This window comes from Callithrix jacchus, chromosome 1 (assembly GCF_049354715.1).
Source record: "Callithrix jacchus isolate 240 chromosome 1, calJac240_pri, whole genome shotgun sequence".
Classification (NCBI taxonomy): domain Eukaryota; kingdom Metazoa; phylum Chordata; class Mammalia; order Primates; family Cebidae; genus Callithrix; species Callithrix jacchus.
Window position 1 is genome coordinate 186197679 of NC_133502.1, and position 522956 is coordinate 186720634.

General features: G+C 47.5%; 5 protein-coding genes, 3 long non-coding RNA genes and 2 pseudogenes across 47 annotated transcripts; 7 read left to right on the forward strand and 3 right to left on the reverse strand.

Moving 5' to 3' along the window:
* Positions 1 to 27383: 27383 nt before the first annotated feature.
* Positions 27384 to 274995, forward strand: CACNA1B (calcium voltage-gated channel subunit alpha1 B). 9 transcript variants are annotated; one of them, XM_054238484.2, is made up of 47 exons: positions 27384 to 27812; positions 28628 to 28734; positions 32304 to 32443; positions 61287 to 61378; positions 62750 to 62902; positions 65151 to 65341; positions 93462 to 93565; positions 96159 to 96274; positions 97215 to 97271; positions 98050 to 98142; positions 115870 to 116079; positions 118579 to 118691; positions 126001 to 126113; positions 128324 to 128455; positions 128690 to 128762; positions 151766 to 151883; positions 154915 to 154982; positions 158292 to 158398; positions 162173 to 162235; positions 166213 to 167013; positions 168118 to 168335; positions 186108 to 186234; positions 189158 to 189287; positions 189636 to 189695; positions 191346 to 191452; positions 194195 to 194291; positions 195991 to 196151; positions 199270 to 199407; positions 199587 to 199788; positions 200101 to 200265; positions 200609 to 200719; positions 201163 to 201246; positions 215435 to 215551; positions 215948 to 216013; positions 217594 to 217685; positions 219926 to 220070; positions 245035 to 245162; positions 251921 to 252017; positions 256442 to 256550; positions 264066 to 264173; positions 264867 to 264979; positions 266043 to 266170; positions 268365 to 268500; positions 269132 to 269248; positions 270674 to 270878; positions 271137 to 271387; positions 271917 to 274995. In XM_054238484.2, exons 1-47 carry the CDS (start codon positions 27530 to 27532, stop codon positions 272445 to 272447), a joined length of 7077 nt encoding a protein of 2358 aa, XP_054094459.1. In that variant the 5' UTR covers positions 27384 to 27529; the 3' UTR covers positions 272448 to 274995. The 9 variants fall into 9 exon arrangements, 7 of the variants coding, with proteins under 7 accessions (XP_054094459.1, XP_054094456.1, XP_054094463.1 ...); XM_054238481.2 differs by lacking the exon at positions 251921 to 252017 and adding an exon at positions 253531 to 253627; XM_054238488.2 differs by lacking the exon at positions 251921 to 252017 and adding an exon at positions 253531 to 253627 and having other exon boundaries at positions 166216 to 167013.
* LOC144581134 (glyceraldehyde-3-phosphate dehydrogenase-like) lies at positions 40477 to 52651 on the reverse strand (annotated as a pseudogene).
* A 1401-nt stretch (positions 274996 to 276396) lies between the features above and the next one.
* Positions 276397 to 339611, forward strand: LOC103795837 (MAGUK p55 subfamily member 3). Of its 26 annotated transcripts, none has more exons than XM_078333189.1 (16): positions 276397 to 276495; positions 277018 to 277104; positions 280816 to 281157; positions 288527 to 288652; positions 299053 to 299299; positions 301298 to 301520; positions 302484 to 302733; positions 309709 to 309774; positions 309976 to 310094; positions 310320 to 310397; positions 311853 to 311996; positions 313790 to 313871; positions 315437 to 315522; positions 316744 to 316818; positions 322958 to 322978; positions 323574 to 324018. In XM_078333189.1, exons 8-16 carry the CDS (start codon positions 309750 to 309752, stop codon positions 323880 to 323882), a joined length of 939 nt encoding a protein of 312 aa, XP_078189315.1. In that variant the 5' UTR covers positions 276397 to 276495; positions 277018 to 277104; positions 280816 to 281157; positions 288527 to 288652; positions 299053 to 299299; positions 301298 to 301520; positions 302484 to 302733; positions 309709 to 309749; the 3' UTR covers positions 323883 to 324018. The 26 variants fall into 26 exon arrangements, 23 of the variants coding, with proteins under 23 accessions (XP_078189315.1, XP_078189317.1, XP_078189346.1 ...); XM_078333191.1 differs by having other exon boundaries at positions 299164 to 299297; XR_008473854.2 differs by lacking the exons at positions 299053 to 299299; positions 301298 to 301520; positions 302484 to 302733; positions 322958 to 322978 and adding exons at positions 322619 to 322714; positions 327564 to 327665; positions 332309 to 332731 and having other exon boundaries at positions 280816 to 284106; positions 323574 to 323615.
* Positions 294866 to 295609, forward strand: LOC144577258 (uncharacterized). Its single transcript, XR_013520663.1, has 2 exons — positions 294866 to 294994; positions 295519 to 295609. It is a non-coding gene; the product is annotated as an uncharacterized LOC144577258 (long non-coding RNA).
* An 8220-nt stretch (positions 339612 to 347831) lies between the features above and the next one.
* On the reverse strand, positions 347832 to 354252 carry CFAP97D1 (CFAP97 domain containing 1). 2 transcript variants are annotated; one of them, XM_002748034.6, is made up of 6 exons: positions 354101 to 354252; positions 353502 to 353572; positions 352782 to 352900; positions 350760 to 350883; positions 349888 to 349944; positions 347832 to 349399 (listed from the first exon to the last, which is right to left on the reverse strand). In XM_002748034.6, exons 1-5 carry the CDS (start codon positions 354222 to 354224, stop codon positions 349888 to 349890), a joined length of 495 nt encoding a protein of 164 aa, XP_002748080.1. In that variant the 5' UTR covers positions 354225 to 354252; the 3' UTR covers positions 347832 to 349399. The 2 variants fall into 2 exon arrangements, with proteins under 2 accessions (XP_002748080.1, XP_035120828.1); XM_035264937.3 differs by lacking the exon at positions 350760 to 350883.
* A 1404-nt stretch (positions 354253 to 355656) lies between these two features.
* LOC118151388 (dual specificity protein phosphatase 3) lies at positions 355657 to 372207 on the forward strand (the record flags this gene model as incomplete). Its single annotated transcript, XM_035290945.3, has 3 exons — positions 355657 to 355826; positions 359063 to 359289; positions 371912 to 372207. Coding segments are annotated over 3 exons (498 nt in total), but the record flags the coding sequence as incomplete, so codon positions are not given.
* A 5667-nt stretch (positions 372208 to 377874) lies between these two features.
* LOC103790801 (sclerostin) lies at positions 377875 to 383182 on the forward strand. The gene is given in 7 exon segments (XM_054238557.2): positions 377875 to 377946; positions 378613 to 378711; positions 378800 to 379876; positions 382628 to 382727; positions 382729 to 382796; positions 382799 to 382945; positions 382948 to 383182. Coding segments are annotated over 5 exon segments (621 nt in total). The 5' UTR covers positions 377875 to 377946; positions 378613 to 378711; positions 378800 to 379659; the 3' UTR covers positions 383037 to 383182.
* Positions 383183 to 405448: 22266 nt separating this feature from the next.
* LOC144577262 (uncharacterized) lies at positions 405449 to 436652 on the reverse strand. The gene is made up of 3 exons (XR_013520667.1): positions 436544 to 436652; positions 413392 to 413560; positions 405449 to 413279 (listed from the first exon to the last, which is right to left on the reverse strand). It is a non-coding gene; the product is annotated as an uncharacterized LOC144577262 (long non-coding RNA).
* On the forward strand, positions 415521 to 417047 carry LOC118142808 (uncharacterized; annotated as a pseudogene).
* Positions 436653 to 436835: 183 nt separating the features above from the next.
* Positions 436836 to 517996, forward strand: LOC144577264 (uncharacterized). Of its 6 annotated transcripts, none has more exons than XR_013520672.1 (8): positions 436836 to 437034; positions 440788 to 440949; positions 452907 to 453070; positions 467511 to 494764; positions 494929 to 495156; positions 503408 to 503682; positions 510897 to 510950; positions 511052 to 517996. It is a non-coding gene; the product is annotated as an uncharacterized LOC144577264 (long non-coding RNA). The 6 variants fall into 6 exon arrangements; XR_013520671.1 differs by having other exon boundaries at positions 467511 to 486335; positions 486897 to 494764; positions 510897 to 517996; XR_013520669.1 differs by having other exon boundaries at positions 467511 to 487017; positions 494651 to 494764; positions 510897 to 517995.
* Positions 517997 to 522956: the final 4960 nt, after the last annotated feature.

The following is a 522956-nucleotide window of genomic DNA, read 5'->3' on the forward strand; positions in this document are numbered from 1 at the left end:
GTAGCTTTCTATTCATTTTATCACTTTTTTCTGTTTTTGTAACAGCTTTGTTGAGATGTAATCACATGCCATTCAAGTCACCTTTCCACAGTGGTTTTTACAATATCCACAGCTGCGCAAACACCACTACAGGCCACTGCCCACTGGCAGTTATTTCTCACCAGCACCCCCAGCCCCAGACGACCACTCATCCACTGTCTCTGGATTTCCTGTTGTGGACATTTTATCTAATACGGTGGTCTCTTGTGACTGGCGTCTTCCGCTTAGACTGGTTTTAAGGTTTATCCACTTTGATTTTGTTTTTCTTGGAGATGGAGTCTTGCTCTGTCGCCCAGGCTGGAGTGCAGTGGCACAATCTCTGCTCACTGCAACCTCCGCCTCCCAGGTCCAAGTGATTCTCCTGCCTCAGCCTTCCGAGTAGTGGGACTACAGCGTGCGCTGCCACGCCCGGCTAATTTTTTGTATTTTAGTAGACACGGGTTTTTACCATGTTGCCCAGGCTGGTCTCAAACTCCTGAGCTCAGGCAATCCGCCCGTCTTGGTCACCAAAGTGCTGGGATTATAGGCACGAGCCATCCCACCGGCCAGTTTATCCACTTTGATGTGTATCACCATTTCATTTTCATGGCCACATAAGATTCCATTGTATGGATGGGCGGCATTTTGTTTGTCCATTGATCAGTTGATGGACATTTGCATTGTTTCCACTTGTTGGCTAACCATGAATAATGCTGCTCTACACATTTGTGTATAAGTTTTTTGGACCTATGTTTACATTTCTCTTGGATATATACGCCTAGAAGTGGAATGGATGGGTCATATGGTGACTCGGTGCTTAACCTTCTGCGGAACTGCCAGGCTGTTGTTCCAAGTGGCTGCACACTTCACACTCTGCCAGCAGGACAAGAAGGCCGTGATCTCCACATCCCACAGATGCTTGAGATTGTTCATCTTTCAATAGAGCCATCCTAGTGGCATGGAGTGGCATCTCACTGTGGTTTCCATTTGCATTTTACTGTGTTGATGCCTAGTGATTCTTAACTTTTTTTTTTTTTTGAGACAGAGTCTCAGTCTGTCTCCCAGGCTGGAGTGGAGTGGTGTGATGTTGGCTCACTGCAACCTCTGCCTCCCGGGCTCAAGCCATCCTTCCACCTCAGCCTACCAAGTAGCTGGGACCCCAGGCACCACCAACTTGGCTAATTTTTGTGTTTTTAATAGAAATGGGGTTTCACCATGTTGTTCAGGCTGGTCTCAAACTCCTAGGCTCAAACAATATGCCCACCTCAGCCTCCCAAAGTGCTGGGATTATAGGTATGAGCCACCATGCCCGCTCATGCCAAATATCTTTTCATGCACTTATTGGCTATTTATATGCCTTGGAGAAGCATTCATTCAAGGCCTCTGTCCACTTTTAAGTGGTGTTGTCATCTTATTGATCTGTATGAGTTTTTTATATGTTCTAGGTACAGATCTCTTATCAGATACATGACTTGCAAATATTTTCTTCCATTCTGTAGGTTTTACTTTTGATGGGTTTTTTTGTTTAGTTTTGTTTTGAGACAGAGTCTTGCTCTGTTGCAAGGCTGGAGTGCAATGGTGGGATCTCAGCTCACTGCAACCTCCGCCTCCCAGGTTCAAGCGATTCCCCTGCCTCAGCCTCCCCAGTAGCTGGGACTACAGGCGTGCGCCACCGTGCCTGGCGAATTTTTGTGTATTTTAGTAGAGATGGGGTTTCGCCATGTTGGCCAGGATGCTCTCGATCTCCTGACCTTGTGATCTGCCCGTCTTGGCCTCCCAAAGTGCTGGGATTACAGGCGTGAGCCACCAATGGTATATTTTAAAGCACAAAGGATTTTACTCTTGCCTAGTTCAAGATTACACCTTAGTTTCTACTTCCAAGAGTTACACAGCTTTAGCACTTACTTTGTAGGTATTACCCACCAATTAGGTCTGTGATTCATTTTGAGTTACTTTTTGTAGATGAGGGAAGATAGGGGCCAACTTCATTCTTTTGCCTGTGGATGCCGAATTGTTTCAGCACCTATAATTGAAGAGGCTGTTTTTCACCTTTGAATTGTCTTGGCATCTTTGTCAAAAATCAATCAGCCATACAATAAACACATGTGAAGATGCTCAGCATCACTAATTATTACAGAAATGCAAATCCAAACTACAATAGGGGACTTCCTCACAGCCACTAGGAGGGTTGTCACAAAACAGATGGACAACTGCAAGTGTTGTCAAGGGTGTGGAGAAGGCCGGACCCTTGTGTACTGCTGAAGGTGTAAAAGGGCACAAACACTGTGGAAACTGTGTGGCCGTTCCTCAAAACATTAAAAATAGAATTACCGTACAATCGTCAGTTCTCCTTCTGGGTATACGCATATACGCCTAACACAGTGGAACCCGGTGACCATCGACTGATGAATGGATGAACGATGTCGTGTGCGCATGCAGCGGCATGTGTTTTATGTTAACAAAGAAGGAAACCCTGCAGTGTGCTACAACATGCATGAACCTTGTTGGAAACAGATGCTTGGTGCTGCAAAAGAAAATCAGCACTGAGACAAAGGAGGTTTTAGCAATGCAAGTTTTACTTCCTAGACTGCTGGGCTGCAGGAAGGGTGCCCTCACTAGCCATCTTGCCATGAGGGTACAACAAACAAAGGAAAGCAGACATATTTATCCCTTACGCATTTGGGCTCGTCCTTGCTGCTGTGTCTGATCTCCGTTGGCTGGAGCCAGACCTCACAATCTAAAACCGGATTGTCTAACAACTTAGAACTTTTCTAAACAGGTAAAAGCAGTGGAGAGCTGGGACATGCCTGTGAGCACGTCCAGCACAGATATCTTGGTTAAAGTACAAGGACATAGAGTGTACTGCATGCCTGTAAGCACGGCATGTCTAACAGCTACATAGGATAGGGCTTAACAACGTTATTAGCACATTTATTCTTTAACAAGAAAGGAAACTTTAAAAAGGAACTTTTCTACTTCCCACAAACCTCGAGGACATTATGCTAAGTGAAATAAGCCAACAGCAAAAAGGCAAACACTGCATGCTTCCACTTATTTCCATTAGAGTGGTCAGAATCAGAGAGACAGACAATAGAATGGTGGAGTAGAAAGAAGAAGAGAATGGGAAGTTATTATCTGCAAGTACAGAGCTCTAGTTTTACCAGGTGGAAAGAGATGCTGTTGACAGCTGCACTAATTACAAATATGTGTAATACCACTGAACCGTACACCTAAAATAGTTAAGATGGTTAATTTTATGTTGTGTATTTTAACACAAAAAAAATTAAGAAAAAAGAGCTTGGTGTTGGATGTGCTTCTTGCTACTGGAGCACCATTTCTTTTCGGCTCTCTTAGCTACAGAGCAAAGAAAGAGATGGGTATACATATAACCTGCGTGTATCCAAATCTATGGGTGTTCCTACGTGCACCCTTCTCTGTCTGCATCTGGGTAAACACAAGTTCATGCTGACGTTGCCAACTCTAATTCATTTCCACGTGGCTCATTCCAGCCTTCATTCCTTGCTGGTCTGTAAGTTCCCACTCTAATTGTGAGAAATCTCATTCCCACCATCTGCCATCTATTTGTTTAATTGGTTAATTCCAATATACATACAGATGTATCAGAATTGTTAGCCTTAATCCAGCACTTGGGGAGACCAAGGTGGAAGGATTGCTTGAGGCCAGAAGCTCGAGACCACCCTGGCCAACACAGACAGATCCTGTCTCTATTTAAAAATAGAGTTGTTAGCTTTTATCCCCATGGGATATGACATCACCAATTTATGTGAAGCTCCTTTGCCTTTAGTCTCGGAGGTGCCACTCATGTCCAAGCTCGCCTAGGTCAACACCTTTTCCCCACCCCTTCAGTAAGATTGTGTCATACAAGGCAATCAATAGAGTTTCTTGCCACACTCTAAATTCCTTCTTGGGATCTCATGACCTCCTAAGTGATTTCTTTTTTTCTTTTTTTGAGATGGAGTCTTGCTCTGTTGCCAGGCTGGCATGCAGTGGTGCAATGTCCAGTCACTGCAATCTCTGCCTCCTGGGTTCAGGCAATTCTCTGCCTCAGCCTCCAGAGTAGCTGGGACTACAGACATGTGCCACCACGCCTGGCTAATTTTTGTATCTTTAGTAGAGATGGGGTTTCACCGTGATAGCCAGGATGATCTCGATCTCTTGATCTTGTGATCCGCCTGCCTTGGCCTCCCAAAGTACTGGGATTACAGGTGTGAATCACTGTGACTGGCTGATTTATTTATTTATTTTGAGACAGGGTCTTGCTCTGTTGCCCAGGCTGGAGTGCAGTGGTGCGATCTCAGTTCACTGCAGCCTTGACCTCCTGGGCTCAAGCAATCCTCCTATCTCAGCCTCCTAAGAAGCTGGGACTATAGGTGCACACCACCATGCCCAGCTAATTTTGTATTTTTAAAAAATGGATATGGAGTCTCGCCCAGGCTAGTCTTGAACCCTTGGGCTCAGGTGATCCTCCTGTTTTAGCCTCCCAAAATGCTAGGATTACAGGCATGAGCCCCCATCTCTAGTCAATTTCATTGATTTCTGCTCTAAATTATATTATTTTTGTCCTGCTTGCTTTGCTCTTCTTTCCCTAGTTCCTAAGGAGAAATCTTTGATTATTGATTTTTGATCTTATAAATTTCTCTATAAGTACCATTTTTGTTGCATTCTACAAGTTTTCATTTTCAGGTAGTTTAAATTTGTTGTTGTTTTTTTTTTTTTGAGACGGAGTCTTGTTCTGCCACCCAGACTGGAGTGCTGTGGCATGATCTCGGCTCACTGCAACCTCTGCCTCCCAAGTTCAAGCAATTCTTCTGCCTCAGCCTCCTGAGTAGTTTGGATTACAGGCATGTGCCACCACTCCTGACTAATTTTTGTATTTTTAGTAGAAACGGTGTTTCACCATGTTGGTCATGCTGGTCTTGAACTCCTGACCTCGTGATCTGCCCACCTTGGCCTCCCAAAATGCTGGGATTACAGGAATGAGCCACTGCACCCGACCGGTATGGTCTTTTAAAAAATTAATTTTGACAATCTCTGTCTTTTGATTGTCATATTTAGACTTTTCACATTCGAAGTGATTTTTAATATGATTGGATTGATGTCCCCTGTGTTTCTATGTTTGTAACTCTTTTCTATTTATTGTATTTGTTCTCTGTATTGTCCCCCTTTTCCTGCCTTTCTGGGTGATGGTGGTGGTGTTTTAGAGACAGGGCCTTGCTGTGTTGCTCAGGATTGTCTCAAACTTCTGGGGTCAAGTGATCCGCCCACCCTGGCTTGCTTTGTCTCTTCTGGCTATTTTTTTCTTATCTTTTACCATGCCTTGTATCTTTTTATTGAAAACCCCACATAAGATATTGGGTAATAGGAATTGAGGTCTATTGGCCTTTAGCATGAGATTTTATGTTAATCGGGGTAGTAGCTGGGCTGGGTTTGTGTTTTTTGTTTTTTGAGACAGAGTCTTGCTCTCTAGCCCAGGCTGGAATATAGTGGTGCGATCTCGGCTCACTGCAACCTCTGCCTCCCAGGTTCAAGTGATTCTCCTGCCTCAGCCTCCTGAGTAGCTGGGATTACAGGTGCCTGCTACCATGCCTGGCTAATTTTTGCATTTTTAGTAGAGATGGGGTTTCACCATGTTGGTCAGACTGGTCTCAAACTCCTGACCTCAAGTGATTTGCCCACCGCAGCCTCTGAAAGTGCTGGGATTATAGGCATGAGCCCCATGCTCGGCCTGAGCTGTGTTTAATGTTGCCTGTAGCCATAGGTGTCAGGGACTTCAATGTCCTTTAGTTTTTTGTTGTTGCCTCCTGTTGTCTCTGTGTCTTCTTAAATAGAATTGGCCAGGCGCGGTGGCTCACGCTGGTAATCTCAGCACTTTGGGAGGTGGGTGGATCATCTGAGATCAGGAATTTGAGACCACCCTGACCAACCTAGTCTCTACTAAAAATACAAAATTATCCGGACGTGGTGGTGCATGCATGTAATAATTTGGGAGACTGAGACAGGAGAATCATTTGAACCCAGGAGGGGGAGGCTGCAGTGAGCCAAGACTGTGCCATTGCACTGCAGCATGGGCAAGAAGAGTGAAACTCTGTCTCAGAAAAAAAAAATCTTCACTTTGTAGCTGCTTCAGCTGTAATCCATAGTTACCAACTGGACCCTTGCTGATATAGTGATAATGTGTAGGGAAAGGGAAAGCATTATGTAATCCTGTGATTAAATCTCTTTCTGTGTCTCTGTGTCCCTGGGCTGTGAACTTGAAAGTGTTTGGCAGCTTTTTCTCCCCCTTAGGTGAGGCAGGAAGACTAAAGAGGGATGGAGATGTGGATTTCCTTTCTCCCAAATAGATAATGCTCTGAAAAAGTCTTTTTTCTGCTGAATAGGGCTTTGGATAAAAACCATTCTGGGCATATTTCATGTGCTGATGAGAAGAATGTGTATTCTGTAGCTGTTGAAAGAGTTCTTCCGTAATTATCTATTAGGTCCTTTTGGTCTGTAATGCTGTTTACTTATTTATTTATTGTTTTTATTTATTTCTTTATTTTTTTGGAGACAGAGTCTCACTCTGTCACCCAGGCTGGAGTGCAATGACGTTATCTCGGCTCACTGCAACCTCTACCTCCCAGGTTCAAATGATTCTCGTTCCTCAGCCTCCTGAGTAGCTGGGATTACAGGCATGAGCTACCACACACCCAGCCTGTAATGCTGTTTTAATACAATGTTTCTTTGTTGATTTTTCTGTCTACTTGATCTGTCCAGTGCTGACAGTGGGATGTTGAAGTCCCGAACTATTATTGTTGGAGTTTATCTGTCCATTTATACTATTAATAATAATAATGTTTGCTATATATACCTGAATACTCAGGTGTTTGATGTATATTGTGGGATGTAGGAAAGTTCCTTTTTAAAATTTCCTTTCTTGTTAAAGAATAAGTGTGTAATAACTTTGTTAAGCCCTATCCTATGTGGCTGTTAGACATGCCATGTTCACAGGCATGTAGTACGTTCTATGTCCTTCTACTTGAACCAAGATATCTGTGCTGGATGTGCTCACAGGCATGTCCCAGCTCTCCACTGCTTTTACCTGTTTAGAAAAGTTTTAAGTTATTTGCTAATCCAGTTTTAGTTTAGATTATGAGGTCTGGCTCCAGCCAATGGAGATCAGACACAGTAGCAAGGACGACCCTAAATGTGTAAAGGATACATTTGTCCAATTTCCTTTGTTCATTGTACTCTTGTGGCAAGATGGCTAGTAAGAGTACCTTTCCTGCAGTCCAGGAACTGAACACTGTGTTGCTAAAAGATCCATTGTCTCAGTGTTAATTTTTCTTTGTGGCACCGAGCATCTATTTCCAACAATGTGTAATTGTTATATCCTCTTGCTTATCATCAGCTAATGAGCTTCTTTGTCTCTTTTTTCAGCATTGAGTTAAAGTCTATTTTATCTGATGTAAGTGTAGCACTCCGCTCATTTTTTAATTCCATTTGCATGGAAGATCTTTTTCCAGCCCTTCACTTCTATTGTATGTATGTCTTTACAGGTTACATGAGTTTCATATAGGCAGCATACAGTTAAAAAAATGTAAATCCATTCAGCCAGTCTATATCTTTTAATTGAGGAATTTAATCTGTTAACATTCAAGGTTATTATTGATAGGTGAGGACTTACTTCTGTCATTTTGTTCATTGTTTTCTGTATACTTTGTTCTTTTTTTTGTTGTTGTTTTTCTTTGTGGTTTGCTGGTTTTCTGCAGTACTAAGTTTTGATTCCTTTATCTTTCTCATTGTGTATCTGCTGTACCAGTAAATTTTATACTTTTGCATGTTTTCATGATGGTCATTATTGTCCTAGGACTCCCATAAGCAAGTATTGCAAGGCTGGTGTAGTGGTTAAAAATTACCTCAGTTTTTGCTTACCTAGGAAAGGCTATTTCTTCTTCATTTCTGAAGGATAACTTTGCTGAGTATAGTGTTCTTGGCTGACAGTTTTCTTTTCTTTTAGCACTTTGATTATATCATGCCATTCTCTCTTGGCCTATAAAGTTTCTGCTGAGAAATCTGCTGTTCATTAAATAGGGATTCTCTTATGCTTATGTGTGACTTTATACTTTTCCTTTGCTGTTTTTTTTTTTTAAAATAATTCTCTCTTTCTCTCACATTTTTTTTAAACAGGGTGTTGCTTTGTCACCCAGGCTGAAATGCAGTGGTGTGATCATTGCTCACTGCATTCCCAAAATCCTGGGCTCAAGCAACCCTCCCACCTCAGCCTCCCTGGGACTATGAGTGTGTACCATCATGCCCTGCTAATTAATATAACAAACATTATATTGTTGCCCATGCTGGTCTTGGACTCCTGGCTTTAAATAATCTTCCCACTTGGGCTTCCCAAAACACTGGGCTTATAGGTGTGGGCCAGTGTTCCTGGCCTTCCCTTCCACTTTTGATAGTTAAGAGTATAATGTCCCACTGGGAGTACCTTCTTGGGTTGACTACATATGAGAACTCTTGAACTTTCTGGATCTGGGTGTCCATATCCTTCTTTTCAGCTATTATTTCATTAAATAGGTTTGCTATGCCTGTTCCAATCTCTTCTCCTTCTGGAATTTCTATAATGTTAATATTTATTTGCTTGATGGTATCACATTGGTCCCATAAACTTTATTTTTTTCCATTTTGTTTTTTTCTCTTTCTTTTCTTTTTTCTTTTTTTCTCTTTCTTTCTTCTTTTCTGTCTCACTGGATAATTTCATAAGACTGAAGAATTTTTAAAATTAAAACAAATTTATTTTTGAGACAGGGTCTCATTCTGTTGCCCAGGCTAGGAAACAGTGGCATGATCACAGATCACTGCAGTTTCAACCTCCACAGGCTTAGGTGATCCTCATGCCTCAGCCTCCCAAGTAGCTGGGACCACAGGTGTGCACCACCATGCCCGGCTAATTTTTGTATTTTTTGTAGAGGTGGGGTTTTGTCATGTTGCCCAAGCTGGTCTCAAACTCCTGGGCTCAAGTGATTCACCTGCCTTGGCCTCCCAAAGTGCTTGGATTACAGGCATGAACCACCACACCCAGTCCCAAGAAAACTTTTTTGAGATAAGATTTCTCCATGTTGCCTAGGCTGGTCTTGAACTTCTGTGCTCAGCCTCCTAAGCAACTGGGTTTATAAGCACACAACACTGTGCCTGACTCATTGGCTTATTTCACAAGGCCTATCTTCAAGTTCAGAAATTATTTCTTCTGCTTGTCTAATCTGTTATCAAAGCTCTTGATTGTATTTTTTATTTTGTACACTGAATTGTTTAACTTCAAGATTTCTGTTTCATTCTTTTTTATTGCATATATTTTTTATTAAATCTCTCATTCAGTTATGAATATTTTTCTGATTTTGTTGAATTGTCTATCTGTGTTTTCCTGTATCTCACTGAGTTTTCTTAAGATTATTATTTTGGATTCCTTTTCAGGCACTTCATAGATTTCCTTTTCTTTTGGGTCTATTAGCAGATAACTGCTGTGTTCCTTTGGAGATGTCATGTTTCCTTGCTTTTCATGTTTCTTGTGTCCCTAAATTGACATCTGTATGTCTAGTGGAAGAATTGCCTCTTCCAGTCTTATGGAATAATGCTCATAGGGAAACTGTTTTCTGTCAATGTGTCCTGTAGTGTCAGTTAGGTGGGATGCTTTGGCTCTGGCTCTGGGAATTAATGTAGTATCCATGTGATTTCTTTAACTGTAGTCAACACCCGTAGTGTCTGCAAGTACCTTGGTGGCATAGACTGCAGGTGTTGTGGATAGAGGGCATGACATTTCTGGGGACAGAAGTCACTGGGCAGGCAGGATTTTAAGCCCTAGAGGAGCACATGCAGGGCACAGCAGGACCATTTGTCATGTAAGTGAGGGTGGTGGTGGCAGGTGCCAGACAGGCTGGTTCTCAGACTATGGGGCTGCATGCAACACATGGCAGCTCTGCCATTTAAAGGGGTGAGGTTACCAGTGGCAGTGGGCACTGGGTGGCCAGTCTTCAAACCTTCTGGGGTGTGTGCATCAGTTCTCCAAGTCTTTGGGGCAGCCTTTCTGCTGTGCTGGACTGCTGGTTCCTTGGGGGTGCAGAGTACTGTGTGGGCTCAGGTTCTGGGTCATGGTTATACCACTGGGTCTAGCTGGGGTCCTGGCATTGCAGCCTTGTATGGGAGCATGATGGGCTGGAAGTGAGGACTCATGGATGTGGAGATACAAGGACTATTGGCCCTTAGGGCAGGAGGCACACCAACAGTGGCTCTCTTCTCAAAATGGCAATGTACCATAGCAGCTTGGGTCTCTAGGAGTGCAGGGGGGCAGTGTGTGTTGATTCTCCAGAGCAATGCAGCTATGTGGACTCCTGGCAGCTCCCTCTACTTCTCTCAGGGCCTGTGAGGACTATGGGGCTCTCCTATAGCTAGAATTGCAAGCATCCACATTGGTAATGGGGACTGCCGGGCATCTACCACTTACTATTTCTCCATAATGAGGAGCCTCATGGCTCTGAGCCAATCCTGGACAGATGCTTTTTCCTTGTCTATGCTGCCATATAGAATTTGCAGGGGGTTTTTGTTTTTTCCTTCCTGAATTTCAGTGTTCTCCCTTAGATATTCCACTCAAAGTTTAGTCTTTTATTTTATGTTTTGGTCCTTCTTTGTGAAGGAGATGAGCATTGAGTTTTTTCCTTGATGAGTTTCAGTGTTCTCCCTTAGATATCCCACTCAAAATGTAGTTATTTATTTTATGTTTTGGTCCTTCTTTGTGAAGGAGATGAGCATTGGTTACCTCTAGTCAGCTGTCTTCCAAATCATTCTGGGAATATCTCAGAATGGTTACTTTTACCCTCCCCTTGTTAGAAACAAAAGGAGTTTCTCTTGGCTCTTTACTGTGAGATTATGGTGAGATTCCACGAGGTGAAAGCCACAGAAGTATGGAGGGGGCTTCCTAAGACTGAAACCCCTAAAAGTTCCTCACTCTTGTGCTAGTCTACATGCTGCAATTTCTCAGCATGTAGCAATTTTTCAAAGTTACCATTAAGTGTTCCTACCAGTTTATGGCTCCAGCAGCTTCTGCTCCACTTAAGCTGATCTCAGCAGTGATTCTTTGTACTTGCCTGTACTTTCAGATTTCAGGGTGGCAGTTTTTCTTATGACCTTAATTCTCTGATAGGTTCAAGAAAAATAATTTATTTTAAATTTGTTCAGTTTTTTAAATTATTGTAATGAAGAGAGTGATGACTTCCAACATCAATAAATTTGAGAATAAGAAAAAAGATATTTTCTATTTATACACATATTTACAATTTCTGGTGATTTTTTATTCCTTTTTCTGGATCCATATTTTCAAATTGTGTCATTTTTCTGTAGCTCAAAGAACATTTGAAAAGATCTCTTTTAGTATAGATTCCTAGCAATGTATTCTTACCTTTTGTTTGTTCAAAAGTATCTTTGTTTTGAAAGTCACTTCTGTGGGTCTAGAATTCTAAGTTGGCTGATTATTTCCCCTACTCAGCACTTGAAAGATGTGGTTCCACTGCCTTATTTTGGATGAGAAATCAATGAATGTTCTACAGTGTCGCATTTTCTTTTTTCTGATACAGAGTCTCGCTCTGTCCCCCCGGTTAGAGTGCAGTGGCATGATGTTGGCTCACTGCAACCTCCACCTCCCAGGTTCATGTGATTCTTATGCCTCAGCCTCCCTCAAACTCCTGACCTCCAGTGATCTACCCACCTTGACCTCCCCAAATCACGTTTTCTATTAAACACATCTATTTTATTTTAGAAATAATAACTTTCCGCTCTAGACATTCCATTTGCTTTTTTTTCCTTTTCTTTTTTTGAGATGGAGTTTCGCTCTTGTTGCCCAGGCAGGAGTGCAGTGGTGTGATCTCAGCTCACTGCAACCTCTGCCTCCCAGATTCAAGCCATTCTCCCCGCTCAGCCTCCCAAGTAGCTGGGATTACAGGCGCCGACCCCCATGCCCAGCTAATTTTTGTATTTTTAGTAGAGATGGGGTTTCACCATGTTGGTCAGGCTGGTCTCGAACTGCTAACCTCATGATCCACCCACCTCAGCCTCCCAAAGTGCTGGAATTGCAGGCATGAGCCATCACACCCAGCCTCCATTTGCTTATTTTTTTATAGCTTCAATTTCTCTTTTGAGGTTCACTCTCTGGTACCTCTTCATATCTTCATATTTATGTTTTCCTTTAAAATCTTTTTTTTTTTTGAGACAGAATCTCACTCTGTCCCCTAGGCTGGAGTGCAGTGGTGTGATCTCGGCTCACTGAAACCTCTGCACCCTGCATTCAAGTGGTTCTTGTGCCTTAGCCTCCCAAATAGCTGGGATAAGTACATGCCACCATGCCTGACTAATTTTTTATATTTTTAGTAGAGATGTGATTTTGCTATGTTGGCCAGTCTGGTCTTGAACTCCTAGCCTCAAGTGATCCGATAGTCTCAGCTTCCCAAAGTGCTGGGATTACAGGCTTGAGCCACTATGCCTGGTCTCTTTTAGAATCTTTAAACATATTTATAATAGCTCTTTTTATTCTCTTTTCTTTTCTTTTTTTTTTTTTTCCTTTGAGATAGAGTCTCTGTCACCTAGGCTGGAGTACAGTAGTGCAATCATAGCTCACTATAACATTGAACTTCTGGACTCAAGAAATCCTCCTACCTCAGCCTCCTGGGCAGCTGGGACTACAGGCATGCACCTCTATACCTTGCTCATTTTAACATTTTTTGCAGAGACATGGTCTCACTTTGTTGCCCAGGCTGTTCTCAAACTCCTGTTTCCAGTGATCCTCCTGCCTCAGCCTCCCAAAGTGCTGGGATTATAAGCACAAACCACCATGCCCAGCCCCTCTTTTTATTCTCTATATTGTAATTCAGTTGGCTCTGTCATACCTGATTTCATATATGTTGACTAATTTATCTTCATTTATGTCATGTTTTTCACCTCTTTGCATGTCTAGTAATTTTTGATTGAGTGTTGGACAGTGTGTATACTGTGTTACTTAGTGTTTGGATTTGTCATCTTCCTTTTATTGAGTTTTGCTTGGTAAGTTTATTTTACTTGTAGATCAACTTGATCATCTCAAGTCTTCTTTTGGAGTTTTGTTAGGTAAGGTCTCAAGCAGCTTTTATTCTAGGGATAATTTAATTCTACTCTTAAGGCATGGCCTTTCTGAGTTTTCTGCTGAATGACCAGAGTTTTCAGCAAGTTTTCTCTACCTGGACTTGTCCTGCATGAGCTGAGGTGACTGTTCAGGTCACAGCTCCTCTGCAGTTTTTCTTTGCTTCAATTTGTGGAGTGTCACTCTACAGATGAACAGCTTCATATTCAGCCAAAGACCCAAGGGGACACCTGTGCAGATTTCTGAAGCTCTTTTGCTGTGTGTCTCCTTCTTTCTGGTAGTCTGCCCTTCAAATTCCAGCCTCCTTTGGTGCCCCACATTCCACCCTCTCTCCTGTAACCTCAATAGGAGGAATGAACTTTCCTTGGTGTCCTCTTCCTCATGCTGTCATTAGCAAATTGTCCCTAGAGAGCCATACAGGGTGATTATGAGCAAAAAACTACTTGTTTCAAGAGAAAAAAAAAAAGGAAAAAACAAAACAGAAAGACTTGTTTTTTCTTTCTTCAGGGATCAGTGTCATTTTCTTTCTGTTGTCCAATATCTGCAAACAGTTTTATATATTTTTGCTCAGTTTTATGGTTTATGGCATGAGGGTTATCTAATGTTAGTTACTACATCATGGCCAGAAGAAAATACATATAAAACTTTTTTCCTTTCCTCCCTCTCTCCCTTTCTCTCTTTCTCTTTTTCTCTCTTTCTTTCTTCTACTTTCCTTTCTTTCTTTTTCAAGACAGGCTCTCTCTCTGTTGCCTAGGATGGAGTGCAGTAGAGCAATCACAGCTCACTGCAGCCTTGACCTCCTGGACTCAAGCAGTTCTCCCCTCCTCAGCCTCCTAAGTAGCTGGGACTACAGATGCACACCACCATGCCCAGCTAATTTTTGTATTTTTAGTGGAGATGGAGTCTTGCTGTGTTGCCCAGGCTGGTCTCAAACTCTTGCTGTGTTGCCCAAGTGATCCACCCACCTCAGCCTCTCAAAGGGCTGGGATTACAGGCGTGAAGCACCGTACCTGTTCCATTTTCTTTTAAATCAAATGCCAGTACTAACTTGTTGAATACTGATTCCAATAATATTTGTTTAATAATCTTTCCTTTCTTCACAAATTTTAAGTCTTATCTATTAAATTTGTGCACGCAAACACCCCTTTTCTTCTGTGGGTCTACTCTATTAGTGTATTATTTTCATACATGTACCCTAGTTCTTTATGATTTTGTTTTAAATATTAAATAGAAAAAGTTTATTGTAAATACAATGCTGAAAGGAAAAGAGTTAAAATTCCGTTCATTTCCAATGTCTTCCTTAGATTAATTACTGTTAAGTTTCATTTGTTTATTCTTCCAGATTAGCCTTGTTGTGACTATTTCTATTTCCTTGCACCCACCTTTTTAAACTCCCATTTCTCCAGGGGAAAATGTCCAGAAACAAATGAATCCTCAGGTCTGAATTCAGGAGAAGAATCTGGTGTGGAACTACAAATTTGGAAACTCCCAGGACACAGCAGTGGTACCCAACTGGGGATGATTTTGCACCCAGGGGACATTTGCTTGGTCCGGAGGCAGTTTGGGTTGCTACAACTGAGGGAGTGCGATGGCACTTAGTGGTATCAGGCAGGGATGTTGTTAAACAGCCTACAGTGCACAGGACAGCACTCCCCAGCAGAGCTTCTGGACCCCATGTGTCAATGGTGCTGGGGTTGAGAGGCCATTGATGGACCCGTGGAGCTGGTGAGGTGGCCCTGGAGTCTATGGCCTGTGAGGGAAGCGAAAACCTCTGAGAGAGTGCAGCATTCAGGAGCATCCACCCATCCAGCCATGAGGGCTCGCAGACAGGTGGGAGGGGGGTGGACTTGCCGCAGACCCCACAAGCCTATCAAGGAGCTGGGACTTGGAGTGAAAAGGAGAGGGACGTGGTCAGAACTGTGCTTTGGAAAGACCGCTCTGGACACCAAGAAGGGGCTGGGGAAAGGCCAGGGCTGGATGGTGCTGTGGTTGCCTGCTGGAATGGCAGCCTAGACCAATGTGGGCAGCCGTGAGGGAAGGGGTGATTTGGGAACCCGAGTAGGCAGGACAGGGCAATGGGCTGGACTTAGGGGGCAAGAGGAGTCAGTGACTTTTGGCACGTGGCAAACAGTTCTCATGCCTGCCACCAGCATTGTGCCAGGGCAGGCTGGGCTCTCGCCCTCACGGAATGTCCCATGAATAATTATGTAACTAAAAGTGCTGTGTATTGCAGGTAGCAACTAACCAAGGCTGGTGGTGTGGGCAGTGAAAAGAATTTACCAAGACAGTTCTAGGTAAAGAAAGGCAGATTTGTGACAGAAAGTAAGAAAATACTTTGCAAGAGAGCAAGGGGAAATCACCAAGGGAGGCGCCGGCAGCCGGGGGATGAAGGCATGCAGGGATTTTATAGGCTGGGGCTGGGGCTGGGGCTGGAGAGGGCCATGTGCAGTGCTCATGAGCCAGGTTGCAGGGAGCTGCGCATTTTCCTCTCAGCCGAGGGTCTAGTGATAGCTGGGTGCAGGGAGATTGTGGTTTGTCTGCACAGGAGGGCCGTGTGTCCTGGACCATGAGAAAGGCAGCTTCTCTGCTTTCTCTTTTGCCTCCCCCTGTCCCGCCAAACCGACTCCTTCTCCACACCATAGACACCAGGATGGGAGGCAGAGCCTGTGACGGCAGCATGCAGCTGGGGAGGCGCTGTCCAGGCCAGGCCTGAGGCACAGATACACGTTCATGTTCAAGTTTTTGTTTGAACATGGTTTCAGTGAATCCTCTCAATGTTTTGAAACTCTGACTTAGTTCCAGTTGTCTACAAAACCCTTTTATTCCCACATAGTGCCACCGCCTTCATGTTGCTATTGTCACAAATGACATCTTGACACACCGTGGGCCACCAGCAGGACTTACTGTCCTAAGCAGTTGTCTCTTTAAACTGCGAGGCACTTACAGCGGAGGTGCCTGCATCCCCCCAGTCCCCCGGGGGAGCAGCCAGAGCCCCCAGAAGGGCCAGGTATTAACGTGCCAGGCATCGCAGCTCCTTCCATGCTTCTAGCCATTCTTCCATCTGTGGATTCCAATTCTGAAAATCGGCTCATGTCCAGAAACAGCCCAGCAGTGTGACTTCCTGCTGGGGCAGCCCCTCAGCCCCTGCCCTCTGTTCGACTCTTATATGTGAAGCCCCCGCCCTCTGTTCGACTCGTACATGTGAAGCCCCCCTCATTGGCCATCGGTTCTAGCCTGTGGGCACCATACTGTATTACTGCCCCCAGCTCCCCGTGGGCCAAGCCCCTCAGTGGCTCCTGCCTCCTCTTCCCCATGGGGATTAGGGAGCCTAGCTCTGCAGCGTCCTCTCCCTCCATCAGTGCAGGCTGGGAACTGGGAGCCCCTTGACTTCCTGGTGATGCTGGTGCTTTCCCTCCACCTCATTCCTTCCTCTACCAACTGCCAGAGCAACTAGGGAGTTTACGCTTCACTGACAGTTGGCTACCACTTTTGTCAAGGCTTTTAAGAGCCATTTGCAGTTTTCCCCAACTCCTGGCTCCTGAGAAAGTGGTCCACTCCGCAAGTGTTTCCAGCCCCTTGGTCAAGCCCCTCACCCTCCCATCCCAGGGATTCTCTCCTGCCCCCACTGGTGCCGGCAGCCAGTTCTTGCAATTACTTCGCTGTGCAGCCCCTTTCTCCCTTTTCAGACTTAGCACCCCGCCCATTCCTATTGGTCTGTGCTGGGACTTAATCTCCGATTGGCCTGGCAGGCAGCGGGGACAGCTCCTGAGGGGAGCACTTGCTTCCTGGTGAGAAACGTGATTCTGTAATTCCTCCTGGCACAGTAGATTTGCTCCTTTCTTGGGTAGGGGACCTCCGCACTCCCAGAGGTCCCAGAGGACTGGAGGGTTCACATTGTTACATCTTTGGGACCCAGGTTTCCCCAGGGGACCCTGACTTTCTGCCTTCACAGAAGCGACCCAGCGTGCAGCTCTCCGGTCCAGCTAAGTGCCTGTTTACCTCTGTGGTAGAGGCGCTCCAGTCTCACAGTGACCTTGGCAGCCCTCTCAGGATGTCGGTGTAGGGAACCCGCCCGCTGCCCTGTCTTTGTAGGCTTGGTTCCCCACTCCCCACAGGTTTTCAGGTGCCTGGTCATCCCTCCAGCCACAGCACTGCTTTCCATGGAACAGTGCTCAGAACATCACTCAGGAAGTGCCCGCTGTGTGTCAGGGACCACCTGACCTCCCCACCAACCAGGACTGCAACCTCTGCACCCACTGGGTGGTGGGCAGGACAGTCCCAGATCCTCTTCTGATGCCAGTTATGTTAGTCCAGGTCTTCCAAGATGCAGATGGGATACAGGTATAAGGATTTTGTTAGATTTTATTAGATGATGAAGGCTGGGTGTGGTGGCTCATACCTGTATCCCAGCACTTTGCGGGGCCAAGGCAGGCAGATCACTTGAGCTCGGGAGTTCGAGACCAGCCTGGGCAACATGGTGTAACATTATCTCTACAAAAAACAAAAACAAATTAGGTTGGCATGGTAGTGTGCACCTGTAGTCCTAGCTACTCGGGAGGCTGAGATGGGAGGTCGCTCGAGCCCAGAGGTAGAGGCTGCAGTGAGCCGAGATCAGAACACTGTACTGCAGCCTGGGTGATGGAATGAAGCCCTTTCAAAGCAAAGAGAAGATTTTATTAGCTGATGAAGATTTTATATTGTTATTGGAGATAAAGCATGGAGGCAGCTAAGAAAGCCAGAGAGAACTTTAGAGTGTGAGCAGCTCTAACTTCCAGAAAGGAAGAGAGGGAAAGAAGGTTGACTGGGAGTGACCTAGATCACTAAACAACCCGAGGAAGGCTCAGGAGAGCTGCCAGGGAGTTCTTGAGACAAAGCAGTGTGGCCTCAGCACAAAAGCAGAGACAGATTCTGAGCACAAGAGCTGAGGCCATGGGTCCCGACATTCCCACAGCTGGAGGCCTAAGAGGCGCGCTTTCAAGGAAACTACAACTGTTTAAAATAATAATGTCCGACGTGTGTTTTTTTTAAAAAAGAAAGGCTGAAAGTTAATTCGTTCATCATCCATCTGAAGAAGCAAAATCAACCTAAAACAAGAGGTATAAAGAGAAGCACTAATTAGAAACTAACAGGCATTGGAGCTGATCAGCGCCAGAACTGGCTCTCAGACGACAGTAATCAGAACGGCAAGCCTCTGGGCAGGTGGGGAAGGGGGCATAAAGAAACAGTTCAAAAGTAGGCCGCGTACAGTGGCTGACACCTATAATCCCAGCACTTTGGGAGACTGAGGCAGGAGGATCACTTGAGCCCAGGAGCAGGAGACCAGCCTGGGTAACATAGCAAGACCCTGTCTCTGGAACAATTTAAAAAACTAGCTGGGCATGGCAGCATGCACCTGTGATCCCAGCTACTTGGGAGGCTGAGGTGGGAGGCTGGCTTGAGCTTGGGAGGCTGAGGCTGCAGTGAGATGTGATTGCACCACTGCACTCTAGGGGTGACCGAGCGAGACCTGTCTCAATAAACAAACAAACAAACAATTAAAGTGGATACAGCTGTAGATACAGATTCAAAAGATAATATAAACAATTTTAGGCCAATATATTTCTAGAAAAATATAACTGAACTAACACTGACTCAAGAGGAAATAGAGAACCTTCTTATAACCTTATTCTATAGAGAATCTTATAATTCTTAAAGAAATGGAATCAGTAATTAAAATCACAAACAAAACATCAGGCCCAGTCAGTGAGTTTCACTGAACTTTCAAAAGATAAATTCCCTATAGAAATGCTCTCTAAGTCATTTACAAGGCTACAAAACCTGGCTATCAAAACCTCATGAGAAGGACGCAGCACACAGCTGCAAAGAGTCTAGACAAGTTATTGGTAAATCAGATCTGAATTGTATGCAAAGATGATACTGAATCACGATGGTGTTTGATTTACCCCAGGAATGATAGGTCGGTTTAACTTTAGGAAATCAGTTAATGTAAGCCATTCCCTTAACACATAGGAGAAAAATTAGAAGATCATTTCAATGCAGGAAAAATGCATTTGACAGAATTTATCAGCTATTCATGACAAAAACTCCTAGAAATTAAGACTAGAGGGGAACTTTGTGACGTGATGAAGGGTACATTTTTTTTTTTTAAAGAACATAACAGGCCAAGCATGGGGGCTCATGTCTGTAATCCCAGCTCTTTGGGAGGTCGAGGCAGGCAGATCGCTTGAGCTCAGGAGTTTGAGACCAGCCTGGCCAACATGGTGAAACTTCGTCTTTACTAAAAATACAAAAAAAAAAAAAGATTAGCTGGGCATGGTGGTGCACACCTGTAATCCCAGGTACTTGAGAGGCTGAAGCAGGAGAATTGCTTGAACCCTGGAAGTTGAGGTTGCACTGAGCTGAGATCGCACCACTGCACTACAGCCTGGGTGACAGAGTAAGACTCTGTCTCAAAAAATAAAAATAAAAATAAATAAAAGAATGTAACGAGCATCATATGTAATGGTGAAAGGTTGAATGTATTATATTTAAGAGGAGGAACAGGACAGTCCCTACGATCACATTTCTGTACATTGTTGTACTCGCTCACACAGTAAATCTCAGCCAGCACAGGAAGATGAGAAAAAGAAACACGGCCGGGCGCGGCGGCTCACACCTGTAATCCCAGCACTTTAGGAGGCTGAGGAGGGCAGATCACAAGGTCAAGCGACCAAGACCATCCTGGCCAACATAGTGAAACCTCGTCTCTACTAAAATCACAAAAATTAGCTGGGTGTGGTGGTGGGCACCTACAGTCCCAGCTACTTGGGAGGCTGAGGCAGGAGAATTGCTTGAACCCAGGAGGCGGAGGTTGCAGTGAGCCAAGATCATGCTGCTGCACTCCAGCCTGGCAGCAGAGCCAGACTCTGCCTCAAAAAAAAAAAAAAAAAAAAAAAAGAAAAAGAAATAAAAGCTATAATAATTTTTTAAAAAACATTGTTTTGACATATCTATATAGAAAACATAGAGAAATGTAACAATGTTATTAGAGTCAATCAGGAAATGTAGAAATGTTGCTGTACATAAAATCAATATACAAAATAACTGTGTTTGTAAATGAGTGACAGAAAATGCGACTTTAAAAATGGAATCCTAGGCTGGGCGCGGTGGCTCAAACCTGTAATCCCAGCACTTTGGGACGCCGAGGCAGGTGGATCACGAGGTCAAGAGATCGAGACCATCCTGGTCAACATGGTGAAACCCCGTCTCTACTAAAAATACAAAAAATTAGCCGGGCATGGTGGCACGTGCCTGTAATCCCAGCTACTCAGGAGGCTGAGGCAGGAGAATTGCCTGAACCCAGGAGGCGGAGGTTGTGGTGAGCCGAGATCGTGCCATTACAGTCCAGCCTGGGTTACAAGAGCGAAACTCCATCTCAAAAAAAAAAAAAAAAAGGAATCCTTCATAATAGTGTGAAAAATATGAAACGCTTGGAAATAAACATAGTATAAATGTGTAGGACCTTGACGGAGAACATTATAAAAGTTTATGAGTTAAACTAACAATGACCCTAATAATACATATATACTGCTTATGGATTGAAAGCCTCAATATCAAAATGAATATTTGTCCCAAATTGATCTGTTGATTCTATACAATTCCTGTCAAATGTCCACTGTGTGCATGCATATAACCTGATGAGTTGATCCTAAAAATTATAAGGGCAAACGAAGAGTCAAGAATAGCAAAAATTTGGCCAGAGGCAGTGGCTCACACCTATAATCCCAGCACTTTGGGAGACCAAGGTGGGCAGATCACCTGAGCTCAGGATTTCCACACCAGGCTGGGCAACATAGCTAAACCCTGGCTCTATAAAAATTACAAAAATCAGCTAGGCATGGTGGTGAGGTAGGAGGATTGCGAGACTGCAGTGAGTGAGCTGATTGTGCCACTGCACTCCAGCATGGGCAACAGAGCAAGACCCTGTCTGAAAAAAAATTTCAAAGCACCATAGAGGCATTAACCTTTTAATAAGACATTTGTAATCAGTGCAGGGAGTATTGGCCCAGAGCAGGGTGAGGAGCTCGTCTGAGCAGAGCGGAGAGCAGACAGTTGGGGCCCTTCGGTGAATGGTGCCATGACAATTTAATTATATGAAGATGATGAAAATGGTGCCTGCCTCACATCATACAGAAAAATCATTTGCAAGTGGTTTAAAATAGAAAAAGCAAAACTGTACAAATTTTAGAGGAGAATATAGGAGAATCTATTCTCAAATCTTCCAAAGAATCTCTCACAACAATGAACAAAGGAAGAATTTCCTAGGATTCAAAAAGCACAAAACATAGGGAAGAGCTGGATATATTTTGGTTATAGTATAATGAGAAACTTCTACATATCAATGGAACCACAGAATAAGCAAAGACAAATCACAGAATGAGAAGATACTGCAGTGACACACAGCTGATGGAGGATTTGTACCCAGAACATGTAAGGACTTCTACAAGTCAATCAGAAGGAGAGACAGACCGAGTTGAAAAGTGGATGGAAGATTTGAACAGGGACTTTGGCAAAGGTGAAGACACGAATGGGCAGTGAATGCAGGAAAATGCCCTACTCCATTAGCAAGGAGGAAAGCGCAGATTAAAACAGAATGAGGCATAAGAAATAACTACCAGACTGACAAAAGCATGAAGGCCTATGACACCAGAATGCTGGGGTGATGTCAAGTAGGCTGGGGTTGTGCCTGCTGCAGGATGCTCGGCACTGCACTCTGGGCCCTAATTTAGCAGCACCCAGTGAGGGTGAGACCACGTCCCATGGCCCGGCAATTTCTCTCCTCAGGTTGGATCTGTAGGCTCTTGTCCAAGCACCAGGAGAACAACATTAAATGTTCACTGGAGAATTGAAATAGCAGGAAATGGACAGCAGCACAAATCTCCATCAAAGTAGAATGGATCAATAGATTGTCACACAATGGACTGATATATGTGGTGAAAACAGTGATTCACAGCTACATGCAGCAGCACGGGCATGTTGCAGCACCAGAAGGCAACCGCTCAGTTCTCTTGTGTGAATTTCAAAAGCACGGGACTGGGTGCGGCGGCTCACACTATAATCCCAGCACTTTAGGAAGCCCAGGCAGATGGATTGCCTAAGCTCAGGAGTTCGAGACCAGCCTGGGCAACATGGTAAAACCCTGTCTCTACTAACATACAAAATATTAGCCAGTTGTGGTGGTACACACCTGTAGTCCCAGCTATTCAGAGACTAAGGCACGAGAATTGCTTACACCTGGGAGGCAGAGGTTTTGGTGAGCTGAGATGGCACCACTGCACTCCAGCCTGGGCAACAGATTGAGACTATGTCTGAAAAAAAATAAATGACTTTCAAAAGCATGTACAACTGCACAATATATTGCACATAGATGTACAGAGAGAAAGAGAACGGTTAATACAAAATTCTGGACAGTGGTGGCCTCTAAGAAGCGAGCAGAGGTCTGGGAGGGGCTGCACGGTGTTCTCTGCATCTTCCACAGAGCTCAGTGCCTATTACTATTTGTAGAATTAAATGTTAATTATACATAAAGAAAAAAATTTCTTTTTATTTTAAAGTGATTATTTGTGATTGACCTTAAAATATTAAAGAGATGCTTGCAGGGGAGCCTCTGAGAAGCCTTTCCTTTGTTAGAAAAGAAAATTGTAAACTGATACACAAAGTGGACATGCTTTGGACACCTGCCACTTCCTTTGCATTTGAGATGCTGGTGTAAGGGTGTGAGCCCTTGTGCTATGGCAGCCACCCTGGGCCACGAGGCAACAGGCGGGAGGGCAGAAAGTGTCTGTGGGGATTTTGGAGGGAGGAGAGACAGTGGCTTTGTATTCAGTGAGGTCTCAATGGCATCATGCAAGCTGCTGCCAGCTGGGAAGTGGGTTGCCTCTGAATGCTTCCTAAACAATGCAGATGCAGTGTGGGGGGCAGTGGGGCCGTGGCTACAACCACCACCACCCACCATTAGGGCCGTGACCAACTCCAGGACCCCTGGAGGAGTTTCAGGGGAGCCAGGGTGACAGCAGTCTGTCCAGTTTGTGACCTTCTCCAAAGGCAGGAGCCTGGGCGGGTGTCTCTGGAGGTTCTGGATGGGAATCCTGCCAGGTGAGGGAGTAAGGGATGGGGCCAGGGGTGGGCAGATGGTGGTGGGAGAACACTGAGGTCTGAGTGGGAGGTGGGAGGAGCTGTGAGCAAGCGTGCTGAAGGGTCCGGAGGAAGGTGGGATCCTCAGAGGGTGCAAGCTCTGCTGGTTGTTGGCTTAGACATGGTGCAGCAGCGCTCACCACGAAGCCTTTGTCCTGGACCTAGTCACCCCGGCTGCAGACTCTAGTCAACTGTATACATTTTTCCTTGTGGATTCTCTTCCCTACAGCCCTGGATGGGCATTTCAAACCCTTTCCTCCGCCTGCCAACCTGCAAATGCGCTCTTCTCACTATCGGTTGCTTGTTTTGTTTTCTATTTCACCGAGAGAGCAGAGCAATCAAAATAAAGCCCTCATCCTCCCGCAAAGGGACCCTCCGGCCCACCCGTGCCTGCAGCAGTGTCACCTGCTTTCATTCTGCACCTCGAGCGAGCTGTCCTGACCCTGGAATCCTCTCGCCTGGACCAGGCAAGGCATTCTTTTTTTGCATCAGCAATTTTTCTTTCTGTTGAGTCATTGGCATCAGCATACAAAGTCCAATAATATCCGCTACCTTAAAAAACAATAAAAACCTCCCTTAATGCTGCATCTCTGTTGTTCCCTGTCTCTGCTCCCTATCTCACTGGACAAGCTGTCTACACCTACTGCAGGCACCTCCTCATTGGACAAGCTGTCTACACCTGCTGCAGGCACCTCCTCACTGGACAAGCTGTCTACGCCTGCTGTAGGCACCTCCTCACTGGACAAGCTGTCTACACCTGCTGTAGGCACTTCCTCACTGGACAAGCTGTCTACGCCTGCTGTAGGCACTTCCTCACTGGACAAGCTGTCTACACCTGCTGTACTGACAAGCTGTCTACACCTGCTGTAGGCACTTCCTCACTGGACAAGCTGTCTACGCCTGCTGTAGGCACTTCCTCACTGGACAAGCTGTCTACACCTGCTGTACTGACAAGCTGTCTACACCTGCTGTAGGCACTTCCTCACTGGACAAGCTGTCTACACCTGCTGCAGGCACCTCCTCATTGGACAAGCTGTCTACACCTGCTGCAGGCACTTCCTAACTGACAAGCTGTCTACACCTGCTGCAGGCACCTCCTCAGTGGATGAGCTGTCTACACCTGCTGTAGGCACTTCCTCACTGGACAAGCTGTCTACACCTGTTGTACTGACAAGCTGTCTACACCTGCTGTAGGCACTTGCTCACTGGACAAGCTGTCTACACCTGCTGCAGGCACTTCCTCACTGACAAGCTGTCTACATCTGCTGTAGGCACCTTCTCACTGGACAAGCTGTCTACACCTGCTGTAGGCACCTCTTCACTGGACAAGCTGTCTACACCTGCTATAGGCAGCTCCTCACTGACAAGCTGTCTACACCTGCTGCAGGCAGCTCCTCACTGACAAGCTGCCTACATCTGCTGTGGGCAGCTCCTCACTGGACAAGCTATCTACACCTGCTGTAGGCACCTTCTCACTGGACAAGCTGTCTACACCTGCTACAGGCAGCTCCTCACTGGATGAGCTGTCTACACCTGCTGTAGGCACTTCCTCACTAGACAAGCTGTCTACACCTGCTGTAGGCACCTCCTCACTGGACAAGCTGTCTACACCAGCTGCAGGCACCTCCTCACTGGACAAGCTGTCTGTCTACACCTGCTGTATGCGCTTCCTCACTGGGCACTTCTTCACAACGCATTCTCTTCAGTCTACTTCGCTCAGGCTGCTCCTCTGTGGAAACTGTACTGTCCGGGTGATGGGCACCTCTGTCTTCCATCTGGCTCCGGACGGGGCACTCTCCTGAGTCCCCCATGCCCTGGCTACTCCCCTCACCACCTTCATTCTTGTCTTGGGGAGTCCTGGTGTGCTGTCTCGCTGTGGCTGCTTCCTCAGGGGTAATGCGTCAGGCAGGATGACACTCGAAGGGACCATCTACCACAATCTGTGCAGGGCGCAGGGAAGTTCCAAGGGCCAGGAGTCACCGTGCCTGCGTGATGCCACCCTCCGCTGGTAGAAACAAGGGGAGGAGGCAGGAACTGGAACTGGAGAGAAAGGAGAGTGGTGGGTGCTTGACCCAGCCAGAGCTTCAGCTGAGGTGCACAGGCAACCCTCAGTGACCTGGCAGGAGGAAGTCAGGGGAGAAGACACCTTGGCCTTGCTCTTTCTCTCCCTCAAGGGCCTTCGGTGCTCCTGTTGGCCTGACAACCAGAAACCAGAGGTCAAGGAACAGGCTGATGAGGCCTTCGAAGGCCAGCTCCAGAGTCACACCGCACAGCAGGGAAGGACAGAGAGGGCATGGCGAGCCCAGCCTCCAGATGCAGTAGCGGCCTCCCTCAGAGACCCCATCCCTGAAGAGCATCTCCACTTCTGTGCCCAATAGGCAATGCTTAATTTCCACCCTGTGACTAACAAGCTCTTCCCACCATCCTCCCCATCTTCGCAAAAGGCATCCTCATTGACATAGTCGCTGAAACCAAAATTGAAGAGCCTTGATTTCTATCTTTCCTTCACATTTCACACTGGGCACACCTGCTCCAGGAGAAAGAGGCACTGCTCATGGCCCCCTTGTTCAAACCACACCACCTCTCTCTGCACTGGGTCAAAACCTCATTGGGCTGCGACTTTCCTCTGTTGACAGGCCAGTTGGCAGCCTCCCCGACAGCCTTCACACCTGCTTCCCAGCTAAGCGAACCCTGATTTTGTTTGGGGCAACTATGTGCCCGCCTAGTGTGTGCTGGCGGTCCTGGCTCACTTTCCCACCCTTCTAAAGCCAGGGCTGGTCACATGGCCCAGGGAGGCCTAACAGGGTTAAAGAGATGCTTGCAGGGGAGCCTCTGAGAAGCCTTTCCTTTGTTAGAAAAGAAAATCGTAAACTGATACACAAAGTGGACATGCTTTGGACACCTGCCACTTCCTTTGCGTTTGAGATGCTGGTGTAAGGGTGTGAGCCCTTGTACTATGGCAGCCACCCTGGGCCACGAGACAACAGGCGGGAGGGCAGAAAGTGTATGTGGGGATTTTGGAGGGAGGAGAGACGGTGGCTTTGTATTCAGTGAGGTCTCAATGGCATCACGCAAGCTGCTGTCAGCTGGGAAGTGGGTTGCCTCTGAATGCTTCCTAAGTGGTGCAGCACCCGAGCCTCCTGCAGTCCACTCCCCCCGGGAGCCCAGGCGCCTCTGCCAGGAACTGTGCGGACTGCCTCGCGCTCAGACGGCGCAGCCCGCACTCGGCCTCACTCTACACTCAGCGCCCTGCGAGCTTCGGGTCTGAGTGGGTCCCTTGCTCCTGAAGGTCTCCCAGGACCCTGGGGCAGCCTTTTTTGGAGGTTGTGAGGACCCACTGGCCTGCACGAAGTGAGTGCTGTGTAAACGGTTGTTGTGCTTTGTACAAAACTGTCAGCTCCGTGAGGGTGGAGCCGGAGCTGGGAGCCCGGGACAGGCCCGGCCCGCGGTGGGCGCCCAGGACGGCCTGCGGGACGGCGGTGGCCGTGACAGGTTCCCTCACGGGGTTTGGCCCGCACGGTGGTCGGAGGCTTCTCCGAGCTGAGATTCCAAAGCCAGCCCCCGGTGGAGACTGGAGGTCCCGCACCCGGGCTGGGGCCCCGACAGGGGCGTCCGCGTGGCACCAAGGCCGTCAGCCGAGCGCACCCGGAGGGCTGGGAAGGCGGGGACCCAGCGGGACGCGGCGGGCGGGCCCGGGCCTGGGCCCCGGCTCTGGGTTGCAGCCCCGCGGCTGGTGGCGCCTCCAGACTGGGCCGAGTCTGCGGAGCTCGAGGGCGCCCAGGGGCGGCGGGGCCGGCAGAGCGCGCTCCGGGTACGGCCCGGGCTGGTGCCGAGCGGCCGTCGAGGACCCGCAGGCCCGTCCGCTCCTGGGCCGGGCCCAGCCCGGGGGTGGGAGGCGCCGGGCGCGGGAGGCGCAGCCCGAGGGGCCGGGGCGGGGCGGGGGCGGCCGCGGGGCGGGGAAGACGAGGATTGGTCGGACCACGACACGTGACCTCCCCCTTATAGGGCGTGGCGCGGGTCCCAGTCGGGTGAGGCGGCGGCGGCGGCGGCGCTGGGGCCGGGCGAGGTCCGCTGCGGTCCCGGCGGCTCCGCTGCTGCTCCGCTCTGAGCGCCCGGCGCTCCGCGCCCTCCCTGCCGGGGCCGCTGGGCCGGGGATGCACGCGGGGCCCGGGAGCCATGGTCCGCTTCGGGGACGAGCTGGGCGGCCGCTATGGGGGTCCTGGCGGCGGGGAGCGGGCCCGGGGCGGTGGGGCCGGCGGGGCGGGGGGCCCGGGCCCCGGGGGACTGCAGCCGGGCCAGCGGGTCCTCTACAAGCAGTCGATCGCGCAGCGCGCGCGGACCATGGCGCTGTACAACCCCATCCCGGTCAAGCAGAACTGCTTCACTGTCAACCGCTCGCTCTTCGTCTTCAGCGAGGACAACGTCGTCCGCAAATACGCGAAGCGCATCACGGAGTGGCCATATCCTGCCGGGCGGGGCCGGGCGGGGACCGGGGCGGGGGCCATCTTCCCGGTGGCCGGGAGGGCGCGACCCGGGGAGGCGCCGGGAGACGCCGCGCTGGGCGAGGAGGGGGCGGAGCGCCCCGGGCCCCTCGGAACGGCGGGAGCGGGAGCGTTTCCGCGAGTGCGGCGGGTGCGGGGCGGAGCCCCTCTGCCCCGCACTGGTTCCTACGCACGCCGGGTTCTGGGGAGCCTGGTCGGTGCACAGCGCGCGGCCAGCCTGGAGGGCACTGAGGGCGAAGCCGCGTCCGTGCAGGTGCGACCGCCCAGGGGACGCGGCCGTGCGCGCGCCTGGCTGCAGGTGCCTGCGTGTGCGGGCCAAGCCGGAGCCCGGCGATGCGCGTGCGTGCGCTCGCGATGCGGGGCTACATGTATGTTCACGTGCCCGTGTAGGTCCATGTGCTGCGTGTCGAGGGAGCAGCGTGCGCCTGCGCGGGGTCTCCCTCCAGCGTCGCCTGGGGGCGCTCGGCCCCCTCCCCTCGGGGCGCTGGAGCCGGGCGGAGCCTGGGCGGCGGCGCTGTCCGCGGTGCTGACGGCCGCCCGGCGTGCGGAGGGCTGGCGGCCCACACTGCGGAGGCCCCGCCTGTGGCCGCCCCTAGGGATGGGGGCGGGAAGTGAGGGAGACCTGGCCGTGTCTGCCTGAGGGGGTCTCCGGACCCAATTGTCTCAGCCCTTCCGGAGATGGCCTGGCGGTGGCTGCTGCACTGGGCGCTGCTGGCCTCGGCCTCATGTCTCACTCCCTGCGGTGCCTCTTGGCCAGTCCTTAACCCACGCACTCCGTTCGAGTACATGATCCTGGCCACCATCATCGCCAACTGCATCGTGCTGGCCCTGGAGCAGCACCTCCCTGACGGGGACAAGACGCCCATGTCCGAGCGGCTGGTGAGTGCCGGGCTGGGCCAGAGGGCGGGGTGGTGGGGAGGCCGCGACTCCACTCTCCTTTAGGGTCTGCGTGAGCACAGCTTTCTCGGGCAGGGTCGTCTGGGCAGGGTCCCTCTCCACTGAAGGAAAAAGAAGACCTGGCAGATAACACCTTCCTCGAGGGCCAGGGCAACTGGGGTCACCAGCTCAACCCTGGGCGGGGTCACGTTAGCCCCAGGGCCGTCTGCCTTGTGCCACGAGCTATCTCTGCACCTCAGTGGCCGTTCTGGCTTGCAGTGCTAGACCTTGATCCAGGATCCCAGGTTCTAAACCTGGGGCAGGGAAGGGGCATTTGTTTTTTCGGAAGGTCGGCCCTCAGAGTCACGTGTGCCCTGCTGGGCTGAAACAGGCTTTGGCCTGGATGTGGGAACCCTGAGCCTCTCCCTCCAAGTTGTCTTGTGTGAACCTGCTTGGAACCCCTTTTCCTGGGGGCCTCCCCGTCCTGTGGGAAGCATTCCTTCTCTAGCATTCTGAATCATTTTTATCCATCACTAGATTTTAGCCAAGAGGCCCCAGTGGTAGCCCCTGTTGTAGCATAGAGCCTCTGTGAGTCGGGGTGCCAGGGCAAGGCCTCTGTGGCTCAACCGGAGGCGGGGTGGAAGGCCAGCTCCATGGGGTCTTTGGAGGGACTGGTTTGGAGGACGGGCAGCATTTTGGAGATGAGTACTGTTACTGAGGTCAGGGCATGTCCCCCAGCCCCCACTCTTCCCCATGCCTGGCCCCTTGTTTGGGTTCTGAGTACACCCAAAGACTGGAGCCTCTGGGTGGGCAGAAGGCAGAGCAAGTGTGGGCCCAGGGGGTACAGGGCCAGAGGTGTCCAGGAGACAGCCTCTCTGGGGTATCAGGAGCTACCCCCTCTTCCCTTGAATCTTGGCTTCCACCCCCCACCCCCAGTGTCTTGAGGGCTATTCAGACTTTAGCCCTGAACCTGAACTGCTCTTGAACCTGGGCCACTGCAGGCCCAGGGGTGAGGAAGGGGAGACAGGGAGCTTGCTCTGGAGGTGGGGCACCAGGAGAAGATGAGTGGTGGGTGGCTGAGGTCTTCATGGAGCACAGTCTGGCACGCACAGTGGAGGCTGGGTTGGGGCAGAGTGGGGAGGAGGAGTGTGGGCAGCCTAGCCTCACCATGAAGCAGATGTGAGTCATGGTCCCTGTGGGGCACTTGGGCAGGAGCCTGGTGGGGCCCCACTCTGGCAGGTGCCCACTCTGGAGGCCAGAGAAGAGGGTGAGCATGAGGGGAGCCTCGAATGCCAAGCCACAGGAAGCCAGGCAGGGCCAGAGTTAGAGGGATGCAGGCCCAGGGGCCAGGCCAGGGTAGGGGCAGGGAGGATAAAGCTGTCCTGCCTTGTCAGGTGGTGCGTGTCCAGCCATGCAAGTTCCTGCCTCACAGGTGCGGGAGGGTTTGCTCTGTGGTCATGGGTCAGGGTTGGCGAGCTAACCTGTTGGGAAAACTGCAGAACGTGCCCGCTCTAGGCCGGCCTGGAGATCTGGGGAGCTCTTGTCCAACCCCAGTCCTGTGTGCAGGCCCAGCCATTAATGCGCCTTGGGATGGACAGGAGGCTGTTCTGCCCATGGAGCTGGCTGGGGCTGGGTGGTGCAGGGGCAGCCCCTCAGTTGTATGCCAGACTGGCCCTGGATGGGGCCTCCCTGGCTCTCTGCCTCTAGGGGCTGTTTCCCACCAACCCATTGACTTTGGAGCTGCCTTGAGCCAGGCCCCAGCCTGCAGTGCAACACCAAGCTGCCTGTACACCCATCCCTCCCACCCAAGCCAGCCCTCAGCCTTGGGCTCGGCAGGGCAGAGCCGTGAGGAGAGGCCTTGGGGTGGGGCCTCCTCCCCAGCCGAGGGTGCATTTGGCCTGTTCTCTTTTCCATCTAGAAGTTTTCTTTGAAGATCTCTGTCTGCTGGGGCCCCACTGTTCCCCTGTGGTGGATGGTCAGCAACCTCACACCTTGGGAAAAGGGGTCCCTCTTAACTAAACTAGACCAGAAGCCTTGAGGTCAGGAAGAGCATGGGCCTTATTCCCTACTGTGAGTCAGCATGGGTCACGAGGGACCCTTGGGTGCCAGCAGCTTCCACCAGGCACCGCCAGCCAAGCCTTGGGCCAGCTTCACCACAGGGCAGGAGTCAGATGCGGGAGAGCCCTGGAGAGCCCGGCTTCCTGTGGAGGAAGGAACAGGCTGTGGAACTTCTGAAGCTCACCTTGCCTGGCTGTTTTGGGGCAGCCCAGGCCCCTCCTTGGCAGGGCAGAGCAGCTGCTTCCTCCTGTGACTTCCACAGTCCTGAGGGTGAACCCTCAGGAGAGGTCCTTGAAGCTGACCTCCTCTCCTACCCCTTCACCTGCTTCCTAAGGCAACAGCCCCAGAGTGCAGGTGTTCAACACCCCTGTGCCAATCCTGCACATACAGTTCCTTTGCCCTCCCCTTCGCTGGGGCTCACCTTGCCCAGGGGCCCTCCCTGCCAGCTCTACCTGTGTGCTCATGAGAACTCTTTGGGGTCTCCCCAAGCTCCACACAGCCCCATCTCTACCCTGTTTGCTGACCCCAGCTCAGCACTGGAAGGGCCTGGCTGGGTTCTCTCATGCTCAGAGGCTGTTGAATGGAGCTCAGCCTGGGGTGCAGGAAAGGGATCTTTCTAGGATCAGCTGCCTTCATTCCTTTGCTGCATTGTTCCATCCATCTGGATCCCTTTCTCAAAATCTAGCTGTGGAAGCCCTGCCTGTAGGCGCCACACCCTCTGGGAGGCTTGGCTCCCTGAGGTCTGATCCCAGGGTGGCTCTCAGCCTCAGGCCTGGACAGGCTTGCTGCCTCCAGGGTCCTCACAGATGTGGCAGTCATCGCTCGGCACCCTCAGGGCTGAGGTTGTGCTCTCTATTTCTGTTTTTTTTTTCTGTTGGGATGTGCATGTTCTGGTTATTTGGGTGCACGTTGAATGCATAAGTGGGGCTTGGACTGAGTTCAAGAAAGCCTGAACTGTATCCAGGCAGCCGTGTGCAGTGGCTGGAGCCCAGGCTCCCACCCAGAGGCTGCTGTGGCCTATGTCTGGCTCTTGGGCATCTCTGTGCCTCTGTCTCCCTCATGTTAGAATGGGGATGACCTCATGGGGTGTTAAAGGGTCATCCTAGTTACTACACAAAAAAATTCTTGATAAGCACCCATAACTATACTGTTACATCACTGTCTTCCCTGAAGCAAGGCCCACGCGTGGTGCTAGCAGGGAGGCTGGGGCACCACTGTGACAAGGGTAGAAGCGGAGATGTCAGGGTGGAGGCATGAGAGGCCCCCAGGCATGACTGGGACGTTGCTGTTGTAAACAGTGGTGCATCCCATTAGGGGACACATGCAGACAGCAAGCAGGCTCGGTGATGGGAATGGTGCCCTGGAGAATCTGCAGGGTGTTGGGGACAAGGTGAGGAGTGTCAGACCCTCACGATGGCTGTGGCCACTGCGTGGTGGGGTGGGGTCCTCACCAACCATCTGTGTGCTGCTGCACTGGGTAGGGGCTGGGATGACCTGTTCTGTGCTTCTCCTAGGACGACACGGAGCCCTATTTCATCGGGATCTTTTGCTTCGAGGCAGGGATCAAAATCATCGCTCTGGGCTTTGTCTTCCACAAGGGCTCTTACCTTCGGAACGGCTGGAATGTCATGGACTTCGTGGTTGTCCTCACAGGGTAGGCAGACTGAGGCTGGGAGGCCAAGCGGCCGGGCGCTTGCTCTCCGAAGCTTGGTTGTGCCGTGGGGCTGGGCACTGCAGTCTTGCTGAGGTCCCCCATGGCCCTGCTGGAGATGAACAAATGTGAGAAAATCTATTTGCCTTCCTGTGCGGGATGGGGGTGCTTCTCCCAAAGGTGCTAGTGCTGCATTTCTCGCTGAAGGGAGGATCGCAGTGACCTGTCCCCAGGAGGCACTGGCTTGCAGAGCCCACGGGCCAGGGGCCACCAGCATCCACAGCTGGCCTGAGCTAGCATGGTACCTACTGGAGGTGGCTTTGTTTCCCAGGTGAGGGGTTTCCCAGGGAGGAGGAGGGCTGAACGTCCAGCGTCACCCAAGCCTGTGGTCTGGGAGGGGCACTTGGCATTTTGAGTTCTGTCTGTAACCTGTGGTGTCCACCTCGGAGCCCTTACGCTGCCCGGGATGAGGCTATATGTGTCAAGCACTTTCACAGCTCCCAGCGCCAGGAAGGTGCTTCAGCAATTTCCCCTCAGCCACTTTCTGCAACAACGGATCGCAATTCCCAGAATAACCAGAGGTCTAGAAAGTGGACCCAAGCAGGGCTAGGTGGGAGCTTGGACCCAGGGCTCTGCACCCCACCCTGCCGGGTGTCAGCTCCCAACCTGTGCAGCGGGCACTGTGGGGTCTTCTTTCCTTCTTCTCTGGCCGGCCAGGCAGAAGGCTGGGCTGGGCTGCTGTGGCTCTGGTGTGGAGAGAGGTGGCTGGGGGAGTGAGTGAGTGCTTGGGGAGCTGCCCCCACAGAGCGTGTTAGCACAACCCCAGTCTCAGAGGCTCTGTGCTGGGCCAGGGACCACTGTCTGTTCTTCCTGAGCCTTGTCAGATGGAAGAGGAGGGAGCAGGCCCCACAGCAAGCGAGAGTTCTCCTTCCAGAGCCCTGTCCTGACCCAGTGACTGCCCCGAGGCACCTGGTGCACAGGAGGGCATATGGAGGGGTGTTTGGGCTGATGGCAGAGGAGGAAGAAGGAAGCTGTGGACGTCCTTGAGTCTGGAGCTCATGCCTCCAAGGCTGTGTGTGTGAGGAAGAAGCTGTCAGCCACATGGCCTCTGGGCTCTTGGGTGAGGTCCTTGGAGGGAGCCCCACTTGCCTGCTGGATCCTGGGGTGCTGCCCCCATCTGCTCTCCTGCTCCTGAGCCTGGGGCCAGCCCCTGCTGGGTGGGGGCAGTGTTTGCAGAACTGGGCTTGGGGGGTCTCATGGAAGGCTTGGCTCCCAGAGCTGTCTGTGATGTGCTGGGCCCAGCAGTGTTGGGCTGGCTTCTGTGCCTTTCTGCAGCGTGGTCCTGTGGCAGAATTTATGGAAGGCCCTGTGGGAGTCTGCGGTTCCACTAGCGATGCCTGTTGGGGGCTGGGGTGGGAGGTGGCTGGTGGAGAGTGTGGCCCCCGAAGGACCGGGCGCTTCCATGTCCAGTGAGCACTCCCGGAGTTGGCCCCGGAATCACTGTAGCTGTTTACCTCTCTCTCTCGCTGTGGACGTGAGTCCCTGAAGACAACAGCGTCTAATTTTTCAGGGGTCCCTAGAGCTTCATTTGGGGCAGGCACCCTGGAGGGGGCAGCGAGTATCTGCTTACATAATGAATTGTTGAGGTATAAACAGTGTTGAGGGGTGCCAGCTGGTGGAGTGGAAGCTGGGTGGAGGCGGCAGGACCTGGCCTCATGGGGGCACTGTCCATGGTGCTCAGTGTGTGGGCACTTGGCTAGGAGGAGAGGCAGGAGATGCCCCAAGCCCTGGGCAGGACGGCTGGATCTCCCAGTGCACAAAGACGGGGTCCAGGGCTGCTCCTCCTCCCCTGCCCCTTCTCCCCGTCACCTTCCTGCCTCTCTCCTCTGTTTTTCTCTTGGTCTCTCTTCCCTCCCGTTCCCTCTTCTCCCTCCTCTCCCCTCCCTTCTCCTCCCACTCTGCTGTCTAGCTGTTTGTCTACTCTCCACACTCTGTCTCTGGCCCTCTTGGTGTCTTGATATCTCTCTGCCTCTCCCTCTTGTTCTTCCTAACACCCCTCTTTCCCTTTGCTTGGGTACGTCTCTGCTCTCCTGTGTCTGCAGCAGGGCTGGGCGTTGCTGGGGTGGCTTCCAGGTTCCTCCGCCTCCACACATCTTCCCTCAAGGCAACCTGGGTTGTGTGGGGAACCCCAGGTGGGAGGTGGTCTGTGTCCCATGGGGCCACATGCTGGCCCCAAGTCACATGGGGGAGCTGCTCTGCTGCTCCCGCTTGGGGCACCTGGGGACATGTGAGCCCTGTGTGTGTGTCTGTGCATGGAGAGGGCTGGGTCCATTGTGGGGCAAGTGCTAGTCCTTGAGAGGCTCAGGAAGGAGCCCTCACCTCACCCCTCTGAGCCAAGGGCCTGTGGGTACTTGGTGGCTTTCTTGTTACTTTGTTGTTTTTAATTAGAGTTTATTCAGTTGGTGCTCAGAGGGCTGGAGGAAGAGGCAGACACCCTGACCTGTTGCTTGGCAAAGCCTGGTGCGCCCTCAGAGGCTGGCTGGGGCTGCTCTGCTCCTAGGGCTGATGTGGAGCTGTTGGGGAGGCCCTGGGCCCATGCTTCCCGCTGCCTGGGGAGCATCTGAGCTCCGTGTTCTCACCTGGGAGGGGAGGCAGGTGCTTTCTGTGTTCTCACCTGGGAGGGGAGGCGGGTGCTCTGCCCTCCCATCTCCACTTTGCTTCTTTCCCAGGACTTTGGGACACCCTCTGTTAGCCTGGATGTGTGCATCTGGGGTGTGGGGGTGCTGCATTTTCTCACGTTGCTAAGCCCCTGCTGCCCCGGGAAGCAGGTGTGGGGCCTGGGATGGGGTTCCAGCCTGGAGGGCCTGTGAAGATCAGAGGGTGCTCCTGAGAACCCCCAGGCCTGTGAGGGCTGCTGGCGGCTTCCTGCCCTTGTGTGCGCCTGGGGCCTTAAGGCCCTCAGTTGCTGGCCCTGCTCCTGGCTGGGTCAGCTCATGTCTGGCCACCTGAAACTCCTCTGACTCGCTTGGGCTGGGATGAGGACACAGGGACTGGGCCCCTGCCATGGGACTCTGCCTCATTTTCAGGAGGGCTCCTGGCACTTGGCCATCTCCTGTGGCCGTCTGAGCGGACTATTTGCCAAGAGAGATTCTGGGCCCAGGATCAAGGCTTTCCCTCCCCTGCTTCTAAGAGCACTGTGCTACGTGGGTAGGGTCAGGGCTGAGCCAGCTCCCTGCACAGAATGGGCCTAGGGTGAGGGCAGGGGCCTGGTGTCTGATGTGGGGGCCTTCAGCTGCTCACCCCACCATGATCCCTGCTGAGTGCCAGGACCTCAGGCTGTGGGGAGGAGGCGGGAAGGTGGCTGCTTCCCTGGTTCTGTCTGCCCTCCCGTCCATGCCCATGCCCCATCTACCATCCTGCCCTCTGCTCAGCTCTCTGGCACTGTGTCTGTCCAGCCAGACAGGCTGCCCTCCTCCTGTTCATCATTCACTTACCAGTGTTTATGGAGCCTCTGCCAGGTGCTGAGACTCAGGACTGAATGAAGCCAGCTGAACTCTGCCCAGTGGGCCGTGTTCTGGGGACAAGGCACCTCCAGGCCTGTGTTCTTTGCAGCCCAGTGCAGTGCGGTGCTTAGCATCTGTCCATGTGCCAGAGAGCAGTCAGCACATGGACGGATGAGTGATGGTGATGAGTTCTGTGCTTTTTCCCCATGTAGAAGTTGGGATACAGCATGCAGAGTGCAGGCCTGGGGGTGCCACTTTGCATATGGTAGTCAGAGGAAGGACTGGAGGGCATGAGGGGTGACCCATCCCATGGTCTAGGAAGAGGTGTGGCTCAAGGTGGCAATTTGAAGGACATGACTGTCTCAGTTATCTTCAGAGCTTGAGACTGCAAGGGATCCCCAGAAAATGGGGAGCGGGGAGGAAGAGCTGCCCTGTGTTGGAGACCAGGGTACCTGGGCTTACAGATTGCAGCTGGCGGTGCAGTGGGCGGAGCAGCAGAGGTGTGGCCTGGTTGTAGATGGAGTTTTAGGAAGGAATATCATGCTCTGCTCTGCAGAGGCCATAAGAGGACCCACGGCTATGCACTGAGCCCCATGGGTCTGAGGCAGGAGCTGGGCTGGCCATGTGGTGGGGGCGGGGGCTTGCTGGGAATGGGAGGAGAGGGCTTGTGGTGGGCACCTATAGGCAGTGCTTGTCTTTCAGAGAGTTTTGCAGCAAAGTGAGGCAGAGAGCTGGGGCACGGGCAGGAGGGATATGGAGGCCAGGAGGGTTTTATAAAGTTGGAGATTTACGGCCTATCCTTGCCATATGTGTAGTCCAGGAGAGAAGGACAAGTGGACTGTGTGGACGGAAAGGGGACATCCCTGGGAACCATGAGGAAAGCAGAGTTGAGGACCTCTGGGGGTGCAGGCCTGTGCATGTGCTTAGGCCAGCAGATGTGGGAAGGGCGGCGTGGAAGTCCTCCTCTCACTGTGTCTGAGTTTCCACTGAATTTAGAAGCAAGTCCATCAGCTGAGATGGGGTGGGAAGAAGTGAGACAGGAGGGGAATGAATGTGTGAGTGTGTGGACTGGTAGCTCTTCCACGCACTATTCCAGCCTCTGCCTCCTCCCTTCCTTGCCCCATTGTCATCTATTAACTGCTTCCCTAGGAAGGGGCTCGTCAAGTGCAGCTACTACCTCCCCCTCCTGTTCCAGTTGCTGGGGACACAGTAGTACACAAGACAGGCCATTCCTGCCCTCTCTGAGGCTGTGTCCTCCTGGGAGAGGTGGGCGGTGAGTGTCGCAGGGAAGTCGGGTGAAGCATGTCCTTCTGCTGGGATCGGGTGGCTCCTGGAAGCAGCTCCAGCAGGGGAGAGGCTGTGAGGGTGGCAGGGGCAGGGTGGGCTTTGGCTCGGATGTCGGAGAGCTCTGAGTATGGGTGTGGCCCGACTGACTCCTGATGGGTGCTGGGGGCGTGGCATAGACAGTAGGGAGAGAGTGGGAGCCGGAAGCGGTGATCCAGGTGGGAGTGTTGAGGGCTTGGACCGAGAGTGGTGCTAGAGGGTGCTGCAGGTTGGCTCTGACGCCCCAAGAATGTAGAACCCACAGGAAGCCCCGTAGCGCCTCCAGAGTCCGTCACCCATCAGCGCAGGTGCCTTCCCCCTTCTGTTCCCTAGCCAGTCTCACACATGTCCATGCTCAGTCCTGTTCCCATGTCTCTGCCTCTGCCCTCCCAGGCCCCTCAGGAAGCCCCTGTCACAGCTGTGGAGCTGGTTCCACCTGGGGATCAGGGGCAGGGTAACAAGTCAGGGCCCCCAGAGACCAGAAGCCCCGGGCGTCCCTACCCCTGTCGTGGCTACAGCCTTGTTCGTTGTCCTTGGGGACTTCAGACAAATGTGTCCTGGCTCAGGCAGGTGGCTCTCTGGGGGACATTTCCAACCACAGCTCCTTGTTTTAGTCTAAATTAAACTGGGATCTCTTTCCAGGACATGTAATTAGAGCCCAGCTTCCTCCCTGGATCTGGCCTCCTGTGGGATGAAGAGAGGGTGTGTGGCTGTGGCACTGGGAGGGAGTCTGGTTGACAGAGCTCAGGGGCTGAGGCAGTGCTGACCCTGAGCTTCCTGGGCTCGGCTGTTGGCCACTGGGTGACTGCTGTGGCCTCCTGTTCTCTTAGGCTTTGTGGACGCAGGCCAACTCAGGTGGTGGCAGGCACTTCTGGGGCACAGGGAGAGCCAGGCCCAGCTGAGGGCCCCACAGATGGTCCCCACAGGCCAGGAGGGTCCACCTAGGAGTAGCGACCATGTGCAATTGTGCAGCCCAGGGACATTGCCTTCCCATAAAGTGACCCGACATTGTGTTTGAACACAGGTGATGAGACACTGCCCGAGTGGCCAGGACATGTTTGAGCGTGGACTGAGTTGGGCGTGTCCACACCATGCTGAGCTTCTCTGTGCCAGGCTCTCTGCCTCAGGCTTGGGTCCATGGACTGCAGCCCTGCAGGAAGTTCAGCCTCCTGACCCCTGGTGCTGGGTCAGGCTGGGGTTTGCCAGACATCCTCTCTGCTTCTCTGCCTGAGGCTGGCCCTGACCCTGCCTCCCTCACCCCCACTGTGGCCGGAACCAGTGGAGCAGGGACTGAGTTCTGATAAGCGGTCCCTGGAAAGCAGGGGGTGCCCCTGTGTTCTGGGGCTGGGGCTGGGATCCCTCCAGGCATCACCTGGCCTGGGACCAGGGACTCCACAGACCCCTGGTCCTGTGGTGTCACTGAGAACCCACAGTGCAGGGCCCCTGCCCATGTGCAGTCAACGTGGTGTGGCTGTGAAGGTCAGGTGGGGCAGCGGGAGATGGCTGCTCATCTGGGACCCTGTGTCCCTTCCTGACAGTGGCCTCTGCATCCTGGGGACAGGCCTGGCACTGCTCTGGTAGGGTGGGATCCCAGCCCCCTCTTTAGCACACACTGGTGACTTGGTCTTTGTAGAGGGCCTGGCCCACCCCCTACTCCCTTTCTCTGTGTCCCCTGCCTCCTCCTTCCTTCGTTTCAGGGTTCTTAACACTTTCCTGGGCTGGAAGGCAGAACTGGGCCTGCTGGGAGTCCACAGGGTCTTCTGATTCTGTGCGAGGTCCACACTGACTGGGCTTGAGACCTGTGGGGGCTTGGCTGTGCTGTGTGTGGGAGACTGACCCTGGCCTCAGGCTCCAGTCCTGTGGGGTCTTTTCTGGGGCCTCCATATCTCTGTGTGTGCTATGAGTCAGGGAGGAGCTGCCTGAGGAGCCCAAACCTGGAGACTCCCTGGGTAGAAGCAGCGGGGCTGGTTTGCTGGACGGGCATCGGGCCAGCACTGCAGATGCCTGGGTCTCTCATATGCCTGGCCTGGCACAGCAGACCCGAGGGAGGGTTGGCCTCTCTGCAAATCTTTCACCAGGCGGCCTGGGAGATAGAAGGAGCACAGGCTCAGGGCTGCTCTTGGATACCACAGGCTTTCCCAGGGGGAGGTGGACACGGGTGGGAGAGAAGGGAGGAAGATTTCAGTTCAACCCAGGGGAATTTTGTCATTCATGGGGGTCCGGACTGCTGTCCCAAGCAAGTGGGGGTTGGACCTGGTGGTCTGTTTTTATTTGTATGTCCCTGATATGGGCCAGGAACTTGCTGGGCACGATGGAGCTAGGGCCCAGCCATGCCAGGGTATGTGTTCTGCCAACTGCGAAGTCCCTGTGCCCCAGGATCCTCTCTGCTCCAAGTCTCTCCTCTTGACAGTGACTGCAGGCCAGGTTCCTGGGTGGGTGGTTTTGCAGGTGTGCACAGTCCCCCTCCATGCCTTTCTCCTCAGGGGTCCCAACAAGAGGGCTGGATTTCCTGCCCTAGTGGCTGAAGAGGTTTGGGTCTGGGGAACTTGTGGTAAGGACAGTGAGTGGCAGGGCTGGAGGCTGTGAGGCTGGGGTCAGCTGAGAGGCCGTGAGGCTGGGGTAATCTGGAGGCCATGAGGCTGGGGTCAGCTGGAGGCTCTGAGGCTGGGGTAAGCTGAAGGGGTCAACTGAGAGGCTGTGAAGAGCTGGAGGCCATGAGGCTGGGGTCAGCTGGAGGCTGTGAGGCTGGGGTAAGCTGGAGGCCGTGAGGCTGGGGTCACCTGAGAGGCCGTGAGGCTGGGGTAAGCTGGAGGCCATGAGGCTGGGGTAAGCTGGAGGCCGTGAGGCTGGGGTCAGCTGGAGGCTGTGAGGCTGGGGTAAGCTGGAGTCCGTGAGGCTGGGGCTAGCTGAGAGGCTGTGAGGCTGGGGTAAGCTGGAGGCTGTGAGGCTGGGATCAGCTGAGAAGCCTTGAAGGTTAAGGGAGTCTCAGCCCAGGGCCCAGTTCCCAGGGGACAGTGTGGGAGGGATGGGGCAGGCTGGCAGGACAGTAAAAAATAAAAGGGACTTTATTGATGGTACACGACAAGGTGGGCTCCCTAGTCCCCTCCCTATTCAAGGGATCTGCATGGAAACTGTGAGGAGGTGCAATTCAGTGTGGTGGGGGACTCAGTGTGTGTGGCAGGGACTCTCTTCAGCAGTGAGAGCCTCTCTTCCTCTTGTGCTCTTGCTGGGGCTGGTGGTTCAGGGGTCTTACTCCTTGGAGGCCATGTGGGACATGAGGTCCACCACCCTGTTGCTGTAGCCAAATTCATTGTCATACCAGGAAATGAGCTTGACAAAGTGGTTGTTGAGGGCAATGCCATTCCCAGCATCGAAGGTGGAAGAATGGGTGTCGCTGTTGAAGTCTGAGGACACTACCTGTTGCTCAGTGAAGCCCAGGATGCCCTTGAGGGGGCCTTCCGACACCTGCTTCACCACCTTCTTGATGTCATATTTGGCAGGTTTTTCCAGATGGCAGGTCAGGTCCCCCACTGACATGTTGGCAGTGGGGACACAGAAGGCCATGCCAGTGAGCTTCCCGTTCAGCTCAGGAATGACCTTGCCCATGGCCTTGGAAGTGCCAGTAGAGGCAGGGATGATGTTCTGGAGAGCCCCGTGGCTGGCACACCACAGTTTCCTGGAGGGGCATCCACAGTCTTCTGGGTAGCAGCAATGGCATGGACTGTGGTCGTGAGTCCTTCCATGATACCAAAGTTGTCATGGATGACCTTGGCCAGGGGGCTAAGCAGTTGGTGGTGCAGAAGGCATTGCTGACAGTCTTGAGGCTGTTGTCATGCTTCTCATGGTTCACACCCATCCTGAACATGGGGGCATCAGCAGAGGGGGCAGAGATGATGACCCTTTTGGCTTCCCCTGCAAGTGAGCCCCAGCCTTCTCCATGGTGGTGAAGATGCCAGTGGACTCACCCACGTACTTAGTGCCAGCATCACCCCACTTGATTTGGGAGGGATCTCGCTCCTGGAAAATGGTGATGGGATTTCCATTGATGACAAGCTTCCCGTTCTCAGCCTTGACGGTGCCATGGAATTTGCCATGGGTGGAGTCATACTGGAATGTGTAGACCATGTAGTTGAGGTCAGTGAAGGGATCATTGATGGCGACGATAACCACTTTACCAGAGCTAAAAGCAGCCCTGGTGACCAGGCGCCCAGTATGACGAAATCTGTTGACTCCGCCCTTCACCTTCCCCGTGGTGTCTCAGGGATGTGGCTGGCGATGGGAGACAAGATGTGGCTGTCTGTCGAACAGGAGGAGCAGAGAGCCCATTTTCTTACCAGAAACTTTCGCAGAGCAAAACTTCTGAATTTCGATGAAGTTCAATTTGTCAGTTTTTCCTTTTGTAGATGAGGCTTGTGGTGAGAACTCTTTGCCAGCCTAGAGCATGAAGATTTTTCCTGTGATTTTCTTTTGCTAAAAGTTTTGTCAGTTTACATTTTACATATATCAGCTATGAGGTTTAGGTTGAGGAGTTTGTTTTGTTTTTTGCCTGTGGATGTCCAGTGATACCAGTACCATTTGTTGAAAGGGCCATACTTGTTCCATTGAATTGCTTTTGTGCCTTTATCAAAAATCAACTGGACATGCTTGTCTGGATCTATTTCTGGGTTCTTTATTCCGTTCCATTGATCTGTGTGTCTGTCCCTCATACCACAAGTCCTGGTTACTGTAGTTATGTAATAAGGCTTGAAATTGGGTAGATTTACTCCTCTCGGTTTGTTCTTTTTCTTTTAAATTATTTTAGCCATTCTAGTTTCTTTGCCTTTTATGTAAATTTTAGAATTATCTTGTCAATATATACAAAAAATGTTGATAGGAATTATGTAAAACCTGTGTGGTAGTTGGAGAGAGTGAACATTTTTGCTTTGTTAAGTCTTCCAATCTAGGGACATGGTCTGTGTCTCCATTTATGTAGCTCTTTGATTGCTTTCATCAATATTTTGCAGTTTTAAGGATACAAGTCCTGTACGTGTTTTGTTACATTTACATCTAAGTATTTCTTTTATTTTGTGTGATTGTAGACGGTATTGCGTTTTAAATTTTGGTTACTGGTATATATAAAAACCATAGATTTCTATGTGTTCATCATATATCCTACAACCTTGTGGAACTAACTCATTGGTAGTTCTCGGACAATTTATTTGTAGATTCTCTGGAATTTCCAGTGTTGACAAACATGTCATCTGCAAAGAGGAGCAGTTGTGTTTCTTCTCTTCAAATCTGAATGCCTTTCCTTTTCTTACCTTATTGCATTTACTAGAACTTCTAGTACTATGTTGAAGAGAGTGCTATGGGGAGAGGGGCATTGCTGCTTTGTCCCTAATTTAAGGAGGAAAACATTCAGACTTTAACCATTAAGAATAATGTTAGCGGTGGGTTTTTGCAGTTGCTCTTTATTAAGTTGAGGCAGTTTCCTTCTGTTCTAGTTTTCCAAGTACTATTATAGTAAGTGACTGTTAGATTTTACCAAATGCTTTTTTTGCACTGGCACGATCATGTGTATAATGATTGATTTTTTGAGTTCTGAACTAGCCATACATCCCTGCAATAGACATGGTCAGGTTATTCTTCTGATATTGCTGAAGTCTATTTGCTAAAATTTTGTTAAGGATTTTTACGTATGTATTCATGAAGGCTGTTGGTCTGTGGTTTTTTGTTTTTGTTACTGTCTTTGTCTTGTTTTGATATAAGGGTAATGCAAGCTCCATAAAATGAATTGGAAAATGTTCTTCCTCTTCTATTTTCTTTCTTTCTTTTTTTTGTTGAGACCAGACTCTCACTCTATCACCAGGCTAGAGTGCAGTGGCACAATCTCAGTTCACTGCAACCTCTGCCTCCTGGGTTCAGGTGATTCTCCTGCCTCACTCAGCTTCCAGAGGAGCTGGGAATACAGGCGTGCACTACCATGCCTGCCTCATTTTTATATTTTTGGTAGAGACAGGGTTTCACCATGTTGGCCAGGATGGTCTCTATCTCTTGACCTTGTGATCTACCCCCCACAGCCTCCCAAAGTGTTGGGATTGCAGGCGTGAGCCACTGCACCCGGCCCCTCTTCTGTTTTCTAAAAGCCATGTGTACAGATCGAGTTAGTTCTTTAAATGTTTGTTAGAAATCTGCAGTGAATCCAATTGGCCCTGGAGATTTCCTTTTTGGGCGCTTTCAAAGTATGCATTCAATTTCCTTAACGGTTATATGGATGTACAAATTATCCTTTTCGTATTGGGTAAGTTGTGTCAGTTTGCCTTTTTTGAGGAAGTGGTCCATTTAGTCCACATAGTTGAATTTATGTGTGTAGAGTTGTTCATAGCATTCTCTCATGATCCTTTAGATGTCTGTAGGGTTCGTACTATCTCTCGTTTCGTTTCTGACACTGGTAATTTTTGTCTTCTCTTTTTGTTCTTGTGTGTGTGTGGTTTTTTCTTTTGGTCAGTCTTGCTGGAAATTTGTCAGTTATATCAGTTTTTTTCCAAAGAACCAGCTCTCTGTTTATTTGGTTGATTTTCTCTTTTTTTTTTCCTTATTATTTCATTTATTTCTGTCCTTATTTTATTACTTCCTTCATCCTGTTTGTTTTGAGTTTATTTTCATCTTCATTTTCCCTGTTCCTGTGCCAACAGCTTAGACTAGTGATTGCAGTTTTGGTTTTTTTTTGTTCTATAAATTTACTTCTTAGGCTAGGCACAGTGGCTCAGGCCTGTCATCCTAGCATTTTGGAAGGCCAAGGCGGGCGGCTCACCTGAGGTCAGGAGATCAAGATCAGCCTGGCCAACATGGTGAAACTCCGTCTCTACTAAAAATACAAAACTTCACCAGGCGTGGTGATGGGCACCTGTAGTCCCAGCTACTCAGGAGGCTGAGGTAGGAGAATCACTTGAACCTGGAAGGCAGAGGTTGCAGTGAGCCAAGATTGTGCCATTGCACTCCAGCCTGGGTGACAGATTCTGTCTCCAAAAACAAAAACTAAAACAAAAAATTTGCTTCTTAGCACTACTTTAGCTGGATACTACACATTTTAATATATTGTATTTTTGATTTAATTCAATTCCATGTATTTTTATTTTGTGCTTTTATCATTTTACCTTATTATTATTATTATTTTATTTTTTGAGATGGAGTCTCACTCTATCACCCAGGCTGGAGTACAGTGGTACAATCTTGGATTACTGCAACCTCTGCCTCCTGGGTTCAAGCAATTCTCCTGCCTCAGCCTCCCAAATAGCTGGGACTACAGGCGCCCGCCACCACGCCAGTCTAGTTTATGTATTTTTAGTAGAGACGGTATTTTGCCATGTTGCCCAGGTTTGTCTCCAACTCCTGACCTCAGGTGATCTGCCCTCCTTGGCCTCACAAAATGCTGGGATTACAGGTGTGAGCCATGGTGCCTGGCCTCCATATATTCAATTTCAATTTTGCTTTAGACTACCTTTTTGACCTATGAATTGTTTAGAATATGTTATTTAGTTTCTAAGTGTTTGGAGGTTTTCCAGTATCTTTTTATTATTCATTTCTAGTTTGATTTCGTTGTGGTCAGATAACATACTCTGTCTAATTTCAGTAATTTTTTTTTTTTTTTTTTGAGACAGAGTCTCTCTCTGTCACCAGGCTGGAGTGCAGTGGCTCGACCCAACTCACTGCAACTTCTGTTTTCCTGTTTCAAGCAATTCTCCTGCCTCAGCCTCCCAAGTAGCTGGGATGACAGGCACACACCACCACGCCCGGCTAATTTTTTGTACTTTTAGTAGAGTTGGGATTTCACTATGTTGGCCAGGATGGTCTCGATCTCTTCACCTCGTGATCTGCCTGCCTCGGCCTCCCAAAGTGCTGGGATTACAGGCGTGAGCCACTGCGCCCAGACTGATTTCAATAATTTAAAATTAGTGAAGGTTTGCTTTTGGCCCAGGATGTGGTTTATCTTGGTATATGTTCCACGGGCACTTGGAAAGAATGGATATACTGCTGTTACTGTGTAGAGTGTTCTATGAATGTGGATGAGTATCTGTTTAAGGTGTTATTGAATTCTTCTATATCCTTGCTAATGCTCTGTCTAGTTGCTTTATCAACTGTTGAGAGTGGGTTGTTGACATCTCCCTCAAATAATTTTTTTTTTTTTTGTGACAGAGTTTTGCTTTTGTTACCCAGGCTGGAGTGCAATGGCACGATCTCGGCTCACTGCAGCCTCCGCCTCCTGGGTTCAGGCAGTTCTCCTGCCTCAGCCTCCTGAGTAGCTGGGATTACAGGCACATGCTACCATGTCCAGCTAATTTTTTGTATTTTTAGCAGAGACGGGGTTTCACCATGTTGACCAGAATGGTCTCGATCTCTTGACCTCATGATCCACCCGCCTCGGCCTCCCAAAGTGCTGGGATTACAGGCCTGAGCCACCGCACCCGGCCTCTCCCTCCTATAATTTTGAATTTGTCTATTTTTCCCTCCATGCCCTTCAGTTTTTGCTGCACATATTTTGAAGCTCTGTTGTTTGGTATACATACTGCTATGGTTGGAATGTTTGTGTTGTGTCCAAATTTCATGTTGAAACTTGATCCTTAATGAAACAATATTAAGTATTAAGAGGAGGGACCTTTGGGAGATGATTAACCCATGAGGGATCTACCCTGATAAATGGGATTAGTGCTTTAAAAAGGGGCTGAAGAGGAACTGTGAGGACACAGGATTCTTCCCCTCTGGAGGATACAGGAACAAGGTGCCATCTTGGAAGCAGAGAATGGGCCCTTATTAGATACTGAACCTGCTGGTGTCTTGATCTTGGACTTCCCAGCCTCCAGAACTGTGAGAAAGAAATTTCTATTATTTATAAATTACCCAGTCTCAGGTCTTTTGTTATAACAGCACAAATGGACTAAGACATTCTCATTTAGGATTGCTGTGTCTTCTGGAGAGACTTTATTTATATCCGTATCTCTATGTCTCTGGTAATTTTAGTTACTCTGAAGTCACTTTATCTGATGTAAATATAGTCACTGTTGCTTTTCTTTGATTAATATTTGTGCAGTGTGCCTTTTCCATCCTTTTACTTCAAGTTGTCTATATTTCAACTTGTTATATTCAAAATAAGTTGTTTGTAGACAGCATATGGTTGGGTCATGTTTTGTGGTCCATTATACCAATTCTTTTATTTGGTTTATTTAGACCAGGGGTCCCCAAGCCCTGGACCATAGACCAGTACCAGTCTGTGGCTTATTAGAAACTGGGCTGCACAGCAGGAAGCGGTGGTGGGCGAGCAAGCATTACACCTGAGCTCTGCCTCCTGTTAGATCAGCAGTGGCGTTAGATTCTCATAGGACCAGGAGCCCTAGTGTGAACTGTGCATGCGAGGGATCTAGGTTGCATGCTCCTTGTGATAATCTAACTGATACCTGATGATCTGAAATAGAACAGTTTCTTGGGGATGAAACCATCCCCAACCCCAGCCCCATCTGTGGAAAAACTGTCTTCTATAAAACTGGTCCTTGGTACCAAAAAGGTTAGGGACTGTTATTTAGACCATTTACGTTTAATATAATTATTGTTATGTTAGAACTTAGGTCTGCTATTTTAATTTTTGTTTTGTTCTTAAAATTTGTTCTGTTTGATATCTCTGTTTTCATATTTTTTGGTTTCTTTTTCCTGACTTCCTAAAGGTTACTTGCATATTTTAGAATTCTGTTTTATTTTCTATAGTATTTTTGGTGTCGTTCTTGTATAGATTTTTAGAGGTTGTGCTAAGTATTGCATTATATGTACATAACTTATTCCAGTCTTCTGGTGGTGTTATTTTACCAGTTCAAGTATAGAAATCTTACTTATGTGCCACTACCTTGCTCCATTTATAATACAGTTATCTTAAATATTTCCTCTGCATATATTTAGAAGCACATCAGAGTGTGCTATAATTTTTTGCTTCAAACATCAAACATAATTCAGAAAACTCAGTTGGGCACGGTGGCTCATGCCTGTAATCCCAGCACTTTGGGAGGCTGAGGTGGGTGGATCACGAGGTCAAGAGATCGAGACCATCCTGGTCAACATGGTGAAACCCCGTCTCTACTAAAAATACAAAAAAATTAGCTGGGCATGGTGGCGCGTGCCTGTAATCCCAGCTGCTCAGGAGGCTGAGGCAGGAGAATTGCCTGAACCCAGGAGGTGAAGGTTGTGGTGAGCCGAGATCGCGCCATTGCACTCCAGCCTGGGTAACAAGAGCAAAACTCCGTCTCAAAAAAAAATAAATAAATTCGGAAAACTCAAAGGGAGAAGGAAATTTTATTTACTCATATTTTTATTCTTTCCAGTTTTCTTTCTTCCTAATGGTCAACAATTAAAAAAATCATATTCCTTCTGTTTAGAGAAATTTCTTTAATTATTCTTTTAGGATAGGTCTGCTGGTGACAAATTCTCTTAGTATTTATTCACCTGAGAATGACCTGATTTCCCCTTTATTCTCCAAAGATATTTTGCTGGGTATAGATATCTGGGTTGACAATTCTTTCAGCATCTGAAAATATTGTACAACTTCCCTCTGACCTTCATGGCTTATGATGAGAAATCTGTCAGCTGAGTTGCTTTTCTAAATAGATAAGGTATTATGTTCCTCTGAATGCTTTCAATTTTTGTTTCCAGTTTTTGGAAATTTGACTGTGATGTATCTTGTTTTGATTATCTTTGAGTTGATCTTGTTTGGGGTCCCCTCCACTTCTTGAATCTGTAGGTTTATTTCTCTTACCAAGTGTGGGGAGTTCTCAGCCATTACATCTTTGAGCCCTGCCTTCCGTCTCCTTTTTTTCCTAGAACTCTGATGATTTTAATATTATGGTTCCATAGTTCCTTGAGGCTCTGTTGTTGTTCCTCTTCTTCTTGTTTTTTCTTTCATTTTACTTTTTGAGACAGGGTCTCACACTGTTGTTCAGGCTGAAGCAATCCTCCCATCTCAGACTCCTAAGTAGCTGGGACTACAGGCGCACACCACCATGCCTGAATAATTTTTAAGATTTTTTTGTGGAGATGGAGTCTATGTTGCCCAGGCTGGTTTAAAACTCCTGGACCCAGGCAGTCCTCCCACCTCAGCCTCCCAAAGTGCTGGGATTATAGGTGTGAGCCACCATGCCTGGCCTTCTTTTTTCTTTTTCTTTTTTTGAGATGGAATCTCTCTCTGTTGCCCAGGGTGGAGTGCAGTGATGCAGTCTTGGCTCACTGCAACCTCTGCCTCCTGGGTTCAAGTGATTCTCCTGCCTCAGCCTCCCAAGTAGCTGGGATTACAGGCACGTGCCACCACATCAGGCTAATTTCTGTATTCTTTCTTAGTAGAGATGGGGTTTCACCATGTTGGCTAGGCTGGTCTTGAATTCCTGGCCTCACATGATCCACCCACCTGGGTCTCCCAAAGTGCTGGGATTACAGGCATGAACTACGGTGCCCAGCCCCTTCTTTTTTCTTAAGTCTACATTTTCTCTGTTCATAGTGGGTAATTTCTATTATTATTATTATTTTATTTATTTATTTTTGAGACAGTCTTGCTTTGTTGCCAGGTGCCAGGCTGGAGTGCAGTGACACGATCTCAGCTCACTGCATCCTCCACCTCCTGGGTTCAAGCAATTCTCCGGCCTCAGCCTCCCAAGTAGCTGGAACTACAGGCATGCGCCACCACGCCCAGCTAATTTTTGTATTTTTTAGTAGAGACGGGGTTTCACCATGTTGGCCAGGATGGTCTCGATCTCTTGACCTCATGATCCACCTGCCTCGGCCTCCCAAAGTGCTGGGATTACAGGCGTGAGTCACCGTGCCCAGCCTATTATTTTTAAATATATTCGTTAATTCTTTCCTCTGTCCCCTCTATTCTGTAACTGGCCCATCCACTTAGTTTTTATTTTGTTTATTGTACTTTTTAGTTGTAAAAATTTCGTTTGATTCTTCTTTAATCTTCTCTTTCACCAATGATATTTTCTATTTTTTCGGTTAGTTGCAAGGATGTTTATAATTGTGGAATTATTTTTATCATAACTGCTTTACAAACATTTATCAGGTAATTTTAATATATCTGTTGTCTTGTTGTTGGCATTTTATTGTCTGTTTTCATCTAGGGTTAGATCTTCCTTGTTTTTCATAAGATGAGTGATTTTTTCATGAAAGTTGGACATTTCCACATAATTTCTGAGACTCTGGATCTTAGGTATTTATTATTGCTATTATTTTTTAGACCGAACCTCCTTCTGTCACCCAGGCTGGAGTGCAGTGGCACTATCTTGGCTCACTGCAACCTCTGCCTCCTGGGTTCAAGTGATTCTCCTGCCTCAGCCTCCCTAGTAGCTGGGACTATAGGTGTGGGCCACCAGGCCCAACCTGGATCTTACTTAAACCTTCTGCTTTAGTTGGGCCTCACCAAGCCTGGTCCTGAAGGGGACAAGGTGTGCTGCCTGCCTCAGCCTCCCTGGTAGCTGGGACTGTGGGCGTGCACCTGTAGTTTTCGTGGTTGCTGACCAGGTCCCATCCCAGGCTATGGTGGCCTTACTGCTCAGAGCTTTGCTGCCCTTGACCTCTTCCGAGCTGGACTGGGCAATCCAGCTAGCCCAATGCACCAGTGGAGATGAGTGAGAGTGACGGGTCAGAAGGTCAGCACGAGGGGCTGTGGAGCCTTTCCTGCAAGGGCCGCCTACTTCTTCCTGAAGGAGGTGGTTTGGGGCTTAGTGGCCATGGTGTCCACTCTGTGGGGGTCCCCATTCTGTCCTGCAGCCCTCTTTAGGGGCACAATGGGGAGGTTTCAGCATGTGGTAGGAACTTCCCTGTGCTTTGAGCAGGGACCATGGCACTCATGTGGGGCTGTGTGTCCACGTGTGCTGCTGTGCCACTGTGTAGGCACGGCATTGTCATTCGGACCCCAGCACCACCTGCTCCTGGTTTGTGAGCCTGGACACGTGAAATGTGCTGTCTTTCATTTTTTTGAGATGGAGTCTTGCTGTTGCCCTGGCTGGAGTGCAATGATGCGATCTCGGCTCACCGCAAACTTCAACTCACAGTTTCAAGTGATTCTCCCGCCTCAGCCTACTGAGTAGCTGGGATTACAGGCGCCCGCCATCACGCCTGGCTAATTTTTGTATTTTTGGTAGAGATGGGGTTTCACCATGTTGGCCAGGCTGATCTTGAGCTCCTGACTGCAGATGATCCACCCACCTCAGCCTCCCAAAGTGCTGGGATTGGGATGTGCTCTCTTAACCTGTTTCCTTGTCTTACAAAGAACTGTGTAATGGTGTAACCCGAGGTGTCATGAGAGTCCCTGGCATGTAGTGGATGGCTTACACGCTGTCATGTGTGTGCTTGGGGATGGGGTCCCCACATGCCATGCCCAGCTCTTATTCTACCCGGTCCTTGCTTTGGAGCAGGCTAGGTGGCTTCCACTTCTTGGCCTGTTGGAGCAGGGACTGGGTGGGGAGGCCGAGGGGATGCTGTGCCATCTTTAGCCGAGGCCCACATGGCAGTTGCAAGCAGGCTTCTGAGTAAGAACCAGTGTCCTGAAAGTCAGTCACAAAGCAGATCCCAGGGATGGTGCCTCCCCTGCCAGCGTGGCTCCCATGTAGAACCAGACTAAGAATAGTGAGCGGTCTCCCTGGGCTGGGGCCTGACTGGCGTCTGCCCCACCTGCCCTGGCCCAGGGACCCTGCCCCTGCACAGATTCTGTAGTCTCCCCCAGCGAGTGCAGACCCTCTGAGGGGCTGCAGCGTTTGATGGGGCATGGGTAGGGCTCTGCCCTACAGGGGGCAGCAAGAAGCAAGGACAGGGGCACAGGAGCCGGCCAGGAGTGGCCAGCCAGATGCACGGGGACAGGGGAGCTTCAGTAGTTTCTTGTAGACAAATAACAGCTCTGAGTCCCCAGTCACCTCTGCCAGCTCTTGGCATTTTCAGAAATAGGGGGCGTGGCTGGGCTGAGAAGTGTGGAGGTGGCTAGACGAGGCCTGGCTGGGATGTGCCCCAGAAGCTCCTCACAGACGGCTGTGGAAAGGCAGGGTGCCCTCCTGGCCCACGCGGAGGGTGCATGGCTGGGACCTAGAGTCTGGCGGTTGTGGGGTGAGTTCTGAGTTAGAGTTAGGGTTGGGGGCCCAGATGAAACCTGTAGCAGTGTGGCTCCGGTCTTTCTTCCCTCTGTGGGGCTGGGAGCACTCCCTGACCTTGGGTGTTAGAGTGAGGGCAGGACTTCACATGTGTGACTGCTGGCGTGTCTATGCCGTGGGTCTGTGCCATGTATCTCTGTGTCTGTGCCATGTGTCCCCGTGTCTGTGTATGTGTCTTTATGTCCCTGTGTCTGTGTCTGTGTCTATTCGTCTCTGTATCTGTGTCTGTGCTGTGTGTTCCTGTGTCTGTGTGTGTGCGCCTGTGTGTCCCTGTGTCTGTCTGTGCCATGCGTCCCTGTGTGTGTGTGTCTGTGTGTCCCTGTGTCTGTGTGTCCCTGTATCTGTGCCATGTGTCCCTGTATCTATGTGTCTGTGTGTGTGTCTGTGTGTCCCTGTGTCTGTGCCGTGTGTCCCTGTGTCTATGTGTCTGTGTCCCTGTGTCTGTGTGTGTGTGTCTGGGTGTTCCTGTGTCTGTCTGTGCTGTGTGTCCCTGTGTCTATGCCATGTGTCTGTGTCTATGTGTCTGTGTCCCTGTGTCTGTGTGTGTGTGTCTGGGTATCCCTGTGTCTGTCTGTGCTATGTGTCCCTGTGTCTGTGTGTCCCTGTGCCTGTGTCTGTGCCTGTGTGTCTTTGTGTCTGTGTCCTCTGTGCTGTGTGTCTGTGTGTCCCTGTGTCCATGTCTGCAACTTCTACCTCCTGGATTCAAGTGATTCTCCTGCCTCAGCCTTCTTAGTAGCTGGGATTACAGGTGCACGCCACTATGCCCGGCTGAGTTTTGTATTTTTAGTAGAGACAGGGTTTTGCCATGTTGCCCGGGCTGGTCTCAAACTCCTGACCTCAGGAGTGGTGAAATGTTGGGATTACATACGTGAGCCACTGTGCCTGGCCTATCGCAGCTCATTGGGGAAATCCTCACCCTACACTTCTACCCTCTGACAGTATGTCCTGTAAACAGTGAACTTCGGTGTTCACTGTTTAGATGTTCACAGAGTTCTACCACCACACCACAATCTAGTTTAAAACGTATCCGTCATCCCCAGCAGAAACCCTACCCCCATCCGCTGTCTTTCCCCTCCCCTCCCTTTGCAGCCCCAGCAGCTGTGTCTTCCTCCCGCCATGTGGATTGTCGGTCCTGGGCTTTCCTGTGAGTGAGTCACTTCGTCCATGTCCTTGGGTCTGGCTTCCTTCACTTGTGAGCCTCTTTCACGTTGTACCAGTTCATCTTCTGCTAGCATGATGTCGCAGCCACATTTGGCTTTCTAATAACACTGTGATGAACGTCTTCACAACTGAAGCCTCTTGATTTTGCATTATTTTGATGGTACGGATTTTCAGAGTGGATTGGGTACAAGTTTTTAAGCAATTTCATGGCTCCTCATATATTTGCCAAGTTGTTTTCCAAATGGGATATATCATTTGTATTCACCAGTTCTGTGTAAATCATAGGGGTGTTTTGTGTTCTCTTTTTTCTTTTAGACAGAGTCTAGATCTGTCGCTCAGGCTGGAGTGCAGTGATGTGATCTTGGCTCACTGCACCCTCAACCTCCAGGGTTCAAGCGGTTCTCCTGCCTCAGCCTCCCAAGTAGCTGGGACTACAGGTGCCTGCCATCACACCTGACTAAGTTTTTGTGTTTTTAGTAGAGATAGGGTTTCACCACGTTGGCCAGGCTGGTGTCAAACTCCTGACCTCAAGTGATCCGCCCTCCCAAAGTTCTGGGATTGCGGGCGTGAGCCACCCTGCCCAGTCTAAATCATGTTTTAACGTCAGCTTTGCCACCACTGGTGCTTGCAAAGCTCTTGTTAATTTATTCAGTGTAAACCTGTACCTTGTTGCTGTTTTATTTGTTTGTTTCCATTACTGATGAACATGAGCATGTTCACATATTACTAAACAATGTTTACCTTTGTGAGTTATCTCTGGGATTCTTTGCCATTTCATTTTGGAAATTTCTCCACTAACGTTTATTGAGTGCACACTGCCTACCAGGTACTGTGCCAGGCCTGGAGCTAAGAAGGAAAACACTGGTTCCTCCTGGAGAAGGGGAAAGTGGGGGTGGAGTGAGAGTCCCGCTGGCTCTGAGCCCCTCCCCAACACCCATCCTCTCCAAGGCAGCTGTTGCCTCCTTGCTTTTCAGTAGGATTTTTCTAGAGGCTAAGGCTTCCAGACATAGAAAGCACTCAATGCTTGTATTGGTATTTAATGCTTGTTAAATTCGCAAGTGTGTACTGTGATTTCCTTTTTGATATTGTTGTTAATATAACAACATATTTAATTTAAATACCTCAAAGTTATTTAATTTAGTATTTGTTTAAATGTCAGCAGAGGATAAATATTTTTCTTTTCTGTATACAAAACATACTGATTTTCTTATTTTATGACACACACTGCCACCATCTTGAGATATTCACTGTTAATATTTTGAGCTATTTCCTTCTTTCCAGGCTTTTTCTGTGTGTAGGTTTTTAATCACACAATTGGTATCACATTCCAGGGTTACTGTGGGCACCCCGCTTCCATCGTGGGCTGGCCACCTGGTGCAGCTGTGCAGGCTCATACAAGATGCAGGGCGAGGGCCCCACAGTGCTCACTGCATACAGAGGTCTGACGTCCCAGAATCCCTCTGAAGAGACGATTCTGCTTTGTGGGCAGGGCTGTTACATTCTTCCTGTCAAGAATTTAGGCTATTTCCTATTTTGCTCTTGTAGATAAATCAAAACACATACATACATCTTTGTACGTCTCTGATTATTTCCTTGGGACAAATGCCTAAAAGTTGTATAACTTTTTTTTCCCCTGTAAATTATACTATTAAAAAACTCTTGGCCAGGCACAGTGGCTCACGCCTGTAATCCCAGCACTTTGGGAGGCCGACGGGAGTGGATTGCCTGATGTCAGGAGTTTGTAACTAGCCTGACCAACATAGTGAATTCCCGTCTCTACTAAAAATACAAAAAAATTAGCTGGGGGTGGTGGTAGGCACCTGTAATCCCAGCTACTTGGGGAGCTGAGACAGGAGAATCACTTGAACCCGGGAAGCGGAGTTTGCAGTGAGTGGAGATTGCGCCATTGCACTCCAGCGTGGGCAACAAGAGCGAGACTCTGTCTCAAAAACAAAAAACTCTTCACCTTCACATCATTTGGTCATGCCTCATTTTGACTCATGCCCATTGGCGGTCTCTCTCTATCGGCACCTGTGGTCCTGATGCGCAGCTCAGAGGAGTGTTTTAATGTCTCATGAAGCCAGTTCTGTGTTCCTTGCTTTTTTCTTTTTTGAACACTTCTTTTTTTTTTTTTTTTGAGACGGAGTTTTGCTCTTGTTATCCAGGCTGGAGTGCAATGGTGCGATCTCGGCTCACCGCAAGCTCCACCTCCTGGGTTCAGGCAATTCTGCCTCAGCCTCCTGAGTAGCTGGGATTACAGGCACACACCACCATGCCCCGCTAATTTTTCTATTTTTAGTAGAAATGGGGTTTCACCATGTTGACCAGGATGGTCTCAATCTCTTGACCTCGTGATCCACCCGCCTCAGCCTCCCAAAGTGCTGGGATTACAGGCGTGAGCGTCCGCACCCAGCCGAACACTTTTTAATGTTTTGCCTACTTAGTTTTCCAGGTAGATTTTGAGATCATTTTGTTGTAGTCCCAAAAGCTCCTGTTGGGATTTTGTTTCATTTATCAGAGTCTCTAAATTGATTTCAGGAGAATCAAGTTTAGAAATAAATATATATTCTGTCTGTCCATCCAGGAATAGAGTGTGTCTTAAAATTTATTCAGCTCTCCCTTTTTTGTAAATAGATTTTGTAGTTTCTTTATAAAAGTCACCTGCACTGTTAAGGCCATTCCCGACTGGTTTGTAATGATTGGTGGCATTTCAGCTGAGGCATTTATTTCGTTGCATTTCCTGGCTACCCCTGTCTGGTGTCACTGCTGGTTTCTGGGGTGTGTCCATCTGTCAGGCTGCTGGTTCTGGGCGCCAGTGCACACCCTTCCTGGTAGAGCTGGGCAGCGCTTCGTTGGCTGAGGGCTTGGAGCGGAGTTTTGGTTGTGATCACAGTAGCTGGAGCTCGCTTTGCCGCTTTTTTTTCCTCTTATTGGTTTGATCTCATCATCCTGCACTTTTGAGCTTTGTGCTGCTTTTTGTCTTTTGGAAGTTGGGAGGGACACACAAACCAGAAGGAAGCTTTTCAAGGTGATGCTCTGGACTGTCGGTGCTCACAACTTGGATGAGCATTGGAATCACCCGTAAGGCCTGTAAAACCCAGAGTGCTGGGCCCTACCCTCCGATTTCTGAGTTCTTTCTGGGAAATAATTTGCATTTCTTTTTTTTAAATATATATTTTTACTATTTCTCACTCCTTTTTTTTTTTTTTTCTTGAGAGACAGGATCTTGTTCTGTTGTTGTGTTGCCCAGGCTGGAGTGCAGTGGTGTGATCATGGCTCACTGCAGCCTCAACCTCCTGGGCTCAAGCCATCCTCCCTCCTTAGCCTTCTGAGGGTGGAACTACAGGTGTGCGCCACCATGCCTCATTAATTAGAAAAAATTCTTTTCGTAGAGATGGGTCTCATTATGTTGCCCAGGCTAATCTTGAACTCCTGGGCTCAGGTGATTCTCCCACTTCTGCCTCCCAAGGGACTGGAATTATAGGTGTGAGCCACTGTACTGCCCACCCCTTGCCCCCTCAAGAATTTGCTGATGATCTCCCAGGTGATGCTGAGACTGCTGGTCCCAGGCCAACACTTCAGGAACCTCTCTTCTTAACCAAGTTTCTGGGAGTTTTATCATTGTCTGCCAGCAATGATCATTTTATCTATTTCTTTCCTTATTTCCTATTCATGTGTATTATGTTGGTGAGAACTCTTAAAACAATATGAAATGAGAATTATGGTGGTACTTCCTACTTTGTTGTCTGGCTGTAAGAAAATCTTCATGATAAATGTGGGTTTGTTAGTACTCTTAAGAATGGATTTTGTGCATAGAAAATATTTTTCAGAAACTCATTTCTAAAAGTCAACATTCAATTTTTAGTTAGAAATCCAAAAGCATTGGGTTTTTAATAGCTTTTAGGGATCAGGCACAGCGGCTCATGCCTGTAATTGCAGCACTCTGGGAGGCTGAGGCAGGTGGATCATGAGGTCAGGCGGATCGAAACCAGCCTGGCCAGCATGGTGAAACGCTATCTCTACTAAAAATACAAAAATTAGCCAGGCATTGTGGTGTACGCCTGCAGTCCCAGCTGCTTGGGAGGCTGAGGCAGGAGAATCGCTTGGACCCAGGAGGCAGAGGTTGTGTTGAGCCGAGATTGCACCACTGCAGTCCAGCCTGGCCAACTGAGTGAGACTCCGTCTCAAAAAAAAAAAAAGTGCTTTTAGATTCAACTTAGGAAGAATTGTATTTGTATATTTAGCAATTTTTGACATTCATTTTCAAGAAGATTCTAAGTAATGTTTTATCTTATTTTATAAACTTAATGTTAGACATTTAAATTTTTGTTTATAAATTTACTGTAACTAGACCTTCCTAAGTACTTAAGTATTATGTATTGAATGCATTAAAGTTTAAATATGGTGAATCATACATTTGCTTAAATGGTTCACTACTTTCTATAAATTTACTAGATTTTCAACTTAAAATCACAAGTCTCAATCAATTATTCCATTGCATATTTTAAATTGGAATCATAGGGCCAATATGATGCTAAATACAGTTTTATATGGTCTGATAAATTCTTCATCATAAGTCAAAACTATTAATTCAGAAACTCTGATTTTTCACAAACACTGCTATGTTTAATTCTCAGCCTTCCTGGGGTTCAACATGCTGGTTACCGGAAGACGCTGTCACCTCCTAACAAGTGAATGCAGGTTCCCTTCCTTGTCCTCTCTGGGTTGCCTCATCACATTTGCTGGCTGGAGTGGCTGGAGTATAGACCAGATTGTTTTCCTGAAAAATCCTGATGGACTGTGGCGAGGGCCTTTCAACTCAAATACTGGAGGCCTCAGAGCCCCAGTAGGCTGCAGTTAGGTTGTAATTTCCAGAGGGCTGCTTACACCATTTGAGTGGATTTTGTGTTTTTATGGCTCTTAAGATTATAGATATGTCCAGCCTGGGTCTAAGCACCTTTGAATTCTTTTTTAAAAAGAAGAGTTGTTTTCCTGTCCCAGAGAATCATAGCAGTCTTCCGTGTTAAAATGCCTTTCTGTCTTTCATGTCTTTGCTTGCCAGCATGACTTCTAAGGCCACTTTGCTGACATTTCAGCATTTGCCAGAGAGTGTCCTAGTGCCTTGTAGACAGAAAAGCTATAAGGTGAAGGGAGAGATAAGCTTTTCCTCCTGTGTAATTTGTCTTTCTTGGAAATGGAATTGGAGCTTTTTAGGAGCTGTTCACTGTCTGGGTCACTTGTGTTTCTAGTCTCAGTCTTGCTGACTGCACGCCTGCGTGTTGTCTTATTTAACATGCGTGTTCTGCCTCATACTTGTGTCTTGTCTTATTTAACATGCGTGTTCTGCCTCATACTTGTGTCTTGTCTTATTTAACATGCGTGTTCTGCCTCATACTTGTGTCTTGTCTTATTTAACATACGTTCTCCTCTGCATGCCGGTGTGTTGTCTTATCATGCTCCCCTGGTCTGCATTTCCCTGTACACTGGCAGTTAGCTTGGGAGATTTTTAGAGAAATAAAATATTACAGATGTGGTCGAAGTCTTCTGAATACACTGCCCCAGCAGATTCTCTTCTCTTTCTCTTTTCTCCCTGTGGCAGCAGCTGTCCTGATTTCTGTTTATCCTGCCGGTGCACATGGGTGTGTGGGCATTCCACCTTTCACTGTGTGTATATCCATAAATAATGTAGAGTATGAGTATGTCTGTGTATTTACACACAGATATATAATTATTTCACAGCTAGCCTTTACCCCTCAACATTATTTTAAACATTTTTCCGATGTTGAGGTATAAAGGCTAGTTGTGAAATAGCCTGCCACCACGTCTGGCTAATTTTTATATTTTTAGTAGAGATGGGGTTTTGCCATTTTAGCCAGGCTGCTTTCAAACTCCTGACCTCAGGTGATCTGCCCACTTCGGCTTCCCAAAGTGCTGGAATTACAGGCGTGAGCCACTGTACCCAGCCAATAAGAGCTGTCTTAATGGGTATGAAGTGATATTTCATTGTGGTTTTGATTTTCACTTTCCTAATGATTAATGATGTTGTGCATCTTTTCATGTACCTATTGGCCATTTGTATATCTTCTTTGGCAGAATGTTCATTCAAGTCTTTTGCTCATTTTACAGTGGGTTGTTTTTGTTGTTGATGCGTTGTAAGAGTATTTATATTTTCTGGATATTAGTCCCTTATTAGACATATGACTTGCAGATATTTTCCCCCATGCTGTAGGCTGTCTTTTCACATTTTTACAGCACCCTCTGATGCAGTGGTCCCCAACCTTTTTGGCACCGGGGACTGGTTTCCTGGGAGACAATTTTTCCACAGACCAGAGGTCGGGGGATCATTTTGGGATGATTCAAGTGCGTTATCACATTTGTTGGGCACTTTATTTCTATAATTGTTACGTTGTGATATATAATGAAATAATTATATGACTCACCATAATATAGAATCACTGGGAGCCCCGAGATTATTGTCCTGCAATTAGATGGCCCCATCTGGGGGTGATGGGTCAGTGACAGATCATCAGGCATTAGATTCTCATAACGAGCATGTAACCTGGATCCCTCGCATGTGCAGGTCACAATAGGGTTCATGCTTCTGTGAGAATCTAATACCACCGCTGATCTGACAGGAGGCAGAGCTCGGGCAGTAATGCTTGCTTGCTTGCCCGCTGCCACCTCCTGCTGAGTGGACTGATTCTTAACAGGCCACAAAGCAGTACTGGTCCGTGGCCTGGGGGTTGGGGACTCCTGCTCTGATGCACAGAACTTTTTACTTTTGATGAAGTTCAATTTATCTATTTTTTCTTTTATGGCCTGTGCTCTTGATGTCATATCTGAGAAATGATTGCCAAATCCAATGTTATGAACATTTCCCCCTATGTTTCTTCTAAGAGTTTTCTAGTCTTAGCTCTTACATTTAGATCTTTGATCCATTTTGACTTACTTTTTGTATATGGTGTAAGGTAAGTTCCAACTTTATTCTTCTACTTGGTTGTTGAAAAAATTATTCTTTCTCCATTTAATGGTATTGGTGCCTTTGTTGAAAATCAGTTGACATATGTGAGGATTTATTTCTGGGTTATTATTCTATTCCGTTGATCTAGCTAGTTTTACATATTCTACGTTTTCTACATGTTTTTGTTTAATAGCTTAATGTTTTCTTCTGAACAAATTTCCTCTTTCAGTAGTTGATCCTGTTGAATGTCTTTCTTAGCATTAGGTTTCCTCAGATAACTTGGAATTTCGGTTTGAACCGAAGGTTTTTTTGTGGCCCTTTTGTTTGTTTTTTTTTCCTGTACATTTGTCCTATTTTTGACCCCCAGCTCTGTCTCACATTTTGTCTGTCACTGCCGTGTGTTTGGAGCAGGTGGTCATGAAGCCTTCTTTACCAAGAATCCTGGATGCACTTTAGAGGCAGAGCCAGCAGGATTGTTGGGTAACTGGATGTGGTATATGAGAGAAGGAGTGGAGTCAGGGGCGAATCTTCAGGTTTGGTTTAAACGATAGGTGCCTGTGACATCCACTGAGGGGAACGAAGGGGAAGAGCAGGACTCGAAGAATCCACAGTTTCTTAGTCACTGTGATACAGCAACTCTGAACTTAAGAAAAGAGGTACATGCTTTATACTTGTGTCAAAGTAAAAAAAGAATTATTTAGTTGTATAATGTTTGATATGCTTCTTAAAATATACCCGTGTGGAACTGTTCAAAAGGCAGTTGTATAGATGAGCCTAGAGCTCCAGGTCTGGGTTAAAGACATACATTTGGGAGTAATACGCACCGTGATCTTCAAAGACTTTGGGTAGAGCCTACATGGAATGAGCCCTGGGGCACCCACATTTTGAATCGCTGGCAAAAGAAATTAAGAAGGAGCCCCCAGGGAGTTGGAGGAAAACTGGAAAGAGTTGACTTAAGACGAGAGACCACACACCCTTTAAAGGAGACTTGGCCATTAGAATTGGCAAGAGGAAGGCTTGTTGTAGCATTTCAGCGGAGGGGTGAGTGAGAACCTGGTTGGAGAAAGCTGATGGGAGACGGAGAAGTAAGGAAGTGGAGAGACCAAGGATTGATGCCATCAGTGAGTTCTGATGGGAAGGGAACAGAGAAAAGCTCTGTGGTAGAAGGCAGATATGGGATCTTTAGTTTTGTTCTTAAGATGAGAGATACTGGGGTACATTTTTATGCTAATCGAACTGACCGCAGTGGCTTCCTCATTCTGCCTTCCCGGTATCCCACTTCCCCATCTTCCTGAGATAAGGGAAAGACTGGTGGTATATGGGGGTCAGTTCGGGAGTCGCTCAGGCTCCATCCTCCTCCTGCTCTCACTCACCGATGGCTCTCAGGAGGCAGCTTGAAGTGCAGCTGGGGTTGGTTTGGGGATATGGGTCAGGCTTAGACTCAACTGGAGGACACATTTGCTGCCATGCCAAGGGCCAAGTGTCTGTTCAGAGATAGTGCCTTTGAACTGGAGGTTTCGTCATGGAAGTGATTGTGAACATTCCTGTGAGGGCTTCTGGATTCAGTTCCTGCCTCCTCTCGCCTGGCAAGCCTCTCTGTACTGGCCCTGTGGTTGGATAGTGCGGGGACACAGGAACAAAGGCATCACTGCTTGTGGGAGACATGAGCCAGGTGGTGGGAGGAGTGTGCTCTCCTCTGGACTCAATGTGGAAACCTTTACTTCCCTTCTTCTCGTTGTTCCCGCCAGGATCCTTGCCACGGCTGGAACTGACTTTGACCTGCGAACACTGAGGGCTGTACGTGTGCTGAGGCCCCTGAAGCTGGTGTCTGGGATTCCAAGTGAGTCCAGCTAAGGCAGGCAGGCCCGAGCCTCCTCTTCTGCCCTCACCACAGACATAGCCATGGACACAGTTTGGCTTTGGTGACTCTGAGTTTGCTACTTTTGACCCCAGGGAACCAGGCAGGAGGAAGGGAGAACAGGCCTTCTTTGGCCTGTCCCACACTCCATGGAAGCCCACAGGGTGATGCTAGCTGGAAGCTTTGATCCTCCTCACATACTGTCACATTTCATCCCCTTGCTTCTTTTTCTGAGATTAAAGAATGGATGAGAGGTCGACCAAGGTGGTGGGGAAGGGTGCCTGAGAAAATGTGCAAAGGCCGCAAAGGGCCACTGCCTCTTAGCTCAGTCTTGGTAGGACCACTGGGGACTGAGGCCAGCCTTAAGACATGTTTCCGAAATGGGCTGCCCACGGAGCCTGCCATGACAGGATGGCCAGGGTGACCTCGTTAGCCAGGGGCCACCTGGACCCCTGTTCCTCTAGCCCAGTGGAAATTTGGCTTTAGGTTTACCTAAGGGCCTGAGTGGACATGGAACTAGTGCTTTGTCCTCCTGAGGCCACTGAGGGAAGACTAGTGATTGGCTGCCTGTTCTGCCCTGAGACCCTGCCGGGCAAGGGTTCTGGCCCATATCCAAGTGCTGGGGCCAGGCTGGAAGGGGAGGGGTCAAGGGTTACAGGCTCCTCTGCCCAGTTCCTCATATGCCCTATGGCCAGTGGCAGAACACTCCCAGGGGCAGGTCTTTTTGCCTCACTTTCTCCCAAGGAGTTGGGTCTGTTAGGAATACCTCCACTTCCTTCTTAGGATCCCCTGCTCTTTCCTCCCAGGGTCCCCTACTCTTAGCTCCCAGCATTCTTTGGTCTTTCTTACCTCCCAGGGTCCCCTGCTCTTAGCTCCCAGCATTCTTTGGTCTTCCCTCCCAGGGTCCCCTGCTTTTAGCTCCCAGCATTCTCTGCTCTTACCTCCCAGAATTCCCTGTTCTTTCCTCTCAGGATGTCCTTGGACTCAGCTCTTCCTTCTCAGCATTTCATTCTCTTTCCTCTCAGGATTCTCTGTTCTTGCCCCACCCTGAGCCCCACTCACCACCCCAGACTTCATATCCTGACACCTCCACATCCCACTCCTCCACCTACTTTGAGACACTGCTCAGTCAGCCTCTCTCTAGGACCCCTCAGCTCTGCCCTGCTGAGCACTGTCTGCTCTGTGCCCTAGGGGGCTTCAGCTCTGTTCTCTGACCTCGCAAGCACTTACTGCCCCAAGACTATCAGTGCTGCCCCTGCTAGGTTCCTGCTGTTCTGTCCATGCCCCCCCACCCCCGACTCCCTGCCCTGCCCTGCCCACGTTGCTTCCTGACCTTCCCTGTTCTGGCCCCAGGTTTGCAGGTGGTGCTCAAGTCCATCATGAAGGCCATGGTTCCACTCCTGCAGATCGGGCTGCTTCTCTTCTTTGCCATCCTCATGTTTGCCATCATTGGCCTGGAGTTCTACATGGGCAAGTTCCACAAGGCCTGTTTCCCCAACAGCACAGGTGAGACCAGGCAGCAGCCTCCAGCCCAGGCGAGTGCCACAGATGTGTTCATCCAGGAGATGGGCATTGTTCTAGGTGCTAGAGGGGCCTTCTTGCCGCCAGACACATGAGGAGGAGCTGACATTCCAGTGGGGGACATAGACAATAGCCTGATAACCACAAGTAAATAAACAAACACATAAATGTAATGATTGTCGATTGCAGTAACTTTTGGGAAGAAAATAAAAAGGTATTTGAAATAGAATAATTTGGGGACTGTCTACAGAGGGGTCTGGGAGGCTGCTCTGCCAAGGTGACTCAAGCGGCATCAGGATGCAGTGAGATGGGAGCTGTATGGCCACCTGGGCAGAACTTCAGTGACTAGGAGTAGTAGGTACAAAAGCCTACAGTGCGGAGCAGCGAGAACAAGAGGAGTCGTGGGTTTCTTGGCCCTGTCTTATTCTGAGAGAAACGGGAGACAGTGGAGCACTTTGAGTAAGGTGTGGCATCATCTGATCATTCGGGCTACTCTTGGGAGGCAAAGGCAGAAACAGGGTTGAGTAGAAGATCTGAATCCAGTGGAGGTGATGGTGGCTGGGGCCAGGGTGCTGTGGCAGAGGTGGTTAAAATGAGTCAAATTCTGGGTGTATTTGTAGGGAAAGCCAACAGGATTTTCTGAGTCTGTACGTGGGGGTAAGAGAAAGAGAAGAGTTAAGGATGACACTAAGGTTTGTTGCTTGAACCACAAACTTGTTAAAGGAGGAAACTCAGCCAGCAGTGGCTCACATCTGTAGTCCCAGCACTTTTAGGAAAAGCTTTTTCTAAAATTTAGATCATTCGTGATTTAGGAAAAAACTTTTATCAAACTGTAAATCAAAGAGAATTTTCTTAAATTCCCGCAGATTTCCTGCAAACGTCGTACCTCCCTCTAAGCCTTGAGAGCATTCCCTTTAACGTCAAGAACAAAGCAAGGCGCACAGTCGCTGCTAGTCCATGTAGCATTTGTAGTCATGGCCAGTGTCATGAGACGAGAAAAAGAAGGAAAAGTTAAAAAAGAAAAAGAACTGGAAAGGAGGAGACACAGCTGCCATTATTCCCAGTCTTCTTTACAGGCTTTGATCGAGATATTTGGAGGGAGAGGAATAAACTTAGGTAGTCAGTTTTGCCTTCTAAACCTGGGAGTACAATTGCTTTCCATCTGAGCAACTCCTCGAAATTTCTCCTATGTTGATAGGTATTTTCATGTATTGTTATACATTTTTTTTTTTGATATGGAGTCTCGCTCTGTTGCCCAGGCTGGAGTGCAGTGGCACGATCTTGACTCACTGCAACCTCCAACTCCTGGGTTTAAGCAGTTCTCCTGCCTCAACCTCCTGTGTAACTGGGACTACAAGCACACTGCCACGCCAGCTAATTTTTTATATTTTTGTAGAAATGGGGCTTCAGCGTGTTGCCCAGGCTGGTCTCGAACTCCTGAGCTCAGGCAATTTGCCCACCTCAGCTTCCCAAAGTGCTGGGATTACAGGCATGACTCACCATGCCTGGCCTGCATTTTTAAAAAATCTTTTTTTGTGCCCTTCACTGAGATTTTTGAGAGTGAAGGGGGTACACATGCTGCTTGCTATCTTGTTTAGCAAGGTTTTTTGGTCATTCTTTAACCCCTTTTTCTGTGGTCCCTGGCTGCCTGCTAGGTTTCAGGGCAGTAGAAAGATGTGTGCCCAGTAGTAGAAAGTGCAGCGAGACCTGGGCCAGGAGGTCTCCAGCCACCCGCCTGGCACATGTTGAGGTGGTTCAGATCATCCTGGCTGATGGGCACTGGACTGCACAGTGGCTGAGTCCAGCTTGGTACTGGCCAAGGGCCTCAAGTCAGATCTACGTGTCAGGAGGATCTTGCTGGCAGTTTGGCTGTGAGGGAGAGGAACAGTCAGGGTGGTAGTGGTGGGAAGAATGAAAGGTTAGGAGTTTGTTAGTTTTGGTTTTAAGATGAATGGGCTGTGAGCATGTTTAAGTGATGGTGGGCAGGTTCCAGTAGGGAGGGAGAGGCCGGGCATTAGTCTCTGAGCTGGTTGCTCCTGAGCTCGGCGGGTGGCAAGAGGTGCTGCCTGAGGTAGGTTGAGGAGGAATGGTGGGAAGTTGAGGGAGGGTTTCTGTTGGTGCCTGGTTCCTGGCCACCTGCTGTGAGTTCTCCAGAGCCTAGGAACCCTACTGGGGATTGGAGAGCTTGGTTTTTTTTCTGAGCTCAGGTTCTGCTTCGTTCTCCTCCTTGCAGATGCAGAGCCTGTGGGTGACTTCCCCTGTGGCAAGGAGGCCCCAGCCCGGCTGTGCGAGGGTGACACTGAGTGCCGGGAGTACTGGCCAGGACCCAACTTTGGCATCACCAACTTCGACAACATCCTGTTTGCCATCTTGACGGTGTTCCAGTGCATCACCATGGAGGGCTGGACCGACATCCTCTACAACGTGAGTGGCGTCTTGGCCCCAGGCCTCCTGAGCTGGTGCCCCTGGGGATCCCATTTAGGGGGTCCTTCTGACCTCAGAGCCTCTGCCCAGCCCTAGGCTCCTCCCTGCACCCCTCGGCTGAAATACAGGCTCCTTCTGGCGGACATCCCACCCAAGGATCCACCACAGGCAGCGTCAGCTCAGACTCCCGATGTGGGTCCTCCTGGAGTCACCTCTGTCATGAAAATGAAGCTGAAGGCTTAGTCGTGCAGTTCAGGGGAGAAATTCTAGAGGAGATGGTGCTGTTGCTGATAGCAAGGACGACAGCAGCACTGATCGCTAAGCCCACTGCCAGCCTGCTCTGGGTTAGACCCTGTGGGAAGTGTTTTATTCCTGTTAACTCCTCGTAAGAACCCGTGGCACAGATGATGAGGCTGATTGTGGGGAAGCTGACTAACTTGCTTCAGCCTGAGGATCGTGGGCAGCTGTTGGCCATTATCTGTGCCAACCCCATTGAGGTCTCTGATGGAGTCGAGGGCCAGTAGGGCTGCTGCGCCTCCCATTCCCAGGCTGCCTGGCAAAGGTGGTGAGCCAAGGAGCTGGGGTTCAGGCTGCACTGAGCTGAGGCCCCTGAGACCTTCCTCTGCCACGTGTGGATTCTTAGGGTGGAGACTGTGGCTCGTGTGTGTTTTTCCTTCATGCCAAGTCTGCCTGGTCCTGTTTCCTCTTTGGTCTCCTCACTCTCTTCAGGATGCCGGCATGTCCCCACAGTTTACTGGGTTTGGTGGCCATGACTAAAGTTGAGTATAAGGCTTAGGGGTACCTGATGGCCCAGCTCCCTGGCATTACCTCCGCTTGGGTCTCTTCTTTGTGGAGTCTCCCGTTCCTACCCACCAACTCTTGAGCAGATCTGCCTCTTTATAGGAAGGCCCCTGCTGCTCTCCCCCCTCTGTGAGAGCTCTGTGAGGGCATGAGAACAATTAAATTAGTACTTCAGGGGCTGTGGGCGGTGGAGAAGGGTAAGGCGCCTGTGGGCCAGGAATCCGGGAAGATGCTAGGTTTTGAGGAACTCGAGGATGTGTTCCACTCAGCTGCTGTCAGGGCAGGGAGGGGACCAGAGTGCAAGGCACTTTTGCCCAGAGCTTGTTACTTGTGCCCTGGGGTGAGGCTTGGTCCTCATGCACCTGGGTGCCGATGCCTCCCTCCCCAGCGTCCAGCAGCTGTGCCCATGAGTGCTGGTGGCATGATGGTGGACAGGTCCTGGGGAGAGACCAGGGCCCTCTGCCCTGTGCCTCATGAGTTCATGGAGATGGGGCTGGCGTTCGGCAGGGTTTTGCTGAATGCTTATTGAGCTCGTTTCTCAGGCTCCTTGAACAGGCAGATGGCAGATGAGGAGTTAAGGAAAAGCCAGCACAGGGTCCGTTTGAACCAGATTCCTCCTTGAGTGGGAGTCATGTCTGATGACAGGCTTGTGTGATTGAGGGAATGCGGAACAGGACAAAGGCGGTGATGAGGAGCTTGGCTGTTCTCTCCCTGTAGCCAATCAAGGAACAATTTCCACAAAGACAGACCCTAAAAATAGCTCTGAGCTGGCTGCATTCCTGCTGGCCCCACCCAAATAAAGGACTGTGTGGCCAGGTCTCCACAGCCCTTAGTGTCCAGTGGGGCTTGGACAGGGGCTGCACATGGCTCAGATTCTTCTGCCTGGGTCTGTGCCTCCCGGGGGAGGGGCTGAGTAGGAGCCACATCCTGGGGCAGGTGGCATTGGCCAGGAGAGGCCACAGAGGTTTCAGCCAGCACATGTTTCAGTAGGACCCACTGAGTGCTGGCTCCACTTGCAGTGGTGAGCAGAGGCATTCAACACGTAAGGGCCCAGACAATGGTGAGTGCCATGAAGAAAACGAGGATGAGGAGCAGGCAGTGATGAATTATGGGGTGCTGGGAGGGCAAGGCCTGGTGAGGTCTAGAAACCAGATGTTTGGAAGCTTGGCTGGGGTGGCAGGTTGTAGTCATGGCAGTGACGTGCCTGGGGCTGGCGCCACACCAGGCCCTGGAGCAGGTAGCCAAGAACCAACCAGTCCACTCCTCCACACTAAGGGCATACAGAGTCGGTCACTGGAGATTAGACAGGAGTTTTGAAGAGGATGCTTTGGAGAGAGAGCCTGCCCCTCTCCTCCAACCCAGTGAGAGGGACTTTTGTGGGCCCTTGGATATATACTCCTTCAAGCAATGACATCTAGGTTCTTCGTGGGCAGAAGCCCATGGCCTACAGTAGCGGGTGAAGGCAGGGAGATGGAGAGCTCACTCCATGTTGGGAGCAGGGGTGGAGGTGTGAGTGTGAGCGGGCAGGCAGGACCAGGGGGAGTGATGGGGTCTCAACAAGAGAGCATCTGTTCAGAGGGACTGCTGAAAAGCTGGTGCAGCAGGTGGAGCAGGGTGGGGGCTCTCCAACTGGAGGAGAAATGGCTTTGTCTTGCCCGGGAAAGCAGGCAGAGTCAAATGGAGTTTTGGAAGAACACACGGAAGAGCCTGGGGAAAGACGAGTCAGCAGTAAATTCCTGTCCGTTCCAGAGAGGTGAGATCATCTCAGGACAGCACCTCACAAGGAATAACGGCCAGCCGCCTTCTCCCTCCCTGCGTTGGCAGTGTTGGGGTCAACAGCCTCCACTGCAATGCTGGGTCTGGAGGAGCAAAGATAGGCCGTGTCTTTCTCATCCACTGAAAGCAGCCAGCTGTGGCCGGCCAGCCAGTGAGAGTGGGTATCGTCAGGATGAAGCATGTCGGTTTGATTACCAGCTGAGACGGAGACTGGACACTTTCTTTTTCTTTTCTTTTCTTTTTTTTTTGAGACAGAGTCTTCCTCTGTCACCAGGCTGGAGTGCTATGGCACGATCTTGACTCACTACAACCTTTGCCTCCTGGGTTCAAGTGATTCTCCTGCCTCAGCCTCCTGAGTAGCTGGGACTGCAGGCATGAACCACCCTACTCGGCTAATTTTTATATATTTAGTATAGATGGGGTTTTCCAATGTTGGCCAGGCTAGTCTTGAACTCCTAACCTCAAGTGATCTACCCGCCTCAGCCTTCCAAAGTGCTGGGATGATAGGTGTGGGCCTCCATGCCAGGCCTGAACACTTTCAACTACTGAATTAAAACTATATTTTACACTGGAAAGTGGCTGTATAACTTCACCTTACCCAGGAGCTGTCGGACAGTCATGGACTTGTCCAAATTGTCATCTAGAGGCATGGGAAGGATTTCTCCACTGACCACGTTTGGAGGCACAGTGGGAGGTAAATCATGGTGGTTTATGATTATGCACATGTGATTTGCTTATGTTCATTGTACTAGTTACATGAAGATCCAAGTTTGAAAGTGTTCACATCCGTAGGTGCGAAGGCTGCATTTCCATGCTGACACAAACAGGCCTTGCTCATAGATTGGGTGCGAGAGAAGGAGAAGTCTCAAAGATGATGTGACTTGAGGCACTGGGAAAGGTGATGCCATTTATTAAGAAAGGGAGAATCGGGAGCAAGGAATTTACTTCGTTTTGTTTTAGCAGAAGGTGGTGGTGGAACTCCAGGATTCTGTTTTGGCTCTGCAAAACTTTAGATAACTATTTTCATGCAAGTGGAGATCTTGGGTGTGTAGGTGGGTGTTTGAGAGGGAATTCAGAGGAAACAGCAGGGCTGAGGATGAGCATTTGAAGTATTTGACTCATGGATAGTATTTAAAACTATGGGAGAGGATGAGATCAACTGGGTAATAAGTGCAGATGGAGAAGAGAAGGCCCGAGGCTGAGCCCAGGGAGAATTCTGGCACTCAGAGGTCCAGTAGGAAAGCAGGAGCCTGGAAAGAGACTGGGCTGGAGCTTTTAAGGGGGTGGGAACAGCACCACAATCACACAGCATCCCGGAAGCAGAGTAAAGTGTTCTGAGAAAATGATCAGCTGGGTCAGACGTTGCTGTGAGGTCAAGAAAGATGAGAATCCCAGACCGTTGTGTTTGATAAGATGAGGGTTGTTGTAAACTTGGCGAGGGCGGTCTCAGTGGTGGGACAAAGCCCTGGAACACTTGTGTTACAGGGAGGAGGAGGTGAGGAAGCCAGGGTGGCAACTGCAGATGGCTCTCGAGGGAGCAGTGTAGTGGGAAGTAACTGCAGGGAGGTAGGGTTTAAGGGAACTGGCTTTTTAAAAATTAAACTTTTTATTTAGGATAATTATAGATTGACATGCAGTATAAGAAATAATGCAGAAATAGCTCATGCATCCTTTGCCCTTTTCATGAGCTGCATTAGTTGTTGCATGCAGCTCATATAACAACTTGAAAAATGATAGTGTCACACTCAGGATGTCAGTACTGACACAGTACAGAGGAAGAGGGTCTCCATCCCTGCAGGGGTCCCTCATGCTGCCCGTCGTGGCCACGCCCACGTCTCTCCTGCCCTCGCCCCCTCCTTAATCCCTGGCAACCACTCATCTGTTTGCCATATCCGTAATTTAGTCATTTCAAGAATGTTACACAGATAAAACCATATCAAATGTAACCTTTTGGTATCGGCTGTTTTCACTTAAACAAAATTCTCTGGAGGTTCATCCAGGCTTTGGTAACGTGTTCCTTTTTACTGTCAGGTAGTATTCCACGATATGGCTGCACCATAGCTTGTTTAACTGTCCACCTGTGGAAGGGTATGTGGGTTGCTTCCAGTTTGGTGTTATTATGAATAGAGTTGCTGTGCACGTTTTTGTGCAAACGTAAGTTTTCATTTCTCTGCGACAAATGCCCAAGTGCAAATTTCTAGGTCTAGTAGTTGCATGCTTAGTTTTTTAAGAAACCAAAACTTTTCCAGAGGGCTACACTCTTTCACATTCCCACCAGCGATGTGTGAATAATCTATTTCCTGCATTCTTGCTGGCATTTGGTGGTGACACTTCTGTAGCCATTCTGATAGGGTATGGTGACATCACTGTGGTTTGATCCGCGTTTCCTAACGGTGAGTGGTGTTGAGCGTCTTTCCGGACTTATTTGCCATCTGTGTATCTTCTTTGGTGAAATGTCTCTTCATGTCTTTTGCTCATGTTCTGTTTGAATTGTTCTTCCTTTCTTTATTTTTATTATTATAATTTTTGAGATGGAGTCTCGCTCTGTCCCAAGGCTGGAGTGCAGTGGCGCAATCGTGGCTCACTACAACCTCCGCTTCCTGGGTGCAAGTGATTCTCCTGCCTCAGCCTCCCGAATAGCTGGGACTACAGGCATGTGCCACCACACCCAGCTAATTTTTGTGTATTTTTTTTAGTAGAGATGGGGTTTCACCATGTTGGCCAGATGGTCTTGATTTCTTGACCTCGTGATCCACCCTTTGGCCTCCTAAAGTGCTGGGATTACAGGCTTGAGCCACCACGCCCAGCCGCCTTCCTTCTTAAGGCTAAGAGATATTCCATTGTATGTATGTTTGACATTTTGCTTATCCGTTCCTCTGTCAATGGACTGTTGGGTTGCTTCCATGTTTTAACTCTTATGAAGAGTGCTGCCATGAATATGGTTGTAGAAATGTATCTTTGAGGCCTTGCTTTCAATTCTTTTGGGTATGTACCCAGAAGTGGAATTGAGGATCATGTAATTATAAGTTCTGGAGGAACTGCCATATTGTTTTGCACAATGGTTGTACTGTTTCACATTACCGCCTTTGGTGGGAATACACGTGGGTTTCAATTTCTCCACATCCTCACCAATGCTTGTTAATTTCTGTGTTTTGATAGTAGCTATTTGAATGTATGTGAGGTGGTATCTCCTTGTAGTTTTGATCTGCATTTCTTTAATGACTAGTGATGCTGAGCATCTTTTCATGTGCTGCTGGCCATTTGCATGTCTTCTTTGAAGAAAGGTCTATTGGAGTTCCTTGCCCATTTTTGAATCTGTTTTTTTTTTTTTTGGTTGTTGTTGAGTTTTAGGAGTCCTTTGTATATTCTAGGTATTATCCTTATCAGATATATGATTTACAAATGTTTTCTCCCATTCTATGTGTGACCTTTTACTGAATTGATGGTGTCTTTTGATGCACAACATTTTAAAATTTTCATGAAGTCTAGTTTGTCTGGTTTTTCTTTTGTTGCCTATACCTTTGATGTCATATTCAAGAAGTTGCTGTCAAATCCAATGTTGTGAAGCTTTTGACCTATGTTTTCTTTTAAGAGTTTTACTTTTTTTTAGGTCTTACATTCAGGTCTTTGATTTTTTTTTTTTTTTTTTGAGATAGAGTTTCGCTCTTGTTGCCCAGCGTGGAGTGCAATGGTGCGATCTTGGTTCATCACAACCTCTGCTTCCTGGGTTCAAGTGATTCTCCTGCCTCAGCCTCCCGAGTAGCTGAGATTACAGGCATGCACCACCATGCCCAGCTAATTTTTTATTTTTAGTAGAGATGGGGTTTCTCCACATTTGGTCAGGCTAGTCTCAAGCTCCTGACTTCAAGTGATCCGCCCGCCTTGGCCTCCCAAAGTGCTGGGATTATAGGTGTGAGCCACTGCACCTGGCCTGATCCATTTTAAAGTTAATTTTTGTGTATGGCGTTTGGTAAGGATCCAGCTTTATTCTTTTGCATGTGAGTATCCAGTTTTTTCCAGCACCATTTGCTGAAAAGTTGGCCATATATGTAAGGGTTTATTTAGGGACTCTATATTCCATCCCCTTGATCTATACTGGCTAGAAATTTCAGCATTATGTTGAGTAAGAACGGTGAGAGCTGACATATCTGTCATGCTCCCAATCTTACAAAAAAGCATTTGATCTATCACAATTAAGTATAATGTTAGCTGTAGGGTTGAGTTGTTGTTTTTTCTTTTGGGGTAGATGCTGTTTATCAAGTTGGGGCAGTTCCACTCTATTCTTTTCTTACTTTTCTGAGAGTTAGTTTTATGAATGGGTGTTGAATTTTGTCACGTTTTTTCTGCACTGATATGATCATGTGGTTTTTCTTCTTTAGGCTATTAATATAGTGAATTACATTGATTTTTGAATATTGAACCAGCCTTGCATTCCCAGAATAAATGCCACTTGGTCATGGTACCTAATTCTCTTTATGTGTTACCGAATTGTATACGTTAACATTTTTACTAAGGAGTCTTACATTTATATTCATGAGGGATTTTGATCTGTAATTTTCTTTTTTTGTATTGCCTTTGTCTGGTTTTGGTATCAAGGTAACACAAGCTTCATAAAATAAATCAGGAAGTATTTATTCCTCCTCTGTTTTCTGGAAGAGACTGTGTAGAAATGTGTTATGTCTTTTTAAAATGTTTGGTAGGATTCTACTGTGAAACTCTCTGGGCTTAGAAATTTCTTTTTGGAGATCTTTAAATAACACTTTTGTTGGGATGTAATCTGGGTACCATAAAATTCACCATTTTTAAGTATACAGTTCAGAGTTTTTTGTATGAAAAAGTTGTACAACCATCGTTGTTATTTAATTTTAAGCATTTTCAGTAACCAAGAAAGAAACCCTGTATTCATGAGCTGTCAGTCCCTATTTCCTATTTCCCCCAGCCTCTGGCAAGCACTAACCTTTCTGTCTCTTTAGATTTGTCTATTCTAGGCATTTCACATAAGTGGAATGATACAATAGGTGGCCTTTTGTGTTTTTACATCCATGTTGAAGCAAGTATTGGTATTTTATTGTCCTGTATGACTTCATTGTGTATATATAGCATGTTTTGTTTATATTTCACTAGTCGATGGACATTTAGTTTGTTTCCACTTTTAAAAATTATGAGTAATGCTGCTATGAACATTCATGCACAAGTTTTTGCAAGGAATATATTTTCGTTTCCCTTGTGTATGGACCTAGGAGTGGAATTACTGATCATAGAACTCTACGCGTAACCATTTGAGGAACCACCAAACTGTTTTCCATAGTGGCTGCACCATTTTATATTTATACTAGCAGTGTACAGGGGCTCCAGTTTCTCTTCATCCTCACCAGCGTTTGTTATCTGTCTTTAAATTTTAACCATCAGGCCAGGAGTGGTGGCTCATGCCTTTAATCATAGCACTTTGGGAGGCTATGGTGAGAGGATCACTTAAGCCTAAGAATTTGAGACCAGCCTGGGCATCATAGCAAGACCCTGTCTCTACCAAAAATAAAAAATAAAAAAAATTAGCCAGGCATGGTGGTGCGTGCCTGTAGCCCTAGCTACTCAGGTGACTGAGGTGGGAGGATTGCTTGAGCCCAGGAGTTTGAGGCTACAGTGAGCTAGGATAGTGCCACTGCACTCTAATCTGGGTAACAGAGGGAGATCCTGACTCTAAAAAAGTAATAATAAAAGCAAAAAAAAGAGATAATTTTAACCATCCTAGTGGACAAGAAGGGGTATTTCCATTCGGTTTTGACTTGCATTTCTAAAGTGACTTCTTTTTATTTCTGGGACGGGGTCTCACTGTGTCACCCAGGCTTGGACTACAGTGCCATGATCATAGCTCACTGTAGCCTCAAATTACTGAGCTCCAATAATCCTCCCAGCTCAGCCTGGGGGAGTAGCCAGAACCACACGAGCAAGTCTGGCTGATTTTTAGATTTTTTGTAGAGACGCGATCTTCCTGTGCTGCCCAGGCTGGTCTCAGGTTCCTGGGCTCAAGCGATCATCCCTCCTCAGTCTCCGAAGTAGCAAGGACCTCAGTTGCACACTACCATGCCTGGCTAAGTTTTTAAAAACTTTCTTTTCATAGAGATGGGGTCTTGCTATGTTACCTACCCAGCCTGGTCTTGAACTCCTAGCCTCAAATGATCCTCCCACCTTGGCCTCTCAAAGCTCTGGGATTACAGGCATGATGCGCTGCATGTGGCCATTGTTGAGTATCTTTTATGAGCTTATTCATCACTTATCTATGTTCTTTGAAGAAATGTCGGCCAGGCACAGTGGCTCACACTGGGAGTTTAGATTATTATTTAGACTTCCTTCTTGTGTAAGGTGTACATGCACATCTGTATGTTTTCCTTTGGCACTGCTTTAGCTGTGTCCCGCAATTCGATGTGTTGTCTCTTTACTTTCATTCAGTTCAATCTATTTTTAAATTCCCTTGAAATTTCCTTTTTGACCTATGGATTATCATATAGAATTGCCTTGTTTACTCTGTTTTTGGAGAGTTACCTGTTATCTTGCTGTTATTAATTTCTGGTTTGACTCCTTTGTGGTGGGAGAATACACTGCACTGAAAGAATTTTAATTATTTTAAATTTGTTGAAGTTTGTTAAATGGCTCAGAATATGGTCTGTTTTGATACTTGCTTTGTGGGCACTGGGAAGGAATGTATATCCTGCTGTTGTGCGCTATATGTACAAGTGTTGAGATTCTGTTGGTTAATGGTGTTGTTGAGCTCTTTTATATCCTCAGCGGCTTTCTGTCTAGTTACTCTATGAATTATTGAGAGAGGTATAGAAGTTTCCAACTTCAATCTCAGATTTGCCTGTTTCTCTTCAGTTCTGTTGGTTTCTGCATCACTTATTTTGCAGCTCTGTTGGGTGTACACATATTTAGACTTGCTTTGTTTTCTTGATGGGTTGACCTTTTTGTCATCATATACATGTTTCCCTGTGTCTCTGTTAATTTTTGTTTCACTGTGAGGTCTACTTTATCTGATACTAATCTAGCCACTCCAGTTTAAAAAAATTAATCTTTGTATAAATCTTTTTTTATATTTTACATTTTTTTCTTGAGACAGAGTCTCACTCTGTCACCCAGGGTGGAGTTTGGTGGTGTGATGGTATGCAATCTCAGCTCATTGCAGCCTCACCTTCCTATATTTAAGCAGTCCTCTACATTAGATGGTGTTATCTGGGGAGGCTCTTGGCTATGAGTTGTCCAGGTTCTTGACATTTTGAAAAAAGAATTACACAAAATGCACAAAGCAACAAAAGAATGAAGAAACAAAAGCACAGATTTATTGAAACACAAGTACATTCCACAGTATGGGAGCAGCGAGTAAATGGCTCAAGAGCCCTGGTTACAGTATTTTCTGGAGTTTAAATACCCTCTAGAAGTTTCCTATTGGTTACCTTGTTACACCCTGTGAAAGTGAAGACTAGGCCTGTTACCAGTCTGATTGGTCATGGGAGGCGACCACCAATCAGGCACTTTCCATTTTTTGTCTGTGATACAGTAGAAGGGGGCGTGTTGCAAAGGGAGTAGCCTCTGATCCTTTTGTTACTTGGCTGTGGAGAGGTGGGGTTTTCCTTATGATTCAGTTCTACGAAGTCCGCACGAGTCAGCCTTAGGTTTCCTGCCTGCAGACCCTATTCTCCTGCCTCATTTCCCCCTGGGAGATGTGATCCCCATAAATCTTTATGGGAGGCCGAGGGACCAATGGTCTTTATTCTGTAACTGCTTCAGGCTGATTTGGAGCTCAGTTCCTACCTACTGGGGATCATGGAATTCTCACCCTGCTCTGTCTAGTGGAGACAGGGTAGTTTGTGGATGACCAGGGGTGGTGTTTTCACCTGGAGCTAACTGGAAACCTTGTCTCATGATCATCTGAAGCTTGATGGTCTTTAGGTGAGAGGAAATGAATTTGGTTAAGAGATTTTATGAACATGGTCCAAAAACCAAGGCAAATATAATTATTAGTGATGTGCTGGCTAGAGGAAGGAGACATGCACCTCAGCTTAGCCCCATGACTCAGACAGCTGTTGCCATATCTTAGAGGCCTGGTCGGCTAATTTCCAGGCGGCATCCTTTACTAATCCTGATTAGTTGACATAAAAACAGCATTCTCCATCTAGAAAAAGACGTAAGCCACCTTTTTCAGCAATTAGGAGATCCGGTCCCCTTCAATTCTGTAAAGTGGCTGCTGCCAAGGAGTCTATCTGATTTTGTATGGTGATAGTACTTTGGGCAATGTCTTTGGAGCTTTCCATAGAATCCTTGGACAAGTTGGTAATAGGATAGGGAGATCGCAGGCCTGCTAACTCCTGTTTCTACTCCTGCTGTTATTCTTAGCCCAACCAAAAAGGGTATGAGTTGGATGGCTCATTTGTGTCTGGTGGTTGCAGTTAAAAGGTATTATGAGGGATTGGTTGTTGGGAGCTACTTTAATTTTGGGGACTAAATAACAAGGTACAGGTTCCAGTCCAGTTGGCTGGCAAATCTAAGCAGGAACTGGTCCCGCACAGGAAAAGGGCTCCTTGTTTTTCAAGACAAAAGTTGTTTTCTTTTGTCTTGAAAAACACATGGGTTAGCTTGTTGTTTTCACTTTCCCAAGTGGTTAAGATCTCTGCTAAGGTGGCCCTGCTTAAAGGCTGGAAAGGACCTTGGGAAGTATCCTGAGTTGCCCCAGCAGTTTTTCTCAGTGGAAATAGTTAGGCTTACTGTCCACCAACAACCACCCAGAGGTATTTTCGTATTGGGGAACCAAAAGGGAACCAGATGTCTCAGGATTAGTACATTCTTCACAAGGGAAAAGGTGAACACAGCTAGTGGGCCTGCCTTGGCAGTACTTAAAAGGACCGTCTGGCCTTTAAAGTGCCCTTAACTGGCATGGTTTCCATGAAAACAATACAGGTTATCTAAATGATGCAGTTTGGGTAACTGCATAGTTTATGTAATCATGTGAAAGAGTAACTTCCAGGATGTAGTTGCATTGCTGACTTTTCAAGTTTCCAAGGGCCTGACCAGAATTTTGGCTTCTCTTAATACAAAGTGGCACCTGGAATTTTAGCACTGTGTACGTTGATATTGGGCCCCAAATTGGTTTCTTAGGGGATGCAACCCCAGAAAGATTGTTCTGATGGGATTGGAGAAGGTTTACTGCTCATACTGTCATTGTGACCCTTGTCATTTCCATAATTTTGAATTCATATAAGTCATTCAGGTTCATTAGTTTCAAGGGAGTTCCTCCCTTACAGTTAGGGTGATATATCATTTCCTCAAGGGCCCAAAATTGGGCTGGGATCAGGATGGCATTTAGATGATGGTGGAGATAAGCAAAACCAACAGTTCTTTGCCAGGGTTGGGATGGTAGTATTTAACAGTCTTTGTGTTAAATTTAAAATTCTTAATAAATATCCAGAATCCACTAATTGCTGGAGGGGTAAAATAAAGCTGATTCCTAGTATGCATGGTTCCAGTATACACAGGCTGTGGGTGACCATTATGGAACTAAAAAATGACTTGTTATTTTGTTCTATAGAATGGGAACTTCAGGAGGTAGACACCTATGCTGTCAAGAATGCTTGTTATAAAAATGAACTGAAACATTTTAATTATTACAAAGGAAGTGATTCCATCCATTTTGAAGAAAGCAAATTTTAAAAATATAAAAATGGTGGCCAGGTGCAATGGCTCACACCTGTAATCCCACCACTTTGGGAGGCCAAGGTGGATAGATCACAAGGTCAGGAGTTTGAGACCAGCTTGGCCAATATGGTGAAACCCCGTCTGTACTAAAAATACAAAAATTAGCTGGGCATGGTGGCAGGCACCTGTAGTCCCAGTTACTTGGGAGGCTTAGGCAGGCAAATTGCCTGAACCCAGGAGGCAGAGGTTACAGTGAGCTGAGATCTCACCAGTGCACTCCAGCTTGGGTGACAGAGTGAGACTCCGTCTCATACACACGCACACACACACACACACAGACACACACACACACACAGACACACACACACACACACGAATGGCTACTAACTAATATCCAGCTTTCAATAAGTATGCAACAAAGACACCAAGGAAAGTTGGTAGGCATTTACTTATCTTTTGGCTGTCTTTTAAACAGGTACTTCAGCTCTCCCACAGGTTCACAGGTGTAGTGGCTAATGGGAGCTTCAGGTTCCAGGTCCAGGGCTTCAGGTATTACAGGCTTGACCCTGGAAAGATGTATCCAACTACCTACTCCTAGTACTTTGACCACAGAAGACATGGCCAGTACTACTGAAAATGATCCCTTCCATTTGGGTTGCAATAGTTGGGCAGGTTTGCAACCCAAATGGAAGGGACTTCCTCTTTAAATGTTTTAACAAGTACCTGATTTCCCATTTTGGTGATCATGGCAGATGAGAGGAAGGACTAGATTGCAGTTCCCACTCAGATCGCCAGAGCAGCCTGTGGAGGCTTGCATCATGAACTTTTGCTCCAGAACTACTGCATAAATAAATCAGGAGAGCTGAGAGAACCCATAGACCCTCTAAAGGAAGCAGATTGCTCCTGTAGGACCTGGGAGACACCCCAAATACTGTGCTGGTATCCATGGCTGAGAGACCCACAGACAGTACATATTAGGACTCTGTGCAGACAACCCCCAGTATACCAGCCTAGAGCTGGTAGACTTGCTGGATGGCTAGATCCAGAAGAGAGATAACAATCACTACAGCTCTCAGGAAGCCACAGCTCTAGGAAAAGGGGGAGAGTACCACATCAAGGGAACACCCCATGGGACAAAAGAATCTGACCAAACAGCCTTGAGCCCTAAACTTTCCCTCTGATAGAGTCTACCCAAATGAGAAGGAACTGAAAACCAACTCTGGTAATATGACAAAACAAGGTTCTTTAACACCCCCAAGAAAATACACTAGCTCACAAGCAGTGGATCCAAACCAAGAAGAAATCCCTAATTTACCTGAAAAAGAATTAAGAAGGTTAGTTATTAAGCTAATCAGGAGGCACCAGAGAAAGGCAAAGCCCAATTTAAGGAAGTCAAAAAATGATACAAGCAATGAGGGGGGAAATTTCAATGAAACAGAGAGCATAAATGAAAAACAATAAAAACGTCAGGAAACAATAGGTATACTTGCAGAAATGTAAAATGCTCTAGAAAGTCTCAGCAATAGACTCAAAAAGCAGAAGAAAGAACTTCAGAGCTTGAAGACAGGTTTTTAAATTAACCCAATCCAACAAAGACAAAGAAAAAAGGATGAGAAAATATGAACAAAACCTCTAAGAAGTCTGGGATTATGTTAAATGACCAAACCTCAGCATAACTGGCATTCCAGAGGAAAAAGAGAAATCTAAAAGTTTGGAAAACATATTTGGGAGAATAATCAAGGAAAACTTCCCTGGCCTTGATAGAGACCTAGATGTCCAAATACAAGAAGCTCAAAGAACACCCAGGAAATTCATTGCAAAAAGAACATTGCTCAGGAACACTGTCATCATAGTATCTAAAGTTAAGACAAAGGAAATAATCTTAAGAGTGAGGAGTTGAAAGCACCAGGCAACCTATAAAGGAAAACCTATCAGATTAACAGCAGATTTATCAGCAGAAACTCTGCAAGCTAGAAGGGATTGGGGCCCTATTTTCAGCTGCCATACACAAAACAATTATCAGCCAAGAATTTTGTATCCAGCAAAACTATGCTTCATAAATGAAGAAAAGATACAGTCTTTTCAGACAAATAAATGCTGAAAGAATTTGCCACTACCAAGCCAGCACTACATGAATTGTTAAAGGAGCTCTAAATCTTGAAATAAATTTTTAAAATATACCAAAGTGGAACCTCCTTAAAGCATAAATCCAACAGGACCTATATAATAGTAACAATAAAAAAAAAACAAGGTATTCAGGCAACAAATAGCATGATGAATAGAATAGTATCTCACATCTCAATATTAACGTCGAATATAAATGGCCTAAATGCTCTACTTCAAGATAAAGAATGGCAGAATGGATAAGGATTCACCAACCATCTGCTCCCTTTAAGAGACTCACCTAACACATAAGGACTCACAGAAACTTAAAGTAAAGGGGTGGAAAAAGACATTCCATGCAAATGGACACCAAAAGCAAGCAGGAGTAGCTATTCTTATGTCAGACAAAACAAACTTTAAAGCAACAACATTTAAAAAAAGAGGGACATTATATAATGATAAAAGGCATTGTCCAACAGCTAAATATTACAATACTAAATATATATTTATCTAACACTGGAGCTCCCACATGTATCAAACAATTACTAGTAGACCTAAGAAATGAAATAGACAGGCTGGGCATGGTGGCTCACACCTGTAATCCAGCACTTTGGGAGGCCAAGCCGGGTGGATCACCTGAGCTCAGGGGTTCAAGACCAGCCTGGCCAACATGAGGAAATCCCATCTCTGCTTAAAATGCAAAAAATTAGCCAAGCCTGATGGCAGGTGCCTTGAATCTCAGCTACTTGGGAGGCTGAGGCAGGAGAATTGCTTGAATCTGGGAGGTGGAGGTTGCAGTGAGCCAAGATCATGCCATTGCACTCCAGCCTGAGTGACAGAGTGAGACTCTGTCTAAAAAAATAAATGAAATAAATGAGCTAGACAGCAACACAATAATAGTGGGGGACTTCAGTACTCCACTGACAGCACCAGACAGGTCATCAAGACAGAAAATCAATAAAGAAACAATGAATGCAAACTATATCCTGCAACAAATGGACTTAACAGATATTTACAGAACATTCTAGCCAAGAGCCACAGAATATATATTCTGTTCATCAGTGTGTGGAACTTTCTCCAAGATAGACCATATATGATAGGCCACAAAATGAGCCTTAATACTAAGAAAACTGAAATTAAATCAAGCACTTTCTGAGACCACAGTGTGATAAAACTGGAAATCAACTCCAAAAGGAACCCTCAAAACCATGCAAATACATGGAAATTAAATAACCGCTCCTGAATGATCATTGGGTCAAAAATGAAATCAAGATGGAAATTTAAAAATTATTCAAACTGAATGACAATAGTGACACAACCTATCAAAACCTCTGGGATACAGCAAAGGTGGTGCTAAGAGGAAAGTTCATAGCCCTAAACACCTGCATCAAAAAGTCTGAACGAGTACAAACACATAATCTAAGGTCACACCTCAAGGAACTAGAGAAACAAGAATAAACCAAAGCCAAACGCAGCAGAAGAAAGGCAATAACCAAGATTAGAGCATAACTAAGTGAAACTTAAACAAAAAAATACAAAAGATAAATGAAACAAAAAGCAACTTCTTTGGTAAGATAAATAAAATTGATAGCCCATTAGCAAGTTTAATAAGAAAAGAAGATAGAATATCCAAAGAAGCTCAATTAGAAATGAAATAGGAGATATTACAACCGATACAAAAGATTATTCAAGGCTCCTATGAACACTTTTACCCATGTAAACTAGAAAACCTAGAGGAGATGGATAAATTCCTGGAACGACACAACCCTCCTAGCTTAAATCAGGGATAATTAGATACCCTGAACAGACCAATAATAAGCAGTGAGGCTGAAATGGTAATAAAAAATTACCAACAGAAAAAAGTCCAGGACCAGATGGATTCACAGCAGAATTCCATCAGGCATTCAAAGAAGAATTGATACCAATCCTATTGACATTACTCCACAAGATAGAGAAAGAGGGAATCCTCCCTGAATCATTCTATGAAGCTGGTATTACCCTAATACCAAACCAGGAAAGGATCTAAGCCAAAACAAAAACTATAGACCAATATCCCAGATGAACACAGATGCAAAATCCTCAACAAAATACTAGCTAACCACGTCCAACAGCATATCAGAAAGATAATTTACTGTGATCAAGTGGGCTTCATACCAGGGATGCAGATATGGTTTAAAGTACGCAAGTCAATAAATGTGACACACCACATAAATAAAATTAAAAACAAAAATCACATGATCATCTCAACAGATGTGGAAAAAGCCTTCAACAAAATTCAGCGTCCCTTTATGATTAAAACTCTCAGCAAAATTGTCATACACAGGACACACCTCAATGTGATATAAGTAATCTATGACAAACCCACGGCCAACACAATACTGAATGGAGAAAAGTTGAAGGCATTCAACCTCTGAGAACTGAAACAAGACAAGGATGCCCACTCTAACCATTTCTCTTCAATATAGCCATGAAAATCCTAGGCAGAGCAGTCAGACAAGAGAAAGAAAGAAAGAAAGAAAGAAAGAAAGAAAGAAAGAAAGAGCATCCAAATTGGTAGAGAGGAAGTCAAATTGTCTCTGTTTGTTTGCTGATGATTTGATTGTTTACGTATAAAACCCTGAAGACTCCCCCAAGAAGCTCCTAGAACTGATAAAAGAATTCAGCAAAGTTTCCGGATACAAAATTAATGTACACAAATCAGTAGCTCTTGTATACACTAACAGTGACCAAGCCGAGAATGAAATAAAGAACTCCACCCCTTTTACAATAGCTGCAAAACAAACAAACACAAACCAAAAAACTTAGGAATATACCTAACCAAGGAGGTGAAAGACCTCTACAAGGAAAACTACAAAACACTGCTGAAAGAAATCATAGATGACACAAACAAATGGAAACATATCCCATGCTTATGGATGGGTAGACTCAATATTTTGAAAATGACCATAGTGCCAAAACAGTCTACAAATTCAGTGCAGTTCTCATCAAAATACCACCATCATTCCTCACAAATTTGGAGGCATCACATTACACAGCTTCAAACTATAGTATAAGGCCATGGTCATCAAAACAGCGTGGTACTAGTATAAAAATAGGTACATAGATCAATGGAACAGAAATAAACCCAAATACTTAACAGACAACTGAACTTTGACAGAACAAACAAAAACATAAAGTGGGGAAAGGATATCCTATTGAACAAATGGTGCTGGGATAATTGACAAACCACATGTAGGCGAATGAAACTGAATCCTCATCTCTCACTTTATACAAAAATCAACTCAAGATGGATCAAGGACTTCTCTAAGACCTGAAACTATAAAAATTCTAGAAGATAACATTGGAAAAACCTTTGTAGACATTAGGCAAGGATTTCATCACCAAGGATCCAAAAGCAAATGCAACAAAAACAAGGATAAATAGCTGGGATTTAATTAAACTAAAGAACTTTTGCATGGCAAAAGAAACAGCAGAGTTAACAGACAACCCACAGAGTGGGAAAAAGATCTTTACAATATATACATTTGACAAAGGACTAATATCCAGAATCGACAACGAACTCAAACGAATTTGCAAGAAAAAAACAGCCCCATGAAAAAGTGGGCTAAGGACATGAATAGACAAAAGAAGATATATAAATGGTCAACAAACATGAAAGAATGCTGAATATCACTAATGATTTGGGAAATTCAAATCAAAACCACAATGCGATATCTCCTTACTCCTGCAAAAATGGTCGTAATAAAAAAATAAAAAATAGTAGATGTTGGCATGGATGTGGTGAACAGGGAACACTTTTATACTGCTTGGTGGGAATGTAAACTAGTACAGTCAGTATGGGAAACCATGTGGAGGTTCCTTAAATAACGAAAAGTAGAACTACCATTTGATCCAGCAGTTTCACTAGTGGGTATTTACCAAGAGGAAAGTAAGTCATACAAAAAAGATACTTGAAGATGTATATTTACAGCAGCACAATTTCCAATTGCAAAAATGTGGAACCAACCCAAATGCCCATCAATCAACTAGTGGATAGAGAACTGCGATTATATATATTCCGTCATATATATATGAATGATGGAATACTACTCAGCCATAAAAAGGAATGAATTAATCTCATTCAGGTCATTTGCAGTGACCTGGATGAGACTGGAGACTGTTATCTAAGTGAAGTAATTCAGGAATGGAAAACCAAACATCATATGTTCTCACCTTTTTTTTTGAGACGGAGTTTTGCTCTTGTTACCCAGACTGGAGTGCAATGGCACAATCTCGGCTCACTGCAACCTCTGCCTCCTGGGTTCAAGCAATTCTCCTGCCTCAGCCTCCCGAGTAGCTGGGACTACAGGTGTGCATCACCATGCCCAGCTAATTTTTGTATTTTTAGTAGAGACAGGGTTTCACCTTGTTGACCAGGATGGTCTCGGTCTCTTGACCTTGTGATCCACCCGCCTCAGCCTCCCAAAGTGCTGGGATTACAGGCTTGAGCCACCACTCCCGGCCCATATGTTCTCACTTATAAGTGAGAGCTAAGCCATGAGGATGCAAAGGCATAAGAATGACACAAAGGATTTGGGGACTCAAAAGGAAAGGGTGGGAAGGAGGTGAGAGATAAAAGACTACAAATTGTGTACAGCGTATGCTGCTTGGGTGATGGGTACACCACAATCTCATAAAAGACGGGGCCTTTGTAAAAGGGGATCATGTACAATATCTAGTTCTGCCTTAAGACCTTCCTTTTCAGGGCAGGTCCAGGACTTTTGCAGATTGTTGGGTTTTGGTATAGGACTATGAATGTCTGTACATATGGGATTTCTGACAATTTACCCTGCCTTTTGCAAAATAGGTCTAATTGCAGGATGGTGTTGTAATTAAGACTTCCAATGACCACAGTTGCTGGCTGTCTAGCTGATATTGGGGCCATACAGTATTATAGTAGAAAATCAGACGTTTTCTCCTTAGATTGTCAGGATCCAATTGATTCCAGTGGTTGAGGATGCAGCCAAGCAGGGAATCACTATGGGAATGGATGGAGAGTTGCCCATAGTGGTCTGGAAGAGAGAAGAGGACTTTGAAAAGTGGAGGGCTTACTAGGTGAGCGAAATTTTTCCTGGGGTGGCTACCTGAAGAAACTCTGGGTCTTGTGTGGGGTTCCCAAGGGCATCCCCCTTCAGGGCCCCATCTTAGTTTGTCAGACATATCTGACCTTAAATGGGTGCTGGCACCACTTTGGAATGGTTTCCTTCACAATCAGTGGTTCACTGTGAGTTTCCTCTTGTCCCTGGCTGAAGGCCTCAATTTCTAGCATTCTTTTTTTTTTTTTTCCTGTGAGGCAGATTCTTGCTCTATTGCCAGTTGCCAGGCTGGAGTGCAGTAGCATGATCTTGGCTCACTGCAACCTCCGCCTCCCAGGTTCAAGCAATTCTCCTGCCTCAGCCTCCCAGGTTGCTGGGACTACAGGTGCATGCCACCATGCCCAGCTAATTTTTTTTCTTTTGTATTTTTAGTAGAGATGGGGTTTCACCATGTTGGCCAGGATGGTCTCGATCTCTTGACCTTGTGATCCACCCACCTCGGCCTCCCAAAGTGCTGGGATTGCAGGCTTGAGCCACCACACCCGGCCAACTTCTAGCATTCTTATATATTTGATAAGGCCACACTTTTCCTTTTAACTTTAGCCAATATGCTCCCACAGAGAATCTCTTTTACAATTAATTCTCATAAGCCAGAACTTGTTCAAACCTTTGGATTTTCCAATCGTTTAACCTTCTGTACTTAGGCAAGGTAAATTACACAACATTTCTTGCATAAATTACCTTTCACAAATCTTTTTCATACTTGCACAGACCATCTGTGACATGCTTGGTCTTTCTGACTTGTCCTAAACATCCCTCTTTAATCTATTTATTTATTTTTATTATCTTTTTTTTTTGAGATGGCATCTCACTCTGTTGCCCAGGCTTGACTGCAGTGGCATGATCTCAGCTCACTGCAACCTCTACCTCCTGGGTTCAAGTGATTCTCCTGCCTCAGCCTCCTGTAACTGGGCCAACAGGTGTGCTCCACTGCACCCAGTTAATTTGTTATATTTTCAGTAGAGACAGGGTTTTACCATATTGGCCAGGCTAGTCTTGAACTCTTGACCTTGTGGTGATCTGGCCGCCTCAGCCTCCTAAAGTGCTGGGATTACAGGCATGAACCACCACACCCAGCCACATCCCTCTGTTAAAACAACAGTCATTTTACTTTAGGACAAGAATTTACCATACAACATCCCTTTTCATATAATATAAAATCTCTTTTCTTTATAACCTTTGCATAGCTATGGGGCTAAGTGAGTTTCTTTTGTCCTTAGCCAGTCAAATAGATTAAGTAAGAGAAGGGAGGTCAAAATACCTAAGAGACATTATCTTATGTCTTTACTGGCTAACACTACAGGATAATTTAGCATAAGAAAAGAGGGTTTCAGTTGCCTGAAACTTGTGAATTTCCCCTTGACAAGCTGCCACTGCCAATTGCATCACACATAGGGATCAGGGAGTATAATCAGGAAAGACAAAAAAGAGTCCTTCCCCCTGCCAGGCAGGGCAAATACCCCAGTTCATTCCTTGGACTTCAGGTAACTCTGGAGAATGGGCCCAGCCAGTTGCCCTCAGTTACTGGGGAGCTACTAGAAAACAACCACTGAAAGACCCAAAAAAAGGGAAAAGGACTCAGATCCCTCATGCGAACAGGGCAGTGGTGCTCTGGTGCTTCCACATGGATACCTTTCAGTCTCACCATAAAGTTGCCCCAGCCAGAGACTTGCAGTTTCCTCCATGCTTAGGCGCTGTCTGTCAAGGGTCCTGAGTTGGAAAGGGAAAAAGGGAGAGAGAGAAAATGCTTCCTCTGTATGGAGCAGAGAGGAAAGGGAAAATGAAAAGAGAAGAAAAATCCCAAACTTTGGGCTTGCCTCCTGGCTTGCTCGACAAAATATGTTACCAGGGGAGGGTCTTGACTATGAGTTGTCCAGGTTCTTGGTGTTTTGAACAAAGAATTGGACAAAATGCACAAAGCAACAAAAGAATGAAGTGACGAAAGCACAGACTTATTGAAAGTACTCTCCATGGAGTGGGAGCAGGCTCAAGTAAGTGGCTCAAGAGTGCTAGTTAATGGAATTTTCTGGAGTTTAAATACCCTCTAGCGGTTTCTCATTGGTTACTTGGTTACACTCTATGTAAATGAAGACTGGACCCCTACCAGTCTGATTGGTTGCAGGAGGCAGCCTATCAAAGGCTGAAGTGAAGTTACCAAGTTACACTGTATGCTAATCAAGACTTGGCCCATGACCAGCCTGATGATTAGTTGTCGGAGGAGACGAATCAGAGGTACTTTCCATTTTTCAACTGTGATGCAGTGGAAGTGGGGTGGGTTGCAAAGGAAGTAGCCTCTGGTCTTTTGTTGCTTGAGTGTGGAGAGGTGGGGTTTTCCTTTTGATTCAGTTCTAGGAGGTCTGCACAAATTCCCCTTAGGTTCCCTGCCTCCAGACCCTATCCTCCTGCCTCAATAGCACTATAATTTTTGCTTTATCTGTCAAACATAATTAGAAAACTCAAAAGGAGAAAGAAATCTAGTTACCTGTATTTTTACTATTTCCATTTTTCTCTCTTCCTTCCCAATTGTCAGTGATTCAGTTTTTATTCATTTCCTTTCTGTTTAGAGACTTTTTATTTTTGAAGGAGTCTCAGTCTGTCTCCCAGGCTGGAGTTCAGTGGTACGATCTTGGCTCCCTGCAACCTCTGGCTCCCAGGTTCAAATGATTCTCCTGCCTCAGCCTCCCCAGTAGCTGGGATTACAGGTGTGCACCATCACGCCTCGATGATTTTTGTAATTTTAGTAGAGATGGGGTTCCACCATGTTGGCCAGGCTGACCTCAAATTCCTGACCTCAGATGATCCACCTGCCTTGGCCTCCCAAAGTGCTGGAATTACAGGCGTGAGTCACCACGCCTGGCCCAGAACTTTAATTATTCATTTTTTCTCAAGAGAATTCTGCTGGTGACAAATTCTCCTAGTTTCCCTAGTTTTTCATTTGCAAATGTCTTAATTTCCCAAAGGATATTTTTGGTGGGTATAGGTGTCTGAGTTGACAGTTCTTTTCTTTCAGCACCTGAAAAATATTGTGCCACTTCCTTTTGGCCTTCATGGTTTCTGATGAGAAATCATTTGAATTGTTTAACCCCTATAGGTAAGGTATCATTTTTTTTTTTCTGCTGCATTCAAGATTTTTTCTTTGTCTTCAGTTTTCAGAAGTTTGTCTATAATGTGTTTGTCTGGGATTTGCTGAGCTTCTCAAATATGTAGGTTTGTGTCTCTTGCCGAAGTTAAGAAGTATTTACCTCCCTCTCTCCCTCCCTTCCTTCTTTTTATCTTTCTTCTTTCTTTCTGTCGAAGTCTTGCCTGTCACCCAGGCTGGATTGCAGTGGTGAGATCTCGGCTCACTGCAACCTCTGCCTCCCAGGTTCAAGCAATTTTCCTGCCTCAGGCTCCCAAGTAGCTGGGATTATGGCATTCACCACTATGTCTGGCTAATTTTTGTATTTTTAGTAGAGACTGGGTTTTGCCATGCTGCCCAGGCCAGTCTTGAACTCCTGACCTCAGGTGATCTTCCTGCCTTGGCCTCCCAAAGTGTTGGGATCACAGGTGTGAGCCACTGTGTCTAGCTGTATTTCTTTCTTTTTTTTTTTGGTTGAGACGGAGTCTTGGTCTATGGCCAGGTGGGAGTACAGTGGCACCATCCCGGCTCACTCCAACTTCCATTTTCTGATTTCAAGCAATTCTCCTGCCTCAGCCTCCTGAGTAGCTGGGACTACAGGCATGCGCCACCATGCCTGGCTAATTTTTGGGATTTTTAGTAGAGACAGGGTTTCACCAGGTTGGCCAGGATGGTCTCGATCTCTTGACCGCATGATCCACCCGCCACGGCCTCTGAAAGTGCTGGGATTACAGGCGTGAGCCACTGCACTCAGCTTCTTTTTTTTTTTTTTGAGAAAAAACACAACACACAAGATGTGTGCATGTGTATGTGGTGTGTCTGGTGTGTGTGGTGTGCATGTGTCTGGTGTGTAGTGTGTGTGTGGTGTGTGTAGTTTGTGTGGTGTGTGCCTGTTTCTGCTCTGTAGCCCAGGCTGGAGTGTAGTGGCACTATCTCAGCTCACTGCAACCTCAGCCTCCTGGGCCCTGGTTCAAGCAATTCTCCCATCTCAGCCTCCCAAGTAGCTGGGATTACAGGCACAAGCCACAATGCCTAGCTAATTTTTGTATTTTTTAGTAGAGATGGGGTTTCACCATGTTGCCCAGTCTGGTCTTGAACTCCTGACCTCGTGATCTGCCCGCCTCAGCCTCCCAAAGTGCTGTGATTGCAGGCATGAGCCACTGCACCCGTCCAGCTGTATTTCTTCACATACTTTCAGCCTTATCCTTTTTCACCTGTCTTGGGTACTCTGATGACATGAATGTTAGTTCTTTTGTTATAGTCCCATGGGTTTTTGAGGCTCAGTTTTCTTTCAAGAATGGATAATTCTATTGTTCTTCTCTTACTTTTCACTGATTCCTTCCACAACCCCCCTATTCTCTTGTTATGCATTTTCATTGAGATTTTTGATTGTTTTAATTTTTTAGCTCTAAATTTTTTCTTTGGTTCTGTAATCCAAAAAGTATCAGAGACAATTCTCAATCAATTTAGAACTTCATTTTGCCAAGGTTAAGGACATGCCCAGAATAGAAAAAACAGCAAATACATTTCTTTTTGAGGAAGGTGTTTGGTGTGTATGTCGTGTGTGGTATGTGTGTGTGTGTGCTGTGTGTGGTGTCTGGTGTGTTTGGTGTGTATGTGGTATGTGGTATGTGTGTGTGGTCTGCACAGAGGTGTGTGCACGTGTGTGTTTGGTGTGTGTGTGGTGTATGTGGGTGTGTGGTGTGAGCCTGTATCTGGTACTTATGGTGTGTGTCTGGTGTGTGTGCATGTGTATGTGGTGTGTGTCTGGTGTGTGTGGTGTGCATGTGTGTGTCTGCTGTGTAATGTGTATTTTGTGTGTGTGTGGTGTGTGCCTGTATCTGGTACATGTGGGGTGTGTGTGGTGTGTCTGGTGTGTGTGTGCGATGTGTGTAGTGTGTGTGTGATGTGTGCATGTGTATGTGGTGTGTCTGGCATGTGTGGTGTGCATGTGTCTGGTGTGTAGTGTGTGTGTGGTGTGTATAGTTTGTGTGGTGTGTGCCTGTTTCTGGTACGTGTGTTGTGTGTGTGTGGTGTGTGCACTTGTGTCCAGTGTGTGTATGTGGTGTATTTAAGTCTTGTGTGTGTGGTGTGTATGCATGTCTGGTGTGTGTGGCATGCATGTGGTATGTGTCTGGTGTGTGGTTGTGGTGTGTCGTGTGTGCATGTGTGGTGCATTTGGGATGTGTATGCTTGTGTGTCCAGTGTGTGTGTGCTGTGTGTGTCTGATATGTGTGGTGCATGTGTGTCTGATGTGTGGGGTGTGTGTGTATGTGCGGAGTGTGTGGTGTATGCATCTGTCTGTTACACATGGTGTATGTGTGTGTGGTGTGTGTGGTGTGCATGTGTTTGTGGTGTGTGTGTGTGGTCTGTGTGGCGTGTGTCTTGCTTGTGGTGTTTGTGGTGTGCATGTGGTGTTTGTGGTGTATGAATGTGTGTGGTGTGTGTGGGGATGGGGGTGGTGTGCGTATGCTGTGTGTGCAGTGCATATGTGTGCATGGTTTGTGTGCTTGTGTGTCCAGTGTGTGTGGTGTATCCATGTCTGATGTGTGTGGTGTGTGTGTGTCTGGTTTGTGTGGTGTGCATGTGTGTGGTCTATGCATGTGTGTGGTGTATAGTATGTGTGTGTCTGGTGTGTGCTCTTGTGTGTCGTGTGTGTTGTGTATGTGTGTCTGGTGCATATGGTGTGCGTGTAGTTTGCATAGTGTGTGTGTGGTCTGTGTGAGTGTGGTATGTGCACTTGCGTGTCCAGTGTGTATGTATGGTGTATATGTGTCTGGTACGTGTGGTATGTGTGTGCAGTATATGCATGTGTGTTGTGTGTGGTGCGTGTGTGTGGTGTGTGTGTCTGTGTGTTTGTAGAGGGAGATTTATCATGAGTAATTGGCTCGTGTGATCACAGAGGCCGGCACGTCTACATCTGTGGTTCTGACTGGCGGGCTTGGGTGCCATCTGCACATGGGAGAGCTGATAGTGCAGTTTCTGATGCCAGTGGCCCGCAGAGGTGAAATCCAGAGGCACCTGCTGGAGACTCTTCCCTTACCCAGGGGAGGGTTGGTTTTTAATGTGGATTGAATGAGGCCTACCCACATTACGGAGAGCAGTGGTCTTTACTCTGTGGATTAAAGTGATAATCTTATCTCAAAGCACCCTTGCAGAAGTATCTGCAAGGTACTGTCAAGTGTACCTGACAAGCATCTATCCTGTGGCTCAGCTAAGTTGACACATGTGTACTCTTCCTGGTTCTTAGTATGATGAGTGACTTTCAGTTGAAAACTGGCCATTTTTGGCCTTAGGGCACAGGACCTTGGATCTTGGTTAAGCAGTCTGTGTTAGCTGTCAGGGAAGGAGTGCTGCTGTCTTGCAGGTAAGTGCAGAAGTCCAGGTTCCCTGATAGGCCTCAGTTGACATATGGTGGAGCGTTCTCCTTACTGCTGGGCAGGGGTGGCAGGTCTGGCTCCCCACTATGCCTAGAGGGAATTTCCTGGCTGGGAGGGTTACAGGTGCCTTGTTCTTGTTCTCCACGTGGTTTCTGGACACTGTGTGTCGGTGGGTGGCTTCATGACTGCTGGATGGTGGTGAAAGTCCTGACTCCACAAGGCCCTTCTGATAGCTCCCTAGCAGCAGGCGGTGCCCCTACTGCCTGTGTAAATGGAAGTCGAGGTGTCCCACGTGGTCTTCACTGGTACCGCAGAGGTGGGCTGGAGCTGGGGGGCCGTGATAACCACTGCTGAGGAGGAAGGCCCCACCTCCTCCTTGGCTTTCTCATTGCAGTCTCGATGCTCTTCTGGGACTTTGCTGGAAGGGAGGGATGGAGGTGGAGCCTGCAGTGTGTGGAGATTCATGTCGTTGTCTGAGAGCTCCCTGTCCTGCTAGGCTGCCTTGGGTAGGGAGAGCTGGCTTTTGCTGCTGCTTTTTTTTGGTTGTCTGTGTCCCTTGGGTATTTCCAAGTTTTAGGGTTCTTCAGCTCCAAATGCAGGATACAGGAGATGAGAAAAAAGCCCAGGAAATAAACCTTACCTCCTGGGGTCGTAGCTGGTCTGCCCTGTTTTCCCCACCTTTCAGAATCATCGTATGTCTGCTTTATGACTAATTTTCAGAATGTTAATTGCACATAGTAGGAGTAAGGGAGTAGCAGGGCAGAGTATGTCTGCTCCATTTTCCCAGACGTGGAAGTCCTGCCTTTTAAGATGAGAGAAATTAGAGCCACCTGGCTCCTGATAGGAACGCTCTGCTGAAGAGGGTAATTGCTGGAGCCAAGTACTTGAGCTGGTGAGAGGGGCTAAGACTGCAGCAGTGACAGCTCTCTTTTTTCTCAAGAAGGGAGGGCAGGTTTGCAGGTATGTTGCAGGAAGTTGTGGCTTTGGTGGCCGCCCAGTCCACAGGTCTGAGGTGCATGTGGGTCTGCACAGAGGTGTGGTCAGGGAACGTGAACTGCAGGTGGAGCTGGGATTCTGAATGTCAATTCTGGGTTCGGGTCCAGGAATCTCAGGGGCCAGCCTGGAATAATCAGTGTCCGAGGGTCAGGAACCATGAGCGTCAGTCCATGCAACGGTGGAGGCTGCAAATCTGCCAGGCCGGCAGACACTAGGGGGCAGGAGTGCCAACAGCAGCACCTGGAGATCAGCACCTGCTGCAGGGCAATGCCCCGACTGTCCTGCCTCTGTCTTGGTGGGGCCCCGCCCGTGTCTTATGAGCTGCCTCTGAAGAGAGGCATCCAGGAATGGTACTAGGGGCTGCCTCCCTCCACACCCTCCACCACCCTGGCTTCTCTCCAGCACCAGACTTGCACAGAGAAAGAGGTTCTCCACACCCCTTAGCTAAGTCCCCTGGGAATGCATAAAAACAAAACAACCATGGAATTAAATTGGGTTCAGAGGAGCCCACCCTTTTGTGAGCTGTGCTATAAAAAGCAAAAGATCTGGGAAAGACGGCCCCTCTTTGCTTTCAGCTATTTAGATCACGCCTGAATGCTGGGTGCAGTCTCAGGCCAGGCATGGTGGTGAAATTGAAAATGCAGATGGACCCACTGTTGTCTCTCAGCTGTGGGAGCTGCTGCAGACAGGTCTGATGTGGACTTGGGTCTATGGGCTCCTTTCAGGAGAACATGGCTTTGGAGCTGCCCAGAGATGCCTGGTAGCCAGGGAGGTGCCTGGCAGAGGTTGGGTGAGTGTGCCACCTTGGGGCATCCACACAGCCTTGGCTCCCTGGGCCTCCTGCTTGGCTTTTGAATGTTTCCAGGCAGTGCCTGGCAGCACTAAGTGTCCCTCGTCTTCTGGGAGCCACAGTTCAGAGAGAGCTCTGCCGGCAAGGGCACATCTGTCTGTGGGTGCTGCCTGGACTTCAGGCCCATGCCTGAACTTCCCCCTGACTAGCCTCCCCACTGCCTGGACCCTACCAGATGTATGCTTCTGTGAAGGAGGCCTGATGGAGGGCAGGGTGCTTCTGTGGCTGGGACTGTGTATCTTGTCTCTGTCCTTCTTCATCTCCCTCTCCTTGCTTCCAGACAAACGATGCAGCCGGCAACACCTGGAACTGGCTCTACTTCATCCCTCTCATCATCATCGGCTCCTTCTTCATGCTCAACCTGGTGCTGGGAGTGCTCTCGGGGTGAGACCATGTGGGGCATGTGCAGGTGCCCTCTGTGTTCTCAGCTGAGGGGTCAACAGGGCACATGTGACACTTGGGGTGGGGGCCTGGCCCATTGATGCTGTCTGTGGTGGTTGCTCCTGGTGTTCTGGGTTCTGGTAGCCCTTCCTTTGTGCCACCATCCTAGCCTGCCCTTGACCAGCTGCTTGGCCTCTTACCTCTATCATACTCTTGGCCTTTCCTTGGTCTCTGCAATGGAGAACAGCTGCTATTGCACTCATCTGGGTAGACAGGAGGTGTGGCCTGTGATGGGAGGTGTGGTCTGGGTAGACAGGAGGTGTGGTCTTGATGGGAGGTGTTGACTGGGTAGATGGAGGTATGATCTGGGTAGATGGGCGGTGTGGTCTATGGGTAGATGGAAGGTGTGGTCTATGGGTAGATGGGAGGTGTGGTCTGTCATGGTAGGTTGGTCTTGGTAGATGGGAGGTATGGTCTGGGTAGATGGAGGTGTGGTCTGTGGGTCTGGGTAGATGGGAGGTGTGGTCTGGGTAGATGGAGGTGTGGTCTGGGTAGATGGAGGTGTGGTCTGGGTGGATGGGAGGTGTGGTCTGTGATGGGAGGTGTGGTCTGGGTAGATGGAGGTGTGGTCTTGGTAGATAGGAGGTGTGGTCTGGGTAGATGGGAGGTGTGGTCTTGGTAGATGGGAGGTGTGGTCTGGGTAGATGGAGGTGTGGTCTTGGTAGATGGGAGGTGGTCTGTGATGGGAGGTGTGGTCTTGGTAGATGGAGGTGTGGTCTTGGTAGATGGAAGGTGTGGTCTGGGTAAGTGGAGGTGTGGTCTATGGGTAGTGGGAGGTGGGGTTTATGGGTAGATGGGAGGTAGCCTGCTCAGGGCTTCCTGCAGTGCCTCCCTCCGAGGAATGTGCAGAACAGCCTGGGGGTCTGGAGGGGAGGCCCAAGGCAGGGCCTGTGTGGTCTTTCCAGCTCCTTCCCACTGTGAACATCCCGGCCTCTGGGGAGAATGGGATATGTGATAGTCCCCCAGTCAGTCTGGCTGAGCCCTCCCTCAGACCCACAGGCCCAGCAGAGGGCCCCCAAGCCAGGAGCCAACACCCACGATGTAGGCCCTGCACCCCAGGGTGGCAGTGGTGAGAGGCTGCCTTGACTGCCTGTGCTGGGAAAATGCACTCTGTGGGAAAAGCTACACCTCTGCCATTTCTGGGCAAGAGCTGCAGGGGGGCCAGCTTGGGGCCAGTTTGGCCTCTCTCTATTCCCATAGCTCCCATACTCACAGCATGCCAGAGAAGCAGAACAGGTGGCCCCTGTCCTGCCCTTTCTCACCCAGCGAGGACAAGCTCAGGGAAGGCCAGCCCTGCTGCTGGCCACTGTGTGAGAAGCAGTTGCTCTGTGGAGGGCTATACTGCTGGGGAGAATTGCTGCTGGTAGCTCTCAAATCCATTCAAGCAAGATGCTGTTGCCCTTCCCCTGTCCCCCAGGCCCTCTTGTTTTCAGGGCATGGCCATAGGGGCTGGCCTGGGTGGGAAGGCCATAGTGGACCCTGCTTTCCTGTAGATTTGGGACTTCGGATACCCAGATGGGAGGGTGCACCTGGGCAGGCACAGTCACCTTGCACTGCCTGGGCTGTAGCAGCTCAGTATCTAGTGGACACTAGCCCTGCACCTGCACCTGGAGTCAGTCCTGTTCAGAGCCAGGGACTGTTGCACCAGGGCTGTGGGTACTGGGAGTCACGCCTGCCACACCCACTCCACCAAGAAGCGTGTGTGTGTGTGTGTGTGTGTGTGTGTGTGTGTGTGGAGAGAGAGAGAGAGAGTGAGCGAGCGTGAGAGGGTGCTTGCTTCTGGCACTGTGAGCCTTAAAGCTTGGCCAGGAGGCTGGGGCTGGGGTGGGGGTGCTGGGCTGGAAGGGCGAATGTTCTCTGCTGGTCACCATGGATGGTTGTGAAGGCTCAGGTGGGGCTGAGGTGGGATATTGGGGGCTCATGACAGAAGGTCTCCTCTCCTGCTCATTGTGAGCCTCAAAGACTTGGCCGAGGAGGCTACATGGATGTGGATGCTGTGGTATTTTCCTTCCTCCTCTGGCCTGCCCTGACCCAGTCCCTTCTTCCCTGTCCCTGTCTGTCTTTCCTCCTTCCCACAGATGCTTTGCATCTGAACCAACAGAGGAAGCAACATGAATGTTCTCCTCTGGAGAATTCTTGCCAGGAGCTCTCTGGAAGACAGCAGATAACAGAGCCTGGCACGGGGTGGGGAGGGAGGAGGTGCATACCTACGTTGCTGTAAGCAGGGGCTGTGAAATCATCCCTGCCCTCTAGAAATGCCCATCTGGGGACCAAGGAACTGTCCCTGAGTACCACAGGAGTCTGAGGACAGAGGGACACCTGGGCTGTTCATGGAGGCTCTCTGGGTGCACAGGGAGCTGCATGGTGCCCCAGAGTGCTCAGGTTAGAAGAGGCTGGGGTGACAGGGGCCTGCCAGAAGCACAGCCTGCACCCTGACTCCTATCCCAACATTTCCCTGACCCGCTTTGTCTTTGGGGCTGTACACCTGTAGGGCTTACACTCACCTGATCTTACTTTTTCGGCCTCTGCATGGTAGGGAGTTTGCCAAGGAGCGAGAGAGGGTGGAGAACCGCCGCGCCTTCCTGAAGCTGCGCCGGCAGCAGCAGATCGAGCGAGAGCTCAACGGGTACCTGGAGTGGATCTTCAAGGCGGGTGAGGGCCCGTGGGAGCCACTGCACTCCTGGCTGGCCACTGTAGGTTCTCTGTCTCCAGTTCTGCTCTGCTGCCAGCTGGGGTGCCCTGGCTGTTGGGTAGAACCTGAAGGGACTTTGTAATGAGCAGAGTGAGAAGGGGTTTCTCTCTAGCTCACCCAGGCAGCCATATAGCCCTGAGGACAGTGGCCTTTTAAATGGAGGACTCTGCAATGGCCCAGCCTAAGGCTGGTCTCTCCCCATTAGTCTCAGCCAAGTACCTTCTGTGCCCTGACTCTGGGCTCTGTCAAGCCTGGACTTTGAATCTGGGCTCTGTCAAGCCACCCCTTGCCCCAGGCCAGCACTCCTTCACATGGGGCACCCACTTTCCCAAGTGCCTCATCAGAGGTGAACTCGCCTGTGTTGCAGCTGTTCTCAGGGAGGCTATGTGTGGGTAGGGACGGGCAGACACAAGGCGGCTGAGTCTTCTTCACAGGGCACCATCTTTCCCAGGAGAAAAAGCTCAGCTGTGGGCCTTGCTGGTTTCTGGAAGCGTAAGAGCTGAGAAGGTGGTCAGGTGCAGTGGCACATGCCTGTAATCCCAGCATTGGGAGGCCAAGGTGGGCAGACTACCTGAGATCAGGAGTTCAAGACCAGCCTGGCCAATATGGTGAAATCCCAACTCTACTAAAAATACAAAAATTAGCGTGGCGTGGTGGCTGGCACCTATAATCTCAGCTATTGAGGAGGCTGAGGCAGGAGAATGGCTTGAATCCAGAAGGTGGAGGTTGCAGTGAGCTGAGATGCACTCCAGCCTGGGTGACAGAGCAAGACTCCTTCTCAAAAAGAAAAAGAAAAGAAAAAGCTGAGAAGGCAGGGACTTCCAGACAGAGATGTGCCTCTGTTGCTGGGCATTCCTGGGGACAGGAGGGCTCTGATGTGAGGCTATGTTCCCCTCGCAGAGGAAGTCATGCTGGCCGAGGAGGACAGGAACGCAGAGGAGAAGTCCCCTTTGGACGGTAGGTGGCACTCGCTGGCACTCCTGTGTGGCTGAGAGGTCTGGTGGCCACATTGGGGGTGGCATGTGCACGCCTGCGGGTTTCACGTGAGATGCTCTCTGCAGTGCCAGGCACTTGCACAGCCATCACATGAACACAGACGTTCTGACCATGGTGTCTGACCCTGGGCACCTGACACAGGCCCACATTGCAGGTTCAAACCGCACTGTGTCTGTCCCCAGGGCTTGGGGTACTGCTGTTCCCAGAGGCCATTGGAAGGCTCATGGCCCAACCTGGGGTCATGAGAGGGAGCCTGGGCCCCACTGCTGTGGTTGCTGGCACTGGTTGCCAGCATAGCTGCAGCAGCAAAAAGGTTGCCCCCTCTGCACACCCATCATTCAGATCACGGCCAGACAGCATGGCTGCACCTGCAGTGATCTCAGCGGGCCCCATGCCTGTGGCTTTGAGCAGGTCTACGGGGTCTCCCTTGTAGTCCCGGCCTTGCCCCAGGTGGACTTTTCCTGGTCTCCCTTGTGGCCAGGCCTCCCCACTGGCCTCGTTTTGGAAGGAAAGGAAAGCAGGGGCCCCCTCACCCTTAAAATTTTTTGTCCTTTCACCTCTGAGGACTCAGAGGGACCCAAGGGGGCCTGGAATCATCCAGCCTCAGCCTCAGCCCCAGTTCCAGGACAGGAGCTCAGGAGAGGTTTCTGGTCCCAGGGGGAGGGTGATTCCATGCCCCACTGAGGCAGGTGGCCCAAGGGCTGCAGCTCAGGTGGTCTCTCCCGCCATTTGTTTAAAGCAGTGCTGAAGAGAGCAGCCACCAAGAAGAGCAGAAATGACCTGATCCACGCAGAGGAGGGGGAGGACCGGTTTGCAGATCTATGTGCTGTTGGTGAGTCTCAGGGTGTCCCTCAGCTCTGCCAGGCTTGAGCTGGACATGGAGTGCGTGCTCTGCTTCCCTGCCACCCAACTGCAGCTGGAGGCCCCTTCTTACCCAATCGCCTGCTGGCTCCTTTCACACGGTTTGCTGCTCCTGGCTCTGTGACCGTCATGTGGACATAGGGTCCTTAGCCATATCCCAAGGCTGGAGGACTCTATAGGGCTACCTCTCTCCTCAGCCCTGTTTTTCACATTCTGGACCCACTGCCTCTGAGGCCCTAGCTTCATCCCCTACCTCTCCAACAGTACAAGGAACATTCTGGTTAATTTATCCAACAGAGCTGTGTCAGTTCCCTTCCTCTCTGGTACCAGACTCTGGTTTAGAAGATGTTTTCCATTATATTGTTACATGTCTGAGACAGAACTCTTTAATAAAATAGGAAGTAACACACACACTCCTACACACACACACACCCACACACTCACACACTCACACACACTTAGACTGGACCCTTTCTGTCCTCACCCAGCACTAGGGAACCCCTGTTAACTATTGGAATGTACCCTTCCCTATTTCTCCATGCTCATCTCAGATACACACACACACTCCCACACATTCACAGTCACACTCATGCATCCATGCAAAAATGATTTCATACAAACTTGTCTCACCAATACCTTTTCTAAACTGCTCCTAATCAGTTTGTCTGATTCTAGCCCCCTCTTGTCCGGGGCTGCTTGGTGTTGCTGATGTGATCACTGGAGTTACTTGGTTGCTGGTCTGCTGATAGCGGTTCATTTATAGTGCTTTTATCCCACTATGGAAAATACTGCCCCCAGGTCCTTGTGAATGGCTCTCCTTCCTCACTACTGCTTTTCTCTGTGGGGCAGATACCTGGGAGCAGGTGCTGAGGGTGAGGGTGTGGTACCATTCAGAGTTCTGTGCAACTTCACATTCCATCCACAGTACAGACAGAACTTCTCCCTCATCCAGTGCTGTGTGGCGGCTCCTTTTGATTTTTTCCAGTTTGTGGCCAATTTGATGAGTGTAGAGTAATATTTCATTGGCACTACAATTTTCCTTTCTCCTGCTGTCCATGGTGTTGGCCCTCTTTCTAAATGTTTGCTCCCTTTCTGGACTTGGCCTTTGGTGACTCTTCTATATGCTGTACAGTTTTCTATTGGGTTTATTTGTGAATTGTTTTGTATTTATTTTGTCAATAGTAAGAGACCAATGGGCGGGGCACAGTGGCTCATGCTTGTAATCACAGCAGTTTGGGAGGCCGAGGCAGGAGGATCACCTGAGGTCAGGAGTTTGAGACCAGCCTGATCAACGTGGTGAAACCCCATCTCTACTAAAAATACAAAATTAGCTGGGCCTGGTGTTGCATGCCTTTAATCCAGCTACTTGGGAGGCTGAGGCAGGAGAATCATTTGAACCTGAGAGGCAGAGATTGCGATGAGCCGAGATCACACCATTGCACTACAGCCTGGGTAACAAGAGTGAAAATCCAAAAAAAAAAAAAAAAGAGAGAGAGACCAATGTATATTATAGAGCTGAATGTTTTATCATCTTATCATCTTATTTATTTAACTGTTTTTGAGATAGAAATTTCACTCTTGGTGCCCAGGATGGAGTGTAATGGGGAGATCTCAGCTCACCGCAACCTCCGTCTCCTGGGTTCAAGTGATTCTCCTGCCTCAGCCTCCTGAGCAGCTGGGATTATAGGCATGCGCCATCGCGCCTGGCTAAATTTTTGTATTTTTAGTAGAGATGGGGTTTCACCGTGTTGGCCAGGAATGGTCTCAAACTCCTGACCTCAGGTGATCTACCTGCCTCAGCCTCCCAGAATGCTGAGATTACAGGTGTGAGCCACCACGCCTGGTCCATCTTATAATTTTAAACAATTTATTATATAAGTGTGGGAGCTAAATAGTTTCTTTCTATTGCTATTTTATGTAGAGTTTTTCTTCTGATTTTGTAAAAGGAATTGAGTTAAAGTGTCTTTATGGTTTGGAATCATTTAAATAACACTGGAGTTATCTGATTTTTTATAGAGGAGATAAAACTGTGAATATACATAATCCAAAAAAGAAAATATGACTTGGAGCAGTGTTGTGGCTTAGGCTTTGTTAGGAAGTGGGCCCCGTTCTCTGAGTACTGGGCCCCCTCTTGGCGGTGCGCGCGGGCTCCTGCGGTTCTCGCGGGGTAGCCTGTGTGGGCGCTGGTGCCTCAGTCCACAGGTGTGTGTCCAGCGCCCAGCACGCGCCAGCCGCTGACGCCTGGGGCCGCAACACTGGAGCAGCCCATAATAAAGGCCCTGCGGCGCTGGAGTTTCGGTCCAGGGGCCTCCGACAGCCAGTAAAATAGTGAGGAAAGGACGCAGCGCGCAGCAGCGCCAAAGCCTGTGTAGAGAAGGAAGAGGTCAGGAAGGGAAGGGTGTGGGGGGCGGGGCGGGAAATTCACCACCGAAGGCCTGAGGACAAAAACTGCCTTTGAGTAAAAGAGCTCAAGGAAGTGAGGAGGTTGTCCTGAGGGACTCCGGGGAGCGGGAGGGGGGGTGAAGGGAAGTCAGCCTCAGGGACACGGTGGGAGGGAGGTGGGGGCGGGGGGAGGTCGGCCTGAGGGACAAGGGGGAGGGAGGTAGGGGTGAGGGGACGTCGGCCTGAGGGACGCAGGGGAGGAAGGTGGGGGCGAGGGGACATCGGCCTGAGGTGAGGGACGCCTGGGGAAGGGACACTCCAGAACATAGTGCCGGGACCCTGAGATAGGAATGGGCTGTCTCAGGACCCGGACACAGGAATGGGATCTGGAGGTGGCAGCAAAGGGGATGGGAAGTGGTTGAATTCCACGTATATTGTGAAGTCAGGCTGGCAGGATTTGCCGACCCATTGGGCATGGCTGGGGAAAGAGAGACGTCAAGGCCAGCTCCGCAGGGCTTTGTCCTGAGCAGCAAGAGGACAGGACCACAGGATACGTGGCCTTGGTTGGCACTGACACTCGCGTTTGGTTCAGACATGCAGCGTTTACGGGTTGGGGCCTGGTGTCCAGGCTGGTACATACAACAGTGTTACTGTTACAGAGGACATTTAAGGCTCTGAGACTTAGATCTCTAACTCCTAGTATGTCTATCTTTCCCTTCTCCTTTTTCTTAGATAGGTCATACGGGGTTAATATGTATATTAAATATCACTTTAAATAACCTGATAATAACAGATTTTAGAGTTTTCTTCTATTTTTGCTTTTCAATTTTATCTTGTTTATTTTTCTACATTATTTTTGTTTACTGTATTATTTTTCTAATTCCTTAAAATAAGTAATGTTCTTTTCTTTTTCTTCTTTAATAGCAAAGGCATTTTCTTTAATATCAAAAGCTCTACATAAAGCTTTGCTGTGATGTCTTCCTTTTTACTGGTTTCTAGATAATAGTTTTGTTACTTTCCTCTTGAGTCAAAGATTTGCTAGGAGTGTGCTTTTTAATTTATAAGTAGTTAGATATTTTGGTTATCTTTTATTATTTCTAATTGTATCAGATAATAATTGGGAAATGTGGCCTATAAATCTCTACATTTATAAGTTTTCAAATTCTAAGTTCATGAATGATTTGTTTTATTCACATAAACAAGTGTATGTCCTGTATTTCTTTTCTTTTTTTTCCTCATTAAGTCAACGTCGTTTCCTTTTCTTAATTTTTATTTTAAGTTCAGGTGTACATGTGCGGGATGTGCAGGTTTGTTCCATAGGGAAATGTGTGCCTTGGTGGTTTGCTGCATAGATCACTGCATCACGTAGTTATTAAGCCAGCATCCATGAGCTATTCTTCCTGATGCTCTCCCTCCTACCCTCTACCCTCCCACAGGCCCCAGTGTGTGTTGTTCCCCCACCATATGTTCATATGTTCTCATCATTTTGCCCCCATTTAAAAGTGAGAACATGTGGTATTTATTTTTTCATTCCTGTGTGAGATTGCTAAGAATAATGACCTTCAGCTTCCTCTGTGTCCCTACAGAGGACATGATCTCATTCCTTTTATGGCTGCATAGTATTCCATAGTGTATGTGTGTGACCACATTTTCTTATCCAGTCTATCATTGATGGGCATTTAGGTTGATTCCATGTCTTTGCTACTGTGAATAGTGCTGCAATGAACATGCATGAACTATGTATCTTTATAATAGAATGATTTACATTCCTTTGGGTATATACCCACTAATGGGATTGCTGGGTCAAATGGTATTTCTGCCTCTAGGTCTTTGAGGAATTGCCACACTATCTTCCATAATGGTTGAACTAATTTACACTCCCACCAACCATGTAAAAATGTTCTTTTTTCTCCACAACCTCTCCAGCATCTTTTTTTTTTTTTTTCCTGAGACAAGAGTCTTGCTCTGTTGCCCAGGCTGGAGTGCAGTGGCATGATCTCAACTCACTGTAACCTCTGCCTCCTGGGTTAAAGCAATTCTCCTGTCTCAGTCTCCTGAGTAGCTAGGATTACAGGCGTGCACCACCACGCCCAGCTGTGCTTTGTATTTTTAGTAGAGATGATGTTTCACCATGTTGGCCAAGCTGGTCTCGAACTCCTGACCTCATAATGCACACTGCCTCGGCCTCCCAAAGTGCTGGGATTACAGGCATGAGCCACTGCACCTGGCCTTGACTTTTTAATAATAGCCATTCTGACTGGTGTGACATAATATCTCATTGTGGTTTTGATTTGCAGTTTTCTAATGATCAGCAATGTTGAGCTTTTTTTCATATATTCGTGGGCCACATTTATGGCTTTTTTTGAGAAGTATCTGTTCATGTCCTTTGCCCACTTTTTAATAGGGTTATTTGTTCTCCCAGCACTATTTATTAAATAAGGGATCCTACTTAATAATAAGGAATATATCCTAGCTTGAGTCCTAGGTATTTTATTTTTACTTTTTTTGTGACAGTTGCAAATGGGAGTTATTCATGATTTGGCTCTTGGCTAGCCTGTTGTTGGTATATAAGAATGCTAGTGATTTTTGCACATTGATTTTATATCTTGAGACTTTGCTGAAGTTGCTTATCAGCCTGAGAAAGTTTTGTGCTGAGAAGATGGCATCTGCAAACAAAGATAGTTTGACTTCTTCTGTTCCTATTTAAATACATTTTATTTATTTCTCTTGCCAGATTGTCCTGGCCAGAACTTCTAATACTATGTTAGATAGGAGTGGTGAGAGACATCCTTGTCTTGTGCAGGTTCTCAAGGGGAATGCATTCAGCTTTTGCCCATTCACTATGATATTGTCTATGGCTTTGTCATATATGGCTCTTACTATTTTGAGGTATGTTCCTTTAATATCTAGTTTATTGAGAGTTTTTAACATGGAGGGATGTTGAATTTTGTCAAAGGTCTTTTTTGCATCTATTGAGATAATTGTGGTTTTGTCTTTAGATCTGTTTATTGATTTGTGTATGTTGAACCAAACTTGCATCCCAGGGATGAAGCCTACTTGATTGTGGTGGATAAGCCTTTTGAAGTGCTGCTGGATTTGGTTTGCTGGTATTTTGTTGAGGATTTTTGCATCAGTGTTCATCAAGGATATTGGCTTGACATTTTCTTTTTTTGTTTTATATGCCAGGTTTTGGTGTGAGGATGATGCTGGTCTCATAGAATGAGTTAGGGAGGAGTCCTTCCGTTTCATTTGTTTAAAATAGTTTCAGTAGAATTGGTACCAGCTTGTCTTTGTACCTCTGAGAATTCAGCTGTAAGCTCATCTGGTCCTGGGCTTTTTTTGCTTGGTAGGTTATTTATTACTGCCTCAATTTTAGACCTCATTATTGGTCTTTTCAGGAATTCATTGTATTCTGGGTTCAATCTTAGGAGGGTGTGTGTGTTCAGGAATTTATTCATTTCTTCTAGAATTTCTAGTTTATGTGTATTGAGGTGTTTATAGTATTCTCTGATGGTTGTCTGTGTTTCTGTGGGGTCAGTAGTGATATCCCCTTTATTGTTTCTGATTGTGTTTATTTGAATCTTCTCTCTTCTTTTTTTTGTTAGTCTAGCTAGTGGTCTATCTATTTTTGTTTTTCAAAAACTAGCTCCTGTTTTCATTGATTTTTTTGATGGTTTTTTCATGTCTGTATTTCTTTCACTTCAGCTCTGATCTTGGCTATTTCTTGTCTTCTGCTAGGTTTGGGGTTTGTTTGCTCTCGGTTCTCTCATTCTTTTTGTTGTGATGTTAGGTTGTTAACTTGAGATCTTTCTAACTTTTTGGTGTGGGCATTTAGTGCTATAAATTTCCCTCTTCACATAGCTTTAGCTGTGTCCCAGAGATTCTGGTATGTTTTATCTTTGTTCTCATTTGTTTCAAAGAACTTTCTGATTTTCTGCATTAATTTCATTATTGCCCAAGAGTCATTCAGGAGCAGGTTGCTCAGTTTGCATGTAGTTGTGTGGTTTTGAGTGAATTTCTTTTATTATTATTATTTTTGGAGTACATGTGAAGAACGTACAAAATTGTTGCATAGGTACAAACATGGCAGTGTGATTTGCTGCCTTCCTCCCCATCACCTATATCTGGCATTTCTCCCCATGCTATCTCTCCCCAACTCCCCGCCCCCTGCTGTCCCTCCCATATTTCCCCCTGACAGACCCCAGTGTGTGATGCTCCCCTCCCTGTGTCCATGTGTTCTCATTGTTCAACACCCACCTATGAGTGAGAACTTGATTTTCTGTTCTTGTCTCAGTTTGCTGAGAATGATGGTTTCCAGGTTCATCCATGTCCCTACAAAGGACAGGAACTCATCGTTTTTGATGGCTGCATAGTATTCCATGGTGTATATATGCCACATTTTCCCTGTCCAGTCTATCATCGATGGGCATTTGGGTTGGTTCCAGGTCTTTGCTATTGTAAACAGTGCTGCAATGAACATTTGTGTGCATGTGTCCTTATAGTGGAATGATTTATAATCCTCTGGATATATACCCAGTAATGGGATTGCTGGATCAAATGGAATTTCTATTTCTAGGTCCTTGAGGAATCACCCACACTGTCTTCCACAATGGTTGAACTAATTTACACTCCCACCAACAGTGTAAAAGTGTTCCTATTTCTCCACATCCTCTCCAGCATCTGTTGTCTCCAGATTTTTTAATGATCGCCGTTCTAACTGGCGTGAGATGGTATCTCAATGTAGTTTTGATTTACATTTCTCTAATGACCAGTGATGATGAACATTTTTTCATATGTTTGTTGGACTCATGTATGTCTTCTTTTGTAAAGTGTCTTCACCCACTTTTGAATGGACTTGTTTGTTTTTTTCTTGTAAATCTGTTTTAGTTCTTTGTAGATTCTGGATATCAGCCCTTTGTCAGATGGGTAGACTGCAAAAACTTTTTCCCATTCTGTCGGTTGCCAATTCACTCTAATGACTGTTTCTTTTGCTGTGCAGAAGCTGTGAGGTTTGATTGGGTCCCATTTGTCTATTTTGGCTTTTGTTGCCAATGCTTTTGGTGTTTTGGTCATGAAATCCTCGGCTATGCCTATGTCCTGAATGGTTTTGCCTAGATTTTCTTCTGGGGTTTTTATGGTGTTAGGTCTTATGTTTAAGTCTTTAATCCGTCTGGAGTTAATTTTAGTGTAAGATGTCAAGAAAGGGTCCAGTTTCTGCTTCCTGCACATGGCTAGCCAGTTTTCCCAACACCATGTATTAAACAGGGAATCCTTTCCCTATTGCTTGTTTTTGTCAGGTTTGTCAAAGATCGGATGGTTGTAGATGTGCTGTGTTGCCTCTGAGGCCTCTGTTCTGTTCCATTGGTCTATATCTCTGTTTTGGTACCAGTACCATGCCGTTTTGATTACTGTAGCCTTGTAGTATAGTTTGAAGTCCAGTAGTGTGATGCCTCCCACTTTGTTCTTTTTGCTTAGAATTGACTTGGCTATGCAGGCTCTCTTTTGGTTCCATATGAAGTTTAAGGTGGTTTTTTCTAGTTCTGTGAAGAAGGTCATTGGTAACTTGATTGGGATAGTGTTGAATCTGTAAATTACTTTGGGCAGTATGGCCATTTTCATGATATTGATTCTTCTTAACCATGAATATGAAATGTTTCTCCATCTGTTTGTGTCGACTCTTATTTTGTTGAGCAGTGGTTTGTAGTTCTCCTTGAAGAGGTCCTTTATGTTCCTTGTTAGTTGTATTCCTAGGTACTTTTTTCTCTTTGTAGCAATTGCGAATGGCAGTTTATTCTTGATTTGGCTGTCTTTCAGTCTGTTATTGGTGTAGACGAATGCTTGTGGTTTTTGCATATTGATTTTGTATCCTGAGACTTTGCTGAAGTTGCTGATCAGTTTCAGGAGATTTTGGGCTGAGATGATGGGGTCTTCTAGATATACAATCAGGTTGTCTGCAAATAGAGACAATCTGACTTCCTCCTTTCCTATTTGAATACCCTTTCTTTTTCTTGCCTGATTGCTCTGGCTAGAACTTCCAGTACTATATTGAATAGGAGTGGTGAAAGAGGGCATCCTTGTTTAGTGCCGGATTTCAAAGGGAATGCTTCCAGTTTTTGCCCATTCAGTATGATATTGGCTGTTGGTTTGTCATAAATAGCTTTTATTATTTTGAGATACATTCAGTCAATACCTAGTTTATTGAGAGTTTTTAGCATAAAGTGCTGTTGAATTTTGTCAAAGGCCTTCTCTGCATCAATTGAGATAATCACTTGGTTTTTGTTTTTGGTTCTGTTTATGTGGTGAATTACGTTTATAGCCTTGTGTATGTTGAACCAGCCTTGCATCCCTGGGAAGAAGCCTACTTGATCATGGTGGATAAGCTTTTTGATGTGCTATTGCAATCGGTTTGCCAGTATTTTATTGAAGATTTTTGCATCTATGTTCAGGATATTGGGCTGAAATTTTCTTTTTTTGCTGTGTCTCTGCCGGGTGTTGGTATCAGGATGATATGGGTCTCATAAAATGATTTGGGAAGAATTCCCTCCTTTTGGATCGTTTGGAATAGTTTCAGAAGGAATGGTACTAGCTACTCTTTATATGTCCAGTAGAATTCGGCTGTGAATCCATTTGGACCTGGGCTTTTTTTGGGTGGTAGGCTCTTAATTGCTGCCTCAACTTCTGCCCATGTTATTGGTGTATTCAGGGTTTTGACTTCTTCCTGGTTTAGGCTTGGGAGGATGCAAGTGTCCAGGAATTTATCCATTTCTTCCAGGTTTACTAGTTTATGTGCATAGAGTTGTTTGTAATAATCTCTGATGATGGTTTGTATTTCTGTGGAATCTGTGGTGATATCCCCTTTATTGTTTTTTATTGCATCTATTTGGTTATTCTCTTTCTATTTTATTTTATTTTTTTGATACGGAGTTTTGCTCTTGTTACCCAGGCTGGAGTGCAATGGCGTGATCTTGGCTCACCATAACCTCCGCCTCCTGGGTTCAGGCAATTCTCCTGCCTCAGCCTCCTGAGTAGCTGGGATTACAGGCACCCGCCACCGTGCCCAGCTAATTTTTTGTATTTTTAGTAGAGACGAGGTTTCACCATGTTGGCCAGGATGGTCTCGATCTCTTGACCTCGTGATCCACCCACCTTGGCCTCCCAAAGTGCTGGGATTACAAGCTTGAGCCACCGTGCCCAGCCTTTTTTTATTAATCTGGCTAGTGGTCTATTTTGTTGATCTTTTTCAAAAAACCAGCTCCTGGATTTATTAATTTTTTTGAAGTGTTTTTTTTGTGTCTCTCTCTCCTTCAGTTCTGCTCTGATCTTAGTTATTTCTTGTCTTCTGCTAGGTTTTGAGTTTTTTTGATCTTGCTCCTCTAGCTCTTTCAATTTTGACAATAGGATGTCGATTTTAGATTTCTCCTTGCTTCTCATGTGGGCATTTATTGCTATTTATTTTCCTCTAGAGACTGCTTTAAATGTGTCCCACAGATTCTGGTATGTTGTGTCTTCGTTCTCATAGGTTTTGAAGAACATCTTTATTTCTGCCTTCATTTTATTGTTTATCCAGTCAACATTCAAGAGCCAGTTGTTCAGTTTCCATGAAGCTGTGTGGTTCTGAGTTAGTTAGTTTCTGAATTCTGAGTTCTAACTTGATTGCACGGTGGTCTGAGAGACTGTTTGTTATGATTTCTGTTCTGTTGCATTGGAGTGATTTACTTCCAATTATGTGGTCAATTTTCGAGTAGGTGTGATGTGGTGCTGAGAAGAATGTATATTCTGTGGATTTGGGGTGGAGAGTTCTGTAAATGTCTACTAAGTTTGCTTGTTTCAGGTCTGAGTTCAAGTCTTGGATATCCTTGTTAATTTTCGGTCTCGTTGATCTGTCTAATATTGACAATGGGGTGTTAAAGTTTGCCACTATTATTGTGTGGGAGTCTACGTCTCTTTGTAAGTCATTAAGAACTTGCCTTATGTATCTGGGTGCTCCTGTATTGGTGTGTATATATTTAGGACCGTTAGCTCTTCTTGTTGCATTGATCCTTTTACCATTGTGTAATAGCCTTCTTTGTCTCTTTTGATGTTTGTTGGTTTAAAGTCAATTTTATCAGAGATGAGAACTGCAACTCCTGTTTTTTTTTTAACTCTCTATTTGCTTGGTAAATCTTCCTCCATCCCTTTATTTTGAGCCTTTGTGTATCCTTGCATGTGAGATGGGTTTCCTGGATACAGCACACTGTATGGTTTTGGCTTTTTATCCAATTTGCCAGTCTGTGTCTTTTGATTGGGGCATTTTGCCCATTTACATTTAGGGTTAATATTGTTATGTGTCAATTTGATCCTGCCATTTTGATGCTAGCTGGCTGTTTTGCCCAATAGTTGATGCAGTTTCTTCACTGTGTTTATGCTCTTTACCATTTTGTATGTTTTTGGAGTGGGAATCTCCTGGCCTGGCTCCCTGTGTCAGTCCCCTTTTTAATCAGATGAATGGGTGACTGTGTCTCCCAGAATCTCCATTCGCCAGCTAAAACGGTGCCCAGAACCTTGTATTTTGTATGGAGAACCACCGTGCCAGGGCGCTGGCAAAACAGCTGTGCCAGCCAAAACCTCCAAGGGGGCCAAACCAGCCATGCTGGCGACCCATGGGGCTCCTCCGCCTGGGAATCTCCTTGTCTGTGGGCAATAAAAATTTGTCTGGAAATGCAGCATCCACTCACCCTTCGCGCTTTCGCTGGGAGCTGCAATCCTGAGCTGCTCCTAATTGGCCATCTTGGATTCCCTCCCTATTATTGTTTTTGAGGCAGAGTCTCTCTCTGTTGCCCAGGCTGGAGTGCAGCGGTGCAATCTCGGCTCACTGCAACCTCCGCCTCCTGAGTTCAAGCTAATCTCCTGCCTCAGCCTCCCGAGTATCTGGGACTACAGGTATGTGCCACCATGCCTGGCTAATTTTTTTGAATTTTTGGTAGAGACGAGGTTTCACCATGTTGAACTCAATACCTCAAATGAAGTATTGAGGTATTGAGTTCAACCAGGTTAGGCTGGTTGAACCCCATACCTCAAATGATCCGCCTGTCTTGGCCTCCTAAAGTCCTGGGATTACAGGTGTGACCCACTGTGGCCCACCTAAAGTTAGTATTGTGTGTGGATTTGATCCTGTTATCATGATGTAGCTGGTTATTTTGCAGACTTTTTATGTGGTTGCTTCATAGTGTCACTGGTCTGTGTACCTTACTGTATTTTTGCAGTGGCTAGTAATGGGTTTTCCTTTCCATATTTAGTGTTTCCATCAGGAGCTCTTGCAGGGCAGGTCTGGTAGTAATGAATTTCCTCAGCATTTACTTGTCTGAAAAGGATCTTGTTTTTCCTTTGCTTATGAAGCGTGGTTTGGCCAGATTTGAAATTCTGGATTGGAAATTATTTTCTTTAAGAATGTTGAAGTAGTCTAACAGAAGAAAATGTAAAATTATTTGAGTGTAAATAATAGAAGTCAATATTTATCATGATGGGTCACATAGATATATATGTACATTTATATATATATATATATATATATATGAGCTTTTTCTGAGGCTATATTTAAATTATTTTTAAACATAAAGACACTGAAGTATACTTGACTTTTGGTTTTCAGAACCATCCCTTAGTGTCTTCAGGCACCTCCCTGATGTCCTTGGCCCTGGGCTTTAGTTATCCTCTGATGCCCTGCAAAGGTGGCTAATGTGCTGTGGTTTTTCTGTGTTAAGAATAGTCCCGGTATTGTTTTATTGGTGAATCGCTGAAAAACAGAGGAATTTTTGATTTTCTTTTTTATTTTATTTTTTTTTAATTAAAAAAATTTTTTAAATTGCATTTTAGGTTTTGGGGTACATGTGAAGAACATGTGAGACTGTTGCATAGGTACACACATGGCAGTGTGATTTGCTATCTTCCTCCCCATCACCTATATCTGTCATTTCTCCCCATGCTGTCTCTCCCCAACTCCCCACCCCCCGCTGTCCCTCTCCTATTTCCCCCCAACAGACCCCAGTGGGTAGTGCTCCCCTCCCTGTGTCCATGTGTTCTCATTGTTCAACACCCACCTATGAGTGAGAATATGTGGTGTTTGATTTTCTGCTCTTGTGTCAGTTTGGTGAGAATGATGGTCTCCAGGTTCATTCACGTCCCTACAAAGGACATGAACTCATTGTTTTGATTGCTGCATAATATTTCATGGTGTATATGTGCCACATTTTCCCTGTCCAGTCTATCATCAATGGGCATTTGGGTTGGTCCCACGTCTTTGCTATTGTAAACTGTGCTGCAATGAACATTCGTGTGCATGTGTCCTTATAGTAGAACGATTTGTAATTCTTTTGATATATACCCAGTAATGGGATTGCTGGGTCAAATGGAATTTCTATATCTAGGTCCTTGAGAACCACACTGTTTTCCACAATGGTTGAACTATTTTATACTCCCACCAACAGTGTAAAAGTGTTCCTGTTTCTCCACATCCTCTCCAGCATTGAAAAACAGAGGAATTAAGTTATATTCCAGGAAGGAGAATTAGTTTTTGTGTCTTCTGTTGAATCAATGGCATTCTTTTGGGGAAAAAAGAAAGAATGTTGAATATTAGCCTCCAATCTCTTGTAGCTTGTAGGATTTCCATGGAGAGGTCCACTGTTGATGGGGTTCCCTTTGCAGGTGGCCCTGCCTTTCTCTCTGGCTGCCCTTAACATTTTTTCTTTCACTTTAATTAACCTTGGAGAGTCTGATGATTATATGTCTTGGGATGATCTTTTCATGGAGTATCTTATGGGGTTCTCTGCATTTCCTGAATTTGAATGTTGGCCTGTCTTGCTAGGTTGGGGATGTTCTCCTGGATGATATCCTGAAGTACATTTTCCAACTTGGTTCCAATCTCCCTGTCTCTTTAAGGTATCCCAATCCATCATAGATTTAGTCTCTTTATATAATCCCATATTTCTCAGAGGTTTTCTTCATTTCTTTTCACTCTTTTTTCTCTATTAAAACAATTTTTTAAAATTTTTTCTTCTTTTCTCTCTCTCTTTTTTTCCATCTTCTTTTTATTTTCCAGGAGACTAGATACTTGTTTTGGCATTTTTTCCATTTTGACCGCCTGTCTTATTTCAGAAAAATAGTCGTCTAGCTCTGAGATTCTTTCCTCTGCCTGATCTATTCTGCTATTAATTCTTGTGATTGCATTGTGAAGTTTTGTAGTGTGTTTTTCAGCTCTTAAGAGGTTGGTTATATTCCTCTCTAAACTGGCTATATTGGCTGTCAGCCCTTGTATTTTTTTTAATCATGATTCTTGGCTTCTTTTGCATTGGGTGACCACACGCTCTTTTAGCTTCATAAGTGAAGTTCATTATTACCTACCTTCTGAAGCCTACTTCTGTCATTTCAGCAATCTCAGTTTCAGCCCAGTTCCGAGCCCTTGCTGGAGAGGTGTTATGGTCATTTGGAGGAAAAGGGGCACTCTGGATTTCTGAGTTTTAAGCATTTTTGTGTTGATTCTTTCTCATCTTTGTGGGCTTATCTACTTCTGATCGTTGAGGTTATTGACCATTGGATGCGGTTTTTGTGTTTTGTTGTTGCTGTTTTCTGTTTGTTTGCTCTTCTTTTAGCAGTCTGGCCTCTCTTTCTCTCTCCCTCTCGTTTCCTGTTGCAGATGGGGCATTGGATGCTTTTCCTTTGTCAGTGACTTGCTCTCTGTCTGCCCTTCAAACTGCAGACTCAGGGCCCCTCTGGCACGGAGTGCTTCCCTCCGTTTGTCTCCTTATTCTGTCTCCTTTCCTTGCTCTTCTGCATCTGGAGCTCCTTCTGTTTCACGTGGCGTTGCTTGCTCTGCTCCTGTCAGTCTCACACCCTCTTCCTCGAGGCTCTTGCTCCTCGCGTTCTCCTCCACATTGGAGATGCTGCTTGTGCTTGACTGATCTCCCCTTTTTTCATCTGCTGAGTGGTTTCAGAAGATAATTTTATTTTTTATCTAAGAGTTCTTTTTTCTCCTTTCGTTTTGTTTTATTTTGAGTTGTTTGTTGCTGTACTTGGATCCCTGGACCTTTGTTGACTTTTCCTCCTGGGTACCTGGCAGACACTGAGGATTCACTTGCATTCAGGACCCACTGGCCTCGGCTGTTGGTTCACCATGGGCTTGGGGCCTGGGGCCTGGTGGGGAGGAGACGAAGCTGTGCCTGAATCTCCACATTCTCAGAGCTGCTTGGTGCCTCTGACTGCCCTCTACCTGAGGACTGGCTGTGTCCCCAGCCCAGGCTTGCCCATAACCTGTGCTACCCTCTGTCCGCCCTGATGCCTGTCAGCTGGTTGAGCCCTGCTGAGCTCGGCACTGCACTGTCTCATTGAATCCCACATCACCTTGTGAGGTACAGGTTACCATACTGTTTTCAGGTGAGGAATCTCCAGGCTGTGTGATGGGTGCGAGGGCCAAGGGTGACAGTCATGAGGGCCTACATCGCCTCGTGCCTTAGCCTCACACCGCTTCTATTACCCCATGTGGTGAGCACAGCAGCCACGCTGGAAGGAAACACACTTTCTTGTCTGTCTCCCCACTGGCCTCTAGGAGGGTTATTGAGGGCAGGGATGGATCTTGGTCATTTTGTGTTTTCTGGGCTTTGGTTAGGACCTGAATTCCTGTAAGTTTTTTTTTAACAAATGGGTGTTACCCAGGACTAGCAAAGACTCTGCCTTAGGGCACAAGAAAAGGAAATCTAAGTACTTGCATGTAGTCAGGCTCTGTTCTCACCAGCCCATCACTGTGTCATAATTCATAGGTTAATGTAATATGAAGTTTCTCCCAAGCTTGAAGATACATCTTTTTTCTTGAAATAAGCTTTTTCAGTATAAAGAATATGTGCTAATTAAGTGAAAACTGGAAAATGAAGAAACTGAAAAGAAGCCCAATCTCTCTTGGTTTCCCCCACCCAAGCAGTGATTCCAGAGATGCTTCTGCATTTCCTGTAGACTCCCTGCTTTTACTGGAGTGGACTGGAGCACACAGTGGCTTCTTGCTGTGCTTAGGTACCTGTGCCCCTTCCCCAGTGACCAAACGCATCGGTCTTGGGTGCTGCTGGGGTGGCTGACCTGGGATGTGAGGGGCTGTACCCAGCTCTCCTCTAGCAAGCAAGAGTCCCTCTGTTCTTGCTCAGTCCCCTGGCTCTAGCTCCTCTGGCTTCTCTAGAGTGCATGTTTACAGAAAGGAACTGGTGGACTTTAAGGGCAATGTCTGGGGAGTGTGGTTCTGTGCCAATATGTTGGCGTGACTGTGGTTGTGCCTGTGACAGGTTTGTGTGTGGTTGACTGTGTGTGTTGTATGGCAACGGGAGATGTGTGTGGCCCATTGTGAAAGGGCGGCATTCCTATGAGGCCCTTCTCATGGCAGGGGCTGATTGGTTCCTACCTGGCCGGCGGGGATGGCCACAGAATCCCCTTTGGAGAATTTGCTGCTTATCTCTCTGGCCACGTGTGTGTGCAGACACAGTGGTTTACATGAGTCACGTGTTCCCTTCCCTCCTTCCCAGAGTGGCCCTGTTTGTGCTGAGGAGTGTGTCTGTGTGAGCATCTCACTGGATCTTCAAAAGTGAGCACAGTCGGGCTGGATGTATGCTGTGAAGCGCGTGTGTGTGTGTGTGTGACTCCTCTGTTCCTGTGTGACTGTGTGTGGGTGCATGGGGGGTTTGGAGTGTGTGGGCTTGTTCTGTGCACAGCTCTGCCCATGTGTTGTCCCTCCTTCTCTGCACTGCACGCCTGCCTTCCTCCTGCTCCACTGCTGCCTCTGAGAGGAGTGGCCATTTCTGGCCTTCAGCAGGGCTGGCCACATGCCACTGAGAGCCTGGGCGTGCACAAGTACACATGTGTACAAACACACAAAGTGCACATAACACACTGCCTACGCACCTTCTCTCTCCTGTGCCACTGAGAGCCTGGGTGTGCACACTTATGTATGTGTGAACAGACAGAAAATGCATGTAGCATGCTTGTCCACACCCTGTGCTCTTTCGTGCCTCTGAGAACCTGGGTGTGCACACGCACACGTGTATACAAACACACAGAAAGTACATGTAGCATACACCTCTCCCCACCTCCTCACACAGGGACCCCATGCTCAACCCCAGATATCCAAAGCCCACTGAGACACCCAAGGCTGGAGCACAGCTGTCTGTTCTCTTAGAACACTGACAGGCACGCACATGACCAGGCTGTGTATAAACTAAGAAGCCCTTATGCAGGCAGATGTGCACTCCTGCAGAGACACACAGCCAGCTCCTGTGCAGAGGCACATACAGACAGCCTGCTCTCCTGCAGACATACCCGAACCCTCCCAGCACCCACAGAGACCCTTCCCTCCTGCAGAGACACACAGCCAGCTCCTGTGCAGGTACACACCTGAACCCTGCTGTACCCACAGAGATCCTTCCCCCAGTTGTTAAGCATTGATCAAACCTCTCTCAGTGTGAGGGGCTCAGTGGTGAAAAAGACAACATGGTCCTGTCTTCATGGAGCCTACAGTCTTGTCTAGGAGTTGGGTGTGGCACAGGTCAACAAGAAAACACAGTGACAGCTGGTGATGTGGTCAGGGCTGCTGTCGAAGGTGAGCCGAGAGCTCTGTTCTACAGTGTGCCCAGAGCAGGTAATCTGTGCAGGTGACATTAATGCTGAGACACAAAGCTGTGTGGGAAGGAGTCCAGCTGAGGGATGCATTTCACACTTGGGGTACTGTGTGAAGGGCCAGGACACAGCAGGAGTGGTGTGCGTGGACACGGGAGAAGGCTGCTGGGTTGGGTGGTGAGTAGGGGAGAGAAGCAGTCAGGCTGGAGCCTGGACAAGGTTTCCAACAGTGAGTATTATGGATGTTGAATAGCCATGGACCACGCATAAACCGATGAGCTTGGCTGTGTTCCAAAGAGGCAGCCCATGAGTGCTGACCCCTGTGTCCATGAGGGAGAGAGAGAGTGCCAGATGCTGCAGAGCTCCGTGGGCTATGCTGAAGAGATGGGATTTAGGGAGGGGACTAACTCAGTCAGATTTATGTCTTTAGGGGAAAAAGTTTCAGATGCTCGTGGAGAGTGGCCTGGGGGCATCAGGGCTCTGCTCCTAGAAGGTGGCCAGGGATACTGGGGACCAGAAGACAGTGAGCTCAGATCATCTACTTCAATGTTGCTCTCCCATCTGGCACCCAGTAACCATGGAGATTACCAAGGCCTTGGTTCCCTCAGCTGTGAAGTGGAGGTCATAGGGGCCACAGGTGGGGTAGGCGGATGCCCACTGGTCCCCACATCCTCAGTAACCCCTGTCCTCTCAGGATCCCCCTTCGCCCGTGCCAGCCTTAAGAGCGGGAAGACAGAGAGCTCGTCATACTTCCGGAGGAAGGAGAAGATGTTCCGGTTTTTCATCCGGCGCATGGTGAAGGCTCAGAGCTTCTACTGGGTGGTGCTGTGTGTGGTCGCCCTGAACACACTGTGCGTGGCCATGGTGCATTACAACCAGCCGCGGCGGCTCACCACGGCACTGTGTATGTATCTCTGTCTGTCCCTCAGGTGCCTCCTGAGCCATCTCTGCTCTCAGCCTAGGTACCCTGGTCCACGCCTGGAACCACCCTGGGTGAGACGGGACCCAGCCCCATGTTGCCCAAAGTGTCCCACAGCCCTAGTCAGCCCCCTAGGGCCTCTGTTGGGGCCTGGGCTGTGTTCAGAGCTGGAGGGTGGCCTCTCCAGCCCTTGAATTCCAGAAAGCACAGCTGAATCTGCTAGACCCCTGACCCTCAGCATAGTGTGAGACTGGTTGAGGGGTCCTGGGCACCTAGGGCAGGATACATGTGAGACAACCAGGGGCAAGTCAGGCCAGGCAGATGGGTGTCCTTCCCAAGGGCTTCAGACCACAGACAGGCGACCTAGCCCCATGCCTCTTTCCACCACATGGCTGCTGCTTCTGCCCTGGATTCCTGAGTGGAGAGTCCTGGCTTCTTACCCTCCCCAGGTCCCCCTGGTTACCTTCATTTTTCTTTATAGTTGGCTGAATCTGGATGCATTCATGCCCTTCTGTGGAGTGAGCTGACTGTAGTTTCTGTTCCACAAGCCTCAGGACAGGGGCCAGGATGGACCCTTCCAGGCCTGGTCTGTCACAGCCTCGGACTCTCTGGCCATGTAGATACAGTGTTGCTCTGTGGTCTCCCTTGGGGAACCCAAGGCACAGGCAGGGGGCCTTTGTGACCCATGCAGAGGGGCTCTGGGACTTTGTAGCCAGGAGTACTGGGCCTTTCCAGGCTGCTTGTGTATTCCCCTGGGCTTGCTGGGGAGCTCCAGTGGGGCACAGCTTTCCTGCCGTATCTTACACCTGGGTCTGCACAGCCAGGCCCAGGTCAGAACTGTAGAGCCCTGGTCTCAGGTGAGGGTGGATCCTTCGGTCCCCAGCAGCTCTGCCTGAGGGTTGCTGGGCACCCATGCTTTTCACAGGGCCTTCTTGGCTTCTCCAGGGACACTGCTCGGCCTTGTGATCATCCTATGCCTAGCTTGAGTGCCTGGTGATTTTCTGGCTGATGTCAGAGGCCAGGCTTGCTGTGGGTAACTCGCTCCAAGGAACTGGTTGTCCATGTCCTTAGGCCGTAGAAAGTGGGGGTGTTCCCTCCTTGAAATCCCTATCTGTTTGAACGGCACCTGAGTGGACTGTAAAGCTGTCATTTCTGCTTGACCCAGGTCTGGGCTGCTGCAGACTTGCCCCTGACCGAGGCTATCTGGACCTGCGCAGCACACTCTTTGGTGGAGGAGATTTTAGGAGCACGGGGTGGGAGGAGTATGGGGCCCCCTCTTCCAGCATCTGCTTTATCAGAAGTTGTGTCTGCTGAAGGTCCTGTGTCCTGACAGAGACCGTGGGGGGATTCAGAAGCCCTGGGAAGGCCGGCTGGATTCTGCCCAGGTGTGGACTCTCAGGGGCCTGCCCTTCATACCCTCCTGGTGCCTTGTTCTCCATATGGGCTCTGCTGCCTGCCTACCCCTGCTGCCCTGGCACAGCCACGGTGCCTTTGGTCTGATCAGCACTGTGAGAAGTTGAGAGCCAATCCCTGATCAGCCCTTTGGGAGGATAGTCAGAGACAGTGGCCTCACTCCTGGCTCGGCCAGCGGCTGGGCCTGGCTGGGCCTCCTGCTGCCTGTGGCCTCGGCCAACTGGAGCCACGCCCTTCTCTTGTGCTGCCTCCCTCCTTCTGATTGGGCTAAGTGAGCAGCATCTGTATACCTTGAATTCCCAGCACAGCCATCTAGCCCTGGCGTGGCCTCCTTCAGTCCTGAAGCCCGGAAGGGTCAGCAGGACTATTGGAGGGATCCCTGGGCCCAAGACAGACCCCCTCCACTGCTGCTGTGCCCACAGGAACCTCTGTGTGACTCGCTGGAAATGCAAGGGGCGGGGCCTCTTGGCAGCCTTGTGCTGGACAGGAGTGCAGTAGTGGAGGAGGTCCAGCCTTGGTCAGCAAACATGAGCAGAGCACAAGGCAGCCACAGTGCTGTGGGCATTCTGGGGAGAGATATCTGGGAAGTCCCGGTAGAAAGATGGGAGGTTCTGACAAGGAAGGTGAGGAACCCTACTGTCGCTCAGACATTGGGGTGAGACCAGAGGCAGAAGGACCAGCTGGAGGCTGTAGCCAGGCCTCTCCTTGGGGTAAATGAGGCCCTTTACCTCATAGCCCCAGGCCCTCCTCTGGTGGGGAGGGGGCACCCTCATGATCCCAGAGCTCACACCTGGGCTGATCTCGGGAGCTTGCTTCCTGCTAAGCCTGTCCTTCTCTGGGTCTCAGAGGCACAAGCCACTCACCACCTTTCAGACTGGAACAGGTACTTCTCCGTGTCCCTCTCAATCCATCATTCCTTTCCTGGGCTGAGACTTCAGAGCATGGGACCATAGGCCAGGCCTGGAAGGCTCAGCCCTGGGAAGGCCCAGAGGTCTGGTGTCCTCCAGTGTGGACTGGAGCCAGAGTGGGGGAGGCCTTGAGCTAATCCCCCTCTTCTCCGGCTTCTCCTAGATTTTGCAGAGTTTGTTTTCCTGGGTCTCTTCCTCACAGAGATGTCCCTGAAGATGTATGGCCTGGGGCCTAGAAGCTACTTCCGGTCTTCCTTCAACTGCTTCGACTTTGGGGTGAGTGAGAGGCCTCATCAGGGGGCCTGCAGGGGCCCAGGCTGTGTCCTTTCCTGGGGGTATACACAGTCTCCTCCCATAGGCCATGCCCAGTGTGGGCTGGGGTCTGTGACCCTACGTGGGTCAGAAAGGCTACCTGAAGACAGAGAAGAGCAGGAGGCTGACAGAAGGAGGCCCGTCCTGGCTGGGCCTGACTGACGGGGGTGCCAGCCTCAACCGCTCTCTTTTAGCGTGAGGTCACCCTTCCCTCTTCTGATCCCATCTGTGGACTTTCATGATCAGCTAAAGGCTTTGCAGCTACCTCCATGCCTGGGATCTCACTAACCTGTGGAGGGCTCAGTCTCTCCCTAATGGAGTTCAGGGGGGCTGTGGCCCTGGACAGGCTTGGGTACATCCACCAGCACTTCTAGGGGTTGTAGCATGATAGGCCATGATGGTCCTGCCCACTTTTTGGGGATGGGGGAAGTGGTGGGCCTAGCCTGGGTCTCTTTGCCAACTTCTGTAGGTGAGGGAAGCCTTGAACGCAGTGTGTTTCACGGCCTACCATGACACTTGAGCGCAGAGGGCAAGGCAGGGCAACTGTGAAACTCCTCACCAGAACCTGGCAGGAAGCACAAGACAGTTCCTGGGAGCTGAGCCCAGAGCTTAGGGATGTGGCACTGTAGGCACCAGCCCAGGGGCTGAGTTCTGAGCCTTTCTGCTGGAGGCTGGGAGTGATGGGTGGGCACACTGCCCCCTGAGGGAAGAGGGAGGAGTGGGAGTACTACCTCCTCCAAGGGTTTATTCCAGAGCACTTCAAACCCTCCAGTAAGGAGTGACAAGTGGGAACATTGCCCTGCTAGAAAGGAGTGATGGGTAGGAGCACTGCTCCCTCCAGGAAGGAGTGAAGGATGGGAGCACTGACCCCCCAGGGAAGAATGAAGGGTGGGAGCACTACCCCCTCAGGAACGAGTAAAAGGCGGGAGCACTATCCTCCCAGGATGGAGTAAAGGGTGGGAGCACCACCCCCGAGGAAGGAGTGAAGGATAGGAGCACTGCCTCCACCAGGAAGGAGTGAAGGGTGGGAGCACTGTCTCCACCAGGAAGGAGTGACAGGTGGGAGCACTACCTCCCCAGGAAGGAATGAAGGGTGGGAGCACTTCTTCTAGGAAGGAGTGAAGGGTGGAAACACTGTTCCCCAGGAAGGAGTGAAGGGTGGAAGCACTGCCCTCCAGGAAGGAGTGAAGGGTGGGAGCACTGCCATCCAGGAAGGAGTGATGGGTGGGAGCAGTGCCATCCAGGAAGGAGTGATGGGTGGGAGCAGTGCCATCCAGGAAGGAGTGATGGGTGGGAGCACTGCCCTCCAGGAAGGAGTGATGGGTGGGAGCACTGCCCTCCAGGAAGGGTAGGAGCAGTGTCCCCCTGAGGAAGGAGTGAGGGTGGGGGTACTACCTCCTACAGGAAGGAGTGAAGGGTGGGAGCACTGCCCCCCAAGAAGGAGTGAGGGTGGGAGTACTATCCTTCCAGGAAGGAATAAAAGGTGGGAGCACTGCTCAACTCAGGAAGGAGTGAAGGTTGGGAGCAGTGTCCCCCCAGGAAGGAGTGAAGGGTGGAACCACTGTCCCCCGAGGAAGGAGTGAGGGTAGGAACACTATCCCCCCAGGAAGGAGTGAAGGGTGGGAGCACTGTCCCCCAGGAAGGAGTGAGGGTTAGAGCACTGTCCCCCCAGGAAGGAGTGCAGGGTGGGAGCACTGTCCCCTCCAGGAAGGAGTGAAGGGTGAGCACACTGTCCCCCAAGGAAGGAGTGAAGGGTGGGAGCGCTGGCCCCCAGGAAGGAGTGAGGAGTGGGAGTGCTGCCCCCCAGGAAGGAATGGGAAGCAGGAGTACCACCTGGCAAGGGAGGATTTGGAGCTCTGCAGAGTTTGCAGGAGCCAGAGAAGGGCCTGGACTGAGGTAGGAGTCCAGTTAGAAAATCAGCTCAGTCAGACGTTTTTCTCGTGAGCATTGTACTTCTACAGGTGGCAGACATTGTGTGACTGACCCAAGGCTGCCCATCAGTTCGAAGGGAGTCAGTGTATGAGCCTGGCTTTCTGGCCTCAAGGGTAGTGGTTTTGCATCACGCTGTGCTTCTGATCTCTGAGGATGGGAAGGTGGTGGCTGCCCAGGATGTTCTTGAGACATGGAGACCTGTGATTTCGTTAGATGGCTGGGAAGACAGCAACCCTTCTTACCCTTTAACTTCTTGGTCACAAAGAAAGTCTAAATGCATTAGCTGAGGGAGCTGAAAAGATGGAGAGAATGTCTGAGATGCAGGAATTTCAGTCTTCTTGATCTGAACTATCGCAGGACATGGGGATAATTTGCATATAAGCTAACATTCTTCTAACACTTGGCAGCTTTAAACTACAAAAATCTGTCTCACATTTCTGTGGCTTAGGAATTCAGGTGTGGCTTAACTGGGTATCTCTGGCCCAGGGTCCCCCAGGAGGATTCAGACCATTTGAAGGCTAAGGATATGGCTTAACTGGGACTGGAGAATTTGGTTTTGAGCTCATGCATTTGGTTGCTGGAAGGCCGGTTTCCTGGTCATGTGGCCTCTCCATATGCTGCCAGAATGTCCTCAGCATGGCAGCTGTGGTCTGAGGGAGAGAACTGAGAGTACCCAAGACAGAAACTACAGAAACCCTATTTTGAAAGAAATATCCCACCAGTTTTGCCATATTCCTTTAGTTAGGAGTGAGTCACTGGGCCCAGTGACTGGAGAGGAACATAAGGGGCAAGTCTTACACAAGGATGTGAACACCAGACAGTGCAGACCACTGGGGCCATCGCAGAGGCTGCTTGCCACAGCCTGCCCTCTGGCTCTCAATGGCTCATATCCTTCCCAGTGCAAAACACCTTCACCCTGCTGACTCCCCAAAATCTTATCCATTACAGCATCAGCTCAAAGTCCAGAATCTCATCCTCAATTAGGTCCAGGTATGCCTGAGGCTCCTTGAGTGTAGTTCCCTAAGTGCAGCAGCCACGGTGCCTCTTAATCTGTTGACCTGTGGAACTAGAGAGTTATCTACGCTCCATACCCAGAGTGCAGTGGTAGGGTGGGCATAGGGTAACTGCAACAGATACTCCTTCTCAGAAAGGGGACAGCAGAAAGCTGAGCCACTGGTCCACAGGGATTCCGAAATCCAGCTGGGCACATGCTGGAGATTCTGGGATTGGTTATTATAGCCAGGAAGCCCTCTGGGCTCTTGGTTCTGCCCTCTCACTCTCTTTGCTTTTTCATGAAACGTAGTTCAGGTTTTCTGCTGAACGGTTTTCTCAGCCTGTTTCCCACTGGTAGAATTTTGGGAATCCAAAGACCTATTTTTGTTTTGTACTGTCTTGATTCTCTCAGTCCAAGTCAGTGATGTCTCTGCATACGTGTCCTTTACGAACTTTATGGATATGTTGTGAACCTTCTTGGGGATCACTTTATTAGATAAAAGCTCTACCCACACTATTGGGTCTTAGACCTTTCTGACTGTGTTCCTGTTGAGATGCTAAGGGTCAACACCTCCACTGTCCTGGAGAACTCACTGCTTCATTGATTGGACGTATGAGGTACCCTCAATTTCTTTGAAGAGGCTGAAAGTGTGGCTGAGTAGTGCTCTGAGGCACCACCTTTGAGTCACAGTCTTGCCCTTGGCTTCATCTTTAGACCATGCCACCTCTCTCTCTTTAAAATTTCAACTTTTATTTAGATTCAGGGGGTGCATGTGCAGGCTTGTTACATGGGTGTATCATGTGATGCTTAGATTTGGGATACAAACGATCACATCACCCAGTTACTGAGCATAGTACCCGAAAGATAGTTTTAAACCGCTTCCCCCTCCCTCCTCCCTCTAGTACTCCCGAGTGTCTATTGCTCATTTGTTTGTGCCCATGGGTACCCTTGTTTAGCTCCCACTTGTGAGAACGTGTGATATTTGGTTTTCTGTTTCTGCATTAATTCACTTAGGATAATGGCCTCTGGCTGCATCCATGTTGCTGCAAAATACATGTTTTTTTTTTTTCCTTTTCTGTAGCTGTGCAGTCTTCCGTGGTGTATATATACCACATTTTCTTTATCCAATCCACTGTTAACCGGCACCTAAGTTGATTTGTGTCTCTGCTATTGTGAATAGTGCTGTGATGAACGAGTGCGTGTGTCTTTTGGTAGAACGAGTTATATTCCCTTGGGTATATAACCAGTAGCGAGATTGCTGGATCAAATGGTAGTTCTGTTTTAATTCTTTGCGAAAATCTGCAAACTGTTTTCCACAGTGACTGGACTAATTTACATTCCTGCCGACATTCCCTTTTCTCTGTAGCCTTGCCAACATCTGCTATTTTTTGACTTTTTAGTAATAGCCATCCTGACTGATGTGAGATGGTATCTCACTGTGGTTTTGATTGGCATGTCTCTGATTAGTGGTGTTGAGCATTTTTTTTCATATCTTTGTTGAGACCATGTCATTATTATTGTTGAGATCTGGAGAGGCTAAGCATATTCTAAACCAGCAAGTCCTTCCTTCCCTTTGTTTAATGTCACTTTCCTCGGTTTAGTTCTCTACTCTGATATTTGACTGTAAGCAGCAAGGAGACATCAGGTGACACCTTAAGCACTTGGCTTGGAGATCTCCTGAGGTTGATCTCCTGGTTTACTGTGTAATGTCTTCTACTTTTTACACAGCTGCATGCAACAATGTGGCTAAACTTTCTGCCAGTACATAGCAGTCCCTTCCTCTGGTTTCCTATGAAATTTTCCTCACCTTCCTACAGACCCTCATGTGCAGCATGCTTAATGTCTAAAATTCTATGAATTGTGTGTTCAGTGCACGTTAGCCCTTCACTAATATACTGCTCAGTGTCCATCCTCTGGTTGTAAAACAACTCCCCCATTTTAGATGTTTTTTTTTTTGAGATGGGGTCTTGCTCTGTTACCAGGCTGGAGTGCAGTGGTACTATCTCAGCTCAGTGCAACCTCCGCCTCCTGGATTCAAGCAATTGTTTTGCCTCAGCTTCCTGAGTAGTTGGGATTACAGGTGCGTGCCACCACGCCCAGCTTATTTTTGTAGTTTTAGTAGAGAGAGAGTTTCACCATGTTGGCCAGGTCTCAATCTCTTGACCTTGTGATCCACCTGCCTTGGCCCCCCAAAGTGCTGGGATTATAGGCATGAGCCACTGTGCCTGGCCCACATTTTAGGTTTTTATCACAGCATCACCCCAATTCTGATTCCAAAATCTGAATTGACTTTTCTTGCTGGAGAACAAGTTATTCAAAAGTTTAGTGACATAAGAAAAAAAATATTTATTATTTCACTACTCCTGTGAGTCAGGAATCAGGCTGGCTTAACTGGGTGCACCTGGCTTATAGTCTGCATCAAGGCTGCAGTCTTCTCAGGCTCATTTGGGGCTGGAGAATTCACTTCTAGCCTCATGCTCATTATGGCTGTCAGTGGGCCTCAAAATATCTGCTTCTAGGCTCACTCATGTGGCTGCTGGCAGGCCTCTGTTCCTGGTCACATGGGCTTCTCCCACCTCCTGGAGCGTCCTCATGGCATGATACCTGGCGTTCAGAGAAAGAGAGCCAATAGTTCTCAAGAGAGAAACCAGTCCTTTTGTAATCTAATCTCAGAGGTGACATCCCATCACTTTTGCTGTATTCTGTTTACTAATAGTGAGTCACTAGGTCCAACCTATCCTCAAGGGAATAGCATTATACAAGGGAGTGAATATTGGGGGGTGTGGATTACTGAGACCATCTTAGAGGCTGCCTACTACATGAACCAGTGAGGAAAAATGTTGAGAATTAGTGGAAAATAGGGGAGATGCTGGAAGACTGACAATGAGAAGAAACTATATTTAGAAACTACAATCTTCAGCCCTAGGCAAATATCTGGACAATTTGCTAGGGCAGAGAAAAGTTGGTGGTGATGCTCAGGGCCACATGTGATCACCAAGAACAGATGGTGCTCTTGGCAAGACTGGGGTGGCAAGCTCACCCAATTTATTGTATTGATAGGGTTATCACAGGTGCTGTGGATATTGGTGTAGTTGGTTGTTGACAAGGCATTTGATATTCTCTGAATGGTACATCAGTGGACAAAGTAGAGAAATGTGCAGCAGGTGACTGTGCATGTGAGTTGATCCATAAATGGTGCACAGTCATACCCAGATACGCTGGTTAGCAGATTAGTGTCCCCTGTAGGGAAGTCTCTAGAGATGTGCCACAGGGCTCTGTCTTAGCATATTCGTTATTCTCTCAGTGACTTGGTGAGAACATTGATGTTAAGCTCATCAGATTTGCAGTTGATGTGAAATTTGTGGAAATGACTGAAACCTTGGAAAATATATGTCCCAAATACAATATAATTGAGTTTGAGAGATTAAGACTCTCAACATTTGAATTCTCCACACCAGTTGCAGAAGGGTGACTTAGAGGAAATGAGACTTACACTCATGAAGAAGACCTGGGCACTCCTGCTGACTGTGAGCCCAGATTGTGCCCCTTGAGGTATGGTGGCCTGGCAGAGAATTCAGTTTCAGGCCCTTTGCTTCTCCTGTCCAGAGGGAAAGGAGGTGAAGGGTCTGCTGTGTTCCAGCCCCCTTGGTCTTTCCTTTCTGAGTCCCTCACACCAGGCCCTGACCAGCACGGCCCTCCTCCAGGTCTGTCTGAGGAATGGCTGGAAGGAGGTGCACGCTGGCACACAGCTTACCGACAGTGACGGTGTGTGAAACAAATCAGCAGGCTTGCCGTAATGTTCTTGGTGGCATGTGCTGGTTCCTGGTCATTGGGAGAAGAAAAGACTCAAGATGAGATTTATGAATCTGGCTATCTTGGAGCAGTAGCAGAACCAGGGAGGGGAAGTTCCAGGGAGATAGATTTTGCTAGTCTGTGAGAGAACAGTGTTAATAGTCAGGGCTGTCTGAAAGTTTGCCCAACTCCAGAGGTGTTGAAGAAGATACTCCTGTCACCAGGCTGTGGCCAAGCACAGAGGGGATATTTGACCAGGTGGTTGTAAGATCTGCCAGGAAGCCAGCAATCCTAACCTAGTCCATGTCCTGTGTCCACCTGGTACATCTGTGGTTGGGGTAGGAGGGAGGGAGCACAGGTATCGGGACTGTTGGGACTCTACAGCTTTCCCCAAAGGCTACAAGAGCTCAATGTGAGATGTGTGCCTTGTGTTGCCCTGTCTGGCTTGATTGTCAGACAGGGAAGCAGGATGATTCCTTATGAAGAGATGCAGCCACACAGAGCGCACATGCAAGCAGATGCAGTGCATCCAAGGCTAATGCTGTCCCGTTGCAGGTCATCGTGGGGAGTGTCTTTGAAGTGGTCTGGGCAGCCATCAAGCCGGGAAGCTCCTTTGGGATCAGTGTGCTGCGGGCCCTCCGTCTGCTAAGGATCTTCAAAGTCACGAAGTATGTCCCCTGTGCTCCCAGGAGAGGGCAGGTGTAGGGTGGAGAGGGTGTGGATCAGCCACACAGCACCTAAGGACTCCTTGTCCCCAGGAGTTCACAGCACCCAGAAGCTCTTGCTGTGGCTTACGGTTGGTTTAAATACAAAGGATGGTTCCAGAATAGCCTTGTGGTGGGGCCACATCTGCCCTCAGGGCCATCCCCTGCCGGCACACCCTTTAGTTGTCTTGTTCACTTGCTGTCCTCGATTGTGTGCCATCTCCTCTCTTGAAACCACCACCCCATCTTCCTGGCCTTCAGAGGGTTTGTAGTTAATGAGGAAAACAGAAGTCATTGGATGGAAGCTTTTCCATAGTCTAGCCCCTAAGTCTGCCCACCTCCCCTGCAGCCCCATCCCTGGAGAGCCCGTGTACACCCTGCAATGGCCCTGAGCTTCTCACTGAGCCAGTCTGGCCCCCGCCTGGCCCCCATGCCCAGGCCTGCTTTCTCCACTCTGCACCTTGCTGACGATGGCAGCGAGAAGACCGTGTTTATCGTTATGTCCCACTTGACTCTGGAAGTGAGTTGGTCCAGTTTGTCTACAAAGAGACTGAAGCCCTGGAAGTGGCAGATGCAAGTAGTGAGAGGAGGACCAGGGTGAAAACCCTTCCCCTTGCTGCCAGAGTTGTGGGGAAGAGAGAGAAACCCTCCTCACAGCAGTTTCATCAGCAGCAAAGGTTGCACTGCGGAGGCTCCTGAGCAGCTGGACCTACGAGATGCACACATGGGCCAGCACAGACCAAGGTGGACCCTACCAGACATACACATGGGCCAGCACAGACCTCTGTGTGTGTCTTTGGCAGCCTTCATCACAGCAGCTGCAGGGCCCAAGGAGCAGAGCTGCTGACACTGAGCCAGTGCAGGGCGAGGTCATAGGTCACCCCTCTAGTGACCAAGACAACCTCTCAGAAGCCCACTGACCTCCCTAGGGCAACTGAAATGCCATTGGTCTTTTCCAATCCATTTTAAATCCAAACCCAAGACCATAGGAAGATATGAAGCTATAAAGGCAGAAGAGGTTTGGGCAGAGTTAAGGCCCGCTAGGCCCATGAACCCTCACCGGCACTCTATGCCAGTATCCTCAGACTCCTGTTGCCTTCCCAGAACCTGCTGGTGCAAGGCTCCAGGAAGTGACCTCAGGGATGCCTTTACCCCGCCTCCGGGTCTGGCTTCTTGGGCTCCATTTTCTCCCAGGAAGTAGGTGACCCCTGTCATGAGGCAGGCTGGCCTGGACCCCTGCTAGTCCCACGAGAAGGCTCAATTACTTTCCCAGAGTCTTCCAGCCCATCTGCCATTAGCCCTCAGGTATTTTGTAAGAGAATCCATGGAGGATAGCAGGGCCTCTGATGGGGGCGCCAGGGAGAAGGACACAGTTTGGGAGCCCAGGGGTGCCCAGGGATAGAGTGAGCATAGAAGAGACCAGCGTCTATCCTGTAGTCCTTCCATTCCAGGGAGATGTGATGGCATGTGCAGAGGCACAGGGGCATGAGTGACTGGCCCCTCCATTGCCATCAGCAGCCTCAGTGGTGCCTGTGTGCCATGGGGACCCATGCCTGAGCAGGGCACAGTCACTGTCCTCCAGGATGGGGGTGTTGAGGGATACCACAGAGAGTCCATGTGGTGCTGCCCTACAAGCTCTCCATGCCACATATCCCTGGTCCCTGGTAAGGGGGCACTGGAGCCAGGGTCTGTGCCACTGGCCACAGCGCTCACAGAAGATCAACTCCAGGTTCTAGTGCAACTCTTCCTCCTCCTGCTGCGGGCCAATGACAATAGTTGTGGGCCTTGCTTCACGTGGCACTGGTCTGAGACACTTGGTGGCTGATAGGGCATTGAGGGGTGAGGGGCAGGGAGGGGCTGAGGATGAAGTTTGGGATTGGACCTGGCCACCTGGGTGGTGGTCTCATCCTCCTGAATCTAGTGACAGGGAGCAGTTCGGGAGGATGAAGTGAGTCCTGCACTAGGTATGTTTTTCTCTACCATTCCATGGGGCCCTCAGGGAGAGAAGTCCAGGGCAGTGGGCCTGGAACTCCAGAGAAAAGCTCTAACTTCACATCTAGATGTGCGGCCCTTAGTGTTTAGAAAGTCACTGGAGCCATAAGTGTGGCTGCAGAGAGCCAAGAGTATGAAGTCAGCATCTGGAGCTGGCTCAGACCCTCTGCCCATCCCCGCAGGTACTGGAGCTCCCTGAGGAACCTGGTGGTGTCCCTGCTGAACTCCATGAAGTCCATCATCAGCCTGCTCTTCCTGCTCTTCCTGTTCATTGTGGTCTTTGCCCTGCTGGGGATGCAGCTGTTTGGGGGACAGTAAGTGGGCCCGGGAGGGAGAGTTCAAGGCTGGGGGCTTTTGGGAAGGCAGAGCTTGGAGCAGACGGCACTGCCCAGGCTGCCTCCACCCACCTTCCCACCGAGGTCCTCAGAAGGGCCAGTGTGCAGCGGTCTGCAGCCTGAAGCCAGCAGGTTGAGGCCATGCTGGAGCCCACAGGTGCTGCATGGCTGCTGACGGAACTGCTGCTTCCCAAGCCTTCCTGTTTTCCTCAGGTTCAACTTCCAGGATGAGACTCCCACAACCAACTTCGATACCTTCCCTGCCGCCATCCTCACTGTCTTCCAGGTAGGGCCCCTGCTGTGCACATTGGTGGCATGCCCAGCTCCAGGCTCCCCTGGGTACTGGGAAGGCGGCCTTTCCTGTCATTTCCTCCCTCGTTCCTCCACATGGCCCAGATCGCCGACTTTCAGACAGACCCTTTCTCAGACAAGGCAAGCATAGGCAGTCAGCAATGTGAGGGACCCCAGCCCCAGCGGTGAAGGAAGCTAGATTCTGTGGCAGCACCATAGTGAGCAAATGTAGTTTTCTGGGGGCCCAGCTGGGCTTCAAGCCACCAGTTTATCTTTTGGCTCCTGGGACTTGCATGCACTTCTGTCTATTATCCTCTGGAACAAAAAACAAAGCATTCCCTAAACTTGTCAGTCTGCTATCTCAGATCCCAGTGACCCCCTCAGTTCTCATCTATATCTGGGAAACGTACCCCCCTTAGCTCCTCGGAAAGTGAGGAGGGCCCATATATCTGTATGACAGAGACCTTATTGGTTCACGCAGCCTTTGTCCTCTTGGAGGGTTCCTTTTGACGACTTTCTTGGTTGGGTATTCTTCCCTTTCGTAGGGCTGTGGCCCCCACAGTCTTGCCCACAACTGGCCTTACTGATGAGATAATGCCATGCATTTCTGTCCCGTGAAATGGGTACTTGGATGCCATGTCAGAGACTGAACAGGATGGCAGCTGTTGTCTTACTTGTGATGCCTCTTAGGGAGGCCCGACAGGCTGGGTTTGCTCCAGTCCAGGGGCTCAGCTTGACTCCCTGGCCTCTGGGGCTGCTGATTCTACCCCTGGCTAGGGCTGGAGCCCACAACCTATGTGAAGAGAGGTGTGCTATGGGTCCCACTCTTTCAAAGGGAGGAGTCTTTCCAGCAGACCATTCAAACCAAATTAGACGACTGGCTGAAAGAGGAGTTCTGTCCTAATTTACACCACATTTCCCTTTTCTCATATCTTCCCACTCACCCTCACCCTAACTGGGCTGGAGCCTGTGGCCTGCCAGCTCTCAGTCACTGCCAGGCAGAGCCAGCTCTTCTCTCACAGGCGCATCTGCTCCAGGCCTGTCAGGGCCTTGCTGTTCCCATCCCTTCTTCCTCTCTGGTCTCATGTTTGAGTTGCTGCATCTTCGCTTCTCCTCTGATTCCCTGAGTGGGGGTCACTTGTCAGCCCCCAATTGTCCTCCCTCTTTCTGACTTGAAAGCCTTGGCTGCTCACAGGCCAGTGACTTCCAGACTTTGGTCTCCCAGATGTTTTTGAGCTCTTAGTGGGTGAGAGGACCTATGTCAGCCTCTGGGACAGAAATGGGTGGTCTCCAAGCCGCACTGACGAAGTCACAGCCCTGGTGCTGCCTGTAGGGTCCTGCATGTCAGGCAAGGCAAACTGGGAGGAACGCATTCCTGTCAAAGCAGCTGAAACATGAGGAGTCTGGGGTGGCAAGTAGGTGGCCGGTATGGGACGGGAAGCTCCAGGGATGGGCGGGCCAGGCTGAGGCTTTGCCCTGTGGGAGCTGTTGGAGGAAGGGGCTCCATGCCAGGGAGATGGCGTGATGACCAAAGCCATGCTTTGTCATGTTTGTTGCAAGAAAAGTCCTGAGTGGGGTGAGGGAGAGAAGTTGAAGTTGGGAGGAAAGTAGGTTTTTCTGATCAGATGATGCTCTGATTCAGACATTACGTGGCCCCTGCTCTGAACACAGCAGTAAGATAAAAAATGCATTTAGAAATTAAAATGACCTAGACAAGCAAAAACAAAATCTCTGAGGAATGGAAATGAAAGAGCACACACAGTGGTGAGAAATGGCAGAGACCCAGGCACAGGGACACAGCCTGAGGAGGGCAGATGGGCTTGGGTGTCTGAGTCCAACGGCAGTGGAAGCATGCAGGTGTGGCTCAGCCCCCTCTGAGCACTGGGGGATGTGCCTGGGCCCTTTGGAGGAGGGTGAGGAGGGCTGAAGTCTGTTTGGCTGGAGGAGACCAGCAAGGCTGCAGGGTAGGGCAGACTGGTGGCTAGGCCTGTAATTCCCACAGGAGAATCTGGATCAGGGTCCTGAGATCCCAGAGTGGGAGCTCCTGCTTCTGAATGGGGTTGGTAGTGGGGAAGGGAGGGCATGTGACAAGGAAGAAAGCAGCTTCAGCTGTGCTCATGGTGGATCTGCAAACAGGCCTGGGAACAGCCAGCGCCAGACAGTGCCAACAACATCTACAGTCAGAAGATGTAATCACTCCCAAAGAAAAGCAACTAACAGAACAAACACAGATGACTTTAAACTGAATATGCCTAACCTCCTCCAAGGGGTAAAGGGAGAACCAGTTAAAAAAAATCTACAAAATTATGAAAAAATGCACCTAAGAACAAAGAAAAGACCTAAATCAAATCCTGTAAATGAAATATATAGCTGCTTATATTTATGTAGAGTGAACTGTACACCAGACATGATTGGAGAGAGCATGGGTGAGCTGGAGGATACTGTGGGGCTGAGTGAACTGGGCTGGAGATGAGGTCATGAGGCTTCCTGGAGAGGGTGGGCTGGAGTGGAGGATCTCATGTGAGGTGCGAAAGAGAGGGTGGCCAGTGCCCCTCCTGTGTGAGTCCTGGAGAGCATGTGCTCAGATGGCCAAATGGGATAGGCAAATAATTCCAGACCTAGACAAATCATGATCTCAAGAAAATCTTAAATGCTGCCCTAGAAAAACAGATTTCCTAAAAAGAATGACAGATAGTCTGATGGCCAACGTCTTATGAGTGACAGATGCCAGAGGGTCATGGAGAAGTAATGGAAACATTGGGGTACAGTCACTATTCGCTAAGAATTCTGAATCCAGAGAGCTATGATTTAAGTGTGAGGGCAGAGCTAAAGATGCTTTCAGACACAAATAGGAGTGAGTTACCATGGTCTCTCACCTCCCAGATCATTTGAAAGCACTACAAAGGCTTATACATTTATTAAAGTGGATGATATAGAATAAAAACACTAATGTATTTTTATACTTACCCAAGAATAACCCAAGAAAAAACAGGAAATGGAACCAGTTCAGAAATTGAATAATTAGGTCAGAATCGGATTAAGATGGCAGGAGGCAGGACTAGCTTGCAGCTCCTTCTCGGACAGACAGAGCAGCGCGTGGAGGCTCACATCATGAACTTTTGCTCCAAGAACTACCACAGGAGCATAACAGGAAAGCTGAGAGAATCTGCAAACCCTCTGAATGAACAGGATCACCACTGCAGGCTCCCTGAGATGTCAAAAAACTGTGAGTCTGCTTGCTTTCTCAGTGCGGAGGCTGATGGTGTGGGGCAAGTTCTCAGCCCTGGGCACTGGGTGCCTGGAAATAGACTCAGTTGGCGGGCACGGTGGGAGTGAGACCGGCCTTTTGGACTGTGGGCTGTGTGGGAGTGGGTGAGGCCTGTGACTGCTGGCTTCCCTCACTTCCCTGGTGACCTGTATGACTAACAGCCTCAATCACCCTAGGAACATAACTCCATTGGACTGGGACCCATACCCCTATCCTCCACAGCAGCCACAGCAAGCCCCGCCCAAGGAGAGTCAGCTCAGACACACAATCCTTGCCCCCATCTGGTGGTTTTTCTCTACCCACCCTGATTGCCAAAGACAAAGGCTGTACTCTCCTGGGGCTCTATGGCACTGCCCACCCCTGAGAAACCTGAATACTTAATTAGGCTGCCTTAGGGCAAGTTTGCATCCTCTCTACAGGACCTCAGCCGATGCTCTCTTAAAAGTGCCACCTCCTGGCTGGAGGCCAACCAATACAAAACCAGCACACTAAACAAAAATGCAACCAAGGACCCTCACAGATTCCATTTCACTCCCTTGCTACCTCCACCAGAGCAGGTGCTGGTATCTGCCGCTGAAAAATCTGAAGATGGCTCACATCACAGGACTCTTCACAGACACTCCCCAGTACCAGCCTGCAGTCCAGTAGCTCTGCTGGGTGGGTAGACCGACAAGAGCTAAAACAATCATTGCAGTTTGGCTCTCAGGAAGCCCCATTCCTAGGTGCAGGGGAGAACACCACATCAAGGGAACCACCTTCGTAGGATAAGAGATTCTGAACAGTAGCCCTTGATTCCCAGAGTCTACCCAAATGAGAAGGAACCAGCAAAACAATTCTGGTAATATGACAAGGTTCTTAACATACCCCAAAAGATCACACCAACTCACTAGCAAAGGATCCAAACCAAGACAAAATCTCTGAATTGCCAGAAAAAGAAATCTGAAGGTTGGTTATTAAGCTAATAAGGTAGTACCAGAGAAAGGTGAAATTCAACTTAAATAAATAAAAAACATGATATAGGATATGAAAGGAAAATTCTTCAACAAAATAGCATAAATAAAAAACTCGCAATTTCTGGAAATTAAGGACACACTTAGAGAAATGCAAAATGCACTGGAAAGTCTCAGCAATTGAATCAAACAAGCCAAACTAGCTGAAGAAAGAACTTCAGAGCTCAAAAAAAAAGGCTTTTGGATTAACCATATTCATCAAAGACAAAGACAAAATAATTTCGAAAAATGAATGAAGCCTCCAAGAAGTATGGGACTAAGTTAAGTGTCCAAACCTAAGAATAATTGGTGTTCCCGTGGAGGAAGAGAAATACAAAAGTTTGGAAAACATATTTGAGGGAATAATTGAGGAAAACTTGTAGCCTTGCTAGAGATCTACACATCCAAATACAAGAAGCTCAAAAAATGCCTGGGAAATTCGTTGCAAAAAAAAATTCATCGCTAGGCACATAGTCATCAGGTTATCTAAAGTTAAGATGAAGGACAAATGTTTTGCTGTGAGGCAAAAACATCAGGTAACCTATAAAGGAAAACTATCAGATCAACGGAAGATTTCTCAACAGAAACCTTACAAGCCAGAAGGGATTGATTAGGGTCCTATCTTTAGCCTCCTTAAACAAAACAATTATCAGCCAAGAGTTTTGTGTCCAGTGAAACTAAGCCTCATAAATAAAGGAATGATACAATATTTTACAGACAAACAAATGCTGAGAATTTGCCAGTACCAAGCCAGCACTATGAACTGCTAGATGGAGCTCTAAGACATGAAAAAAATCTTTAAAATACACCAAAATAGAACCTTCTTAAGGCATAATCCCACAGGACCTATATAATACTAACAAAAAACACCATAGAATAGTATCTTACATCTTAGTAGTAATGTTGGATGTAAATGACCTAAATGCTCCACTTGAAAGATGGCAGAATGGATAAGAATTCACCAACCGTGTTTCTGCTGTCTTGAGGAGACTCACCTCACACATAAGGACTTACGTAAACTTAAAGGAGTGGAAAAATATTTTATTTGCAAATGGAGATGAAAAGTGAGCAGGAATACATTCTTAGATGAGACAAAACAGACTTTAAAGCAACATCAGTTACAGAAGACAAAGAGGGACATTATATAATGATAAAAAGCCTTATCCAACAGGAAAATATCATAATCCTAAATATATATGCACCTAACACTGAAGCTCTCAAATTTATAAAACAATTACTACTAGATCTAAGAAATGAGATAGATGACAACACAATACTAGCTGGGGACTTTGATACTCCACTGACAGCACTAGACAGGTCATCAAGACAGAAGGTCAACAAAGAAGGAATGAACTTAAACTATACCCTGCAACAAATGGACTTGAGAGATCTTTACCAAACATTCTACTCAACAACTGCAGAATTCTGTTCATTAGCACATGGAACATTCTCCATGAGACCATATGATAGGCCACAAAGCAAGTCTCAGGAAATTAAAAAAATTAAATTATATCAAGTACTGTCTCAGATCACAGTGGAATAAAATTGGAAATCAACTCCAAAAGGCACCCTAAAACCATGCAATACATGGAAATTAAATAACCTGCTCCTGAATGATTGTTAGGTCAACAATGAAATCAGATGGAAATTTAAAAAAAATCCTTGAGAGGGGACTCAAGATGGCGCTGTGAGAACAACCCAGGATTGGAGCCCGCGTTGAATTCGCAAACGGTGAGTCAGTGCTGCATTTCCAGACTGATCTTTGTTGCCCACAGAACGGGGAAACTCCCAAGTATAAAAAGACACGGGACGCCAGGCAGTAGGTCTGCCTGGCGAAGCCGGCAGCCGGGGCGGCGGTGGCCGGCCCTACCCAGCAATCCCCACAGGGCGCGCTTGTCCGGGTGCCTTGTTGAACCGGCAACCTGAGACTTGAGAGGGCTGGACTTGAGACTGAACGAGACTTGCACAGTAGCCCAGCCCAGGGGATTGCAGGGACAGATCGTTTGGGATACCCAGTGGGACGAACAAAACCGCGATTTCAAACTATCCCGGGCAGACGGTCCAAGACGCTCTGTGGGGGAGGGGCGTCACCACTACGGAGGCAACCTGCCCCAACTGATATACACGCCCACTGCTGAGGCAGCCAGCCGTTGCCGAGGCAACCCGCCCCAACTGAGATACACGCCCACTGCTGACGCAGCCAGCCGTTGCCGAGGCAACCCGTCCCTACTGAGATACACGCCCACTGCTGACGCAGCCTGCCGTTGCTGAGGCAACACGCTACAATGAAGAGACTCCGCCGCAGGGCGTGGCGGAGACCACAGCAGAGCCGGCAGGAACAGCGCGAATCACACAACAGCAGGGCGGAACCTCGGCAGCCAAACAGTGGCTAGTCTGCCTTTGAGCTGGGCAGGACACCTGATCGGACATCCAAAAATAAAGCCCAAACCCCTCAACACAGAGCATTTGAGAAAAAAAAAAAAGGGTTGTTTAATGAGCTGTGTTGCAGCAGAATCAAACATAGCAGCCTAACAGCCCTGAATGAACAACAGAGTGCACAGCTCAGCAATTAAACCCCTGTAAAGTACAAACTGTCTCCTCAAGCAGCTCCCTGACCCCTCTATATCCAAAAGACTGTCATTAGGCAGGCATCATCCTGGGACAAAGAGAGCAGAAAAAGAAACTGGTAGCATCCCTCGCTGTGCCACGGCTACTAGAGGGGCACCCCAGACAAGCAGGGTCTGGAGCGGACCTCAACAGTCGTACAGCGAAGGGGCTAGACTGGTAGAAGGAAAACCAAGCAACAGAAATACTTCATCATCAACATTCTGGGTGTCCACTCAGAGACCCAAACGAAAAGTCAGCAACTACGCAGACGACCAGCGGACAAATCCACAAAGATGGGAGGAAACCAGCGCAAAAAGGAGGAAAACACCCGAAACCAGAACACATCGCCTCCTAGAAAGGACCAAGACTCCTCACCAGCAAGGGAACAAAGCTGGACGGAGAATGACTGTGACGAAATGACGGAATTAGACTTCAGAAGATGGATAATGAGAAACTTTTGTGAGCTAAAAGATCATGTATTAAATCAATGCAAAGAAACTAAGAACCTTGAAAAAAGATTTGAAAAAAGATTCGAGGAAATGATAACAAGAATGGATACCTTAGAGAGGAATATGAATGAATTAAAGGAGCTGAAAAACACAATACGAGAACTTCGCGAAGCAAACGCAAGTTTCAATAGCCGAATTGACCAAGCAGAAGAAGGAATATCTGAAGTCGAAGACCAACTCAATGAAATAAAACGAGAAACCAAGATCAGAGAAAAAAGCGCAAAAAGGAATGAACAAAGTCTCCAAGAAATGTGGGACTATGTGAAAAGACCTAACCTACGTTTGATAGGTGTACCAGAAGGGGACGAAGAGAATGAATCCCAGCTGGAAAATACTCTTCAGGACATCATCCAGGAAAATTTCCCCCACCTAGCAAGACAAGCCAACACTCAATTGCAGGAAATACAGAGAACACCACAAAGATATTCCGCAAGAAGAGCAACCCCAAGGCACATAATCGTCAGATTCAACAGGGTTGAAATAAAGGAGAGAATACTAAGGGCAGCCAGAGAGAAAGGTCGGGTCACCCACAAAGGGAAGCCCATCAGACTCACAGCAGATCTCTCGGCAGAAACACTACAAGCCAGAAGAGAGTGGGGGACAATATTCAACATTCTTAAAGAAAAGAACTTTCAACCCAGAATTTCATATCCAGCCAAACTGAGCTTCAGAAGTGAAGGAAGAATAAAATCCTTTGCGAACAAGCAAGTACTCAGAGATTTTGTCACCACCAGGCCTGCTTTACAAGAGCTCCTAAAAGAGGCACTACACATAGAAAGGATCAATCAGTACCAGCCATTCCAAAATCACACTGAATGCTAAAGAGCTTCAACATAATGAAGAACCTACAACAACTAACAGGCAAAACAGCCACTTAGAATCAAAATGGCAGTATCAAATTCACACATAACAATATTAACCCTAAATGTAAATGGACTAAATGCACCAAACAAAAGACACAGACTGGCAAATTGGATAAAAATCCAAAACCCATCAGTGTGGTGTATCCAGGAAACCCATCTCACATGCAAGGATACACAAAGGCTCAAAATAAAGGGATGGAGGAAGATTTACCAAGCTAATGGAAAGCAAAAAAAAGCAGGAGTTGCAATTCTCATCTCTGATAAAATAGACTTTAAAGCAACAAAGATCAAAAGAAACAAAGAAGGCCATTACATAATGGTAAAAGGATCGATACAACAAGAAGAGCTAACGATCCTAAACATATATGGACCCAACACAGGAGCACCCAGATACATAAGGCAAGTTCTTAATGACTTACAGAAGGACTTAGACTCCCACACAATAATAGTGGGAGACTTTAACACTCCACTGTCAATACTAGACAGATCAACCAGACAGAAAATCAACAAGGATACCCAGGGCTTGAACTCAGACCTGGAGCAAGCAAACCTGGTGGACATTTACAGAACTCTCCACCCCAAATCCACAGAATACACATTCTTCTCAGCACCACATCACACCTACTCTAAAATTGACCACATAATTGGAAGTAAAGCACTGCTCAACAAATGCAAAACAACTGAAATCATAACAAACAGCCTCTCAGACCATAGTGCAATCAAGTTAGAACTCAGAATTCAGAAACCGACCCAGAACCGCACAGCTTCATGGAAACTGAACAACTGGCTCTTGAATGTTGACTGGGTAAACAACGAAATGAAGGCAGAAACAAAGAAGTTCTTCGAAACCAATGAGAATGAAGACACAACGTGCCAGAACCTCTGGGACACATTTAAAGCAGTCTCTAGAGGAAAGTATATAGCAATAAGTGCCCATATGAGGAGAATGGAGAGATCCAAAATTGACACCCTATCGTCAAAATTGAAAGAGCTAGAGGAGCAAGATCAAAAAAACTCAAAACCCAGCAGAAGACAAGAAATTACTAAGATCAGAGCTGAGCTGAAGGAGATTGAGACACGAAAAACCCTTCAAAAAATCAATAAATCCAAGAGCTGGTTTTTTGAAAAGATCAACAAAATAGACAGACCACTAGCCAGATTGATTAAAAAGAAAAGAGAGAACACCCAAATAGATGCAATAAAAAATGATAAAGGGGAAATCACCACAGATTCCACAGAAATTCAAACTATCATCAGAGAATATTACAAACAACTCTATGCACATAAACTAGTAAACCTGGAAGAAATGGATAAATTCCTGGACTCCTGTGTCCTCCCAAGCCTAAACCAGGAGGAATCTGAAACTATGAATAGACCAATAACAAGGTCTGAAGTTGAGGCAGCAATTAAGAGCCTACATCACAAAAAAAGCTCAGGTCCAGATGGGTTCACAGCCGAATTCTACCAGACACACAAGGAGGAGCTGGTACCATTCCTTCTAAAACTATTTCAAACAATCCAAAAAGAGGGAATCCTTCCCAAATCATTTTATGAGACCAACATCATCCTGATACCAAAACCCGGCAGAGACCCAACGAGAAAAGAAAACTTCAGGCCAATATCCATGATGAACATAGATGCAAAAATCTTCAATAAAATATTGGCAAGCCGATTGCAACAGCAAATCAAAAAACTTATTCATCATGATCAAGTAGGATTCATCCCAGGGATGCAAGGCTGGTTCAACATACGCAAGTCTATCAACGTAATTCACCACATAAACAGAACCAAAAACAAAAACCACATGATTATCTCAATTGACGCAGAGAAGGCATTTGACAAAATTCAACAGCCCTTTATGCTAAAAACCCTCAATAAACTCGGTATCGATGGAACGTATCTCAAAGTAATAAAAGCTATTTATGACAAACCAACAGCCAATATCATACTGAATGGGCAAAAACTGGAAGCATTCCCTTTGAAATCTGGTACTAGACAAGGATGCCCTCTCTCACCACTCCTATTCAATATAGTACTGGAAGTTCTAGCCAGAGCAATCAGGCAAGAAAAAGAAATAAAGGGTATTCAAATAGGAAAGGTGGAAGCCAAATTGTCTCTATTTGCAGACGACATGATAGTATACCTAGAAGACCCCATCGCCTCAGCCCAAAAACTCCTGAAACTGATAAACAACTTCAGCAAAGTCTCAGGATATAAAATCAATGTGCAAAAATCACAAGCATTCGTCTACACCAATAACAGACTTAAAGAAAGCCAAATCAAGAGCAAACTGCCATTCGCAATTGCTACAAAAAGAATAAAATACCTTGGAATACAACTCACAAGGAACGTAAGGGACCTCTTCAAGGAGAACTACAAACCATTGCTCAACGAAATCAGAGAGGACACAAACAGATGGAGAAACATTCCATGTTCATGGTTAGGAAGAATTAATATCGTGAAAATGGCTATACTGCCCAAAGTAATTTACAGAATCAACGCTATCCCCATCAAGCTACCATTGACTTTCTTCACAGAACTGGAAAAAACCACCATGAACTTCATATGGAACCAAAAGAGAGCCCGCATAGCCAAGTCAATTCTAAGCAAAAAGAACACAGCGGGGGGCATCACACTACCGGATTTCAAACTATACTACAAGGCTACAGTAATCAAAACAGCATGGTACTGGTACCAAAACAGAGATATAGACCAATGGAACAAAACAGAGGCACCGGAGGCAACACAACATACATACAACTATACAATCTTTGATAAACCTGACAAAAACAAGCAATGGTGCAAGGATTCCATGTTTAACAAATGGTGTTGGGAAAACTGGCTAGCCATGTGCAGAAAGCAGAAACTGGACCCCTTCCTGACACCTTACACTAAAATTAACTCCAGATGGATTAAAGACTTAAACATAAGACCTGGCACCATAAAAACCCTAGAAGGAAATCTAGGCAAAACTATCCAGGACATAGGAGTAGGCAAGGACTTCATGAACAAAACACCAAGAGCATTGGCAACAAAAGCCAAAATAGACAAGTGGGACCTAATGAAACTCCACAGCTTCTGCACGGCAAAAGAAACAGTCACTAGAGTGGATCGGCAACCAACAGAATGGGAAAAAATTTTCGCAGTCTACCCATCTGACAAAGGGCTGATATCCAGAATTTACAAACAACTCAAGCAGATTTACAGGAAAAAAACAAACAAGCCCATTCAAAAGTGGGCAAAGGATATGAACAGACACTTTACGAAAGAAGACATATATGAGGCCAACAAGCATATGAAAAAATGCTCATCGTCACTGGTCATCAGAGAGATGCAAATCAAAACCACATTGAGATACCATCTCACGCCAGTTAGAATGGCGATCATTAAAAAATCTGGAGACAACAGATGCTGGAGAGGATGTGGAGAAAAAGGAACACTTTTACAGTGTTGGTGGGAGTGTAAATTAGTTCAACCATTGTGGAAGACAGTGTGGCGATTCCTCAAGGCCTTAGAAATAGAAATTCCATTTGACCCAGCAATCCCATTACTGGGTATATATCCAAAAGACTATAAATCGTTCTACTATAAGGACACATGTACACGAATGTTCATTGCAGCACTGTTTACAATAGCAAAGACCTGGAATCAACCCAAATGCCCATTGATAATAGACTGGATTGGAAAAATGTGGCACATATACACCATGGAATATTATGCAGCAATCAGAAATGATGAGTTCGTGTCGTTTGTAGGGACATGGATGAATCTGGAAAACATCATCCTCAGCAAACTGACACAAGAACAGAAAATGAAACACCGCATATTCTCACTCATAGGTGGGTGATGAAAAATGAGAACACCTGGACACAGAAAGGGGAGTACTAAACACTGGGGTCTATTGGGGGGAAAAGGGGAGGGCCAGCAGTGGGGGGAGCTGGGGAGGGATAGCCTGGGGAGAAATGCCAAATGTGGGTGAAGGGGAGAAGAAAAGCAAAGCACACTGCCATGTGTGTACCTACGCAACTGTCTTGCATGCTCTGCTCATGTACCCCAAAACCTATAATCCAATAAAAAATTAAAACAAAAAAAAATCCTTGATATGATAATAGTGACAACAACCTATCAAAACCTCTGGGATACAGAAAAGGCAGTGCCAAGAGGAAAGTTCATAGCCTTAAATGCTTACATTAGAAAGACTGAAAGAGCAAAAATAGACAATCTAAAGTCACATCTCATGTAACTGAAGAAACAAGAACAATCCAAACCCAAACCTACTAGAAGAAGAGAAGTAATGAAGATCAGAGCAGAAAGAAATGAAATTGAAACAAAAAAAAAATTACAAAAGATAAACTGAACAAAAAGCTGGTTCTTGGAAAACATAAATAAAATTGATAGACCATTAGCGAGATTAACCAAGAAAATAGAGAAGAACCAGATAAGCTCAGTTAGATATGAAATGGAAGCTATTGCTACGGATACCACAGAAATACGAAGGAGTATTCAAAGCTACTGTCAACACCTTTGTGCACATAAACTGGAAAACCTAGAGGAGATGGATAAATTCCTGGAAAGATAAAACCATCCTAACTTCAATCAGGGGGCATTAGATACACTGAACAGACCAATAACAAGCAGCGAGATTGAAATGGTAATAAAAAACATACCAACTGAAAAAGGTCCGGGACCACATGGATTCACAGCAGAATTCTGTCATAGAGAAGAATTGGTACCAATCATATTGACACTATTCCGCAAGCTGGAGAAAGAGGGAATCCTCCCTAAATTATTCTGTGAAGCCAGTATCACCCTAATACCAAAACCAGGAAAGGACATAACCAAAAGAAGAAAACTACAGACCAATGTCTCTTATGAACATAGATGCAAAAATCCTAACAAAATACTAGCTAACCAAATCGAACAGAATATCAAAAAGGTAATCCTCTAATATCAAGTGGGGTTCATGCCAGGGATGTCAGATGGTTTAACATATGCAGGTCAATAAGTGTGATATATCACATAAACGGAATTAAAAACAAAAATCACATGGTCATCTCAATAGATGCAGAAAAAGCATTCAACAAAATCCAGCATCCCTTTATGATTAAGCCCTCAGCAAAATCAGCATAAATGAGACATACCTTAACGTAATAAAAGCCACCTGTGACAAACACACAGGCAACATAATACTAAACTGGAAAACATCGGAAACCATTCCCCCAAGAACTGAAATAAGACAAGGATGCCCACTCTCATCACTGCTCTTCAGCATAGTACTGGAAGTCCTAGCCAGAGAAATCAGATGAGAAAAAAAGAGAGGGCATCCAAATCGGTAAAGAGGAAGTCAAACTGTCACTCTTTGTTTGCTGATGATATGATTGTTTATGTAGAAAACCCTAAAGACTCATCCAAAAAGCTGCTAGAACTGATAAAAGAATCCAGCAGTTTCAGGATACAAAATTAATGTACACAAATAAGTAGCTATTTTATGCACTAACAGTGATAATCTGAGAATCAAATCAAGTACTCAGCCCCTTTTACCATGGCTGCAAAAAAAGGAAAATACTTGGGAATATACCTAACCAAGGTAGTGAAAGACCTCTACAAGGAAAATTATAAAACACTGCTGAAAGAAATCACAGCTGACACAAACAAGTGGAAACACATCCCATATTCATGGATGGGTAGAATCAATATTGTGAAAATGACCACACTGCCAAAAGCGATCTACAAATGCAACACAATTCCTGTCAAAATACCACCATCATTCTTTGGAGAACTAGAAAACACAGTCCTAAAAGTCAGATGGAACCAACAAAGAACCCGCATAGCCAAAGCAAGACTAAGCAAAAAAGGCCAGGCATGGTGGCTTACACCTATAATCCCAGCATTTTGGGAGGCTAAGGTGGGCAGATCACTTGAGGTCAGGAGTTTGAGACCAGCCTGCCCAACATGGTGAAACCCTGTCTTTACTTAAAAACAAACAAACAAAAACATAAATTAGCCGGGTATGGTGGCATGCACCTGTAATCCCAGCTACTTGGGAGGCTGAGGCAGAAGAATCACTTGAACCTGGGAGGCAGAGGTTGCAGTGAGCTGAGATCATGCCATCCATTGCACTCCAGTCTGGATGACAAGAGTGAGACTCGATCTCAGGAAAAAAAAAGACGAATTAAAAAGAACAAAGCTAGAGGCATCACATTACCCAACTTCAAACTAGGCTATAAGGCCATAGTCACCAAAACATGGTACTGGTATAAAAATACGCGCATAGACCAATAGAACAGAATAAAGAACACAGAAGTAAACCCAAATATTTACAGCCAACTGATCTTCAGCAAAGAAAACAAAAACATAAAGTGGGGAAAGGACACCCTATTCAACAAATGTTGGGATAATTGGTAAGCCACATAGAAGAGAATGAAACTGGATCCTCACCTCTCACCTTATACAAAAATCAACTCAAGATGGATCAAAGACTTAATCTAAGACCTGAAACCACAACAATTATAGAAAATAATGTTGGAAAAAATCCTTCTAGATATTGGGTAGGCAAAAACCTCTTGATCAAGCACCCAAAACCAAATGCAACAAAAACAAAGATAAATAGATGGGCCTTAATTAACTAAAAAGTTCTGGACAGCAAAAGAAATAATCAGTAGAGTGAACAGACAACCCACAGAGTGGGAAAAAATCTTCACAATCTGTACATCCGACAAAGGACCAATATTCAGAATATACAAAGAACTCAAATCAGCAAGAAAAAACAATCCCATTGAAAAGTGGGCTAAGGACATGAATAGACAGTTGTCAAAAGGAGATACACAAAAGCATATGTAAAATGCTTAACATCACTAATGATCAAGGAAATACAAATCAAAACCACAGTGTTTTGCAAGAATGGTCATGATCAAAAGATCAAAAAATAATAGATGTTGGTGTGGATGTGGTGAAAAGGGAACACGTTTACACTCTTGGTGGTAATGTAAATTAGTACAACCACTATGGAAAATGTGGAGATTCCTTAAAGAACTAAAAAGACATCTACCATTTGATCCAACAATTCTACTTCTAGGTATCTAACCAGAGGAAAAGAAGTCATTATATGAAAAAGGATACTTGCACATGCATGTTTATAGCAGCACAATTTGCAAGTGCAAAAATATGGAACCAACCCAAATGCCCATCAGTCAATGAGTGGATAAAGAAAATGTAGTATATACCAGTATACTATGGAATACTATTCAGCCATAAAAAGGAATGAAATAATGGCATTTGCAGCAACCGGGATGGAATTGGAGACTACTATTCTAAGTGAAGTAAGTCAGAAATGGAAACCCAAACATTGTATGTTCTCCCACTCTTTAAGTGGGAGCTGAGTTATGAGGATGCAAAGGCATAAGAATGATACAGTGGACTTTGGGCATTTGGGGGAAAAGGGTGGGAGGGGGATTAGGAATAGAAAACTACATATTGAGTACAGTGTACACTGCTTGGGTGACAGGTGCACCAAAATCTCAAGAGATCATCATTAAAGAACTTACTCATATAACCAAACATCACCTGTTCCCCAAAAATCTATTGAAATAAAAAATAATTTAAAAAGAAATTTAATAATTAAAAATATCCTACTTAAGTTACCAGGTTCAGATAGTATTATGGGTAAATTCTGCGATTTAAGAAGTTATTCCAATTTTATACAGACTCCACAGAATATAAAAAAGGATAGCTCGCCACTCATTGAAGCTAGAGTAACCTTGATAATGAAAAAACTAAACAAGGACACTAACAGAAAAGAAAAATATAGGTCACTGCTGCAAACACAGAAGCAAAGTATCCAGGGGGAAACTAATACAAGCTAGATATTCTTTTTTTTTGAGACAGAGTCTCACTCTGTCACCAGGCGCCAGGCTGGAGTGCAGTGGCGTGATCTCAGCTCACTGCATCCTCTGCCTCTCAGGTTCAAGCAGTTCTGCCCGAGCCTCCCAAGTAGCTGGGACTACAGGCATGCGCCACTACACCCAGCTAATTTTTGTATTTTTTAGTAGAGATGGCGTTTCACCATGTTGGCCAGGATGGTCTCAATATCTTGACCTTGTGATCCGCCTGCCTTGGCCTCCCAAAGTGCTGGAATTGCAGGTGTGAGTCACGACGCCCGGCCAATCTAGATCGTCCTAAAAATTATTTTTATAATTGGCTGAAATTTTTCCTAGAAATGCAAGATAATTCAACATTAGAAAACCTATGAATGTAATTTGTCACACTAACAGATTAAGGTGGTTAAAAACTCTGTATGATCAGAGAAAGCACTGAACTAGCACAAGCACAGTCAGCCAGAGGTGAGAAAAGCAAAGATGAGATGGCAGATGTTGCTGAAGGCTGAAATTGGGTGATGGGCACATAGGGCTCATTGTACTCCACTCTATGTATGCTTCAAGTGTCCGTGGAAAACTTTTTCTAAAAAAAAAATTAGACCTAACACTCCTTCTAAATAAAACCTCTTAGCAGGTTACATTAGCATCAGGGGTCTTAGCACAGTAGAACAAGAAACAATGAAATAAAAATTCTCAGGGTTGACAGAAAAATGTCTTTATTTCCAGATGAAATATTTATACACAGAAAACTCAGGTGCTGTCATTGCAGATGGTATCTATGTAGAAAAACATGAAATTGGATTCCTACTTTGTACCAAGTATGTAAATGAATTCTAGACAGATTAAAAGACAAACAGTGTAGTTTGAAAGGACAAAGTATAAAAACAAGTAACTCACAGGAGAAGAAACTAGGTTGATGAAAAACTCCTTAAAAACTATGATCAATTTTACTGCAGTCAGGAAAACGCAGATTAAACCTGCGATGAAACAACCATTTCTACCTGTCAGTTTAGCCAAAAGTAAGAAATCTAACAATATTAAGATTTAGAGAAGAAGTGGAGAAATTAGGGGTTCTTTATGCTGTTGATGGGTTGATAGAACAACTTAGAAGAGTAATTCATTATATCCTGTCCACTGGAATTGGCACAAGCAATTCCTGCCAGGTATATGCCCTGGAACGTTTCTTGCCCAAGCGCACAAGGAAACCTGTAAAGCCATCCTCGCAGCATTATTTGTAATAACAAAAAACTGAAAATCAGCATTTCACCATCTGGGGAATGGATAAGAGAAAAGTGATCTATTTGTGCAGAAGGGAAAATGGATGCCCTAGAACTAAATGTATTCATAGCATATGTTTCTATTTAAGGATGAACAATGTGCGAAACAATGTCATATACTGTCTCTGATACGTATGTAGTCAAAGTATAAAAGCTTGCACAGCACTGAGGAGTACCAAATTCAGGACATGGTTTTCCTGGTGGTGGGGTGGGACTTGCTGGGAGGTGGGAAAGGGAGAGGAATGAGACTGGGGAGTTCAAACCACATTTTGGTGTTTTATTTCTTAAGCTGTGTAGTGGGTACATAGAGGTTTGTTAAATTATTCATTGCATCCTTCTGAGTGTTTAAATATTTTTATAATTGAAAAATAAAGGGATAAGAAAAGATGAACTAACTAAACATTTCCCAAAAGAAAGCTAGTGTACAGTGGCTCATGCCTGTAATCCCAGCACTTTGGGAGGCTGAGGTGCACAGATCACTTGAGGTCTGGAATTTGAGACCAGCCTGGCCTACATGGTGAAACCCTGTCTCTACTAAAAATATGAAAAATGAACTGGGCATGTTGGCACTGAGGTGGGAGAATTGCCTGAACCTGGGAGGCAGAGGTTGCAGTGAGCTGAGATTGTGCCACTACATTCCAGTCTGGGTGACAGAGTAAGACTACACCTCAAAAAAACATAACAAAAGAAAGCCGATGTATTAATATCAGCCAAAATAGAGGTGAAGGTAAAAAGAGAGTGGGTAGAATTAAGAGGCATTATTACATGATGAAAAGAGGATACCACCAGAAGGAGTATACTTCAGGGTATGAACTTCCAGGACTTAACAATGTCGCCTCAGAACAAAAACTGACTGAATTACAGGGAGAAATAAAAATTTTACCATCTTATGAGAGATAACGTCTCAGTCAAAGTGAAGGATGAAACTGACAAAAGATTAGAAAGGATCTAAAAGCATGAACCAATTGTCACATATAGAACTGTACTCAACAGATAGCAAATAGGATATTCATTATTTGGGGCATGTGCACCACGCCTGTAATCCCAGCCCTTTGAGAGGCCAAAGTGGGCAGATCACCTGAGGTCAAGAGTTCAAGACCAGCCTGGTGTGGTGAAACCAACATGACGAAACCCCATCTCTACTACAAATACAAAAATTAGCCAGGTGTTGGTGGTGGGTGCCTGTAATCTCAGCTACTCAGGAGGCTGGGGCAGGAAAATCACTTGAACCCAGGAGGTGGAGGTTGCAGTAAGATCACGTTTCTGCACTCCAGCCTGGGCAACAGAGCAAAAGTCTATCAAAAAAAAAAAAAAAAAAAGCTGTCTTACAGAACGCAACTTTGGTATTTAAATAAACAGGCACCGTTAATAAAAAGTCATTTAATATCTTCTCCATATTTGTAAGTTAAAGCATTTGGGGTAAAGAAGAAATCAGAAATCACAATGGCCATTACAGAATATTTAGAACCGAACAATATCAAAACTTGTAAGAGGGACCTAAATACTTAAAATTTATAATCTTAATGCAGCTATCAGAAAAGGATAAAAAATAAACAAGTACTCTTAACAAAAAAGAGTGTTGCTGTGTCACCCAGGCTGGAGTGCATTGGTATAATCGTGGCTCACTGCAGCCTCGAACTGGGTTCAAGTAGTCCTCCCACTTCAGTCTCCCAAGTAGCTGGGAGAATAGACACACACCACCATGACTAGCTAATTCTTTCTATTTTTTGTAGAGGTATGGTCTCACTGTGTTGCCCAGGCTGGTCTCAAACTTACTGGGCTCAAGCAATCCTCCCACTTCAGCCTTCCAAAATGCTGTTATTGCAGGCATAAGCCGCAGAGCCTGGCTTAGCAAGTACTCATACGAAGAATCTAGAAGAAGAAATAATAAACCAAAGAAAAGTTGAAAGCAGGTGATGCTAAGAGCAGACATTTGTGATGCAGATCACTGAAATACCAAGATAACAAGCACGTTCTTAAGGAGACTCATGAAGGAGATAATTTTCCTTGGTCAGTGACCGACCAAGGAGAAAATGCACAAATAAAAAATGTAATCCCAAAGGGAGTCATAAATACCGGAAAAGGAGTTTTTTTTTTAATCCCAAGAGAATATTATGTCAACTTTATGCTATGAGATTTGAAAGGTTAGATGAAACATGCATTTTTTATAGGAAGACATTAATTAAATTAGCTCAAGAAGAAATATTTAAAACCTGGACATTTCATAACAATAAAATAAATTTAACCGATAGAGCTCTCTTACCGTCTTTCTGCCTCCTGCCTGGGGCCCGGTCAGTTATAAGGTGATTTTTACCAAGCCTTCCAAGAAGAAATAACTATTTGACTCAGACAATTTCAGAGAAGGGAAGGAATCATTTCGTGAGGCTAGTACAACCTTGACAACAAACCCATGCAAGGATAGTTTAGGACAAAATGCAGACCAGAATGCAAGTTCCATGGGGCAGGGCATTTGTTTTGTCCACTGACCATCCTGAGCACCTGAATATTGCCCAGCGTGGCAGGCACTCTAATGTCTGCCCAGTGAAAGGAGATTCATTTAGATCTCATGGCATAGAGCTGCCATAATATTCTTCTGTAATTTAAAATCTCTCGTTTTCCTATAGTTATGACCCTTTTTTGTGTTACAATTTTTATTTGTGCTTTTTTTCCCCCTTGGTCAGTGTTGCTATACAATTAACTACTTCATGAGTCTCCTTAACAACATGCTTTTTTATGGTCTTGTTATTTTGGTGTTTTATTTATCTGCATCACAAATGTCTGCAAATCTAAAACAAAATATTCAAAAATTAAATTAGCTGCATATATTAAAAAAGAATGGCGTAGCTAAACTGTGTTCATTCTAGTAATCAAATTGTCAGTATAATTCCTAACCTCTATAGGTTAAAAGAGAATATATGTTATAGATGCTGAAAAGTGAAACATTGATAAAAGTCAACTTTCATTCACAATAAAAAAGTTATACTAAGAAGTGACAGGAGTCAAAAAAATCAGGTAAAGAGTGTCTACCAAAAACCTGTAGGCAAGATGGGTGATAGTTGATGGATATGAGTTTCTTTTTTTTGAGGGGATGAAAAGGTTCTAAAATTGACTGTGATGATATTGACCCATATTTGTGAATATACTAAAAACTATTGAATTACACACTTTAAATGGGTGAATTATATCCCAATAAAGCTGTTATTTAAAAGAGACTATAGCAAGGATTATAGATAATAGTAAAAGAAGTATTGTTAAAAGAAAAATAAGGATGCCTAGTGTTCAGGTAGTCGAAGCTAATGTAGGAAGAAAAAAGAAAGAAGAATGACTGGAAAGGAATAGAAAGAACTATTACTATTTGCAAATGATGTGATTATTTACTATAGAAAATCCTAGATAATATGTTAGATATAATAAGAGAATCCACCAATGTTGCTGAACACAGGATGATAAATGTACAAAAACATAGCTTTTCTATATAATAGTATTATTCAATTAGAAAATTCAGTTTAAAAGAAAGGTCTCATTCATGGTAGTAACACAACTTCCAGGTACTCAGAAATAAATCTCAGTAAAAGTATGCAAGAATTTTATTGGAATAATTATGAATACTTGGGAGGCTGAGGTGTGAGGATCGACTGAGCCTGGAAAGCAGAGGTTGCAGTGAGCTCACTGCACTCCAATCTGGGCAACAGAACAAGACCTTGTCTTTAAAAAAAAAAAGAAAAAGAAAAAGAGAAACCTCAAAATTGTAATATTGAATGAAAACAGCGTATTGAAGAATGACGTGTAGTCTGGTACCTTCCTGTGTGTGTTTAGCACATACACTGCATTCCGTTTATGCATATGCATATGTGTTTGATGTGTGGGGGAGCTCTAAAGACTTGGTTCCATTCATCCAACAAAGGACTACTGTCCACAATATACAAGGAACTCAACAGCAAAAAACAAATATTATCTCATTCAAAAGTGGGCGTAGCTTCTGAATAGACATTTCTCTGAAGAAGACATACAATTGGCCAACAGATGTATGAAAAAAAACTCAACATGACTAATTAGGGAAAGACAAATTCAAATTCAGAGCACAGTGAGGTATCATCTCACCCATTTGGGATGGCTATTATCAAAAAGACAAAAAATAACAAATGCTGGCAAGGATATGGAGAGAAATGAACTCTCTGACACTGTTGATGGGAATGTAAATTAGTCTAGCCATTCTGGGAAACAGTATGGAGGCTCCTCAAGAAACAAAAGCTACAACCACCACGCGATCCAGCAATCCCATTGCTGGGTGTTTATCCAAAGGAAAGGAAATTGGAACATTGAAGTGGTGCCTGTCTCCTCATGCTGATGGTAGCAATATTCACAATAGCAAAGATATGGGATCAGCTTAAGTGTCTGTCAACAGATGAAAGGATACAGAAAATGTGGTACATGTATAACGGAATACTATTTAGCCACACAAAGAAAGAAATCCTGTCATTTGCTGCAACATAGATGGAAGTGGAGGTCATTAAATGAAATAAGCCAGGCAGAGAAAGAGAAACTTCACATGTTCTCACTCAGATGTGGGAGCAAAATGTTGATCTGGAGGGAGAGGATAGAATGATAGCTACCAGAAGCTGGGAAGGCTGTGGGAAGAAGGGATGAAGAGAGGCTGGTTAAGGGAAACAAATACAGAAGGAGCGAGTCCTAGTGTCTGATAGCACAGTAGGGTGACTATAGCTAACAACAATATATTGTCTGTTTCAAAATAATCAGAAGAGAAGATTTGCGATGTTCCCAACACAATACTAAATGTTTGAGGTGATGGATATGCTGAATACCTTATCCTTGTTTTATCATTATACCTTGTATGCATGTATCAAAATATAAGTACCCTAAAATATGTACAAATATTATGTATCGATAAAATTAAAAACACCCACAAATAAATCGAAAGTGAAAAAGAAAAAAGACTTGGATCTGTGCCAGATCCCTGGTTGGAGTTGGTCATGAGGAGGGGACCATTGCACATGGGGCAAAATTTCCATTTGAGGTCGGGGACACACGATGTTTATTACTTCATTTTCTTGTATGTTTCCAAAAAGCAGAAAACAGACATGGGTTTGCTACTGTTAACAAGGGTTGTTTTTAGCCAGGCTGTGAGGCTGGACACACCAAGTGGAGTGGCAGGAACTGAGAGCATAAGGCCCTGCTTCTGCTGGGTGGCCAGGTGCAGTCCAGTCTCCTCTGAACCTTGGCTTCCTCAACTGCAGCACAGTGACGTGGATGGCACTGCTTTGTCCCTCCATGCCTGAGCTCACTGCTGCCCTCCACGGCTCTGCCCACCTCCTTCTGCTGGGAGCTCCCTTTTCATTTCTGGCTGAAATCCCAGAGCATATTAGTCTTTTAAGACCCAGTTCTGCAGTCATATGCTTCTGGAAGCTTTTCTGGAGGACTCTGCCATGCCCAGACCTTTGGAAGCAGCATCATCTAAAGACCTGGATGCGTGCGTGTGGACGTGGTGGTGCGCGTGGACGTGGTGGTGTGCATGCATCCATGTGGGTTGGGGGCTGTGTGTGAGGGGAAGGCAGCCACCTGGGGTTGCCTTGTGTTCTCTCCATCTTCGCAGATCCTGACGGGAGAGGACTGGAATGCAGTGATGTATCACGGGATCGAATCGCAAGGCGGCGTCAGCAAAGGCATGTTCTCGTCCTTTTACTTCATTGTCCTGACACTGTTTGGAAACTGTATCCTTCTGTGGGGCTGGGGCAGACAGTGGTCAGTGTTTGGTCTCCTTTTCCCCATGGCCACCGTGTGGATTCCTCCAGGAGGACTGGGGGCCATGATCGTGAGAGGTGCGTTCTCAGAGTTGAGTGTAGATGGAGAATGTTCTGCAGGTGGCCTGAGCGCAGGGGTCTGGAGGCTGCGGGGCTCAGCTTGAGGGAGCATGAGCTGCTGCCTGTGGGGGTATCCAGAGGTGGGGGCGTGGAGCCAGCAGCAGGCTCAGGACGGACTCTGAGCCGCAGTCGGGGAGCCTCACGCTCAGGGCAGGTGGGTTTTCTTTTTCACATTGATTTAATTGCGTACTTAGGTTTTGGCACTGGGCTTTGAAGAAGAACCCTTCCCCCTACTGATACTGTCCCCCTTGCAGAGAAATGTAAGGAAAGGATTTCTGTAGAGGATGACAGTTCGGTTGTTTCAGGACCTTGAGTCAGAGGATGGGTCTGTGGGGGTCAGGACGAGCCCAGCAGCCAGTGGTGAGCTCTGCCTCAGCCAGGGACCATGATGGGGACAGGGCTGGGGCCAAGGAAGATCTGGAGGGAGAACTGCAGCATTTGTAGGGCAGGCAGCGGTGAGGGTGATGACAGGCAGTGTGAGTGCAGGTCCCCCCACTTACTGGGAGGGAAATTCAAGCCTAGGAGAAGTGTCTCTGGTTCTCAAAGTCACCTGGGCATCACAGTCCCCTGAGGGATAGTAAGCCTGGATTCCAGCTGTAGCCCAGTGTGTCAGAGGCAGTGGGGCTGGGCTGGGGCCTGAGAATGTGCATTCTCACAGGCTGCCCGGGGAGCCAGTGTTGCTGGCCTGGGGAGAACCAATTTGAGAATCACTGTGGCAGAACACCCTGCAAGGCCCTGAGGAGCTGGAGACATCGTCTCACAGTTGACCTCCTCTCCCTGCTTCCTCCGACCTTCTCACACACGACAGCCACCACATGCCTGGTCACTCCATCCGGTCCGTCTGTCCTCATCTCTCTGCCTCACTGGTGCCAGTGCCTTCAGTGCCCTTGCACACCTCACCTTCTTATCCTGTCTCCATCTCCCTGGGTCTTCATTCCTTGCTCCACCTCTCCTAGGCTGGCCCAGCAGAGGCTCCTGTCTTAGCCTTGTTAGTCATGGGGTGGTCCTTAGGCTGCAGCTCAGGTCCTGGGCCCTAGAGTGGGGGATCCAACCTCCTTGGGAAGCTGAGTGTGAGCCTAGGAGGGGCTCCAGCGAGCCTCCAGTGTCTGCTTTAGAGATGGGTGGCCATGGGGCTGGCATCGGAGGCACCAAAGAAAGGCAGCCATGGTCATCAGAGAGGGATGGAGGCCTCAGACAGGACAGTTGGTGTCCAGAAGGAGGTGCCCTGCCTCGAGTCAGGGCATGGCCCTTGGTCCTGTTTTCTGGGCATGGAAAGGCCTCTGAGGGTATCAGTGGCTGTGGCTGGTGTCTGGAGGTGTCAGCCTGGCCTCAGTGTCCTATCCTGTAGGCTCTGCTGGAGCTCTGCGTGGACTCGCCTGTGAGGTTCTGCCCTGGGGAATGGGCTCCCTTGAGCCTCAGGGAGGGGGCACCTGTCCAGCCAGAGAGGGACCTGTCCTGCCAGGGTCATTGTTGTTTGCCTCCTATAGAGCCAGTGTCTACTTGGCCTGGCACAGTCCAGCACCACAGGGAGAGTGGCTGCAGCCTGGGCGGGGTGAGTTGTGCAGGCCTGTGGTGAAATGGGCTTAATCACGTGGAGTGCACGGTTCTAACGGGGGCAGCTTCCTCTCCTACAGATGCTGTGGGGCATTTGGCAGTGTCTCAGTCACTTTTGGTTGTCAGCACTGATGGGGAGTGGCTGTTGTCCTCAAGCGGATGGAGGCCAGGGGTGCTGTCTGGCATCCCATAGGGGATTGCCCAGCCTCAAATGTCAGCAGGGCCTGGGCTGAGAAACCTGGAGTGATAAGATGGCCAGGAGGGCACACCTGATGGCCAGGATCTAGAGGGGCAGATCCGAGTCACAGCCGGGGTTCTGACTGTGTTGGGGTGGTTCTGAGAAACTGTGCAGGGCAGGGAGGTGAGCATTTGGGGAAAGGCAGTGATAGATGAAGAGTTCCTTTTGCAAAGGAAAACACCGTGACTCAGGGCAGTGAATGGACAAGAGCCTGGTCCCGTAAGCTTCAAGGAGGAGGCCATGCACCCCAGGCAGTGCCTGTGCCAGGACCTGTGGTGGGTACTCCCTTTGGTCCTTGGTTTCTTCATTTCTAAAAGGTGGGGCAGCACCTCACACCAGGCTCCTGGGGGGTCAGTTCAGGGAGGGATGCAGTTCCGGGAACCAGATCATGCCATCTGCCATGTCTGTGGCCTGACATGACTCCTGCGATCTCAAGCGGGGACACCGCAAGGGAGAGGCCCCAGGATATGATGTGGGCAAAGGAAGTGGAAAAGGAGGGAACGTAGCACTAGGTAGTGTCTGTGGGCCTAGGACCTGGAGCCTGGCATGTGCTGGCCATGGGTGGGTTTGCATGCTCATGGTCTGTCTTAGGTGGCCTCTGCTCATAGGACCCAGAAGGCAGTGGAGCCCCACCTGGAGCCTGTGGAGCAGGAGCTGTTTGTGGGGAGGCTTCTTGTGCTGGCTGGGGCTCTGAAGACAGGAGCAGAGCAGGCACATCATGGGCCCTCTTTAGGAGGCAGAGGCAGATGGCTCCAGCACAGCCTCTGAGCTTTGCGCCTGCACAGTCAGCCGGAAAGAGCTGGGTTGGGGAAAGAGGTTCAGGTAGGCATTAGGAAGGCTGGGTGATGGGAGGCGGAGTGAAGGTGGGATTGGCAGAGAGGCTGGAAGTGAGGAGGGAACAGGGGGCTGGAGGGCCTACTGGCTGGGCTGGAGTATATCTGGGGATGGGGCCTGGGGGAGCTGGTAGGTGCCAAGGGAAGGAGGCTGGAGGTTGGAGGCTGGTTGGGATCTGGGGAGATGGAGGAAGCTGCAGTATGACTTTGGGGCCGTGTTAGGCAGAGATTCTCTTCCTCAGCTGGACCCAACCAGATACTCTGCTGAATGTCTTCCTGGCCATTGCTGTGGACAACCTGGCCAATGCCCAGGAGCTGACTAAGGTAAGTAGGGACAGGGAGGGGTTGGTTGGTGTCAGCTCATATCACTTGGATGTGGCTGCAGTCAGAAGGAGGCTGGGTCCTGGGTTGGGGCCTCGTGTGTCCCCTGTCCAGGAGCATCTCCTTGGATCCTGGCGGGCAGAGGTTAGTGTGCTACTCAGGGGCTGGAGGCTGGAGCTGAGGTTGTGGGGAGAGCCAGAGCCCTGAAGGCAGATGGACAGGCAGACTCTCAGAGAAGCCAGCACTGGGAAGAAGAGCCTGAATGGCAGGGTGTGCTGGGAGCAGGAGGGGCCTGAGCAGGAGGAGCAGCTGGTGGCCCTGTTCCAGTACAGCTGTGCCACAGTGGGACAGCTGCTGCTTCAGGCAGTGCCCAGCGGGTGCCATTCAGTATTCCTCTCATCTCTGAGCCCCGCAGGGGATGCGATTGTACATGTCTCCCTCTGTGGTGTCCCTCCTGATGACACAGCCCCTCCTTGGCCATGCTCCCCTCAGCCCTGAACACTTGTGGTTGGGCCACCTGCTGTCTCAGTCTCAGGCTTGTGTGTTGACTCAAGCCCTAGCTCCTGGCAGAGGGGATGCTGCCTTCTGGTTTGGCGTGAACCACGCTGCAAATGTCCCGCGTGCATGCTGTGTACGTCAGCATGTACCTGCATGGGCTGTTCTGTGTGCGTGTCACTGTGCGCCCTTCTCTGCCTGTGCCCTATCCCGGACAGGTGTCTCAGTGCCTTCCCTGTTCTGGGCTGAGAGAGACAGGTTCAGGACTTCTGTCCACAGGCAGCAGAGGTACAGGTGTGCCACGGAGCTTCTCCAGGAGTGTGTGCTGCACAGGTGTCCCTGCTCCCTCCAGCCAGCTCTCTGGGAGGGCATGGTCCATGCAGTGCCAGCTGCAGCCTGGGCCTCCCCTTGCTTCTGCTCAGCCTTCTTACTCCCACGCCTCCAGACCTGGGTCATGGCTGTGCCTGGGGGCCTGGATTTCTCCCTGGCACTCTGGTCTCTAGCTTCTGCCTGTTCCTGTCTTCAGCCTGGGCCGCCTGGGTTGGGGGAGCCCAAGCACCCACAGAGCCCTCCTTGGTGCCGGGGTTGCCTTGGAACCCAGGGCCCCAGCTGTCCTGGGTGGGCTGCTCTGGGGTGCTGGGGCCCCACTGTCTCTTTGGGTTCTATTGCGAGGGAGGATGCATGGAGGAAGCCATGTCCCTGGGGCCTTGTGTCCTCATACATGTACCCTCATTGGTGGCCCCCTTTTATGTAACTGGCCTAATTTAGGAATTTCTTCTCTGAGAATTGGGGCCACTGGAGGCCTGTCTGTGTCTGGCTGTGGGACATTTTTCTGGACTGGCCAGGAACCCCAAAGGTTATGACTCAACTATCCCCTTCCTTTATACTCCCACAATGTATTGCAGCACTGCGTATTTTTTGAAGTGGGGATAAACTTGAATTTGTTTGTAGACTTTCCAGGGGACTTCAGAACACTCCCTGGAGTGACGGCGAAGTCCCTGCTCCAGAGAGCTGGGAAGCTGGATGGGGCCAGATCCTGGAGGAGGGACCTGGGTGTGGGTGTTTCACACTGGGTCCTCTATGGGCTTGAGGTTTAAAGGTCTGTTCTCTGTGGAGGGAAATTTGCAGGCAGCTAACAAGGGACTTATTTTTTGCCAGTGTTGTGCCCTGAAAGCAGATTCAAGGACATCATTTTAGGGAATATTGGGAATGCTAGCTCCCAGGGGAGCCAGGTGGGCCTGGGCTTCAGGATTTTGAGGAAACAGTGGTGGCCCCAGCTCTTTAAATGGACAACATGGAAGTACTAGCTTCCTTTCTGGGGCCTGTGGTCTCGGCCCAGAACTACTGATCTGAAACCCAGATGCAGAGCATGTTGGTCTTGTTTAGTAACTTGGGGTCAGGGCCAGAGGTCTGCTAGATGTCCATTCCCTTTCCCAGGCTATGGGCAGAGGAAACTGTCTGTACCTGCCTGCACACAGGCACATAAGCCCAGCCCTGAGGGAAGGAGCCATGTGAAGCTCAGGGCCAGGCACTGCAAATGGTCACCTAGGATTGGGGGAGACAGGGAGGGGCTTCTCACAGCCGCAGCTAGGGACACAGGGACAGACATGATCTGGGTCCAGGTAGAAAAGCTCGAAGGTGGTACCTGGCCCCACTGGACACCCTTGTGGTGGCAGTGGTTGTGGGCATGCTAGGCCTCTTGCCCTTGCTCTTGGCTTTGTTCAAGTGTGATAGATGCTTCTGGGAGGACAGGTGGGACAAAAGGAGGGACAGATTTGCATTTCGATGGGCAACTTTGAGGTGCCATGGTACAAACAAGCTGAAGGCTGGGCGTGGTAGCTCATACCTCTACTTTCAGCACTTTGGGACGCTGCAGTGGGAGGCTCACTTGAGCCTAGGAGTTCAAGACCAGTCTGGGTAATATAATGAGACCCTGTCTCTAAAAAAAAAAAAAAAAAAAAAGAAAAATCAGGCTGGACACAATGGCTCATGCCTGTAATCCTAGCACTTTGGGAAGCTGAAGCGGGCGGATCGCCTGAGGTCAGGAGTTCGAGACCAGCCTGGGCAACATGGTGAAACCCCATCTCTACTAAAAATATAGAAGTCAGCTGGGTGTTATGGCATGCACCTGTAATCCCAACTACTAGGGAGGCTCAGGCAGGAGAATCACTTGAACCTGGGAGGTGGAGGTTGCAGTGAGCCAAGATCATGCCACCCAGCCTGGGTGACAGAGCAAGACTCCATCTAAAAAAAATTAAAAAATAAAAATTAGCCAGGCATGATGACACGTGCTTGTAGTCCTAGCTGCATGGGAGGTTGAGGTAAGAGGATCACTTAAGCCTGGGAGGTTGAGGCTGCAGTGACCTGAGATTGTGCCACTGCCCTGCAGCCTGGGTGATAGAGTGAGACCCTGTCTCTAAAAAAACAAACAACAAAAAACAAAACAAACAGCAATGTTCAGGCAGTGGCCGGGTACCTGGGCTGGAGCTCAGCGTAATGTCAGGATAGCACAGAAGTGGGGCCGTCACCTGTGAGTTCTAGGGAGATGGCAGGAGCAAGAGGATACTGAGGAAGGAACCCTAGCGACCATTACCTTTGAGTCTCAGATGCAGAAAGGGAGGCCCTGGAGAGCACCAGAGAGAGTTCCTGTGGGATGGGTCATGGGGGTCCGTGTTAACTCAGGGGCTGGCCGCCTGTCTCCACTGGACAGAGCAGCACTATGTACGTCTTTTTTTAGGCCCCCAGAGGAAGAGCTGATGGTGTTAAAGTGTGTGCAACACTGTGAGGGGAACTGGATATTTCTCTTTGCTCAAACAGGATGAAGAGGAGATGGAAGAAGCAGCCAATCAGAAGCTTGCTCTGCAAAAGGCCAAAGAAGTGGCCGAAGTCAGCCCCATGTCTGCTGCGAACATTTCCATCGCTGCGTAAGGCTCCTGAGCGGATCATGGGGTGGCAGTGGGGCTGCTGCAGGGTTCCATGGCTGGGCCCTCGCCAGGGCAGCCCTTCCAGAGGCTTCCTCAGAGGGCCCTGGCCTTGGCTGGTGAGGACACAGCCCCTCCCTGGAACTGGGATGAGAGGGAATGACTCCCTCCCTGCTGGAACCTTGGAGCAAAAGGCTCACTGAGGGCTTCAGGGCTTTTTCTCAGTATGAGCAGGGCCAGGGGTGGCCAGGCACAGCCCTCACATTATGGCGGGATTGTCTCTGCCATGATCTTTAGTCCGTGGATGGCTTCAGGGTGGTTCCAAGCCCCTCTCCAGGCAACTGTGAATCAGTTGGGGGAGGAGTCAGTAAATTGATTTTATGCACAGCTTTTCAGAAATATATTTTATGAGCCAAGAGATTCTAGATGATACCTGAGCAGCCCGAGAGACTTACTGCTGTTTCCAAAAATGTCTCTGCAAGTGTTAGGTATTAGGACAAAGTTTACAGGAAGTTATTGTGGTGAAAACTGCTCATTCCACAGAAGCACGTTTGGAGGTGTTGGGGCTTTAGAGTTCAGGCAAAGTGTCCAGCCCAGGGCTCAAGGCTGCAGTGAGCTGAGCTGTGAGGAGGTCAGTCTCTGGGAAGGGAGGCAGGAAAGTCTGGCCCATGGCCTAGTCACAGGGTGGGCCACAGAGTGCAGAGATGCCCCTGCTGGAAGCTTGTTCTCTGGGCCCAGCTGAGTTTAGCTCTGGAGCCGTTAGCTCCATCTGGCTGCACACCCAACCCCCACACCTCCCATTCCTTGTGCTGATGGGTGGGTCCCTGCTCTTCAGCTGTCTACCCGCCCTGCCGGGAACACAGAGCACAGGGCTGGCACAACCACAGGTACATCTGTAGCGACGTGTGTCTGCACTGCTGTGTAAGCATGTTGGCATGTGGATGAGTGTGCTAGGTGTATGTGTGTGCACTTGAGAGTTGCACAGAGAGCATGTGTATGAGTGCATGTGCTGAGTGTGTGCATATGTGTGCACAGCCATACCAGCCCTGATCCTGCCTGGTCATCACCAGGAAGATGATGTTTGTGGGGAGCCTGTCTCTAAGCCTAGCAGAAAGTGCTGGTCTTTGGGGCAGAAGCAGCTAGAAGAGGTTGTAGCCCGCCAGGGACTCAGGCGGGGATGGGAGGGGCCTTCAGGGGAGCCCAGCAGCTGTGGACACAGTGGCCATCAAGCAGAAGCTGGGGCTCAGTCCTCAGTTGTTTATTTCGATCTTTCCTTGTCTTGGCTAATTCACTTATTTGGTCCATTAGTTATTAGTCCATTTAGTTTGGCTACTTGGTCCGGGGGTTGCTGCCAGAGCTCTGTGAGCTCTGCCGGTGGGCGGTCTGCAGTAGAGGGGCGAGTGTTGTGCTCAGCTCCTGGCCTCGTGCAGGCCTCGGGTGATTCTCTTTAGGACTTGCCTTCTCCCTAGAGGTCAGCACTTGTCCCTTGGCCCCTGCTGCCTGCCAGACCTGCCTCCTCCTGGGGACATTGGAGGGTGTCCACTCCCATCCAGGCTGAGTCCTTGGAGAAGAGGCTACCAGGGCCCTGGGCAGTCATGGAGACTGAGTCAGGCTACCTGAAAAGGAGGGCTGGACACTTCCTTGTCTGTTGCCCTGTCCCTGGTTTGGAGACACTGCTATGCCGGAATAAGGCTGTAGACGGGCATCCTTGGGCACAGGGTACATCGGCATCAGCTGTTGATCTGAGCATCATGATGATTCCTACATGAGGAAAGAGCTTCTTTTCTCCTGGGGGACCCCTAGGTGTTGTGCCTCATGGTAGGTCCGGAGCCAAGCATCAGCTCCGGTGCCAGCATCTTAAACTCAAGCAGGCTGCAGCCTTCACATGTGGCAAGGGGTGGCGAGCCCAAGCCAGCAGCCCAAGGCATCCAGGTCTCAGCCCCTGTGGTCCCTGCCTGGGGTGCAGCTGTGGGCGCTCATCCTCTGTGGTCCTCAGCCCACCGGCTAGACCTGACAGCCAGTCTGATTCCACCACAAGAGACCCTGCAGGAATCAGCCTTCAGGGGATTCCTTCAAGGAGGGCCCTGCACCTGGCGAGGCCTGGCCCCGCTGCTGCTGTTTGCATGCCTGTGTTGTGCTGAGACCTCCGAGGGCTGAAAGCTGTGTCATCTGTCTTTGTCTGCTTCCTATTCTCCTGGTGGGACGAGCAGCAGCACTTCCTCCTGCCCTGCACTCATTTCTAGCACCCTGAGCTGCTGGGCTGGGCTAGAGCAGTGCCCTTGAGTACCTTTTGCCCTACCCCTGTCCCTCATAGCTGTGCTGTGTGGCCTGCAGAGCAGGGGCACTGCCGGGCTTGGTGCCCTGGGTGCTGGGAGGACTTAGGGTGTCCTCGGTGTTTGAGAGACTCTCAGTGATGCTCCGTGTGGCTTGACACAGATGGTGCCTGAACCTGCCTCAGAAGGGCACCCTAGCGTGTGGCCTGCGTTACGTGTCCTGGGCCTCAGGTGACAGCTGCTTGAAGGGATGCTAAGCCTGGTGATATCTTCTGGTTTTCTGCTGGGTCAATCTCATCATCACTTGGATTTCTGAACACTGGCATCCTGCAGAGTCACACACACTCACAAACACAGAGGCACACACATAGTCACACAGAACCACACGTACACAGACACAGGCACACACAGACACACACATAGTCACCCAGAATCACACATACACACTCATACACAGGCATACAGTCACACAGGCACAGAAACACCCACAGGAGCATTTACACAGACTCACACACTCACAGACACACCCTCACAACACACACAGTCTCACATTCATAGTTAAATCATCCCACACTCTAAATCACATGCACACACAACCACGCACATTTATACACACAGTCTCAGCCAATCTCATTCCACCACACTCATCACTCACAGTGTCACATTCACACTCCCTCTCACACACACATGCCTGTTTGCACCAGAGCCTGTGGGCAAGTGAGCTGCTTCAACTGCCTCACAAAGGCACAGAGACCTTGGCCTTGAGAAAGAGGAGCTGGAGCCTACTTGGCCCTTCCGCGGGAAGTTATTGGAGGGAAGTGGCGGTAAAGGGAGTTTTGGTTTCTTTCCATTGGTTTTGGAAAAGCCTTTGAAAGTCACTTGGAAATGGCTGGAGCTGCACCCAAAGGGAAGGTGGGTTACGGCGTAGCTTGATTTGCCCTGGAGGCCTCCTGGTGGCCTGGAAGCACCTGGGTTGCCGCCTGGGGAGTCCTGGGGCGGGAACCAGAGTGGAGCCCAGGTGCTCACCAGGAAGGCAGGTGTGTCTGGCAGCAGGGCCCAGGTGGCATCTCTGGAAAGGGCACCCTTGCCTCCTTTGTTAGCCTGCGCTGCCCCATCTCAAGGGCCAGGAGACTATGTGACAATGTGGGGCTGTTTGGAACTGCAGGAAAATCGGTGTTGGCTCCTCCCAGTCCCATTGCCTGTCCTGGGCAGTGTGTGCTGAGCCATGAGGGATGGGCCCCGAGCTAATGGCTTCTGTCTTCCAGGCATTACAGGGCTTGCTGTCTCTCTTCAGCCTTACTTTTCTGCATGTGCGGAATTGGTTCTCAATTCTCTTTCACCCTGAGGTCTTGGCCAGTGCCCGTCTGACGGACGTGTCCGTGGCCTCCGTCCAGATGCACACGGCAGCCTGCGCCTACGCTGGCGTGGCCCTTGGTGTCACTGGTTCCCTCGGAACTCTCTCTGGTGTTCTTACTTCTGTCTGTTCTGTTTTTTGCATGTGCAGTTTTGTAAAGCAAGCTCGAGGTACTGTATCTCGCAGCTCATCTGTCTCCAGCGTGAACTCACCGTGAGTCGCTCTGCTATGATATTCCATCCATGGCTTCATGATAACTACATGCAAACTCCTTCCTTCCACTCCTAACTCGGCTTTCTCACCACAAGTCATTCGCTTCATGGGGCAGCTCCAGGCCAGCCTTCCATGGCCTGAGTGGGGAATGGTGGGCTTGCTCCCTGATGCCTTCAGGTCCTGCCATGGGGTCAGACCCTCTGCGCTCAGCCCCTTTTCCTTTCCCTCCTGGTCTCTTTTGGTCTGCTGACCATTGTGTGCGGTCACTCTGGTATCTTGAGCGTGTCTGCTTCTCCTGAGTGGACTGGGTGCCATGGGCTCAGGCCTCCTTGTAGTTCCTGCGAGGTCAGGGCCCTGTGAGTAGGCACAACAGGGAGTCCTCTTTAGGGGCTCACTGGGGATGTTTATGGGTCCTTCCAGCCCCCTTACTTGGGAGGAACTGTGTTTGCTATTCTCAGGAAGTCCTTGTTCTAGCAAGAGCAGAAAGCTGGAGCTTACAGTAGATCAACCAGGGCCCGAGGCAGAGCCGTGGAAACCCCAGGGTGGCCCTCCAGGAGTGACTGACCAGCCTCCCCTTGGGCAGCTTCTCATGGGGAAGTGCTCATGGATGTCTGGGTCACAGGGGCTTCCCCTGGAGGGCAAGGCCAGGCCCTGCAGGTGAGGGGTCCCTGAAGTGGTCAGGTGCAGGTAGGCCGCATGTCCTGTTTGTGCCCTGATGCAGGTGAGGCCCCCACTGCCCTGCCCCATGCTTCCTTGCTGGCAGCCAACATGGTGGTGGGCTCAGTCTTCCCACGAACACTGCTGCTGGCTGTCAGAGGCACGGATATCTCCAGGGACAAGAAAGCATGCTGGATCCTGAATCCATCCGCAGGCTGAAAAAGATGCAGATGGTGACTGGGCTTGGTGGCTCATGCCCATAATCCTAGCACTTTGGGAGGCTGAGGCGGGTGGATCGCCCAAGCTCAGGAGTTCGAGACCAGCCTGGGCAACATGATGAAACCCTGTCTCTACTAAAATACAAAAAATTAGCCGGGAGTGGTGGCATAGGCTTGGGAGGCTGAGGCAGGAGAACTGATTGAACCTGGGCGGTGGAGTTTGCAGTGATCTGAGATCGCACCACTGCACTCCAGCCTGGGTGACAGAGTGAGGCTCTGTCTCCAAAAAAACAAAAAAAAGATGCAGCTAGCAGGTATCCATGGTGTTATACCAGGGCTGCTTCATGTTTTCAACAGGTAAGGGTTGTCTGAGCCCAGAGACCTTAAAGCAGGGCCACAGAGCCCCTTGAGGCCACCTCCAAGTCCTGCAGTTCCCCACAGCACCCGGGCCAAGTGTGGCTGAGCTGTCCTCCATAGCACCTGCCTCTGCTCTGCCATAGCACCTGGCTGAGTGTGGCTGAGCCATCCTCCATGGAACAGCTGGGTTGTGCCTACCAGCTGAGGCCAGGACAAGGTGCGGGGGACAGTCGTCCTTGTGACCTCCTTGAAGAGCCCTTTTAAACCAGGACTTTGCCTGGATTAGAGTCACTAGCCACACTGGTATGGATAGGTTGGTGTGGATACATGCCAGGCAGAGCAAGGACAGAGACAGAGGCCGGGGAAATGCAGGCTGACTCAGACACCATGCAGAGGCCCAGCACACAGATTCAGAGACCTAGGGGATACCTCCAGAGACGAACCTGGTGGTGCTGACCGAGTGAAGGCAGATGTAGATGGTCTCTGGTGATACTAAGGCAGATAGGCCCAGAAGGAGCAGGCTAGATGAGCCTCAGGGGGCTGCAGTGGGGTGGGCAGGTGTCCCTGGTGTAGGCCGCTCAGCATCTTGCTCTTCCTGGGTAATGACGGGGGAGCCTGCTAGCCTGACAGCGCCCTCAGTCCAGCAGACAGCCTCTCCCTGCTTCAGGTGTTTCCTGCGTGAGACGGAGCTGCACCTGATGCAAGGGTGAGGGTGGAGCTATGTGTTCTGTAGCCCACCCCACCTTCACACAGACCCTGTGCCTCTGCATGTACCCATGATCCTCACTGCCTGTCTTTTCGGAACTGCGATGCTGGTCCCCAAGAGTCATGGCCTCATCATAGTGGGCCACCGTGCTGACCAAGGGGCTCAGAACCCAGGCCCCCCTTAGCGCTGTAGTGGACTGGGAGGCTTGAGGTAGTGAATGGCCTCCGCCCTCGCAGGGCTCCTCTGCCTGACGTGTGCCCTTGTAGGTGCCCCTCAGCACTGTTGGCAGTAGAGCCCTTTTGTCTTGGTCCCAGCTGGGGTTGCTGTATCCTCTGGGTCAGTTGTAGGGCACCCTTGGGAGCAGGGGCAGCACAATTTCAGTGCATTAGGGGATACAGGTCAGGGCCTAGGGCTTCAACCAAGGCTGGGGGTCAGCAGGCAGCCCCTACAGGTAGCCCTGCCTGCCCCCACCCCATCCAAGCTCTCAGGTGAGGCACAGACACACTTCTGCTTTCATTTGTGCAAGGTGCTACCCTGGAAATTGCTCCCACTGCAGCCTGGACTTCTACAAAGGGGCAGGATTTACTGTCCACCTGCCTTGGGTGGGCCGGCTGCAGGGACTGGGCTTTTCCACACCTGGCTGCCCTGTCTTTGCAGGTCAGAGTGGTGCTCAGCCACCCAGGGCCCCAGAGCTGGTGGCCGCTTGCCTGGGCCTCTGCAGGCTGTGTTTGTACCCTGTGCTGTTAGTGCAGTGGCCAAGGACTCTTGTCTTCTTTAGAAATGTTTTTCCTTTTTGCCCTTGCCTGTGTCTGATCCTGACTCACGGTGGGACCCTGAGTAAGTAACAACTCTATAGGCTCAGTATCTTCATCTGTGAATCAGGGACAAGAGTAGCACCTGATTCTTGAGGTGGTTGTAAGGACTGGAAGAAGTGGGCACTGTGTCCAGAGCACCATGTGGCAGTTACAGGAGACAGATGCCATGGCCCTCAAGTTGGTCTCCTTGGCGACAGTGGGGCTTAGTATTGGGGCTAATAAGACCTTATCTGAAGGTGGTCTTACTCAGCAGAAGTCCAAGTATGCAAAGGGCTTCTCATGCATTCTGGGCTATGGAGCCCCATGTGTGAATAGGGGAGGTGCCTGGGCCCATGACATAGGAGTAGGGGTCAAGGCATTTGGTAGCCCCTGCAGTGAGGGCTGAGCCTAGACCACTGGCCATCCCTGGTGCTAGAGGGCTCTGAGGACCATGTTCTGGCTCTGTGCCCAGTGGAGGGAGGGGGTCTCCATGGAGTCAGGAGAGAGGAGGGCATTGGTGATTACGGGAGGGGAGCATTTCCAGTTTCAGACCTGACTTCTGGGCTCCTGGTCACTGAGCCAGGGGCAGCTGTGGGGCTGCAGCTGACCACCTCCGGGACTGGCAGAGACCCTGCATTTGCTCCTGAGAGGGCCAGGTGCGCCCTTGGCTGCTGTCTGCCCTGCCCCAGCACCTGCCTCCTGGGTTTCTTGGCAAACAGCCTTTCCACCTGGCTGGTGGCCTGCCTCCTGGAGGTGGCGATGGAGAAACAGCTGCATGTCCCGCCCTTCTTGTAGCAGCTCTGCTAGCGCTAGAGCAGGGGTCAGCTCCCCAGGGAGACTGTAGGGCCTCCCTAACCCCCATCTCTCCATCTGCCCTGCCCTTTTGGAATGTGCCCTTCCCTCCCGTGGTGGCCTTTCTGGCCAGCCGCCCACCCACCTGCTTGGCCTGTCTGGTGCATTCCCACTGTCCTGTACCCCTCTGCCTCCTTGAGCCCCCCTGGGCCCTGACAGGCTGGTGCTGTCACCTTGTGGGTCCCGTGGGATGCCGTGGGGAGCTGGGTTGAATTCTGTTCCCTTGGAATTTTGCCCACCTGATACGTGTCCCCTGAGTGGTGTGGGGCTCCCACGGCCCTGCCTCCCACCTCCCCGCGCCATTGCTTCATCACTGTGTGTCCATTGTGGCCTCCCTGGAAAGCAGCGGGCGGGTGGCCGGCGGGGCCGCACTCACCGCCAGTCTCCCCGCAGCAGGCAGCAGAACTCGGCCAAGGCGCGCTCGGTGTGGGAGCAGCGGGCCAGCCAGCTACGGCTGCAGAACCTACGGGCCAGCTGCGAGGCGCTGTACAGTGAGATGGACCCCGAGGAGCGGCTGCGCTTCGCCACCACGCGCCACCTGCGGCCCGACATGAAGACGCACCTGGACCGGCCTCTGGTGGTGGAGCTCGGCCGCGACGGCGCGCGGGGGACCGTGGGAGGCAAGGCCCGGCAGGAGGCTGCGGAGGTACCCGAGGGCGCCGACCCGCCGCGCAGGCACCACCGGCATCGTGACAAGGACAGGGCCCCAGCAGCAGGGGACCAGGACCGAGCAGAGGCCCCAAAGGCGGAGAGTGGGGAGCCCGGTGCCCGGGAGGAGCGGCCGCGGCCGCACCGCAGCCACAGCAAGGAGGCCGCGGGGCCCCCGGAAGCGCGGAGCGAGCGTGGCCGAGGCCCAGGCCCGGAGGGCGGCCGGCGGCACCATCGGCGCGGCTCCCCGGAAGAGGTGGCCGAGCGGGAGCCCCGACGCCACCGCACGCACCGGCACCAGGACCCGGGCAAGGAGGGCGCCGGGGCCAAGGGCGAGCGGCGCGCGCGTCACCGCGGAGGCCCCAGAACGGGGCCACGGGAGGCGGAGAGTGGGGAGGAGCCGGCGCGGCGGCACCGAGCCCGGCACAAGGTGCTACCTGTGCACGAGGTTGCTGAGAAGGAGGCCATGGAGAAGGAGACCGCAGAGAAGGAGGCTGAGATCGTGGAAGCCGACAAGGAGAAGGAGCTCCGGAACCACCAGCCTAGGTTCGTCCGCAGCTGGGTGGGGTCGGGTAGGGAGGGGGTTCGCCCGGGCGATGCAGGCCCCAGTGCTGGCTGTGGGGATGGGGTCCATGGGCGGAGGCTACAGCCGTGGCCATGCTCCCCTGTCCAGGGCCGTTTGGGCTGGGGTCTCCGCATGCTGTTCAGGTGGGGTGGACAATCCTGTCTTGCAGGGTTGACCTGTAAAAGGCTTGGCAGGTCATGTGTCCTCTGTGAACACCAGCTGTTATTTAAGAAGGGAGGGCTTAAAGGGGAATTGTTGCAACTGGTTTGGAAAGAGCAAAGTGACCCAGAGAGAAGAAAACGTCGAAGATTGCTGTGGAGGAAGGAGAGGCAGGATGGCCCGAGGGAAGCCTGAGAAGGCCAGTGGGCTAGGGGCAGAGCAGGGTGTGGGGGCCAGGCTGCGTGATCATGACAGAGAGGACCCCAGCTAGCCCAACTTGCTCCCTGGGGCAGAACTGACTCTGAGGGGCCTGGGGTAACAGTGGCTCAGAGGCCAAGACCAGCAGTTGCCAGGTACCCAATGGCCACAAACCAACCAGAACACTGGCTACTGGAGGCCCCAGCCCAGACACCAGACATACTTTGTGTGTTAGTGGGTCAGCTCCATCCCTGCCTTTTAGACTAAAGACCCAGAGGTGTATAGGGTGATTTAAAAAACAGACAGAATGCCAGAGTAACAGAGCAGGTAGTCGTCATAGGTTTAGTTGGTCTGTATAGGTTTAGAGGTTTAAGGGTTTTGGTTGATAGGATTTTGGTTATGTAGATTATTTTTTTTTTTTGGAGACAGAGTCACATTGTTGCCCAGGGCGGAATGCAGTGGTGCAGTCATGGCTCACTACAGCCTGGACTTCCCGGGCTGAAGCAATCCTCCTACCTCAGCCTTCCCAGACTGAATAGCTGGGACTACAGGCATGTGTCACCATGTCTGGCTAATTTTTTAATTTTTGTAGAGATAGGGTTTCACTATAGTCCCCAGGCTGGTCTTGAACTCCTGGGCTTAAGTGATCCTCCTGCCTTGGCCTCCCAGTGCTGAGATCACAGGCGTGAACTACCGCGCCCAGGCCTGATGTACATTCTTGATTTCAGGGAGCCACACTGTGACCTAGAGACCAGTGGGACAGTGACTGTGGGCCCTGTGCACACACTACCCAGCACCTGTCTCCAGAAGGTGGAGGAACAGCCAGAGGATGCAGACAATCAGCGGAATGTCACTCGGATGGGCAGTCAGCCCCCAGACTCAAGCACTGTTGTACACATCCCAGTGATGCTGACGGGCCCTCCTGGGGAAGCCACGGTTGTTCCCAGTGAGTATCTCCCTGTGCCAGTGGGGTAGGGTCCATCTTGTACAGGTCCAGCGACCCCCATTCCCTCCTGCTCTAGAGCAGGCACTGGGGACCCAGTGTGCCCCTGTGACTTGTTCTCCTGGCTGGAAAGACAGTCCTTTGCTGTCAGCATCTGCCCCTTGATGTCCTGTTGATTTCTAGTGCCCCAGGATGACTGAGGTTGAGCTCCATTCCCCTTCCTTCCAGGATTATTTGCATGTTGTCAGCTAAGTGTCAGGTGCTGTGTTAGAGTGCTGAGAGCACAGCAGGAGAGAGACAGCCTTGTCAGGAAGGCAGACCACAAAGCAGGCACAACTCTTAGTGGTTGTACAAAAGCTGCTGAGGACTCTCCACAGCCTTGACTGGGGCCGAGAGTAAGGGCGTGCGGAGGAGGAGGCTCTCTGCCGGCGTGTGCCCACTTGTTCATGGGCCTGTGCAGTCCCTGTTCTGAGGCTGCTTCCAGGCCTTTGTTTGAGCTGCCTTCTTTCCTCCCCTTGCTCACTCACATGCTCATGACATCCTGAGTGAGCAGTGATTCCATGCCTACCTGTGTGCAGGCCCTGAGGGCACAGGGGACCTGTCTTCAAGCTAGTCTAATAGGGAGAGACCCGCAGGTGACACATACAGGCCCCTCACATGGTGGAGAAGGTGCATGGGCATTTCATAGGCATCAAGGAGGAGCCCTCCTTTCTTAAGTACAGAGAAAAAAGAGGGAGAAGAGAGGCCATAGAAACAGGACTCACATGAATGCCAGGGAAAGCATTTAGGTCTTAAGCAGACCAGATGGACTAATGAGGTGCCACCATATGCGGGCCCATGTTTGTAGACACATCCACACACATAGACATGCATGTGTCCGTGTCTGCAGATGCATCCCCATGCTCAGACGTGTGCATGCCATTCTCTCTTGCTCAAGTGCTCTCACCTGGGGCCTGTAGACTGGTGCACAATCCTAGGTATAACCGTGGAAGGCACAGCCTCTAACTGCTCAGCCTCCCCTTCTTCCTTGGAGAAAAGCTGCCCATGGTTCATTTTATTGTTCACTTCCCATGGGCACAAGGAGTCTGCCTGCCTCATCTGATTCTCTGAGGATCAGCTTGAGGATGAACCTAGAGTCCCTACCTGGCTTTTATTCGCAGGAATCCATATGTGGCTCCTCCCCGGGCTTCCTATGCTCTTCCCCCAATCCCTCCTGGCAACCACTGATCTTTTCATTGTCTCTATAGTTTTGCCTTTTCTAGACTGTCATAGGATTGGAATCATACAGTATGCAGCCTTTTCAGATTGGCTTCTTTCTATTAGCAATGTGCACTTGAGTTTCCTTCGTGTCTTTTTGTAGCTTGACAGCTCATTTGTTTTTAACACTGGACTAATATTCCATCTTTTGGACATACCGAAGTTTTTTCACCGATTGAAGGACATCTTGTTGCTTCCAATTTTTGGCAGTTATGAATAAAACTGCTATAAACATTCATGTTCAGGTTTTTGTGTGGACGTGTTTTCAACTCATTTGGGTAAATACTTAATAGGATGATTATTATGTTATATGATAAGACTATGTTTATCTTTATAAGAAACTGACAAACTGTCTTCCAAAGAGGCTGTACCATTTTGCATTCCCACCAGCATTGAATGAGACTTCCTGTAGCTTCAAATCCCTGCCAACATTCAGTGTTGTCAGTATTTTGGATTTGAGCCATCTGGTTAAGTGTGTAGTGGTGTCTTGTTTAATTTCCAGTTTCCTGATGACATACGATGTTGAGCATCTTTTACTGTGCATTCGCCATGTGTGTGGTTTCCTTGGTGAGGTTCCTGTTCAGATCTTTTGCCCACTTTTTATTTGGGTTGTTTGTTTTCTAATTGTTGAGTTTTAGGAATTCTTTGTATATTCTGGATACAAGTATTTCGTCAGATATGCGTTTTGCAAGCATTTTCTCCTGGTCTGTGGCTTGGCTTTTTGTTCTCTTAATGTCTGGTGTTTTTGATTGTTAAAAACAATTGATTGTCTGGTCCCTGTGATTACTTCTACTAGAAACAGAAATCTATGCTATTAGTTTTTATATGTTGATTATGTATCCTGCTGCTTTTCTGAATCTTCAAATTGTTTATTAGTTTCAGTGTGATTCCTGTTGGTTTTTTTTCCCAGATATATTATCAAAACTTCTGCAAATATACTTCTAACTCTTTCTAAGTCTTAGGCCTCTCATTATTATTTTTTTGTCTGATTTCACTGTCAGGTAACAATGGAATTAGTGGGCATTACTAGCTTCTGCCTACGCTAAGTAAAATTTTGGTTTTGGGCCTGAGGGACGTGTGTGTGTATGTGTCTGTGTTTGTATGTGTGTAAAATTATGTTGTAGTATCCATTATTTCCACTTTAGTGTTTTTATCTGGAACATAGATAAAAACTATAGATGTTGGATTTTGTTGAAGACCTTTTCAACATCCATAGAGATATTGTATATTTTTGTCTCCTTAGATATGGAGATGTATAGTAATGAATTTTTCGATATGAAATATCTTTGCAATCTTAGAATAAACCCAAGTGGTAATTATATTTATTTTGTAATATGCCATTGGATTCTGTTTAATATTTTATGTAGGATATTTGGATTGATATTTTTAAGTGAGATATGTTATGTAGCTTTCTTTTGTCACATTTGAGGATCATAAGGTTTAAATATCAATAACATAGAGTTATCTATTGCTTAACTTCACAGCTCCATTCCTGAAAATCAAATGTTCTAAAAGAGGGTCTCATACCCACCCCCTACTTTTTTTTCTTGAGACAGAGTCTTGCTCTGTTATCCAGGCTGGAGTGCAGTGGTGCAATCTTGGCTCACTTCAACCTCCACCTCCCGGGTTCAAGTAATTTTTCTGCCTCAGCCTCCTTAGTAGCTGGGATTACAGGTGCCTGCCAGCACACCTGGCTAAGTTTTATATTTTCAGTAGAGATGGGGTTTCATCATGTTGGGCAGGCTGATCTCGAACTCCTGACCTTAAGTGATTTGCCTGCCTTGGCCCCCCAAAGTGCTGGGATTACAAGTGTGAGCCATTATTTTAAATGGTAAAACATTATAGTGTGTTATGTGCCAACTAAAAATTCATAACTAATTTTCTAAAATGTAATTAAAGCACAATGAAAATTAATAAACAGAACACAAAATGCTTAGTATATTGTTTCCTGTTTACCAATTAAAATAGCTATTAATAAGCACTTGCTTTGGACACCTCCTTTGTTGAAACTTGTTGCACTTTTCAAAAACATTCATACATGATTCACATAACTTACTGTGAACAAAAGTTCCCTGAAAAGGAATTTGGAGGAAACAGGCTTTATTCTAGTGAACAGTTTGCAAACCAGGGAGATGCAGCCTTCCTTGCAAAATGAAGGCACATTCCAGACAAGAAAGAGAAGGTTTGACTTTTCTTGCCCAGGTCCTTAATCAAGTCCTTTTATGTAAATGAAATATTCAAACTTGCTTGGTCTGATTGGTTGACACAGCTGAGTTCTGATTGGTCAATATAGCTGAGCTCTGAGTGGCCAAGGCAAGTGAGCTCTGATTGGTTGGTTCAGGTGAGCTCTAAAAGTTCCCAGAGTTAAAAAGGTGTGGGTTTTCCCACACCTCTACTCAGCATATGGCAGCTTCACTCTGACTTAAATGCTGGCTCAGTTAGCCATTTGGGATCCATCTTGAAGGATTAGCTCTTTCAGGTTTCTTCACACAACCAACTGAATTTGGAACCCTATCTGAGAGTTGTTCCTCACATTATTTTGTTAAAAACATTGTATTGACTTTTGGGCATGTGTACTTTTTTTTTTTTTAACATAAATATCACCCAGAAAAGCCAACAACACTATAATGAAAGATATATATGTTTTTTCAGAAGCATGGATATTATAAAACCTGGCAGTGTTCTATTGGAAAATATTATCCAAGGATATATTCTGTGGGTTATACCTATTATCAATTCATAAAAATAATTAGAATGTGTTCTTGTGCTCAAGGGTAGCTCAAGTAATATTGGAATTATGTGGTCTTTAAATATTTGATAGAATTCTCTTGTGAAATTGTTGATATCTGGTCTCTTTTTGCAGAGTAGTTCGTTGATAATACCACTTTTTGATATTGGTCTGTTTAAACATTGTTGCCTCCTGAGATGAGTCTGGCAAATTATATTTTCCTTAGAAATTATCCATTTGATCTAGACTTTCCCACTTACTTACATAGCCTTAAGAGTGGCTTAACTTTTTAAAAATTTCCCTGTTTCAATGTTTTCCTCCTTGTCATTTTAATCCTGTGTATTTTTGTGTTTTCCTTTTTTATTAAGTAGATTAATTAATGGTTTATATGTATTTCTAGATTTTCATAAAAAGAAAACCAGAATCTTAGTTTATTAGTTTTTCCTTTTGTCTTATTTTTAAAGTCATTACTGTCCAATTTTATCTTTATTGTTTGTTTTTCCTTCTGTTTTTTTGTTGTTGTTGTTTGTTTTACTTTGTTGTTCTTTTCTAGCTTCTTGAGTCGGGCATTTTATTTATTTTATTCTTTGATTTTCAAATATTTAAGGCCATGAATTTTCCTCTGATTACCAATTTAATTGTATCCTATCGATTCTGACACATGTTATCTTCATTAAAAAAAAATTTTTTTTTCTTTTTTGAGAGAATCTCACTCTGTCACCCAGGCTGGAGTGTAGTGGCGCCATCTTGGCTCACTGCCACCACCACCTCCCAGGTTCGAGCAATTCTTGTTCCTCAGACTCCCAAGTAGCTGGGATTACAGGCACGCACCACCACGCATGGCTAATTTTTTTTTTTTTTTTTTTTTTTTAGTAGAGATGGGGTTTCACCATGTTGGGCAGGCTGGTTTTCAATTCCCTGACCCCAAAGTGCTAGGATTACAGGCATGAGCCACCACGCCCAGCCCAGTTTCAGCAAATTTTAAAAGAAATTATGTAATTTTGGCTTATATTTGTGCTAGGTGTATGTTTTGTAGATTTCTTGGGATTTTCCACAGAAAGTATAAAGACATCTGCAAATGAACAGTTTTAGGTTTTCCTTTCTGATATACACGTCTTTTATTTCCTTGTCTTCCCTTACTGCACTGTCTTTGACTTTCAGTACCGTTTTGAATAACTGTGGCAAGAACTGACATCTTTTCTGGAGGGAGCATTCTGTCTTTCATCATTTAGTATGACATTAGCTGTATGGATTTTGGGTTTGTTTGTGTTTTTTTTGGTAGATGTTCTTTATCAAGTTGAGAAAGTTCCCCTTTATTGCTTTTTTTAAAAGAGTTTTTATCATGAATGAATGAACATTGCCAAATGATTATCTGTATCAATTGATATTATCATGTGTATGTTTTTTCTGTTAATGTGGTACTTTATATATATTGATTTTCAAATATTAAACTAGCCTTTATTGTTATGAATAACCCTACTGGTTATTGTGTATAATTATTTCTGTGTATTGCTGAATTCTATTTGCTAATATTTTGTTAAGGAGTTTTGCCTCTGTATTTATGAGGGGTATTGGTCTGTAGTTTTCTTTTTTGTGCTTTCTCTGGTTTTGGTATCAGAGTAATACTGGATTCATAAAATGTTTTGAATTGAATGGACTGTCCTGTTTTCTAGAGGAGATTATATTCACCTGATATTAATTTTCCTTTAAATGTTTGGGAAAATTTTCCAATGAAGCATTTTTTTGAAATTTTTAAATTACAAATTTAATTTCCTTAATAGATACATGACTGTGTTATCTGTTTCACATTGGATGAGCTGTAGTAGTTTGTGCTTTCTGAGGAGTTCATTTTATTTAGGTTTTCTAATTTATTGTGTGTATACTTGTTTGTAATGTTTCTTTATTAACCTGTTCATGTCTGCATAATCTGTAGTGGTAACTCCTGTCTCATTTCTGATATTGGTAATTTGTGGTTTTTTCTCTTTTTTCTTTGCCAGTCTTACTAGGAGTTTGTATAATTTTATTGATGCTTTCAAAGAACCAAATTCTCATTACAGTGATTTTCTCTATTATTTTTCTGTTTTCCATTTCAGTTGATTTCTGCTGTTTATTATCTTCTTCTTTCTGTTTTATTTGGGCTTCTTTGCTCCTCTTTTCTAGTTTCTTGAGGTAGGAGCTTAGATTATTGATGTGAGTCTTTTCTTCTTTTCTGCTGTAAACATATAGTTCTATATGTTTCCCTCTTGATACTGCCTCAGCTACATTCCACAGGTTTTCATATTATATGTTTTTTCAATCCCATTTAAAAAATTTTCTTGGAGACTCATGGATTATTTAGAAGTGTGTTTAGTTTTCAAACATTTGGAGATTTGCCCATCTTTCTGTTATTAACTTCTAGTTTGATTACTTCAAGGTTAGTGAACATGTTGTGTTATTATTTCAGTTCTTTTAAGTTTGCTAAGGTTTGTTTTGTGGCCCAGGATGTGGCATATCTTGACATTATGTTCTGTGAGCCTTTGAAGGAAACCTGCATTCTGTGTTGTTGGTGTAGCACCCTGTAAGTGTCGTTTAGATCCTGTTGGTTGATGATGTTATTGAGTATCTTTGTCTATATACTGATTTTCTGTCTAGAAAAGGGTGTTCAGTCTCCAACTGTAAATGTGGATTTAGCTTTTACTCCTTTCAGTACTGTAAGTTTTTGCTTCATGTGTTTGCAGTTCTGTTTTTGGGCACATACACATTTAGGATTTCTCTGTCCTCTTGGTGGACTGGCCCTTGAATTGTGTAATGTTCTTCTTGACACCCAGTAATCTTTGCTCTGCAGTTTACTTTATCTTACATAGATATATTCAGTCCTCCTTTCTTTTGATTAATATGTGCATGGTATATATGTTTTCATCCTTTTACTTTTAACCTAGCTACATAGTTATATTTGAAGTGAATTTTTTTGTAGATAGCATTCATGTTTTCAATCCACTCTTTCAATTCTGTCTTTTATTTTGCATATTTAGACTGTTTATACCTTAACATAATTATTGATATATTACGGCTTAGTCTGTTATTTTATTTCTTATTTTTTGTTTGTTCTCTCTGTTTTTCATTTCTCTAGTTTCCTTTTCCTCTCTTCCTGTGGGTTACTTGAACGTACTTTAGAGTTCCATTTTAATTTATCTATAGTGTTTTTGAGTGTATCACTTTTATAGGTTTTTTTTAAGACCTCATATAGATTTTTTAGTGGTTGCCCTGTGTATTACATTTTATATATATATAAAACTTCAGTTTCTTCTGGAGTTTCTATTATATTATATATGTATAACTTCTCCAGTGTTATTTTACCAGTTCATGTGAAATATAGAAGCTTTACCTCTCTTTATCTCTTTTTCCTCCTCCATTTATAATAAAATTGCCTTAAATATCTCTTCCTCTATGTACTTTTAGAACCACATTAGAGTATGTTTTAATTTTTGCTTCAACTGTCAAACATAATTTAGAAAACTCAAGAGGAGAAGAAAAGTGTGTTGTATTTACCCGTATTTTTACTCCTGTTATTCTTTCTTCCTTCCTGATATTCCAATATTTCTTCTTTCATAATTTACTTTTTGTTTAAAGGAACTTCCTTAGACATTCTTTTATGGTAGGTCTGTGGGTGACAAATTCTCTTAGTTTTCCTTCATCTGAGAATGTCTTGATTTTCCCTTCATTCCTGAATTTTTCAGTGGGTATAGAATTCTGGGTTGACAGTTCTTTTTTTTTCAGCACTTGAAAAAACGTGTGCCTCTTCCTTCTGACCTCCATGGTTTCTGATGAGAAATCCACTGTCATTCGAATTGTTTTCTTCCTATAGGTAAGATGTTGTTTATCTCTCGCTGCTTTCAAGATTTTTTTCCTTGTCTATAATTTCAGAAGTTTGATTACAGTGTATTTTCATGTGAGTTTCTCTAAGTTTATCTTGTTTGGGATTTGCTCAGCTTCTTGAATTTGTAGGTTTATATCTTTTGCCGTATTTGGAAATTTTTCATCCTTTATGTCTTTGAACATTTCTTTAGTTCTGCCTCTTTCTCTTTCCAGGACTCTGATGACATGAATTTTAGATCTTTTGTTATAGTCCCAAAGGCCCCTGAGCTTTATTCACTTTTTTTAGTCTACTTTCTCTCTGTTGCTCAGATTGGATCATTTCTATTATTCTGCCTTCCAGTTCATTAACTCTTTCCTCTGTGCCTTCCATTCTGCTATGGAGCCCATCTATTGAGTTTCTAATTTTAGTCACTGTATTTTTTAGTTCTGAAGTTTTCATTTGGTTCTTTATATCTTCTGTTTCTTTGCTGAGACTTTATTTCTTTGCTGAGGTTTTCTATTTTTCATTTAAATGTTTTAAGTTATCTGTTGAGTGTTTTTATAATGGATGTTTTAAAAATCTTTGTCAGATAATTTTAACATCTCTGTCATCTTGGTGTCTGTTGATTGTCTTTTCTCATTCAGGTTGAGATTTTCCTGGGTCTTGGTATGATGAGTGAGTTTTGGTTGAAATCTAGACTCTCTGGTATTATGTTATGAGCTTCTAGGTCTTATTTACATCTTCAGTTTTAGCTTGTCTACTGTGATGCCACTCCAGCAAGTAGTAGTGGGTGTATTAGTCCATTCTCACACTGCTATGAAGAAATACCTGAGACCAGGTAATATATAAAGGAAAGAAATTAAAGTGACTCATAGTTTTGTATTGCTGAGAAGCCCTCAGGAAACTTACAATTATGGTGGTAGGCAAAGGAGAAGCAGGCACCTTCACAGGGTGGCAGGACAGAGTGAACGCAGGCAGGGGAAGTACCAGATGCTTACAAAACCATCATATCTCATGAGACTCACTATCATGAGAACAGCATAGGGGAAACCACCCCCATGATCCAAGTACTTCCACCTGGTCCCTCCCCTTGACACGTGGGGATTACAGGGATTATAATTTGAGGTGAGATTTGGGTAGGGACACACCAAACCATATTACAGGGATTGTAGAGAATTGCCTCATTGTTGACAGATGGAGATAGAAGTATAGATTACTCACTTGATTTCCATTGACACTCTAGGGGAAAAGAATTACTTATTACTGGTTGGCTAGGGTGGGAGTTCTAGCTCCCCACTAGGCCTCCATTCATATCAGCCTGACTAGGAGAGACAGGAGTTCCCCATCTAGCTGCCCTTGACACAATGGAGATAGACCTTATCACCTCCACGTAGCAGTAAAAGTCCTGACTTTCCACTTGGGCTCACTCTATCGATTAGGGGGAAGATGGTACCTCTTTCCTGCTGGGTGAGGCATGACCTCTAGGCTCCCCATGTGATCTTTGCTGGCATTGTGTGTATTGGGCGTCTTGTTACCACTGGATGGGGAGAAAGTTTCTGCTCCCACTTGGCTCTCTCTGAGACCACCCCAGCAGGGGTTTTGGGATGGTGGTGAGGGTGGAAGTCTAGGCTGCCACCCAGTTTCTACTGGTTTAAATGGAGGTAGGGTCATAGTTTTTTTTTTTTGGTGTGTGTGTGTGTACAGTTTGACTATTGTTTAGTGATTATTGTCTGTAAGTTTTATGTCTCACTATGCTGCCCCTTTCCTAGTCCTTTCACTAGAGAGAGCTGGGTTTATTGAGGCTTTAAAAAATCTGTGCCTCTTGGCATTTCTGGGTTCACAAGTACCAAATCTAGGATATATGAGACATAAAAGAAAACCCAAATAAGAAACTTATTGTTACATCTTCCCTCAGGTCCCCTAGCCAGTATTTTCCTTCTTCCTTCCACCTTTTAGAATCTCATGTTTGCCTCATATATGATGTCCAAGGATCTTATATATAGTAGTCCCCCCTTATCCATGGTTTCACTTTCCCAGGTTTCTGTTATCTGAGGTCCACTATAGTCTGATATATTACATAAGTACTCTTGCACTTTGGGGCCATTATTAAGTAAAATAAGGGTTACTTGAACGTAAGTACTACAATCCCATGACATCCAATTTCATAACCAAGATGACTGCTGAGTAACTAATGCAGTCCAGGTGGACAGAGCAGAATGTGTGAGGTTTCATCATGGTACTTAGAACAGCTGGCAACTTAGAACTTATGAATTACTTCTGGAATTTTCCTCTGTGTCACACCTGTGTCATTCACCTCACTTCATCTCATCATGTAGGCATTTCATCATCTTATATCATCTCAAGAAAAAGATGACTGCTGGCCGAGCACATTGGCTCACAGCTGTAATCCCAGCAATTTGGGAGGCCAAGGCCAGTGGATTGCTTGAGGTCAGGAGTTTGAGACCAGCCTGGCCAACATGGTGAAACATCATCTCTACTAAAAGTATACAAATTAGCTGGGCCTTAATTACAGGTGGTGGGTGCCTGTAATCCTAGCTACTTGGGAGGCTGAGGCAAGAGAATCTCTTGAACCCGGGAGGCAGAGGCTATAGTGAGCAGTGAGCTATGATTGTGACACCGCACTCCACCCTGGACAACAGAGCAAGACTCTGTCTCAAAAAAAAAAAAAAAAAAGAGAAAAAGAAAGAAAAGAAAAGGATGACTAGGAATCAGTTTCTTTCACGTTTCCGATGGATTTGTAGTGTGGCCACTTTTATGTTTCTAATAGCATTCTCTCTCTCCCTCCCTCCTTCCCTTCTTCCCTTGATAAACCCTTTTTCTCTAAAGTTTTGTCCACTTAAATGATTTATCAATGACTCAGTCTTTGTCTTTCTTGATCTTCTCTGTTGTTTTCTGTTTCACAAATTTCTGTTCTTATTTATTATTTCCTTTCTTCTACCTTGTGTATGTGTATTGCAATATTCTTTCTCCAATTTGTTAATTGGATACTCGGCTCATTTGAGATTTTCTACTTTGCTAATGTGTTTAAAACTTTAATGTTCACTCTGAGAATTATTTTAGTTATGTCTTGAAAGTTTAAATTTTTTGATTTAAGTATTTTTCCCAAGTGTGATTAAGATTTCTTGTTTGATTCATGAGTTTTTTTAATTATGATTTTGAATTTCTAATTGACAGAGGTTTCTCTATGTTCTTTTTCCCTGTGTTTTGCATGATTCCATGATTCCTTTTCATATTTCATCACTCCTTGTATTTTGGATCATCCATTTGGATTTTTTTTTTCCTTCCTTCTGCTTGAAGAACATCTTTCCTAATTTCTTTTAGTGAGGTTTCATGGTGGTAAATTCTCTTGGCTTGCCTGAACAGTCTTTATTTTGAAGTTGTTTGTGAGAAATGGTTTTACATCACAGAAAATTCTCATTTGGTATCTTTCAGCATGTTGACACTGCTCCACTGTCTTCTGCTTTTTGTCGTTTCTGTTGAGAAGATAGTCATTAGTCTAAATTGTTGTTCCTATGTATGGCTCTGTCTTCTCTCTGGGGCTGCTTAAATAACATCCTTTTTATTATGGAAAATTGAAACGTGGGAAAGTGAAGACAAATGCGGTGAACTTCCATGTTCCGTCTCCACCCTCAGCAGTCACCCACATTTGGCCAGTATTGTTTCACTTATGCTTCTCCTTGCTTTCTTGTGTATCATTTTAGGTGTGAATATGCCAGTAAGCATCTCTAACAATTAAGGATTTATCATAGCCATAGAGCATTATTACACTTAGCAATGTTGACAATAATTTCTTAATATTATGTAATACCTGTTCCAAGTTCAAAGTTTACCAGTTATCTCAAATAACTTTTTACAGTTGGTTTGGGTCAGGATTCACACAAGGTTTACTCATTTGACTTTGCTTTATCTAAGTCTCTTTTACTCTCAAACAGTTTTCCCCTCATTATTCATACCATTTATTTGTTGAGGTGAACATACAGTTTGTCCTGTAGAATTTCTCAGTTTGGTTGTTTGCATCATGGCATCGTTTGGTACAGTCCTCTGTCCTCAGTGCATTCTGTTACCTGGTAATTAGATCCAGAACAGGGCTTCCGAGCCTTGGAGCTGCTGAAGCTCTATTGTGGACTATGGCCTCTGCATCTTAGGATGCGTAGCAGCATCCCTGGCCTCCACCCGCTAGAAGCCAGGAGCGCCTTCTAGTTGTGACAACCAAAAGATGTCTAGAGACCTTTGTGAAAGAATCCCATTCCCTTCTTTAGGAAGGCTTCCCGGTGGTGGTGACTTCCTGCTGCTTTGTATCAGGAGCTTTGTCATGTCTGGTGTCTCTCTGGGTGATATTAAGATGGAGCAGTGGGTTCATCCTGATTCTTCAATTGTAAAGTTTTCCTCTTGTCTCTCCCCAAAAGGTTCTAGTTACCCAGATCTATGATTTCAGTGAGGGCTGCAAAATGGTGAATTTATAATTTTGTGATTCTTTCTGTGTTTGTTATTTTTACTTTTTCTGTAAGAAAGATTTGATCTTATCAACTGTTTGGTTACCCTGAAATGCAGTTTGTATGTGTACTAAACAAGGTACTTGCTTCATTCCGTCCCTTTTAATAAGTTTTTAAAATAATGAATCAATGCCCTAGTAACAAGTATGACCAGTGAGAGCTAAAAGAAAATTATTTTCTTAAAATTTTGGATTTTAATGTGTTCGATGTATTTCAGTTCTTTGCAGTCATTATTACTTTTGGTGCTTAAATTGTCCCATCTTGGCCAGTGTTCATTGTTTCAAGTTGATCGTTCTGTCCTCTTCATAGGCCTGGAGTAGAGTTTGACAGTTCTATGTTTTTCATCTATGACAGCATGTTCCAGGATGATTGTGCATACTTCTTGCCCCTGGTCTGGAATTGCTCATTTCTCCAAGAAGCAGCACACACTAGACACTGCTGTGATTCCTGTAGATTTCCCCTCCTCCCCCATGTTCTGGTGGCCTTTGCCTCCAGGGGCTTCCTCTTCAGCTTCTCTTCAGAGACTTCCCATAGACTACGGGAACCACTGGAAGTGCATGGGAGTTTGCATCCTCCAAGGTGGCACTTAGCCAGTGAAGGGAAAGAGTGGATGTAGGACAGCCAGCTTTGTGGCTTCAGTCAGGCCAAACTTCTGGTTCAGATGAGGGCCCAGAGTGCCCCTGTGGGAGCCTAAGCTACCTTTGCAGGACTTCGTCTGAAGCATGCACCCTTGCTTGGCTTCTTCACCTCCCTGTCTTGCTTTTCTCTTCCCTTCTGGTTTCTTCTGGGAGCCCATGCCGCCTCGCTTGTGCTTCTGTAGAACCTGACTTGAGACACCATGGTTCCTTTGATAAGATAGTGTTTAGAGGCAGTCATCTGTGGTCATTGCTGCTGGGTTTTTATTGCTTTCAGGCTTTTTGGTAGGCTTTTTAAAAAGAGAGAAAAGAGGCTGGGTGCATTGGCTCATGCCCGTAATCCCAGCACTTTGGGAGGCTGAGGTGGGCGGATCACCTGAGGTCAGGAGTTCGAGACCAGCCTGGCCAATAGGGTGAAATCCCATCTCTACTAAAAAAAAAGAAGTATAAAAATTAGCCAGAATTCCAGCTACTCAGGAGGTAGAGGCAGGAGAATCACTTGAACCCAGGAGGCGGAGATTGCAGTGAGCTGAGATCACGTCACTGCACTCCAGCCTGGGTGACAGAGCAAGATTCCATCTCAAAAAAATAATAAAAGAGGGAGAAAGAAAAGTATGTCATGAATTCCATGGCATTTGTCATTCAAATAGAAGATTGTAGGATTTTAATCTCACTTTTGTATTCATCTCTCTTCTATTCTGAAAATGTCTTTTCGTCTTTTTCTCTTGCTGATTCTGTTTTCTTAAATGGTATTGCTTAAGAACATGTTCGGTGTGATAGTTTCCTTTGAAGTTCATTTGCAGTTGTCTGCTTGACTTTATGGCCAACTGTTTTCATGGTCGGCTTTTGTATGTGTTCTACATGTGCTTAAGAGGGATATGTTTTCTCTGATTTTGTGAGCTCTGAGCTTTTTATATTCGTATGTTAAGTTTGTTAGTTGTATTACTCAAATATTCTTTATATTCACTAATATTTTGCTTGATTCACCTGTCAATAATTTTTTTTAATTTTTGTAGATTTAGGGGGTACAAGTGCAGTTTTTTTACATAGATCTATTGTATCGTGGTGATGTCTGGGCTTCTAATGTAACCATCGCCTGGGCTCCCGTGATCCTCCCACCTCAGCCCTCTGCAGTAGTTGGACCACAGTTGCATATCACCATCCCAGAGCTCATTTTTTGTATTTATTGTAGACATGGGGTTTCCACATGTTTCTCAGGCTGGTGTTGAACTCCTGGGCTCAAGTGATCCACCTGCCTTGGCCTCCCAAAGTGCTGGAATTACATGTGTGAGCCACCACACCCAGCCTATATTACTTATGTATCTCATCTAAAAATTCCTGCATCTGAAGTCTTTAGGGGGGTAAGTGTACCCATTGTTTCTGCTGTTTTTAGGGTTGTGAGTGAGTGTACTCATTGTTTCTTCTGTGTCTTTCAGTCATGGTGACCTTGTTTCATGGTGTGTTTGGTGATATTTTTTGAGTTCATATGTGACTGATCTTAATCATCTGTATTAGGGTTCTCTTAGAGGGATAGAACTAATAGACGGGAGTTGATGAAGTATTAACTTACACGATCACAAGGTTGCACAATGGGCTGTCTGCAAGCTGAGGAGGAAGGAGAGCCAGTCAGAGCCCCAGAACTGAAGAACTTGGAGTCTGATGTTTGAGGGCAGGAAGCATCCAGCCCAGGAGAAAGATGTAGGCTGGAAGCCTAGGCCTGTCTCACCTTTTCACATTTTTCTCCCTACTTTATATTCGCTAGCAGCTGATTCGATGGTGCCCACAAGATTAAAGGTGGATCTGCCTTCCCCAGCCCACTGACTCAAATGTGAATCTCTTTTGGGAGCACCCTCACAGACACACCCAGGATCAATACTCTGCATCCTTCAATCCAGTCAAGTTGGCACTCAGTATTAAACATCAAGTCCTCCTTTTCTCAACTAGGGTTTTGTGAGATAATTAAACCCTACAGAAAATGAATTGATTAACTACTTTTTCCGTTTTCCCAAGGACGGAACATAGCTTGTACCTCTCCAGATATAGAGGAGAGAAATCCCTTCTATGCCATGGATATCTTGGGAAATAACAGCTTCAGTTATCTCCAAATTCCTCCTAACCTGTGGTGATTCTGTAGGCCAGCTGAGAATGTTTTTGTCAGAGAGGATTTGCCGTTGTTTCCAGAAGCCTGGGGTCCTGCCAGGCTGGGCTTACTTTAGCCCGCTTTGGGGATGCAGTTTGATGGGAAAGTCCCATTCAGCTTCCCCATCTTGAAGTGAGCCCAAGGCTCAGAACTCCTACCCCAGCACTGTAAAGGGCAGTTCCTCAGTTCAGCCTCAGTGTCTTAATCTGGAAAGGGGACCTGTGCCATGGGGTGCTGTTGGGAGGAGGAAAGCACCTGGGCCGTGTCTGGCACGTGGCTGTATTTAGTGAAGGCTCTTTTCCTTTCTGTTTTCCCCTCTGAAGCTTGCCATTTTGCTTCATTGTCTCCTATTTCAGGGATTTAATTTTTCTAACTATTAAGTCATTTTAAAAATAGTCTTTCTCCAACAATGAATTTAGTCTGTGTCATTTTCATTTTTATCCTTCCTTCTTTCTTCTGCTTTGACTTAATTTACATTTTTTTCCCTATGATTGATGACTTTCATATGATTTTCTATGTTGTAATAAATCAATTGTAGGAGAAATAGTTCTATCTAAGCTCTGGAATCTGTGTTCCATGTATTTTGAGCAGTAGAAGTTTTCACTGAATCCAGACTGATTATTTTTTCCCAGTTTACTTAAGTTAATTAATTATTCATTTATTTTAGAGACAGAATCTCATTCTGTCACCCAGACTGGAGTTCAGTTGTTCCATTGTAGCTCAGTGTAACCTCGAACTCCTGGCCTCAAGTGATCCTCCTACTTCAGCCTCTGTAGTCGCTGGAACTGTATGCACGTGCCAACACACCTAGCTAATTTTTAAATTTTTTTGTAGAGACACGATCTGTCGCCATCTTGCCCAGGCTGATCTTGAGCAATTGCTTGAGACTACTGGGCTCAAAGGATCCCTCCCACCTCAACCTCCCAAAGTGCTGGGATTATAGGCGTGGGCCACCACACACAGCTGAAGGCATGTTTAATATCCATAGTATGGTGCATCTTGTAAATATTGCACCTTTTATTTAGTCAATCTGTGGTTGTGCATTTTATAATTTTTGTTATGTAGAAGAACTTAACAACACAAGCCTCTAATCCCAGCACTTTGGGAGGCCAAGAAGGGTGTATCACTTAAGGTCAGGAGTTTGGGATCATCCTGGCCAACATACTGAAACCCTGTCTCTACTAAAAATACAAAAATTAGCTGGGTGTGGTGGTACATGCCTGTAATTCCAGCTACTCAGGAGGCTAAGGCAAGAAAAATCGCTTGAACCTGGGAGCGGAGGTTGCAGTGAGCCAGAATTGCACCACTTTACTTCAGCCGGCAACAAGAGCGAAACTGTCTCCTGTCTCATTAAAAAAAAAAAAGTAAGAAAAACAAAAACTTTTGGGAATACAGATTTTTGTATACATGCTTAATTTCCTTAGCAGATAATGTGTCATAAATTAATATAATTTTTTAGGGCTTCAAGTAAGTTTTGCCAGATTGCTTTCTCTGATTACGTTAAGTTTCATTTTCAACAGGGAAGTTTGGTGGTGCCTGTTTCAAAAGCGATCACTTTAAAACTGTTTGTGCTAGTGGGCGGGGGATGGTTATCCTGGTTCTGTGGCAGCATCTTCGGTGGTGTAGACCCATACTGCTGTAGCTTCGGCTCTTTTCATGCTCACCTTGAAGCTTTTTTTCTCCGGCAAGGCCTTTCTCTGCAGGACTTCGAAGTGGCCAGCAGTCAAGGGCTCCACAGCAGGCTCTGGGGATTAGCACCTTCACTTTGTTGCTCTTTAAAATCCTATTTGCTTTTATGTTTCTTTAAAGAATTCAAAATGAATTGCAGCAGTGGGAGGTGCCTCCATGTCACTGCGCATCTCCTTTGGTGTCCCTGAGGTCTCAAGAGCTCTGTCACCTACAAGAATTAAAATATACAATAGGATGGTTGAAAATGAAAAATTACTATAAGAAAAACACTGGTCAGGGACAACAAAATTTACCTAAAAAAAACAAGATCACGGCCATGTTAGCCCTGGGGAGTTGGATTTGTGGGAACGCAGCTGGGTTAGGGGTGGGGTGCTTAGTGGCAGAGGATAGGGCCTGGGGGAAGGAGATGATGAACAGGGGGCTGGCGAGGGAGTGGGGCCTGAACAGAGGCTGGTTCCCCCCAGGCAGAGCATCCTTCCGAGCTCCATGGCTTCACAGGACCCTCTCCTGGGATCCCAGGTCAGGGCAGACTGGACGATGACGATGAGGTCCAGGGAGACTTTGTGGGTTTATGGGTTGGGAGCTGGCTCCTGATTCTCCCCGTGCTGTGGGTCCAAGGTCCCAGTGGAGGCAGTGGGAAGGTCTTACCAGGCTCTGGGGTTCTCAGCGCATCAAGACCCCTCAGTGAGGCAGGGGTTCCACAGCCACGGGGCAGTGCTGGGTTCAGTGCTGTTTTCAACCTTGGCACAGCAAGAGGGAAAAAAAGGGTCTGTTAGGGTCTCTGCAGCGGACAGTGGTCCTGGCTGTCATGCACTGCGGTCACATGTGTGAAGCGGTGGCCTTAGCTGCACACCCATCCCTCGTGAGCCTGTGAGGACCTGATGCAATTGCCAGTGGCAGTGGAGCCGGGAGAGAGCAATGCGACGTGGGCCTAGCGTACACCACACCCCTTACTCGGGGACCCTATGTCCTTGTAGGTGGTAACGTGGACCCGGAGAGCCAAGCAGAGGGAAAGAAGGAGGTGGAAGCGGATGACGTGATGAGGAGCGGCCCCCGGCCCATCGTCCCGTACAGCTCCATGTTCTGTTTAAGCCCCACCAACCTGTGAGTCTCCTTGCCTGGCTGTTTGTGTGGCTGCGCACTCACCCATGCATCATGACCTACAGGAACACAGTAGCCAGCGTGAGCTGATTCTGCGCAGTTATGTAGACAAAAGGCTCTAGGTACCACAGCAGTCTCTGGAGGCACGTCCCGTGTGACCTCATTCTGCAGGCACAGGAGGTTCTGTGACATGTTCACAGGCAGCCTCAGCAGAGCTGGGGTGAGCATAGACAGCTTCAGGCTTGGGCTCCTCACCTCCTCTGCGGTGTATGTGTCTCTGTGCACAGGGACCCTGTTTGCCCTGTCTCACAAACACAGTTCCGTCTATCTGCCTTCCCATCGTACCTGCCACCTGTGTTGCATGCATGCATGCACCGCGTTCATTCGCATGTCTGTCCGTGCGCCCGCTCCTGTGCTTTTCATGCATTTGTCATCCACTCTTCAGTCCAGGGCCTCCATTAGTCCACCCAGTGTTCATGTGGCAGACAGCACTCTAGGTGCTGGGAGTGTCTAGGAATGAAGAAGACAGGTGAGAGCCCCTGTCTTTGCTAAGCCTGTGTGCTGGTGGGAGAGACAGACAGCAGACACGACAGATGAGTGAAGACGTAAGACGCAGGAGTGGTGAGTGCCAGGAGGAAACACAAAGCGAGGCATGGAGATGTGGCCTGCTGGGCGCTAACACTTAGATGGGAAGGTCAGGTAGGCCTCTGGGGAGGAGGCAGAGGGAGAGGCAGAGCAGAGGTGGAACCACACAAGAGCTCACCCGGCCGGAGCAGGGGCTAGGCAGGTGGACGTGCCCCGGCTTGTTAGCCATCTGTCCATCCCCTTCTTCTTCTTTGATCACCCAACAGTCTTTCCACCAAGCTCTGCATTATATCCTCTCCCTGCCCCCTCCCTCCCATCATTCTTTTGTCCAACACACGTCTTGGGAGCTTACCCTGCTATGCTGTGGTGAGGAGTAAAGCAGTAATGGAGACAGACATGGACCCCACCACGTCAGGACTGACTGTGCAGTGGCAGGTGGGGGTGGTGACCCGGCGTGAAAGTGGAGACACAGGAAGGCACTGGCATTCTGTGAGCAGCTGAGAGAAGGCCAGGGAGGTTTTCTGGTGGAAGTGACATCTTGGTTGGAAACTGAAGGATGAGTAAGAATTAAGGTGAAGTGGGGAGAGGGGAGGAACTAGTGGAACATTCACAGTGGCCCAGAAGTAGAAGCCAGCAGTCAGCAAACAGCCGAGGAGAGAACTGCGTCGGAAAACAAAAGGGTAGGAAGGGCTGGCTGGGCGTTCTCTTATGGGGTGGGGGGTCACACTGTCCTGGAGCACACTAAGAAGCGTGAGACTTGTGTACAGTGGGGACACTCGGACTGTAGCCCAGCAGGGCCCTTTGATGGGAGACTGCAGATGGAGACCACTGAGCAGGTGGTAAAGGTTTCAGGGAGAGAGTGGTGTTTTGATCAGGGTACTCACAGTGGAGAGGTTTGGAAGTCAAGTGCATATAGAGGGATTTTGGAGGCAGAATCTGCTGAATTTGGTGATAAATTAGATGTGGAAGGGGAAGGAGACATCGAGGATGACACCCAGTTTCTGCCTGACAGTGGGTGGGAGGCACTGCGTTCACTGAGACCAGCAGTGCTGCTGGGGTCCTGCCTGCAGACCCTGCAAAGCCTGGGGCAGCTGGGGATGTCTCATGGCCAGGTGGACTTGCGATCTGAGCTGGGGATAGAGCTGAGTGCCAGAAACCCAGACACAACTTGGACTGGATGATGGCTGAATGAGAAGGAAAGGCAGCTCTTTTAAGGAGGGGAAATGGCAAGGTCCGAGGCAGCTGCAGGCCGGCGGTGGGCTAGGGACAAACAGCTCTGGGGACACGGGAAGGAACTAAATGGCAGAGGTCCCTTCGAGGAAGAGGGAAACATGGGCAGCTACTTAAGACGGATGGCTCTTGGGAGTTCATAGGTGTGGGTGAGAGGAAAAGCTGAGAGGGGCTGGCGGCAGTGGGCATGCCTGCAAGGCAGGGGAGGCACCGCCAGAGCACAGCCCGTGAGGTGGGGCCATCTGCCCCACCTGCTCCATCCGTGGCTGCCTCTTGTCCCCCACCCATAGATGGGCTTCCCAGCCTCCAGGTTACTGTGTACTCTCACTTTGTGGCTCTGCTGGCATCAGGGAGGCCCCTGCTTGTTGATTTCCTCACTCCTTCCCGGTGTTTTGCCTGCTGAAATGGAGCTTCATGAGGCCTGTCCTGGTCGCCCCTGTGTCCCTCGGTGTCTAGCATGTGCCTGGCAGGGCAGTCTCTCAGTAATGTTGAACAAGTAAGTCAGGCAAACAGGGCTGGAGCAAAAGGCGAGCATGTGGCAATGCACGGAGCGTGTCCTCACGCACCCTGGGAGCCCAGACAGGCACACACCCCACACAGACCCCAGAGGACTTTCCCAGGACAAGAAAGGCCTGTTCTCCATGAGAATGATGATGCTGAATTCTTCCTCTCTGAGCAGTTCCCTCCCTGCTGCCCCCAGCTGGTCTGTTCTGTGAAAGGGCTGGGGAGTTGATGCTCTTGGCTTTCGACTGCTGTTGGCTGCATGGACAGTCGGTAATGAATGGGTGTAGCTGTACTCCACTGAAGCTTTATTCATACAGACAGGTCAGCCTGATCTGGCCTGTGAGCTTTGATTTGTTGACCCCTGCCATGGGGTTCTGCAGCCTTCCCCACCCTCTATCCCAGGATGCCCTCTCAGAATCTCAGCCACTGTCCATCACCTGGCTGCCACCTCCAACCACAGGGGCCATTAGCAAAGCAAAGCTCTGGGGCCACAGCTTCCGGAGGCAGCCCAGAGCCCTTTCTGCAGGGTGGGCTGAGCCTGCGCTGTAGCAAGGGTCTGGTGTGCCTGGCTGGTGGGCCTAGTGGTGACCTGTGTGTTCCCTCACAGGCTCCGCCGCTTCTGCCACTACATTGTGACCATGAGGTACTTCGAGATGGTCATTCTTGTGGTCATTGCCTTGAGCAGCATCGCCCTGGCCGCTGAGGACCCAGTGCGCACCGACTCACCCAGGAACAATGTGAGTGGTCCGGATGGCTGGGCCCTGCCAGGCTGTGGGGTGGGAGCTGGGTGCCTTCACAGGGGCCCAAGGGGCTGGGGCGGGCTGGGGTCCTGTCTTCTCACAGGACACCCTCCTTCCTGTGTCTCTGTGCCTGGGAGTGCAGGACCAAAGGTCTGGAGGCAGGAAGACAGGCTGCGGCAGAGGGGGCCTGTTCCCAGCTGGTGCTCGTCGGAGCCCCACTCCCAGAACGGTTTTCCACAGGTTCCCTGGCTCCTGGCTGACTGGAGGAAGAACCCAGAGCCACCGAGGGCACCATGGCTCAGATTTCAGCCCAGCCTCTGAGAATAACCTTCCTTTTGGTTTCAGGCTCTGAAATACCTGGATTACATTTTCACTGGTGTCTTTACCTTTGAGATGGTGATAAAGGTGAGATATATGGCTGCCGGCTGCCCCTGGTGACCCCAGTGTTTTGCTCTCCCTCCCTCATGGGACTGAGATGGGACCAGGGCAGGGGTTGGACCGAAGTTCCTATAAGCTCTTGTTAAGACATGGGGTGGGTGTGTTCTGGGTGTGTGCTCAGTGCATGAATGTCTGCACACAAAGAGGTTTTGTTTTCACCGAGGACATGACAGAGTGCTCCCCAGTGCCATGCCTGGGCCCCCACTGCCCCTGGTTTCTTGAAAACAGGAGCTGCAGGCTCTCTCTAATGTGCACATGTGGGCTGAGGCTCTCCCTCTTGGGACAGCAGAGGAGGAAGATGGTGCAACATTGGTTGGGGAAGAACGAGACCTGGGAGAGAGAGAGTGTCGGAAGATTGTTTGATGTGGGTGCTGAAGACGAATTTAGGAGTGATCTGGCGTTTGTCTTAGGGTAGATTCAGAGTCCTACTCTGTCTGCCTCTGAGTGTGGACTCGAGGTGCCCCCATACCACTGTCTGACTACTGTGGCCCTTGTGCGTTTGCGCCGGTGTGCATTCAGTGTGGTTGAGTGTGCATACACATGTGCATCCGTAACGTTCATGCAGCTTAGGGTATATGTGTGCCTGCATGCATGCACACAAGGGCAGCGTGTGCGTATGGAGCACTTACGATACATGCACGAACACATTACCTCTGCTATTTCACTCTTGCAAACTTCTGTGGGGTGGGCGTCATCATCCCCATTTTGCAAACGAGGAAGCTGACACTTAAGAGAGGTTATGGTGCTGGCCCAGAATCGCAGCAGCAGGAGTCACAGAGCCAGGGTGTGAGTGAAGGTCTATGTAGCAGCCGTCCTGCTTCTCTGAGCTTGCCTGCAGGGGATCTGGGTGAGCTCTGGGCTCCCTGTGTGCCTATAGCCCAGAGATGGAAGAGCAGATGGAGATGGAGACTTCGGTCTCATTCAGGCTTAATGGAAGTTGGGAGCCCAGGCAGGATCTCAGCTGGTCACGAGCCATGTAGGGATATTTGAGTCAATGGCGTTGAGGTCCAAAGCCCCACTGAGGCCCTTTGGGGTGTGACCTGGGCCATGTCTCCCTACTCTGACAGGGTATAGGAAGGTGTCCCTAAGGTCACTGAAGTCACAGGTGTTCACATATGTGTGCACTGTCAGCCACACTGATCCTTCCACGGGGACCTAGAGCCATATTCTTCCCCCATGACTCTGGAATCTAGCTCTCCCTGTCTTTCTGGGTTTTTTGTTCTGTTTCATTAGACAAGGTCTCGCTCTGTCACCTAGGCTGGAGTACAGTGGTGTGATCTCAGCTCACTGCAGTCTCTGCCTCCTGCAGAGATGAGGTTTTGCCTTGTTGGCCAGGGCTGGTCTTGAACTCCTGAGCTCAGGTGATCTGCCCTGCCTCAGCCTCCCAAAGTGCTGGGATTGCAGGCGTAAGCCACTGTGCCTGGTCATGTTTTATTTATTTTTTTTAAGACACAGGGTTTCACCATGTTGCCCCGGCTGGTCTCCAACTCCTGGGCTCAAGGGATCCATCTGCCTCAGCCTCCCCAGGTGCTGGGATTGGAGGTGTGAGCCTCCGCGCCTGGCCTCTGCCTGTCTTTTCTGACTATCATGTACCTAAAGTGTGTTTCTTCCTCCCAGATGATCGACTTGGGACTGCTGCTTCACCCTGGGGCCTATTTCCGGGACTTGTGGAACATTCTGGACTTCATTGTGGTCAGTGGCGCCCTGGTGGCATTTGCTTTCTCGTAAGTAATGTTTGCTCTAATCTGGCTAGGGAAAGCCCGAGAACCACAATGGGCATGAGGGTGAGGGAAGAAGGGAGAGGCCCTCCTGTGGCTCTGTCACTGCCCATGTGGGACTGTCCCTGTCTGCTTGGGGTGGAGCTGCGTGGGGTTAGGAGAGCCTGAGGTCTGTCCGTGGCTCTGGAATTAGGTAGGGCCCTGAGACCATCCCCGCCTGCCTGGAGGGGTGGGGGCTATGTGGGGCTGGGAGGCCCTGGTGTGGCCTGTGGCTCTGGGACCAGGTGTGCCCAGCATTTGCCTACCAGGGTCCTTGGGGGCGACTTCACCTTGACCTGCTCTGAGGCAAGTCTGCTCCTGACCCAGGGAGACCTCTGGTGCTTTTGCCCAAGGCAGAACTGGTGGTTACCTTCCCCTCTTGGGGTGCTAGATGTCTCTTCTGACTCCCTGAACTCTTAAGGCTGAGGCGGGTGGATCACCTGAGCTCAGGAGCACTTGGCCCTGCTGTGGCTGGAACTGGAGTTGGCTTCCTCAGATGAATGGAGGGTGTCGTCAGGGCTCAGCGGCAGCTGGGGATGGGTATTTGGGGGTGGGGAGGGGTGGGGGGTGCGGTTTGTGGGGTGCGATCCAGGGACAAGGAAGACCCCTAGTGGATGGCAGACACAAGGGAGGGCCTGCATCTCTCCAAGCGCCGCTGGGAGGGCTGCTCCTGGCGCCACTGACTCTGTTCTCTTTGTCTTCCTCTTGCTGGACTCGGCAGGAGCTTCGTGGGGTAATGCCTTCTCTCCCCCACACGCTGCCCCTGACATCACAGCATTCCAGCAGCCCCTCTTGGGTCATTTCATCTCCAGCCTCACCTCCTGCTCATCCACCTTCACCCCACTGGGGCTGCATGCTGCTGGGAGCCGAGTCCCTGGCCAGGGGTTCCTGCTATGCCTCTGGGAGTGGGGCAGGGAGCTGGGCTGGGGCTTGGCATGGTCAGCCCTTGGTGAGGAGCTTCCTAGTGAGCAGGGTGTCCCCAGTGAGGGCTGGAGGCTGGGGACGTCGACCTGGAGGGCAGCAAGGGCTCCAGGAGGGAACTGCCACCTGTGGCCAAGCCCAAGGATGGGGTCCATCCCCAGGCGCTCTCGGTGCATCTCCTTTCCAGAAGAGCAGCGTTCTTTTGTCTCTTTCCACTCTAGCCCCTTGCATTTCCCACTGTCTCCTCTTTCTGTGATAAAGGAATGAGAGCTTTGCTGGAGCATCAGCATAGGCCTTGGGAGTGGGAGCACTGCAGACAGGAGTGCCCCAGTCAGAAGGAGGAGAAGGGGTGGGGCCTATCCAGGCGGCCTCAGAGCAGGAGAAAGGAGCAGGCCTCAGGTGGACTGCTCCCCAGAAAGCCACATTTACTGGGCAACAAAGCATTGTCTCCTCTCTCCTGCCCCCGTCCCCTCTTTCTCCAACTGGCAGAGGAAGCTGCTTTAAGAGTGGGTGTTGGCGGCACTGGGGTGATGGAGACAGCTGGCATGGCAGGAGGCTGGGTTCTTACCACCTGGAAGCTTAGTGTTTCAGGGGGAGTTTGATCAGATTCTGGAATGTAGGCTATGGTCAGGGGAGAAGGGGACCAGGGTGCCTGAACTGTGTAGCTCACTCTGCTTGCTCAGCCCCAAGTATTGTTGGAGCCCCAGGAAGAGCGCTGGGGGCAGGGCCACCCCTACAAGCAGGCCTTCCCCAGGGAATGTGGGGGGGAATGTGGCCTCTGAGCAGGGTGAGGAAGGACTCTGTATGTGAGTGAATCCCACCCAGCCCTGAGCCCTCAGCTTCCACCCTCACTCCCGCCCAAGTGGAGTGGCTTTGCTCCTGAGAATGGGGGCCTTCTTAGGAGGAAATCTCTCCTTGACCCTGCTGGCTCGACCTCGGTAGGGTCATGGGAGGTCCAGCCTCCAGAGCCTGCTAATTCCTGTGTCCCCAGTAGGTGGAAGCAGCTACATGGGTCTACCCTGGCTTTTTCTTGGAGGGGCCCTGATCAAGGCCCACTGGTCCTGTACTTTTGCGCTTGATTCTGTGCCTGGAATTTTCTTTCCCTGACTTCTGTATTGCTGTCCCTGCATGAGATTTCCTGTCTGCTGCTTTCTGGGTTGCATTGGCCTCTGTCTCTGTGGCCCTCCCTCCCTCCCTCTGCCTTGTTTGTCTGTCTTAGTCCACCCTGCCTCTTGGATTGCCTTTGTATTTGACTTTTTCTATTTCTTACTCTCCTTCCCCTCTTCCATCTTCCTGCTGTCAGTTTTCAGCGAGTGGAATGTTAGGGCGGCTGAGGTGAACTGTAGGGAAGAGGCCAGACAAGTCCCCTTTACCTCCCTCTAGCCAGCCCAAAAAGCAAGGAAAAAAGCCTTTCCAGATTTTAGTCCTAGAAATGTGCTTGTGGACTTCCACTTCCGGGTCTGCAGTCCTCATGCAGGCCCCTTCTGTTCTCTTATTCCTGGAAGCTGGGGGGGGATGGGTGTCGAGGTGATGGTTCTCCTTGTGTGCCAGGCGCTGCTGCCCTGGCCCTAGCTCCTGTCCTTAGATGAGGCCCAGGCCAGGCAGCCCCTGGGAAGAGGCATGGTGGCCTGTGGTACCTGCAGGGCAAGGCCTCTCTGCTCCTGGGTCCTTCACCCTGGGGTCTGACAAAATGCGCAGGGGAGCAGGACCCAGACCCTGGTGGGCCACATGGGAGCCGGGCACACCCATGCCTCCTGCCTGTCTGCATCTGTGGCTTCTCCCTTCTAGAGGATCCAAAGGGAAAGACATCAATACCATCAAGTCCCTGAGAGTCCTTCGTGTCCTGCGGCCCCTCAAGACCATCAAACGGCTGCCCAAGCTCAAGGTTGGAGCCTGGAGTTGGGGCCTGAGGGATGTGCATGCATATGTGTGTGTGCATGTGGTACATGAGTGTGTGCATACATGTGTGTGCATGCACGTGTGTGTGCTCAAATCACACCCCTGTGTGAGGGGGTTGGGCTCACTCAGCTATAAGTCTCCTTTACCCAAGTAGACCTTGTTCCCAGCCATGTCCTGTGAGAATCCTCCTCCTCAGCCCAGCAGGATGAGTTGGCACAGGGTTCACTCTTCAGCAGCAGCAGTGCATTGTGGGAAAGGCTTCTGGGACAGGCACAGGGTGGTGGAGGGAGATGCTGGAGGTCCGGGGCTTGGGACATTGGCTGCTGAGTGGGGGCCTGGGAGATGGGCATGGGCTGAGCTTCTGGATAAAGACAGAGCATAAACCTAAACACATAGGGCCACGCTGAGACCTGGTAATTGTGAGCTTGTGCTAGGCCCTGTGCAAAGTGCTTCGTGTGCTTCATCTCACTTAATCCCCCAAAACTTTATGCAGCAGGTTCTTTTATTGGAAATTCAAGCTGTTGAGACCTGAGGCAATGTGGGACTTAGAGAAGAAAGTTTGTTTGGACCCTGTATGTGAAGGAGTGGGCTGGCAGGTGGCAGAGGAAGGCGTTGGAGGCCCTCTGGCTCCAAGGAGGAGTGGCACCTCCCCTGGCACTGAGTGCCGCTCTGCAGTGGGCATCCATAGTACACCAGGCCACTTTCTGGGAGACGGTTGTGGCCCTACCTTCCTGTCACAGCCAGATTAGAGCAGCCTACAAGCTGAGGGCAGCATTGTGTGCACAGGGAATGCTGAGCTTCCAGGTCAGGAAGAACCTGAAAGAAAGCCTCAGGTGGTGGTGGTGGCTGATGACAGGGTGTCCTTGGACAACAGAGCACATGTGTCCTTGTCCTGGAGCTGGGCCACAGCCCTACTGCTCTATCCTGTTTGCCCACACTGCTTCCCTGATGGGCAGGACGCAAGTGCAGGGCAGAGCCTGGCTGCATCCACTCTACACAGGCCCAGCCCCTCCTGGCGCAGCTGGTCCTGGGCTCCTGGTCATTCCTGTTCTCCTGTGGCTGAACTCTGGCCTGTGAGGCCGGCTCTCCTAGGCATCCAGTCACTGCCCCTGGCACCTCCGGTCCCTCCATCCGGGCCAAGATGCCTCCCCTCATGAGAGACACGGCACCAGTCTTCTGTGTCAAGGAAGCTGGTGGTGGAGCCTCCCTGCAGTCAGGGGCCTGAGGGCCTTGCAGTGCCCTGGAATGACTGGGGGCCACCTGGGCCTCAGTGGTCCTCAGGTTTTAATCCTGTAGGTCCCCTGCCCTGCCTGATCCCCTCCACGTCCTTTCCTGCTGGCCCCCTCCACGTCCTTTCCTGCTTCCAGCCCCTCCCTGTGGCTCCACCCCCTGTCATGGCTCCATTCCTCCCCTCATGGCCCTGCCCTCTCAGCATGGCTCCACCCCTCTCCTTGTGGCCCCAGCCCTCTCCTCATGGCCCCACCCTCCCATCTTGGCCCCACCTCCCATCGTGGCTCTGCCCTTGCCCTATGGCTTCACCCCCTCCAGGCTCCACCCCTCTCCTCATGGCTCCACCCCTCTCCTCATGGCTCCACCCCACCCCATGACCCAACCCTTCCCCTCTTGGCCCCACCCTCCCACCATGACTCCACCCTCTCATCATGGCTCTGCCCCTCCTCCTGCAGGCTGTGTTTGACTGTGTGGTGAACTCCCTGAAGAACGTCCTCAACATCTTGATTGTCTACATGCTCTTCATGTTCATATTTGCCGTCATTGCGGTACAGCTCTTCAAAGGGAAGTTTTTCTACTGCACAGATGAATCCAAGGAGCTGGAGAGGGACTGCAGGTAAACTGAGGCAGAGTGCAAGGTGGGACACAACCCCACAAAGCAGAGAACACCGGGAGTTCTCTTGGGACCAGTTGGAGCTGGTCACGTGGCTTGGGAGACTCCACTGCAGAGCATTGCGGACCCTGCCTGAGGTTGGGTAGGGGCTTGCTTGAGAAGTGCTAGTGTCACCACAGAAGACGGGATTGCATCCCCTCCCCAGCACCACACCAGGGGCCCCCAGCACTTCCTCCTCAGCAGGGTCAGGAACCAGGCATGTTCTGAGGGACACAGATGTCCAGGGACCTCATGGTGCCCACTGGGCAGGGCTTCTCTAAGCCCTAGAGATCTAGGCAGGGCTGTAAGGTCATAGGGGCTGCCTGATGGCTGGAGCCACTGCCGCCATCCGCATGAGGCCTCAGAGCTTCCTGTGCCCAACCTGGCCTCCAGAGCAGGCAGAAGAGGGCCCCTTGGGGAAGAGCTGGGGAAAGCAGGGTAGCTGCTTGTGTGGACCCTGGGCAAGGCAGTAGCCACAGTATCTTCCTGCCTGTGCAGCAGCGTCCCAACTGCGTCTTGTGTAGATATTGCACAGCTTCCTCCTGTGCTGTGTGACTGCTGGGCACTTGGCTGTTTACAGCTGGGATGCTGCACATGCACCTGTCCACCAGGGAGCAGTGGCAGTTTGGGGAGGTGTATCTGTCTAGGAGTGGAATTGCCAGGTCCTGGGTGAGTGTGCGCTCAGCCTTAGTAGATGCTGCCAGCCCTGGTGTAAAATTATGCTCCCTCCAGCGTGGATGAGAGCCCCACATGCTAGCTACATCTTGGTGTTTTCTGTCTTGCCTTTCTGGATGTAGCAGTAATTCACTATGGTTTAATTTGCACTTGTGTGAGGATCAATGAGATCGAGCCCCCTTTCCTAGGGAGATTGGCCACTGAGGTGTTTTTTTTTGGAAATGTCTGCCTGTGGTCCTCTGTCTGCTGCCTGCCTCTTTTTTGGTTACTAGGAATTGTGTCATGTTCTGTACAGGAACCCTTTGTCAGATGTATAGATCGCAGATGTCTTCTTCTCTGCATGGTATTTTCTACTCTTTTAATGAGGTCCTTTGAAAAACAGAGTTGTTTTTTATTTTACCTTTTTTTTGAGACAGGATCTCACCGTCATCCAGGCTGGAATTGCAGCTGCTATTGCAGCTCAGTACAGCCTTGAACTCTCAGGCCCAAGCGATCCTCCCTCCTCAACCTCCTGAGTAGCTTGGATGACTACAGGCACGTGCCACAATACTTTGCTAATTTTTTTAAAGTTTTTGTAGAGATGGGGTCTTACTATGTTGCCAAGCTGGTCTCAAACTCCTGGGCTCAAGAAATCCTCCCGCCTCGGCTTCACAGAGCGCTGGGATTACAGGTGTGAGCCATTGCATCCGACCAAAGTTCTTGATTTTCATATAGTCCAGCAGATCTTTTTTGTGCTTTTGTGCTAAGTACTCTTTATATCCTATTTAAGAAATCTATCTTAAGGCTAGGGATGTTTTCTCTGAAAAGTGTTATTTTTGCCTTTCACATTAAGATCTGCAATTTACTTGGAGTTGATTTTTATGTGTTGTGTGAGGTATGGGTTAAGTTTTCTGAAGACAGATATTCAATTCACCCAGCATTGTTTATTTAAAAAGGTTGTTCTCACCCCAGCATAATGGGCTTTTTGTAAAAACAGTTTTATTGAGATATAACTTACACATTATACAGTTTGTTCATAACAGTCCATTTAATGTGGACAAGTAAGTGGCTTTTAGTATATTCACAGGTGTATGTAGCCATCACCACAGTCAATTTTAGAACACATTTTCAGCATCAAAAACAAACGAAAAATAAACTCATACCTTTTAACTATCATCCCTGATGTCCCTGTCCCTACCTCTAGCCAACTACAGATCTGTTTTTAATCTCTGTAAATCTCCCTGTTCTGGATGTTTTGTGTAAATTGAATGATACGACATGTGGTCTTTTGTGACTGGCTTCTTTTGCAAGATGTTTTCAGGTTTGTCCACGCAGCGGCCTGTGTCAGAGCCTCGTTCCCTGATACGGCAGAATATCCGTTCTGTGCTGTGCCACATTTTCCTTATTCCTTCATCCGCTAATGAACATTTGGGTTGTTTCTACCTTGTGGCTATTATGAATGATGCTGTTGTACACATTTATGTCCACATTTTTGTGTGGGCCTGTTTTGTTTCCCTTGGATATGTACCTAGAAGTGAAATTAATGGGTGATTGGGTGTGTTTAACTGTTTGAGGAAATGCCAGACTGTTTCCAAAGTGGCTAAAGCATTGTATATTCCCACCAGCAATGTGTGAGCATTCTGAATTCCCCGTATCGTTGCCAACACTTGTTTTTCATCTTTTTAGTGTTGGCGTTTTTTATTTTTTATTTTTTTTGTTTGTTAGTTTTGGTGTTTTTTAAATTACAGCCATCATCATGGGCGGGAAGTGGTGTCTTGTGGTGGTTTTGATTTGCCTTTCTCTGATTATGAGTGGTATTGAGCGATGTTTCATGTGCTTACTAGCCATTTGCATATCTTCTGTGGAGGAACGTCTATTCAGACACTTTCCCCATTTTATGTTTGGGTTGTTTGTCTTTTTATTAATTAGAATAGTTATTTACATATTCTAAATACAACTTCCTTATCAGGCATATGATTATGAAATAAGTATTTTTTTTCCCATTCTGTGGATTTGTCTTTTTACTTTATTGATGTCCTCAGAAGCACAAAAGTTTCAAATTTTGATGAAGCCTAATTTATCAGTATATTTTTTATTTTGATGCTTATGATTTTGGTATCATATCTAGGGATCCATTCCCAAATTTGAGGTCATGAAGTTTTGCTCATTTTCCTCTAAGAATTTTATAGTTTTAGCTCCTTACACTTAGGTCTTGAATCCATCATGAGTTAGGTTTTGTCTATGGAATAAAGTAGTGTCTACACTCATTCTTCTGCATGTGGACATCCAGCTGCCCCAGCACGATCTGTTGGAGAGGCCATTCTTTCCCCATGGAATGGTTTCAACACCCTCTTCAATGTTGGTTGATATGTGGGTTTATTTGGATCTTCTGTCTTTACCCTCTAACCTTCCATGTTGTCATTCCCAGGGGTCAGTATTTGGATTATGAGAAGGAGGAAGTGGAAGCTCAGCCCAGGCAGTGGAAGAAATATGACTTTCACTACGACAATGTGCTCTGGGCTCTGCTGACGCTGTTCACAGTGTCCACGGGAGAAGGCTGGCCCATGTGAGTGCTCGTTCTGCTCACCGTGGCTGGGGCAGGCAGCGCCTGAGCTTGGCCTCCCTTCCTCCCTTCATCCCTGGGCTCAGGCGTGGAAGCAGACCCATCCTTGTGGTGCAGGTCTTGAGTTCTCAGGGCTGTCTCCTTTGGGGGTTCCCCTGACGCTTGCTCTCCTCTGGGCCCAGGGTGCTGAAACACTCCGTGGATGCCACCTATGAGGAGCAGGGGCCGAGCCCTGGGTACCGCATGGAGCTGTCCATCTTCTACGTGGTCTACTTTGTGGTCTTTCCCTTCTTCTTCGTCAACATCTTTGTGGCCTTGATCATCATCACCTTCCAGGAGCAGGGGGACAAGGTGATGTCTGAATGCAGCCTGGAGAAGAATGAGGTAGGTGGATGCTCTGTGGAGTCTCACAGTGGACAGTGTGGGTAGCACCGTCAGGCTTTCCTGGTGCACACACATCACTCATGGCTGGTCAGCTTTGGCTGCCACTGTTTCCAGCACAGGGGCAGGGCCTCCTTTCTCCTGCAGAGAGAACACATTTGGTTGGTTGAGGCCTGCTTGGAGAAGGCCTGGGCTGCCTCCATCTGCCTTCTCTCATCAGGGCTCCCTGTGGGGCTGGTGAGATGGGGCTGGGTGCAGTGGATGCCATAGGTAGACTCTGCCTCTGAGTCTCTGCGCTCCTTTCTCCCCTTATAGAGGGCCTGCATTGACTTCGCCATCAGCGCCAAACCCCTGACACGGTACATGCCCCAGAACAGGCAGTCGTTCCAGTACAAGACGTGGACATTTGTGGTCTCCCCGCCCTTTGAGTACTTCATCATGGCCATGATAGCTCTCAACACAGTGGTGCTGATGATGAAGGTGTGTGTGGCTCAGCACAGAGGGGCAGCTGGCGCTGCTAGGGACTGGGATCTGACCCTGAGGCTGAGTGGAGAGTCAGCCTTCTTCCTTCCGGCATGAACCAAAGCATTAATGGCCTTGCCTCTTGGCCAGCACGGGATACCTGTGGAATCCTGTTTCCCTTTGTGGTCTGTGGGCTGGGACAGTGGGGAGGTTCTGGGAGGACTCAGGGAGAGCAGGAAGGGGTGTGCCAGGCTGAGGCAGGGGTGGAGTTCTGTCTGCCCCCTTTGCTTGGCCATAGTGGTCCCAGGTGGGGTGTCTTGGGGCTGCCAAACCCATGGCCAACAGCGCCTATTCCCTGCAGTTCTATGATGCACCCTATGAGTACGAGCTGATGTTGAAATGCCTGAACATTGTGTTCACATCCATGTTCTCCATGGAATGCGTGCTGAAGATTATTGCCTTTGGGGTGCTGGTATGTGCTTTGGTCCCCCCTTTGCCTTTTGACAGCCCGCATTCTGGCTCCCCTTCTGTAGGGCAACCTTTGGGGACTCACAGTTTGGAGCTGGGAATTCCCCGAGAACCCAGAGGATGTGTGATACTACAGGGGCCCTGGGGAAGGGCTGCTCTGACACTCTTGGCTGCATAAGCTCTGCCCCCAGCCTAGGTCCTGGGAGGCAGGCAGGGTTGGGTTCTTACTCTGGACACATGGCTCTTAGTTCTGCCTCTGCCCAGGCCCAGAGGAATCTGTGTCCCTGGCTTTGACATCTGCTTTGCTCTGGCCTCGTGCTGTGCCCCCTGGGGTGGCCCATCTGCCCTGTGCTCACTGTCTATTCTTGATCGGAGCCACCACCTACCCCTCTTTGCCGACAGAGCTCTCATCAGCCACTGGCACTAACTGCTCTTCTTTTTCTCTAGAACTATTTCAGAGATGCCTGGAATGTCTTTGACTTTGTCACTGTGTTGGGAAGTATTACTGATATTTTAGTAACAGAGATTGCGGTAAGTAGCATTTCTGTCCCCACTTCAGGGCCCCCAGGTGGTTCCTTCTGGAGGGTGCCCCTCAGTGCATCTCCAGGCCCTGTATTACTTTCTTCCTGGGTTCCCCAGGACACCCTGGACACATGGAGGCTTCCCTCCAGAGGTGGAGTTTAGGGATTGGGTATTGTCTCAGCAAATGTTCTTTGTTGAATAAGAAAGTGGTTCTCAAAGATCTTTTGAGTTACTGGCCTGAGAGTTACCTGGAGCTCCATAGTAGCAACTAACCGAGAGGATGCGAATCTTAAATTTGTATGTGTCTAATACGTATCTAACAACATGGTATCCAAAGTGTGTAAACTGAAACCAGTAGGGATTTTATATTTTAAAATATTGCCCCCACCTCTCTCTTTGTGTGTGTGTGTGTGTGTGTGTGTGTGTGTGTGTATCCAGAAATATTCATTCTTATCAAACATATGTGGATTGTGTCTTAAAATTGACCAGTGCTGGGACATAAACTTGTCTCAACTAATTGCAAAGCATCTGAATCATAAAGCAACATTCTTTGAGTACAACATATGACATTGGAAATAAATGGCAGAAAATCTTGTTTGTTTGGTCGTAGGTTGAGTTCTCTAGAAGCAAACGCTGAAATGAGCACTCATGTGAAAGTCATTTCTTAAGTAGTGTTCCCAGTAGAAACCAGTAGAGGGGCATGGGAAATGGGTGGAAAGAGAAGGACCAGAAATGTTGCATCCCAAGCCAAGTCCTGGTGGGTCAGTTTGGGTCATCTCCCAAGGGACTTCTGGCAACAGCATAGGTTGTACCTCAGAGCTATCCCTTCAGAGAAAGGGAGCTGCAGCACGTTTGCCCCTGCACCCTCTGCACGGCATTAGGCTGAGGGCTGCATTTGGGATGTCGATTCTCAGATGCTTCTGGTTGCCCGAAAGTGAAGCACGAGTGCCATGAAGCAGGCTCTGCTGCCCAAGCTGTTGTAGCTGAAGGGATATCTGACACCATCACAGGAGGACCTGCTGGAGCTCCAGGGCTCGTTCCTGGCAGCATTCAGCTCTGCCCACACTCTACATTGGGCTCACTCTGCTCATTCTTTAGGACGGTGCTGGTCATGGTCTCTGGAAGACAAAGCAGAGCTCCCTCTGCTGTGCTGGTCCAAGCAGAGCTGATGTTCATCATCTCATTCCCCCATCACCCTTTACAGAGCCCCTGACCTGTGGCCAGCCCTCTGCTGCACTGGTTCCTGGCCTGGTGCAATGACGCAGACCTTCCACCCTGTGCATCCCAAGCCCCCACTTGTTGCCATTCCTTTGTCCAGCCCTGGCTGCTGTAGTAATCCAGGCACAGGAGCATGTAGAAGGGCCCAGTGAAGAATTATGCAGTGGCAGCTCTGCCCTTCACAATAATCAGGGTCAGGTGATCTTGCCAGCATGTCAACTCTCTGTGATGCCTGCTGGCCCTCTGGCACGAGAAGCCCCAGTGACCAGGTGGCCACTGTAGCTTTTGGTGTTGTGTGGTAGAAGCCTTCTCCACCCCTTTGAACCAGGGCCTCTAGATTTGCCAGACCTAAAATTGGGGAAGATGAGCGCAAAGTTCATACAGGGTTTCCGGAGTGATGGTGAGTGGGGCCACTTCTCCTTTTGCCATTTCTTTGATCCATTCATTTTACCGATTGGGCACCCAGTACCATCGATTGGCCATTGGGTCGTCTTGAAATATGGCACCCTAACCCCATGAGGTATATCACTAAGCCGACATTTTATCTGTGCCTTTAAGGTCAGGGCAGCACCTCTTGAGTGGCGTTGTGTTAGATGATCCAGTGGATCCCATGGTCACCTGGCTCGCATGCATCCCCTGAGTGTGCTCCGAGCTGATGTTATATGGAATCCTGTGTGGGTAAATCTTTGGTACCAGCCCTGAGATGCTAGTGCTGGCATGGTACTACACAAGGAAAGGCAGAGCCACACCTGGGATGTGAGTGGATCCCACTTGAGACAGATCACTGCCCTTTCCAGGAGAAGGTGTTCTAGTATCATCAGCTAGCCACTAGGTAGCTGGTTGACAACCACAAGGCATGGCACCAAATGGAGGCCCAGTGTTGCTGTCTGCTCATACCCAGTAGATGATTGTCAGTGGGTGTGGCTGGATCATGCTGCTGAGAAGCTCTTGGCCATGGTGGTCATCCTATCCATAAGTCTGCTGTGTGGACAGTGGGACGGGTGAGGACAGAGGCTGGCCGATATCTGTTGGTCGACTTACATCAGTGCTTGGTTTTTAGTGCCCCATGGTGAGCATTCGTTTGTAAAACAGAGGCCTATGCCCCACGCCTGTTCCCAAGGCCCATCTGTCTGCCTCTCCCCTAGACCTTACTCCCTCCAGGGTCTGTACCAGCCATTTGTGCCTGCATAGGACCCTGCTATCCTCAGTAAAGGCAACTTGTTTTCCCCCACATGCAGAGCTGAGCAGGTACCCTGCCCAGGGCTCTGCCCCACCACTGTCTTTCAGGCTGTTTCCATGTGGGGCTATAGTGAGGCCTGCACCAGTACACCAGGAAATGCATCCACAAACCAGGTCTGCATTTCCCCTAAGTTGTAGTGAATCCCCATGAAGTGATGGCGGGAGTAAGCTGAGGATGTCATTGGTCAACAGACGTGTATATCATGGGGGATTGGGCCACATGTTCTGTGCTGTGCCCTCTAGACATGCTTGGATTTGGTCATAGAGGTACCCCTTCCCTTGTTCACTGGGCTTGTGCTGGGTCTGATAGCACATCACTATGCGTAGACGTTTTGGTATCATAGATGGCCATATCTCTTGGTGATACACACAGCTACCACCAGGGCCAGGAGCTAGTTTGGCGCCTCTCATTATGCTTCTGTTCTGTAGATGGCATGGCCTTCCCCAAATGCTAGGTGTCTGCACTGACTTCTCTGTGAAGGCTTTCTCTGAGATTTTACCCAGTGTCCTTTTGTACCACATAAACATCAAGGACCCTGGGGGCTGCTGGGTTTTGTGGCCCAAGTGGCAGGGCCACTGCTATCATAGCATGGGTCTGTTAGAGACCCCACTCGTGGTCTGAAACCTCTCAAACTTGGCAGCGTTTTGAGTCACAGCGGTATTTCCTAAGTGGCCGGTACCATCTCCAAAACCCAAAGCAGCCTACCCGCAGTAGAAGTGCAAGGTGCAGTTATAACTTGTCTCTTACCTTGGAGTACAACCAGTCACCTAGTGGTTTGCTGATGATAGTAGAACACCTCCTAGAAAGGGCAGTGATCTGTCTCAACTGAGATCCACTCACATCCCAGGTTTGCCTTTCCTTGTCCTTGGAGTCCTTGTCTTGGCGTAGCCCAGACCACTGGACACCTAAAAACTTCACTGACATGGAAGGTCCATGAATCCTTATAAGATTTATCACCTGTGCCCTGGAGTGTGTCAGGGCATCTGATCTGAGTGGCATAACATGGGTGTGGTGACCAGTGTGGTGTGCTGAAGAATGTCTTAGCCAGGCACAGTGGCCCACCCCTGTAATCTCAGGGCTTTGGGAAGCCAAGGCAGGAAGATTGCTTGAGCCCTGGAGTTGGAGACCAGCCTAGGCAAGATGGCAAGACCCTCCTATCTCTGCAAAAAATTTAAACAATTAGCCAGGCATGGTGTTATACACCTGTAGTCCCAGCTACTCAGGAGGCCAAGGTGGGAGGATTGCTTGAGCCCAGGAAGTCAAGGCTGCAGTGAGCTACGATCACACCACTGTACTCCAGACTGGGCCACAAACTGAGTCCCTGTCTCTAAAAAGTAAAAACGAGAAAGAATTCCAAATCATTAGGAGTCTCTTTGGACCATGTTGTGACATAGAGTCAGACTGTGAATGTCTGCTGTGAGTGCAAACTGCTTCTGACCCTGCTTAGCCATGACTGCTAAAAAGAGGGTGTGCTCACCAGATTGGCATCTGTGTGCCAAGTCCCAGAGACTGAGTCGATTTGTTCTATTAAAGAAACCAAATCTCCCCCACAGCAGTGGGTACTGAGCTTGGTTATTTGGGCAGTAGTCCACTGTCAGCCATTGTGATCCAGCTTTCTTGCACAGTCTATACTGATGAATTAAATGGGAATGAGGTGTAGACCACCCTTTTATCTTTTGATTCCTCGAGGTGGCACTAACTCCTCCATTCCATACTGGATGCAATGTTATAATTTACTATTTTGGCTAGGGGATGTTAGTGTTGAGGACTTTTCTGTTGTTATGTCTAATTCACATGTTGAGGAGCCAGTGTGATAGGTTCTGCCAGTAAGTGAGGACTAGGCAGATGAACACTAGCTGTGTCTGTGGGCACACGAGACCTCTGAGAGACAGGCCTGGACCAGGGATTCATTGGCAACCTGGCCTCTGCATGCACACACTCTGACATGGAACCACAATCTCATTTTAGTTCCTTGGTGTCAATGTTATCTTGGACCTTATATCCAATAGCCTTCAAAACATCCATGGAGGCCAGGTGTGGTGGCTCACACCTGTAATCCCAGGACTTTGGGAGGCTGAGGTGGGCAGATCACCTGAGGTCAGGAGTTTGAGAGCAGCATGACCAACATGGAGAAACCCCGTCTCTACTAAAAATACAAAATTAGCCAAGTGTGGTGGTGCATGCCCGTAATCCCACCTACTCGAGAGGCTGAGGCAGGAGAATCACTTGAACTCAGGAGGTGGAGGTCACGGTGAGCCAAGATGGGCAGCAAGAGCCAAACTCCATTTCAGAAAAACAAAATAGAAAATCATTCAGGGGATTCTTCTTTCTCCAGTGTACAATTTCTCAAGTAAACGAGCAAGAGCTCCTTGAGGAGGGGCAGAAAAATGGCTGCTGCATAGATTGCTTCGTGTTGCGGGAATCCTCTGCAAGGGGCCCAGTCTCCCCTCTTAAGCTATGGACCCTGGATCTGAAAACTGTGTTTGAGAGGCTGGGAAGGCAGTGTGTTTGTCCACTGCGGTGGCTGACATCAGCCTTCTGCTCACTTCTTTTGAATTCTGTGTGTACATATGTTCGTCTCAAGCAGCATTCTTGTTGGCGCTGCCCCTCTGTCCTGCCTCTAGGAATGCCATAGTTGATTAGCTGCCACTGTGGACCTTTGCAGGTCAGGGCTCTTGGTTTCCATTGAGGCCCGCTGCCCATTGAGGTGGTTCCAGGCAACCAGCCTTGGAAGGGAGCCAGCGTCGTGTGATTGTGTGCTGCCATGGGGCCTCTGCAACTCCGGAACCCTATCTTCCCAAAGGAATCCCTGTTCCTTGGCAGTATCTCCTCCCATCAACCCTGGTCTGCAGAAGGTAGCCACCAGTGACGTTGTGAGTGATGCCAGTGCCCTCCTCCAAAAATGCTTGTGGTGCTGCTGCCTCTGAGAAGCTGGTTGGCTCCTGGGCTCTTGGATCTTACATGGTAGGCTCTTTCTAGCATGCCTACCACTCTGAGCTTGTTGGTCCTGTGCCCAGCATCTGCCAAGGCAGTTCTGGCATCTCCACCTCATTTAATGTGGGCCATGAGTTTTTCCAAGCTCCTGGGAGTCATCCCAGCAGCCTGTTAGTACCTGCTTCAGGTGCCCTTGCCAGGGACTTGGATCTTGAGTCATGGGAGAAAGCTCCCCTATATTAAAAATAGCTTTTATTTAGCCTGTCTTCCAGCCATTCCAGTTGTCTTCCCTGGCCCTCCCACCTTGCTCCTGCTGCACGTCTGTTACATCACACAGCCCTTCACTGAGCAGCCTTTTTTCTCACTTGGCTGAACCACTGCTCCCCCCAGTCAGGCTGTATGAAAACTCAGGTTATGGGTCTAGTGTCTGGCGTGGGAAGTGAGGTGGATCTTGGGGAGGGTGAGTACTGTTGTGGAAAGCATCCACCTCAGCTGAGACTCCTGCAGGTATTCAGGCAAGACAAAGTGAGGTCCTCCAGCAGGGGCAGGGGCCACTCCTGCAGGGCCAGGTAGGCCCAGGGCATCTTAGAGCTCCGCATAGCGGGTGCACCCACACTGGTGTTCCTGCTGTTCGTGTCAGGGCCTACCCTCCCTCTCCGGGTGTTGATGTTGGAGCATGAGAGACCTCTCTAGAGCCCTGGTCCTCTCTCGAGTCCCAGACTGGTCAGCACAATCCGCAGGACAGACTACATTTGTTTTATACCTGGAGTTGTTGATTGACAACTTACACTGTAACTGTTTTTTCCCCCAGAGTAATTGATGGCTCTTAGCCGCAGTTCTCCAGCTCCACCATCCTTACCGTGCCCACTCCTGATAGCCTGTGGACACTAGTGATATCTTGCGGTATCATTATTGCACCCTTTCAACCCTTTACAGATTTTCCCCACATGAATGCTTCAGCAGTTTTAATGCACACCAAGAGTTACTGTCACCTCACTTTCCAATAACAGGAGAATCTGGCCAGTGAGCCACTCCCCAAGGACTCCATCCTCAGAGTTTCCTTCCAAGGAGCCACCTCTGGTGCCACCTGTCTTTGGATCAGAACCTGTTATCCAAATGTGATTTATTCGGAAGTGTTTCCAGGAGTAGTTGGTGAGGAGGGGGGCTGTTGGATAAGGAAGAGAGCCAGTTTCAAGCAATTGCATGTAATTTGGGCTCCTTCCTGCAGGGGAGCTCTGAGGTTAGTGTGGAAGCCACATCAGAGGCGGGGAGGCAGGAGGAGAGAGACAGAGTTGTCCTAGTGAGGGGCAGGAGAGCGCAGCATGTCCTCCACTTGCAAAGCAGGTTCTAGCAGCCTGTGGGAGTCCTTGCATCAAGAGACCCAAGTGGGCTGGGTACACCTGTACTCCCACGACTTTGTGAGGCTGAGGCAGGATCATCGCTTGAGCCCAGGAGTTCGAGGCTGCAGTGAGCTATGATTGTACCACTGCACTCTAGTCTGGACAGCAGAGCAAAACCCTATCTCTTAAAAAATAAGACAGAGAGGAGAGAGAGAGAGGCGGGGAGGCAGGAGGAGAGAGACAGAGGGAGAAGGAGAGACAAGTGCTGCTGCTGTATGTGAAAGTGCATTGGGAGCCGGTGTGGACAGAGGCAAAGTGATCAGAGGGCATGTGTGGCTGAGACACTAAGAGTACCTTCTACACTTCTTTGGGTTTTGCTCTGTCACCAGGCTGGAGTGCAGTGGCGCGATCTCGGCTCACTACAACTTCTGCCTCCTGGGTTCAAGCGGTTCTCCCGCTCAGCCTCCTGAGTAGCTGAGACTGCAGGCACATGCCACCATGCCCAGCTAATTTTTGTTATTTTCAGTAGAGACAGGTTTTCACCATTTGGTCAGGCTGGTTTTGAACTCTCGACATTGTGATCCACCCACCTTGGCCTCCCAAAGTTCTGGGATTACAGGCATAAGCCACCGTGCCCGGCCCCTCCTACACTTTTGAGGAAAGAAACTTCTGAATAAATTATGGGTAAATGAATGAAATAATGATGAAAATTAGAAAATATAAGTAACAGAAAAACTATGAAAATACTGTTTATTAAAACTCCTGAGATAACAGCTGAAACAGTATTTGGAAAGAAATTCACAGCCTTAAATGTTTATATTAGAAAAAGAAAAAAATGTAAAAATTAATGAGTTTAGCATCTAACTTAAAAAGTTAGAAAAAGAGCAACAGAATAAGCTCAATAAAGTAGAAGAAAAATGTAAGAATAGTAATTAATAAAGTAGAAAACAAAGACCAGAGAATATCAATAAAGTCTAAACATAGTTCTTTAAAGACTTAAAAGTTGACACACCTCTGGCAAGATTAATCAAAGAAACGTAAGAAGGTCAAATACATGATGTATGGCAGGGGAGAGAGTCATGACGGTGGGTACAGGAGAGAGTAACCTCAGTAGAATATTGTGAACAGCTTATGCTGGTACATTTGAAAACCTGGGTAAGTGGATACATTACTATAAAAATATAAATGACCAAATCTGACAAAAGAATGGAGAAAAACCATGAATGGTTCTTTGTTAAAGCATTAAAGAAGTTGAGTCAATAAACGATCTTTCTACAAAGAAAACGTCAGATTCTATTGGTCGTATACATTAAGTTTCTACCTAAAATATAAGGAAAGAGCATTCTACTCTTAAACATTTTTCTAGAGAATAGAAAAAGAGTGAAAATTCTCTAATTAGACTAGTATAATGTTGACATTAAAATATTTTAAAAGAATAGAAGGTCGGGCGCAGTGGCTCATGTCTATAATCCCAGCACTTTGGGAGGCTGAGGTGGGCAGATCACCTGAGGTCAGAAATTCGAGACCAACCTGGTCAACATGGCGAAGCTCCATCTCTACTAAAAATACAAAAATTAGCCAGGTGCACCCCTGTAGTTCTAGCTACTTGGGAGGCTGAGGCATGAGAATTGCTTGAAACCAGGAGGTGAAGGTCACAAGGAGACAAGATTACACCACTGCACTCCAGCCTGGGTGACCGAATAAGACTCTGTTTAAAAAAAAAACAACACAGAACTCTGTGCCAGCTGGCACAGCCTCTCTGGGAGGGCCCTTCAGCACCTCGAAAGTTGGACATGTGCATGCAACTCAGCAACTGTACTCCTAGGCATGTGTCCCAGAGGGTTCAGTGCAGATGACTCCCAGAGGCATTTTCACATGTGTTCCTGGCACCAGTGTTCTCCTGACCAAACACAGAGGTATCTGAGTGCCCATCAGTAACAGAATGTGCCAGTTGTTAGGGTCTGTTAATGTGAAGGGCCACATAGCAGTGAAAATATGCAAATGACATGAAATTGAGTTCCCCACTGCAAATACAGCTTTGAGGAGGTTTCTGTGTGTGCACCCCCTTCCAGTGACATTGATGTGGATGCTTCTCAGAAACTGTTTGCTGTCAGAGCACAGGTCCGTGCAAGTCAAAGAAGCCTGCGAGAGGCCTGATCCCACCAAAAAGGCTAGGAACAGGCAAACATACGATGCATTTTCAGAGTTTATGGTACAGCTGAAAAAACAAGCCGTGATTAACAAGAAGGAAGGGTAGTTGCTGGATCTGCAGAGGAGGAAGGGAGACCCAAGAAGGGCTTCAGCAGCGATGGTGATGTTCCGTTTCTAAAACTGGGTGATGAATATGTAGATGTTTGGTTTTACTTTCCTTTAAAATATTTGTGCATAATCTTTTATATGATACACTTTATGATTTTAAAAAGTTAATGATCTGAGTAATCCAAGCAAATAAGCTGAAACCTGACATTTAATCAGAAAAATCAGAAAAGTTTCACTGGTTTTGAACTCTCAACCTTGTGATCTGCCCAGCCCCGGAGTTGCGTTTCCCGATGGTTGCATCCTCCGTGTGCGTCTCACCCAGAAGCAGTTAGTCCCAGTGCGCTTTCCAAGGGGCACAGGTGGGCTGCATTGCTGATTCCTGAGGGCCTCCTCCTTGGAAACAGAAATCTTTACTCATCAAATAAAGTGATTTTAACACTGAGCTCCCAGCTGCAAGGACACAGCTGGGGCAGGGGGGTTCTGCATGTGTGAGCCTCCTTTCCAGGAGGGACAGTGACTGCTGACTGCTGAGAGGGCACAAAGTGGAGGGTTACCTGGCTGACATCAGACATGTGCAGAGGGCACCAGTGCCCAGCCGGGTTCTAGGAAAACCTCCCCACACTCCAAAGAGGCCCTGGTATAGGCCAGAGGCCTTGATGCAAGGCAGATGTCTGCTGCGATGCAGGCAGCCAGAATAACCCACACTCAGTCCCTCAGCTACAAGTTGGCAGTTGAGGCCAGGGCTGTTGTAGTCATGTCAGACCCTGAAGCAAGTCCTTCTTGGCAGCTCCTGCCAACCTTGGACAGGTGGGGGTCCTGAGAGCTGCTGGTTTGAAAGCTCCGCTGTCCCCTGGCCACCCTTACTCCCGGAGCCTAGGTCGCCTGCTCTTCTGCGTGGAGGAGAAAAGATGAAGGGAAAGCCGTCATGTGGACTGGGGGTGCTGTGTTTTGTTTGTGTGTTTGTTTTTCATTCGGAGCCACTTCATATGTTTACTTTGTGAATGCACTTTTTTTTCTTAGGCAAAAATATGAGTGTCAGTTCCCATTCTCAACTTAAAAATCAAAATAGAGTTTTAGCAAGGGCACCCAGAGAGACAGCTCCAAGCAAGCATGAAACTGACATTGATTTCTTTGCCTGGAAATAAAAAAATAAGTGTCTGTGAGTCATCTTTGGATTTGCATTACAAACAAGAATGCAAATGCTGCCTTGTTTGCATAACCTACAGATTTCAAAAACATGTTTTGATCTGATATATTTTAAGAAAAATATGCAGTTTACCAAAATCCTAAAATGTTCTAGTTAAATAATCAGAGTTTGAGTTTTTGCTTGTGTTGATGACTCATTTTCTCTTTTGTTTTCTGTTTTTGTTCTTGATTTACCTTAACCTACTTGCTGACTCACGCCATCCAACCAACATACAATGCGAAAACCCATGTCTCCGTCTGTATGTTGCGCACCTGCTGCTCAAACCTCCCCAATTTGTAAATAATATGCAAATATCCATCCATGAAAACATCACATGTAGGAAACGGTTGGTTTCACAACTCTGAATGGTTCTTGAAGGTCCTTGCTTTGCTTGCTCTGCTCCTCTCCTGCTCTCTGGTTCCTGGGACTCCAGCCCACTGCCCTCTGGGCGTGCGGTTGGATGTGGCTGCAGCCACTCACCTCTGGCCTCCTGGACTGGCTCCCTCAGCTCTGGGTGTCCAGCAGAACTTCTGAGGGCCCTCCGGGGAATGGTTTGATTCTGGGAATTGGCCTTGGGCAGGGCTTCCCTAAGACCTGGCCAAGGAGAGGGAGGTAGGGTTTCTGGAGTGGGTAAGTGTCTAGGGCAGTTTTTCCTGTTGGGACTGGCTCAAATTTGGGGATGCTTTGTAGGACATGAGTTCCTGGTCCCTGCGAGTACATGGTTTCTGTTGCACAGCCATCTCCCACCTGCTGTGTCCCCATCATGCCAATCAGGAAGGCTTGTCTTTCCCCAGGTGGCCTCTGCAGTGTCCCCTGTAGCATCCACGCTTCCTTGACGGACCTTGCCTTGGGGTGAGTGGGGTCAGACCTGGGGTTCAGGGCTCAGGGGCAGGGCTTAGAGATTTGTCTTCATGATTGAGAAGGGTTCTTGTAGGGCTGAGTAGAAGAAGGGGGCTCTGCCCCCCAGAGGCAGTGGAGCGGAGGCTCCTCATTCATATGTCGCTGAATTGTCTGTGTGCCTTGGTCAGCAAGCTCATGTGGAGTGCTGGTCCAACCAGAGCTTCCTGCTGGGTCTTCAGGAATTTTAGAGCAAAGTTATTTGGTAGCCAACCCAACTTTAGCTGTGACTGTGGAAATTATTGTAAAGTAGAAGATATTTGAGGGTCATGTAAAAGTGAATGCTTGTGATACAGCAATTCACAATTGGAGCTTGAATTTTGAGAAAATGCCATTCGATGCTGCAGAAACAGATGATGTCATCTGCACACGTCCAACTCATGCTAGTTAGGCCCCTGTTCAGCATCGCCTCTTCGGAGAGTCCTTCCCCACACTGTCCCCTGTCCTTTCTCCACCACGCACGCACACCTGACATGTTACGCATGTGCACATGCACTTCTCTTTCCCGTCTTCCTTTGTTGTCCTCATTAGAACAAAAGGGAGCCACAGAGTAGTTTTCTACACCTGCTGGGCCTTGTCCCCTGGCATGGTGCGTGGCCCACAGATCTGGGTGGGGTGCCCAGCTGACACTTGGGACAAGTCCTTGCTTGCCAATGACTCTGACCAGAGGCTGTGGTGGTCTTGGATACAGGGGATGCTAGTCTTGGTTGAGGGTCAGTGGGTCAGTGTCATAGCAGGGTGTCCTGCTGTGCTAAGTATAATTTTAAATCCCTTTTCTCAAGTATTCCTCACCTGCTGGACTGGGTGTCCCCATGTTTCTGCTTTGTGGATGAGAAAGCTGAGGATTGAAGGGTTAGGGAACATTATCCCTTCAAGATGAGTCAGTACCACATTGAGGGCACAATGGTGTGCCTTTGGGGTGCTGCAGACCTTTTCCCACTCAGGTGGAAGCAAGGAAGGGCCTGGCCTGGAAGTAGGTGTGGCTATGAGCCTGTGCAGCAGAAGCCATGGACTCTGAGGAAGGGACAGGCTGTGTTTGCCTCCGAGGGGCCAGCTGAGGCCAGAGGTGATGGTGCAGGTGCATGGTGTGGTGCTGCGTGTGCTTCTGTCCCTTGCTGTCCTGCACGCAGCTGGCATGGTGCCTGGCCTGCCATGCTGTGCTTGGACATCTGTGGCTGTTGTCACCATCTGTCTCCACAGCTCTCCAGGGTGCCCGTCTCCTGCCTCCGGCCTCTGAGTAGCCACAGAAGCCCCGAGAGAAGCCAGGGGTTGGGGGTAATGAATGACGGTGGCTGAGTTTGGCATTCATGGATTAAGTGATGTGGGCAAACCATTACTCTCTACGCACCTTTCACCTGCCCTGTTGTCTTCCAGTCCTTCCTTCTTACCTGGCAGCCTTTATTCTCCCCAGTGTCTTCAGGATATCTTGTCCATGCTGCTGCCTGACTGTGCACTGCTTTGAGCCAGTGGGTGCTATATTGCCCCAGTCCCTGCCCCTTCAGACCTCCTGAGCACTTGGTTTCAGAGTGGGGGCCTCTAGCCTCTGGCTCTGCTTCATCATCTTACATAAGGGTCTCCTGACACTGGAGACTGTGGCCCTCCCACCCTGCACCCATGTTCCTAAGATGGCTAGCTTGTCTGTGGGTACAGGCAGCTCTTGGCCATCTTGTCTACCATGGAGATTTTCTTTCCCTGGCACAAGCAGGTTAGGGAGCTATAGGTACAGTTGCGTGCCCTCTTGTGTCACACCCTGAAGTTTGCTGCTGTCTTCCTGCTGATTTGGATCATAGTCAGCCTGTCCTTGTGCCTAATGGCCATGGATATCGTTTAAAATCAGTCCTGCTCCCACAGTTCCAGCATCCTACCTGAGAGCCATTCCCCCAACTTGAGTCCTCAGCCATCATGCCCCTGCGGTGGAAGTGGCAGACCGAGGTAGAGATTTCCTCTGAGTATGGGTTAGGCCACTGTCCCTGGAAGTAAGAATGAGACCCACCTTTCCACTGATGCCTCATTCCCACCTGACTTAGCCCTGGAGAGTCGGGATGCCCTGCCAGGCTCTCACCGCCTATGCGCCTGCACGTGCTCCCGCTAATGCTGTCTAATTCGACATCTGTGTTTTCTTTATTTGATGACTGAGTCTGACAACACAAACGTGTCTCTGAGCCTGAGCTGCTTGCGTATTTTAAAATGTTGCAGTGGCAGGAAGCTGCTCTCAGGCTGTGTGTGAGCACCTGACCTCTAGGTAGACAGAGAGCAGAAAGCCTCCTGGGTCCACAAGCACCCCCATCTCTGCACGGGCACCTCCCCAGAGCCTGCTCCCCTGAAAGAGATGTGCCAATACAGTAATTCAAGTGCCCTGGGGCCACGTGGAAGTTTTACTCCCAGGTAATCTGTGGAGTCCCAGGTTTATCCGTTTATCCTTGTGCTGGATTTTGAGCCCCTTGGATGAGGGAGCTATGCTAGACAGCCTGGGTTCTCTAAAGCAGAGGCCTGTTTGTGGATTGCAGAGGTGGCTTCCGTGGTATGAGCAGCAGAATAGCCGTACCTTCCATAACTTATCTGCATACACCTGGAGCAGCCTCAGAGGAAGTGTTTGCCCCTCTACTGGGTCCCAGCTGGGGTCCCAGGCAAGCAAGGGCTTCGCTGACTGAGCCAGGAAGGGAAGGGAGTGGCTGTGAAGCCTGGGTGGGGGTCCCTTCAAGGGTGCTCAGTGGAGAAGCAGTCATGCCTTGCACGTGGTCAGCTTGGCTGTGTCCTGTGAGAGGTGGTCACTGTTGGAGGCCCAGCCAGAGGTGATCTCATAGCTCACCTGGCATCAGGTGGATGGCTGGGAGAACTTTTCTCTCTGTTGCTCATGGCTGGGAGTGGGAGGGGCCTTAGAGCCAAGGAGGTTTTCTCTGATTTGCTGCATGAGAAGTGATTTGCAAGGACAAGCTTTACTTCGGGAAGATTTTCTGGTGGCCGATTGCTGCTTAGACTGTGAAGCAGAGATTTTTTATTTTAATCTTTTTAACCACTTTTCTTTGGGGCCCCAGGGATGTGGGAAGAGGTTGTAGGGTGGCAGCAGCTTGCCTGCGCTTTCAGGGCTTCTGAAGGTCAGAGAACAATTCCTCTTCTCTGCAGAACAATTTCATCAACCTCAGCTTCCTCCGCCTCTTCCGAGCTGCGCGGCTGATCAAGCTGCTCCGCCAGGGCTACACCATCCGCATCCTGCTGTGGACCTTCGTGCAGTCCTTCAAGGTGGGCTGGACAGGGGCCCCCGTGCTTTCTGCCCTCTTCCTCCGTCTTGCTTCCTCCTCCCCCACCCACAGTGGCCCCTCCTTTGGGAGGCTGGAAGAGGGCGTGGCGTCCAGGTCTCGTGGTTGTACCCATTGCCCGTTGTCATTTATAAAGATATTTTAAGTTGTCTCTAGGTTCTCTTGGTCATGCTCACAAAGAACTGTGAGGTGGGTTTGATGACTCCAAGTTAAAGATAAAGAAACCGGGGCATTACTTGGTGAAGGGCCTTGGTGGCCAGTGGGATGGAGCTGGAATAGGCTGAGGTCTGTGTGGCCTCAAAGGCCCAGCCACCATAGCATGAGGCCTGGGTGTGGGGGCCGGGAGGCGCCTGTAGCCGACCTGCCCCTGTCTCTGCAGGCCCTGCCCTACGTGTGTCTGCTCATCGCCATGCTGTTCTTCATCTACGCCATCATCGGCATGCAGGTGGGTGCTCCCCTTTGGGACAGAGTGCGGCCCTGGCCTCCCATCTCCCAGAGCAGAGGGGCACTGATCATGATTGTTAAATCATAGTCATAATCAGCTGACCCTTAGTGAACGTTCTCTATGAGCCAGATCCTGCTTTGAGCACTTCATGAACTTACGTATTCCTCAGAAAGGCTGTTTTACGGAGGAGGACACGGAGGTGCCACAAGATTGGGCTGCTTGCCCAGGGCCACCCTGGTGTGGGGCAGCTCTGGCCCTCGGCCTATTGCCGCCTCTCCAGGTGGATGGACCACAGTGTTCTTGAGGGCTGCATGGGCTTCTGGCCAGTGATGGTAGGGTGTTGGGGCACAGGTCAGAATGGGTGCTGGCCGTGCGGAGGCGGTGCATTTGAGCACAGCCGTTGTGCCGAGTGGCCTGCACAGCAGCGTTCAGTCATCCTGTGAGTCTGGCAGCTGTGCTGAAGGACAGACCTGACCCGCAGCCAGGGTTACATGCTGCTGAGGAAAAGCACCTGAGAATGTGAGCAGGAGCACATCAGATCCTTGCACTGGGCAAACTTGGCTTGCATAATTTAGATTTTCTTTATTTTGCCAAAGAACATTTTGTCAGCTATTTGGGAAAAAGCATTTGAACAACATAAAGCAGTGTCCCAGTTATAAATCTTTGGCCTCTGACCACTTTCCAACAGTAGAGATGGAAGAAGAACCCAAATGTTAATTTGTGATGGGAGGTGCCATTTTTTCAAAGGTTCACTGAAAACTGTATTTCAGGGATTGAAGAATTTTCTTGCTTTAAAATTTGCAGAGATCTGATGCTATTTAAAATAAATATATCTCTTTTTCCTGCTTTGGTCTGGTGATATACAAGAGCACGTACATTACTGATCTTTGTGGACTTGTGATAGTTTATAAATTTGCAGCCAGATTCCAGATTTTGGGCTAAGTACAATTACTGACCCATTTGCATTTCTTACTGTGAAAAAAATCGATTAAAATGGATAAAAAGCCCATTGTGCTATTGCATATGTTTTAAAAGTCATTTTCCTATGATCTTTCAGACCTGTTACCAACATAATATCTGTTTTGGAGTGGATGATGATCCCACTTGAAAACACTTACTGTGTTATCTGTAGCAGAGGCCTCACAAACCTAGCTCTGGGCCGTTCTTATGAGTATTTTGGACTTGCGTCCGTGGACAGGTTCGGAGCTGGAGCCAGCATGTGTTTAGCCACTGAGAGGGTGTCTATACTGGGTACACGCTCTGGCCTCTCCTGGATGGAAGTTCTCTGGTGGAGGGCAGCTGCTCATCCCATGTGGGGTCCCTGTGTGGCTTGCACACCCTCTCAGGCAGGAAAACACATTCACCCACTTCCCCTGTGCTCCCAGGTTCACTCTCAAACCACGTTGGCCCACAGCTCCTGTTCCACGCCAAGGAACAGCAGCTGGTGCCGAGCCCTTTCCTGGGCCCAGCTCGGCCAAGGGACCTCTGAAGGCCCCAAAGCTTGTGCCATGGCCTCTTGGCCCTCCTGCGCAGCTCCTGCAGACCCAGCAGTGCCGTGTTGTTGCTCTTCCCCATTGCAGGTCTTTGGGAATATCGCCCTGGATGATGACACCAGCATCAACCGACACAACAACTTCCGGACGTTTCTGCAAGCCCTGATGCTGCTGTTCAGGTGTGTTGTTCGGTCAGCCCAGGCTGATGTCTGCTCTTCCATCAGAGGCTGCTTTACTCGGGATGAAGAAGGGTGGGGGCCAACCATGGAGACTACCCCCTTTGAATTCCCCGACCCCGCTGGCTTCCCCTCAGCACCTCAGCAGGCCTTTCTGGTTTTTCCCCTCTCGCTGCTCATCTTTTCCAAAGGCTCTTGATGTCTGTCCCATTCTCAGAACAAACTGAAGGGAAGCCCTTAGGGAGGTCATCCTGGGAGCCCTGGGCCAAGCCTGCTACTGCTGCCTCGTCTGTGCTCCCTGGCGTCAGCTCAGGGGCCAGCGGTGAGGCTGCAGTCAGAGGTCTGGGAGGACACAGGTGCCTAGCAGGGGCTTTCTTGATGTGCGGGCCTCCAGCTTTCTGCCTGCGCCCTTGTTGATTCCAGGGAGTGGTGGGCTCTCGGGAAGCAGGGCCGCAGAGGGAACTGCTGCCAGCAGTCTCCAGCCACTTAATGGCCCAAGGAACCCAGCTGGCCAGAACTGCTGGTGTGAACACACCTTTATCTTCCATCATCTCTCATGGGAGCTGCCATTCCTTGGGCTCCTGGATGCAGCCAAGCCATAACAGGCAGAATCTGGAGGGGCCAAGAGCCCATGGCACAAGCTTTGGGGCCTTCAGAGGCCTCCTGGCCAAGCTGTGCCCAGGAGAGGGCTTGGCACCAGCTGCTGTTCCTGGGTATGGAATAGGAGCTATGGGCCATCCTGGTTTGAGAGTGAACTTGGGAACAGAGGGGAGGTGGGTGGACATGTTTTCCTGCCTCCTGAGTCTCCCTCAGTTTATCACTCATGAGCCTAGGACAGAAGGAAGGAACTCTTTCAGGGATTTACCGTTTCGGTTCATGTATGTAAATGCACTGGGCTACTGCACGGCCAGCCCTGGGGAATGTCGACACAGCCCACCCTGCCTACAGACACGTGCTGGTGCGAGCTCAACCCCAGACCTGCTTTGCTGAGCTGCCTGGGGAGACCTCTTAGACTTGTTTCTTTGCATAAGATAAGCAGGGGCCCTCAGGCTGACACTGCCCCAGATGGTGCTGTCTGTGCTTTAGTGGCTGCGTTGATTTTATTTCCTTGTTTATTAATATTCTGCCTCACGCTGCAGAGGAGTTAAGGCAAATCTATAAAGTCAGCCTTAGTTTTGAAGCCTTTGGTCTCACGGCTTTCTGTTTTTCCCTGAACTTTGTGTTCCATGGGAACTACTTCATCTCCTTCACTCTTACTGGTCAGGCCTGGTGCAGGCTGAAGCAGCAGCCCTGCAGGAACCCCCTGCCCCTGGGCTGTCACCAATAAGGAGTGGGCCTACCTTCTGCCCTGGGCTGGCCACACACAGAGACATGGAGGTGAGGGTCCAGGCCTCTGACCTACTTGTACCCTGCAAGCACCTGGTGCTGGCTGCGTCCTGGAACAGACTCTGTATAGGAGCATCCAGGGTGGCTGGGTGCTCTTGAGGTGTTCAAGGACCAGTAGAGGCCAGGGTGCTTGGAGTGAACTGAGCTAGAACCAAGAGGGGTGAAGTCAGGGAAAGAAATGGGCAGCAGGTCCCACAGTGCTATGGGCAGTCATGTGGATTTTGACATTTCTGGTGAGCACAGGAAGTTGTTGCAGGGTTTTTAGAGGAGAAGAAATGTGATCTAACCTGTGTTTAGTGGATCTGCTGTGTAGGACAGAGTGAGAAGATCAGCTTGGAAGCCGCCACAGCACAGGGCAGGTCATGGTTGCTTGGCCTAGGACAGTGAGGGGTGGTGACAGCCTGGCTATGTTTTGAAGGCAGATAAGCTGATGAACAGGATGTAGAGAGAGTGGGGAGGCAAAAATGATGTCCATGTTTTTGGTCAGAGCAGCTGGAAGGAGAGTCACCATTTCTTGAAATGCAGAAGACTGAGATGGCATGTGTCTGGGAGGAGGTCAGGAGCACAACTGGGGCCTGTGGTGCACCCTGGTGCTGGCCCCTGGTATGGTAGATACTTTTTAGTAAGCAGTGCTTTCCCAATTAATGATTAGTTTGGAAATCTAATGCCAGAAAGTTCTTTTGAAGTAACAGCATCTGTGACTCAGGCCTTGCACACGTGTGAGCTCTCTGTGGGAAGGAGCTCAAAGGAGTGGGCATGCTTGGAAACCCCATAGGGCTCAGGCTCCCCGGGCTCCTGGCCAGCTGGGGCTCCCTTGAGTGCCTCTGTGGGCCTCATGGCTCTGCCCTTCTTCTCAGGAGCGCCACGGGGGAGGCCTGGCACGAGATCATGCTGTCCTGCCTGAGCAACCAGGCCTGTGACGAGCAGGCCAACGCCACCGAGTGTGGGAGTGACTTTGCCTACTTCTACTTCGTCTCCTTCATCTTCCTGTGCTCCTTTCTGGTGAGTCCTGGTCACTGTGCCCCTCCCAGTGCCACGTCTTGTCTCGGTGCAGCTCAGGCTCCCCTCACATCTCTTGCTGATCCCTGACTCTGTTCCAGGCCATGTCACAAGCTGAGTCTATGCTGATGGCCCTTGTTTCCCCAGAGACATCTGTGGAAAAGGCCCTTCCTCAATGTCTGTGGAAAAGCGTTACATTTCCAAGGGCAACTGTCCCTTAACTTGCAGCTTCTGGAAGTCTTCCACTGTGGTGATGGGACATGAAGGAACAGCATCCCAGCCGGTGTCCAATGAAAGCAGCTGGACTGGGTGGGGAGGTTGGCAGGCAGGCTCCAGAGGTGTGGATTTTATTCCATGTGCTTGGAAGCCTCTGGGGGCCTCACAGGATCTGCTCGATGTTTTACAGCTTTGCTCTAGCTTCTGTGTGAGTGGGGTGGACATGGCTGCAGAGTGAGCAGTGAGATGATTGGGGGCAGCAGTGGCCTGGAGAAAGGAGAGGCAAGGGCATGAGGTGGGATTGGGCTGCATTTTAAAAGTAGAGCTGGCATGATTGATGATGGGAATTGGGCATGCGAGAAGAGAGAAAAGCAGGCTACATCTTGGGGTTTTCTGGGGTCACAGGGTGAGTAGTTCTTCTGAGATGGGAGTGCTAAGGAGCTGAGATTAGGTTAGGGATGGAGGCAACAGAGACTCCCGGTTGGCCTCTGGGCTGGAGATGTAAATGAGTTGTCATTAGTGTTTGTGGAGCCACATGATATTCGCCGGATCTCTGCTAATTGCGAAGCTTAGTGCAGTGACCTGAGTCCAAAGCATCGCCTGAATGCCTGTTAGACATAAAGATTTCTGGGCCCCTTCCCAGACTGCATCAGGATCTCTTGGAGACAGAACCAGGAATCTGAGTTTTAACAAAGCTCAGTGTGACTCTGTGTGCTGAACTTTGATGAGCATTGACATAGAGGAAGAACAATGTTCAGAAGAAGGCTGAAGACTCTGCCCCAAGGGCTTTGAGGAGGCAGAAAGGAGCACTGGATCCTGAAACTGAGGAGGAGCAGTCAGGGAGACAGGTGGAGAGCCAGGAGAGGGCAGAGGAAGGAAGTAACCAGCCATGCACCATATTGACGGAAGGTGATGCAAGATGATGACCAAGAATTGTCCATTGGGCCGGGCGTGGTGGCTCATACCTGTAATCTCAGCACTTCGGGAAGCCCAGGCAGGCAGATCTCCTGAGGCCAGGAGTTTGAGACCAGCTTGGCCAACATGGTAAAACTCCATCTCTACTAAAAATACAAAAATTAGCCAGTTATGGTGGTGGCACCTATAATCCCAGCTACTTAGGGGGCTGAGGCAGGAGAATCATTTGAACCTGGGAGGTGGAGGCTGCAGTGAGCCGAGATTGTGCCATTGTACTCCAGCCTGGGCAACAGAACCAGACCCATCTCAAAAAAAAAAAAAAAAAAAAAAAAGGCTGAGGCAAGAGAATCACTGGAATCCAGGAGGCAGAAGTTGTAGTGAGCCAAAATAGCACCATTGCGCTTCGTCCTGGGCAACAGAGCAAGACTCCATCTAAAAATGAAATTGTTTATTGGACGTGTAAAGGCAGAGGCCATTGATGCCCTTAGCACAGTGTTGTCTCCATTAGCATAGTGGGAGCAAAGGTCTCGTTGCTGCGAGTTTGAGAGCCAGTAAGAGGAGAGGAGCACAGCTGGGACAGAACTGCTCTTGACAGTAAGCAGCACTGAGGAAACACCTCGAGCCTGTGGCCCTGATTCCAAGGAGGAACAGCTGGGATGGGCTGTGCTTTTCTTTAGTCACATTCGCTCCTCAGTACGTGGGTAGAAAGGTGCATTATCCAAATACAGGATTTTCCAGACAAGTGCAAGGAGGGTGAGAAGGGTGTGTGTAGGAGTGTGATTATTGTGTTAGATGTGGGATCAAAGCTGGGGACAGAGGAAGGTGAGGGGCAAGGCCACTGGATTGGAGGTTCTCATGAGGACACGTTTTGGGATGTAGGTATTTGAAAAAGTGAGCTGGGAGGGTAGGCGATGAGAGCAAGAGTGGGACATGTGAGGTGGAGACTCCAGAGGCAGTGATGATGATGCTACTGGTAAACATTGTCGTCATCATTACGTTATCATTGCAAGATCACTGCAGTAACATTAGCACGATCACTGATGATAAGCACGTTTAGCATGAGTTGTGGGACCAAGGAGCTGAGCTGATGGGTGAGAAGGTTCAGGAATGGAGAGAGCAGGCAGTGGTCATCCCATCTCTGTAACAAGAATGATAACAAGAATAGCAGTGTTATCTATTCTTGTTATTCACAAACAGCAAGCCAGGTCCTAAGCTTTTCGTGAAGAAAGGAAACTTAATAGATGATATGAGCCCCAGACAACAGGTTTTTAAAGAAGAGACCATTGATCTTTAATATCACCCTTTTTAAAGGGGACATTCATCCTCTTAGCTGTTTGAGCCAGAGCCAGAAGAAGTGGAGAGTGCTCAGAGGAGATGGAGATGTAAGGACTTCTGCTGCTGGCGGACTGTGGGCTTTGTGGGTACAGTAAGAGGTTGGGAATGGTGTGCACTTGAGGCAGGTAAACGTATGCTTTGATAGAGAAATACGAAAGAATCTACAACACCATGTGTTACTACTTGCCAGAAACCAAGGGAAGGATTTCCATGTTTGAGTCATCTCTTGATCCCTCAGAAGACCCCTTGTGGGCAGTAGGGAGAGTGGGCTTTTTGGAGAATCACTTTCCTGAGGCATTGGTCTCTATATTGTTCAAAGACATCTGGTACTGTAAGAACCACCAAACCTATGGACACAAATCCAAATCTACTAGCCTGACCTCACCATGTACCTGGATGCAGAGATGGGGTTCCCCAGAAAGCCACATTTATGACCACACCATGCACAGTGCCGGCACTTACTAGACACATCCAGGATGAGCAGCACTGGATGAGGATTCCCTGGGTTTAGTTGTCACTCCTCTGCAGAGAAGTGGGTGTTTCGTGGCCTCTATCCTTTGTTCTTGTCCCCATGGACCTTGGTCATGGTTCTTGGCTAACACTGGTGTCTCTTTACTGAAACTGTAATCCTAATCCTCCTGGTACTTCCCTCACAGATTGGACATGCTGGGCAATTCATGCTTTGAAACACTTGGATATGGTTTGGTCTGATAGAGAAATGACTTGGAAAAAATGGAACTGTGAATTTGGGATGGGTGGCAGGACTTGGTTAGGTTGGGCTTTGGTTAGTTACCTTGATCGGAATAGATGGAAGAATAGGGAATGAGGCTGGTCATGACAGCCTGCTGATTGAGTCAGGCACTATGCAGAGTCTTAGGAATACTTTATTTTAGTCTCTGTGACAGTCCTGGGATTGTCATTATTATTATTAAATGAAGAAATGGAGTTTTAGAGATGTTAAATATCTTAGCCTGTGTTTAGAACCTAAGCTTTTGAAATGGATAAATTCCTAGAAAGACACAAATTACCATAACTGACTGAATTAAGTGGAGAATCTGAACAGACCTATATCAAGTAAAGAGACTGACTCAGTAACCAAAAACTTCCCAATAAAGAGAAGCCCAAGACCATATAATGGCAAAGGGACACTCTTTGCTGGAAAAACAGGACATCCACATACAAAAGAATGGAGTTGGACCCCTACCTTATACCATATACAAAAATTAACATAAAATTAAATAACTAGATGTAAGAACTATAACTATAAAGCTCTTAGAAGAAAACACAGTGGATAAATCTTTATGACCTTTTATTTAGTAACAGAGTCTTACATTTGACACCAGAATCACAATAAAAGAAAAAACAAATTGGTCTACTCAAAATTAAACACTGTTGTGCATCAAAGGACACTATCAACAGAATGAAAAGGCAACCCAAGGAATTGGAGAAAATATTTGCAAATTACCTTTTTGATAAAGGGTTAATATCAGAATTGTAATAGAAAATCTTGAGCCAAATAAAATTTAACAGAGTTTAATTGAGCAAAGGAAGATTCACAAATTGTGCAGCCTCCTGAGTCGGAGTAGGCTCAGAAACTCCAGCACAGCCACATGGCAGAAAAAGATTTATGGATGGAAAAAGGAATATGATGTACAGAAGATGAAAGTGAGGTACAGAAACAGCCAGATAGTTACAGCTTAGTGTTTGCCTTATTTGAACACAGTTTGGACAGTTGGCCCCCTTTGATTGGCCAAACCTTGATGATTGGCACAGTAATAGGTTACAAGGTCTATTTACACTTCCATTTAGGTTATAGTTTACTAGGTACAGAGAAATCTTTAGGCTGAACTTAAAATATATAAGGAGACAGCTTTAGGCTAAACTTGATTTAACAAAATATATAAAGAACTTCTACAACTCAACAACAACAAAACAACCCAATTAAGAAACGAGAAGTGACATCAGCAAGATGGTGGACTAGAAACCCCTAGTGTTTGTCCTTCTTAAAAAGACAGAACAATAAACAAAAAACTATATTTTAATGAAAATAACTGAGGGAGAGTGCTGGAGTACATCAGAGGAGTAACAGAGACATTGGTGAGCACAGAAACTTGGGATGGCCCCCGAGAATGGAAGGAAACACCGAGCAAACGCCACCACCCCATCCCACAACTGGGGTCAGCTGGGACCCAAGGGAAACTTTTCCCTTTGGTAAGGGAAGGTAAGTGAGAGGATCCTAGCAGCCCCCATCATCACCTCAGACACCTATAGACCCCACCAGTGAGGTCCCCTGCAGGCCTCAAGGCACTAACCCCAGCTGAGGCAGCTGCTTGGAGTCCATACAGCTATGCTCCCCACAGAGACAAAGTCAACACTGCCCAGCACCTGTGGCCCCTGTGCTTGCTGCAGTCTACTACCTAGTGACTGGAGCAACAGTAGGAGTGTGTCTTGCTCTTAGAGTGGCCATAGCTTCCCTTTATCCCTAAGGCAAACTGCCATCAAAGTAATCGAGACTGGTGGCCGACATCCCCACACTGAGCTGCCAACAGCTGTTACACCCTTCCCCGAGGGGCCAAGTGGAGGTGGAGCTGCTTCACCTACCTTTCCCTTCCATTCACTCAAGCCAGAGCTGAAGTGGTACCCTGCCTCCTGGGAAAACAGTACCTTGGCCACTCAGAGCAGTCACACCTCCCCAGTGCCTAAGTTGAAGCAGTTCCCTGCATCCCAGGAAACAGTGCATTGGCCACCCAGAGCAGTCACATCCCCCAAGCCTGAGATGAAGCAGCACATTGCCCTTGCCTGTCTCTGCCCCGGGAATCAGTGCCCTGGCTCAACTGAGGGCTGTGCATTCCATGGCTGAACTGACACAGTACCCTGCAATCCCGGATAAATAGAGCGTTGGCTCAGCTCAGACACCCAGTTCCATATGCCAAACAGCTCTAGTGTCCTGCTTCCCTGGAGCTAGACTTGCCCCCTAGGGTCTGAGCTGCTGAGACAGCCCTGAGGAGTGGAGTTCCCTGCCTCTGCAGGGCTCAAATGACAGCTATGCTCTGCCATTCTGGAGTACTTGCTGCTGCTACACCTGGTCTCACAGAGCCTGGGATACTGCCAAGCCCCACCATCCCGGGGTCTAGAGTAACTACTACATGGTCCCTTTTCCACTGGGACCCAAGATGCCACTAAGCCCTATAGGTTCAGGTTTCTGAACTGCAACTGTACCCAACTTCTCGGGCCCAAAACCTCAGGGCACCCCTTCTTCCTTAACTGGACCAGTGCTATGCCCTGTCCCCACCCCACCCAGGAGTCAAATCACAGCTATAATCTCACCCCCTGGGCCTGAGCTGCTAGGGGATTGCTTGGAGTCAGATCCTGGCACTGTGGGCAACCTACACCTAACCCTGCCACAGAGAGCAAACATGTACCCCAAGACTCAGGTGCCACAATAAGGTCATGAGATTCTAAGCATAGGACCCCAGCTCCATAGCCACTCTGAGCACGTGGACCTGGAACCCAGTGGTGCTGTAGCTGATTGCAGGCCATCAGACCTGATACCAAGAGGTGTCCCCTTAGCTAAGTCTTCCATTATGGGGAGAACAAAGATAACAGGACTCCAAAAGCCCTTGACACTGAGGTCATTTACAGCCTACACTGCCGCTGCTGCTGCAAACCTCTATACCGTAGGCGATTGAAGTGCCCACCATAACTGCTGATTTTAAATGCAGCTAAAGAAGTTGTTAGAGAGACTATACCACTGCACTTGGAAACAGTAACTACACCCTTTCCAGCTGGTACACTAAAACCCAACCATACTGTAAAAAGTTTGGAAGAGGTGATTTGTTCTACCAGATGTATAGACATCAGAGGACACAAGACACATGACATCACCTAAGGAACATAACTCTTTGGTTAACCCATTGAAAAAGAAATTTTTTAAATGCCAGAAAAGGGATTCAAAATAATGTTCTTAAAAAAGTACAAGATATAAGAAAATACAGATAGACAATGTAATGAAATCAGGAACATAGTTCACCATATGAATGAAAAATTCAACAAAGAGATAGGAATCATAAGAAAGAACCAGGCAGAAATCCTGCAGCTGACAAATTCAATGAATGAAATTAAAAATAAAAAACTAGCAACAGAGAACTTCAACAGTGAATCTGATCAAGCAGAAGAAAAAATAAATCTCTGAACTTGAAGATAGGTCATTTGAAACTAGTCAGAGGGAAAACGAAGAAATAATGAAAAAGAGTGAAGAAAAGCCTTCAAGAATTATAGAGCACCATTAAGCAAAAAAATATTTATTTTATGAGTGTTTACAAGGAAAAGATAAGCAAAAAGGTATAGAAAACCTTTTAGTAAGACTGGGCGTGGTGGCTCATGCCTGTAATCCCAGCACTTTGGGAGGCCGAGGCAGGCGGATCACGGGGTCAGGAGATTGAGACCATCCTGGCCAACGTGGGGAAACCCCTTCTCTACTAAAAATACAAAAAAATTAGCTGGGCATGGTGGCACACATCTGTAGTCCCAGCTACTCAGAAGGCTGAAGCAGGAGAATTGCTTGAATCCAGAAGGCAGAGATTGCAGTGAGATGAGGTCACGCCACTGCACTACAGCCTGGGCAACAGTGTGAGACTCTGTCTCAACAAAAATAAAGAAAACCTTTCAGTGAAATAATAGCTGAAAAATTCCAGTCTGGGGAGAGGGAGATTCTGGACATTTAAATCCAAGAAGCTCAAAAGTCCTCAAATAGATTCAACCAAAAGGGTTTTCCCCAAGATGTGTTATGATCAAATTCTCAAAATTCAAAGAGAATAGAAAATTCTAAAAACAGCAGGAGAAAAGCATCAAGTCATATATAACAGAATCCCCCATTAGACTGACAGCAGATTTGTCTGCAGAAACTTTGCAGACCAGGAGAGAATGGGAGGATATATTCAAAGTGGTAAAAGGGGTGTGTGTGTGAAATAACTGTTAGTCAAGAATACTATACCCAGCAAATCTATCCTTCAGAAATGAGGGAGAAATACAGTCTTTGCCAGAAAAGCAAGAAGTGAGGGAATTCATCACCACTATACAAGTCTTACAAGAAATACACAAGGGAGTCCTACATCTGGAAGCAAAAACATAATTACTATCATGAAAACACACAAAAATATAAAACTCGCTGGTAGAGTGACTTTCACAAAAGAGAAAGAAAATAATCAAACCTTATTATTACAGAAAACCACTAAACTATAATGACAAATAATGAGAGGAAGAAAGGAACAAAGGATAACAAAACAGAAAACAGTTAACAAAATGACAGGAGTAAGTCCTACCTATAAATCATAACCTTAAATATAAATGGATTAAATTCCCTCACTTAAAAGATATAAACTGGCTGAATAGATTTTTTAAAATGACCCAACTATATGCTGCCTACAAGAAGCTCACATCACCTATAAAGACACATATAGAGTGAAAGTAAAGGGATGAAAAACATATTCTACATGAACAGAAACCAAAGTGAGCAGGAGTGCTATACTTATATGAGACAAAGCAGACTTTAAGTCAAAAACTCTGAAAAGAAGCCCAGTGTGGTGGTGTATACTTGTAATCCCAGCTACTTGGGAGGTTAAGGTGGAAAGATTGCTTGAGTCCGGGAGTTCAGGACTGTAGTGTGCTGTGATTATACCTGTGACTAGCCACTTTACACTCCAGCTTGGGCAGCATACCAAGACCCCATCTCTTTAAGAAAAAAATTTTTAAGGCAAGGAATGTCATTATATAATAGTAAAGGAATCAATTTATCAAGAAAATACAATAATTGTCAATATATATGTACCCAACAGTAGAGCACCCAGATATACAAAACAAATATTATTAGATCTAAAAAGAGAGAGAGATTCCAGTACAGTGTCATCTGGGGATTTCAGTACCCCATACTCAGCATTGAACAGATCATCTAGACAAAATAATCAACAACAAAAAACCCACATGAGATTTAAACTGCCTTTTATTCCAAGTTGACCTAACAGACATTTCCAGAACTTTTTATCCAGCCATTGCATGGTACACATTATCTTCATCATCACATGGAAAATTATCCAGGATAGATCACATGTTTGGTCACAAAACAAGTCTCTACAAATGTAAAAGAATTGAAATTGTATCAAGTATTTTTTTCTAACTAAAATGGAATAAAATGAAATCAATAACAAGAGGAACTTTTGAAATTGTACAAATCCATGAAAATTAACATTCTCCTGAATGACAGATGGGCCAATGAAGAAATTAAGAAGGAAATTTTACAATTTGACCTGGCATAGTAGCTCATGCCTATAATCCCAGCACTTTGGGAGGCTGAGGCAAATAAGTGTATCATTTGAGGTCAGGAGTTTGAGACCAGCCTGGCTAACATGGTGAAACCCCATCTCTACTTAAAACATAAAAATTAGCCAGGCATGGTGGCAGGTGCTGTGATCCCATCTCCTCGGGTGGCTGAGGCAGAAGAATCACTTGAACCTGGGAGGCGGGTGCTGTGATCCCATCTCCTGGGGTGGCTGAGGCAGGAGAATCACTTGAACCTGGGAGGCGGAGGTTGCAGTAAGCTGAGATTGCACCACTGCACTTCATTCTGGGCAACCAAGCGAGACTCTGTCAGAAAGAAAGAAAAAGAAAGAAAAAGAGAAAGAGAGAGAGAGAGAAAAGAAAGAAAAAGAAGAAAAAGGAAGGAAGGAAGGGGAGGGAGGGAGGGAAGGAAGGAAGGAAGGAAGGAAGGAAGGAAGGAAGGAAGGAAGGAAGGAAGGAAAGAAGGAAGGAAAGAAAATAAAAATAAAAATAAAAATAAAAATAGAAGCAGATGTCATGATAACTGCCTCCAGGGGAGGGGGGTAGGTGGGGAAGAAATACAACATGTCAAAACTTAGGGGATACGGCAAAAGCAGTATGAAATGGGAAATTTATAGCAATGAAAGCCTACATGAAAAACACAGAAAGAGGCTGGGTGTGGTGGCTTACGACTGTAACTCCAGCATTTTGGGAGGCCAAGGCAGGTGAATCATGAGGCCAGGAGTTCAAGACCAGCCTAGCCAATATGGTGAAACCCATCTCTACTAAAAAATGCAAAATTTAGTTGAGCATGGTGGCACATGCCTGTAGTCCCAGCTACTTTGGAGGCTGAGGCAGGAGATTCGGTGGAACCCTAGAAGTGGAGGTTGCAGTGAGCCAAGATTGTGCCACTGCACTCCTCCAGCCTGGGCCCCACGGAGTAAGACTCTGTCTCAAAAAAGTAAAAATAAAAAAACAGAAAGATTTCAAATGATTTAATGCCACATCTCAAAGAACTAGGAATAAAACCCAAACCAGGCCAAAAATTAGTAGAAGAACAGAAATAATAAAGATCAGAGCAGAAAGAAACAAAATTGAGATGAAAACATTAGAAAAGATCAGTAAAATAAAAATGCAGCCAGGCACAGTGGCTCACACCTGTAATCGTAGCATTTTGGGAGGCTGAGGTGAATCACTTGAGGTCAGGAGTTCAAGACCATCCTGGCCAACATGGTGAAACCTTGTCTGTACTAAAAGTACAAAACTTAGCCAGGCATAGTGGTAGGCACCTGTAATCCCACCTACTTAGGAGGCTGAGGCAGGAGGATTGCTTGAACTCAGGAGGCAGAGGTTGCAGTGAGCCAGGATTACACCACTGCACTCCAGCCTGGACAACAGAGGCAGACTCTGTCTCAAAAAAAAAAAACAAAAAAAACGGGGGGGGGGAAGTTTTGAAAAGGTAAACAAAATTGACAAACCATTAGCTAGACTAAGCAAGAAAAGACACAGATAATTCAGAAGTAAAAAAGGAGACATTACAACTAATACCATAGAAATGCAAAGGATCATTAGTGACTATTATGAACAACTATACACCAACACATTAGAAAACCTAATGGAATTTGAGAAGAGGGAAGATGGTGCTGTAGGACCAACTCAGGATTGCAGCTTCCAGTGAATCTGCAGAGGGTGAGTGCATGCCACATTTCCATACGGATCTTTATTGTCCACAGACTGGGAGATTCCCAGGTGTAAGAGCCCCACGGGTCACCAGCACGGCAGTTTGGGCCACCGTGGCTGTTTGGGTTGAGGCTGCAGCACAGTGACACTCCGTACAAAATACACTGGTTTGGTTGCCCTGTTAAACCGGCAATTGGAGATTTCGGAAGGCAGATTAGCACATTCATCTGATTAAACAGGAGTTAAACAGAAAGCCAGGCCAGGAGACTCCCAGGCAGCAACATGGTTTGAGCTGGTGCAGGGGGTCGCTGCATGGGAAATCACACAGATCCTGGTACCCTTGCAGCAGGCGACTGGAACACCTGGGAGAGAGTCAACCATTCAACTTAAAAAAAAAAAAAAGAAAAAAGGGCTCTGAGGCAGGGAGCCAGCTGATCAGGCTCGGCAGGTCCCACCACCCCCCCCCAAAAAAAACAAAACAACAATTGGAAACGCTCGGGGTTGAGAGTTTTACGGCAAGCACAGCTGAACCAAGGACAGTGCAGCTCGGTGGGGGAGGGGCGTCCACCACTACTGAGGCACGCGACCCCTATGGAGGTACTCAGACGTTGCAGCCTGCCATTGCCGAGGCAACCTGCCATAACAGAGAGAGTCTGCCACTACAGAGTCAGGCCACCATCGCCACTGCAGTTCTAACCACACCTATATAAACAGGACTACAGGGAATTACACATGGCAGCAGGGTGGGGCCCACGACAGCAGGGCAGAGCCCACGGCAGCTCATAATAGCCACTACAGGCAGGCAGTGACTACACTGCCCCCTCGCTGGGCAGGAAAGTGCAACAGATACTCATTAATAAAGCCATAACTCCCCGGGACAGAGCACCTAAGGAAAAAAAAGGGGCTTTATGAGTTCTGCTGCAGCAGACTTAAACGTACCTGCCTAGCAGCCCTGAATGAACAATGGAGCTCACAGCTCAGCACTAGACCTCCTGTAAAGTACAGACTGTTTCCTCAAGCAGCTCCCTGACCCCCTTATATCCAAAGAGTCACCTCACAAAGGACTGATCAGACTGACATTTGGCGGGTGTCATTCAGGGACAAAGATAGCAGAAGAAGAATCTGGTAGCAACCCTCATGGTTCCACAGCTGCTACAGGAGTTCCCCAGGCAAGCAGGGCCTGGAGTGGACCTCAGCAGTCCTACAGCAGTGGGGCCAGACTGTTAGAAGGAAAACTAAGAAACAGAAATACTTCATCATCAACAATCTGGACGTCCACTCAGAGACCCAATCAGAAAATCAGCAACCACTCAGAAGACAGGTGGATAAATCCACAAAGATGGGAGGAAACTAGCGCAAAAAGGAGGAAAACACCCGAAACTAGAACACCTCGCCTCCTACAAAGGACTAAAACTCCTCACCAGCAAGGGAACAAAGCTGGACGGAGAATGAGTGTGATGAAATAACGGAATCAGACTTCAGAAGGTGGGTAATGAGAAACTTCCGTGAGCTAAAAGAACATGTTCTAAATCAATGCAAAGAAACTAAGAACCTTGAAAAAAGATTTGAAGAAAGATTTGAGGAAATGATAACAAGAATGAACAACTTAGATAGGAATATGAGTGAATTAAAGGAGCTGAAAAATACAACACGAGAACTTCACGAAGCATGCACAAGTTTCAACAGCTGAATTGACCAAGCAGAAGAAAGGATATCAGAAGTCAAAGATCAACTCAATGAAATAAAACAAGAAGCCAAGATTAGAGAAAAAAGCACAAAAAAGAATGAACGAAGTCTCCAAGAAATGTGGGACTATGTGAAGAGACCTAACCTACGTTTGATAGGTGTACCAGAATGTGATGAAGAGAACGAATCCAAGCTGGAAAATACTCTTCAGGATATTATCCAGGAAAATTTTCCCAATCTAGCAAGGCAGGCCAATATTCAAGTCCAGGAAATACAGAGAACACCATAAAGATATTCCGCAAGAAGAGCAACCCCAAGACACATAATCGTCAGATTCACCAGGGTTGAAATAAGGAGAAAATGCTAAGGGCAGCCAGAGAGAAAGGTCAGGTCACCCACAAAGGGAAGCCCATCAGACTCACAGCAGATCTCTCGGCAGAAACCCTACCAGCCAGAAGAGAGTGGGGCCAATATTCAACATCCTTAAAGAAAAGAACTTTCAACCCAGAATTTCATATCCAGCCAAACTGAGCTTCATAAGTGAAGGAAAAATAAAATCCTTTGCAAACAAGCAAGTACTCAGAGATTTTGTCACCACCAGGCCTGCTTTACAAGAGCTCCTGAAAGAGGCACTACACATGGAAAGGAACGACCAGTACCAGCCATTCCAAAAACATACCAAATGCTAAAGAGCATCAACAAAATGAAGAATCTGCAACCACTAACGGGCAAAACAGCCAGCTAGCATCAAAATGGCAGTATCAAATTCACACATAACAATATTAGCCCTAAATGTAAATGGGCTAAATGCACCAATCAAAAGACACAGACTGACAAATTGGATAAAAAGCCAAAAACCATCGGTGTGCTGTATCCAGGAAACCCATCTCACATGCAAGGATACACAAAGGCTCAAAATAAAGGGATGGAGGAAGATTTACCAAGCAAATGGAGAGCAAAAAAAAAAAAAAGCAGGAGTTGCAATTCTCGTCTCTGATAAAATAGACTTTAAAGCAACAAAGATTAAAAGAGACAAAGAAGGACATTACATAATGGTAAAAGGATTGATACAAGAAGAAGAGCTACCGATCCTAAATATATATGGACCCAATACAGGAGCACCCAGATACATAAGGCAAGTTCTTAATGACTTACAAAGAGACTTAGACTCCCACACAATAATAGTGGGAGACTTTAACACTCCACTGTCAATACTAGACAGATCAAACAGACAGAAAATTAACAAGGATATCCAGGGCTTGAACCCAGACCTGGAGCAAGCAAACCTGATAGACATTTACAGAACTCTCCACCCCAAATCCACAGAATATACATTCTTCTTAGCACCACATCACACCTACTCTAAAATTGACCACATAATTGGAAGTAAATCACTCCTCAGCAAATGCAAAACAACTGAAATCATAACAAACAGTCTCTCAGACCATAGCGCAATCAAGTTAGAACTCAGAATTCAGAAACTAACTCAGAATCGCACAGCTTCATGGAAACCGAACAACTGGCTCTTGAATGTTGACTGGATAAACAATGAAATGAAGGCAGAAATAAAGAAGTTCTTCGAAACCAGTGAGAATGAAGACACAAGATACCAGAATCTCTGGGACACATTTAAAGCAGTCTCTAGAAGAAAATATATAGCAATAAGTGCCCACATGAGAAGAGTGGAGAGATCCAAAATTAACACCCTATCATCAAAATTGAAAGAGCTAGAGGAGCAAGATCAAAAAAACTCAAAACATAGCAGAAGACAAGAAATAACTAAGATCAGAGCAGAACTGAAGGAGATAGAGACACGAAAAATGCTTCAAACAATCAATAAATCCAAGACCTGGTTTTTTGAAAAGATCAACAAAATAGACAGACCACTAGCCAGATTGATAAAAAAGAAAAGAGAGAATAACCCAATAGATGCAATAAAAAACGATAAAGGGGAAATCACCACAGATTCCACAGAAATTCAAACCATCATCAGAGAATATTACAAACAACTCTATGCGCATAAACTAGTAAACCTGGAAGAAATGGATAAATTTCTGGACACTTGTGTCCTCTCAAGCCTAAACCAGGAGGAAGCCAAAACTGTGAATAGACTAATAACAAGGTCTGAAGTTGAGGCAGCAGTTAAGAGCCTACCACACAAAAAAGCTCAGGTCCAGATGGGTTCACAGCCAAATTCTACCAGACACACAAAGAGGAGCTGGTACCATTCCTTCTGAAACTATTCCAAAGAATCCAAAAAGAGGGATCCTTCCCAAATCATTTTATGAGACCAACATCATCCTGATACCAAAACCCGGCAGAGACTGAACAAGAAAAGAAAACTTCAGGCCAATATCCATGATGAACATAGATGCAAAAATCTTCAATAAAATACTGGCAAGCCAATTGCAACAGCACATCAAAAAGCTTATCCATCATGATCAAGTAGGATTCATCCTGGGGATGCAAGGCTGGTTCAACATACACAAGTCTATAAACGTAATTTATCACATAAACAGAACCAAAAACAAAAACCACATGATTATCTCAATTGACACACAGAAGGCCTTTGACAAAATTCAACAGATCTTTATGCTAAAAACCCTCAATAAACTCGGTATTGATGGAATGTATCTCAAAATAATAAAAGCTATTTACGACAAACCAGCATCGAATATCATACTGAATGGGCAAAAACTGGAAGCATTCCCTTTGAAATCTGGCACTAGACAAGGATGCCCTCTCTTACTACTCCTATTCAATATAGTACTGGAAGTTCTAGCCACAGCAATCAGGCAAGAAAAAGAAATAAAGGGTATTCAAATAGGAAAGGACGAAGCCAAATTGTCTCTATTTGCAGATGACATGATAGTATATCTAGAAGACCCCATCATCTCAGCCCCAAAACTCCTGAAACTGATCAGCAACTTCAGCAAAGTCTCAGGATATAAAATCAATGTGCAAAAATACACAATTGGTGTATTGCTATACACCAATAACAGACTTAAAGAGAGCCAAATCAAGAATGAACTGCCATTCACAATTGCTACAAAGAGAATAAAATACCTAGGAATACAAGTTACAAGGAACGTAAGGGACCTCTTCAAGGAAAACTACAAACCACTGCTCAGTGAAATAAGAGAGGACACAAACAGATGGAGAAACACTCCATGTTCATGGTTAGGAAGAATCAATATCTTGAAAATGGCTATACTGCCCAAAGTGATTTACAGACTCAACGCTATTCCCATCAAGCTACCATTGACTTTCTACACAGAACTGGAAAAAACCACCTTGAACTTCATATGGAACCAAAAGAAAGCCTGCATAGCCAAGTCAATTCTAAGCAAAAAGAACACAGCAGGAGGCATCACACTACTGGACTTCAAACTATACTACAAGGCTACAGTAATCAAAACAGCATGATACTGGTACCAAAACAGAGATATAGACCAATGGAACAGAACAGAGGCATTGGAGGCAACACAGCATATCTACAACCATACAATCTTTGATAAACCTGACAAAAACAAGCAATGGGGAAAGGACTCCCTGTTTAATAAATGGTGTTGGGAAAACTGGCTAGCCATGTGCAGAAAGCAGAAACTGGACCCCTTCCTGACACCTTACACTAAAATTAACTCCAGATGGATTAAAGACTTAAACATAAGACCTAACATCATAAAAACCCTAGAAGAAAATCTAGGCAAAATCATTCAGGACATAGGAGTAGGCAAGGACTTCATGAACAAAACACCAAAAGCATTGGCAACAAAAGCCAAAATAGACAAATGGGACCTAATCAAACTCCACAGCTTCTGCACAGCAAAAGAAACAGTCACTAGAGTGAATCGGCAACCAACAGAATGGGAAAAAATTTTTGCAGTTTACCCATATGACAAAGGGCTGATATCCAGAATTTATAAAGAACTCAAACAGATTTACAAGAAGAAAACAAACAAGCCCATTCAAAAGTGGGCAAAGGATATGAACAGTCACTTTAGAAAAGAAGACATATATGAGGCCGACAAACATATGAAAAAATGCTCATCATAACTGGTCATTAGAGAGATGCAAATCAAAACTACATTGAGATACCATCTCACGCCAATTAGAATGGCGATCACTAAAAAATCTGGAGACAACAAATGTTGGAGAGGATGTGGAGAAATAGGAACACTTTACACTGCTGGTGGGAGTGTAAATTAGTTCAACCATTGTGGAAGACAGTGTGACGATTACTCAAGGACCTAGAAACAGAAATTCCATTTGACCCAGCAATCCCATTACTGGGTATATATCCAAAGGATTATAAATCGGTCTACCATAAGGACACATGCACACGAATGTTCATTGCAGCACGTTTACAATAGCAAAGACCTGGAAGCAACCCAAATGCCCATCGATGATAGACTGGATTGGGAAAATGTGGCACATATACACCATGGAATATTATGCAGCAATCAAAAATGATGAGTTTGTGTCCTTTGTAGGGACATGGATCAATCTGGAGAACATCATTCTCAGCAAACTGACACAAGAACAGAAAATGAAATTCTCATAGGTGGGTGATGAACAGTGAGAATACATGGACAAAGGGGAGGGAGCACTATACACTGGGGTCTATTGGGGGGAATAGGGGAGGGACAGCGGGTATGGGGGGAGCTGGGGAGGGATAGCATGGGGAGAAATGCCAAATGTGGGTGAAGGGGAGGAAGGCAGCAAAACACACTGCCACGTGTGTACCTATGCAACTATCTTGCATGTTCTGCACATGTACCCCCAAACCTAAAATGCAATAAAAATATAAAAAAAAAGACAAAAAAGAAAAAAGAAAACCTAATGGAAATGGATAAATTCCTGGATATATGGAATCTACCAAGATTAAACCAAGAGGAAAAGAAAACCTGAACAGACCAATTACTGTAATGAGATTGAATCTGTAATTAATAATCTCCCATCAAAGAAAAGCCCAGGATGTTTCAACAGAGAATTCTGCCAAACATTTAAAGAAGAACTAATACCAGTTTTCTAAAACTCTTCCAGAAAATCGAAAAGGGAGAATTATTCTAAACTCATTCTACAAGACTAGCATTACCCTAATATGAAAACCAGGACACAGCAGAAACAGAAACAAAAATGAACAAAAAACACCAGAAAGAAAAAGAAAACTATAGGCCAATTTATTCCTGATGATCATAGATGCAAAAATTCTCAAGAAAATTAGTTTTATAGTAATTAGTAGTAACAGAATCCAGCAGCACATTTTAATTGAGTGTGATAAAACAGGATTTATTCCTGGAAAGTAATGATGGTTCAACATAAGTAAATGAGTAATCAACATAATACATCACATCTGCAGAATGAAGGACAAAAACAATATCATCATCTCAATAGACACAGAAAAAGCATTTGATAAAATTTAGCATCTCTTCATAATGAAAAGTCAACAAGTTAGGTTGGAAGATACCTCAACACAATAAATGCTGTATATGACAAACCCACAGCCAACATCACACTGAATGTGGAAAAGATCTAGAACAAGAAAGGATACCCACTTTCACCACTTTTATTCAACATAGTACTGGAAGTTCTAGCCAGAGCAGTTCTGTAAGAGGAAAAAAAATAAAGGGCATCCAAATTGGAAAGAGAGAAATCAAGTTGTTCCTGTTTGCAGATAACATGGTCTTATATATAGAAAACCCTAAAAGCTCCACCAAAAAAACTCTTAGAACTTATAAAGTAATTTAGTAAAATCAATATACAAAAATCAGTAGTGTGTCTGTATACCAGCCACAAACTCGCAGAAAAAGTAATCAGTCTCATTTACAATAGCTACAAAAGAAATAACTAAGGAAGTGAAAGATCTCTACAACAAAAACTATAAAACATTGATGAAAGTTACTGAAGAGGACCCACAAAAAACAGAAAGGCATCTGATGCTCATGGATTGGAAGATTTAATATTGTAAACAGACCATATAGATTTAATCCAATCCCTATCAAAATACAATGACATTCTTCACAGAAATACAAAAGCAACCCTAAAATTCATACAGACCCATGAAAGGCCCAGGATAGCTTACATAATCTTGAGCAAAAGAACAAAGCTGGAGGCATCACACTACCAAACTTGAAAACAGCATGGTACTGGCATAAAAACAGAAACAGATCAATGGAACAGAACAGAGAACTCAGAAATAAGTCTTTGTATTTATAGCCAACTGATTTTCAACAAAAGCACCAAGAACATTTATTGGAGCAGGACAGTCTCTTCAATAAATGAGGGTGGGGAAACTGGATTTCCATATGCAGAAAAATGCAACTCAACCCCTATCTCTCACCATATACAAAAGCCAACTCAAAATGAATGAAAGACTTAAATGTAAGACTCAAAACCATGAAGCCACTAGAAGAAAATACGGGGAAAAGACTTCAGGACATTGGTCTGGGCAAAAATTGTATGGAAAAGACCTGAAGAGCACAGGCAACAAAAGCACAAATAAATGGGATTTCATTTCAGTAAAAAGCTTCAGCACAGCTGATGACACAATCAGCAGAGTGTCAGGACAACTTGTAGAATCAGAGAAAATATTTGCAAACTATTTATCTGACAAGTGATTAATAGCTAGAATATACAAGGAACTCAATTCATCAGGAAAAAAAATCAGATAAATAAATGGGCAAATGAGCTGAATAGACATCTCTCAGAAGAAGATATACAAATGGTCAGCCAGTATATGAAAAAGTGCTCAACATCTCTAAACATCAGGAAAATGCAAGTCAAAACCACAGTGAGATATCATCTCACCCCAGTTAGAATGGCTGTTATCAAAAACAAAAAAATACCAAACGCTTGTGAGGATTTTCAGAGGAAGGCTCCTCAGAAAACTAAAAATAGAACTACTGTGTGATCTAGCAATTCCACTATTGGGTATATATCCAAACAGAAGGAAATCAGTATGTCAAAGAAATGTCTGTGGTCTCATGTTTATTGCCATACTATTCAAGATATAGCCAAGATATGGAATCAACTTAAGTGTTCACACGTGAGTGGATTTTTAAAGTATTTTATGTATACACAATGGAATACCATTTAGCCATAAAAAGATTGAAATTCTGCTGTTTGTGGCAACATGGCAAGCTTGGAGGTTATTATGTTAAGGTAAATAAGTCAGGCACAGAAAGATAAATGTCGCATATTCTCACTCATATGTAGAAGCTAAATAAAATTGCTCTCATAGAAGTAGAGAGTGGAATAGTGGTTACTAGAGGCAGGGAAGGTTAGGAGGATGGGGGAATAGCCAAAAGTTGGTGAACAGATATAAAAGTACAGCTAGACAGGTGAAATAAGTTTTAGTTTTCTATATCACTGTAGGGTGACTATAATTAACAATAATTTGATGAATATTTTCAAATAGGAGAGCAAATTTTGAATGCCTCAACACAGAAATGATAAGTGTTTGAGGTGATAGATATGCTAATTACTGTGATTTTATCGTTACGCATTTGTATACATGTATCAAAATATCACACTGTACCTCATAAATATTTATAATTATTGCATGTCAATTAAAAAATAATAATGAAAGCAAAAGAAAAAATTTTAAGAAAGAAATGGGCAAAGGAATTGAATTTTTTAAAAAAGAAATTGAATAAGTAAAAAGCTTCTGCACAGTCAATGAAATAATCAACACAGTCCTGAGACAACTTGCAGAATCAGAGAAAATATTTGCAAACTATTCATCTGATAAGTGATTAATATCCCTTTCTCCAAATAAAATGACCAATAAGCACATGCAAAGATATTCAACATCACTAATAATTAGGGAAATGCAAATCGAAACCACAGCGAAATACCATTTCACACCCAGTGGAATTGCTATTACTAAAGAAAAAAAGACAGAAAAAGAAAAGAAAATAGGCCAGGTGCAGTGGCTCATGCCTGTAATCTCAACACTTTGGGAGGCTGAGGTGGGTGGATCACTTAAGCTCAGGAGTTCAAGACCAGCCTGGCCAATATGGCAAAACCCTGTCTCTACCAAATACAAAAATTAGCTTGGCATGGTGCTGCATGCCTGTAATTCCAGCTACTCGGGAGGCTGAGGTGTGAGAATCACTTGATGCTGGGAGACAGAAGTTGCAGTGAGCCAAGGTCATGCCTGGGCTGCAGATTGAGACTCTGTCTCAAAAAAAAAGAAGGAAGGGAGGAGGAGAATAAGGAAGAAGAACAAGAGGAGGAGGAAGGAGAAGAAGAGAAAAGAAAATAGGCCCAGTACAGTGGCTCAGGCCTGTAATCCCAGCACTTTGGGAGTCTGAGGCAGGCACAGATCACTTGAGGCCAGGAGTTTGAGACTAGCCTGGCCAACATGGTGAAACCCCATCTCTACTAAAAGTACAAAAATCAGCCAGGTGTGGTGGTGCACACCTTTAATCCCAGCTACTCAGGAGGCTGAGGCACAAGAATCCCTTGAACACAGAGGTAGAGGTTGCAGTGAGCTGAGGTCACGCCACTGCACTTCAGCTTAGGCGACAAAGTGAGACTCTCTGTCTCAAAAAATAAAATGATGCAAAAATCACAAGCATTCCTATACACCAATAACAGACTTAAAGGGAGCCAAATCAAGAACGAACTGCCATTCACAGTTGCTACCAAGAGAATAAAATACCTAGGAATACAACTAACAAGGAACGTAAAGGACCTCTTCAAGGAGAACTACAAACCACTGCTCAACGAAATAAGAGAGGACACAAACAGTTAGAGAAATATTCTAGACTCATGGTTAGGAAGAATCAATATCATGAAAATGGCCATACTGCCCAAAGTAATTTACAGATTCAACACTATCCCCATCAAGCTACCAATGACCTTCTTCACAGAACTGGAAAAAACCACCTTAAACTTCATATGGAAGCAAAAGAGAGCCCGCATAGCCAAGTCAATTCTAAGCAAAAAGAACAAAGCCAGAGGCATCACACTACCGGGCTTCAAACTATGCTACAAGGCTACGGTAATCAAAATGGCATGGTACTGGTACCAAAACAGAGATATAGACCAATGGAACAGAACAGAGGCCATGGAGGCAACACCTGACAAAAACAAGCAATGGGGAAAGGATTCCCTGTTTAATAAATGGTGTTGGGAAAACTGGCTAGCCATGTGCAGAAAGCAGAAACTGGACCCCTTCCTGACACCTTACACTAAAATTAACTCCAGATGGATTAAAGACTTAAACATAAGACCTAACAACATAAAAACCCTAGAAGAAAATTTAGGCAAAACCATTCAGGACATAGGCATAGGCAAGGACTTCATGACCAAAACACCAAAAGCATTGGCAACAAAAGCCACAATAGACAAATGGGACCTAATCAAACTCCACAGCTTCTGCACTGCAAAAGAAACAGTCATTAGAGTGAATTGACAACCAACAGAATGGGAAAAAATTTTTGCAATCCACCCATCTGACAAAGGGCTAATATCTAGAATCTACAAAGAACTAAACCAGATTTACGAGAAAAAAACAAACCCGTTCAAAAGTGGACAAAGGATATGAACAGACACTTTACAAAGAAGGCATACATGAGGCCAAGAAACATGAAAAAATGCTCATCATCACTGGTCATCAGAGAAATGCAAATCAAAACTACATTGAGGTATCATCTCACGCCAGTTAGAATGGCGATCATTAAAAAATCTGGAGACAACAGATGCTAGAGAGGATGTGGAGAAGTAGGAACACTCTTATATTGTTGATGGGAGTGTAAATTAGTTCAACCATTGTGGGAGACAGTGTGGTGATTCCTTAAGGATCTAGAAATAGAAATTCCATTTGACCCAGCAGTCCCATTACTGGGTATATACCCAAATGATCATAAATCGTTCTATTATAAAGATACATGCACATATATGTTCATTGTGGTGCTGTGTACAATAGCAAAGTCCTGGAACCAACCAAAATGCCCATCAAAGTCCTGGAACCAACCAAAATGCACATATACGCCATGGAATACTATGCAGCCATAAAAAACGATGAGTTCATGTCCTTTGTAGGGACTTGGATGAATCTGGAAACCGTCATTCTCAGCAAACTGACACAAGAACAGAAAGTCAGACACCACATGTTTTCAGTGATAGGCGGGTGTTGAACAATGAGAACAACTGGACTCAGGGAGAGGAACATCACACACTGGGGGCAGTTGGTGGGGAGGCTAGGGGAGGAACAGCAGGGGGTGGAGAGTGTGGGGAGGGATAACATGGGGAGAAATGCTGGATATAGATGAAGGTGGAATGGAGGCAGCAAACCACCTGGTTATGTATGCACTTGTGCAACAACCCTACATGACCTGCACATGTACCCCAGAACCTAAAGTACAATTAACAAAAAGGAAAAGAAAAAAAATTGTTAAAATGGGGCTGGGCATGGTGGCTTATGACTAATCCCAGCACTTTGGGACGCTGAGGCAGGCAGATCACCTGAGGTCAGGAGTTCAAGACCAGCCAACATAGTAAAACCCCATCTCTACTAAAAATACAAAAATTAGCTGGGTGTGGTGGCATGTGCTTGTAATTGTAATCCCAGCTACTTGGTAGGCTGAGGTTGGAGAATCACTTGAACCTGGAAGGCAGAGGTTGCAGTGAGCCAAGATTGTGCCACTGTATTCCAGCCTGGGCAACAGAGTGAGACTGTTTAAAAAAAAATTGTTAACATGCAACATTTTTTGTTATGTATCTTTACTACAGTTAAAAAATAGATAAATTAAAAAAACATTAACACTCAGACTTTCCCCAAAGTACAAGAGGAGAAAATGCTTCCTAACACATGCTGTGAGGCAGGCATTAATTACCATTTATCATGGTCAAATATGCCACAAGAAAAAAAAAAACTGCAGACTAATAGCCCTTATGAATATCGATGCAAAAATCCTCAACAGAATACTGGCAAAGTAATTCCAACAACACATTTCCCAATTTCAAAACATACTAGAAAGCTACAGTAGTCAGAACAATGTGATACTGGCATAAAGATAAATACATAGGTCAATTAAGTAGAATAGAAAGTCCAGAAATAAACTCAAATATCTGTGGTCAATTGACTTTTGACAATAGTGCCAAGGGGGAAAGAATTGTTGTTCTTTCCATGGTAATTCAGTGGGGGAGAGAATAATCTTTTCAACAAATAATATGGAGAAAACTGGATATTCATATGTAAAAGAATGAGGTTGGACCACTACCTCAATATACAAAAGTATCTCAGTCAATCAAAGACCTAATAGAAGAGCAAACACTGTGAAACTGTTAGAAGAATATATACAGGGTAAATTCTCAAGACTTCAGAATTGGCAATGGATTCTTAGACTTGACACCAAATCATGAGCAACCAAAGAAAAACATAGATAAATCGAACTACATCAAAATTTAAAACTTTTGTACATCAAAGGACATTATCAAATATGTGGAAATATAGTGTACAGAACAAAATGGTAGAAAATATTTGCAAATCACATGTTTAATAAGAGTTAATATTCAGCCTATATAAAGAACTCCTACACCTCAACAACAAAAAACCAAACAACCCAACTTTTTAAATAGCAAGGGATAAGAGTCGACCTTTCTCCAAAGAAGATATACAAATGTCAGACAATCACATGAAAAGATATTTAACATCTTTGGTCATTAAGGAAATGCAAATCAGAACCACAATGAGATACCACTTTGCATCCACTATGACAGCTAAAACAATAATTTTTCTAAAAATTGAAAATAGCAAGTGTCGACAAGGATGTGGAGGAGGAGGAGGAACTGTTGTACATTACTGGTAGGAATGTAAAATGCACCAGCTGCTATGGAAGAAGTTTGGCAGTTCCTAAAAAAATGAATCATAGAATTATGATATGACCCAGTAATTTCACTCCTAGGTATTTGCCCAAGAGAATTGCAAAGATGTATCTGCACAGAAACTTGTACATGAATGTTTATGGCAACATTAATCATAATAGTCAAAAGGCACAAACAACCCAAATGCCTATCAGTGGATGAATGATACCAATGTGGTGTATACCAATGGAAAATGATTCAGCCATAAAAAGAATTGAAGTACTAGCACATACTACAACATGGATGAACCTCGAAAACATTAAGTGAAAGAAGCCAGACATAAAATCATATTGTGTGATTCCTTTTATGTGAAATACCCAGAATAGACAAAGCTATAGAAACAGAAATGAGATTGGTGGTTGCCAGGGGACTGAGGGGGATGGGAATTGGGGTGATGATTACCTAATGGGTATGGAGTATTCTTCTGGAATGATGAAAAAGTTTTGAAACCAGAGAGATGGTTACACAATATTGTGAATATGCTAAATGCCACTGAATTGTACATTTTAAAATGGGTAATTGTATGTTATTTGAATTTTAAACTTAATTTTAAAATAAGAACCCAAAGTGTTGGCCTGTAGAGTCCAAACTGTTAAATTTTAAAATAAGAACCCAAAGTGTTGGCCTGTAGAGTCCAAACTGTTAACCACAAGTCACTACTTTCATGAAAGGGCAGTCTGAGAGGGAAAGACAATGTGATCACAGACAAAGGGCGGGTCATGGACAAGAGACTCCAGGCCCTGAATTAGGGCGAGACACTAGCATGTGGGATCCAGAACTCTGGGAAGTCCCATGGGGAGAGCAGGTCTGGGCATGCGCCAGTCAAATCTGAGTGACCCCTGCTATCCTGAAAGCTTGCTTCACACACGCTGGAGAGTGGTGGGGGGTTGGGGGGAAGGCAGGTTGAGGTCTCTCTACGTCACCTGTTCTCCTTCCTATCCTGCAGATGTTGAACCTCTTTGTGGCTGTGATCATGGACAATTTTGAGTACCTTACGCGGGACTCTTCCATCCTAGGTCCTCACCACTTGGACGAGTTCATCCGGGTCTGGGCTGAGTACGACCCAGCTGCGTGGTAAGTGAGCCCTGGTGCTCTGTGGTCCTTGGGTGGTTCATACCCATAGATCTTGGGATGGGCCTGGTGGCTTCGGACATGTTTTAAGTGAGCACCCCCTCAGGTTTTCGTATGGGACCCTGGGATCTGTCCTGCTCCATGTCAAGCGGCACTGGTGTCTGCTCTGAGTGGTGCCTCCCTTTTCTGTCTTGTGTGCCTTTGTGCAGCTCCTGGACTGCATAAAGTGATAAAGGTCTTTTGAGACTTTGAGTTCAGTTCCTTGGGAGATACCTGGAGTCGTGGAAGGTTTTCAAGGGGTTTGTGAGACTCGAATCTTCTGCTGAGTGGGTGTTTACTCTCTTCTTCTAAGGCCTGTCATGTGAGGGTTTGTGGAGGGCTTGTGGGAGAGTGTGTGGAAGCAGCAGTCATAGCTTTCTTGTGAAACTTGATGTGGGGTTTTAGAACATTCTCCCTAAGGGACTCAGGAGTCTCCCCCTGCTCTTTCCCTTGGAGACAGGAGCCAACGTGCACTCCTGTGTCTCCATCCAGGCTGCACACAGTGGGTATTTGGTTAACATTTTTGACACCAGATGAGCTACCAGGAAGGCCCTAGTGTGACCTTTGTCTGCCATCTGTCATGATGGAAAGTTTACTTGTTTCAAAGGCAAGAGGTGGTGCCTTTCCAGACAGAACAGGAGTCGCATGAAGGGCATGGTTTGGGTCAGAAGGTGAAGCTGTTTGAGACCAGGTTTCCCGGGGGTTCTGTGTAGCATGACATACCTTCTGTCTCATGCTGAGAGTTCATTCAGGAAGGAAGGCGGGTCAGGCAGCATGGCTTCTCCATCTTTCCATTTGTCCATTCCTCCCATCACTCGTTTCTCATTTTCTTGCTCACTCACTCCCTCAAGCAGTGGCTACTGTGGGCTGCTCCCTGCAAGGCCACGAGGCCTGCTAGCACCTCCTCACAGTGTGTGCCCAGGAAACGGCCGTGATGAACAGCTCTCAGTGAGTGCGTAGACATCCACCACTCCCTGCGCCCAGAGGGATAAGAACCGCGGCTGCCACAGAGGCCTGCCTTCTTTCTCCGCCTCCCAGCCTGTCCAGGCCCCCTCACACTCCTCTGCCCCTGGCGCCCTTGCTGGAGGAGGGCCAGCATGATGTGGTCAGGCCCCTCGTGGTGAGGTCTTGCTGCCAACAGAGCTCCTGGGCTCTGCCTGGTTTTGCTTAAACTTGCAGCTCGGCCCGGGAAGTCTTCCGCAGACACAAAAGGCCTGAGAGCCTGTCTAGACTTCCCCAGCCCCCATCCTCAGCCTCCCCTGGGCACCCCCACCCTCCCAGTGAGGAACCAGAAGGTGCTGCACAGGGCCCTTCCCAGTCTGGGTAAGGTCTGGAGCCACTGGCAGAATTGGGGTCCCTTGACGGGGCCTCTCCTATCAAGGCTCATCCAGGCCCACAGCATCTCTGTGGGATTTTTCATTTCAGTTGGAAATATACAATTTGTATGCAGTGCTGAAGAGACATAGAGTTGCCTGCGTTTCATGGTATATGTGACCATTTCCGTGGCTTGCGAGAACCCCGTCATGTCTGACGCAGCAACACGTTTGTGTTGGGAGGGACAGGCTCAGGCACATTCCCACAGGACCTGTGGTCAGGACAGCCAGTCGACGTGCGGGAGACTGACCACGCTTAAGACCTAGAGCTTCTTAGGAAGGGGGCAGGAGAGACTGCAGCTGAGGCAGGATCAGGCGAAGTCTAGGTGGGTTTCCCTAATGGTGTGGTCTAGAGAGTCGCTGCTTTTTCTGGGAATATTTTTTCTAGAGGAGACTGTGTTGCAGAAAACAGATACTTTATACCATATAGTTAGTACTGAAGGGCAAAGGCAGATCAGCAAAGGTCCATGAGGGAAAGACAACATTCCCCAATCTTTATGAGGTACACCCAGGCCTTCCAGTCAGCCACTGATGAGAGCACAAGTAGGAAGAATGGGAAGTGGACTTGGGCCAGACAGCAGCTTGGTTACTATGCACAGTGCAGGTTCAGACTTGGCCCAAAGCCAGAGTCTCAGAGCAGGGGTCCTTGGAAGACATAGGCAGCTGGGTATACGAGAAGTGCTTATTGAAGAGCAGACAGCAGAATATAGGCCTCACCCCAGAGAAAGTACGCACAAAATGATACACAAAACCTGCGGGCCGTGAAATTGCACAGATGGGACCTGTGAGCAACATGATTCTGCCCCCATGAGCAGCCTGGGCTCACCCCACATAGCTCAAGGTGGCCAGGACAGGCCGAGGGGCCCAGCAGAGGCAGCTGAGCAGATTGGGTCTGGATCCTGCGTCCTGAGCAGAACACAGGGCATCTCGAGCCTTTTTGGTGGCCTCCATGACAAATGCAGGGATGTAGTCATTTATGTCAGGGGACCACTCTATGGCTCCTCATTTTTTGGGAGAAACTTTGAAACAACAGCAAAATTTTATGAAATTTCCTGAGTTGTGTGTGCACGTGTGACTGTGCATGTGTGCATAAACATGTGTGCATATACGTGACTTTGCATGTCTGCACAGACTACATGTGCATGTGTACACACATGTGTTGCACATGCAGGCACACATCTGTGTGTATGATTTGCACACATGTGCATGCTCACGCTGTGGGATTGTATATATGTGTGCATGAGTGTATATGTGTGCAAATGAACTGCATTCCTGTGTGGTGGTGTGGATGTGTGTATGCATGGCATGTGAGCCTGTGGGTGTGCGTGCGTGTGCCTGTGGTGTGCACAGGCTTCTGTGTGTGTGTGCCTGTTCATGTGCCTGTGGTGTGCACATGCCTGTGTGTGTGTACTTGTGGTGTGTACCTGCCTGTGTGTTCATGTGCCTGTGGTGTGCATGTGCCTGTGGTGTTCACGTGCCTGTGTATACAGGCATGTGTGCATGTGTGTGCCTGTGGTGTGCACATGCCTGTGTGTGTGTGCCTGTGGTGTGCATGTGCCTGTGTGCCTGTGGTCTGCACGTGCCTGTGGTGCCTGTGTTCACATGCCTGTGTGTGCATGTGTGCCTGTAGTGTGCACATACCTGTGCTGTGCACATGCCTCTGTGTGCACATGTGTGTGCCTGCGGTGTGCACTTGCCTGTGGTGTACATGTGCCTATGTGTGCCTGTGTGTGTGTGCTTGTGTGTGCCTGTGGTGTGCATGGGCGTGTGTGCCTGTGTGTGCATGCATATGTGTGCCTATGGTATGCATGTGCCTGTGTGTGCATGCATATGTGTGCCTATGGTATGCATGTGCCTGTGTGTGTGCCTGTGGTGTGCATGTGCCTGTGTGTGTGCCTGTGGTGTGCATGTGCCTGTGTGTGCATGTGTGTGCCTGTGGTGTGCATGGGTCTGTGTGTGCGTGTGTGCCTGTGGTGTGCATGGGCCTTTGTGCCTGTGGTGTACATGTGTGTGCATGGGTGTGCATGTGCCTTTTGTGTGCATATGTGTGTCTATGGTGTGCGTGTGCCTGTGTGTGCCTGTGGTGTGCATGTGCCTGTGTGTGCATGTGTGCCTGTGGTGTGCATGGGGCTGAGTGTGCCTATGGTGTACATGTGTCTGTGTGCATGTCTGTGCATGTGCCTGTGTGTGCATCTGTGCCTTTGGTGTGCATATGCTTGTGTGTGTGTGTGCCTGTGGAATGCATGCGCCTGTGTGTGCATGTGTTTGCCTGTGGTGTGCATGTGCCTGTGTATGTGTGTACATGTGTTTGCCTGTGGTGTGCATGTGCCTGTGTGTGCATGTGTGCCTTCGGTGTGCATATGCTTGTGTGTGTGCCTGTGGAATGCATGTGCCTGTGTGTACATGTGTTTGCCTGTGGTGTGCATGTGCCTGTGTGTGCATGTGTGTGCCTGTGGTGTATATGTGCCTGTGTGTGTACATGTGTGCCTGTGGTTTGCATGTGCCTGTGGTGTACATGTGCCTGTGTGTGTATGCATGTGTGTGCCTGTGGCATGCATGTGCCTGTGTGTGTGCCTGTGGGGTGCCCGTGCCTGTTGTGTGCACATGCCTGTGTGTCTGTGCCTGTGGTGTTCATGTGCCTGTGTGTGCATGTGTACGCCTATGGCGTTCATATGCCTGTGTGTGTGTGTGCCTGTGGTGTGCATGTGCCTGTGATATGCATGTGCCTGTGTGTGTGTGCCTGTGGTGTTCATGTGCCTGTGGTAGGCATGTGCCTGTGTGTGCCTGGGGTGTGCAAGTGCCTGTCTGTGTGTGCCTGTGTGTGTGCACATGCCTGTGTATGTGTGTCTGTGGTGTGCATGTGCTTGTGTTTGTGTTGTACATGTGCCTGTGTGTGCATGTGCCTGTGTGTATGTGCATGTGTTTGCAGTGTGCACATGCCTGTGTGTGCCTGTGGTGTGCATGTGCCCGTGTGTGTGCATGTGTGTGCCTGTGGTGTGCATGTGCCTGTGTGTATGTGTATGTGTTTGCGGTGTGCACGTGCCTGTGTGTGCCTGTGGTGTGCATGTGCCTGTGTGTGCATGTGTGTGCCTGTGGTATGTGCCTGTGTGTGTGCCTGTGGTGTACATGTGCCTGTGTGTGTGTTTGCATGTGTGCCTGTGTTCATGTGCCTCTGTGTGTGTGTGCCTGTGGTGTGCCTGTGCATGTGGTATAATGTGCCTGTGTGTGTGTGTGCCTGTGTTCATGTGCCTATGTGTGTGCTGTGGTATGCATGTGCCTTCGTGTGTGTGTGTGTCTGTGGTGTTCACGTGCCTGTATATGCATGTGTGTGCCTGTGATGTTCACGTCCCTGTGGTGTGCATGTGGTGTATACATGCCTGTGTACGTGTGTGCCTGTGGTGTGCATGTGCCTGTGTGTGTGCCTGTGGTGTGCATGCCTATGTGCATGTGCCTGTGTGTGTGCACATGCCTGCGTATGTGTGCCTGTGGTTTACATGTGCCTATGTGTGCATGCCTGTGGTGTGCATGTGCCTTCATGTGCATGTGTGTGCCTGTGGTGTTCACGTGCCTTCATGTGCATGTGTGTGCCTGTGGTGTTCACGTGCCTGCATGTGCATGTGTGTGCTTGTGTGTGCATGTGCCTGTGTGTGCGTGTGTGTGCCTGTGGTGTGCATGTGCTGTGGTGTGCACGTGCTGTGGTGTGCATGTGCCTGTGTGTGCATGTGTCTGTGTGTGCATGTGTCTGTGTGCATGTGTCTGTGCGTGTGTCTGTGTGTGCATGTCTGTGTGTGCATGTGTCTGTGTGTGCATGTTTGCCTGTGGTGTGCACATGCTGTGATGTGCATGTGCCTGCGTGTGCGTGCGTGTGCCTGCATGTGGTGTGCATGTGCCTGCTGTGGGTGGATTCTTATGGCATGGAGCTATTCACCCTGGTGCTGCCTTTCCCAGCCTCCCTTTCTTGTTGCTTTAACCCTGTGTTGTGAAGCCTGGAGACTTGAGAGGAGAACTGCAGTCACACTTGCAGCAATCTGGCTGCTTATTTCTGTGTGCACCCATCTGTCCAATAATATCTCCTGAGCACCTGCCATGTGCTGGCACAGGGGCCTGAAGGTGAAAAAGGCACAGGCTGTCAGAGCACTCAGCCAGGCCTGGCAGTGAGACCACACGGTGTCTGTAGCTCAAGGCCAGGGCATTTCTGAGGAGGGAGAGGCCATGTCCGACCTGAAGAATGAGAGAAGGTCACATTTGAGCTGAACTTAAAGGAATAGGAAGGATTGAACACTAGAGAAATAGGATGGATTGAGCTGGGGATGGGAGGTGGGGCAGCAGGGAGAGGGAGGCCAGACAGCTTCTGTCAGGCTGGAGAGGAGGGTGTATTGCAGAGGGGCTGCACGGAAGGCTGAGAGTGGTTAAGAAAGGCATTGAAATTGATTGAACAAGTCACTTTGATTTTGTTTTATAGACAGTGGATACAGTCCTCGAATCGAGCAGTGATGGTGTCAGGGCCATACTTTTCACCTGGACTTGATGGGCAGGGACAGTTGTGGAGGGTGGGAGGTCTCACATATGTCCAGCCCCTGGTGGTGGTCCCTTGGCTGCAACAAGCTTAACAAACACCTTTGGTGAGGCTGAGATGGGGCTTCCTCTTTCTTCTGCCTTTTGCAGAAGCAAATTTAACATGATTTGGAGCTGATTGGACTGAGGGGGCTACACTGTAGGAGAGAGAAGCATTGGTGGTGACCCGAGGATGCCCTGTGATGAGAGGGGTCCTTAGCTGGATCAGGGCTTCCAGGGGAAGACACAGAGCATTCAGGGAGACAGGGTCAGTTAGGAGGCAATGGGTGTGGGCCTCTGAGGCTGCTGTAATAGAGAGGCAGACCTGCTGTGCTGTGGTGGTAAAAGAGCTAGGCCTCAGAGGGAGACTCATGAGGAGGGGCCTTGGCTGGCCTGGGAGGCCCAGGGAGCAGCCTTGCTCAGGGTTGAGACCAGGAGCTGGCTGAGAGGGAGGGGCAGGGCAGGCTCAGGAGAGATGCAGGCCACAGAGCAGAGTGCAGAGGAGCGGCTGAGCCCAGCCAGCAGCTGTGGACGTGCTCTGCCTCTGTGGAGCACAAGGGTGTTCTGTGTGGAGCGGCTTCTGCACATACCGGGCTCTGGAAATTGCGCTGGGGTTGCCACACCTTCTGGGGAGTTCCAAGCCCGTCCCCCAGTGAGGTGCCACCTATCCAGTGCACCCCTCACCTCCACCGCTGCGCCTGCGCTAGGTGGGTCTTCCCATCACAGGCTGGGCGGGCGGGCGGGATGGGCTCCACCCTGCCTTTGTTGCCATAACCTGTGACATTTCCTTTCCAGTTGCCGGATTCATTATAAGGATATGTACAGTTTGTTGCGTTGTATTGCGCCACCCGTTGGCTTAGGGAAGAACTGCCCTCGTAGGTTGGCCTACAAGGTTTGCAACTTCAGAGCCTCCATCCAACATACTTCCCTGCCCGAAGCGCAAACACAGCACACACTCCCTGCCTGGTTTGGGAATGACGACACCTCACCTTTCTTTCCTCCTGTCCTGCCCCGCACTCCAGCCTCCTGGACGCTTTGGTTCCCTGTCTAATCTCCCCTGACCCTTCTAGCTGGCTGGGGACAGGCAGCCTTTTGAGAGTGCACAGAAAGCTTTCTGGCTGGGCCATGATGGCTGGGACCAGCTGGCTGGGTGGGAGCTGGGGGCTAGGTCCCTCCTGCATCAAGGAAGCAGCCGTCTCACCTGGTTTTTCCTCCAAGCTCTTGAGAGTGAGCTGATGGTCAGACAAGGCCGCAGCCCCCAGAGGAAGGGAGTGTAGGCACAGGCCTGCCAGGAGCAGCCATCCTCTGGGTCGGAAGAGCCCAGTAACCCAGTGGCTCTCCAGTCCCTTGGGGAGGAGAGGGCAGAGGCAGAGTGGGGGCCAAAGACCAGCCCTCCTGCTTTGCCTCTGGAGTGATGTGCTCAGTTCAGCCAAGGAGCCCCTGGTCTGGAACCATGGGAGGAGGGCAAGGCCCCAGGGCAGATCCATCTGCCAGGAAGAGACTATCCCCTTTCTTTCCTGGGCCACCTGAATCTGGCTGTGTCTCTAGGACCCCAAGCCCACAGGCGGGTGTCCCAGGGTTGGAGGTAGGCCCCAGGCCTGGTGGCCTCTTTACTTGAGAAGACTGTCGTCAGAGCCTTTAGGTTCCCAGATCCTGCAACCTGCCCCTTTGCTGTCAGAGCTGGTACAAGGTGGCCCTAGGCCATGTCCCGCCAGCTCCTCCCACCTCCTGCAGTCTCCCATTTCCCACCCAGCCCTGACCCCTAGCAGCAGCCCTGCCCTGGGCTGGCCTCGGGCGTCTCTGGGCTTGAAGCAGGACTTGTCCCACAGTCAAGTTTGGCTCTAGAGCTGCAGGGCTCCCTCTAGTTTTCCAGTTTGTTATAGATCTTCTCCACCTTTTAGCCTCTAGCTTTACTTGGAAGCAAATCTGACCATAAGGGAAGCTGATGTCTGCTGTGGTTCTCAGCCACTGCCTTATCTGCACCTGACCCTGCCTGCCAGCTCTTCCAGCAGGGTGAACCAGCTCTTTTCCGATTGGCATTTACTGAGATTTTTAAAAGACTAAAACCAGAAATTATGAACCCAAAGCCGCCCCGATGCAGCCCTTCCTCACCCCTCCATGTTCATTAGCTCAGACGCCACCCCCGCCCACTGCCCCATATGGGGCTGGAGTGAGGAGGTGAGGCTCGGGGGTGGGGGGCCAGGAGGGGTCAAGCCAAGCAGAGAAATCCCTCATTTTACTTATTTTGATTTTGGGCTTCGAATCCGACACTTTGATTAACTGGCTCTGTTTTCTTGTCTGCTTCCTCCCGCCCCCTCAACCGCTCCCCTCCCGCTCCCCTCCTGCTGCCGCTCCTCCTGTGGACCACCCCACTGTGCCCTGGCCTCGCTGGGATGGGTTTCCAGTGGGCGAATCAGTTACAATGACATGTTTGAGATGCTGAAACACATGTCCCCGCCTCTGGGGCTGGGGAAGAAATGCCCTGCTCGAGTTGCCTACAAGGTAGACCGTGACCCTGCAACCCGCCCCCCAGGAGGCTGTGTGTGCTCTGCACGGGGTGCTCTCGCTGGCTCTTCCAGCTCCTCTCTTTCTCGGGGCGCCCGGCTGTCTGTCTGCCACTCTGCTGTGCGCCCCTGGCCACCTTACTCTGTCTTTCTCTTCAGCCCCATCCCAGCTTCCTTCCCAGACAGAGGGAGGTGGCCACCATGATGTCTCACTGGCCTCTTGTCCCCACATCCTGAGCAGCCCCCTCTGAGAGCCCCCTGGAGGTTCAGGGATACAGAACTAGACCCTCCTCCCTGCCTTTTCTTCCTCCCTTTGTTTCCTAGGAATGAGGGAACAGACCACTTGTTCAACAGAGGTTGTTTTTGTTCTGGGCTCAAACAAAGCACTAAGCCCCTGCTATGGCTGGAGCTGTTCAGCCCTCTGGGTCTGGCCCTGGGGGCAGGTGGGGCCTGCAGGGCCTCTGGTGCTTTTGTATAATCCCCTCCCCAGCTCAGCAAGTTCAGAGCCTCCCTGGGCCCAGGCCGCAGTCTCCAGGGATGTGCTAGGTTCCAGGGTGGGGAGGAGGCACCACGGCATTGAGAAGGAAAGGGATGTCGGGGAGAACATCTTGCTATTATTCCTGGGGCCTCAGGCTGCAGGATGGGGACAGCCTCAGGGCCTAGGAGTCATGGGATGCTGAGTCCCCAGGAAGGGGGTAAATCAAGGGATACCTCCAGGCCTCCCTCCTGGGTGGGCAAGCAGGTCACATGGCCCAGCCCTAAGCCTGTTCCATCTGCCCAGCTGTCCTCAGTCCCAGCCCATGTCCCCCATATGTAAGCACCTTTATTCCCCCAGCGCCCACCCACCCACCGGACAGTCCTCCTGAGGCCCTCACTGCTCTCCAGCAACCGGCCTGTCTTTCTGCCAGCATGTGCCTCAAGTGTTCCTGAATCTCCCTCTGTCTGAGGAAGCTTTCTGCCAGAGCCTTCGTCTCTCTGGTGCTGTGGACAGATCTTGTGCACGCTGTCTCTCTGTGCCCTGACTCTAGGTCTTTGTTACCTGATTCAGTGCAGCCTGTGGGAGCCGAGTGGCACCTGCAAGCCATCCTCAGCCCCTGCCCTGCCCTGCCTTGTGCCTGCCTGGGGTCCTGCATGCAAGGCTGTAGTTTTGTCCCCAAGAAGGAGAGCTCTGTCCACACTTGGGGCCGGGCTGAGCAGGAAGGGCCATGATGGAGCAGCCTTTGGCCGACTCCAAGGTTCTGGGCATGGAGAGACCAAGAGAGGCCTCGCAGAAGGACTGGACAAGGTGAGGAGGGTCCAGGAGATGCCCAGAGTGCCGCAGCACAGAGGGCCCAGAGCAGAGACACCTATTTGTCCTGGCCTTGCCTCTTGGCTTCTTCCTGAGATTCTTGGCCCTTTGGGGCCTGGAGTGGGCCGATGGTACCCCTGGGTAGGGCAGCCCTCTAGTGCCTGGGCAGAGCTCTTCCTTCTTGGAAATCACCTGCCTGCTCTGCTTTCACTGCTATCCCCAACTCCCCCGACCACCTGCCCTCCAGGAGAGGAATTCCTTGGTCTCTCGCTCCACCATCCATGCTGGTGTGCAGGGATGCTGTTCTCTGGGAAGCCGTTTGCTCCTTGTATGCTGCACACAAATGCTATGCAAAGCCCTGGGGCTGGGACTGGATGTGGCACGTGGGGCTTTGCCAGCATTCGAGGCAGTCAGGCTCACGTCTCCAGCCCTGCTTGCATCCACACCCCACCAACTGTTAGGCTGAGGACTCTGGATTTGGGGCCAGGATGCTAGGGGCAGGGCTGTGTGGCCCTCCCTAGAGAAGGGGCTACCCTGCCACAGGGTGCAGGCTTGGGTGACAACAGGCAGACCCCAGGGAGGAGCTCCTGTCTCTAGCTGGTCAGTGCTCTTGGGGCTCCACTTGGCCAGCTCCATGTTCCCCATGCTGAAAATCTTCCAGGCACACCTGAGATGCATTTCCTCCTTGAGGACTTCTAAGTTCTCAGAGCCTGGGCCTCTGGGCAGCACTGACTGTGCCTGGAGGACTGTGGTGCAGACACAAACTCGTCTCCAGCTGTTCTGTCCCTGAAAACTGGCAACGGGTTCTCCATCTGAGAGGGAGATGGAGCAGAGGTGCAGGACACTGCCCCAGCCCTCCCTGAAGTGCAGCAGCCTCGGCCTCAGGCCCTGGGCAGTCACATCTGTTCCTGTCCTTCCACCAGTGGGAGCTGCCTTGTGTGGAGATGGGCTCTGCCTTTTAGTGGCATTGAGCATCTCTCTCAGGCCCCGTGCTGGGGGGTGAGAGGCAGAAGCCTTGCCAGGCGGAGCTAAAACTAAGGTGTCATCCACCGGGAGCTGGGCCCCAGAGAGGCATCCTGGACCACCCACCCCTTGCCCAGACGATCCAAGTGGTGGGAGGAGAAGATGGGGGTGGGCAGAGCCATGAGCATGGGACCCCTTCTGTCTGTGATTGCCATTCCTCCCCAGCCAAGCCCACACACCTATATTGAGCCACAAGCAGGGGTCCCACCTGTGCTTTCAGAGGGATCAAGGCTCCTGGCCTGGCCCTATGCCACAGTCTTTACCTGGAGTTCTACTTTTCTGCAGCTAGGAGGATCCTCAGCTGAGATTTGCAGGGTGGGGAGTCTAGGGTGTGAATGCTGGCAAAACTCCCACCTGCCCCACCTCACTCAGGCCTAGGCACCTGCAGGGACTACCACTGGGATGCCCAGCCCAGCATCCAGGGACCCCATCATTGAGTAGTCCTGGGGTGGGGGGGTGACCCCAGCAGGCCTGGCCCTGACCGGCCCTGCTTGTCCCTAGCGCCTGGTTCGCATGAACATGCCCATCTCCAATGAGGACATGACCGTCCACTTCACGTCCACGCTGATGGCCCTCATCCGGACGGCGCTGGAGATTAAGCTGGCCCCAGGTGAGCAAGGCGACCTTCGAAGGAGGGCCCTGGGACTCAGAGATGTACAACCCTGCCCTCAGCGCCAGCCCCAGGAGGGAGGGAGGAGGGTGAGGGGCCAGCTGTGTCTTCGGGGGTCTGAGGACAGCTGCACAGGAGGCCTGCCCTGTGGGGCACTGGCTCTTTTGCCTGGTAACCATCTGCACATCAGCACCACCGTGATCCCATTTCAGTAAGGAAATGGAGGCATGGTGAGGTTTAATAAATTACCTAGGTTATTCAGAGCCAGCTGGTGGTGGAGCCAGGACATAGCCTTGGCAAGCCTCACCACAGCCAGTGCTCTCCCTGGGGACGAGGCTGCATGCCCTTGGCCCTTCCCACAGTGAGCCCATCCCCTATCCGGTCTTCCTCTGACCAGATGGACAGAGCCACAGCAATGCCAAAGCAAGGAGAGAAGCCTCAGAGTGTCTTCCCCACCCCCACCCTCTGCATCTGCTCTGCCTCCTGCTTTGAGCACCAGGCCCCACTTGTCTTTCCAAGGATGCCACGCTGGCAACACCATACTATTTCTTGCCCTGCCAGTTTTCATCTCTACTGGATTATTTGTGTCAACATATAAACATCCGATTATTTCCTCCATCTTTAAAAAGTTCTCTTCCCCCCATCGACTTCCCCATTCTCTCCTTCCTAGCACCCCACTCTTGAGAGGTTGTCTGTGACTCCCTTTCCCATGTGCGGGGGGCTCTCCCCAGCTTCACCAGGGCCGCCCTCAGGGTCTCCAGGCTTCCACGATGCTCAACTCAGAGACCAAGGTGCATCCCCATCCCGTGGGCTGCCCGCACTTCCCTGCTGACTCTCTTCTTTGGAATCTTTTTTGTGTCTGTTTCTCTGATCCGACAAACTCTGGGTGTGCCTTTGTGCCATGGAATGTTCTCTACACCCACTGCTTTATCATCTCACCTATTCCCATGTCCTTAAATAGCATGAATCCAATTTTGTATTTTTAGCCCTGACTTCTCCCCTGAACTTCAGATTTCCCCCCACAGCCTTCTCTATCGCAGTTAATGCTCAAGCCAAAACCTTAGAAGCCATCTTATTCTATTTATTATTTATTTATTCGAGATAGGGTCTCACTGTGTCACCCAGGCTGGAGTGCACTGGTGCAGTCATGGCTCACTGCAGCCTCCACCTCCCAGGCTCGAGTGATCCTCCTACCTCAGCCTCCCAAAGTTCTGGGATTACAGGTACCACCCCTGCCCACTAATTTTTGTATAGTTTTTAGACATGGGGTTCACTGTGCTGCACAGGCTGAGGATCATCCTTTTCTCCCTTTTTCTTATCCCATTTCTGATTGATGCCTTATATTCTATTTTCTTGACTCTTATCTTTAAACTATATCCAAATTGTGGCCACTCCTCTCTCTTCCCCACTGCCACCTCTGCTGGCTCTCAGCTGTTGCTGCAGCGACTTCTAATTCATCTGCTTCTGCCCTTGACCCCTTCTGTCTGTCTTCAACACAAAAACCAGAGTGATTGGGTCAAAAATTAGACTAAGGGCTGGGTGTGGTGGCTCACACCTGTAATCCTAGCACTTTGGGAGGCCAAGGAGGGCAGATTGCCTGAGCCCAGGAGTTTGAGGCCAGCCTGGGCAGCAGGGTGAAACTAAAATAGAAAAATGTAGGCTGGGCACAGTGGCTCACGCCTGCAATCCCAGCACTTCAGAGGCCGAGGCAGTTGGATCACAAGGTCAACAGATCAATACCATTCTGGCCAACACTGTAAAACCCCATCTCTACTAAAAATACAAAAGTTAGCTGGGTATGGTGGTGCATGCCTGTAGTCCCAGCTACTCAGGAGGCTGAGACAAGAGAATCTCTAGAACCCAGGACACGAAAGTTGGAGTGAGTTGAGGTTGTGCCACTGCACTCCAGCCTGGCGACGGAGTGAGACTCTGTCTCAAAAAAAAAAAAAAGAAAAAAAAATTAGCTGGTCATGATGATATGTGCCTATAGTCCCAGCTACTCAGGAGGCTGAGGCAGGAGAATCTCTTGAACCTGAGAGGTGGAAGTTGTGGTGAGCTGAGATCACACAACTAGCTTGGGCGACAGAGCGAGACTCTATCTGAAAAAAAAAAAAAAATCAGACGAACAAAACTGATAAAAGTCCTGGCTGGACAGATCAAGATGATAGAGAGGATACAAATAACCAATATAAGCAATGAAAGAGGGAACATCACTGCAAATCCTGTTAATGTTGAAAAGATAAGAGGCCAGACATGGTGGCTCAAATCCATAATCCCAACATTTTGGGAGGTAGAGGCAGGAGGGTCGATTGAGGCCAGGAGTTGAAGACCAGCCTGGGTAATATAGTGAGAATCTGTCTTTACAAAAAATGGTTTAAAATAATTAGCTGGGCGTAGTGACACACACTTGTATTCCCAGCTACTCAGGAGGCTGAGGCAGGCTGATCACTTGAGCCCAGGAGTTTGAGGCTGCAGTGAGCTATGACTGTGCTGCTGTACTCCAGCCTGAGTGACAGAGACAGACCCTGTCTCTTAAAAACAATCATAAAAATTGTAAATAAAACAAAGAAATGTTATAAACAACTTTATGTCCATTTAAACAAATGAAATGGAAAAAATTCTTGAAAAACATAAACTACCATGCTTATTCAAGAATAGATAACCTTCAGTTTCAATGCCAGAGGACAAAAAAATAAGAACATATAAGCAGGCCAGGTGCCATGGCTCATGCCTGTAATTCCAGCAGTTTTGGAGGTTGAGTCAGGAGGATCACTTGAGCCCAGGAGTTTGAGACCAGTCTGGGCAACATAGGGAACCCTGTCTCTACAAAAAATTAAAAATTAGCTGAGTGTGGTGGTGAACACCTGTGCTCCCAGCTTCTTGGGGAGACCAGCGTAGAAGGGATGAGACATGATGGTTCTGCTGCAGTGAGACCCCATCTCAAGAAAACCTTCAGTAATACCATGTTTATTAAGTAACCACTGCACTCACTCCAGCCTGGGACAGAGTGAGACCCCATCTCAAAAAACAAAAATAAAAACAAAAACAAAACCTCAGTAATATCATATTTATTAAATAACCACTGCACTCCAGCCTGGGTAACAGAGTGAGACCCCATCACAAAAAAATTAGTAATACCATATTTATTAAATTTAGAGTGGAAAAGCCTTCCAACAAAGAAAATTCCAAGTCCAGACGGCTTCATTAGTGAAGTCTATCAACTGTTTAAGGAAGAAACATTACCAATTCTATATAGACTCTTCCAGAAAGTAGAAAAAGGGAATATTTTCCAACTTATTTTATTTTCAGAGGCCAGCTTTGCTCTGATACCAAAAGTAGATGAAGACATGACAAAAAGAGAAAACTACAGACCAATATCCCATATGAACATAGACTTTATAATCTTCAACATAATCTTTTAGCAAACTGAATATATTTTAAGAGATAATCCATGATGACACAAATGGGGTTTACCCCAGGATAAGTTTGATTCAGTGTTTGAAAATCGATTAATATAGGCCGGGCACGATGGCTCATGCCTGTAATCCCAGCACTTTGGGAGGCTGAGGTGGGTGGATCACGAGGTCAGGAGATCGAAAACATCCTGGCTAACATGGTGAAAACCCGTCTTCATTAAAAATACAAAAAATTAGCCGAACATGGTAGTGTGCGCCTGTAGTCTGAGCTACTTGGGAGGCTGAGGCCAGAGAATCGCTTGAACCTGGGAGGCGGAGGTTGCAGTGAGCTGAGATCGCACAACTGCACTCCAGCCTGGGCGACAGAGCAAGACTATGTCTCATTAAAAAAAAAAAAGAAAGAAAATTAATGTAACTTACTGTATCAAAGAAGGAAAACTACATGATTATCTCAATAGATACAGAAAAAGTATTTGACAAAATGCAACATCTATTCATGATTTTTAAAATTCTACATAAACTAGGAGTTAAGGAAAGCTTCATCAGTCATGTATTATAGACTAACACTTATACAGTCAATTTATTTTCAACAAAGTTGCAGAGGCAATTAATGGAGAAAAGATAATCTTTTCTACAAATGATGCTGGAGAAATTTAGATAATCCTGTGCAAAAAGAGAAACATTTCTGGCATGCTGCTTTAGCTAGCTCGGGCTGCCGTAACAAAATGCTGCAGCTTGGGTGGCTTAGACAAAAGAAATTTATTTCTCACAGTTCTGGAGACCAGAAGTCCAGGAGCACTGTCCTTGTGAGATGGGTGTCACTGTTAGGGCTCTTCTCTTGGCTGGTAAACAGCCATCATCCTGCTGTGTCCTCACATAGACCTTCCTCTGAGTGTTCAGGGAGAGAAAAAGAGCAAGTGGGTTTCCAGGTGTCTCCTATGAGACCACTGATTCTGTGGACTGGGCCCCACACTTAGGATCTCATTGAACTGACCCCCTCCTTACAGGCCCTGTGTCCAAATACAGTCAAATTTGGGGGTCAGGGCTTCTACATATGGACTAGAGTAGGGGACAGCTCAATCCATAGCACATACCTTTTACCCTGTACAAAAAATAACTTGAAATGTATTGCAGACAGATATGTAAAATCTATTTGGGAGGCCAAGGCAGGTGGATCACGAGGTCAGGAGTTCAAGATCAGCCTGGCCAAGATGGTGAAACCCTGTCTCTACTAAAAATACAAAACTTAGCCGGGCATGGTGGTATGCGCCTGTAATCTCAGCTACTCAGTAGACGGAGGCTGAGGCAGGGAATTGCTTGAACCCAGGAGGCAGAAGTTGCAGTGAGCCGAGATTGTGCCACTGCACTCCAGCCTGGGCGACAGAGTAAGACTCTGTCTCAAAAAAAAAAACAACTAAAATCTGAAATTTTGAAACCTCTAGAAAACACAGGGCCAGGCCTGGTGGCTCATGCCTGTAACCCCAGCACTTTGGGAGACTGAGGCGGGCAGATCTCTTGAGGTCAGGAATTCAAGACCAGCCTGGCCAACATGGTGAAACCCCATTTCTACTAAAAATAACAAAAAAAATATAGCTGGGCATGGTGGTGGGCACCTGTAGTCATCCCTACCCAGGAGGCTGAGGCAGGAGAATTGCTGGAACCTAAGAGGCGGAGGTTGCAGTGAGCCAAGATTGTGCCACTGCACTCCAGCCTTGGTGACAGAGTGGGACTCCATCTCAAATGGAAAAATTCAATAAATTGAACTATAGCAAAACTTTTTCTATATGAAATATGTATATATATATATATATATTGAGACAGAGTCTCACTCTGTTGCCTAGGCTGGAGTGCAATGACACGATCTCAGCTCACTGCAACCTCTGCCTCCCAGGTTCAAATGATTCCCCTGCCTCAGCTTCCTGAGTAGCTGGGATTATAGGTGGACACCACCACACCCAGAAAATTTTTGTATTTTTAGTAGAAACAGGGTTTCACCATGTTTGCCAGGCTGGTCTCAAATTCCTGACCTCAGGAGATCTGCCGCCTCAGTCTCCCAAAGCGCTGGGATTACAGCCGTGAACCACCACGCCCCACCATGAAAGATATTTTTTTGAAAGGAGGCCAAGTGCAATGGCTTGCCCCTGTAATCCCAGCTTTGAGAGGCAAGGCGGGAAGATTGCTTGAAGCCAGGAGTTCAAGACCAGTATGGACAACAAAGTGAGGCTCTGTCTCAACAAAAAATAAATTTAAAAAGTTATCTGGGTGTGGTGGTGCACGCTTGTGGTCCCAGCTACTCAGGAGGCTGAGTCGGAAGGATTGCTTGGGCCCAGGAGTTCAAGGTTCTGGTGAGCTGTGCGCATACCACTGCACTCTAGCCTGGGCAACAGATTGAGACCCTGTCTCAAACAAATAAAACAAAACCAGAAGGAACAGACAAGACTAAAACTTGGAGAATATATTTGCTAAACACGTATCTGCTATAGGCTTCCTATTCATAATATAGGAAGACCTGTCACAGCTCCCTGAGAAAATAACCCAACTAAAACAGACAAAAGATTTGAAGGGAAATGTCATCAAAGATATATGGAAGACAAATAAACACAGGCAGAGGTGCTCAATATCATTAATCATTAGAGAAATCCAAAATAGTAAGACAAGAACCCCAGTGAGGTTACACTCCACCACTCAACTCTAGTTGCCAGAATACTTCTCAGAATGACACTGCTTAGTGCTGAGAGGGCAAAGCAACTGGAATTCTATTGGGAAAAGAAAATGGTAGCCCCTCAGTTTGCAGGTACTTCTGTGGTCCAGCCGTTCCGCTTCGGACATGAAAACATACATCCATCCACACAGAATCTACATGGAAATGTTTACAGCTTTATTCAAAATTGCACCGAACTGTAAACAACTCATATGTCCATCAGTTGGCAGTAGAGAAACCAATGGTGCATTTATACAATTAAAGACTACTCAGGAGTGAAAAGAAACACACTCCCTTTGTACGTGACAATGTGTGAGACTCTCACATGTACCACACTGGGTGAAAGAAGTCAGATTCAAAAGCCAGTGTGCTGTATGATGCCATGTGTGTGACATTCTGTAGCAAAACTATAGAGATCCAGAACACATCAGTGGTGGCAGGGGCTGCCAGTAGGACTAGGGTTTGACTCAATGGGGCACAGAGGAATTTGGGAGTGATGGAGCTGTTGCATACCTTGACTGTGGTGTGTGGGTATATGCATTTACCCAAGTCCATAGAACAGTAAAAAGGGTGACTTACTGCGTGTGAATTGTACCTTAATAAACCTGATGCCTAAGAAAGGTGATTCTGATTGTTTTATTCCTCTGCTCAAAAGCCTCCACTGCCTTCCACGCTGGGCTTCCTGCCTGCCCTCTCTGTCCACCTTGCCCCGTGGCCTCCCTGGCTCTTTGGGTGACACAGCAGGGTCAATGTACTCGAGGGCTCCTTTCTGCCTTCGGGACACACAGGCCTCCTCCGTGGGAGGCTTTGCTGGCCGTCCTGTCCCCAGCCCCAGCCCTGCTGATATTTCTTGTTCCAGTCCCCGCTCTGCTCTCCTTGCTTTGGCACTTTTCACTCTCCAGTGCACTGTTTTTAGTTTTTTGTTTTTTCACTCGTTGCTACTTTATTGGTAGACTAAAACGGTGTCAACTCCAGAAGGGAAATTTTTGGGGGGCTTTGGTCCCATCACTTGGAACAGTACCTGATATTTAGTAGGTGTTCAGTAAATATTGCTGAACGAAGAGATGAATGGCTGGAGTGCTGCCATCTTCCCCCTAAATCCGCATAGCCCATCCCGTGCACACACACGCACATGCACACCACACACACGTCAGACACACACATTTGTGCACATCCAGGAGGATGCCCTGCTCACCTTCCTTCTCCTCTGGGCAGACTCACTGCAGGGAGAGCTGTGAGCAGCTTCTGCATCAGCATTTGTTCCCACTGCACCCTCCTTCCAGCACCATATCCACCCCATTCATCTCACCACCTGTACCAGCTCTGTCCCATTGGTGACTATAGGGCTGCTCCCAACATCTCTGTCTTTTCCCCTTCTCTGCCATCATCCTGGTCCAGCTGGGACAAAGCAGCATCAGTGTGACGCGGAATTGAGGAAGGAGATTTCCATTGTGTGGGCCAATCTTCCTCAGAAGACTCTGGACCTGCTGGTACCACCCCATAAGCGTAAGTGTGAGGGTGAGAAATGCCGCTGGTGCCCACCTTTTCTGTCTCACCCAGAGCGGCTGGAAGGCTGTGGAGGTGAGGGCAAGGGACAAAGGGCAAGCCACCTTGGAGGGGTGGGCTCACCTTCTTGTGAGTCTGCGCTTGGCTCCAACCAAGGGAGCCCTGGGCGGCAGAGGAGCCACTGGAGATGAGCGTGGGTTTGTGGTGTTTAGCTCCTGGTGTGTGGAATTTATTTTTTAAAATCCAGAGAAAAAGGCAGGAAGGGATCCCAGAGATGTTAGGAGGGTGGGGAGGTGCCCAGCTGCATCTTGTACCGAGACGTGAAGGAGCATGGGGAGGTGCCCAACTCTGTCTTGTGAGAGATGTGAGGGAGAACGGTGAAGTGCCCAATTAAATCTTGCTTTCTGAGGAGGAGACACAGGAAGGGCCCCGCATTCAGCAGAGTGATTCAGCAGAGGTCTCTCCTGTGAGAGACCTCAGGAGCCAGGGTGGCCAGAAGGGCCAGGTCAGCATCCGGAGGAGCCCTGGTGGCCGAGTCCTGTGTTCTGCCTTAGAGCCGTCTGTCCCAATGCATTTCCAGGAGTCCTTGTGGCGGGTGAGGGAGGGGAGGCTGTTTCCTCACCTAACTTCCACCCCGTTTTCATGGGTTCTCGGCCCCCTTCTCTGAATCTCAGCCCCTGTGTTCTCTTCCAGCTGATGAGATGACAGTTGGGAAAGTTTATGCAGCTCTGATGATATTTGACTTCTACAAGCAGAACAAAAGCACTAGAGACCAGATGCAGCAGGCTCCCGGAGGCCTCTCCCAGGTACCTGGCAGCCCTCAGTTTTCCAGGAGGTCACTGTGGTGCCTCCGAGGCTCTGGCATCCTTGGGGAGTTTGACATGGGGAAGACCCACACTGTTCTTGGAAAAAGTGCCTCAGGAGAAGGAAGGTGAAAGATGCTTGCAGCTGCCTCCTGGCCCCCAAAGTCTGGAACTACACACAGCCTTTATGCTTTCTATGGGTTGGTGGTACTGGGCAGCTCCCGACATAGAAAGCCAGCACCCAGGGCCAGAAGATGAGGGCTGCCCTGGGCAGTGTCACCACTGTTAAGGGGTGGAAGAGAAGATGTGAAGACCATTTGAGGAGGATTGTTTGGGGAGGCGGAAGGAGAATGGTTTTCCCTTCACACAGAGACCAAACAAATTCAGATGTATAGGTTCAGGACCACTGTCTGTTCTGTTCTTGACTCTGGCTGAGATGGTTTGGGGGCCCGTCTTCCGATGTCATCCTTCCCACACAGCCATGTCTTTGGTGACCATATGTAGTCTCTCTGCTAGAAAATTCTTCAGGTGTCCAGAGTTTCCGGGGATGCTAATCCAGACCCCAGATGGAGAATATCTGGTGGTCAGGCCACACCTTCCATTCTGACATCTGGGGTAGACATCACTAATCCAGCCAGCAGTTTTCCCCAGCCCTAAAATCTCAGAATTCTGCTCAGCCCAACCCTAACCCTAACTCCTACCAGCCAATTCAAGGTGATCATTAGATGGAATCTTGTTGCCACCTGTAATCTGGTTGAATCCCCTAATTGTGTAGCAGGGAACTGAGGTTTTGAGAGGTGACATGGCTTTTCTGAAGTCATGACAGGCCCGGGGGTTTGAGGAGATGCTGTAAGGGTCCCTCGGCCTGCTTCATTGTTTTGGTCACATGCTCATATTTAGGGACAGGGTGGGAACAGGGAAAGCAGGTGGCCCCTTGCTAAGGGGAAAGAGCCCTGACACTGGGCTTGAACATTGCCCTGTGCCAAGGGGTCAGAGCAGGTTGAGGAGGCCACATTGCATTGCAGGCCCATTGGAGGTCTTTCCCTTCCCTTTGCCTTCTTTGCAGATGGGTCCTGTGTCCCTGTTCCACCCTTTGAAGGCCACCCTGGAGCAGACGCAGCCAGCTGTGCTCCGAGGAGCCCGGGTTTTCCTTCGACAGAAGAGTTCCACCTCCCTCAGCAATGGTGGGGCCATGTGAGTATCCGGATGGAAAGGAGGGGGCCCAAAGCCAGTAAAGGAGCAAGCAGACATCTCATTTCCTTGACCTTGACCTCCCTGGCTCTCACTTCTGCTGGCCTCTGAGTTCACCAGCTTGGAGGCACCTGAGGGGTATATCTGCCACCCGACCGTGTACCCAGGCCCTTGGCTGCCCTCCAAGGACAGAGAGCCCCAGGTCATGTCTCAGTTCTCAGGGGCTGGCTCTGCTTGTTTTCCTTGCTGCCTGAGAGCAGTCGAGGGCTCTTCTTTTGCTGAGATTTTAAAATTGTTCCCTGTGACATTAGACAGGTGCCTCATCAAACCCACCTTCCTAACAGCACTTAGACCGTGTCCCATTTCCGCTGCATGCACCTGCTTCCCTTTCAGACAAGAGGCCCCTGCCCCTGTTCCTCATCAGCCCTCCATGGCAGCAGATGCTGAGACTCCAGCTCCAGCTCCCACCCCTTTCTGTCAGTGGCCTCCTGCTTTTCTAACCCTGTAAGACACTTTTCCTCTCAGATCTCCCCTTTGGCACTGATTTCTGAAGCTGTTATATTTTGTAACAAATTGTTAAGGTTCTTTTTTATCACTTAACTCTTGCCACAGTATTTCTTGATAACAAACCACCCAGAAGCAGGTAACTTAAAAGAACCATCACTTTTTCCCACTTTGTGCCAGAAAAGTGTGCCCCCAAATCTCAGGACCCAGATCCTGGGGACTGACTCCCGAGGCCCCAACAGCTCCCCTGTTCCCACAGTCTGCTTTTGGCATGCTGATGAAAACCTTTCTTTCATTTAAACTCCTGATTCTGCTTGTATGTGTAGGTGGGAGGGGATAGTGAGGTGTCTGGGGTTTATGTAAGCCAAGCTTTCAGCAGGAAACTGAGCTTCTTATTTCTGTGATGATAGTTTCTACCTGAATCAATTATAACTCCTGTATGGCAAGATAAGGAACTCCTACTCAGACTGGGTCTGGCGAGGGTGTTTATTGAGCCATTTAGTGAGCGTGTTGAGCATACACCTGGCCTTGGATATGGTGTGATTTCAGGGTTATCAGTGCATTAGGGGCCAGCTCTGACCATTCCTCCTCTCAGCACCAGCCTGCTACCGCGGCTGCTCTTGGCCTAGTGCTAGCAGGGGCTGCAGTGCCCCAGACAGCATGGAAGGAGAAGAGCTGCTTGCAACTCTCGGAAGATAAAGGATGGGGCTTCTCAGAAGCCTCAGAAACCACCAGTGTGTTTCTCTGCCATCTCTGCACCCACTGCTGTGATCAGAGTGTGGTCCACTGAGACCATCAGCCTCCACTCTGAGCTCAGAGTGATCAATGCCACTCAACCTGCAAGACTAAGAATGTAGTCAGTGCTTCACCGAACGTGGGAGTGAGCACTCAGCCAAGGAGATTCCATGCCAGCTGGGAGACAAGTGATGAGAAATACCAGTGCAAGGGTATTTCCGTGTGGGACCATTGGGGCAGGCAGATGGGGAGCAGGTATGGGGTGGCCTCCACCAGAAGGCTCCACCCCAGCAGAGAGCCAAGGGATGGAAAGGCTCGTCATGGCTGAGGGTGGGGTGGGGTGGGTCAGAGAAGTGAGGAGGAGCCACCAGCAAGGGACCCCTGGGGGAAGAAGCCCCTGGAAGAGTCCCGGGCAAGGCCACCCCGTCCCAGCTCATCCCCTCCATGACAGCTTCTTCTGTGCCCATCCCAGCTAATCCCCTCCCCAACAGCTTCTGAGCCTGGCCCAGGCCTCCCCTCCGTGACAGCTTCTCTCTGTCTGCTACCATAGGCAGGATTTCTGTAGCTACTGTCCTAACACAGGCTCTGCACATGTGGCCCCATTCTTCCCCAAGATAATCCTGTGTGGCAAGGACAGTCCCTGCTCCCGCTTCACAGATCAGTCCCTCATCCAGATTGGGGTGGCAGGCCCAGGCCCGCCTCACACATGAGCACATGGGGCAGGAGCTGGTGCTCTGCATCCTCTCTGCCTCTCTGAATCCCTTCCTGCTCTGACCCTGTTTTGGATCCATGTCCTTTGATGAGGCTTTGCTTGGGTCCAGCGTGCACAGGCCATGTTGGGGCTCCCTAGCCTCTGCTGCATGTAGTGGAGATGTCTGGCAGGTTGAGGTGCCAGGCTATTGGTGAGGCACCTGCGGCTTCTGACTCCACAGGAGTCCATTTGTCTTTTCTGCCACAGACAGAACCAAGAGAGTGGCATCAAGGAGTCTGTCTCCTGGGGCACTCAGAGGACCCAGGATGCACCCCTTGAGTCCAGGCCACCCCTGGAGCGTGGCCACTCCACAGAGATTCCTGTGGGGCAGTCAGGAGCACTGGTGAGCATCCCTGGGGGCCAGTGAGACTGGAATGGGGGTACGTGAGATCTGGATGGAGGATGTGTGAGACAGGGTTAGGGGATGTGTGAGAACAGGATGGGGAACGTGTGAGACCAGGATGGGGGACATGTGAGACTGGGGTGGGGGACGTGTGAGATCAGGATGGGGGACGTGTGAGATCAGGATGGGGGACGTGTGAGACCAGGGTGGGGGATGTGTGAGACCGGGATGGGGGACGTGTGAGACCGGGATGGGGGACGTGTGAGACCGGGATGGGGGACGTGTGAGACCGGGGTGGGGGACGTGTGAGATCGGGATGGGGGACGTGTGAGATCGGGGTGGGGGACGTGTGAGACTGGGGTGGGGGACGTGTGAGACCGGGGTGGGGGACGTGTGAGACCGGGATGGGGGACGTGTGAGACCGGGATGGGGGACGTGTGAGACAGGGATGGGGGATGTAGGAGATCAGGATGGGGAGTGTGAACAGGGATGGGGGTATGTGAGACTAGGATGGGGAACATGTGAACAGCAGTGGGGGTTAGGTGAGACTGAGGTGAATTTGGGAGGGACTGCAGTGCCCCATGGGGTGAGTCCGGGGAGGGGTCAGACTAGGCAAGTACTCTCTCTCCAGGCTGTGGATGTTCAGATGCAGAGCATGACCCGGAGGGGCCCCGATGGGGAGCCACAGCCTGGTTTGGAGAGCCAGGGCCGAGCAGCCTCCATGCCCCGCCTTGCTGCCGAGACTCAGGTGGGTGGTCTGGAAGGGTCCAGGACCTGGGGCTGGTGCGTGGAGGGTGGGGAAGTGGGGATGTGGCTCTGGGTATCCCACAGATGAGGAGACCTGGGTGGAGAGGGCTGGGGTCCCACGTGTGGAGCTCTTTGCTGAGGTGGGAGCAGGCACCCCGGGCAGCCCTGACTGGGCCCCAACAGAGGTGCAGCCTGGGTGCCTTAAGCCCCAAATCTTCTCCAGAGGGTGGGTCAGGTCCAGTAGATGCTGCTGGGACAGCTGTGCCTGTTCTCAGCCTCTCATCAGGGGCTGTGGAGCCTAGGGACCCCTCTCTGGCCCCATCATTTCTGCTGCTCCTCTCTGGGACTCTACTCCCCCCAGTAACCTCATCCTCATCCAGAAAATCTCACCTCCACCTCAGTCCCCTCTCTCCCGCCTGTGGCTCTGTGGAGGACCCTCCCTGCTCACAGACAGTCCCTGGACCGCTTCTGCTACCGAGCTCCTTGCTGGGCTCTCCTCATTCTGGGACACACACTTTGGGTTAAGGAAGAGGAATCTCTGGCCTGGGGATGGCGGCAGCCCCGTGTTTCCCAGGCGAGGCTCCTACCGCAAGGACACTGGGAGGGTTGCCCTCGGAGGCTGCTCTGGGAACGCTGCACCCCAACCTCTGAGTCTGGGGAGGAACTCCAGGCCCTTGCCTGCAACCTGAGCCTACTCCAGGTGGCCAAAAGTGATGGGAGCCCCCTGTGCCAGCCCGTCCCTCAGCCGTCCTGGGCTGTGGAGCTGTGGACCTGGGCCTTGTCTGTGACTCTTCCCCTCTCCACTGCTGTGGCCAGCAGACCTTTTTCCTTTCCTCACTGCCCCTCCTCCCTCTTGTAGTTTCTCCTCTTCCCACCAGTCCTTCCTCCCTTGTCTCTTTCCCTGCCCCACTGTGCCCTCCTGGGCACAGCCTGGTGAGTGGGTGCAGGCTGAGACTCCCTGCAGCCTATACTGGGGCCTCCTTCACACATGTGATGTGCTGGCGGCTGCCGGTGAGTGTACCTGGGAGGGGGCCCGCCCCTCCCCACCCCTCCCAGAGCTCTTCCACAGGTCCTGATTCCAGCTGTGGAAGCAGGTCAGGGGTCAGTTCACCTCACCTGTGCCAGGCAGAGTGATCCCACTGCAGGCAGCAAAGGTATCCCTGAGCCCCACTCAGAGTTCTTCCAAGCCAGCTGCCTCTCTTCCTGGCAGGACACACGGGATGGGCCAGGGACTCAGGCACTGTCTGCCCCCAGCCTGCCCACCTGGGATACAGTGTGGGTCTCTGACTGTGCGACCAAAATGGAGGACATGTGGCCCCTCCGTCTGGCTGCTCCACCACCACTCCCTTGCCTGCATCCCTGCTGACCCCGGTGCCTCCCCAGACGCACTCTTAGGCCGCGTGCCCACTGTGTCCTTTGTCTGCAGCCCGTCGCAGATGCCAGCCCCATGAAGCGCTCCATCTCCACGCTGGCCCAGCGCCCCCGCGGGGCTCATCTCTGCAGCACCACCCCAGACCGCCCACCCCCTAGCCAGGCACCGCACCACCACCATCACCGCTGCCACCGCCGCAGGGACAGGAAGCAGAGGTCCCTGGAGAAGGGGCCCAGCCTGTCTGCCGAGACGGATGGCGGTGCGTGCGGAGGGTCCCGGGGAGCCCCTCGGGGAGCTGTGGCCCGAGTCAGGGTGTCCAAGCAGCCCATGGGGACCCTCTTCCTTTGTGGGCCTCATGACCCCATAACCAGCTGGAGCAGGGTGGGGCTGAGGCCCAGGCCCTAACCCTCACCCTAGCCTTACCCCAGCACCGCGTGAATTCCATCCTGCTGGCCCTGGGGGTCAGGGGTACTTGCCTTGGGCCTGGCTGTGCTAACTTCTCCTCTTCCCTGGCCAGCACCAAGCAGTGCTGCGGGGCCGGGGCTGCCCCTGGGAGAGGGGCCCACAGGCTGCAAGCGGGAGCGAGAGCGCCGGCAGGAGCGGGGCCGGTCCCAGGAGCGGAGGCAGCCCTCATCCTCCTCCTCAGAGAAGCAGCGCTTCTACTCCTGTGACCGCTTTGGGGGCCGTGAGCCCCCAAAGCCCAAGCCCTCCCTCAGCAGCCACCCCACATCACCGACAGCTGGCCAGGAGCCAGGACCCCACCCCCAGGTAAGAGGAGCAGGTGGGCAGGTCAGGGCCCAGCAGCCTCTCCCTCAGCCCAGTGGCCCTGTCCCTAGGGCCTCCCCACTGCACTTTGTCGTTCCCAGCAACCCCAAGGGCTGGGCGCCCTGTCCCAGAGCCAGCATTGGCACCCCAGCCCAGCTGTGTCCTCCTCAGGCTCCTGCCTGGGTCACCCTGGGATGGTGGATCTGTGTCCTCATCCACTTTCAGACCCGAGACTCCGAATCCACACCTCTCTCTCCGTCCCTTCTGACTCTCCTTCCCTGACTGTGGTCATTGGGCTTTTGTTCTGGCCTCTTCCCTGGGCCCCACCTGTCCCTTCCATCACCTGCTCTCCCCCACCCCATTCCTGGGCCTGATCGTGACCACCACCCTTCCTCACACACAGTGCCTGTTGCCTCCCTGGCCATCATGGCCCAGCGTGTCCCCCATGGCCTCCCTCTCTCCTCCCTGCCCACTAGGTGCCTGTGTGTGATGTGCTCTATTGGTTCAGTTTTGTATGTTTGATTCGTTGTAGGGCAGTGGTTCCGTGAACGGGAGCCCCTTGCTGTCGACATCTGGTGCTAGCACCCCTGGGCGCGGTGGACGGAGGCAGCTCCCCCAGACGCCCTTGACTCCTCGCCCCAGTATCACCTACAAGACGGCCAACTCCTCACCTGTCCACTTCGCCGGGGCCCAGACCAGCCTCCCTGCCTTCTCCCCGGGCCGGCTCAGCCGTGGGCTTTCCGAACACAATGCCCTGCTCCAGAGAGACCCCCTCAGCCAGCCCCTGGCCCCTGGCTCTCGGATCGGCTCCGACCCTTACCTGGGGCAGCGTCTGGACAGTGAGGCCTCTGTCCACGCCCTGCCTGAGGACACGCTCACCTTCGAGGAGGCTGTGGCCACCAACTCGGGCCGCTCCTCTAGGACTTCTTATGTGTCCTCCCTGACCTCCCAGTCTCACCCTCTCCGCCGCGTGCCCAATGGCTACCACTGCACCCTGGGACTCAGCTCAGGAGGCCGAGCACGGCACAGCTACCACCACCCTGACCAAGACCACTGGTGCTAGCTGCACCGTGACCGCCCAGACGCCTGCACACAGCAGGTGTGTGCTCCAGTGGATGAGTTCTATCATCCACGTGGGGCAGCAGCCCCTAGGGGGAGGCCTCGCACACCTTAGTGAGGCTCCTGCGGACCCTGTCTCCCCCTCCCCTTTTATTCTAGATGACGAATAAAGCCCTGTTAGAGGATGCGGCTCTTTCTGTCCCCTTCCTGTTTTGCCTTCCTGGGTCTTGTACCACACACCAGACCCTAAACCGGAGGCTGCTGTGTGTGGCTGAGAAGGACCCAGGAGTCCAGATCCCGTGTCCTGGGACTCAGCATCCAGGGTGGGTGCTTGGAGCCATTGTGAGGAGCTCTGCATCCTGTGGGGAGCACCCGTGCAGCGCAGAGAAGCAGGGCCCGCCTGAAAGCACAGCGAGACCTCCGGACGGTGGGGATGGGGAGTGGGACACAGGCTCGTGCCAGCCGTGGCTTGTGAACGCTCACTCAGACATGCTCTGTCCCTCCCCCAGACACTGTCGGCCCCACAGGGACCGAGTTGGAAAGTGTTCTTGCTGTAGTTTTGAGTTTTAATTGCAACACCCCTCACTCTTTTGTCACTTCTATATACTCGATGTAGGAAAAATAGAAAAACAGAAAAATGGGGAAGGAAATGTTCACATAACTTTAACAAATCAAACCTGTGGAAGAAAGATGTCAGCTTTTTGCCACGTGTCTTTGTGGCTTGTGTGAGGAGACACCCTGTGCAGCTGTGTCCGGTCCAGGTGGACCTCAGGTGGCCCCTGGCTCCGCTGCTCTTGACCAAGTGCCTGACTGCCAGGCCCTCACACCCAGGCTCCTGGGCACTGTGGCGTGAGACGAGGCCTCCGGAACCATCGTGGGAGCATGTGAATAGTACTCGCAATGGCAGCCAGGTAGCAAGCCCTTGCCAGTGGAGAGCACTGGACGTCATGGTGGGAAACAAGGCAGCCGTTCGTTGTCCTCCCATGAGCAGGTGGACTTCCAGGGAAGCCACAGGGCGGCTGAACATGTGCTTGTGTGAGGCATGTTCAGCCTGTTCTGCATCGGATTCTCAGGGCACACTCTGTGGTGTGTGAAATAGGTTTCTTTCCACACATGGCAAAAGACAGGGAAAGGCTGGCAGGATGGAGGGAGACGCTGACTGGTGGCTTGGATATGGGGCTGTCAGGGCAGGAGGGAGGAAGCCCCAGCTGGAATGAAACTCAGAGAAAGTGACCAAGGGAGGACACGGCTCCTGCTGCTGAGGCTGGGCACCTGACGCCCAGCACTGTCCTGGCACCAGACACAGGGAGCAGGCAGTCAAGTGAGTCTGACCCCATGGCCGCGCTCAGGAGAGAAAGACGACACTCAGGACACTGTCCGAGGTGAACAAGATGCCGGGAGGCCCTTTGTTTTGTGAAGAAAGGGAGCATTTAGGCAGTTTGTGGTGGTGTGTCCTCCGTGTTCTGAAATTCCAGATGATCTGTGTTGGATTCTTGGCTTCTACCCCATGATTCTCCTCAAAGAAATTGTGTGTGATGTGTGCGTGTGTCTGTATCACAGGAGACGCAGTGCCTGTGCAGGTGTGTTTAGTGTGTGGACGTCATTAATCCATAGGGCTATGCAACAAAAGACACATTTAATAGAAATAAAACACACAAGACCGCTGCCTGGTCTGGGGTTCAGCATGATTGTGACCAAACCTTTTTATAGAATTTCCTTACCTGAAGGCACAACACTCTGAAACTCTAAAGATAACAGAATATTTTATTCCAATAGAATAAACCAGGAATCTCGGACTGTGCATGTGATCACGTTGGAGTAGAAGGATGTGTATTTTGACACTGATGTTTTGTCCCTTGTTCCCCCTGCTGCCAGCCCATGTTACCTTGGGTGTCAAATGTGTCCATTCCATGCAAAACCACAGCCATTTCCCCAGGCAGTGTTGGGTCAAGAATCCACTTTTCTAGACCCACACAGCCTAGCTGGCTTGTCTGGACTCTTGTGGGCATTGGAATTGATGAAAATCACAGGGAGCGAGGAAAATAGACATGATGTCTCGTTACCCTGACTTTGGGTTTTGTTTGTCTTCTCCAGCTGTCATATATGTTCCCTGAATCTCATAGTGAGTTGCCAAATTTGAAATGCATCACCCAGTTGTCTGCATCTGGAACCAGTCAAGCAGTGGCTGTAGTTTGAACAAGTTATGTGTGCATGTAACATATATACATATATACATATATACAAGTATGTGCATGATGTATATCTTCGTACTTTTTGATACAATGTATTCATTTGTTAATTTTTAATTATATTTGATATAAATCAAAGGTTTGTTGCAAAACTTTATATTTAAGAAGTGTTAAAAAAAAGAAGTCCCAACCATGCAACTCAACTGGGACCTACTTAAAAAAAATTCTGTGATTGACTAGTTTGCTGCCTGAGTAATATTTATCAGCCAAACTTTGGATTCTGCTATTGTTTCTACAATGACATTTTGTATGAAGCAAAGTCCTTGGATTAAAATAAAAACTTAGCAAAAAATAAAAAAAAAAGCCCCACCATGCTGCCACTGGTATACGCAAGGGTGTGGACTGGGTGCACTGCCAGGAGGGGTCAGAAGAAAGTAAGAACTGTTTAGTTTTGTTTTTTTGAGACAGAGTTTTGCTCTCATCACCCAGGTTGGAGTGCAGTGGTGCAATCTCGGCTCACTGCAACCTCTGCCTCCCAGGTTCAAGTGATTTTCCTGCCTCAGCATCCTGAATAGCTGGGATTACAGGTGCACATCACCATGCCCAGATAATTTTTGTATTTTTAGTAGAGATGGGGTTTCACCATATTGGCCAGGTTGGTCTCCAACCCCTGACCTCAAGTGATCTACCTGCCTTGGCCTCCCAAAGTGCTGGGATCACAGGCATGAGCCACTGTGCCCAGTGTGCAGTTTGTTTTCAATGCAAGTGTGGGATCAGGTAGAGAGTGTGGTGAGGATCAAGGGAAGCACCTGGAAAGAGGAGGCAGATTTGACTTCCCTGGGGATCAGGGTTAGGGTTGGTTAGGATTACGGTGGTGATTTGGGGTTGGGGTTGGATAGATGGTGGGGGAGGTTCCAGGAGGCTGTGTGAGTTTGGGGCACAGAGCTCCTCTAAGATGCCCCAATCATTCATTCACTTTGCAGTTAAAATGTCGGGATATAGCTAGCTACATGCTGAAAAGGACAAAGGGGACATTCTTGAGAGAAACCTGGCACCATAAGTACAGAGTAGGGCAGGCACAGTAGGTACAGACATGACCATTGTAGAACCTTCCTGGAGTGGCAGGAAGCCCAGCCCTAGCAGTGGATTCAGATTGATCACTGTACATGCATGTCAACCAACAGTGAGGGGGTCCCACAAGCCTGGGTGGGGCAAGTCGGGGACCTAAGGCAGGAGCAGGAAAACCAGACAAAAGAGATAAAAACTTAAGGAATGTGGAGAAGCCCAACATAAAGCTCCCTGCGCAGGACCCTGGGTCTGTTTTCCTGAAGATCAGCCCACTCCTCCCTTGAGCTGTACTTATTTTTTCTACAACAAGCTCTTCACACTGCATTTTTTTCCCCAATGAGGTTATCTGCTGTCTTTGTACGACCTCTTGGTAAAAAATCTTTCTTCCAAGTTAGGAACTGGGACGTCAGCTCTCCCCAGTTTGAGTTTCCAGAATTGATGGCCCTGAAAAACCTGCACTCCGACTTTAAGTGGTATAGGAGGAATGCGGCAGGGCGCGCCCAGCTGTCACACTGGGAGCAAGAGGGCCCGGCAGTGTCCCCAGTCGCCAGGAGGGGGCACACGGACACCACACCTTGAGCAAGAGGGCTCTGCAGTGCCCCGCCCGCCAGGAGGTGGCGCCCGAGCCCCGCTTTCAGATTTGGAGGCACCGCCTCCAGCCTGCGTCGTCTGGGCCGGCAACTTCCGTGCTGGGCCGGATGTGAGGGTAAAGCCATGTTCTCCTCAGCACAGACGGGGCAGAACAGGGTGGGGCGGCGCCGCCTCGCTTTGGGACGACTCGAGTCCATGTCCGTGGTGAGTAAAATCCTTCCTGTTTGCAGCGCTGGCTGCTGCGGGTTTGAGACCACTAAGAAGGGCTGGGTGTGGAAAACTGGAAGCCATAGCCTATCTGGATTCTGCGCACGAGGTTCTGGCGACTGCAGTGGGAGGTTCACACCGCAGCCTCAGAACACAAATGGAGCGTTCCTGATGCAGGCACGGCATCCGAAATACGAATACAATACCCGCGGTGCTCATGTGGCAAACACCTGTAATGCTCGTGCAGTGCCTCAATTCAAAAGTGTTCATATAAACCCCGGGCTCCCCACGCGGCCCTGCAGTCCCGACGTAGCGCTCGTAATAATCAATATTGACAATACAGCGGCTCACAGCTGCTGTTGAGCCGGAGCTGTCTCTACAGTGGAGTTAGTTGTCGTATCTGCTTCACGGATGTGGAATTGACGTGGTTGTTTTACAAGTTAGATTGCTTCCTAGTAATTTCCTACTTTCAGGAAACTTGCAACGGTAGTATGGAGTTTTCTTTCTCTTTTCTCTCAGACCCCCCAGCGGTTGTTGCTGCGCCAGATCTGCAGCTTCACAGAAAACACCCCAATGTCTTTCATCCAAAACAGGGATCCCTCCCAGGTAAGCGCTAGGTGACCCCAGTATAGGAGGCCACGTTTCTACCTGAGGGTTGGGTCCGCAGGGGCCACGTTTCTACCTGAGGGTCGGGTCCACAGGCCCGTTTCGCTTCGCAGCCGCCTCTGCCAAGTGGAAAATGTCTCTTTCCATCTGGGTCCAATTTTCCTTTTCTGGAGCCTTTGCAGAGGTGAAAAGCAGATCTATCCCCAGGCTGGGTCTGCCCAGCGGTTCCCCCTGGGCAGATGTAGATGCCCCACGTCAGGTGGGAATTTGCAGCCCCCTGGAGGAGCACAGGCCCACCCACGTGCCACAGAGATCTCAGCGTGATCGTTCCCCAAATCTCCTTTACAAATAAGTCTCATCCCGTCACTCTCCTGATTTAACTTTAACGCTGGTTTCCCACTGGCTTCAGGACAGGGATCACAGAACTGATCGGGCCTGTCACTGAAAGCTCCCACCTGCTGCCCTCTCCTGCCCAGTCCAGCCCAGTCCAGCTGCCTGCAGTGTGGCTCTCACCCACAGGGCCCACAGGGACACAGCAGGCTCTCGGGGTCTTGGGGACTCAGCACACATCTGTGAACTCATCCACCTAACACCCCCTTATCAAATACTCTTAAGATTCTGTCTAGCTAGATCCTTGAAGTCATGGTGGTTATGATGTCTAACAGCACAAAAATTCTAACGTGATTTTTTGAGACCAAAAAAAAAGAAAAGATAGATCATCTGTGAGAATCACTCTTAAATTATAAATCAAGGAAATAGATACATAAAAGCAAAGTCCATATTTGGCATAATCAGTAAAGAAAAATAAGTTCTCAATGTCAAATAAAAGACAGGGCTCAACTGATTGTTGAAATTTCATAAGAGTTTATTGGACAGAATATTGCCTTGCCATATTCTCCATCCCTGTGTGTGTGTATCACACACGTACCAGTTGCAAGATATTTCAGGTTTAAATCCTCATGTTAACTTTTTTTTTATTAGATGGAGTCTGGCTCTGTCGCCCATGCTGGAGTGCAGTGGCATGATCTCAGCTCATTACAACCTCCACCTCCTGGGTTCAAGTGATTCTCCTGCCTCAGCCTCCCAAGTAGTTGGGATTACAGGTGCCCGCTGATGTGCCTGGCTAATTTTTGTATTTTTAGTAGAGATGGATGGGGTTTCATTCTGTTGGCCAGGCTGGTCTCGAACTCCTGACCTCAGGTGATCTGCCTGCCTTGGCTTCCCAGAGTGCTTGGGATTACAGGCACGAGCCACCAAGCCTGACCCACTCATTTTACTTAATTAGACAATTTAGTTAATTGATTAAAAAGTCCTAGTGCACATCATGGCAATCTATGTAAATATTCGAAAACGTATTTGTTTATGCAATGAACAGTTAGTAAAGAAAACTGATACTTTATTCATATTTGTGGGTAGTGAAAGGCAGTGAGGGGGTATAATTGTTGTGTCAGAGCTCTGGTGTAGGACTTAGGGCAAGAATACATCCAACTGTAAATTGTATCTAACTTCAGTGAATGCAGTGACTCTCTCAGCTGCCTCATGCTGGATGGCAAATTCTTGACTGGTGGAGATGGAGGGACACACTATCACTTTCGTTGAATCTCCAGTCTAGCAGGAAAGTCCTCATATTTCAGAATGTCATATTGTGCCAGATATTTCATTATCAGAGAAACTGCTTCCCAGCAATATTGTTAACCTGGCTGTTCCTCAGGTGGGTGTAGAACAACAACAACAAAAAATCTGTAACACAAAATTCTGCAAGTATCATAAGATATTTGAAACACTTGGCAAATATTAAATTTAGGGTTAGGGTTAGGCTTGTGAATTATGTAAATGTTAATGGAAATGCCATCCATGCCTTGGAGCTTGAAATCAGGAGGCCCTAATCATACTCTGTGAGTATGACAAGAACTCAGCAATATCTTAGTTCAGATCCCAGCTCACTCCCGAAGTCACTCTGTGATCTTGGGTCATAGCCCTTCTCAGCATTCTTTCTTTGTCTCATGTCAGAGACAAAGATAGAGATAAGCTTTCTGAAATGGTCCAGGATTAAGTGAGATGAGTTATGCAAATCTGTCAGTAGAGGGTCTTGGACTACAAAAGATGATAAAATAACCCACATAGAAAGGAGGGTGGGATAGTCTTTGAATAGTTGTGGGCAGTGAAGAGGTGACTTTGTGCCCTGTCTCTCCAAATGTTCACATCAGCAGTATCTTCTATTTGAGCAAACTTTCTCCATCAACTAGTTGAAATAGAGAGCTCATGTTTTTAAAGCTGTCTTCTACTTGGGAAGAAGTACAGATGTATCTGTAACTCTGGAGAAAGATTCCAGTGCCTGTCATCTGAGCTCCATGGGATGACACAGTTGTGACCAGTAAGCTCAATAGATGACAGACTCTGAGTACAAGAGGCATCTATTGAAGCCACTGTAATTTAGGAGAGCTACCTGTGGAGGAGATGTACAGGACTCTGTTCTCCCCAGACCCTGGGTCTGTTCTCATGAGAAACGGAGGGCACAGGCCACATCATTTACCGCTTTGTAAATAGCATTCCTGGGGTTAAACATGGGCCTGTCAAGGCTCAATGGCACAGCCTTCAAGCAAACACTGAGAGAATATCCATCCAAAAGAGATTCAGAAGAGCATTGAACGTTAAAAAAAATGGTTTTCTAAGTAAAATATGGATAATTAGCAACATTAACTATGTTGAAACTGTTTGAAAACCAGGAGTTAAATTTCTCTGATGTGAAATCGTCCCATGGAAAGTGCCAGAAAGAAGTCTTTCCTGTGTGTGACACTGAGAGGTGTGACCTATACCTTGCATGTGGTGACAGCCTGTAAACCAGCCACTTGAAGGCTTCACAGTATGCTTGTGCCACCGTAACCTGTAGCCACCTTTGTGGGTGAATCTGGGGTGCCAGTGAGGAGATAGATCACAGTGGGGAAAAGGCAGGGCCTACTCACTGACAGGCATCTGCTCTGTCAAGGCTGTGCACGGTTCCCCTGTCCATTTCTTCTCAACTTCCAGAGGAACTGCCCACTTCTTACATCCTCTAAAGGCTGTGCACGGTTCCCCTGTCCCTTTCTTCTCAACTTCCAGAGGAACTGCCCACTTCTTACATCCTCTAAAGGCTGTGCACGGTTCCCCTGTCCATTTCTTCTCAACTTCCAGAGGAATGCCCACTTCTTACATCCTCTAAAGGCTGTGCACGGTTCCCCTGTCCATTTCTTCTCAACTTCCAGAGGAACTGCCCACTTCTTACATCCTCTAAAGGCTGTGCATGGTTCCCCTGTCCATTTCTTCTCAACTTCCAGAGGAATGCCCACTTCTTAAATCCTCTAAAGGCTGTGCACGGTTCCCCTGTCCATTTCTTCTCAACTTCCGGAGGAACTGCCCACTTCTTACATCCTCTGACACAAACAGCCCCACCCAAGTTGTGGCCAGGATGCCCAGTAAGCCACTGTGCCCTAGGCTGGAGCAGTGGCCCTGCAAGTAATCTGTCATTCATAGATCAGAGGGATCCTGTGTCATTTAAGTGGGAAGGAAGAAACATTTCCAGAAGAAAGAACCAAGAGAGTGTGTCTGTGATATCCAGCTGAACAACATACCTTTTTGTCTTTTATTAATGAAAAATGTTCTAGATATCAAGCAATGTTAATTTTAATACAAAGCAATAGGGTGATAGTTTTTTCCCCCATATTCTGTTTGCAGCCTCTCTGCAAGGCCTACCTTGAAAAATTGCTCAGAGGCTGTTTCTGGCATCTGCAGAAGACGTTCTCTGAAGTTCACTTCAGCCAGTAAAGAATTCCTTCTCCTTAACTGCTGCTGCCCTTGCTGCTGCTGAGAGTGCTGGTAGAAGCCAGAGGATCCAGCGGAGGAGGCACAGAGGGCAGCGGCAGGAGCGGAGAGGGGCGAAGGAGTGAGGAGAAATGAGGGAGGAGAGCACGGAGTGTGCTTTTCTGCCCACCTGAGGAGCCGGAGCAGCCCCGGCCCAATGGCCCCGCCAACGCCACCTGCCCACCAGACAAAGCCAAGAACCCACACCCGCAGCAGGTCTTTTTTCATGCAAATCTTTTACTTAGATTAATTTTAAGGTTAAAAATTACCAAAAGTATTTTGGAAACTCGTATTAGGTAGATTTACTATGAAAAGTTATTGAAATAAGGTTTTTTATAAGAATGATAACTTCCAGAATCAAATCTATAAGCTGTAAGATGTTAAGTATCTAGTAAAGTGTAATATTAGCTTCTTTAAATGGAACTTACGCAGAACAGAAATTTGTTTTATATTTAATAGTGACAGCTTTGAAGACATAGTTTTATTACACCAAAAATATTAATCTTATTTAACTAAGATTTATCCAAATCATGTTAACTTGAAAAACATTTCTATCAGTTCCCACATTTCTAGGAGCTTGGGGAATATTTATTTATAAATGCTTATTTTTTTCCCAAGCCAGTTTAGAGCACTTATATAGGATTTTAAAGTGAATTTTGCAATGCTATGTGGAGTTAAGAAAATATCACATATACACAAAGTACGTTAATAGGCATACAAACACAAAGAGAGGTCTCATAGCTTTCATCCCGGTATTTTAGCCATGAATCAGGCATAAATATTCTGATGATTAATTTTAGATATCTGCTTGATTGGATTAAGAGATACATAGGTGTTGTTTGAGGGTCACACAGCTGTGGACCTGGGCAGGAGCAGTTCTTTTGTTGTTTGAGGGTCACACAGCTGTGGACCTGGGCAGGAGCAGTTCTTTAGTTTGAGGGTCACACAGCTGTGGACCTGGGCAGGAGCAGGTCTTTAGTTTGAGGTCTGCACAACGGCGCACCTTGGCAGGCACAGTTCTTACTTTAGTTTGAAGGCCATGCCGATGGGGATCTGGGCAGGAGCAGGTCTTTAGTTTGAGGTCCGCACAGGTGTGCTCCTTGGCAGGTGCAGTTCTTACTTTTGTTTGAGGGCCATGCAGCTTGGGGTCTGGGCAGGAGTAGCTCTTACTTTAGTTTAATGCTTTGCAGCTGGATATCTGGGCAGGAGCTGTTCTTACTTTGGTTCGAGGGCTGTGCTGCTGTGGACGTGGGCAGCAGGGGTCTTACTTTAGTCCACACAGATGGTGTTCATCAACCTTAGGTTGATGGCTGCAGCTGTGTATCTGGGCAGGAGCGGTTCTTTAGTGTGCGGGCTGCACAGCTGGGGACTTGGGCCGGAGTGGTTTTCTTTAGTTTTAGGGCTGCATAGCTGGGGACCTGGGCAGGAGTGGTGCTTATTTTAGTTTGAGGGCTGTGCGGCCTCAGACTTGGGCAGGAGCAGTTCTTTCTGTAGTTTGAGGACCATGCAGCTGGGGACCAGAACTGGAGTGATTCTTTCTTACTTTAGTTTGAGGGTGCAGGAGCGGTTTTTGCTTTAGTTAAGAGTTGGGGATTCCAGAGAATTCAGTGCTGCTGTTGTAGAGTAAGGGTAGGTTACCTGGAATCCTTGGGAGAAGTCAGTGATGCTGTTATTTCTGAGGTTCTTGAAGCTAAACATGGAGCCAAAGTTGGGAAGGAGAAAGAGAGAGTCACAGGATGGCACCTGAAACTGTAGACGTAGCTGTATACCAAGGGAGCTAAGCCTGGGAGTGTCTCAGTCCTCGGTATCAATGCATTCTCTTTCCTACACAGTTGGGATTTGTTTTCTGTCTCACAATACAGAAAGACCCTGATCAATATCCTCAGGAATCGAAAAGCTTAAAAGAAACTAAATGATATTGGCAATAATAATAATAGTAGAAATTTAACCAGGATTATCCTGACTGACAGAGACAAAATCACACATACGCAAAATACATATCTCTTCAATAGTTAGTAAAATAAAAATAAATAGAAAAATAGGCCCAAGTAAAGCTCTATAAAGTTGTTTCATGGAGAAGGGGTGAAGGACAGAGGTGAATCTGAGAGTTGCTGCTGATGGGCACATGGAGAACTTACCATTTTCCCCACACAGTTTCAGTGCATGATGATATTCTGTGAGACCTGGCAGCTGGGTCACTTCGCACAGCTGGGGATGCAGTGGGCGTCACAAAAGGACCCCGTCCCAGCTGGTCCTACCCCTCTGCTGTGATAAGTACGGCCTCTGATCTCCGACAACTGACTGAGTTTTGAGGAGAGGCCAGGCCTGTGAGCACAAGGGTATCCATGGTGAGGTTCTGTGGGTGGAACGTCTCGTATGTGCTTGAGGTTCCTTCCTGATGCTCATCTGCCATCTTGCTCTTTAATGCATTTTGTTTATAACTGTCTTCTCAATACCGTATAGGAAATAAGCACTTGTATAATATGGGTCAGGTATAAGGAATGTTCACACATTGGACACACGGGACCCTCATCAAGTTTAGGGAATAGAATCTGAAGAAACCAAACTTTGGATGCTCCCTGGAGGCTCCTCCTGAATCCCAGTCCCTTCCCTTCTCCTTCAGAGGGAGTGGCTTTCTGCTTCTGTCTTTATCATTCCTGTACTTTTCTTCGTGGCGCATTTCTTTCCTCGCATTTGTGCGCATCCCTAAACAATACTGCATGTGGTTTTTGAACACTGTTGTCTTTTTGAGACAGGGTCTTGCCCTGTTGCCTCGGCTGCAGTTTTGAACTTTGATGTGAAGAAGTCTCCTGTGTGGCTGCTGCTCTGCTGTACTGGCTCTGAGCATTTGTTCCATGTCTATTTTCATCCTCCGTTCTCTTCCTGAGACCCGTCCACACTGACCCGATTCATTTTCATTGCTGCATGATCTCTCATGGTGGAGGGGACTGTGGAAAATGTCTTCATTTTCCTGCCGATGAGTGATTGGCCAAGGGCATTTTCTTAAAGCAACGGCTTTCAAGTTTTCTTTACAAGGAGTTTATAAATTACATACAGTCTTCTTGGTCATAAGAAGATAGAACAAGCCTCGCAGACATCATGGGGAGTCGAGGTGACCCGCTGTGTGAGGTGCTGCTTCAAGTATGTGGATCCTCTCAGCAAGAGGTAACAGCCGCTCGGCCTCAGGAGCCCCAGCCTAGGTTCAAATCCCTGCGTTTCTTTTCAGTGTCTTCTGGATCTGAAGGGCGGGGTCCCATGAAGCACAGGCAGCCTCCTTGTCTCCATAGCTGAAAGGAATGTATTGCTCATTTACTTTTGAAAACAGCTCTTTCCATTCAACAAGTGTTCACAGCTCAAAGCACCGGTATTTCACGCTCTGTCCTCAGGCCCAGTCCGCTGCCAGCTGTGGGTCCCCGGGGAGCATCCGCACCTCCCTCCCGCAGGCAAGGCTGCCTCATAATAGTGTGTGCCTCACTTTGTCTTCGCCTTTCAAAATTGTGTTACGCATTATAAGTCTCATTTAAATGAAAACTTTGTGCATCAGAAAGAATAGAAAGACCACAAAATGTGTAGCCACCCCTGAACTCCAGTGCCAGCGACGCTGCCAGACACTGGCTGGGCAAATGGGAGCAATTCATTTGACCTTTCCGCACTAGATTTTTTTAACTGCAAATTGAGCTTGATAACATAGGTTTCATGAAGTTTCCCAGTGATGCTGAAGACAAACAAGCTCAGTTAAACCAAGATAAAAGGAAGAAAGAGAAAAAGAGAGAGGGAGGGCTGGGAGAGGGAAACGGCAGAGGTGCCACCTCATTCTCCTTCCTAAATGAGCTCAGTGATTCTCTGTGATTCTGTGGCCACTGGGTAATGGGCGCTTTCTCCTCTGCGGTGGCCCCGGGGTGGCTTCGCCATCTGTGTTTTATTTCTTCCTAGCTGAAGAATGGGGTCCTTCTCAGACCTCGGGCCCTGGAGACTCTCCCTTTAACCAGCACCATGAAATCTTTGCTCCCTCCTGGGCCAGACTGATGATATCACCAAAGGCAGGCATGTAAAATGCAAAGTAAAGAAGACAAGATTTTCAGTTAAACCTTGGAGTCCCTGAGATGTGCGGGTGTGAGCAGAGCGGTCCTGAGATGGGCGGGTGTGAGCCGACCCGTCCTGAGATGGGCGGGTGTGAGCAGAGCGGTCCTGAGATGGGCGGGTGTGAGCAGAGCGGTCCTGAGATGGGCGGGTGTGAGCAGAGCGGTCTTGAGATGGGCGGGTGCGAGCAGAGCCGTCCCGAGATGGGCAGGTGCGAGCAGAGCCGTCCCTAGAGGGGCTGGTGCGAGCAGAGCCGTCCTGAGTCAGAAAGACAGTCAGAAGGTGAGGTGAGCTGTCACAGAGCCTTCATGCTAGAAGTAGGGTGCCATGGTACTATCTTAACAGCTGTGACACTGGTACATCCAGCCATTTGGCTTTTTTGCGGGGAAGAGGGGAGGGAGAGGGTCTCGCTTTGTTGCTCAGGCTGGAGTGCAGTGGTGTGATCATGGCTCAGTGCGGCCTTGACCTCCCAGGCTCAAGCAGTCCTCTCACCCAGACTCCCACGTAGCTGGGACCATAGCCTTGTACCACTGTACCCAGCTAATTTCTTTACTTTTTGTAGAGATGGGGGTCTCTGTTGCCTAGGCTGGTCTTGAACTGCCTGGCTTAAGTGGTCCTCCTGCCTCAGCCTCTCAAAGTGCTGGGATTACAGGCATGCGGAAACATAATCTGCTTCCTACCCCCACAGAGTTTATATTCTAAACGATTAAGTGAAAAGGTATATGTGAAAAGCTGTTATGCATTGTTAGACAACACAGCAGGAATATTTGACCATCTGCCTAAGATTTAAAAGGAAATAACTTTAAGCATGTATCTAAATAGCAAGTAATGTTTTAGAACGCATTTTCAGATTCAGCTTAGGCATCTGCAGTGTATAGACGGCTTGAGCAATAACCTGACTTCAATTCTTCAGTCCCCACTGTTCTTAGTATCCACTGCTTTTTCACAGCTAACACCCCCACAGTGGCACTGGTAAATGTTGTGTTACTTTAGTCATTAAACATACAAGTATACTTCTGAGGGTTGAATGTAGGCCACTTGCAGAAGATAGGCAGAATAGCTCACATTTAATTCTTGATACTATGTTTAGCTTTCTTATTTGAAATCTCATTGAGAAGAAATAGTGGCATCTGCTCAAAGTAATTTCTTTTTCAGTTCACAGTTTTATAAGTAACGTTATTATATCATTTTCCTACCTTGACAGAGTGGGAAAATTTTGAGGAGCTTGTCTGCCAGAAACTTTTTCTTTTGCAAACCATTAATGAGTTACTACGTTTAAATGTTTTAATTTAATATTAAGTGTACTTGGTCAACCTGGCATGGAACATACAAAATACAAATAATTTAAAATCATTAACTATTGCATTTGTAAGAAAGACTTGCTAATCATAACTGCTCATAATGATTCTGAATAAAGCATTATTTTTTTTAACTGAAAACAGTTGTAGCTGTAAGACAACTCAAATAATCATCTAACTTGCTCATTAGTTTTATTGCTAATATCTTTAGCTGAAATTTTAATTTTGATTAATTTTCTTTCCATTGGTTTTGTATGTGGGGGGTAAAATATACAGAATATTAAATTTGCCGGTTTTTCTATTTTTAAAAAGTGTACACCTCAGTGGCGTTTAAATACATGCACCATTTTACCTTCCCACCAGCATTGCGCAGGGTTTCAGTTTCTCCACATCCTGCCCAACATTTTTTTTTTGCTATTCTAATGGGTGTGAAGTGGCATTGTATTATGATTTTGGTTTACATTTCCCTAGTGTCTAGTGATGTTGAGCATCTTTTCAAGTGCTTATTGGCCAATTGTGTATCATCTTTGGAGTAATATCTGTGTACTTCCTTTGCCCAGTTTTGAATTGTGGTATTTGTCTTTTTGAAGTTCTCTATTTATTCTGGATGTTAATTCCTTATAATGGATGTAGTTTACAAATATCTTCTCCATTCTCTGGGTTGCCTTCTACTCTGTTGACAGTGGTTCTTGATGCACAAAAGTTTTTAATTCTGATGAAGTCCAGTTTGCTTATGTTTTCTTTTGTTGCCTGTGCCTTTCATATTCTGTGCAAGAAATCATTGCCAAATTCATTGTCATGAAGCTGTTTTCTTCTAAGAGTTTTCTAACTTTAGCTCTTACATTTAGGTCTTTGGTTCATTTAAAGTTACTTTTTGTATTTGGTGTTAGGTAAGGGTCCAACTTCATTTTAGCTAAAACTTTATTTTAAAATTTATTATGAAAAGCACAAATTGTTTAGTTGAATGGAAAATTTTGTGCAGTGGAATTAACTCAGTTTTTAAAACCTTTTTATTATGGAAATATCCAAACTAATACATACATAAAAGAATATAATGAATCTCCCATGTACCCATGCCCCAGCATTAATTATCAATATTTTGCCTATCTCATTTCATTTACACACACATACACACACACACACGCACACACACATTTTTTTTCCTAGAAAGTTAAGTTAAATCATAGGTATTATCTCATTTTACCCGCAAGTACATAAATGTAAAGTTTTTAACATGTACATTTACATTAACATTCTCTCATCATCTGTTTTGTTCTTTTATTTTTGTATGTTATACCATGCCATTATCAGACCTTGCAAAGTTAAGAATTCTGTAATATCCAGTTAACAATGAACTCATTTTTACTCTACCTAAGTACAATTTAGGAGGAGATTTGAGGATCTTTTTTAACATTAAGATATAAACTTTTATAACAACTGCTTAAATAATTGTTCCCTAGAGTCCAACATTATTGGCGAATTAGAAATTAAGTTTACATAGACATAGATTCTGCTCATTTTGTTTTCAATCTAAAATCATAGTTAAGATTACTATGCTGGAAAGCCTTCCTGTAGGGAATTTCAAAGAAACAGATTATAATAGGCTTTGCCTCTGGAAGTAGGCATGAATACATGGCAGGGGTCAATAATGAGAGAGACCATTCTCCATGTATCACTTTGTACCTTCACACATTGCCTTTTTGTTTTGTTTTGTTTTGTTTTTTTTTTGAGACAGGACCTTGCTGTGTCACTCAGGCTAGAGTGTAGTGTCAAGATCATAGCCCACTATAATGACGTCCTGAACTCAAGTGACCCTCTTACCCCAGCTCCCCGAGTAGAGTAACGAGTTAGACATGCACCACATGCCTGGCGGTGTGTTGCTATTTTGTATTTTAAAAAGAACCGAATCCTGACTGTGCTGGTAGTCACATGAATCTGTGCACATACCTGCAAGCAAGTGCATGTAAAGCTGGTGAAATCTGAGTAAGGTTTATGGATTTTATCAATGTCAGTTTCCTAATTCTAACAGTGTATGGTAGTTATGCAAGATGTCATCATTGAGACAAAGTGAGTAAAGGATATGTGAGATTTTTATATTATTTCTTGTAACTACAAAATAAGAAGTTTTTAAAACTAAGTTATAATAACAAAAAAAGAACTCTTTCAAAACTAAAATGTAAAGTTTAAATATTGATTTTATTTTTTAGGAATCTGGTGGACAGTAACCAACTCTGGTGACATTTCAGGAACCATAGCCATTGAAATGGATGAGGGAACCTATATCCATGCACTCGACAATGGTCTTTTTACACTGGGAGCTCCACACAGAGAAGGTTTGTGTCTGGAAGGGGAGAGGCTGCCACTAGTGCAGATTTTATGACATTCACTAAGGCCAGACTCTCTCTAGTCTCAAACATTTTCTGAAGGAATGGAGCCATTGCATTTGACTCATCCATTTTTTTTTGTCCTTCCTTGATATTTACAGCCACTGGCAAGTCCCTCTTTCTAATATCAGCATTTGAAAACATTCTGTATAGTTCCAGAAGAGTCTCTTTGGAAGTTAAAACAACATGAATAATTAAAATAGTAAGTGGAAGGAAAAAGAAAATCTGCTTGAGTCAAAATGTTTGAAATTCTTTTTTATTCAGACCTGTTGCCACAACTAACCTGTGTGTATTTAACAATTTGAAGTTGTCTCATTTTTTTTTTTGGCCCATTAGAGAAAGCACTAATGAGATATGAAGTAATTAGAAGATAAAGTGGTATCAGTTGGCCAGCTTGGCTACCTGTTGAATAATAAGTGGAAGGTGCCACTGCCCCCATTGCCAACCCCAGGGTTCACTTTCAGCAGGGTCTGAACTTGCCAGCAGCTGCCTGGATGTTGATAGCTGAGTGCAGTTACAATCCCCAAGAACCAATCCTTCAGGCTGGGACTTGAGTTGCAAGGAAAAAAGTTGTTTTATTTTGGATTCTGAATTTTCATGCTCGGCACAGGGCTTGGTGCAAAGTATATAGGCAGGAGCCCCGGACTGGGGTGGCTATGCCTGAGGTGGGGGCAGGGAGAGATGTGGGGGCTGGGACCCTGGTGACCCTTCACCCTGGACAGGCAGCAGGGCAACTGGTCGTACAGTGCAAGTTGTCCACTGCTCAAGAGCCACAGCTGCAGGCTGTGGCCATGACAAGTGGATGCGTCCACTAAGAGGAAAGAGCACTGGGATCCTATTTGCTCAAAGGCACCTTATGGTTTAGTGATGACCTGAAAGGGGATGTGGGTGCCCTGGGTCTCACCTGGGCTTAGAGCTGCCACTGCTGAGAGCAGAACTGGCGTCCTCAGCTGAGGTGGAGTCCAGGTGCATGATGGGGCGGGAGCTCCCTGAAGGAGGAGAGGTCGCTGCATGAGGAGAGGTCCCTGTGCACTGTGAGTTTCTTTCGTGCCTGTATCGGGAAGTCCCTGGGAATGAAGTGGCCTTGGCAACTGTCTTCCTCTGCCTGGCTGTGGTTACTGCTGGGTAGAGCCCAGGAGAAGCTACAAGTCCAAAAGCAAATCATCCTTCCTGACCCTTGCATCCCAGCATTCCCGACCTCTGACCCTTGACCCCTGTATCCTAGCCTCCCTGCAACCAATTTCTCAGAACATCCGCAGCTAAAGGACACCCCAGTAAGCAAACATATCTAGATGGAGTCATTTTAAGGAAGGAGACTGTAGATCAGGCACACCCCACACCTGTGCTTAATGTTCAGTCTCTTTCTCTGTCTGCAGCCTGCTCCCTCTGTGGAGAGGCACAATCACTCCCCATCCCCACTTCCATGACCCTTTCTGGTGACCATTCCGGCCCGCCCCCCCCCGCAGTCACAGCCAATTGTCACCTCCTTCCTCACCAGAAGGGCAGGCCCTCCCATCACCATCATGTACCCACCCCCCACCACCCATGCCTCAGTAATGCCTTGACCTCCTTCTGTAGCCATGAGGCCAGGCAGGGCAGGGTGGCAGGGATGAGTCCAGAGGTCAGGGCCTAAGGCCCCATCTTTCTGGCTTGCCCTGAGACTCTGGATGGCACAGATAGAACACAAGCTTTGGGGTCAGACTGTGACCATTTCTGGGCTCTGCCACTTCTTGTGCGATCTTGAGTGAATGACCTAACCCTGCTGAGCCTCCACTTTCACAGCTGGACAACCCAGCTCCCAGGCTTGTGAGACACCTAGGTGGCCATAAAGCATCGTGTCTGAGGTCTGACATGGTGGCTCACACCTGTAATCCCAGCACTTTGGAAGGTCCAGGTGGGCGGATCATGAGGTCAGGAGATGGACACCATCCTGGCCATGGTGAAACCCCATCTCTACTAAAATACAAAAAATTATTTGGGTGTGGTGGCACATGCCTGTAGTCCAAGCTAGTCAGGAGGCTGAGGTAGGGGAATTGCTTGAACCCAAGAAACAGAGGTTGCAGTGAGCTGAGATCACATCACTGTACTCCAGCCTGGTGACAAAGCAAGACTCAGTCTCAAAAAAAAAAAAAAAAAGCGGCTGGGCACGGTGGCTCACACCTGTAATCCTAGCACTTTGGGAGGCCGAGGTGGGTGGATCACCTGAGGTCAGGAGTTCAAGACCAGCCTCCCATCATGGTGAAACCCCATCTTTAAAAAAGAAAATCATGTCTGGTACCAGGCAGGCACTCACTGGCTGCTTCTGTAAGAAGGGTGGCAAGGGACAGTGAGTGGTGGCAAGCCATTCACTCACTCAGTCCTGGGGGCTAGGTTTGCTGAGCTTTTGCCTTGGGCTGCAGGCTTGTCATAGCCATATGCTAGAAGGTGGGAGAAGGGGAGGGAGGACAGCAGGGTCCTAGGGGAAAGGGAGAGGCTGCTCTCAGGGGCGGCACCACTCTGAACCCCTTTTCCTTCCTTGGGAGCAGCTGGCAGCTCTACTGCCCACCACCTGAGCACAGAGCACTGCCATCTTTCACCTCAGCCAACCAGGAGCCACATGGCGGGTTCTGGCAGATCCCTGGCCCTCTCCTGCAGCCCCCTTAGCCTCTCTCCTGCCCAGCTCAGACCCTCAGCTTCACCATCCCCACCTGCCTCTCAGCCTGCTTCTTCCCTGCCACCCTTCACACTACGTCAGTTTTGTCCCTAAAGTCTGTGTTGGATCCCATCCCTCTGCCTTAGAACAGCCAGTGCCTCTCCATTGCCTATAAGCTGAAGTTTTAACTTTTTAGCATGCCTTTCTTTTCCTTTTTCTTTTTTTTTTTTAAGATGGAGTTTTGCTCTTGTTGCCCAGGCTGGAGTGCAATGGCACGATCTCAGCTCCTTGCAACCTCTGCCTCCCAGGTTCAAGTGATTCTCCTGCCTCAGCCATCTGAATAGTTGGGATCACAGGCATGCACCACCACACCTGGATAATTTTCTATTTTTGGCCTCCAAAAGTGCTGGGATTACAGGCATGAGCCACTGCGCCCAGCCTTTCGCATGCCTTTTAAGACCTCTTAAACTCAGGCTTCAGATCAGGCTCAATGGCTCATACTTGTAATCCTAGCACTTTGGGATACTAAGGCTGGTGGATCACCTGACGTCAGGAGTTCGAGACCAGCCTGATCAACATGGTGAAACCCCATCTCCACTAAAAATACAAAATTAGCTGGGCATGGTGGTGTATGCCTGTAATCCCAGCTACTTGGGAGGCTGAGGCAGGAGAATTGCTTCAACCTAGGAGACAGAGGTTGTGGTGAGCCGAGATCACACCATTGCACTCCAGCCTGGGCAACAAGAGCAAAACTTCATCTCAAAAAAAAAAACAACACCCAAACTCAGGCTTCAAACCACCTTGTCAGCCTCGCCTCTTTCCCTGTTCGGTGCTCCAGCCATAGTGTTGTCCTTTATTCCCGACTAAGCCAGCTTCCTGCCCACCTCTGTGCCTTGGAATTGCTGTTCCTCTGTGTGAGATGCCTTTCCTTTCCATCTCTGCCTAACGCACTTCTCTGTGTTCTTCGGCACAAGCTCAAGGTCAACTCCTCTGTAATGTCTTCGCTGGAAGTGCCTTCTCCTTCTCCTTTGTGCACTCATAGTTCCCTGTGCATGGCTCCAGTGGCGCTCATGCTCACTTACACTGCAATTTCTTGTTTACTGGGTCTACCTGCTAGGCTGAGACTCCTTGTGGGCAAAATGCCTGTCCTTTGTGCCCAGCACAGTGAGCAGAAGCCTGATGCAACCAACCCCCCAGGAGCTACTCCAGTCCTCTGCTTCCCCAAGTCCATCTGTCACTGTCACCTCCCAGTCCTTGCTGACTGTGTATCCTGGACTCCCTCTTTCTCCACCACCCTCTTCTACAGATTGAGTATCCCTTATCCAAAATGCTTGGAACCAGATTTCAGAATATGTGCCTTATATCTGCTGATTCAGCATCCCTGATCCAGAAATCTGAAATCCAAAATGCCCCAACAAGCATTTCCTTTGTATGTGTCATGCCAACATGCAAAAAGTTTCAGACTTTGGAGCATTTTGGATTTCTGGATTAGGAATACTCTGTAACATTAGGTCAGTTTATTCTTGCATTTTTCTAAATGATCAAATCTTTTGCAAATAAAGAGTATTTATCTTTTCCTTTCCAATGTTTATACTTCTTAATCTTGCATATTTCATTGCCTAGGGCCTTCAGGCAAATATGAATAAAAGAAAATGATAGTAGACTGGCCAGGTGCAGTGGCTTATGCCTGTAATTCCAGCACTTTGAGAGTCCAAGGAGGGAAGATGGCTTGAGTCCAGGAGTTGAGACCAGACTGGCCAATATGGTGAAACCACACCTTAAAAAAAAATGACACAAATTAGCCGGGCGTGGTGGCTGTGCCTGTGGTCCCAGCTACTGTGGAGGTTGAGGTGGGAGGATTGCTTGAGCCTGGGAGGCAGATGTTGTAATGAGCCAAGATCATGTCAGTCCACTCCAGTCTGGATGACAGAATGAGACCCCGTCTCAAATAAATGAATAAATAAATGAAAAGAAATGATAGTGGGTACATTTGTCTTTTTCTGACCTTCCTAGAAATTCTCATGTTTCACCATACTCAGTGGTGTGCTGAGATGGCTTGCACTGGCTCATAAGAGCTAATAGCTAACTTTTCAGGAATTGGTGAGATAGCTGTTAGACTGTGGATGGCTGGAAATTGGCCATGGGGGGGATCATTGACACCACAGAAATCGAAAAACACTACAAATGAGAGCATCCCCCAGCCTGTTAAGCATTTACCAGCACACCACTGTCATGAGGCCTCTTCATTTCATATCCCAACTGCCATCAGAGAGAGGCCAACGAAGTCTGAGCTAGGAGGGTAATATAGTAATGTACACATTATATGTAAAGAATTACAAATGAGGGTAAATAGAATCATAACTGGTAAAAATGACCTGTAAATACTGATAAGAATTGGAAGAGGTAAGAGAGTCTTGTAAATAATGAAGAACAGATTCAATGTGGTTTGATGCTGCTGCTATTTGGCAAGTTTAACTTTATTTCCCTAAATTAAAATAAAGATCCATGGAGAAAGGAATAAAGTAATAATGAGGGGATCTGTTGGTGGTGGGGCTGGGCCTGGGCTTGGGAATAAAGCAGATGTCAAAGCCAGAAATGATCGTGTTAGAATCCTGGTCCCGCCACTTCCTGCTGTGAGACCTTGGGCAAATCACTTAGTCTCTTGGCGCCTCAGTCCCTCATCTGTGAAATGGGGCTACAAAGACCTACCTTGCCCTCACTGGCCAGCAGACCAAGGCTCCCACTGCCCTGGGCCCTCTCTGGCTTCTTTCTCCTTAGCTCAGCGAGTCCAGGTGGGGTTCTGGACACCCAGAGAGGTGCTCTACCCTCTGCTCGGGCCCCATGGCTCCAGCCCCAGCCCCTTAGTGTCCCTGCATTTAACAATTCCTCCTTCAGGCACCCTACCCAGAGGCTGGTTCCCAAGCACTCTAGCACCTGTGCCTGGACTTTAAGATCAGGGGAGGTGGAGGCCAGGAGAGCAGAGTTGAGGGCACAAGCAGAGGGAGGCCGGCATGGTCAGGGCTCAGGTGTGGCTCTGTGCTCAGGAATATCTTGGACACCAGGCAAGGAGTCTTCTTTATCCCCTGATATGTCCATCTTGTACCTAACCTTTGGAAATCTCCCTCCACAACATCTGGGCAGAAAGGAAAGGCGCCGAGCCCAGCACTGGAGAGATCTGGGTCCAGTCCTGCTCTGACATCTACTAGTGGTACCCTGGGCAGCAACAGCGAAAGAGTGGCCAAGACTAATGTGGCTCCCTCTGTGCCCCAGGCCTTGCTCAGTGCTTGACCTGCATGATCTCCCTGAGGCAATAAGGTTGGTACCAGGGCTATGCCCCACCACCCCTCCCTCTTCCCTCTACAGCGCCTGTCCCCAGCCCAGGGAAGGAGAGATATTTGTTACCTGGAAAGATGACCAGAGTGATCAGTGAAGACTCATCAGCGCCCAGTTTTTTGACCCCACACCAGTACTTCCCAGCGTCTTTCAGGGTGAGGTCCCGCAGGGTCACAGTGAACAAGAGCTCCTGGCGGCTGTCACAGATGGACACCCTGCCCTCCGTTGTCTCCTGGCCTTCTCCCGCATAGATGGTGCCAGTGCAGCGAGATGAAGAGGCTGACTTCCCTGCCCCAGTACTTCTGGTGGTCTCTCAGCTCTTCTCCGTAGGTGCACTTCAGGGACACAGTGTCCCCTTCGAACCCGCTGATTTCCTTTGGGCCCTCCAGGGCTTCATAACCTAAAATCACAGCAGGAGTGGAGGTTGGAATAACCAGGATCCATGCACCAAGGTCAAGGCCAGAGCTTCCATTTAAGAGAAGGAAGGAAGGCTTTTCTTAGTCACCCCTTCTGGGGACAGGCTTGGAAAGGCCAGTACTCCTCTCCTGCTCTGGGGCAGGGCTGCTGCTGTTCCTAACCCTGGCCCATTGAGGAATGGGGTGGGGAGGGGCGTTGTAGATTCAGATAGAATCTGAGAGCCAGATAGCCAGGAGGGTTTCTGGTTTTTGTTTTGTTTGTAGACAGGATCTCACTCTGTTGCCCAGGCTGAAGGGCAGGGTGCTCATGGCCCACTGTAGCCTTAACCTCTGGGACTCAAGAGATCCTCCCACCTTAGCCTCCCACTAGCTAGGACTATAGGCGTGCACCCCCATGCCTGGCTAATTTTTTGTTTTTGTTTTTGTTTTCAAAGAGATGGGGGTCTCACTATTGCCAACTGAACAACTGGCATCAGTTGTAGGATGCATCCTGATTTTCAGTGTTAAAAGGTAAAGAAAAAGAAAGCAAAAGAATTGATGAAACGTGATCATTCTCCATCTCTCAGGGTTGTGGGGAGAGGCACGGTAGAGATTCAACACATATTTGCTGAGTTTAAAAGGACAATCAGACCGGGGTGTCTTGTCTGCCTCCAGGCTTGGCGCAGGGTAGAAAAATTAAGATCAGAGAGGCAAAACAACTCTCACAGCCACCTCCCAGGAGGGGAAAGTCACCGGTCTGGGAGAAAACCTGGCTCTAGGTTCCAGACACAGCCATCTGGCTCCCCTAGGGCTGAGGAGGCTGAGGATGGGTGGGGTGGGGCTATCAGGCAGTCAGGAGGTCCTTCCCCTGCAAGCCCTAAGGGTGAACCCCACATCCCTCCCAAGACCCCCACCCCATCTCACCTGGGAGCACCAGGCAACCCCATAGCAGGACCAGAAGCCACATTCTGGGCACTGGACACCGCGGGAGCAGACGCTGGGAACTGTGAGCTGCTCTTCAGCTACGTGGGGCTTTAAATTCCTCTAGTCGTGTGAAACCAGGCTGAGGAAGCTAGGGGAGGGGCGTGCGGGTCACCCCTCCGCAGGCCCAGCGGTGGTGGGGGGGGGCGTCTCTGCCTGCCCTTTAATGACTGCCCACGCGTGCCTACCCTGGCTCACCTCCCAGGACTGAAAACCCATGATGGTACTTCTCTCTTAACCTGTGGTCCGTGCACCCTAAGAGTCAAATTCAAGGAGTCCATGTATTCGCATGGGAAAAAGTTACGTATGGACTTTCACCGACTTTTAATGTTTAGCTTTTCCTCCTATTGGGAGTGTACTATTAGCAGTACCTGCAACTTTGTTACCAACTACAATCACAGACACTGGCGCATCAGGCTGTGGATATCTGGAAACGTCGGGTGTACTCCTCACTGCTTGGAAAATCATGAGTTACTAGACCTGCCCCCAGAGCTGGTTATTTACAACGCTAATAATGAAACAGGGCTATTGCTAGATTACATGTTTATAAAGAGTTTTGAGAATCATCTCACCCATATTAGTTTTTTTTCAGCATATGTATTTTATTTATATACTTACGCGCTATTACACTGAGAGAGGGGTTTATAAACTTCACCAGACTGTCATGTGGTTGGTGGGACAGAAAGAAGCTTGCCCCTGGGGCAAGGTCCCTGGCCCGTCCTCCGCCATCACCTTTTGGAGGACGCAGTGCTGTCCTTGGCCACGGTGCGGCGGTGCAGACGGGGCCGAGCAAAGTCATAGGGCTGAGCTGAGCTGAGCTGCATTCCCTGGAGACCTGGGCAGTCCGCGCTGCAAGATGGGTCTCCCTCAGGTCCGTGGGGTTGTTTTGGGGTTTGAAAAAGTGAATCGGTGGTTTCTCCATCAATTCAAGCAGACTTGAATCCTCCTTGAAAGGACCAAACCAAAACTGGGCCGGGCCCACGCCTGTAATCCCAGCACTTTGGAAGGCCAAGGCCGGTATATCACCTGAGGTCAGGAGTTCGAGACCAGCCTGGCCAACTTGGTGAAATCCCTGTCTCTACTAAAAATACAGAAAAACAGAAAAATTAGCTGGGCGTGGTGGCACATGCCTGTAATTCCAGCTACTCGGGAGGCTGAGGCAGGAGAATGGCTTGAACCCAGGAGGAGGAGGTTGCACAATTGGCGCCATTACACTCCAGTCTGGGCGACAAGAGCGAAACTCCGTTTCAAAAACAAAAAACAAAAAACACACACACAAACAAAGGTACTCTTGGAAGCCCTGACACACTGGTTTCAACAATGACTCTTTTTTTTTTTTTTCTGGTCTGATTGCAAAGTTCACACAGGTAAGCAAGATTTTACATAATACAGAACATAAGAAAGGAAAGGAAAGGGAATGTTTTTTGTAATTCCCCTTCTGCTCTAGAAAAGCACCATTAATATTTTGGCATATATGCTTCCAAATGTTCAGTTGGAATTTTACTCACTTGTCAGGTTAATATTTGAAGTATGAACTCAGTGGTTCTGGGAGGGGAGATTGTGTGTGTTTGAGCCTAGCAATGTGGGAGAAGCATTTTGATTTCACAGTGACTGCGAAGCACTGCTGCCATTTAGTGGGCAGGGACAGCTGTTCACGTTGGTGAAAACTCTGTTACCGTGATCTCAGCCCTGCCTCCTCTTTTTTTTTTTTTTTTTTTTTTGATGGAGTCTTTCTCTGCCACCCAGGCTGGAGTGCAGTGGCACCATCTGGGCTTACTGCAACCTCTGCCTTGTGGGTTCAAGCGATTCTTCTGGCTCAGCCTCCCGAGTAGCTGGTACTACAGGCATGTGCCAATGCCCAGCTAATTTTTGTATTTTTAGTAGCGATGGGGTTTCACCATGTTGGCCAGGCTGGTCTTGAACTCCTGACTGCAAATGATCCACCCACCTTGGCCTCCCAAAGTGCTGGGATTACAGGCATGAGCCACTACCCCTGTCTTCCTTTTACATATACAGACTACAAAAGGTGATCTGTTTTTGTAGTTAAAATAAAAAAACACAGATTAAAAATTATTTATTTATTTCTTTGTTTTTGAGACAAGCCTCACTCTTGTTGCCCAATCTGGAGTGCAGTGGCACCATCACAGCTCACTGCAGCCTCAAACTCCCAGGCTCAAGTGATCCTCCCACCTCAGCCTCCCAAGTAGCTGGGACTGCAGTCATGCACCACCATGCCTAGCTAATATTTTTAGTAGAGACAGGGTCTTGCTATGTTGTCCAAGCTGGTCTCAAACTCCTGGCTTCAAGCAATCCTCCCATGGTGGCCTCCCAAAGTGCTGGGATTCCAGGCATGAGCCACCATGCCTGGCCTTAAAATAATACTTCTTCTAGCATTTGATAGCATATCTTTGCTCTTTTATTTATTTAATTTTGTCCCTACACAGAAGAATTTCTGATCCTCTACTTTTCTTGGATTCAGACTTATTTATGATATGCAAGGGCAAGCATCTGACACTTCGATGTTTTCTGGTGTCATGGGACCTGACCACTGGCAGTTTGAAATATGTGTTACTTGGTTATAAATTGCTTTCCTTTTATTTTTTTCTCCCTTATATATCTTTTAAAAAAGTAAGTGCATGGGAAGGCATATTATTTATGATTGTCATTTTAGGAGAGAAATCGAGGTGTTATCAAATGTTTGTTTATATAAAGAGGGTGTTGAGCGGGTCCCTACCGCCTTCCTGCCTATTTGAAGGCCCTTCCCTCCACTCCCCAGCCCCACACCTAGCCCAGGAGGCTGACTTGAAAACTCCAATAGAAACAGATTCACCAGGCTGGGAAGTGGAGCAAGAGCTGGGGAGAAGGGTGAAAGTGAGGTGCTGGCATGAGCCTTGCACCTAATTCTACGCTTAGGCCACACCCTGAGGTAGGTGGGGCCAACAGGCAGACTCCCCGAGGTGGACTGGGGATCTGAGAAGAGAGGACACTTTGTTCCTGCTTCCTACCAGGAGCATGGGGAGGTGCCCTGCCATCACAGCATCTGGAAGAGGCAGTGGGGCAAAAGATCTGGACAGATCACCAGGCTGGTGGCATGTGCCAGCGGGGCTTTCTGCTCACAGAAGGAAGCATCAAGAGTGGGGAAGATGTGTCCTCAGCAAAGACGAATGAGCCACAAGACGGGAAGATTTGGATTCCTGAGCTACCACTTGGAAGACAGCTGCCCTGGACAGCCACCAAACGTGCAGCAGACTTGGTGTGAGCAAGAGATAGGCTTTTCACTGTTTAGCCACGGAGAGCTTGCAGTTTGCTCATTGCTGTAGCGCAGCGTAGACCACCACGCTTTCTGTTTTCTCTCTTACGCTTCATCCTCTAGACTCCCTGTGGCTTCCCTACCCTAGCCAGTTGCAAACTCGATTTTTCAACTTTCTCCATCAAATCAAATCTGAAAACTCCCTTTCAATTTTTTTTTTTTTTTTTGGAGACTGTAGGGTCTCAGTCTGTCACCCAGGCTGGAGTGCAGTGGCATGGTCTCAGCTCACTGCAACCTTTACCTCCAGGGTTCAAGCAATTCTTGTGCTTCAGTCTCCTGAGTAACTGGGATTACAGGCATGTGCCCCATGCCTGGCTTATTTTATTATATATATATATATATTTTTTTTTTTTTTTTTTTTTTTTTTTGAGACGGAGTTTTGCTCTTGTTACCCTGGCTGGAGTGCAATGGCACGATCTCGGCTCACCACAACCTCTGCCTCCTGGGTTCAGGCAGTTCTCCTGTCTCAGCCTCCTGAGTAGCTGGGATTACAGGCACGTGCCACCATGCCCAGCTAATTTTTTGTATTTTAGTAGAGATGGGGTTTCACCATGTTGACCAGGATGGTCTCAATCTCTTGACTTCGTGATCCACCCACCTCAGCCTCCTAAAGTGCTGGGATTACAGGTGTGAGCCACCGTGCCTGGCCTATATTTTTAGTAGAGACGGGATTTCACCATGTTGGCCAGGCTGGTCTCGAACTACTGACCTCAAATAATTTGCCTGCTTTAGCCTCCCAAAGTGCTGGAATTACAGGCGTGAACCACCACACCTGGCCCCTTTCCAATTTTTTTATGTTGACTGATGTAAAGACTTTTTACTTCTGGGAATGCCAGGGAAAATGATAGAGGAGGCAGTAATGGGAGACTGGTAATGAGGACCATCCTCCCTGGAAGCTGAATCATAAATGCCTATATTTACTGACAGGCAAATTTCAAATCTCAGAATCTTTGAAGGCTAACTTTAGTGTGCTATCTTAGCCGGGATCCCAGAACAGAGAAAGGATATTAGTGGAAAAACTAGTGAAAGACTAATAAGGTCTAGAATTTTGTTAATAATAACATGCCAGTGTTCATGTCTTTGTTTTGACAAATGTATCATGATTATGTAAGATGTTAACATTAAAGAAAACAGAGGAAGAGTGTTCAGGAACTCTCTGTGCTGTATTTGCAACTTTTCTGTAAATCTAAAATTATTCCAAAATATAAAGTTCATTAAGAAAAAAGAGCTGGGCACAGTGGCTCACACCTGTAATCCCAGCACTTTGGGAGGCCAAGGCAGGTGCATCAGGAGGTCAGGAGTTTGAGACCAGCCTGCCCAACATGGTAAAACCCCGTCTCTACTAAAGATTCAAAAAATTAGCTAGGCGAGGTGGCAGGCACCTGTAATTCCAGGAACTCAGGAGGCTGAGGCAGGAGAATCACTTGAACCCGAGAGGTGGAGGTTGCAGTGAGCCAATATTGTGCCACTGCACTCAAGCTTGGCAATAATGCCAGACTCTGTCTCAAAATAAATAAAATAAAATTAAATAAACAAATAAAAAGAAGAGAAATAGCTAACGAAAGCCACAAACAATGGGAAAGTTATCAGAAATCTCACAAAACCCCAGTATGGTAATTTCCCTTGTCATTGAAGTAAACGAAGCTCAGCCTGCCCTTTCTCCCCCTGCTTCCGGCTTGCCCTCTTGCTGCATGCCTGGGCACCAGCCCGTTTCTCCTCTTGGAATTATTTCTGGCTTCCTATGGTGTCTGGGCTGAATGTCAAACGCCATGACAATGCACACCTGTAGCCTGAAGCAGATTCTCTCTGCCACCTCTTCAAGGATTATTAGCATTCTCTTTTTTTCCAGAGCGTGCCTGATAGAACTCACTTCTCCATGTCTAGATGGACCCGAAGGCATTCATTCCTCTGGCCTTGAGTTCATCTTCCTGTTCCCTCTGCAGCTGCTCTGAATGCACCTTGACTGAGCCTTGGCTGGCTGAGGCAAATCCTGCTCTGGGGTTCCAGCCACATCTGGGTCAACTTTGTCCTCACCGCACCTGCCCTGTCCTGGGATGCAGCCTCTCCCAGCACTCCTGCTGCAAGCTCTCATTCACCCAAACATCTCTCTCTGCTTATCTTTTCTTCTAATTTGCTTGCCCAAATATCCTCTAGGCTAAAAGACAGGTACGTATAAAATTTTAACAAATAATTACTAGATCATGTCCCAGAAAGTTTGCACCAATAGCATTCCTTCCAACTGTGTCTATTTCCCCACATCCTTGTCAGCACTGGATGTCAACAGACTTAAACATTTTTGTCTTAATAGATGACAAGGGACGTTGCCTCCCTTTTGAGATGGAGTCTCACTCTGTTGCCCAGGCTGGAGTGCAGTGGTGTGGTCTCAGCTCACTGCAACCTCAAGTGATTCTCCTGCCTCAGCCTCCAGAGTAGCTGGGACTATAGGCACCTGCCACCACACCCGACTAATTTTTGTATTTTTAGTAGAGGTGGGGGTTCTCCATGTTGGTCAGGCTGGTCTCAAACTTCTGACCTCAGGTGATCTACCTGCCTCAGCCTCCCAAAGTACTGGAATTACAGGCATGAACCACTGCACCCAGCCTTTCCCTTTCTCTTTCTCTCTCTCTCTCTCTCTCTCTCTCTCTCTCTTCCATAACAGGTAGCTAGTTGTAATTGTCACCATACTTTATTTTATTTTGACAGAGGGTCTTGCTCTGATGCCCAGGCTGAAGTGTAGTGGTACGATCATGGCTCCTGGGCTCAAGTGATCCTCCCACCTCAGCCTCCTGAGTAGCTGGGTCTACTTGCACGTGGATCATTTTTTTTTTTTTTTAAGTAAAGACCAGTTCTCGCTATGTTGCCAAGGCTGGTCTTGAATTCCTGGGCTCAAGAGATCCTCCTGCCTCAGCCTCCCAAAGTGCTACAATTACAGGTGTGAGCCACTGCACCTGATGAGTCCCCACATTAAAAAAATCCCTCTCCTCCCACTTAAATGTCAACTTTCTCAAGAATTAAGACCGTATGCATGAGTACTATTTCTGTTCTTTCAATTCTGTTCTATTTGTCTAGCTGTTGATTACCTCTTTAGTACTAAACTTTATTAAGTAATTAATTTTTTTTTTGAGACAGGGTCTTGCTGTGTCACCCAGGCTTAAGTGCAGAGACGCTACCATGGCTCACTGCAGCCTCGACCTCCTGGGTTCAAGCAATTCTGCTTCAGCCTCCTGAGCATCTGGGACTACAGATGAGCACCACTACAGCCAGCTACTTTTCGCAGTATTTGTAGAGACAGGGTTTTGCCATATTGCCCAGGCTGGTCTTGAACTCCTGGGCTCAAGCGATCTACCTGCCTCAGCCTCTCAGAGTCCTGGGACTACAGGTCAGTACTAAACTTTAAACATTGTTTTCATATTTGAAATGTTTTATCTCTGATGAGCTGGTGCCACCTTACATCCCACCTCCCCTGGTCCCATAACTCTTTTTTTTTTTTCTAGAACTTTCCTATTATTGACCAGTGTTTATTTTTCCTGATGAATTGTGGTAGCATTTAATAGATTTCCTCTGAAAATTCTTCTTATATTTTAACTGGAATTGCATTGGGTATACAGATTATTTCAGAATGAATTAATATAATTACACGATTGAACTGTTCTTTCCCTAGCCATTTGAGGTACATTTTGTCTTTTATGTCCTTCACTAGAATTTTAAAGTTTTTTCCCCCAAATACCAATAGGTCTTTTAATTTTCCTATGACGTTTATAACTTGGTATTTAATCTTACTCTTGATATTTTAGTTTGGATTTTTTCTTTATACTTTATAATTATTTTTGTTCCTAGGAAAGTCATACCGTTTTAGTATCAATTGTATACTCCCTGCCATCTGAATATTTTTTCATCATTTTAAGTACTTTTCAGTCAATTTTCTTGAGTTTCTAGGTAAACCTGTGCTGCCTCATTCTTTTTAATTTTTTTTTTTTGAGACCGAATCTCTTACTGTCACCTGGGCTGGAGGGCAATGGTTCAATCTCGGCTCACTGGAACCTCCGCCTCCTGGGTTCACACAATTCTCCTGCCTCGGCCTCCCAAGTAGCTGGGATTATAGGTGCACACCACCACACTCGGTTAATTTTTTGTATTTTTAGTAGAACTGGGTTTCACTATGTTGGCCAGACTGGTCTCGAACTCCTGACCTCGTGATCTGCCCTCCTCAGCCTCCCAAAGTGCTGGGATTACAGGCTTGAGCCACCAAGCCCGGCCCTTCATTCTAATATCTATGTCTATTGTTTCTTTTTCTCATCTGATGATATTGGCCAACATTCAGAGTGATAGTAAATCATTCATATTGGTAGGCACTTTAAGGCTTGATTAGATTCATACACATTTAGGGATTCATATACATAAGGTATGTCCCCTTGATCAACTGATCACTTATCATTATGAAATAGCCCCCTTTATCCCTGGTAATATTCCTTGTTTTGAGGTCTACTTTGCCCTATATTAATATAGTCACTCCAGCTTTATTAATTAGTGTAAATCTTTTTTCATTCATTTTCTTTTAGCATATCTATGTCTTTATTTTTCAAGTCAGTTTATTCTAGAAAGCACATTAAGTCTTGCTTTTTAATACAGTCTGACAATTCTTGCCTTTTAATTGGAGGATTTAGACCATTGATTTTTTTCTTTTGTTTTTGTTTTGTTTTATTCTTAGCGATGGGGTCTCACTCTAATGCCCAGGATGGAGTACGGTGGCATGATCATGGCTTATTGCAGCCTCCATCTCCAGGGCTCAAGCAATCCTCCACCTCAGCCTCCTGAGTAGCTGGGACCACAGATAAACACCACCACACCTGGCTAATTTTGTTTATTATTTTTTTAGAGATGAGGTCTCATGATATTCCCCAGGCTGGTCTGGAACTCCTGATCTCAGGTGATTCTCCTGCCTTGGCCTCCTGAAGTGCTGGGAATTACAGGTGTGAGCCACTACACCTGGCCTAGAGCATTTACTTTTAATGAAAACAACTTTTTTTTTTGTTTTTTTGACACAGAGTTTTGCTCTGTCGCCTAGACTGGAGTGCAGTGGCATGATCTCCAACACTGCAACCTCCACCTTCCAGGTCAAGCAATTTTTTTGCCTCAGCCTCCCAAGCAGCTGGAACTACAGGCATGTGCCACCACACCCCACTAATTTTTGTGTTTTTAGTAGAGGTGGGTTTTCACCATGTTGGCCACGCTGGTCTCAAATTCCTGACCTCAAGTGATCTGCCTGCTTTGGCCTCCCAAAGTGCTGGGATTACAGGAGTGAGCCATTGTGCCCTGCCTAATTTTTTATCCTATTAATAGATTGTCTTACATGGAGTTTTAGTAATAGCTTTCCAAATATTAAACAATGCAATTTCCAAGTACTAAATCATTTTAAGAACATTCTATTTATTCATGGTATGTTATTCTTTTGATGTTCTGATGAATTTGTTAGCTAATGCAGTTTTTAGGATTTTTGCACCAATATTTATAAATGCAATTGATTTGCAGGGTTTTTTTTTTTGGCCTTTTTTGACAGGTTTTGGTATCAATACTATTATAAAAAGAACTTTGAAGATTTCCTTCTATTTCTACGTTCTAGAAGAAATAAGTTTTGTTCCTTAAATGTTTGGTGAAGTTCTCCTGCAGAACTAGCAGGGCCTAGCGCTTTCTGAGGGAACAGTTGACAGCTCTACTGTATTAAGATTGACCTATTAATATTTTATCTTTCTTTTGAGGTAGTTTTGGTAAATTTTAATAATAATAAGGTTTCTGGCCTAATGAAAGCCTCTGACCTCAGTGATGGCATCAAGATTACAACACCCCAGTAATACAGTATGTACTTTTTCGTGTTTGGCTTTTTTCATTCAGTCTGTCTATCTATTATCTATCTATCTATCTATCTATCATCTATCTATCTATTTTTTGTGATGGAGTCTTGTTCTGTCACCCAGGCTGGAGTGCAATGGCATAATCTCAGCTCACTGCAACCTCCACCTCCCAGATTCAAGTGATTCTTGTGCCTCAGCCTCCCGAGTAGCTGGGATTATAGGTGCCCACCACTACACCTGGTTAACTTCTATTTTTTTTTTGAGATGGAGTCTTGCTCTTTCACCCACGCTGGAGTGCAATGGTGTGATCTCAGCTCACTGCAACCTCCACTTACCGGGCTCAAGCTATTCTCCTGCCTCAGCCTCCTGAGTGGCTGAGATTACAGGTCCCCACCACCACACCTGGCTAATTTTTTGTATTTTTAGTAGAGATGAGGTTTCAGCAGGTTGGCCAGGCTGGTTTAAAACTCCTGACCTCAGGTGATCCACCTGCCTCAGCCTCCCAAAGTGCTGGGATTACATGTGTGACCCACTGCATGCAGGCCAGTCAATCTATTTTGATGTTCCTCCATGCTATTGCATGGTAGGGGTAGCCTTTGAGTAGTAGCTTCTTTTTATTGGCGAGTAAATATACCATTGTATGGATATACCACATGTGAATGGTGGAGCACTTGAAGGGAGCACCCTAGCCCCTTTGGCTCCTTCCACCACATGAGGACACAGCGTTCATCCCTTTATGCCTGTCTTTCTCTTCCACCGTGTGAGGATACGTTTCCAATGCTATCAGTGAGGAACAGGCCCTCACCAGACACTGCACCTGCTGGCCCCTTGATTTTGGACTTTCTGGCCTCTACAACTGTAGGCAGTAAATTTCTATTACTTATAAATTACTGTGGTACTTTGTTTAGTAGCAGGAACTGACTAAGACAGGTTTGAATTTGCATTTCCCTGATGACAAGTGATGTTGGATATGGGCTTTCTCATATGCTTATTGGTTATTTGTATATCTTCTTTTGTGAAGTGTATGTTCATATCTTTGCCTGTTTTTTGATTGGGGCGTTAGTCTTTTTTCTTTTTTTCTTTTTTTTTGCCCAGCCTGGAGAGCAGTGGCACAATCATGGCTCACTGTAACCTCTGCTTCCCAGGCTCAAGTGATCCTCCTACTTCAGTCTCCTGAGCAGCTGGGAGTACAGGCACAAGCCAACACACCCGGCTAGTTTTTGTAATTTTAGTAGAGACTGGGTTCTGCCATGCTGCTCAGGCTGGTCTTGAACTCCTGGGCTCAAGTCATCCACCCGCCTTGAACACTCAAAGTGTTGAGATTACAGATGTGAGCCACTGCACCTGGTCCTATTTTCTTAATAGTGTTTTTTTTTTTTTTTGAAATGGAGTCTCACTGTCGCCCAGGCTGGAGTGCAGTGGTGTGATCTTGGCTCACGGAACCTCCCCCTCCTAGGTTCAAGCGATTCTCCTGCCTCAGCCTCCTGAGTAGCTTGGACTACAGGCACGTGCCACCACGCCAGGCTAATTTTTTGTATTTTTAGTAGAGACAGGATTTCACCATGTTAGCCAGAATGGTCTCAATCTCCTGACCTTGTGATCTGCCTGCCTCGGCCTCCCAAAATACTGGGATTACAGGCGTGAGCCACTGAACCCAGTCAATAGTGTTTTTTGATGAGCAGAAGTTTTAAATTTTGATGAGGTCCATTTATTAATTGTTGTTAGGGTCCATGTCTTTTCTTTTTTCTTTTTTTAGAGATGGAATCTCTTTTTGTCACCCAAGCTGAAGTGCAGTGGACCGATCATAGTTCACTGCAGCCTTGCACTCCTGGGCTCAAGCAATCCTCCTGCCTCAGCCTCCTGAGTATGTGGGATATAGGCTTATGCCACCATGCTTGGCTTTTTTTGTATCCATTCTAAAAAATCTTTGTATACCTCAAGACTTAAAAGATACCCTCCTGTTTTCTTCTAGTAGCTTTATCAATTTGCTTTGTGTTTAGGCCTATGATCTCTCTTAAATTGTGTTTTGAATAGGGTGTGAGGTAGGGATTGGGTCCCTTCACACACATAAATATCTATATCTACTTGTTCCAAGACCACTTCCTGGTGCTCTTGTCCAAAATCATTTGACTCCGTATCAGATGGTTCTCATTATCGCTCCAACACTAAGCATTGCAGCTAAAAATGTGCCTCATGTGGTCTCAGACCAGTGGCATCACATCACCTGGGAGCTTGTTAGAAATTCAGAATCTGGCACCACCCCAGCCTTACACAACCCCCTAGTGAGTCTCAGGCACATTACATTTTGAGGAGCAATGGTGTGGATAATTTTTGAGGAATGAGGGGAAACATCATCATGACATTTGCTGCCTCTCACAGCTCCCCATGCACAGCCTGAGGGGCCTGCCAACCCATTTTCCCTGGTTGCTGTGCAGGGCTAGATTTACTTCCAGATTTAACCTTCGGGTCCACCTCTCCTGACATGTGCTTTGTTCTTCACTGCTGGGATTGAGGGAAGGGGGCCCCTCACTCACCCACTCTTCAGCTCTAATACCCACAACCACCTGCTCCCTCGCCCGGCAGTTCCTCTGCTCTCCACCGTACACATCCTTCCACCCCAACCTCAGTTTTCTCAGTTGCAGAACCAAAATAATAATGGTCTTGATATCAGGCTACGGTGAGGAAGTGGTCTGAGAAGTACCTGGGCATGGGGACAGCACAATGGAAGTCAGTTACGGTCATGGCCATTTCAGGGCTTTCTCCAGTAAAGCCCCTGGATGCTGGTCGCCTTTGCCATGCAGCCCCACCCCCTCTGCAGCCGGGCAGACTGGAGTCCCCCTTCTCTCCAGCCTGACTTCTCCTCCCTTGCTCTGAGCCCCCAGGGCAGCGTCCACGGATAAATCTTTCCCAGCGTGTTGCATTGTTACAGCAAGTTGCCTTCGCATCCCACCGCCCCCCCGCCCCGGCTCGGGAGATCCTCAAACCTAGGATCTCTGCCTTGGTCGTCTTTGGAGCCCCGGCCCCTGGCACAGCGCCTGGCACCTGGAGGGCGCTCAATAAATGTTTGCGAAATCGAATTATCTGTTGAACAGGTGTCCACCCCGCCATTCGCGGAGGGTGGGTCGTGAGGGCGGAAGGAAAGGCTGGTTGTGTGCCAGGGCGGGGGGACACCGGCTGGGAGCTCGGGGAGCGGGAGAGTGGGAGGAAGTACGAGCCCTGCCCGGGGGGGCGGCGGTGCCAGACGCGGAGGGCGGCCTCCGCTCCTCCCCCGCCTCCTGCCCCTGCCGCGCCTCCTCCGGCTCCGTCACCCCCGCCCGGGCTCGGGGCACCCGCGCGGCTTCCGGTCGCGGAGCACACAACCCGGCGCGACGAGGTAGGAGGCGGCGCGGGGAGCGGACGAAGGAGCTGGGCGCCGCGGCCGGAGCGGCCGGAGACCGGACGGAGACCCTCCCCTCGAGCTCCCAAGCAGCCTCCCGGCCCACCGAGCCCCCCGCGGGGGTCTCAGACCCGCCCCTCGGGCCGCGCCCCTCTCCGCCCGCGCCTGCCCCCCGCGCGCCCCCAGCTCCGCGCCGCTCCGCGTCTTCCGGGACAGCCCTCCGAAGTCCCCCGGGGTCGCTGCTCCTGCGCCCAGCGCGCTCCCTGTTCGTCCCACAGGTTCCTTCCGAGAGCAAGCGGGAGTCAGTGCGCGGCCGCCTGCGGCGAGCAGCCGAGGATGAGTCCAGAGTGACGGCGCGGGCGGGGGCAGGGCGGAAGCGGGGCGGTGTCTGGAGGGTCCGGGGCGGTTCTTACGCCTGTTAGTGGCACCGGGGCTCCGCGCTGCGGGCTGGCTCCATGTTTGCGGAATGAATCAATCATGACTCTCCTTCCCTTTCGAAGGAGGACTTTTTGAGGTGGTCCACGTGCTGCAGACCACCTTCGGGGGGCTGCTGAGATGGGGCTCCCGCAGGTCTTCCCCTCCTCTCTGCACCCCAGTCTGGAGGCTCCCTTTGGGTTGGGTTTTGGGGGTCAGCGACGGGGGGCTTGTAGGCCCAACCAGGTAGCTGTGGAAGGTGGGTCCCAGAGGGAGACTTGAACCAGGCCTCTTACAAGGTTACAGCGAAGGGGCGCACTACAGAGGACAGCAGACACTGTCAGGCAGGCTCACTTGGCACCTCCAAGGCCAGCCTGGAAGAGCGCGCTGGAATATGGATTTTGACCCACCCCTGACTGAACCCCTCCACGCGCCTGTTTCTTCATCAGCAAAATGGGAACATTAGCAGTCATTTCTCAGGACTTTGTGCAGACAAAAACTTTATCATAGAAATCACCCCACACGATGCTTGGCACACTGAGGACTCAGCATATCTGAGCTTTATTTCCTTCCTCTGAAAAGTGTGAGCAGAGGAGTTATTTGTTCCCATCCTCTCTGTCCACCCTGGTCTCAGAGAACACAGTGGATGTGTAGTCACTGTTGAATAAATATGCTTGATGGAGCTTCAATACCCATCCCGCCCCCTTTCTCCCAGAATCTGCAGGGAGAGGTCAGGACGTGTGGACGGACACCAGCATGCCTGTGCTGTCGGAGGACTCTGGTAAGTACCTCCCTGGGGCTGGACCTGCCACAGCCCTGAAGACAGCCTGCCTGGCAGCCTCCAGGCCCTGGCAGTGAGAGCCAGGGGAGAGGATGTCCTCAAGGCAGGACCAAAGTGTCGTTTGAGGCTCCACTCGGGCTTCTGGGGGCAGGGAGCACCTGCGGTGTTTGCTATCCCTTGTTTTTCTCACACTCTCCCCAGGTTTGCATGAAACCCTGGCCCTGCTGACCTCCCAGCTCAGACCTGACTCCAGCCACAAGGAAGAGATGGGCTTCCTGAGGGATGTTTTCAGTGAAAAAAGCCTCAGTTACTTAATGAAGGTGAAGTCCCACGTCATCCTGCCAGGAAGGTGTCTGGAGGTCTTTCTAGCTGTCTGTGACCATCTGAGGTCATCCTACTCATCTCCCTGCCCTAGGAAGGCCTTCACTTGCCCACTACACAGGACTTTCTCTTATGGTGCCCCAGTCTGCCGCCCCAAGTATCCCCACAGCCAGGAATGGGATGTGTGGTGTCCAGGGTGCATCTGAAATAGTCTGTCTTTGCAGATTCACGAGAAGCTTCACTATTACGAAAGGCAAAGTCCAACCCCAGTTCTGCACAGCGCCATGGCCCTCACTGAGGACGTAAGCCTCGGGTTTTTCCTTGCAGCGTCCGCCCGGCTCCCCACCCTGTAGGGCTCCTTCATCTTGCCTCATTTGCTTAGCCTGGAGACACTGGGAATCAGGAGCCCAAAGGTGAAGAGGTGTTTTCTTCCCTTGTCCTCCTTCAATTCCTCTTCCTCTCTCTGGGTTCCCTCCCACCCACCCCACTGAAAGGCATGGAGGAACCTGTGAGCCTTGGACTGGGCTGGGAGACACTGTGACTTGGGCTGTGTGTTCTTGAGAAAGTCTGTTTCCTCCACTGTAAATGAGAGCATTGGATTGGCTCAGCAGTTCCCAAACTGCCCTGAGGACAGGCAATTTGAATAGGTCAATAAGACATTGTATCTGTGCTTTTCTGAAGTCATGGGACCTATAGCGTGCCCCTGCCTAATGGCTCAGGCTTCGCACTTTTTAAAGGATTGCTTCTTAATTTCTTGTGAACCTAGTCATCTGTGTTTCGTGGTTGGGGAAAAGCCATTCTGGTTGATTACTAAGATCAGTTCCTGAATAATCTCATCTAACCCCAGGAGATGGCCTGGGGAGGGATGGGTGCAGCCTGTGGGTGCAGAGCCCTGGGCGCTTCTCCACTATGGAATTGATTAGAGGCACGTTCAATTGCCTGGCTCCTAGGCTCAGCCACTGCTTGTCCCACCAGCTCTGTGATGTTAAGCAGGCCACTCAACTTCTCAGAGCTCCTATTTCCTCATTTGTAAAATAGCATCTGAGAGCCAGGCAAGCCCAGGTTCAAATCCTAGCTGTGCTGTATACAAACTCTGTGACTTTGGGCAAGATGCTTAATCCCTTTGAGTCTCAGGATTCTCATCTGTAAAATGGCAAAGTAACATGACCCTCTGCCTCGAGTTGATTGCAAGGGTTCAGTGAGAAGGTCCACATAAAGCAGAAAGCGCACAGGGCTTAAGACACTGGCTCCTCAGAGGATGGCCCTGTAGAGCTGCTCCTGACCGCTGGCATGATATTCCTGGGAGCATCGTCCTGGGGTGACTGAGGGTCTGGTGTGCCCCTGGAGGCCGCAGCTGGGTAGGCCCTTGAATTCCTGGTCCAAAGAGGAAGGACCCAGCAGATGTGGGACAGGGGCACCCCCAGCCATCAGCAGCACCTGTCTTGTTCTCTGCAGGTGATGGAGGAGCTGCAGGCCGCCTCCGTGCATGGTGATGCTCCAGCTGCTGTCCACTCCGCACCTGAGGGTGGTCACGCAGAGCCCTGCCCACCCATGCCTCTGTGTCTCCTGGGATGGGGGCAGAGGGAGCTCTTGTCATGAGACTGCGGAGCGGAGACATCTGAGGGAACGGTCCTCAGTGCCCGTGTCTGGCCACTTGTCTCTGGCATGACATCTGCCACCCTCCAGACCACTGCCCAGCTGAGGCTTGCTGACCCTGTGAGTGGCGGGCCAGCCGTCGTGTTCTCTTGCTTTCCCAGCAGGCTGTGCTCATGGTACATGACACGGTTGCCCAGAAGAATTTTGACCCCGTTCTCCCATGTCTGCCTGATAATATCGATGAGGATTTTGATGAGGAATCGGTGAAGATCGTCCGTCCGCTTGGTGAAGAACAAGGAACCCTGGTAGGTGCTGCACGCCTCTCTCTAACCCACTTCTCCCTGCCTCTCACCAGAACAGTGGGACAGGACCCTCCTGAAGTCTTCAGAGTGAGTGATGGCAGCTTCACCAGGCCTGCTGCTCATCTCTGTATCACCTCTGTGTGCAGGGCGCCCCTTCCTCTGGGTGGATACAGCCCCTCTCAACTGTGACCAATTCCCTTTGTCAGTAAATAACCTGCGCAATTGTACAGGGTGACCCCAGTCACCCTTTAAGCCAGAAATGGACCAACTACAGCCCAAGGGTCAAACCCAGCCCACGGCTTATTTTTTAAAATAAAGCTTTTTTGGAGCACACCCAGGCCCATTCACTTACAGATTGGCTGTGGCTGCCTTTACAGTGTGATGGCAGAGTTGAGTCATAGTGACAGAGACCATGCAGCCGACCTAAAGTATTTACCTGTGGCCCGTTACAGAAAACGTGTGCCAATGCCTGCTCTGACTGTTGAGGAAGCGCCAGGCATTCCCCTCCCCGGCAGACAGACTGCTGTCACTTTGGTCCTGGTCCAGCATCGATGCACCCAGCAAAGGGACAGCGTTGTTTATGAGATGGACGAAAGTGGTGGAAGCCCAGAGAATTGAGATTGGCTCCAGAGGATCCCACAGCTGGCATTCTCTATTTCCAGCTTTCTCCAGATGACCTCCAATGATTCTCTTCTGTAAATAGATGAGGATCTCCTCTGCCTCTATTTCCTCATCTGTAAAATTGAGCAGCCATTCATTTAGCAGACACATCGTGAACTCTCCTCTCCAGGCTCTGTATTGCGTGCTGGTGGTTCAGAGCTGAATAAATGATGGATAGAGATGCTGGGAGGTTCTCAGGTCTTGGGGGCTAGAAGTCCTGGGATTCTTAGCTGACGGCCTCTCTTTCCAGCAATAATTATCTTATGTACTTCAAATAGATGGCACAGATGATGTTACGAGAAATGTGCAAATATGTTTGCAATTCCAGCTGCTCATAAGTGGTTAACATTTGTTGAGTGCTTACTGTGTACTAAGTGCCTTGCATGGAATTCTTGCAACAACCGTGTGAGTTAAATGCTGTCCCACACCTCAGAGGAAACAGGCTTGGAGATGTCCTTGCTAAGGCCACATGCTCTTTGTAAATGGTAGAGCTGTGCTCACATCCGGGGCTGTCCAGCCCTAGAGCTTAGCGCTTAAGCTTTCTGCTGTTCTGCTGCAGTCTGGCCTCCACGGTGCAGGAAATCGAGGGCTTGTTAGTGCCTCTCTCATCCTAAGTGTCATCTCTGCTGTGCTTCATGGGCCGAGTCCTGGTCCTGAAGCTCTGGCTTGGGTGCATAATTGGTTTCTGTCAGCAACAGCAGAAGGCCCGGTAACCCTGTGATTGGGTAGAGGCGGGGTGCAAATGAGCTGGCACATATCATCCTCATTATTAAATGTCTTTGCAAGTGGTAGGAACTGTGATATGACAGATGTGATGGAGAACATACTGAATTTGGCATCACAAAAAGCCTTCCGCTTTGCCAGCTGGGTGACCTTGAGAATGTTTCGCTTCTCTGTGCCCCAGTCCCTCATCTAAAATGTCACAGCATAATTGCACCTCGTAAACTGTGAGGTGCAGAGCTGTACTAATGGCGGATGTTGGTTTTGTTTTGTCATCAGTACTGGGAAGGACCTCACTGATCTGCCCTCTGGACTGTCAGAGGGAGGGGTTGGGGAGGGTTTGCCGGGCCTGGAGAGTAGGGGTCTGGGGTTTGAAGCTGCTGCTTAAGAACTTGTGTCTTCTGTCTCCGGTGCAGGGTGCCACCATCCGGCGGGATGAGCATTCAGGGGCTGTTGTGGTGGCCAGAATTATTCGAGGAGGCGCAGCAGACAGGAGCGGTGAGTGGCGACAGTGCAAAGGCGGCCCAGCCCTCATCATGGCCATGGTTCCAGAGCCCTCTGCCTTTGCTTTAGGGCCCCTTACCTCCCTCCTCTCAGGTCACCTGTTTGTGATGTGCTTTGCTTTCTGGGGTTGGGGCTAGAATTCTCATTTCCCCCAGTCAGTAGAAACTGTAATAGAAAATATAGGCCAGCTGGGCATGATTGCTCACATCTGTAATCCCAGCACTTTGGGAGGCCAAGGTGGGTAGATCACTTGAGGCCAGGAGTTTGAGACCAGCCTAGCCAACATGGTGAAATCCCATCTCTACTAAACACACAAACCTGGGAGGTGGAGGTTGCAGTGAGCTGAGATCACGCCACTGTACTCCAGCCTGGGCAACAGAGTGAGACTGTCTCAAAGAAAAAAAAAGGAAAAAGAAAATATAGGCCACCAACAGTAGCTCACACCTGTAGTCCTAGCTATTTGGGAGGCCCAGGTGGAAAGACTGTTTGAGCCCAGAAGTTTGAGGTTGCAGTGAGCTATGATTACACCACGACACTCTAGCATGGGAGACACAGTGAGACTGTCTCTAAAAAAAAAAAAAGAAAATATAATAGTCATGGAGTACTTTGGGGTGATTGTGAAAAAGCTCCTGTGTTGCTTTAGTCCAAGGACTGGGCTTGGAGGATTACTGTGGGTAGGGGGATAACACCCTTCCCCGCCACCCCAGGTCTTGTCAAGCCGCTATTACAAAGAGAGTGTTTGTGTCCCAGATTCGTTCTAGTGGAAAGCAGGTTGAAAATCACCAGTGTGTGGAGGAGCTACTAAGCTGGGAGACAAACCTCCTGGTGTTACCCGAAAGCCTGGGGGGTCATTGTTGCAGAGAATCCTAGACCGGTGCTCTGCAGCCATTAAGGAGTATACCAATTCCCCGAGCATCTTGGTAAAAGGCAGGCTGACTCAGCAGGTCTGGGCTGGGCTGAAGATTCTGCACTTTTAACCTGCCTCCAGGTGATGCTGGTATAGCCGGGTCAGTGCCTACTTTGAGTAGCAAAGAGGGCCCTAATTTGCAGAGACAGTTGTCATTCAGGCAGAGGCTCATAGCGTGTTTTTACTCTTCATGATGTCTTCACTGGTGCCTTTATCTTTCCTTGTCGAGAGGTAAGAACGCCATTCTTGGAGTATGTCTGTAAACATAGGAAGGTGAAGAGTTAATGATAATTTTAAAGAAGCAGAGGTTATAGCAAAAAGAACGCAGGCTTTCTACATCAGAATAACTGCATTTGAATACTGGCTTCATTTTTTCTTAACAGTGTGGTCTTAGCCAAGCTGCTTAATCTTCCTGGGGCTCAGCTGCCAACTTGTAAATTGGAGATTTTACTGGGTGATTTGAGACCTTCATGCTGAGTGAGTTGCGCAGCACCCAGTGGGGCTTAGTTCACCCCAGTCCCACCCATCAACTTTAAACCTGGAGTCTGCTCTGCGGTGGGCTCCTCAGGCAGGCCCCCACGGTGCTTGGAGCTCTGAACGAGGGTGCTGAGGTCCTCCTCCTGTGCTGATGGTCAGTCCCTGTGTCTCCTAGGCCTGGTCCACGTTGGAGATGAACTCCGAGAAGTGAACGGGATCGCAGTCCTGCACAAGCGGCCCGATGAGATCAGCCAGATTGTGGTCTGTGCTGCATGCCTGCTAGGGACATGGTGGGTCTTCATACACCCAGAGCAGGGTGCTTCCCGGAGCCAGCACAGATTCTGGCTTAGCTTTGCTGTTGTCCTGAGGAGGTGGCAGGCAAAGTGGCCTTATGGTGTGCCCCTAACAGTGTGCCCGGGGCAGGGCGTGGGGGCAGGAGGAGGGGAACTTCCCTTCCATCTGCATCTCTTAGACCCTGTCCCCTGGTTCCCTTTCACAAGGCCCCTCCTGGGTCCAGGTCCTGCGTGTGAATCCTGGCTCTGCCTCCTTCTAGGTGTGCAACCTTGGGCAAGTTATCAAATCCTGTCAGTTTCCATTTCCTTTTCCTTAGCGTTGGGTTAGAGATGCTTTCTCAACCAATGTGTGGTTATCATTGGGATGCCAACATCTGGAAAAGGGTAAAGCCCTTCCGAACTGTAAGGGGATTTCCAGGTATTAAATGCTGGGCTGAAAACAACCCCCATAGTCCCTTCTGGGGAGTGGGAGTCAAAACTGAAATTGTGAAAAGCCCCAATCATAGCTTGGTCCCCTTTGTACTCAGGAATCCTTCCACAACCTGATACTCTTTGCTAACTTCGGATGGTTTGGGGGGCAGAAACAGAATGGGATCTGAAGAGAGGAGGCCCACTGGTTATGTTGGGCCCCTGGCATTGGGCTGCAGCGTCTCTGTAGATGTGGGGGAAGGGAGCTCCTAGAAAGCTGGGTGTGGCCTGAGATTGGAGGGCAGTTGGGGGAGATGGAAGCTAAGAGGGACAGAGACCAGCCCCAGATCAGGTAGTAGAGAGGGAAAGGAAACGGAAATACCTGAAATGGGTTGTTCAGATGCCCCAAGAGAAAAGCAAGGAAGGGAGCCCTCTGGGGCCTTAGCGGTCAGAAGGGACTGAGAATTGGAATTCAACACGCAGTGTCCTTGGGTTCTCATGGAAAGTCTTTCGTCCCTTTGTCTTTTGAAAATACAACTACCAACACCCCACTGCTAAATTTGAACTGGCTTAAAAATATTAAAAATACAAAAACATACAATGACTTGGTTACTAAGTTTTGCTTTAGTTAATTCAACCGGGCTACCATCCTAGAAGGGCAGGCCTCAGGGAGGCTGCAAGTCTGACTTTCTGAGCATCAGTTTTTAGGCCTGGGAAGTAATAGTTGAATTCATGGAGGAGTAGACCTGGCAGGCCAGAAGCTTGTTCTCTCTCGTTTCAGGCCCAGTCCCAGGGATCCATCACCCTAAAAATGATCCCAGCCACCCAGGAGGAAGATTGCTTAAAGGAGAGCAAGGTATGGGGAGGTGGGCCCATGGGTGGCCGTTCTCAGCTTAAGAGATGCAGCTTGCTGGCTGGGGCTGGAGCCAGGCCAGCCTCCTGAAACTGTCATTCAGAAGCAGATCATAGATCTGGTCCTAGTAATCTGTGCCCAGAGGAGGACTTTAATTCCGTCACAGAGTGATTCATTTATTTGTACCACGCCTCTTTCTAAACAGGATTTGACATAGCTTACTAATAAAAGACGAGGTTATTTTAATTGAAATAGAAACTCAGGGCCATGAAGAGGAGGAGAAAGTATGAAGTGTGCTGAATTCTGAACCAATTAAGTAACTGCCATTTGTTGAATTGTTGCTGAGCCTGTCTTATTTGGTCACCTACTCTGTGCCAGGCACTCTGCCAGATGCTGGAGACAGGGACTCTTGGTAGCTTCAAGGGTTCCTGGTGCAGAAGGGCAGCAAGTCTTTTCATTGCTTTGTGATCAGTGCTTTGACAAGATTCTGTACCAAGAGTTACAGTCACCCTAGAGGGTGTCACTGAGTGTTGGAACTGAGGCCTGAAGAAGGTAAAGATGAGTAGGACCTTGGTGGGGGCTGTCCACACAGAAGCTCCCTGGCATGCTGGAGAGGAGCATGTTAAGGGCGATGTGATGGGGCTTGGGGCGGGGAGGGTGGTGGTGGGTTTTGCTGGGGGGTGGGTTAAGCCTGTGTTCTGAATGGCCTTGAGTGCTTTGTTAAGAGCTTTGGCATAATCCTTCCTTAGTCTGGGGCCTCTTAGAAGCTGACCCTGAGACAAGGATTTGAATGCAGATGGTTTACTTGGGAAGTGACCCCAGGAAACACCAGAACAGGACTGGGAAGGGAAGATGGCTGATCTGACTAAGGGTGTGTTATCAAGCCAGTTACCACTATGGGCAACTGGAGCTTAGTCCTGCTGGGAACTGGGGGAACCACTTCTTCCCCCCTAGAACACACGCCTCCATGATCCCATCCAAGTGCCCTGGGAGCTGGGCGATCTCTATACCAACTCCTGCCAGGCTGTGACAGGGGATTAATTCTAGCAACTTCTGCCTGCTGGATTAGAGAAGAGCAGGCTCCAGTGGCCAGAGAAAGTAAGTCCTTAGGCAGAGACACAGGTACTGACAGCTAGAAGTCAGCCCAAGCTGCACGGAATGGTCCAGCCCTGGGGCATATGGGAGGGCATCCCACAGCCCAAGAGATAATCCCATAGGTTCTAATCAGCTCTTAAAGGTGTTCTTGTTGCTGTTTTTTTTTTTTTTTTTTTGAGGATGGGAGTGGTGCAATCATATTTGTGTTTTAGAAAGCTCCTTGGGGCAGCCACATGGAGGAGGGTGGAATGGGTAGAGGCTGGAGGCAGGAAGGCAGGTAAAAGGCTCTTGTAAAAGCCCAGGTGAGACATTATTAAGACCTGAACTGTGAGATGGTGGTTGATGAGATAGAGAGGAGGGCATCACTTTGATTTCACAGTACATTTGGATCTGAGTTTCCCGGCAGCCAAGGCAAAAAGGGGAACGTAATTAATTACATACTGTTCAGCAGAGAATGGAAGGAACTATGCCAGTTGTTCAAGGTTGATTCCCATACCTGCCTCTCAGTACTTAATGCATCTGGCACAGAGGAGATGTTAGTTGATACTCTGATGAATGCGGATTAGTAACGGACAATGTCTTCAGTGACAGTTTTTACAGCAAGTGAAGAAATAATCTTCATATAGATGTTTCTTATTTGTGCTCTTTGGTTAAATCCCAGGGCATAATATTTCCTCTTACCTGGTGGAAGGTGATTCTTCCTAGGACAAGCGAATGTGGTCCCCATCTGCATGGGATTCTGACCTTAGGAACCCTCTTTGAGGAAGAGAACTTGGTTTTCCTAAAGGACAAAATGAGTAGCTTGTCCCCCAGCCCATCCTTCTTGAATATTTCTTCCTGATCCAGATGCTTCATTTGGGCTGGCCACTTAACATTACACTCTTCTGAGTGCTTAGGACCCTGGTAACATCTATGGCTGGTTAAGGGTGTTTATCCCCAACAGCATATGCCAGAAAGTTCTTACTATTGTCCAGTGGAATCTTTCCTGGTTGGCATATAAATGAATACAGTTTATCTGGCTGAGGAAGACCCCTGATTGCTTTTTGTTTTCTTATTTGCCACTGAAGGGATTGGGCCCTAATGATCTGAAAATGCAAATAAATAAAATTAATCCATAGCACTGAATTATAGAAAATGCAAATAAATAAAATTAATCCATAGCACTGAATTATAAAAAAATTAATCCATAGTACTGAATTCAAGGAAGTGTGAAAAATGCTGTGTCCTCACAGCATCTTCTCCAGAGAGGGTGACTCTAGGTAGACGGGGAACTGGGCTTAGCCGCTTAGGACCCTGGTAACATCTATGGGTAAAAGGCTCTTGTAAAAGCCCAGGTGAGATCTATGGCAGATGAGGCAGGATTGAGCTGTAAGTGCTGTGTGTATCAATTACCCACTGAAAAATGATGGTGAGGAGTCAGTAACAGTAGTTTTGTTGATATTTGTGTTCTCACCCAAACATCTAGATTACTTATATAACAGATGGCTGCCACCTCCCATCAGTGCAGTTGGCATATCGAAAATAACACTTGAGTTAAAAATTGTGCTTGCCTTTACTTTTTGTTCCCAGGATTAGTTGTTGCTGTGTGTGTGCTGAGAGGCTGTTACAAAGACAGCTAGTCAAGTAAATAAGGAAATATTTAGGTGGGAAAGAGACATTCAGTCATGGGACCTGTCTGTTAATTTTCTGATTTTTGATGGACTTCCTGACTACAGTATCCCAAATGGTTGAAGAACAGTTAAGAACATATGTATGGGCCACATGCAGTGGCTCTTATCTGTAATCCTAACACTTTGGGAGGACAAAGCAGGAAGATCATGGGGTCAGGAGATTGAGACCATCCTGGCCAACATGGAGAAAACACATCTTTACTAAAAATACAAAAAAAAAAAAATTAGCGTGGTGGCATGTGCCTGTAATCCCAGATACTCGAGGGGCTGAGGCAGGAGAATTGCTTGAAACAGGAACTCGGAGGTTGCAGTGAGCTGAGATTATGCTACTGCCCTCCAGCCTGGTTACAGAGCGAGACTCCACCTGAAAAAAAAAGGGAACGTCTGTGCAATGTGTTCCAAGTAGGTTTCTATTCTAAAGGTCGCTCAGTCTTCCGCACCTGAGCCCTCCTTGTGCAAGTGTTCATGCGTGCCCTCTTCCACTACAACCCTCAGGAAGACCAGGCCATCCCTTGCCAGGAGGCAGGTCTGCCCTTCCAGTGCAGGCAGGTCCTAAAGATGGTGAGCCAGGATGACCCCACCTGGTGGCAGGCCAAATGAGTTGGGGACACCAACTTTTGAGCCGGCCTCATCCCCTCCAAGCGGTTCCAGGAGAGGTAGGTCTGGGTGTGTCGTGAAGGGCTGGTTCCAGAGTGGCAGAGGCACAGGTACATGACAGACCCACCCAAGTCTCTGTCCTCACAGCCAGAGGGACCTGCTGAGTGTTGTTCCCCCAAGGTGAGTACCAGTTGCACGTGTGTTTTGTCTTCTTTTCCCATAACTCGTGCTGATGGCTGTTTGAGAGTTAAAGGAATTTGGGCTGGATGTGATGGCTCATGCCTGTAATCCCAGCACTTTGGGAGGCCAAGGCGGACGGATCATGAGGTCAAGAGATTGAGACTATCCTGGCCAACATGGTGAAACCCCATTTCTACTAAAAATACAAAAATTAGCTGGGCATGGTGGCACATGCCTGTAGTCCCAGCTACTTGGGGGGTTGAGGCAGGAGAATTGCTTGAACCCGGGAGTTGGAGTTTGCAGTGAGCTGAGATCACGCTACTGTACTCCAGTGTGGTCACAAAATGAGACTCTGTCTCAAAAAAAACCCACGGATCTATGAAAATTTATGTTATTAAGCTAAGGTGTGTGTGTGTGTGTGTGTGTGTGTGTGTGTGCGTGTGTGTGTGTGTGTATTTTATTTTATTTTTGAGACAGAGTGTCACTCTCTCACCCAGGCTGGAGTGCAGTGGTGCAATCTTGGCTCACTGCAACTTCCACCTCCTGGGTTCAAGCAATTCTCATGCCTCAGCCTCCTGCGTAGCTGAGATTACAGTCGTGCACCACCGTGCCTGGCTAATTTTTGTATTTTTAGTAGAGACAGCGTTTCACTATGTTGGGCAGGCTGGTCTCAAACTCCTGGCCTCAGGTGATCCACCTGCCTCAACCTCCCAAATTGTTGGGATTACAGGCATGAGCCACTGGGCCAAGCCTAAGTTAATGTTTGAAATATTTTAAATGCTTGCTTAGAGAATGTTGAGAAATAAAATATAAAAATACAGAAGAGATGCTGGGCATAGTTGTGGCTCACTCCTGTAATCCCAGCACATTGGAAAGCCAAGGCAGAAGGTTCCCTTGGGCCCAGGAGTTCGAGACCAGCCTAGGCAACATAGAGAGACCTTGTCTCTACAAAAAATAAAAAATTAGCTAAGTATAGTGGCACATGCCTATAGTCCCAGCTTCTCGGGAGGCTGGGGTGGAAGGATTGCTTGAGCCCAAGAAGGTCAAGGCTGCAGTGAGTGATTATACCACTGCACTCCAGCCTGAGTGAGACCCAGACTCAAAAAGTAAGACAGAAGTGGAGGACTATGAACAAAAATTCCCCAAGTCTCACTCCTATCTAAACAGCTTAGTTTATTTCCTTACTGTGCTTTTTATGTGAGTGTTGCATACGGAATTTGGGGGGTTGCTTTTTATTTTTATTTTTTACATTTTTGGCATGAGTATTTCCCAAATTATAGCATCATCTTTGTAGTGTGATTTTAGTGGCTATATACTAACCCATCAGGAGCCGTGCCATTCATTCCTAGGCGGCAGGTATTTGGGATGAATTGAGCTGGCCTCATGCTAGGCATCTTGCGGGCTGCTGTGAACCCAGGGTTTCTGCCCTGGAGGAGCTTATAGTTCAGTGGAAAAGCCAGATACTCTTCAAACAAACAGTTTATATAAACGTGATGGGTGCGTGGGAGGACATGGCGCTCTGTGAGTTCATATGAGGAGGCTGCACCTCATCCAGGAATGCAGGGAAGGCTTCTCGGAGGAACTAGCTAAATGAACTAGTACTGCTTTCCTGTGGCTGTACTTTTATTAGATTGTTCTCGGTTCTTCACGTTATGAGGCTGCAGTACTTACCTTGCACATAGACTGTTCCTCATATTTCAAATTATTATTATTATTATTATTTTAGATGGAATCTCCCTCTGTTGCCCAGGCTAGAGTGCAGTGGCACGATCTCGGCTCACTGCAACCTCCACCTCATGGGTTCAAGCAATTCTCCTGCCTCAGCCTCCCGAGTAGCTGGGATTATAGGGCCCACCACCACACCCAGCTAATTTTTTGTATTTTTAGTAGAGACAGGGTTTCACTGTATTAGCCAGGATGATCTTGATCTCCTGACCTCATAATCTGCCCACCTCGGCCTCCCAAAGTGCTAGGATTACAGGCGTGAGCCACCGCACCTGGCCTCAGATGATTTCTCTAGCCTTCCAAGAGGGTCAGCCTTGGGTCAGAGGGTGGCAGTTGTGACTTCCACTGTGGGTTGTAGCCCTCATGTCTTTTGGTGTGTGGACTGTGGCGAGGACAGGACCTCAGGGTTCACCCATTTCTCAAACTCCTGGCCTCAGGTGATCCACCTGCCTCCACCTCCCAAATCGCTGGGATTACAGGCATGAGCCACTGGGCCAAGCCTAAGTTAATGTTTGAAATATTTTAAATGCTTGCAGGATCCTGGAGGGAGCTGCTCCCTGGGCCCCTGACAATGGCCGCTTTGCCAGACTTGCTGTGAGGTTGGAAGGGCTGCTGAGGGCAGTGGCCTTGAGGTACTTGGCCAGTGATGAGCTGGCTTTCTCTGGGCTGCTAATGAGACACACACAAGAAGACTAATTAGAGCAGGTCTTAGGGTTGAATAATGGACCACAGCTCAGATCACAGGTTCGTTGGAGGAAAGGAAGAGAGACCAGATGATGGGCTCCTCAGGCACCTGAGCCGTGGCTGCCCTCAGCCACAGGGTCCCTGCTTCCCTCCACTAATGCTGTCCCATCTGTCTTTTGTGCAAACCACAGATGATCGGCCTTGTGACAAAGGTAGGCCCAGGATCTGTCCGCTGCACACAGGCATGGCCCCTTTTCTGTGGACCTTCTGGGGCCTGAGAGGCTCACGTTCTTTCCCATCTGGGCAGCTGTGCCCCTCACGCTGTCTGCACATCTCTTCCTGCTCTGCCAGCCAGACTGGGCTGTTTCTTGAGGCAAACAGAGCTGGTGGAGACAGGTTTCAAGGCCTTGGGGCCCCTCCCTGCCCTCCTGACACGCAGGGCCCGGCCTTTCCAGGACTAGGCTGTGCTGTGATGGGGCTGGGTGGGAGACACGGGGTGGGGGGTGGGGCAGGCAGGAGCGAACCCTCCCTCCTTATTCGTGCAGCCCACACTGGGGACTGGGAAGGGGCCTGCTGGCTTAGAATCCCCCTCAGGGCCTGGAGAGGCTGTTAGGGGTCTAAGCGTAGAGAACTGAGCCAAACAGATGACCTTGCTTTCTGCGGGTGGTCAGGACATGGGATTTCTCCTGAGCTGCCCCCGAGACACCATCCCAGGGGCTCTTCCTGCCTGGTCCATCCAGGGGCTGGTTCCCCTGAGCCGGGTGTGTCTGGTGGGACTCACTGGCTTCCCTCCCTGTTTGCTTCCAGAGACCTGTGACTGTGAGGGCTACCTCAAAGGGCACTATGTGGGTAAGTGGCTCCCTTGACACCCCCATGCACAATCTGCCCCACCTCAGGCTCCAGAGTCAAGGAGAGGTCAAAGCAGGGTTATCCGAGCCCCAGGAGTCCTTCTGGAGCAGCAGAGCCTGTCTCTCTGGAGCAGGGGTCCCCTGTCTCTCCTCAATCTCTCAGCTGGAGCGGGAGCTGAGCCTGTCCAGTCATTGGGCCCCCACCCAGTTTTTACCAAGCCTTGGGGCACAGTGCCTGGCTGGAAGGGCACATACACCCCAACATTAATACCAATTCTAATATCATCATCATCGTCAATGGAGTTTATTCAATATTAACATCACCACACAGCAAGGGGTATTTACGGCTCTCCAGAGCCCCTTTCACTTTTTATTTTGGTCAGGTTTTTCAAAGGTCTTAGAGACAGGCAAAAAGTTTTTTTGTTGTTGGTTTTTGGTTATTTTTCAGAGACAGGGTCTTGCTCTGTCATTCACGCTGGAGTGCAGTAGTGACATCGCAGCTTGCAGCAGCCTCAGCCTCCCAGGCTCAAACAATCCTCCTACCTCAGCTTCCCGAGTAGCTGGGACTACAGGCACCTGACACCATGCCCAGCTGATTAAAAAAATTTTTTTTGTAGAGATGGGGGGGTCTCAGTATGTTGCCTAAGCTGGTTTCAAGCTCCTGGCCTCAACCCATCCTCCCGCCTAAAAAGTTTTTAAACTTCTTTAACAATTATTTTTTGAGACACGGCCTTGCTCTGTTACCCACACTGGAGTGCAGTAGTGTGATCACAACTCACTGCAGCCTCAGCCTCCCAGGCTCAAGCAATCCTTCCATCTCAGCCTCCCCAGTAGCTGGGACTACAGGTGCATGCCACTAAACCTGACTAATTTTTTAATTTTTTATAGAGATGGGGTTTCACCATGTTGCCCAGTTGGTCCCGAACTCCTGGGGTCAAGGGATCTGCCTGCCTCGCTGGGATACAGGCATGAGCCACTGTACCCAACCCTTTAACTTTTATTTTGAAGGGATTTCTAAAGCTAGTGGATGAGATCATCTGATGTGTCCTAAATAAACTTCTGTTTTGCTGTCAGATTCTTTGTTCAGCCCAGTCTATGTCAGGCTGGCGGGACCCTCACCCAAAACCTGAATATTTGACAGGGTTCTTCCAGGAGGTCTGGGCTTGGTGACTCATCTTTTTTGGTCCTTAACAGGGTCAGTTAGCAGAATGAGCTGGAAGTTGTTATGGGTGGTGGGGGCAGTCAGAAACAACTCAGTCCCGGAGGAGACTTTGCCTGCTGTCCTGTACAGCTGGTTCATTGGAAGGAGGCTCTCTCAGATCCTTCCTCCTTGTCAGGAAGCTTCCTCCAAGTCAAGATTTTGTTGCAATCCTAGTTCATACTAATTCTGTTTTAACTGTCCACATTGATAAATTTTTTATTTTATATTTTATTTTTAAAGACAGGCTCTCACTATGTTGTCTAGGCTGGTCTTGAACTCCTGGTCTCAAGTGATCCTCCCACCTTGGCCTCCCAAAGTGCTGGGATTACAGGTGTGAGCCACTATGCCCAGCCTTTTATTTTTTTTAGGACAGGGTCTTGCCGTGTCGCCCAGGCTAGAATGCAGTGGTGCAATCATAGCTCACTGCAGCCTTGAACTCATGAGCTCATGCAGTCCTCCTTCCTCAGCTTCCTAAGTAGCTGGGACTACAGGCATGTACCACCAATGCCCAACCAATTAAAAAAAATTTTTTAAATAAAGACAGGCTGTCTCTGTGCTGCCCAGGCTGGTTTCAAACTCCTGCCCTCAAGTGATCCTCCTGCCTTAGCTTCCCAAAATGTTGGAATTACAGATGTGAGCCACCATGCCTGGTTTCAATAAGTTATTTCAAATGGCACACATACAAGAAACATTAGAAATTCTCTCCTTTGCCAGGCACAGTGGCTCGTGCCTATATCTCAGCACTTTGGGAGGCTGGGGCAGGCAGATTGCTTGAGCCCAGGAATTCAAGACCAGCCTGGGCAACTTGGTAAAACCCTGTCTCTACAAAAAAATTACAAAAATTAGCCAGGTGTGGTGGCACACACCTATAGTCCCAAGTAGCTAGGACTATAGGTGTGTGCCACCACACCTGGCTAATTTTTAGGATCACTTGAGCCCAATAGGTCAAGGCTGCAGTGAACCATGACCATGCCACTGCACTCCAGCCTGGGTGACAGAGTGAGACTCTGTCTCCAAAAAAAAACATAAAAAATAGAAAAAAAGAAAAAAAGAATTTTTCTCCTTTAAGTGGGGAGGCTGGGCACAGTTGCTCATGCCTATAATCCCAGCATGTTGGGAGGCCAAGGCAGGCAGATCACCTGAGGTCAGGAGTTTGAGACCAGCCTGGCCAACCTGGTAAAACCCCATCTCTGCTAAAAATACAAAAATTAGCCAGGCATGGTGGCACGCCTGTAATCCCAGCTACTCCAGAGGCTGAGACAGGAGAATTACTTGAATCCAGGAGGCAGAGGCTGCAGTGAGCTGAAATTGCACCACTGCAGTGTCTAGCCTGTATGACAGAGCAAGACTCCATCTCAAAAAAAAAAAAAAAAAGAAAGAAACGCAAAGGGAAATATCAACTTAGATCTAGAATCATTTAGAAACATACAGTATTGGCTGAGTGCAGTGGCTCACGCATGTATTCCCACACTTTGGGAGGCTGAGGCGGGTGGATCACCTGAGGTCAGGAGTTTGAGACCAGCTTGCCCAACATGATGAAACCCCATGTCTACTAAATACAAAAAATTAGCTGAGCGTGGTGGTACACCCCTGTAATTCCAGCTACTGAGGAGGCTGAGGCAGGAGAATCACTTGAACCTGGGAGGTGGAGGTAGCAGTGAGCCAAGATTATGCCATTGCACTCCAGCCTGGGCAACAAGAGTGAAACTCCATCTCAAAAAAAAGTAAGAAAGAAATGTTCATTATGCCTATCATGGTGGTTGATGGTGATAGCTATAACCAGAAAATCAGAAACAACCTAAATGTTCAGTAGCAGAACTCAGCTCAAAATACTACATTACATGATACTTACAGGATGTATTGAAATATTATAGCAGTTAAAAGCCATGTGTTGGGGCTGGGTGTGGTGGCTCACACCTGTAATCCCAGCACTTTGGGGGGCCAAGGTGGGCAGATCACCTGAGGTCAGAAGTTTGAGACCAGCCTGGCCAACACGGTGAAACCTTGTCTTTACTAAAAATACAAAAACTAGCTGGGTGTGGTGGTGGACACCTGTAATCCCAGGTACTTGGGAAGCTAGGGCAGGAAAATCACTTGAACCTGGAAGGCAGAGTTTGCTGTGAGCTGAGCTCATGCCACTGCGCTCCAGCCTGGGCAACAGAGTGAGAATCCATGTCAAAAAATAAAAATAAAAATGAAAAATAAATAAATAAAGGCATGTGTTGGAGGAATATTTGATGACATAGCCAAATGCAAGAAAATGAAAATCAAAATAAAAATTCAGGATTCTAATTTAGTGTCACACAGAAAGAACGTACACTAAAATGCTAAAGGCAATTCTCCCTAGTGCGCTCACGACTAATTTTCATTTTCTCTGTTTTACTGCGTGGTTTTTGGAGGGCAGTTAACAGCTTTATTGAGATAAAATTTACATACCATATAATTCACCCATTTAAAGCATACAATTCAATGATGTATTCACAGAGTTATTGCAACTACCACAGTCAATTTAAGAGCATTTTCATCGTTTCAAAAAGAAACCTTGAGCCCGTTAGAATTTCCTATTATCTGTTTGTCTCCCGCCCCTCCCTAGCCACAGGCAACTGCTGATCTACTATCACTGTAAATTTGTCTGTTCCAAATGTTTCATAGAAATGGATTCATACAATATAAGACCTTTATATCTGGCTTTTTTCACTTAGTGTTTTCAAGGTTCATGTATCAATACCTCATTCTTTTTTTTTACAGCTAAATAATATTCCGTTGGACACAGTACCACAGTTTGTTTATTCATTTATCAATTAATGGACATTTAGATTGTTTCTACCTTTTCAGCTATTATGAATCATGGTATGAATATTCATATACAAGTTTTTGTGTGAACATGTGTTTTCATTTCTCTTGTGTGTGTGTCTTGCTATGGAATTGCTGGGTCGTAGGGTAGCTCTATGTTTAACATCTGGAGGAACTGCCAGAGTCTTCCATGGCAGCTGTACCATTTTACATTCTCAGCAGCAGTGTTCGAGTTCCCATTTCTCCACATCCTCACCAGCACTTGTCTTTTTTTTTTTTTTTTTTGAGACAGAGTCTCCTTTTGTTGCCCAGGCTGGAGTGCAATGTTGTGATCTCAGCTCACTGCAACCTCCGCCTCCCGAGTTCAAGCAATTCTCCTGCCTCAGCCTCCTGAGTAGCTGGGATTACAGGGGTGTGCCACCACACCTGGCTAATTTTTGTATTTTTAGTAGAAACGGGGTTTCACCATGTTGGTCAGGCTGGTCTTGAACTCCTGACCTCGTGATCTGCCAACCTTGGCCCCCCAAAGTGCTGGGATTACAGGCATGAGCCACCATGCCTGGCCATTGTCTGTCTTTTTAATTATAGCACTACTAGTATATGTGAAGTGGTATCTCATTGTGGTTTTAATTTGCAGTTCTCTAATGATCAGTGATATTGAGCATCTTTTCATGTTTTTATTGACCATTTTTACATCTTTCTTAGAGAAATGTCTACTCAAATACTTTGTCCATTTTTAAATGGAATTATTTGCCTTTTTTATTATTGAGGTATAAGAATTCTTTATGTATTTTGGATATAAGTCCCTTATCAGATGCATGATTTGCACATATTTTTTCCTGTTCTGTGAGTTGTCTTTTCATTTTCTTTCTTTTTTATTTTTTTCATTGAGACAGAGTTTCGTTCTTATTCCCCAGGCTGGAGTGCAATGGTGTGGTCTTGGCTCACTGCAACCTCCACCTCCCAGGTTCAGGTGATTCTCCTGCCTCAGCCTCTAAGTAGCTGGGGTTACAGGCACGCACCATCACGCCCAGCTAATTTTTTTTTTTTTTTTTGTATTTTTACTAGAGATAGTGTTTCACCATGTTGGCCAGGCTGATCTCGAACTCCTGACCTTGGGTGATCCACCTGCCTCAGCCTCCCAAAGTGCTGGGATTACAGGCATAAGTCACCACACCTTGCCCTTACTTTTCTTGATAGTGTCCTTTGAGGCATAACATTTTAAAACTTGATAAAGTCCAATATATCTATTTTTTCTTTTGTTGCTTATTATTTTTGGTATCATATCTAAGAAATCATTGTTAAATTTAAGATCATAAAGATTTACTCCTTTGTTTTCTTTTAAGATATTTATAGTTGTAACAGTTACATTTGGGTCTATCATGTATTTTGTTATTTTCTGTAGATTGTGTGAAGTAGGGGTCCAACTTCATTCTTTTTTTTTTTTTGAGACCGAGTTTTGCTCTTGTTACCCAGGCTGGAGTGCAATGGCGTGATCTCGGCTCACCGCAACCTCCGCCTCCTGGGTTCAGGCAATTCTCCTGCCTCAGCCTCCTGAGTAGCTGGGATTACAGGCATGTGCCACCATGCCCAGCTAATTTTTTGTATTTTTAGTAGAGACGGGGTTTCACCAGGTTGACCAAGATGGTCTCGATCTTTTGACCTCATGATCCACCTGCCTCAGCTTCTGAAAGTGCTGGGATTACAGGCCAACTTCATTCTTTAAATGTGAATATCCAGCTAACCCGGCACCACTGGCTGAAAAGAGTTTTCTTTTCTCATTTAATTATCTTGACAACCTTATCTAGATTCAGTTGAAAAGAAAAGCAAGGGTTTCTTTCCGGAGTCTCAGTTCCATTCCACTGATCTACATGTCTGTCCTTAGCCCAGCAGCACGCTGTCTTACTTTGATTACTAGCTTTGTAGTAAGTTTGAAGTCAGGTTTTTCAAGCTTGTTTTGGCTATTCTGGGTCCTTTGCATTTCCATATGAATTTTAGGATCAGTCTGTTTATTTGTTTTACTATATTTGTTTTGTTTTACAAATATTTCAGGATTGAAAGAATTTAATAAGCAGGGAAGAAAGGGCTAATTTTTCAAAGAGTAAATAAGTTATTGGGAGAATAAGAGGCAGCTTCCTAGGACTCAAGGAAAATTCTGGCAAATCATCAGGTCCACAGGAAGTGCCAGCTTTCTAGGAGGCAGAACCCTCCCTGGCCCATGGTGGTCATTTCAAGAGAAGCAGCTGCATTCTAGTCCCAGCGTCCTTCAGCCTGGCAAGTTTTGTCATCTATCCCATCTCCTTTGTTGCCCACCAGCATGCTGCAATCCAAGCAGGTGGGGTGATGATGAAATGCAACTGGCCCATACGTGCCGCACCGCCCTGCAGCAAGGTAACAGCGAGGCTGCTCAACACAGAGTCCCCGGTTCTACTCCCAGAGATTCCAACCTGGGGGTTTGGAGTGGGGCCCGGGCACTCCATTCTTAACACATGGGCTTTCATGTGGTTTTGATGTATGTTGGCAGACCCCAGATGACAGACCCAGATGACATCTGGGGTAATTCCTCACAAAGACTCGAGTTTTGTGTGACATTAAATATCTGCCCATTGTTTTGCACCTGAGTTCCTGCTAGTGGTCCCAAAACACCCTTTGGGTACATCCTCCGTCCGTCTCCTTGCTGACCACAAGTTCACGGGGCTTCTGGCTTCTGAGCCAGCAAGCTAATCCAACCTGGGGGTGATGGACGCATGCAGGGATCTTTCCTATGTGAGCTTCAGGACCATGACTCTTGCTGAAGACACAGGTGGGCAAGTTCGATCTTTATAGACCAGGAAAGGGGCTCAGGGGATTTATAACTGCAAAGCAAATGTCACACATTTTACCCCATTAGAGATTTACTTAAGTTCTTTCTAGATGCAGACGTTTATTAGGAAGATTGTGGTTCTTAGTGGCAAAATTTTTCCTTTTATAATTTCTCAAATAGCCAAATGCTTCCAGGATCATCCGTGTGGGTACCTGGAGGAGGGGACACTGGAAGCAGCAGACAGGTCTATAGGATGGGTGTATGTCAGGGAGTGGGGAAGGTGGGGTTGAAGAGCCAGGGGGCAGTTATGGGACAGTGCGAAGAGCTTCTGAGTATGAAAGTAACCCTGCAAGAATATTCTATATAGAATTGGGAAGTGTTTCCCAATTTAATCCAATTTTTTTCTCTCCTAGAGGAGAGAAGGAGAAGAAATTATCTCAGCCTTCTCTTACATTTCTACTATCTTTGAAGTCACGTGCCAAACTCTTTTCCTAGATCTCGAGGACCAAAATCCTGAAATTTCTGATGCTCTTTTTAAAGTAGGAATTGGGTTTTGACTGGCGACAGAGAGAAGCGGGGGGATATTTTGGAATGTAGATCTCTTTGGGAAAGAACAGAATTCACCCTTTCCCTATGGCAGCATGAAAACACAGAGCCCCTAGAAACAGAGGGGAGAAAGCAGCAGAGGACTAGAAAGGGAAGTGGGTGAATGCCAGTGACTAATATAATTTTATTTAGAATGGACCTGCCACTTCCCTGTTTTCCAAAACCAGGCTAATTGTCAGACAACTACTCACCTGAAATAACACTTATTAGAGGTTCTTTGGAATGAAGAAGCAAACAGTGCCCACATTGGGTGATGGAGTTGTTGCCTATGCCTCAATGTTAGGTGTCAGGAAAGCAATCCGATTAAAGGGATCAGCTGCCCTAAGGAAATGGGGAATTTGATTAGAATTGTCTAGTGCTTTCTTAAATAACTCCACTTTGCTATGCTGGTGTTTGGCTCTGGAGTGAAGAAATGAAAAATTGAGTTCTATACTATGAATTTAGGAGTCTTAAGGAGGGCATTAGAATGATTTCTTCTTCCCCCAGTTGATTGCAGAAATGCTTGCTCTGTTTTTATATAGTTAATATTTATAGTTCTTATAATTATTTAATCTGTATACTAATTGCCATGCAGCACAATACCACTACTTCGTTGGAAGTACTTCTGAGGCAGGAAGTGTGATATTGACATATATACACAGATATAGAATCAGCATCCCCAGTGTACTTCCTACCGTGGCTTTCAGCTCATAGGTCCTCAGCAGGTATTCTGTGAGTGATGACTGAACAGTGATTGTGTCTACTGCCCATTAACTTTCTTGGAAGTTTGACCTGATGTTGTCCCTATGCTCTGTTCTTGTGTACATGGTTGGTTATCAGTGGGACCTAGTCATCCACTCCTCACTTAAAGGTTGGGGCCAGACGTGGTGGCTCATGCCTGTAATCCCAGCACTTTGGGAGGTTGAGGCAGGTGGATCGCGAGGTCAGGAGTTCAAGACCAGCCTGGCCAAGATGGTGAAACCCGTCTCTACTAAAAATACAAAAATTAACTGGGCATGGTGGCGGGTGCCTGTAATCCCAGCTACTTGGAAGGCTGAGGTAGAAGAATTGCCTGTAATCCCAGCTACTTGGAAGGCTGAGGTAGGAGAATTGCTTGAACCCGGTGGCAGAGGTTGCAGTGAGCTGAGATCATGCCACTGCACTCCAGCCTGGGCAATAGAGACTCTGTCTCAAAAAAAAAAAAGAAAAAAGGAAAAAAAAAGTTAAAGGATAGAACATTGCTCAAGACAAAGGCTGTAGATTTGTTATAGGAGAACAACCCAGTTGCTCCATACCACCCCTTTCCTTGCAGGATGAGCAGCAGCAAGAGATGGCCGCTTCTGCCGCCTTCATAGGCCAGCATTACGGGCACCTGGTGGACACCGTGCTGGTGAGGGAGGATCTCCAGGGTGCCTACAGCCAGCTCATAGTGGTCTTAGAGAAGCTGGGCAAGGACACTCGCTGGGGACCTGTTAGTTGGGTCAGGTAACTTTATCCTGGAACATCCAAGCTGGACAGGACCTTGAAGCTCATCTAGTCCAGGTTCCCTCATTTTTCCATCAAGGAATCTCAAGTGCAGAGAGGGGCAGGATTCTCCACAAATTCCATCATTGAGAAGAGCATAAGTGGGAAGTCTTGTTTGTTGTTGGTTTTTGTCTGTTGTTTTTCACTGCACCTCTTTGGATCATGATTTGAAAGGGGTGAAATACTCATTAAAGTATCACAGGCAAGCTGACCCTGATTCTTTGTACCAGAGTTAAGTGGCCACTGTCTTTTGCAGGCAGTAGTGGTTAATTTATACAGTACTGATTTGCAGAATGTTTAAGCTTTTTAAACATAATGACACTTAGTAGTTTTTTTGGAAGCTTATTTGTTTTATCCAAGGGGATTTTCCATGTGACTGAAGTTCCCCTGTCTTCAAGCACTAAAATGTTGATCTTTACCTTTTTTTGAAGTGCTTGCCTGATAGTAGAAAACTGGTCCTCTGCCTATATACTGAGTATACAAGAATTTTCTCTGGAAGGCTGAGGCACACTTCACCATCAACATGAATTACTGTACTATTCTATACTGCAGTGGTGCCTTCAGGGACTTGAGGAATGTAAGGTTGCCTTTCCCCTTTTCTGGTTTTCTTTATCTTGCTCTGTCACACAGGCTGGAGCGCAGTGGTGTGATCTTGGCTCACTGCAACCTCCACCTCCTGGATTCAAGCGATTCTCCTGCTTCAGCCTCCTGAGTAGCTGGGATTATAGGCACATGCCACCACACCCAGCTAATTTTTTTTTTGTATTTTTAGTAGAGACGGGGTTTCACCATGTTTGTCAGGCTGGTCTTGAACTCCTGACCTAGTGATCTGCCCACTTCAGCCTCCCAAAGTGCTGGGATTACAGGCATGAGCCACCGTGCCTGGCCTGCCTTCCCCTTTCTAAATACCCTCAGATTCCTAACATCGAGCCCTTGCTTTGTTGGATTTGTTCTATTCCATCCATTGTCCTTTTTGTTACTGACAGTTGCATGGTCCTAGCCTGTCTCTGCCATGAGGTCACAGGGGTTCCTGTTGAGCTAGATCTTGGGAAACCAGATGACTCTCCCTGTCGAAGCTATGGCTACGCCACCATAAACCATTTCTGGCCTAATGGGTTGTCTCTGAGCAAAAATGATTGTCACCCAGGATTCTTGATATATCTTAGTGGCTCAGAGAATGTTATTTACTATTAATAGCCAACAACAGTCTTTATTCTGGGCTTTACATACATTACCCTGATAAATACACCAAGCCAGTGAGGGTAGGATTCTTATCCCATTGTAAAAATGAGAAAAAAATAAAGCTTAGACAGTTTAAATAATGTACCCAAGCTTGCACAGATTTTAAAAAATTGCAGGCCAGGCACCGTGGTGCATGCCTGTAATCCTAGCACTTTGGGAGGCCGAGGTGGGCAGATCACTAGAGCTCAGGAGTTCGAGACCAGTCTGGGCAACGTGTCAAAACCCCATTTCTACAAAAAATATAAAAACTAGCCAGGTGTGGTGGTGTGCACCTGTAATCCCAGCTACTTGGGAGGCTGAGGTGGGAGGATCCAGGTGGTCAAGACTGCAGTGAGCCATGATTGTGCCACTGCACTCCAGCCTGAGTGACAGAGTGAGATCCTGCCTCAAAAATAAATAAAATAAAATAAAATGCAGAACTATTGTATTTGAGCCTGTATTTCCCAAATACCAGAGATGATCCTTAACCACCATAGTATACTATACTACCTCATTCTTTTGTGGCCCCATAATCAAGGCTACCCATTAATATAATTCACTTGTAAGTGATGAGTGTTCACAGCTCGAGTTTCTAATATGAAGTGTGGCCGTAACGTCTGAGACTGAAAAGAGGCTACATACACAGGTGTACATTTTCAAGTTCTTTTATTCACGAGAGGAAAAGATAGCCAGGTCGAAGGTGAAGCACCAGGGAGGTTTGCCACCCATTTAGAAATTTCCATTTTACCTTCTTACACAAGATACCTTTGCAACTCTCTAGCTCATGAACCTGGTAGGTCCACCTAACAGGATCACATTCTTCAGAACTAACTAGCAAAAAGATGGTGACTTCTTTGCACTTAGAGAGTACTGGATTCTCATCAAGTGAAATTGGTCTTGAGCTGATCCACAGAGAGCCAGGCCAGGGAGGGCAGCTGCCCCTGAAGTGTGACTAGCACGTGCAAAGTTGTTATGCAGGAATGCCTGTAATCCCAGCAGTTTGGGAGGCCTAGGCAGGTGGATCACCTTCAAGACCAGCCTGGCCAACATGGTGAAACCCCAACTCTGCTAAAAATAAAAATAAAAAATTAGCTGGGTGTGGTGGTGGGTGCCTGTAATCCCAGCTGCTTGGGAGGCTGAGGCAGAAGAATCACTTAAACCTGGGAGGCAGAGGTTGCAGTGAGCCAAGATCACACCACCACACTCCAGCCTGGGCGACAAGTGAGACTGTCTCAAAAAAAGGTGGTTATACAGGAGAGCTGGGATCTGAAGTCTGCTCACAGGCAAAAACAAAAACCCACATACATTAAAAGTTACTCTTGAAGGCCCCCTGGGGAGGCACCATGGTGGAGATCCCAGTCAGCGCTCCAAGTTCCCTGCAGGTGGTTTTCCCTCCAGTGTGGGGACACAGTGGTTGGGTACCCGATGACGTTCTTTCTGAATTTTATGCCACTCCACAGACATTTTCTGCTGCTTACATAATATTTTTACACAATTGTCAGATGAAATGATGGTATTGTCTTTATATGTATTATGAAGCAGAGTATTAAAAAGTGATCCTTCGCCAAGTGTGGTGACACGCCTGTAATCCCAGCACTTTGGGAGGCTGAGACAGGAGGATCACTTGGGCTCAGGAGTTAAAGTCCAGCCTAGGCAACACAGTGAGACATTGTCTCCATTAATCATAAAGTTAGGGCTGGGAGCAGTGGCTGACACCTGTAATCCCAGCACTTTGGGAGGCCAAGGCAGGCGGATCACTTGAGGCCAGAAGTTCAAGACCAGTTTGGCCAATATGGCAAAACCCTGTCTCTACTAAAAATACGAAAATTAGCCAGGCGTGGCAGTACACGCCTGGGAATACCCAGCTACTCAGGAGACTGAGGCATGAGAATCACTTGAACCTGGAAGGCGGAGGTTGGAGTGAGCCAGGATTGTGTCACTGCACTCCAGCCTGACAACAGAGCAAGACTGTCTTAAATATATTAATTAATTAAATAAAAATCCCAGTTTGCCCTGTAATCCCAGCACTTTGGGAGGCCGAGGCAGGCGGATCACGAGGTCAAGAGATTGAGACCATGCTGGCCAACATGGTGAAAGCTCATCCTTACTAAAAATACAAAAATTAGCCAGGCATGGTGGTGCACGCCTGTAGTCCCAGCTACTCAGGAGGCTGGTGCAGGAGGGGAGGTTGCAGTGAACCAAGATCGTACCACTGCACTTCATCCTGTCTCAGAAAATAATGATAAAAAATTTTAAATTAGCTGGGCATGGTGGCATGCCCCTGTGGTTCCAGCTACTTGGGAAGCTGAAGTGGGAGAATTGCTTGAGCCGAGGAAGATGGAGGCTGCAGTGAGCTCTGATTGCACCACTGCACTCCAGCCTGAGCAACAGAGTGAGACCCTGTCCCAAAAAACAAAAAATAGTGATCCTTGCTTTATTCCCTGTTAAGGCAGCACCCGCATCCCCAAGACAAGCTGTGTCTACAGCTGTTTGTCAGCTACCAGATTTATCGGAGTAGGAAGGGAGGGCCCCAGAGACAGAGGTTATTCGGAAGGCATTTTTGCAGTTCATGCAGAAAACTATTATTAAAAAATGCACCTGTGTTCAAATATTTATTGGTGGAATGTGTGTAAATGCAATTCCAAACCCCATTTCAACTAGCAGTCCATATGTTCTGAGCCCCTGGGCAAAATTTTGGAAAAAGTCCATCACTCTAGGCCCAACACTAATAAACCTTATTATAAACCCCTCAAGACGGACCTCTTTAAATCCTTGGGTCTTCAAACATAGATAAGTTGGCTGCCTGTATCTACAACCAGAGAGGATGTGGTCTCTGGAGGAATTTTCTAGGTCAGAAGTGTTAAATAGATGGCGTATGTGCAGCCAATGCCCATTCCTGCACCTGTGGAAGGCATTACTAATTGAACACAGCACTCTTCTATTATGATCACAGCACTCTTCTATTGAATTTAGATTCAATTAGCAATGTCTTTGGCTCTTTCAGGAGAGTGTTTGGTATCAGCTGGGCAGAATTAGGTAGTGAGTTATTCCTGTTTGCCATTTTCAATCCACTGATTTGTAACCTTCCCGGCTATCCACTTCACTCTGCTCAGAAGATGGGTTTAAGAAAGTTAAAACCATCTGTCATTTACAGGCAGTGCTCAGATATATTACCCAATTGTATATTCAAATACACACAGGCTTTAAATCATGTGGCCAATTGTGTATCCACTTATCCAGCATCACAACATTTATGCAACCAATCACAGGACCATGCATCCAAACAATGGTAACACTTGATTTCTTTAATAACTGCAGAGTTCAGCATATGCACAAAGCCTATTTTTAAATCAGATAGTTAAGAACAAATAAGTAGCATTTCTCTATTTGGTGGAGTTAATACTGATCGGTTTCTTTCTTTCTTTTTTTGAGATGGAGCCTCACTCTGTCACCCAGGCTGGGATGCAATGGTGCGATCTAGGCTCACTACAACCTCTGCCTCTGGGGTTCAAGTGATTCTCCTGCCTCAGCTTCCCGAGTAGCTGGGATTACAGGCAGGCGCCCACCACCATGCCCGGCTAATTTTTGTATTTTTAATAGAGACAGGGTTTCACCATGTTGGTCAGGCTGGTCTTGAACTCCTGATTTCAAGCAATCCACCTGTCTTGGCCTCCCAAAGCACTGGGATTACAGGTGTGAGTTACCGCGCCCGTCCACGGATCAGTTTCTTTCTCCATTTTTCCTGCCTTTGGAATACAGTCACCAAATACCGCTTCCCTTAAAAGTCAAGGGCTTATGGTTTCAGAACAAGATGGTGTAGAATCACTTGTTCCTCCTCTTCTCCTCTAAATACAACAAAATACCTTGGAAAGTAGTCAGCAGACTATGATGAAAGGACTCTGAAAGCTGGAAAGAAGATGATGAGCTGACTAGGGACGTCAGGACCTGAGGAAAAGCAATGCAGAGTTCTCTGGTTTTCTTTATCTCTGCATACCCTGACTGGAGGGAGTTCTGCAACCCACAACTGCCAATGTTTTGTCCTAGACAAAAAAAAAAAAAAACAAATAACTAACAAAACAAAAAAACAAGCTTGCTTTCTCTGCCAAAGGGTGGGAAAGAGGGAGCCCAATGGAGACCTAGGTGAAGATCTCCAGCCCTAGCTCCATACTGGGTCACTAGCAGGTTTCTCAATTCATTAGTAGCAGCAGTGGGATCCTGTGTGTCTCTACCCTCCACCCAGTGGCACAAGGAGACCCAGGTTCAGCAGAAGGTGGCCCAGTGACACCATGCACCCCGGGGAAGCACCTTCTGATTCAGCAGAAGACATCAGCAGGGATTGGATGGGAGTCCCAGCAGCTCCCCAAGAACAAAGCAGAGCAGAATAGCACTGCAAAGGCTCTGACAACAACTTTCAATGGAATGGAAAACAACAAAAGGCAAGAACCTATACACTGCACCTTAACAGGACTACTGCTTGCTGAAATAGAAGATTTAAATAGGATAGCAGGGCATGCTGATGCATGCCTGTATCCCAGCTACTTGGGAGGCTGAGGCCGAAGAATTGCTTGAACCCAGGTGGCAGAGGTTGTGGTAAGCTGAGCTCACACCACTGCACTCCAGCCTGGGCAATAAGAGCAAAACTCTCTCAAAAATAAATAAATAGGAAAAAATAATATCATAAGTCAAATGATTGGGATGCAATAGAAAATCAGTATACCTAAAACCAGAAGAACCAGTCTATGCTTGATCTGAACCAAAAGTCCAGGTAGCAATAGAGAACCACAGTCGAACTCAGAAAAGACAATCAGCTGGTAGCAATACCAATGTGATTCAGATGTTGGAATTTATCTGCCAAAGATTTTAAAGCAGTTGTAATAAAAAGACTATAACAATTAATTGTAACTTCTTTTGAAACAGATTTAAAAAATGGAAAACCTTAGCGATGAAATAGAAGATATGAAAAAGAACCAAATGGAAATTATGGGAATGAAAACTACAATAAACAAAAGAAAAAACTCAGATAAACTCAATAGTAGAGTGAAGAAAATAAAAGATAAAATCAGTGTACTTGAGGACAGATCAATATAATTAACTTACTGATTTTTTTAAAAGAGCCTCAGAGACCTGTGAGACAGTAACAATATATCTGTCACAGGCTCCTAGGATGTTGCTTTTCCAGCTGCCCAGCTGTAGCTGCAGACTCCGCACCCCTGTGCTCTCAGGGGCCCAGGGAACCCTCTCCCTCCACAGGCTTCAAAGTGCCTACCCTCACTGCCTGGCCTCTCCCCACTTCCAGTGCCTGCTCTGATTTTGCAGCAAAGTTGTGGCTGAGCCTGGGTGTTGTGACCTGGCCAGGTGTGAGCACACTTGGTGCAGCGCTGACATGCCAGACCCTGCCACCTCTGCTCCCTCCAGACTTTGGGCACTGATGAGTATGGGAGGAAGGCCAAGGGGGGACTAAGGGTGTCTCAGCATGGGCCTGCAGGCATCCCTTGGCACAAACAGCCTGGATGCCATGAATGACATGGAGATGGCAGCAGGAGGAAGACAGGCTTCTGGACAGAAAGGAGTAGGTCCTTGGCAAAGCCACACCTTCAAGCCAGAGATAGCCTAAAGCAGGGGTCTGGGCTGTAGTTCCAGGTGGAGTCCTCATCACAGAGTGAGAACTTATGGTGCTTTTTCCAGGCTCACCCATGGCCACCCATAGACCAATCAGCATGTACTTCCTCTCTTCTGAAGCCTATAAAATCTCCAGAACCGGACTCATGGAGATGTTGGGATGACCTACCTGCCTGTGGATAGGAGTCACCTACTCCGGGTCTCCTGAGAGCTGTACTGCTGCTCAATAAAGCACCTCTTTGTCTTTCTCATCTTTCAGTTGTCCATGCATGTACCTTGTTCTTCCTGGACACAGGACAAGAACTTGGGATCTGCCGAATGGCAGGGCTAAAAGAGCTGTAACACAAATAGGGCTGAAACACGTCCCTGGCAACCCTTGTTCTCCATGTTGTGGATGACGAGGAGGGACACGCTGCAGCTCCCTGAGCTAGGGCTAGGACACCCTCTTTGGTGCTCTGCAGTTTCTGGGTCTCCAAGCTTCCGGGTCTCCAAGCATTCCCCTCATCTAGACCTGGATGCCTGCAGTGGAAGCTGTGTGCCATTTATCTTGTCCAGCCACAGTCTTGCATGGAGGTGGCACCTGTGTTGGCACCTGAGGCCACCTGCCCCACCACAGCAATCAGCATGCCTGGCTGTGCATAGTAGACAGACCCTGGGCTCACTTGCCCACACAGCTCTTGCCACTCCATGCCTGGCTCATGGCAGGTGTGAGATCTGGGTCAGTAGTGTAAGCTAAGCACAGCCTGCTGGGCTGAGTGGGTGGAACAGGCTCAGTGGGCACAAGCCATACTCAGGCAGAAGGTGCCACTAGCCACAGAGGTTTCTGGCTGGCAAAGTGACACCCCAAGGATCCTGCGATAGAGCTACTAACATTTGTATCAGAGGAAAAGAGAAAGTGTGAGACTGAAAAGTATTCAGAGAAATAATGGCTGAAACTTCCCAAATCTGGTGAAAGACAAAAACCTACAGATTCAAGTTGACTGAGCTCCAAATAGGAAAAATGGTCCCAAACCAAACTGACACATCATAATTCATCTTCTGAAAACTGGAGATTAAGAAAAAAAGAAATCTTTAAAACAATCAGGGAGAAACAACCAGGAAGGAATGCTAATTCAAGCTGTATTTTTGCATTACCTGTGAAAGAAATGATGGAGGCCATCTAGGAGTGGCCCAACACTTATGAAGTGCTGAAAACAAAACCCTCAACCTTGAATCCTCTATCAGGTGAAACTGCCCTTCAGGAATGAAGGGAAAAATAAAGACATTCTCAGACGACAAGAAACAGAGTTTATTGAGACCTACCCTTAAAGAATGGCTAAAGGAAGCTCTCCAAACAGAAAGAAATTAACAGAAGAAGGCTGGGACCTAAGAAAGGGAAAGAAGGTAGAGGAAGGAAGGAAGGAAGGAGAGAGGGAGGGAGGGAGGGAGGGAGGGAAAAGAAAGAAACAACACAATACATAAAAATAGAACTACAGATGCTCCTTGACTTACGATGAGGTTATGTTCCCAATGCATCCATGGTAAGTTGATTCTAAGTTGATTATTCATTTAATACACCTAACTTGTCAAACATTATAGCTTAGCCAGGCCTGATTTAAATGTGTTCAGAACACCTACATTAGCCTATAGTTGGGCAGAATTATCTAACATACAGCCTATTTTATAATAAAGTTTGAATATGTCATGTAATTTGTTGAATACATTACTGAAAGTGAAAAAAGAAAATGGTTGTATGGGTACTTAAAGTATGATGTCAACTGAATGTGTATTGCTTTTGAACCATCATAAAGTAAAAAAAATCATTTAAGTCAAACCATTGTAAGTCAGGGACCACCTGTATCTGCTGTCTGCAAGTATATGTTCCTTCAAACATAATAACAGGTAGACTGAAAGTAAAAGGATAAAAAGTAATAATATATCATGCAAGCACTAATTTTAAGAAAGCAGTACTGAGTATGTTCATATCAGATAAAGTAAGTTCAGAGAAAGAAAATTACTAGGGACAAAGAGGGACATTGTATAATAATAAAGAGATCTCACATCTGTAATCTCAGCACTTTGGGAGGCTGAGGTGGGTGGATCATTTGAGCCCAGGAGTTCCAGACAAGCCTGGGCAACATGATGAAACCCCATCTCTACTAAAAAAAATACAAAAATTAGCTGGGCACCATGGTGCCTGTCCGTAATCCCAGCTACTCAGGAGACTGAGGTGGGAGGATTGCTTTAGCCTGGGAGGAGGAAGTTGCAGTGAACTGAGATCACACCACTGCACTCCAGCCTGTGTGACAGAGTGAGACCCTGTCTCAAAAAAAAAAAAAAAAAAAATCAACAAATCAATCCATCAAAATTACACGCAATCTTTAATGTGTATGCATCAGACACCATGACTTCAAAATATATGAAGCAAAAACAGAGTTAAAAAGAGAAATAGACAAATCCACAATTATAGTTGGGGATTTCAACACCCCACGCTCAGCAACTGATCAAACTACTAGATAGAAAATCAGGATGTAGAATAACTGGACACCATCAACCAACAGGACCTAACTGATGTTTATAGAACACTTTGCCCAGTAACAGTGCAATACACATTCTTTTCAAATGTCCAGAAAATATTCACCTTGATTTAAAAAACCTTAACAAATTTAAAATAATTGAAATTATAGAGTGTGTTCTCTGGACATAATGGCATCAAATTAAAAATTAACGACAGAAAGATAACAGGAAAATTGCCAAACATTTGAAAGTATAGCTAATATAACCTGAGCAGTTCATGGGCTGGATCATGAAAGGCCTGGTCTGCTCTATTTAAGTCTCCAGCCCATTATGCAAGAGTAGCAAATCACTGAAGCCATTAAGCTAGAAAGTGATACGGGCATATTTTTGCATTAGTAATACAAGTTGTAAATCACAGGTGCCTGAAATATGGGCAGTAGCTCATATAGAGATTGAGAAATAAAGACTTGTAGCTTTAAGATCACCTGAAGAGACTATAGCCTGGGCAGCAGAGTGACTCTGTCTTAAAAAAATGTAGGGAGGGGGACAGGAGGAAAGAGAGAGAATGAAATAAAAGATGACCTCAGGTTTTTAACCTGGGTGTCTAGAAGAATGGTTGCTCCCCCAAATTGAAATTAACTGGAACCAGTTAATAATGAATTTGTTATTTAGGCATGTTGATTTTTTCTTTAAGCTTTTTATTTTGAGATAACTGTAGATTCACATGAATATAAGAAGTAATACAGAGAGATCCTATAAAGTCCTTACCAGATTCCCCCAGTGGTAGCTTGTTACAAAACCATATGGGACAGTATCACAACAAGGACATTGACATTGATTCAGTCAAGATACAGAAGAGTTTCATCAATGATATATTGGATGTCAACAAAATAAAAATATTTTGCTATGTGAAAGACCCTGAGGATGAAAAGCCAAATTACAGACTGGGAGAAAAATATGTGCAAAGCACACAGCCGGCAAGGGACATATCTAGAATATATAAATACCTTTCAAAATTTGCTATTAAAAAAATCAGGCCAGATGCAGTGGCTCATGCCTGTAATCCCAGCACTTTGGGAGGCTGAGGTGGGTGGATCACCTGAGGTCAGGATTTTGAGATTAGCCTGGTCATCACAGTGAAATCCCGTCTAAAAATGCAAACATTAGCCATGTGTGGTGGCACATGCTTGTAATCCCAGCTACTCGGGAGGCTGAGGCAGGAGAATCACTTGAACCTGGGAGGCAGAGGTTGCAGTGAGCCAAGATTGAGCCACTGCACTCCAGTCTGGGCAACAGAGTGAGACTTTGCCAAAAAAGAAAAAAAAAAAAGAAAAAAAGAATCAGGAGATAAGCAAAAGACTTTCACAGACATTTCACCGAAGAGGATACACAGATGAGATTTCACTACACACATATGAGAATGGCTAAAGTAAAATAAGGTGATAACATCAAATGTTGGTGAGAACATGGAGAAACTGGATCACTCATCCATTGTTGGTGGGAATATAAAATGGTGCGGCCACTCTGGAAAATTGTTTTGTAATTCCCTTTAAAACTAAAAATGGACTTACCATACGACCCAGCAATTATACTCTTGGGCATTTATTCCAGGGAAAACATTTTCATGCAAAAATTTGCACACAAATGTTCACAGCAGTTTCATTTATAATATTTAAAAAAACTAGAAACTATCCCAATGTCCTTTGATGGATGCATGATTAAACAAATTGTAGTATGTCCATACCATGGAATATTACTTAGCAATAAAAAGGCACACACAACTCGGATGAACATCAAGGAAGTTATCCCGAGTGAAAAAAGCCAGTCGTAAAAGGATGGACATATACTGCGTGATGCTATTTATGTAATACTCATGAACTAACAGACATGGAATACAGATCATGAGTGCCAGGAGTTAGGCTTGAGGGTCTGAGATAGCTGTAGCTAAAAGGGTGGCACAAGAGTGTCTTTTGATTGGTACTTTTAGGTATTTCAAATGTGCTTGTGGTTACACAAAGCTATACAATGACAAAAACCACATAGAGCTATACACATATGTACACAAATGAGTGCATGTGTAACTGATGATGTCTGCTTAGGCTCCATGCATCATCCCAATGTCAGTTTCCTGGTTTTGATATTGTACTCCAGTTATGCAAGATGCTAACACCGGTCGAGACTGGGTGAAGGGTGCAGGAGGCCTCCCTGTACCTTTATTTCCAACTACCTGTGAATCTGCCATTATTTCAAAATAGAAAGTTTAAAAAGTCGGTGCAATGGTTCATTTTAGGTGCCAACTTGACTGAATTAAGGAATACCTGGAAACTTGGTAAAACATTATTTTTGGGTGTGTCTGTGAGAGTGTTTGCAGGGGAGATTAGCATGTAAGTCTGAGTGAAGTATGTGGGAGGATCCACTCTCAGTGCGGATAGGCACCATCCAACTTGCTGCGAGTTCAGAGAGAACAAAAACAGAGAAGAGGTGGATACATCAGTCTATCTGCTGGAATTAGAATACAGTCTTCCTCTTTTGTCCTGGGACAACTCCAGGCTCCTTGGCCTTTGGACTTCAAGATTCACACCAGCCCCCTCATTCCGTTGGTGGGTTCTCAGGCCTTTGGCCTTGAACTAAGAGTTACACCACCTTCTTCTTGGTTCTGAGGCTTTCAGACTTGGACCAAGCCATGCTACCAGCATCCCCGTGAGGTGGGAGGTGAGACTTGACTCCAGAGGCGGGGCTTGGATGTAGGATCCAATTGAGGACTAGCTAAAACAGGGAAGGGGTGGAAGCAGATTTCCCACCAGTGTGCCCTGTCAGTTTACCATTACCATGGCAACACGTAGGAGTTACCACCCCTTTCCATGGCAAAGGACCCCTTCCCTAAAATTTCTGCACAAACCACCCCTTAATCTATATGTAATTAAACGTAAGTATAAATATGACTGCAAAACTTCCCTGAGCTGCAACGCTTTGCCTATAGGGTAGCCCTGTTTTGCAGGAACCGTCATGGAGCTGCTTCAATAAAACTGTCTTCTTCTACCCTACTACTGGCTCACCCTTAAATTCTTTTTTTTTTTAAACTTTTTATTGCATTTTAGGTTTTGGGGTACATGTGCAGAACATGCAAGACAGTTGCATAGGTACACACATGGCAGTGTGTTTTGCTTCCTTTCTCCCCTTCACCCACATTTGGCATTTCTCCCCAGGCTATCCCTCCCCAGCTCCCCCCACTGCTGGCCCTCCCCTTTTCCCCCCAGTAGACCCCAGTGTTTAGTACTCCCCTCCCTGTGTCCATGTGTTCTCATTTTTCATCATCCACCTATAAGTGAGAATATGTGGTATTTCATTTTCTGTTCTTGTGTCAGTTTGCTGAGATTGATGTTCTCCAGATTCATCCATGTCCCTACAAACGACACGAACTCATCATTTCTGATTGCTGCATAATATTCCATGGTGTATATGTGCCACATTTCCCCAATTCAGTCTATCATCGATGGGCATTTGGGTTGATTCCAGGTCTTTGCTATTGTAAACAGTGCTGCAATGAACATTCGTGTGCATGTGTCCTTATAGTAGAACGATTTATAGTCCTTTGGGTATATACCCAGTAATGGGATTGCTGGGTCAAATGGAATTTCTATTTCTAAGGCCTTGAGGAATCGCCACACTGTCTTCCATAATGGTTGAACTAATTTACACTCCCACCAACAGTGTAAAAGTGTTCCTTTTTCTCCACATCCTCTCCAGCATCTGTTGTCTCCATATTTTTTAATGATCGCCATTCTAACTGGCGTGAGATGGTATCTCAATGTGGTTTTGATTTGTATCTCTCTGTTGACCAGTGTTGATGAGCATTTTTTCATATGATTGTTGGCCTCATATATGTCTTCTTTTGTAAAGTGTCTGTTCATATCCTTTGCCCATTTTTGAATGGGCTTGTTTTTTTCCTGTAAATCTGTTTGAGTTCTTTGTAAATTCTGGATATCAGTCCTTTGTCAGATGGGTAAACTGCAAAATGTTTTTCCCATTCTGTTGGTTGCCGATTCACTCTAATGACTGTTTCTTTTGCCGTGCAGAAGCTGTGGAGTTTCATTAGGTCCCATTTGTCTATTTTGGCTTTTGTTGCCAATGCTTTTGGTGTTTTGTTCATGAAGTCCTTGCCTACTCCTATGTCCTGGATGGTTTTGCCTAGATTTTCTTCTAGGGTTTTTATGATGTTAGGTCTTATGTTTAAGTCTTTAATCCATCTGGAGTTAATTTTAGTGTAAGGTGTCAGGAAGGGGTCTAGTTTCTGCTTTCTGCACATGGCTACCCAGTTTTCCCAACACCATTTACTAAACAGGGAATCCTTTCCCTATTGCTTGTTTTTGTCAGGTTTATCAAAGATTGTATGGTTGTAGATATGTTGGGTTGCCTCTGATGCCTCTGTTTTGTTCCATTGGTCTATATCTCTGTTTTGGTATCAGTACCATGCTGTTTTGATTACTGTAGCCTTGTAGTATAGTTTGAAATCCGGTAGTGTGATGCCCCCCACTGTGTTCTTTTTGCTTAGAATTGACTTGGCTATGCAGGCCCTCTTTTGGTTCCATATGAAGTTCATGGTGTTTTTTTCCAGTTCTGTGAAGGAAGTCAATGGTAGCTTGATGGGGATAGCGTTGATTTTATAAATTACTTTGGGCAGTATAGCCATTTTCACGATATTAATTCTTCCTAACCATGAACATGGAATGTTTCTCCATTTGTTTCTGTCCTCTCTTATTTCGTTGAGCAGTGGTTTGTAGTTTTCCTTGAAGAGGTCCCTTACGTTCCTTGTGAGTTGTATTCCTAGGTATTTTATTCTTTTTGTAGCAATTGTGAATGGCAGTTCGTTCTTGATTTGGCTTCTTTAAGTCTGTTATTGGTGTAGAGGAATGCTTGTGATTTTTGCACATTGATTTTATATCCTGAGACTTTGCTGAAGTTGCTTATCAGTTTCAGGAGCTTTTGGGCTGAGGCAATGGGATCTTCTAGGTATACTATCATGTCTTCTGCAAATAGAGACAATTTGGCTTCCACATTTCCTATTTGAATACCCTTTATTTCTTTTTCTTGCCTGATTGCTCTGGCTAGAACTTCCAGTACTATATTGAATAGGAGTGGTGAAAGAGGGCAACCTTGTCTAGTGCCGGATTTCAAAGGGAATGCTTCCAGTTTTTGCCCATTCAGTATGATATTGGCTGTTGGTTTGCCATAAATAGCTTTTATTACTTTGAGATACGTTCCATCGATACCGAGTTTATTGAGGGTTTTTAGCATAAAGGGCTGTTGAATTTTGTCGAATGCCTTCTCTGTGTCAATTGAGATAATCATGTGGTTTTTGTTTTTGGTTCTGTTTATGTGGTGAATTACGTTTATAGACTTGTGTATGTTGAACCAGCCTTGCATCCCTGAGATGAATCCTACTTGATCATGATGGATAAGTTTTTTGATTTGCTGTTGCAATCGGCTTGCCAATATTTTATTGAAGATTTTTGCATCTATGTTCATCATGGATATTGGCCTGAAGTTTTCTTTTCTTGTTGGGTTTCTGCCGGGTTTTGGTATCAGGATGATATTGGTCTCGTAAAATGATTTGGGAAGGATTCCCTCTTTTTGGATTGTTTGGAATAGTTTCAGAAGGAATGGGACCAGCTCCTCTTTGTGTGTCTGGTAGAATTCGGCTGTGAACCCATCTGGACCTGGGCTTTTTTTGTGTGGTAGGCTCTTAATTGCTGCCTCGACTTCTGACCTTGTTATTGGTCTATTCATAGTTTCAGCTTCCTCCTGGTTTAGGCTTGGGAGGACACAGGAGTCCAGGAATTTATCCATTTCTTCCAGGTTTACTAGTTTATGTGCATAGAGTTTGTAATATTCTCTGATGATGGTTTGAATTTCTGTGGAATCTGTGGTGATTTCCCCTTTATCATTTTTTATTGCATCTATTTGGTTGTTCCATCTTTTCTTTTTTAATCAATCTGGCTAGTGGTTTGTCTACTTTGTTGATCTTTTCAAAAAACCAGCTCTTGGATTTATTGATTTTTTGAAGGGTTTTTCGTGTCTCTATCTCCTTCAGTTCAGCTCTGATCTTAGTTATTTCTTGTCTTCTGCTGTGTTTTGAGTTTTTTTGATCTTGCTCCTCTAGCTCTTTCAATTTTGATGATAGGGTGTCAATTTTGGATCTCTCCATTCTCCTCATATGGGCACTTATTGCTATATATTTTCCTCTAGAGACTGCTTTAAATGTGTCCCAGAGATTCTGGCGTGTTGTGTCTTCGTTCTCATTGGTTTTGAAGAATTTCTTTATTTCTGCCTTTATTTCATTGTTTATCCAGTCAACATTCAAGAGCCAGTTGTTCAGTTTCCATGAAGCTGTGCGGTTCTGGGTCGGTTTCTGAATTCTGAGTTCTAACTTGATTGCACTATGGTCTGAGAGACGTTTGTTATGATTTCAGTTGTTTTGCATTTGCTGAGGAGTGCTTTACTTCCAATTATGTGGTCAATTTTAGAGTAGGTGTGATGTGGTGCTGAGAAGAATGTATATTCTGTGGATTTGGGGTGGAGAGTTCTGTAAATGTCTATCAGGTTTGCTTGCTCCAGGTCTGAGTTCAAGCCCTGGCTATCCTTGTTGATTTTCGGTCTGGTTGATCTGTCTAATATTGACCGTGGAGTGTTAAAGTCTCCCACTATTATTGTGTGGGAGTCCAAGTCTCTGTGTAAGTCATCACCCTTAAATTCTTTCCTGGGTGAAGTCAAGAACGCTCACAGGCTAAGCCCCACTTTGGGATTTGTCTGTCCTGCTGCACCAGGGTCTCCAGCTGGCCTGTGGTGGGACTTCAGCTTCCATGATCTTGTGAGTCAATTCCCCAAATAAATCTGCCCCCTGCCCCCCCGCATCCTATTGAGTCTGTCTCTTTGGAAAATGCTGACTAATAGAGTTGGGCTCAAAACCAGCATGACCAGTCATAGGAGCCCTGCAACACTGTCTCACCATATGTTCTGAGACATTTTCACTGCTGCTGCTCCCTATAAATGAACTCCCTATAAATGAAGAGTCCATGGAAACTTCAATAAGGCATTCTTTGATGATTGTGTGTATTCACAGAGGAACTAATGGCATTTGTTCTTCGTGTTTTCTGAACCTTGATGTTATCATGTGCTTGTGTTTTCCTTTGTGAAGTACTGTACTTGTGGCTGGACGATCTCACCCCAGCTTTTCTTCCTCCGTGGGATGGTGATGATGGTGTATGTTTAAAAGAGTTCTCTCTGATTTCTCTCTCTCTCTCATTAAAACTTCTTTTCATAGCCCGAAATAAAAATGCTCATTGCATCTGTCCTTTTACCTGACCCATTTTGGAATGAGAACGTAAAGGCTTTGGGTCCCCTGAATGTAACTTATGCATTTTATGTTCCAAGCTTTATTGACGCATCTGAAGATTGAGCATTCATCCACTCAGGAGTGTCTTGAGATTCTAAGCAGCCAAGAAATCCTAGGACCTTCTCTTGTATCTTTTCCATGGTGAGTAACCTTGTTTTCAGTGGAGAAGAGAGAAGAAGACACATCAATTATACACAACTATTCTTTGGAATACCTGAGTGTCCATTTATCCGTCTCCCTTGGGTGGGGGAAACCACTTAGTCATTACTAATAATGTTAAATAATATAAAATGCCAACATACTTGTCATTTTGAATACTGACAGAGACCAGTAATGTAACTTAGGCACAATTTTAAAGCCACAAGTCCTCCAGTTTTTGTCTTATTGGAACAAATCACTTCCCCTTAGATTCCCGTAAAGCCTCAAAGATGATAACAAAAGACAATGTCACTTCCTCCTTGTATGGAGAGAAGAAATAAAGTCAGAGAGCCCTAAGTTTCCTGAATGGATGGCTAGTCAATATTATATGAAAAGAGCAAAATCCATCTCTTTAACTGGGCCCCTCATTCACGATTTATGAGGTTCTCAGGGCTTTGGTATCAGCTGTGGTCACAATGTTCCATAGTAAGGAGACATACCTATTCATTTTGGGAGAGAAGATAACTCGTGGTATTTCGGATATAGCGCCTTGAATTCTTGAAGGAAAAAAAATTGGTTTATGTCAATGCCAGCGCACTGGTGTTACTACTGAAGTTCTAAATCTTAGGGATGACTTAGAAAAGGTTTAAAGACCAAAGCCAGTAAGTGGAGGTTTTTTTAAAACACTACAGATGGCTTCCCCTCCCCACCACCTTTTTAAGGCTCATTCCTCAATGAAGCAAACCAACCACATACTGAATCTTATACCCTTCATCCCTGTACATTCAGCCTTTCTTTCTTTTTCTTTCTTTCTTTCCTTCCTTCTTTCTTTCTTTCTTTCTTTCTTTCTTTCTTTCTTTCTTTCTTTCTTTCTTTCCTTCCTTCCTTCCTTCCTTCCTTCCTTCCTTCCTTTCTTTCTTTCTTTTTCTTTCTTTCTTTCTTCCTTCCTTTTCTTTTTTTTTTGAGACAGAGTCTCGCTGTATCGGCCAGGCTGGAGTGCAGTGGCAGGATCTCAGCTTACTGCAATCTCCATCTCCCAGGCTCAAGCAATTCTCCTGCTTCAGCCTCCCAAGTAGCTGGGACTACAGGTGCCCGCCACCATGCCTGGCTAATTTTTTTTATTTTTTAGTAGAGATGGGGTTTCATCATGTTGGCCAGGCTGGTCTCAAACTCCTGACCTCATGATCCACCTGCCTTGCCTCCCAAAGTGTTGGGATTACAGGTGTGAGCCACCGCACCCAAACTGGATGGTTTTTCTTTTAACAATTGTTACATTTCAGGTGCTGTTTAGGGATCTTCCTGATACTCTCTCTAGGCTGAACACGAATAAACTCTGTGTGTGTCTGGGAATATAACATGAGTGCCGACATACCTGCCAGTCTATCTCAGATGCCCTGCGGTCATAGTGGGGTTTGCAATCCACAAGCCTCTTCAGAATGCCCTGGTTTTCCATGGTGATTCTCGCTAGCTCACGGTTCCTTGTTTCCCTGTTTAAGCTGAAAAACACAAAACCCCGACATGGGTGAAGAGGGAAATGATCATCTTCACGAGTGGGGGAGATGAAGTCATGAGATTATAAATGCCAGGCTGCCTAAGTGCAGGGAGTAAACTGTCCTGCTGAGCCCACAGCCCCGTGGGGCAGCCCATCGATCTGCACTGCACTCTGGGAAATGTGACAGCATTTGCAGGTTCATATCAGTGGTCCTCAGCCCTGTTGGCCATGAGAAGATTCTACTTTATTGGTCTGAGGTGAACCTTGGGTATTGGCATTTTGTTAAAATTCCCGAAGGATTATAATGTAAAACCAGGATTGGGGAAAGGTCTCCCTGTGGATAAATCACAAATGGCTGGCGACAAGTTTTGGGTCACCTCACTCCACTCAGCTTTCAATTTATACCAGAATATACCAGGATATAGGAACAGCATCTTGACCACCTCCTTCCTCCAACAAAATTCTTTTTTTATTTTTTTTGAGACAGAGTCTCACTTTTGTTGCTGAGGCTGGAGTGTGGTGGCGTGATCTCAGCTCACTGCAACCTCTGCTTCCCAGTTCAAGTGATTCTGCTGCCTCAGCCTCCCTAGTAGCTGGGACTTCAGGCCCTCACAACCAGTACTGGCTATTTTTTTTTTTTTTTTGGTCTGTATTTTTAGTAGAGATGGGGTTTCACCGTGTTAGGATGGTCTCTATCCCCTGACCTCGTGATCTGCCCACCTCGGCCTCCCAAAGTGCTGGGATTACAGGAGTGCACCACTGCGCCCGGCCCCCACCCCTCACCGAATTCTTTCCCTTGCATGTGCTTCTTTTGTATCCCTAATCACACTGCATTGTCATTATTTACATAAATGTCTCTCCTACAAGACCTTGAGTTCTTTGAAGTTAGGAAATAGACATCTCATTTCATCTCTCTTATCCTTGGTACCTAGCACATAGTAGTTGCTCAGGAAAGATTTCTGGAATCCATTTTAAGAATGCTACATCATAGCCCCAGCCAGAGAGCTATGGTCCAGATGTCTGTGTTCCCCAAAATTCTTCTGTTCAAATCCTAACCCCTGAGTGATGGTATTAGGAGGTATGCCTTTGAGAGATGATTCCATCACCCTAATGGAATTAGTGTCCTTATGAAAGAAGCCTGAGAGAAACCCCTTGCTCCTTCTGCCACGTGAGATTACAGTGAAAACATGGCTGTCTATGAAGCAGGAAGTACCTTGATCTTTGCACTTCTTGCCTCTAGAACTATGAGAAATAATTTTTTGTTGTTTATAAGCCAACGGTTTATCGCATTTTGCTATAACATCCTATAATGTACTAAGACACATGGCCACCATTTTATAAAAGTGGGCAGTGCATTCTTGTGACAAACTGAATAGGACTCTGAAAGTCTCTTAGATGAAAGAAAAGTTAGCACTTTAATGCTAGAGAAAGCTCCCCATTTTTTTTTCTTTTTTGAGACAGAGTCTCACTCCATTGCCAGGTGCCAGGCTGGAGTGCAATGGCGCGACCTTGGCTCACTGCAACCTCCGCCTCCCGGGTTCAAGCAATTCTCCTACCTCAGCCTCCCGCGTAGCTGGGATTACAGGCATGCACCACCATGCTCAGCTAATTTTTGTGTATTTTTAGTAGAGATGGGGTTTCACCATGTTGGCCAGGATGGTCTCGATCTCTTGACCTCGTGATTCGCCTGCCTTGGCCTCCCAAAGTGCTGGGATTACAGGCGTGAGCCACCGTGCCTGGCTCCATTTTTAAGATTTTCATTCTCCATAACATGGTCTCTTTGGTTCTCCCTCAAGATGACTTCCCTTAAGTACTCCTCTGGCTTGGGAAAACCTCACACTAAAACCCAAGAGGAAAGTCAAGTTTGACTTTCCAAAACTGAAATGAAGACAAAGGCATTACCTCTTAGAAAAATATTCATTCCAGCAATCCACCTTGGCAGGGCCACGATGGGCATTTGCGATTTTCTGACAGAGTTGCTTGTTTTCATACTCTATTTTGTCGATTCTCTTTTGTTCACCCTGGTAAGAAACCACACCATCATGTGACACCATCAGTACACTGCCCCAACACACAATGACTTAGCTTCCCCCTCCTCTGAGATTGTGGCAGAGGGGTGAATTGAGGGCCACAGTGAAGACTGGGAGCAGAACTTAAAAAGACTTGGGGGCTGGGTGCAATGGCTCACACCTGTAATCCCAGCACTTCGGGAGTCTGACACGGGCGGATCATGAGGTCAGGAGATCAAGACCATCATGGCTAACACGGAAAAACCCTGTCTCTACTAAAAATACAAAAAATTAGCTGGGCATGGTGGCATGTGCCTGTGGTCTCAGCTACTTGGGAGGCTGAGGCAGGAGAATGGCTTGAACCCCGGAAGGCAGAGACTACAGAGAGCTGAGATTGTGCCACTGCACTCCAGCCTGGGAGAATACAGTGCGACTCCATCTCAAAAAAAAAAACACTAAAACAAAAACAACAACTGGGGGGTGATGTGTATGGGGAGGAGAAATATTAAATCTTTGAGTAGATGGGTATTTAGAAGGCTCTGGGAAATTGAACCTCTTTAGGACATAGGCTGGAAGTCAATAAAATACATCTGCAGGCAGCAGGAACAAATACCTGTAGTTTGCTCAATTTTAAAAGGTGATGTGTGTGTGCCACTGGAGGTTTTGTATCAACAGTAGGCTTCACTAGAGAAGGGAGATGAAAGACAGCAATGTTACATCACAGGAATTCCAGTAGCAGCCTCAAAAACCAGCACTAGACAATGTCCTTGACTAAGGAACAATTTCGAATTAGGACCTGAATGTGGCTTAGGAAGTTTTGTTTGGTTTAATTTACCAGAGGGACATCTCTGAGGAGTTTTGAACAGAAACGAAAGAACAGTGAGAGCTAGTAAAAGTAAAATTTACAAAGATAAATGTCCTTTTAATCCAATGAAAGAGCCTCTCTTGCAACCTTTTTCCAATATGCTAGCCTGTCCATTGGCTTCTGAAGTCCTATCCTCTTACTAACGTACTTGGCTTTAAAGAGTTTAAAGAAGTATTTCCATCCAGTGAACTCCCTGGTGGAAGATAAATTTTGTTATTGGTGCTAATGCCCTCTTGCCCAAACTCAGCAGAGAAGACCATGACCTGGTCTGATTTACTGTCCATCTCTCTAGGGGGTACCATTCCAAAATCCCTAATAGCAGTGTCTAGCCCAAACTGCCCACATACCTATTTGTACTCTATTCTTGTGAGATAGATAGTGGCCAAAGTCCAGTTTCCTTCTGAAGGTTGTGCTTTGTCTGTGATTACAGACGATAACAGGGTAGGCCAGATAATTCAGGGAATTGTTCATCTTCTCTTCCTAGTCTCACTTTTGAAATGAGGCACCCAGACTCCTCTGTGAGGTGCCTAGCTGTCCCCCTGACAAGTTGTCATAGTTACCCAGTTATGACATCAGGGACAGGTCTCAGGAAAGGAGTAGGAGTAGCGGAGCATGCTCGCTGCCTCTGGGCTTCTGTGTTTGATGCTAACCTAGGCTCAAGTCAAGATGAAGGTCAAGGGACTCGAAACCTTTTCCCCCTGCTTACAATACAGATGCTGCCAAACAACATCAGAAGGAAAGGAGTGGTGCGCCGGGAGGGGTGGGCAGGCACGGGGTGGGGTGAGGGATACAGAAATTCCAGCCTTGGTTACACATCTTGGGCTATCAGCTAAGTAGTCTCCACTGCAATAGCTCCCCTGAAGGTGCAAGACCACAGGTTTTTGGGGAAGGAGAAAGTTGACGCTAATGATAATCTGATGCAATTTGTTTGCAGACGAGGAAACTGAGGACCACAGCAGCAGCGCTACTCAAGAACCACGTCGGTGGCAGGGCTGGGGTCAGGATGTGGGTTTCCTGAATTCAAGGCCAAATTTGCTCTTTTGCAAGGAGGAAACTGCCAGTTTTACATGGCAGTGGGGGAGGGTGGCTTTCCTGCAGGAGGAGACTGTCTTTCGTACTTAGTGGGAGTTCAGGAAATGCTGAGTGGCTTATGGTGGGCTGGCATCTGCTCCAGGAAGGACTGTAGGAGCCTGATTTATCTCCACGCCAGCACAGGGTGTAGCACCCACTGGGCGCTCAGCGCATTTGCTGAGGAAGGACCAACACATTGAGTGCTCGCGATGTGCAGTGCTGGGTTCCTTCCTTGAATGTCACATTTAATCCTTCCAGCAACCCTAGGAATTAGGTACTATTACTACCCCCTCCTTTTTTTTTTTTTTTTTAAGCAAATAGGTTAGGTTAATTCCTTGGAATTCCCAGGCTGATTGCTTTTAAGCACGACGCTCTCAATAAATGTTGACAGCAGACGCGCCCCAGAGTAGAACTTCTCAGACTTTGACCTCCCTGGGTCCGTGAAACGTCCACTCTGATCCAGCAGGGCTGGGCTGCGGGGATTCTGGCGAGGGCCCGGGAGAGGCCTCCGCAGCAGGAAGCCGTTCCGGAGCCGAACCCGGCCGCCCCTGTAATCCAGAAAGACTGAAGCGACCTCTAGGTGTACCCCGCAATGGAAACGTTTATTAGGCCCTGCATTTGGTTAGGGGAAGGAAGCGACCGCGCTTCCCAGTTCATAAAGATACACCAACGGCTTGGACCGGGGGCCCGAGACTCGAGGGCAGCGGCGTTTCCCCCCGGGGACGCGCCCACGAGCGGCGCGCGGAGCCCCTGCGTCACAGCGCCCGCGCTCCGCACTCCCCGAGCCCGGCTGGTCCCTGGCGGCTCCCGGCGCGAGCCCCCGCCCAGCTGACCCGCCGCTCTCCCCGCCGCTTGCTCCGCCGGGCTTGCAGGGCCCCGCCGCCGCCATGTCGGGCTCGTTCGACAGGATCTCAACGACCTGCTCTCTGACGGCAGCGGCTGCTCCAGCCTCCCGAGCCAGCCGTGCAACGATGTCACCCCGCGGATCTACCTGGGCAACGCGTAACCGATGCTGGGGTGGCGGCGTAGCGAGGCGTGGGGCGGGGGAGCCGGGGCGCTGTTGCCCCTCCGGGAGCCACAGCGGGGGCTTGGGAGGGGGCTGGAGTCGACGCCACCCCAGCGCGTGGGGCCGAGGGACCGTAAACCTGCCCGGCCGGGCGCGGCCCTTCCCGGTCGCAGGGTGCACGGAGCCCGGGGGTCGAGCTGTTGGGGCTTGGCCTTGGGCGGGGTCGCGGCTACCATGTTCACCTATCGGGTGGCCCTTGGCCGCCTGGCCGGTCTCCTGCCCGCGCGTCATGTGACAGCTGCCTGGTTTGCAGTGAGGTCACCGCGGAATGTCTGCCTTCGCCGCCATGGCCACGGGCTGACGTCGCAATTCGGGCGTGGAATTTTCCTGGCCGGGCAGTCCCGGATCAGGGAACTTAAACACCCCAAACGAGGCAGTCCGGGGAGCTGGGCCGGGATTTCCAGGCCTCTTCTCCCACCTTCCAGATGTGGTTTGATTTACATGAGATTCTAGAACGGTCCAGTGATAAGCCCCTTAAGGACCTGAGCCACCACCTAGAAAAGGCTCTTGGCCTTTCATCCCCAGGAAATGCATTTATTCTTGATCATTTATGAGTTCTTCTTACCAGATTGATTACCCCATTTTCTATTACTCAAACTACTAGTAAGAATTTTTTATTTAAATTTTAAATTTTTTCTAATGAGAGTGTCTAATCAGCAGGAGGGAACCAGTGTTAGCATTCTGAGATGTGAAATAGGACCCGCGAGAAAGAACAGATTAGCATGCCAGGACAGCCTCGGAAAGGCTCAGGCTGGATTTTCATGAGACTCTGAGGACCCAGTTACCATAATCCTAAGCTCCACGCCTCAGCCCAAGGATGGCATGTTGAAAACTCAAAACTAACCCTCCTCCCATTTCAGAGGAAGAAATGGTGGCTCAGAGTGTCTGAGGGAGTACGAGGACAGAGTCCATGTCTTGTTCGTGTCTGTATTCCTTGACCTCCGCTAAGACCTGCTGCTTAGCCCGCCAAGGACTGCCACAGAAATGGGGGTCATCGTGGAACTAGAAGGGGTCCAGCAGTCAGGACCCAACCTCCTGGGGACAGTTCTCATCCGTTCCATCATTCATTCACTAGTCTGAGCAACTACTGTGTGTCAGGCACTGTACAATGTTCATTCATAGTAGAGATAGAAATAATGATAACAGTAAATTTGTTGAATGTTGAATTATTAATAGTATTAGAGAAGGGAGATGAACGGGAGTGACTCTTCAAAGTGTATTTTTCTATCAGCCACTGCTTTACAGTCTTGTGCAGTGTCCTAAGCAGGAATAGATAAAACAGTCCTACAGTGTCAGCCAAAGTCTTCAGGAATTGCAGAGCTCTGGAGATACCCTCCTGCCTGAGGCAGCAGGTGGGCCTTGTTAGCCTCAGGAACCCTGCCTGCTCGGGCAGCTTGGCCATTCAGCTGTCACCACTTCCCAAGTGGAAGCCAAGGTTGTGCACACCTGGTGTAGCCAGCGTGGCAACTGCTGATGGCTACTGTAGAAAATACATTCCTTGCCCTCTAAGCACATCTGACCTTGGCTTGGCCAGCGGTATGAGGGTTGCTCAGCAGGGAGGATCAGTGGGCACCAGGCACCAAGAGGACTTGGGCTGCATCCCCTTAACAAAATCAGGGCTGCAGCTGTGTCCTCACACAGCAGAGACAGAGCCTGTGTAAGCCACATTTGCCAGGCCTTGCAGCAGATGTGGGCATGAGAGACAGAGTGAGGTGGAAGATAGAGCGGGGCTGGATGTCGGAAGAAAGGAGGTCTTCTCACAGCTCTGCTGCCAGTAGCACGTGGGGCATGTGCCCATCCCTCTGCCCGTCCTGTTGAGTCAGAGTTCAAGCTCTGTTCAGTGGGGATGCTGCCATCCTTGTTCCTCATAGGGCTGCTCATAGTGGGCAAACAAGATCACATAGGCGGTGGCATTTTACAAAGTATAAACTGCCATTTCGACTGGGATGTTTTGTCAGATGAAATAAAGGGCCTTTTCACCATTCAGATCAATTACTATTATTATTATTTTAAAACTTTTTTTTCTTTTTTAGAGACGGAGTCTCGCTCTGTCAACCAGGCTGGAGTGCAATGGCACAATCTTGGCTTATTGCAACCCTACCCCCCAGGTTCAAGCAATTCTCCTGTCTCAGCCTTCTGAGTAGCTGGGATTACAGGCGTTTGCCACCATGCCTGCCTAGTTTTTCACCATGTTGGCCAGGCTGGTCTCGAACTCCCCACCTTAGGTGATCCACCCGCCTCAGCCTCCCAAAGTGCTGGGATTACAGGCATGAGCCACCACATCCGCATGAGCCTTAGATAAATTATTTTGTAACTTCCCATAGTTCTGTTACGGCCACTTGCTCCCCAAATACTAAATAATCCAAGAGAGCTTTGGAAATGTGGCCAGTGGGATGTGGCAGGTAGGATCCCTCTAGAAGGCAGGGAGGGGGCTCCCTGGCATGTGACGGATTTATTCTTCTGCACTCATTCACCGCTTATTTATCCAGCACCTACTATGTAGCAGGTACTGTAGCAGGTGTCAGGGAAACAGACTTGAAGCGGACATGGGTCCTCTCTCAAGGAGCTCACAGCCTGGATGTGTAAGCACAGTCAAGCATTAGAATCGTAGCGTTCACTACAGTGTCAGGCTCTGGCCATGGAATAGCCCACTTAATACTCATAACAACCTCAGGGAGAAGGTACTGTTACCCCATTTTACAGAGGGGAAACCGAGGCACAGAAGGCTTAAGGCTTAAGGTTGCCTGGCTAGTGACCGGACTGGAGGCAGACCCAGTTATTCTGGTTCCAGAGCCCATTTTTAGCCAGTTGGCTATGTACACCCACACCACAGCTCAGGGAGCATGGGGCCACATGGATTGGAGGGGAGACAAACACTGCAGAGGGTGTGAAAGATGAGAGGGCGCATATCTCCAGAGAGGGTGGGAAAGAGCGTTCCAGACAGAGGGGACAGCGTGGCTATGAAAGCACAAGTCTATTTGGGGAAGCTGCTGGCAATCCGCTATGGCCCGAGTGAGGGAAGAGGTCATAAGATGAGGCAGAAGAAGCTGGCAGGGGCCAGAGCATGGAGGGGTTCCTTGCTTTGCCAAGCAGCTTAGATCCTTCTCCATCTTCCTGCTGCTGGGGCTGCCATTTGGTTGGTTAATCATACCCCCAATTGTCTCCCATCCAGGTCTGTGGCGCAGGATATCCCCAGGCTGCAGAAACTGGGCATCACCCACGTCCTGAACGTGGCTGAGGGCAGGTCCTTCATGCACGTCAACACCAATGCCAACTTCTACAAGGACTCCAGCATCACCTACCTGGGTATTAAGGCCAATGACACACAGGAGTTCAACCTCAGCACTTACTTTGAAAGGGCTGCTGACTTCATTGACCAGGCTTTGGTGCAAAAGAATGGTAAGGGACTTGCTGCCAGGAAAAGATGGGAGGCAGCGTTGAAGGACCGTCCCTGTGGAAAACAGGCCCACAACAGGTGTCTTCTGGGAAACCCCCTCATTTCCTATCTTCTGTGGTCAATGACAGACCATAGAAGATAGGAAATGAGGGTCTCTTTCTGTGGGTCTCTCTCTGCTCACCTGGCTGCCTGTCCAGTGGACCCAGGTGTCACAGGATGTGCAACTCATTCACGCAATGGCAGCTCCAGGGACCTTGCGTTTGATCGCACTTTGGCTGGGGCTTGGTTTCCAGTTGCTTACACACCCCCCATTTAAACAGCTGTAATGATGAGGAAAATATGCTAACGTGCATGGTGAGAAGGCCTGCGGTGAAGGAGCAAGGGGGCTGGTTGATCTGGGGATGGTTGATTCGGGGTTGGTTGATTCAGCAGCTCCACGGTGGCATCTGGACCAGACCCCTTTCCCTTCGTTTTTTATTTTCGAGACAGAATCTCCCTCTGTTGCCCAGGCTGGAGTGCAGTGGTGTAATCTCAGCTCACTGCAACCTCTGCCTCCTGGGTTCAAGCATTCTCCTGCCTCAGCCTCCCAAGTAGCTGAGACTACAGGCACATGGCACTGCGCCTGGCTAATTTTTGTATTTTTAGTAGAGATGGGGTTTCACCATATTGCCCAGGATGGTCTCAATCTCTTGAACTCCTGATCTGTCCACCTTGGCCTCCCAAAGTGCTAGGATTACAGGCATGAGCCACTGCGCCAGGGGGCCCTTTCCCTTTCTCTCTTCTGCCACCTGTGTTGGGTGTTCCTCTCATGGTCCCAAGATGGTGTCAGGTTATCCCCTCCCAGTAGGACAAAGGGCAGCAGATGAGGCACTGCAGTCATCTCTTCCCACGTTTTTCTCTCTCTCCCTTTTTTTGTAAGTCAGAGTTTCGCTCTTGTTGCCCAGGCTGTAGCGCAATGGCATGATCTTGGCTCATTGCAACCTCCGCCTCCCAGGTTCAAGCCATTCTTCTGCCGCAGCCTCACAAGTAGCTGGGACTACGGCAAGCACCACCATCTGGCTAATTTTTCTATTTTTAGTAGAGATGGGATTTCTCCATATTGGCCAGGCTGGTCTCAAACTCCCAACCTCAGGTGATCCACCCATCTTGGCCTCCCAGAGTGCTGGGATTATGGTGTGAGCCACCTTGCCTGGCCACTCTTCCCTTTTTTTAAGGAGACAGAGTCTTGCTATGTTGCCTAGACTGGTCTTCTCCAACTCCTGGGCTCAAGCAATCCTCTCACCTCAGCTTCCCGAGTAGCTGATACTACAAGCAGGTGCCACCCTGCCTGGCCTCTCTCTTTTTCTAAGAGCAAGTAAAACATTCCCCAGAACCCCCACTCACATCTCACTGGCTAGGGATTCACATGACGGCCTGGCAAAGGGAAACAAAGGTAGCTGTGGTCAGCTTAGGTTGGCAGTCAGCAAAGCACAGACCCCCCTGGGCAAATCTTCCAGCCATTTAAATAACTTCCTGCAGCCTCCAAATATAAGGTCAGACTGCGGGAGAACTACCAAGGCGCTGGCCGTCACCAAGGCATTCCGGCAAGAAGCCCGAGAAGGCCGCAGAGCAGACATCAGCTGAGGCTGGGCCACTCGCCCTTTCTCCCTTTCTGCTTTTAGCTGTTTTTCTTTTTTTTTTTTTGAGATGATGTTTTGCTCTTTTTACCCAGTTGCTGGAGTGCAATGGCGCTATCTCGGCTCACTGCAACCTCCACCTCCCGGTTCAAGCAATTCTGCCTCAGCCTCCCGAGTAGCTGGGACTACAGGCACGCGCCACCATGACCAGCTCATTTTTGTATTTTTAGTAGAGACGGGGTTTCACCTTGTTGACCAGTATGGTCTCGATCTCTTGACCTTGTTATCCACCCGCCTCGGCCTCCCAAAGTGCTGGGATTACAGGCGTGAGCCACTGCACCTGGCTTTTAGCTGTTTTTCTCAGCTCCTTCCTTTACCTCTCCCTCCCTCTGCACCCCACACCCTCCCAGGAAAAGGACCCCACAAAGTGTGATCAGCCTTGCCTCTACCACACTGATGCTTCTTGAGCCTGGCAGCCTCACGTCAGAATGATTTCCAGGACACAGAATGTTCTAGACCACTGGACAGCACGCGCTCAGGGCTCAGAGAGAAGCTTCACTGTGGGAGAATCTGCAGACTTTGCTGACAGGCCCCCCATGGTCCTTCCAGGTCACCCCCTCCACTCTGGCTGCGCTAAGCTCCTCAGCCTGTGTAGACACGGGCCGGCCCAAGGGGAAGGATTCTGCTGTTCTCGTGTAGTATCGATGGGCCATTCACTCGCGGAGTTTTGAGCTCTCCGACTTTGTTTCCTCTTTCCAAACAACTAGGAACATGCCCTTTTTGCACCTCCTGTCTCAGTCCAGGTGTGCTGGGTTTTCAGTCTGAAAAGTTCTCTCTGCCTCTTCCTACCCTATCCTCGGGCAAACTCCACCTCATCCTTGGCACGGTGGCCTCTCTTCCATGAAGCCTGCCCTCAGCCTGGGTCCACTTTATTCCTTGTCTGCCTCTTTAGCCCCTGGTGTAGCATCAGGTCCATAGTATGTACACTGCAGATGATAAATGAGCAAGTGATGATGAATTCCACGGGCTCTAATGCCAAGTATAAATGCTTCTAAGAAAGAGAGGCCAAGTGAGTCAACAGAAATATGTTGGCCTCCGACAGTGTGTGGGACCCAGGGACTCATCACAGAGAGCTGGGTGGGGTGCCTGAGAGTGCTCAAGAGGGAGTTACTTCCAGCAGGGAAAATCAAGGGAGGCTTCATGGAGGAGGTGGCATCTGGGCTGAGCCTAGGGTAATGAGAGGTTGAACTGTCCCCTTTCCCAGTAGGCTCTGTGTGCACTGGACCTACATGCAAAATATGTTCTAGATGGTGAGGTGGCTGCTCTGCAGAGGGTCTCATTCCTAGGGCGTGGCAGCGGGGGCCCCACTCTGAATATTTTGGGCGTATAGGCCGGAGGGTGAATAGGCAGGAAAGGGGAGGCCTCCTGCTTTTTTTTTTTTTGAGGTGGAGTTTCGCTCTTGTTACCCAGGCTGGAATGCAATGGTGCGATCTCGGCTCACTGCAACCTCCGCCTCCTGGGTTCAAGCAATTCTCCCGCCTCAGCCTCCTGAGTAGCTGGGATTACAGGCACGCACCACCATGCCCAGCTAATTTTTTGTATTTTTAGTAGAGATGGGGTTTCACCACGTTGACCAGGATGGTCTCGATCTCTTGACCTCGTGATCCACCTGCCTCAGCCTCCCAAAGTGCTAGGATTACAGATTCCTGCTTCTTGATTTGGAAGGCATTAGGAAAATAGAGTGGTGTTTTGCGGGTAGGGTGATGGGAGCAGAAAAGACTGTTGGACTCTGGGCTAGCAGATTTCTTGCCAAACAATGCCCTTATAGAGGTGTTAGTAGGTAATAATTCACTCAGCTAGTCAGCAAATATTTATTGAGCAGATAGTGTATGCTAGAGATTATAATGCATCCAAAAATCAATGCCCCACATTTCTTACCTTTTTTATTTTTTTTTGACATAGTCTCGCACTTGTTGCCCAGGCCCAGGCTGAAGTGCAGTGGCTCGATCTCGGCTCCCTGCAACCTCCACGTCCTGGGTTCGAGCAATTCTCCTGCCTCAGCCTCTGAGTACCTGGGAGTAGAGGTGCCGGCCACCATGGCCAGCTAATATTTGTATTTTTAGTAGAGACAGGGTTTCGCCACCTTGGCCAGGCTGGTCTTGAACTCCTGACCTCAGGTGATCCACACACCCAGCCTCCTGAAGTGCTGGGATCACTGTGCCCAGCCATTTCTTGCTCTTAAGGAACTCATCTTCTCGGAGAGAAGAGTCGACCTGTGCATGGCTGGCAGTGACACAGGACCAGGGCTGCTGTAGTTGAGGATGTACCAGGTGCCACCAGAGAGTCCTGGGTAGTGTTTATTGAGTGCTCATGGATGCCGGGTGCTAGCCTAGGGGATGTGTCATTTCCTTTAATCTTCCAACCACCTGGGCAATGGGTACTATTGGCCAGATAAGAAAACTGAGGCACGTTGAGGTTAGGTGGATCACAAGTTAATAACCAGAGTATTGGTCAGGATTCTCTAGAAAAAGCAGAACTAATAGAATATACAGTTGGTCCTCTGTACCCATGGGTTCCACATCTGTGGATTCAACCAACCACAGACTGAAAATATTAAACTGCATAAAAGGATGTTATGTCTGTACTGAACCTGTACACACTTGTTCTTGTCATTCTCTAGATGATACAGTATAACTGTTTACATTGTATCGGGTATCATAAGTCATCTGGAGATGATTTAAAGTGTAAAGGAGCATGCGCACAGCTTATGTGCATATGTCCTTTTATATCAGGAACTTGAGCATCTGTGGGTTTGGGTGTCTGCAGGAGGTCCTGGAACTAATTTTCCCGGTGGATGTTGTGAGATGATGTCTATTTATATACACACACACACCATATTAAAATATATATATTTTTATTAAAAAAACCTGTAAATACATATATATATTTTACAAATATATACATAATTATATAATTGTATTTATATATTTAAATCTGTACAATGATATAATTTACATAAAATATATTTAATATAAACATCTAATATAATGTTATACTTTATTATTTTATATAACATAAAATTATAATTGATAAAATTATATGATTATATATCTGCAGGAGGTCCTAGAACCAATCTCCCTGGTAGGTTTTCAGAGATTGTCTCTCTCTCAATCTCTCTCTCGACACATATATATATACACACACACACTTATGCATGTGTATATATATACACACACATACATGTATACGCATACACACATGTATATTCATACATGCACATGCACACGCATGTGCACACATGTATACATGCATATGTGCAGATATGCACATATACACATGCACACGTACACACATGCACATACATATAAACGTGCACACATACATGCACACACGTGCATATACGTAGGCACGTATGTGTGCATTGTGCACATATGCACACATGAATACATACATGTATATGCATGCACCCATGTGTGCATACATGTGTATGTGTATATATGCATATATCCACATATATACACACTGTATTCAAATGTTATATATACATTTTTTAAAAATTTACCCTTATTTTTATTCTTTCCATTGTTCTTTCTTCATTCCTGATGTTTTGGGTTTTCTTCTTTTTTTTTTAATTATATTTTAGGCTTTGGGGTACATGTGAAGAACATGCAAGATAGGTGCATAGGTACACACGTGGCGGTGTGATTTGCTACCTCCCTCCCCTTCACCTATATCTGGCATTTCTCCTCATGCTATCTCTCCCCAACTCCCCATCCCCCGCTGTCCCTCCCCTATTCCCCTCAACAGACCCCAGTGTGTAGTGCTCCCTTCCCTGTGTCCATGTGTTCTCATTGTTCAATACCCACCTATGAGTGAGAACATGTGGTGTTTCATTTTCTGTTCCTGTGTCAGTTTGCTGAGAATGATGTTCTCCAGGTTCATCCATGTCCCTATAAAGGACACAAACTCATCGTTTTTGATTGCTGCATAATATTCCATGGTGTATATGTGCCACATTTTCCCTGTCTGGTCTATCATCGATGGGCATTTGGGTTGATTCCAGGTCTTTGCTATTGTAAACAGTGCTGCAATGAACATTCGTGTGCATGTGTCCTTATAATAGAACGATTTATAGTCCTTTGGATATATACCCAGTAATGGGATTACTGGGTCGAATGGAATTTCTATTTCTAGGTCCTTGTGGAATTGCCACACTGTCTTCCACAATAGTTGAACTAATTTACACTCCCACCAGCAGTGTAAAAGTGTTCCTATTTCACCACATCCTCTCCAGCATCTGTTGTCTCCAGATTTTTTAATGATCGCCATTCTAATTGGCATGAGATGGTATCTCAATGTAGTTTTGATTTGCATTTCTCTAATGGCCAGTGATGATGAGCATTTTTTCATGTTTGTTGGCCTCATGTATGTCTTCTTTTGTAAAGTGTCTGTTCATATCCTTTGCCCATTTTTCAATGGGCTTGTTTGTTTTTTTCTTGTAAATCTGTTTTAGTTCTTTGTAGATTCTGGATATCAGCCCTTTGTCAGATGGGTAAACTGTAAAAATTTTCTCCCATTCTCTGGGTTGCCGATTCACTCTAGTGACTGTTTCTTTTGCCGTGCAGAAGCTGTGGAGTTTCATTAGGTCCCATTTGTCTATTTTGGCCTTTGTTGCCAATGCTTTTGGGGTTTTGGTCATGAAGTCCTTGCCTACTCCTAGGTCCTGAATGGTTTGCCTAGATTTTCTTCTAGGGTTTTTATGGTGTTAGGTCTCATGTTTAAGTCTTTAATCCATCTGGAGTTAATTTTAGTGTAAGGTGTCAGGAAGGGGTCCAGTTTCTGCTTTCTGCACATGGCTAGCCAGTTTTCCCAACACCATTTATTAAACAGGGAATCCTTTCCCCATTGCTTGTTTTTTGTCAGGTTTATCAAGATTGTATGGTTGTAGATATGCTGTGTTGCCTCCGATGCCTCTGTTCTGTTCCATTGGTCTATATCTCTATTTTGGTACCAGTACCATGCTGTTTTGATTACTGTAGCCTTGTAGTATAGTTTGAAGTCTGGTAGTGTGATGCCTCCTGCTGTGTTCTTTTTACTTAGAATTGACTTGGCTATGCAGGCTCTCTTTTGGTTCCATATGAAGTTTAAGGAGGTTTTTTCCAGTTCTGTGAAGAAGGTCATTGGTAGCTTGATGGGGATAGCGTTTCTTGCCTGATTTCTCTGGCTAGAACTTCCAGTACTATATTGAATAGGAGTGGTGAGAGAGGGCATCCTTCTCTAGTGCCAGATTTCAAAGAGAATACTTCCAGTTTTTGCCCATTCAGATGATATTGGCTGTTGGTTTGTCGTAAATAGCTTTTATTATTTTGAGATACGTTCCATCAATACCGAGTTTATTGACAGTTTTTAGGATAAAAGTCTGTTGAATTTTGTCAAAGGCCTTCTCTGCATCAATTGAGATAATCATGATTTTTGTTTTTGGTTCTGTTTATGTGGTGAATTACGTTTATAGACTTGCGTATGTTGAACCAGCCTTGCATCCCCGGGAGAAATCCTACTTGATCATGGTGGATAAGCCTTTTCATGTGCTGTTGCAATCGGCTTGCCAGTATTTTATTGAAGATTTTTGCGTCTATGTTCATCATGGATATTGGCCTGAAGTTTTCTTTTCTTGTTGAGTCTCTGCCAGGTTTTGGTATCAAGATGATGTTGGTCTCATAAAATGATTTGGGAAGGATTCCCTCTTTTTGGATTATTTGGAATACTTTCAGGAGGTATGGTAACAGTTCCTCTTTGTGTGTCTGGTAGAATTTGGCTGTGAACCCATCTGGACCTGGGCTTTTTTTCTGTGGTAGGCTCTTAATTGCTGCCTCAACTTCAGATCTTGTTATTGGTCTATTCATGCTTTTGACTTCTTCCTGGTTTAGGCTTGGGAGGATGCAAGTGTCCAGGAATTTATCCATTTCTTCCAGGTTTACTAGTTTATGTGCATAGAGTTGTTTGTAATATTCTCTGATGATGGTTTGAATTTCTGTGGTGATTTCTGCTTTATCTTTTTTATTGCATCTATTTGGGTATTCTCTCTTCTTTTTTTAATTAATCTGGCTAGTGGTCTGTGTATTTTGTTGATCTTTTCGAAAAACCAGCTCCTGGATTTATTGATTTTTTGAAGGGGTTTTCATGTCTCTATCTCCTTCAGTTCTGCTCTGATCTTAGTTATTTCTCGTCTTCTGCTAGGTTTTGAGTTTTTTTTATCTTGCACCTCTAGCTCTTTCAATTTGGTGATAGGGTGTCAATTTTGGATCTCTCCACTCTTCTCATGTGGGCACTTATTGCTATATATTTTCCTCTAGAGACTGCTTTAAATGTGTCCCAGAGATTCTGGCATGTTGTGTCTTCGTTCTCATTGGTTTCGAAGAACTTCTTTATTTCTGCCTTCATTTCATTGTTTATCCAGTCAACATTCAAGAGCCAGTTGTTCAGTTTCCATGAAGCTGTGCAATTCTGAGTTAGTTTCTGAATTCTCAGTTCTAATTTGATTGCACTGTGGTCTGAGAGACTGTTTGTTATGATTTCAGTTGTTTTGCATTTGCTGAGGAGTGATTTACTTCCAATTATGTGGTCAATTTTAGAGTAGGTGTGATGTGGTGCTGAGAAGAATGTATATTCTGTGGATTTGGGGTGGAGAGTTCTGTAAATGTCTATCAGGTTTGCTTGTTTTAGGTCTAAGTTCAAGCCCTGGATATCCTTGTTAATTTTCTGTCTGGTTGATCTGTCTAATATTGACAGTGGAGTGTTAAAGTCTCCCACTATTATTGTGTGGGAGTCTAAGTCTCTTTGTAAGTCATTAAGAACTTGCCTTATGTATCTGGGTGCTCCTGTATTGGGTCCGTATATATTTAGGATTGTTAGCTCTTCTTCTTGTATCAATCCTTTTACCATTATGTAATGTCCTTCTTTGTCTCTTTTGATCTTTGTTGCTTTAAAGTCTATTTTATCAGAGACGAGAATTGCAACTCCTTCTTTTTTTTGCTCTCCATTTGCTTGATAAATCTTCCTCCCTCCCTTTATTTTGAGCCTTGGTGTATCCTTGCATGTGAGATGGGTTTCCTGGATACAGCACACTGCTGGGTTTTGGCTTTTTATCCAATTTGCCAGTCTGTGTCTTTTGATTGGTGCATTTAGCCCATTTAGATTTAGGGTTAATATTGTTATGTGTAAATGTGATCCTGCCATTTTGATGCTAGCTGGCTGTTTTGCCCATTAGTTAATGCAGATTCTTCATTTTGTTGATGCTTTTTAGCATTTGGTATGTTTTTGGAATGGCTGGTACTGGTTGTTCCTTTTTATGTATAGTGCCTCTTTCAGGAGCTCTTGTAAAGTAGGCCTGGTGGTGACAGAATCTCTGAGTACTTGCTTGTTTGCAAAGGATTTTATTTTTCCTTCACTTATGAAGCTCAGTTTGGCTGGATATGAAATTCTAGGTTGAAAGTTCTTTTCTTTAAAGATGTTGAATATTGTCCTCCACTCTCTTCTGGCTTGTTGGGGTTCTGCCACGAGATCTGCTGTGAGTCTGATGGGCTTCCCTTTGTGGGTAACCCGACCTTTCTCTCTGGCTGCCCATAGCATTTTCTCCTTCATTTCAACCCTGATGAATCTGACGATTTTGTGTCTTGGGATTGCTCTTCTTGCGGAATATCTTTGTGGGGTTCTCTGTATTTCCTGGACTTGAATATTGGCCTGCCTTGCTATGTTGGGGAAATTTTCCTGGATAATATCCTGAAGAGTATTTTCCAGCTTGGATTCATTCTCTTCATCACATTCAGGTACACCTATCAAACGTAGATTAGGTCTCTTCACATAGTCCCACATTTCTTGGAGACTTTGTTCATTCCTTTTCATGCTTTTTTCTCTAATCTTTTCTTCTCGTTTTATTTTATTGAGTTGATCTTTTTGACCTCTGATATCCTTTCTTCTGCTGGTCAGTTCGGCTGTTGAAACTTGTGCATGCTTCGCGAAGTTCTCGTGTTGTGTTTTTCAGTTCCATCAATTCACTCATATTCCTCTCTAAGTTGTACATTCTTGTTATCATTTCCTCAAATCTTTTTTCAGGGTTCTTAGTTTCTTTGCATTGAGTTATAACATGTTATTTTAGCTCACAGAAGTTACCCACCTTCTGAAGTCTGATTCTGTCATTTCATCACACTCATTCTCCATCCAGTTTTGTTCCCTTGCTGGTGAGGAGTTGTGATCCCTTGTAGGAGGAGAGGTGTTCTGGTTTCGGGTGTTTTCCTCCTTTTTGCGCTGGTTTCTTCCCATCTTTGTGGATTTATCCACCTGTCATCTGTGTAGTTGCTGATTTTCAGACTGGGTCTCTGAGTGGACATCCAGGTTGTTGATGATGAAGTTATTTCTGTTCCTTAGTTTTCCTTCTAACAGTCTAGCCCCTCTGCAATAGGACTGCTGAGGTCCACTCCAGGCCCTGCTTGCCTGGGGATCACCTGCAGCAGCTGCAGAACAGTAAGGGTTGCTACCAGTTTCTTCTTCTGCTATCTTTGTCCCAGAATGATGCACGCCAAATGTCAGTCTGATCAGTCTTTCGTGAAGTGACTCTTTGATATGTGGGGGTCAGGGAGCTGCTCAAGGAGACAGTCTGTTCTTTATAGGAGCTCAGGTGTTGAGATGTGAGCTCCTTTGTTCTTTCAGAGCTGCTAGGCAAGTACATTTAAATCTGCTGCAGCAGAACTCATAAACCACCTTTTTTTCCCCAGGTGCTCTGTCCCGGGCAGTTAGGGCTTTATTTAAGAGTGTCTGTTGTGCTGCTTCCTTTTTTTTTCAGGCCTCCCTGCCCAGCAAGGAGGCAGCCTAGTCACTGTCTGCCTGCGGAGGCTTTTCTGAGCTCCACCCTGCTGCCATTTAGCTTCCCTGTAGTCCTGTTTTTCTGGGTGTGGTTAGAACTGCCTCAGCAATGGTGGCCTGCCTCTGTAATGGTGGACTCTCTCTGGTATGGCTGGTTGCCTCGGCAATGGCAAGCCACCTCAGCAATGGTGGACTACCTTCGTAGGGGTGGAGTGCCTCGGTAATGGTGGACGGCCCTCCCCTACCAAGCTGCACCGTCCTGGGTTCAGCTGTGCTTGCTGTAAAACTCTCAACCCCAAGCATTTCCAGTTGCTGTTTTTTTTTGTTTCTTTCTTTGGGGGTGGCACCCGCTGAGCCTGATCACCTGGCTCCCTGCCTCAGAGCGTTTTTTTTTTTTTTTAAGTTGAATGGCTGACTCTCTCCCAGGTGTTCCAGTGCACCTGCTGAAAGGGCGCCGGGATCTGTGTGATTTCCTATGTGGCAACCCACTGTGCTGGTTGAAACAACGGCGCTGCCTGGGAATCTCCTGGCCTGTCTCCCGGTTTCATATCTGTGTAATCAGGTGAATGGGCGAATCTGCCTTCCCGGAGCACCAATTGCCAGCTTATAAGGGCCACCAGACCAGTATATTTTGTACGGAGAGCCACCATGCTGCGGCACTAGCAAAACAGCTGCGCTGGCTGAAACAGCCATGCTGGCAACCTGTAGGGGTCCTTCACCTGGGAATCTCCTGGTCTGTGGGCAATAAAGATCCATGTGGAAATGCAGTGTCCAGTCACCCTCTATGCTTTCTCTGGGAGCTGCAATCCTGAGGTGCTCCTAAAGGGCCATCTTGGATCGACTTCTGACCTCAGTTTATATATACATATTTTTATTAAAAAACAGGTATATATTATATAATATACATATTTTATAAATATATACTTAATTATATAATTGTAATATATTTTATATAATGCATACATAAATATATTAATATAAATACATAATAAAATTATAATTATATAATATATAATATAAAAATATATAATTACAATATATAATGTGGTTCATCAAACAGTTGAAGATGTAAATCTCAGTGAGCTGAGATTGTGCCATTGCACTCCAGTCTGGGAGCTGCCCCCATCCTCGGCTCCCAGGGCCTCTGCCATGCAGGCTTTTTTTTCTTTGAGATGGAGTCTTGCTCTGTTGCCCAGGCTGGCCCACTGAAACCTTCGACTCCCAGGTTCAAGCGATTCTCCTGCCTCAGGCTCTCGAGTAGCTGGGATTACAGGCATGCATCACCACACCCAGATAATTTTTCATCTTTAGTAGAGATGGGGTTTCACCATGTTGGCCAGGCTGGTCTCGAACTCCTGACCTCATGATCCACCCACTTCAGCCTCCCAAAGGGCCGGAATTACAGGTGAGAGCCTCCGTGCCTGGCCCCATGCAGGCTTCTGACAGCACAGATGGTTTCACTTCTCTCCTGCTCTGTGGGCTCAGTGTGCTGCTCTGTGTCATTCTGCCAAGTGGCTGCTCATTCTTTGTATTTACCCTTTCTACTGGGATGGGCCTTTTGGGACTCTAGCTGGGGCCGTGATATACAGTGATGCTGGTGTAAGCACCAACATATGCCCAGTTGTGGATGGGAGCTGTCCTTGGACAGCCTTCTACCCCCTGGGAAGTGGTGGAACAGGAACTCAGGGTGCCTCTACCCCCTCCCCAGACCTGATCCCTTTCTCTGACTGACAGCACCATCCAGGCAAAATTAGAGCACCAAATAGTTTTCTTCTCAATCTTAAAGCAGTATACCTTTGCACAGGCTCGTCTGTTTCCCTACCCCTCTGAGTTATCCTGAAACCACCACCTACAAATAAGGGGACTTATCTAGAAGACCTCTAAGGTCCCTTTTGGCCCTGAGGGGGGTCTCTAATAATCCCCACTTGGAATTCAGCACCGTCAGGAAATTATGGGTAACGTGAGTCATAATATGATGGCCAGCAGGTGGCGCTGCCTTCTAACTATGGTGATGGATGGTTCGGAAAGGGAATGTTGGTGCCTTTTGTGCCACAAGATGCTACTGTTTTAATGGAGAAAAAAAAAAAAAAGCACTGACCTTAAATATGAAGACATGAGCTTTTCTTGAAGGAAATTTTCTTTTTCACAGAACTGATGTCAAGAATCACTGAAGAGCCAACAGAGATGGTCCTTCCAAGTCAAGGTTTCATCCTGATTGGAAATAGAGGACATTTCAGGTTGAGAGAATAGATTGGTTGGAAACTTAACTCTGGTTGCCTCTTAACTCTGCGAAATTTTGGGGTAGTTTGTGAAAGAATGAATTTTCTAGACAGAAAAGGGAGAGCTACCAAATTGTTTTTTTAAAGGAAGTTTAATGTCCATTGTATCACAAATCAGTGTTAAAACACAAAAACTGTAGCCAAAATAAATGTATTACATTACAAAGGTATTGTCTTTTTGTCCTTCTTATAGTTGGATTTTCTTTTACGTTTTTAGGCTGTGTTTTGTATGCTTAGCTTTTATATTTGCTTTTTCTAACTTTTTAAAAATAATCATCTAAAACATAGCCGTCCTGAGCTAGTTACAAGTTCCGTGATGGTCCCGTTTATGCAGTAGATATCGATAAACATCTCTCCAGTACCAGAAATGTTCTGTTGGGAATATTCTTAGGTAGAATGGCCCACCTGAATGAGGGAGGTAAGATCTGTGCTCCCGGCTGGGCGCGGTGGCTCACACCAGTAATCCCAGCACTTTGGGAGGCTGAGGAGGGTGGTTCACCTGAGGGAATTCAAGACCAGCCTAAGAAACCCCGTTTCTACTAAAGATACAAAAAATTAGCCAGGCATGGTGGTGCGTGCCTGTAATTCTAGCTATTTGGGAGGCTGAGGCAGGAGAATCACTTGAACCCAGGAGGTGAAGGTTGTGGTGAGCTGAGATCGCACCATTGTATTCCAACCTGGGCAACGAGTGAAAATCCATCTAAAAAAAAAAAAATTTGTGCTCCTAAGAAAGCAGGGGGCTGGGTTGTTCATTTCAAGGTAGCCTCACATGATGACTTGGTGGCATTTTGGGATTTGAGTGATCCTGCAAATGTGCAGTCCCCAAATATATCCCCTTCCCCAGATGCCTTAAATTCTACTATTGGTGCTATGTTCCTTTGAATATAAAGTCTTAGAGAAAGTGGGTGCCTTTTCCCTCAGACAGAAGTCTGGGCAGAGAAAGCCCCTCGAGGTTCCTGCTCCCTTTTATCACATGAAGCGATTGGACTCAGTCACTGTCAGACCTCTGACAACGTAATCTTTATGGTTCTACGTGAAATCTTAAAATAGAGCACTAAAATATAAAACAGGTAAAAGTGTTTTTAAAACTATTTTCATTACAAATAATACTTATGTACATAGTAATACACTTAAACAATGCAAAAGGGCTTATAAGGAAAAGTCACTTGTTCCAAACCTTCAATTTCTCTCTCATAAGTATCTTTCCAGAAAAATCTCAAGCATATATAAGCATACACACGTGCATACATGTGTGTATAGATAACTGTGCATCGTTGTTTTGCTTATATTTTAGTTATTTTTTATAGTTCTACCCCATTCATCTTAACAGCTGCAAAGCATTCCATTGTGTATGGATATGCAAATAAAGACAAGGTGATTTGGACATACCTCAATGCAGGCTACTGCCTAAAAGCAGAAGTTTGCCTTCCCAACCCAGATATTTTCTTTTTACTGCCTACCAGTGGGAGCAAAATCTGTTTTAAAATGCAGCTGGTGAGGAGAATCCTCAGTTTCCATTAATTAGAGATAGGGGCCTCCTCCAGAACTGAGGAGAGGATGAAACCAGACGACCTTTGAGGTTCCTTCCGGATCAAAGATTCTACAATCCCAAGAAGTCAAAGGAGCATCACATACTTTCCAAATTTGGCTTGTCTTTCAAAGTCTGGTCCACAAGCCACCACATCTTACCATGAGGATCCCAGACCCACCCCAGGGGAAAAAGATTGTTCTCTCCTTTGAAGACCCATAAGAAAATTGTCCTTTAAAAAAAATGCATCTGGTGAAGATGTGGAACCACAGGAACTCTTTGTTTCGGTGGGGAATGCAAAATGGTACAGCCCCTTTGGAGGACAGTTTGCAGGTTAGTTTTTTGCAAAACAAAACATACTTTTACTGCACAGTCCAGCAGTCATGCTCCTTGGTATTTATCCAAATGATTTGAAAACTCATGTTTATATAAAAACCTGTACACAGCCAGGCGTGATGGCTCATGCTTGTAATCCCAGCACTTTGGGAGGCTGAAGTGGGCAGATCATTTGAGGTTTGAGACCAGCCTGGCCAACATGGGGAAACCCCTTCTCTACTAAAAGTACGAAAATTAGCCAGGTGTGGTAGTGTTCACCTGTAATCCCACCTACTCAGGAAGCTGAGGCAGGAGAATCACTGGAACCCAGGAGGCGGAGGTTGCAGTGAGCTGAGATTGCGGCACTGCACTCCAGCTTGGGAGACACAGCAAGACTCCATCTTCAAACAAAACAAAACCACAAAAAAGCCCTGCACAACATGTTTCACCACCTTTATTCATAATTGCCAGAACTTGAAAGCAACCAAGATGTCCTTCAGAAGGTGACAGTAGGTGACTAAACTGTCCTATGCCAAGAGGTTGGAATATTACTCAGTGCTAAAAAGAAATATGCTGTTGATGCCATGAAAAGACATGGAGGAGCCTCAAATGCATTTTACTAAGTGAAAGATGCCAATCTGAAAAGACTGTGTCTAGGTATGATTCCAACTCTATATGACATCCTAGAAAAGGCAAAAAGGAAGGTACAGGAAGAAGATCAGTAGTTTCCAGGGGTTGGGGAAAGTCAGGGGAGGATGAACAGGCAGAGCACATAGTTTTTTTGGATAATGAAAATACTGACCATCTGTGACACTATAATGGTAGGTGTCTGTCATTATACATTTGTCCAAAGCCATAGGATGTACAACACTAATGCTGTGATGTAAACCACGGACTTCAGGGAATAATGTGTCATGTAGGTTGATCAATCAGCAAATGCACCACTCTGGTGGCTGGATGTCAATAGTGGGGGTGGCTGTACATGTGTGAGCACAGGAGGTACATGAGAAATCACTGTATTGTCCCCTTAATTTTGATGTGAACCTAAAACTGCTCCAGAAAAAAATAAATTCCTTTTAGGAAAAATCATGTGAACGTTTTTTCAGTGGCACTGATCACCTTCTACCTCAAAGTGGAGTTGTTTGGATGCAGAGTTTATTTCTTCCCTGGTATCTGAGCTCCTGGAAAGGGAGTGCATGTCTCCCTTGCTTTATTAAATGTTTGGCAAGTGAACATAGGAAGAATCAACCCGATAGAAACAAAAGATATAAATCTTCACATGGAAAAACAGCTTTTCTAAAAATTAAAGTACAACTATTCAATTTTTAAAAAATCGTCTGAGTGCAGTGGCTCCCGCCTGTAAGCCCAGCACTTTGGGAGGCCAAGGCGGGCAGATCATCCGAGGTAAGGTGATCAAGATCAGCCTGACCAACATGACGAAACCCTGTCTCTACTAAAAAAAAATACAAAAATTAGCCGGGCATGGTAGTGGGAGCCTGTAGTCCCAGCTACTTGGGAGGCTGAGGCAGGGAGAATTGCATGAACCCAGGAGGAGGAGGTTGTGTGGGCCGAGATCAGGCCACTGCACTCCAGCCTGGGTGACAGAATGACTCTGTTAAAAAAAAAAAATCAACAGCCCAAACCCAGTACAACAGTCTGATTTATGTGTTGAACTGCATTTCTCTCAAATGCATATATTGAAGTCATAAGCTGCAGTACCTGAGAATGTGACTTTATTTGGAAACAGGGCTGTTACAGATGTGATTCGTTAAGATGAGGTAATTAGGCTGGGCCTAATCTGCCTGGCATCCTTAGAAAAAAGGGAAAATTCAAATACAGAGAGGATGCCATGTGAAGATGAAGGCGGAGATTGGAGCTGATGCTTCCGCAAGCCAGTGAATGCCAAAGCTCCTCAGCAGCCAGCAGAAGGCAAGTGTAAGGCCTTCCTCACTGTCCTTGAAGGAACCAACTCTGCATCTTGAACTCGCACTCCTAAACTCCAGCTCTGAGACGGCTTCTGTTGCTGATCCCGCCCAGTGTGTGGTACCGACTGACGGCAGCCTCAGCAAAGTGCCACCTATGGGGGCCTCTGTGTTGTGGGCGAGGGCGGGGACCTGGCTGAGTCTTCTGGAAAACAGCCCTGCAGTACCCTCATCAGACCCACCAACTCTTCACTCCCTCAGACACAGCATTCACTTCTAGAAATAACTCTCAAGTTTTTTTTTGTTTTACTTTGTGGAATACTACTCAGCCAAAAAAAGGGAAAAAAGGAACATGTTACTGATATGTACAACTTGGATAACCCTCCAGGAAATTATGCTGAGTGAAAAAAAAATCCCCGAAGGCTACATACAAATTTATTCCATTTATATAACTTTTTTTTTTTAACAGTCTCACTCTGTCACCCAGGCTAGAGTGCAGTGGCTCAATCTCAGCTCACTGCAACCTCTGCCTCCCGGGTTCAAGTGATTCTCTTGCCTTAGCTTCCTAAGTAGCTGGGACTACAGGTGGGCACCACCACACCAAGCTAATTTTTGTATTTTTATTAGAGAGAGTGTTTTGCCATGTTCGCCAGGCTGGTCTTGAACTCCTGACCTCAAGTGATTCAGCTGCCTCAGTCTCCCAAAGTGCTGGGATTATAGGTATGAGCCACTGTGCCCGGCACATGTAGGTATCATTTTTGAAGTGAAAGAAAAATGACAGAAATGGAGATTAGATTAGTAGTTGCCAGGGGTTAGATGTGGGAGGGAGGGAAACAGAGGGAGGGAAAGAGGTGGGTAATAGGAGAAAGACTTGTGGTCACAGAGCTGTGATTTATCTTGGTGGATCCCCAAATTTACATGTGACAAGATTGCATAAGAACTAAGTATACACACACATGAATGCGTGTGCATACACAGAGTACAGGTAACACCGTGGGAGATGTGGATAAGATTGGCAAATTGTGTCAATGTCAATATCCTAGTTGTGATACTGTCCTGTAGTTTTGCGAGGTGTTATTGTTGGGGGAAACTGGATAAAGAATACATGGAGTCTGTATTCTTTCTTTCTTTCTTGTTTGAGACAGGGTCTCACTCTGTTATCCAGGCTGGGGTGCAGTGGCACAATGGTGGCTCACTGCAGCCTCCACCTCAACCTCAAGTGACCCTCCCACGTCAGCCCCCTGAGTAGCTGAGACCACAGGTGTGTGACCCTATGCCTAGCTAATTTTTAAATTTTTTGTAGAGACTAGGTTTCACCATGTTGCCCAGGCTTGTATTTATTTCTTACAAGTATATTTAAACTTACAGTTATATTCAAATTTAAAATTTTAATTAAAAAAATTACTGAGGCTGGGCACGGTGGCTCATGCCTGTAATCCCAGCACTTTGCGAGGCAGAGGGAGATGGATCACCTGAAGTCAGCAGTTCAAGAGCAGCCTAGCCAAAATGGCAAAACTGTGTCTCTACTAAAAATACAAAAATTAGCTGAGTGTGGTGGCATGCTCCTGCAGTCTCAGCTACTTGGGAAGCTAAGGCAAGAGAATCCTCGAGCCCAGGAGGTGGAGGTTGCAGTGAGCTGAGATTGTGCCATTGCACCCCAGCCTAGGTGACAGAGCGAGACTCTGTCTCAAAAAAATAAATAAACCATACAAGGATGTTCATAGTAGCCTTGCTGAAAAGAGGAAAAAAATGGAAATAACCTAAACTACTCACAATAGGAATCAGCTAAACAATTCCAGGCAATACTGTTAACAATGCCAATGTGGACTGAGTAAAACTAAGCGGCTGTTGATGACTTCACATTAAACAAAATGGCACAAGATATCACAGCAGGTCCTTGCTGAGCTATTCAGAGGGATGGAGGTCATTTAGAGGTTCAAGTCCACTGGAGTCTTCTTTTTTTCATTTAATATTAGTTCACTTCCAAATAAAACGAGGAAAGGAAATCATGCCCAGTCCTGAGTCTTACCATCCTTGCGACTGAAGAATCGCCCTTCCTTTTGTCTCCAGCAGGTGGCAGACATGTTCCAGGGATGGATCCTGAAGTCTCTGCAGATGATCCAGGTGCTCCCAACAGCAGGTAGGGCTCTAAGCATCCATCCTGTCTTCTCAAGGAACCCAGGCATCAGAACTGCTCTCTCGCAAGTCCATTGCAAGAAGGCAGTTGTCTGGCCACGAGAGGGTTGACAGTCCACATTCCAGAACAGGGGAAAAGGAGGCTGGAGGGTCATAGACAAGGAGAGGGGGTGTGGAGGGCCAGCTTCTCACAACACTACCGGCTCTGCTGGGAGAGATAGATCACCCCCAACAATGGCCACAGCTGTTTTCATCTGCCCTGAAGGAAACTGACTTAGGAAGCAGGTATTAGAGAGGGCCCTTCCTGAGGGGGCTTCTGTCTGGCTTGTAAAATTGTCAGAGCAGCTGCATTTATGTGTCAGATGATGGATGGTGGAAAGGATGACAGTCAGCTGCAGAGGGACACAGCCACTTGCAAGTTGAGGCAGGTGGCAAAGGCCTTTATTGCCCAGTTAAAATACCAGGAGGATCTGGGCAGCCTCTTCCCAGGAGCTGCTCATCCTCAAACAATCTGTCTTCAGTGAAAGCTTCCTCCTACCCTCCTTTCTCTTCTTGCACCTCAGGCATGAACCTTTCTCCCCACTGCCTCTACCTGCCCCTGGGGCCCTGTGCCCCTCATTCTATGCAGAGCCAATGTGGCAATTTCTCTCAGCTGCTTTGTGACTGGTAGGTCCTGGATGGCTTCATGGAACACAACCTGTGGTGTGCACCAATGAAGATTCCCACATAGGACTGGAAACTGTTTTTGAAAAATGTAACCGGATGGAAGGTGAGGAAAAAAAAATGTCAGCACTAAAAATGCTGGCCCTAGCTTTTGCTAAGGAAAGGAATTTGGTGTTATCTGCTCGCACCCACAGCCTGGCTGGGAAATGACTTCAGTCCATCCCCCTGTGAGCCAAAGTGAGACTCCTGGCTCGGAAGTGCCTGTCACGGTGCACGGGATCCCCGAGGAGCGTGAGCTGGGATTTCCTCTGTGAGCCACATCACGGGAGCCTGAGTGACCAGCACATCCTCCACTTGTAACCAGAGTCCTGCTCACTCTCCCAAGTAGCCACCCTTGCTCTGGCCCTCTAGTTCTCTCTCTTGCCTTCCAGAAAATGCCAAGAGGGGCTTCCTTGGTCAGGACAGTCAATGCTGAGATTTGTGGAGTTGGGACAAATGGGATTTCTTAAAAAGCATCTTGCTGCCTCTGGCTGGGTCTATGGGGGCCAAACAGACACCTCTTGGGCCATTTTTTGGTGAGGTGACAAATGAACTTGGCCTGAGAAATGGAATAGGCCGGGCTCAGCCCTGCGGAACACTCGGAACTGCATATTTTCTTTGTTTAGTGGGTCCACAGCTTGTTTTGAGAATGCCCGAGGGCCCAGGGACAATTAAAAGCCGGAGCTCATTTTGATATCTGAAAACTACAGCCACCAGCACATGGGAGGTGCTGGAGAGCAGGCTTGGGCCAAGCCTCACACGTCCCCTCTTTCTGGGTCACCTGGGAGTGCCAGTAGCAATTTGGAAGTTTGCTGAGCTAGAGGAGAAGTCTTTAGGGAGGGTTTGCTCTGAGCACACCCCTTTTCCTCCCCCCAGGGCTGAGGGAAACAGGGGACCAGCCTGTCTTCATTGGCTGGCATGAGGCAGAGAGGGGCTTTAAAAAAGCGACCGTGTCTCGGCTGGGGACCAGAGCCTGTGCTACTGGAAGGCTGCATGCCCTCCTCTGGCTGGCACCATGCAGCTCCCTCTAGCCCTGTGTCTCGTCTGCCTGCTGGTGCATGCAGCCTTCCATGTGGTGGAGACCCAGGGGTGGCAGGCCTTCAAGAACGATGACACAGAAATCATCCCTGAGCTGGGAGAGTACCCTGAGCCCCCACCAGAGCTGGAGAACAAGACCATGAACCGGGTGGAGAATAGAGGGCGGCCTCCCCACCACCCTTTTGAGACTAAAGGTATGGGGTGGAGGAGAAAATTCTCAGTAAAAGGGCCCTGGGGTCGTTTTAGAAACTTCTCTTTGGGAGGCTTTGAAAACTGGGGTAGACCTAGTGAAGACTGCTGGCCTCTGGCAGCACTGGTGGAAGAACAGTTTTGACTGGAGGTGGGGGAAGGATGGCTCTGGTGCAGCCTTCGAATTCAGGTGCAGGGGCATGAGGCCAGGTGGAGTCTATCAGTGAGAGTCCAGGGCAGGGAGGAGGCTGGGGTGGTGAGGGTATGGCATCAGGGCATCAGAACAGGCTCAGGGGCTCAAAAAAGAAAAGGTTTCAAAGAATCTCCTGGGAATATAGGAACCATGTTCAACTGCTGGTACCATTGGGGAGGGAACAAGGTGAGGGAGCCTCCAAACCACAGAGCAGCAACTGTGGGGTGCCAGACTTTATGCTGCCTGTGGCTGTCCCCACCACACAGGCCCACATCATGGAACCCCAGGAGGTGAACCTGCAGCTCGAAGGGAAAGAAACAGGTTCCAGGCACTCAGAAACTTGGTAGTGAGGAGAAGAGCTGAGGTTTGAACCTGGTTTGATTCAACTGCAAGACAGCCGTGGTATGTGGGTTTGTTGGGGACAGATCCCCACAAAGCAGTGGGAGAGGAAGGCCAGAGAGGCACCCCTGCAGTGTGCATTGCCCACAGCCTGCCCAGAGAGCTGGCATTTGAAGGAATGGGCATTGTTGGCACAGGTTTAGCCCCTGACATGGGTGCAGCTGTGTCCAGGTCCTAGAGGGCATGCAGCATCCTCTGTGCCTGAGTAGGCACATCTGTCCTCAGTGGCCACCCCAGTCCCAGCCTTGCTTCATTCCAGGGGAGGGAGGAGGAAAGGAGAACCCTGACAGGTTCCTGTCAGGCCTGCACAGAGAAGCCCAGTTGACAGTGTGCACATTTGCTTCTACAGTTGGCAGGAATCACGGGGCCATTGGTGGGACAGGAGTGACACTTCAGACCAAGGGATTCACTGCCCTCTGGCCATTATCCAGGTTCCAGAGAAGCCCACTGCCCAGGCTCCTGCACCCCAGCCTTCCCTGCCTCACAACGTGTTGGGATTATGGGGTGCTAAAAAGGGCCACCACAGGGGAGGCCAGCCAGGACCCTGTACCTTTGAAATGGAGGGCAAAGGTGCCTCCTCCCATAGCCCCCCTTCTAGGCAAGGTCAGCTGGGCTCCAGTGACTGCCTGAAGGGCTGTAGGGAACCCAAACACAAGCTGTCCACCTTGCTGGGCTCCCATGAGGCGCCACGGCCCCCAAGGAAGCCACATGCTCAAAACAAAGTCACAATCTGCAGAGGAAGTGACTGACCTAAGGGCACTGTTCTTGGAAAGCCCCAAAATGCCCCCTTCCCTGGGCAAATGCCCCCAATACACATCCCAGCCCTGCAGAGGTGAGGGTGCAAACTAGCCCACAAACCAGAAAGCAACCCAGACGATGGCAGTGGCCACATCTCCCCTGCTGTGCCTGCTCTCCAGAGTGGGGGTAGGGTGGGGTGGCCTTCTCTGCCCCTCTCTGGTTTGGTCTGAAGACTATGATTCTTTTGTGTCACATCGGAACTATCCCATGAAACCTCTGGGGGGGGGGGACTGGTACTCACATGAGGACCAGCTATTTAAAGAGTTCCTGCCCAAGTCCACCGTAGGAGACATGGTCAAGGTGTTCACAGGGGATCAGGTCATTCCTCCGAACCCAATCTCCGCCCGCCCAGGGAGTATCACCATGAGGTGCCCATGCAAATAACACAGAACAAGAAATGTGCCCAGCAGACAGCTGGGTGAATGTATGTGGCTGCTGCACCTGTAGGTTTTGGTCAGAGCTCAGGCCTCTACTAGAGTAAAAAGCAGCCCTCAGCTCTGTCCCCCAGCCCAGCCTCCCAACAGTGCTCTAACGCAGAGCCTCCACTCTTATGGGAGCCAAAAGGTGCTGCGACCCCAGGGAAGTGAAGTCTGGATCACGCAGCCCTGCCTTTCGGGCACATTCTTTTCTGTGGCTGGGTCTCAGTATTGTCACTGATAACTAGGGGGTTGGACACTGTGCCTTTGATTCCTTTCAAGTCTAATGAATTGCTAACCTAATCACCTCCCCTTCTGTCACCTCCACAGCAGCTGCCCTGATTTATTACCTTCAGGTAACCTCTACTCCTTTCTCCATCTCCTGTTCACCCCTCCCAAGTGGCTGGAAAAGGAATTTGGGAAAAGCCAGAGCCAGGCAGAAGGTGTGGCAAGTACTTACTTACCCTGCCCAGGCCAGGGTCCCTGCGACATAAGTGTGGCTTAAATCATAAGAGGACTCCTAGGAGAGGAAGAATAATAATAATACATAACAGCCGATGCTTCCAGCTCGATGTTCCAAATGGTATTCTCTGCATTGTGTGCGCAATGGATTAACTCACAATGCTTGGGGCAGCCCAGTTTACAGACTGGAAGAAAGAGGAGGTAAAGGAACTTACCCAGGATGCCACCTGCAGTGAGCGATGGAGCCCTGCTGTTTGCACCCCAGCAGTCATTTGGCTCTGAGGAGACAGGGTGTGCAGGAGAGCTTTCCACCAGCTCTAAAGGATCTGGGACTTTTCTGCAATAGGTGCTCAGGTGCAAAAGCCTCTGGAGACCAGGAGAGGCAGGCTTTGCAAAAGCAGGGCTGGGGTGGAGGGGGCGGGGCCGGGCTGGGCCAGGGCTCTGGTGGCCGGGTGGGTGGCCACTCTCACGCGTGTCTCTCTCTGCAGACATGTCCGAGTACAGCTGCTGCGAGCTGTACTTCACCAGCTACGTGACCGATGGGCTGTGCTGCAGCGCCAAGCTGGTCACTGAGCTGGTGTGCTCCAGCCACGCGCCTGCTGCCCAAAGCCATCGGACGTGGCAAATGGTGGCGCCCGAGCGGGTCTGACTTTTGCTGCATCCCGACCGCTACCGCGCACAGCACGTGCAGCTGCTGTGTCCCAGCGGTGCGGCCCCGCGTGCGTCCAAGGTGCGCCTGGTGGCTTCGTGCAAGTGCAAGCACCTCACCCGCTTCCACAACCAGTCGGAGCTCAAGGACTTGGGGCCGAGGCCGCGAGGCCACAGAAGGGCCGGAAGCCGCGGCCCCGTGCCTGGGGCACCAAAGCAAACCAGGCTGAGCTGGAGAACGCCTGCTAGAGTCCACCCGTGCCCCACCCCGCGGCGGGCACCCCAGCCCTGCGCCCCACGTTTCTGTCCTCTGCGTATGGTTTGATTGTTTATATTTCATTGTAAATGCCTGCAACCCAGGACAGGGGGCCCAGACCTTCCAGGCCCTGCAGCATCCCAGGCACCGGCAAGGCTCACCTTGGCGGGTCAGCTGAGGGGTCCCGCGGGGTAGGGAAGGGAGTTGAGAGTCACAGACACCGAGCCACACAGCCCCTCTGGGTCGCCTACTTTTGCTGGTCCCACTTCAGAGGAGGCAGAAATGGAAGCGTTTTCACCGCCCTGGGGGTTTAAGGGAGCGGTGTGGGAGTGTGACAAGTCCAGGGACTGGCTAAGAAAGTTGGATAAGATTCCCCCTGCACCTCACTGCCCATCAGAAAGCCTGTGGTGTGCCCAGAGCACAAGACTAGGGGCATCTGAAGATGTGGTTTCTAGTCCTGGCTCTGCCACTAACTTGCTGTGTAACCTTGAACTCCACAATTCTCTTACAGGACCTCAATTTCCACTTTGTAAAATGAGGGTGGAGGTGGGTTTAAGATCTCTAGGATTCTACTGGCGTATGATTCCAAGCACTCCAGTGCTTTTTGAATGGGCAGAGATGAGAGAGAGAGAGAGAGAATAAATGAATGAGGTTGCATTGATTCAATGCCAATGTCACTTCCAGAATTCAGAGTTGTGATGCTCTCATCTGACAGCCAAAGATGAGAAACAGGAAAAAGGAAAAGAGTAAAGAGTCTATTTCTGGCTGACAAACCCCTAGAAGAAGCTACGTTGCTTTCCAGCCTGGCCTCCCCAGATGTTTGGCTACCTCCACCCCTCCATCTCAAAGGAATAACATCATCCACTGGGGTAGAGGAGGAGAGGGTCCTGAAGGTGGTGGGAGGGATAGAAATCACATCCCCCACCAACTTCCCAAAGAGCAGCATCCCTGCCCTGACCCACATCCATATTTTAAAGTCACCTTCCGAAGAGAAGTTCAAGGTCCCACGATTGGTCTAGCAGGCCCGAGAGAGCAGCCACCGCACACTCCCAAACCAGGACATCTTTCTGAGACGCCAACTTCTGCCCACCACTCACAGACACATTTCTGCCTAGAAAACAGCTTCCTCCTCCTCTTACATGTGATGGCATTTCTTACACTAAAAGAATATCATGGGGAGAAAGATCACAAGTGCTGTACATATGCTGAGCGCTGCACAGCATAACAGCTGCCACTCGAAAATATTTTTGAAAATCATTTCCTGACAACCTCTTACTTTCTGTGTAGTTTTGTTTTTTAAAAAAATGTTTTAAACAGAAGCAGATGCTGTACGAAAGCCTGCAGGACTGGTCGTTTCTTACAATCCTTCCACATGGGACTTGTCCACAAGAATGAAAGTCGTGGTTTTTAAAGAGTTAAGTTACATATTTATTTTCTCACTTAAGTTATTTATGCAAAAGTTTTTCTTGCAGAGAATGGCAATGTTAATATTGCTTATGAAATAACAGTCTGTTCTTCCAGTCCAGAGACGTTGTTAATAAAGACGATAAATCATGACCGAACGATGTGGTCTCATTTTGTTGACCACGCACGATGTCATTTATGTCAAAGTTGACATCCTTCTGTCGGTCACTAGGGCTCAAACCTTGGACACACCTTTGACTGCTCTCTGGTGGCCCTTGTGGCAATTATGTCTTCCTTTGAAAAGTCATGTTTGTCCCTTCCTTTCCAAACCCAGACCTCATTTCTTCACCCAGGGCATTGTCATAACCTCAGCCTTGTCTCCTTTTAGCAGCCTGCCCTCCATGCTGGCTTCCAGAAATGCTGTTCTCACTGTATCACTCCCCTGCTCAAGAGCCTTCCATAGCTCTCCCTTGCCCAGGATCAAGTGCAGGTTTCCCAGTCTGACACGGGAGGCCGTTCCTGCTTGACTCTCAACTCCTACTCTGCCAAGCTTCCTGCTAACTCCAAATGGTCATGCAGGTCCCTGCTTCCTTAGTCTGCCATCCACACTTAGCACCCCCAATAACTAACCCTTTCTTTAGGATTCCTATCGCCTCCTCTCCCGCTGTTGCAGAGATAGTCCATCTCCCATGATCCTCTCTCCTCTGAGGTTCCAGCCCCTTTTGTCCACACCACTACTTTGGTTCCTAATTCTGTTTTCCATTTGACAATCATTCATGGAGGACCAGCCTGGCCAAGCCCTGCTTAGTAGTGGCATAGATAACAGGAAGCCGAGTACAATTCAGGACCAACTCAAAGGGAGCTTCGTCTTCTTCCAAGTGTGGATTTTATGCCTCTCAGATGAAAATGTAGGATCTTCAAAAGCAGGGCTAGCGTCCTGTACTTCTCTCAAAGTCTCACCTCCCCAGGGTGTCTAATAATGCTAGATGCTAGCTGAGTTAGCATCGTCAGACAAAGAGTAACTTCAAAGTCACTCTTCAGTTGCCCTAAGATGGGCTGGTCAGCTGGAAAGCTTTAAATTAATTCCAGCCTACCTTGGGGAACCCACTCCCCAAAGAAAGCTGGGGTCCCTCCTGATGACTTTTAACTCAGTTAAAAGTTTAACTCCCAATAAGCTGCTTGAATTCATCATCATCATCATCAAGTCTTTGGTAGGTATGAGTGGGTATCAGTGGCCAGCTCCTTCCTAGGGCTCCAGCCCCCAAGGATGCCTCAGTGAGCACCTGCAGAAATTCCATGCTTCATGAGTGTCTCAGGCCTTAGAATATGAGGGCAGGTAGGAAGCAGAGACACCTGCTTCCAGCCCTGGGAGGCAGTGCAGTCCAGCGGGTGGGGACACAGGCTCTGGGCCAGGTTTGTGGGTTTTTGTTTTTGTTTTTTGAGACAGAGTCTTACTGTGTCACCAGGCTAGAGTGCAGTGGCATGATCTCAGCCCACTGCAACTTCTGCCCTCTCAGGTTCAAGCGATTCTCCTGCCTCAGCCTCCCAAGTAGCTGGGATTACCGGTGTATGGTGCCACCTGGCTAATTTTTGTATTTTTAGTAGACAGGGTTTCACCATGTTGGCCAGGCTGGTCTCAAACTCCTGACCTCAAGTGATCCAACCATGTGAGCCTCCCAAAGTGCTGGTATTACAGGCGTGAGCCACCACACCCAGCCCCAGGTTGGTGTTTGAATCTGAGGAGACTGAAGCACCAAGGGGTTAAGTGTTTTGCCCATAGCCACACTTGGGCTCAGTACCTGGCCCTGCCCCTCACTTGAGCTACTCAGATCCTGGTGGTCGCATGGGCAATAATCAGGTCACGCTGTTCTGTACAAAGTGTTATGGGAACTCAAAACAGGAGTAATTTGCTCTGTGGAGGGGATGAGGGATAGCGGTCAGGGAAGGCTTCACCAAGCGGCTGCTGCTTAGAGATTTTCCAGGTAAAGAAGGAGGCTTGTAGGCAGAAGGCGCAGCCCAAGCAAAAACTGCCAGTGCACAGCTGCTCACAGGTGGAAGAGAGTCCACCATTCCTCAGTGTGTACCAAGTCCTTGCCATGAAGGCAACATGACGGGGACCAGGAATTCCAAGCCATGCCCAGACCTGGGATCTGCTTTCTGAAACCTGAAGGTACAGAATGGATCAGCCCAGGCTGCAATCCCATTACCACTAGGGGGAAAAGAAACCCAAAGGCTAAATTGTAGGTCAGGTTAGACGTTATTTATGGAAAGTTGTATTCTACGTACATGGGGTCTATGAGCCTGGCACCAATCAGAAAAGGAACAAACAGCAGACCTAGCTGGGAGGGGTAGCATTGTGTTGTAGGGGGTGGGGCACATGTTCCAGGGGTACAGCCAGACTCAGGGCTTGTATTAATAGTCTGAGAGTAAGACAGAAGGATAGAAGGAAATAGTTCGCCCCCCACTCCTCCCCCACCCACCCCCCACCGCCAAAACACACACTAGGTCTCTGAGGATAAGACAAAGCTCCCACTCTCGAGCAGTTTATAATCTTGCTGGGGAGTCAAGTGGAAAATGGGTGAAAAGAGGCATCGCTGTGGAGTATGTGATGTTTTGCCACCTGAATGGAGAGACCAGAGGGGTGGAGGGCTTCAGGTGAGAAGGGCGTCTGTCTGTGGAGCCCTGGGAAGTGAAAAGGGAGCTTTGAAGGATGCCTAGGATATGGAAGGGCAGTGAGGAGAGATAGCAGAAGTAGAGGGAGCAAGAGGAGAGCACGCCAGGTGGGGTGGGGTGGGGTGGGGTAGGGCAGGTGGTGCAGGCACGGGGCTGGCATGTAGCGACTCTCTCTATCTAAGCTACACAAGTGGGACTGGGGGTAGAGCCAGATACTGTTGGCCAGGAGCAGCGGCTCACACCTGTAATCCCAGTGCTTTGGGAGGCCGAGGCAGGTGGATCACATGAGGTCAGGAGTTCAAGACCAGCCTGGCCAACATGGCAAAACCCCATCTTTACTAAAAATAAAAAAATTAGCAGGGCATGGTGGTGCACACCTGTGATCCCAGGTACTGGGAGGCTGAGACAGGAGAATTGCTTGAACCCGGGAGGTGGAAGTTGCAGTGAGCCGAGATCATACTATTGCTCTCCAGCCAGGGCGACAGAGTAAGACTTCATCTCAAGAAAAGTAAAATAAAATAGATACTGTAAATCACTGCAGAAAGAACCCAGGTAATGAATCATGAGAAGAGAGGGGCTGAGTCGCCATAGTGGCAGCACCAACTCCTGCAGGAAAGGCTAGACACTGAGTCTCATGGGTGCTGAAGGGTGCCTGGAATGGCATTCTGCTTTAGAGATGGAACCCAAGCTCTGCAAGTACATGGACATCCGTGGGTGGAAGAGACTCAATTCATCATTCCTTGGCATGTACTGAATCCTTTCCTACTGCTACCCTCCAATGCCCCATTTCCCTATGATTGTCTGGGGTGCCTAAGCTTCTGCCCACCAAGAAGGCCAGAGTTGGCAGTGGGTAGCTGCAGGTAGGAGAGATAGGTACCCATAAGGGAGGCAGGAAAGAGAGATGGAAGGAGGAGGCACAGAGCACACACCTCCCCTGCCTGACAACTTTCTGAGGCTGGTCCTGCCAGCAGACTTCAGGCAGAAGCAGGGGAGATAAGGCGGGAGAGGAAGTGAGAGAAAGGAGAGGGTGGGGATGGAGAGGAAGGGAGGGTGATCATTCATTCATTTCATTGCTACTGACTGGATGCCAGCTGTGAGCTAGGCACCACCCTAGCTCTGGGCATGTGGCTGTAATCTTGGAGCCTCATAGAGCTCACAGTGAGTGCCGGCAAGGATGGACAACAAATAAACGTTTAGCACAATGCCTGGGGATGGAAAGTTTCCCAAAGAAAAATAAAGCTGGTGAGCATATAGACAGCCCTGGAGGCAGCCAGGCCAGGCATTTCTGAGGAGGTGGCATTTGAGCTAAGACTTAAATGTGATGGGAGAGTCAGCCACACAGGATCTGGGGGGGTGTGCTCTGGGAGGGGGAGCAGCAAGTGCAAAGCCCCTGAAGGCATGTAGGGGGTGGAGGAGGGACACCACTAATTGCCTTGGGTGTTTTTCAGGCATCTCCATGCCAAGGCTCTAAACCCTGATCTGGAAGCCAACATAATAATTATAATTATAGTGGAGAGGGGTGTGCGTTTGTGTGTGTGTGTGTGATGAGAGAGAACGAGTCTCTGTATGTTCTCTTGGCTCTCTATGCCCCTAAAGAATATTTGCATATTGTTATGTAGCTATGCACATTTTTATTTTTTTGAGACAGGGTCTTGCTCTGTCACCCAGACTGGAGTGCAGTGCAGCGATCACAGCTCACTGCAGCCTCTGCCTCCCAGGCTCAAGCCATCCTCCTGTCTCAGCCTCCAGAGTAGCTGGGACTATAGGCAGTTGCCACCATGCCTGGCTAAATTTTGTATTTTTTGTAGAAATGGGGTGTCACCATGTTGCCCAGGCTGGTGCATATCTTTATTCCTTAGGATCTATAGGTTTAAGTAAGGCTGCTGGCACTGGGCAGATTATTACAATAGGAATATTGATGCCCTTGAACTCCTTCTAGTACATACAGATGTGACACAATTCATATGTAGTTGCAGAAATGCCTGCAGTTTTCTTTAATGGATGCCTGTAAGATCCAGGCTGGGATGGAGGCAAAGGACTCTCTCGGCCTGAGAAAGTGAAAGTACTTTCCTGCTGTCCATTCTTCCCTGTTGTGGCTCTAAGCCAGATGTATAAATATATGTGGATGGATGCAGGTTCATGCTATTCAGCTAAGACTCTAGGGCAGGCGATGGAGATCTGAAGGGTAAGGAGGTGTCTAGAAATGAATTTCTTCTGGAAAGATTCATAATTCGCTCTTACTTGTCTGAACTGTGGAAGAGCATCTTCATCAGTGAATGTATTAGTCACAGCATCCACTGCAAACCCCTTTGGGGAAGATTCTATTTCATTACAGTCCTGGATCTGCACATGTGCTCACATGGGCACACACACACATTCACACATCTTTACTCTGAAAATACAATGTCAAGCTTTCCTAGGTATTCTAAAAGCCTCCTGTTTCTACCCCTTGGTTGGCATTTGTCCAAAAATGGTACTGACATCCCAAGTTAGAATGGTGGCCAGTTCCGATCAAGACAGAGCCCGTATCTTCCAGGGACACCAGACGAGATGCCAGGACCACGCCTCTGCTCTGCCCAGAGGCCAAAAGCAGCCCAAGAAAGTGAGGGGTTTTCTGTGCACATTATCCCCTGGGTCCCCAAGATCCGCCTCCAGCTCTCCTCTGCCCAGCAGGAGCTGTGTGGAGACAGAGACTGGCTTGGGACCCCTTTCCCCAGTCCCCTCCCGTCCATCAGCCTTACCACTGCCAGGTGGACTTCTTTCTCTGTTTTTTTTTTTTTTTTTAAAGCAAAGTTCAAAATATATTTTAAATACAAGAAAGTTAATACATTAACATTTTGGTTCCATCTACAGTATCTATTTTTTAGACAGGGTTTCACTCTGTTGTCCAGACTGCAGTGCAGTGACATGGTCATAGCTCACTGCAGCCTCTATCTCCTGGGCTCAAGTGATCCTCTCATCTCAGCCTCCCAAGAAGCTGAAACTACAGGTGTACACCATCACACCTGGCCAGTGTTTTTTATTTGTATTAGAGATGAGGTCTCACTCAGTTTCTCAGACTGGTCTTGAACTCATGAGCTCAAGTGATCCTCCTGCCTTGGCCTCCCAAAGTGCTGGGATTATAGGTGGAAGCCACCATACCCTACTAGTTTTTCTTTTTTATATAAAATCAATACAAAAATTCTAAAGTTCTCTTTGCATTTCTCTCTTTCCATGCCTTTCCCTTCATTTCCAAAGGCAACAATCCATGTTATATGGTCCTACATATATTGTTTATGATCAATATACAAATGTGTGTTTTTAAATTTCACATGCATTTTATCACACCATACATATTCTGAAACTCACCTTATTTCTCACCCAAAATTATGCTTTTAAGATCTAGCCACATAGGATTATTCTTAAATCTTGAATGAATGGTATTATAATTTATGACTACACCACTATTTGCTTATCTATTTTTCCTTTTTTTGAGACAGAGTCTCACTCTATTGCCTAGGCTGGAGTACAGTAGTGTAATCTTGGCTCAAGCAACCTCTGCCTCCGGAGTTCAAGCAATTCTCCTGCTTCTCCCTCCCAAGTAGCTAGAACTACAGGCGTGCTCCACCAGGCCTCACTAATTTTTTTTATATTTTTAGTAGAGATAAGGTTTCACCATGTTGGCTGGGCTGGTCTCAAACTCCTGACCTCAGGCGATTGCCCGCTTCAGCCTCCCAAAGCATTGGGATTACAGGCATGAGCCACTGCGCCAGGCCTGCTTATCTATTTTTCTGCTGATGGACATTTGGTTTGTTTCCAGTGTTTTCACCATCAAAAGCAATGCACTAAGGAAGATGCCTGCATTTGTCTCCTGATATGACATATGGTAGAGTTACTTCAGGACAGAGATGAATGAATGTTCTAATACCAGTCTAAACATGCCACTTCCCTGCTCCAATTCCTCCATGGAATTTATCACCTAAAAGCTCAACTCTAAACTCCTTAGCTTACAAGTACATGATCTGGTATCTGCCTACCTGTCCAGCCACACATTTGACCGCTGACTTCCTTAGTACTTTGTTCTCTGCAACATCATATTTCTCTTAATTTCCAAATCGCCCAGGGGGTTTCAAGCCTCTTTGCTTTTGCACGTTTTCCTTAGTCTGCCTAGGATCCCCTCCTCCAGCTCCTCTGGCCAGGAAATTCCGCTTTGAGTGTCCTTTTGAGGAGACTGCCTTCCCCATAGAGCTGACCACCATGCTACATCCAGGATGCGTTACAAGATTGCCACACGGGCTGAAGTTGGCTGTCTCCTCTGGACTATGAGGCTGTAGGGGACAGGATCCTGGCCTCTGCACATCTGTAGCCTCAGTGCTTTTGCACAAGGCTTGGCCAGAATCTGGGCTCCATAAATATTTGTTGAATTAAGGGACCATTGGCTGCTGGAGCGATTTGAGCAGCAGGAATGAAATGCCCAGTTTCCTCCCAGCTCAGCAGCAGGCAAGTGCTTTGGGATAACTTTTCCAAAGCATTTCTTTCATTCAAGTCCCTCTGTAGCTTTGCAACTGTGGGGGCAACCAGGCCCTTCCCAAGGAACCAAGTCTGTGGTTGTTTACCCTGGACAATATGAAGCACCCACGTTACAGATATCTCTATCGTTTGGCCAACAAGTTGGTGCTGTGGTGTTATTTCCATGTTTGAAGAAAACAGCTCAGCTCTGACTAAAGAAATAAATGATATCATTTTTCATTCAGACAACCAGATTCCTTGGTACAAAAGGCTCCCTGGGGAGAAATGCCGGGACGGTGTGGCTCCTCAGAGGCTATTTCCATCTGTCAGCTTCTCTAATCTCTTGCCTTCCTTCCTGTTTCCTTCCCTTTGCACAGAGGCTGGTGTTCAGCCTGGCACTTACAGGGAGGGCAACAGAGCCATCATCCTCATGTATGGGCTGGGGATCGGGGTGTGGGGGGTGGGTGGCCCCATGGCATTTGGTGGTCTTTTAATTTTTTTCCTTAGAAACAGCCTCAATTTAAGATAATAACTCTCCTTGTTTGCCAGTGATTGCTATTTGTAAGGACTTATTTTCCCTGGTCAATTTGGCTAAAATAAATTGAATCTAAAAGGGAACATTTTCTAAAAATGCTGCAGGCCAATTGGCAGGAACTGGACCAAGGAACAGCTTCTAGGTCACCTGTTCAATGATGCCCTGGATGCCCCCTTCTTAAATGAGATGGGGGAGTGGAAACAGACTTCCCAGCCTTTCATGACAGCACCTTTAAAATGCCACTGAAACCGGGGAAAACAAGGACCCTGAAGAATCATTTGGTCAGGGCTTTACTGAAAGATACCAGTTCCTGCATGGTCAGCCCTGCCCCCCTCCAGCTGATCCCTTGTCAGTGTCCTCATACCCCAGCCCAGCACTGGCTCCCATCCTCCACCCACTCGGCCTGTCTGCTAGTTCCTCGAAAGCACTGGCTCCCGGTTATGATGATGCTGTTTGCTCGGGGCTCTTCTTACATTCTCTACCATCTATCTAATCTCGGCTCAAATGTCACCTCCTCAGAAGCCTTCCCTGACCATCCCATCTAAAACAGGATCCCACTATTCTTTTTCCCAACCCTTGTCATCAGTTGTCATTTTATATTTGTCTCATGTCAGGTCTGCCTTTGCTGCCCAATTGCAAGCTCTGTGAGGCAGAGACTGAGCTGGCTTGTTTGAGATCTGAGACCACAGAGCCTGGCCTGCAGCAGGTGCTCAGTATATGTTGGCAACTGAGTGAACCAGCAAGGGGCCGGTGGGCCTTGGCGCACTTGCTCTGCTACCGCTACCACCACCACCACTAAGAACACCAGTGAAATACTGGCTCATAAACACCAGCTTCAGTCCCAGACAGCCCTCCTCCTGGAGTGGGTGTAACAGACTCTCTCCACCTCATCCCCCAGGCCTGGAAAAATGTTTTGAGCCTTTCTTCATTAAGCACAAGTTACTTTCCTTTCCTCAATCACTTTATTTCCCTTTTTTCTCATAGTCACACCTTCATTAGAGTTTTTTCTTTGTTTTGAGACAGTCTTGCTCTGTCATCCAGGCTGTAGTACAGTGGCATAAGCTCAGCTCACTGCAAATTCTGCCTCTCGGGTTCTAGTGATTCTCCTGCCCCAGCCTCCTGAGTAGCTGAGATTACAGGCACCTGCCACCATGCCCAGCTAATTTTTGTATTTCTAGTATAGGCGGGGTTTCACCATGTTGATCAGGCTGGTCTTGAACTCCTGACCTTGTGATCTGCCCACAGCACGTGACCCTGACAACCCTCTAAGAGTCATGGTGCTGCTTCACTTTTATTTTCCAAATCTCATGCAAGCTCCTCTTTTGACCAAATCTACCCCAGACTCCTTTGGAGAAAGGGATTCTGGGAAGTATTATTCCCAGATTAGCCAAATGGATGAAACACAAACCAGCAGGAGGACCAGCCCCATTCATCTCTCTGGCCTCCTCCCTCTACTCTCTACTGTGCCCCGGCCCTAAACTGTTTACAACTCCACATTGTGCCTCTGCCCATGCTATGCCCTCAATTTGGGATAACTTTGCTCCCTTCTTTAGCTAGTCAACTCTACTGAGCCCTCATGATTTGGCCTCAGAGACTCATTCCCCTCTCCTGGGTGCTCACGGAGAACTGGGTACAAACTCCTATTGCAACTCCCGTTACCCACTGCATCTTCCTCCTCGCCAGGTCTGGGGATCTCTTGGGAAGGAGGCCTGTGTCTGTGCTGGCCAGCCTCCCGGCAGCTAGTATTGGGAAGGCAGGCTCTCAGGGAGGGTGCGACACCCTCCTGGCATGGAGTCCACTAAACCACCGGTGCAGTGTGCTTCATATCACCTAGGAAACATGTTACATTCAGACTCCCAGTCCTCACCTCCCCAGGATTTTGGTTTGGTAGCTCTGGAGCTGGGCTCAGGAACCTGCATTTTTTTTTTTAATCAGGCAGACTCTTGAGCCAGAGTAGGCTCAGAGACTCCCAGGAACCTGAATTTTTTAGCAAATACCATGAGTAATTCATGAGCAATTTGTCCACCACATCAGGCGGACTCTGACAGGGCTGAATCTCTTTTGTTTTTTAAGAGTTTAAGTCTAACTCTTTTCATTTTTACCTTAGTGTCTAGTTACATTAGAAGGTCTGTCTCTTTTATAGGTTAAATTCTATCTCTTTTACAGGAAAAGAAATAATTTTTACATTTTTTTTGAGACGGAGTCTCACTGTGTCGCCCAGTCTGGAGGGCAGCGGCATAATCTTCGCTCACTGCAATCCCCACCTTCCAGGTTGAAGCAATTCTCCTGCCTCAGACTCCTGAGTAGCTGGGACTACGGGCATGTACCACCATGCCCGGCTAATTTTTGTATTTTTAGTAGAGATGGGATTTCACTGTGTTGGCCAGGATGGTCTCTACCTCCTGACCTCATGATCCACCCACCTCAACCTCCCAAAGTGCTGGGATTACAGGCGTGAGCCACCATACTCGGCCACATAGTTTCTTAATAATACTTACTGTCAACATATGTGTAAGTCCCTGCAGGTCATATTCTGCTTTTATTGTAGACCCTGAAGCCTGGACTATGGGATTTAAAAGTATCTGAAGGGAGACAGAGAGGACCAGAGAGAAAGCAATAGAGTTGAGGCATGGAGCCTGACAAGGGCCTGGCTGAAACAGAGAGGCCCAGCAATGCCTTGGCCCCAAGAAAACCTCCTTGTCTTTCTGGAATGCTGAGAAGCCCTGAGGAGGTCCTGGGTGGGAAGAGCTAAGCCATGGTGGGTGGGCTCTGGAGGGGTTCAGAGCATGTGCCACAGCAGCCTGTCACATGGGACCACCCATGTGGGTCTCCTGAGCTGGAGAGAAGCAGATGCTTCCTCAACACATCAGTGAGGGCACCTTGGGCCCAGTTGGCTGGGGAAGTGGGATGTGTCAGGTGGGGATGGGATGGCAGCAGAGGAGCTGGTGCTAGTACAGGAGCCACAGCAGGCTGGCTATCCCAAAGCGGGACCTCGCCAATTTCAACATCTGCCCCCAATCCCTGCCTGGTCACCCAAGGAATGTGGCTTTAGATTTGTGGCTCAGGACCCCAGGAGAGGGAGAGGGGGTCTCTCAGCCTCTCTAGATCTTCTTGGCCAGGTAGTGGGAGGTGGCTTCTCCCAGGGGCCCTGGGAGCTGCTGGATGAGATGCTGACTCAGTTATCTCCCAAACTGAGCCATTGTTTTATTTAAAAATAGAGAGAAAATAAACCCACAATGTCACTCCACCCCATGAACACAAGCACTGCTTACATTTAGGTGTAACCCCTTCCAGTCTTGTTTCGTGTGTGTGTGTGTGTACCATAGGTCCATAAAGTTCTGTATTCTATATGACATCATTAGCATTTAAAAAAATTTTTTTTGAGATGGAGTCTCTCTGTTGCTAAGGCTGGAGTGCAGTGGCGTGATCTCAGCTCACTGCAACCTCCGTCTCCTAGGCTTAAGCGATTCTCCTGCCTCAGCTTCCAGAGTAGCTGGGATTCCAGAGTAGATGCCTGCCATCACACTTGGCTAATTTTTGTATTTTTAGTAGAGATGGGGTTTCAACCATGCTGGCCGGGCTGGTCTCGAACTCCTGACCTCAGGTGATCCACCCACTTCAGCCTTCCAAACTGCTGGGATTACAGGTGTGAGCCACTGCACCCAGCCACTATTTGCATTTTCTATGTTGCCACAGAGTCTTTGTGACCATCATTCCCAAAGGCTGCCTGGTCTACTGAGATGATAGGCCATAGTTTCCTTAAAAATCCTCTGTTGTCTTCTGACCCACACAATGACACTAAGTTTTACCTGGGGCCAGACTCCCATGGCCTGAAGTCAGCCCTGTTCAGACCCTAAATCTTGGCCCTCTCAATCCAGTCCCTCACTCCCTGACCTCTTCCTGCATTCTTCTGCCTGCTCCAGACTTTTTGATATAATTTGTATATCACACTCACCACCACCCCTAGATCTGACAACTTAGATGCCTTATCAAATACTGAAAAAAACCTGAATTACCATCAATTTTCGAGCTTCCTAGTATACTATAAAATGTAAATATGCCTCAAGAGGGTTATGAAGATTGTCAGCTATTTCAGGCTAGGTGTGGTGGCTCACACCTGTAATTCCAGCACTTTGGGAGGCCAAGGGGGGTGGATTTCTTGAGCCCAAGAGTTTAGGACCAGCCTTGGCAACATGGTAAAACCCCATCTCTACTCAAAATACAAACATAAGCCAGTCTCATAACCCAGTCTCAAAACAAATAAATAGATTAAAATTAAAAAAGATTATCAGCTATTTTAATGTTTACACTGAACAATTAATATTCCTTTCACCTAGTAATGTGGTATAACATTGTTATGAAACTCACAAGAAATGTAGAAATTCATAAGGTACCACAGGTGATATCAACTGTCCCTATGTAGAGAAAAGATCAAAGCCAAATGACAAATGTTCTCTTTTGGTCCTGTCAGAGTCACTCTCTGGGACTTCAAATGTGATCGCATTTGAAGAAAAAAATAGCAGAAGTCCACATCTGAGACCCATCGAGACCTGAGCCAGTGGCTCTCCATACTCTTTGTGTCTGTACCCAATTAAAAACAAAAGAAAACAGGCTGTCCAGGCTGCTTCTCTAAAACTGACCCTTGGCCTACCTTCTCAGGCTGATTTTAGCACCCATCCTCAGATCTGATGTCTTCTTGCCCAAAGTACCTCCCCAGCCACTCAACCCTAGTTCCTGGGATCCTGCCTTGGGTCAGCCCCCTTGGCTAGTACAAGAGGGTATCTGGAACATCTGGTGGCTTCTAATATTTTCACTATTGTAAATGTGATGGATGAGTTTCTCTAACCCTGTCAGTCCCTTTCCCCTCTCTATGCTCATCCCTTTTAACCTAATTCCTACTGAAGAGGGAGCCTTTTAACCTCATAAATCATTAGAGTGATACATGGAGAATCCACTCTAAGCAGAGAAGCAGATTATCTCGAGGGCCTTACACTCAGAGGATGGGCGGATGTGGAGTAGGTGGTTCTATCTACCTCGGGCATAAGGGTCATGGGGAACAAACCAGATTTGCTGGCTACTAACCAAAGGGGATAAAGCTTATTTTCTAAAAGAAGGTTAGACAAGGAGGAAGAGAGAGAGATCAAGGGAAACAGAGATTATGGGACATCGTGGGAGCTGTTTCTGGAAGGCAACCCAATGGAAAGGGCGGGGAACCCTCTGTGTCTCAAATGAGTGGAGGTCGGTACTTGCTGGCAGTAGATTCAGCTTTAATCCATATCTGAACAGGGAAAGGCAGAATGTGGCCATGAATGCTTTGCTCAAATACATTTTTCTGTACTTAAGATTATCTCTTTTCCCCAAGGGGCCACATTTCTGTGGCTCTTCCCATATACTGCTGGATTGCTTTCTAGAAGATAGGTACCACTTGACAATTTCATGACCCAAACAGGGCAAGAGAGGATCCTATTTTTGGCACATATAAGTATGCAATATATAAGTGATTAATAGCAAGCAGAACAGAGAATCCCCAGGCTGTGGGGCAGGGGTGCTGGTGCTGGAGGGAGAACGTCCACATCTTTAACCTCTGGGGCCACTTCGAGTACCCTTGCAGGTTTTAAGCGTCATTAGTAGATGTTGCTGAGCCGAATGGATATGGCAAAGGCTGAGTAGATGTCAGAGCAGGGCAGGTGGGGAACAATTCTCAGGAATCCCACAAGGCCTAGACATAACAGTGTGATTCTCAGGGCAGGACTTAGTTCAGGGCCCTGTCATCAGAAGGCTCCTGTAGCCTCTACGCTCCAGCCCTGAGAACTCCATCCAGATTCAGATTCCTGAGGGCCTGTCTGCTCTAGCCGGGGCTGGGATGGGAGGTGCCAGAATCCCACAACTGACAGCTCCAACAGGACTGTCAGGAGAGAGGTGATTTGCTCAAAGAAAAATTGAGATGGAGGCAAAAGCCACAGCTCTCCACTAACCACAGTGCTAAAACCTCGGGGGCTGCTATGTACCAGAACTAGTTGACACAGTAGAGCCACGGGCCAAATCTGGCCCATGACTTGATATTTTATAGCCCAGAAGGAAAGAATATTTTTTTTCTCTTGTTGCCCAGGTTGGAGTACAATGGCACCATCTCAGCTCATTGCAATCTCTGCCTCCTGGGTTCAAGTGATTCTCCTCAGACTCTCGAGTAGCTGGGATTACAGGCCTGCGCCACCATGCTTGGCTAATTTTATACTTTTAGTAGAGACAGGGTTTCTCCATGTTGGTCAGCCTGGTCTCGAACTCCCAATCTCAGGTGATCCGCCCACCTCTGCCTCCCAAAGTGCTGGGATTATAGCCGTGAGCCACCACTCCCAGCTGGAAGAGTGGTTTTTACAGATTACTATCTACAATTGATTTCATTACAGGGAACACCAACTTTGAACCTCAATTAAGTAAAATGTTGCCCTCCCAACCCTGCAAAAGGCAAAACAAAACGAAACACATTCATCTAATTAGTAAACCTGTGTTACGAAAAACTTTCTGGCTGGACACTGACTAATGTCTGTAATACCAGCACTTTGGGAAGCCAAGGTGGGAGGATCGCATGAGTCCAGGAGTTTAAGACCAGCCTGGACAACATAGTGAGACCTCATCTCTACAAAAAACTTAAAAAGTAGCTGGTTGCACTAGTGCATGCCTGTAGCTCCAAGCTGCTTGGGAGGATCACCTGAGCCCAGGAGGTCAAGGCTGCAGAGAGCCATGCATTTGAGCCTGGGAGACAGAATGAGACCCTGTCTCAAAAAACAAAAACCAACACAGAGAAACAACCCTGTTACTAATTATTATTAGTTTTAAATTTTTCAATAAAATTTTTGGATGTGTTTACAAGCTTATTAAGTAAGTACCTACCTAACATCCTCAGTTTTGTCTCTTGGTCTGCAAACCCCAATATTTACTATAGGGCTCTTTGCTGCCCCTTACTCTAGGGCAGTGCTTCCGAAATTCTGGTGATCATAGAATCACCTGGAGAGTTGTTAAAACAGGCCCTAGCCCCAGATATTCTAATTTAGTAGGTTAAACATAGACTTTACTATATGACCTGTCAATTCCACTCCTAGGTATATACCCAAGAGATTTGAAAATACATGTCAATTCAAAAACTTGCACATGAATGTTCATGGCAGCATTATTCACAATAGCCAAAAATTGGAAACAATCCAGTATCTATTAATTGACAAATGGATTACACATTATGGTATATCCATATGAGGTAGGAAGTAAGACTTGACTCCAGAGATGGAGGTCAGATACCAGACCAAATTGAGGAATAGCTTAAACAAGGAAGCAGCAGAAGCAGCTTTCCAGAAGACATGCCCACCACTGTGCCCTGTCAGTTTACCATTGCCATGCCACCAGTGTGCCCTGTCAGTTACCACTCCTTTCCATGGCAATGACCCGCTGACCCAAACATTACTACCACTTCCCTAAAAATTTCTGCATAAACCACCCCTTAATCTATACGTAATTAAAAGGTGGTATAAATATGACTGGAAAACTGCCCTGAGCTGCTAACCTTTGCCTGTGGGGTAGCCCTGTCCTGCAGGAGCAGTCACGGAGCTGTAACACTGCTGTTTCAATAAAGCTGGTTTCTACCTCTTGCTTGCCCTTGAATTCTTCCCTGGGCAAAGCCAATAACCCTCATGAGCTAAGTCCCACTTTGGGACTCACCTGCTCTGCATCACATGCAAGAGATTATTATGCAGCCATGAGATGAAATGAAGCTGATACATCCCACCACATGGATGAACCTTGAAAACACGCTAAGTGAAAAAAGCCAGACCAAAAGGCCACAGATTATATGACTCCATTTATATGAAACATCCAGACTAGGCAAGTACTTTGGAAGGGAGATGAGTTGTTGTCAGGGAATGTAAGACAGTGGAAGTGGAGAGTGACTGCTAATGAGTACAAAATTTTTTTTGTGTCAAAAAAAGTTCTAGAATTAGATAGTGGTGATGGTTGAACAGTCTTCTGAATATACTAAAAACCACCGAATTGTATACTCCTGAATGTCACCAGGTTCCCCAAACTTACAAAAGGTATTTTATGGTATGTGAATTACATCTCAATAAGAAAATAAATAAAACACACAACCCATGATTTTGAACACAATCTGGAACTAGTTCTCAGAAAATGATTTTGCTTGAGGTATGATGTATACTAAAGAAAAAAGACTGCTACTCTTTGAGTGCAATTCAATTTTTTCACTAGCATCTCTCTCAATGTTCTTTCTCATCAAAGTCAATGAGAAAACAGAATTCCTGGAAAGAAACTTTACTACTAACAAGACCTAAAACCATCAGTAAGTTAAGGGCACTGCTCTGGGGCCCTTGGGATCAATGCCAGACTGGCTGTTTTGACTAACTTATCATGAAATGAATGATGACAACAATCCAGTGGAAATTCCTTTTTATGGAAAGAATTTATAGCACCCTTTGTGTCTGTGACCAAAATGACCATGGATGTGGTAAAGTCAGAAGGTATATCTGCAGCCACAAAACAGATTTGAGCTTTTGTCTTGCAAAATCCATCTGCACATCTTAGCTGCATTCACTCATGCCAGAGATTAAGTCATCACCTTGGTCAGGGTTTCAGTGAAGGCTAAATCAGATCCAGGGAGAGAGAGCAGGCAGTGTCAGTGCCCGTCTTCCAGGAGATGCCCCAGAAAGGCTGAAATACAATGCCCCAGTGGCTAGCTGTTGCTGGAAAGTAGCAAACAGGAAGGTACAAAAGGTTTAAAAAAGGGGCTCCTGAATGTCACCAGGTTCCCCAAACCTCCAAGAGGAAGCTGTACCCAGATTCTGCTTCCATACCCTTATGCTATAAAGCAAAGCCTTGGGCTGTGTATGCATCCAGGACTCTTCCATGAGCTCTAGTATCTGCAGACGGTGTGGGCCAGGAAGAAGCAACTAACCTGCTCCCAGAAGTGAGGATTTCCTGTAGCTCCTTGACCTGGCCTGCCCTGGGATGGCTCCAACCCTACCAGTACATGTGAGTTGCCTTATAGCTGCTGTTTATTTTTGAAAGGACGCATGTTTGGTGACCAGCATTTCACGTCAAAGTTGAAAGTGCATGACCAAGGGATCCTGTTACTCAGGGAGAGCTCTAGCTGGCCATTATCTCTGCCTAATTATTCTTCCAGAATCTCAGTTACCAATCCTGTCATTCATCTGCTCATAAACCTTCTATGGCTTCCCACCAACCAAATTAAATCCAAGTCTGGAAACAGGCATTCATGAATCCAGCTCAGCAATATAGCAATATACACTTTTGCATTGCCAACTACCTGGAGTTAGTACAGACTCCACAGGTTAAGGACGTTGTCATCAACAAGACTGCCCTCACTTCAGACACCCCACATAGCGTGGGGGTTCTCAGGCCCTCTGCAATTCTGACCAGCTGGCTACAAATGTGGGGTTTCCCCACAACCCCCTCATATTTGATAATATGCTACAAAAATGACTCACAGAACTCAGCAAAGTGGTATACCTACCATTACAGTTTTATTATCAAGGGTACAAATCAGAACCAGCCAAATGAAGAGATCCGTAAGGTGAGATCTGGGAGAATCCCAAACCCAGAGCTTCCATTTATTCCTCCCATGGAGTCAGTATGCAACCCTCCTAGCACATCGGTGTTCACCCACCAGGAGCTTTGATGTCCAGAGTTTTTACTGGGGTTTCATTATGAGGCATGATTGATCAAATAATTGGCCATGTGATTAAACTCAATCTCTAGCCTCCTTCCCTCCCTGGAGGTCAGACGGATATCATCTGGTTGGTTCCTAATACCTAGTCCCCATTCTGAAACTATCTAGGGGCCCACAATGAGACACCTTGTTAGTATAAACTCAGGTGTGGTTCCAGTGGCTATGAATAACAAAGACACTCCTATCACTTGGGAAATTCCAGTCGTTTAGAAGCTCCCTCTCAGAAACCCAAGACAACCAGACAAATTATCATGCAATAAGTGCCAGCCTATCTTTACCACAGTATGCCCATGACCTCTCTTCTATGCCCTTGGCTTAGGTCAGGTAGAGTGGCTTGCTCCTCTCCATGTGGACGGAGAGTTTTTTCACCTCGCCTCCTTGTTTTTGCAATTCCTTTGTCTGGAATTGCCTCCATGAGGGTAACCATCCTTCGTGTAGACGTAACTGTCCTCATTTCAGATGAGAAAGTTGAGGACTAGATTAAATCATTTTTCAAAGACAACTGGTTCTATATGATAAAACCAGGACATAAAAACAGGCCTGTCTAAAGCCTCAACCTGTGTGATCCCACACTATCATCTGGCATTCCCGTGGGCAGTAGGGTTGGCTGATATTATTGAAATCCCTGCAAGCTTATTCTGTAATTATTCTCTCATGAAAAAATGGCTTGAAGAGGGCAAACCTGCCATCACTAACAATGCCACCTTGGGGAAGCTAAACTCCAAAACTAACAGATACCCTCAACTGCAAGTAATAGAAAGGCCCACAAAAATACCCTTAAACCAGGAGTTGGCAAGCTTTTTCTGTAAAGGGCAAAGGGCCAGAGAGTAAATATTTGAGACTTTGCAGGTCTTAAGTTCTCTGTCATGACTACTCATTCCTGCTGTTGTAGCACTAGACAATATGTAGGCAATACACAAACAAATGGGCATGACTGTATTCCAATAAAACTTTATTTACAAAAATCAAGCAGTGGGCCAGACTTGGCTCCTGGGTCATAGTTTGCCAACCCCTGTCTTAAACCAAGAGGACATTTATTCATCATATAACAAGAAGTCTAGAAATAGGGTGGATCCAGGTGACCTACTCAGGCAGCTCAGCAGCATCTTCAGATCCCAGGTTCCTCCCTGCCATTTGCAGATGACAACATCCAGAAACAGAAAACTTCATGCCTCCTTAGTAAAAATAGTTCACAGGCTAACCCCTGGCTAAGGTGAAAGGAATTATCCAGATTGCCTTCGATAAATGGTCTCATCCCTGACTGCAACATTAGAATCACCTGAGAACTTTTAAGAAAACACCTGGGCCCATACCAGAGCTTTGTATTTAATGGTTCTGAGGTGGGGCCTTCACATTAATATTTTTTAAAGCCATTCATAGCTGGAAAGGCAAAGCATTGGCAGACTAGTCAAAACTCATTGCACACAAAGGCCAATTCATGATCACCATTGAAAGGGTATTTTAGCAAAGAGGAAGAAGGATATATTAGTCTGTTTTCATGCTGCTAATAAAGACATACCCAACACTGGGCATTTTACAAAAGAAAGAGGTTTAATTGGACTTACAGTTCTACAGGGCTGGGGAAGCCTCACAATTATGGCAAAAGGCAAGGAGGAGCAGATCCCATCTTACGTGGATGGCAGCAGACAAAGAACAAGGAAGATGCAAAAGCAGAAACCCTTGATAAAACCATCAGATCTCGTGAGACTTACTTACTACCATGAGAACAGTATGGGGAAACTGTCCCCATGATTCAGTTATCTCCTACTAGGTGGGAATTATGGGAGTGAAATTCAGGATGAGAATTGGGTGGAGACACAGAGCCAGACCATATCAAAGCACGAAGGCTGAAGGGCAACCAACAGGCTTGGCTGCATTCCAATGTGATGCTTTTCGTCTGCAAAATGGAAATCAATGTAGAACCTACTTCAAAGGTCCCCACAAAATTTAAATAAAGCAGCGTGCCTGGTACAGTGCCTGGCAAAAAATAAGCACTCAGTGCATTAGCAGTTGATTGCTCTTAATTTTGAAGTTATGAAGTCCTCCTAGATGTTTTATGTACATTTTAGAGCATGTTGGTTTTTTATGGGATTTGAACCCCAGCCTTTCCTCCGCTATCTGGAAAACTGGGAGTGGCTGGTATTTAGAAAATGCAAGTGACTCACCACAACCCTTTCCTCACAAATATTTCATGTGAAAACACAGCACAGAGATTGATTGATCTCTACTCTCTCTTGAAAAGCATCATGGCACAAACTCCTTCCTGAGGGCCATTTGGAAGTCTCACTCTTCCTTAGTCATAGAAGACTTTCTCCCCCATTCTGCTCTGGGCCCTCTTCTCCCTGTTTTCCCATTTATTTCCGTGCACTTTTCAAAGCAAAGTGGGAAATCTCTCTTAATGCTCCCTTCCTGCTTCTAGTTGTTTTCTATGGCTGCTGCAACAAATTACCATGAACTGAGAGGCTTAAAGAAAAATAAATGTATGACCTTATAGCTCTAAAGGTCACAAGTGTTAAGACGGGCCTCAGGGCACTAAAATCCAGATTCCAGCAAGGCTGTGTTCCTATCTGGAGAGACCACATATTCTCGCTTTGTCCAGATCCTAGAAGTGGCCTGCATTCCTTGGCTTGTGTCCCCTTCCATCTTCTCTCATGGCACCCCGTTGACTCACCGTTCTACCCCTTTCTTCCACATCTAAGGACCATTAAATGTGATGACACTAGGTCCCTCCAATCCACCTGGATTATTGTGGATAATCCAGAATGATCTTCACGTCTCAGGATTCTTAACTTAAAGTAACCCGTAAAGTCCCTTTTGCCACATAAGGTAACATTCACAGGTTCCAGGGAGATGGATGTGAACATCTTCTGGGGGGTATTATTTTGTCTACCACAGTTTGTGATCTCTAATGCTCCCCATTCCTCTCCAGCCTCCCATTCCTCCTTTTCACCTACAGGACTCTGTCCTCTCCCTGTTGGCCTCCTGCAGGGTCCAGATGGCCATTCCTGAAACAGAGGCACTGATGTCCTGGCATGTGGAGCTGCTGAGAGGTTTAGATTAATGTTTATGAGTGCTTAGAACAGTATCTGGTGCACAGTAGGGCTACAAAAGTGTTTATTAGCTGCCACTACAGGCCTGCCCTACTTGGAATGGGACTTCTACTTCACAATTGGCCTTCTTAAAGGGTGCCTACTTTTTTTAAAAGCTTGAACAGTTCAAAAACAGCCAATAACTTGTAACAGCTTTCTAGAAACTATAAATAAGCATGGCTGGGGGCAGTGACTGATGCCTATAATCCCAGCACTTCAGGAGGCCAAGACGGGTGGATCACCTAAGGTCAGGAGTTCAAGACCAGCCTGGGCATCATGGCAAACCCCATCTCTACTAAAAATGCAATAATTAGCTGGGCATGGTGGCACATACCTGTAATCCCAGCTACTCAGGAGCCTGAGGCAGGAGAACTGCTTGAACCTGGAAGGTAGAGCTTGCAGTGAGGTGGGTTGGCGCCATTACACTCCAGCCTGGGCCACAGAGTGAAACTCTGCCTCAAAAAAAAAAAAAAAAAAAAAAAGAAACTTTATCAACCAGTATTTCTTCAAGTGTCCACCTGCATCAGCATCTCCTGGGGTGCTTTTAAAATTACATTTGATTGTTTTCCATGCTAGTTTGTCAACCTCCGTATGGAACGCCAGCATTTGGGAGTTTATAATTTGCAACCAGAACAAAAAAGAAGAACCCCATCCCACTGCCTCACTCAGCCCCTCTGCTGCTAACAACAGCACTCACTGCAGGGCCAGGGACTGAAGTCTTCCTTGAAGGATGCTCAGCTGGGGCCTTCCTTGGGGACCCACCATTAAATGCTAGGGAAGGCCTTCTCTTAGGAAGAGGGTGTGAGGGCAGGGAATGGGTGGGAAGGAGGTAGATGGTGACTGTCTGACCAGTGGTATTTATCCTTTTGGAGGTCCCTGACCCTCCAAGAGCCTGGTGAAAGCCAAAGATCTCTTTTCATACCTGGGTGCCAGGTATGGACAGCTGGCCCGATGACCACTGAGAGAAAAAGAGGCGGCTGGAGCCCCCAGCCAGACCATGGTCCAACCTGTCTCTCTGTTGGCCTCAGTATGAGCAGAGGATGCAAGAGGCAGAAAGAGGTCCAACTGTGAAAGCTGCAGGACGTGAGATGCAGAACTCGGTGTGAGCTCAGCTCCCGCCCTGGGACTTCTCAGCTGGTGCTGAGGGAACTTCTAAGCCCTAGAACCTGCAAAGGCCCCAGGCCCTTCTGTTTAATGAATGAAAAGAATCTTCTTCCCTCCTTCTGAGGCATTCCAGGCCTTTCCAGGGCCCACCCAAAACTTAAATAAGCAGCCCACAGGGATGGTGTGTATCCAGAACTAAAATAAACGTAAATAATATCCCAGAAAAGTATAAATTGTGTATTTAGGAATTGGAATGTATGAGCAGGGGTTTCTCTTCCTCTATTATAGCTTTCACGAAAGGGAGACAAATAATAAAGCTCCCTTGGGCTAAAGTTAGAGTCGACATATAGTTTACACCAGAAAATATACACTTAGGTATCCATTTTGAACACATGTACTTCCAGTGTGAAATCCTCTCAGTGACCCAAGCTCCTTAAAGCAAAGCAAAGAGCAGGGAGGTCTCTGTGTGGTCCAAATGCTCCAGAAGGAAGGAAAGTGGCATCTATTGAACGTTTACCACCTGCCTGGCACATATCTCACACCCTCATAACTACACTGTGAAATCCATTTTTGTTTCGAAGCAGGGTCTTACTCTGTCACCCAGGCTGGAGTGCAGTAGTGCAATCTCAGCTCACTACAACCTCCGCCTCCCAAGTAGCTGGAACTATAGGCACGTGCCACTACAACCAGCTAATTTTTTGTATTTTTTTTTTTAGTAGAGATGCAGTTTTACCACATTGGCCAGGCTGGTCTTAAACTCCTGACCTCAGGTGATCCACCCACCTCAGCCTCCCACAGTGCTAAGATTGCAGGTGCGAGCCACTGCATTCAGAGAAATCAATTTTATTAGCTCAGTTTTTCAGGTGGGGAAACTGAAGCTTGGAATTGACAAGTAAATTGCCCGGCAATGTGGGGAACAAGACCATGAGTCTGAAGCCAATTTCTCTAAGGATTTATTTGCCTAATCACCTATTTCATCTTCTAGCATCCTAGTTTCCCCTACTTTTATAAGTATTTGAAGAACTCTATTAAAAGCTCTTCTAAAGATAAGTATTTTTGGCCTAGCACAGTGGCTCATGCCTGTCATCACAGCACTTTGGGAGGCTGAGGCAGACAGATCACTTGAGTTTCAGAGTTCGAGACCAGCCTGGCAACATGGTGAAACTGTGTCTACTATAAATTAAAAAAAATTAGCCAGGTGTAGTAGTGGGTGCATGTAATCCCAGCTACTCAGGAGGCTAAGACAGGAGACTGGCTTGAACCCAGGAGGCAGAGGTTGCAATGAGGTGAGGGTGCACCAGTGCACTCCAGCCTGTTGCCCAAAAACAAAAACAAAAAGCAAAACCCACAGATGCCTGGGCCTCACTCCAGACCAAATTAACCCAAATTCCTCAGGGTAGGGGCCACACATCAGCATTTTAACCTATTCTCCAGGTGCTTCTTCCACACCCCAAGGTCTAAAACCCACTTCTCTTGACATCTCTTGGAGGGGTTTTGTCTGCATGTCCCGTCTCCCCTCCCAATGCCCCTCCAGTGGCCCTTGGGGGACTCAGAATCAAGGAGTGGGTTACAGGTCCCAGCCACTGCCTCTGGGTGGTTATCATACCTCCCCACTCTATTTCTGCCCTCAGTTTACAGATGGTGAGTGTGGCTGCCCCGGGACTGGTGGATGGTTGGAGCGCCATCATCCCTTCCCAGTTGAAGGCCATTATTTCTTGGGAAGAGCAGGTCTGCTGGATTAACAAGCTACCCTGGCTTTCCAGGGGTTAATCCTGTTTCCTCAGAGGTTGCCAGTCTGAGGCTGCTGACTCCACCGCACCCGTTAGCCCAAGCACTCTCCTGCTGAGCTGGGCATTTGTGCCTGTGCTTTCCTGGCTGCACTGGGCGGGTGGGGGCTGCTGCTTTGCAATCTGGTGTCTCCCCAGCTGGGTGACCTTGGGAAGGTCACTTAACCCCTCTGAGCCTCAGTATTCCCCTGCAAAATAGACAGGATGGTTCCCACCTCAGAAGGATATTATGAGGATTAAATAGATCTCCACCCACTCTCACAACACTCCAAGTTTTTCATTCAAAGTATGTGCATTAATCATTGTTCAATGTTTGTCTCTAGCTGGACTAAGAGAACCACTAGGGCCAGGCCTATGTCCATGTCTCAGAATCTTAAAACAGGGACTGGCACCTCGTAGTTGCTCATTTATTCAACTCTTGTTAAATAAATGAATAAGGATGGGCAAGGCGAGGAATGGCATCTGTTGTTGATGAGTCTTAATTCCCTTCCTTTGCTTCCATAAGATACTTCCAGAACAACCTCTACAGATGTATATTCTTTTGTTACCAGCTATGCAGGGCAGCAACTTCCCTCACCCAACTCCTTAAAACAAGGGACCCCACCACATACTCACTGGCCTTCTCCGTGGTCTTCTCGTGGGAACAGATGTGGCCTCATTGGTGGCCCAGAAGAAGCATGGATGTCAGAGTATAAATCCAGCAGGTTAAGATGGCACAGCTGGGCTGGGCACAGTGGCTCACCCCTGTAATCCCAGTACTTTGAGAGGGTGAGGGTGGATCACCTGAGGTCAGGAGTTCAAGACCAGCCTAGCCAACATGGTGAAACCCTATCTCCACTAAAAACACAAAAATTAGCCGGGTGTAGTGGGAGACACCTGTAATCTCAGCTACTCAGAAGGCTGAGGCAAGAGAATTGCTGGAACCAGGGAGGCATTCAGCAACATTGGTGGCATAAAAGAATAACCATTTTATTAGGCTCACAGATTCAGAGGCTTAAGAATTTGACCAGGGCTCAACAGGGGGCTTGTCTCTGGTCTCCAATGTCTAGGACCTGGATTGTGAAGACTCAAATGGCTGGAGTTGACTGGGAAGGTTGAGGGCTGAAGTCACCTGGGGGCTTCTTCCCTCACATGCCTGGTTCCTGGACTGAGATGTCTCCGTGGGGACTGTCAACCAGAGTGCCTTCACATGGCCCACCTATGTAGTTTGGGCTTCCTCACAGCATGGTAGCCTTGGGATAGTTGAACTTCTTACCCAGAGGCTCAGGACTCCAAAGGCAAGTGTTCCATTAACAAAGGCAGAAGCTGATGGCCTGGGATGAGAGCTGGTGGGAGGTGATTGGATCATGGGGGTGGTTCCCCCACATTGTTCTCATTGTAGTAAGCTTTCATGAGATTTGATGGTTTTATAAGGGGCTCTTCCCCCTTCACTTCCTACACACACTCTCTTGCCTGCTAACACGTAAGACATGCCTTTTCCCCTTCCATCATTATTGTAAGTTTCCTGAGGCCTCCCCAGTTAGGCAGAACTATGAGTCAACTAAACCTCTTTTCTTTCTAAATTACCTAGTTTCCGGTATTTCTTTATAGCAGTGTGAAAATCGACAAATACAACTTTTTTCCTTGCTGCTGAAGACTCTCCTCATCATGCACATACACAGCTCACCAGGGAGACAGAGATCACAGTGGGGTGGGGGGTGGGCACCAACAGAATCCTCCCAACCAGTTGGGGAAATACCAGAGCAAAGGAGACTGTGTCCACTGTCCATTGGGAACCCTGAGTGTGTGGAACCCTCCTCTATTATGGCACCCAGAGTCAATCAGAGCCTCCCTGGGCCCTATAGTAATGAGGGGCCAGCTGGTTTTCCAACACTTCAAGGAAGGCATAGAAGGTGCTGGGCAGGGCCTGGTGGGCTGGGAGGGCCTCAAGTACAGAGTCGAGAGGACAGAGAGTGTGTGGATTAATTACTACAGAAAAAAGACATGGATTTAGCAGACACCAATAAGGTGGGGTGACCACGCCCAAGAGGCTAGCAAAGAGATACCGATGAGCACAGCTCAGCTCTGCCCCTCCTCCAGCTCCCCCTCCTATGGCACAGAAGCCCCTGGAACTAAGTAAATGCCCTGACAAGGAAAGCTGAAGCAATTTGGGATAGATTGAATTTAAGTCTGAAATGTCTGAGTTCAGCTGACATTGATTATTAAATTAACTGAAATGTTTTTGGCAGGTGGACAGAATGGGGAGTCTGTAGGAGAAATAGAGAAATATGAAGCTGCACTGTTAGAGACCCCAAGATTTGCAGCTAATTCATTTCTTCTTTCTGCCTAGCAAGGGACTGGCTGAGACCTCAGGCCTTTCCAGCTGTGAGACCCACTGTGGCTCTGATCCCCAGGCTTTATGACTCTGCTACTTCTACTGCTGCATCCCAGGAGACTGCCAAAGTGTGTGCAGTTCACGTCCCAGTGGGGCTCTGCTGACCCAGCCCTGAAAAATGCTTTATCCCTGAGTCATTCAGACAACTGATATTGTTGAGAAACCACAGCATGCGGGCCCTCGGCTGGGCATTGTGCCTGCTTCTGGGGACAGTCAATTGAATAAGACACTGCCCTCATCTTCAACATGTTTACAATCCTGTGGCAACAAAAAATTAGAAGCCACTAGTTCTAGGACCTTAATTAGGAATTTCTCCTGATTGCTGCTTTTGTTAAGAATTGACATGAGCACATCTCTGCCTAATCAGTCAACAAATATTTATTGAGCACCTGCTATGCACCAGGCTCTGTTTTAGGGACTTGGGAGTATATCGGTGAACTTTTTCTGAGACAGGGTCTCCTTCTGTTGTCCAGGCTGAAGTACAGTTGTGCAAACACAGCTCACTGCATCCTCAACCTCCTGGGCTCAAGCAATCCTCGCACCTCAGCCTCCCAAGTAGATGGGACCATACGGGTATGCCACCACACCAGGGTGATTTTTATATTTTTTGTTAAGAAAGGGTCTTACCATGTTGCCCTTGTTGGTCTTAAATACCTGGGCTCAAGTGATTTTCCAGCCTCAGCCTCCCAAAGCACTGAGATTAGAGGCATGAGCCACCACACTGGGCCGTGATCAATTTAACTCTAAGGCATTTCCCACTCCCACCCGCATTCCTTGAACTTCCATCCTCCTTTGATCCTCAGTCAAGGCCAACTTCAAAAACCCCTTGGTAATCAGCTGGGGGCTTGCAGGCCCCAGACCTTCAGCAGTTTGTGAGAATGTCCCATGAGGAACATTTTTTTTTTTTTGTCAAAAGAATGCCAAGGGTTTAATTACTGTGTGGCCCATGGAGGTGATTTCCATTTATCAGCCGGAACCCAGACAGATCTAGGAAGGCCAGTTGTGTAAGGCTGTGGCCTGTGGCCTGCTCTTACCAGCAAAGGATAACCCTGGGGCCTGTGCCCCCGGCAGGGGCAGCAGGAATGCTTTGAATGCCTCCCGTGTGTGGCCTTGGGTTTTACCACAGGCTACAGCAGGTAGTTTAATTAATCAATGTCCACTGCTTGTCATTTATCATTAGCAAAAGAGGAGGGGTTGGAGGTGGGGACAGACAAGAGGGCAGGGAAGCTTTCTCCAAACAAGGTGCACTGATAAATGAAAGCTTTATCCATCAGTCTCATAGGCGGGCTGCTGTTGCACAGCCCCACGCGGCTTTCCTCTGGTTCAGAGGCCAATCTCATCTTTCTGAAGGGCTTTGCAGCAGCGGGAGCGGATTTCATCTATAATTGTGTTTCCCCTGTCAAATCTCAGCAAAGGACCATGTTGTGTGTTACGGAGGAGAAAGTAGCATGTGCACCCATGGGACTGGTTCCCATCAGGGCCGCAGACTGAATCTCTATCGTGGCTGCAGCCCGAGGCTGGATTTTGTTTGACTGCAATGGCATTTGACAAATCGGAAATTTTTACATAAAAATTCAAGTTTCTGGCTTCCACTGAAAAAGCAAGGTAAGGCAAAACCAAGTCCTCTTTTTCAGTAGGGCAACAAGCAGCTCATGGCCAGCTTAGGCAGACAGGGCAGCCTTGTGAGGTTGTGTGAGTTGTGCACTGCACAAAAGCACCTGGCAGAAGGGGCAAATGGAGGCTGAATCCAGGCCAGGCTGTCTTTCCAGCAGAAGCCCTGTAGGCAGGACATGGGCCTTCCACTTCACCACCACCACCACCAATTCCTGCTGCTGTACTCACCTGCTCCATTCATTTACATTACCTACCTGAGCTTGGTAAGCACACAGCGTTTTGATTTCTAGCATACATTCAGGGCACTGTTTTGTCTTCTTTATGTGGGAAATGCCTCTTCAACCTTCAAGGCTCAGCTCAACTCATAGAAGTTCCCTGGTGGTATCCTGGTCTGTATTTTCTCAGTGGCAGTCACCACTGCTATTACAGTACTCTGCACATCTCTGTGCTCTAATTTGTTAGTGGGTCCTGTTTCCTGCAAACTTTGACCCCTTGAAGATAGATCCCACCGTTTCTACTTTTCCTCTGCCTGGCACATAATGGGCACATCAATTCTAACTAGCAATTGATCAATCCAATTTTATGTCCTGCCCTTTGTCCTCTACCCTGCTTCTGAACCATCATGTTCAATTGTGATATTCACACTTTGGTGACCCTGACTCCAAATCTCACTTAATACACCCAAGGCCAGCCTCAGTGATCTGCTTCATAGCCAGGACTTTGGGTGGGTCTGCCCAGAAAGTAGAGCACCCTCAGAGAATGTGGCTTTGGAATTTATCACACCTGGGGCCTTTTGTGTCATTTAAGATCTAAACTTGTAACCATGCTAGCTTTGTTTCTAATGTGACAACATCACAAACCACCAGTCCAGAAGCCTGATCCATAATCCCACTTCCTAATGGTTAAGTCTCATGCTGGGTCCTCAATGTGGTTAGCTGCACAAGACATAAACCAAATCTTCACTGAATCCTCGACCCACATCAGTAACTCAAGTGCGTCAATCGTAATGAACCTCCTGGAACTCAGTATTTATGATGATTTTTGATATGGGGGTCTCAGACCAAAGTGCAGCGGCAGGATCAGGGCTCCCTGCAGCCCCAACCTCCCAAGCTCCAGAGATCCTCCCTCTTCAGCCTCCTGAATAGTTGGGAATAGAGATGCCTCCCACATCACCCAATTAATTTGTGTATTTTTGTGGAAAAGGGATCTCGCCATGTTGCCCAGGCTTGAAGCTGGTTCAAGCAATTGGGTTCCTCAGATTTCCTAAATAGACCACGATATTCTGCCTTGACTCTGGGGGACACAAATATACCTTCCCTCAGGCCGATGACCTCAGGCCTCCATGGTCCCTGGAGCTCTAGGAAAGGAGGGAGTGGTCTCATGCCCACACCCAGTTCCCTGGGTCATAAGCCTGGATCTGGAAAAGGAAATGGTCCTTGAGAAGACGGGGACTCCTCAGATACCCCTCCCTCCCTTCATCCAGCCTCCAATCCACTTGATTCCTCCCCATGTCCCCACACCCCACTCACCTCCTCCAACTCCTCTGGGGAAACACAAGCTCTCCAGCGCATGGAACAGAAGAACTGGAACCGAAGCTTCTGGAACAAGGGTCACTGGGAGCAGTTCTCCCCATACAAGAAGTAAAAGATGGCTTGTTTGGGGGCCTCGTCAACCTCCTCCATGTCATTGGACAGGTAGCTGGGGGCAGAAATCAGGTTGCTGCTGAGAGACACCACCAGGAGGGACCTCCGGCTGAGGTCAACTTCCCAGAGAGAAGGGCAGGGGACTGTCCTCAGCTCAGGGCTGGTACCTACCCTGCAGAGAGCCTTCCTCAGGAGGGACCTGCTGGACAGGGACCTGCTGAAAGGTTTCTCTCACACCTTCAGGATGGAGAGAAACAAAAACCCAACTGGTGGCCGAGAGTGGTGGCTCACGTCTGGAATCGCCACACTTTGGGAGGCCAAGGCAAAAAGATTGCTTGAGGCCAGGAGTTTGAGACAAGCCTGGACAACATAGCAAGACCCTTGTCTCTATTAAAAAGAGAAAAAAAACTCTCGGCCATGCATGGTGGTTCACGCCTGGAACCCCAGCACTTTGGGAGGCTGAAGCAGGTGGACTACTTGAGGCCAGGTGTTTGAAACCAGCCTGGTCAGCGTGGGGAACCCCATCTCTACTAAAAATACAAAAATCAGCCTGGCATGGTGATACACACTTTAGTCCTAGCTACTCAAGGAGCTGAGGTGCAAGAATTGCATGAACCCAGGAAATGAATGTTGCAGTAAGCCAAGATCAGGCCACTGCATTCCAGCCTGGGAAACAGAGTGAGCCTCTGTCTCAAGAAATAAGTAGGCCAGGGCTAGGTGCAGTGGCTCACGCCTGTAATCCCAGCACTTTGGGAGGCTGAGGTTAAGTGAATCACAAGGTCAGGAGTTCAAGACCAGCCTGGCTATGATGGTGAAACCCTGTCTCTACTAAAAATACAAAAATCAGCTGGGCATGGCAGCAGATGCCTATAATTCCAGCTGCCGGGAGACTGAGGCAGAGAACTTGAACCCAGGAGGCAGAGGTTGCATTGAGTCAAAATAGTGCCATTGCACTCCAGCCTAGGCAACAGGGTGAGACTCTATCTCAAAAAACAATAATAATTAGGAGGCTGGGCATTGTGGCTCACACCTATAATCCCAGCACTTTGGGAGGCTGAGCTGGGTGTATCATGAAGTCAGGAGATTGAGACCATTCTGGTTAACATGGTGAAACCCCGTCTCTACTAAAAATACAAAAAAAAAAAAAATTAGCTGAGCGTGCTGACACACACTTGTAGTCCAGCTACTTGGAAGGCTGAGGGAGGAGAATTCATTAAACCCAGGAGGTGGAGGTTGTGTGAACTGAGATCACGCCATTGCACTCCAGCCTGGGCAACAGAACAAGACTTTATTTAAAAAAAAAATTAATTAAATAAATAAATAACTGTCCTGGTGTGGGGGCACAGCCCTGTAGTCTGAGATAATCGTGAGGCTGAGTTGGGAGGATTGCTTGAGCCCAGGAGGTGGAGGCTTCTGTGAGCTATGATCTCACCACTGCACTCCAGCTTGGGGGACAGAGCAAGTCTCTGTCTCAAAAAAAAATAGGATGCATTGATATTTTGCAAAACTCTGCCTTCTACTGGCATCTAGTCTAATGGGACTGGAAGAAATCAGGGCAGATCACCTAATCCCAATGTCACATTATAATAGGATGTAACTGGAGTGCTGTGGGTGTGTAGAGGTGGGGAGATGAGGGCAGGCATCACAGAGGCTGTGGGGTGAACTGACGTTAAGATATGTGTCATTCTCCTCAAAACCACGTGTGCTGGACCCCAGGCAGAAAGCACAAACACAAAGTCGAGTGGAGGGCATTCGGAAGGAGCGGTGAAACCAAGCCAGTAAACACCAAGAGGACGAGCCAGTTTGGATGTAGAGAGATTGTAGAGAGGGTGGAATTGCCACTGTGACCCTGGCCTCGATTTCAAAAGACATCAGCTAAGGAAGCTGTTCAGGTGGGCAGTAGGGGGTCAGACCTGGGCTTTAGAGAGGTGTTCAGGCTGCACTAGGAAGCCCCATGGCTTGGGGAGAGGCTCCAGGAGACCACAGCAGGGAGGATTTAACAGTGGATTGGAGTGATGCCAGGGGGCCTGAACTGTGGCTTCTGTCATGGGAACCCAAAGGACAATGGACCCTTGCATCTGGGGTTGATGTGGGAAGGAGAGAGACAGAGGAACCAGAAATGGCTGCTTGCTGGGGGAAGCGTCGTGTCCACTATATTTCCTCTACCCTTGGGGGGTGGTTACAATTCTTTTTGTTTTATTCTTTTATTTGTAAACTGGCGTTGGAGCTTGTTTTTTTTTTTTTTTTTTGGCTTTGTTTGTTTTTGAGAAAAAGTCTCAGTCTGTTGCCCACGCTGGAGTGCAGTGGCTCAATCTTAGATTACTACAACCTCTCCCTCCTGGGTTAAAGTAGTTCTCTTGCCTCAGTGTCCTGAGCAGCTGGGATTACAGGTGCACATCACTGTGCCTGGCTAATTTTTGTACTTTTTTAGTAGAGACAGGGTTTCAACATGTTGGCCAGGCTGGTCTCGATTTCCTGACCTCAGGTGATGTGTCCACCTCAGCCTCCCAAAGTGCTGGGATTATAGGCATGAGTCTGCACCTGGCTTGAATTTTTTTTTAGATAAAGCAGTCTAAAAACATCATGGCATAATGCTATCTTTTCAATACACGGAGTAAAGAGAACAAGTAGGTGAAAGAATAAATGAAAGATTGGAACACCACTTCCCCCCACTCTCCCAAGGTGTTAGACATTGACTAATAGGAGGAAGCAAGCCACTCACAGGAATGCATCGGTATTGCCAGAAGAGGCCGGCACGGCTAAAATATGATATGACCATAACTAGCCAGTACTGATGGAGAGAAAGGAACACGGAGAGAGAGAAGTCACATCTTGCAAGAGGAAGATCCTGGAGATGGGGCAATGGGGGGCTGGGGAGGGGTTGCCCATCAGAGAAGTGACCTCAGTGTTGGGGTGACTGTGCTTATTTGGAATCTGTGGGGTGGAGGGGTATTTGATGGTGGGATGCAAGTCTGAGGAGCCAGAGGAGGGGATGTGGGTGATACGCCCAGCATGGTGAGCTCCAATGGGATCTTTGCAGGGAGTGCATCTACATTGGCTGGTATCAGGAGGGTCTTTTCTGTGCCAGGCAGAGAACTTTCCCAAAGCGCTAGGAGTAGAGAGGCCAGGAGCTTCAGGGCTGCAGCTGGACTGTGGCCAAGGGCTCAGATCTCAAAGGACCGGTAGGAGAGGGAGGGGCCATGCAGTCACTCTGAAAGAGCAGCAGAGTCCCAAGGGAAATGCTGACAAATCATAAAAAGCCCAAGAATAGCCAGGAGTATCAGCTCAAGCCTGTGACCCCAGTACTTTGACAGGCGGAGACAGGAGGATCACATGACCCCAGTAGTTCAAGAACAACCTGCGCAACACAGAGAGGCCCTCTTTCTATAAAAATTACAGAAATTAGTGGAGCAAGGTGGCCTGTGCCTGTAGTCCCAGCTACTCAGGAGGCTGAGGCAGGAGGATTGCTTGAGCCCGGGAAATTAGAGGCTGCCATGAGCTATAATCATACCATTGCACTCTATCCCGAGGAGCAAAGCTAGACTGTCTCAAAAAAAGAAAATGGTGGGCACCAAAACTGAAGACCTTGGGAGCTGGCCGGGCACAGTGGCTCACATCTGTAATCCCAGCACTTTGGGAGGACAAGGCAGGCGGATCACCTGAGGTCAGTTGTTCAAGACCAGCCTGGCCAACAGCAAAACCCTCTCTCTACTAAAAACACAAAAATTAGCCAGGTGTGGTGGTGCACACCTGTAATCCCAGCTACTTTGGAGGCTGAGACAGAGAATCATTTCAACCCTGGAGGTGGAGGCTGCAGTGAGTCAATTTCATGACACTGCCCTCCAGCCTGGGCAACAGAGCAAGATTCTATCTCAGGAAAAGAAAACAAAACTGGAGGTGGAGCATCAGGTGGGAGATGGTGAAGGGAGAGAGAGGGGAACTGTGGGTGTGGAGGCTGTGACCTCCCAGAGGCTGCGTGTTGGAGCAGAAACACAGTTACCTGGAGAACCACCTTACCTTGTCCAACACCCTCAGATCTTTGTCCCAGGCCAGGAATCTTTTAACGACAGGATCCTCTGTGATCAGAGAGCATGCTATTGTGAGAAGCAGAACAGTTTCCCTGGGAGCAATAGGGCATTGAGGAGAAGTGCACCTCCCTGGGGAAAGCCTCAGGATGGTGTCTCCGGTGAGGTGGATGGGACAGGAAAGAATGACTTTCACTGGGCAAGGGAGAGGCTCCCACTCTGAGGCTGCCCTGAGAAGTGGCTGAAGGAGGTCCTGGGTGTGTGAATCTATAGGACAGAGAGCTGGGAAGAAACCAGGATGCCCTCCCCGCAGACACGCAGGGACCACTGCAGAATCATAAAGTAATTTCCGTCATTTCCTCATGAGACAGTCACATCAGGATGTGACCAGGCTTTGGTATCTCCCTCTAGAGATGGAGACAGTTAAGTTTAGAAAGTTAGCAAGAGGCCGGGCACATTGACTCATGCCAGTAATCCCAGCACTTTGTGAGGCCGAGATGGGTAAATCACAAGGTCAGGAGTTTGGGACCAGCCTGGCCAATATGGTGAAACCCCATCTCTACTAAAGATACAAAAAATTAGCTGGGTGTGATGGTGTGTGGCTGTAATCTCAGCTATTTGGGAGGCTGGGGCAGGAGAATCATTTGAATTAGGGAGGTGGAGGAGGCTGCAGTGAGCCGAGATCATGCCACTGCACTCCAGTCTGTACAACAGGGTGAAACTGTCTCAAAAAAACAAAGTCAGCAAGAAACATTAAGTTTCATAGGACACAGATGAAACCTTTCTTTGATTTAGTTTTTATTTCAATTGATTGATTGGAGATGGAGTCTCACTCTGTTGCCCAGGCTGGAATGCAATGGCATGAACTCAGTTCACCTGCAACCTCCACCTCCCAAGCAAGCAATTCTGTCTCAGCCTCCTGAGTAGCAGGGATTACAGGTATGCACAGCCACTCCCAGCTATTTTTTGTATTTTTAGTAGAGAGGGAGTTTCACCATGTTGGTCAGGCTGGTCTCAAACTCCTGACCTCAGGTTATTCACCCATCCACCTCAGCTTCCCAAAGTGCTCAGATTGTAGGCATGATCTACCACGCCTGGCCTTGGTTTTTCTTCTGAGACAGGGTTTGGCTCTGTCACCCAGGCTGGAGTGCAGTGGTACAATCACAGCTTACTATAGTCTCAAAGTCCTGAGTTCAAGCAATCCTCTTGCCTCAGCATGCAAAAGTGCTGGGATCTCAGGCATGAGCCATGGTGCCTGGCCTGAAACCAAGCTTTCTTATCCCAATCGCAGACCTTCATCAAGTCTAGCTGAATCCTCTATGGCCTCCTAAGCATCCCTCATGAGTGATCACTTCTGAGTCCTCCTGCATGGAGAGCTCACCCACTAGGGGGGCATATTTTTCCCATGGGAAAAGTATGGTAATAGGAAGTTTCCCTTTTGAAAAGAACAGGATTGGAGGTGCTCTCTGGGGTGTCCTCCTACCAAGCAGCCTGTTGAAGACCTCATGGTGCTCAGGGAGCACGGGTGACACTCGCTGTCACTTCAGCTTCACCTTCAGACCACACAGGGTCTCCATCACCCAGGTCTCCTCAGGCTCAGAGGTGAGCACCTCCTCTGGCTCCTCCTCTGATTCGTCTGACCACTCCCTCTTCCGTTTCCAGCACAGAAACCTAAGTCGGGGGGGGGGGTGGGCAGTTGCAATCTACCCAAGGGGTTGAGTAAAAACACAGGCCACCATGTAATGCTTCTGCAACTAATCACCTTAAACTCCAATCCCAAACCGCAAAACACTCTCCATCCTCCCCAGCCCTGCAGACTGTTGGCTTCTGCAAGCCATCTTTCTGTCTTTCTCCTTTGTAAACCCCATGTGCCTCTCCTTCTCTTCCCCATTCTTCCATCTCTCTGTCCACAGAATGCATCATTTCCTTTTCTGGTCCCAGCTGAGTTACTTTTTTTTTTTTTACTTTATTGCCCAGGCTGGAGGGTAGTGATGCAATCTCCTATCACTGCAACCTCCATCTACTGTGTTCCAGTGATTCTCCTACCTCAGCCTTCCAAGTGGCTGGGATTACAGGTACCCACCATAACACCCAGCTCGTTGTTGTACTTTAGAGACAAGGTTTCACCATGTTGGCCAGGCTGGTCTCATACTTCTGGCCTCAAGTGACCCTCCTGCCTTGGCCTCCCAAAGACCTGGGGTTACAGGTGTGAGCCACTGCACCTGGCCTGAGTCCCTCCTTGCTTCCCCCACACACTCCCTCAGTGCTCCTTCCTGACTACTGGGTTGGTCTCCCCTCCCTTCCTCCCCTCTCCTCTCCTTCCCTCCTTTTCTCTCTCTCTTTCTCTTTCTTTTGAAACAGGGTCTCATTCTCTCCCCTAGAGTGCAGTGACTCCATCTCAGCTCACTGCAACATTTGCCTCCCAGGTTCAAGAGATTCTCCTACCTCAGCCTCCCTAGTAGCTCGGATTATAGGCATACAACCCGGCTAATTTTTGTATTTTTGGTAGAAATGGGTTTTCACCATGTTGGTCAGGCTGGTCTCAAACTCCTGACCTCAGTTGATCCATCCACCTCAACGTCCCAAAGTGCTGGGATTACAGGTATGAGCTACCACACCCGGCTTTGGTTTTTCTTCTGAGATGGGGTTTTGCTCTGTCGCCCAGGCTGAAGTGCAGTGGGAGGATCTAGGCTCACTGCAACCTTGGCCTCCAAGGCTTAAGCAATTTTCCTGCCTCAGTATCCCAAGTAGCTGGGGTTACAGGCAGCACATACCACTACCACCCAGCTAATATCATATTTTTAGTAGAGATGGGGTTTCACCATGTTGGGCAGGCTATCTCAAACTCCTAACCTCAGGTGAGCCGCCCACCTCAGCCTCCCAAAATGCTGGGATTACAGGTGTGAGCCAACCCCCAACCCCTACCCCCCATATTCCCTCCTGATTCTTAGTTAATCCTCTCTCATCTCTTCTTCCTTTAGTCCCCAGTCCCCTCACCTGATGGTCCTGGAATTTCATCGTCCACCATCTCTGGGGGGGAGTACCCTGAGGTGCTAGGCTGGGGGCTCTGCTCCTCAACCTGGGGTTGCCGGTGATGGCTGGCCATGATCTACCCCAAACTCTGTTCCCTCCCAGGGAACCTAGTTCCTGTTGTGGCCAAAGCCTTCCTCCACACTCTACTAGGAACCAGAAGAATGTGTTATCTATTCTCAAGGAGTGGAAACAGCTCTGAGAAGATACTGTTGTCCACCTGAGTTTCAAAGTGCCCACGGAGTTCAGTCCCTCCAATCAGGAAGGCTGGAATCTCTGATTTCATCAGTCATTCCAACCTGGCAACCAGTTTGAAGAAAAACACATGTAACTGCCAGCCTGAGCTCCTGTCCTGGAGATCCGAAGTTCATGGCAGCTTTTACCACCGTCCCAACCCCAGGCCATTTTCCTAAGGCATCTTCAGGGTCTCCACATCCCTCGCTTCCTGTCCCAGCAGAGGCTGTGTTCTCTCTACTCAAAGGCTGAAGCATGCTGGGGTCTCATCTGGACATGCACATTTCAGAGTCCTGTCTGGTAGGAGAGGGAGCAGGGTGGCAAAGAAAAGTAGGGAAAGTAGAAATGATGAAACCTTACAAGAGTAAGACTAATATGTACAAGAGATCCCAGGTACACTGACTTGATGAAAAAGTTACATCAAAGCCCTCCATTTGGCAAAGCTTTTCTGCTGAATGTTTCCTGACATTCACTGTCCAAGATTCTGTACTAGGGGTACATGCGTCCTCTGCCCTAAGGCATCTTTGAGTCCAAGAGACATTCTGAGGACTGAAAATCATAGGAAACTGTCCATGAGCTCACACATATTTCCAATGGTGCCCCCAATTTCAGGGAGTCCATGGATTACCTAAAACTAGCCCCTCTAGTTGAGCTAAGAAACTCTAGTCTACATATCAAGTTTTGTATTATATATATTTCCCTCAACTCAGAAATTTCCCTACCATTTATGGATTCTATGAATAAAATACCACATGTACAAAAAGACTAAGTCAAAAAAATCTCGGCTGTGCACAGTGGTTTGTGCTTGTAATCCCAGCACTTTGGTTGGCCAAGGGAGGAAGATTGCTTGAGGCCAGGAGTTCAAGACCAGTGTGGGCAACAGAGCAAGACCCCATCTCTATTTTAAAAAAATAAAAAATAAACAAATTAGCCAGTTGTGGTGGCTGGCACCTGTGTTCCAACTACTTGGGAGACTGAGGCAGTAGGACTGCTTAAGCCCAGGAGTTAGAGGCTATAGTGAACTATGATTGTGTCACAGCACTTTAGCCTGAGCAACAGAGTGAGACCCTGTGTCAAAAAAAAGTTTTTTTTTTTTTTTTAACAAAAAATAAAAGAGTTTCATGGCATTCAGAGACCATCCCGGGAAATTGTGAGTTCTGGCCGTAGTGGCTCATGTCTGTAATCCCAACACTTTGGGAGGCCAAAGCAGATGGATCACCTGAGGGCAGGAGTTCAAGATCAGCCTGGTCCACATGGTGAAACCCTGTCTCTGCTAAAAGTACAAAAAATTAGCTGGGCATGGTGGCAGCTTCCTGTAATGCCAGCTACTTGGGAGTCTGAGACAGGAGAATCGCTTCAACCCAGGAGGTGGAGGTTGCAGTGAGCCAAGATAGTGCCACTGCACTCCAGCCTAATCAACAGAGTGGGATTCCCACTCAAAAAAAAAAAAAAAAAAAAAGAGCTATGGGGCTGGGTGCGGTGGCTCACGCCTGTAATCCCAGCACTTTGGGAGGCCGAGGCGGGTGGATCACGAGGTCAAGAGATTGAAACCATCCTGGTCAACATGGTGAAACCCCGTCTCTACTAAAAATACAAAAAATTAGCTGGGCGTAGTGGTGAACGCCTGTAATCCCAGCTACTCAGGAGGCTGAGACAGGAGAATTGCCTGAACCCAGGAGGCGGAGGTTGCAGTGAGCTGAGATCGCGCCATTGCATTCCAGCCTGGGTAACAAGAGTGAAACTCCGTCTCAAAAAAAAAAAAAAAGGAGCTATGTATCTCTCACCCAGTTTGCCTGCTAGGAAATTCCTTGTGAGCACCAAGAACTTTACTGAACTCTAAGTCATCCTTCTGCTCACCTGAGACAAGTGCATATCTGATTGCTTCCTCTGCTGGAAAAATGCAGATTCTCTGAGCTAGGCAAAGGCATAAGTGATGGATAGCCAGCAGCAGTGGCTCAGGCCTGAAATCCCAGCATTTTGGGAGGCCAAGGCGGGTGGGATTACCTGAGGTCATGACTTCAGAACTGGCCTGACCCACATGGTGAAACCTCATCTCAAATTTGAGAAGTTCAGGCTCCAAGATGTAAAATTACAAGTTTGAAATATCTTTTTTATTTTTCTTTGGATGGAGTCTTGCTCTGATGTCCAAGCTGGAGCCAAGCTGGAGTACAGTGGCGTGATCTTGGCTCACTGCAACCTCTGCCTCCTGAGTTCAGGGAATTCTCCTGCCTCAGCCTCCTGTGTAGCTGGGATTACAGGTGCATGCAACCATGCCTGGCTAATTTTTGTATTTTTATTAGAGGCGAGGTTTCACCATGTTGGTCAGCGTGGTCTTGAACTCCTGACCTTGTGATCCACTCACCTCAGTCTCACAAAGTGTTGGGATTAGAGGTGTAAGCCACCAAGCCTGGCTGGGACTTATTAATGTTTTTGAAGATATAAACTTAATTATTTTAATAAATATAATAATTGTGTATGTTTGTGGGCTTAGTGTGACGTTTTGATCTATGTATACATTGTGGAATGATTATATGAAGGTAATTAACATATCCACCATGTCACACATGTACCATTTTTCTGTTGTGAGAACATTTAAAGTCTACTTTTTGCCAGTTACAGTGGCTTACGCCTGTAATGCCAACAGTCTGGGAGGCTGATGCAGGCAAATCATCTGAGGTCAAGTTCAAGACCAGCTGGGCCAACATGGTGAAACCCCCCTTCTAAAAATACAAAAACTAGCTGGCCACGGTGGCGCACACCTGTAATCCTAGCTACTTAGGAGGCTGAGGCAGGGAAATCACTTGAACCATGGAGGTGGAGGTTGCAGTGAGCTGAGATCACGCCATTGCATTGCAGCCTCAGCAACAGAGGGTGACTCTGTTTCAAAAAAATACAAAATATAAAATAAAATAAAATGGACCTTTTTTTTTTGAGATGGAGTGTGGCTTTCTCGCCCAGGCTGGAGTGCAATGGCACAATCTCAGCTCACTGCAACCTCTGCCTCCCGGGTTCAACTGATTCACCTGGCCTCAAGTGATCTGCCCTCTTCAGCCTTTCAAACAGCTGGGATTACAGGCGTGAGCCACCGGGCCCAACCAAAATCTACTTTTTAAGTAATTTTGAAATATACATTATTAGTAACTTAGTTTGTAATGAATAATACTCTTGCTGGGCAATATATCTCAAAAACCTACTCCTCCCATCTAACTCAAACATTGTACCTTTTGGTCAACATGAGAGACATATTTTATTGCATTTAAAAAATATCATGAAGAGGTCTCAGGAATCATTTTGCATCTTCCTATTTCTGTAGGTCTTACTCATAGACTCTTAGATCTTATTCATCAGCCTGCTGATCTGTTCCTTTTCAGAGATGTAGATGCTATCCAACATTTTTCTTTCCTTTTTTTTTTTTTTTTGAGACGGACCCTCGCACTATTGCCCAGGCTGGAGAGCAGTGATACCATCTCAGCTTGTTGCTACGTCCATTTCTCGGGTTCAGGCAATTCTCCTGTCTCAGCCTCCTGAGTAGCTGGGGAGTACAGGCACACACCACCACGCTTAGGTAATTTTTGTATTTTAATAGAGAAGAGGTTTGACCATATTGGCCAGGCTGGTCTTAAACTCCTGACCTCAGGTGCTCCTTCCACCTCGGCCTCTCAAAGTGCTGGGATTACAGGCGAGAGCCATTGCATCCAACCAGCCATCCAATATTTTTCTGATACCCTTGTTTTTAGCATGATCATAGCTCACTGCCGCCTCCAATTCCTGGGCTCAAGCGATCCTCCCACCTCAGCCTCCCGAGTAACTGGGACTACAGGTGAGCACCACCATGCCCAGCCAATTTTTGTAGTTTTTTTGTAGAGATGGGGGTCTTGCGTTGTTGCCAGGCTGGTCTGGAACTCCTGGCCCCAAGGGATCCTCCCACCTCAGCCTCCCAAAGTGCTGGGATTACAGGCATGAGCCACCATGCCTGGCCAGCTTCACGATTTTACTTGTAGCTTCTGCTTTCCTGAATTTATCCCACCTTTGAAAACCTGCACCTGCCAATGCCCAGCTAATTCTGTATTTTCAGTACGGGTGCGGTTTCTCCATGTTGGTCAGGCTGGTGTTGAACTACCAACTCAGGTGATATGCCCCCCTTGGCCTCCCAAAGTGCTGAGACTACAAGCGTGAGCCACAGTGTCTGGCCAAAAACGGGTTTTGAAGTTGTATTTGTGAAGCCGTGTTTTTGCAGGGGGTAAAATCTCAGGTCCATTGTCCCAAGGCCATGGAAAACTGAATGTAGACACTCTAGAGTGAAATTAAGAGAGGAAGTGTAACAGGCAAAAGAAAGAGAAGAGCTCGCTGTGCAGAGAGGAGTCCTAGAGAAAATGGGTTGCCACTTCCACAGTGAATGAAGGTTTTTTGTTTTAATTTTAGATAGAGTCTCACTCTTTCTCCCAGGATGAAGTGCAATGGTGCTATCTCAGCTCACTGCAACCTCTGCCTCCCTGGTTCAAACGATTCTCCTGCCTCAGCCTCTCGAGTAGCTGGGATTACCGGCACCTGCCATATCCTCAGCTTATTTTTGTATTTTTAGTACATTTTGTATTTCACCATGAAGACCAGACTGGTCTTGAACTTCTGACCCCAAGTGGCCTCAGCCTTTCAAAGTGCTGGATTTATAGGTTTTACAGATGAGCTTGAGGAGGTGGGATCTGATTTACATAGGGTACAAAAGACTGGTTGGACCAGAGATGCTATTTGTAAAGCCTGTGAAAGAAGCTGGCCACTCCACCCTAATCTTTTATTATGCAGATGGGTTTTTTTTTTTTTTTTTTTTTACCAGATTGAAGCCATGTTGTCCAGTATTTTATTATTTTATTTTACATTTTATGATGGAGTCTACTCTGTTGCCAGGCTGGAGTGCAGCGGCACAATCGGCTCATTGCAACTTCCACCTGCTGCGTTCAAGCAATTCTCCTGCTTCAGCCTCCCGAGTAGCTGGGATTACAAGCAGGGCCACCATGCCCGGTTAATTTTTGTATTGTTAGCAAAGACAGGGTGTCACCATGTTGGTCAGGCTGGTCTCAAACTACTGACCTTGTGATCTGCCTGCCTCAGCCTCCCTAAGAGCTGGGATTACAGGCATGAGCCACTGCGCCTTGCTGTTCCTCCTCCTCCTCCTCCTCTTCCTCCTCCAATTTTCCTTCTCCTCAGATTACAGGCATGAGCCACCTCACCTGGCTGTTCCTCCTCTTCCTGATCCTTTTTCTCCTCCCCCTTTCCTTCTCTTCCTCCTTCTCAGATTATAGGCATGAGCCACCCCATTCGGTTGTTCCTTCTCCTCCTCAGATTACAGGCATGAGCCACCACACCTGGCTGTTTCTCCTCCTCCTCAGATTACAGGTGTGAGCCACCGTGCCCGGCTGTTCCTCCTCCTGTTTTCCTCCTCCCCCTCTTCTGGCTGTTTTTTCTTCTCCTCCTCCTCTTCCACCCCTTTCCTCCTCCTCCTTATTCATTTTATTTTTTAATTCAGTGTCTTGCTCTTGTCACTCAGGCTGGAGTGCAATGGTGTAATTCTGGCTCACTGCAACCTCTGCCTCTTGGATGCAAGTAATTCTCCTGCTTCAGCCTCCCATGTAGCTGGAATTACAGGCATCTGCCACCATGCCCAGCTAGTTTTTTGTATTTTTAGAGACAGGGTTTAACCACATTGGCCAGGCTGGTCTCAAACTCATGAATTCAGGTGAGCCATCCACCTTGACCTCCCAGAGTGCTGTGATTACAGGCATGATACACTGTGCTCAGTCTTATTAAGATAGAGTTTAACTCTCGTTGCCCAGGCTGGAGTACCATCGTGCAATCTCAGCTCACTGGAACCTCTGCCTTCCAGGTTCAAGTGATTCTTCTGCCTCAGCCTCCCAAGTAGCAGGGTTACAGGCATGTGCCACCATACCCAACTAAGTTTTTGTATTTTTAGTAGACATAGGGTTTCACCATGTTGGCCAGGCTGGTCTCCAACTCTTGGCCTCATGTGATCCACCAGCCACCGCCTCCCAAAGTGCTGAGATTACAAGTGGGAGCCACCGCACCCAGCCTTGGTTCTTTAGTTGACTAAATCTGTCACTGCTCTCAAAATCACTTGGTAGGGGTTATTCATTCTTCCTTGAGTTTAGCTTGTTTATCTTTGTTAATGAAATGTAAGTTTCAGGCATTTTTTCTTTTAGGGACAGGGTCTTGCTGTTACTCAGGCTGGAGTAGAGTGGTGCCATCACAGCTTACTGCAGCCTCCCTCTGCTGGGCTCAAGCAATCCTCCCGCCTCAGCCTTCCAGGTAGCTGGGACTAAAGACACACACCACAACTGGCTAGTTTTTGCTGTTTTGACAGAGTCCTGCTCTGTGGCCCAGGCTGGAATGCAGTAGTGCCATCTCTGCTCACTGCAACCTCTGCTTCCTGGGTTCAAGCAATTCTCCTGCCTCAGCTTCCTGAGTAGCTGAGATTACAGGCAGGTGCCACCATACCCGGCTAATTTTTGTATTTTTATTAGAGGTGGGATTCTGCCATGTTGGTCTGGCTGGTCTCAAATTCCTGGCTTCAAGTGGTGTACCAGCTTCAGTCTCCTGCAGTGCTGGGATTACAGGTGGGAGCCACCATGCTTGGCATGGCTTTTTTTTTTTTGATGTGGTAGCTGGGACCTTGTTATGTTGCCCAAAGTGCTAGGATTACAGGCATGAGCCACTACTCCTGGCCTAGATCACTGTGATACCCTGTTTGAAGGGAATGGGTCCTGGACAGGGCAGAGGCTGTGGCAAGAATGTCCTCTTCCCTTCCCTTCTCACTGCCTTTGCCCAGTTTTCTCCACTTCCATTTTATTTTTTTAGAGACAGAGTGTCACTCTGCTGTCCAGCCTAGGATGCAGTGGCATAATCATAGCTTACCACAGCCTCCACTTCTGGGTGCAAGTGATCCTCTCACCTCAGCCTTACAAGTAGCTGGGACTACACACATGTGCCAATGCCAAGCTAATTACTTATTTGGTAGAGAGAGAGGGTTCTCCCTGTGTTACTTAAGCTGATCTCAAACTCCTGGCCTTAGGTATCCTAGCACCTTGCCCTTCCAAAGTGCCAGGATTATAAGCCACCCCATCCTGCCTTTCCAGTCCCTAACTGTAACCTCTGGCCAGTCCCAGAAAGCCCAGCAATGAGGGTGCCAGGCTGGGACAGGAAACACACAGCAGCCTCCTCTCACCCACTTTATTTGGGGGCAGGTGTGGGAGGACCTAGGCCTGCTGTCTGCAGTAGCACCTGCACCTGGTGGATCTGCCAGTCGATGCTAGGGTACACAGTGCCACCCAGGGCACCACACTGCTTCATGCTGTGCTCATAGTCCCACATGCGGCTCACCTTACTCAAGAACAGGGGACTGGGGAGAGGAAAAGAGGTGGGCCAGGGTGCAAGAAACCCTGGCCTCCAGGTGCCCAGGTTCACCTCCTAGGACGTAGTGTGGGGAGGGGGTGGGCCGCACCTGATGGTCTGCAGCTCTTGCAGTGACAGCTGGTTGAGGGTGACCCCCTTGGTCTCAGCCATTAACACGGCTTTCCTGGAGGCCTCATGGGACCAGGGAGGAAGGTGGTGCTGAGGCAGCTTCCTCCATGCCCTGATCTGCCTCCATTGCTGGCACTCCTTTTTTTTTTTATAAATACAAAGTCTCCCTCTGTCACCCAGGCTGGAGTGCAGTGGTGCAATCTCACTTCACTGCAACCTCAACCATCCAGGTTCAAGCAATTCTCCTGCCTCAGCTTCCCGAGTAGCTGGGATTACAGGAGTGTGCCAACATGTCTGGCTATTTTTTGTATCTTTAGTAGAGATGGAGTATCACCATGCTGACTAGGCTGGTCTCAAACTCTGGCCTCAAGTGACCTGCTCATCCAGGCCTCCCAAAATGCTGGGATTACAAGTGTGAGCCACCAGGCAGGGCCACCTGCGCCCCTTCCTGAGCTCCCCCACCCTCTAGGGGGCACCTCATCACCTCCCCCCCAGCTCTTACACATTCGCCCCTTTGTGGACCAGGTAGTAGGCAAGGTCAGTGGCCATCATATCGGGGCTGAGAGCCTGTCCCATGTCCTCTTGGTGAATCTCTGGGCACAGGTGGGTGAGTGGTGAGCCCTGGGGACCCTGGGGTCTGAAGCTGCAGGCCCAGGACCTGCCCCTCTGCCAGGACGTCCCTGCCTTGGGCAGATCCTGTCTTACCCACTCGGCTCTATCTCACTCTCAGCTTGAACCATCTGCTAATAATTACCGATAGTATTTATGTGTGCTATTAATGCTTACTGGCCTGTGTTTTACTGGCCTTTATGATTTCAGAGTCCTTGCCTTTAGCATGCATCAGAAGTTCCTGGAGGATCTGTTTTATTTTTTAGGAGACAGGGTCTTGTTCTGTTGCCCAGGCTGGAGTGCAAGTGCAGTGGCCATCACAGCTCACTGGAGGCTTGGCCTACCTAGCTCAAGTGATCTTCCAGCCTAGGCCTTCAGAGTAGCTGGAGCTACAGGCACACATGCCACCATGCCCAGCTAATTTGTTGTTGTTTTGGGCTATTCCTTCTGAGACAGATCTGTCCACCAGGCTGGAGTGCAGTGGAGCAATCTTGGCTCACTGCAACCTCTGCCTCCTGGATTCAAGTGATTCTCCTGCCTCAGCCTCTGACTAGCTGTGACTACAGGCATGTGCCACCATGTCCAGCTATTCAAAGGGATAACATCAGAGAACTTCCCAAACCTAGAAAAATATATTAATATCCCACCTCAAGCCATTTAATAATCACACATGCAAAGGTCAAAAATAAAGAAAGGATCCTAAAAGCAGCAAGAGAAAAAAACGACATACAATGGAGCTCTAATATGTCTCGCAGCAGACTTTTCAGCAGAAATCCTACAGGCCAGGAAAGAGTGGCACAGCATATTCAAAGTGCTAAAGGGGGCTGGGTGAGAAGGCTCACACCTGTAATTCCAGCACTTTGGGAGGCGAAGGTGGGCAGATCACCTGAGGTCAAAAGTTCAAGAGCAGCCTGGCCAACATGGCAAAACCCTGTCTGTACTGAAAATACAAAAATTAGCAAGGCATCGTGGCAGGTGCCTGAAATCCTGACTACTCAGGAGGGTGAGGCAGGAGAATTGCTTGAACCTGGGAGGCAGAGATTGCAGTAAGTGAGATCATGCCATTACACTCTAGCGCTGGTGACAGAGCAAGACTCCATCTCAAAAACAAATAAATAAACAAGCAAAAATAAATAAATAAACAAGCAAAAACAAAGTGCTGAAAGAAAAAAATGTATAAATTAAAATTGTTTACTTGGTGAAAATACCTTTCATGCACAGAAAAACAGAATATTATAACTGTTAATTGTAGTGTGTAAGCTACTCATAGCTTGAGTAGAAAGATGACAGGATGAACATATCAAAAATAATAAACTTTTCAAGACATAGTACAATCAGATATAACAGAAACAAAAAATTAAAAGGCAGACGAAGTAAAAATGTAGAGATTTTATTACTTTTCATTTTGCTTATTTGTTTATGCAATCAGTGTTGTCAACAGTTTAAAATAGTGGATTATAAGATAGTGTTTGCAAGCCTCATGGAAATCTCAAACCTGACATCATACAATAGACACACACAAAAATAAAAAGGAAGAAATTAAAACATACCACTGGAGAAAGTTACCTTCACTAAAAGGAAGACAGGAAGGAGGGAACTGAAGAAGAAAGACTGCAAACCAGAAAACAAATAAAATAGCAGGAGCAAGTTGTTGCTTATCAGTAATAACCTTGAATGCAAATAGACTAAATTCTCCAATCAAAAGACATAGAGTAACTGAATGAAAAAAAAAAAGACCCAACTGTTGCCTACAAAAAACACACTTCATCTGTAAAGACACACATAGTCTGAAAATTAAGGGATGAAAAACGTTATTCTGTGCAAATGGAAACCAAAAATGGGCTGGAGTAGCTATACTGTATCAGACAAAATGGATTTCAAGACAGAATTCACCAGGCGCAGTGGCTCATATCTGTAATCCCAGCACTTTGGGAGTCTGAGGCAGGAAGATTACTTGAGGTCAGGAGTTCAAAACCAGACTGTCCAACATGGTGAAACCCCCTCTCTACTAAAAACAAACATTAGCTGAAGGTGGTGGTGGATGCCTGTAGTCACAGCTACTAGGGAGGCGGAGACAGAAGAATCACTTGAAACCAGGAGGCAGAGGTTGCAGTGAGCTGAGACTACGCCACTGCACTCCAACCTGGAGAACAGAGTGAGATTCTGTCTCAAAAAAAAAAGAAAAAGAAAAAGAAATGAACTTCAACAGTGAGTCAATGAATAAATTAAGAAGGAAATTTAAAACTTTCTTGAAACAAATGATGATGAAAACACAACATATCAAAACAAATGAGACACAATAAGAGTAGTACTACAGGGGAAGTTTATACTATGAGCTCATACATCAAAAAAGTAGAAAAACTTCAAATAACTAACAATGCTCTACGTTAAAGAAATCAAAAACAAGAGCACACCACACACAGAGTTAGTAGAAGAAAAGAAATAACAACCAGAGCAATACATGAAATTGAAATTAAAAAATACAAAAGACAATGAAACAAAAGTTGGGTTATATATATTTTTTGAGACGGACTTTCACTCCAGGCTGGAGTGCAGTGGTGTGGTCTGGACTCACTGCAACCTCTGCCTCCTGGGTTCAAGTGATTCTCCTGTCTCAGTCTCTGGAGTAGCTGGGATTACTGGTATGTGCCACCACACCTGGTTAATTCTATATTTATAGGAGAGATGGGGTTTCTCCATGTTTGTCAGGCTGGTCTTGAACTTGCAACCTCAGATGATTGTCCTGCCGTGGCCTCCCAAAGTGCTGGGATTACAGGTGTGAGCCACCATGCCTGGCCTGGTTTCTTGATTAAGACAAAGAAAGCTGAACAATGTTTAGCTAGACTAAATAAAAAGAGACTATCCAACTGAATAAAATGAAAGACGATAAAGGAAACATTATAACTAATACCACAGAATTTCACAGAATACCACAGAATTTCAACGAATCATTAGCAGTTACTATGAGCGACTACAGTCCAATATGCTGGAAAATGTAGAAGAAATGAACAGATTTCTAGATACATATAACCTACCAAGATTGAACCATGAAGAAATCCAAAATCTCAATAGACCAATTACAAATGATGAGATGGAAGCTGTAATAAAATGTCTTCCAGCGAAGAGAAGTCTGGGACCCAATAGCTTCACTGCTGAATTTTACCAGACATTTAAAGAAGAATTTATACCAATCCTACTCAAACTATTCTGAAAAATAAAGGCGGAGAGAATACATCCAAACTCATTCTATAAGGCCAGTCTTATCCTGATACCAAAAGTAGACAAAGACACATCAAAAAATACAGCTACAGACCAATATCCCTGATGAACATTGATGCAGAACTCCTCCACACAGTATTAGCAAACCAAATGAAAAAACATTTAAAAGATCACTCATATCAGCTGAATGAAGGATAAGAACAATACGATCCTTTAAATTGATGCTGAAATAAACATTTGATAGAATTTAACATTACTGATACAAACCCTCAAAAAACTGGGGATAGAAAGAATATACCTCAGCTAGGTGCAGTGGCTCACGCCTGTAATCCTACACTTTGGGAGACCGTGGTGGGCGGATCATGAGGTCAGGAGACCGAGACCACCCTGGCCAATACAGTGAAACCTTGTCTCTACAGAAAATACAAAAAATTAGCTGGGTGTGGTGGTGCATGCCTGTAATCCCAGTTACGTGGGAAGCTGAGGCAAGAGAATCACTTAAACCCAGGAGTCAGAGGTTGCAGTGAGCCAAGAGCATGCCACTACACTTCAGCCTGGGTGATAAAGCAAGACCCTGTTTCAAGAAAAAAGAGAGAGAGAAGAAAGAGAGGAGTGAAGGAAGAAAGGAATGATGAAATGAAGGAAGGAAGGACAGAAAGAAGGGAGAAAGGGAGGGAAGGAGGGAAGGGAGAGAATGAGAAAGAAAGAGAAAAAAGGAAGGAAGAAGAAGAAGGAAAGGAGAGAGAAAGATGAAAAGAAAGGAAAAAAGAGAAAGAGGAAAGAATGAATGAAAGAAAGGAAAGAAAGAGAGACAAATAGAAAAGAAGAGAGAAAGAGGGGGAAGAAAGAAAGGAAAGGGAAAGAAGTGGGGGAAGGAAAGGAGGGAGGAAAAGAAGAAGGAAGGAAGGAGAAAAGGAAGTGGAAGTGTAAGGGGAAGGGAAGGAAGAAAGAACGAGAGATAGAAAGATGGAAAGAGAAAGGAAGAAAAGAGAGAGAAAGAAGAAGGAAGGAGAGATAGACAAAAAGAAAGAAAGGAAGAAAAGAGAGAAAGAGAGGAAATAAAGAAGGAAGGAAGAGGAAAGAAGTTGGGGAATGAAGGGAGGGAGGAAAGGAAGGAGGGGAGGAAGGAGAAAGGGAAGTGTAAGTACAAAGGGAAGGGAGGAAGAAAGAAAGAAGGAAAGAAAGAAAAAGCAAAAAGGAAGAAAATAAGGAAAGAGAAAGAAAGGAGAGAAGTGGGGAAAGGAAGGGAGGGAGTAAGGGAAAAAGGAAGGAGGGAAGGAAAGAAAGAAGGAAGGAATGAGAAGGGGAAGTGGAAGGGGAAGGGAAGGGAGGAAGAAAAGAAAGAAAGGAAGAAAGAAAGGAAAAAGAAAATAAGGAAAGAAAGAAAGAGGAGAGAAGTGGCGGAAGGGAGGGAGGGAAGAAAGAAAGGAAGGAAGGGAGGGAGGGAGGGAGGGAGGGAGGGAGGGAGGGAGGGGTGTGTCACCAAGATCAGGTGGAAAAGGTTGGGGTTGGGCTGGGAGGCAGGAGGTGGAAGTAAGCAAGGAAGGAGAGGAATGGAAGCAGGGAGACACTTGAGGAAAGGCATGAGGAGGATCGAGCAGCAGGAAGGTGCCAGGGTCTGAGCTGGGAGACAGGTGATGCCCTGTGGAGTCCCCATGTTGGGGCTGCTCTGAGGAGCCAGGGTGTGGCTGCAAGTGAGTAGTAGAGGGTGACTGTGTGGCCACCCTCTAGTACTGAGGAGAAAGGGGTTGACAAGACTGGTGGTGGGAAGAGTCACTGGGGGTGGGGGAGCCCAGAGAGAGGGGCCCAAGTCCCAGAGAGCAGCTGCTCTCTGCCTCTGGTCTCTCATACTCTTCTGCACAGCTGTTCTGGGACATTCCATGACTGGGGGAGTTATGACTTTCTCCTCACCACAGCTCCTCATACCCAGCCCCCTTAGCAGACTGAGACCCTCACTACAAGCCTGGCCCAAGTGCCCAGAGTCACTCCCTCCTCCCCTCCTTCCTCCCTGCCCTGCAGTCAGGGGCCCATGGCAGTCTGGGATCCCCCAGCACATGCTGGCACTTGCCTGTTTTTTTGAGACAGAGTTTCACTCTTGTTGACCAGGCTGGAGGAGTTCAGAGGCTAAATCTTGGCTCATTGCAACTTCTGCCTCCTAGGTTCAAGCAACTCTCCTGCCTCAGCCTCCTGAGTAGCTGGGATTACAGGTACCCACCACCACACCCGGCTAAGTTTTGTACTCTTTGTAGAGACAGGGTTTCACCATGTTGGTCAGACTGGTCTCGAACTTCTGACCTCATGATGCTGCTGCCTCAGCCTCTCAAATTGCTGAAATTACAGGTGTGAGCCACCAAGCCCAGATAATTTTTAAAATTTTTTTAGTAGAGCCAGGGTTTCACCATGCTGGACAGGTTAGTCTTGAACTCCTGACTTCAGATGATCCACCTCCCAAAGTGCTGAGATTACAGGTGTGAGCCACTGTGCCCAGCTTTTGTTTTTGTTTTCCCTGAGATGGAATCTCACTCTGTTGCCCAGGCTGGCATGTGGTGGTATGATCCTGGCTCACTACACCCTCCACCTCCTAGGTTCAAGCAATTGCCTTGCCTCAGCCTCCCTAGTAGCTGGGATTACAGGTTCACACCACCATGCCCAGCTAATTTTTGTATTTTTAGTTTCACCATGTTGGCCAGGCTGGTCTCCAACTCCTGAACTCAGGTGATCCTCCCACCGTGGCCTCCCCAAGTGCTGGGATTACAGGCATAGGCCACCGTTCTGGGCCATACTTGGTGGTCTTTAATAAACACCCTCTGGGTGAGTGCCCACTGGGAGCTGCCAGGCCCATCCCCTGTGTCTGTGGGGACCTCCTGTCCCCCACCACCTGCTGAGTTAGCTGAGCTTGTGTTGTTTCCCTTTTCTCCAGCTCTCTAGGGACTTCATGAAGCCCCCATTCCCCACCCACCAGCCTGGGGCACAAGAATCCACTCTCACAGTGTCCCTCACCTCTGGGACTTATTTATTGGTTTGGCGGTTTTCAAATGTCAGCAATTAATTTCCAGCTCATCACTGTTGTGGCAACAGTGCATGTCCTTCTGGAAAAAAATATGTCTCCATCAAGACCTTGGTGCTGAAGGACCTGAGGGGCCCACTCTAAAGATCCATTAATTGCCAGAGGAGTTTCCCATAATTAGAAAATCATATTCCTTAAAATTCCCCAAGTGCCTTTTCACTGAACAGCCCAAACCCATAGTAAACTAAAAATACAAAAAATTAGCTGGGTATTGTGGTGGCCACCTGTAATCCCAGCTACTCAGGAGGCTGAGGCAGGAAAATCGCTTGAACCTGGTAGGCAGAGATTGCAGTGAGTCGAGATCGCACTACTGCACTTTAGCCTGGGCAAGAGAGTGAAACTGTCTCAAAAAAAAAAAAAAAAAAAAGAGGAGCATAGGACCTAGTAGCATGTTGGTGTGGCTTTTTCTTTCTTTTATTTTTTCCTTTCAGACAGTCTCACTCTGTCACCCATGCTGGAGTGCAGTGGTGTGATCATGGTTCACTACAGCATCAAACTCCTGGGCTCAAGCAATCCTCAGCCTCCCAAGTGGCTGGAACTACAGGCATGCGCCACCATGCCCAGCTTTTTAAAAGAAATTTTTAGGAGAGACAGGGTCTTGCTATGTCCCCCAGGCTGAACTCAAACTCTTAGACTCAAGTGGTCCTCCTGCCTTGGCCTCCCAAAATGCTGGGATTACAGGCATGAGCCACCCTGCTGGCCTATTTTTTTATTTTCTGATCAAATAGCTCAGATTGTAATGCCTATACGTTTCCACAGTGCTACAGCACTTTCACATGCTGTTCACTCTTCTGCATAGATGTCTTTCCATCACACGTGTGAAATCCCATGTACACATGCCTCACACTGCCTCTCACTGCTGACAAGCAGGACCCTGCCTCCCACCCACAGGGGAAGCCTTGGGCATCAGGTACCCGGTCCAAGTGCCCTAGAAATGGATAAGAGTAACCCCTGCCCCATAATCATCGAGGGGCTGCCCCCAGAAATCCTGTTGTGAAAGCCCTGCACCTTCAGGCTATCACTCCAGCCCACTCCCCTACCACTCCGGCCGCCCTCCTACCGCTCCCGCCCACTCCCCTACCGCTGCGGCCGCCCTCCTACCGCTCCGGCCCTCTCCCCTACCCCTGCGGCCGCCCTCCTACCGCTCCGGCCGCCCTCCTACCGCTCCGGCCGCCCTCCTACCGCTCTGGCCCGTTCCCCTACCGCTCTTGCCACCCTCCTACCGCTCCAGCCCGCTCCCCTACCGCTGCGGCCGCCCTCCTACCGCTCCAGCCCCTGCAGTTTCTGTCACCACCACCCACTGCAGTGAGGCCAGCCACAGTACCACAGGATGCAGCCTCCAGAGTGCAGTAGGAGGGTCCACTGCCCCTTCTCCTGGTCCTCTAAGCCGGGAACACAGTGGCTCCACAGGAAGATACACAAGAGCCTGGAACGGTGTGAGGCTTCCTCAGCATGCTTTATATACTGAGGTTTTGCCCATGGTTCCTGGACTACATGTTCTGATTGGATAAGAGAAAACCCCTAGGCCTACTCTGATTGGGTTTTATTTTCATGCTCTGATTGGTTGTCCTGACTTGTTGTCATCCAATAGTCCAGGAACCTCTGGGCATAACCTCAGTTTATAAAAGGCGCTGATGGGAAGTCACTCTATTCCAGGCCTTTCTTTGTCTGCTGGCTGTTCTGCTCCTTGCCCGGCTTAGAGGAGCAGAGGACGCGCGAGCCAGCAGAAGCTGAAGTCTGCAGTACTGCGGTTCGCCTCGCTGCAGCTCACCTCCCTGTGCTTGGCAGTAGCCACGGAGTCGTGCCCCTGGAGCGGTAGGAGGGGAAACTAGTTTGGGGATAGGTGGGAGGGCTAAAGAGGGTGGTTATTGCCAAAGGGAAAAAGAGGATGGTGAACAGTATAAGGCTTGAAAAAAGACGGTGAGGAAAAGATGGTAGGAAAACTATTTTGGGGTAGATGGAGGGAGTAGGAAAAGGTGGTGAGCAGAAGGGAGAGAAGCTTTTGTGAAAAGATGGTGGAGAAACGTTTTTGGGTAGATGGAAGGGGAAAATAGAGTGGCAAGTGAGAGGAGGAATGAGGGGATGGTGAGGGGGGATCCAGGGGGTGAGCAGGAGGGAGAGAAGGTGAAAAAATACGGGAGAAAAGAAAGATGGAAAGAAGACGGTGGGTAAAAAGATTTTGGGCAGATGCAGAGGGGAAGAGGGGGACAAGTGGGAGAAGAAAAGGCGATGCAAAGAGGGAGGGAGAAGAGAAAGTGGGCAAGCAGGAGGGAGAGAAGGTTTTGCGAAAAGAAGGGGAGAAAATTTTTTAGGTAGATGAAGAGGGGAAAGAGGGTGGCGAGTGGGAAGGAGAAAAGGTTTTGCAAATAGACGATGGGCAGGAAAGAAAGACGGTGCAGAAAGAAAAGACAGTGGATAAAGTGGGTAGATGGAGGGGGAAGAGGGTGGCAAGTGGGAAGAGAAAAGCGGGTGGCCAGAGGGAGTGCAGAAAGAGGGATGGGAAAAAGAAGATGGGGAAAATAGGGTAGATAGAGGGCAAAAAGACATGGCAAGCAGGATAAGGGGAAGAAGAGGGTGAGTGGGATGCGGGGAAGGCTTTGCAAAAAAGATGGTGAGGAAATGTTTTGGGGTAGATGGATAAGGGAAAGAGGGTGGCAAGAAGGAAAGGGGAAAAAGACGATGGGGAAACAGTTTTGGGGAAATGAAGGGGGAAAAGAAGGTGCTGAGAAGCAGGAGTGGTGAGAAGGCTTTGGTAAAAGATGGGGAAAATGTTTTTGTGTAGATAGAGGAGCAAACGGGATGAGAGTGAGGCAGGAAAGAGGGTAGGAAAGAAAGGAAGAAAGCACAGTGTGGAAAAACAGTGTAGAAAAGTTTTGGGGTAGATGGGTGGGGAAAACTGGTGAACAAGAGAGTAGAGAAGTCTGCGAAATGACAGTGGGGAAAAATGTGGAAAACGTTTTGGGGTAGATGGAGAAAGAAAAAGGGTGGCAAGAGGGAGGGGGACAAAGGGTTTGGGTAGATCTTTTTCTGATTTTTAAATCAAGTTATTTGTATTTTTTGCTTTGGAGAAGTCTGAGTTCTTTATATGTTTCGTGTATTAACCCCTTGCCTGATGGCATAGTTTGCAAATTCTTCCATATTCTGAATTGTTTCTTCATTCCGATTGGTTCCTCTACTTTGCAGAGGTGTCTATGTTTAATGCAATTGCATTTGACGCTTTTTGCTTTTGTTGCTTGTGCTTTTGATGTCTATTTGAAAATCCTTTGTCCTAACCAATTTCATGAAGGATTTATACTGTTTTATTATCTAGTAGTTTCACAGTCGCAGGTCCTACATTTAAATATTTATTTTGAGTAGATTTTTGTATTTGGTAAGATAACTGTCTAGATTTATTCTTTTACATGTATGTGTTCTGTTTTCCTAGCACAGTTTATTGAAGAGACTGTCCTTGCTAAAGGTGTGTTCTTGGTGCCTTTGCTAAAAATGAGTTGACTGTAAATGTGTGAATTTATTTCTGAGTTATCTATTCTGTTTCATTTGTGTGTGTCTGTCTGTCATTCCTCTTATGTCTGTGTGTCTCTGTCTCTCCCTTGCCCCTTTTATGGCCAGTCCCATGCTGTTTTTGTTACTAAAGATTTATAATACATTTTGAAATCAGGTATTGTGATGTTTCCAGCTTTTTTTCTTTTTGTTCATGATTCTTTTATCTATCTGAGGTATTTTCCATTTCTATGTGAATTTTAGGATTTTTTTTCTTTTTTCATGAAGAATGTCTTGTAATTTCACATGGATTGCAATGATTCTGCAGATAACATTGGGTGATAGATATTTTAACATATTCTTCTAGTGCTTGGACATGGGTCTTTCCATTTACACATGTCTGTTTTAGTATCTTTCATGTCTCTTTTATCATTTTCATTGTGGGATCTTCCAACTTTTTGGTTACCTTTAGGTATCTTTTTTTGGTGGTAGAAGTAATGAAACAGCTTTCTTGAATTTATTTTTATTTTTATTTTTAGAGATGGGGTTTCACCAGGATGGTCTCGAGAATTTTTATTATGAAGGAATGTTGAATTTTATTTTTTCAGCATTACTGAAATGATAATATATTTTTTTCTTGATTTGCTGAATGTGATGCAGCACATTTCTTTATTTGGGTTTATTGAATTATCCTCCTATGTCTCAGATGAATCCCTCTTAATCATGGCAGATGATCTTATTGTCTTGTCAAATGCAGTTTTTAAATAGTGGGTTGAGGATTTTTTGCATCCGTGTTTATCAGGGATAGTTGCCTGTGGTTTTCTTTTCTGTGTTGTGGTTTGGTCTGTATTTTGTACCAGGGCTGGCCTCATAGAACAAGTTTGGAAGTGTTCCTTCCTCTTTATTTTGGGGGGAATATTTTGAGTAAATTTGGTATTAGCTCTTTTAAAATTTTTTCAGTAGTAAAACCGTGAATCTTGTGCTTTTCTTTGATGGGAGACTTTTTATTACGACTTTAATCGCATTACCCATAATTGGTCTGTTCCATGTTTCTTATTTTTCTGTCATTCTCTCCACACCAGCCCAGGGAGGCAGCGGAGGCCCCAGCAAGTGGCCACACTAGCTGCTGCCCTTCTCTCTGGCCACTGACACATCTGGTTCATCTCAGCATCCCCAGATGTCATGTAGGGGGCAGAATGTAGCCTTCCCTGGCTTAGGAATACACCAACACAGGGCCCCAGGGTGAGCCCATAGCTGGGGCTGCAGCTAGAACTTCAGGGAAGGAGAGGGCCCTTACCTCTCACTTCCTGGTCCCAGTGGTGAGGTTCCAGGAGTGGAGCCAGAGTGGGCCCCCTCAATGTTGTGTAATAACAGGACAGAGAAGACAGCAGCCTTCAACACTTCACATGAAAATGTGGCATAACAACCACTGATCAATCCAGTCTTGGCCAGAAAGCCATTGCCATTGTTGAGAGAGCCACTGTCTGAATGCCTGTAGCTATGTATGTATGAAATATGTGTGTGTGTGTGTGTGTGTGTGTGTGTGTGTGTGTGTATAATGCTTCTTGGCTTATGGTGTCTAAAATATTTACCATCTAATGTGTCATAAGAAATGTTTGCCTCTCCCAGTGCCACCTGCTTATGGTGGTGCATGACCCTATAAAGATTTAACCACTTTTAATAACAATAAACAATATTATCCACCATTTACCGAGGCTCAGAAATGTTAAGTAACTTGCCTAAGGTCACACAGCTAGTAAGTGGCAGAGTGAGATCTTGCAGTGACAGTTTGGAGGGAGAGGAGAAAAAGTGATGGACTTGATTACTGCCATGCAGATGCAGGTGGCCCCCTGGACTTCACCTTCTCCAGGGCCGTGCATAACTCCAAAACTGCCGGGCAGCTCTGTGACCCCATCTCTCCTCATGAGCTTGCTCTGGGATGGCTGCCAAAGCTTCTTTTTAATTAGAATCCTCATGAGAACACTGTGGCCAGAGCCTCTATGTTTCTGGCATTTTCCTTCCTGTGGGGCCTCCCAGCCTCAGCAGTTCTTTTGTAACTTGGCTAACTCCTTTCTGGTTTCCTCCTAGACTTTACCTTGTGGGTTCACAGGGGAGACTACTGTTGTTAAACCCTGCTGAGCATCGTTTCTGGTGGGCAGGGTTGACAGGCCCCCCGCTTCTTCACTACTCTTGACTCATTTCTGCAGAGCAGACACACCTCATTTTTGGGCATCACTGAAGAATGTTCTGGTAAGTACATTTTTCAGGAATCAAAGCTTACTGCTCAGAACACTCAACTTTATAAATTTGGAATTATTTTGCACATTAATCTCTTTTTTGAGATGGAGTCTTACTCTTATTGCCAAGGCTGGAGTGCAGTGGCACAATCTCAGCTCACTGCAACCTTTGTCTCCCGGCTTCAAGCAATTTTCTTGTGCTAGCCTCCTGAGTAGCTAAGATTGCAAGTGCCTGCCACCACACCCAGCGAAGTTTTACATTTTAAGTAAAGATAGAGTTTCACCATGTTGGTCAGGCTGGTCTTGAACTCCTGAGCTCAGATGATCCACCTGCCTCGGCCTCCCAAATTGCTGGGTCTGTGCTATGGCCAGGTCCAAGACAGAGCCCAACCAAGTCTAGGGTGAAAGTCAGGGCAGGGTCAAACCTAGGGTGTGGCCTAGACAGAGACAGGGCAGGCAGGGCAGGACCAGGGTAATGCCAAGGCAAGAGAAAGGACAGAGAATGGCCGGGGCAGTGCCAGAACAAGGGTAAGGACAGTGCAGGTTCATTGCATGGCCAGAGTCCAGGGAAAGGGTCAAGGCCATAGCAGCACTATACTAGACCCAGGGATGGGTCTAGGACAGTGACAGATCCAGGGTCAGGGCCAGAGTAGTGCAAGTCAAGGGTAATGCCAGACATTTCAGGGTCAGGACAGGGTCAGAACCAGGACAGAACCAGCGTAAGGCCTTAAGCAGGGAAAGGCCAGGGACAGGGTCTAGGTTAGGGTCAGGTCAGGGCCATAACAGAGGGGCAAGGCTAGGGAAAGGACCTGAGCAGGGTAGGGTTAGGACCAGGTACAGGGCCAGGATGGAGACAGGGCCAGGGCTGTGACAGAGCAGGGTCATGGTAGAGCAGGGACAGAGCTCATTCATAGACAGGACAGGACCAATGTCAAGGTAGAGCCAGGCTAGTGCCAGCTAGTACCCGGGCTAAGGCAGGGTCAAGGAATATTGAGGGCAGGACCAGTGCCAGGGAGGAACCAGGGAAGTGTAGGGCAGGGTATTGGCATGACTGGGCTGTTGCAGGGCCATTTCAGTGCCAAGTCAGGGCAGAACAGGGCAGGATGATGGTAGAGCCAGACAGGGTCAATCCAAGGCTGAACCAGGTCAGTTCAGGGCCTGGATATCTCCAAGCCCAGTTCATGACAGGGCAGGTCCAGGGCTACGGTAGGACAAAGTATAGGACCAGGACCAGGTCTGGGCTGGGGTCAGGTCCAGAGCAGGGCCTAGTCAAGGCTAGGTTAAGGGACAAGGGCAGGGTCCAGGGGGTGAGGACAGAGACAGGACATGTTAGGGAAGGGTGGTTCAAGACAAGGGCTATACTAGGACCAACAAGGCCTAGGGCCATGGCAGAGTCATGACAGGTCCTTGGCAGGGTCAGGACCTGGGTAAGGGCAGTAATAGTGTCAGGGATATGGCAATGACAGGGAAGGACCATGGCAGATCAGGTCCAGAGCCAGTCCATAGAGAGGGTAGAGAAAAGCCAAGGCAGGGTTAGGACAGGTATAGGGAGGGACCAGGGCCAGGGCATAACCAGGGCAGGGTAGGCCAGGGAAATTACACGACTAGACTAATGCAGGGCCAGGTCAGTCCTGGGAGAGAGCAGAACAGGCAAGGCCATGGTGGGGACAGGGAAAGGATGGGGCCATGGCAAGGACGGGACCCATCAGGCACATGACATGTCTGAGTCCATCCAGGTCACAGCCAGAACAGGACCAGGACTATGACCACTGACAGTCTGGGGTCATGTCATGACCAAGGTCAGGACAAAAAGCAGGGTCAGATGAAGGCACGGCCAGCCCAGGTCCAGGGAAGAGGCAATGCATGCTGGGGCTGGGCCAGTGTAGCACAGGGCCAAAGAAAGGCCAGGGTAGGACAGGGACAAGTCAGGGTCAGGGCTATGGCAGGACGGGTGGCAGGATCAGAGCCATAGTAGGACTAGAGACAGGGCCAAATCGGGGCCAGAGTAGGTCCTGGACATGGATAGGGTTGGGCAGGGCAGGGCCAGAGTAGTGCAGTGCCCAGTCAGAGTTGGGCCAGGGCAGGATAGGGCCCGGGCAGAGCAGTACTAAGGTAGCACAGGGTATGACCAAAAGCAGGGAAGGGTCATAGCAGGGTCAGCCCTAGGAACAGGAACAGCACAAGCACTGGGCCAGGATATGGTGGGGCAAATACAGGCCCAGGTTAGAGGATGACAGGTTAGGGCCAAGACAAAGCCAGGAAGAAGGTACAGTCAGGGACATGGTCAGGCCAATGCAGAGAGGGCCAATGAAGGGTCAGTGCAGGGTGAGGGCAAGACCAGGACATGGAGGGGCAAGGAAGAGCAAGGGAAGTGCCAGGGTCCAGGCCAGGCCAGGCTCAGGATCTGGATAAGGACAGAGCAGCACTATTGCAGGGCAGGGCAAGACAGGGCTAGAGCCTGGCCATAGAGAGGTCAGGGCAAAAGCCAAGTCAGGGTCAGGGCAAATCCAGGAAGGGGCTAGGGCAGGTCAGAACCAGGGTACAACCAGTGTAGGGTAAGACAGGGTAATGGCATGACTGGGCTATGGCAGTGCCAGGAAAGGGCAGAACAGGCAGGATCTTGGTGAGTCCAGGGCAAGGACAAGACAAGGCAGGACCAGGACAAATCAAGCCCTGGACATGTCCAAGTCCAGGTCAGGGCCAGAAGAGGACCAGTACCATAACCATTGGCAGGCCAGGGGCCATGGTAGGACCAGAGTCAGGACGAGGGTCAGGATCAGGGCCAGTACAGGTCCCAGGAAGGGACAGGGTACCACATGGCCAAGATAGGGCCAGAGTGGAGCCAGATTAGGGCAGGGCACTGCAGGGCTAGAGTCCAGGACAGGAGCAGGACCAGGCTGAATGCCGAAGTCACCTTCAGAGCTGCTCCCAGGAAGAGTCAGGGCTAGGACATGGCAAGACCATTGCAGCAGTGGGCCAAGGAAAGACCAGAGAAGGTAGGGACAGGGCTGGGCAGGGATGAAATCATTGCCAGGGACAGAATCAGGGCAAGGCAAGAGGAAGGGCCAGACAAGGACCAAGTCCTTGTCAGCACTATAGCTGAATGAGTGGTAGGGTGAAGACCATTGCCAAGTGTGGACAGGACCAGGACCAGGTCAGGATCCTCATATTGGCAGGGAAGGGCAAGGAAAATGGCAGTGCCCAGTCAGGACTGTGCTAGGGCAGGACCAGAGCCAGGGAAGGACTGGGGTTTGGTCATGGATCCTCATATTGTCAGGGCAGGGCAAGAGCCAGGGAAGGACTGGGGATTGGTCATGGCTAGGAAAAAATTCAGGTGCAGGGTCACAGTCAGGGACATGACAGGACCAAGATGAGAACCAAGACAGAGCCAGAAGCAGGGCCAGGACATGGCAGGACAGGATCATGGGAGAGCCAGGATCAAGGCAAGGACATGCCAGGACCAGGGCTTGGGACAGAGAAAGGTCAGGACCAGTGAAGATCATGGCAGGAATAGGGTAGTGCAGAGCCAAGGCAGGATAGGGCCAGTGTAGAGCAAGGACACAGCCAGAGGATGGCAGGTCAGGGACAGGGAAGGCAAGGCCCAGGACATGGAATGGGTAGGACCCACCTCAAGACAGGGCCAGAAATGGACAAGGACAAGGGCAAGATACAGAAGGACCAAGGAAAAGGCAGGGCCTCAGAGGAGCCAAGGCAAGGGCAAGGCCTGGTCAGAACCAGGGGCAGGACCAGGGAAGATAGGGCCTCAGAAGACCAGAGTAGGGCTGGGGCAAGGTCAAGGATGAGGAAGGACTAGGATAGCACAGGGTCAAGGCAGGGTCAGTGAAGGGCAAAGTCAGGACATCACTAGGGAAGGACCAGGGTAAAATCAGGACCAGGATAGGACTAAGACAGTACAGGGCCTGGGCCAGGAGCAGGGCCAGAGCAGTGTCAGGTCCATGGCTTAATCAGGTCAAGGTCAGTGACATGCCATAGCCACAGTGGGTCCAGGGATATGGCAGGACCAAGATAGACCAGGGAAAGGCAGGCATAGGGTGGGTTCTGTGAAAAGCCATGGCTTGGTCAAGGACAGGGCCAGTCCAAGTTGAGGGCAAGGGAGCGTCCAGAGCAAGGGCAGAACAAGGGCAGGGAAAGGTAAAGTCCATGGAGTGGACAGAGAATGGTCAGCACCATGCCATAGTCAGGGCATGTCCAGGGGTAATGCTGGGCCAAGAGGGTGCAGGGCCAAGCAAGAATAGGATGGGTCCAGTGCCAAGGCACAGCCGGTGGGAACCAGGGCATTGCCATAACCACTATAGGGCCAGGCCAAGGCTGGGTCAGGGATAGAACCAGACAAAGGGCAGGGCGGCCAGAGAGGTTCCAGGGGAAGGGCAGGGTCAGGGCAGAACCAGGACAAGGTAAAGACAGGGACAGTGCAGGATACACGCAGTGTGGGGCTAGGGAAGAGCAGGACTAAGGTAGCACAGGGAATGGCTAAAAGCAGGTGAGGTCCATAGTAGGGGTAGGACTAGAAACAGGGTTAGGGAAATAATTGGGCACAGCGTGGCAGAGACAGGACCAGGTCATGGACAGAGGAGACAAGGTGTCAGACCAGGGCAACTTTGAGGAGAAGGCAGGGCCAGGGCCATGGCAGAGCCAGACTAGAACAGGACCAGTGCAAGACCAATACAGGTTGAGGGTAAGGCCAGAGCACAGAAGAGCAGGGCCATGGTGGGTCAGTGCCTGGACAAGGATAGGCCAGGGCCAGGAATATTGTAGGACCAGGGCTAGTGCAGGACCAGAGTCAGGCCATAGGGAGGGCAGAGCAAGTGCCAAGGCAGGGCAAAGTAGTTCCAGGATTGAGTGATAGTGAATCCTAAGTGATAGGGCTGAGGCAGGGTCAGGGAAAATCTAGGGCTGAGTCAGGGTTACATCAAAGACAAGACGAAGGAAGGACCAAGGATTTTCAGAACCAGGACACAACTAGGGAAACATTAGGCAGGGCTAGATCAGTGCTGCGACAAGGCAGAGCCAGGCCAGGATAGCACAGAACAAAGGCAGGGCTGGTACAATGAAGGGACAGGTTCCCGACCATGCCCATAGAAGCTCTAGGGAAGGGCCAGTCTTGGGACCAGCACCAGGAAAAGGCAATTTCAGGACCAAGGCAAAGTAAGAGCAGGACCAGGACCATGGTAGGACCAGGATCAGGAGCAGTGGTCAGGGCTGGGGCCACGTCTGGTTTAGAGACTGGGTAAGGGCCAAAGCAGGTCTGGGCAAAGGGGTGAGACAAGGACCAGGGTAAATCAGGGCCAGGGTAGGACTAAGACAGCACAGGGCCTGGGCCAGGAGCAGGGCCAGAGCAAGAGAAGGCAGGACCAGGGAAAGTCCAGAGCAAAGGCAGGGCTAGGGAAGAATGAGGAACAGGGCAAAGCAAATGCAGGGACAGCATAGGCAAAGACCAGGATAAGGCCAGGGAAGAGCTAGGATAGCTTAGGGTATGGCCAAAAGTAGGGCAGAGCCAAGCAAGGGCAGGAGTAGGAACAGGGCTAGGGCAAGCACTGGGCCAGGGTATTGTGTAGCCAGTATAGGGTCAGGGTCAGCCCAGGGAAGGGCCAGGGTCATGCCAAGGCAGAGGGGGCCAGTGCAGGATTGATGCAAGGTTATGGCAAGGCCAGGGTGTGGAAAGGCACAGAAGAGAAAGAGAAGATCCAGGGCAGGGGTGGGAAAGGGAAGGCAGGGTCAAGACCTGGATAAAGGACAGGAGGGCCAGAGATATGGCAGGGTCAGGGCCCGAGCTAAATAAGGGCAGAACCGTGGCAGGGCAGGACCAGAGACAGGTCATAGATGGGAGAGGGAAAAGCCTAGGCAGGGTCAGTCTGGGTAGGGCAGAGGCATAACCAGTGCAGTGTAAGACAAGGTAATGCCATGCCTGGGCCATGGCAGGGCCAAGAAACGGCAGTATATGCAGGGCCTTGATAGTCTAGGGTAGAGACAGGTCAAGGAATGGCTGGGACAAATCAGGCTCAGGACATGTCCATGTCCAGGTCAGAGCCAGAACAGGACCAGGACAGTGACCACTGGCAGGCCGGGTGCCATGACAGGACCAGAGTCAGCAGGAGCAGCAGGGCCAGAATCAAACGATGGCAAGCACAAGTCCAGGGAAGGGACAGGGTAGCACATGGCCAAGACAAGACCAGGGTAGAGCCAGGGAAGTGGGTAGAGCAATGCCTAGTCAGGGCTGGATGAGGGCAAACTGGGGCTGGGTCATGGCTAGGGAAAAAACAAGGTCAGGGTCACAGTTAGGGACATGACAGGACCAAGAGCAGGGCCAGGAGAGGTCCAGACACAGGGAAAAACCAGAGCAATGCTGGGGACATGGCAGGGTCAGGTCTTGAGAAAAGGTAAGGTTAGACAAGCTCAGGACCTAGGCAAGCCAGGGCTAAGGTAGCACAGAAACAAAGCAAGGCAGGGGCAGTGTAGGGTGAGGACAGTGTCAGGGTATGGCAGCGCAGCGACAGAGATGCCCAGGGCAGGTACATGGACAGCAGGGCCCACAACAAGGCAGTGTCAGGGAGGGGCTAAGACAAGGGCAGGGCCATGTCAGAATTACAGCCAAGGTAGTGTAAGACCAGGGCTGGCTATGACCAGTGTAGGAGGGCCATGTCAGACTAGGATAGGATAAGGGCAATGTCAGGGTTGAGGTAAGACTAGGATAGCACAGGACCAAGGTAGGGTCAGAGAAGGGCAGGGCCAAGGCAGAATCAGGAAATGGTAGGGCCAGCATAGCGGAGAGACAAGGAAAGGCTAGGGCAGGTATTGCCAGGGCAGGGCCAGAAGCAAAGTAATAATGAACGGGCATGAATGAATGAAAGGGCAGGACCAGACCAAGTCAGAGTCAGGGCTATGGCAGGGTGAGGGCCATGGGCAAGCCAGGGCCCAAGCAGTATTAGGGTTAGGGAAGCTCCCTGGCATGGGAATTGTAGGGCAGGGCACTGGGGAGTACAGTGCCCAGTTGGCTGGGCTAGGGCAGGACCTGGGTGGGTCATGGTCAGGGAAAAATCAGGGGCAGGGGTCACAGCCAGGGATATGATAGGACCAAGGCTAGGGCCAGAAGCAGTGCAGAATCAGGGCCAAGGCAGGAACGTGGCTGTACCAGGGCTTGGCACAGGATAAGGTCAGGATAAACTGAGGGCTAGGTCAGGGCAGAACTAGGGTAGTGCAGAGCCAAGGTCAGGATGAACTGAGAGCCAGGTCAGGGCAGAACTAGGGTAGTGCAGAGCCAAGAGAAGGCAAAGTCAGTATAAAGCAAAGACAGTGCACAGGGATGGCAGGACAGGGACAAGGAATGCCAGGATTGGGAAATGGACAGGACAGGACCCACAACAAGTCAGGGCCAGAAAGGGGCCAGGACAAGGGCAAGGGCAGAGAATGGTCAAGAAAAAGTCAGGGCCACAGAAAGGTGAAGGCAACGGGTGGGCAGGGCCAGGGAAAAGGCCATGGCTGAGGCAGGACTAGGATAGCACAAGGCAAAGGCAGGTCCTGGGAAGGGCAGAGCCCAGACATCACCAGGTTCGAACCACAGTATGGCAGAGCCAGATCAGGGTCAGGTCTGTGGCATAAACAGAGCAGGGTCAGCTCCGTACCATAGCCAGGGAAGGTCCAGGGCCAATGCAGGGATAAAGAGGGATCGGGGTGATTCGTATTATGCTATAGCCCCCTAATTTTAGTAATACTGCTGCAAGTACTATTTAGCCAGCAATAGGTGCTTCTACATGGCCATTGGGAAGTCATGGGTGAAGTGTGTACAGAAGTATTTTGACTATAGAAGCCATCATATATGACAACGTGGTATTATTAGTTCAAGAAAATAATAATTCTTGGGTTATATTTGTTATTGTTTAGTATATTTAGTGATCCTGAGACGTTTTGGGTATAAAGGAGTGTAATAAGTAAGGGGAGGGATCCTCCTAGTGTATGAAATAAGAACTATGAGCTTGCACTAAGGCGTTCTGGCTAATACTGTCAGCAGGTAGTGATGATTAGAGTGGGGATTAATGTAGCTTCAAATAGAATAATATAATTAGTTCTGTGGCTGTGAATGCTATAATTAGAAAAATTTGTAGAAGAATTAGTGTGGAAATATACAGCTTTTATGGGAAAGAATCAGTGGATAGGTGATGTTGAGTAGCTAGAATTATAAGGGGTAGTAATCAGCTGTTAAAATTAGAAGAGGGGATGTTAATGGGTCTGAAAGGGAAGTTAGTGAGAGGCTGTGTGGGTTGTTGGGTTGGCAGAAGTGTAATAGAGCAAAGAGGCTAATAAATAAGCTATGGGTGGCTGTGTTGATTCAGATTGTTATTTTTTAAAAGTCATATTATTGGTAGCAGTATGATATCTCAAATTTTGGGGATAATTTTTATATTTTTAAAATTATTTTTTAGGGTGTATGGAATATAACTTTTTAATTTTTCCATTATACAATTTTACCTAGTCATGGTCATTTCTGGGTAAATTCAGGCATTTTACATTTAAGCTTAGTTAATTAAGAATTGTTATTTTTTCTTAGCCAGGCTCCTAGGAGTCTCAGGGGGAGGTGTCTGCTCTCCAGACCCCCAGGTGGAAGTCTGTCACTGACACTTTTGCACCTGCATCCCCAAACTTCATCTGGAGAATTCAATAATAGTCTCTCATACTTCTTTACATCTAACCCCAAAGGAGGATACAGGGATATCCCTTCTTGGAGACCATAACTGCTTTTATCATTACTTCCTCCCCATTTACCTCTTCCTTCAACTCAGCTTTATCTAGTCTGGGGTTGGGAAGAGTGTGAAAAAAACTGATCGAGCCAATATACTATTTGTTCAATTTTTGGATCTTATATCTGAGTTGAGAACTCTTATCTTAAAACTCAAGAATTTGGCATATTTATTCACTGATTCCACCGTGACAGCTTCCCTAAACAATGGATATCTTGCATCTATTCCCCCAAATGGTAATTGGAGGAGGAATCCATAGAAAAGGGAGTGTGGGATGGGGAAACCATAATTGGTGAAACCTCACATATTATACCAGCTATAAGAGATAGAGGATGTGAGGAAGACAAACCAAATATTAGCAGAAGTTCACACCCAGGGCATAGACAAAGAGAAGAAGGGAGAAGATTTTGGTTTTACATCTTTCCACATTGCTTAATTTGTTTTTACAATAAGCATGTATTTTTTTGGAAATGAATTTAATTAGTCTTAAGATTAGTGGTTAAGGCTGGGTGAAATGGCTCACATCTGTAATCTCAGCACTTTGGAAGCCTAAGGCTGAAGGATTGCTTGAGCCCAGAGGTTGAGACAAGCCTACATAACATAGTGAGATCCCATCTCTACAATAAATTTAACAATTGTACAGGTGATGCGCACCTGTAGTTTAAGTTCTGCACATGGCTTAGGCCGTATGTGTTGGAAATTGTGACTAGTAGGGCTACACCTACTGCAGCTTCACATGCAGCAAATACTAGAAGGACAATAGGTATTAGGAACTCAAACTCAGTAGTTTGAGTTACTTATGTTTTGTCTATTAACCCCTTTCCTGATGCATAGTTTGCAAATACTTCCATATTCTGTATTGTTTCCTCATTCTACTGATTGCTTCTACTTCGCAGAAGTTTCTAATTTGAGTGTAACTGCATTTGGCTCTTTTTACTTTTGCTGCTTGTGCTTTTGATGTATATTTGAAAATCTCTTGTCCTAACGAACTTCATGAAGCACTTAAGCTGTTTTCTTCTCTAGTGGTTTCATAGTTTCAGGTCCTACATTTAAATATTTATTTTGAGTTGATTTTTGTATATGGTAAGATAATGGTCTAGATTTATTCTTGTACATGTGGGTGTTGTGTTTTCCTAGCAGTTTATTGAAGAGATTGTCCTTTCTGAAGGTGTGTTCTTGGTGCCTTTGTTAAAAATGAGTTTCCTGTAAATTCATGAATTTCTTTCTGAGTTCTCTATTCTGTTTCATTTGTGTATGTCTGTCTGTCATTCCTCTATGTCTGTCTGTCTCTCTCTGTCTCTCACTTGCACCTTTTTTGGCCAGTATTATGCTGTATTTGTTACTATAGATTTGTAATATATTTTGAAATCAGGTATTTTGATGCTTCCAGCTTTTTCCTTTATATTCATGATTCTTTTGTCTATATGAAGTATTTTGGGTGTCTGTGAATTTTAGGATGCTTTTTTTCTATTTCTATGAAGAATGTCTTTTGTAATTTCATGTGGATCGCATTGATTCTGTAGATCTCATTGGATGATGTATATTTTAACAACATTCTTCATAGTGCTTGGACTTGGAATATATTTCCATTTACATGTGCCTGCTTTAATACTTTCATCTCTGTTTTATAGTTTTTGTTGTGGGATCTTCCAACTTTCTGATTATCCCTAGGTATCTTTTGTTGGTGGCAGCAGTAATAAATAGCTTTCTTGAATTTTTATTATGATGGAATGTTGAATTTTATGTTTTTCAGCATCTACTGAAATGATTATATGGTTTTTTCTAGATTTGCTGAATTTGATGTAGCATATTTATGTATCTGTGTTTATTGAATCATTCTCCTATTCCTCAGATGAATCCCACTTCATCATGGCAGATGATCCTTTTATTGTCTTGTCAAATGCAGTTTTCAGGTATTTTGTTGAGGATTTTTTGTATCTGTGTTCATCAGGTTTATTTGCCTTTTTCTTTTTTATGTCTTGTTTTGGTCTGGTTTTTATACCAAGATAGTGCTGGCCTCAAAAAACAAGTTTGGATGTATTTCTTCCTCTTCATTTTTGGGCAAATATTTTGAGTAAAATTGGTGTTAGCTCTTGTAAAAATGTTTCATCGAATTCATCAGTAAAACCATGATTCTTGTGTTTTTCTTTGACAGGAGACTTTTTATTACTACTTTTAATTGCATTACCCATAATTGGTCTGTTCAGGTTTCTTACCTTTCTATCATTCTATCCACACCAGCCCAGGAATGCCGGGGAGTCCCCAGCGAGTGGCCACACTAGCTGCTGCCTTTGTCTCTGGTCATTGACACTTTGGTTCATTTCAGCATCCCCAGGTGTTCTACGGGGGGGCAAAGTGTAGCCCACACTGGCCTGGGAATGCACAAACACGGTCCCTGGGTGAGCCCAGAGCTGGGGCTATAGCTAGAACTTCAGGGCAAGAGAGGCCCCTGACCTCTCACTTCCTGGTCCCTGTTATGAGGTTTCAGGAGTGCAGCCAGAGTGGGCTCACTCAGTGTTGTGTGATGACAGGACAGAGAAGGCAGCAGCCTTTGACACTTCACATGAAAATGTGGCATGAGAAGGACCACTCTTCAATCCAGTCTTGGCCAGAAAGTCATTGCCATTGGTGAAAGAGCCAGTGTCTGAGTGCCTGTAGCTATGTATGTACTAACTATATATATATGTAAGGCTTGTTGGCTTACAGTGTCTAAATATTTATCATCTAATGCGTCAGAAGAAATGTTTGCCTTTCCCAGTGCTAACTGATTATGACTGTGCATGACCCTATAAAAATTTAACCACTTTTGATAACAATAAACAACAATATTAGTTGCCATTTCCTGAGGCTCAGAAACATTAAGTAACTTGCTTAAGGTCACACAGCTAGTAAGTGGCAAAGCTGGATCTTACAGTGACAGTTTGGAGAGAAGAGGAGAATAAGTGATGGACTTGATTCTGGCCATGCAGATGCAGGTGGCACCCTGGACTTAAGCTTCTCCAGGGCCATGCTTAACTCCAGAACTGCCAGGCAGCTGTGTCACCCCATCTCTCATGAGCTTGCTCTGAGATGGCTGCCAAAGCTACTTTTTAATTAGAATCCACTTGAGAACACTGGTCAGAAGCTTTTATCTCCCTGGCAGTTTCCTTCCTGTGGGGCCTCCCAACCTCAGGAGTTTCTCTGTAACATGTCTAATTCCCCTATTCTTTCCTCCTAGACTTTACCTTGTGGGTTCAGAGGGGAGACTGCTGTTGCTAAGCCCTGCTGAGCATTATTTCTGGTGTGGCAGAGTTGACAAGCCACCTGCTTCTTGACTGCTCCTGACTCATCTCTGCAGAGCAGATGCACCTCACTTCTTGGACATCACTGAAGAATGTTCTGGTAAGTAAATTTTTCAGGATTCAAAGCTTACTGCTCAGACTACTCAACTTTAGAAACCTGGAACTATTTTGCCCGTTAAAATCTGGGCTCACTGCAACCTCCACCTCCCGGGTTCAAGCAATTTTCTTGTGATAGCCTCCTGAGTAGCTGGGATTACAGGTGCCTGCCACCACGCCCAGTTATATTTTATATTTTCAGTAAAGATAGAGTTTCACTTTGTTGGTCAGGCTGATCTTGAATTCGTGACTGCAAGTGATCTGTCTGCCTCGGCATCCCAAAGTGCTGTGTCTGTGCTATAGTCAGGTCCTTGACAGGGCCCAGCCAACTCTAGAATGATGACCAGGATAGGGTCAAACCTAGGGTAGGGCCAAGGCAGGGGCAGGACCAGGGTGGTGCCAAGACCAAGGAAAGGACCGGGAATGGCCAGGGTGGGGACAGGACAAGGACAAGGATAGTGCAGGTTCATGGCATGGCCAGGGTCCAGGGACAGGGTCAGGGCCATAGCATCACCAGCAACTGGGCTGTGGCTAGGACAGTGACAGTGCCAGTCAGGGCCAGAGCAGTGCAAGACCAGGGTAATGCCAGGCATTACCTGGCATTAGGGAAGAACCAGGGTAAGGCCTCAAGTGGGGCAGGGTCAGGACCAGGATCTAGGTTATTGCCAGGGTGGGGCCATAACAGAGGAGCAAGGCCAAGAAAGGGCCTGAGTAGGGTAAGGATCAGGACCAGGACCAGGGTGAGGGAAGGACCAGGACTGTGACAAGGTAGGGTCATGGCAGTGCATGGCCAGAGCTGGTTTATAGAGAAGGCAGGGACAATGCTAAGGTAGGGCCAGGGCTGAGGCAAGGTCAGTGAATATCAAGGGTGGGACCAGGGCCAGGGCACAGGCAAGGTAGGGTAGGTCAGGGCATTGATATGATTGGGATGTTGCAGTGTCATTTCAGTGCCAAGACAGGGCAGAACAGGGAAAGACGATGGTAAGGCCAAAGTAAGGACAAGCCAAGGCTGGGCCAGGTCAATTCAGGGCCAGGATACCTCCAAGTCCAGTTCAAGACCATGACAGGTCCAGGGCTATTGCAAGACAAAGTATAGGACCAGATCTGGGCTAGGGCCACGTCCAGTGCAGGGCCTAGTCAAAGCTAGGTTTAGGGCCAAGGTAGGGCCAGGTTAGTGTCTATGCCAGAGTAGGCCAAGGGCAGGGCTAGGGTAGGGTGAAGACACAGCCAGGGCATGGCAGGGAAGGGTGGTTCAAGACAAGGGCTATTCCAGGACAGAGCAGGACCAGGTCCTTGGCAGGGACCAGGGAAGGGTCAGGGTCAGGCCTGGATAAGAGCAGGGTTATGGTCAGGGATATGGCAGGGACAGAGCAGGACCATGGTAGGGCAGATCCAGAGCCAGTCCATACAGAAAGTAGAGGAAAAGCCAAGGTAGGGTTAGGACAGGTCCAGCAGGGACCAGGTCCAGGGTACGTTAGGCCAGGGCAATGACACTACTGGACCATGGCATGGCCAGGTCAGTCTTGGGAGAGAACAGAACAGGCAAGGCCATGGTGGAGACAGGGAGGGAAGGGCCAAGGCAAGCACAGGACAAATCAGGCCCATGACATGTCCAAGTACAGGTCACAGCTAGAACAGGACAAGGATCATGAGCACTGGCAAGCCTGGGGTCATGTCAGGACCAAGGTCTGGACAAAAGGTAGGTTCATAGTGAAGGCATGGCCAACCCAGGTCCAGGGAAGGGGTAGGGCCTGCTAGGGCCAGTGTAGTACTGGGACAGGGAAGGCCAAGGGAATGGGAAAGGCCAAAGAAGGGCCAGAGAAAAAGCAAGCAAGGGAGGGTTGAAGGCAAGAATGGCCAGTTCAGAACCTGAGTCAGAGGAGGTCAAAGGTAGGGCCAGAACAGAGCAAGACCAGAGTAGGGAGGGATACAGCAAGCCAGGGTAGGGTTAGGGCAAGGTTAGGGACAAGATAGAACTAAAAAACACAGGACCAAGACAGGGCTAGTGCCAGGGCAGAACCAGAGAATGACATGGCCAGGTCAGAGTCAATTCAATGGCATGGGCAGCATTAGCACCATGCTATGGGCAGGGCAGGCAAATGCAGAGCCAAGGAGGGGTCAGGGTCAAAGCAGACGTAGGGTGGGTCCAGTGCCAAGGCACAGCAATTGCAGGGCAAGTACATTGCCAGGGCCAGTTTAGGGCCAGGTCAGGGTTGGGTGAGGGGCAGGGCCAGATCAGGGCAGGGCCAGTTAGGGTCCAGGGTAAAGGCAGAGCCAGGGAAGAAGCAGGACGAGGAGAAGAAACCAAAGGTAGGGCCAGGGTAGGGTAGGGCTAGGGCAGAGTAGGAATAAGGTAGCACAGGGCCTGGCCAAAAGCAGGGTAGGGCCATAGTAGGGGAAGGAAGAGCAAACACTGGGCCAGGGTATGGTGTGGTCAGTACAGGGCCAGGATAGAGGATGACAGGAGGATGGCTGGAGGAGTGGGTAGGATCAGGACCATGGCCAAGTGAGAGCCATGACAGAACCAGGGCTGGGTTAGCACCCTCGTATTGGCAATGCAGGGCAAGGAAAATGGCAGTGCCCAGTCAGGACTGTGCCAGGGCAGGAACAGAACTTGGGCAGGACCAGAACTGTGGCAGGGCCAGAGCCAGGGAAGGAAGAGGGATGGGTCATGACCAGGAAAAAATCAGGGGTAGGCAAAGAGCCAGGGACATGAAAGGACCAAGATGAGGGCCAGGACTGAGCAGAAAGAGGGCAAGACCAGAACCAGGCAGGAACATGGCATGGCCAGGGCTTGGGACAGGGCAGGTTCAGGACCAGCACAATGCAGGCAGGGATAGGGTAGTGCAGAGCAAGGACAGGATAGAGCCAGTGTAGAGCAAGAATGCAGCAAGAGGATGTCAGAGTATGGTCACAGAAGGCCATGCTGAGGAAATGGACCAGGCAGGGCCCACAACAAGGCAGGGCCACAGAGGAGCCAAGGCAAGGACAGGGCCATGTGAGAACCAGAGTCAGGGACAGGGAAAGGCAAAGGGAAAGGAGGGCCACATCAGGCCAGAGTAGGGCCAAAGCAAGGTCAAAGCTAAGGCAGGACTAGGATAGCACAGGGTTAAGGCAGGGCCAGTGAAGGGCAAAACCACGCCATCACCAGGACATGGTCAGGTCCATGGCTTGAACAAGGCAGGGTCAGTGCCATGCTATAACCAGGGAAGGTCCAGGGACAAGATGGAACCAAGATAGACCAGGGTCACGTCAGGCATAAGGTGGATCCAGTGACAAGGCATGGCTGGATCAAGGACAGGGCCAGTCCAAGTCCAGGTCTAAGAAAGTCCAGAGCAAGGAGAGAGCCAGTGCAGAACCAGGAAAAGACAAAGGCAGGTTCAGGGCAGAGTATGGTTAAGGGTAGGACCAGAGCAAAGCAGGACCAAGGTAGCACACGGCCTGGTCAAATGCAGGGGAGGGCTATTGCAGGGGAGGACTAGGAGTAGGGCCAGGGAAAACACTGGGCTCTGGACATGGAAGGGCCAGGGCAGAGGAGGGCAGTGCAGGGCTGGGACTATATCATAGACAGAATAGGCCTGGGGTCATCATCCCAGAACAGGGCGAGGGCAAGTCTGATAAGAAGGCAGGGTCAGGGCCAAGACAGAGCCAGGGAAGAGCAGGACAATTTCAGGGTAAGGGCAAGGTCAGAGCTTACAGGGGCAGGACCATGCAGATCAGGACCAGGATAAGGGCAGGGCCAGGGACAGGAATATCATAGGTCCAGGGCCAGCTCAGGGAAAGGCAGGGAAGTACCAGAACCAGGCCATAGGGCAGGGCAAGTCCCAAGGAAGGACCAGGTAGTACAAGGGCTGAATGACAGCTCTGAGTGCAAGGGCTGAGGAAGGATCAGGGAAGGTCCATAGCTGAGTCAGGGTCAGATTGAAGACATGAACAGGGAGGGGTCAGGATCAGGACAGGTCCGGGGAAGGGATAGGCAGGGCGATGGGAGGACCAGGCCACGACAGGGCCAAATCACCACCGGGACAGGGCAGGACAAGACCGGTGTTGCACAGGATAAAGGTAGGGCAAGTCCATTTCAGGGTCAGGGTCCAGACCAGAACCAGAGAAGTGCTGGGGCAGGGCCAGTGCTGGGACCAGGACTAGGAAAAAGAGCAATGTCAGGAACAAGGCAAAGAAAGATCCCCAGGGCCAGAGTCAGGGCTATGGCAGGACCAGCAACAGGATTAGGTCCAGTGATAGGGCCAGAGTCAGGGCAAGGGCCAGAAGAGTGTGTACTGGGTTAGGGCCCAGGCAAATTAGGGCCAAGGCCAGGCCAGTGTCATGATAAAACCTTAAGCAGGTCAGGGTCAGGACAGGGTTAGTGCCATGGCGAGGTCTAGGACAAGGCTGGGGCAGGACCATGACAGAGCTGGGACCATGACAGGTCCAGGGATAGGAGCATGAACCAGTGGTCAAGTCAGGGCTGGGGCCAGGTCAAAGTGGCAAGACCAGGGACAGGGTAGAACTAGGATTGTGCAAGGTCAGACCCAGGCCAGAAGCAATGTATGGTCAGGGTCTAAGACACTGGCCATGTCTAGGCTGGGGCAGAGCCACAGCAAATGCAGAACCAAGGAGAAGGTAGAAACATGGAGGGTCCAGAGGAGGGCAAGACCAAGGCAGAACCAGAATTAGCAAGAAGCAAAAGCAGGGATAGGGCAGTGCAAGGCCTGGTTAGGGCCGGTTCCAAAACAGGGCAGGGTTAGGATAGTACAAGGCATAGCAAAAAGCAGGGCGGTGGTAATAGCTGAGGTATGACTAGGAACAGGGTGAGGGTGTTTTGGGGCCATTACAGGCCCATAACAGAGGATGACACTGCAAGACCAGGGTAAGGAAGAAGATAGGGCCAGGGCCAAGGCTGTGCCAAGGCAGAGAGTGCCAGTACAGGGTCATTTCAGGGTGAGGGCAAGACCAGGGAATGAAAGGGCAGGGAAGGTCCAGGACAGACCTGTGGTCCAGGGTCAGGGCCTGGAAAAGGAAAGGGCTAGGGCCAGGGATATGACAGGGCCACCAGATCAGGGCAGGGCAAAAGTTAAGACAGGGTCAGGGCAGTTCCAGAAAAGGGCTAAGGAGGGCTAAGGCCAGAGCACAAACTGTGCAGAGTAAGATAGGATAATGGCATGACTGGTTCATGGCAGAAACAAGTACAGCACAGCAGAGGGCCAAGGAAAGGCCACTGCAGGAAAGGGTCAGGGAAACATCAGGGCCATGGCAGTGCCATGCCAGAAGCAGGACAAGACCAGAGCCAGGACAGATCCAGGGCCAAAAGAGGGTCAGGAACATGGCAAAACAAGTGGCAGGAAAAAGGCCCTGGGCAAGTCAGGGCCAGGGTACTGGATAATGCAAGACAGCCAGGGCAGAACCAGGGCTGGGGTCAGGCTGGAGCCTGGACAGGACCTGAGCTGGGTCATGGCCACGGAGAAACGAGAGGCAGGGTCACAACCAGTGTTATGACAGGACCAAGACCGGGACCAGGACAAAGTATGAATCAGGGAAAAACAAGGGCCAGGACAGGGACAGTGCAGGACCAGGACTTGGCACAGATCGAGGTCAGGACCAGCACAAAGCCAGGGCAAGGAAGGGCAGATATAGGTAGCACAAAGCCAAGACAGGGTAGGGCCAGTGCCAGAGCAGGACTAGAAAAGGGCCAGGCTATGACAGGACAGGCACATGCAAGCCCAGAGTTGTGATATGGACAGAGCAGGGCCCCCAAAAAGATGGTGCCAGAAAGGGGCCAGGACAAGTGCAAGGCCAGAGAAGGGTCAGAAGTCAAGGCAAGAGGAGGGCTAGTTCAGATCCAGAGCCTGTACAGGCTAAAGGCAGGGCTAGAGCTAGGCAAGACCAGGGTAAGGTCACAGCAAGGTCAGTGCCAAGGCAGGACTGGGTTACATAGGGCTAAGGCGGACCAAAGAAGGGTAGGGCCAGGGCAGAACCAGGGAAGGGCAGGTTCAAATCCATGGAATGGACAGTGCATGGTCAGCACCATATCATTCCCAAGGTAGGTCCAAGGACAATCCTGGGCCAAGAAGGACCAGGGCCAAGCAAGCATAGGATGGGTCCAGTGCCAAGGCACAGCCAGTGGGGGCCAGGGCATTGCCAAGGCCACCGTTGGCCAGGCCAAGCCTGGGTCAGTGATAGAGCCAGACAGCGGGCAGTGCCAGGAAGTTTCCAAGGTAAGGTCAGGCCCAGAACAGGACCAGGACAAGGCAAAGGTAGAGCCAGGACAGGACACAGCCAGTGTAGGACCAGACCAGAGCAGGACTAAGGTAGTACAGGGCATCACTAAAAGCAGGGGAGGGCCATAGCTGTGGCAGGAATAGGAACACGGTTAGGCCAAGCAGAGGGCACAGTTTGTGGCAGGGACAGGGCGGAGGAGGTCAGGACCAGGACTAGGTCATGGACAGATTAGTCCTGGGGTCAGCCCTGGGCAAGACCAGGAAAAGTTCAAGGAGAAGTCAGGGCCAAGGCTAAGGTAGAGCCAAAGTAGAACAGGACCAGTGTAAGACCAATGTGGGGTGAAGGTGAGGCCAGAGCACCGAAGGGGTCAGGGCCTGTACAAGGTTAGGGCCAAGCCCCAGAATATTGCAGGACCATCCAGGGTAGAAGCAGAGTCAGGCCACAGAGAGGGCAGAGCAAATGCCAAGGCAGGGCCAGGTAGTGCCAGGACTGAGTGACAAGTGAATCCTAAGTGCTAGGGCTGAGGGAGGGTCAGGGAATGTCCTGGGCTGAGTCAGGTTTAATCCAATACAGTGCCTGGGCCTGGCCAGGGAGGATTCAGGGCCAGGATACCGCTGGGGAGGGCAATGGGAGGACCAGAATAAGGCAGGGCCAGGTTAGCACTGGCACACGGCAGAGGCAGTCCAGGATAGCACAGAGCAAAGGCAGGACAAAGGTAGGGCAGGTCCAATGCAGGACCAGGGTCCAGACCAGTGCCAGAGAAATGCAGGGGTAGGGACAAGGCTGGGACCAGGACCAGGGAAGGGCAATGTCAGGACCAAGACAAAGCCAGAACAGGCCAAGGGCCATGGCAGAACCAGCAACAGGGCTAGTGACAGGGCCATGTACCAGAGCAGGGTGCACACAAATGGAAAATTATTTGTTCTATAATAGGGGATGTGGCATTTTGGAGTCCTAGCTGGGCTGGGTGGGCCATTAAGATATGTAGAGTTTGCTCTATAATTTAACTTTGACAAATTTATGTAAGTATTTTACTAGTATCTTCTTGAAGGAGTTGTAGGGTTTATGGGATTGGCTTAAAACCAGTTTCTGGAGATTTGAGTCCCTTTTTCATTTAAGATTTTACATAGGCTGATTCTTTGCATGTGTAATAAAAATGGAGACAGTTATAAAGTCATTCTAAGTTATTTAATTGTTCAATGGGAAAAACTTTCATTTTGAGAAAGAGTCTTCTCAGACTGTGAAGGCTGTCAGTACCTCTGCAGTTAATGAGATGAATGGGCCTGCAGATGAAATAATATCTCATGCAGTGATGTATCGGGGTAGTTGGAGTATCATCCAAGTATTCCAGATAGGCTGAGAAAATGTTTTGGGAAGAAAGTTAAGTTTATACCTACAAATATAATGGTGAAGTGAGTTTTAGCATAGGTTTGGTTAAGTGTGTACCCTGAAAATAGAGGGAACCAGTGGATAAAGCCTGCTATAATGGCAACCACTGCCCCTATTGATAGGACATAGTGGAAATGGGCTAATATATAATGTGTGTCATGTAAAATAATGTCTAATGATGAATTGGCTAATACAATTCCTGTTAAGCCACCTACTGTGAAGAGAAAGATAAAGTCTAGAGCTCAGAGGATTGCAGGAGATCATTTAATGTTGCCACTGTGTGATGTGGCCAATCAGCTAAAGACTTTTACTCTGGTAGGGATAATGATGCTTATAATGGTGGAGGAAAAGTGTGCTCGTGTATCTATATCTATTCCTACTGTAAATATGTGGTGATCCCATATGATAAAGCCTAGGAAACCAACTGAAATTATGGCTCATATTATACCTATGCCCAAATGGTTCTTTTTTGCTGGTGTAGTATGTTACAGTAAGAGAAATCATTCCAAAACCTGGTAGGATAAGGATTCAGACTTTGGGGTGCCCAAAGAATCAAAATAAATGTTGGTATAGAACAGGGTCACCTCTGCCAGCAGGATCAGAAAAGGTAGTATTAAGGTTATGGTCAGTAATACAGTAATATCAGTGGTTGGAACAGGGAGAGAAAGAAGTAGAAGAACTGCTGTAATAAGGATGGTTCAGACAAAAAGGGGTGTTTGGTATTGGGTTATGGCTGGCGGTTTTATATTAATAATTATGGTAATAAAACTTATGGTTCCTAGGATAGAACAAATACCTGCTAGGTGGAGTGAGAACATAGTTAAATCTACAAAGGCTCCTGCGTATGCCAGGCTTCCTGCTAGGGAAGGATAGATTGTTCAGCCGGTTCCAGCACTGGCTTCTAGTATTGAGGACACAAGTAGGAGTAGAAGGGTTGTGGGGAGAAGTCAGAAGCTTCTGTTATTTATTTGAGGGAATGCTGTATCAGGGGCACCAATTATTAGGGGGACAAGTCGGTTGCCGAAGCCTCCGATCATGATTGGTATTACTATGAAGAAAATTATAATAAATGTGTGAGTGGTAACAATAACATTATAGATATGGTGGTCTCCTAGTAGGATTGCTGGCTGGCCTAATTCTGCTGGAATTAGGAGGCTTAGGGCTGTGCCTACTATTCCTGCTCATGCACTGAATAATAGATGTAATGTTCTGATATCTTTATGATTAGTTGAAAATAATCAGCAGTTGACGAACATAGGTAGAAAAAGGTAAAATGGCTGAGGAAGCATTAGACTGTAAATCTAAAGACAGGGCAATAGGCCTCTTTCTACCAGTCCTGAGGAGATACTATCATATTGAATTGCAAATTCAAAGGAGCAGCTTCAATCCTGCTGGGGCTTCCCCTGCCTTTTTTTTCTTATGGCAGGAGAAGTAGATTGAAGACAGTTGATAAGTTATTTATCTTCTAACTAAATATTTGTGGGTTAAGGTCCCATCAATCTAGGAAGGGCTTGGTTTAATGAAAATAGTTGATTTGCGTTCAACTGATGCAGAGTAAAGTTTTGATACAGAAATTAAGTATAATTTACTTCCTGAGGGCTTTGAAGGCTCTTGGTTGTGATTAATATTGACAGGGTTATATGTAGAAGGAGAGTGGAAAAAATAATAAATGGAGAAAGGAACAGTATGGGTTTTATGTTTTCAAATTGTCATTCTATTTTTATGTTTTTGGATGTAGGAAATATTGTTATTGAAATAGAGTAAATTAGGCAAAAGTATAGATTTAGTAGAGTTATTATCGCTATAGTAATTGGAATAATTGGGTTATTGTTTTTGTAAACTCTTGTTAGATTGCTCATTTAGGAGAGAATCCTATTAATGGCAGTAGGCCTCCTAGGGATAATAGAATTAGTAGAATTATAGGTATTAATCATGTTAGTTTATTTCAGGTGTGGGATAGTGATAGGGTTTTAGTATTCAAGTTTAAGTTAAGTATTATGGATATAGAAGTTGTTAGAATATAGTAGATAAGTAAGTTTAGGATTGGTCATAGGTTAATACTGCTATTATTCATCCTATATGGGTAATTAAAGCATAGGCTAGCATGTTACATAGTTGTGTTTGATTAAGTTCTCCTCAGCTGCCAATTATAATGGTTAAAATTGAAATTAATAGGAGGTTATTTGTGTTGATTGATGGAAAGATTTGAAGTTAAATGAGATGGGAAGTAGTTTTTGTCATGTGAGGAGAAGTATGGCAGGTATTAGGGGGTTTCTTGGCTTACCTCTGGTAGTCAAAAGTGAAAGGGGGGGCTATTCCTTGTTTTATTGCCAGAGCTATTATTTTTATGAGTGAAAGGTGATTAATGTGAAGAGTAATTGTTCATTGTCTGGAGAGCAGGTTGTTAGAAAGAATAGCTATTGTAAGAATTATGGATGTGCTTGCTTTGTTAGGAAGCATTTGGTGGCTGCTTCTGTGGAGCAGTGGCTTATGTTTTTTATTAGGATTGGCATGATGGCTAATAAATTTATTTCTGAACCTGTGCAGATGAGGAATCGGTGTCAGCATAACATTGTAATGAAAGTTTCTGTAAAGATAGTAAGGGAGATGGTGAGTTGGGCTAGTGGGTTAATTAGTACAGGAAGGATTAAACCAACATTTTTGGGGTATGGGCCCAATAGCTTATTTAGCTGACCTTACTTTAGTGCATGGTGTAATACGTAGCATGGAAAGTTTTGAATTCTCAGGTGTGGGTTCAATTTCTATAGCCTTAAAGATAAGAGGATTTAAAACTCTATAATTTATTCTGTTAAAGTAACTCTTTTTCGGACATATTTCTTGTGTTTGGGGTGGGATGCTGGACGTTAGAATAGGTATTGAGATATATATCATATGCATAGTGCTAGTGTAAGTCATAAAAAATTTTTTCACAATGTATTAGTTGGTCATAGAACTGAGGATTCATTTGAATTCATAAAAATAGGGTGGTTAAGAGACGGGTTTTGGTGATTAATTTTTTTTTTTTTGAGACGGAGTTTCGCTCTTGTTACCTAGGCTGGAGTGCAATGGTGCGATCTCAGCTCACTGCAACCTCCACCTCCTGGGTTCAGGCAATTCTCCTGCCTCAGCCTCCTGAGTAGCCTGGATTACAGGCATGCACCACCATGCCCAGCTAATGGTGATTAAATTTATTGTGTAAAGTTCTGGTGAAATTATGGTGTGGGGTGCTCCTAGAAAAATAGTGATAGTTAAGGCATTTATTATAGTAATATTTATGTATTCTGCTATAAAGGAGAGTGAATGAACCTGCAGCATATTCAGTGTCGAAACCTGAGACTAGTTGTGATTCTCCTTCTGTTAGGTCAAAAGGAGCTCAGTTGGTTTCTGCTAATGTGAAGATAAATCATATTATGGCTGGGAGTCATGGTGGTAGAAGTCAGAAATGTTCTTGTGTTGTAATGAGTGTATATAGATTAAATGTAGGACTGATAATGGAATGATGGTTAGGGTGACTTCATGTGAAATTGTCTGGGCTACAGTTTGTAATGCACCAATTGGTGCACAGATTGAATTGGGTGCTTATCCAGATCATAGAATGGAATAAATGGCCAGGCTTGATGTGGCTAATATAAATAGAAGGCCTAAGTTGAAATTGATTGCAGTATCTGGTATGGGGAGAGGAGCTGATAGGAGGAGGGAAATGGAAAGGGCTAAGGTTGGAACGGTTATGTAAAGGGTTATAGTGGATGTGGAGGGTCATAAGGATTCTTTTATGAAAAGTTTTACTGTGTTGGCGAATGGTTGAAGTATTGCCTAGGGACCTATGATGTTGGGCCATTTACATAGTTGTATATAGCCTAGAATTTTTGTTCGATGAGTTAGAAATGCTGACTAGGGCAGGAATAATTAGTAGTAGGAGGTTAATCATGAACATGCTGTTAAGAAGAAGAATTGAACTTCTGATTATAAAGCTTTGAGTCTTATGTGGGTACCAGGCTCTGCCATCTTAATGAGCCCTGTTCTCAGGCAGGGAAAATTGAGATAATGTCAATGTCATCTGTTGGGTTAGGGGGCTTTGTGAAGTAGGCTCTATTTCTCTTGTTCATTCATACTGGGAGAAATACTGAATAGATAAAAACCAACCTGGATGTCTCCGGTCTGAACTCAGATCATGTGGTACTTAAATCGTTGAAAAAACAAATCTTTTTTTTTTTTTAATTTTTTATTGGATTTTAGGTTTTGGGGTACATGAGCAGAGCATGTAAGACAGTTGCGTAGGAACACACATGGCAGTGTGCTTTTCTTTCCTTCTCCCCTTCACCCACATTTGGCATTTCTCCCCAGGCTATCCCTCCCCACCTCCCCTTCCCACTGGCCCTCCCCTTTTCCCCCCAATAGACCCCAGTGTTTAGTACTCCCCTTTCTGTGTCCATGTGTTCTCATTTTTCATCACCCGCCTATGAGTGAGAATATGCGGTGTTTCATTTTCTGTTGTTGTGTCAGTTTGCTGAGGATGACGTTCTCCAGATTCATCCATGTCCCTACAAACGACACGAACTCATCATTTCTGATTGCTGCATAATATTCCATGGTGTATATGTGCCACATTTTTCCAATCCAGTCTATTATCAATGGGCATTTGGGTTGATTCCAGGTCTTTGCTATTGTAAACAGTGCTGCAATGAACATTCGTGTACATGTGTCCTTATAGTAGAACGATTTATAGTCTTTTGGATATATACCCAGTAATGGGATTGCTGGGTCAAATGGAATTTCTATTTCTAAGGCCTTGAGGAATCGCCACACTGTCTTCCACAATGGTTGAACTAATTTACACTCCCACCAACAGTGTAAAAGTGTTCCTTTTTCTCCACATCCTCTCCAGCATCTGTTGTCTCCAGATTTTTTAATGATCGCCATTCTAACTGGCGTGAGATGGTATCTCAATGTGGTTTTGATTTGCATCTCTCTGATGACCAGTGACGATGAGCATTTTTTCATATGATTGTTGAATCTTTAATAGTGGCTGCACCATTGGGATATCCTGATCCAACACTGAGGTGGTAAACCCCATTGTCGATATGAACTCTAGAACAGGATTTTGCTGTTATCCATAGGGTAACTTGGTCCATTGATCACGTTATTGGGCCAGTGTGTGTTAATTTAGTTAGACTAGTGTGGTCTTAGTTTATATTGTTTGCAGGTTATATTGTACACCAAGGTCGCCCCAACGAAAATTTTTAATGCTTGGATGATGAGTTAATGCCTGTAAGTTTTTTGAGTGTTGTTTGTATTAGGAAATTGAAACTCCATAGTATCTTCTCATCTTATTTGGTCATATCTGCCTTTTCAGGGATAGATCAGTTTCACTGATGAAAAGTAAGAGACAGTTAGACCCTTGTGTGGCCATTCATACAAGTCCCTATTTGGGAAACAAGTGATTATGCCACCTTTACACAGTCAGGGTACCACAGCCATTGATCATGTGTCACTGGGCAGCAGTACCTCTAATACTGGTAATGCTTGAGGTGATGTATTTGGTAAACAGGTGGTTTGCTGAGTTCCTTTTACTTTTTAAAATCTTTCTTTAAGGACATGCCTGAGTCAGGTTAATAGTTTAATGAGGTGTTTAGAATATAAGTTATTATAATTGGGCTGTTTACTGGCAGTAGTTATTCCAGTCTGATATAAGCTTATGCAGGAGAGAATGCTTTTATTACTTATACTAACATTGTTGCCTCTATTAATAGATAGTCCAGTGTGATGTTAGGGGTTCAGTAAAGTGAGTAGAATTGAAATATTGAGCTGAACACTTTCTTAATTGGTGGCTGCTTTTAGGTCAACTATGGTAATGAAGTTTTTTACTCTCTTTGAAAGGTTATTTCCTAGGGAGAGAAGAGCTGTCCCTCTTTAACAGTTAAACTTAACCATTAGTCAACCTCCTATAACTGGTCCAGATATACCAAGAGGCAATATTCCTGTGCTTGAATCATCCCAGAGCCATGAGCCAGGCAACTAGCCTAATGCCTACTAAAATTGTTCAAGCTAGCCAATCCCAACCTTGCCCCTATAGAACCCTCTATAAAGGCAGTGGCCTAAACGTTCTTGTTCCCCTCCTATGCCTCCTGACCACCTTAGTGTCTTTCCCATGAGGCCCTGTGTGGCATGCTGTTCATCTTGTTTCTTCAGCAACTCTGAATATTAAAAATCTCTTAATGGCATCAGACTCTCCATGTTATCCCTCAGTCACCTTTGTAAATTAAGACCTGGGCACAATGCAATTGAAGATTTAACCACTATTTGATTAATTAGAAAAGGACTACCCAAAACATCAGTATTCCTATGTTTACCTTTAAAAATTGCATTTAATATAGTTAGTTGTTGCTTTAGGAATATCTATATCTATGTTTAATGAAAAATGAAACAATCTATGTGTACTAATGGAAAAGCTTAATGGAACCTAATCTGTATGTTCTAATTGTAAAGTTTGTGACTCTTACTGAGAAGTAGACACAGATAATTTGGATTGCTGTCTCATTTTAATGTCTCTCTGGGCCTGGTAATTAAAAGCACTTTACATTCTTCGAATAAGTGGGTTTTCTTTTCTTTCTTTTCTCAGAGTTTAAGAGAAGGCTACAATTGTTGAGAGTGCTTTTCTATAAGACTTGTGAAATGTAGTGGGAGGAGAGGACTACTGTTTCTTTGTAATATAATTTTATAAACTATTGGATCCTTTATGTGATGATAAGCAACCTCAACAAAGATAATGTTACTGAAATATAAGGAATATTATAGCATATATAAAGAAAAAGATAAAATTGTTGTTTTTGTTATTACAGATTCCTAATATGAAAATCTGAAATCCACAGTGCTCCGAAATCTGAAAATCTTTGAGCACCAACACGACACCACATGTAGGAAATTCCACTTGTGAGTACTTAACACAAACTTTGTTTCATGCGCAAAATTATTTAAAATAGTTTGTACAATTAACTTCAGGCTATATGTATAAGGTATATATTAAACATAACTGAATTTTACGTTTAGTTTGGGGTTCCGTTCCCAAGACATCTCATGTATATGTAAATATTTCCAAATCTGAAAAAATCAGAAATCCAAAACATTTCTTGGCCCAAGCATTTTGGATAAGAATACTCTAAAATATTTTTCTTTGATAGTTCTACATGCCACAAATTTTTCTGATTCCAAACAAGCCCATGTCACTGTTGCCTCAGAGATGTGTGATTTGAAGCTTAGCAGAAAACCTGTTTCCCACTTTTTCTAGATTGTTTTCTAGGTATAATGCAGATAAAAGGTAGAAATTCTAAACTCTTAAATCTTGCTTCTGGTCCTATTTAAACATGACTCAAGGGCAATCTTAGACAACTTTTATCAATCTTTAGCTTTCCTTTTCACCTTTTTAATGGTCACCTACTTTAAAACTACTGAACTATTTTAAAATCAACACTGAAAAACAAAATTGGGAGGCCTAGTGGGTGGCAAATATTTCACAAATGTTGGGAATGAAGGTAGAAATGTAAGTGGCTATGTTTATAGAAACCATTTTCCCATCAGTGAATTATATTTTATATAAAGCAATGTATGAGGCCTCTTTTTCAAGTAGCTACAAGTGTACTCATTGAAGAAATAGGTAGGTTCCAATGATCGTAACAAGTTTAGGCTTTGGATTGAAAGGATAACACAAGTATCACTGGTGCCATTGACTATAGAGAAGTATCATGGTTAGCACTAAATTGTGACTTGAATTTTTTTCTTTAGATTTTTCAAGATTTATATGAATTTATTTTGTATCTCTGTCTTGCTGAATTTAAGGTAAAGCTGACACACACTCCTTGTTTTAAAATGTATTATTCAAATATATATCTCATGCTGGTCTGAGTTACATTTTCAATAGCTTTCAGTAAGTTATGGAAGGTACTATTATTTAGTTATAAGTTAAATTTTATGGAGATATTTTAAAGACATTTATGACTACATTTATTCTGAATTATTCAGTTTTTTTTTCTCCAAGTAAATTTCATGATGCCATGATCTTTCTTGCCTAGATATTCCTTGTAATAGGCAGTTTGGGGTTGATGTTGCATGTGCGTATTTAACTTCACCTTGATCTCTTAATATAGCTGCAATTATAAATCTGTAATTAGAATCACTTTTCTGTTTGTTAATTTAAGAGGCTAATGTGACATCCTATTTTTAATATTTACACTCCATCTTGATGTAGTTTAATATTTACACTCCATACTTGATGTAGTTTAGAAATCAGAACACCATGAAAGATAGAACACAGAAGGTTAAAACAGAATCTAACCAAAGAAGGCAGAAGAGATACATAATATGCAACAGAAATGAGTTGATTATAGTATGGGAAAATGTGTGTTTCTAAAGTTTCTCAGATTGAACACTCCAAACAAAATAATTATTTGATAGTTTTTTTTCTGGCAGCCCAGTGCCCACATGTAAATCTACAGAGATGAAATTTTTCCCTAAGCAAAATTAACTCTCTTTTAAAACAGGACATAAAGGACATGCAGAAATCTAATGTGTAGAAATGACATTAAGTCAACCTATAACCAATATCTTGAATTATTATTTTATAGGACTGAGGCAGAAATTGTTTAATGAGATTATTTTTATGGGTCCTTTCTGTAAAAGGTGGGAGAAAAACTCATTCAATGAAAGCATTCTTTGAGGAATTGGAAGAAGAGGATTTAATAAATATAGTACCTGTATGATCACTAAGAAAGAAATAATCAGGTTATTAGTAATAATGGGTGACTAAATGTGGAGGCAGGTCTGGGTATTGTTTTTCTGGGCCAGGCTACAAAATGTCAAAAAGATCAACAAAATAGACAGACCACTAGCCAGATTAATAAAAAAGAAAAGAGAGAATAATCAAATAGATGCAATAAAAAAAGATAAAGGGGATATAACCACAACACAGATTCTATGTTTACTGTGTCATCATCAATTTTATCTTGTCACTTCCCTGCTCACAAGTTTTCAGTGGTTCCTTATCTATCTCTCAAATGTCCTCAACTATTCCCATATACAACCCCTGGACTTCAGGCAAACCAGTCCACTTCTCATTGCATTCTTGCAGTAATGCTTTAATCATACAACTCTGCGGCATGAAATAATTTCTCCCTCCCCTTTGTAATTATTCAAGCTCTAGCAGCTGGCACTTAGTACATAACTAAATCTATTATTATTGTTCTTTTTACATAGAGACACCATCTCGTAACTATAGATCTATAGTGTTGGTCCTCATTATACTCAGAGATTGCTTAAGAATATAACCTCCAGGAGTGCAGAAATCTTGCCTTCCTTGATCACTGACTTATCTCCAGCACAGAGGAAATATGTATTATTTGGGGAATAAATTAATAGTGTGCTCCTGGAAATTTTTACTTTACATTTTGCATTGTGATATTTTCCACATATGCTCATATGATTCTTTCCCCTCAAAAAAAGGATGAAATATTTAACATCCACAATTGTCAGGAAAGAGTATCAAACAGAATACATGTTTGAGATAAGAGAGATACTGTATATCCTCCCCTAAAAAAGCAAACTCTTAGGTCCACTGCTCATTTGCTCCTATTTTTAGGCTCATCATAAATTTTGACTCTTGGACCCATCCCACCACAGAGAACTAGGCACATGAGAATTTCTACTTGAAGACTTCACTGATCCAAAATCAATATTTTCAGTATGGCTCCAACACTTACTCTTTTACTCACTTCCCAGAAAAGTTGTTTCTGTCACTAGGAGCAAATGAGCAGTGGACCTAAAAAGGGATATATAAATAAAAAAAAAAAATGAAAGAGCTAGAGAAGTAAATTAAAAAAAAACTCAAAACCTAGCAGAAGACAAGAAATAACTAAGATCAGAGCAAAACTGAAGGAGATAGAGACACAAAAAATCAATAAATCCAGGAAGTAGTTTTTCGAAAAGATCAAACAAGGCCACTAGGAGAACCTAGATTCTCTTTACATATATTGATTTCAGACGTTAAAATGGTCAAAAGAAAGCTCAGTCTAATAGAAAAAAGTTAGGATCAAGTTTAATAACCCATCCCAGTGCCTGAAAGTCCTGGCTACAAATAATGAAATCCTAGTGGCCTTGTTTGGTGGACTAAACAATGTTACTCACGTGTGTCTGTTCTCCCCTGCCTTCCTTATTCTGTCATTATATTTGTATGCACATGCACGGGTGTGTGTGTGTGTGTGTGTGTGTATATGCATGAGCACATGCAGATAAGTGTACACACACAGAAAACTTTCACACCTCATATTGTGATCTAGCCTGAGGCTTATGTCAAATCGGTGATTGGAGATATACAGTTTGGCCTCCAGAGAGAATAATTATGGTTTGGCTTCTTGGGCACAAGATGGGATGTGGGGATATCATACTCCCATCTACATGATTAATTGTATTATCGGATTACAAGCAGTCTTAGAAATTATAACCAATGAAACATCTAAAGCTTTAGATTTGATAGCTGTACAATCTACACAAGTAAGAAATGCAGTCTGTCAAAAGAGACTAGTATTAGATGATCTGCTGGCCTCAGAAGGAAGAGTCTGTGATAAATTTAACTGTTGTTTAGAAGCTAACAACAATGGCCGGGTAGTTGTGGAAATCACTGCTAAGATGAGAAAGTTATACCCATGTTCCAGTCTGAACCTGGAAAAGGTTGAACTTCAGACTCTATTTTTGGTTGATGGTTCCCATCCTTTGGGCAAATTCAAGACTCTCATAGGGAGCATAGTACTTATATTAGGTGCTGTCTCGTACTCCCTTGTTTATTGCCACTCCTGTTTAGGAGTATACAGTTGACCATAGAGGCAGTGGTGACAGAACACCACATATAATGGCACTAAAAAGGTATCAGCCATTACCCACAGAAAAAAGCTTATCTCATAAAAAGGCAGAAGGCCATTAAATTGACATAAGTATTTTATAGGGTATTTTCCTTTCCTATCTCTACCCTTCCTCACCTTCTATGTGGCTTATAAAACACAGATGTGTGAGGATGAAGTAAACAGGCTAACCCTTAAATATAACTTGTAAAATAACGTGCTAGGGTGTAATATATAAATCCTAGCTAGGCAAAAGCAAAAGAGGCAGGAAATAACTCTAGGTTTAACTCCTAACTAGCTTACTCATGCTTCTCTCCAAGAGAAAAGCCAAAAATGTGCACTCAAGGTGGATGGCTGGTTAGTCAATGATGGGTAACACTCTCTGAAAGATGAGAGCAACCTAAGACAGGCACTGCCACAGGGAGACCAGCAAAGGTTAAAGCATAGCAAAAGCCAGTCTCCTCCCCTGAAAGAACCAAGCAGCACTAGGAGCAGATGCACCAGCAGCAAAATGAACAGGCAAGTAAGTAAGTTGCCTGTGTGCCCGCCAAGCAGATGGCTGGTTAACCAATGATGGGAAAGACTCTCTGAAATATGAGAGCAACTTAAGAATGGCACACCACCAGTAAGGCCAGCAAAGGCTAAAGTCATAGCAAAAGCCAGGCGGCTCCCATGAAGGAACCGAGCAGCACTAGGAGCAGATGCACCAGCAGCATAATTCACACGCAAGTAAGTTGCCTGTGTGCCCCCTAGGTTGATGGCTGGTTAGCAAGTAACGGGTAAGACACTGAAAGATGAGAGCAACCTAAGACAGGCATAGCCGCGGCGAGGCCAGCAAAGGCTAAATTCTTACTCTGAGCAGATGCACCAGCAGCATAATTCACAGGCAAACAAGTTGCTTGTGTGCCCCCAAGGTGGATGGCTAGTTACCGAAAGATGGGTAAGACTCTCTGAAAGATGAGAGCAACCTAAGACAGGCACAGCCGTGGGGAGCCAGAAAAGGCTAAAGTCATGGCAAAAGCCAGTCTGCTCCCATGAAGGAACCAAGCAACACTAGGAGCAGATGCACCAGAAGCAGAATTCACAGGCAAGCAAGTAAGTTACCTGTGTGCCCCCTAGGTTGATGGCTGGTTAGCGAATGACGGGTAAGACACTGAAAGATAAGAGCAACCTAAGACAGGCACAGCCACAGGGAGGCCAGAAAAGGCTAAAGTCATGGCAAAAGCCACTCTGCTCCCATGAAGGAACCGAGCAGCACTAGGAGCAGATGCACCAGCAGCATAATTCACAGGCAAGCAAGTTGCCTCTGTGCCCCCAGGTGGATGGCTGGTTAGCCAGTGATGGGTAAGACACTCTGAAAGATGAGAGCAACCTAAGACAGGCACAGCCCTGGGGAGGCCAGAAAAGGCTAAAGTCATGGCAAAAGCCACTCTGCTCCCATGAAGGAACTGAGCAGCCTCCAACAAATGTTCAGTAGGAGCCCTTTTTCTGATTTTACAGGGAAAGCATTCAATTTTTAACCATTTTGTTTGATGTTAACTGTAGGTTTTTTGTAGTACCCTTTAACAGGATGCAGAAGTTCCCTTTTATTCCTACTTTTCTAAGTTTTCATGGTGAATAGAGGTTGCATTTTGTCAAATTTATGAATTCATTCACGCTTCATGAATGAATTAGGATGATAGCAATTTTTTCTTCTATAAATAAATTACATTGATTTTATCTTTTAGAATTCAAAATTTAAACTAACTTTGACTTAAAATGCTCCAACTTGTCAAGATGTCTTATCCTTTTTATATATTGCCGGGTTCTGTTTGCTAATATGGTTTCTTTTGCATTCATTTTCGTTGTTTGTTTTGGTATTGTCTGTTTCTGATTTTGGTAACAGAGAGACAGTAGCCTCATAAAACGAGTTGTGCTGTGTTCCCACTGTATTTTATGAAAGCGTTTTATTTTCATTAAATGTTTGAATTCACCAGAGAAGCCATCTGGGCACAAAAGAAATGTGTTCATGTTCTGAGGGCATCAGAGGTTAATTATGAATTCAAATTCTTTAAAAGATGTAGAAATATTCCAATTTTCAATATCTCTTTGGATCTTTTTTGGTAATCTGTTTTGTTTTTTTAAATATATATTTTATTGTACTTTAGATTCTTGGGTAAATGTGCAGATCATGCAGGATTGTTGCATAGGTACATACATGGCAATGTGTTTTTTTTGTTTTTTTTTTTTGTTTTTTGAGGCATAGTCTCCCCTTGTTTTCCAGTCTGGAGTGCAGTGGTGCAATCTTGGCTCACTTCAACCTGCACCTCCCAGGTTTAAGTGATTCTCGTCTCTCAGCCTCTCAAGTAGCTGGGATTTCAGGTGCCCACCACCACATCTGGCTAATTTTTTGTATATTTAATAGAGATGGAATTTCCCTATGTTGCCCAGGGTGGTCTCAAACTTCTGACCTCATGACATGCCCACCTTGGCCTCCCAAAATTCTGGGATTATAGGTGTGAGCCAGTGTGCTCAGCTGGTAATTTGTGTTTTTAAAGAAATTTTTCTCTTTTGTTTAAATTGTCCATTTTTTGTCATAACATCATTTTATAATATTCCCGTAATTTTTAATACTATTAAGATATATAGTGATGCCTGATCTTGGTAATTTGTATTTTTGCCATATTTTAAAATCAAGTTAGCTACAGATTTATTAATTTTTTGAAATTTTAATTCATTTTTCTCTATCTATTTTTAAATTTTATTTCTCCTATTCTTCCTTCCATCTTCTTTCACTTTAATTTGCTCTTCTCTTTCTAGCTATGTAAGTTAGAATCTTAAAACATTGGGGTTGAAGCTTTTATCTTTTTATCTTTTAACTTTTCATTTTTGTTTCAGGGGTATATGTGCAGGTTAATTATATAGGTAAGTTGAGTCTTTCAGGGGTTTAGTTTACAGATTAGTTCATCACCCAGGTAATAAGCATAGTATCTGATAGGTAGTTTTTTGATCCTCACCCTTCTTCCACACTCCATCCTCAAGTAGGCCCTGGCATCTGTTGCTCTCTTCTTTCTGTCCATGTGTACTCAATGTTAACTTCCCACTTATAAGTGAGAACATGCAGTATTTGCTTTTCTGTTCTGCATTAGATTGCTTAGGATAAAGGCCTCCAGCTCTATCCATGCTGCTGCAGAAGACCTGATGTCATTCTTTTTTATGTCTGCATAGCATTTCATGGTGTATATGTACCACATTTTCTTTATCCAGTTGCCATTGCTGGTACTTAGGTTGATTCCATGTCTTTATTGTGAATAGTGCTGTGATGAACATACGTATTCATAGGACTTTATGGTAGAATGATTCATATTCCTTTGGGTATATACCCAATAGATTGCTGGGTAACATACTAGTTCTGCTATACATAATTTGAGTAATCTCCAAATGGCTTTTCACAGTGGAAGGGTTCCTTTTTCATTAACTGTTGCTGGGATAACTGGCTAGTGAATGCAGAAGATTGAAACTGGACCCCTTTCTTTTACCCTATGCAAAAATCATCTCAAGATGGATTGAAGGCTTAAACTTAAAACCTAAAGGGTTTATGGGGCCATAAAAACCCTAGAAGAAAACCTGGAAGATACCATTGTGGATATAGGTCTTGCAAAGATTTCATGACAAATATGCCAAAAGCAATGGTAACAAAAACAATCATTGACAAATGGGACCTAATTAAACTAAAGAACATCTGCAAAGTGAAAGAAACTAACAAAGTAAACAAACAACCTACAAAATGGGAGAAAATATTTGCAAACCATGCACCTATCAAAGGGCTAATAGCCGGAATCTATAAGAAACTTAAATTAACAAGCGGAAAGCAAACAACCTCATAACAAAGTGGGCAAAGGACACAAACAGTTTTTAAAAGAAGGCATATACATGGCCAATAAGCATATGAAATGCTCAACATCACTACACATTAGAGACCTAACCACAATGACAATTCTAGGTATTTCTTTTGTTTTCAATTTCAGCACATTATGAATATTGTTCCATTGCCTTTTGGTTTGTATTGTTTCTTAAAAGAAGTTAGTATTAAGTCATCTCTTTGTTCTTCTGATATAACTTGTTTTACTGGGTACTGTAAGATTTTTCTCTTTATCATTTGTTTTCAGTAATTAAATTATAAGGTAGCTTGCTTGGTGTGTATTTTCTGTATCTTTCCTGGAGCAAGGTGTGTCATGTGGAGCTGTATATTTAGGCTTTTATCAAATTGAGAAGTAGCAGCCACTATTTTATTCAAACACTTTTTTTGTTTAAACTTCCCAACACACACACACACACACAAACACACACACACACACACACACACACACACACACACACACCCCCCCCACATGCACAGAGTCTCTCTTTTTCTCTCGCTTTAGGTTTTAAAATTAAATATATGTTAGGCAACTTGTTATTGTCCCACGTATCATCAAAGTTTTTTAAGTTTTTTTAGCGCGTTTTCTTCCTCTGCTTCAGTTTCTATTATGCTTTCAAACTCGCTCATTTTTCTACAATACCTAATGTTATGCTAACCCCTCAATAGCTTTTTCACATTAAATATATTTTTCACACTACAATTTTATTTGCTTCTTTTTAAAATAGTTTCTATGCATTCTTTTATTGTTCACAGTTTGCTTTTAAATCCTTGAACATATTTCTAACAGCTGCTCGAAAACTTCTTTCTGCAGATTTCATTACCATCATTATTTTTGCTTCTGTTTCCATGGACACTGTGGGTGGTATGTTGTCAAGTTTCTGAATTTTGATTTTGCCCTCTGCCGAGTTTTGAAGTTTCTTTGTTAGGAATTTGATAAGCAACTTGGGAATCAGCTTGATCCAGTTGTTTGCTTTTAAACTTTGTTAGGTCAAGCCTCATAACAGCTGTTATTCTAGAGCTAGTTTATTTCTGCTGCCAGGAAGATGCCATCTACCTATGGGCTCTCTTGTACCCCCCGGGTGTTCAATGGGTTTTCTCACTCAGGATCATCAGAACTTGCCTGTGTTCCAGTAGTTTCTTACATCTAGAAATTGCTCGACTTACACCTCTCCACCAACTGCTCTCCTCCTAGGTGCATGGGATTTTAGTCTTTCTATGCACATCTTAGTTGTCAGCTAGGAACTTAAAGAAATCTTAATAAAAAATTACTACCTTTTTATCTGTGTAGACTTTTCCTCTCCAGTTCTCTGTCCCCCAAAATCTAGCTACCTAAGCCTCCATGAACTCTGATTCCTCAATTTACTGAGAACGCTGTGTTATGTTTGGCTTCCTTTTCCTCTACAGTGATACTAAGAATATCTCCAGATAGAAAGCTGGGCTGTCACAGGAAACATGTAATTTGTTCTCTTCTCACATGGACCACAGCTCCGTACTGTCTGTTGTCCAATTACAGAAAACAATTTGTACATTTGTTTAGTTTCTAATTAAACAAATTAGAAAACTAATTAGAAACAATTAGTTTCTAATTGTTAATAGTGGGAGGGAAACTAACTTATTATGTTGGTTGCTGCAAAGATAAATGAGGTTACCCCAAATACCTTTTTTTTGAGGTGGAGTCTTGATCTGTTGCCAGGCTGGAGTGATCTCTGCTGACAGCAACCTCCACCTCCTGGGTTCAAGAAATTCTCCTGCTTCACCCTGCCAAGTAGCCGGGATTATAGGCACCTGTCACCATGCCAGGCTAATTTTTGCATTTTTAATGGAGGCAGGGTCTAACCATGTTGGCCAGGCTTGTCCCCAAATCCTGACCTCTCAAGTGATCCACCTGCCTTGGCCTCCTAAAGTGCCGAGATAACAGGCATGAGCCACTGTGCCCTACCTGCATTACTTTCTATGGCAAAAACTGCAATTACTTTTGCACCAACCTAGTAACATAGAAGCAAAAATTGCTCAGTTTTCTATTTAGTGGACGTGTGCACTATGTTCAGAATTTAGTGGATAGCTATTTTCTTTTAGTGAACCAAAGATGATACCAATGACTGTAAGTTGTACTAGCTTTTTAAAAATTTTTGTTGACAAGTCGTCTATCTGGTGAATTGTTCCTTTCAAAGGTGTATGTGTGTGTGAAGCAGAGGGGGCCTGGTTGATTTTTAATGATTTGTCTTTGGGTTTTAGAAATACAATGATGACTGCTTTCATGTGGGTTTCATTGCACATACCCTACTTAGAGCTTATAAAACTTCCTGAATGTGTGACTTTATGTCTATTGGTTTTAAAAATTCTCAGCCAGTATTGCATTCATCCCACTCTTCCTCCCCTTTCCTTTTCAGGTCTCAGTTACGTGTTTGACCATTCACTGTGCTCTGATTCTCTCTTATTCTTTTCTCTGTGCCCACCTTTGCCTCTCCTCACACATTAGCAGGATATGTTTTTACTGACCTATTTAAGGTTCACTAATCTCTTCTGCTGTGTCTAATTTGCTTTCAGCATATCTCCTGAGTGTATTTTATTTATTTATTAGTTGGTTCCCGAATTACTATTTTATTCTGTGTTAAAAATAAATTTTGGCTGGGCACTGTGGCTCACAACTGAAATCCCACACTTTGGGAGACTGAGGCAGATGAATCACTTGAGACCAGGAGTTCGAGACCATCCTGGCCAATATAATAAAACCCTCTCTACTAAAAACACAAAAACATGGCTGGGTGTGTTGGTGAGTACCTGTAATCCCAGCTACTCAGGAGGCTGAAGCAGGAGAATCACTTGAACCTTAGAGGTGGAGGTTGCAGTGAACCAAGATTGTGCCACTGCACTCCACCCTGGGTGACAGAGCAAAACTTCATCTTGAGAACAAATAAAATAAAAAAATAAATTTTAGCATAATAGAGATCAAACTAAAAATCATATATGGGACAATCAGGACAGAATGTATGTGTGTGGATTGGAGAAACGAGTATTATATCTTCATCCTTAAGTTAGAAGTTTTAATCAGAAAAGAAAATCGACATATATTTAAAATCACTTATTTAGAAATATGGATATACATATGTAAAAAGGTAACTAGATGAAGGGTGTAATCTTTGAGAAAAGAAATGGAGGAGGATGGAAGAGAGAACTTTGTTTTGTACGATTGAACTTTTAGAACTGTCTTACATTTATTTTTTAATTCTTCTGCATGACAAATTATTTGACTTTTAACAATTATGGATCACTTTGAAAAAGAATAAAAGTTAAATTATTTAGTAAAAAAATTAATGATAATTAGACTTTAGTTATTCACTGGTGAATTTCTTTATCTTGTTATTCATTTTCTTAAACATCTATCACAATTGTTTTAATGACTGTTTTATATAACTCCAATATCTGAATTTCCTGTTTTATTGTCTGTTGTTTCTCTTCATTTTTTATTAATTTGGTTTTTTTCCCAGACATGCCTGTTGACTTTTGATTAAATTTTCTCTTTATTTTTTATTAAGTTGGTTGTTTTTCTGGACATGCCTGTTGACTTTTGATTAAATGCCACATGCTATATTTTAAAAAATTATAGTGTCTATACATTTGTTCTCTCTTTTCAAAAAGATTTGACTTTTCATCCAGCAGGAATTTGGGGTACATAAAGATCATTTTTGGCTAATCAGTTATTGAGATAATTTAAGACTGAACTTGATTGTCCAAAAGCTTTTGGTTTGACCTTATCTTTTTTTTAAGGTTTAAATTTTGTTATGTGTGTGTGTGTGTGTGTGTGTGTGTGTGTGTATTATTGCACTTTAGGTTCTGGGGTACATGTGCAGAACATGCAAGATTGTTGCCTAGGTACGTACATGGCAATGCAGTTTGCTGCCTCCATTCCCCCATCACAGCATTTGACACTGTCAATGTTTTGGGTTTTGGTCATTCTAATATGTAGGTAGTGGTCATTGTCTTCCTCCTCTTTTTTCTGTTTCTTTCTCTCTGTTTCATTTAGACTTACTAGCATTGACAAATGTGTTGTATGCGTTTACACTATAGCACGTTACGCTTTTGCTCTGATCATATTCCTTTTTCGCTTTTCTGGGTTTTTTTTCTTTTTTTTTTTCTTTTTGAGATGGAGTCTTGCTCTGTCACCCAGGCTGGAGTACAGTGGCACAGTCTCAGCTCACTGCAACCTCCTCCTCCTGGGTTCAAGTGATTCTCTTGCCTCAGTCTCCTGAGTAGCTGGGACTACAGGCTTGCACCACCACACCTGACTAATTTTTGTATTTTTAGTAGAGATGGGGTTTCGCCATGTTGGTCAGACTGGTCTCAAACTCCTGGCCTCAGGTGATACACTTGCCTCAGCCTCCCAAAGTCCTTGGATTACAGGCGTGAGCCACCATGCCCAGTCTCTGTTCTTTTTCTTTACTAACGTTTTTATAAAACAAAATGCTAAAAACAGTAATGAAACAAAAAAAGTTGTTTTAAATCAGGCTATTGATGCATGTATTTGTGCTTTTTAAGTTTATTTTTAATTGGCAAATTAAAATTATATATATTAACAACATACAGTGTGACGTTTTGATTTACGTATCATGTGGAAGGGCCACATCAAGCTGTCCAGCACATGCAATGCCTCGCTTTTTGTGTGATGAGAGCACTTCAAATCTCTCTTGGCAGCCCCCCGCCAAGTCTGTTGCTCTCTCTGTCTTCACATCTTTTCCTCCATCACCTGGAAGCAGGATGAGCCACACCCAGAATCCACTGTGGGCAGATGCTGAACTCTCCTGGGTAGCTCCAGGACCCTCTCCCGGCCATTGTCGGGGTCAGGGAAGTCTGCCTGGCTGCCCTCTCTCTCCTCACTGCACCAAGGAGGGCATTTCCTAGAGTGTGTGAAGGGCCGGCCCTTCTTTGCTAGGCCCCATCCTGCAGAGGCCCCTTTCCCCTTCTACCCCTGTGGGGGTGGAACTCGTGGGCTTCCTGCTTGGCTTGATGTCTGCAGGATTTGGGAATTTCGGGGGGTGGGAGGGTCTGCTCAATGCCGCCAGGTGTGTCCTCTGTAGGGTGTTTCACAGAGGCAGCGAGAGCCCCTCTGTCAGACAGATGGAGGCTGCTGGATAAGGCATCTGCTCTGACCTCAGTCTGGTGGCTGGACACACATGTGGCACCTCAGTGCTGCCTGAAAGACCTTGAGGGACTGGGATTGGGGCAGGAATACCTGGAGGCTGCCCTCTTCCTCTTTGTCTCCCGCTGGCCTCCCACCCGAGGCCCTAGCCCCATCACCCCTGCTTGTGCCAGGTGGAAAGTTTCCTTCTCGGAACTGCTGCTTCTCAGGCTCTGTGCATTCCGTCCACTGCCAGTGCAGGATCTGTGCTCACGGTGAAAGGTGGGCACAGTATGGCTTCTGGCTGTCACCAGGAGTGAGGAGTCAGACACTGGCGGGCAGCAGCGCCTTCATCCTTTCAGGCTCCCAGGCACCGGGGAGGCTGGGATGAGCACTAAGGTCACCTGTGCACTGGCCATCGGGGTGGGCCACGAGAGGTGGGCACCTGCAGACTGGAGGCCACACACCCCTGTGGCTGCTGTGTGGATGCCAGACACGGGACAGAAACCTCACCCAGCAAGGGTCAGCCAGAGTTCAGACAGGCAGAGGCACAACCCTGGTGGTGCGGGCTGTGAGGGCTGGCTGAGACCAGGGGTTCTGTTTCTTTCCCTCATGCTGGTGACAGCGTCCCCACCCAGCCACAGGCCATGAGCCCTCTGAGGCTGGGCCACACCGCCCTGTGGGACTAAGGAGTTAGGGCTGCCCCAGAGGCCTGGGACCACTCAGTGGGCTGCAGTCTGGCTTTGTGGCTCGTCTCTGCTTGGCCCACTGAGTCTGTGTACTGCCCGAACCTCTCGCCACTCCTGGTGCATGCTGTGGCCTGGCCTCTGAGCTGCTGCTGGCATGGCTTTCTCCTGTGGCCTCCTCCCTCCTTCCAAGTCCGCAGAGGCTTCTCTTTCCTGAGTTCACCCACTGCACCATCAGAGGGACTTCTTTCCACCTGAGGGTCTCAGCCCTCTTTGTCCTGATCCATGCCTGGTGGGTCACAGTTCCTGCCTGAGCCTGTGTCCCCTGTGGCCACATGTTCCCGGAGGGTGGACACGGCCTTCTCCAGTTCTGAATCCCACATTGCCCACCTGCCTCCTGGCCACGGCCTCTCCTGTGGGCTCTCTTGGTTTGATTTGTCAAATGGGGTTCCCTGCAGACCAGCCAAGGGGCAGAAGCAGTTGCTCCCATGTGTTTGGGGTGGGACTGGGATGGGCTCGGGCTTCCTAAGTAGTGACTGTGGCTCCATGGGGTGACCTGGCTCCTGCTGCCTCTCCCCTTCTTCCTTGCTGGGCACAGAGCACACCTCTGGGTGGGAGACATGGGCTGTTTTTCACCAGCTCCCACCTGCCTTCTGAGAGATGGTATAAACACAAGCAAAATGGACGCACTGACACCTGGATGCAGCCTCATCCCCAGGTGCCTGGGCCATTAGAGGCAAGCCAGGACGGGGCTGAGTCAGGAGAGGGCACTTAAGGAATGGGGTGGGAGGCTGTGCTCAGCCCCAACTCAGTCTTTCCCGGAGTTTCAGGCATGGTAATGAGATTTCAACTGTGAGTTGGAGCTTCAGGACCCCCTGACAACGGCAGAAGCAGAGTCCCCTGCTTCACCCACACCTGCAGGCCTGATCCACCCTTACCAACTGCACATCCTGCTTTCCCTCAGTATCTGAGCCTGACCTGTTTCCGGCCACCTCCTGGGCCAGGCAGGTGGCGATGATGGACTGAGAGGCTCACAGGCAAGGATTTCCCTGCCCGGTCAGGCACTTAGCTCCAGTCACATCAGCAGGGACTTCCTGCTGGGACCCAGCTGGGTCTTGCCCGCATCTTGCCCTGGGGAGCAGGTGTGCAGTTCCTGAGTGATGAGAGGCAGACAGGGCCTTTCTGACCTCGCACCACCCACTTCGCAGCAGCAGCCTGGGCCAGGAGAGAAGGCACAGCATCCTCCTGCCATGCTCTGGGTTTAGAGACAGGCTGCCCCAGCAGTGCCTGGAAGGACACAAGATGACAGAAATGACGATAGCTAAGAGCAGACATGGGTCACTGAGGTCTTGCTACACACTGGACCTGTTCTAGCTCACCCTTCTTCCTTCCTTCCTTCCTTCCTCCCTCCCTCTTTCCCTTCCTTCCTTTCTTTTAAATAGAGTCTCACTCTGTCACCCATGCTGGAGTGTAGTGGTTCAATCTCAGTTCACGGCAACCTCTGCCTCCAGGTTCAAGTGATTCTCCTGCCTCAGCCTCTCATAGCTGGGATTATAGGCACCCACCACCCTGCCCGGCTCATTTTTGAATTTTTAGTAGAGACAGGGTTTCACCATTGGTCAGGCTGGTCTCGAACTCCTGATCTTGTGATCCATCCACCCCAGCCTCCCAAGGTGCTGGGCTTACAGGTGTGAGCCACTGTGCCCAGCCTGCTCTGGCCCTTTGTACTCTTACTCTTACAGGGTGGGAGGAGGTGGCCCACAGTGGGAGAGGGATCCACCAGCATCTCACAGAAGTCCCATGGTAACCTTGCAATGTGGGTTTATGAAGCACATTTCGCAGATGAGATTGAGGCTCAGAGAAATGACTTGTGAAGGTCAGACAGCCAGGAAGGGATGAGGTGGACACTGAGGCCTGTGAAGCGTGGCTGCTGGTGGAAAGCGTTAAATGGGGACTTCTGTCCCCAAAAGGCCTCATCCCAGGAACTGACTTTTGTTTTTTTGAGAGGGAGTCCCACTGTCTCCCTGGCTGGAGTGCAGTGGCACGATCTCAGATCACCGCAAATTCTGCTTCCCAGGTCCAAGTGATTCTCCTGCTTCAGCCTCCCGAGTAGCTGGGATTACAGGCGCCCACCACAGCACCAGCTAATTTTGTAAATTTAGTAGAGACGGGGTTTCATCATGTTGGTCAGGCTGGTCTTGAACTTGCGACGTCGTTATCAGTCTGCCTCAGCCTCCCAAAGTGCTGGGATTAAAGGTGTGAGCCACCGTGCCTGGTCATACAAAAACTGATGAGGGCTGAGTCCTGGGGCTAGGCGCCCTGAAGTCAGCCAGGCATTCTCTCTCAGGGGACAGAGCAGAGCGCTGACCGTCCACTAAGCCCTCCCACCCCTGTGATCTCTTCCCCTCTTCATGGCATCCTCGGAAAGCAGGTATTATGATTCCCATTTCCTTGCTGGGAAAACTGAGGCCTGTGATGGGATGTACCTGACCAGCATCAAATGCCAGAGCTGGACGAGTTGGATCCAGAACTTCGATCTTGGCATCTGGTGCCTCCTCTGCCTTTTCCCTGGTGGGTGTTAGACTGTTGTGTGGGTATGGGGGTGACTCACACAGGCCACGTGGGCAGGAGGGCACTGCACCTGCGGCTGGTGGGCATGGCCCACCTGAAGCCTAGGGCAGGTGGCCCAGCCAGTTCTGCCTCTGATGCCTCATTCCAGTCATCCCTCTGCCTGCCATGACAGCTTCCCACTGCTGCAGCCACAGTCCCACCCGGGGTCCTTGGGTCCCAGACATGTGGTGATAGTGCAAGAGTTGCCGCGACCACCCAGAACCTCACCAGGTGAGTCCCCCCTGCACGAGGCAGCTGTTGATCTCCAAGGCCCCTGGGGAGCCCAGGGGTCCTCTGGGCTGTGTCTGCCCTTGGCCAATAGGCCTTGGGAGGAGGCTTGGAAGGAGCTCAGGCCCCAGCAGGAAAAGAAAAGCCGTGAGCTCTCAGCTGTAGGGTTGTGTGAGGATACAGGTCTCTACCGACTCAGGCACGTTTTTCTGAGGTTTGGGAATCCTAAGGAAGGAGGGAGGACATCTCAGTATCACCCCCATTTAAGGGCAGAGGTGAGGCTCCTGGATCCCTAGGCCAGCCCAGGGATGTGGCTTTCTGGGACAGGAGAGTAATGGAAGTCAGGATGGGAGGAGGTGGCCCACAGCGGGAGAGGGACCGGCCAGCATCTCACAGGTGCTGAGTCATCAGCTGTGGCTCTGAGGCCTGCTCTGTCCCCCAGGAAAAGCCATTTCAATGTCAGGGACTGGGAGAGAGAGGAAGGGTCAGGGCATGAGAGTCCAGCAGGTGAGAACATAGGGTTTATGGGGTGACTCAGGAAGCTAATGACAGCTTCCATCACCCTCATCCAGGGTTCTCTGAGCCTCTCCTGCCCCAGCTGCCCGGAGCCATGTACATTTGTGGGCCCAGGGAAGGGAGAGAGCAACCAGCTGGCAGGGCCATGGAGTCCTTGGAGACCTTTTGGCCCACTCCTTAAAAAGGAAACCCGAGGTCCAAAGAGGGGCAAGAGACACGTCCGTCTTCTGCCTCCTCCTTGCTTGTTGCATCCCAACCTTTCAGTCCACCACAGGCCACTTGGGGCTGGGGAAGCTGCAGAGGCTGCCCCGTCCTCATCAGGCCAGGACTGCACATGGCAGGGCTGGTGCCCAGCTTTCCCTCCCCGAGGACTGCTCCCCTGCCCGGTTTTGGTGCCCAATCTTCAGGGCCCAAGCTCTCCTCACCACTGCCACCCCCATCCTGGGCCTGCTCCCTTTGAGTTGGAGGGCAGGGGACTCTCTCCAGCCTGCTGACACCTGGCTCAGCTCCAGACACTTCCTCCAGGAAGCCTTCCTATTGAGGTAGGATGACCAGTGGCCCCAGTTCCACCCCACCTGGCTGGCTTCTTACAGGAATACATCTTCCTTCCCCTACCTGTGTGTCTCCAGGTGAGTTCCCTGAGGGTGACTCAAGCTGAGAATGGCACCCCCTGACTGCAGAGTTACCTGTTCACACAACCCTTTCCCCACCCATGTCATCCCTCTGTGGCCAGCTGCCCCCTTCCCTGTCCCTATGGCCTCCATAGCATTCTCCTCCAGGCCCCTGGCTTCTGGTCTCCTGCACCCTCCAGCATAGCCTGCTCTCTCCTGTGTAACCCAGAGCCCCTGAGCCCCTGTACCCAACTCCTAGCAGCCCCCAGGGGTCAGCCACAGCTTTTTTTAAATGTTTAATAAAATTTTATTTATTTTTTTGAGTCAGAGTCTTGTTCCGTGGCCCAGACTGGAGTGCAGTGACACAATCTCCGTTCACTGCAGCCTTCATCTCCTGGGTTCAAGCAATTCTCCTGCCTCAGCCTCCTGAGTAGCTGGGACTATAGGTGTGCACCACCATGCCTGGCTAATTTTTTGTATTTTAGTAGAGATGGGGTTTTGCTATGTTGCCCAAGCTGGTCTTGAACTCCTGAGCTCAGGTGACCTGCCCACCTCAGCCTTTCAAAGTGCTAGGATTACAGGCATGAGCCACCGCATCTGGCTAAAGCCACAGCTCTTCTGTGGCGTTTGAAGACTTCATGAGGCCCAACCTGCCTGCACTCCTTTCACTGGCAGGGTCCCTGCGAGCTCCCAGGTTCTCCAGCCACAGCAGCTCCTGCCGCACCTGCCACTCCTGACCCCCCACCCAGGCTGTGCCCTCTGCTCGCCTGCCCCTTGTCCACACAGCAGCTCCTGCCGCACCTGCCACTCCTGACCCCCCACCCAGGCTGTGCCCTCTGCTCGCCTGCCCCTTGTCCACACAGCAGCTCCTGCCACACCTGCCACTCCTGACCCCCCACCCAGGCTGTGCCCTCTGCTCGCCTGCCCCTTGTCCACACAGCAGCCTGTCAGATCTTTCCAGGTCTTGTTGGAAGCTGTATCAGTTCCTCTTCCCCAGTCTGCACACCCCTCTGAGCTCAGCCCATACGGAACATCAGTAAAGCAGGTCTGGACTGAGGGATCGGCCTCCTCCGCCTGGGGCCGGGGAACTCAGCTGTGCCCCACAGGTGAGAGGTGAGTCTCATGGACAGCCAGCCATCAGCCGGTTCCATGCAGCTTTGGGCGGGTGGGGGAGATGATCGCTGTGTTGGCTGCAGAGACCACCTGGGCACTGTGGAATCCAAAACACCTGAGGAGCTTGAAGCTATGTTATTAGAAGCCTAACATCTAGAGCAAAGGAGGTGATAATCTTGCTCTGTGAAGGACAAACCTTTGAGAGCTGCTCTGAACACAAAGTCTGAGAGGAACCTCAAGAAAGCAGGGCTAGTGCTCAGGGTCCACCTGTGGACTGGTCAGCTGGAGATGGTGTCTTGAGAGAGGCTGGGGGGTGTGGGGATCTCTCCGGGATCACCATGGCGGTCCATAGCATCAGGGGTGCTGGAGCAGGGGGCTGGGGAAGCTTTGGGGACAGCTTCTTTGTCCTTGAAGAAAGGTTGGTGACCTGGGAAGAGAGAAGTGAACTTCCTGTCCTAGGGAGTGTGACTGGGAGCTGGATGTGGCCACATGTGGATCCCAAGCCCTGGATGCTTTCCTCGTCCCCTCGGCCTGAGCATCTGCCCTGTGGTTGTGTTCCAGTCATGAATGCCTACCCCAAGGAGATGGTGCCTCTCATGGGCAGGAGAGTCACTGCCCCCAGTTGGAACTCTGCTGTCCTGCCAGAGAAGAGGCCAGCGGCGACCACCCCTACAAAGAAGAGGTGGGTCTGGAAGGCCCAGGGCTGGGATCCTGTGAGGGGCACCAGCAGGGGCCTGGCAACCCAGGAAGCCCTTGCCTTGGGGAGACCCGAGACAGTCTTGCCTGGGGTGGCCTGGCATCTGGCAAGGTATGGCTGGGGGTGGCGTGGGCAAGAGCACAGTACACTTTGGTGGTCAGTGGAACTGGCACAGTCAGGGAAGCCTCCACAGAGGGATTGGGGGCGCTGAGGCAGGTGCCGTCCAGAGGGCTCCTGAGGGAGGTAAGGGATGGCTGGAGATGCAGGAGCAAAATGCCGGGTGGAAGTTCCAGGTGATTTGGACCCTCTGCCAGGCACGGTCTCCACACACACTGAGGCTTTCCATCCACTGTGCAGCAGCCAGGTTATTCAAGCTGTATGACTCCACCTTTGGAAGGGGGACACCAGCAATGGCTCCAACCACAGGGTGACGGTTGATTGGGATCCAGTCAGCACAGTGTGCAGTGCAGCCCTGGCAGACATCCACGTTCTGCACGTGTCAGCACTGAGTGTTTTTGTTACCATCACCATCTTCATTGTTGCCATCACTCCATGGGGCCTCTGGGAACTGGGCAGGGCTGGGACGATCAGCTTTTCTTCTTGGCTGGGGACATGGAGGAGGCCTGGAGCAGAGAAAGGAGCTTTCTGTGGTCACCCGTTCCTTTCCTCCCCGGCCTCCAGCATAGATTCTGCACCCCCAGATGATTTGGTGCTTCTCCAGGTGTCCGCCAACCCAATTCACCTGCGCATCCCCTGAACCTGGGATGGCCCTGCCCCCTCTGCCTGTATCGCAGGCCCTCTTTGGGCCAGGGGTGAGCTTGATGCTTCCCATGTTAGTTGGAGTTATACACTGAGGTGTCCTGTGTATCAGCCCCAGTGTTGGGCTCAGGATTAGGAGTTTAGACATGGAGAGAAAATGCCCATGGATGCTCACAGTCTGGCAGAAGGGGAGTTGAGGCAATGGTGGGAGGTACCCAGAGATAGGTGAACCAGCCAGTGGGGCCTGAAGAGTGGCAGGTTACTCTGATCCTCTCGGCAGTCTCAGGGGACTTCCTGGAGGAGGTGGTGCTAGAGAGGATTTGGAGAGGAAGGGAAAGTGCACCTGGGGCAGAGGGATGGGGAGCAGTTCTCAGGGCAGGGCCACTGATGTGGGGAGTGTGGTGTGGCTGGAATGCTGGGCAGTGGAGTCATCTCTGGGGAGATGAGTTTCATTGGAGCTGGATCTTGGGGGTCGGTCAAGGAACTTAGACAATCCTGAGGGCAGTGGGAGCCATGGAAGGCTTTTATGTGGGAGGGAGGGCACCATGAGATTTGGATTTTGGAGAGGTGACTCGGGATCTGCGTGGAGGACGGATTGGAAGAGAGGCTGACAGCAGGAAGACCATGAGGAGGCCTTGAAGCCCAGGTGATAGGTGGTGATGACTGAGCCTGGGTGGTGAGGGCAAAGTGGAGGAAGCAGCACAAAGAGGTGTCAGCATCACGGGGTCCACCAGAAGAGGTAATCGAGAAGGAGGAATCCCAGCAAGAGGACCTGGAGGGATGGCAGGGCCGTCCCTGACCCAGCACAGCAGAGATCCGGCCAGGAGGAATGAGTCGGGCTCAGCTGTGAAATGTTGGGGAAGAGGTGCCTGAGGGGCACCCAGGTGGAGGTTTCATCTTGGAATACAAGAGGGTAAACTGCATGGAAGTGGAGACCAGACAGGTGTCACATGGGGCCACGGGGGCAGCCTGGTCTGGGTGGGCTTGTCCAGGAAAGGGCAGACAACCCTGAGCTAGGCTGGCAAGGACCAGCTTCCTGCTCCCCTCCCCCTCCCGCTCCCCCTCCTCCATTCAGGGGAGGTTTGGACTTCAGGAAGAAGTGGAGGACAGAGTTCCAGGAAAACTCCTTTCTTCCTCAGCAGGCCCCGTCAGACTGCCTTTTCTGAGCCTATCCCCCATTCACAGACTCAGCTCCGGGCTCGGCTCCGCAAAGCCCCAGCCCCACCAGGGCCAAGCCTGTTGTGACCTTTGCCACCTGAATTGGTGTCCACTCCTCCACTCAAAGGCTCTCCAAGGGCTCTCGTGAAGGTTTGGACATCCTCCTCAGAAGTGAGTAGAGGACTTGGTCCTAGAGATAAACAGAAAAGAAAATAAAGTCTGGGCACAGTGGCTCTTTCAGGCCGGGTGTGGTGGCTCACGCCTGTAATCCCAACACTTTGGGAGGCCGAGGCGGGTGGATGACTTGAGGTCAGGAGTTTGAGACCAGCCTAGCCAACATGGAGAAACCCCATCTTTACTAAAAATACAAAAAATAGCCAGGCATGGTAGTGGGCGCCTGTTATCCCAACTATTCAGGAGGCTAAGGCACGAGAATTGCTTGAACGCAGAAGGCAGTGAGCTGAGATTGTGCCACTGCATTCCAACCTGGGTGACAGAGCAAAACTCTGTCTCAAAAAAAGAAAAAAATAACTTGTAGGTAAAGAAAGAGGACAATGCGGACCCCTAAGGAAACAGGCGCTAATGGTGGAGTCAAAGGTACTGAGGGTGCAGCAGGAAGAGACTTTGGACCTGGGAGTGCTCCTGTACCATCCCTCTGTTCCCCAAGAGGAGCTGTCATCTTGGCTTTGTTCCTGGACCCTGGAAAGGTGACGCCCAGGGTCAGAGACACAGACTGATGGAGGCAGCGGGATCACTGGCCTTGCAGGGCACAGAGCACTTGGGCACTTCTTGGGACAAAGCAAATGGCTGGACAGTCTCCTTCCCAGCCCTGGGCTGCTCAGGGATAGTTCTTTGACTTCAGTGGAAGAGAAATGTGGTAGAAATGGTATGATCTGCTCAGCTGGGTCAACCACAGTCAGCTGGTGGCCTTCAGTCAGGACAGAAGGAAGGAAGAAGCAAACAGCATCTACAGCAGCTCAGGAGCCGGGATGCCACAGGGTGAGGCCTTGCCATGTGCTTTTGACTGTGGGTGGGATGTGGCACATGCAGTGGCCGGGAGGGCAGGTGCAGCCCAGACCTGCATCATCTAGCAGCTGCTGTGCCACAGGAGTCAGGTCCTTGCCCAACATTTGGGTCCTCCCAGCCCTGCTCTTTTCACTGTCTTCTCACATCTGGTGCTCCAGCTGCCAAGGGCTTCCTTCTCCAGACACAGGTCTCCCTTCTCCTGAGACTTTCTCATGTCATTCTGCCTTCAGGGCTTTTCCCAAACCAGAGGCTGGTGTCAAGATGCAGACCAAATCCCACCCTCCCAGCCAGAAGGCTCTTCTCTTGGGGATGATGTCTTAGCTCTGGTTGAGATCTCTGAGCCTGGGGCCCTGGAAGGTTCATCTCCCTTCTGTCTCCCTGAGTTTCCCACACAGAGGATATTAGTAGTTTTTGAGTAAGCAGATGAGTCAATTAAAGAGCAGGCAGGAAAAGGAGAGAAGGAGTATGTGAGCTGGTGAGCGGGTGAGCCGGTGAGTGAGTGAGTGGGTGAGCCGGTGGGCCGGTGAGTGGGTGGGCCGGTAGGCCGGTGAGCGGGTGAGCCGGTGGGCCGGTGAGCGGGTGAGCCGGTGGGCCGGTGAGCTGGTGAGCAAGCAGCCCGGTGGCTCAGCACAGCCCTCCCATGCACAAGGACTCTGTATGGAGCGATGGGGAAACGTCTTCCTTTCTCTCAGGCTCTTAGCCTCAGGTCTGGAGTGGATAGAAGCTCTTGTGACATGGCTTTCTGGACCCACTTTGGGCCCCTGTGGACTCTGGGAGAAGGCCTTGAGTAGGTAGGGAGGCAGAGCAGTGACAACGGACTGCCCCTCATTTTGTTGTGAGAGATTGGGACAGGAATGAGGCTCTGGAGAGGTAAAGACTTTAAACACCTGAGAGCACAATGGAAGTCACCTGAAGGATGCAACCTCCCAATACTGCGGTTTAAGGTTATGCTGATTTATCTGCTTACTGGTCCTGTTCACCTAGCCTACCCTCCCAAGTGCTTATCTATCCATCCATCTATCATTTACTCACCCATTTGTCATCTATTCACCCATCCATCAATCATTTATTCATCTATCCATTATCTATCTACTCATCTACCCATCATCTATGCATCCATCCATCATCTGTCCATCCATCCATCCACTCACCTACCCATCTCGCCATCCATCCAACCATCCATCCATCCATCATCCATCCCCTTATATACCCATGCTATCATCCATCTATCCATCCATCCATCATCTATCCACTTACATACTCGACATCATCCATCCATCATTCATCCCTCCATCCATCCATCCATCATCCATCCACTTATATACCCATCCCATCATCCATCTATCCATCCATCCATCATCCATCCACTTATATACTCATGACATCATCCATCCATCCATCATTCATCCCTCTATCCATCCATCATCCATCCATCATTCATCATCCATCCACTTACATACCCATGCCATCATCCATCCATTTATCATCCATCCCTCTATCCATCCATCATCCATTCCTCCAACCACCCATCCATCATCCATCCACTTATATACCCGTCCCATCATGCATCCATCCATCCATCCATCCATCTGTTCATCATTCATCTATCCATCTGTCATTTATCCCTCATTCTATCATCTCTCCATTATTCATTCATCCATTTATCTGGGCATCTATACAATCAACCGTCCTTCCACTCACTTGTCCTTCACTCATTATCTATCTTCCCATTCATTCACTGATGAAGTCTTTTGAGTGTTGGGACCAGTGCTGGGAATCAAGGGTAATTAAATGTAGTCTCTACCATTGAGGAATGCACGGCTGTAGGACGGTGTATTTTGCAGGGTGTGGAAAGTCATAGCCTCACTCTACTATTTCTCGGTCAGTTCTGACTAACTCACTGGAGCAGCAGCTCTGGGAGGGACAGAGATTTTGTCCACTTGTTCACTACTGTATCCCCAACTGCAGGAACAGTGCCTGGCACATTGCAGATGCACAGGATATATTTGTTGAGTAAATGCAGCACTGAGGAATGCAGACAGGTAGCGTGGGATGAGCAGCCGGGGAGGGACTGGGTCGGCTGTCTTGGGGAAAAATGCTGTGGGTACAGGACTTTAAGCTCTGTCTGGGGATAATTTGGCAAATCTCTACCAGGATGTTTTGGGGCTCAGCCACCATCAAATGTGTTGGGAGCTTCTGGGTCAGGCTGCTGTGGTGGACTGGAGGCTACTTTAGGGTGAAAGCCCTGGGGCACTGCAGGGCAGCAGGGAAGTGGCAATCAGACTGCTTGACCTCTGATGCCCACTTCAGCTGGATGTTCCCTAAGAGGACGATCCCAGAGCTGCCCTGGCTCCAAAGTGCAGGCCCTAGGGGTCATCTGGCCCAACCATCATCCATTCAGGTGATGATGACTAGCCCAGGGATGGCAGGTGATCTTCTGGAGTCACACAGGAAGCAGAAACAGAGCTGAACTAGAACCCAGGCTTTTGGTTTCCAGGCAAGGGTTCAACTCTTCTGGAAGAAGAGTTTGATTGGCAGCTCAGGTCAGGAGGTTTCTTCTGGTGGGCAGGAAACTGGCAGGTGAGAGCCATCATGTGGGACAGGCCCGCGCTCCCCACTGCATGTCTCCATTTTGGGTTCATGTCGACCCTTCCAGGCTTGCCTGTGCTTGGTAGAGGCAAGCCCAGGGTCTCTCTCTTGCTTGCCCCAACCTAGAAAGTGGCTGTGCCAGGCACACTCCCTTCTGTGGCCAACCCCTGGAGCTAGTGTATCTGGAAGAAGGCTCAGCTTGCTAAGGTGGGAGCAAAGCAGTGTGGATTGCAGTGTGGACTGTGAGCCCCGACATCAGGAAGAAGGTTCTTTGACCAACTTGGCTTTCACCCTGGGGGGCCCATGGAGGAGCTGTCTCTCCAGGCTCAGCCTCAGCTCTCTCATCTGAAGAATGGGGCCACAGTCCCTTCTTTGCTGCCCTCCCTCCTGGGTCTGACATTGCTGAGACTTCCCTTTAGGAGGTCTTCTGTAGTCCTGTGAGGAAGGAAGGGCACAGGTTGGTCCTTCTGGGCCTGAGAATGAAGGAGGCAGCAGAGATACTTAGGACCCCATGTGCCAGGAGAGGCCCCGCTGGTCAGGCCACAGAGGCTGCAGCTGTCCTGTAGCAGTGGCAGGGCAGGGCAGGGGTGTTGCTGCCACCGAGGCTGCCCCCAACCTGATCCTCACAGTCTTGGCTGTCATCTCTGAGCATGTAATCACGATTTCCAAGGACATGGGTGCTTGCATTTGTGGGTGTGTCTGAAGGTGGAGCTGAGGCTGTGTCTGGCTGGGAGTCACATCTTGGGTGTATGTCTTGCTTCTCATAGGTCACTGTCTCCCCTTCCCTGGGGCTCAGCCAGGCCACAGGTCTCTAGCCTCTGTCTCTCTTTTCCCCTCCCAAAGAGAAAGCTGCCCTTGCCCTCCCCTCCCCTCCGCCGCTCCCCTCCACTGCCTGGGATGGCTTCCTGGGTTTTCCTTCTCCACAGAGAATTCCCAGCCCTGTCCTCTGACCCCTCAAGTCCTCCCTGCTCTAGATTAGTCTTTTTTTTTTCTTTGAAACGGGGATTTGCTCTGTTGCCCAGCCTGAAGTGCAATGGTGTGACCTTGGCTCACTGTAACCTCCACTTCCCAGCTTCAAGTGATTCACCTGCCTCAGCCTCCTGAGTAGCTGGGATATTACAGGTGTGTGCCACCACGCCCGGCTAATTTCTGTATTTTAAGTAGAGATGGGATTTCACCATGTTGGCCAGGCTGGTCTTGAAATTCCTGACATCAAGCAGTCCACCCGCCTCGACCTCACAAAGTGCTGGGATTATAGGCATGAGCCACTGCACCTGGCCTAGACCCAGCTTTGACTCTGGGCTTTGCCACCTGTCTGCTGTGTGACCTTGGGCAGGTTGCTCTATAGACAGAAGCCACATGTCTCCATGGGAGGCCTTCCTCACCCTGACTTTGTGAATTAACAGCTAACTAGTGCTACAGGACAAGAGAAGACTAGAAGTCATCCCCCCTCACCCGCCCTCCCTCTGAGACAAATGCATATCTGACTACTTCCCCTGTGCATTTATGCTTATCGTATGTGAAGCACAGATTTACTGAGAGCAAGATGAATCCATAACTGACTGTTTCCTCTACTCACCCCTTTTTCATGTGCCACACGTGTACTCAGGAAGCAGAATCAAAGCCTCAGAAGAATGTGGCCCTATGCTCCCTTTTTTTCCCCTTTTTCTCTTTTTGAGATGGAGTCTCTATCATCCAGGGTGGAGTGCAGTGGGTGTGATCTTGGCTCACTGCAATCTCCGCCTCTCAGGTTCAAGTGATTCTCCTGCTTCAGCCTCCCCAGTAGCTGGGATTACAGGCATGTGCCCCCACACCTGGCTAATTTTGTATTTTTAGTAGAAACAGGGTTTTGCCATGTTGGCCAGGCCAGTCTCGAACTCCTGACCTCAGGTGATTCACCTGCCTTGGCCTCCTAAAGTGCTGGGATTACAGGTGTGAGCCCCTGCCCCTGGCCTGCTCCCTCTTTTTTTTTCTTTCCTCCTTCCTCTCCTGTGCACTTTCCCCCTGTATATATTGAAGGCTTCAAAATCCTGCTCAAAGGAGAAAGTGTAGCCACAGACCCCACTGTGTTGCATCTCTTTTCCAGGTATGTCCTCAACCTTGGCTAAATAACCCTCTCCAGTAACTGGGTTCGCCTCAGTCCTGTTCTGGGGTTTCACACTTGACCAGCAGCTTCCCAGCGTCCATCTGTGAAATGCAGGTGATAACACTGAGGGTCCCAGGAGGGCTGGGCAGGGCCATGCGGGCTCAGAGTTGGTGGAGTGTGTGCTCAGCATGAGGGCACACTCTGTGGCTAGAGGCAGCACACAGGCTGACAGGCTCTGCCCACCTGGGCCCTCACAGGCTTCCTCCATGTTCCCTCAGTGCACAGTTCTTCCTGTAGCTAGTGTATCTGGAAGAAGGCTCAGCTTGCTAAGATGGGAGCAAAGCAGTGTGGACTGCAGTATGGACTGTGAGCCCCGACATCAGGAAACAGGTTCTTTAACCAACTTGGCTTTCACCCTGGATAGAGGGATTCCAGCCCAACCCCACAGTGGCCAAGACCTCTCCCACTGTGTTCTCCAAGCCCATGGACTCCAACATCCAGCAGTGGTGAGTACTGGCCCAGCCCCACCCCACCCCACCTTGGGCACAGCCCTCAGCTCCAGTATGTGGACAGTGACTCCCCCTGGGTTATGGGGCCAGGCCTGGCTGTGGGAGGCTACTGCTGTCTATTATCAAACTTAATTATTGGCTGGGCACGGTGGTTCATGCCTGTAATCCCAGCACTTTGGGAGGCGAGGGCAGGCAGATCATGAGGTCAGGAGATCAACACCATCCTGGTCAACATGGTGAAACCCCGTCTCTACTAAAATACAAAAAAATTAGCCGGGTGTGGTGGTGCACACCTGTAGTCCCAGCTACTTAGGAGGCTGAGGCAGGGGAATCACTTGAACCCGGGAGGCAGAGATTGCAGTGAGCTGAGATTGAGCCATTGCACTCTGGCCCGATGACAGAGCAAGACTCCATCTCAAAAAACAAAACCAAAAAATTTTATTATTATTATTAATATTAACTTTTTTGAGATGAAGTCTCACTCTGCTGCCCAGGCTGGAGTGCAGTGGCCCAGTTTCAGCTCACTGCAACCTCCACCTCTGAGTTTAAGCATTTCTCCTGCCTCAGCTCCCAAGTACTGGGATTAGAGGCACATGCCACCACACCTGGCTAGTTTTTGTATTTTTTTTTTTTCACCTGAGTTTTAAACTTTTTATTGAGAATTCATGGAATTTTCTTCTTTGTTGTTATTGATAGTTAAGACTCGGCTCATGTTCTAAGTCCAAGGAAAATTTTTTTTTTTTTTTTATTGGATTATAGGTTTTGGGGTACATGAGCAGAGCATGCAAGACAGTTGCGTAGGTACACACATGGCAGTGTGCTTTGCTTTTCTTCTCCCCTTCACCCACATTTGGCATTTCTCCCCAGGCTATCCCTCCCCACCTCCCCCTCCCACTGGCCCTCCCCTTTTCCCCCCAATAGACCCCAGTGTTTAGTACTCCCCTTTCTGTGTCCATGTGTTCTCATTTTTCATCACCCACCTATGAGTGAGAATATGCGGTGTTTCATTTTCTGTTCTTGTGTCAGTTTGCTGAGGATGATGTTTTCCAGATTCATCCATGTCCCTACAAACGACACGAACTCATCATTTCTGATTGCTGCATAATATTCCATGGTGTATATGTGCCACATTTTTCCAATCCAGTCTATTATCAATGGGCATTTGGGTTGATTCCAGGTCTTTGCTATTGTAAACAGTGCTGCAATGAACATTCGTGTACATGTGTCCTTATAGTAGAACGATTTATAGTCTTTTGGATATATACCCAGTAATGGGATTGCTGGGTCAAATGGAATTTCTATTTCTAAGGCCTTGAGGAATCGCCACACTGTCTTCCACAATGGTTGAACTAATTTACACTCCCACCAACAGTGTAAAAGTGTTCCTTTTTCTCCACATCCTCTCCAGCATCTGTTGTCTCCAGATTTTTTAATGATCGCCATTCTAACTGGCGTGAGATGGTATCTCAATGTGGTTTTGATTTGCATCTCTCTGATGACCAGTGACGATGAGCATTTTTTCATATGATTGTTGGCCTCATATATGTCTTCTTTCGTAAAGTATCTGTTCATATCCTTTGCCCACTTTTGAATGGGCTTGTTTGTTTTTTTCCTGTAAATCTGCTTGAGTTCTTTGTAAATTCTGGATATCAGCCCTTTGTGAGATGGGTAGACTGCGAAAATTTTTTCCCATTCTGTTGGTTGCCGATCCACTCTAGTGACTGTTTCTTTTGCCGTGCAGAAGCTGTGGAGTTTCATTAGGTCCCATTTGTCTATTTTGGCTTTTGTTGCCAATGCTCTTGGTGTTTTGTTCATGAAGTCCTTGCCTACTCCTATGTCCTGGATAGTTTTGCCTAGATTTCCTTCTAGGGTTTTTATGGTGCCAGGTCTTATGTTTAAGTCTTTAATCCATCTGGAGTTAATTTTAGTGTAAGGTGTCAGGAAGGGGTCCAGTTTCTGCTTTCTGCACATGGCTACCCAGTTTTCCCAACACCATTTGTTAAACATGGAATCCTTGCCTCATTGCTTGTTTTTGTCAGGTTTATCAAAGATTGTATAGTTGTATGTATGTTGTGTTGCCTCCGGTGCCTCTGTTTTGTTCCACTGGTCTATATCTCTGTTTTGGTACCAGTACCATGCTGTTTTGATTACTGTAGCCTTGTAGTATAGTTTGAAATCCGGTAGTGTGATGCCCCCCGCTGTGTTCTTTTTGCTTAGAATTGACTTGGCTATGTGGGCTCTCTTTTGGTTCCATATGAAGTTCATGGTGGTTTTTTCCAGTTCTGTGAAGAAAGTCAATGGTAGCTTGATGGGGATAGCGTTGATTCTGTAAATTACTTTGGGCAGTATAGCCATTTTCACGATATTAATTCTTCCTAACCATGAACATGGAATGTTTCTCCATCTGTTTGTGTCCTCTCTGATTTCGTTGAGCAGTGGTTTGTAGTTCTCCTTGAAGAGGTCCCTTACGTTCCTTGTGAGTTGTATTCCAAGGCATTTTATTCTTTTTGTAGCAATTGCGAATGGCAGTTCGCTCTTGATTTGGCTTTCTTTAAGTCTGTTATTGGTGTAGACGAATGCTTGTGATTTTTGCACATTGATTTTATATCCTGAGACTTTGCTGAAGTTGTTTATCAGTTTCAGGAGTTTTTGGGCTGAGGCGATGGGGTCTTCTAGGTATACTATCATGTCGTCTGCAAATAGAGACAATTTGGCTTCCACCTTTCCTATTTGAATACCCTTTATTTCTTTTTCTTGCCTGATTGCTCTGGCTAGAACTTCCAGTACTATATTGAATAGGAGTGGTGAGAGAGGGCATCCTTGTCTAGTACCAGATTTCAAAGGGAATGCTTCCAGTTTTTGCCCATTCAGTATGATATTGGCTGTTGGTTTGTCATAAATAGCTTTTATTACTTTGAGATACGTTCCATCGATACCGAGTTTATTGAGGGTTTTTAGCATAAAGGGCTGTTGAATTTTGTCAAATGCCTTCTCTGCGTCAATTGAGATAATCATGTGGTTTTTGTTTTTGGTTCTGTTTATGTGGTGAATTACGTTGATAGACTTGAGTATGTTGAACCAGCCTTGCATCCCTGGGATGAATCCTACTTGATCATGATGAATAAGTTTTTTGATTTGCTGTTGCAATCGGCTTGCCAATATTTTATTGAAGATTTTTGCATCTATGTTCATCATGGATATTGGCCTGAAGTTTTCTTTTCTCATTGGGTCTCTGCCGGGTTTTGGTATCAGGATGATGTTGGTCTCATAAAATGATTTGGGAAGGATTCCCTCTTTTTGGATTGTTTGAAATAGTTTTAGAAGGAATGGTACCAGCTCCTCCTTGTGTGTCTGGTAGAATTCGGCTGTGAACCCATCTGGACCTGGGCTTTTTTTGTGAGGTAGGCTCTTAATTGCTGCCTCAACTTCAGACCTTGTTATTGGTCTATTCATAGTTTCAGCTTCCTCCTGGTTTAGGCTTGGGAGGACACAGGAGTCCAGGAATTTATCCATTTCTTCCAGGTTTACTAGTTTATGTGCATAGAGTTGTTTGTAATATTCTCTGATGATGGTTTGAATTTCTGTGGAATCTGTGGTGATTTCCCCTTTATCATTTTTTATTGCATCTATTTGGTTGTTCTCTCTTTTATTTTTAATCAATCTGGCTAGTGGTCTGTCTATTTTGTTGATCTTTTCAAAAAACCAGCTCTTGGATTTATTGATTTTTTGAAGGGTTTTTCGTGTCTCAATCTCCTTCAGCTCAGCTCTGATCTTAGTAATTTCTTGTCTTCTGCTGGGTTTTGAGTTTTTTTGATCTTGCTCCTCTAGCTCTTTCAATTTTGACGATAGGGTGTCAATTTTGGATCTCTCCATTCTCCTCATATGGGCACTTATTGCTATATACTTTCCTCTAGAGACTGCTTTAAATGTGTCCCAGAGGTTCTGGCACGTTGTGTCTTCATTCTCATTGGTTTCGAAGAACTTCTTTATTTCTGCCTTCATTTCGTTGTTTACCCAGTCAACATTCAACAGCCAGTTGTTCAGTTTCCATGAAGCTGTGCGGTTCGGGGTCGGTTTCTGAATTCTGAGTTCTAACTTGATTGCACTATGGTCTGAGAGGCTGTTTGTTATGATTTCAGTTGTTTTGCATTTGTTGAGCAGTGCTTTACTTCCAATTATGTGGTCAATTTTAGAGTAGGTGTGATGTGGTGCTGAGAAGAATGTGTATTCTGTGGATTTGGGGTGGAGAGTTCTGTAAATGTCCACCAGGTTTGCTTGCTCCAGGTCTGAGTTCAAGCCCTGGGTATCCTTGTTGATTTTCTGTCTGGTTGATCTGTCTAGTATTGACAGTGGAGTGTTAAAGTCTCCCACTATTATTGTGTGGGAGTCTAAGTCCTTCTGTAAGTCATTAAGAACTTGCCTTAGGTATCTGGGTGCTCCTGTGTTGGGTCCATATATGTTTAGGATCGTTAGCTCTTCTTGTTGTATCGATCCTTTTACCATTATGTAATGTCCTTCTTTGTCTCTTTTGATCTTTGTTGCTTTAAAGTCTATTTTATCAGAGATGAGAATTGCAACTCCTGCTTTTTTTTGCTTTCCATTAGCTTGGTAAATCTTCCTCCATCCCTTTATTTTGAGCCTTTGTGTATCCTTGCATGTGAGATGGGTTTCCTGGATACAGCACACTGATGGGTTTTGGCTTTTTATCCAATTTGCCAGTCTGTGTCTTTTGATTGGTGCATTTAGTCCATTTACATTTAGGGTTAATATTGTTATGTGTGAATTTGATACTGCCATTTTGATTCTAAGTGGCTGTTTTGCCTGTTAGTTGTTGTAGATTCTTCATTATGTTGAAGCTCTTTAGCATTCAGTGTGATTTTGGAATGGCTGGTACTGATTGATTCTTTCTATGTGTAGTGCCTCTTTTAGGAGCTCTTGTAAAGCAGGCCTGGTGGTGACAAAATCTCTGAGTACTTGCTTGTTCGCAAAGGATTTTATTCTTCCTTCACTTCTGAAGCTCAGTTTGGCTGGATATGAAATTCTGGGTTGAAAGTTCTTTTCTTTAAGAATGTTGAATATTGGCCCCCACTCTCTTCTGGCTTGTAGTGTTTCTGCCGAGAGATCTGCTGTGAGTCTGATGGGCTTCCCTTTGTGGGTGACCCGACCTTTCTCTCTGGCTGCCCTTAGTATTCTCTCCTTTATTTCAACCCTGTTGAATCTGACGATTATGTGCCTTGGGGTTGCTCTTCTTGTGGAATATCTTTGTGGTGTTCTCTGTATTTCCTGCAATTGAGTGTTGGCTTGTCTTGCTAGGTGGGGGAAATTTTCCTGGATGATGTCCTGAAGAGTATTTTCCAGCTGGGATTCATTCTCTTCGTCCCCTTCTGGTACACCTATCAAACGTAGGTTAGGTCTTTTCACATAGTCCCACATTTCTTGGAGACTTTGTTCATTCCTTTTTGCGCTTTTTTCTCTGATCTTGGTTTCTCGTTTTATTTCATTGAGTTGGTCTTCGACTTCAGATATTCTTTCTTCTGCTTGGTCAATTCGGCTATTGAAACTTGCGTTTGCTTCGCGAAGTTCTCGTATTGTGTTTTTCAGCTCCTTTAATTCATTCATATTCCTCTCTAAGGTATCCATTCTTGTTATCATTTCCTCGAATCTTTTTTCAAATCTTTTTTCAAGGTTCTTAGTTTCTTTGCATTGATTTAATACATGATCTTTTAGCTCACAAAAGTTTCTCATTATCCATCTTCTGAAGTCTAATTCCATCATTTCGTCACAGTCATTCTCCGTCCAGCTTTGTTCCCTTGCTGGTGAGGAGTTTTGGTCCTTTCTAGGAGGCGATGTGTTCTGGTTTCGGGTGTTTTCCTCCTTTTTGCGCTGGTTTCTTCCCATCTTTGTGGATTTGTCCGCTGGTCGTCTGCGTAGTTGCTGACTTTTCGTTTGGGTCTCTGAGTGGACACCCAGAATGTTGATGATGAAGTATTTCTGTTGCTTGGTTTTCCTTCTACCAGTCTAGCCCCTTTGCTGTACGACTGTTGAGGTCCGCTCCAGACCCTGCTTGTCTGGGGTGCACCTCTAGTAGCCGTGGCACAGCGAGGGATGCTACCAGTTTCTTTTTCTGCTCTCTTTGTCCCAGGATGATGCCTGCCTAATGACAGTCTTTTGGATATAGAGGGGTCAGGGAGCTGCTTGAGGAGACAGTTTGTACTTTATAGGGGTTTAATTGCTGAGCTGTGCACTCTGTTGTTCATTCAGGGCTGTTAGGCTGCTATGTTTGATTCTGCTGCAACACAGCTCATTAAACAACCCTTTTTTTTTTTTCTCAAATGCTCTGTGTTGAGGGGTTTGGGCTTTATTTTTGGATGTCCGATCAGGTGTCCTGCCCAGCTCAAAGGCAGACTAGCCACTGTTTGGCTGCCGAGGCTCCGCCCTGCTGTTGTGTGATTCGCGCTGTTCCTGCCGGCTCTGCTGTGGTCTCCGCCACGCCCTGCGGCGGAGTCTCTTCGTTGTAGCGTGTTGCCTCAGCAACGGCAGGCTGCGTCAGCAGTGGGCGTGTATCTCAGTAGGGACGGGTTGCCTCGGCAACGGCTGGCTGCGTCAGCAGTGGGCGTGTATCTCAGTTGGGGCGGGTTGCCTCGGCAACGGCTGGCTGCCTTAGCAGTGGGCGTGTATATCAGTTAGGGCAGGTTGCCTCCGTAGTGGTGGACGCCCCTCCCCCACAGAGCGTCTCGGTCCATCTGCCCGGGATAGTTTGAAATCGCGGTTTCGTTCGTCCCACTGGGTATCCCAAACGATCTGTCCCTGCAATCCCCTGGGCTGGGCTACTGTGCAAGTCTCGTTCAGTCTCAAGTCCAGCCCTCTCAAGTCTCAGGTTGCCGGTTCAACAAGGCACCCGGACAAGCGCGCCCTGTGGGGATTGCTGGGTAGGGCCGGCCGCCGCCGCCCCGGCTGCCGGCTTCGCCAGGCAGACCTACTGCCTGGCGTCCCGTGTCTTTTTATACTTGGGAGTTTCCCCGTTCTGTGGGCAACAAAGATCAGTCTGGAAATGCAGCACTGACTCACCGTTTGCGAATTCAACGCGGGCTCCAAACCTGGGTTGTTCTCACAGCACCATCTTGAGTCCCCTCCCCTGTTTACTAATTTAATTTACTTGTCTGTCCATCCATCCACTCATACATCTAATCATCCATTCATCCATCTAAGTAACCATCCATCCATCTAATCATCCATCCATCCATCCATCTAATCATTCATCCATCTAATCATCTATCCATCCATATAAGTAACCCTCTCTCCATCTAATCATCCATTCATTCATCCATCTATCTAATTATTCATCCATCCATCTGATCATCCATCCATCCATCCATCTAATCATCCATCCATCTAATCATGTGTCCACCCATCCATTCATCCATCTAATCTATCCATCCATCCATCCGTATAATTAACCATTCATCCATCTAATCATCCATCTGTTCATTCATCCATCCATCTAATCGTCCATCCATCCATCCATCTAATCATCCGTCCATCCATCTAATCATCCATCCATCTAATCATGTGTCCACCCATCCATTCATCCATCTAATCTATCCATCCATCCATTCGTATAATTAACCATTCATCCATCTAATCATCCATCTGTTCATTCATCCATCCATCTAATCGTCCATCCATCCATCCATCTAATCATCCGTCCATCCATCTAATCATCCATCCATCCAATCATCCACCTATCTAATCATCCATCCATTCATCAATCTATCCATCCATTCAGCAGTGAACCTCTACTGTGGTGTGTCGGAAAGAAGGGAAGTGTGAACCTGGTCCTACCCATGGGGAGCTCATAACAGAGCATTAGGAGGAGACTCAGAATCTTACATCTTTGAGGGAGGTGACCCAGACTTGAGGAAGTCAGGAGCTCAATGACAAGCTGGGAAGCCAGGGACACACACGTGGATTATAATTAGCAGCTCTGCAAAGCTGCAGGTGATCAAGAGCAGACTAGGGGTTAGAGGAAGGAGAGAAGACTCCGGGCTTTCTTAGGCAGAGGACTTTCTGCAGGAGGCCAGGGCAGATACACCAGCCTGATGAGACTTTGGGAGGACCTGAAGCTGGAGATGATTAATGGCCAGAGAGAAGGAGGCAGCAGCCTTGTTGCGTGGGCAAATACATGCAAGCTTGTAGAGTAATTTGCCAGGCAGAGAGCTGAGGAGAGCACCCTGTTATGTTCCCCTAGCCTTGGCCTCGCTGATCGAGAAGTGTCCCAAAGACAACAAAGACTGCAGCTCCTATGGCAGCTTCAGCGATGCAGTTCTGGAACTCTTCAAGCTCACCATAGGCCTGGGTGATCTGAACATCCAGCAGAACTCCAAGTATCCCATTCTCTTTCTGTTCCTGCTCATCACCTACGTCATCCTCACCTTCGTTCTGCTCCTCAACATGCTCATTGCCTTGATGGGAGAGACTGTGGAGAATGTCTCCAAGGAGAGCGAGTGCATCTGGCACCTGCAGGTAAGTCTAGGCAGAGACCCCAGTGTGGGGGCCTCCCCAGTTCAGCACATGGTCATTGACTACCATCAGCACCTATGTAATCATCCACCCATTCATTCATCCATCCATCCATTCGTCATCCATCCATCCAATCATCCATCCATCCACCCATCTAATCATCTATCCATCCATTCAATCATCCATCCATTCAGTCATCATCCATCCATCCATCCATCCATCCAGTCATTTATCCACCTAATCATCCATCCATCCATCCAATCATCCATCCACCTACCCACCCATCTAATCATCCATCCATCCATCCACCCATCTAATAATCCATCCAATCATCCATCCATTCCATCATCCACCCATCTAGTCATCCATTCATCCATCCATCCATCCAATCATCCATCCATTCAATCATCCATTCATCCAATTATCCATCCATCCATCCAATCATCCATCATCTAATCATCCATCCATTTATTCATCTATCCAATCATCTATCCATCTATCCAATCATCCATCCATCCATTCAGTCATCTTCTATCCATCCATCCATCCATCCAGCAGTGAACCTCTTCTATGGTTTGTTCTCAGGTCTGGGGTGGGGCCTGAGAATCTGCAGAAGCTCTGCAGTGTTTATTCAAGTTTGAGGAAGCTTTAGCCTATGTTCTTTGAGTGTTGGGTCTAGGAGGTGTGGCTGTGCAACAGCATGTGTAGAAAAACTCAAGCTTATAGGGGTGCTCTGTTCAGGGTTGACTGTGTGATGTGTGAATGTTGAAGTATGACCTTAGGTTGCATTAAGAGGAATATGGCATCTAGGACAATGGAGGTGACACTTCTGCTCTATTTCATCCTGGCCTTAACACTTTTTACGTGCTGAGGAAACCAATACATAGGATGGGTCCAGAGGTGGTAACCAGGTTTGGGAGAAGACTGGAGACCGTCTTAAGAAATGTTGTTGGCGGCCAGGTATCATGGCTCACCCTTGTAATACCAGCACTTTGGAAGGCTGAGGTGGGTGGATCACCTGAGGTCAAGAGTTTGAGACCACCTTGACCAACATGGTGAAACCTCATCTCTACTAAAAATACAAAAACTAGCTAGGTGTGGTAGTGCGGGCTTGTAATCCCAACTACCCTAGAGTCTGAGGCAGGAGAATTGCTTGAACCCAAGGGGTGGAGGTTGCAATGAGTCGAGATCGTGCCATTGCACTCCAGCCTGAGTGACAGAGCAAAAACTCTGTCTCAAATGGAAGAAAAAAAGAAACAGTTGTTGGAACTAGGTTTGAAAAAGGGAGAGTTCCTTCAGATATCTGCAGAGCAGCCTGTGGAAGAGGGAGCAGACCCCTTCTGTGGTCCCGGGAGGCAAGTGTACATGGGGCATTACAGGGAGAAAAGCTTTCATATAACCCATTTCTCATTATTAAGGCCCTCCTTTTTTTTTCTTTGAAACAGGGTCTTGCCCTGTCACCCAGGCTGGAGTGCAGTGGTGTGATCTCGGCTCACTGCAATCTCCACCTCCCAGGCTTAAGCGATTCTCCCACCTCAGCCTCCCAAGTAGCTGTGACTACAGGCATGTGCCACCACGCCTGGCTCATTTGTGTATTTTTGGTAGAGATGGGGTTTCACTGTGTTTCCTAGACTGGTCTTGAACTCCTGAGCTCAGGTCGTCCATCCACCTCTGCCTCAAAGTGCTGGGATTACAGGCGTGAGCCACCTCACCTGCCTATTAAGGCCCTCTTAATTGGATTGTTGATATTGTTGAAGAGATACTGGAAAAACGAGGAGTATAGTGTCTAGGACAATGCAGAGGGGATTCCAAGCTTGGAAGAGGGTGGGACTAATGGTGTTTGAACCGTCCCCTCCGTGGGATTCCAGGATCCAGCACTTTCTGATAGGAAGCTCCTGCTTTTGGAAATATTTTATATCTGGTGCCCGGGCTGTAGTGCAATGGCACAACCTCAGCTCACTGCAACCTCTGCCCCTGCCTCACAGGGTTCAAGTGATTTTCCTGCCTCAGCCTCCCAAGTAGTTGGAATTACAGGTGCCCAACACCATGCCTGGCTAATTTTTGTGTTTTTAGTAGAGACAGGGTTTTGCCATGCTGGCCAGGCTGGTCTCTAACTCCTGACCTCAGGTGATCTGCCCGCCTCAGCCTCCCAAAGTGCTGGGATTATGGGTGTGAACTACCATGGCTGGCCTGCTTTTTTGTCTTTGAATCTGTAGATCAGCCAAACCCTTCGGATCTATGCATCAAGCATGGGGCAAGGGTGAAGTGTGCACCCTGGTGGCATGTGTGCTTTTGTGTGTGGTTGTGTGTGTGTGTGCCCTGGCTGTGTGTGTGCTCTTGTGAGCAGTTGTGAGTGTGCCTGCATACTCTGTAGGCTTGCTTATGTCCCCAGACAGCCAGGACCATCTTGGAGTTTGAGAAAATGTTACCAGAATGGCTGAGGAGCAGATTCCAGATGGGGGAGATGTGTAAAGTGGCTGAGGAAGATTTCCAACTGTGTTTTCTGTAACAGAGGGCCCTGGGGTGGTGGGCTTTGGGGTGGGTAGAGAGGGGCAGGTCAGCTCACTCACCATAACCACAGCTACCTTCTGTCCCAGGGCCTCTTGGAGGAAGGAATTTGTTTATGGGGCTGCAGGGCCTGGGATGTAGGTTCCCGAGTTCCATAAGGGAAGGGAAGGAGACTGGCAGCAGTGGGTCCCCTCTCTGCTTTTCTGGAGGTGCCACCAGGGTCTCTGTTCGTTCACTTTCTGGTGTAGGGGAGATCTGCCCACTTGGCAGTCCTTTTCCTGCTGTGTACCCTGTGTGAGTTCCTGTGATCCTGGAGGACGTGAGGCACGTTTGCCCCTGGCAGACGGAAGGTGACAAGGCTGCTTTGACAGATCTTTTTTGATTTTTAAAAAAAGTCTTTACATATCTCATGACCACCTTTTCTTTATTTTTCTTTTACACTAAGTTTCACTCTATCTCCCAGGCTGGAGTACAGTGGCGTGACCTCTGCTCACTGCAGTCTACCAGGTTCAAGCGTTTCTCCTGCCTCAGCTGCCCAAGTGGCTGGGATTACAGGCACATGCCACCATGCCTGGCTAATTTTTGTATTTTTAGTAGAGATGGGGGTTTCATCATGTTGGCCAGGCTTGTCTAGAACTTCTGGCCTCAAGTGATCCACCCCCTCAGACTCCCAAAGTGCTGGGATTACAGGTGTGAGCCACCGCACCCAGCCCCATGACCACCTTTTCTGATAAGCCCACATCCTCCTTCCCTGACCCAGCTTCCCAAGCCTACAGGCCACCTTTTTTGAGTATGACCAAACCTTAACCCACTTCTCTGCTGAAATCCCAGCCCCTGGACATCAGCATTTCTGAATGAAGTCGTTACCCTAACAAGTATTTCTGATGTTGTCACTCTCGCTCTAGAAATGTTCTCTGAATGTGAATTTAGGTCAAATCAGTGCCCGCCGTTCCGTTCTAACACCTCAGATGCCACCCTCTCTCATTGGTCATGGGCCCTAATCACATGCTCCTAGGGTCCTCCTCAACCCTTGTGACACTCGGAGTTTAATCTTCACACCCTCATGGCCTGGGCCCTCCCTCTGTCTGTCCCCACTTCCTCATGGGCTGTCACCCGTCAGGTACAGCTGCACAGTCTGAAGTTGTACCCTTTACACCTGTCCAAGCAACTTGCGGGATTTCGAGTTCCATACGATGGAAGGAGAACTGTGTCTTTGAGGCCCGGGGAAATGGAGATGGGGATAGAGTTGAAACTCTAACAATGCTGGTGTGACCGCTCAGGGCAGGGGTGCTTCTGATCTCTAGGACAGACAGAAGGGGAGCTGTGTAGACACCGGGATGCCCCAAGTGCAGGGCTGTTTGTTTGCATCCAGTAAGGCAATGGTGAAATAGTAAGAGTGATGGCCACACTTGCAGGATCAATGAGGTGAAGTGGACTGAATGGAAAACACACGTCTCCTTCCTTAATGAAGACCCGGGGCCTGAGAGGTGAACACATACTGTGAGGTGTTGCTGTGAGGTGACATGGTGTCTGCTCCTGTCTGAGACCATGTGACCTGAGGCACATCAAGTCTAAGGTGCCTGATTTCCCCATCTGTCAAATGGGAGGGTTGAATGGAAGTGCTTCTTAGGTCTCTTCCAGCTCTCACTTTTAGAACCTGAGTTTTAGAACAACTTTTAAATGGTATAGCCTTAAGCTGTAGAAACACATCAGGCAGAGTGATGTATTTCTAAAACATATATATATGTTTTATATATATATACACACACACACATATGGTGTTGTTTTTTAAGATGGAGTCTGTCTGTTCACCCTGGCTGAAGTGCAGTGGTGCAGTCTTGGCTCACTGCAACCTCCACCCCCTGGGTTCAAGGGATCCTCCTGCCTCAGCCTCCTTGAGTAGCTGGGCTACAGGTGTGCGCCACCACCTCTAGCTAATTTTTCTTTGTATTTTAGTAGAGATGAGGCTTCACCATGTTCAGGCTGGTCTTGAACTCTTGACCTCAGGTGATCTGCCCACCTTGGTCTCACAAAGTGCTGGGATTACAGGCATGAGCCACCACATCTGGCCTCTAAAATATATCTTTTTTCAAAAGCAGATTTCAACAAAATCCAAGAGTCTTCCAGGAACAATAGCAAAACCACTCTCGATGCATTTGAAGAAATAGAGGAATTCCCAGAAACATGGGTGTAGAAGCGTAACCCAGAGCTGGTGTGCACGTGGGCTGTCTGGTGCTGCAGGCGCAGTCATGGACTGTGCTGAGGGCTTTGAGGATTGGTGGAGCCTGGCTCTGCTGGCCTAGACGCAGAACACACCCTCATGCTGAGTGAGTGTCTGGACTGAGGGGCAGTTGGCAGTTTGTCTGAGTGGGAAACATCCTATATTTTGTTATTTGGCAAAGAGCTTGTGTAAACCCACAGCCAGCCACAGTCTGGAGTGCCTTGGACACCCCTAAAGTCCTGGGTGAAGCCTCTGGTTTTACCAATTGCAGGTCAGCTTGGCTGGGAGAGGTAGGTGGCAGGGAATGGGCCTCGAGGAGCGGGCTTTCCTCCTGCCAGCTTCCCCTTGTCAGCCCTGGCCCCAGTCCACACATTCTACCATTTCATGGGGTTGCCTGAATTTGTGGGAGACCCTTGATCCCATCCCAGAATGTTCGAGGGACAGAGGTAAGCCAGATATCCTGGGAGAGGAGGGGAGTGAGCTTTGGAAATGACCTTCAGGAACTCTTCAGGGAAAAGGAAACCATCCTTGGAGTGAGCATCCCCTGAAACCCCAGGGATCAAACTGTCTCAAAGGGAGAGATGTTTTTAGTAGTGTAATTAACACAGGGTTTTTATTTTCAGCATGGAAAAGACATTTCAGTTAAGAATGAACATTACTATAATGAAGTATGGATTTTGAAAGTGGAGACAGATTAGGGGCTTTGGGGCTGGATGTAAGTGTTATATATTTGGCCTTAGGGTTGGCAGAGCAAGACAAAAAGCTTTTCTTTACACACAAAAAAGTCTACAAGAGACACGCGGGGCAGGTCCTGCTGGGCCACCATGATCTGGGTGAAAGGGCCTGGCTCTTTTCCTTGTCCCAGCCTTGCAGCAGCGCATACCTCTGCACTGGGATCCTGGCTTCCACAGAAGTAGAAATAGCAGCTGCTCTGTTTCTACCATATTAGAGCTCAGCAGTCAGCATACCTCAGTGCATCTCAGTGGGGGAATTTAACAAAATGCCTAAACTGCTTTGGAATGCAGTTTTTTTTTTTTTTAACTGCGAATTTTGAAGCTGAAGGGGAAGCTTGTGAGAGAGAAACATTTGCCAAGACTTTGGGCTTATTTTTAGGTCCTCATCCTCTGATGTCCTCCCTTGGAAATGACACAGAGTCAGTCTGGGGGCAGAGGGGAAGTGGAGACTGAAGGATTTTCTGGGTAACTAGGGCCTAAACCATTAGAAAATCTCCTCTGACCCCATTATCTGGTAAAAGGATTCATGTAAAAATTACAAAAATAGTAACATAAGTTTTAATCTTAAATGGCAGAAATAGAAATTTGACCTTTGGATGACATGGCAATTGATTAGTTAATCTGGTTTGAGGCAGATTGAGGAGGCCAGGCCTGGCAGTGCACTTGGGACCAGTTTCTCTGCTCTGGGCCACTCCGTGTGCCAAACTGGTTGAGCAGATGGAGACAGCCTTTGTGCCCCTGATGGGGCCAGTTGGGGAGAGGTGGTCTGGGGTGTGAGAGGCATCACAACCCCAGCAGCCCCTGCCCTCCTAGCTGACCTAGGGAGGAACTGTGTACTCTTAGCCTCAGTGGTCAGACCAGGCTCTGAGGGGGAACAGGGCTGGGCATGGGCCCCTGGAGAAGAGAAGATTGGAGGGGGCCTGTCCTGGGGCAGAAGGAGTAGATGCATTCTAGAATGGGCAGAACTAGTCAACTGAGGAAGACTTCGGCTCAACCCAGCAACTGGTCCAGATGTTGGAGATGTTTAAGCGAAAGCTGGTTGAGCACTTATGAGGCATGTTGTTGAAAGTGGTAATTGGATGAAGTTTAAGGTCCCTTAGCCTGGAGGGTCTACCAATCAGCATTCCACATGTGGAGTCAGCTAAGTGTGTTAAGCCTGAACAGACCTCTTGTTTGAAAGGAAGTGGTTTGGATCCATGGTGCAAGGTTCTATACCACAGAGCTAGGAATTCCAGAACTGCTTTACTCAGATGTTAATGGATAAAGCCATACCCACTAATGGATAAGGTTATCTGTTATGGATAAAGCCATATCCAGAATTGCTTTGACTTAGATATGAATGGGTAAAGCCAATGACTGATTTCTATTTGCCTAACCTTCCAGCTTTTGTCCAAGTGAGAAATGGAGAGCCACAGGGATCGTTGTCATCTCACATTATGGAGCATTGCTCTCCGTGGGTCTAGATAGAATTTGTTGGCAAGACCCTTTTCTTTTCTCTCTTCCCTCCCTCCCTCCTTCCCTCCCTCCCTCCCTCCCTCCTTCCTTCTTTCCTTCCTTCCCTCTTTCTTCTTTCTCCCTCCCTTTTTTTTTGATGGAGTTTCACTCTTGTCACCCAGGCTGGAGTGCAGTGGCGCATTCTCAGCTCACTGTAACCTCCACCTCCCAGATTCAAGCAATTCTCCTGTCTAAGCCCCCCGAGTAGCTGGGATTACAGGTGCCTGCCACCATGCCTGGCTAATTTTTGTATTTTTTAGCAGAGACGGGGTTTCACCAGGTTGGCTAGACTTGTCCTGAACTCCTGACCTCAGGTAATCCATCCACTTCAGCCTCCCAAAGTTCTGGGATTACAGGTGTGAGCCACGTGCCCAGCCACAAGACCATTTTCTATACTGGAGACTCTTCCCAACAGTGTCCACCCCAAAAGGCTTTCATCCGAAAGTTCTGAGCCTAGGAAGTTTCACCAAGGCAAAAGGAAGCAATGAGTCAAGAAGCATCAGCGTCAGAAGGACCACTTCCTTCACTTCACTCCCGGAGACTCACACTCCAAGAGGAACGTGTACCTGTGCAGAGTCGGGCAGGAAGTCCTGTCAGCACTGTGGAAGCTGGAGTGTCCTGATTCTCAGACCACAGATGCCTCTCTGAGCCATTGTTTATTTATTTTTAAAAAGCACCATTATTCCATAATATTGAGTCCTTTGTGGTTGGCATATGCTGGGAGGCAGGACTATTTTCTCAGATGTCTCATTTGGCAGTCCACATTGTCCCTATACTCCCCATGACTGGTTGAAAATTCCAGTGTGTCCACAGGGGTGCACAAAACCACACACACTGCACACCCAAACACACACAACCATCACCCCACTTCCACCCATCCCCACACATGCCCACACCCATACAGCCACCCACACCCATACACCCCTGTGCCCCTAAACACACCCAGGCATTAACACCCATACACCCACCCCCCCACACACTTTCCAAACACACCCATGCATGCATACCCATACACCCACACACCCCCAAACACACCCATGCATACACACCCATACCCCTCACCCCACACACACCCACAGATATACCCATTGAACCATGGGTCCATCAGGACATCTGAAAAACTTCGTGATTGACATTTTATTAATCTCAGGGGAAGACATTTTTCAGGGATGGGATCTCCCAGGCTCAGATAGTGCCTTTGGCTGCAAATGCCCTGTTAGCTAAACATTTCCTCAGGAAAATTTCCTTATTCTAGACATTATGTGATATATCTGTTTGGAATTCAGGGTGCTTAGCCTTCCTTCTGGGGACATGGGAGAGAGGTTGTACTGTGAAGTCATTCAGCTCCTAGAAGGCTCCTGCCTGAGACAGCCCAGTGTTACTGACATTCCTTTCCTTCCTCAAGGCCTGGTGACCTGTGTCCTTTTGCTCTGGGCAGGGCCCGGGTAGATGGGCCATCATCTGGGCCTGTAAACTGTACTTGACTTCTGCATTGATTTACATACTTTTTACTGTGATCTTGCTTCCTCACACAGAATTGTCCCCATTCCCCTTGAATGTGCTGGATCCTTGTAAATTCAGATTTAATGACTTGTTATTAGTGTTGTGTGTGTGTGAAACTCTGTGTTCAAGAAAGAAATCATATAAAGAGTAAGAACATTTTTGTGCCATTGAAGAAATGGTGTTTTGATTTCTAACAAATATTTATTTTGCTTGTTACCACCACGCTTTATCCTTGCCTTGGGTGTGCCAATGTGCAGACTGAGTAGGACCCCTGGAGGGTTGCTAACAGGGGTGGGTAAAGGGAAGGCCAGTTTTTGGGCCTGAAGTATTATCATTGGCTGTGGCTCAGGAGCAGAGCCAGCAAGCCGGAAGACCTGTCACCTTTGTACGTGTTTACATCTCAGGGTGCATTCACATCAGGGAGCCAATTTGAACCACTCAGCAGCTCTGGAAGCAGTTTGAGTAAAAGAAGACGCAGGGGATTGAAGTATGTGCTCACAGATTCACAGCCACATGATGTCAGTGGTTCAGGCCACAAAACCCCTCAGAGAGTGCCCTATCAGCTCCTGCACAGCAAAATAAACTACCATCAGAGTGAATAGGCAGCCTACAGAATGGGAGAAAAATTTTGCAATCTACCTATCTAACAAATGTCAAATATCCAGAATTTACAAGTAACTTAAAACATGTTTACAAGAAGAAAACAACCCCATCAAAAAGTGGGCAAAGGGTATGAACAGACACTTCTCAAAAGAAGACAGTTATGCAGCCAACAAACATATGAAAAAAAGCTCAACATCATCTAATTTGCATTAGAGAAATGCAAATCAAAACTACAGTGAGATACCGTCTCACACCCGTCAGAATGGCAATGATTAAAAAGTCAAGAAACAATAGATGCTGGAGAGGCTGTGGAACAATAGGGACACTTTTACACTGTTGGCGGGAATGTAAATTAGTTCAACCATTGTGGAAGACAGTATGGCGATTCCTTAAGGATCTATAACCAGAAATACCATTTGACCCAGCAGTCCCATTACTGAGTATACACCCAAAGGAATATAAATCATTCTACTATAAAGATGCATGCATACATATATTTATTGCAGCGCTATTTACAATAGCAAAGACTTGGAACCAACCCGAATGCCCATTAATAATAGGCTGGATAAAGAACATGTGGTACATATACACCATGGAATATTATGCAGCCATATAAAGGAATGAGGTCATGTCCTTTGTGGTGACATGGATAAAGCTGGAAACCATCATCCTCAGCAAACTAATACAGGAACAGAAAACCACACCCCACATGGTCTTACTCATAAGTGGGAGTTGAACACAGAACATATGGACAAAGGGGAACAGCACACACCAGGGCCTGTTGGGGGTTGGGGGACGGAACTTAGGGGACAGGCCAACAGGTGCAGGAAACTGCCATGGCACATGTATACCTATGCAACAAACATGCCTGTTCCACACAAGTATCCCATTTTTTTTAGAAGAAATAAAGAAAAATATAACAGTGCTCTATCCATCATGCCTGTTGGCTGTCAACTTATTTCAGGTGAACATAAATTTATGGTTCTACCTGGAAAACGGAAGGTGTAAATCCCTTCTGTCTACCTCACAGGATTTTCATGAGGAGGCAGTGAAAGAATGGATAGGAAAAAGCTGACATTGTGACTATCACTGCCTATCAGCCTAATTCAGAGGTATATGCAATTCTTCATTCCTCTGAGTTATTTTGTAAGGATGGCAGTTCTCAACTTTAATGCCAAGTCTTCACTGCTTGTCTTGGTGGGCTGTGGAGCTTGCAACCACTTTATTAATAAGTGAAATACTGTATTTTGTGAATTATTTACTTAATTCAGATGATTCCTAGAATAACTTCCTTCACTGGGCTGTATCTTGTTGACTGTCAACAAAACAGGGACTGCATGTGATTAGCATCCTAGCTTATATAGGCGTTAGTCCAAAGTCTAGAAATGTGCCATCCGTGGGAATATGTTGGGTGGACTGATAGAAAAAGGGTAGAATATATTTCTGGAAATGAGCTGCTGAGGTAAATAGGTGTGACCATTTTTATGGTTCTTGATACTGTGAAAAATTACTTCCCCAAAGCGTTTCATCAATTTGTGCAGCCTTTGAGATTGTATGCTACGCTATTTACAAAGCTCTGTTGGTCACGTTGGTGATTGTTTTGTAGGTTTGGTGAGTGTCATATTCCGGTTTAATAGGTAAGGATATCAAGACTTGGAGACAGACAGAATGACATGCAAAGTTCACCACACCTTTTCCTGGCTGGAGGATTCAGGTTCTCTGAAGTTGAGTTAGTCCAGTAGCAAGAGCTACCATTTTTCTTGCTGTACCAGCAACCTCTCTGTCAATAACAGCAAAGTTCTGCAGAAAGGAAGTGATTCAGTCCAACTCTAAAAATGTATCTCACCTATATGTGTGAAGATTTAGAACCAGTTCAACAAAAAAGAAATATGAAGCATGTGCAAATATAGATGATACAAATATCAGTGAGACAACTTCTTCCATTTAAGGTGGCGGTAGGAGGGAGAAGGAAATGAGTGTTTACAAAGTGCCATGCTCTTTCCACACAGTGTCTCATTTAATGTGTATAGCAACCCTGATTACTGCCCAGCTGTCCTATTTCTTTCATCAGTTTCTTTTTATTTTTTAAAATCATTATATTTTGTTATTTCAGAACCATCACACTTCTTAAACCTGTGGCCTCACCACTTCCGTATCAATAGCTTGGAAGCCCTAAGTTGTAAACACCTTCAGCTTCTAACCACCAAACCTGTGAAAGCATTTATCTGAGCCCACATTCCTAAGCTTCAGATGCCTCCCTCCCTTCCTCCCTCCCTTCCTTCTTTTGTCTTTCTCTTTTTCCCTCCCCCTTTCCTCCTTCATTCCTTCCTTCCTTCTTTCTTCTCTCTTTTCTCTCTCTCATTTGTTCTCCTTCCTTCCTTCCTTCCTTCCCTTCTTCCTTCCTTCCTTTTCTATCTTTCTTTCTTTCTTTTTTGTTTTCTTTTTTTGAGACAGTCTTGCTCCGTTGCCCAGGCTGGAGTGCAATGGCCTGATCTCAGCTCACTGCAACCTCCACCTTCCTGCTTCAAGCAATTCTCCTGCCTCAGCTTCCCGAGTAGCTGGGACTGCAGGTGTCTGCCACCACACCCGGCTAATTTTTGCATTTTTAGTAGAGATGGGGTTTCACCATGTTGGTCAGGTGGTCTCGAACTCCTGAGCTCAGGTGATTCACCTGCTTCGGCTTCCCAAAGTGTTGGGATTACAGGTGTGAGCCACTGTGTGTGGTCCTGCCTTTCACTCAGAGCAAGAAAACTACCTGGGGACCTCTCCCCATGCCCTTAAGCTTTCTTATGTTTCAAAGACTGTGAAAGTTATTCTTTCCCTTAATAGATGTAGTTTCTAAAAATGGATGTTTTCTGTTGAACACTTACTCTATATGAAGCTAATGGAGCTCTAGTATTTTTTTCCTCTTAATTATACTACCTGAATCCCCCACAAACCTCAGTTTTTGGGTTGACTTTGTTTACTAGTCAAGTTCCTGGTCTTTTTCCTGGTGGAATGGAGGAAACTTTACTTTTGCTTTTGCTTTGATGGGATGGAAGCCTCTGGGCTGTGCCATTGACTTTGACATTGCAGTGTGTGCAGGGCCTCCCTGGAGCCTTGCACTGTGGAACCCACCAAGCCCGATGGGTGGCCCTGGGCAAAGTTCTCTCTGAGTGAGCCTCTCCGTCACTGGCTCAGGAGGTGTTCAGGAGCTACTGTCTGCCAAGTTCTAGATGAGGGTTTCTGGTGTGTCTGCTTTAGGAACAGGCTTACAAAGGTCTCTATGGGTAGATTACAAGCCCCTTGAAGGCAGTATTTGTGGGAAGCATAGAGATATTTAAAAAGTGGCCAGACATGATGGCTTATGTCTGCAATCCCAGCACTTTGGGAGGCAGAGGTGGGTGGATCACCGGAGATCGCATGTTCAAGACCAGCCTGGCCAACATGATGAAACCCCATCTCTACTAAAAATACAAAAATTAGCCAGGTGTAATGGTGGGTGCCTATAATCCCAGCTACCTGGAAGGCTGAGGCAGGAGAATAGCTGAAACCTGGGAGGTGGAGGTTACAGTGAGCTGAGATCATGCCACTGCACTCCAACCTGGGTGACAGAGTCTCAAAAAGAAAACAGTGCTGGGAGCCCCTAAGCAGTTATTTCCCTCCAGACTCTGTCTTTGTTGGATATGCAAATACGGGCCTTTCAGGTGCTCCCTGGTCCTGCCATCCTGGAACCCCCGTGACCTGCACAGGCCTCCCTCCCAGCCTCATGGCCTTGCTCACCCCCAGGGGACTCTCCAGCTCCACTTTTCATTTGCTCCTCCTGTTGGAGCACTGACTGTGCGTGGTTCACCATCCCCACCTCTGTCATCTTTACCTCTGTCATCTCCAGTGGCTATCTTGGGGTCACCCTTGTGAGGGAAGTGACAACCCACTCTTCCATAGAAGCCCTTCCAGATAAGTTCACACTCATCAGACCAGCTCTCTTATCCAGCAAAATGTGTGGAGCTCCTTCCATGCGTTAAGTGCTACAGATATGACAAAGAGTAAGACAAATTCTATCCCCGTGCTCTTGCAGTTTAATCAAAGAGACAGACAAGCACTTCCCCTGCCCCGATGTCATAAAGCATCAAGGCTGCAGTTTCAATAACTGCCGATCTGGCACTGTCAGTGAGCTTGTGTAAGAGTTGCCTGACCTAGCCTGGACCATTTTGGTTTTTTTGAGACTGCACTCTTGCTGCCCAAGCTGGAGGGCAATGGCACAATCTCGGCTCACTGCAACCTTCACCTCCCAGGTTTCAGCCATTCTCCTGCCTCTGCCTCCCAAGTAATTGGGATTACAGGCACCCACCACCATGCCTGGCTAATTTTTTGCACTTTTAGTAGAAACAGCGTTTCACCATGCTAGCCAGGCTGGTCTCAAACTCCTGACCTCAGGTGATCCTCCTGCCTCAGCCTCCCAAAGTGCTGGGAATTACAGGTGTGAGCCACCACACTCAGCCGCCTGAGTCATGTTTAAGAGTAAGCATCATTTAGCCAATAGAAGTGTGGAGACAAGGAAGGGTTTCAATAAGCAGGGAAAATGTGGGCAAACACCCATAGGTAGGAGGGAGCTTCATGTATCTGAGGACTGGAGAAGCCTTATGTGGCCAGATTGCTGGGAGCAAGGGGTCAAGGGACATGAAATAAGCCTGGAGGGATGGGCAGAGACCAGGGCACGGAGGATTCGTACAGCCACAGTGAGGCTTTGAGATCTCATAACAAGGGTAAGACACCACAAAAGGATTTTAAACAGGGCAATTGTTGAGTGTGAACATTTCCTTGTTTTTTGTTTTTTGTTTTTTTTTTTTTCCCATGGATTTGCAGGTTTCAGTGGGTGTTTTTTCCTTCCACTGTCCTTTGGGACATAGTAACAGTCTGAGGGTGTAGAACAAAGTGTTTTACTTGGGAGTGATGGGGACAATACTCAGGAAATGACTGGGAAGGAAGAAGAGAAGAAGGCAGGGGCGTTGGTGGGACACGAAGACGTTTCGGTAGAGAAGGGACGTTTGAGCATGCTCAGTTATTCAGCTGACTCTGTTGGTCACTGATTAGACTGTAGACATTGAAAAAGACACTGCAAAAGCCCTCAAGATGGGGTAGGGAAGGGGCAGAGTGGCAACTTAGGCAGGGAGAGGAAGCCCAGGAAGGCACTGTCTATGGAATGAAAGTGAGTTGCATTTTAGAGGAGAAACAGGCATCATTAACTAGAGTGAAGCCTGAGGCCGGATGGGAGATGGAGGAGAGTGGGAGGGGATTCTAGGTGGGGGAGTCGTCTACGTGAAGGCAGACACAGCCTGAAGGGAGATGAGTGTAGAGAGGTGTGGGGGGTGGGGGGGGGAGGGCAGTCATGAATGGCCTTTCGTGCCAGGAATTTGAACTTCAATGATTTATTAGGTACATACTCTGTGCTAGGCACAGAGCTAAGTGCTTCCAGGTCTTAGCCCACTTAATCCTCACGGTACCCTATAAAAGGGGCACTATTATTATGATCATTCCCATTTTATAAATGAGAGAACATGCAAATGCAGATGGTCAAAATCGCGCCGATGCACTCCAGCCTGGGTGACATCTCAAACAAAACAAAACAAAACAAAACTCAGAGTGGCTAAAACCACACAGCAATATGTTATAGATTAAAAAAATACACACATCTAATTAGAAACGCTAAAGACTTGTAAAAGGGAAACATTAGACTTGATAGAAATAACCAACCCTAAAACTGACTAAAATCACAGTAGTATAAATTGTACTTTGTAAATTTTACAAATAACTAAAGTTTGATGGGCGAACAGAGTATTCTTGCCAAAATTTACATCTGGACAAAGCTGACCTAGAAAAGTTGGACTCAGAAATAAAACACAATGGAACATTCACAGCAGGAGAAGGAAGCTTGCTAAAACTTAGGTACAAAAGCTGATAAATCACATTTTTACTACAGAATCCAGAAAAAAGAGAGTTTACTCCAATGCAAACAATTTTAGTAAAGTACAATTAAAGAAAGAATGCTGAAAAATTTAGAAACGATATGTGCTTTCTAGAACACTGAATATGGAGTAAAATCGGCTTAGTGGGGTTTACTTAGGAATGAAACTGTCTAAGCATATAATATTTATTATTTATTTATTCCAGATAATGTTAGTATTTTCAGTAAATACATTTGAAACTATGATTATGGATTCCTTGGAGTACAGATCATGGAATAAAAACATGTTTTACTGGCTGCTGTGGCCTAAGAGGATGGGGGGCGGGGCTGGAGGGGCTGGGGAGGGAGGGGCAGCATCCAGGAGAAGGTCCTTTGCAGAGAAGGATCATGGGAGGCAAGGGATTTGGGCATTTAGGACACGGCAGGATTTCTTGAAAGACTGAATTTGCAAACCAGAGCTGTGAGCCACATTTTTCTGAGTGTCCACCGCCCTGTTACTGATTTTCACCATCTCTGCTGGCAACAGCTGGAACCCAAAGACCTCCTCACACCTTGCCTGGGAATAAGGGCAGGCACGTTCTTTCAAAATGAGAAGTAACAGCTGTGAAGAATATGCCTCTTCCAAATTTTCCATGTTGGGAAGAAACATTAGCTCCTCAAGGTATGTGGGGTGTCTGGAGGAGGCTCTCTGCTTCATATGGTCAGTGCAGAGCCAGTGCGTGAGCCACGGTAGTGATGCTGTGTGGGTTATTGTCTGTTTGTGGACAGAGGACCATTCAGCTCCTTGATATATTCATAATGTCATCTTTACCATGAAGCCCTTCTTTCTCTTTCATTTCATCTACAAAACAGCATTTAAAAGTCTCCTCTGGGCTGGGCATGGTGGCTCATGCCTGTAATTCCAGAACTTTGGGAAGCTGAGGCGGGTGGATCATGAGGTCAGGAGATCAAGACCATCCTGCCCAATATTATGAAACCCCATCTCTACTAAAATACACAAAAAAATGAGCCAGGCATGGTGGTCAGTGCCTTTAGTCCCAGCTGCTCAGGAAGCTGAGGTGGAGGAATTACTTGAACCCAGGAGGCAGAGGTTGTGGTGAGCCGATATTGCACCACTGCACTCCAGCCTGGGTGACAGAGCGAGACTCCATCTCAAAACAAAACAAAACTCAAAAAAGTTTCCTCTGGATTTCTAAGGAATACTGAAGTTTATAGACTGGATACTTAGCATATTATCATTAATTTAAATATAAAAATTGAAAAAATAGCAAGCCTGCACAACTAGTTTCTACTGGTACTTACACATTTCAGGCATACACTTTGGCCTTGGCTCCAGATCACTGCAATAAACAAATATTATAACAGATGAGTTACACACATTTTTTTGGTTTTCTGGTACATACAAAAGTTGTGCTCACACTATATGTAGTGTATTAAGTAATAGCATTATGTCAAAAAAATGTACATACATACCTTCACTAAAAATGCTTTATTGCTAAAAAGGCTGATGATCATTTGAGTTTTCAGGAATTCATGATCTTTTTGCTGGTGGAGGTCCTTGCCTTGATGATGGCTGCTGCCTGATCAGTGTGGTGGGTACTGAGGGTTGGGATGGCTGGGGCAATTTCTTAAAATAAAACACCAGCCTCCTTTCTGCCTGTGGACGCTGCCGAAGCAGCATCGTTAAAGTCTCTCTTCTCCCTACGATCATGTCTAAGTCAGAGTCTCCTAAAGAGCCGGAACAGCTGAGGAAGCTCTTCATTGGAGGGTTGAGCTTTGAAACAACCGATGAGAGCCTCAGGAGCCATTTTGAGCAATGGGGAACGCTCACAGACTGTGTGGTCATGAGAGATCCAAACACCAAGTGCTCCAGGGGCTTTGGGTTCGTCACGTATGCACCTGTGGAGGAGGTGGATGCAGCCATGAATGCAAGGCCACACAAAGTGGATGGAAGAGTTGTGGAACCAAAGAGCTGTCTCAAGAGAAGATTCTCAAAGACCAGGTGCCCACTTAACTGTGAAAAAAATATTCGTTGGTGGCATTAAAGAAGACACTGAAGAACATCACCTAAGAGATTATTTTGAACAGTATGGAAAAATTGAAGTGATTGAAATCATGACGGACAGAGGCAGTGGCAAGAAAAGGGGCTTTGCCTTTGTAACCTTTGACGACCATGACTCCGTGGATAAGACTGTCATTCAGAAAGACCATACTGTGAATGGCCACAACTGTGAAGTTAGGAAAGCCCTGTCAAAGCAAGAGATGGCCAGTGCTTCATCCAGCCAAAGAGGTCGAAGTGGTTCTGGAAACTTTTGTGGTGGTCGTGGAGGTGGTTTCGGTGGGAATGACAACTTTGGTCGTGGAGGAAATTTCAGTGGTCGTGGTGGCTTTGGTGGCAGCCATGGTGGTGGTGGATATGGTGGCAGTGGGGATGGCTATAATGGATTTGGTAATGATGGTGGTTATGGAGGAGGCGGCCCTGGTTACTCTGGAGGAAGCAGAGGCTGTGGAAGTGGTGGACAGGGTTATGGAAACCAGGGCAGTGGCTATGGCGGGAGTGGCAGCTATGACAGCTATAACAACGGAGGCGGAGGCGGCTTTGGCGGTGGTAGTGGAGGCAATTTTGGAGGTGGTGGAAGCTACAATGATTTTGGCAGTTATAACAATCAGTCTTCAGATTTTGGACCCATGAAGGGAGGAAACTTTGGAGGCAGAAGCTCTGGCCCCTATGTGGTGGCGGCCAATACTTTGCCAAACCACAAAACCAAGGTGGCTATGGCGGTTCCAGTAGCAGCAGTAGCTATGGCAGTGGCAGAAGACTTTAATTAGGAAACAAAGCTTAGCAGGAGAGGAGAGCCAGAGAAGTGACAGGGAAGCTACAGGTTACAACAGATTTGTGAACTCAGCCAAGCACAGTGGTGGCAGGGCCTAGCTGCTACAAAGAAGACATGATTTAGACAAATACTCATGTGTATGGGCAAAAAACTCGAGGACTGTATTTGTGACTAATTGTATAACAGGTTATTTTAGTTTCTGTTCTGTGGAAAGTGTAAAGCATTCCAACAAAGGTTTTAATGTAGATTTTTTCTTTTTCTTTTTTTTTTTTTTTTTGCACCCATGCTGTTGATTGCTAAATGTAATAGTCTGATCGTGACGCTGAATAAATGTCTTTTTTTTTAAAAAAATAAAATAAAATAATAAAATAAAAAATAAAACACCAATGAAGTTTGCTGCATTGATTGACCCTCCCTTTCATGAAAAAGCTCTCTGTAGCATGGGATGCTGTTTGATAGCATTTTACTCACAGTAGAACTCATTTCTTTTTCTTTTTTTTTTTTTGAGACAGAGTCTTGCTCTGTTGCCCAGGCTGGAGTGCAGTGGTGCAATCTCAGCTCACTGCAACTTTTGCCTCCCAGGTTCAAATGATCCTCCTGCCTCAGCCTCCTGAGTAGCTGGAACTACAGGTATGTGCGACCACACCTGGCTAATATTTTTGTATTTTCAGTAGAGATGGGGTTTCACCATGTTGGCCAGACTGGTCTTTAACTCCTGACCTCAGGTGATCTGCCTGCCTCGGCCTCCCAAAATGCTGGGATTACAGGCATGAGCCAGCCAAACTCATTTTAAAGTAGGAGTCGGCTGGGCGTGGTGGCTCACACCTGTAATCCCAGCACTTTGGGAGGCCGAGGCGAGTGGATCATGAAGTCAAGACATCGAGACCATCCTGGTCAACATGGTGAAACCCTGTCTCTACTAAAAATACAAAAAATGAGCTGGGCATGGTGGCACGTGCCTGTAATCCCAGCCACTCAGGAGGCTGAGGCAGGAGAATTGCCTGAACCCAGGAGGCAGAGGTTGCGGTGAGCCAAGATCGCACCACTGCACTCCAGCCTGGGTAACAAGAACGAAACTCCGCCTCAAAAATAAAAATAAAAATAAAGTAGGAGTCAATCCTCTCAAACCCTGCTACTGCTTTTTCAACCACGTTTATGTAACATTCTAAGTCGTTTGTCATTTCAACAATGTTCACAGCTTCTGCAACAAGAGTAGATTCCATCTCAGGAAACCCCTTTTATTGCTCATTTATAAGAAGCAAATCCGATTCATTCAAGCTCAATCATGAGATTACAGCAATTCAGTTCCATCTTCAGGCTCCACTTCTGATTCTCTTGCTATCACATCTGCACGACTTCCTTCACTGAAGTCTCGAACTCCTCAAAGTCATCCATGAGAGTTGGAATCAATTTTTTTTAACTCCTGTTAATGTTAG

What these genes read in the sequence shown, in the direction of transcription:
- CACNA1B (XM_054238484.2), top strand. Translation starts at nt 27,530, where the DNA reads ATGGTCCGCTTCGGGGACGAGCTGGGCGGCCGCTATGGGGGTCCTGGC. An exon ending in CCTTTGAGATGGTGATAAAG is followed by an intron (nt 189,696 to 191,345) that starts GTGAGATATATG and finishes TCTTCCTCCCAG; the next exon opens with ATGATCGACTTGGGACTGCT. An exon ending in TCTTCCTGTGCTCCTTTCTG is followed by an intron (nt 220,071 to 245,034) that starts GTGAGTCCTGGT and finishes CCTATCCTGCAG; the next exon opens with ATGTTGAACCTCTTTGTGGC.
- LOC103795837 (XM_078333171.1), top strand. Translation starts at nt 284,085, where the DNA reads ATGTGGATCCTCTCAGCAAGAG. An exon ending in TGTGCTGTCGGAGGACTCTG is followed by an intron (nt 309,775 to 309,975) that starts GTAAGTACCTCC and finishes CACTCTCCCCAG; the next exon opens with GTTTGCATGAAACCCTGGCC. An exon ending in AGGCGCAGCAGACAGGAGCG is followed by an intron (nt 313,872 to 315,436) that starts GTGAGTGGCGAC and finishes TGTGTCTCCTAG; the next exon opens with GCCTGGTCCACGTTGGAGAT.
- CFAP97D1 (XM_035264937.3), bottom strand. Translation starts at nt 354,224, where the DNA reads ATGAACAATTCCCTGAATTATCTGGCCTACCCTGTTATCGTCTGTAAT. An exon ending in CAAGAATAGAGTACAAATAG is followed by an intron (nt 353,573 to 354,100) that starts GTATGTGGGCAG and finishes TCCCTTCTCTAG; the next exon opens with TGAAGCCTACTGTTGATACA. An exon ending in TTCTCTCCCAAAATGAATAG is followed by an intron (nt 349,400 to 349,887) that starts GTATGTCTCCTT and finishes ACTGAAAACAAG; the next exon opens with GTTACTCACCATGGAAAAGA.